This window comes from Aquarana catesbeiana, linkage group LG04 (assembly GCF_042186555.1).
Source record: "Aquarana catesbeiana isolate 2022-GZ linkage group LG04, ASM4218655v1, whole genome shotgun sequence".
In the NCBI taxonomy this organism is placed as follows: domain Eukaryota; kingdom Metazoa; phylum Chordata; class Amphibia; order Anura; family Ranidae; genus Aquarana; species Aquarana catesbeiana.
The window spans coordinates 365829886-366273135 of NC_133327.1; the positions used below are offsets into that span (position 1 = coordinate 365829886).

A 443250-nucleotide genomic window follows, 5' to 3' on the forward strand; every position below is an offset into this window, starting at 1 on the left:
TTAGTACTAAAAAGCTCTCTTTTATACAACACTTCTATAGCAGGAGATGTCCCCTCAGCTGTCCTATCTGGCCTCTGGCCTTTTCATTTCCCCCTGCCCCACTTCCTCCCTCGTTAATTTTTCCTTCTCTCCCTTTTCAGCTCTCCTTCTTTCTTCAATTATCATTTCCTCTATTCTTTTCTCTTCTCTGTACCTAAAATTACTGAAACTCTTGCGAGCATTGGACTCATATAAGTGACTGAAGGAAGATGGAATATCCTTTCTGTGAGATGTAGGATTGACAATTCACGCTTTTTACATTGTATCGTAATGCATGTCAGTTCATGACTTTATGTTTGATGTTGACTTTATATGCTGACACTGATTGTCTGATGCGATGTAATTTGTCACCACGTCAGTTCCTGATTTACACCTATAAATCAAAATTAAAAAAAAAAAAAAAATAACAACAAGGTGTTCCAATGTATAGCAGTCCTAAAATATGTCAAAAGTCAAAATTTATAATTGTATATCTATTTCCGCATTCAATTATTTTTAGCCAACACCTATCAGGGCTCATGCACACTGGACCTTACAAAAACGTCAGTAGTGTTAGCTGTAGAAAGCTGTAGCTGTAGAATGAGTTTTTCAGCATTTTTGCAGTAGCGTTTTTCAGCGTTTTTAGCGTTTTTCAGCTGTAGCGTTATTTAGCAAAACTATACTCCCACAAAAGCTTGTGGCTCAAAAATGCTGATAGATGCTAAATAGCCGTGCTTTTCAGCGGTTTTCAGCGTTTTTAAGCTTTTATCAAAGTTAGAGCTTTTTTACAGCTGAAAAACTCCTCTTTAAACCCACTAGTTCTGGGGGATTTTTCCAGCCAGAAAACACCCCTGCCAAAAATGCTGATAGCAGCCTATGGACACATAGAATAACATGCTGGGGAGTTTACTGGCTGCAGAAAAAAATGTCTGTAGCCAAAATAAGCAGCTGTAAAAACGTCCAGTGTGCATGAGGCCTAAAACTAAACGATCTTGAAATGTGATAACGTACTTTTAGGGGAATTCCACACATTTATATCCTTGAATGCAATGACACATATTCACTATGCACTGAGAATATGCACTGCTGTGTAACACATTTCACAGAGCCTGCCCTTTGAACTACAGAGGGCAGTCATAACAGGAAACACACTACATTATCAATGCTTGCAGGCAGTAAGGTGCCATGGGATTTGTAATCCTCAGAAAGTAAACCAAAGTAATGATCAGTGGGGAAAATACAAACCATGCAGGGATTCTAGGAAGCTGTGGAAAGAGATAGCCATCAGACAGGCAACACTCGTGACATGAAATAAGATTTTTCAAGTAAACTTAAATTGAATAGTGAAAAATAACTATAATTTGTTTTGTTATTACAGTGTTGAAGATGGAAGTGTATGCTGTGACTTTAGATCTCCTTAAAGGATTGCAACATTTCAGATGGTCTCAAACAAAGAGATTTTTGAGCTTTTCAGGCTTCTTATCTATATTTTCTCTTCAGTAGGAGCTTCTGATTCAAATTTTGACGTCACACAGCTTTTGTTATTCACTTTTAGTGGTTTAAAATTGGATGTAATGGGTTCGCTCAGTTAGGACACTAACATTAAAGTCTTGACATAATGTTGAAACAAAAATCCTGGGGTGTGAAAGATGATTTGCGACTATGCATGATTTGTAGGCTTGCTCTACAAAATGGTCAGGATGTTTTACATTTACAGGGGCATGCCTTTGTAGCTATTGCCTCTTTATGTATGGTATGTATTGATGGGTAATTCAATAAATATTGTAACTTACTGGTGGCATAGCGTACCCCTTGCTAGGCCAGGTATAACTGGGACTCAGGAAGAAAGTGTGGGCCAAAATGCTCTGTACCCAAAGTTAAAGGAATCAATAATAGCGATTCCGCCCAACACTTGTCTGCTGTTTCAGCTACTGAACTCTGAGTCTAATCCAAAATCATTATATAGGGCTATTAACTCATGTATTTTGGAGGCTGACTTGTCTACTGTCTGATGAGCCTACAGTGACCAGGATCTTCACAGAAGGATTTTTCAGAATGGGGTGGAAACTGATGCCCTAGATTCAGCTATGTTGGTAAGTATAGTAAGCATATGACAGGCGTATCACTGCAGGGTAATAATGCCTTTGCCTCCTTGCTATTAAAATAAATAAATGTTGTCTTTATTGTTAGTTGGATGTTATGGTACAATATGATCCATGAAGAATTGGGTATCTAGTACAAAGTTTTTTTTTGACTAGCTATCTTTTGCATCCAGAAGGGTTAGCTAAGCCAACACAACCATAAACTATGTAGATTCCTACCTAGTTACAAGCTCTTCCCCATCTAAGCTACTTTGGGAGATGTTCTGCCTGGCTTTCTATTGTTCTTCCACCAGGAAAAGTGATATTTACATATGAGTACTCTGAGCTTCTGGGACTTTCTTAAAGATAAATCACTACAATTCAGGGATCTGCTTATGAGTATTAAAATGTCAAAATGGCAGGTTATTGTAAATAATGCCTGCAGGAATTCACTTAACTCCATTCACACTATGGCAAAGGCAAATAGGCTTTCACCTTGCATGGGAATGTTACTCAGAGCTTAGTAAATACGTTGAAATTTCAAATTGCAAAGAATACCTAATCAAGATGTAGCACCCTGGTGTGAACCAGTTGTGGTCGGAGGTAGAGGGAAAGCTGTCGCCACTAAGAAGTGGGAAAGCATCAGCAAGTGCCAAGCCAGGGACCAAGCAGGATATCGGGGGTGACGCTTGAGCAGTATACAGCTGGATAGCTGTGGAAGAGCTCAGGAGATCCAGTGACGACTGGGATCTGGAACTCTAGTGAGAGACCTGGAGCTCAGTGAGTGAAGATCTACAGTGGGATACTGTGAGATAAGTCAAGGACTGTTCTGTGTTACCAAGAGTTATGTACAACTACCTTTAGTGACTGTTTCAAGATTAGTTGCCATAGGAGACAGCGATCCTATCTATACAGAAGTGTTATCCAGCTGGAGGCCTTCCACTGTACAGTATAGCTGTCTACCTATAGAAGTCTCTGAGCGTGCCAATTATCATTGAATCTACTCAAGGTTGTCCTGGCCCTAACCCTCTCTCCCACAGTGCTGTTAAGAGACAATAAATCTCTTGTTCGCATTCAAAAAGTGACTGGCGCCTATCATTTCTTCTTGCATCACACCCACCATGCCTGGTAACCCACTCTACAAAGAAGGATGTCAGCTCTCCCTAACCCTTGAGGTCACCATTAGGCCTCTGGGGCCCCGGGACCTTGCTACGTTTGGCGCCCAATGTGGGACAAAGGCGTTATTCCTGGCAGAGTCTCCCCTAGCAACCGGCTACAACTACATCAGGATTTCGTCTGGCTCTGTGGGAAGGTGGCAAGTAACATCTTTACTGCGTATAGACTGTGTTATTGTGCATTCCAACAATGTGGGGAAGAACCAACATGTCTCATTGCTCATGGGAGAGTGTCAGCCTTGTCTTTTGTCACTACATCAGTGCTGCAGGGGTTAAAATGTACTCCAGCAAAGAGAAAGAGGCGGGCGCTGAAGTTTACCGAGAGCCTATGCACCAATCTCTTGGCAGGGGGAGGAGATACTGCTCTGCAGAGGAGGATAAGGAAATGCTGCCACGTGTATCCGATTTTTGGATGGAGAAGATGGCGCAGCTTGGAGATTCCATGTCGGATTGGAAGGTGTATGTTTCGGGTGTTGGCCCTGGTCTGACACCGGAGTACGGTACACACCTAAGGGTAGCCTTGCCCTGTATACGGCTGGAGGGTATGAAGCTTTGGGACTGATCTGTGGGAAGTGTTCCAGCTTGGCCACGCATCTGCAGCCTTGGATCGTCTGTGGACACTGCAGGAAACCCCTGCTTGAGGTAATCTTACCAGCTCAACCTCCGCGGACACTACAAGCGGATCGGAATCGGAATGTCACCATCCCAGCTGGGGACAGCATCGAGATTCCCTTGCTTGTGCGAGAAGCTGCTCCTCTCATCTCTGTGGCTGCTACAGGGACCAACGGTCCGGTAATCCCTCGAAGCCGTGGTCGGGCCCATCTGTGTTCCTTGATGGTGGAACCTCCTAAGGGAAAGACATCCCTTCTCTGAAATGGGTGAAAGTAGTGTACCAGTGGGGGCTGTGATACCTGTAGCCAGTAAGGGAGATAAGGTTGCTTTGTCCATTGATGATAGCTCAAAGCGCAACCTGCTCCCGGCCGAAGAGTGCTCCACTATATCTGATTCGGATATACAATCTGAAAGGATTTCTGAACTGTTCTCAGACAATTTATCATGGACTGGGAAGTGGACTGATAGTGAAGAGGAGCAGGCATGTGACTTAGAGGAAGATGAGATTCTTCCTATGCAAGCTACTAGCGTGAAGATTGAACTGTCTGCCAGTACAGTACCATGCCTGTGTCTTACTAATTCCTTTGAGGAAGATCTTTGGGCGAGTTGGGTTCCCAAAGTCCTGGTTACTAGGCCAACTCAAGTGACCAAGTTCGGTTGCAAACCCGATGTTGTTGCTGGGAATCCGGGACCATTGTGCCCCTGATGCACGGGTTCTGCCCAGGTGTGGAGACCCTAAAACACTGCCTAGGCTGTCCAAGTTACAGCGCATTATTATCAAGATGAAGATTATGGTCACTTATATCCATATGTTCTGGTTCAGTTGGAGGAGGAAATCCAGGAGAAGAAAGCACAGTGGGTGGAAGCGGCTATTCGAAGCTTTCTCAAGATCCCTTTAAACCTTGATATTAAAAAGTTATCTCCAAGGTATGCTGAAAGGTACTCTTCTGTTTCACAAACTTGGGACTATGGCCAGCATAACACTCCAGACTGTGTGATCATTTGCAGGCCTAATCAGATGGACCTTCAGCACTACATCACTACTACTGATCCAAGTGGGAAATCTGTACAGTTGCCAGATCCCAGGTATTACTAGTAAATACTACTGAACTGTGTCAAGTTACCCAAATCATTATGGATTACAAATGTGTGCTTTGTGGAGTCAGGATGCTTAATAGAAGCTACTACACCTTCAAAAGTTGCTGTGGGGACATTCCTGTTTATCTGTGCATGCTGGACTGTGTTCTAGCGGCAGTTGCAGGGAGTGCCCCAAGTGAGACATGCTGGCCTTTGTTCTGAATCGCCAGTGTGCCTCCCTCTGGTAGTAACACGCTGATTTGCAGTTGAGAGACTTCAGTGTGTCCTGTTCTTCATCATTGAGGAAAATTATTCTCAGTCCTCGGCTGTGTTGTAGACAGACTGAGATTTAAAATGCAAGGGGACCTGAGGATGGACTTCACCTTCGGGAAGTGCGGTCCCTTGCACTATGGCATGGCCTACTGCTGTTTGATTACAGCCATGCCTCCTATCCCCGGAGTTATCCCTAAGAAGAAGGGAAACTTCTGGGAAAAAGTTGTTGATATGTGATTGCACCCTGAGTGAAATATTGATGGACTTTGGGGCTCCATGGACACTAGGGTGTTTAGTTAGCTAGGTAGATTAAGCTTTAGCAAAAAGGGCAAGTTCTCACCCTAAACCTAACAAGGGACTAAACGAAAAAAATAAATACTATACAAACACACAAGGACTGTTCGCTGGATATATTGACCACCAGGTGGCGTGCAAGTGCAAACCTGAGTGAGTCTTGGTTCACATTATGAAGAATGTTTATTAGGAGTTGCTAAGTTTTTTTTTCCTCTAGGATTGTCATGAAAAAGGGGTGGCACCCTCAAGGGGGTGGGGCCCCATTTCATCTGTACATGTGCTTAGATGTGGTCATGGGTACCATATATATATAGATTAAGATGTTTCACAGTGTGCATTTGCACTGTTTTGCTGCTCTCGGCTGAGGGTAATTAACATTTACTCAACATTCACTTATGTATATATTGCACTGTGTTATCGTAGGAATAGGATGTATTTTCGTGCTGTCTATTCTCTCTTTTAGGTGTTCCTGCATCAATTGTGTCTTCCTTGGCTAAGGAGAGACAGTGACTTCCGCTTGTACAATAATGCTAATATTTTCTATTTTTCGTGTGTATATAGTAGATAGATAGTTAGGATATAAGGCTACTGTTATTGTATTTTTCCCTTTGTATTTGGGTGGTATGCCACATGTAAAACTGTAAATATTATCTTCTATTTATCTACCCTTGTGTGAACTGCCACTTGCCTATGTACATATGCAATGTATACCTATTTCATGTGGTATGCCACATGTATTGTTATTTGTTTATAATTTCATGTTACCCCACCTATCCCAGTTTTTGCCTGGACATCCACTCTCAGGCTTGAGAGTTCAAATATGTTTTTCTTTGCAAACTCCGAGACGTAGTTTCCTAGGCATGGAGAGGATGTAGCATCCTGGTGTTTAGGCATGGGTTGCTAACAAATTTAGTCTGGCAGGTAGTAGTTGTCCTGGCTGATAGAAGATCCACTGATTCCTCCCTAAATTCTGGAATTGCTGCACTTTTTCTCTTCTGTCACCAGGTAGCGCTGTGGCTAGTGACATTAGAATGACAGGGGCTTAGCAAGGTCAGATAATGAATGGATGGGGTGTCTCAGCCAATTGGTGGGGGTTTCTTTAGTCCCTTGGCCTGCTGGGAGAGCCTATTTATTTGGGTGGAGTCAGGTGATCGGGGTTCGATGCCACCTGGATGGCTGTCTGGGTGGACATGTGTTATGTCACCCTGGGTTGCTAGGCCGGAAGCCTGAGGCCTATCCCGGGGAAACCTGGCTGCTAGGCTGCCTGAGGCCTATCCAGGAGAAGCAGCGTAGGGTTGGGACTGCAGGATTGGAGTCCAACCGAGTTGCGAGGGTTCAGCCGGACGAGGAACTACTTGTGGTCGGAGGTAGAGGGGAAGCTGTCGCCACTAAGGGACCATCCACCTTGTTACTGGAGACTACTGTGAGCAAGCTGAAGCAAGTACCTGAGCAGTCTTCTCATCAGCCGGGAGCGGTGAAGAAGTGGGAAAGCATCAGCAAGTGCCAAGCCAAGGACCCAGCAGGATAGCGGAGGTGATGCTTGAGGAGTATATAGCGGGATAGCTGTGGAAGAGTTTAGGGAATCCAGTGACGACTGGGATCTGGAAGTCTAATGAGAGACCTGGAGATCAGTGAGTGAAGATCTACAGTGAGATACTGTGAGTTAAGTCAAGGACTGCTCTGTGCTACCAAGAGTTATATACAACTACCTTTAGTGACTGTTGCAAGATTAGTTACAATAGGAGACAGCAATCCTACCTATACAGAAGTGTTATCCGGCTGGAGGCCTTCCACTGTATAGCTATCTACCTATAGAAGTCTCAGAGTCTGCCAATTATCATTGCATCTACTAAAGGGTGTCCTGGCTCTAACCCTCTCTCCCACAGTTCTGTTAAGAGACAATAAAACTCTTGTTCGCATTCAGAAAAGTGACTGGCGCCCCTCATTTCTTCTTGCATCACACCCACCATGCCTGGTAATCCACTCTACAAGGAAGGATGTCAGCTCTCCCTAACCCTTGAGGTCCTGGAACCTTGCTACAAAAATAAAAAACAGCATTTTTTTGTTGCATATAATTGGATGATGGCAATCAGCAGCACCTCACCACATTCACACAGCTTAGGGGAAAATTCCAACTTTTCCTGAGAAGTCTAGATGGGGTGTCTCAGCCAATTGGCGGGGAGTCTATTTGTCTTCAGTAAATCAACCTCCATTCAATTTGTTAACAAGCTTGTGTTAATGCATTGATGTTGATGTAATAAAGGGGTTGAGAATGTTCACTCAATAAAAATGTCTATGCACTTCCATAATACATTTATTTGCAGATGGAACAAGTAAATGTGGATATTTTTCATGATTGGATAAATTAATTTAATTTTTACACAATTTATTGTGTGAACATCCTCAGCTTCTTTAGTAAATCATGTGTTGCCCTGCGGTAAAGGCGTTCTTCTAATTAAGGCAGTTAATTCTTTTTGAATGAGAAGGCAATGCACATTAACAGACAAGCAACTTATTTTTAACACAGTGCACCACAATGCACATGTAGCACTACTCCCGCAAAGCCTGCTGGTAACTGCCTCCCCTATTCCTGCACAGCAAGCTTTTTTTCACTTGCACCCAGACACAAGAAATCATTCCCTGGGCTTGTTTTTGTTGTTTTTATTAGGGATAACAACTTGAATGGGGTAGAGGGGTTATGGGATGCTCAAGTTGACTGAAACAACAGATGGGGACAACTTCCTTCCTATGTATGTACAGAGAAAAGATCTGGGACTGTTCTCCTTCCTGGACATAATCAGTCTTTTAAGGATCAGTAGCAAAAGTCCCTTGGGGACTAGGAGCTCTCAGTCCCTTTTGGAAAATAGCACAAAATGTTGCAAAACCGCATGCAGGAGTATCTCCACTCCTCTTTAAAACTGCTCCCAGCTCTGTTGCCTGCAGGTACAACAGCCCTCCTGGCTGCTTGTCTACCAGCCCACCTGGCTGCTCCAAAGATCTCCCAGGACAAGTTATAAAATGGTTAAGCACAGTTCTGTCCTTTTGAAAGCCTGCTACATGTGGCAGTCTCTCCCCTTGTTAATCCATGGGTGTGCTGATATACTCACTCTGTCCCCCTTGCTTCCTGCTGCTTCTAGGTAAGATTCCTTCTCAAACCGGGTGCTGAAAGGATTCTTCCCAGCCAGCCAAAGCCCAGCTTTGAGACAAAGTCCCCTTAGACTTAGGGGACCCCTCCTAGGGCATCGACAGCCTCCTCAGCACTCCATCTTCCACCCGAGTCCCCTGCTTGCCAGGCTCTGCCATATTTAAGGGCTGGTCCATCCACCCTGCCAGGACATTCTGCCTGGGAATTGGTCAAGTTCCCCCAAGTATGCAGATCAGGGCCTCGTGACCTCTGCCCACTAACTTCCAGAAGCTTCTACAGGCTTATAGTTACATAGTTACATATATAGTTACATAGTAGGTGAGGTTGAAAAAAGACACACGTCCATCAAGTCCAACCTATAGTTCCAGGAGGAGGTACCAGAGACCTGCATCTGTGAAGCCATCCAGCCTGACCTGCAGAAACCTGACCCAGTTTCAGACTCACATAACTTACCACGAGCCATAAACTTAAATTTGTCTACACTAACACTAGTAGCACACTAGAGGGTGCCACACACAAATGACTGCATGTTGCTGTGTACTATAATGGAAGTGCAACACGCTGTGCTGCCTATGTGCATTAGGGTGCCACTGAAGATGAATTGCATTGCAATACGCTGGACTGTGTATAACACATTGCCCCACGTTACTGCAAGGCGATGGTGTAAATGGGCACTTTAGAAGGATTTTTAAGAACTCATCATCCATTTTGTTTAAAGCTGGTAAGTGTTTTTTATTATAAATACACGATATAGAGCAATTGACAATAAATGCTTGTTAAAACAGAAGTCCAAAAACACTTACAATTGTAATCTTCACCACAGCAGCTTGTGGGTTCCTGTACACCACTTCCTTGAGTTTCCAGCTCAAGTTTAAAAGTTCCTTGACCCCCTTCTCACCATTTCAATTTGACGACATCTGTTTTAGGAAGGAAAATTCATAACGGGTCACCACCTCACCGCACTTCCGTGTACTGCAAACACGAGAAGTGACATCACAGGCTTCGTCCGATGAGTTGAGTGACTTCCTCAGGGATAGGAATGGATGTTATCAAATTGAAATGTAAGCAGATCATATTAAAGATTTTTATATTTTTGGCAATATTGCACTATGGTATGTTTTTACTCTCTCTGAGTGGTTGTGGATTGTGATCTCTGAGCGATTGAGCAGCTGAACAGTCTGTTGAGACAACAAGTGTGGAGCCTAGCAGATACCCTGTGGACCTTTTTAAGCTGTGTTTGACTTTATTATCAGTCCTTGAGGTGAGCGGCTATTTCACTTGTTGGTGGCGGTGGATGCAAGTTTATCTCACTGTACAGTTTACCCCCCCCCTTTTTTTTGCACTTTTTTTGGAATCAAATATCACGTTTTTGGACATTTAATATCACTAATTATGTAATCACAATATTTAGACTGATTGTGTTTGTTTTTTCACTTGGCTTTTTATTGTGCCATATTAATGATTTTTTATTAATGGTTTAGTATTTATTGTTAGCATTTATCACCATACACTGCTACATTCATCATTATCCCATTCTTTTATGTAATTATTGAATTTATCATTTAGAATAAGCACACTATTATACATTTTTATTTACTTTGATTAGTGTTTGAGATCACTATTGAATGGTTGCAGCTGTTTACATTTTCTATTTGAGTAGGTGCATTTTTCTTCACATATATATTTATTTTTTCACTATAACAATTAGTGCCATTTAAAGGTATATAGCAGCGCATAAGTGTACTTTAAATATGCAATGTAAGTGGCGACTAGGGCTAAAAAAGTAAGGTTTTAAAGTAGTTACATTTACACAGCTTTACTGAGCTTCCGGCAGTGATCTGATGTCACACACTGCCCAGCTCAGTGCCCTGCTGGTACAATCCTCCACCTCCTCTTTAACAAATCAGCTGCGAAGGGGCACTGAAGCGGGCATGCTCTCGAGCTGGGCTGTGTGCATCCATAGAAACACAGCGCCACTAAGCCACTCCCCCGCTCATAAGACTGACAACAGGAGGATCCAATGAGAGGAGAGCTGTGGTGCAGCTGGGACAGTGCTGGATCGGTGATTCAGTCAGGTGAGTGTTTAGGGATGGGAGTTGGTAGAAATGGTAGTGGGTTTTTCTGTTACCCTAATGTAGAGGATGCATTAAGGTAAAAAAAAAAATTTTGAGTTTAGAACAACTTTAATAATTTCTGAAAACAGAGTCATTTAATTTCATGTATATATTTTTTGATTGTTGATTCAACAGAAGCACCCAGTTTTACAAATGTGCTGCCTTGAAATGAATCGCAGAAAAAAGGCCTGTGGACTACATTGCTGTTCCACTGTTTTCCTATTCAAGTCTATAAGGGTCTAACTGTGTATGTGTAACGACTCACTAAAGTGCATGCATTTATCAAGAATTCAGTGTGAATGAGACCTAAACATACCGGCACTATCTGTAAAACTATTTTTTTCACTGTCACACAAGATTTTTTTTCTACACAGATTTTCTAGCAATACATATATGGATAGCTTATAACACATGTAGAAATTGAGTATGTTATTCTTAGAATTATGGTAGGTCTTTATCAAACCTTTGAGGATACTCATTTAGCTTCAATTTCCTCCATTCTAACAGAAGCTCTTGTAAATAGCTTGTATGATTTGACCCTCTGACATATAGCTTATGGCTTATAATACCTGTGGTAACAACATCCTTGAGGTTTTTCAGCAGAATCTGTTCTCTAGAACCTTTCATGATCTGTTGTGTATACTAATTAGCTGGTGCAGCATGTGGTGGGTGTATGGTTTTGCTATAGGCATTCTGACAGATGAAGAATCATTTGTTGAGCATATAAATAAGCATTAAGAAAATCAAAAAGAGCTTCTAGTCCTCTGCTGCTGCTCACATGTTTAAAAATTAAAAATAAACTGTTTTAAATTGTCATACAAATATATATTTGAAACCAAATCTGTATTATTTTTGGAAATAATATGGCATGGGCGGATTTCTGCCAGTCACTGTCACGCCCCTCCAGCCTTTTTCTTAGAATAAGAGGGAGGTGAAGTCCCATCAATCTACATGTAATATTCCGCCATATTGTGTTTAGCTGGTTAGTGGGCATGGAGGAAGAGGGAGGGAGTGGGCTTTAATTTACAACTGTGTATACGCCCACATGTGTGACTATAGTCATTGGGGCTGCTCAGTTATGATAGGGAGGAAATGTTTAGCATAGAAACTCGCTGAAAACTGAGCATGTGCAGAGCTGCCAACACTGCTCTACAAAATCCCCAGTTGCATTGGGGACATGAACAGAAGGGGGAGATAGAGAACAGCAGGATCCACTTTTTTTTTGCAGAATACAGAAAATGAATCTCATAGTGACTGAGTATGAACAGCATGCAATACACCATTTATTGATAGTTTTTTCATGATATCTGTTTAGTTACACTTTAAAACAGAAATCCAGCTTCCCAACCTTCCTCACTCTTGACTGTGATCCATTACACTGCAGGATGGCTTAAACAGGCCATACATGGTTAATTTTCTTTTGTTCAAGCAGCAGGTTGATTATAAGAAAGTGAATCAATTCCCCCATCCACAAATTAATGGTGAATGGGGGAATCCCCCCGCAGAGCTATTGTATTCTGACAGCACACTCAGAATACACTCATCAGCACCGTCGGTTATAGCTAGCGGCACTGAACATTTTACAACAGCCTGGTTGTACAGAAGTTAATCGACAGATCAACCTCTGTACAACTAGCCTTCACATAGATGGATCGAAATGTGGCCAGTTCAGCAGGGACGCTATTAGGCAAAGGTGTTTGCAATCAAGATTGTTTGGAGTTGGGCTTTAACAATACTAAAAAATTACTTTTAAAATTACCAAATTAAGGTCCCTGCAGGCGAATGACAGGTCATGCAGAGTGGAGACGGGCCGCCTGTCGGTTTTCATCCGATCCCATCCGATCTGCCAGACAGATGGAAAATAGGACCACCATCCATCTGGAATTGGCAGACAGGATCAGATCAGATGGCAGCAGGTGTCGGCGGACATGTCACCGCTGACAAAACAAAGGAATCTATAGGTGGGGTAAAGTGGTGCTACGTGATGCCAGATGGCACAAAAGCATGGAAGAGGGCGAAGGGCTGTACCCTAGGTGTGCAATGGACTATACCCTAGGTATGCAGAACCGTATAGATGAACTGCTATGCAGGGCACTCCCTAAAAGGGGGTAACCACGGGGTCTGTCCTAGAGGTACATAGTGTGTATATATGTACAAAACCATAAAGTTCCATCATAGATAAAAGAAAAATGTATAGCATGTGTGTCCTACCAATAAATGTACATAAGTGTTACATCCAGCATACAAAGAATAAATAATAATATATGTTACAAAGTGATAGGTATCCAAAAAAAGTATTGAAAAAATATATATTAAAGTCCCAAAAAAACAATATTCATAAAAATAAAAGTGTAGCAAAGTTCCAAACATCCAAAGCACCACCAAAGAAGGCGTATAACGTCTAAATGTGTGAGTAAAGATAAATAACAGTCCACATATAGGTATATTTCAGAATTGTGCACATGGACATAACATAGATCATCACAGGTAACTTGCGTGCTTGCAGTATCTCTAGGTGACTTATGTGCTCCCCTTCAAGGGTCCCTACTCACCGGATCTTATCACCCCTGCAGGGGTAATATGCCTGTAGTTGCACTCTGTTGCACCGGTTCACCAAGGTGTCTGCTATACAGGTCCCAAAGGTATCCCTTTGACTCCAGATAAGGTGGACGTGACCATTAATATATTCCTCTGACACTGTTACGTAGGATCAAACCAAGTCAGCTTTGCTCTCCCACAGTATTCAAAATATTTCTCTAGGTAGTATCTGAGAAGCACTTCAGTCCTAAGGAGTGTGATAACACACCACAAGCCAGACTGCAGGAGCACACATGGGGGGAGAGGTGCTACCCTGCATAGCAGTTCATCTATACGGTTCTGCATACCTAGGGTATAGTCCATTGCACACCTAGGGTACAGCCCCTCACCCTCTTCCATACTTTTTGTGCCATCTGGCACCAGGTAGCGCCACTTTACCCCACCTATAGATTCCTTTGTTTTGTCAGTATCCAGAGCTCCACCAGGGGAGCCCTATTAGAGGAGGCAGCAACCTTTCATCATTTTAGGTTTGTCCTAAGCGTGGCTTTTTTCTCTATTATTATGTCACAGCTGACATCCGCCTCTCCATAGGGGTGAATGGATGGTCTGATCAGGTCCGCCTGAAAAACTGACAGGCACACCTGATCGAACAGCTTGTATGAAAGGGGCCTAATGTTTATATGAGATTTTAGTGATTGGGTTCATATCTACTTTTAAAACATCTTCTTCAGCACCTCTTTTCAAAATAGTGTCTCTACAGTAATGACAACATACACAAGTCCAAGTACCAGCCACAAATGAGATCTCCCTAAAAAAAAAAAAGAGATGGCAGGTTAGCAGTGCTGGTGCATAAATGTGTGCTTACAATGATCATTAAGGAGCTCTATTATGGCACCTTATGGATGATCTGTTATCATGATCACAAGAAGCTGTAACATAAAGTAACTAAAGGAATAATAGTACTGTATTACTGGGCAGCTGTTATTGGCAATAATGCAGTTATTATATTTATAGCGGTGCTAAATGCAAACTATTAAATGTATCAGTTTTGACGTTTCTGTGGCTCTGATTGTTAAATGTTTCATTGCAAAAGCTGCTACCATAGTGACAGGGAAATGTCCCCATCTCTGCCCGCCCCTCTCCATTAGTGCTAGCTGGCTGAAAGGAGCATCACCCTGGACGTTGCCTTATCATCCTCCTCATCATCAGTAGCAGTTTGGTATGCACAGCACGTCTGCTCATCATTTCCTCCTCTCTATCCAGCTGTCACAGCATACAGCATCCCTGGCTCTGCCATCCCTCGAATAGGTGACTACTGCCATTGTATAGAAAGAGCAGAAAGCAGATCCATGCTTCAGATATAGTGCATGTCTTTTTGTTTTTTTTTAACATCTACTTTTTGCGTTATACAATTGTTTTTATACCATGTGTACTGACATAACATTTCTATATGTAATAGAAGAAGTGTTCTGACCTTCACCCTTGAATAATATGAATGGCAATCTAAAGGGCTCATTCACACCATATCTGCTGAGCTGCAATGATTTGCATCGATTTATGCAGGCTTAACACAACGGCGCTTAAAAAGCTATTGTTTTTTGATGTGTCTTGTTCAAACAATAATGCTACGTTTAGTTGGTTGCATTGCGGTGCGTAAAAATGCAGACATGCTGCAATTTTTTGCACTTCACCTCATGTCAGCACATCTCAGTAGCTTTGCTGCAGTGCAGAGAAGTGAATAATATATTATTTGTGACATTTCAATATAGTTTACAAAACCAGTAAACAGTGCTTTAAGTTTAACCTCTTGCCACCCACATAACGCATATGTGTGGCAGAGTGTGTGGGAATTCGCACCCACACCCGCACATATGCGTCTATGGACAGCTGAGGTTTCTGGGATGAGAGTGTGCTTACTATGTGATATGAGCACAGAAACTGAGCTGTCATAGACAGTTCCCAGTCTCCAGTAATGATCAGGAGCCAGCAGGACGATCTTCCAATCGTGCAACGAGTGTGACAGCCAAATGCAGTGGTCACATAATCTGGCAGTCCAGCCGGCCCCACTAAAGATGCCAGGGCTGGACAAGAAGAGGTTAACATTGCAAAGCACTGCCCCTACTCAACAGACACCAGCCAACAGGCTAAAATGTGAAAGTGTGCTGCTTTCCTGTCTATGAAGGTGTAAAACTGTTCCATCTTTGAAAGTGTACGACTTTCATTTCTATGAAGGTGTAAAACTGTTCCATCTTTGAAAGTGTACGACTTTCCTGTCTATGAAGGTGTAAAACTGTTCCATCATTGAAAGTGTATGACCCTCCTGTCTATGAAGGTGTAAATCTGTTCCATCATTAAAAGTGTACAACTCTCCTGTCTATGAAGGTGTAAAACTCTTGAGTCCTGTCGATGAAAGTTTCCAGCTCTCCTGTTTATGAAAGTGTACAAAGTGTGCAGGTACAACTTTCCAGTGTACAGGCAGCTCCTCAATTGGAATAAATTAACAACTGTCCCCTATAATAAACTGTAGAGCTCCTGTATCTATGAACATGTACAAATCTCCCCTCTATTAAAGTCTACAACGTTTCTGTCTATAAAAGTGGACAACTCTCCTCTCTATTAAAGTCTGCAATTCTCCTCTCTATTAAAGTCTACAGTGTTTCTGTCTATAAAAGTGTACAACTCTCCATTCTATTAAAGTCTACAGCTTTTCTGTCTATAGAAGTGTACAACCCTCCTCTCTATTAAAGTCTACAGCTCTTCTGTCTATACAAGTGTACAACTCTCCCCTCTATTAAAGTCTACAGCTGTTCTGTCTATAAAAGTGTACAACTCTTCCCTCTAATAAAGTCTACAGCTCTTTTGTCTATAAAAATGTACAACTCTCCTCTCTATTAAAGTTTACAGCTCTTCTGTCTATAAAAGTGTACAACTCTCCTCTCTATTAAAGTCTACAGCTCTTCTGTCTATACAAGTGTACAACTCTCATATCTATTAAAGTCTACAGCTTTTCTGTCTATACAAGTGTACAACTCTCCTCTCTATTAAAGTCTGTAGCTCTTCTGTCTATAAAAGTGTACAACTCTCCCCTCTATTAAAGTCTACAGCTCTTTTGTCTATTAAAGTGTACAACTCTCCTCTCTATTAAAGTTTACAGCTCTTCTGTCTATAAGAGTGTACAACTCTCCCCTCTATTAAAGTCTACAGCTTTTCTGTCTATAAAAGTGTACAACTCTCCCCTTTATTAAAGTTACAGCTTTTCTGTCTATAAACGTGTATAACTCTCCTCTCTATTAAAGTCTACAGTTCTCCTGTAGGTGTATAGATACAGATCCTCTATTTTTAAAAGTGTACAGCTCTCCTTTCTATGAGTCCTGTCAATGAAAGTTTCCAGCTCTCCTGTTTATGAAAGTGTACAAATTGTGTGCCAATGAAAGTGTGCAGGTACAACTTTCCAGTTTATAAAAGTGTACAGGCAGCTCCTCAATTGGAGAAAATTAACAACTGTCCCCTATAATAAACTGTAGAGCTCCTGTATCTATGAACATGTACAAATCTCCCCTCTATTAAAGTCTACAGTTTTTCTGTCTATAAAAGTGGACAACTCTCCTCTCTATTAAAGTCTACAGCTCTTCTGTCTATACAAGTGTACGACTCTCATATCTATTAAAGTCTACAGCTTTTCTGTCTATACAAGTGTACAACTCTCCTCTCTATTAAAGTCTACAGCTCTTCTATCTATAAGAGTGTACAACTCTCCTCTCTATTAAAGTTACAGCTTTTCTGTATATAAGAGTGTACAACTCTCCTCTCTATTAAAGTCTACAGATTTTCTGTCTATAAAAGTGTACAACTCTCCCCACGATTAAAGTCTACAACTTTTCTGTCAATAAACGTGTACAACTCTCCTCTCTATTAAAGTCTACAGTTCTCCTGTAGGTGTATAGATACAGATCCTCTATTTATAAAAGTGTACAGCTCTCCTTTCTATGAGTCCTGTCAATGAAAGTTTCCAGCTCTCCTGTTTATGAAAGTGTACAAATTTTGTGCCAATGAAAGTGTGCAGGTACAACTTTCCAGTTTATAAAGGTGTACAGGCAGCTCCTCAATTGGAGAAAATTAACAACTGTCCCCTATAATAAACTGTAGAGCTCCTGTATCTATGAACATGTACAAATCTCCCCTCTATTAAAGTCTACAGCTTTTCTGTCTATAAAAGTGGACAACTCTCCTCTCTATGAAAGTCTGCAGCTCTTCTGTCTATAAAAGTGTACAACTCTCCCTTCTATTAACGTTAACAGCTTTTCTGTCTATAAAAGTGTACAACTCTCCTCTCTATTAAAGTCTACATCTCTTCTGCCTATAAAAGTGTACAACTCTTCCCTCTATTAAAGTCTGCAGCTCTTCTATCTATAAAAGTGTACAACTCTCCCCTCTATTAAAGTCTACAGTTTTTCTGTCTATAAAAGTGTACAACTCTCCCTTCTATTAAAGTCTACAGCTTTTCTGTCCATAAAAGTGTACAACTCTCCTCTTTGTTAAAGTTACAGCTTTTCTGTCTATAAGAGTGTACAACTCTCCTCTCTTGTAAAGTCTACAGCTCTTCTGTCTATGAAAGTGTACAACTCTCCTCTTTATTAAAGTCTACAGATTTTCTGTCTATAAAAGTGTACAACTCTCCCCTTGATTAAAGTCTACAGCTTTTCTGTCTATAAAAGTGTACAACTCTCCCTTCGATTAAAGTCTACAGGTTTTCTGTCTATAAAAGTGTACAACTCTCCTCTTTGTTAAAGTTAGAGCTTTTCTGTCTATAAGAGTGTACAACTCTCCTCTCTATTAAAGTCTACAGATTTTCTGTCTATAAAAGTGTACAACTCTCCCCTCGATTAAAGTCTACAGCTTTTCTGTCTATAAAAGTGTACAACTCTCCCTTCTATTAAAGTCTACAGCTTTTCTGTCTATAAAAGTGTACAACTCTCCTCTTTGTTAAAGTTAGAGCTTTTCTGTCTATAAGAGTGTACAACTCTCCTCTTTATTAAAGTCTACAGATTTTCTGTCTATAAAAGTGTACAACTCTCCCCTCGATTAAAGTCTACAGCTTTTCTGTCTATAAACGTGTACAACTCTCCTCTCTATTAAAGTCTACAGTTCTCCTGTAGGTGTATAGATACAGATCCCCTATTTATAAAAGTGTACAGCTCTCCTTTCTTTTAGGATGTACATTTCTCCAGCTTTTGGATGTGTTCATTTCTTCTCTATATGAAGGTATACATTTCTACATTCTATATAAAAACTTACAGCTCTAATTTCTATTAAGCTGTACAGCCATCCATTCTATGAATGTATAACTCTCCCTGTCTATGCTGGTGTACACCTATCCTATCTATGAAGTTTTACATTCATTCTGTTTATGTTGTGTACATCTCATGTCTATGAAGGTGTACATCTGTCCTCTCTAGGAAGGTATACATCTCCCCTGTCTATGAAGAAGGGCGTCTCTCCTATTTATGCTGATGTTAGTTCTCCAGTCTAGGAAGGTATCCAGCCTTTGTGTCTCTGAAAGTGTACACCTCTCTTGATGGTGTACAACTCTCCTGTTTATAAAGGTGTCCAGCTCTCCTATCTATAAAGGTGTGCACAACTCTCCTTTCTACAAAAGTGTACAGCTCTCCTGTCTTTAAAACTGTTCAACCATCCTGCAAAACTCAAACTGTCCATAAATGTATTCATCTCTCCTGTCCATGAAGTTGTACATCTTTACTGTCTATAAAAGTGTACCCCCGGCCCTTCCTAATCAGACCAATTTTCAGCTTTCAGTGCTCTTACATTTTGAATGACAACTACTCATGCAACACTGTACCCATATGAAATGTTTGTCCTTATTTTCACACAAATAAATCTTTCTTTTGGTGGTATGTAATCACCACTTAGTTTTTTATTTTTTGCGCTATAAATAAAAAAAGACCATAATTTTTGTAAAAAAAACACACTTTTCTTTGTTTCTGTTATAAAATTTAGCAAATTAGTAATTTTTCTTCATACATTTTGGCCAAAATTTATACTGCTACATATCTTTGGTAAAAATAATCAAAATCAGTGTATATTATGTAGCACCCTCTGCTTATGTAGGTGCTAGAGGAGAGATTTTTAGTGAGTGCAGGTAAATTTAGGCAGGCTTAGGTAGAAGCTAGGCCTGTTTGTTTTGATCTGTGTGGGCTGGGAGTGGCCTAGAATAGGCTGGTGACTCACAGATAGTATCACTTCCAAGTTACCTCCCTCTGGCTTCTAGAGGATTCTAGGGGTGGAGCTGCCTGGGGTGTTCTAAGGAGCCCTGACCAATCCCCAACTTGGATTGGCAGGGGGCAGGACTCCTTAAATACCTAGAGTGAGCCCAGCTGTGAAGGAGTTGTTGGGTGGAAGAACTGAGTATGGAGTACTAGGCTGTCGGGGCCTTTGAGGGAGCTTCCCAGTCGGGGGGGGTTGACCTTGTGCCTCGGACTTGGACTGGAGAGGCATGCCAGAGAGGACTGAGAGGAAACAGTCAGAGCTGGGTGTGGAGCCAGTGAGGATTGCAATGTCAAGGGCAGTGAAGTCGGGCAGCTGCGGCCATGAAGGCTGGCAGGGCCTGAAGAGGACTTACTGGGAGCAGTAGTCCACCATAGGACAGCTATCACTAAAAGACTTCCTATGTTCATTCTGCAAGCAAGTGATGGGCTGGAGGGGACTGGAGTAAGCCAAGTGTACATAGTTGTCCCAACTGATTGTTATACAATCAACCAATTGCTTGTTCTACTGGGCATCCCATATATTCTTATTCCTATCCCTATCCAAGTTCAAATCCCTTAGTAAAAATACAAAACAACGACATGGTCTGTTCATTGTCTCAAAAGTGACTGGGAAGTGAATGCCAGGCTGGGTAGGGTGACAGGTGCAAAGTGCTTCCATCAGCAATTCAAGTATCCAGGTTGAAAGGAGTCTCAAAAAACACGCCCAAAGAACACACTCCCCTCCTGTGATGCCCCTCACCAGAGCTTATGGACCCCCAGCTTTGCAGTCCAAGGGTCAAAAAATGCTTAGTGGGGTTGTGGTATATAGATCCAAGATCAAAGAGGCTTCCAAGGATGATTTACATGTGGACCAGCAAGGTTGTCCTTGATGATGTCCTGGAGGAGGGGCGAAACGCGTTGTCGCATTTCCGGTTTACGTACCAGTGACGCAACTTCCGGTATCCGTGGAACGCATGCTGCAGATGCGAACCCGGAACACACTGATGCCTGTTTTTCAAGCCGTCTCGTGAGTGGCGTTTTTGTTAATGCGCATTAACTGAGTGCCGGCAGTACTTCACTATGTACCTTCTTCTCTCTTTTTCCAAATACTTATCATCCTCTATGGTCCACATGTAAATCATCCTTGGAAGCCTCTCTGATCTTGGATTCATATACCACAACCCCACTAAGCATTTTTTGACCCCTGGACTGCAAAGCTGACGGTCCATAAGCTCTGGTGAGTGGGGTCATGGGGGGAGTGTGTTCTTTGGGTGTGTTTTTTGAGACTCCTTTCAACCTGGATACTTGAATTGCTGTTGGAAGCACTTTGCACTTTACTTTATTGTATTTTATTATTGCACTTTGTACTTTTTTGTTTACATTTATGCTAATAATCCATTAGCGCTGTTAAATATTTGTATATCCATTCCTTAAGCTTCAAGCACCTTTGTAACAGCTGCTGTGGTCTATATTTTTGTTTGCACCATTATTTCACTCATTTTATTATTCCACCAGCGCAAGTTTTAGTTATGGGGGGTACTGCTACATTATTTGGTCTTTGTGAAAGTTATAGAGTCTACAAGCTATGGTGCCAATCACTGAAAATTGATCACACCTGATCACACCTGATGTACTGATGGCCTATCTCATTTCTTGAGACAGGAACAAGCCAGGAAAGTACAAATACCCCCTAAATTACCCCTTTTTGGAAAGTAGACATTCCAAGGTATTTAGTAAGAGGCATGGTGAGTTTTTTAAGTTGTAATTTTTTTCCCCACAATTCTTTGCAAAATGAAGATTTTTTTTTTTTTCAGAAAATTGTCATGTTACCAAGTTATTTCTCACACACAGCATATGCATACTTGCAACTACACCCCAAAACTTCTCCCGAGTATGGCGATACCACATGTGTGAGACTTTTACACAGCGTGACCACATACAGAGGCCCAACATGCAGGGAGCACCATCAGGTGTTCTAGGGACATAAAGTACACATTTAATTTCTTGACTACGTCTTACACTTTTGAAGGCCCTGGAGCACCAGGACAATGAAAACGCCCAAAAAATTACCTCATTTTGGAAAGTAAACATCCCAATGTATAATCTATAAGCCATATTGAGTCTTTTAAACATGCCATTTTTTTCCACAAGTTTTTGGAAAATGTGGAAAAAAATGAAAAGCATTTTTTTTAACACAAAGTTGTCCATGTATAAGATATTTCTAGCACATATTATGTACATAGCAAAAATTACACCCCAAAATATATTCTGCTACTCCTCCTGAGTATGGTGTTACCACATGTGTGAGACTTTTCCACAGCTTGGTCACATACAGAGGTCCAACATGCAGGGAGCACCATCAGGTGTTCTAGGGGCATAAATTTTTAAATCTAATTTGACTACCTATTACACTTATGTGAGGCACTGATGGGCACTGTAGTGGCATGTATGTGGCATGGATGAGCACTGATGTGGCATGGATATGGCATGGATGAGAACTGATTTGGCATGGACGAGCACTGATGTGGCATGGATGTGGCATGGATGAGTACTGATGTGGCATGGATGAGCACTGATGTGGCACGGATGAGAATTAATGTGGCACGAATGAGCACTGATGTGGCACGGATGAGCACTAATGTGGCATGGATGTGGCACTGATGGGCACTGATGTGGCATGAATGAGCACTGATGTGGCACGGATGATCACTGATGTGGCACATAAGAGCACTGATGTGTCATGGATGAGGCCTGGATGAGCACAGATGTGGCATGGATGAGCACTGATTTGGCATGGATGGGCACGGGTGAGCACTGATGTGGCATGAATGAGCATGAATGAGGCATGGATGAGCATGAATGAGCCAATGGATAAACATGAATGAGCAATGAACGAGCCATTGATGGACATGAATGAGCCATGGATGAGCATGAATAGGCCATGGATGGGCATGAACGAGCCATGGATGAGCATGAATGAACCATGGATGAGCATGAATGAGCCATGGATGGGCCTGAATGAGCCATGGATGAGCCATGGATAGGCATGGATGAGCATGGATGAGACATGGATGGGCATGGATGAGCATGGATGAGTATTGGTGAACCATGGATGGGCATGGATGAGACATGGATGAGCATGGATGAGACATGAATGAGCCATGGATGAGCCATGGATAAGCATGAATGAGACATGTATGAGCCATGTATGAGCCATGGATGAGCCTTGGATGGGCATGGATGAGCATGGATGAGACATGTATGAGCCATGGATGAGCATGGGTAAGACATATATGAGCCATGGATGAGCATGGATGAGACATGTATGAGCATGGATGAGTCGCGGATGAGCCATGGATGGGCACAGATCAGCACTGTGGGCATTTTAGATGCAGCCCACAAGCGCAACTGCATTGGCCCCCTCCTCTCCTCATACTCTGTACTGATTGGTGTGAGGAGAGGGGAGGAACTGAACCGGACATGCTCCAGTTTGTTGACAAGTGATCGCTCCGTCATTGGACGGAGCGATTACGTGGTAAAGGACTGCTGTCATCGGCCCTTTACCCCGTTCTGTGACACCTGACGGGCACGGACATTCGCTGTGCGTGCCCCAGGGGGCTCATGGTAAGTGCGATTCTGGGAGTACGTCATTGTATGCCCTCCTAGAATTATCCAACCGCGCTGTAGCCGTCATTTGGCTATGCCCCAGTTGGCAAGTGGTTAAGAATCAGGAGTATATTATTGATAAGTTTATAACCTGGCAGAGTACATATGTAACTTATTTGCTTGAATGCCCCTGCGGGTTGCAATATGTGGGACAGACCACAAGAAAACTTGGTGTCCAGATAGGGAAACATTAGTAACATTAAGAAAGGTTATCTTAATCATAGTGTATCTAATCACTTTAGACTGTGTCATGGTAGGGACCCTAATTTGCTTTCCTTCCGTGGCATAGATAAAGTGGATAGACAATGGAGGGGCACAAATATGAAAAATATGGTGTATAAAAATAAAACATGGTGGATATATGAACTTTGCACCTTGATGGTCTTAACATTGATATAGATCTAAAAACTCTTTCCTGTAAAACTATTAATCTTTTTCACCATTTTATGATTTTATATGTATCTCTCTCTCTCTCTCTATATGTATATATCTTATATATATATATATATATATATATATATATATATATATATATATATACATATATCTTTTATGTGTAACTAAATTTAGTTTTATTTTTTTATGTATTTATTTACTTTTCAGGATGATATATCTTTAATTGTATGTTATTTTAAAGGAAGCCAAACAATGGGGCTGGTATTTGCATTTTCTACCCGTATACACAAATATATTTAAGGAGCTGACGTTCACTTGTTTATTTAGATTTGCACATATTACTAACTTTGTATGTTTTAAAATATTTGCAAATGGTATAATATCATTACAGATACAACATAAGTGCAGCGGTATATCCTTAGCACTAAATGATCCCTTCCTCTGTGTAGTAGGCAGGGTTTCATAAATATAAATCGGAGATGTCACAGGACTCCCGAGCTCTTGAAGACGTCACATGCTAATGATGAAACTATATGCTGCTTGATCTTTTTTTTTTTTTTTTTTTTCAAAATTATTTATTTATATCAGGAAACCAGTTCACCAGGATACATATACATATAACAAGGTATAGTTGCAATTACAACAACCATGACAGAAGATCACGTACAGTAATTAAGATTGAAGGCACTGAACAAGCGAAAATGCTCAACATAACTATAAACTTTGTATGGCCTATAAACGGTTATTGGTGTGAGGAGTTTATTTATTATAGTCATGTGATACACGTATGGCCCATCTTTTCATTTTCTCTATCTAACCGTATATCTTGTTTTTGAGTACAGATGTTCCTGGGTATCATAATCCTTACGTGAACGATTCCCTGTCAGTTTTGTATTTTTCAGAAAAGAGAAAAAGTAGATATCAGAAAAGAAAGAAACAAGTAGAGCTTAAAGACTGGAGCAGGAGAGAGAGAGAAGGGGTGGGGAGGGGAAGGGAGAGAGGGAGGGTAGGTGGAAAGAAGGGGGAGAAGGGGGGCGGGAGAGCAGGGGGGGGGGAGGGGGGGAAGAGGTAGGGTTGGTATCCCGCAGAGATGGAAAAAAAGGCAGTCGTCATGCCGCGTACACACGGTCGGACTTTTCGTCTACAAAAGTCCAACGGACGCTGACGGACTAAAGCTGGCTGGTAATCCGATCGTGTGTGGGCTTCTCCGGACTTTCAACTGACTTTTTTAGCCTCAAATCCGACGGACTTTAGATTTGAAACATGCTTCAAATCTTTACGTCGTAACTACGACGGACCCCGAAGTCCGCTCGTCTGTATGCTAGTCCGACGGACAAAAAAACGACGCATGCTCATAAGCAAAAACTAAACGGAAGCACTCGGTCTAGTAAAACTAGTGTTCGTATTGTAGGTAGCACATTCATCACGCTGCCAAATCTGTGATCGTTGAATGCAGCGCATTTTATTTCTTCTTTACGAATGCTCTAAAGAACGAAGGTGTTTTGCTGTTCATAATCAGAGTTCTCCCAAACTGATTTCTGGATTCTTTTTCTCTTTGATCTCATGAATGATATAGTATGCATTTTAAAAACAATGTTTCCATACTAATAATACTTTTTCCCCTTTTTTTTTTTTTTTAGGTTTGTAAAGTTACCACAAAGAACCCATTATTCTATTTTTTTTTTATAGTGATTATTTTTTAGTTTTTAGATAAAGTTAACCCAAAGCACCGTTTTTGGTTATGTAAATTTTTTTATTTTCAAGACTTACCACTTGAACATTATTAACATTAGTAATGTATTTTTGGTGTGTTTTTTTCAAACTCAATGAGATTGTTGTCCCTTGTTAATTTAACATTGTGTGTAAAATCAATGATTTAAAAGAAAACACATAAAGTCTTTTGCTAAACTCAAAAAAGATCCATTTATTCATGGTCAAAATAAAATAAAGAGGAAGTCAACGCTGGCAAAAGTCGGTGTACAAGAAAATTGGGATCTTGCGGAGTCCATATAAGAGGGAGCACAATCTGGTCCAAAGAATCCCAGAGATCAACAGCACCAGCAGATGATCTAGATGTCCCCAGACTGTGGTCCTACAACAGCCTGCGTCTTCTGTCAGACCAGACTGAACCCAGGTCATCACTTTCTTCTCTTCCCTGCAGCCTTTCCTCCACGCTGCCCTGCAGCCTTCCCTGTAGCCTTCTTTGGAGGCTGTGGCTGTGGTGTTTCAGTTGTGGCAGGAGGAGGAGGAGGAGGAGGAGGAGGAGGAGGAGGAGGGGGGCTGCCTCATGTAGTTGGGTGTTTTGTGTTAGCGTGCCCTGCAGCCCCTTATGGATTGTTTCCCCAAATAGGCGCTCACAAATGAGGCGCTGCTCCCAATCCATCTGAAGAAGCCTGCTGGCTAAGTAGCAGCCATAGGATTCTTCCGCTTCGGGGGGGGGCTCCTTAAAAAACGGGTGGCCTCTTGCATGAGGCGCAGGGATGCGTCCTGTGTGACCATCCCCTTCCTGGCCCTTTTTTTGGGAAGGTGGAGGGGAGGCACTTGGGATTCGGTCAGGCTCCTACTGGGCCCAGCCACCTCACTTGGCCCAGCCACCTCACTGGGAGCAGCCACCTCACTGGGAGCAGCAACCTCCTGCCTGACACTGGGCCCAGCCTCCTCCAGGATGATGGTGAATCCGGCCTCCTCCAGGCTGTCCATGGGCCCGGTCTCCTCCTGCCTGCCACTTTCCCCACATTCCTCCTGGATGGACTCATCCTGTGTATAAAAAAAGGACAATAGTTTTAGTATATTTTTTTGGGTTCATCAATGACACACAGTTTGCTTCTCATGAATAGCAAATTCAATGTGAATACATCTCTTTAATAAAAGAGTCTAATCAGACACCCTAATTATTTCAAGCAGGTGCCAAACATATTTAGCCACTACTGTCAATTGATATGTATACACAATTTTGAGTGCAAAATTATTTTAGACAATTATAACATCCAGTTAACATCATTAATATTAGTACAGTAAATATTTGTTAAAATAATTTACCTGACTCCAGATGGTCATATCTGGTTCATCCAGGATGGAAGACTCAGCTTGCTCCTCATCAGCCTCTGCTGGGGTGGAGGGAAGGGTGGAGGGAAGGGTGGAGGGAAGGGTTGAAAGTGATGGCCTGGCTTCATTCTGGTCATCAAGAAAACGGAGTTGATTGTAGTACCACAGCCTGGGTACATAAACATCATCTGCTGATGCTCCTGATCTCCTTGATTCCTGGATCTTCTTATGCTCCCTCTTATACATGTTCCTCAAGACCCCAATTTTCTTGAGCAATGTCTCCATTGTTGCTTCCGGGATGGTCGCCTGGACAAAGGACAGAAGTCTCTCCAGCGTTGACTTCCTCACATGCTTTGCATAATACTGAGGGTGTTTCACCTCCCACAAATTCCTCATCTCTCGATATTTCGAAATAAAAGCTGTAAGGAACTCTGGATCCTTAAATAGGGGATTCATTATATCTGGAAAAGATGAAGTCACAAGACAAAAAACACTTTTATTATAGGTTTCTGCTAACCCCTCATCATCTTCTCCCTATGTAGGCCTCATCAATCTATCAAGCCATATAGGCCGCTTGCTACAAAGTCATGACCATAAAACCCAAAAAAAAAATATATCTAAAATTACCTTCGTTTTGTAACGTCCTGGTCCACTATCACCTACGCACAGAACGTACGTACGACACGTGCGCAAGGGCCCTCTTTACACACTACGCATGTGTGAAACTCCGCCTGCGTCGCCCGCCCCTGACGTTCGAAATTAACTCATGTTCTCCGCCCCCTAATTCGACGCACAGAACGTACGTACGACACGTGCGCAAGGGCCCTCTTTACATACTACGCATGTGTGAAACTCCGCCTGCGTCGCCCGCCCCTGACGTTCGATTTTAACTCATGTTCTCCGCCCATTTTTTGTTACGGCGCGTAGTGGAGTAAATAATGGCGGAGACACCTGACATGTTGACGACCTCAGGTAGTGGAGACAGCCCGGAGGCTGGAACGTCAACAAAATCTGTGAGGCCTAGATTTAAGGCCTCTAATATGAGTTTTAAAGAGATGGTGGAGATGGTGGCCATTCTTCACAAAGACGACTATGATGGGAAGTATGGGCCGTACGCACGGCCAAATTTGCGCAAGGCCAAAATAATGGCGAAGGTCGTGGACACTTTGCAGGCATCTTTTGGGGTCCAGCGCTCCAAGGATCAACTTCGAAAAAGATGGTCTGACCTGAAACTCAGGGAGCCGGATCAATACAGACGTATCCGGAAAGTTCTTAAAAAAAGTAAGTACTTGTCGTGTTTTTCTCTTGTGTTTATTACCTTGTATACTGCTCCATGTGCTCTTCCTTCCTATACGATTTTTTTGTTCATCGTTTTAAACGATCTTTTAATAAACTTCGTTACATATCTATAGATAGATCTATCTATATATATATATATATATATATATATATATATATCTATATCTATTATATAGAAATATAGATATAGATAGATAAAGATATATATATATATATATCTATATATCTATATATATATAGATATATATAGATATATAGATATATAGAGATATATATAGAGAGAGAGAAATATAGAGATAGGTAGATAGATAGATAGATAGATAGATAGATAGATAGATAGATAGATAGATAGATATAGAAATGTAAAACATTCTTTTTGAATATTTTAAGTTATCTTTTTTTTTTTCTTTACATTTAGTTAGATATTTATAGATTTTGTTCCAGATATAGAGAGAGAGAGAGAGAGAGAGAGAGATCAAAAGATTATTAACTATATTTTGAGATATTGATATCTAGATATCTATCTATACGATATGTCTTTATAATTTTAAATATTGAGGTAAAATAGGAACTCTACACAAACCACTTCACTACAAATGTTGGAAAATTACTATGTACTAAAATATCTGTGTGCTAAGTAGATTAATAATTTTTTGTTTCACATAGGGGAAAAATCACTCAGCCAACAAGAAGACAGTCCACCCCAAGCCAAACATGATTGGGAAATCAGCCCAAGTCCCACTGAGGATGTGGAGGAAGGAGAGGTGGGCGACATGGGCACCCCACCAGGTGAGTGTCTGACACACCAGCTTACGGTAATCTATGCATGGCTGCCTTTTGTTTAATGTAATTTGTCTACTCTATTTTAGGGGATCTGGTTGTGCTTGATTCAAGCAACAGCGCCACCCCCGAGGATGTGGAGGAATTATGCTACATGGGCACCCCACCAGGTCAGTGTCTGAGACAACAGCTTTATTATGGTAAGGTAAACTATGTATGTGTGCATATTTCTGAAGACATTTTTTGGTTTCATTCCACTTTAGGTACAACAAGAAGTGACTATTTCACCTCAGAAAGTGCCCAACGGCTAATTGGTCAAATAATGGCCTGGAATAAGGACATCGATGAAATGCGTAATCGGCTGGATCGTATGCAGCAGGAAATGAAGGACATGATTGATGTTTTGGGTCGAATCTAAATGCCCTTTTTGAAACCCCAAAACATCAATCATGTCCTTCATTTCCTGTTTTGCTGACCCCATTCTGGGCCTTCTCTTTATTTTTTTGGCTGAACAGAAATGGCTGTTTAACCTAATTTAAAAAAGGAGGGCTGTTTCTCGTAAATACCTAAAAAATCCACAAAAAAATAAAACTTGATTTTCTCAAAAACCAAAAAAAAAAAAAAAACTTGATTTTAAAAAAAACAAAAAAATAAAAAAACTTGATTTTAAAAAACACAAAAAAAAAAAAAAAAACTTGATTTTAAAACAAAAAAAAAAAAAAATTTGATTTTCTCTAAAACCCAAAAAAAAAATAACACTTGATTTAAAAAAACCCAAAAAAAAGAAAAAAACTTGATTTGAAAAAAACCAAAAAAAATAAAAAACTTGATTTTCAAAAAAACAACAAAAAAAAAAAACTTGATTTTAAAAAACCAAAAAAATAAAAAAAACTTGATTTTAAAAAACCAAAAAAAAAAAAAAAACTTGATTTTAAAAAAACAAAAAAAATAACAAAACTTGATTTTCAAAAAAACAAAAAAAAAAAACTAAACTTGATTTTAAAAAACCAAAAAAAAAAAAAAAAAATCTTGATTTTAAAAAAACAAAAAAAAATAACAAAACTTGATTTTCAAAAAAAACAAAAAAAAAAAACTAAACTTGATTTTAAAAAACCAAAAAAAAAAAAAAAAAAAAAAGCCTGTTTGCGAAAATCAAAAAGCCAAAAATATTTTTTTTGTGGATTAGGTAGAAATATTTAAATATAATTATATTTTTCTACATTATTAAGATATCATTATATTTTTGTCTATGAACATTTTATACTAAATGCAGAACTGAATGCATAACAACCATTAATAAAAACATCTCCTTATAGGAATTAAATAAATGTGTGGTTTGTTATTTCAAGGCTCAGTATCAGTTTGGTTATAATTGTAAAAAAGTTGTTTACAGTGGCAATGGAGCTTATTTAGACATTTAAAATTAAAATACAGTTGGCACTACAACTGCTCGACCATAACCTAGGAGACAGCCCAAAAGAAAGGCAAGCAATAAATATAATGCAAGATTTCATCAATATTTTTTTTATTGTAAAAAATTAAATATCCTGGCCCATTGCAATGGCCCCCCTACCCATAAAATAATTAACATATTGCTGTCTAACTTGACGGGCACTTTGGGGGGCCAAGCCAGTACGGACAGTATCCAGGCCCGTAAGGTTGGCATCTATTTGTCCGGCCTCAGGCCCAACTGTGCCTATATAATTCTGAGAATGTTTGTTTAAAAAGTTGTGCAGAATGCAGCACGATAAAATGATAAAATTAAGTTTGTATTCCGCCAAATTAATGGCTGTTTGAAACAGGCGGAACCGGCTGGCCAGAATTCCAAACGCATTCTCAACCACTCTTCTAGCTCTGGCCAGCCGGAAATTAAAAACCCTCCTCTCCGGGGTGAGGGTTCTTTGGGGGAATGGCCTCATGAGGTGCTTGCTGAGAGCGAAGGCTTCATCGGCAATGAAGACAAAGGGGAGTCTTTCCACGTTATCCGCATCAGGTGGCAATCCCAGGCCACCACTCTGGAGACGCTGGCAGAACTCCGTCTGGGCAAATACTCCTCCATCCGACATCCGGCCATTCTTCCCCACGTCCACATATAAAAAATCATAGTGTGCCGACACCACCGCCATTAAAACAATACTGTGGAACCCCTTATAATTAAAATAGTATGACCCCGAATGGGGTGGTGGCACAATGTGGACATGTTTCCCATCTATAGCCCCTCCACAATTGGGAAAGTCCCAACGGCTGGCAAAATGGGATGCCACAGTCTGCCATTCCTGTGGCGTTGAAGGAAACTGGGGAATCAAACAAAAAAACCAAAATCAATTAATTTGGAAGCTAACATTGCAAGAAAATTAGACAATTAAAAACATTATTCCCCAGCATCAGTATAACATTCAATAATTTAATTCTTCTGGAATAACTAATATGGAAAGGCACACTTATCAGATTGCTCACCCCCTCTGATGGAACATTGATTACATTTTAGGGGGTTGTGAAATCCCTAAAAAAGATTACTTTTAGGACACGCAGGAATTTAGGGACTAAAAAGGCTACAAGACTGCAGTTGTCGCACTCTGCAGGTGCAGTTGCTAACCAGCTTACAGTAAATGAGGTAATGTAAAAAGGCATTCATGTTGCAAGGAGTACACAATCACATGCAAGGGCAATTAATGAAAACACTTTGAGGCTTGCATATGATTTGATGATGGAAATCAGCAGAGCTTCTGCTCATTTACTAAAGCACTGGAACAAATGCACCTGTAGAGTGCACATGCATTTTGCAAAGTGCAACATATATTTGCTTTAGACAAATCAACACCACAGAACATTCAAGCTAATTTTTACGAGGGTGGGGGGGGGGGGGGGGTTGTGAAATCTAGATAATTGCTATTTAGCAGCACACTATTTGGAGTGAGTTTAGGTGGGGGGGGGGGTTGGGAAATCTAGCTAATTGCTAATTATAAGCACACTAAATACACTCAAACAAAATACATTCAAAATGAGTAGACTAGGTGGATATGTTCCCATCACTTCATGCTGGGGAGGTTATTGAAGGAAAATATACATGCATGACAAAAAATAACAGGAAAAAAATCCAGCATGTGTGAGGATAAAAAGGGGACATTCACACTATATTGCAATGATGGTAAGTAGTGTTTGAAGCAAGAAATACATTACATTATCAAAGATTACATAAAAGAACATGTGATACTAATAAAAGAAAAATATCTTACCTTAATATAGTCCTTCTGCAGGACCTGGATGATGGCAGAACAGGTCTCTGGGATAATGATCCCCAGAGCCTGGGGGGAGATGCCTGTCGAGAACTTAAGGTCCTGCAGGCTTCTCCCTGTGGCCAAATACCGCAAGGTAGCGACCAGCCTCTGCTCCGGAGTGATGGCTTGCCTCATGCAGGTATCCTGCCTGCTGATATAGGGGGTCAGCAAAGCCAACAAACGGTCAAAAACGGGGTCCGTCATCCGGAGAAAGTTCCTGAAATCCTCAGGATTATTCTCACGGATCTCACGGAGCAAAGGCATGTGACAGAACTGGTCACGCTGAAGCAACCAATTCTTGGTCCATGAACTCCTCCTCGCCCTGTTCATGGACTGGTCTTGGGCTGAAGAATAAACTACAGCACCAAGCACATACAATGCACGAGCTCGACGACGAGTACGTACAGGTAACATGGTTTCAAAACGGTCGGCTGGTCAGAACGCACTAAACAGAACGCACTGAAGAACAGCAAGGCCTGTGAAGAACGACCTGGAAATCAGGAACGAGCGGCCAATAAAACAAAGATTTCTCAATGCCAACTGACCAAACGCACTGAAAAGCAGATACAAACCTCACAAGCACAGACTGAACAACAGTTAAAACGAACTGAAAAATACGAGTCTCACAAGCGCGAATCGTCTCTCACCAAACTTCTACTAACACGAGATAAACACGAGATTAGCAGAAGGAGCCCAAAGGGTGTCGTACGGGCTATTGAACTTCCGTTTTATAGTCTCGTCGGACTTGGTGTACGTCACCGCGTACTAGGCTGTCGTACTTTTGTGTGGTCGTGTGTAGGCAAGTCCGTTCGTAAGAAAGTCTGCCGCAAGTCCGCCGAAGGTACGTCGGAAGTATGTCGGACAGGCTGTCGGACTTTTGTAGACGAAAAGTCCGACCGTGTGTACGCGGCATCAGTTATTCTCCAGTTCTAGACAACTAGTGAGGAATGGAGTCACTTGCCCGAAGGGTTTTCCCCTCCTCCGAGTACTTGAAGATGTTCCAAAGCTGCCAGGTTTTGGTGTATTGCTCCTGTCTATTTTGGCTTGTGAGGATTAAATCCTCCATCTGGTTTAGTTCCTCAACTTTTTGAAGCCAAAAAGCTATGGATGGTGTGTGAGGGGATTTCCAGAAGGATGGGATACATGCCTTAGCTGCATCTAATAAATGTCGTATGATTGATTTCTTGTAGGACCGTGCTGGTATGTCAGTCGCATGAAGGAGAAAATAAGCTGGATCATCAGGAACGATGCGATCAGTGAATTTTTGGATTATCTGGCGTACTTCTCTCCAGAAAGTCTGGATCCGAGAGGAGGACCAGAAAATATGGATGAGTGTACCTCTTTCTTCCTGGCATCTCCAACAGACGTCTGTTGAAGAGGGGAAGATTGTTTTCAAAAGAGCGGGAGTTCTGTACCAGTGTGTAAGGATTTTATAATGGGTTTCCTGGATTTTGGTACAAATAGAGGATTTATGAGTGAACATTAAGATTTGTTGTCTTTTATTGGTTGTGAAACTACAGTTTAGTTCTCTTTCCCATCTGGTGAGGCTTTGTACCTGATACTCTCCCGGCGGTGTGATGAGTAATTTGTACGTAAGTGAGAGTGCGTGTGGAAGATTCCCTGGTTCCGAGCAAAGAACCTCCATGGTTGTGAGGGTTTGGTTAGCATCCTGGGGAGGCGGCAAAGAGCGTAAAAAATGATGGAGCTGCATAGCTCTGAGAAAGTCTAGTCGGAACTGACCGTCAGGGTCGGTAAGCTCCGAGAGTGTCTTCCACCTCCCCATAGTGCTAAAGTGAGAGGCTTGGTACAGACCTTCCTCTTTCAGGTTCAGGAAACTCCTATCTCGTGTCCCTGGCTTGAATTGAGGGTTACCTAGAATAGTTCTGAGTGGAGAGTTACGTGAGAAGTGAGGGGAGGTGTGGATCAGATGTGAGCAAACCCGGACTGTGTTACTAATTAAAGGGTGGCGTGTAATATCCGTTGGGAGGGGGGCGGGACACCATGGAGCTCTAGACAGGGGGATCTCAGTCTGTGCCTGTTCGAGTCTTGTCCACAACTTGGTGTTTGCATGACGGCACCAATCTATGAGTCTACTCAGGTGGGACGCTCTATAGTAATTTCGAAGATCTGGCATAGCCAATCCCCCGTTAAGTTTAGGCAGCGAGAGGACCCCCCGGTGTAGGCGTGGCTTCTTCCCCGCCCATAAGAATTGTATAAAAGCTGTTCTTATCTGGTTAAAGTAGTCTACCGGGATGCGGATTGGAATGGCCTGCATGATATATATGAATTTGTGTAGGATCGACATTTTGAGAATGCTGCAGCGGCCAAACCAAGAGTGCAGCCCACAGTTCCATTTGTCTAGTAATTGTTTGACCTTATTTAAGAGGAGCGGAAAGTTAAGCTTGAACAGTTTGGAAAGCTTTGGGGGTATGAACGTACCCAGGTACTTCAGGGCTGTAGAGGACCATTTAAAATGGAAGCTAGATTGGAGGTGTGAGAGTTGTGTTGTAGGGATTCCAATGCTCATCGCCTCAGATTTGCTGAAATTAATTTTAAGGTTAGCTAGTTGGCCGTAGGTGTGAAATTCTTTCATAAGGCTAGGAAGCGAGATGATGGGTTTTGTAAGGGAGAACAGCAAGTCATCCGCATATGCGGAAACCTTGAATTGTTCTCTGTTGGTTTCTACTCCTGTAATGTCGGGATTTAGCCTGACGTGGCATAGGAAAGGTTCCAGGGATAGAGCGAAGAGCAGCGGCGATAGTGGGCATCCCTGCCGTGTCCCGTTAGTAATTGGAAATACTTCCGACATTACCCCGTTAGCTCGAACTACCGCTGTTGGGTTCAAATAGACCGCCGATATCCAGTTTAGCATTCTGTCTCCCAGGCCTATGTGTCTCAGGGTTGCGAACATGAATTTCCAATTAACTCGGTCGAAAGCCTTTTCAGCATCTGTCCCGAGGAACACGCATGGGGTTTTAGTGCTGTTTGCGATGTGTATTAGGTTGAGGACTTTAGTCGTATTGTCCCTAGCTTCCCTCATCTGGACAAAACCTACCTGGTCTAAATGTATTAGGGCGGGGAGGTGGTGTTGCAGTCTTGTGGCAATGATCTTTCTGAAAAGTTTTAGGACTGTGTTCAGGAGGGAGATTGGGCGGTAAGAACCACACAGGCCTGGGTCCTTACCTTCTTTCGGTATGACTGCTATTTGTGCTTGTAAAGTGGCTCTATGGAGCTTATTACCTGAGCCTAGGGCGTTATAGAGTCTAATCATGTGTCCGCCTAGGGAGGGCAGGAAAGACTTGTAATAGGTGGTGGTGAGGCCATCTGGGCCTGGGGCTTTATCTGTTTTGGAGTTTTTTAATGCAATTTGTAGTTCGGGCAGGGTAATAGGGTCATCCAGAAGTGCTTTAGCGTCTTCCGGAAGGGACGGCATGAGGGAAGTCGCTAAGTAGTCTGTTGTTTTCTCTGAGGGGGTTTGTGTTTCAGTCAAGTTGTATAAAGACGAGTAATAGGAGCCGAATTCCTGTGCTATCTGCTGGGGTAGAGAGACTTTCTGACCTGTAGTCGACGTGATATGTGGACTATATGTAGCAAGTCTTTGTTCCCGGAGGGACTGAGCCAGCAGCCGACCGCATTTGTTGCCTGATTCATATATTTTCCTTCGGGTAATCTGTAGTGCCGCTTTTGCTTTGTATCGCAAGAGGTCAGTGACCTGCATGCGAACTAAGTCTAGCTCTGATTCTAGTTGTCTTGTGGGTGTCTGTTTATGGCGTGTCTCTAACGATTCTAGTGTCTTAAGTAATGTTTCCAGTTGCGCAGTCCTCTGCTGTTTAATGCGTGAGCCATGTTTGATAAGTATCCCCCTAATTACGGCTTTGTGGGCTTCCCAAACCAAACCCGTGTCACAATCAGGGGTATCATTAGAGGCGAAGTAGTGACTTATTTCCTTAGTTACCTCAGCTAAGATTACTGGATCTTTCAGAAGTCCCTCATTCAGTCTCCATGGTGGTCTCTGAGTCCGCAGGGAGTCAGAAAGAGCATAGCGGAGGGTTATCGGGGCATGGTCAGACCATGTAATTGACCCTATTGTGGTTTCTTTGATCGCTTGCAGGTGTCTGTGGGGTATTAGGAAGTAGTCAATTCTAGAATATGACTGATGTGGTTTGGAGAAGAAGGTGTAGTCTCTCTCCCCTGCGTGAAAGAGACGCCAGACGTCGATCAATTGTAAAGAGTGCAGTGTCGCGCTAATACGTTTACGTAAATCTCGAGAAGTCGAAGACACCCCAGTGGAAGTGTCTTCTGATGGTGTGAGTGGGATGTTCAAGTCTCCTCCTATGATCAATTGTCCGTTGGAGAATTGAAGAAGTAGGTCTAGCTGACGCTTTAGAAAAGTATCTTGGTGCGTATTGGGAGCGTACAGGTTGGCCAAGGTAATTTTAACGTCACCTATCCTACCCTTCAGGAGGAGAGATCTCCCCTCTCTGTCAAGCTTTACATCTGTGTGTGTCCATGGGATCCTCGCCGAGATCAGGATCGACACCCCCCTAGATTTAGCTTCCTTGTATTTCGAATGGTACACCACCGGATAGTATCGATTCCGAAGAGTCGGCAAGGACACCTCTCTAAGGTGTGTTTCCTGTAGGAAAACAATATCAGCACCTTTGCGGCGCATATCATGTAACAATATCCGTCTCTTCTCGGGCGTATTTAGGCCCTTCACGTTTAAGGAGACTATATTTAGAGAGTCCATCTCTACGAGTTGTCTGGTGGATATAGAAGGGTAAGGATTTGGGACAGGGGGAGGAAGGGGAGAGAGGGGAGGGAAGATAGGGGGGAAGAGAAACAAAAAGGAAAAAAGGAGAGCTGGCACTAGAGTGTGCAGCTTAGAGAGAAAATCTAATGTAGCCCAATCGGCTATTACGCTCCTCCGACAAAAGGTCGTAAACGGAGTGCACTCCTAATTGGGACGGTGAGAGGACAGGGCCAAGAGAAGAGTCCCCGCACCCCTCCATCCACACCCAGCTATCTAGATTTGTCATTTGATAAAAATATATAACTGGAAGTAAGGCAAACAATCGATCTGATGAAATAAGCAAATATGAATCATTAGAGACATATAATTAAGCAAATATATTTAGGCACCAGTGTAAGTACTATGAACGTATGAGAACAACAGTAAAACCGTATAGATAAACATCCCCTCTCCATCCAGGGCTACAGTTCCCCGAGACAACGCCCACAGCAACACCATAAAATGAGATGAGCTGAGGGCGTGATCCCAAGACACGTCACCAGCATATGATGCTTGGAATGTAATAACATAGGATGGAACAGAATAGAGTGAGTTTAAAGTACGGGCAACCTCACAGGGAATAAAATAGCCGTACCATGGTAAGGGTTTAAAGTTCCTGGATAACATGTCATGTCAGGACACTTCCCCCAAGGTGGTTAATTTATTAAACCCCATCTGATCCAAAGGGCTAAAACAGTAAGGATACTCTCGTCTCCCCCCAAGGGATAAAGTGCAAACGGGTCTCTTACAGGAGCAGCATTCCCTCACCTCGTAGCTGACCATACATTGGTTGTTTGGAGGGGGTGTTTATACTTAATCCCACTCTTGTGGAGCAATGTTCCTCCATATCCAGAAGTGGAGGGGATTGTGGAGAGATCCAGATGGGGTATCCACTGTAAGCTTCTGTGCATTTCGTAAGTCTTATTGAGCTCAAGCCCAAGTGGGACCCCTAGAGATGCCGAATACAGTTCCCCAGGCACGGTTACGCCGCCCAGGAAAGACAGGCAAGAGGGCCCTTGTGCATGACGGGACCGATACTGGCAAGACAAACAAAAAAGGTGTGGGGACTGTTAAGCACCCGGGGGGTCTGTCAGATGGTTGATCACTCCGCTTGGGAGACGGGTTTAGTGTTCAGGGGGATCAGTCTGCCAACATGAACCTGAGGGCCGCCCGCTACAACAACAAAAGGTTGCGGCTGGGTAGGGATGGACTGCCAAAGGCCTACTCACGTACATCTCCTCCGGAGGCCGACCGATTCCTGCGTCTGATCCTCTGTTGTCTCGATGGCAGAGGGTCACGCGGCCTCAGGAATCCCGATCTTCCGGATGGGCGAGGTAGAAGTTGAAGCCAGTCTGGAACCTGGATCGGCTCCGCTTCCATAAATCCGAAGAGAGCTGGGAGGTCCTCCGGGCGTTGGAGAGAGAAGGAGCCCTTTGCTCCGCGGAACAGCACTGAAAGGGGGTATCCCCATCTGTATGTAAGTCCCTGCTGTTTCGCCAGATCCAAAAGCGGTCGTAGAAGGGCTCTTCGTTTCAGGGTTGCTCTGGATAGATCTGGTAGGATCTTCGCGCGCGTGCCCTCTATTTCCACGTCGCCATGTTCCCATGCGCGTCGGAGGATATTCTCCTTTTGCGTGTACCGATGGAGTCTGCAAATTACGTCCCGCGGTCTATCCGGGTCATCAGATTTGGGGCCCAGAGCTCTGTGGACTCTATCTAGTTCGATCTCCAGGTGAGGTTCCTCCAGTACTGTGCGGAAAATCTCCCGCACTGTCTCTCCCAGATTCTCTTGTTGTGCCCGTTTCTGGGATCCCTCGAAGCCGCAAGTTGTTTCGGCGGCTTCGGTCTTCCACGTCTTCCAAGTGCAGCTGCAGGGCTATGGTGGTATCCCTCTGTTGGTCTCTAGCCTGCTCCAATGCCGATACCCTGTCCGACAATAAAGAGACCGAGGACTCCCCGGTAGACACCCGCTCTGTCAGATTCGAGATTTCCCCTCTGATTTCTTGGATATCACGGCGGTGTGTTTCTTCAAGCTTGAGGATAAGAGCCTCAATGTCCGACCTGGTGGGGAGAGCCTGGAGCAGACTTCTAATGTCCTGGTCAATTAGAACGGGTTTGGATGGTTGTGGGGATGCCATCGTGGTTTGATGAGGTTCTCCGTAGGAGTCTGCGGAAAGTTCTCGTGTAGGCTGGTAAACAGGAGAGGAGCAGGCTTCAGTCTGTCTTGGTGCCCTCTGCTTCTCACCTCGTGGAGAGCCTCGTGGTGCCACTACTGCAGCCCTGGGGTAAGAGCCTTGTAGTTGCAGAAAATAGCGGCGGATCTCACCGGGACTTTTGCCTACGGGTGTCCCCCGAGTGGATGCTCTAGTCCTGTGTCGTTTGGCCGATTGCATGCCTCAGGCAGGGGATTATTAGCCGGGTGTTTTTGGACGAGGCCGGGAGCTCAGGGAAAATGCGTCCTCACTCAGCCATGTCCAGGCCACGCCCCCGCTGCTTGATCTTTTATATTGTGAGTGCATATTGCTCGACATGTTTAAATAAACAGTAAATGCTATTGAATCATGTGCTTGGAAGCTTGTTGTATGCAGAGAATACTTTACTTTTTTAATAATCAGTATTTTATTTTGTATAAGAAAACACATAAGAAGACATGTCCAATAGTCTATGAAAAAGCAGAAAACCTCACAGGGTCTCTTATACATAACTAGTTCGATTAAGCTAGTTGAACAGGGATATATATCACAAGAGCAAAAGTATCGGGTCTCGTGTAAGATAACCCAAAGGGGCGTACCGGTTGGGGGATTATTTGGGGGTATAGGGGGAACAGAGTCTAGGATAGCTGTGGAGACATAGGATGTTAGTAGAGTGTTTAGCCTGTCATATCATGGGCAGCTCAATCTCCAGCAGTGAGCCGGAAAACGGGCTGTCTACCAAAATGTTTTGAGTATGCGGTCCCCCGGCCTGTGACCGGGACAGAGGGGGGCCCAATAGCCTCCATCAAACCCCCCCCAGCCCCCCACACGCCAGCGGCACCAAAAAAACAATGATGTGTACTTCTAACAGGACTACCAGTGCCCCTTTAATATCAGGGGCCTATCCCGTGAGTATAGAGGCTTTGTGTGATTGGCCTGTCTCAAGAAATGAGATAGGCCATCAGTACATCAGGTGTGATCAGGTGTGATCAATTTTCAGTGATTGGCACCATAGCTTGTAGACTCTATAACTTTCACAAAGACCAAATAATGTAGCAGTACCCCCCATTGTGTGATGTCAACCAACAGCGGGTCATTTATTTTTCCAACCAGTAGCAATATAGCAATAAAATGTTCAACTTTTGGAGAGTATAGACAAAAGAAAAGGAAAGGAAGAGGGGGAAGAGGGGGGGTTAGGGAAGGGAGCCGTCTAAGGGTACCTGTGATCCAGAAGGGAGGTTCGTCTATGTCCACATTGAGCGCACCGCGTTAGGACCATTTTCTCCATACGGCCAAACCCAGTTTTTGCAGCTCGTCAGGAAGTTGGTTCTCAGCCTTCTAGGATCTCATTGGCCTATGGGTTTTGATGGAAGGGTCTGCCAGCTCTAGTAGGGCAGTATCTAAGCTGGAGGGTACCCAGTTAGGGTCGGAAACAAATTCAGTCCAAGGTGCCCAGATCACAGAGAACCGTTCTCGAGAACCTTGGCAAGTCACTATCCAGTCCTCAGCCTCTCGCACCGCATTTACCCCACTAATCCATTGTTCCCAGGTAGGGACACTGGATTTTTTCCAGTACATTGGGAGTAGGAGCCTTGCTGCGTTTAGTAGATGAGGCAGCACGCCTTTTTTATATTGGCTAAGTGAAGTTGGGGGTATATGCAGAACAAAGTGCTTTGGAGAGAGAGGAACCTCTGTCCCTGTTATATTTATTATTTGATCTTGTATGTCTTCCCAGAAAGGTTTGATTAGGGGGCACTCCCACCATATATGAATAAGTATACCACGGTGTCCGCAGCCATGCCAGCATTGTTCTGACATAGCTGGATAGATACAGGCTAAGTCTGCGGGTACCCGGTACCAGCGAGACATTATCTTAAAGTTCGTTTCTTGAGTTTTGGAGTCTATAGAGGATGAGTGGGTTTAGATAATATAAGTGATTTAATTGCGTATCTGTGAATTCCTGCCCTAAGTTGTTTTCCCACCTCCGGATGTACGCGGGTTTAAGCTGGGGAGCAGCAGAGCCTAGAAGTTGATACAGTTCCGACACCATGTGAGGGACAGGCTCTTCGTTGGTGAAGAGGCGTTCATATGGGGTGGGGGCGCAAGGGTCCCTAATTGTGCGGCTATGTTGCTCAAAGAAGTGGTGTAAAGAAGTGGTCTGTATCTCCAGAAGTCAAGTTGTGGGCCTTTGCGTCCCACTGGTAGGGCTTCATAGCTCATGAGCTTACCGTCTTTCATGAATTTACCACAGCTGGCATTTCCGAGATTATTACACTACACTGTATAATTTAGACTCCGAGCTTCCTTCTACCGCACAAAACACTAGACAACATGAGGGGAGGGGTGGGCAGGGGGGAGGGAAGGAAGAGGGAAAAGGAAAGAAAAAAAGACATATGAGACAAATATGAAAAAACATAACAAGGAAGCAGAGTGGCTGAAGCCATCTGAACATAAGGAACATCTAAAGGCCATGTTCGGGACCTCGTCCCCTATAAGGGGGGGGCTCGAACCTCGGCTAAAGATCCCAGTATGGAACAATACCCTAAAATAAAGAAGGGTGGCCTACGGGGGGTACGTGGGCCCACAATGGGAGAGGGGTGAGAGGACCCCTGTCTCCGCTCACCACATCTAATGCCCCGTACACACGGTCGGACTTTGTTCGGACATTCCGACAACAAAATCCTAGGATTTTTTCCGACAGATGTTGGCTCAAACTTGTCTTGCATACACACGGTCACACAAAGTTGTCGGAAAATCCGATCGTTCTAAACGCGGTGACGTAAAACAGGTACGTCGGGACTATAAACGGGGCAGTGGCCAATAGTTTTCATCCCTTTATTTATTCTGAGCATGCGTGGCACTTTGTCCGTCGGATTTGTGTACACACGATCGGAATTTCCGACAACGGATTTTGTTGTCAGAAAATTTTATATCCTTCTCTCAAACTTTGTGTGTCGGAAAATCCGATGGAAAATGTGTGATGGAGCCTACACACGGTCGGAATTTCCGACAACAAGGTCCTATCACACATTTTCCGTCGGAAAATCCGACCGTGTGTACGGGGCATAACAGTGTGTGGTGTAGGGGGGATCGGGAATGCTACCCCTGGCTGGGGAAATTTACAGGATAAGGGGATAGTTAGGTCTATTGCAAGTGGTTAGAGCACGAGTGATGTATACGGGTCATCACCCTATTCTGCCAGTCGAGTTGGTATATAAGGAGTGTAATTAGCATGGCAGGGTGAGTAATTGGGAATAAGCTTGGCCCTTATTCGGCTGTATACAAGAGTCTAGGATATGGCAATCAAAGGAGGGGTCTCTCCATCCGAGAGAGTTGTTTCGCTAGTCTCTTGCGGAGGTAGGGCCAGCCGAGGAATCGGATGGGTTCCGCCTGCGATCCCGTCTGCGGTTCCTGCGTTTGGCAGACTTCCATGGCTGGGATGATGGGAGCTTGACGAAGGAAAAAACAGGGGTTCCTCTCCAGTCCAGGAAGTCCACCGGATCAAGATCCAGAGAAGATAGGAAGTTTGGTAAGTCATCTTTGGTGCGGAGAGTCACAGATCTGTTCTCTTTGGTGACTTGGAGAAAGAAGGGGAAGCCCCATCGGTACTGCAGGCCTGCGTCTTGGATGGCTATCAGGAGGGGGCAAAGAGATCTGCGCTGCATAAGAGTGCACCTTGAGATGTCCTGGTAAAAGGCCACATGTGCGCCATCAAAATCGAAATATTGCTTGCCCCCCATTTTCTGTATAAGGCGGTCCTTGAGTGTGTATCTATGCAGCTTACAGATAATGTCTCTTGGGTTGTTGACATCTTGGGAGGGGGGCTTCAGGGCCCTATGAGCCCGTTCAATTTCTATGTTAGCTGTGGAAGGCATTTCCAGTATTTCCTTAAAGATCCCTTCCAGGGTGGGAATAATGTCCTTAGCACCAGTTGCTTCTGGTAGACCTTGGATCCTGATGTTGGCCCTGTGGCTGCGATTCTCCATATCATCTAACTGACAAAGCAGGGCCTCAATCTGGTGGTTTTGTGTGGTGCACTTGTCCTGCAGCATGGAGATGACTGGAAGGGCTTCCTCAAACCTCTGCTCCAGAGCTTCCATTCTGCCCCCTAAGTGTGATGTGTCAGCTTTAATCTGTGCTATGTCATCTTTGAGGGCCTTCTCTACCCTGTCAATGAAGCTCTCCAGGTCAGCTTTAGTGGGTAGAGACCAAATATGGTGCCTGATGTCTGTCTCATCCAGGGGGTCTGGAGCTTCAGGATCACCATCTGGGGATGAGGGGGCGCATGGATAGGTCGGGGGGACCGATTCACTTACCGACCCTGGGGATGGTATGGGTGAGCAGGCCGGCCGATTAGGTCGTGTGGCGGTGCTCTGTGAGGCCTTAGAAGCTTTCTGGGCCTTTGCAGCCAGCACCATCTTTGAAGCCTCGTGGTCCTGCTTGCTGTTACCGGGGAAGAAGGAATCCAGCTGCCCCTGTCTTGTGCGGTCGGTCCACGGCGGCTGCAAGGATGCCCGATTCCTCTGTGACATCTTTGGTGGAGGATGGGGTAAGATTCTCCCCTGTGGCAGTGATTAGGTGCTGCGGTGAGACGGAGCTGTGGAGACTCACGTCTTCACCCTTCCATAGTCAGGACATGCCCCGAATACTTTACTTTCATGGAGGATGTCTTTATCATGTCTTACAGGAAACAGGACAATACAAGTACATATAGACAGAACATCCTGTTATTACTTTACCATAGAATACCACACTATCATGCTGCAGTGCCACCTGCTGGATAGAAAGGTATAATGCATATTGAAGAAAAAAATTCCTACGAGCCACACAGAATCCAATGCTAAATATAAGCACTACTCAGCCGCATGCACAAACCATGTCCCGTATTGCGTGTAGATACAAAACAATAAATAAAGTGATGCGCTAGAGTGTGCTGGGTGTGCCCATATGATGACACAACCAACAGTGTATCAAATATATACAGTATATGTGAAAGCATATACAGCACTAATAAAATAATAAATTAAATATAATCACAAATTTATAAGTGATGCACTAGAGTGTGCTAGGTGTACCCATGTGATGACACAAACTTTGTGTATCAAATAGATGTGAAAACACATCCAACATTAATTGATAAAATATAAACACAAAATTAATAATATTAATAAATATATACAATATATATATATATATATATATATATATATATATATATATATATATATATATATATATATATAGTGCATAAACAGATAACATGCATAAACTTAAACATCATATGCGGAAACAAATTCCAAAAAGTGCCATGTGCCAAACAAACTGTAAAGTGCTAAGTGCCACACAAGTCATATATACAATGTATTCATAGAAACTATATGAATATTAAGCGTATGAATAGTCCTGCACATGGATAATAAATGCTTGTACAAGATCTTCAACGGTGGTGTATTCAAAACGTGGTCAAATCTTCACGTGCCGCAGATCATGCGATGGTGCAATACAGGTGACCCCCCCCAAGGTAATATGCTCACCTCAGAGACTGTGACTAAGTCGCTAGACAAAGTCAGAAAACGCTTTTAAGCCACCCCGGGCTCTGTGCAGATTCCAGGATCACAGACTCCAGCATTGGAACAGTTAATGGATGAGAAGAAAGGACCAAATAGCGTAATACGTTTTTAAATTATTTATTCCAACCAGATATAAAAACACTCACCCCAAAAGGGGGTACTCACATTTCCAGGGTGTGTCAGTGCACCACCCTATAGCAAGCATATATACAGGTGTAGCAGCAAGGATATGGCATCCGTCCCAACACTGGCAGCGATCGCTGCCTAACACTCCGTCACTCCGTCAGGGGGAATGTGACATTCTCCCTGATGATGACACGTATGCCCTGTGTCGAAGACGCGTAGGGGAGGGGCTAGGACTGAGTGTTAGGCAGCGATCGCTGCCAGTGTTGGGGCGGACGCCATATCCTCTCTGCTATACCTGTATACATGCTTGCTATAGGGTGGTGCACTGTAGCACCCTGGAAATGTGAGTACCCCCTTTTGGGGTACACCTAGCACACTCTAGTGCATCACTTATAAATTTGTGATTATATTTAATTTATTATTTTATTAGTGTTGTATACGCTTTCACATATATATATATTTGATACACTGTTGGTTGTGTCATCATATGGGTACACCCAGCACACTCTAGCGCATCACTTTATTTATTGTTTTTTATAATGCATATTGTCAGTTTATATAAGCAACTTTACATTACATGTTGTTGTTCTTCCAACACCCCTTCTCAACAGCATGTGCTTTGTCAAATTATATTCATTTTCTTCTTGAAATAACTATGACGTACCTTCAATAAAGGCTTGGTGAGTGATTCAGCAGTCATTTCCTTTGATGAGCAGTATTGAATGTCAATAACATCTTGCTCTTGATTATCCCTCAGTAGGTGATACTTGATGTCGATGTGTTTGGTTCTAGGCTTGACCCTGTTTGATTGCATAAGCTTTATACATCCCTGGTTGCCTTTGAAAATGGGAATTGGTTTTGACATGTCTATCCTACTGTCCACAAAAAATTGACGAATCCATATGGCTTCTTGACATGTGTGTGTTGCTGGATGTACTCTGCTTCAACTGAGTACATCGAGCGACAGTTGCTTGCTTTCGACTAGACCATCTTATGGTTCCTTCCCCATACTGGAAGATGAATCCACTTGTGGATTTGCAGTCTGTACAGTCTCTGGCCAAATCAGCATCCACATATCCGACTAGTTTTGAATTGGATGTTGCTGGTAACCGTAACTTCATCTGAATTGTTCCTTTAGGGTATTGCATCACTCTTTTACTGCGTTCCAGTCACGCTGACAGGGAGCTGAGACTTTCCTGCATAGTATGCCCACTTCTGCGGCTATGTCTGGTCTTGTCACAGTGGCAACATATAGCTTTCCAATTGCTCTACGATACGTGTCATTGTTGGGTATCAAGTTTTCTGCTTCATTGCTCTTTTGATAGCCTGGTTCCATAGGAGTTTTCACTTCCTTTGCATCTTGCATATGGAATTGTTCCAAGATTTCTGAGATTTTCTGAGATTGGTTGAGAAGATAACTTCCATCTTCTACTCTCTCTTTTTGGATTCCCAGATAGTAGCTAATGTTCCCAACTTCTTTGATTTCCACATTTTCTTTCAGTTTGTGAACTCATTATAATCGCCTTCTTGTTCAAAACAAGTTATATGTCATCAACATAGATAAAGATGTATATCTACCTGTCTTCTTGATTCTTGGAGTAGAGACAGGGGTCTGCTTTACTTCTTGAGAATACTTCTTTAGTAAGTAGTTTGTTCACTTTCTCAATCCACATCCTTGCAGATTGCTTAAGACCGTAGATGCTCTTCTGAAGTTTACACACAGTGTTGTCTCCTTGCTCAAACCCTGGTGGTTTTTCCATGTAGAGGTCTTCCTTAATGTCTCCATATAGAAAAGGAGTTCTAACGTCTAGATGTTTGACTTGCATGCCCTTCCCAGCTGCAACGCTAAGAAGGGCTCTGATGGTGGAGTGTTTTACGATGGGAGCGAATGTTTCATCGTAATCTTCACCGACTTTCTGGGAATAACCCTTGGCAACTAGTCTGGCTTTGTATTTGTGGATATTCCCTTCTGCATCTGACTTTACTTTGAAAGTCCACTTACTTCCTATGGTCCCGGTTAGGAGGGAGCTCGGTGAGTGTCAATGTTCTGTTTTCTTGAAGTGACTTTAATTCTTCTGCTGCCTTTCTCCATTTATTGGCTTCATGTTTTGTCAGTTTTTCTATGTATTCCCAGGATGTTGGTTCAAGTATGCTGTGTGTTTTGACAGTGTATGACAGCTTGCGGTGTGGTATCCTCTTTGTAGTCCGAGTGGATCTTCTGACTTCAGGCTGTTCAGCAGGATCTGGTGGGGAACTTGTTTTAGGCAATGTGAGTTCCACCTCTTGTTCTGACTCCTGCAAAGGTTTGCTTTTCTTTTGGTTTGCTTGACATATTCACTTCACAACTTTCAGAGATCAGTGTTTCTGGTGATGGGCTCTCATCAAAATAAACACTATTGCTTATTGTCACTTTGTTAGTCTTTGGGTGTAGTATTCTGTAACCCTTTGTTTGCTCACTGCAGCCTACTAGTATGCCCTCTATGGCTCTGTTCTCCAGCTTGGATCACTTCTCACTTGGAATATACCCATATGCTTTACATCCAAACACTCTGATGTGCCCTGTGCTAGGCTTTGGTCCATGCCACATTTTGAATGGAGTACTTTTAATGGCTCTTGAGGGTAGTCTGTTCTGTAGGTAGGTTTTAGTCATAACTGCTTCTCTCCAGTACTTGTGAGGTAGGTTGGCATCCGACAACATGTATCTGGTCATTTCTATAAGAGTGCGATTTTTCCTTTCTGCTACACTGTCTTGTTCAGGAGTGTATGGTGTGGTTGTCTGGTGTACTATTCCTTGTTTCTTCAGATATGAGGCCACTTCTTTGCTTATGTATTCTCCCCCATTGTCAGTGCATATTATTCCTGGTTTGTGTTGGAATTTGTTGCTAGACATGGCAACGAACTCTTGAAGTTTCTCTAATGTTTCATTCTTGTGTTTCATCAGATAAAGTTGTGTACCTGGAATAATCAATGAAGGTCAGTAGATATCTGTTCCCGCCTGATGTGGGAGTTTTCATTGGACCACATATGTAACTGTGTATATGCTGCAGGGGGTGGGTAGTTTTTCTTTGAGATGCCTGTGGAAGGGGAGCACGTGTTGCTTTTGCTTCAATACAACACTTGCATTTCATGAGCACTTTGCAAAATGCTAATGTTAAAGCTTCTGATAAACCTCTTTTTATAATGTCCTGTATAGCTTATTGACTTCTGTGTCCCAGTCGCCTGTGAAGTGAATACATTTGCTGTATAGGTCATTAGAGACTATATTGGCTTGCTGGTCTGTAGTGATGAGCTTGTATAGGTGATCATCCAATTTTCCTTTAGCGAGGAATCGCTTATTGTGAATTGTGCATTCATCACCCTGGAACTTAACTGTGAGACCATTGTTTGCAAGACTTTTCACTGATAGAAGGCTGCCTTCTAGTTCTGGAACATATAGCACTTTCTTTACAAGGATACTGTGCTCACTAGACATGTGCATGACAAAAAAATTTGTTTTGTTTCATTTTGATTCGTTATTCTAGTTATTTCGTTTAGTTCAATTTGGTTGATTCGTTCAATTCGTATTTGGAATTTTTGAATTTTCTTCGAATCTACAGATTTTTTTCGATTCGAAATGTTCAAATCGATCATTTTTGAATCAGTCGAAACGAAAATGTTATATTGTTTTTGATTTGAATGCAGCAAAGTGAACAAACAAAAGAAAAAACCTAATCAAATGATTACAATGACTCTTTAAATCACCTTTGGCTTAACAAAAACAACATTATTTCGAAATGGTACTCTAATAACACACACAGTCATTGATTTTAGCAATATGTGTACAGTTAGAATTCGACTGGAGTTCAATGTAAGATTTGATTCTAATTTCAGTCCGAATTTCGTTACGTTATTCAGAGCATTCAGTAAAATTAGTTTATATTGTAATTCGGGTATTCGGACATATCTGAATCTCCGAATAATGAAAAATTTGTCCGAATATTAATTCGGAACAAAACGAACCGCACATGTCTTGTGCTTACCTCCTTGTGGTGTAATGCAGTTCAGGAAGCCGTGGCCTTTACCTTCTGATGTGATGCTTTCCCGTTTGCTAGAAAAACTTTATCTTTTGCACTCTAATCAATGTCTGTGAAGAAGGTCTCATCGCTAGTCATGTGGCTTGCCACTTTGTGTCACTTTAAAGGTGCCACTCTATGATGTGTCTACAGTTTCCTTTGTGGTTGCTTTGACTCTTTCATTTGTGGAGAGCTCTAGCTTTCGCTGCTCAGCTTTCCAGATAGAACAGTCCTTTTTTAAGTGACTGGTCTTTTTACAGTGAAAACAGGCTCTGTATTCTTTGTTGTGTTTTATGCCTTTGTACATTTAAGAGCTTTGTCATCATGGTGCATATTTTCTTGCCTTCTGTCATATTCATCGATTAATTACCCTTTGCCATGTTACAGTGTCAGTTCCTGCTCGGGTCTGGTTTCTAAAGCATTAATGAAAGCAGTATATGTCTATAGAAGACTGCATTTGATGTCCTCTGCAATGGCTCGTAGCTGCTCTATGATCTCTAGCATAGCATTCACATGATCACGCATTTGCTGGCCTTCTTGTGGTCTCATCTTGTACAACTTTCTTAGCAAAAACAGTTTGCTGTTTAGACTTAAATGCACATGCAACTTTTGTAATGAAGTCCACATACCTTTGGCCGTTTTCTCTGTTTTTATGTGAATAAGCTGTTCATCTTCCACCAGTAAGCTTATAATTGCTTTTGCTTGTCTATCCTTCCAATCCCATTCCCCCGTCTCTCCGTTTGTGGGTCTGTCTGTGTTCAGCACTTGCCACAAGTCACGCATGCTAAGAAACATTTGTAGTTTAAACGTCCGTAACTGGTAATTGACATTGTTCAGCTTTGCAATAGCAAACTTCACATCTGAACCACCTGCCATCTTTCAGCAGTCTGTATACAGTATTCACAGACTTGCTGTACTCACTGAGTATTCTTTCCAGTGCCTCTGGGTACTGCTTGGTTTGCTGGGTAATCCTCTCCAATGCCTGGGTGTCTGGGCTCATAACCTATTAGCAGGTTATTGAATCATGCGCTTGGAAGCTTGTTGTATGCAGAGAATACTTTACTTTCATGGAGGATGTCTTTATCATGTCTTACAGGAAACAGGACAATACTAGTACATGCGCTTAACATAGACAGAACATCCCGTTATTACTTTACCATAGAATAAAACACTATTATACTGCAGTGCCACCTGCTGGATAGAAAGGTATAATGCATACAGTACATATTGCCAGTTTATATAAGCAACTTTATATTACATGTTGTTGTTCTTCCAACAGTTTTCTCTTGTCGTGATCTGTTTGGTGTAATAATTCCCTCTGGCATGCTGGATGAGTGGAGTTACCTTAAAAAGGCAGAGCATCTGTAAGGAAGACCTGGGCACATTGAAGGAGAGTCAGTGTTCCCTATGGTACATTTGATACCAAAAAGCGCTTTTTGACTTTCTTGTGTAGGCAAGCAGTAACATACCATCTGGCGAATGGTGTGATGGAGAGTTTCTTAAACGCATGGGGTAACTTACCCGTTTTACACATTGTGGATTCATATGGAAGTTCACTGCTCATTATTTGACTAATGGACTGTGTGTATGGGAAGAGCACAAGTGCACTATTATAATGAACTATATATTTATTCAAGAAAATGTTTACACTTGTGATATATGATGCATAGGTCTGTCTTCTTTTATGGTTCCTTTTGCTCACAAACAAGTTTAACACTTGGTTAAAGACAAAAATTGCACTTTTTACTTTGATTATTGTATATTTATATTGATTTTTGGGGGCATATTCAGTGCGGGTGTTATTTATTTTACAACTATGAAAGTGTACATTTCTTCTGTCCATGAAGGTGTGCAATTCTCTTATCTATGAAGATGTACAGCTCTTCTGATGAAAATGAATATCTCTCCCATCTATTAAGGTGTACATTTCAACTATCCATGAAGATATCTCCTATCTATGAAAGTGTACATCTCTCTGATCCATAAAGTTGTACATGTCCTATCAGTGAAGGTGCACATCTCCTGTCGAAGAAGGTGTACATCTCACATATCTATGAAGGTGTACTCTGTGAAGGTGTACATCTCCTGTCTATGAAGGTGTACATCTCCTGTCTATGAAGGTTTACATCTCCTATCTATGTCCTATGAAGGTTACAGTTCCTGTGTGTGATGGTATACCACTTTCCTGTCTATAAAGTTGTACACCTTTTCTGTCTATGATGGTGCACATACACAGAGGCATAACTAGAACCTTCAGGGCCCCGGTGCAAGAAACCATGATGGGCCCCCCTGCCCCCCTTCCATCCGAGCCCCGGGCTTCCAATTTTGGGAGGGTGTCCATGGACATCCTCCCAAAACTGTGCTTCCCACATGACCCCTGGGACATGCATCCAGCGCAATCACAGCAGCCCTTTACCATGTGATCAGCTGATCACATGTAAACAGACTTGCCGGTTATCCACAGCCCTTTACTCCCACGCTGTGTCTGTGTTAGGAAAGGACTGCCGTTAACTGTCAAGAATGTCAGTAAATTGTTTACACTGATAATCAGTGCCGCAATCATCAGTGCCATCTATCAATGCCCATCAATGCTGCCTATCAGTGCTCATCAATGCTGCCTATCAGCACCACCTATCAGTGCTCATTAATGCCGCCTAACAGCGTCTATCAGTGCCACCTATCAGTACTCTTCAATTCTGCCCATCAAAGCCCATCAATACTGCCTGAGTTCTGCCTATCAGTGTTCCTCAGTGCCCATCAGTACCACCTATCAGTGGCCATCAATGCCACCTATCAGTGCAGCCTATCAGTGCACATTAGTGCCTCCTATCAGTGCTGCCTATCACTGCTCATCAATGTGGCCTATCAGTGCTCGTCAGTGCCTCCTATCAGTGCCCATCAGTGCCTCCTATCGGTGTCCATAAATGCCTCCTATTAGTACCCATTAGTGCCTCCTATCAGTGCCCATCAGTGCCTTCTATCAGTGTCCATCAGTGCCTTCTATCAGTGACCATTAGTGCCTCCTATCAGTGCCCATTAGTGCCTTCTATCAGTGCCCATCAGTGCCTTTTATCAGTGCCTCCTATCAGTGCCCATTAGTGCCTTCTATCAGTGCCCATTAGTGCCTTCTATCAGTGCCTCCCATCAGTGCTCATTGGTGCCCATAAATTCCTCCTATCAGTGCCCATTAGTGCCTCCTATCAGTGTCCATAAATGCCTCCTATCAGTGCCCATTAGTGCCTTCTATCAGTGCCCATCAGTGCCTTCTATCGGTGCTCATCAGTGCTTTCTATCGGTGCTCATCAGTGCTTTCTATCAGTGCTCATCAGTGCCTTCTATCAGTGCCCATCAGTGCCTTCTATCAGTGCCCATCAGTGCCTTCTATCAGTGCTCATCAGTGAATGCTATTAATTACCATCAGTGCCATCTGCCTTCTCAGGACAGCACGGCTCTGAGCGGAGATCGGTGTCTGTCATGGAACAGTAGCACAGAGACACTGGCATTAACGTTCTATTTGCCCGTCCGTCCTCTCTCACAGGGGATGAGAGAGGACACACAGCTGATCTCACTGCTCCCCCTTCTCCCCCCTCCCCTCTCCTGTGTGCTCTGCGGGCAGTCAAGTGTGAAGCTAAAGAGCTCACATTTCCCGTGGAACACACAGGAGAGGGGAGGGGGGAGAAGGGGGAGCAGTGAGATCAGCTGTGTGTCCTCTCTCATCCCCTGCGAGAGAGGACGGACGGGCAAATAGAACGTTAATGCCGGTGTCTCTGTGCTACTGTTCCTTGACAGACACCAATCTCTGCTCAGAGCCGTGTGTAAATAGCAACCCCGATGCCCCCCCCCCCACAGTGGCAGAATGGCGGGCCCCCTTGCAAGTGGGACTGTTGCAACCCTGGTAATTTCGCCACTGTATATATATATATATATATATATATATATATATATATATATATATATATACATCTCTAATCTATGAAGGTATAAATCATATGAAGGTGTCCATCTTTCCTATTAGTGAAGGTGTACATCTCCTGTCAGTGAAGCTGTACAACTCTCCAATTTATGCAAGTGTACATCTATCCTGTCTATGAAGTTGTACATTTGTCCTATCAATGAGGGTGTACATCTCTCTTATCTATGAGGATGTACATTTCTCCTATCTATGAAGCTGTATATCTCTCCTGCCTGAGATGGTGTGCATTTCTCCTATCTACGAAGGTGTACATCTCTCCTAACTATGCAGGTATACATCTCTTGTTTACAGAATTGTATATCTCCCTTATCTATGAATGTACATATCTCACATCTATGAAGGTATACATCTCTCCTGTCTATAAAGATATACATCTCCCCAGTCTGTGAAGGTGATCATCATTCCAATATAAGAAGGTGTACATCTTTTCTATCTATGGAAGCATACATATCTCCTGTCTATAAAGTATACATCTCTCCCATATATGAAGGTGAAACTCTTTCCTATCTATGAAGGTGTACAACTCCCCAATCTTTCAAAGTGTACTTCTCTCCTGTCTATTAAGGTTTATATCTCTCCTATCAATAAAAGTATAAATCTCACTTTTCTATGGAGGGGTACATTTTCTGTTTATGAAGATGCACATCTTTCTTATCCATGTACAGTATATCTCTTCTATCAATCAAGGTGTAAATCTTTCCTATCTATATTGGTATACATCTCTCACGTCTACTGTATGAAATTGTACATCTCTCCTATCTATGAATGTGTAAATCTCACCGATCTATGAAGGAATACATGTTCCATCATTGAAGGTGTACATGTTTCCTAAAGGCTCGTACACACGATTGGATTTTCCGTGGGGAATTGTGTGATGACAGGCTGTTGGCGGAAAATTTGTACGCTCCATCAGACAATTTTTGGCCAACTTTCCATGGACAAATGTTGGATGGCAGGTTTATAAATTTTCCGCGGACAAATGTCTGTTGTCAGATTTTCCGAGCGTGTGTACACAAGTCCGTCGGACAAAAGTCCAAAGTACAAACACACATGTTCAGAAGCGAGGAGGAGCCATAAGCGGTCGGTCTTGTAAACTAGCGTTCGTAATGGAGGATTAACATTCGTAACATGGCAAATTATGAAATATAGAAATGCAGCACACAATTCTCTTCTTCCTTAATGTGATAATAATGAAGCTGCTTTGCTGGGGATACTGATGGAGTTCTGCCAAACGTATTTTCAAAGGCTTTTTTTTTCTAGTGATGTCAAGAATAATTTTTTTCTTTTTTTTTTTTTTTTTGGGCAAGTTACCACAACACCATTATCCCGTAGTTTTTAAGATCGAAGATACAACTATGTTGGTGTCCCTTGTTAATTTTACATTGTATTTTTTTAAATCTAACTGCCTACTCATTTGAAGTAAAACACATAGCCAAGTATTATTCTCCACATTTTTTTTATTGTGCATTAAAAAAGAAAACAAATAAAATTAGACATGCTATCTGCCAATAGAACTTAACCAAAAAGTGCATTCTATGCATCCAAAAATATAGAAAATATAACAAATCAAATCATTATTCAACCAAAAAATAAAATAAAAGCCTCATGCATGGTCCTGCTTCTTAATATAGGGGGTCAACAATGCCAAGAGTTGGTGAAAGCAGGGGTCTGTTATCCGGAGATAATTCCAAAAATAATCCGGATTATTCTCCTGGAGCTCCTGCAGCAAAGGCATATGACATAAATGGTCACAATTAATAAAGCAACCAATTTTTGGTCCAAGAAATCATCCTCCTCCTGTTCCTGGACTGGACTTGGGTCAAAGCAATAACTCCAAGGCCAATAATAAATAACACATTATCTCCTCTGATTCCGCAACCTGGCTGGTTGATGAACGGCCATTCAGAAACAAACTGAAAAGCGCGAACTGAAAAGTGCGAATCAACACTCACCAAACTTCTACTAACACGAAATTAGCAGAAGGAGCCCAAAGAGTGGCACATGACAATTGAACTTCCTCTTTGTAGTCTCGTAGTACGTCTAGTACGTCACTATGTTCGTGCTTGTTGGCCGTTTGTATGCAAGGCAAGTTCCTGGCCAACGCCCTTCGGACAAAAGTGTGACATTTTGTCTGCGGATAATCCGATCGTGTATACGAGGCTTAACTATGAAGATGTACATCTCTCCTCTCTATGAATGTGTAAATCTCTACTATCTATGAAAGTGTACATGAAGCTATACATCCTCTATCTATGAAGGTGTGCATTTCCTGTCTATAAAGGTGTACACCTATCCTATCAATGAAGGTGTACATCTCCTGTCAATAAAAGTATACAACTGTCATGTCTATGGAGGTTTACATTCCCTCCTGTCTATGACAGCGTAAATATCTCCTGTCTATGAAGGTGTAAATCTCTCCTGTCTATGAAGGTGTACATCTCTTCTGTCTATGAAGATGTACATTTCTCCTATCTATGTGTAGCACTAACTCACGGTGGAGCTGCTGGTTTAAAGCAGGCTGTTACCGTCACCTTTGTTACCTCAATTTCACCAGAACCGGGTCTAGGGTCCCATTGAGTTTAATACCAGACAGTGTAAACACCAGACACTTGAGTATCTTTTCCAATGCTTTAATAAAGAGTAACTGAAGGAAGTAGCAGGAAAGAGGTAGAAGAAGAGTTGCAGGGAAGTTCAAATACCTTTTCTTGATGTAATATTAGGAATTGGAATCTTGTAGGTGAACGTACTTTCCTTTTAGAGTTGAATCTTTCCGGATAGGTTTCTCTCACTAACTGAGCAACCGGCACGCAGCACGAACAAAAGTCTCTGCCACAGACTTGAATGGAATAGAAACCCATACAATCCTCTGCCACAGAATGTAATGGTTTAGGATGGACAGCAAACACAGCACTAGAACCTTTAAGCCGACCCGGCAGTGCTATGCGATAGGTTAACTTTGGGATGCGTCCTCCAACTGAGTCACCAGGCCCCTCTCCAGACCAGCACTCTGCATGATCCTTCCATGACGGGTCCTCCCCTGGGATCTTCTCAGTTGTCCAGCTTCTTCCTGTAGCACAGACAGCACAGGACCATTCCCTCGCTGCTGTGGTAGGCCCCAGACAGGCTTCTGGGCCCACCCACACGCTGCAGCAACGTGGTCCTCCCGATCGGAGGACCATGCGGAGGTACTCCTAACACATACCTGTCGGCCAGGAGGGTCAGCAGGTGGAACGACTCAAAGACACATGACGTCTGTCCCATAAATACCCTCTCCCAGAATGCAACTCGGAGGACCACCTCCACCGAGTTATCTCCGGGACAGAAGAGCACCCATATGCTTCAGCGCGTTGCCTTTCCAACACCGGCCTATGGCGACAACGACACCCACAGGCACAGTGTGATACTACATGCAACACAGCCAAACTGGAACAGAGGCTAAATCTAACTATGTATGAAACAGATAACCCACTAAATTTACCTATAAGCGGTAGATGAAAATCTACCAGCGCTACATATCAAAGTATACATCTCCCCTATCTATGAATGTGTACATCTCCCCTATCTATAAATGTGTACATCTCCCCTATCTATGAATGTGTACATCTCTTCTGTCTATGAAGGTGTATATATATGTGCATCTGTCTATGAAGGCATATATCTCTTCAGTCTTTGAAGATGTACATATCCTCTTTATGATGATATATAGCTTTCTTATCTATGAAGATGTACATCTCTCCAGTCTATGAAGGTGTACATATATCTCTCTGGTCTATGAAGGTGTATATCTCTCCTGTCTATAAAGGTATACATTTCCTGTCTATAAAGTTGTTTATCTCTGTTGTCTATGACTATTCTATGATGATGTATATTTCTTCTACCTATGAAGGTATACAACTATCTCAATTATGAAGGTGTATATCTATGAAAGTGTTCATTTCCTGTCAATGAAGGTGTTTATTTTTCCAGTCCACGAAGGAGTTTATCTCTCCTATGTACATAGTTACATAGTTACATAATAGGTGAGGTTGAAAAAAGACACAAGTACATCAAGTCCAACCTATGTGTGTGATTATATGTCAGTATTACATTGTATATCCCTGTATATTGCAGTCGTTCAGGTGCTTATCTAATAGTTTTTTTAAACTATCGATGCCCCCTGCTGAAACCACCGCCTGTGGAAGGGAATTCCACATCCTTACCGCTCTTACAGTAAAGAACCCTCTACACAGTTTAACCTCTTTTCTTCTCATTTTAATGAGTGCCACGTGTCTGATTAAACTCCCTTCCGAGAAAAAGTTTTATCCCTATCCCTATTGTGGGGTCACCAGTATGGTATTTGTAAATTGAAATCATATCCCCTCTCAAGCATTTCTTCTCCAGAGAGAATAAGTTCAGTGCTCGTAACCTTTCTTCATAACTAATATCCTCCAGACCCTTTATTAGCTTTGTTGCCCATCTCTGTACTCGCTCCATTTCCAGTACATCCTTCCTGAGGACTGATGCCCAGAACTGGACAGCATAATCCAGGTGAGGCCAGACCAAAGTCTTGTAGAGTGGGAGAATTATCGCTTTATCCCTGGAGTTAATCCCCTTTTTAATGCATGCCAATATTCTGTTTTCTTTGTTAGCAGCAGCTTGGCATTGCACATCCTTGCCGCTCTTACAGTAATGCCATTGCTGAGCCTATCATCTACTAGAACCCCCAGGTCCTTTTCCATCCTAGATCCCCCCAGAGGTTCACCCCCTAGTGAGTAGATTACATGTTGATATAAAAAAACCTCCTGTATTTGAAGGTGTACATCTCTCCTTTCTATGAAGGTGTACATTTCTCCTTTGTGTGAAGGTGTACATGTCTCCTTTCTATGAAGGTGTACATTTCTCCTTTCTATGAAGGTGTACATCTCTCCTTTCTATGAAGGTGTACATGTCTCCTTTCTATGAAGGTGTACATTTCTCCTTAGTATGAAGGTGTACCTCTCCTGTCTATGAAGGTGTATGTCTAACAGTCTATGAAGGCATATATTTCTCCTGTTAAATAAGGTATACAGCTCTCTTATCTATTAAGGTGTACATATTTTTGAAGGTGTATCTCTCCCCTGCCTTTAAAGAGGTACATCCCTTATGCTGGGCCATCTTTATTATTGATTGGACCTTGGGCAAACAGTGTCTTGCCCCCCCCATTCAGTTTCACTTTCCACCTGCTCTGAAACATACAATACATAGCAGCTAGACTCAAAATCAGTTTACTACAGCAGATCAGGCAGTGGTTGCGATTGGTTGCCATGGCTTACATGATATCATTACCGCTTACTGACTGGTTTCTGGAGGTTACAGCACATCATTTATGCTTGCTGATTGTTTGCTAGAGGTCACTGCACATCATTACTGCTCACTGATTGGTTGCTAGAAGTTACTGCACATCCTTACCACACATTGATTGGTTGCTAGAGGTTACTGCACATCCTTACTGAACACTGATCGGTTGCTCTAGGTTGCTGCACATTATTACTGCTCACTGATTGGTTCCTAGAGATTCCTGCATGCCATCACCACTCACTGATTCGCTGCTAGAGGTTCCTGCACGTCATTACTGCTCACTGATTGATTGCTAGGGGTTACTGCACATTATTACTGCTCACTGATTGCTTGCTAGAAGTTACTGCACATCCTTACCACACATTGATTGGTTGTTAGAGGTTACTGCACATCCTTACTGAACACTGATTGGTTGCTAAAGGTTGCTGGACATAATTACTGCTCACTGATTGGTTGCTAGAGATTCCTGCATGCCATCACCACTCACTGATTGGTTGCTAGAGATTCCTGCACGTCATTACTGCTCACTGATTGATTGCTAGTGGTTACTGCACATTATTACTGCTCACTGATTGCTTGCAAGAGGTTACTGCACATTATTACAGCTCACTGATTGGTTGCTAGAGGCTACTGCACATTATTATTGCTCACTGATTAGTTGCTAGAGGATCCTGCAGGTCATTACCACTCACTAATTGGTTGCTAGAGGTTACTGCACATTATTAACATTTGCTGATTGGTTGCTAGAGTTTACTGCACATCATTACTGCTTACTGATTTGTTGCTAGAGGTTACTGCACAATATTACTGCTCATTGATTGGTAGCTAGAAGTTACTGCACATTATTACTGCTCATTAATTGGTTGCTAGAGGTTTGCACATTACTGCCCACTAATTGGTTTTTAGAGGTTACTGCACATCATTACCACTCACTGATTGTTTGCTAGAGGCTACAGCACATCATTACAGTTCACTGATTGGTTGCTAGAGGTTACTGCACAATATTACTGCTCACTGATTGGTTGCTAGAGGTTACTGCACATCATTACCGCTCACTCATTGTTTGCTGGGGCTGGGGGGAGGTTGTGATCAGTGGCAGTGCTGGAGGGGTGGGATAAGTGACAGTGCTGGGGAGATAGGATCAGTGGCAGTGATGGGGGGTTGATGGAATCAGTGGCAGTGTTGGGGGGTTGATGGGGTCATGGGATCAGTGGCAGTGCTGGGGTGTGGGGGATGGGATCAGTGGCAGTGCTGGGCAGTGTGATCAGTGGCAGTGCTGGGGGGGTTGATGGGATCAGTGGCAATGGTGGTGGGGGGAATGGGATCAGTGGCAGTGCTGGGGGGATGGGATGAGTGGAAGTGCTGGTGGGGGGATGTGATTAATGGCAATGATAGCAGCCCTGGTAGTTCAGATACTGGTGCAGGCTCAAAGGGCAGCACCTTTGGGCCTCACAACAATTACTGGACCCAGGGCAGCTTCCAACTTTGCACCATGTTAAAGTTGAGCCCTTTCCCCCATTTGTGAAGGTGTTTCTCCTGTCCTTGAAAGTGTTTATTTTTCCTATCTCTGAAGGTGTACATCTCTCTAGTCTATGATCATGTATATTTCTCTTTTCTATATTGAACATATACATCTCCTGTCTATAAAGTTGTACATCTCTGCAGTGTATGACAGTGTAAATCTCTCCTACCTATGAAAGTGTACATCTCTAAAGGCGGATTTCACTCCTTTCTATGAAGAAGTACATCTATCTCTCCTATGTGTCAAGGTGTACATCTCCTGTCTATGAAATTATACAGCTATCCAATCTATTCAGTTGTATATCTCTCCTGTCTTTGAAGGTGTTCACCACCTGTGTATGAAGCTGTACATCTCTCCTGTCTATAAAGGGTTATATCGCTCCTATCTATGAAGGTGTACTATGTATTATCGTGTACATCTACTGGCTGTAAAGGAGTACATCTCTCCAATCTATTAAGGTGTAAATCTCTCCTATTTCTGATGTACACCTCTCTAGTCTATGGAAGTGTACCTTTTTTATATATGAAGGTGTACCTCTTCTGTCTTTGTAGATGTACATCTCTCCAGTCTATAAGGTTTATATCTCTCTGATCTGGAAAAAGGCATACATTTTCTATCTTTGAAGGTGTATATCTGTCCAATCTATAAAGGTTTCTATGTCCATCTCAGGATTCTATGAAGATTTTCATCTATCCTCTCTTTAAAGGTGTACATCTCTACAGTGTATGATCTTGTCTACCTCTCCTATCAGTGAAAAAGTACAGTTTATAAAGATTTGTAAGTTTAATATCTGTGAAGGTTTATATCTATGCTGTCTAAGAAAGTGTACATCTCTCCCATCATTATATTCATTTTAAGTATTTATATAGCAGCCACAATTTACACAGCACTTTACATAAATATTGTACATTCACATCACTCCTTGTCCTCAATAGACATGTGCGCCGTCAATAAATTTGTTTTGTTCCGTTTTGTATTAGCCGTTATTTCGTATTTCGTAATTCGTGTCTGAAATTCAATTTGGATTCATACGAAATGCGAATTTTCGTTAGGTTTGTTAACTTTTCGTAACAATTACGAACGATCGTTATGATGAATTTAAAAAGCAAAAAATACCTTTCTCAATATGGCAGTCGTCGACTCATTATGCTTATTATGAGGGGCTCCCACCATCCCTGTGCTGTGCTGACTTCCTCCTGGGGCTGTACCCCTGCTGTGCTCATTATGAGGGGCTCCCACCATCCCTGTGCTGTGCTGACTTCCTCCTGGGGCTGTACCCCTGCTGTGCTCATTATGAGGGGCTCCCACCATACCTGTGCTGTGCTGACTTCCTGGGTTTGTACCCTGCTGTGCTCATTATGAGGGGCTCCCACCATCCCTCTGCTGTGCTGACTTCCTGGGTTTTTAACTTCATCATAACGAATAATCGTAGTTATTATGACAATAATAAAACGATATTAACGAACATTCTTATTTTCTCCGATTCTGAATCTCCCATCGACTACCAGTACCAGTCTCCCACTCTCATATTAAAAAAGGTAATTTTCCCAACCCTCACTCAGCAGCAGAAGAAAACCTCTGATTGGTCAACAAAACACCAGTCACGTTTCCGTAACGGAATTTGGATCCGAATTTTGTCAACTAATTTTCGTATACAATTGGGAAGCATAGAAATTCGTATTTCGGATGCTTCCGAATGTACGAATGTTCGGAAATTCGTACGAAACGAACCGCACGTGTCTAGTCCTCAAGGAGCCTTCAATCTAAGGTCCCTAACTCACATTCATACATATACATACTAGGGTCTATTTGTGAATGTGCGCATCTCTCCTATTTATGGAGGTGTTCATATCTCCCATCTATAAAGGTGTACATCCCTTCCCCCTCTGAAGGTGTACATCTCTCTTGTCTATGAAGGTGTACATGTCTCCTGTCTATAAAGGTGCACATTCCTCCCATTTATAAAGGTGTACATCTCTCCAATCTATGAAGGTGTACATTTCTACCATTTATGAATGTGTATTTCTCTCTATCATCTATGAAAGTGTACATCTCCTTTCTATGAAGTTGTACATCTCGCCAATCTATGAAGGTGTACATCTCCTCCATCTTTGAAGGAGTATATCTCTCCCGTCTATAAAGATGTACATCTCTGCCATCTATGAAGATGTACATCTCTCATGTCTAAAAAAGTGTACATATCTCCCATCTAAGAAGGTGTACATCTCCTGTCTATGAAGGTGTACATCTCTCACATCTATGAAGGTGTACGTCTCTCCTGTTTACGAAGGTGTATATATCTTCCATCTATGAAAGTGTACATCCTGTCTATAAAGGTGTACATCTTCCCCATCCATGAAAGTGTACATCACTCCTGTGTCTGAAGGTGTACATCTCTCCCATCTAAGAAGGTGTACATCCCTCCCATCTATGAGTGTGTACATCTCCCATCTATGAAGGTGTACAGCTCTCCTTTCTATAAAGATGTACTGTACATCTAGTAAGTTTTCCATCTCTCCCATCTAAGAAGGTATACATCTCCTGTCTATGAAGGTGTACACCTCTCCTGTCTGAAACTATATACTTCTTTCACATTTGAAGGTGTACATCTCTCCTGTCTATGAAGCTGTATATCTCCTGTCTATGAAAGTTAACATCTTTCCTGTCTATGAAGGTGTACATCTCTCCCATCTATGAAGCTGTACATCTTCGATCTATGAAGGTGTACATCTCTCCTTTCTATGAAGATGTACATTTCTCCTGTCTATGAAGGTGTACATCAACCATCTATGAAGGTGTACATCTCCTGTCTATGAATGAGTGCATCTCTCCTGTCTATGAAGGTGTACATCTTTCCTGTCTATGAATGTGTATATCTCTCCTGTCTATGAAGGTGTACATCTCCTGTCTATGAAGGTGTACATCTCCTGTCTATGAATGAGTGCATATCTCCTGTCTATGAAGGTGTACATCTTTCCTGTCTATGAAGGTGTATATCTCTCCTGTCTATGAAGGTGTACATCTCCTGTCTATGAAGGTGTACATCTCTCCCATCTATGAAGCTGTACATCTTCTACCTATGAAGGGGGGCATCCCTCCTTTCTATGAAGGTGTACATCTCCTGTCTATGAAGGTGTATATCTCGCCTGTTTATGAAGGTGTACATCTCCTGTCTATGAAGGTGTACATCTCTCCTGTCTATGAAGGTGTATATCTCATGTCTATGAAGGAGTACATCTCTCCTCTCTATGAAGGTATACATCTCCTATCTATGAAGGTATACATCTCCTATCTATGAAGCTGTGTATCTCCAGTCTATGAAGGTGTACATCTTCTTTCTATGAAGGTGTATATCTTCATTCTATGAAGGTGTACATCTCTCCTGTCTATGAAGGTGTACATCTCCCTTTTATGAAGGTGTACATCTCTCTGGTCTATGAAGGTGTACATCTCCTGTCTATGAAGGTGCACATCTCTCCCGTCTATGAAGGTGTACATCTCCTGCCTATGAAGGTGTACATCTCTCCTGTCTATGAAGGTGTACATCTCTCCTGTCTATGAAGGTGTACATCTCTCCTGTCTATGAAGGTGTACATCTCCTGCCTATGAAGGTGTACATCTCTCCTGTCTATGAAGGTGTACATCTCTCCTGTCTATGAAGGTGCAAATGTCTCCTGCCTATGAAGGTGTACATCTCCTGTCTATGAAGGTGTACATCTCCTGCCTATGAAGGTGTACATCTCTCCTGTCTATGAAGGTGTACATCTCTCCTGTCTATGATGGTGTACATCTCTCCTGTCTATGAAGGTGTACATCTCTCCTGTCTATGAAGGTGTACATCTCTCCTGCCTATGAAGGTGTACATCTCTCCTGTCTATGAAGGTGTACATCTCTCCTGTCTATGAAGGTGTACATCTCTCCTGTCTATGAAGGTGTATATTTCCTGCCTATGAAGGTGTACATTTCTCCTGTCTATGAAGGTGTACATCTCTTCTGTCTATGAAGGTGTACATCTCTCCTGTCTATGAAGGTGTACATCTCTCCTGTCTATGAAGGTGTACATCTCTCCTGTCTATGAAGGTGTACATTTCCTGCCTATGAAGGTGTGCATCTCTCCTGTCTATGAAGGTGTACATCTCCTGTCTATGAAGGTGTACATCTCTCCTGTCTATGAAGGTGTACATCTCTCCTGTCTATGAAGGTGTACATCTCCTGTCTATGAAGGTGTACATCTCCTGTCTATGAAGGTGTACATCTCTCCTGTCTATGAAGGTGTACATCTCCTGTCTATGAAGGTGTACATCTCTCCTGCCTATGAAGGTGTACATCTCTCCTGTCTATGAAGGTGTACATCTCCTGTCTATGAAGGTGTACATCTCCCCTGTCTATGAAGGTGTACATCTCTCCTGTTTATGAAGGTGTACATCTCTCCTGTCTATGAAGGTGTACATCTCCTGTCTATGAAGGTGTACATCTCTCCTGTCTATGAAGGTGTACATCTCCTGTCTATGAAGGTGTACATCTCCTGTCTATGAAGGTGTACATCTCCTGTCTATGAAGGTGTACATCTCTCCTGTCTATGAAGGTGTACATCTCCTGTCTATGAAGGTGTACATCTCCTGTCTATGAAGGTGTACATCTCCTGTCTATGAAGGTGTACATCTCCTGTCTATGAAGGTGTACATCTCTCCTGTCTATGAAGGTGTACATCTCCTGTCTATGAAGGTGTACATCTCTCCTGCCTATGAAGGTGTACATCTCTCCTGTCTATGAAGGTGTACATCCCCTGTCTATGAAGGTGTACATCTCTCCTGTCTATGAAGGTGTACATCTCTCCTGTTTATGAAGGTGTACATCTCTCCTGTCTATGAAGGTGTACATCTCCTGTCTATGAAGGTGTACATCTCTCCCATCTATGAAGCTGTACATCTTCTACCTATGAAGGGGGGCATCCCTCCTTTCTATGAAGGTGTACATCTCCTGTCTATGAAGGTGTATATCTCGCCTGTTTATGAAGGTGTACATCTCCTGTCTATGAAGGTGTACATCTCTCCTGTCTATGAAGGTGTACATCTCATGTCTATGAAGGAGTACATCTTTCCTCTCTATGAAGGTATACATATCCTATCTATGAAGGTGTACATCTCCTATCTATGAAGCTGTGTATCTCCAGTCTATGAAGGTGTACATCTTCTTTCTATGAAGGTGTATATCTTCATTCTATGAAGGTGTATATCTTCATTCTATGAAGGTGTACATCTCTCCTGTCTATGAAGGTGTACATCTCTCCTGTCTATGAAGGTGTACATCTCCCTTTTATGAAGGTGTACATCTCTCTGGTCTATGAAGGTGTACATCTCCTGTCTATGAAGGTGCACATCTCTCCCGTCTATGAAGGTGTACATCTCCTGCCTATGAAGGTGTACATCTCCTGTCTATGAAGGTGCACATCTCTCCTGTCTATGAAGGTGTACATCTCTCCTGTCTATGAAGGTGTACATCTCCTGCCTATGAAGGTGTACATCTCTCCTGTCTATGAAGGTGTACATCTCTCCTGTTTATGAAGGTGTACATCTCTCCTGTCTATGAAGGTGTACATCTCCTGTCTATGAAGGTGTACATCTCTCCTGTCTATGAAGGTGTACATCTCCTGTCTATGAAGGTGTACATCTCCTGTCTATGAAGGTGCACATCTCTCCTGTCTATGAAGGTGTACATCTCTCCTGTCTATGAAGGTGTACATCTCCTGCCTATGAAGGTGTACATCTCTCCTGTCTATGAAGGTGTACATCTCTCCTGTCTATGAAGGTGCAAATGTCTACTGCCTATGAAGGTGTAAATCTTCTGTCTATGAAGGTGTACATCTCTCCTGTCTATGAAGGTGTACATCTCTCTGGTCTATGAAGGTGAACACCTCTCCTGTCTATGAAGGTGTACATCTCCTGCCTATGAAGGTGTACATCTCTCCTGTCTATGAAGGTGTACATCTCTCCTGTCTATGATGGTGTACATCTCTCCTGTCTATGAAGGTGTACATCTCTCCTGTCTATGAAGGTGTACATCTCTCCTGTCTATGAAGGTGTACATCTCTTCTGTCTATGAAGGTGTACATCTCTCCTGTCTATGAAGGTGTACATCTCTCCTGTCTATGAAGGTGTATATTTCCTGCCTATGAAGGTGTACATCTCTCCTGTCTATGAAGGTGTACATCTCTTCTGTCTATGAAGGTGTACATCTCTCCTGTCTATGAAGGTGTACATCTCTCCTGTCTATGAAGGTGTACATCTCTCCTGTCTATGAAGGTGTACATTTCCTGCCTATGAAGGTGTACATCTCTCCTGTCTATGAAGGTGTACATCTCTCCTGTCTATGAAGGTGTACATCTCTCCTGTCTATGAAGGTGTACATCTCCTGTCTATGAAGGCGTACATCTCTCCTGTCTATGAAGGTGTACATCTCTCCTGTCTATGAAGGTGTACATCCCCTGTCTGTGAAGGTGTACATCTCTCCTGTCTGTGAAGGTGTACATCTCCTGTCTATGAAGGTGTACATCTCCTGTCTATGAAGGTGTACATCTCCTGTCTATGAAGGTGTACATCTCTCCTGTCTATGAAGGTGTACATCTCCTGTCTATGAAGGTGTACATCTCTCCTGCCTATGAAGGTGTACATCTCTCCTGTCTATGAAGGTGTACATCTCCTGTCTATGAAGGTGTACATCTCTCCTGTCTATGAAGGTGTACATCTCTCCTGTTTATGAAGGTGTACATCTCTCCTGTCTATGAAGGTGTACATCTCCTGTCTATGAAGGTGTACATCTCCTGTCTATGAAGGTGTACATCTCCTGTCTATGAAGGTGTACATCTCTCCTGTCTATGAAGGTGTACATCTCCTGTCTATGAAGGTGTACATCTCCTGTCTATGAGGGTGTACATCTCTCCTGTCTATGAAGGTGTACATCTCTCCTGTCTATGAAGGTGTACATCTCCTGTCTATGAAGGTGTACATCTCTCCTGTCTATGAAGGTGTACGTCTCTCCTGTTTATGAAGGTGTACATCTCTCCTGTCTATGAAGGTGTACATCTCCTGTCTATGAAGGTGTACATCTCTCCTGTCTATGAAGGTGTACATCTCCTGTCTATGAAGGTGTACATCTCCTGTCTATGAAGGTGCACATCTCTCCTGTCTATGAAGGTGTACATCTCTCCTGTCTATGAAGGTGTACATCTCCTGTCTATGAAGGTGTACATCTCTCCTGCCTATGAAGGTGTACATCTCTCCTGTCTATGAAGGAGTACATCTCCTGTCTATGAAGGTGTACATTTCCTACCTATGAAGGTGTACATCTCTCCTGCCTATGAAGGTGTACATCTCTCCTGTCTATGAAGGTGTACATCCCCTGTCTATGAAGGTGTACATCTCTCCTGTCTATGAAGGTGTACATCCCCTGTCTATGAAGGTGTACATCTCTCCTGTCTATAAAGGTGTACATCTCTCCTGTCTATGAAGGTGTACATCTCTCCTGCCTATGAAGGTGTACATCTCTCCTGTCTATGAAGGTGTACATCCCCTGTCTATGAAGGTGTACATCTCTCCTGTCTATGAAGGTGTACATTTCCTGCCTATGAAGGTGTACATCTCTCCTGCCTATGAAGGTGTACATCTCTCCTGTCTATGAAGGTGTACATCTCTCCTGTCTATGAAGGTGTACATCTCTCCTGCCTATGAAGGTGTACATCTCTCCTGTCTATGAAGGTGTACATCTCTCCTGCCTATGAAGGTGTACATCTCTCCTGCCTATGAAGGTGTACATCCCCTGTCTATGAAGGTGTACATCTCTCCTGTCTATGAAGGTGTACATCTCTCCTGTCTATGAAGGTGTACATCTCTCCTGTCTATGAAGGTGTACATCCCCTGTCTATGAAGGTGTACATCTCTCCTGTCTATGAAGGTGTGCATCTCTCCTGTCTATGAAGGTGTACATCCCCTGTCTATGAAGGTGTACATCTCTCCTGTCTATGAAGGTGTACATCCCCTGTCTATGAAGGTGTACCTCTCTCCTGCCTATGAAGGTGTACATCTCTCCTGTCTATGAAGGTTTACATCTGTCCTGTTCTTGAAAGTGTACATGTTTGTGTGAAGATGCAGGCAGTTGGGATAGTGTATGGGGCTTTGGTGATGTGTAATGATGTGTGGCACACAAGCCTTGTGTATTCCCCAGCTGTGTCCGGGCTGGAGGAAGGAGCACATCCCCGATCTGTACACACAGAGGGGCAGAGGAGTAGATTTTGGCATCCTGTGGCTCCTCCCCCTCTCTCCCAGTCTGGGAGGAGCTAGCCCCCTCAGCCGTTCCACACAAGGAGCTCTCTCTGTCTCTCCTCCCTCTCTCTCGTACAGTCACACAAACGTACACACACACACACACACACACACACCGACAGCACTACACAGCGCACACACCTACACAAAGCGGCGGCGGCGGCGGTGTCAGTGGTGTCGGGACTAATGCAGACAGAAGCGGAAGATGGCTGATGTGACAGCGGGGCACCCTGAGCCTGGCAGCCTGGTACCCCCAGCCCTCCCCCAACTCTTCACCACCTCTCAAGCCTTTCACCTCTAAATCCAGAGGGGGGATCAGCACTTCTCCTCTCCGCTCCCCCCTCTTCTGCACGTCCACTTTACTTCCAGCAGCCATTTCATCAGCACAAAGTCTAGAAAGCATGGCAGAGATGGAGAAAGAGGGGAGACCCCCCGAAAATAAGAGGAGCAGGAAGCCTGCACACCCGGTCAAGAGGGAGATCAATGAGGAGATGAAGGTAAGGTGCCTGCCAGGGAAATGTCATTTGGTGTCGGATGGATTGGAGGTGTCAGCCCCGCCTCTTGTCAATTGACCGGCTGTGATTGTCAGAGGACTGAGCTGACACATCGCTCCGTATACTGGGCACACTGCTCCAGCCTGTCACTGTACAGTCCTATCCTATCTACATGACAGCTACACATCTCATTGGGAAAGTCACCCAAAACACACATTGCTATCTATATGTGTATTGGGACTTTTCCTTCCAGGATGGCTGCGCTGTGTGCAGTGGCTGTGTACAACCATGGCCACCCAGATGGGCTCCAGAGGTTGGACTGACTCTTCTATTACACAGGCTGATGACTGGGGAATCCCTGATCTCTGTGCTGTCATTTGTCGGCATCTAAGCACTGATCACACTTTAATATGGATCCTGAAATTACAATCATAAACTGGTCCACAGATCCCATGTCATCTGCTTTCTCATGTCATCTGTTTTCCCATGTCATTTGTTTTCCCATGTCATTTGTTTTCCCATGTCATTTGTTTTCCCATATCAATTGCTTTCCCATGTCACCCTGGGTTTTCTATCTTTTTAAATCTGCAGCATTCTTTAAAATAAAGCTTGATCTTGCCATGAAGGTCCTAGTTTAGGTACCTGTTATAGGGTGACAACCATTTCCCGTTGTTCTGTGTTGTCACCCTGATAACTTATTGTGCAGGTATGGTCCACCGTTGTCACTATCATTGTAGTGGATCCAGAGCAATGATTTGTAGCGGATTACATGCAGACAGGACAGGTATTTCCTGTTATGGGGTGATAACTGTTTCCCTTTTGTTCTCCTGTGTTGTCACCTTGTCACATACCCCCCTTAAGAATATTAGGAGTATAATGTGGAAGCTGATTGGTTGCTATGCAAGATTTTGCATTCTCCAGATTTAGTAAATCAGCCCCATAGTGTAGAGGTATGGTCCAACGTTGCCACTATCACATAGTGGATCCAGAGCAATGATTTGTACACAGTGATGGAGTGATTACATACAGACAGGACAGGTACTTCCTGCCATAGGGTGATGAATATTTCCCTTTTGTTCTCCTGTGTTGTCATCCTGTCACACACCCCCTTAAGAATATTAGGAGTATAATGTGCTGACACATATTTTAGAGGTATGGTCCACCGTTGTCACTATCATGTAGTGGATCCAGAGCAATGATTTGTAGCCAGTGCTGGAGATTAAACATACAGAGAGGACAGGTACTTCCTGCTATAGGGTGATACACGTTTCCCTTTTGTTCCTCTGTATTTTCACCCTGTCACACCCCCCTTAAGAATATTAGGAACATAATGTGCTGACACATAGAGGTTGATTTACTAGAACTGGAGATGCAAAATCTGGTGCAGCTGTGCATGGTAGCCAATCAGCTTCTAACTTCAGCTTGGTCAGTTAGGCTTCAAAAAGATAACCTGGAAGCTGCTTGGTTTCTACGCAGAGCTGCACAAGACTTTGCATTCTCCAGATTTAGTAAATCAACCCCATATCGTAGACGTATGGTCCACTGTTGTCACTATAAGGCACTTGGTGCAGAGAGTAGATGTCCAGCAGATCAGCAGTGCTGAGATGCAAAGAAGGATGAAAGAAAATTAAAATAATGCTCGGTGATCTTGCCATGAATGTTCTTGTTCAGGTACTTCCTGTTATAGAGTGACAACTGTTTCTTCATTGTTCTCCTGCATTGTCACCCTGTAACATGCACCCTTTATGTAATGTGTTGGTACGCATTGTGCAGACATGGTCCACCATTGTCAATATCTGGCAGTCGGTTTAGAGCAGGGGTAGGCAACCTCGGCCCTCCAGCTGTGGTGAAACTACAAATCCCATCATGCCTCTGCCTCTAGGAGTCATGCCTGTGATTGTCAGGGTCTTGCAATGTCTCATGGGACTTGTAGTTTCACCACAGCTGGAGGGTAGAGGTTGCCTACCCCTGGTTTAGAGCAATGATGCATGGAGAGTGCTGGAGTGAATGCATGTAGACATTGTTCTCCTGCATTGTCACCCCGTCACATGTCCCCTTAGGGATATTACCAGTGTAATGTGTTAATACACTTGGTCAACCATTGTCACCATCAGACAGTTCAAGGCAATGATGTGCAGCCAGTGCTGGAGTTTATATCTGTATACAGGACAAGTACTTCCTGTTATGGAGTGACAACTGTTTCCCCAGTTTTCTTCTGCATTGCCACCCTGACATACCCACCCCTTATGGATACTACAAGTGTAATGAGTCAACATATATTATGCAGGCTTGATCTGCCATTGTCATTATCAGGTAGTCAGTCCAGACCAAAGATGTGCAGCCTGTGTTGGAGTAAGTACATGTAGACAAGACAGGTACTTCCTGTTATGGGGTGACAACTGTTTCCCCAATGTTCTGCTGCGTTGTCACCCTGTCACATGCCTCCTCTTATGGAAACAACATGTGTGATGAGTAGACACACATTGTGATGGCTTGCTCCGCTGTTGTCACTATCAGGCAGTCAATCTAGAGCAATGATGTGCAGCGTATGTTGGAGTGAGTACATGTAGACAAGACAGGTACTTCTTGTTATGGGGTGACAACTGTTTCCCCAATGTTCTGCTGGATTGTCACACTGTGACATGCCCCCTCTTATGGATACATGTGTAATGGGTAGGTACACATTGTGCAGGCTTGGTCCACCTTTGTCACTATCAGGCAGTCAGTCCAGCGCAATGATTTGCATAGAGTACATGTAGACAGAAAATAGCTAAAAAGGGATGGAGGAGATCAACAGTACTGAGATGTAAAGAAGGATGAAATAAATTAAAGAAAAATACAAAACAAAAAAAAACAAACAAACAAAGGGTGATTGTTTGTAAACATTGCTCTTTAGCAAACTAAAATATACAGGATCACTGGACAATTCCATAGACACAATGAGGCATCTCTACCTTGGTTATGATTGGAAAGCATTGCCAGGTTTAGTTATTTCAATCTGGTTGCAGTTCAGGGGAACTTTGTAATATTGACAGATGTGTCCATACTAATCAGGGACTGGCTGTTTTCCTGCACCCCCCAGAGAGAGAACAGTCCTTTTTCATCCATCAGTTCCTGGGAGGCAGCTTGTATTATTTCTGGTTACAAAACATTATGTATTAATTGAAATGGTTAATTATAGCTTCGCACGCCCCCCTCCAGGGCTGCCTATATCTATCACATTGTCATTGGCTGACTAACCCCCCGCTTAATGTGATCTATATGGATTGCAGCTTTTAACATAGGGGCTAGAATTACAAATTAGCTAATTTTAATCAAAACATGTGAAATGTTATCCTGGCTGGATATAAAGGCTGACTGTGCTGGATCCTCTGGGTTTGTTTTGTTTATTTTGGCTGCAGGCGCTCTCAGTGGTTTGGGAGATAGTTGTTCTTCATAGCAGATGTTTGTCTGAACTAGTGGGGATGAAACAAAAACAACATTGTAAGGGGGAAAATTACACCATTTTTAACTGGTGCTTTAGTATTAAAAAAAAAAAAAGTAAACTTTAAAGCAGTTTATAGACTTGCTAGTACTCTGGTGTAACTGGTCAGCATGTGTACTGAGATATACAGTAGCAAATGGGTTAGGCACACATGGCAAAAAAAAGCATTTCAAAAGTTTGTTACATTTTCTAATGTTTATATATATATAAATATATAGATATATAGATATAGATATATCTATATATCTATATATATCTATATATAGATATATTTATATATCTATATATAGATATATATATATCTATATATGCTGTATATGCTGTTACCCTTAGGAGGCACTCAGATTTAGGCTCGGTTCACATTGGAACCCGCTGTGGATTGCACAGGAGCGATGTGCGTCCCTGTTCCTCATTTCAGAGACGAATCAGGCCTGTTTCTTTGCCTGAATTCTGCCCTGAAACGAAGCTAAAGACGCACAGCGTTTCTGTGCAATGCGCTCCGCAGCCGCAACGGAGATATGTGAACCGGCTCCATAGGGAGCCAGTCACATTCTCCTGCTATGCGAATTAGATATGGGGAAACCCGCATCTAATTCGCATAGGTGTGAACCCGGCCTCAAAGATGAACTGCAACTATTTTTATGCCATTAATGTACTGTGTCCCATCTCTGGCTGCTGCAGTCTTCATTAGGTCACTTTGAGCGCCTGTTGCTGAGATTTCCAGTTCTGACTGTAGTCAAGGAGGGCCATTGGCTGTATCTTACCCTCCATTCCTAAATAGCCTTGCATTGTTTTCACTGAAAGCAAGGCATTCTGTAATTGTAGGAAAATCAGATGAACGTTACAATCTCCCCTCCTCCAATTACAGAATGGCTTGCAAGGCTTTTTCTGAATGGAGGTCAGTGAGATCAGTGTACCACAGCTGGTACTGGAAATCTCCGTGCTGGACATTCTGCGGTGTTAGGAGAGTATGGGGTCAATGAAATCAAAGCTCATCCCGTACGATACAATCTGTTTGTACAATCTCCTTTAGATCTAACAACAAGTATGCAGTCCAAGAGCCTGCCTGACTTTTTTGTTTTTACTATATTATATGCAAAAACTACTTAAAGTGAATGTAAAAAGTCTTGCTTTAAAAAAATAAAAATAAATAACAAACATGTTATACTTACCTCCTCTATACAATTGGTTTTGCATAGAGCAGCCCAGATCCTCCTCTTCTCTGGTCCATCTTCTCTGCTAATGACCACTCCCTCCTGACGAGTGCCCCCATAGACCAGCAGCTTGCTATGGGGGCACTGGAGCCGAGCTGCAGCCTTGTGTGTCCATTCAGACATGCAGCTGTCATTCAGCCCCGTCCCCTCTCTTCCCTGATTGACTAACTGACTTTGATTGGGACATGCTGGAACCAATGGCACCGTGGCTGTGCCCCAGCCAATCAGGAGGAGAGTCCCAGATGGCCAAGGTAATCGTGGACATTGCTGGATAGCAAAGGGGCCCAGGGTAAGTGCTGGGGGTGCTGGAGAGGCTGCTACACACAGGTTTTTTATTGTAATGCATAGAATACATTAAGATAAAAAAAACCTTCTGCCTTTACTCCTTTAATGTATCTCTGTATACTGACATTTTAGTATGCAAAAGAAAGTTATATTTTATGCTGAATACTAAAGTTTTTATATATTGTAATGTTTCCTGTTTAACAATATCTCTATTATATTATTATTATTATAATATCTCTAACAAACAGTTTGTAAACAAGAGCCTGCCTGATTGGATATAAATGAAGGTGGCTATGTTAGATCTAATGTTGATTACAGTCAGATTGTAATGTGTATGGTGACCCTAACATGGGTGCTCAACCTGTGGTCCTCCAGCTGTTGCAGAACTAAAAGTCCCATCCTGCCTCTGCCTTTGGGAGTCACGCTTGTAACTGTCACTGGCTTGCAATGCCTCATGGGACTTGTAGTTCCGCAAGAGCTGGAGGGCCACAGGTTGAGCACCCATAACAAACGCTGCACCAGCAACAGAAGGGGCACATGTCATTAGTGGTCTTTTTTTTTTTTTACTGTGCATATGTATAACAGTTTTGGCCAGAGTTTGGCTTTAGTAGCCAAGTGTAGTTGGACTGGTGAAGGGATGATTTCTGATTGGTTGCTGCACTTTTCACACTGCTATGGTCATTCATATGATAGAATTGTGAACAGTGTACTGTGCCTTGCAGAGAAGTGGACCACTATGGTAAACTATGCAGAGATTGCACATGTTTCCATTCATGTCTTCCTGGATCTCAGAATGCACCAACAACATACTGGATACAGCATTTGCTACAAAATGTCAAGAAGGACACAATGTGCTCTTGTGCACTTTCATATCTGTAATGTTCAAAAAGCCTGGCTATGTTTCCCTTCATCTGAACAGCTTTCATCTGGGCTAGTGTAAAATAAGCCTCAGTAAGTAATCACTGCAGAGCAGAAAGAAAGGAATGTATACAGCAATAGACGGTCTAAGCTGTAAAAACTGAAACCTGAGCAGCGGCCACAGATCGGGTATCAAGGCTTTAAGGTAGGGGAAATGAAAGAAATGAAGGAGAGGGAAACACGAGAGTGGGAATGGAAAAGTCAGCTTGGAAAGTGAAGGGGTAGGAGGAGGCCCTCCTCAGGGAAATTTGGCCCAGGGATTAGGGAATTTTATCATGGTGTACAGTGACCTACTCATGTTTCAAACCACATTGGATTGAATTGCTTCTGCCTGCTAACAGAAGAAAAAGAACTGGTGTGCAGGCTGATGCCCCTTCCACTTCCTAACAGTCATGAAAAGATCAGTGTGTGTGTGTGCTTAACTCTTTCACATCTTGTTACAGCTGAGAAGGGGTTAAATGGTAACCCATATGGCTAGAAAAGTCAGCATGGTGATTGTATGTTTTGTATCGTACGCTGGAAATCAGATCTGTGCTAATCACACTGACAGGCAACCTAGCATCTTATACACTACAGTGATTTTTACAAGCAATTATGTGCTGTGATCAGAGGTGACTACACTTTACAGGATGGCTGGAGGATTTCAGAGGCACACTACATGCTTTGGCAGCCAGTGCTTTGATGGTTTAAGTCAGGAACTGAGTACAGTAGTATTCAGTATGTATATACACAGGTAGAGTAGGGACTGACTGGATAGGGATTACTTTGACCCAGTTGGCCAGCTTGAGCATGTGTCGCATTATATGCAAAGTTAGAATTTCTGCTTTCTTAAAGTGGTTGTAAACCCTAGAAACCCCCCCCCCCCAAAAAAAAAAACCCTGCAAGACAAAGGCATATTGAGCTAGTATGCATAGCATACTAGCTGATTATGAATTACTTACCTGTGATCGAAGCCCCCGTTGCGGGGCCCGTACACAGCAACCGGCTGGCAACATTTCTCCCCGGAGTTAGTTCCGGGTACCACAGCTCCGGCGCTGTGATTGGATGGAGCCGCGATTACATCACTCCCACGCATGCAAGCAGGAGCCACTGGTAACGGCACAGTCTAACTGAAGCAACAGCACATACTGCCATTGCTTCAGTGCACATGTGCCGATGACATTGGCACATGCAAATACAGGGGATATCTCCTAAACCTTGCAGGTTTAGGAGATATCCAGTGTAGCTACAGGTAAGCCTAATTATAGGCTTACCTGTAGCAAAAAGTGGTTATAAAGGGTTTGCAGCCACTTTAAGTAAAGGTTTACTATGAATATGCTAGGGTTAACACTTTAGTATCTCATGTGTTGAATATAGGGAAGCTATCTAGGACCCGAGCACAGACGTGTCTCCATTTCCTCTGCATAGTGCAGGTCAGTGAAGAAAAGGGCAGGGGTGACTGAAGTTGCTGAATCATTCTTTAGAGGTGAAAATAATAATGCTCTCTGTGCTGTAACCCCCTTGTGTGTATACACGCTGATCAGCCATAATGCTATGACCACTGACAGGTAAAGTGATAAACATTGATTACCTCATTACAATGGCATCTAAACCTGGGTGGCATATATAATTAAATGATCAAATTATGATGTCTAGACGACTTGGTCAGAGCAACTCCAACACTGCAGCTTTTGTGGGATGTCCCCAGTCTGCAGTGGTCAGGACCTACCAAAAGTGGTCGGAGGAAAGAAAACCAGAGAACCGGCAATAGGGTCACAGGCGGCCAAGGCTCATTGATGTACATAAGGAGCAAAAGCTGGCATGTGTAGTCCGATCCAATAGAAGAGCTACTGTAGCTCAAATTTTTAAAAAGTTACTGCTGGTTTTGATAGAAAGGTTTCAGAACACACAGTACAACACAGTTTGTTGTGTATGGATCTGCATAGCTGCAGAACAGTCAGGTTGCCCATGTTGACCTGTGGCTGCAACCAAAAGTGCCTACAATGGGCATATGAGCATTAGAACTGGACCACAGAGCAATGGAAGAAGGTGAAATATACTGAAACTTAAGTACTCGAACTAAGTGACACAGACTAATAATAATACAAAACTGCAGCAGCTGTCCACAGAGTGCTAAAACCCCAAATTATAAGTATACATATATACAGCGCTTGCAGAAATACAGGTGCTCATATAAAGTGCTTAAGTGCTCATGAAATATATTACTAAAGTGCTACATTTACTACACATTCATATATAAATACAAAAAAATTAATCTCAAATATTATGCAAAGTGCTCCAATCAAAAAAAAGTGCTTTAGTGCTCCAATGATAATTCCAAGTGCTGTGTGCCACGCTCCCATCACCAGAAATTATGGACCCTCAGCTTTTCAGTCTGTGGGTCATATACGCTTGTGATCTATTGATCTGGTAAGATGGGATGAATTCCTCAGAAACTCTCCATATAAACAGGGGTCTTGGGATGGCCAGAAAAAACGAATCCAACAGGCTCCCAAAAAATAGAAAGAGATACTAATAGTAGGTACTGCAGGGTCACTCAATAAGCGCATTACAAGCGCCACTTACTAGACTATGGAAAAAACAGGCATCAGTAAAGAGAACAACTCTTCCGGGTTCTCCGCTGCTCAGGGTACATTCCACGGAGGGCGGAAGTGACGTCAGTGGTTCAAAATAGCCGGAGTCGCGTTCAACGTGTTTTGCCCCTCCCCCAGGATGTCCTTGATGACGCCCTTGTTTGACGCCCTTGGAGGAGTTCATGCCTCGACAAGTTATGGTGGGCGGTCATAATGTTATGGCTGTTCAGTGTATTTATATATTTATATATATATATATATATATATATATATATATATATAATTTATATATATATATTTTTTTTTTCCCTAGGTATGGCATACTTTTACATAGTTGCATTGGTCCAACTTGGACCACTGTAACTATGTATATATTACACCTGGCCAAACCCCCTGGAAGCTGTTAATCACAAAAGTAGACACCACTGCCCCAATAATTTCCGGGTCTGTGCTGAGAATCTGGCCTGATGCATTCTGAATACAGGAGGTTGGCCGCCTAGCACAGGTGCCATTCAGAAAATGCGTTGCATTCTCTGAATAAATGCAAAGTGTTCTCAGATTGGACACAGAGGAGAGGCAGGATGGTAATGTCAGACATTCTCTGAATGGTCCCCTTTGCCAATCAGGCTACCTATCAGGTCGGCCACTTAGCGTGGGATCTGGAAGCAAGTGGAGATTAGTGGAGTAGCGGTGTCTCCTTCAGTGATTTCCAGCTTTCAGGGGCATCCACCAGGTGTGGTATATGCATAGTTACAATGGTCCAAGTTGAACCACTGTAAAAATGTAACCAACCTGGAATTCATCTTTAAGACACTCTGGACAGTATTAGACCCTATTCACCCCTGAGCGTAGTTTTAGTGAAGCTTGAAAGTCATAGCTTAAAAAAGTATATGAGCTAGTTTTGGGGAAACTAGAAGTGATTTTCTCCTAGTAACTAGCTTTCCATTGGCTAAAAATAAAAAAATGCTCAGGCCTAAAATGTGTGCAAAAATGCCTGTGTAGGTGCTAAAAAAACGCCTGAAAAAAAAAAGTAAAGGAATTCGGCTCAAGTGTGAATAGGGGCCATGGTGTCTGTTTTACATCTTTAAGAATTTTCATTATGGTTGAAAGCTGGCGCATGTTGCAATTTCATAAAGTCAGATATAATGTTTCATTTTTTGTTATCATTGGTGTAATGTACATGAAAGTTGTAACAAATTTAAACTTGATACAAGACAACACTGTGTACAAAAAGTACATGACTCTGCATAGTTTTCTCAGATTGTATTTCAATGGAGAAACAAAAAAAAAGCCTGTTTGCCTTAACCTGACCTTTATCACATTTCTCTTCTTCAGCCAGCTTACTCGCACTGCTGTCTCCTCTTCACTTTCAGCAGCACAGAGAAAATAATTCAAAATCAATGATATTCACATAAAACTTGTAATGCCTACAAAAGTAGAATAAAAGCAACATAATCTAAAGCACATCCAAGCTTATACGATTTTGTCTTTTAAATCTTCACTGTGTAAAGGCTTATTTAAAAAGCAATCATAAATTGTACTGACATTGAGGGAAAGACTCTACCCTAAAGGAACTCACAATCTCATGTCTCATCCAAAGACATGCAAGTAGACACATATGGATGCTCTAGTGATGATAATTAAAGTGGAATTGAACAAAAAAAAAGACCTGATTCCCCCATACACACACTCTGTACAACCACACAGTGCCCATACATGGATCGAAATTCGGCAAGTCCCTGCTGAACCAGACAAATTTCAATCCATGTATGACCAGCTAAACTATGCTTAATCACTTCAGCCCCAGAAGGTTTTATCCCCTTAATGACCACGCCATTTTTTGCAATATAGCACTGCGTTACTTTAGCTGGCAATTGCGCGGTTGTGCAACGTACCCAAATAAAATTGATGTCCTTTTTTTCCCCACAAATAGAGCCATCTTTTGGTGGTATTTGATCACAATTTTGAAGAAAACTAAAATATTTTTTATTTTTTGCTATAAAATATACCCAATAAATAAATTTTAAAAATCGAATTTCTTCATCAATTTAGGCCAATATCTATTCTGCTACATGTTTTTGGTACCCCCCCCCTCCAAATAAGCAAATATTGATTGGTTTGCACAAAAGTTATAGCATCTACAAAATAAGGGATAGATTTATGGCATTTCATTTTTTTTTTTTACTAGTAATGGTGGTGATCAGTGATTTTTAGCGGGACTGCGACATTGCAGCGGGCAGATCGAACACCTAACTGACATTTTTTACACTTTTTTGGGAACCAGTGACATTATTACAGTGATCAGTGCTAAAAATATGCACTGACATTGTACTAATGACACTGGCAGGGAAGGGGTTAACATCAGGGGCGATCAAGTGGTTAACTGTGTTCTCTTAGTGTGTTTACTAACTGTATGATTGAATGGGGGATGGACTGCCTGGGTAAACCCCGGGATCTGTCTTCCTGCGTAGCAGAAAGACAGGATCTCAGTGTAATCCCCTGTCAGAACGGAGATCTGCCTTGTTTACTTTGGCAGATCCCTTTTCTGTCTCTGCGGGGAACGATCGCGGGCGGCCGGCAGACATCGAGTCCACTGGACCCGCTGATTGGCTCCCCCACTGGCCAATCGGTATGCGCGCGTGCCCACATCAGCTAGTGCATTAACCCCCATACTGATATGGCGATTTGCGCAGCCGAGCTACCTTGCTGCTGTGGCGGCTGGTCAGCAAGTGGTTAAAAATGTACACTCCCCATCACTACCCATCCTTACTAACCTATGCAAAAAAGATGTGTATACTTACCTATTTTTAGTCCACTCCGGTCCGGTTATGTGATCCTGGAACTCCAGCACCCCTATGTCAGTGAGCAGCAGCTGCAAGGGAGAGGAGGGAGTATCACCAATGGCTGGGTCATGGGAGCCTATGGGTGATATTACGTCTTCTGGAATTTCCAGCCATTGTTGAGTCCTCTGCCCTCTCCCCTGCAGCAGGTGGTTACTGACACTGGGAAGCTTACTGGTAAAGTACCAATTTGCTTTTGGTTATCATTTGGTTGATTTATTATTTTTTATTAAAAAGGAGTTATATAGCACCAAATGTGGTGCTTTACAAAATAAAGGGAGACAATACAATTCAAGATAAGTGGGTTAGGGGAGTCCTGCTTGCGAGAACTTAAAATTGAAAGGGGAAGGCAAGTAATACAAATAGTAATAATTGTGAAGAAATTAGTTTTTCGATATATTGTTTTACAAAATTTTTGCAAGGAACTTGTAAAGCTGGCCATACATTGTTCATTGATGGCTCTGCAGGGACCTGCCAAATTTCGATCAGTGTGTGGACGTCCGAACTCTACAGAAGTTGATAGTTTGATAAACTTCTATTAAAGGGATATGCTATTCCTGATCGATGGCTACAGCCACTGATTGGTGTATTCTGACAGCTGCAGATGCTCCTGTCCTGTCCTAGGGTCATGGAGGAATATGCTTGTTTTTTTTCGTTCATCTCACTGGCTGAACGAAAGAATAAAAAAAACACTGTATGGCCAGCTTTGGTTAGAAGAGGGGTTGCCTTCCCTGAAAAGATAGATTTTCATGGATCACCTAAAGGCAGACAGAGTAGGAGATAACTGTAGAGGTAAAATCGTCAATTACTTCAAAAGACAATCAGTTGCATCTAGAGCAGTTGATACCTTAGGACTAAGGTAGATATGTTATCCGTTATTTATATTTACTATACAGCTTTCGGTCTGTGTCCTGGTGCTTCTATCCTGATTTGATGGTACTGGACAGCCAAATAATGTAAACTTTATGTAAATGTCCATGTAAGTGAAAATATGGATGTCATGTAATTAACCTTTGTCTGGTTTTGTGTCTCAGCAATTCATCATAACAGTGTGTTTGCTGTTTATTCTCTCCACTGGTGTATTGCAAGATGTATTAGGAAGACTTTCACATAACAGTCTGGACCACACATGGATGTTATGGCAGGACAGAGAGAACCGGACCTCTTTTTCCTGCAGGAAAGAGGGGCAGGTATACTTTTACACGTGTAATGTGTACAGGTTAGGGGTCACTTCAAAACACAGTGTGACCTGAGAGCAATGAAAGGGAATACTCAATTACTAGGAAACACTATGATTGTAGACTTAGCTAACAATGTCCATTTAAAGGGTTAGTTCACCTTTTCAGAAAAAAATAAAAGGTGAACTAACACCCCCCCCCCCACTCTTGGTCCTCGCTGCTCCTCCCTCCATGGGTGATACAGTTTCACCATCCGCACAGCCCAGTGCGGAGGTCCTGGGGTCTAAAAATTGTGCTATTCTTCCTCTTCCTTCCCTAGGTAAATTTGGATGGATCAGAGCGATTCTTATTGGTCAAGCGCTATAACATTAGTATAAAAATGTAGGAATGAAAAAATAAAATGGATGCAAAATCATGCTACTTTCCAGGTAAAGTGAAATTCCAGCTTAACCTTAACTACTCTTAAAACTGTCCCCTCCGCCCTCCAAACACCTATGCTTACTGGGAAAAGATATTCTCCTGACCTAGTACGTAGGGCCTTAGTACAGATGGTAGTATTTCCTGGTAATGGAGTGATCATGCATACCCCGCTGCCTACTGTATGCCGATTAGGGGAAGTCCGAAATACTATGTAGAAAAAAGAAAGGAAGGCCCGATGCATGAATCATCATAAATAGTTTATTATAATAAACAAATGAGTTAATACAGGGGTAGATACTACGTATTCAAAAATTTAAATAGTAATAATAACTAACAACAATGTTGTCATTAGAAGGACTGACATAAAATGATACCCATACAAGGGATAAAGTGAAATGAACACTTGTCTTTGTATTCCTCACCTGGTTGCTGCCACCCGCGCTTAACACCATCTGAACCAAATAAGTTTATCTTGGTCTCATTAGACCACAGGACATGGTTCCAGTAATCCATGTTCTTAGTCTGCTTATCTTCAGCAAACTGTTTGTGAGTTTTCTTGTGCATCATCTTTAGAAGAAGCTTCCTTCTGGGATGACAGCCATGCAGACCAATTTGATGCAGTGTGAGGCGTATGGTCTGAGCACTGACAGGCTGACCCCCCACCCCTTCGATCTCTGCAGCAATGCTGGCAGCACTCATGCGTCTATTACACAAAGATAACCTCTGGATATGAGCACATGCACTCAACTTCTTTGGTTGACCGTGGCGAGGCCTGTTCTGAGTGGAACCTGTCCTGTTAAACCGCTGTATGGTCTTGGTAACAGTGCTGCAGTTCTTGGCAATCTTCTTATAGCCTAGGCCATGGGTGCTCAACCTGCGGCCCTCCAGCTGTTGCAGAACTACAAGTCCCATGAGGCATTGCAAGACTGACAGTTAAACAAGCATGACTCCCAAAGGCAGAGACATGATGGGACTCGTAGTTCTGCAACAGCTGGAGGGCCACAGGTTGAGCACCCATGGCCTAGGCTATCTTTATGTATATCCTCAGAGAGTTCTTTCCCTTGAGGTGCCAGTGACCAGTATGAGAGAGTGAGAGTGATAACACCAAATTTAACACACCTGATCCCCATTCACACCTGAGACCTTGTAACACTAACGAGTCACATGACACCGGGGAGTGAAAATGGCTAATTGGGCCCATTTTGGACATTTTCACTTAAGGGTGTACTCACTTTTGTTTCCAGTGGTTTAGACATTAATGGCTGTGTGTTGGGTTATTTTGAGGGGACACCAAATTTACACTGTTATACAAGCTGTACACTCACTACTTTACATTGTAGCAAAGTGTCATTTCTTCAGTGTTGTCACATGAAAAGATAGAATAAAATATTTATAAAAATGTGAGGGGTGTACTCACTTTTGTGAGATACTGTCGAAACCAGTTGTATATACTTGACACATTACCATTTAAATACAGCCAAACCACCCCAAATATCTATGTCATTCTTCATTTAGTCTTTGGCCAAAATGCAGTACAAATAGTATCTCACAGTTCAATTGTCTAATGCCGCATACACACGCTTGGAATTTCCAACAACAAACGTTCGATGGGAGCTTGTTGTCGGAAATTCCGACCGTGTGTAGGCTCCATCAGACAACAAAAATTTGACAGCTGGATCTCAAATTTTCCAACAACAAAACAAAACAAAAAGTTGTCGTAAATTCCGAGCGTTTGTAGACAATTCCGACACACAAAATTACACACATGCTCGGAATCAAGCAGAAGAGCCGCACTGGCTATTGAACTTCATTTTTCTCGGCTTGTCGTATGTGTTGTATGTCACCGCGTTCTTGACGTTCGGAATTTTCGACAACATTTGTGCGACCATGTGTATGCAAGACAAGTTTGAGCCAAGAACCGTCAGAAAAAAATCCAGGATTTTGTTGTCGGAATGTCCGAGCATGTATACGCAGCATAAGATGTCAAGTCCCTGTGTGTGCTAGGACTGCTATGCAACTTTCTTAAACTAAGTGACCTCACCTATGGAATGGAACCTGGAAATACTTTCCATGTTACATGAGAACACCACGAACAGATTTTGACATGATGCGATTGCATTGATTTTCATCAGAAAGTATAATTCATATTCAAATATTTGATCATGGAAATCCCATTGAAACCTCCATCCATAATATGCACTTAGTTAGGAAAGAAATTATTATTATTTACTTATATTAAGGGGGTGCAAATGCTGGTCACCATAGAGATTCACAATTATGTCCTGGCGAGCCCATCCTATACTCTATGGTGCCCATAAAAATGGTTCCCAGGATGTAAGGAAATAGCATAAGCTGGCAGTACATTGTAATTTGCAGTGTTTTTAGAGCATTGGTGCCACATTAAACTGCCTATCAGGGTTTCCGGTGATTATAGACGTGCTGCTGTGATAAAAGCTCTGTATGTAATGCTGCCCTGGTGTCTTCTAATCACTAGGAAATAATTCTTCTGCATAATGAAGAATCTCGACCCTGGATACTGCTAAGTATACAGAGTGGAACAAGCGTCTGCTTGAGGGGGGTGGATGCAGTATTCTGTTGGCAGGCTACCAGTAAGACCTGTGTAAAGTGTGACAGTGGGGTGGCAGTAACTATGGTGTAATAAACTACTAGGTCATTTGAATAGTAATTCATATACTGCTGGTGAAACAACTACTTAAGGTGGATTGTGGATACTTAACTACTTAAGGTGGATTCTATGAAATAAATAAAAAATAAATAAATAATCGAATATCATTTCCTTCTAGAATCAGATTCTGTCCAAAATTCTGGTGGATATCTTTGCAAAGGCTTGACTTCTGTAATACAGCAAAGCTTCTAAAAGCAGAGTAGAACAATTGTATGAAGATCCAAGTGTTTGACCTGATTCCGTTTTTAAGAATTCAGTATATAGTTAGTAGGCTGGGGGAATCAGGCAGGCCCTTGCACTACATAGTTGATAGTAGATGTGAAAAACATTGTACAATGAGATTGTATACTGCATGGTCAACTGTAAGATGCATTCCAACCAAATGTGGAAATTTTACATTTAGTTTTCCTTCAGGCACCAAACTGGTGAAAATAAAGACCTGGTGGTCCATATATAAAGCATTGCTATGGACATACCATAGCAATACCGCTGTTTAAAAAAAAAATATTACACCGCATATTTTTACAGCACAGCGATTAGAGTCCTTGAAACAGAATTTTACCTATAACACCTTGATAAAACATAATGTTCTTTAGCAAGAAACATACATTCCACATTAATAATTATGCTACCAAAATGAGTGTGTGCTCTAAATTGCCTCGAGCATTGCTCCTGTTTCTTCTCGCTGGAGGCTGCCTATTTGCTGAAGCCCAGAGCCCCTGAGCAGCAGTAAATCTTTAGCATGTCAACAGATCTACCTCTAGTGGCTTTGATTTTTGGCACAATGCCAAAAATGGAGAGTGACTGAGCATGTGCAGGCAGGGTGAGACAGTGTATTACTGGATTTTAAACAGTATAGACACTTATTTTTAATGTTATACATAGCTATACCTGCAAAAAGGGCCAGCCTGAAGTCATCTAGCAGGACTTATTTTTTTGACTAAAGTAGTGGCATACCTATGGGGGTGCGGGCTGGGAGGTGGACCGCACCCAGGTGACACCCGCCAGAGGGATGACTCCATCAAGTTGCGTCCATCCCACCTAGCTATTGAACGCTCCAGTAGCCACATGGCACGTGACGTCATTCTGCCACGTGTGGGTGGGGCATCGTGGCATCCTGCCCAGCCAGGGAGCAGTGATCAGGGCCATAACAGTCGAACAGTGTACGCCTCGGCTTTATATACCGGGAGTGTTTATTAAGCTGCTTATTTGCTTCAGACCACTCCAAGATTTATAAATGTGAGCCACATTCTTGTTATCAGATAAGCTGTTTGGCCTGGTCCATGCTTATTTATGCATTAAAACATCTGAGACTAGTCTTATCCATGCCATGACATTTACAGACATTCTATTTTATTTGATCTTTCCAGACTGCTATGCATTCATTATAGAATATCTGCCCATGCATCCATTTTGTGAACGGCCTATGCAAATATACAACCGCCAGCAGCTTACAAACACTGTATAATACACATACTGCTATCATCAGGAATTGTGAGAGCATCCACTAGCCTGCGCAGTGCCCTACTGCCCCGTCCTGCTGTCACTCCACAGTGGCAGGACAAAGCATTGTAGCAATCTATCTAGGGGGGAGAAGTGAAAAATTAAAATAAATTACTAGCCTGCTCAGAGCTGAAAAGTTTAAACTTTGAGTTTTATTATTTTCATATAATATTGTTATTCAAATTTGCGAGTTGCTTGATAGTTGTTAACAGCACTACCATGAAATGCAGTGTTATATGGAAAACAAAATTATTCGATAGAAAAATGGATGTCACCCTTGAGATTTTAAATGAGGTGTGCACAATTGGCCGATAAAATTGACAAAAAAATTATTCGGGGGGGGGGGTGACACCATGTTTTACCATTCCAAGGGACACCAACCCTAGTGGCGCCACTGGACTCAAGTTCCAATTTAGGTGATTTACTGGCTTAAGAACTAATTATTCTGAATGGATGAATAAGCCCAGTCATGTGACCTGTCAAAGTCATGTGGTCAGACTCTCTTCAAATCATGAAGTTCTGTTTGCTATGTTAAGCATAGAAAACTCTGTGGGGCACCACAGGCTCCACTCTGCAGTCTGCATTTTATGAATGGGCTGTAAAAGGCAGGCTGGAGTGAGAGTTAGTTTCACTGAGGTATATAGCAGAGAGTGGTTAGAAATATCCATTGTCCATTATACATTTTCCCTCTAGTATTCTCCCATCGAAACAGAGAATACAATTATTAAAACCCGCAGCAGTCTCTACAACATGACAAGAAGGTTGCACACCGCAGAATCATGTAACCAGAAATTGCTGCCCTACTCAGATATGCTTTGAAAAGCCTAGGGAATCTGTCTGCAAGAGATTATGTTTAACTGGCACATGTAAATTGTTGTATCTTCAGCTATTAACAAAGTTATTAATTTAACTTTTTTGCCTGGAGATGTCCCCTTAAATACCTTGTTGTCTTCTCAACAAATGTTTTGAAATTCCCAGCCGGGAACACATTATGAAAAAAAGAATTTCTTTGTCTTATTAATGTTATTCTTGTGTTAGAAGCAGTAAATTTAACAAAAAGGGAGTATATAACATAATATATTTCATACTAAACCAATAATTTAGTACAATTATTATCTACATACCGTACAAAACTATGTAAGATTTCCAAATGTGAATCAAAAAATATTGCTAATAAATATATATTGATAACTAAATTTCATTGATCAATTGTATCATTGTGACTACATCTTGGAGATTGGTCATGGCCCATATCAAGAGTTTGCTCTTATTTTTCATGCTCAGAAAAGTGCACTCAGGAAAACTGGTTACGGCTGAAATTCACAAACTTTTTGGCTAAGGCACCCCACTAAGGGCCAGCTGGGTTCTTTTGGCCTCTTTACCAGTGCACTAAAGCTGCCCCATAGTTCATCCTTCAACCTCTAGGAGCAGAGACTTTCCTTTGACCCTCTGTAACCTTCTAAAGTATACTTTTACCAAGTGCAAAAGGATTCCTAGGGATTCATCCCCTTGTATCCTTGACAATTCTGTGCATTCTCTGCTCTCTTACTAAAACATCTTCTGATGATGTGTATAAGGTAGTCTAAATCATTTCTAGTCTCATGATCCATTATTCTGTTTTAATCAAAAGGTTTCACTCTCATGTCTGTGGCCACTTTGGCTTTTTCACACCTATGTGCAATAATGCTCTTTCTTTACATATGTTACTGCATGTGTGCTTTTTTTCATGCATTATGCAAAGTGGGAAAGGAGGACTTTGAATAGAGATTGTCCATGGTGCAGAATCATTAAAAACACCCATCTTTAATTCAGTTTGTCTGCTTAATAGGCCATAAGGGGCCATAAGGCCATAAGGCCCCGTTCACATCTGGGCGTAGCAGAAATGCAGGACGGAAAGCTTGTTTCTGCCCGCATTTCTGCAGACATGAGAAAAATGCGCTATTATTAGTAATTATTATTAATATTACATAGGATTTATATAGCGCCAACAGTTTGCGCAGCAATTTACAATACAAAGAGAGATAATACAGCAACAATACAATTCAATACAAGAGGCTTAGGAGGGCCCTGCTCCTGCGAGCTTACAATCTAATAGGGAGAGGCTGGTGAAACAAAATGTAGTAACTGTGAGGAATGAACTGATGAGGAAAGTAGAAGATTCCGTTGTTAGCTAAAGGCAGGCAGAGATGAGTTTTCAGGGATCACCTAAAAGTGGACAGGGTAGGAGATAACCAGACAGATTTGGGTAGTGAGTTCCAGAGGATGGGAGAGGCTCTGGAGAAGTCCTGGAGACAAGCATGTGAGGAGGAGACAAGGGCGCTAGAGAGAAGAAGGTATTGGGAGGAGCGGAAATGACGGTTTGGGTGATTTTTGGAGATAAGATTGGTGATGTAGCTCGGGGCAGAGTAAATGGCTTTGTATGTTATTATTAGTGTTTTGAATTTTACTCGTTGGGCATTGGGAAGCCAGTGGAGGGATTGGTAGAGATGGGTGGCGGACACTGAACAGTTGGTAAGGTGGATGAGACTGAAGAGGGTGATCCCTTTTGGACAGGTAGGCCACTGAGGTAGCTATGCTAAAATTCATATTGCAATGCCATCATTTCCTAATAGCACCCCAAACGTGGGTAGCAGTTGTTAGTCTTGTTAGTCTTGTTGCACGTTGCAAAATGCACTTGGCTCAATGCCAAAAGTTAGTATATGAGCTTCTTTGGCTCATTTCTGGAGTGTATGGAGGCCCATTGAAATGAATGGTGCTGCTCCAAAAACATGCTACAAAAACAAGCAAAAAACGTGACACAGGAACGTTGCTCAGATGTGAATGGGGCCTTAATGAACAAAAAGTGCTAAATTACATAGGTTTAAATCCCAAGACATGCTTGCCCATCACTCTATACCAGCAATCATCAGCCAGGGTTGCATGGAACCCTAGGGTTCTTCCAGATGTTGCTAGGGTTTCCTTGAGCTGTGGCTGACTGACCTCCCATTTTATGGTGCCTACAAAGTTCTGGGGTCAACACTGCTTGGCAGAGCCATCAGCATGACACCAATAATTTTTATTAGCTGTCTGCAGGGGTGATATTCTGCCCACCATTGTAAGGGGGCATGCTTCTGACTCATCATCAATGTAATAGGGATTTCTCCAACTGACCCATGATGCATTCTTTTTTAGCACGGTTTCCCCTATAGCTGGAATTTTTTTTAAGGGATCCTCTGGGGTAAAAATGTTGAGAAACGCTCCTCTATACTAATATTGACAGGTGCACACTCAAAGTTACATAGTTTATAAAGCTGAAAAAAGACTCAGAATTCAGACACTCGGACAGGGCAATGCTCACGGCAATAAAAAGGAAATAAAAGCGCATAATGAAATGGATTTCAATAAAAAAGATCCTATACTATAGCACTGAAATATGCGAAAACACCTATTGTGGGATGAGGGTTTAATTATGCATTCTCCACAGACATGAAACCAATATAATTATAATTATGTACCCCATTCACACTCAGTAAGTAATATATTTGTCTCCTTTTTTCCTTATGTGTTTATGTCAGTCACTAGTGATTATTCTCAAAGATTTCCCTCTCAGGTAACAACCTTAACAATGTTAGGTAAAAAAAATGTGAAAATCTGGATTGCTCTTTTTCTTCTGGAGGCGGAGCTGAAGTGTGCCATACATTTAGTAACAGGACTTTCACTTTTCATTAGGACCAGTCATTAGGAATACCCAAGTTTTAAACTCAGAGACTGCCAGCTAAGCATTTTTAGTAGTGGGTTAGCAATACCAGCTTACAGTATTTCTCCTAAAGAATTTATAGATATAGGTATCAATGCTTACACCCATGCAAGGGCCTTCTTTGACCATTCATGATGCACAGGTGTCCATGCATACAGCCGATGGTCCCAATTTGACAGTTTGAGCCAATTACGGTGGTCATGTGAACTTAAGCCGCCCCACGCCTCCCAGCGTCATAAACCTTTTAAAGGGCTGGGAGGCACTAAGAGGTTAAAAGATCAGAGACAATAGCAAGCAAAGCTTTGTCAGTGAATGTTTGAAGAATAAATGGCAGAGACTAAAGCCTAGTACACATTAGTAGTTTTATTTTGTTCAATCCTACAGGGCTGAATGAAAAAAAACCTGACAGCTCTGGAGGAGCCTCTGTACTAGGTATCTGACGTTAGTACACCGATCTCCCCTGCTGTTCTATTGTGTTCTGACAGGGGACGGCCCCTCCACCAGAACACTCTGGCCATTGGTTGAGAGCACTGAGAGCCTTTTTCGGTCATGCCCCATTCTGCCATCTTCTGTCGGATCAACTGCAGTACACACAGGCCGAATGGCGGCCAGTTTCTATTGAACGCACTGAATGTTGGCCTGTTTTCTATTGTGTACTAGGCTTTTTCAGTCCCATCTTCTTTTAAACAGCCATTAAAACAAATCATCATAATTCACTTTCTTTTAAAAGAAAATGATCCTTTAACCTCTTAGTGCCAGTGCCTCCCGCCCCTTTAAAAGGTTTATGGCGCCGGGAGGCACGGGGCGGGTTAAGTTCACGTGACTGCCGTGATTGGCTCAAACTGTCAAATTGGGACCATCGGCTGTGTCCGTGCAGCCCCTGTATCCCACTTGACATGAATGAGGCTGCATGCACAGGGATGCACGAACACCTGTGCATCATGTATGGTCGAAGAAGGCCCTTGCATGGGTGTAAGCATTGATACCTATATCTATAAATTCTTTAGGAGAAATACTGTAAACTGGTATTGCTAACCCTCTACTAAAAATGCTTAGCTGCCAGTCTTTGAGTTTAAAACGTTGGGACTCCCTGATCCATAAAAAGTGTTCATTAAGTGAAGAACTGATTTGCATACTTGTTCTGGGCCAGTGTCTCTAAATGTCTTAGGGCCACTGGGTCAGCATGACAGCCAGGCAGTTACCTTTTTAGAAGGAGAGGTAAAAATGACAGCCTGCAAGTTTCTTTCAATACAGATTGACTTTAAACTCTTTTCATTTATTCATGGAGAGGAACTGATCAGTGAATCACAGTCATCAGCTCACTGACTTCCATGGATGAAGGACTGTGTGAAGTCTGAGCTCTCTCTGGATTCAGCTGTGCTGGGTCAGAATGGTTATTAGAAGAGTGCTGTCACAGAAAACAATTCAGAGTATGTATGGCAGCGTCTTCCCTAACAACCAGTTCCCATAGCATTTACACAGCTGTAGGCTCTACCATGGATGTAAAGCAAATTAGCTGTTTGTTTTGAGATTGCCAAATTCATATTAATCTTTACAATTAAACATATAATATAGGTAATACTCATGATGACAATGTTTGGATTTTCTAAAGAGAAAAGAGAAAGCTTTTCTTTTTTTATCCCAAACTGCCTCTTATGTTAAAAGTATGTATATAGACATACAAAGCAGGGCAAGAAATTGGTTTCGACTGAGCTGTGTGTGTAATCTGAACTTCAGATGTTTAGGCTCGGTTCACACCTAAACCGGCCGCGGATTGCACAGAAATGCTGTACGTCCCTGTTCTCCGTTTCATGGACAAATCAGGACCAAATCTTTGCCTGAATTCGGCCCCGATACTGAGCCAAAGACGTACAGTGTTTCTGTGCAGTGCACTCTGCAGCCGCCCCAGAGATATGTGAACCGGCTCCATAGAGAGCCAGTCACTTTCTCCTGCTATGCAAATTGGATGCAGGGAAACCTGCTCCTGCTATGCCAACAACTGACAACACCCACTATCTAACTGTGCATAATGGTATCGCTTAAAAGAGCCCCTTAGTAAAGATGTTTGCTTGTGAACAAATACAAGGCTCCCTCTTATGGTGACTTTGCAAGGCAGTTTGGGGGAGACTCACCAATTCTTTTGCTCAGTAAAGCTAAATGAAAGCAGTTTTTATTTTTTATTTATTATAATATTACAGCTTTATTTATAAATCCCTCACCTGCTCCTGTATAGTAATTATTTTAATGCTAAAACATTCCCCTGACCACTTCTTCATACAGACCTTCCCCTTTAAGGTCTGTTCATTTCATTAGGGCCCATTCCCTAATACAGAATCATCTCATTAAATAGTAAAGCAAAGTAAATATGGAAAAAAAAAAGAAAATATACTTACCTTCTCTCAGTAAGTTACTTTCGGTCTGCAGAGGGTTGTGTTACATCAAAGATGCCTGGAATTCCTGAGTATAACATATCTTGTAGGAGGGTTCTCGGTAGGGATGACCATGGGTTTGAGGAAAATCCTGTGGGTTTGAGATTTGGAATTGTACTGTTTTGATAAAGCCATAATACACTGCATGGCCTTTGAAGCTGTTTTAGTGAAAGCATAGGGAAAGCTTACAAACTGCATAGGGAGAGATTAGGATCAGTTAAGTAAAGGTACTTTCATTTTTTAATCAACCCCTTTGTTGTCATTTTTTGTTCTTATTACTGGGAGATTTTTTGACTTACATTTTATTTTGTGGTTGCTTTTAGGTCAGCGGCCACCTTTAGTTGCTGATCCCTCCACAGCAAACTTTTTTTGTTGCAAGGCTTCCCTTTAAAGAAAAACGGTCTTTTGTTTCGGGGGGGGGGGATATTTTGGGGGTTTCTTGCTTTTATCATAAAACCTTTGTTTTAGGTTAAACTGCTTTTTGTTTTTTTGCTGCAGTTCTTCCCTTTAAAAAGTTGCAAATGGAGATTGCCCCAGGGATTATATGGGCATGGGAGGTGAAACCAGACCATACAAGGAGTATAGAAAAATACAAACTTTATTAAAGAAGCATATAAATAAACATTAGATATACAGAAATATACAAATAGCTATAAAACAATGATAAATGACACGAATGATAAACAGCAACAATTAACTGATAAGCACATGAGGTCTAGACTTGTAGTCTACCAGAATGTGTTGACAGTATGCCCAACATGTTTCCGAAAAATATGGTATTTATTTCCTTCTTCAGGGGCTGAGCTGAGGTAGGCTGTTAATTCTATTAACAAAGAGAGAAAACAGAATAATAATGCAAAATTCATAATAAATAAATATAGTAGTATATATAGAGTAACAGTGGCCGCTTATTCACCATTTTCTAAACAAGACATCAATAGATGCAAAAAGTACTCACATAGTTCGTGTTATTTGTTCGCACAGCAAGATGGATTAACAGAGAAGCGAGGCCGAGATCTTCCTATTCCACTCCACCACATATTCTCAAGACACAAAAGAGTATTGTATATAGAGGCCACAGAAGGTCTAACACACATCGGTATTTTGTAGATCCAAAAAAGGTCGAGAAGATGAGTAAAAAGACTGTATAGATTGATTAAGAGGCAGCCACGCTTGTCACACCTCTCAACACATCAGTGCCCGCAAGGATTAAGCCAAAAGATCCAGACATATAAATCTAACATAGAATGAAAAAGTACTATTGCAGTAAGTATTTTGCAAAGGATGCCAAAGATTGGCTGAATAGGCATGCCAGTGTATGAAAAAAGCTTGTTATACCCCTTAAGGACAAACCTCCACATTGGTAAATAGAAGTCCGCCAGAGAGGAGAGTACTCAGAATATCCAAAGATAATAGACCAGACCAGTGCTGCTCACCTTTCCAGTTTTTCAATATCTTGTGTTGCAGAGATGTAAAGCGTGTGTGCCGACTGCTGCACAGTCTGAACGGCACACGCATGCCTATTCAGCCAGTCTTTGGTGTCCTTTGCAAAATACTTACTGCAATATACTTTTTCATTCTATGTTAGATTTATATGTCCGGATATTTTGGCTTAATCCTTGCGGGCATTGATGTGTTGTGCGGTGGCTGTCTCTCAATCAATCTATACAGTCATTCTACTCATGTTCACTGCCTTATTTGGATCTACAAAATACTGAAGTGTGTTAGGCCCTCTGTGGCCTCTATATACAATACTCTTTTGTGTCTTGAGAATATGTGGTGGAGTGGAATTGGAAGATCTCGGCCTCGCTTGTCTGTTAATCCATCTTGCTGTGCGAACAAATAACATGAACTATGTGAGTACTTTTTTGCATCTATTGATGTCTTGCCATGTTTAGAAAACAGTGAATAAGCAGCCACCGTTACTTTATATATACTACTATATTTATTTATTATGAATTTTGCATTATTATTCTGTTTTCTCTCTTTGTTAATAGAATTAACAGCCTACCTCAGCTCAGCTCCTGAAGAAGGAAATAAATAAATACCATATTTTTCGGAAACATGTTGGGCATACTGTCAACACATTTTGGTCGACTACAGGTCTAGACCTCATGTGCTTATCAGTTAATTGTTGCTGTTTATCATTCGTGTCATTTATCATTGTTTTATAGGTATTTGTATATTTCTGCATATCTAATGTTTATTTATATGCTTCTTTAATAAAGGTATTGGGAGGAGCGGAAATGACGGTTTGGATGATTTTTGGAGATAAGATTGGTGATGTAGCTCGGGGCAGAGTAAATGGCTTTGTATGTTATTATTAGTGTTCTGAATTTTACTCGTTGGGCAATGGGAAGCCAGTGGAGGGATTGGCAGAGATGGGTAGTGGACACTGAACAGTTGGTAAGGTGGATGAGACTGAAGGGGGGATACCTTTTGGACAGGTAGGCCACTGAGGTAGCTATGCTAAAATGCATAATGTATATCTAATGTTTATTTAAAGTTTAAAATGCATTTCTGTATATCTAATGTTTATTTATATGCTTCTTTAATACATTTTGTATTTTTTTATACTCCTTGCATGCTCTGGTTTCACCTCCTATGCCCATATAATCCCTAGGGCAATCTCCATTTACAAATTTCTATGTGTGGGATGTGGCATGTGTCTCCAGACCTTATTTTCATTATAGGTTTCTCTTAAATATTTGTCTTCCCTTTAAAAAGTGGGCTTTTGTTTCAGGGGTCATATTTTGGGGGTTTTATGTATTTTGTGTTTTTTTTTTATTTTAAATTTTATGCTGATGCTGTCCATGCAAGGAGGATAGCAGGCTGCAGGAGCATACCTGTGGGTCCTGTGGACTCAGTGTCCGCCGACAACTTGTGACCGTTGTGTACAGAGGTAGAACGGGGAACTGCCTATGTAAACAAGGCGATTTCCCGTTCTGCCTAATGACCATGTTTGTTGGCCGACAATATCCCTGAATTAAACTGCCCTGCTGCTGGACAGTTTTACGCTGCTGTATCCTCTGCAATATCTCACCTCTTGGAGTACTGCCTTGGCCTCTGCTCTTTGTCTCTAGTAAATTTTGGCCTAGCCTTGCTATTTGATAATGACATGATGCTGGCCAATTAAAATCTGCTGTGACATCTGCGGTCTTATAATTCTTGTAGTAAAAAACCTGCCTGTACTCTTGGAGTCCATTTTCCCTCATTAAAAATCTTGCTGCTGGCCATTTCTTTTTTTTTACAAAAGATTTTATTAATAGTCAATCCAACATATAAGCTCAACAGTTAAATGGTTACAATGCATATTGCGTAAAACAGATATAAAGTATAAAGAAGAGTACTGAAATCCTTCCAGTTACAAGGAAGGCCTCACATATGGGCAATGAGTCAATCATCATTATCCAGAATGACTCAGGGAAATGCTGCATGCTGGGAAAAAATTACCGAAAATGTCCAAACATAAAATGACATGCAGCTGAACTCTGCTGGCCAATTTTAATGGAAGCCTAATGCCGCATACACACGAGTGGACTTTACGGTAGCCTTTGTCCTGCGGACTTTTCAACAGACTTTACGACGGACTTTCCGAATGAACAGACTTGCCTACACACGCTCAACCAAAGTCCGATGGATTCGTACGTGATGACGTTCGACCGGACTAAAACAAGGAAGTTCATAGCCAGTAGCCAATAGCTGCCCTAGTGTCGGTTTTTGTCCGTCGGACTAGCATACAGATGAGCTGACTTTTCGACCGGACTCGAGCCCATCAAAAAGATTTGAAACATGTTTCATTTCTAGGTCCGTCAGACTTTTGGGGAAAAAAAGTCCGCTGGAACACACACGATCGAAATGTCCGACGGACTCCGGTTCGCCGGACTAAGTATGCCGTAAAGTCCGGTCTTGTGTACGTGGCATTATAGAAATTGTCCAGCAGCAGGACAGCTTTGCATCGGCAAGTGCAAAGAGAGCCACAGAGAACTACTGATCAATTTCTGTCAGTCAAAGTTGGTTTATTACTGTTTGATAAAAAGCATGTGTTGCTGCCAAAGCTGCCTTACAAAAAGTTTATTTTTAAACTGTAATAAATTGGATGCTGTAGTATATAAGCCAAGCTGAAAGAAAATCAATTCCATAGCCAAATATGTGCTGCCAGTGTACGTTGTGGCAAAAAAAATAAATACAAGCATACTGTTCTGTAACACCATGTACAGCATTAGGAAAACCCCCAAGCATGTTATTTGAAAAGCCCCATGAAAAAAAATCTCTTCTTGCTGTACGGTATATTAAAAAAAATATATAATAATTCTTACATGTTCCTCATGGCAGTGCCTAGCTTCCCATGCTTTTTTGACAGTAGTTTGCATATTAGATTTAAAAATGTCTAGAACAACATTCAAATTCACAGAATTTTGAACAAAATTTGCTGAACCTGGGCACATTTACTCACTAATGCTCAGCGTACCCAGGATCCTGGTGGAAGGTTTATGATGTCAACCTTTCCTACGCACCACAGGCAGAACCGGGGCGTAAGGTAAGTATATTTTCTAACTTTTTTCAGTTGCTTTTGTGCTTTGTTTTATATGTTAGTACAGCAATTTATATGGGGGTGAGTGCCCTGATGTGGACATTGCTTTTTTAGTGCAAGGTCCGCTTTATGTATATTTTGAATGAAAATCTGTAGTAACAAATGCAGACCTTTGTGTGTTATCAGTATGAGATTTTATACACAGATGCCCCATATTTCATTACCCAACATCCCAAAGGCTTGTTTCACACCTATGCATCTCGTTGCGGGTACTTGAATCGCATCATTCAGAATGAATGGCAGCCCCGCAGGTTTTCTCACAGCAGTGCATTTTCACTGCTTGTGGCTGCGGGTGCACTGATTCCCTGACTCGCAACCATAAAAGTGAAAACGTGCTGCTGTGAGAAAACACACAGGGCTGCCATTCATTCTGAAGGGCACCCCCACACATGTAAAATTGCAGTGCGTGTGTGGGTGCAGGAGCTGCAGGGAAATCACATGGTCAAAATGACCATGCGATTGCCTGCCAGTCGTGTTTTGAAAAAGGTGCATGCACCTTTTTCTGGGGGAAACACAGGCAGGGCAATGAATGGGCTGCTGTGCCCGCGCACGTGTGGCCCGCAGAAACACTTAGAACGCATGTGAACCTAGGGTAAATGTAGAACAGTTATGTATAACCAAAAAAAAAAGGGATTTTTAAGGTGTATACTGTATATAGTTTTGGTTGGAATTTATAACAGAAAGTTATTTTCTCAAGAATATTTATGCATACAGTATGTTAAGATTATCCGTACAAAGGAATTCATATATAGTATATTTCCACATGCCCCATATGTATTCATTTCTGTATTAATTATAATTTCTTTTCTATATGTGTATACTAGTATAATATATCTCCAAAACAGGGAAAACAACTATATTCTCTTTACGACTTATCATAGTCAAATATAAGACGACTCGCAAAACTGACGCAATGCACAGCAAATAAAATGTGCATCCATTCATAGACAACAATACACCTGTGTTTAGCGCTAAAAAAAAAATGTTACACAGCTACAAACACAGCATTTTTTTTGCCTGTGTACATGAAGCCTAAGGTATAAAATCACAGTCATGAAACACTTTTATATGGCACAAACCATGTGAGAGATTGTCATATTTCTTACATATTGGAGTTTGTGTCAATGGACACGTGGATTTTGCTTTCAGATACATGCAGCTTGCAGATGACAGTGAACCACTTCTGACATCCATCGATCCATCATCCATCTCAGACTTTTACAGGTGCTTATGACCTCCTCCTGACCTGTTTCTGGCACCCTTCTATGCTTCATGGAGCTGTTTTTGCATTTCTATTGAATTGTACTGCAAGAAACATGAAGAAATCCTCATATTTATAAGCACTTACTCAGATATGGCAACACAATTTGGATTTTTTTCTAATAAAGCATAAATAGACATATTTTGACGTAGACAGATATAACCTTCCTTTTGTAGTTGTACAAATACCCGTTTTTTTTTCTGCCTATCAAGATAAGCCCCATTGGTTAAAGCCCACTGTGCAAAATACCCCAGCTCAGTTACATGATTCATAATTTGCTAGTTCTGCAGTGTTTAAACATTTTAGGTATCACTCAATGCATTTTGTAAAATGAGCGTTTGCAGAAGAGAACAGTGTTGATTCAGTTGAGACTGTAAAATGAATGAGCGCTTGGATAGTAGCGAATTGCTCCTTATTAGTGATGACAGGTTATATTTTAAACATTAGCTTCTCAGAAAACTGCTCTCTTCCTGAGGTTATGCATCTCTCAAAGAGCAAGCTTGTGGAATGTATTGTCAATTCCAATTAAACAGCAGCTCTTTTTAAGAATCCATTTGTGTAAATACAAATAAAATAAGTACTTGAAATGATGTCATAGCCTAAACTTTTATTATCTCCGCAATATAATTTGTGAGGATTGAAAATTAGTATGATCTTTTTTTAATTACTATTATCACTTCAGTATACACACAAGGTTTGTCAAACAGCGAATAGCTGGATCATTTGGTTTCTGTTCTAAATCAGAACGGTTCAATGTTATACTGAAGCCTGAAACAAATTAGTCCTCCTTTCTCTGGGGATCTGTTTACCCCACGGAAGGGAAACTTCCTATTAGTTGACTCTGACAACAGTCATGATGCTAGCTAAGGAGACTTTGTCAATTTAAAAAAACTGCTGCGGGTAATAATTGCAGGCCCCTAGCGTAACTTGAACATGGTTGCAGCTGCCTCCAAAGCAGAAACGTAGACTGTTCTTCAATATGTCCGCTTAGTATCAGAACTTGCCGCTTTCTCCTACCTCCCACATGTTACCTCTGGCCCATCACTATGATTGGCTGCCTCTCTGGCCAAGAGAAATGCGTAGGAACATCACAGGTTCAATCTAAGGCAGTTGTCTACATCCTTAAACCCAGGGGATGGATGCAGCCTTTTGCTTGCCTATATCTGGCCCTTACTCCTACTAATACAAGGCACTATTCCTTCCAGTGACACCAACGACGATGCACCATTCTTTTCACTGATACCAACATTGGGACATCATTTCTCCCACTGATATAAAAGATAGAACACTGTTACTTCCACTAATACCAGTGATGGAGCAATATTCCTTCTGCGGACACCAACAATGGGGCACTATTCCTCTCATTGACACCAATGATAGGGCACTATGCCTCCTACTGATAAAAAAAAATGGAATATAAACATTTGTAGCTGTTTTGCTCAAATCTCCAGCTCATCCTTGAGGTAATAGTATGCATTAATAGAGTTCAGATAAGCATTCAGATTATGACACAGGGTAACTCCAATTTATAAGCCAACCTCAATGCATTGTTTAATTGTGCAACTATGTGGCAAATGCGGTTTAATGTTGATAAAGGTTAAGTTAGGCACTCATGCTAGAAGAACAGCTGGGGGAGTCAATGGTGGAGAAGGATCTGGGTGCTCTGGTAGATCATATGCTTAATAATGGCATGCAATGCCAAGCTGCAGTTTCCAAAATGAGAAAAATCCTTTCTTGTATTAAGGGAGGCATGGACTACAGACAGAGAGAGAGAGAATTTGTACAGATCATTAGTAAGACCTCATCTGGAATATACAGTTCAGCTTTGGGCTCCAGTTCACAAAAAGGAACTGGAGAAATTGCAGAGAAGGGCAACCAAACTGATAAGCATTGGGGAGCTCAGCTATGAGGAAAGATTAGAGGAACTGAATTTATTCTCTATTGAGAAGAGGAGATTAAGGGGGTATATGATCAACATGTACAAATACATAAGGGGTCCAATATAGTGAACTTGGTGTTGAGTTATTCACTTTAAGGTCATCACAGAGGACAAGGGGGCACTCTTTACATCTGGAGGAAAAGAGATTTCATCTCCAAAAACGGAAAGGTTTCTTCACAGTAAGAGCTGTGAATGTGGAATAGACTCCCTCAAGAGGTGGTTCTGGCCAGCTCAGTAGATTGTTTTAAGAAGGGCCTGGAGATTCTTTCCTAGATAAACATAATTTATAGGTAAAGTTGATCCAGGGAACATCTTATTGCCTCCTGGGAGATCAGGAAGGATTTTTTTCCCCTGCTGGAGAAAATTGGATCATGCTTTATTGGGTTTTTAGCCTTCCTCTGGATCAACTGTGGGTATAGGATTGTATATATAGGATTGTATATATTTTCTCCCTTCTATTGGTTGAATTAGATGGACTTGTGTCTTTTTTTCAACCAGACTATCTATGCAGCTATGTAACTAATATGCATAATAAGAAGAACAAGTCAGATGTGAGCATATATGGGGATTTATAATTTTCTGCTCAATCATACTAATTCTAATCCTTAAAGTAGAACTCCAGTCAAATGTAATAATATGTGATGATACATATTTTTTTGGTTTAGTTACTTTATTAAAAAAATGACTTGAGCTCTACTTTAAAGAGGAGATCCAGCAAAGCATCCTGTGAATACCATGCCATTCCCCCAACACACTGAGCTTTTTGTTCTGAAAATATTTTTTAATTCTTAGTGTAAAAGAACTTATATTCTTCCCAGGCTTTTCCCACTACCTGGGCCTTGGCTTTTGGGTGGAGAAGAAAGGAACCTCTTCCTGTCACTGTGACCATCACAAGGAAGGGTGTGTATGTGGGTGGGCTTGGGTACCGTTGGTATTTGTAACAATTTTTTTGAGGGTAGGAGATTTTTTGCAGAAAGATCTCCTTACTCATCCTAGCAGAAGAGTGTTGTTTTGGCAGCATCTGGAGACTGGAGATGCCAAGCACAAGGCGTGGGCATTTTTCAATCGGCTTCACTAGTTTAACGGCATGATAATGACACTCCCTGAAGCACCAGGAAGCATGTTTTTAAAGGCCAGGACACTGAGGAGAGGGGGCAGTATAATGCAGGGCATCATACAGCCTGGAAGTTAGTCTGGCCGTATCAGGAATTCACAGTAATGAGGAGTCACATCTGAGGCAGAGGTTAAAATATGGAGTAGCACTGTTACAGTACATTAAACCTGCAATGGCATCACATATCCAATGCAGACGGATCTTGTAATTGAGCTTTTTTATTTGATAAATATGTCTTTGAATTAGCATCAAAAATGCTTTTTTTAAAAAAAATAAGGCTTTCACTGAAAAGCTTTGTTCCAGAAAAGGTCTTATTTTGCTTGCCATGTGTTTTCCTGTGGTTATATTTGTATAAAGGTTTGGTGAATAGGACCACACAAGAAGGATGTACCGAACCAGTTAAAATCAGAAAATAACAGCTCTTTTCATTTGAAAAATGCAACTACATTTAAAGTAGAACTGAAGTAAATGCCTACAGTCCAGGATGAATTTTCTGCATTTTGCTCAGTACATATGGCCATGCATGCAGCACGTGGCTTGTATAGCTGTACTCACCAAGCAGAAAATCCTGGAGTGTTGCTAGTTTCCTCAGTTGCAGTTTTAAAATGACCACTGCTACCTGCAGGGCCTAAGATGTATGACCGAGGTATGATTGTGGGATGGTAAAACAAACACATTAGCTTAAATATAGATCAAGGGAAATATTTAAAAAACTCCAATAAACTGCCAAAGTAAATTCAAAATGTTGAGCCCCCAGGAGGTTTTCGCCATAATGCGCAAGTATGCTAAGCATATTTGCATATTTGCACATTTAGGCAGACTTACCTGGCAAAACAATTTCTCCAGCACTGTGACGTCAACGCACCTCTGTTGCCGGTACTTTCCATCTTCCAGATTTGGAGTCTTCGCCTCTTGATTGGCTCAGCCTGAATGATGTAACTTCTACACATGGGCATATGATTACTTTATCCTAGCACAGAATCATTCCGAGACTGTATACTGAGCTGCAAATGCACTTACACTTGTGCCTGTTCACATACAGTGCAGTCACTGCCATTTCCTGCAATAGGAGAATGCCAGTCGATGCTACGAGACACAGAAACAATTGTTTTCTATGTGCTTTGTTCGCACTGCAATGCAGCCTGGAGCTGTGGTGCAATGAGCTGCAATAAAACACAGACATGCTACATTCTTTCACAGCGCACAGGAAGGCACTGCATGTCACTGTAGAGTCAGGCCAAAAGTTACCAGACACATATTATTTGGAAGGTAACACTTCCATTTATACCAATGTACATGTGCTGTAAACAACATAAGGGTATTTGTGGTGTGCTTGCAGTGCGTTTACAATGACATCAATGAAAGTGTTTGGGAACCTGAAAAATGACACATGTCCAGTCAATTTAGGCACGCCATGATGCAAACGTGACCATGTGAACAACACTGGCTGCTGCATTGCACTCAGTTATGACAGGCTTTTGAAACAGATGAGATAAATACTATATTACCAAAAGTATTGGAACGTGTGCCTTTAAAAGGACATGAGATTTGATGGCATCCCAGTCTTAGTCCGTAGGGTTCAATATTAAGTTGGCCCATCCTTTGCAGCTATAACAGCTTCAACTCTTCTGGAAAGGCAGTCCACAAGGTTTAGGAGTGAGTCTATGGGAATGTTTGACCATTCTTCCAGAAGCGCATTTGTGAGGTCAGGCACCAATGTTGAACGAGAAGGCCTGGCTCGCAGTCTCTGCTCTAATTCATCCCAAAGGTGTTCTATTGGGTTGAGGAGGCCAGTCAAGTTCCTTCACCCAAAAAGCGCTCATCCATGTCTTTATGGACCTTGCTTTGTGCACTGGTCCAAATCATTTTGCAGAGGGAGGATTATGGTGTGGGTTTGCTTTTCAGGGGTTGGGCTTGGCCCCTTAGTTCCAGTGAAGGGAACTCTTAAGGCGTCAGCATCTCAAGACATTCTGGACAATTTCATGCTCACAACTTTATGGAAATAGTTTGGGATGGCCCGTTCCTGTTCCAAAATGACTGCCCACCAGTACACAAACTTGACTGGCCTCAACCCGATAGAACACCATTGGGATGAATTAGAGCGGAAACGATGAGCCAGGCCTTCTCGTCCACATCAGTGCCATTAACGTTCATGTGAGTTTAAAGGCAGGCGTCCCAATACTTTTGGTCATATAGTGTATACCATCTCTTCTGTCATAAAAAGACTGCCTGTCAATACTTTGTTAAAAAAAAAGACTTAATTTACACTTTGAATACCATTACATGTATTTTTAAAATATTGCTGATATAACTCTCTGAAATCTATCTTTATGTTATCTTCCCACCATTCTCAATGCAAATAAAAAAAGTATCACGGACAGTACTCAATTTTCTCTGTCACCATTCTCAAGGAAGCAGAGATTTGGCTGATAGTGCAAGGTTATGTAATGTGAGCCAGTCAGTTTCTATTTCATTGCCAAAAGTTATTAACTCAACATGACTAAAGGCGGTAAAAGAAATACTCACCCTCTCTCTGCTGCTGTCCCCCCACACTAAATGTCCTCATTCCATTATCATGTAGCCTAAAAGGCTGAGGACATCCCGTGAGTGGCAGGCATCATGGAACTGCCCCTGAGTTGGAGTCATTGTGGTGCCCTTCACCAATGTGCTATGGTGCTCACTGTGAGAGAAGATCTGAAGACGTAGAGGACCCTACTAATAACATGACTGCCTAGACAACATGTGGAAAGTGAAAAATATTTAAAAAAAATATGTTCCAGCTGGTGGGATTTGCAGAGACTGGGAAGGGGGAGCCCAGAGCTAGTAGGAGGAGTAGTAGTGAATAGTGTCACTTTCTTGGTAGTGCACTGTGAGAAGGGCAGGTGAATCTTATGGATGGCTGCACAAAATGACCAATATTTTTGTAGGTAAAACCTATAAAAGTCCTTAAAAGAAAAAAAAGAGTCCATTCACTCTAATGTGTTTGAAAAAAAGGGTCATGCACTTTTTTTCATGTTGTTGTGCGTTGGCAGTCCATTCATAAGGAATGGGCTACCCTAATGCAATGCACAATAACACATGCCATAACAGTTAATGCACTGTAACGGATAACTTTATTGTGAATAGGCCCTAACAGAAGATAGTTATTCCTATTTTTTAACTACTAGTGTATTGAATCATAATTTAGTTCAACAGCTGTTCAATCAACAAACAAAAGTGAAAAGGCTGCCAAAGTTTTCAGGTAATGTAAGTATAAATCCAGCCAGTAGATTATATTAAGGAACAAGAAAAATACAAACAATCAAACAATAGTAGAAACTCACCATCATTTTAATGTGTGTATATACAGTATATATATATATATATATATATATATATATACGTTATATATACACATTCAGTGGCCACTTTATTAGGGGTACCTGTTCAGTTGCTTGGTAACACAAGTTGCTAATCAGTAATCAGCCAATCACATGGCAGCAACTCAATGCATTTAGGCATCTAAACATGGTGAAGACGACTTGCTGAAGTTCAAACCGAGCATTAGAATTGGGAAGAAAGGAGATTTAGGTGACTTTAAATGTGGCATATTTGTTGGTGCCAGACGGGCTAGTCTGAGTATTTCAAAAACTGCTAATCTACTGGGATTTCAAACACAACCATCTCTAGGGTTTACAGAGAATGGTCCAAAAAAGAGAAAAAATCCAGTGAATGTCAGTTGTGTGGAGGAAAATGCCTTCTTGATGTCAGAGGAGAATGGGCAAACTGGCAGAAAGGCAACAGTAACTCAAATAACCACTTGTTACAACCAAAGCATGCTGAATACCATCTCTGAATGCACAACACACATCGAACCTTGAAGCAGATGGGCTACAGCAGCAGAAGACCACACCGGGTTCCACTCCTGTCAACTAAGAACAGGAAACTGAGGCTAAAATTCGCACAGGCTCACTAAAATTGGACAATAGAAGATTTGAAAACCATTGGTGTGATGAGTCTCTATTTTCATCTGCGACATTCAGATGGTAGGGTCAAAATTTGGCGTAAACAACATGAAAGCATGGATCCATCCTGCCTTTTATCAACAGTTCAGGCTGGTGGTGGTATAATGGTGTGGGGGATATTTTCTTGGCACACTTTGGGCCCCTTAGTACCAGTTGAGCATTGTTTAAATGCCATGGCTTACCTGAGTATTGTTACTGACCATGTCCATCCCTTTTTGACTACAGTGTACCCATCTTGGCTACTTCCAGCAGGATAATGTACCATGTCACAGAGCTCAAATCATCTCAAACTGGTTTCTTGAACATGACAATGAGTTCTCTGTACTCCAATGGCCTCTGCAGTCACCAGAACTCAATCCAATAGAGCACCTTAGGGATGTGGTGGGACGGGAGATTTGCATCATGGATGTGCAGCCGACAATACTGCAGCAACTGCGTGATGCTATCATGTCAATATTGACCAAAATTTCTGAGGAATGTTTTCAACACTTTGTTGTATCTATGGCATGTAAAATGAAGGCAGTTCTGAGGGCAAAAGGGGGTCCAGGTGTACATAATAATGTGGCCGGTAAGTGTATGTTAGAGCTGCATGGTTAATCGTTAATAAATCGTTATCGCGATTCAACCTCCTTCACGATCTTAATACAGCATTTTCCCGATTCATGTTAAACAAGTGCAAAGCCTTTGTGTTCAGAGCAGTCAAAAGTAAAAAAAGAAAAAACTCAAAATGTTTATCAACAGCGATAAAGAAAAACAATGTATCTCTCGGTTCTTTTAGATCAAAGGAATGAACTTCCCTCTGTAAATGAGGTCAGTGTAACCACTAAAAGACTAAACCTTTTTCTGACACTTGACAGTATTTTTTTTGCTAGAAAACTACTTAGAACCCCCAAACATTATATATATATTTTTTAACAGAAACCCCAGAGAATAAAATAAAGATAGTTTTATCGTCAATATATTTTGTCACACGGTATTTGTGCAGCGGACTTTTAAAAGTCATTTTTTAGGAAAAAATATACTTCAATGTATTAAGTAAAACTAAACTGTAAAGTTAGCCCAATTTTTTTGTATAATTTGAAAGATGATGTTATGCCACAAGAATCGTGATCTTTATTCTAAGATTGTGATTCTCATTTTATCCAGAATCGTGCAGCTCTAGTATATATATATATATATATATAACATTTTCAATAACCTGTTTAAAAACATCAGGTACTCTTAGCTTTTTATAGAGATTTGACTGCACATAAGTTTAAATATCCCAAATTTTGCAGGCTGTTCCTGCAGCAAATATCATCTAAATACAAGAGGCCTGTATTTATACTTGAATCCTAGTGTGCTTTGTGTATCTCTTCCAGATCTGTGCAGTAATCCAGTAATAAACTTTGCCTCTGTGCAGGAGCTTCCAGTAATATAGACCAGTCACTGCTGCTCTCTCTCCTAGTGCAGGTTGACTGGTCTTGTCTCCTCCTCTCGTGTAGTTTTCTGCAGGCAGCCTGCAGTGGTTGGGCCTCCTGGGCCACTCTCTGCACAGCCTATGTACAGATGGTGATGATGTCATTTCTACTTATACAAGGCAGTGGCATAGCGTGGGTTGTCAGCGCCCGGGGCAAGGCAAGTAATCTACCTGATTCCTATACTGACCACTACACTAACCTCTACACTAACCTACATGATTCCTATATCGACCACTACACACTGACCACTACACACTAACCTACCTGATTCCTATACTGACCACTACACTATACTACTACACTATACAATACACTGACATATCTCATTCCTATACTGACCCTTACACTGACCTACCTGATTTCTACATCGACCACTACACTACACACTGACCACTACACTGACCTACCTAATTCCTACATTGACCAGTACACTACACACTGACCTACCTGATTCCTATACTGACCACTACACTACACACCACACCAACCTACCTGATTCCTACATCGACCACTACACTACACGCTGACCACTACATTATACAATCCACTATACACTAACCACTACACTACACTACATACCACACCACACCAACCTACCTGATTCCTACATCAACCACTACACTACACACTAACCACTACACTATACAATCCACTATACACTGTCTATTACACTACACTACACACCACACTAACCTACCTGATCCCTACATCGACCACTACACTACACACTGACCACTACACTATACAATCCACTATACACTGACCACTACACTACACACACCACACCAACCTACCTGATTCCTATACTGACCACTACACTATACTACTACACAATACACTACATTACACTATCCACTGACCACTACACTACACACCATTCTGACCACTACACACCACACCAAACTAACCTACCTGATTCCTATACTGACCACTACACTACACTACGCACCACACTGACCACTACACACTGACAGCTACACACTGACCGCTACACACTGACCACTACACACTGACCGCTACACACTGACCACACTACACTACACACTGATCACTACACTACACACTGACCACTACACACTGCCACTACACACTGACCACTACATACCACTAACCACTACACTACACACTGACCACTACACACTGACCACTGCACACCACTACACTACACACTGACCACACTCCACTCCACTACACACTGACCACTACACTACACACTGACCACTACAAACTGACCACACTACACTACACACCACACTGACCACTACACACTGACCACTACACTACACACTGACCACTACACACTGACCACTACACTACATACTGACCACTACACACCACACTGACCACTACACACCACACTAACCTACCTGATTGCTATACTGACCACTACACAATACACTATACACTACCCACAGACCACTACTACTCAATACACTACATACTGACCGCTACACAATACTCTACCCACAGACCAATACATTACACATAATACACTACCCACAACACTATACATTATACCAGTGTTTCTCAACTCCAGTCCTCAAGGCGCCCCAACAGGTCATGTTTTTAGGATCTCCCTCAGATGAAACAGCTGTGGTAATTACTAAGGCAGTGAAACTGATCAAATCACCTGTGCAAAATAATGGAGAGCCTGAAAACAAGACCTGTTGGGGTGCCTTGAGGACTGGAATTGAGAAACACTGCATTATACTATACACTAACTTTCTGGCTGCTTCCTCTCCCCAGACCATATCTACTCCCCCCGGGCCGAGTGAGTCTCTTACCTTTTTTTCTTAATTTCTGTTCTACCTCTGTGCCGCCGACTGTCACACTGCCTGCCCCGGCGGGGACATGATGATCGGTGACCCGGGCCGGAGAGGAGGAGAAGACGGCGGCCACAGACTGCCTGCCGTGACGGGGACATGATTGGTGACCCAGGCCGGAGAGGAGGAGCGGGAGAAGATGGCGGCCACAGCGAAGGCCAGCCCTGCTCCCCTGCGATTGAGGACAGGCCAGCCCCACCTGCCGCACATGACCCCTTTCGCCCAATCACAGGGCGCCAGGGGCCGGCCTGAGAATTAACATGGCGGCTGGAGCGCGGGGTCACAGAAAATAGAATTTAAATGTATGGAGCGAGGGTGACATATACTGAAGCAGAATTTCGCCCCCCCAAATGTTGCTCCCGGGGCCTAGGCCCCCCTTGCCCCCCCCCCACGCCACTGATACAAGGTAATGTCTAGGTTTGCAAAGGCATTTGGTGCACACAAATTAGATCTACAGTATATCCTTTGTAGTTATTTAGGAATATAATGAAAGTTTTTGTGCTGTAAATTGTGCCCCAGGTGGAGAAAAGGGTGTAGCCAGTGTTTAAAACTCCCTGCATACAGGTAGATTTATCACCAGTTTATCTTATAATATGCCAAAGTCTGGATGGCAGATAAACCCCATCCATTAATCTTTGACTCTAAAGTTATTTGTTTACAATATAACAAATTCAATATATATATATATATATATATATATATATATATATATATATATATATATATATATATATATATATATTGTGTATACTGTATATATGTTGTATGTATAATGTATAAAATATATATAAAATATATATATATATATATACAGTATCTCACAGAAGTGAGTACACCCCTCACATTTTTGTAAATATTTTATTATATATTTTCATGTGACAACACTGAAGAAATGACACTTTGCTACAATGTAGAGTAGTGAGTGTACAGCTTGTATAACAGTGTAAATTTGCTGTCCCCTCAAAATAACTCAACACACAGCCATTAATGTCTAAACCGCTGGCAACAAAAGTGAGTACACCCCTACGTGAAAATGTCCAAATTGGGACCAAAGTGTCAATATTTTGTGTGGCCACCATTATTTACCAGCACTGCCTTAACCCTCTTGGGCATGGAGTTCACCAGAGCTTCACAGGTTGCCACTGAAGTCCTCTTCCAGTCCTCCATGGTGACATCACGGAGCTGGTGAATGTTGGAGACCTTGCGTGCCTCCACCCTCCTTTTGAGGATGCCCCACAGATGCTTAATAGGATTTAGGTCTGGAGACATGCTTCACCAGTCCATCCCCTTTACTCTCAGCTTCTTTAGAAAGGCAGTGGTCGTCTTGGACATGTGTTTAGGGTCGTTATCATGTTGGAATACTGCCCTGCGGCCCAGTCTCTGAAGGGAGGGGGTCATGCTGTGCTTCAGTATATCACAGTACATGTTGGCATTCATGGTTCCCTCAATGAACTATAGATCCCTAGTGCCGGCAGCACTCATGCAGCCCCAGACCATGACACTTCCACCACCATGCTTGACTGTAGGTAAGACACACTTGTCTTTGTACTCCTCACCTGGTTGCCGCCACACATGCTTGACACCATCTGAACCAAATAAGTTTATCTTGGTCTCATCAGATCACAGGACATGGTTCCAGTAATCCATGTCCTTAGTCTGCTTGTCTTCAGCAAACTGCGGCCTTTCTTGTGCATCATCTTTAGAAGAGACTTCCTTCTGGGACAACAGCCATGCAGACCAATTTGATGCAGCGTGCGGCGTATGGTCTGAGCACTGACAGGCTGACCCCCCCACCCCTTCAACCTCTGCAGCAATGCTGGCAGCACTCATACGTCTGTTTCCAAAGACAACCTCTGGATATGACGCTGAGCACGTGTACTCAACTTCTTTGGACGACCATGGCGAGGTCTGTTCTGAGTGGAACCTGTCCTGTTAAACCGCTGTATGGTCTTGGCCACCGTGCTGCAGCTCAGTTTTAGGGTCTTGGCAATCTTCTTATAGCCTAGGCCATCTTTATGTAGAGCAACAGTGCTTTTTTTCAGATCCTCAGAGAGTTCTTTGCCATGAGGTGCCATGCTGAACTTCCAGTGACCAGTATGAGAGAGTGAGAGTGATAACACCAAATTTAACACACCTACTCCCCATTCACACCTGAGACCTTGTAACACTATTGAGTCACATCACACCAGGGAGGGAAAGTGGCAATTAGGCCCAATTTGGACAATTTCACTTAGGGGTGTACTCACTTTTGTTGCCAGTGATTTAGACATTAATGGCTGTGTGTTGAGTTATTTTGAGGGAACAGCAAATTTACACTGTTATGCAAGCTGTACACTCACTACTTTACATTGTAGCAAAGTGTAATTTCTTCAGTGTTGTAGCATGAAAATATATTAAAAAATATCACTTTTGTGAGATACTGTATATATATATATATATATATATATATATATATATATATATATATATATATTGTATTTGTTATTTATGTAAATAAATAAATAAATATATATATATATATATATATATATATATATATATATATATATATATATATATACACACACACACGGTATATGTACTCTTATTATAGTCTTCATATTTGCTGTAAGAATGTATAAAAATGTTAAAGATCAAAGAATTGGTAGTTGGAAATCTGTACTTATATTTTAATATATAATTTACGATCGTGTAGAAAAAAAATGTAACCGCATTGAAATGTTCTGCTTATTTTTTTTTTTCATTCTGACCAAAATGGTAATAATCTTACCATTATCTGATTGCCAGAAAAGTATGTGAGAGTTATCAAACAATGGTTACCACAAAACATTAGATATACAGAAGCACTGCCAACCAAAATGACTTGGATTGCTCTGCGTGTAACTGTGCTCAAAATTCCAAGACGGCTTTACAAGCTTTTTATTTCCATTCATTTTTGGATGGTGAATACTAATTTGTACCTAAATACACAGCAAAGAGTTGACTGCAAATAAAAAAATATAAAATAAAAAAGATTTCCTGTTTATTAGACTCTGTTTTAACCATTTGAAAAAGTTTTGTCCTGCAGATCTGCGCACTCATTGTAGGCACATAAATTGTCAGACAGAGGCTACATGTGTGCCAAGGAGTGACTGGTATAATAGCAGAGACAGACTATAGGAGAGGGACGCAGTCATACATGAAAAAAAAAATGACTGTACTATAATGGCAGTGTGAAGCAGAGAGACATACAGTATCTCACAAAAGTGAGTACACCCCTCACATTTTTGTAAATATTTTATTATATCTTTTCATGTGACAACACTGAAGAAATGACACTTTGCTACAAGGTAAAGTAGTGGGTGTACAGCTTGTATAACAGTGTAAATTTGCTGTCCCCTCAAAATAACTCAACACACAGTCATTAATGTCTAAACCGCTGGCAACAAAAGTGAGTACACCCCTAAGTGAAATTATCCAAATTGGGCCTAATTGCCATTTTCCCTCCCTGGTGTCATGTGACTCAATAGTGTTACAAGGTCTCAGGTGTGAATGGGGAGTAGGTGTGTTAAATTTGGTATTATCGCTCTCACTCTCTCATACTGGTCACTGGAAGTTCAACATGACACCTCATGGCAAAGAACTCTCTGGGGATCTGAAAAAAAGAATTGTTGCTCTACATAAAGATGGCCTAGGCTATAAGAAGATTGCCAAGACCCTGAAACTGAGCTGTAGCACGGTGGCCAAGACCATACAGTGATTTAACAGGACAGGTTCCACTCAGTACAGGCCTCGCCATGGTCGACCGAAGAAGTTGAGTGCACATGCTCAGCATCATATCCAGAGGTTTTCTTTGGGAAATAGACGTATGAGTGCTGCTAGCATTGCTGCAGAGGTTGAAGGGGTCAGCTTGTCAGTGCTCAGACCATACGCCGCACACTGCATCAAATTGGTCTGCATGGCTGTCATCCCAGAAGGAAGCTTCTTCTAAAGATGATGCACGGGGGCTGCAAACAGTTTGCTGAAGACAAGCAGACTAAGGACATGGATTACTGGAACCATGTCCTGTGATCTGATGAGACCAAGATAAACTTATTTGGTTCATATGGTGTCAAGCGTGTGTGGCGGCAACCAGGGTAGGAGTACAAAGACAAGTGTGTCTTGCCTACAGACTACAGCCTACAGTCAAACATGGTGGTGGGAGTGTCATGGTCTGGGGCTGCATGAGTGCCAGCACTGGGAAGCTACAGTTCATTGAGGGAACCATGAATGCCAACATGTACTGTGATTTCAGAGACTGGGCCGCAGGGCAGTATTCCAACATAACGACCCCAAACACACTTCCAAGACTACCACTGCTTTTCTAAGGAAGCTGAGGGTAAAGGTGATGGACTGGCCAAGCATGTCTCCAGACCTAAACCCTATTGAGCATCTGTGGGGCATCCTCAAATGTAAGGTGGAAGAGGACTCCAGTGGCAACCTGTGAAGCTCTGGTGAACTCCATGCCCAAGAGGGTTGAGGCAGTGCTGGAAAATAATGGTGGCCACACAAAATATTAACACTTTGGGCTCAATTTGGACATTTTCAGTTAGGGGTGTACTCACTTTTGTTGCCAGCGGTTTAGACATTAACCCTTTCACTGCCAGGTCCGTACACCGTATGGACATACAGAAGTGCCTGCAGGTGGCCAGGTCAGTACAGCGTACGGACCTAATTTCTCCCTCTCCTGTAAGCTTATGGTCACTTCAATGACCATAAGCTTATATCAGAATTGTTCAGCAGACTCTGGATTACAACCCGCTGATCAGAGTTATTAACTCTTAATGTGACCGCCCCCCGCAACCCACGCCGCCACCTCCCTGTCCCTTGCCTCTCCACCCCAACGGCACCCTTCCATCTAAAACTGCCCCCCACGCTCCTCCTCTATCCCCTTTACCCCCCTTCTTCACCCACAGCATTGATTACCCCCGTCCACCCGATTCAACCCCCCCCTGCAAACCTGCTCCCCGCAGCCACCATTATTAGCCTGCATCTCTCCTCTTCCACTCCCGCCGGCTTCAAGTGCTGCATGGGGCTGGGGGGGGTTCAGATGTGTCCCCCCGCCAGTTAGATCGCCCCCCAACTGCCTCCACACCCCGCTCCGAGCGGCATCTCTCCTTCCCTTCCCTCTGCCTGCAGCTTCTCCCTGCACAGATCTCTGTCAGGCTGGGGATCGCGGCGGGGGAGGGGGGGGGAGCGGTGTGGGTGGGGGTGAAGTTGGGGCTTGGGGGGCTTTAGTAAACATGTGTTTACTAAGCCCCCTCCTGTAGAAGTGAGGGCACATGCAACGATCACTACTGATTGCTGCTATGTGCCCACTGACAGCTGATATATTGTAACTGCGAGTGTTACAATGCATTAGACTGTCATTTTCTGAATGAATGGAATCTCTATACAGATTCTCATTCATTCAAGTAAAGTGCTGCAGAGAAAAGGGACTATCTTGCGTTCCTTTTCTCTGTCTCAAAAAAAGAGATATGGGGGTCTGTTTAGACCTCTGATATCTCCCCAATGACCCCCCGCCCCAAAAAAAAAAAAAAATTAAAATAAATGACTGTACAAAAAAAAAATGTAAAAAGTAATATAATAAAAAAGAAAACGCAAACATAGTAAGACCCCCCCAGGTCCACCCGCACTCACCCCTCCACGGTAACGGTCCCCCACTCCCCCAAAAAATTAAATGACTGTAAAAAAAATGTAAAAAGTAAATAAAAATAAAAACACAATCATAGTAAGACCCCCCAGGTCCGCCCGCACTCACCCCTCCACGGTGATAGTCCCCCCCCTTCCGCACTTACCCCTCCACGGATACCTCAACTTCTCCTCCTGGCCAACCTGATCCATCCTGATTGGCCAGGAGGAGAAGCTGGAAGACGATAGCAAATATTAATTTGCTATTGTCACAACTCACAAGTGGGTGGGTTCAGGGTGCAATGCTATGCGCCTCAGGCGCTAATCATGTGGCTTGAAAAAAAAAACCCTGCAGGGGAGCGGTGCCCTAGCGCCCCTAATGGACCGGTTGCTTCTGGTAGGACCCCTTTCACATGGAGCAGACTCTGTCAAGCAGATCTGCCTGCCCCACGGGGGATCTGTCTGCTGATCCCCACTGAGCAGGGGTCCGTGTCCACTCCGCTGATGCACAACGGACATGGACACAGCCCACTGTTCTCTATGGGACGGTCGAATGGAAACGGACCGCATGTCCATTTCCATCGGATGCCATCCGATCCGATCTGCTAGAGGATGGGGAATGAAATTCTCATCCGTCTGTTTTTAGCGGACTGGATCAGATGCAGGCGGGTGTAAACGGACACATGTCCATTTACATCATTCTCTCCATATTGAAGAATGGGTGGTCTGATTGGGCCCGCCTGAAAAATGGACAGACAGACCCTATCGGTCTGCTTGTGTGAAAGGGGCCTAAGGCCTTGTTCACACAGAGCATACACAGTGTACCTTTACAGGGATGCACAGGTGTTCCATGCACCTCTGTGCAGGCAGTCCCATTGATGTTATTTGGGATGTAGCACCTGCACGAACAGAGCCGTTGCTCCCAGTTTTACATCCATGTAGGTCCGCATGCATGTCCCTGAGCTCACACTGTCTGCATTTGGGGTCATGTACCCACACCCACACGGATGTCAGATTGGGAACAGTAGCTATGCCTGTGCAGCTGTTGCATCCCAATTGACATAAATGGGACTGTCTGTACGGGGATGCACGGAATACCTGTGGATCCCTGTGCGGGTAAAAATGGCCCTCCATAGGCATACACTTTAGTATGCCACATGTGAACGAGGCTTTAGAACTAATTTAGCAGGAATTTTGTAAGTTACGTTGTTTATGTGCTGTATTAATGATTTTAGTGTATTTTTAGTGAAAATAGCGATATGATGAACATTTGCTCAATTATTGCAGGGCCCAAAAAATCAGTAGCACTTTTTTTTATTCTACTGGCCATATGCTTTTAGAAAACGTCCAGTTTGAATTCTGAAAGCTGTAAATGAAAATTGAAAACCTCCAGAATTTTTGAGAAATTTTTTGGATACGTTCGATTTTCACCATTTTTCAAAAAGGCGCAATTTAAAATTTACAAATATTTGTTATTTATTAACTCCATACAGGTTAAGCTTTTATATTTAGTAAGGATTTAGCAGGAATTTTGTAAAATTAGCTGTATTTTTATCTGCTAATAATGGTTTTAGTGTATTTTTCCAAATATATTGCTTCGATAAACATTTTTGCAAATAGCGCAGGGTCTAAAAAATCAGTAGCACCTTCTTTTTATTCTAGAGGTTATATGCTTTCAGAAAATATATAGTTTTGGGGGTCTTTCACAAATTCTGAAAGCTGTAAGGGAAAAATTAAAACCTTCAGATTTTTAGAGAAATTTCGATATTTACACTTTTGCATCTGTTCGATTTCCACAATTTTGCAAAAAGGCACAATTTAAAAGTTACAAATATTTGTTATTTACTCACTCAATACAGGTTAAGCTTGTATATTTAGTAGGAATTTTGTAAAATTAGCTGTGTTTTTATCTGCTAATAATGGTTTTAGTGTATTTTTTGCAAATCTATTGGTTTGATAAACATTTGCGCAAATACCACAAAGTTTAAAAAATCAGTAGCACCTTCTTTTTATTCTACTTATCATATGCTTTCAGAAAATATATGGTTTGGGGGTCTTTCACAAATTCTGAAAGCTATAAGGGAAAAATAAAAAACAAAAGAAAAATTTCAAAAATGGTCTGGCCACCTGAGTGTACCAAATGGAGCACAGGGCCTGGCAGCGAAAGGGTTAATGGCCGTGTGTTGTGTTATTTTGAGGGGACAGAAAATTTACACTGTTATGCAAGCAGTACGCTCACTACTTTACATTGTAGTAAAGTGTAATTTCTTCAGTGTTGTCACATGAAAAGATATAATAAAATATTTACAAAAATGTGAGGGATGTACTCACTTTTGTGAGATACTGTATATACAGTGAAATATTAAAAGAGTAAGCAAAGTTAAAGGGAGTGTATAGACAGTGCCGGATTACAAAATAGGCAGAACAGGCACTGGCCTATGGGCCCCACGCATTTTAAGGGCCCTGAGGCAATGGATCAAAATTATATTGATTTGATCTTGAAAATAAATTACAATGAAGCTTTCCTAATTTGTTTACAAAAGATAGCAAAAATGAATCAACTCAAACAAATTCAAATTTTACATTAAAGACTCTCTAGAGAATATACTGTATTAACCACTTGACCTCCGAAGATTTCCCCCCCATTCAGGGCCAGGCACTGTTACTTTAACTGACAATTGTGCGGTCATGCAACACTGTACCCAAACAAAATTTATGTATTTTTTTCCCACAAATAGAGCTTTCTTTTGGTGGTATTTGATCACCTCTGCATTTTTATTTTTTGCTCTATAAACAAAAAAAGACCGACAATTTTGAGAAAAAAAAAAACGGAAAATTGTATCATACTTAACCGCAATTTTCCTTTCCTGGTGCCTATCCATGGCAGCATACCTGTGATAGAGCTCCGCCTTGACCCCTCCCTCAGGACCAGTGAATAGCATAAATAAAAGGCATAGTCCCTCCCCCAAAATTCTCCGTAATATAGAATACTGAGGGTGGGAGTGTATGCTGCCATGGATAGGCATCAGGAAAGGAAAATTGCGGTAAGTATGATACAATTTTCAGTTTTCCTGGTGCCTCCATGGCAGCATACTTGTGATAAATAAGCTCACACAGGTGGGTTTAATGCTTTAACGAAAAAAAATGTAATTAGACACCGACATAGCAGCGTGAACGGCTCTTCTTCCGAACTCTACCGTTGTAAGAGCCCCTGGGTCAATACGGTAGTGTTTAAGAAATGTGTGCCGCGAAGACCAAGTGGAGGCCCTGCATACTGTTTCTAAAGAAATGTTCGCCCTCGCTGCCCAAGATGCTGATACCGCTCTCTTTGAATGAGCATTCACTTGAGATGGAGGTTCCAAGTTCTTAACCCTGAAAGCTTTTTGTAACAACTTGACAACCCAGCATGAAAAGGTTCTGGCGGAAGCTTCCTTCCCTCTATTTCTGCCCCATGGGACGATGAATAGACTTTCAGAGTCCCTAAATCTTGCTGTAGCTTCCAAGTAGGCCCTGAGGACTCTGGATATATCTAACTCATGACAGGAGTTTGATTCTGAGTCAGAAAAAAATGGTAACGCCCATGGCTCCAATAGATGTGCCGTTGTGGTAACTTTAGGTGTGAACCCTCGGAGAGGGCGAACCTCTACCCTGTCTGGGAAAAAGGAGATATGCTCCTCCCCCATGCCCAGGGAGTGGAGTTCTGAGATTCTTCTGCCGGATGTGATAGCCAGAAGAAAAGTTGTTTTTAGGGTTAGATCCCAGATTGAAGTTTCTTTTACAGGTGCAAATGCATGAATGGATAAGACTTCTAGTATTAAAGGAAGGTCCAATTTCGGAAAGGAACGCCTGTATCTTCAGTACCCCTCTGAGGAACATGACCACTAGGGGATCGTCTGCCCATTTTGTGTTAGTTGCCGCAGAAATTGCTGACACTTGCACCTTAAGGGAGCTCTGGCTGAGCCCCAATCCGAGATCAGTCTGAAGGAAGCCTAAGACATTGGCCGTAGAAGGAGAGACTGGGTCAAACCCTTTTCCTGTGGCATAAGACTTGTCCCAAATCCTTGCATATATTGTGTTTCTTGTTGGTTTCCTGGCCTTAAGCAGGTTGGATTTGACCTCCTGGGAGCAGCCTAATGACTCAAACCTCCTCCGTTCAACTTCCATATTCAAAGATCCAGTTTTTGTGGGTCTGGATGAACCAGCTTGCCTTGGGTCAATAGCTGCAGGAAGGGCGGAATTCTGATAGGGGGACTCACACTGAGGTGCATGGCTAGCAGGAACTATGGTCTTTTCGGCCAATAGGGCAACACTGCCAGTATTTGAACTGGTTCCCTTAGCAGCCTGAGGAGAAATTTTGAGATGAGTGGGCGGGGAGGAAAGGCCTATGCTGTCATGAAGGGCATGACAACACGTCCACTACCTCCGCCTGTGGATGTGGAAGGCGAGAGAAGAATCTCCTGAGTTTGGTATTCTCCTGGGTAGCAAAGAGGTCCACCTGCAGGGTTTGCCATAGTTTGGAAATTTGGTTGAACACATGGGGGTGAAGTGTCCACTCGTTGTTCCCAAATTTCCTCAATAAGATGTCTGCTTCTGTGTTCATCTTGCCTGGGAGATATATCGCTCTGAGATCTACCAGGTTCCTTTCGGCCCAGATCATTATAGGTTCCACTTCTCTTAGAAGTGCTTTGCTGTGGGTGCCTCCTTGTCTCTGTAGATATGAGGCCAATGCTCTGTTGTCCAGACGCAGAAGCACACTCCGTCCTTTGATCTGGGATGCTGAGTTTAAGGCTAGAAATGCTGCTCTCATTTCTAAGATGATGGATACTATCCCTCTGGTGGGAAATGACCATCTTCCCTGAATCCTGAACTCTCTGCAATGGGCACCCCACCCCTGTCCGCTTGCATCGGATGTAATTATGGTCCAGGAGTGGTAACCCAAATCATGGGACCGGGAGAGATTCTCTGGATTCGTCCACCAGTGCAAGCTCCTGCTCATTAGTGTCGTCAGCAGAATTTTCTGAGATAGATGTTGCCTCTTCCATTGTGTTAGGAATCCTGTCTGAAAATGTCTCAGGTGCCAGTGAAACCACGGGACTAGAGGTATACACGAGAACATCGTGCCTATAAGGCTCAGACACTGTGAGGCTGATAAATGGGACCTCCGTATGGCCTTGGACATTCTTTGAATGATGCCCTCATCTTCGGCTGAGGTAAATATACTGTGCCCTGGCCTGTATTGAACATTGCCCCTAAGTAAATCTTTGATTGTGTTGGTACTAGCTCCCGTGATTTACCAACCACCCTAGATCCGAAAGTGACTGCAGAAGTATTTTTCTGTCGACTATAAGCTGATACGGGTTGTCTGATCGTAAGAGGATATTGTCCAGATAGTGGTAAATGCTTAATCCCCTCTCTCTCAGAGGGGCCAGGACAGATATCAACACCTTTGTGAATACCCGAGGGGAGGTGCCTAGGCCAAAGGGCAGAGCCTGGAATTGCAGGTGGACATGACCCACTGCAAATCTTAGGTACTTCTGGAAAGACGGTAAAATAGGGATGTGGAGGTAAGCATCCTGCAGATCTATTGATATTAACCAATCTCCTGGTTGTATTGCTTGGATGATTGTTTGTAGCGATCCCATCTTGAAACTCTCGAGATGGATGTATGTGTTGAGCCTTTTCAAGTCTATTACCGGTCTACAGTCGCCTGTTTTCTTCTGTACCAGAAAAAGGGTGGAATAAAATCCTGCAAATAGTTCCGATGGGGGGACAGGTACTGCTGCCCCTTGATGCTGTAGTGACCTTATAAACTGGTTTAAGGCCAGTACTTTCTGTGGGGAGGCCGGTGTCTGTGTTTCCTTGAAGGATGTGTGAGGTGGCTGATGAGAAAAGGTCCAGAAGTGACAATACCGAACCGTTGATATGACCCATGGGTCCTGGCATCTGGCAGCCCAGACTGGGAAAAAACACTTTAGCCGGGCACCTACTGGGGGTGTCTCTGCCCCTCTGGCATCAAAAGGATTTTGTCCCCTCCTGGGGGGGGGGCGGTGAGGGCCTTGTTTCTTCTGGCTCCCAATAAAGACATCTGAGTTCCTCTCAGTGACCTTTTATTATCTTTAAAGGGGCGAGACTGCCTGAAGTCTCTGGAGTTTGTTTGTCCAAATCGAGACAAATAGGCTCTTTTTCTCCAGACCTTTAAGTCCTGGGGAAGTAAACCAGATTTGCGTCTTGTTACTCGGGAGATCGAAAACTTCTTGTCTGTTTTGCTCCATTCATCCTCTATAATTTGTCTGATTTCCCCCATTAATAGGAAGAAAATTTGCTTTCTTTCAAGAAAAGGAAAATAAGCTTTCGATTTCTGAGGAGGCTCTTCCGGATCCTCCCAAGCAATAGCATTCTTCAACGCCTCGACAAACGGCTGGACCAGGGAAAATCTGAAACAAGATGGTTCAGAGTCCTCTGAAGACTCCCCAGAAGGGTCGTCAGGAGAAGAATGCCTAGCTGTCCTTCCTGATGCAGACAGTGGAGTGCTAACAGCTGAGGGCCTCGGAGTGCTGGGGTCTAGGTCTTGCATTACAACAGCTTGTGGAATTGGATGGGCAGGGATTATGCCTGCCAGTTCTGAGAAGGATTCTTTCATGGTCTGCTTAAGTAGATCGACCACTTGCTGGCTTTCCAGTTCCCGGGTTGGCTGCGTAATCCCTGAGACAGTTCCTACAGACCAATTTATTAGGGAGTGGTACAGCGCCACATGCCTCATTTCCTTGATGCCCTAGGTGGGAGTGAAGGAGAGCAACAATGTCTCCGAAATCCTGATCTCCTAGAAGACCTATGGTGTGAAGAGCGTGGTCCCTTCTCTGGACTATCATTATTGTCATTGCATGGTGAAGATTTTCTGGAGCGGTTTGAAGGAACAGGGATGAAACAAACTAAGTTTGTTCGTCAGTGGCGCACCCTTTTTTTTTTTTTTTTTTGATATACTCATGTACAGATGGTCCCATACCTATTGAACACAGGAGGATCTTGACTTTGTGATGAATATGAATGACTCATGTGAAATGGGCAGGAGGATCAGCTGCAAGCAGATGAGGTAAGAAGAAAGGATAGAACCCTTTAGAGAGAAACCAACGGAACCACAGTCTCAACTGTGAAAGAGGAACACATACCTGTTCCGCTTTTAACTGCAGGGTACCAATGGCTATCCAAAGCAGCCCTGAGCCCAAATGGAGCCAAATTTTTAAAGAAGCAGAGGGTCGGGGGACTAATTAGCAAGCCCATCCCCCTTCTGGCACCATTGGCTGACCTCCAGTATGTTTCCCTAAACAAATATGGCAGCTGAGGACTCGCCGCAGTGTGTGTCCGCGCATGCGCACTAACGGCAGCAGAGGCCTCTGACTGCGACAGACATCAGCTCCGTATTCCGGGGCCACACATGCGCACTGTCCCCGGAACATGCCCTGCCGTGTCAGGGAGGTCGTCACCGCCCCTCTCTGTCTCTCCCTCTCTCTCCCCACCACCCACGTAGCGAGCGGTTAGCGAGAACCGGAAGCCCACTAGCCACGGCCAGGCTCCCGGGCATCCCAAACCCAATACCAGGACCGGAGTTCACTATCCCCTGAGATTCCAGCTTTAAAAGAAAGACTGAGATCGCAGCACCCGAGCCACGCATGCGTGGTCCGGAGAAAAAAGTTTTTTTTTTTAAATTTTTAAAAATCTGATAAATAATGAAGAAAGTCTAACCTGTTCAGGGAAGAAAGGAAGCTGATCCTCCTGCTAAATCCACCAGCATTCGTTGTTCATAAATCACCAGCAGACTGTGTTCCTGTGAGGAAACTCTGCAAGACCCCAAAAGATCCACAGAAGGGGTTCCCAGTCTTATTAGCGCTAATGGCGGCCCAAGAGCAGGGACTGTGCACGGGAGAGGCTGAACCCAGCGGACGCTGCCAAAGGCAGAGGTATGGACATACTGCTACTCTTCACCAGCTCAAGAGGTATGAGGAAAAAAAGGAGAATGTTGGGGGATGGACTATGCCTTTAATTTATGCTATTCACTGGTCCTGAGGGAGGAGTCAAGGTGGAGCTCTATCACAGGTATGCTGCCATGGGGAGGCACCAGAAAAATATTTTTTACTTTCTGCTATAAAACATATCCAATAAAAAAATTGAAAGAAATCAAATTTCTTCATCAATTTAGGCCAATATGTATTCTGCTACATATATTTGGTAAAAAAAATCCTAATAACCGTATATTGATTGGTTTGCACAAAAGTTATAGCGTCTACAAGCTATGGGATATATTTATTTATTTTTACTAGTAATGGCAGCGATCAGCGACTTATAGCTGGACTGCGGTATTGCGGTGGACATTCCGACACTGACACTTCTGACACTTTTTGGGGACCGTGTCACTAATACAGTGATCAGTGCTAAAAATATGCACTGGCACGGGGGTTAAACATCAGGGGTGATCAAAGAATTAACTGTGTTCCTAGCCAGTGTTTTAGTGTACTGTGGGAAGTGCTTTTACTAGTGGGAGTGATGGAATTTGTTCCCTGCTTTGCAGGGACACAAATTCCATCCCTTCCCTTCTGTCAGATTGGCAATCTGCCTTGTTTACTTAGGCAGACCGCTGTTCTGTGCTTTTACTCATGATCGGCGGGTGCCAGTGGATATCGAGCCTGCGGTACCCGCAGATCAGCTCCTACTGTGTATAATCACAGTGGGAACATATATATATATATATATATATATATATATATATATATATATATATATATATATGTGTGATTTGGAGCACATGTGCCACGCTGTAGCAGTAAAACTGAACTGTAATGTAATGTACCGATTAACAACTTAACCGCTTAGCGACCGCCCCACACACATATACTGCGGCAGGGGGCCTCGCTCTGTGCCAGATCATGTACCTAGTACGTGAACTGACCCTTCCAAATCTGGGCCATGCGCGCCGCCGGCGACCCACTGCCGCTGTGATTGTCCTACGCGATGTCCGCCAGGACCTGCCAAACGTTAGTGAGACAAGCAGAACAGCGATCTGCCTATGTAAACAAGGCAGATCGCTGTTCTGCTAGTAGGGAAGACAGAGATCCTGTGTTTCTGTTAAGCAGGAACACAGATCTCTGTCTCCCCACAGTTAAAGAACCCCGCACACAGTTAGGAAGCACCCTCTAGGGGCACATTTAACCCTTTGATCGTCCCTGTTGTTAACCCCTTCCCTGCCAGTGTCATTAGTACAGTGGAAGTGCATATTTTTAGCACTGATCACTGTATTAGTGTCACTGGTCCCCAGAAAGTGTCAAAAGTGTCAGTAGGTGTCCGATTTGTCTGCCACAATATCGCAGTCCCGCTAAAAGTCTCTGATTGCTGCCATTACTAGTAAAAAAAAAAGAAAGAAAGGAAAAATAAAGAAAAATATCCCACAGTTTGTACATGCTGTAACATTTCCGCAAACCAATCAATACGCTTATTGGGATTTTTTTTTTTACCAAAAATATGTAGCAGAATACATATTCGCCTAAATTGATGAAGAAATTTGTTTTTTTACATTTTTTTTATTGGATATGTTTTATAGTTTTTTTTTGTTTCTATGGGAATAATAAAAACCACAGAGGTGATTAAATATCACAAAAAGAAAGCTCTATTTGTGGGGAAAAAGAGGACACAAATTTTATTTGGGTACAGTGTTGCACGACTGCGCAACTGTCAGTTAAAATAACGCAGTGCTGTATCACAAAAAATGGCCTGGTCATGAAGGGGAGTAAACCCTCCGGAGCTGAAGTAGTTAAAGCGGAGTTCCGCTAAAAAAAAAAAAAAAATGTAAAAGTCAGCAGCTACAAATACTGCAGCTGCTGACTTTTAATAATCAGATACTTACCTGTTCCAGGGTCCAGCGATGCGGGGGATCGAAACCCCGCTTGTCTCCCCCTCCGCTCGGCGTTGCCGGCATTGTAAATGTGGGCGCCCGGCTGTGGCCTCACAGCCGGGCACCCACTGCGCATGCGCGAGCCGCGCCACACTGTGACTGGCCGCACAATCATCTGGGACCTGCGACGTGTCCCAGATGATTGCCTAGAGGGAGGGGGGAGAGGTGCTCTTCTTTCCGGCGCTGAGGGTGCGCCAGAAGGAAGTGGGAGCTGGAACCCTCTGAAAAGAGGGTATCTGCTCCCCCCCCCCCCCCCCCCAAAAAAAATGACATGCCAAATGTGGCATGTCAGGGGGTCACCTTCTCTTAAAACGGAAGCTCCATTTTTGGGTGGTACTCTGCTTTAAAGTACATAAACTATAGACATCAGGTTCACATTACAGTTTGTTTCTTACAAGCTCATCTTCTTTTAGCTGTCAGTTTGTAAACAATTTTGGTACAACCTACATATGTGTAATGTATTAAGTGATAGTCTTCGCCATCTAGTAGGCGTGCACACTACTTAGTTCAATGTTATCCAAATAGAGCACATGCACGAGAAACCTCCGGAAACCTGTCAAGGGGCCCAGAGTTTTGACTGCTTAGAGCAGGGGTAGGCAACCTGGGGCCCTCCAGCTGTTGCAGAACTATAAGTTCCATCATGCCTCTGGAAGTAATTGTAACTGCCAGCCTTGCAATGCCTCATGAGAAATGTAGTTCCACAACAGCTGGAGGGCCCCAGGTTGCCTATCCCTGGCCTAGGGGCCTCCACAGAGTTAAATACGGCACTGTGTAGAGTTAATTTTTATAAATTTATTATGTTCAGACCCTTTGTCAAGTTTTTATTGCTGTCTGTGTCCCATTTAGGGAAATTCACCTCTCTATCGGGCCTGGTCACCATTGCCCTTGAAACAGAAAGTGAGGGGGGAATCCAAAATGTTGCCAACAGAACAAAAGGTAAGGGGAAATAGGGACAGCGGTTTTCCAGTGACAGTTGTCTAGAAGGAAATTTTTTCTCACTTTGGGAGTTTTTCTGTATTTTTCCTGTTGCGTTTCTGGGACAGGATATGAAGATAACTCTCCTCAACAGTATACAGACAGCAAACAATTACCCAACAAGGGTTTTAACCCTTCCCTACTTTAACCAAGAAAAGTTGGCTTTGCAAACATTTTAAAAGAATATGTAAACCTAATAATTAAAAAAAAGCTAATATTAGACCATCAGTTTATAAACTTGCAAACTAATCAAACAAATACAAAAAAATGAACCAAAGGCCAATAAATATATTGGCATACAGACATGCACAACTAGCAAGCACATTTTTGCTAGATTCTTTTTTAACCACTGACCTCTGGAAGATTTACACCATTCATGACCAGGACATTTTTTGCGATACGGCACTGCGTTATTTTAACTAACAATTGCACGGTCATACAATGCTGTGCCAAATCAAATTTATAGAATTTTCCCCCACAAATAGAGCTTTCTTTTGGTAGTATTTGATCACCACAGTTTTTTTTTCTATAAACAAAAAAAAGCCCGACAATTTTGAAAATAAAAAACAATTTTTTTTACTTTCTGCTATAAAACATGTCCTATAAAAAATTTGAAAAAAATCTAATTTCTTTATAAATTTAGGCCAATATGTATTCTCCTGCATATTTTTGGTTAAAAAAATCCCAATAAGCGTATATTAATTGGTTTGCGTCTAAAAGTTAAAAGTTATAGCGTCTACAAACTATGGTATATATACTGGATTTTTTTTTATATACTAGTAATGGCAGCGATTAGCGACTTATAGCAGGACTGTGATATTGTGGCAGACATTCTGACACTTTGTGCAAACCAGTGATACTAATACAGTGATCAGTGCTAAAATATACACTGTCACTATACTAATGACACTGGCTGGGAAGGGATTAAACATCTAGGGTGATCAAAAGGTTAACAGTGTGCCTAACCAGTGTTTGTGTTTACTATGTGTGCTGCTTTACTAAGGGATGGATTTTATTCCCTGCAGGAACACAAAACCTATCACTTTCCCCTGTCAAAATGGAACTCTGCCTTGTCTACATAGGCAGAGCTTCATTCTGTGTCTCTGCCTGACGATCAGAGGGTGCCAGCGGACATCTATTGGCTGGCACCCGCTAATTGACTTGTGCTGTGTCAAATCACAGCACAGCCACGCGCTCCCCCCTAACCAGACGTGCCTTTAAAAAAAATACCATGTTTTGGTTTGTCCCCAGAGAAGTAATAGAGGGGTAATCTTCCAATGAGGACACTAGTTTTATTGACCTGGGGGTCCCCAAGGGATTCCCTTAATTTGCAGGGATTTCCTCTCACTTCCTGTTTGGCTATGGGACAGGAAGTAAAGGGAAATCTCTGCAATGGGACACAAAGATGGCAAAAACAAATCTGACAGGGACAAATCTCTCTTTATATCCCTTATCTCTTGATATCCCCCCTTACTCTATCCAACATCTAAAAAAAAATGTGCCTTTAGTTCTACTTTAAGTTGTTTTGTATTAAACAACAAACAAATGTTATTTATAGCATTAAAAAATATATATAAAATAATATATATCCCTCTCTTACTCTATCCAAAATCTAAAAAAATGTTGCCTTTAGTTCTACTTTAAGTTCTTTTGTATTAAACAACAAACAAATGTTATTTATAGCATTAAAAAAATTATATAAAATAATATATACTGTATATACTGCTTACATAAATTATAAACTTTAATGATCCCTCTTCAGGCAATATTCACAGTTACATAGTTACATAGTTACATAGTAGGTGAGGTTGAAAAAAGACACACGTCCATCAAGTCCAACCTATGTGTGATTATGTGTCAGTATTACATTGTATATCCCTGTATGTTGTGGTCATTCAGGTGCTTATCTAATAGTTTCTTGAAACTATCGATGCTCCCCGCTGAGACCACCGCCTGTGGAAGGGAATTCCACATCCTTGCTGCTCTTACAGTAAAGAACCCTCTACGTAGTTTAAGGTTAAACCTCTTTTCTTCTAATTTTAATAAGTGGCCACGAGTCTCTTCTGCGAAAAAGTTTTATTTCTATTGTAGGGTCACCAGTACGGTATTTGTATATTGAAATCATATCCCCTCTCAAGCATCTCTTCTCCAGAGAGAATAAGTTCAGTGCTCGCAACCTATCCTCATAACTAAGATCCTCCAGACCCTTTATTAGCTTTGTTGCCCTTCTTTGTACTCGCTCCATTTCCAGTACATCCTTCCTGAGGACTGGTGCCCAGAACTGGACAGCATACTCTAGGTGCGGCCGGACCAGAGTCTTGTAGAGTGGGAGAATTATCGTTTTATCTCTGGAGTTGATCCCTTTTTAATGCATGCCAATATTCTGTCTCTTTGTTAGCAGCAGCTTGGCATTGCATGCCATTGCTGAGCCTATTATCTACTAGGACCCCCAGGTCCTTTTCCATCCTAGATTCCCCCAGAGGTTCTCCGCCCAGTGTATAGATTGCATTCATATTTTTGCCACCCAAATGCATTATTTTACATTTTTCTACATTGAACCTCATTTGCCATGTAGTTGCCCACCCCATTAATTTGTTCAGGTCTTCTTGCAAGGTTTCCACATCCTGCGGAGAAGTTATTGCCCTGCTTAGCTTAGTATCGTCTGCAAATACAGAGATTGAACTCTTTATCCCATCCTCCAGGTCGTTTATGAACAAATTAAATAGGATTGGTCCCAGCACAGAACCCTGTGGAACCCCACTACCCACCCCTGACCATTCCGAGTGCTCCCCATTTATCACCACCCTCTGAACTCGCCCTTGTAGCCAGTTTTCAATCCATGTACTCACCCTATGGTCCATGCCAACGGACCTTAATTTGTACAATAAACGTTTATGGGGAACTGTGTCAAATGCTTTTGCAAAATCCAGATACACCACGTCTACGGGCCTTCCTTTATCTAGATGGCAACTCACCTCCTTATAGAAGGTTAGTAGATTTGTTTGGCAAGAACGATTCTTCATGAATCCATGCTGATTACTGCTAATGATACCATTCTCATTACTAAAATCTTGTATATAGTCCCTTATCATCCCCTCCAAGAGTTTACATACTATTGATGTTAGGCTAACTGGTCTGTAATTCCCAGGGATGTATTTTGGGCCCTTTTTAAATATTGGTGCTACATTGGCTTTTTTCCAATCAGCTGGTACCATTCCAGTCAGTAGACTGTCAGTAAAAATTAGGAACAACGGTCTGGCAATCACTTGACTGAGTTCCCTAAGTACCCTCGGACGCAAGCCAACTGGTCCCGGTGATTTATTAATGTTAAGTTTCTCAAGTCTAATTTTAATTCTGCCCTCTGTTAACCATGGAGGTGCTTCCAGTGTTGTGTCATGAGGATAAACACTGCAGTTTTGGTTACTGAAGCCCCCCGATTCACTCGTGAAGACTGAGGAGAAGAATAAATTCAATACCTTCACCATCTTCCCATCCTTTGTAACCAGATGTCCTTCCTCATTCTTTATGGGGCCAATATGGTCTGTCCTCCCTTTTTTACTGTTTACATACTTAAAGAATTTCTTGGGATTTTTTTTGCTCTCATCCACTATGTGTCTTTCATGTTCTATCTTAGCCGTCCTAATTGCACCCTTACATTTCTTGTTGCATTCTTTATAAAGACTGAATGCTGAGGATGATCCCTCAACCTCGTATTTTTTGAAGGCCTTCTCCTTTGCTTTTATATGCATTTTAACATTGGAGTTAGGCCATCCAGGACTTTTGTTCGCTCTTTTAAATTTATTACCCAGTGGGATACATTGGCTAATGCCCTTATTTAATATGCTCTTAAAGCAGACCCATCTCTCCTCCGTATTCTTTGTTCCTAATATTTTATCCCAATTTATGCCTTTTAGCAAGGTTTGTAGTTTAGGGAAGTTGGCTCTTTTGAAATTCAGTGTCTTTGTATTCCCTTTATGTTTCCTATTTGTGTGATTTATACTGAAACTAATTGACCTGTGATCGCTGTTACCTAAATTGCCCCGTATTTCCACATCCGTGATCAGGTCTGTATTGTTGGTAATCAGTAGATAAAGTCTATGTCTGGATAATTAAAATCCCCCATTATGATAACACTTCCCATCCTTGCTGCTAATCCAAATTGTGATGGGAGATCTGTCTCCACTTCCTCCCTCAGGTTAGGGGGCCTATAACATACTCCCAGTATTATTTTCCCCTTTCCCACAGTTAAATGTTATCATTAAACTACAGTTTAATTAACTAACTTCAATGCAATCCAATCTTTGGCTAATGTAGTATGTAGGAACAAACAAGTGTACAGATTAGCAAGACAGATTGTAACATCTTTATTGCGATTTGCAGTTAATTGATTGTAGAAAATCACAATATTGATAACACTATTGCACACAAAAGTCTTATAAACCTTTAGGTCTTGATAGCATGGGTATTTCCTTATAACTAACAAATACATCATGATGATGCTTTGGTATAATGAATGAGTCAGTGTTAGTGTGGGATGGTTAGCCTCCAGGATGATCACTGTGTCACTGTGGAGCCCCTGGGAAGTTAGGCTCAAGCTTAAGATTAATCACAAGTGAAATGGATGGAGGAAATCTTCCCACTGTACCATTGTATTCTGACAGCAGGGCCACTCTGCTGTCAGAATACACTGATCAGCAGCTGCAGCGGCTCACTGACAAAAGTTTTCCAACATTCCCATTCAACAGAAGTGTATTGCCATAAATGGTTCGAAATTCCACCAGTCCCTGCTGAACCTCAAGGTACTAAACCCTTTCACTTGTCATTCAACTTTTACTGAGCACTGAGTCAAATATTCTTTGAAAGTGGATAGGAGCTAGCTTACTGCTGGGAGGAGGCATACTGAAGCTCAAACTAAACTCTGAGCTGAGAATATTTTTACAGCTGAGAAAGCGATCAGCCTGAGCACTAACAATGATAATTGCACCATCCTTCAACCCTTTTTTTTAGACCAGAACAGGTTCACGTTAAAGCAGTATTAAACCCAAAAACTAATATGTAATATATTGCTAGTTAACCAATCATTAGATGTGGTGGCTGCATTTGTTTTCTTTTTTTTTTTTTGGCTTTTTTTCCCCCTATTTAACCTGGTGATCCCGCCAGTAACACACCTCCTGTATTAGGGTGTCTGCATTCTAGATGAAGTAGTAAAGCAGACATCTTTGGACAGCGGCATTGCCAGCCTGGGGAGAGGGTAGTGTTAGACTGTTAGATTTGGATAGACCGGACTAACAAATTGAAGCTGAACTCCCGCTAAAACAGTTACAGCAAACAATTTTTTTCCTTTTGGGATAAAGGTTTTGCATAAATAAATAAAAGCTGACCATTATAAGCACCACTGTCAGTGGTAAATGGATTGTCTCGACTCCTAGTTTGTTTGGAGAGCGTGGTCTGTTAGACTTCTTGCACGCGTACGTAATCATTTTCTGATGTCTATATGTGGGATCTTGCTGGTAGAAAGATCTTGAGTACACTATTCTGTGAAGATCTTGAGTATACACACCTATAGGCATGTAAATGTACATGTGAAGATACATAAGTAAAATTCTTCTCCATCCTCTTCCAGTTCACAATAAACTGCACTCAAAAGTAACATTTTCTATTTTTATTTTACGGCATAACTCGCTGTATTACTAATTTTTATGCAGTTGTGTGCATTTTTCCATAGACAACAATGCACCAGATCAGTTTTTTTTTCTTTGTACAAGAGACCTTAACCACTTCAGCCCCCTTAATGACCAGGCTATTTTTCGTGATAAGGCACTGCGTCGCTTTAACTGACAATTGCGCGGTTTTGGGTTTAATACCACTTTAAGCCCTACAATGACAATAGCCTTGGTAGTGGTTTCTACTCAATTTTTTCAGCTTCAGTTAAAACAACCATTTTAATTTAAGTTTAGAGTCCCATTTAAAAAAAAAAGAAAGCAAAAAAGAAAGCTTTCAGTCTATGCACTGAAGTGCATTGTTATGTAAGATTCGGACTTGTCCTGGCCCATTGTCAATGTTTAAGTGAATATAGTGATTAAAGTGGTTATGGCTTTATTCACGAAAACCTGCAAAATCATTAGCATTTAACAAAACCTGTGTAATATTTCTGTGCATATAAGAGCTTTGTTGCATTTGCAGCATTCCTGTTGTGGAGATCCCAATGAACATAAGCAATATACAATCTATAAAATGTTAATACCTTTTATCCTTATTCTGTTTCAGTTTTTATTACTCTGTGCATCCCCCGATTTCCTGATTTCTCACCTAGGCGAAAATAATTTAGATTGTCAACCCACTGTCTCCTAGGATGCCCACATCACCTATCACAGAAGGCAATGAGACAAAGTATCATGCAATTTTAATGATGCACGATGATGCCCACACATAGACAGGGACCTGGCATAGACTTGCGGTGTGTTTGCGTATGTGCAGGATTTCCTGTACAAGTGCAGACATATCACACGTCTCTGTTAGGTCTTTAGGACCTGAAAGAGACTTATGCAGTGTACACACGAGCAAACTTCTCGTCGGACTGAACTCCGAAGGACTTTTCAACGGAGTTCCGACGGAGTTCCATCGAAACGGACTTGCCTACAGCCGATCCCACCAAAGTCCGATCGTTTCGAATGTGATGACGTACGACTGGACTAGAAAGGGAAGTTCAATAGCTAGTAGCCAATAGCTGCCCTTGCGTCGTTTTCGGTCCGTCGTACTAGCATACAGACGAACGTTTTTTTCGATAGGAATCGAGTCTGTCGGAAAGATTTGAAACATGTTCTATTTCTAAGGTCCGTCAGATTTTTTGACAGAAAAGGTCCGATGAAGCCCACACACAATCGGAATGTCCGATGGATTCGTTCTGTCTGACCTTTTCTGCCGGAAAGTCCTCTCGTGTGTACGCGGCATAAGTGGCATGTCTGCACATGCACAGCATGAAAGCCAGGAAGAGGACTTCCAAGATTACAATGCAACAGCAGGCCAGCAGATTAGTATATACACTATCTTAAAAAATTAGTACACCCCTCACATCTTTGTAAATTTTTTATTATATCTTTTCATGTGACAACACTGAAGAAATGACACTTTGCTAAAATGTAAAGTAGTGAGTGTACAGCTTGTATAACAGTGTAAATTTGCTGTCCCCTCAAAATAACTCAACACACAGACATTAAAGTCTCAATCGCTGGCAACAAAAGTGAGTACACCCCAAGTGAAAATGTCTAAATTGGGCCAAAAGTGTCAATATTTTGTTTGGCCACCATTATTTTCCAGCACTGCCTTAACCCTCTTGGGCATGGAGTTCACCAGAGCTTCACACTGGAGTCCTCTTCCACTTCTCCATGACAACATCACGGAGCTGGTGGATGTTAGAGACCTTGTGCTCCTCCACCTTCCGTTTGAGGATGCCCCACAGATGCTCAATAGGTTTTAGGTCTGGAGACATGCTTGGCCAGTCCATCACCTGTACCCTCAGCTTTTTTAGCAAGGCAGTGGTTGTCTTGGGGGTGTGTTTGGGGTCGTTATCATGTTGGAATTTTGCCCTGTGGCCCAGTCTCCAAAGGGAAGGGATCATGCTCTGCTTCAGTATGTCACAGTACATGTTGGCATTCATGGTTCCCCTAATGAACTGTAGCTCCCCAGTGCTGGCAGCACTCATGCAGCCCCAGACCATGCTTGACTGTACAGCACCACCATGCTTCACCTGGTTTGTGCCACACATGCTTGACACCATCTGAACCAAATAAATGTATCTTCGTCTCATCAGAACACAGGCCATGGTTCCAGTAATCCATGTCCTTAGTCTGCTTGTTTTCAGCAAACTGTTTGTGGGATTGCTTGTGCATTATCTTTAGAAGAGGCTTCCTTCTGGGACGACAGCCATGCAGACCAATTTGATGCAGTGTGCGGCATATGGTCTGAGCACTGACAGGCTGACCCCCCCCCACCCCTTCAACCTCTGCAGCAATGCTGGCAGCACTCATACGTCCATTTCCCAAAGACAACCTCTGGATATGACTCTGAGCATGTGCACTCAACTTCTTTGGTCGCCCATCGCGAGGCCTGTTCTGAGTGGAACCTGTCCTGTTAAACCGCTGTATGGTCTTGGCTACCGTGCTGCAGCTCAGTTTCAGGGTCTTGGCAATCTTCTTATAGCCTAGGCCATCTTTATGTAGAGCAACAATTCTTTTCTTCAGATCCTCAGAGAGTTCTTTGCCATGAGGTGCCATGTAGAACTTCCAGTGACCAGTATGAGAGTGTGAGAGCGATAACACCAAATTGAACACACCTGCTTCCCATTCACACCTGAGACCTTGTAACACTAACGAGTCACATGACAACGGGGAGGAAAAATGGCTAATTGGGCCCAATTTGGACATTTTCACTTGGGGTGTACTCACTTTTGTTGCCAGCGGTTTAGACATTAATGGCTGTGTGTTGAGTTATTTTGAGGGGACAGCAAATTTACACTGTTATACAAGCTGTACACTCATTACTTTAGATTATAGCAAAGTGTAATTTCTTCCGTGTTGTCACATGATTAATCACATAATAAAATATTTACAAAAATGTGAGGGGTGTACTCACTTTTGTGAGATACTGTATATTTTTGTATTATTATTATTATTATTGTCATACAAAGTCAAATGTTTGACAGATTAAGGTTAATTTTACTGTGGCAGGTATGATACTGCCACCACCTTGCATACAGTATGAATAACACTGTGTCACCTAGAAGGTCACATACAGTTTACATGGTATTCATACCAAGGTCCTCTTCTAACAGGGCAGCTCTCTTTTTCTTGTAAAAGAGGAGAACTCAATAAAGATGACAGCACTCTATTGTAACAGAAAAGTTATTTTTTCTTCATATCACACACCTTCAGCCCGGGTTCACACCTATGCGAATTAGATGCGGCTTACACCGCATCTAATTCGCAGGACATTTTAAAATACATTCATATGAATGCATCTGGTTCACATATGTGCGTTGCATTCGCACTGCGCATTGCACAAAAAACGTGTGCGTTTTTTGGGCATTGCGGTGCGAACTACAAGCCTATTATCTCCTATGGGAACGCATCTGATTCGCAGATGCATTGCGTTCTGAACAAGGATTTTCTCTTTCTCCTCACTACACCTCCCCCTCTCCCCCCCCCCTCCCTCCCCCTCTCCCTGCTCTCTAATCCTGAGCAAAAACGCAATGAATCCGTTGAACAGGAGATTGTTATCTCCCCAGTGAAACCCGAGCTTCAATTCGCACCGCACATATGTGAAACCAGGCTTAATGTTGGTTTATCTGAAATAAGATTAATTGTTGCTCTTATCCTTTTGAAAACTTCCATGACACTCTTAGATAACGTATAGTCTTTTATTACAATATATCTATTATATTATTCTACATTTGTATAATGGTTTATTAGTAGTTTTTCGTTTCCTCTTTTCTGGCTTGCTAATAAAAAAAATCTCAAGGCGCAAAGCTTTTTTGGCCATACTTCTCCTATGGAACATAGGAGTGCAGTTCATTCTGCACTCTTGTGACCAGTTTTCAGCCAACAGCGGGCTCAGCCGGTCCAGGCTCAGGAAAGACCCGATCATAAGGTTGGGATCCACCCAGAAGCCTTAACCGGCACCTGGCTTAGTCACTCAGCGATCTATCAAGAGCCCTCCACAGCCGCTCCCGCCCCGTCCACAGCCCAGCACTCCAGTGAGCACTGAAGGGGAGTGCAGAGAGCCACTGACTGACAGTCACAGTTCTATGCTCAGAGTGAAGGGGGAGAACTGAGCGATCAGCTGTGTTTGATCGCTCAGTTCTCAATGCTGAGCCGACGGGGGTAGATGCAGCATCGAATAGGTGCTGCATCCACCTAGATGAGCATAAATGTTTATTTCTTTTTAAATCCCAAACTTCTCTTTTAAAGCAAGCCTTCGTTGACTTTTGTAGCTAGAGGCAATGTGGAGGAATTCATTCTCAAATATCGCAAGAGAAGCAGTGGAGCCATTCAAGTCCACTCTAAGCACTCTGCTCTATCCCCTCCTCCTGAGCACTCACTCTGTGTTTACATTCGAAATTAGAAGGCACTTTCTGGGAACAGGGAGCGACATAAATCGAACTGAAAAAACTTTCTGCTGGAAGATTTAATTACACCAAAGTGCCTACAGCAACAGAGGTTACTGAGGCTTATTTTTAGTGCATCTAAATCCAAGAATAAAAATATACAATATTGCAGCTTACAAGTGCTTAGATTTAATGGCTTATTAGTTTTCATTTGTTCAAACTTTTTTTCTCCTATTTTCACTTGGTAAACTGGCCAATACCATACTTCCAGTACTAGGGTGACAGCACTCACCCACTGTACTGTGTCTTTGAAGGAGCAGCAATGTCACCCTACACTACTGATTTGGATTACAAACATCTCCCTCTCCCCTCTGCCATAATTTTGGGGCTGTTCTGTAGTTCACAGAAGAGAACTGGGTATGGCTGATAGCAGTGCTTGATATTTCAGTTTATTGCACAGAAGGTTGCGAGAGCACTGGATTTTTAGCAAGGTCAACAGGTATTCTTGAATATACTGCTAAGAGCAAATTAATACAGCCACCACATCTAGGAACTTGTAAACTACAATAAATTAAATTTTTTATTCTTGGGCCTAACCTGTTGCCACCTACAAACCACATATATGGCAAAAGAGTGGGCGTTAATGCCCACAAGCTGCACATAAGCTTCACTAAGTGGCTGATGTTTCTGTGCTTAAAGCACACTCACTGTGTGTTCCTAGCATGGAGACTGAGTTGTCAAAGCCAGCTCGTGGTTCCCACTAATGATCAGCTCCCGATCATGTCACCACTCCAGGCGTAGATTAATGGGACACCGTATCTGGGCGGGAAGTGTATCTGCACTTACAATTCAACTTTTAAGGCATCAGATCAGCACAATTTGTAAATGGCGCCCTTGTTATACAGGATGTATTTAAAGGAAAATTTCTAAGAACAAAATACATATTTCTGTCAGCACTAGCGGTGAAATGTAAAAGAGACCCTGGTGATTGATTTCAAACTTTGCACCAAGGGAAAGATTTGAATGTGTGTCTAGACACATCTCTCATGTGTTTTCTAGATAGCAGGTAATGGTAAGGCACACTGCTCCAAGTACAGTGCAACGTGCTGCAAACGATAGGATTAATTCACATAATGTTTTAGGATTATTTACTTGGTAAATGAAATACATATGTGGTTAAATATTTATGGCTCTCCTAGGAGTTTATGAAACACTAAGCTTGAGTTAAGCATATTGTGTGATGAAAGATTGCATTACATAAGAAAAGCTGAATTCAAAAATTGGCAACAAATATTTTGACAGACCCCTGAAAAACCTCTTTCTGTGTGGTGCTCTGTTTGCTATATTTTTTAAACCACTTTAAAAAAAATAAAATACACCTATTTATTCATTTATTGTCTGGATGATATAAAAGTGCATTTCCCGATGAGCTAAAAAGATTTATTTTTAAACTATGGAGACCACCACATGGCCGAGACATTTCTCTTTATAGGCCAGTGTTATTCTGCTCTGGGAAATCAATATGGATTGCATCCAAGAATCGCTCTTGTGGTCCAATAAAAATCTGCAGTGTCTTTTAATCACTGACATTGCAGATTTCTAGTGGGTGACCTTGTCAGCCATCTTTAATTATATGACTGGTAATGGGAGCCAAAAATGTTTCCAATCTGTAACAAATGTGTGAGTGAGATAACACATTTTAGAGGGTTTTGTGTTGCTGTATCAAAATAAACAACTATAGATCTAATGAACATGGGGGCTGTAATTTTGATATGTGATAAAGGGGGTGGAAATTACATTCTTTGGTAGGAACCTGCATAAGTCTCTTTCAAAGTCTAGTCTTTACTTCTTAATTTAATTACATTTTAAATTCCCTCAGCCCTGTAAAATAAAATAAAAAAAAATAGTTTTCACTGCAATACTCACCATCTCCTTGGCACTGTCCTCTGAAGAAAGTCTATTGAGACCAGTAGCTGCTGCCCCACTTCTGGGTTCAACAATGCCCAGCCTCACCCATCCTGGTGAGGATGCACAGGCAGTCACACTTTTGCTGACCTCTGGAGCATTTGCTATCTCCGGTGGTGCATTCACATCAATATCAAGGGTGTGTGTTACCACAGGAAAACACTACATATTAAAGTATAAGTAAAGGTAGAGTGGAGGGGCCTGGAGAGCGGGCCTGGTATTTGAAGGCTATTCTCGCTCTATGGTTTCACCTGGTGCCCCTCTGTGGAACAACCCCACATTGCCTCATCTTCTGAAGCTCCCTGACCCTGTAGCTTGGACCAGATTCAGCATTAAATTGGTAAAGGATATCACTTCAGACTTTACACTACATTTCTTTGATCATTTTGTCTCTCATCACAATGTCCCTCCCTCACATTTATTTAGATACCTGCAGTTGTATCATGCTTTCAGGAGTCAATTTCCCCCTGGTGGAGCTCAGCTGGTGTCCTTGGACCTTGAGAGGGTCCTGAGTTTTGAATGTTCGGATAAGCCCACCTCAACCTCTATGCACACCTCCTCTGTGTGCTGTCTCCCGAGCTATCGGTGCTTCATCAGCGCTGATCCCTTGATGCTTCCAAGTTGGAATCCAAAGATGTCTGGGACTTTCTGTTTAATATCTTGGTATCCCTATGGGATCGCCTCATACAATTTAAAATTGTACACAGGGCCTATCTCACCCCCTATTATTTACACAGCATAGGACATCTCACTCTCTGGGGTGCTGGCAATGTAATCATAATCCATATGACTTTTTTCACATTTTTTGGTTCTGTCCAGCAATCAATGTGTACTGGTCACAAGTACTCTCAGTAATTAACTTGGTTGCAGGTACTTCCATAACTTTATCCCCAGGGTTGTGCCTGTTCAGCCTAGTAGAAGAATAGTTCCCAGAGTGGCAGAAAGAACTATGATTGGTCTACTGCTGTTCTACACTAGGAAATCCATCACACTATGCTGGAAAAAAAGCCCCCCCCATTTCCTTGTGGAAACAGCAGGTTAATAATGCTTTGCCGTTCTATAAGGATAAATACTCGCATAGAGGCGGTTTTAGCAAATATGACAGGGTGTGGGCTAAATAGCTGGTGGACCCCTCCACTGCCAAGGATGCCTAGTGTTCCCCCAATTATCCTACTAATAGCCTCGGCTGTCTCACAAGTGTCGTGGGGCTTATTGGATCTTTGGGGATGACCTGGCTTGGGTGGTTGCTGTGCATGAGCCATATCAAAATGTTCTTCAGCTGCTAGTTTGTTAACACAGTCCTTAAGGCCTCATTGGCTTCCTACGTTGCATTTCTTTTGCCTTGATAAGCTCCTGTGAGGGATAAGTGCCTGAGACTGTTTATGTTCATGGTTGTGTTTGTACCTTTGTATGTTTTTGTATCACATTAAGAAATCAATAAAAAGATGTAGTACACCTGTCAGGTTTTTATTGCTGTCTGCACCCCTGTTAGGGAGATTCGCCCTCTCTACTTGTCCTGTTTACAGTTATCACAGTAAAGTGAGTAAAGGTGATAAGGTGAAACAAAATCCCAAATTATGGGCTGTCACCAGAATAGGAATGGAAGGTAAATTTTCCAATGGGGGCACTAGTTATGCAAGCCGTGGTGAAAACTAGGGATTCCCTTACATTGTAGGGATTGTGTTGAGGCAAATTTAAAAACAAATTACAGGAATTATACCCTTCCGTTACTAATAAGAAGGATGTGGACATTTTTTTTGGAACCATTATATATTGATTGTCTGGATTTTATTAAAAATGATTGTATATACATTTTACTATATTTATAGTTCACTGGCTGCACAGTATACTATAGTTCAATGGTGCACAGTATAGTATTTCTTTACTCTTTTACACTTTGACAAATTTGTAGCGGTACATTAATTCTTTTATTATATAAATGCTGTATAACATGTTTGCTCTTTTCTGCTTATATGATGTTATATAATCTGCCTATAGGGAGCTGTTGGATAAAAAAAAAAATAATCTGATATAAATATAAGAATAATTTATGCTGTAAATGAAACAATAATGTTATGAATGTGTAAACATTCACCTTGCAATGTCACTGACTGCAAAAACAATGTTTTAAATATTTTCAGAACTTTGCTGAAAATACCATGAATGAACTTCTTGGCTGGTATGGCTATGACAAGGTGGAGCTGAAAGATGCTGATGATATTGAGTTTAGGAACTATCATCCAGACGGGGAAGGCCGGCAACATATTTCTGTTCTCAAAGGTAATAGAAATTATTTTGTAAGAATTTATATATCCCTGCTGTTTTTTTTTTATTATTCAGGTAACAGAGTATAAGATATTTCAAGGAAGAAAGGTGTATCTTTTGTGGGTTTTATTTAATTGATTACCTTGTTTTGGGCACTATTGTATTTGTTTGTTTTTTTTATTTTTTATTTAACTATACCATAAGGCCCCTTTCACATGGGGCGGGCTCCATTGATCCACTGATTCCCGCTGAGCATTCTGGGTCTACTTTGCTTATGCAGAGTGGACATAGACACAGCCCACTGTCCTCTATGTGGCAGTCAGATGTAAATGGACCTCCTGTCAGTTTACACCCAACTGCCATCCGATCCGATCCACCAGACAGATGGGGAACGGATCCCCATGTATTAGCAGATAAGATCGGATCGGATGTCAGAGGTTATAACTCTGCTTCATAGAGGAGACTGGAGGGTCCATTGAAAAACTAACAGGCGGGCCCGATTGGTCCGCCCGTGTGAAAAGGACTTTAAAGCGGTAGTAAACCCAGCCATAAAACAGTTTAATTTCCGGCACGTGCCGGAAATGCAGCACTCCCATTGGTTGTGCTCTCAACCAAACTGTCAAACCATCCAATGGCTTATGTCATAATTGATCACATGTGCAGCATCATGGCAGTTGTAGATTAAACAGAGTCAAAGATGGCAGCTTCCTTGGCTAAAAACAACAGGAGGGTTTACTTACACTTTAAAGCAACCTCAGCAGACAATGTCAGAAATAGGAACATAGGAGCAATCTTACAGTGGGGACAATTGTTGCAGTTTCAACTATTTAAGATCGGATTTGCCTACCTTTGAAGAGCCCTCCTTGCACTTCCTGTTGCGTCTCAAGAGAGGAAGTACAGAAAATCTCCCCTAAGTGACACCGACAGCAAGAAATTTGAATTTAAATATACCAGCTGGTCAAAATAAGGTGATATTTTAAAGTGGATTGCAGTTTAATTCAGTATGCCAGTTATGTTGAGACTGAATTGCGATAGTAATACAGTTAAGGCAATCTTTCTTTGTCATGTTGTAAGAGACACTCTTTGGGTGCAGGAGAAGTTTAGATATAAAGTTTGGCATACCAGAGGGATGATGTATTAAAGGTAAATAGGCTGCACACTTTGCAAGGAAATTTGCACATTGCAGGGGAATTTTCTCCAGCTTAGTGAATGTGGTGAAATTTCACTTTGAAAAAAATACCCAATTCCCAAGTCATTTTTTCATCTTTCCATCTATTAAATCTTCTGCCCTCGTTGTTTTAACCCTTTTATGACTAAGCCTATTTGTGAAATTTGGTGTTTACAAGTTAAAATCTGTATTTTTTGCTAGAAAATTACTTAGAGCCCCCAAACATTATATATATTTTTTAAGCAGAGAATCTAGAGAATAAAATGGCCATTCTTGCAATATTTTATGTCACACGGTATTTGTGCAGCGGTGTTTTAAACGCAACTTTTTGGGAAAAGGGACACTTTCATGAATTTTAAAAAACAAAATGGTAAAGTTACCCCAATTTTTTTGTATAATGTGAAAGATGATGTTATGCCGAGTAAATAGATACCAAACATGTCACGCTTTATAATTGCACGCACTCGTGGAATGGCGACAAACTATGGTACCTAAAAATCTCCATAGGCGACGCTTTAAATTTTTTTTACGGTTACCAGGTTAGCGTTACAGAGGAGGTCCAGTGCTAGAATTATTGCTCTTGCTCTGATGATCGCGGCGATACCTCACATGTGTGATTTGAACACCGTTTACATATGCGGGCGCGACTTCCGTATGCGTTTTCTTTGCTGCACGAGCTCGCGGGGACAGGGGCGCTTTAAAAAATTTTTTTTCCTATTTATTTTATTTATTTTTATATTTATAAATTGTGTTTTAATGTGAACATCCCTTGTGACAATAATAGGTGGTGACAGGTACTCTTTATGGAGGGATCGGGGGTCTAAAAGACCCCCAATCCCTCCTTTGCACTTCAAAGTATTCAGATCGCAGAAAACGGTGATTCTGAATACTGTATATTTTTTTAAAACCGGCGCCATTGGAAGTTGAGTAAATGGGAAGTCAGGTCATGATGTCACTTCCGTGTTTACGACTAGGAGGCTGGAACGAAGCCATTCACGGCTTCGTTCCAGTCCGTCCCCAGCCGCCGGAGGCGGCTAATTGGTCATCGGGCCTCCCGATGGAACGGGAGGCCCGGTAAGAGCGGCGGGAGCTTTTAGCCGCATCGGTTGTTATACCTGGATAGCCGATCGCTGGCTCTAAAAAACAGTACCGGGATAATGCCTGCAGCTGCGTACGCTCGGCTGGAAGGGGTTAACTTTCGATAGTAAAATTTTTTTTCTGCCAGTAAATACCTTATACAGCCCACAGCCTGTTTCTTGTCTGGTCATTAGCCTTGACTAATGACATCATGCACAGCTCTCTTTCTCACTCCCGTGAGAGTTTGTCGGGAAGGGAGGGGAGGAGAAGTCATAAGAGGGCCACAGAGAGCTGCAGAGCTGGATGTGTGCTTCTGTGTATATCCAGGAAGTAAACAGGCAGCAGCTCCCACTGCTGTCAATCAAAGTCTGTGAGCCAGTCAGAGGATAGAAGGGGGCGGGGCTGTGCCATGTCTCTGTGTCTGAAAGGACACACAGAGCAGTGGCTCGGGTGCCCCCATAGCAAGCTGCTTGCTGTGGGGGCACTAGGCAGGAGGGAGAGGCCAGGAGTGCCGGCGAGGGACCCGAGAAGAGGAGGATTTGGGCTGCTCTGTGCAAAACCACTGCAAGGAGCAGGTAAGTATAACATGTTTATTATTTTTAAATAAAAAAACCCCAAGACTTTAGTATCGCTTTAAGTATTAAAAGGTTTCAGTAATGTCTCTGCTTTCCACTCTTTTCTCAATACTGTACAAATTAAGAACTTGCAGTCCTTTCTGGTTTTCTGTCAGACCTTTGACCCTTTTTTTTTTTTACCTGTCTCTGGACTTGTTCTAGCTTATAAATATATTTTTGTAAGTGAGGTCTCCAGAACTGGACCCAGTATTCTAAATGAGGTCTAACAAAATATCTATATTAGAGAATCAGGACCTTCCTGCTCTTCTTGCTGGGGATCCCTCTAGTGATGCACACCAGAATTATCTTTGCTTTCCCCACTGCTTTGCCACAGTGTTTCCTCATTTTGCAATCATCTGAAATAAGTACCCCTAAATCTTTTTCCTTTGTAGTTCTGGCCAACACTGTACTCCCACAATTGTACTTTATTAGGATTATTTTACCCTAAATACATTAAATTGGATTTTGAAACATTGAAGTGCAGGTTTCACTGCTTCCAGCAATGTCAAACCATGTTCCATGTTACCAACACCTCCCAGGGATATCAACCCTATTGAACACCTTTGTGCATCAGCAAAAAAACCTACCTTGCCTACCAAACCTTTAATTATGTCACAAACAGATTAATTAGAACAACTACGCTCTGAATTCTATCCTCTAGCCCAGTGGTCATCAACCCTGTCCTCAGGGCCCACTAACAGGCCAGGTTTTATGTATTACCTTGGGGAGATGCAGACTAGAATACTGCAATCACTGAGCAGCAAATGATATCACCTGTGATGTATTTCAGTTAACTTGCAAACCTGGCCTGTTAGTGGGCCCTGAGGACAGGGTTGATGACCACTGCTTTAGCCAACTGCATATCTACTGAACCATCAAAGGGTTAAGTCAGGGGTAGACAACCTAGGCATCCGATCATGCCTCTGCCTCTAAGAGTCATATCTCTGATTGTCACGATCTTGCAATGTATCATGGGACTTGTAGTTTCACCACAGCTGGAGGGCCGAGGTTGCCTACCCGTGAGTTAAGTCTTAACTGTTTATTATTATATGGAACCGTATCAAATGCTCTGTTGAAATCAAGATATGCTATGTGCACAGCACCACCCTGGTTCAGAAAATGTGTGATATAGGAGTCAATTCACTAAGAGTAAAAAATACTGCATACATTTTTGAGATAAAATAACTTAAGCACGTTAAATTCTGCATGAGTTAATTTTTTTATTTTGCGGTATGTAATGTGTGTTTTTACATGTTGTTTTAACACAGTCAGAACCTCCGGTTGCACTATAGAGTGAAACAATTATCAGTGGTATTCCTGCTAAATGTGACAGTTCAACTCAGGGCTGCAAATTGCTAAGGAGCAACCATCAGAGGCTGGGGACATTTGGGACACCGTGCCCTGTTTTTATTTACACTAGTCAGTTTTTTTTTTTGGTGAAAGAGTATGGCTACTATGTACCATATACTCATTCACATGGAGGGTGGGCAGGATCTGGGAGATCCCTTGTTAATGGGAGCTTCCAGATTCCCGCCAAGTAACCCCTCGCATCCCCCACAACCACCAGGCCAGGGTTGTGGGGAAGAGACCCTTGTCCTCATCAACATGGGGGCAAGGTGCTTTCCCAGGGTCCCCCTCCTCAGCAAAGCACCTCCCATGTTGAGGAGGTCTGCCTCCTCGAATAAGGGTCGGGTATGACTTCTGGGAGGAACCTCATGCCAGTTTTTCTATATTTTTGGCGTGAGCCCCCCAAATCCATACCAGACCCAAAGGGCCTGGTGTGATTGGGGGGAACCACACATCATTTTTTTTTCACATTTTTGGCACTTTTGTTTACTTTTTGCAGTCAGCGGGGAATCCTTGCAGTCAGCAAATGGTTGTTAAGGATGCAGCGGGTGTTATTTTTGCAGTAAATGCTACATAGCTCCCCAAACTATTTGTATGTCAAAGTAAAATAAAATAAAAACATATATAGTACAGACAGGAAAAATGTGACCTGGCACAACCACCGTGACAGGCCTTCATCCCTATTGTATAACATACAAAAAGAACAGTGGTCATTGGGACTTCAAATGAGGCGTGTCACAAGAAATAATACACAAATGATAAATAAAAATGATATTTATTGAACAAACAAAATGTAGGCATTCCATGAGCATCCATAGTATAGTTTCAAAAAAGGTAAAGCTAGTAGAGAGCTGACATCTAAAAAATGTACATGAGAAAAATAAATTCATCTTGCACTGGTACATAATGATATATACATACACAATTGCATGGTAGGCATAAAAAATAAAAGCCATAAATCTCTCGACATGTTTCGTGGAGCTTGTGCAGTCATTAAGGGTATGGTACAAGAGGTATACGTCAGCTCAAAGATCGCCTGGCGTCTAAAAAGTGGGGGTATGGGCGTCCAACAAAAGTCTATCCCGGGGCTGAGGCAGGAAAAGCCACCCCGGCCCAGAAAGACAGCCAAGGAGCCAGCCAGTTGACACAGTGTAGTGCACGATTGAGTGAAAACATATGTAGCCCACATTAATGTGTGTAGTTACATGAAGTGAGAGAGAAGTTCCAGTGTCCCTCTGGTGAACGTGGGAATGAAAAAAAAATAATTAGAAAGAAAGCCACTTTCACCAGAGGGGCACTGAAACTTCTCTCACTTCACCTGTAAAGGCTTTTAAAGGCTTTTTTAATTATTTATTTTGCTTTTTAATTATATTTTTAAACTGTTCCTTTCATTTTTTATTTTTTTTAATCATTTTTATTGTTATCTCAGGGAATGTAAATATCCCCTATGATAGCAATAGGCAGTGACAGGTACTCTTTTTTGAAAAAAATGGGGTCTATTAGACCCTAGATCTCTCCTCAGCCCTCAAAGCATCTGACCACACCAAGATCAGTGTGATAAAATGCTTTGACAATTTCCCAATGGTGCTGTTTATATCTGGCGAAACCTAAGTCATGAAAAGCTTGTAGCTTCCGATTTCTTAGGCCATAGCAATGATTGGAGCTGTTCTGGTCTCTGATCAGCTCTATGGTCAGCTGGCGGAACCACCGGCTGCATTCTCGGGTTCCCTGTTGGGACAGGAGAGCCCGAGAAAACCATGGAAGACAGAGGAGAGGGACGTTCCCTCCCACTGCTTATAAAAGCAGTCTAGAGGCTAATTAGCCACTAGGATTGCTTTTACATGAAAGCAGACCGCTGGCTGAAAAGAATGATACCAAGATAATACCTAAACCTGCAGGCATCATTCTGGTATAACCACTCAAAGTCCAGCAACATACCAGTACGTTGCTAGTCCTTGTTGGGCATACATTGTAATGTTCTTTTTTTCATGCAGCCTGTGGGCTGATTAAAAAAAGGACATTGATCGATGGGTATGCCCACCATTAGAATACCGCCCTTCATCCACCCACTTCTAATGATGGGCATACATGCACCATTTTTATTTTAACTGTGGTGGTGAAATCACCTCCTATAGCGCTGGAGTCACTGATTTACGTATTGTGGGAGCAAACGCTGTTGGTGTCAAGATGAATAAATCAGTGCTGCAGCTGAATGGCGTACCTGCTAAGCAAATGATGGTTAACAATAAAACAAAGTAACATTACAGTAAGACTTACCATGCCTGCAAAGCAAATACCTATAAAACATAGTAAAAATATTAAAAAACATTTTTTAATGCAATCTGTGCCTAAAAAATATATGCCAAAGCATGGGGGCAATCCGCCCCTAATGTTAGGAGCAAATCGCTCCTCCACTCCTGCCCCCATGCTTCAGCATATATGCTTTTTTTTAACTGTGGTGGTAAATTCACCCCCGACAGCACTGGAGTCATGGCTTTACATATCGTGGGAGCAAACGCTGTTGCTGTCAAGATAAATAAACCCGTGCTGGCGTACTTGAAAACAAAAAAATGGTTAACAATAAAACACAGTAAACAGTAAAATATAAAAGAATTACATACCTGAAAAGCAAACATGATAAAACATAGTAATAATAAAACTGCAATGTATTCTACATTGCATTGTAGAATACAGTAAAAAAGAGCAAAACAATAGAGAGAGAATAGAGAGAGAGAGAACAATAAAATGACAACAATTTTTGTTTTTTTATTTAACTTGTTTTTGTGTTTTTATAACTTTTCTATTTTTTTTTTTTTTTTACACTTTTTATTTTAAATTTTTTTTGTAACTGTAACGGTTGTAACAGTTCGGTTCCAGGTTCCGGTCTCCCAAAATGCAATGGCATCTTTGAAGACCCTGTGAATGTGTGTCCTAGTCTGTGCAGTACTGTACCCTACGCTAAAACTCCACTAGTGTGTGGTAGCGTTCAAAACATTCACCAATGCAAAGACCAGGATTGTCAGGACAGGAGGGACAATTATAGCGGGTGTCACGCCTATATCAGCGCTTGCTACAGACACGACATCTTCTTTGGGGGCTCGTTGGGTAGGGGTACCTGGGAGAACATAAGGAAAATGCCTCCTATGCAGCCGGCTTACTGCATTTGGATTGGGAAGTTGGGCCACAGCACCGTCTGTAAACAGAAATGCTGTAATGATCTCTTCCAGGAATTTAGGGAAGGATCCAGTTCTTCCTGAAGCTTTGTATAACACAAAAGCATTCAGCAGAGCCAATTGAAATAAGTATACAGACACTTTTTTGTACCAGCATCTGGCCTTACGGGCAATTAGGTATGGTACCAACAACTGGTCTCTGAGGTCCACCCCTCCCATATTAAGGTTATATTCCTGGACACAGAGGGGTTTCTCCACAACACCAGTCACCGTAGGAATTTGGATCGTCGTGTCTGCGTGAATGAAGGGCAGAACGAAAACATTCCGATTATCCCTCCACTTCACAACCAGCAAGTTATTACAATTCAAGCAGGCTCGCTCCCCCAGCCTAATGCCCCGTACACACGATGCGAATATCGTACGACTGATCATGCGACCGTTCTCGCTTAATAGTCGCAAGTAGAAATTGAATAGCTAAATAAAGTCACGAAAATTCTCGTACGACAGACAAAAAAAATCGGAAGTGATGTCATGTGTTGTAATGTATTTGTATTGTATTTTCAGACGACAACTATACTGACTAAACGAAAATCGTACGATCTGGAATTGTACGAGGAAAATTTACGGGTATGTCCGATCGAATAATATCGGATGAACGGTCGTGATCGGCTGTCGAAAGTGGTGTACACACGATCCGAATATCGTACGATCCTTCCTTGGACAACCGTTTTCGTACGATATTCGGATCGTGTGTACGGGCCATAAGACGGGAATCTACAAGCTGCTGGGGAAAGCCCTGGATATTAGATTGCACTGTGCCACCTGCGCTAATTTGGTGATCAAACAAGTGACTAAAAAGTGGCAAGCTCATGTAATAATTGTCCACATACAAGTGGTACCCCTTTCCGAATAAGGGTGACATCAAGTCCCACATAATATTTAACGTTGAAGAAAGGTTTTTATTGATCAAATGGTGCGTACATGTTATGTTTGCTTTGCATATAAACTTCGTAACTGATACATTGAATGTTATACATTTTGTAGTTACGATAACAGGTACATTGTTTTTTGCCATGTGGGTATGTTCTGTGAGTACACATTTTGCACATAAAGACTACATAGTGAGACGTGTCTGAGTGTTTATTCCAAACTGATATGATTTTATATTATACACAGGTATCAGACTCTTGTAGCCAGCGGTCCCATATCTTGTTATATTTGTTGGGGCAACCTCTGTTAATATATATACACATTTCTTCTTTCAAAATATTTTATTTTCAGAAATAAAATAAAACAGTTTAGTACATTACGATAAATATCGATATTAACAAAACCTGGTAAATGCCAACTGAAAATAATCACTTCCATTTGAAAAAAATAAAGACAAAGCAATATAACGATATAATTGGTCTTAGAGTGTTGAATAATTAATATAATGAATTAAAATAAGAGAAGTTCCCTTATATAGGCTAACTAAAAAAAATAGGGCACTTTCGTCTTCCTGGTGCCCCTATCGGGTACTAACTGCACCAGGGGAGGAAACCTCTCACCATACTCACGGTTAGATTTTAAAACTCCCAAAGTTGCCAGGCCAAGAGGGACTGGCTTTATTATCTGAAAAAGAGGTTATTTTGTCTATCATTTTTATTTATATTAAAAAAAGCAGAAGGGAGAAGGGTCTCCCTCAGGACATCACCAGGAACCCCTATAGAAGGGGAAAAATAAAAAGAGGAGCGGAAAAGTATGAGAGAAGAAGGAAAGAAGGGGGGGGGAGGGGGGGGGAAGGTAGAGTACGTGCCTAACTTAGAGTTGTGGAGGAATCGGAGGCACACCCTGGGTATGTGAGATTCCGACATATCTAGCCCAAGGTTCCCAAAGGTTTTTGAATTTCATAACAGTATTATTCAGAATGCTAGCTAACTTTTCTCGAGTCATTATCCAAGATATTTTTTTTTTTTTGGCTTCCAAGAAAGAGGGTTTAGGTTTCTTCCACGCTTTGGCAATTGTAAGCTTGGCTCCTGTGAGAATAAAATGGATTCGTTTTTGTGTATTTTTTGGTATTTGAGGTATATGAGCATTTAGTAGAGCTATTGGTAGGGACCTAGCCACCTGGCATCCAGTAACCTTGAAAATCATAGTGAAAATTTTGCTGCAAAAGGGAAGGATTCTAGGACATTCCCACCAGATATGGGTCATTAACCCTAGGAGTCGGCAGCCCCTAAAACAAGTCAGATCAGCTGTAGGGTAAATGGATGCAAGTTATATATACATTTCTTGTATGGCAGGGTATTATTCACTTCTATTTTCCATTCTACTATCTTGGGAGGTGTTTGTGTCATCCATTTTTTAGCTATAATTTTACTGGCTGAAAACAGCGTCTCGTGAAGAAATATTTTTGTATATTTATCAATTGTGTCTGGTAATATACCAATAAGGCATTGTTTTGGGTCTAATGCTACGGGTGAGCCCATTGTAGAAATGTCACGATTTGCCTCCACAAGCCTTGTATCTTGGGGCATGTCCAGATCAGGTGGAAAAATATGCCTGTCTCTTTTCCACACATCAGGAATGTTGTAGATTGAGTGCGTTTGTATCTTGCCACTCTGAGGGGTGTGAGGTATGCCCTATGTAAAATATAAAGTTGTGATAGTCGATCAGATAGTTTGAGGGATACAGCCTTACAGGACTCTAGTGCCTTCCCCCACTCCTCATCCTCTATTGGTCCCACCTCTCTCTCCCATCTGGGTTTCAGATAGTATGCTATTTTGGTAGAGATGGGGGTGGAGAGCATATTATAAAATGCTGAGATTAGTTTGTGGGAATCCGTGCTCTTAATTACTGCCATAATGACATTGGGTGTAGGGTGTGGGACGGAGTCAGGAAAACATTCGGTTTTGAATCGTAAATTCTTCTCTAAGTGAATTGAAAGTTTTGGGGTGTCCATCTTTTAGGAGGTGATGTAGATAAAATACTCCCTGCGTGGACCATATGCCTGTGTCATGTAATTTAGTGAATTTGGGGAGATTCTTGTTATAAGTCCCACACAATCTTACCAGCGCTCCCTATGTAATCTGGGCAGTTCTCCGGCTCTACGTGACTATCTCTTCCCTCGTAAACCATAAAACTATATGTATAGCCTGTGGCCCTGTCACAGAGCTTATACATCTTGACACCATATCTGACACGCTTGCTGGGAAGATACTGTTTGAAAGACAAGAGGCCAGAAAACTTAATCAGGGACTTGATCAGGAGTAAACAAGGCTGCAAACCATTAGTTGAAGTGGTTTACGAGGGGCCGAATTTTGTAGAGCTGATTGTATCCAGGGTCACCCCGAGGACAACAGAGTTTACTGTCGTTGTAGTGCACGAACTGCAAGATCTGCTCGTATCGTGCCCTGGTCATGAAGGCAGAGAACACGGGCATATGGTGAATTGGGTCAGTGGACCAATATGACTGCAACTCACTCTTTTTGGTTTTGCCCATGAGGAGGGATAGGCCCAGAAAGGTCTTAAATTTGGAAACCATAATTGGTTTCCAACTTCAAATTTAATTATCGGAGGGAGTCTCTGGGGGGTGCCACATCCAAATATCTAAATCGAAAACGGAAAATTCCCCTAACTGGACTTTAAGGGAACTGAAATTCCAAGGTACGTACAAAAGTATAAATTTTATTAATAACAAAGATTTTTGCATAAGATACAGAATAAAAAAGCAGAATGTTAGCAACAGTGCATATGTACTGACGATCATATAATAATTGACAATATTACTTTATAGTTCACCCTACGCGTTACGGAGTTTTCCAAAATCTCCTGCTTCAGGGGTACATGAAAAGAGTCAACCATGTGTATATTTCTGAAACTGTCATATGCATGAACATTCCGAAGATATTAAAAACAACAAGAAAATTGAGCGGAGTTGTATCCTGGATTTGCCCGTCTGGGCTTTTTGAAATGTGGGTGTGCCTGTTGAGAAGTGGACGGATCAACCCAAAGAGGGGTAGTCAACATGCTGTATACGAGAACAGGCGTGACCCTTATGATGGAAAGATAGATGCTATTTATTCACAGGCAGTGATGGTATGCCATCAGACAGGTTGCCACTTGTAGATGTGAAAAGCAATGTGAGGACACAATCCAGCATCCAGCCTGAAGGTTTCCAATCACTGGCAAGGGTCAAATGGGGATTAGCTGTGTTGAATTGACCAGCATACAAATTGCTTTGGTCCACAATAGATCTATAGAGATCTTCCGTGAAAAACAGTGAATAAAAATCAAGTGACGTAAAATCAACTGTTTCCACCTGAATTCCGGGTTGGCCAGTGAATGGGGGAAGTACGGGTGCTGCAGAAGTGGTGGGTTCCCAATTAGGAATGGTGAATGCAGCAGGAAGGGCACAATGGGCTTGACGGGCCTGTCTTTGTCTTCTTCTTGGTGGCTGCGGGACACTAGTTGTGCTAGCCACCGCACCAGCTTGAACTGCACTTATGAGACTCGCCATGTCACCACGTGTTACTGCAATGCTGCTGGTTTGACTACAACCAGGGTGTACTAGGCCGCTAGTGCTTGCCAGTTCACCAGAAGGATGAGCGGCACTAGTACTGTCTCTCTGCTCCATACGAGAGCCCTGCGGTTCTTGCACCTCAATGACAGCAGAAGAAAAGGGTCTGGTACGCCTGACCTTGGCAGGGACCACTACTCCGTCGTCAGAGCTATCTGTCAGGGTGCCGCTGCTGTCTACAGCATCGTATTCTGAGCCTGAATCTGACAGATGAGTGACTTCCTCTTCACTATCTGTCATGCTCAGAAACATGTAGGCCTCTTCACTAGTGTACCTTCAATTTGACATTTTGGTCTCTAAATTTACCGTTACACTAGTGAGACTCACAAAAATAGCTCCTGACTGTCAGCAACTGATTCAAATGCTACCAGAAAAACTGTTCGCGTTCGCAGGGATCAGGCCTGACTCTGCAAATGCTGCAGTTATGTGTGTTGTGTTTTGTAAGTGACAGTGATCGATTGATACTGCACTTGGGTGGGCTGGGCTGGGCGGAGGGGCTAAACGCAGGTGCTAGCAGGTATCTGGGCTGATCCCGCTAACACTGCATTTTTGGGAACCCTAAACTGCTGGGGACGCTAGTATAGATCTGATCAGATATTGATCCGTTCAGACACTATACTACTGAGGGAGGTGTATGGTGCGTGCGTGGGTGTTAGCGCTACTGGCACTAATCTGACGCTGCCTGGGGCGGCACAGACCCTGACTGATGCTAAAAGCTAACTTGTATCACCTGCCGGGCGATCAGGGGGTTAAACCTTTATTGGGTAATATACTGCGGGTGCCCTGATGCTATAAAAACAAACTAACTAACCAGTGTCACCCGTAACAATAATATGGTGATCACTGGTGACAGGGGGTGAAAGGGTTAACTAGGGGGCAATCAGGGGGTTAAATCCTTTATTAGGTAATATATGGGGGTACCTGAGGCTATAAAAACCTGACGGTGAAACTAATCACCTAACTGGCTAACTAGCGTCACCAGTGACACAAATACAACGATCGATTAGTGACACTGGCGACAGGGTGTGAAAGGGTTAACTGAGGGACAATCAAGGGGTTAAACCTTTATTATGGGAGTTTAGGGGGGTAACCTAGACCTAACGGGGGCCAATACTAACTGCCCTAACACTTATTTCAGTCACAAATTACACCAATGCAGTGATCAGTGAAAAATCTGAAAACTGCAATTGGTGACACAGTGACAGGGAGTGAAAGGGTTAACTGGAGGGGCGATTGGGGGGTGATCAGGGGGTGGAAAGTGTACCTATGTGTGCTGATGTCAGTGTACTGTTGGTGCAACTCACGGTTAGATGTCCTCTCTCTCTCATTGGAATCTAAAAGACTCCACAAGGAGAGATGACATCACTTTCTCCTATCTGTGTTTACACTTACACAGGCAGGGGAAGCTTTTCATTCGTTAGGAGCGATCACCAGGTCCAGACCATAAATCATTGGTCTGGCCCTGGGGACTGATCGCTCCCCTAACAAACCCGACCGACACGGGCACGCGGGTGCTATCACGCCCCCCCCGCCCATGGGGAGGGCGGGACGTACAGGTACGCCCATTTGCCCACCCGTGCCATTCTACCGACGTATATCAGTGTGCGGCATTTGGGAACCAGTTAAACGATTTCTAGCCATATCAACAAGTATTTTTGTTCTTATGTAAAAAGCTTTCAAGGGTATATGTAGCAGATCAAAATGAAGCAATTAAGAGAAGTCAATTTTTAGGGTCTACATAAACTTTAAAGGGTGCTTGGTTAAAGTGGTCCTTTAGGCACAAGGTTTTTTTAACTTAATGCGTTCTATGCATTTCTATGCATTAAACTGGATGCAAACCCGAAATTTTTATTTTTTTTTTTTTTGATATCATACTGTAGAGTATAAGATTTCCTATCATTTGAGCCCAGTCTTACCACACAGAGTTAATCCATCTCTGAGCAGTCCCCTTTTATTGTTCAGTAAGAGAAATCTTGACAAACTGTCAAAAACTTTGTCAAATCCTCCCCCTTGCTGTGAGTGACAGGTGATTTACATCTCATGCATTAGCCTAAGACACATGCATTATTTTTTAATTCCCTCCCCCACTCCTTTCTTCAGCAGCTCTGCAAGGATTGGCTGTTCCACACCTCAGCATGATTCGGCATGCTAAAGTCATGTGGTTACTTTCCTGTCTTTTCACTGGATGTTAGAGATCATAGCAGAAGTTCAGTTAGAAATACACAGGAGAAAATGCATATTGACAAGGGGAATGTAGAGGTGGGCGGGGAGTCTACTGACATCACGACTCCACCCACCGAGCTCCAGACAACAGACCCGCCCACAGAATCTGCAGTTTTTCGACTCTCATAACAGACAGAGGGGAGACATTTGACTGGTAAAGATACATGCAGGAGGCATGTATATCCTTATAGATAACCCCTATGGCAGTAGTTTAGAAAGGATGACATTGGGTTTACATCCACTTTAAGGTAAAAAACCTTCTGGGTGCAGCTCCCCCCCCCCCCAGCCCCCACTTATACTTACCTTAGCCCAATCTTGATCCAGTGATGTGGATCAGAGCAGCGGGTCTCCAGGGTCTCTCTTACTTTATTGGCTCACACAGCAGCGGGAATCATTGGCTCCTGCTTCTGTCAGTCACAGCCAGTGAGCCAATGAGGGAAGAGTGGGGGGGGAGGGGCGGGTGAGTTGCGGTTTGTGTGTGAATGAACAATGTCTATTTACATGGACACGGCTTGGTGGGAGGAGTCAGGACCACTAGTAGGGGACCCCAAAAAAAAGGATCAAGGTTCCCCTGTGCAAAACCATTGCACAGAGCAGTTAAGTATAACTATAATTTAAAAAAAAAAAACCTTCAGAATCACTTTAAATGGAACCATTGTCATTGATCCAAAGCTGAGAGTTTGCATTAAAGATCTTTTACATAGCAAGCCCCTCCTAGATCCTAGACTTTACATTTAGGATTTCCATGAACTACTTATAAAAATATAGTCAGAAACTCAGAAGATTGATCTCAGTTGTGTCATTATTTTTTGTGAAATATTGGAAGACAAGTTAGACCCCCACATGGGGCGGATCCGTCCGTGCGTAATCCATTTGCTCAGCGGGGGATCTCTGTGCTGATCCCCGCGGAGCAGGCGGAGGACAGGTCCTGTCCGCTCCGTTATGCAAGCGGACAAGGACAGAGCCCGCTCTCCTCTATGGGGCAGTAGGATGGAAAGAGATTGAATGTCTGTTTCCATCCAATCGCCATACCTCTATTTTTAGCAGATTTTGTTGAATCAGGTCCCAGGCAGGTGTCAGCAGACACGGATGTCCGCTGACATCCACCTCCCCATGGAAGACAATGGGTGGCCTGATCGGGTCCTCCTGAAAAACGGACAGGCGGACCTGATCGGTCCGATCGTGTGAAAGGGGCCTTAATATCCTAACATATAAAAGGTTCCTTTAGGTTTACAGAATCAAACAGATGTGTTTGGACTGGACCACAGCTTTTGAGAATATGCAGGATCCATAGGTGCATTATTTTATTACATCGGGGCACTGTTTACTGCTCTATAAAAGAAAGACCTATTTGTGTTAAAAAAAAAAAACAACTGATACACTCATGGTTAAAGAAATATTCTCAGTTAAACTGCCAAAAGAGGTTAAAGTGTGAATTGTGATCTGATCACAGTGGCATAATTTACCCACATATATGTAAAAACACAAAATACAATACTCCCATTGAGAGTTTTGGAAACAAAGACAGCTTTGAAGGATTCTCATCTATATAGATAGATTGTAGCCACAGAGAATTTTTGTATAACCAAAAATGAGTAAAAGATAGACATAATTTACCTCCAGACTTGGGAGGGTAAGTATAGGGACCAAATAAGAAAATACTTTATTGAACATGTTTTAGATCAGTGTATATGTTTGGGAAGTAAAGTACAAAATACAAAACCATTTTTCAGAGTAAAGAAAAAAATAGACTTATTTGATTATGAGACAGATTTCTCACAAGTTAATTTAGGCATAATTTTCGTCTAAGGGGTATTTGGACATGTAGTTTAATCATGAAAGACGCTTTATGGTACAGGTGTGTGAATGTTTTTGAGCACTATATACGTGGTTATTAATTAATGTTGAGAATACATTTCACTTTGTGTGAATCCAATATTATTACATTTTTGGCCTCATGGGCAGAAAAAATACCGCTGCTACGGGCGTTTGGTGGTTTTGTTTTTGCCTCCTAAAGCTAGGTTACCTAAGGCATATATTCACATTGTGTCATTTTTGCAGTTGTATTTTAAAGCGGCGTTCAGGAGCAAAAAAAAATGCCCCAAACATGCGTTCAGAGAGAAGCATAATTTACGCTTGTATGTGCTCATACTCAGTTAAACGCAATATGCATGTATATGCGCATAAAAATGCGGCATTTTTTAAGTATTTTTACGTATGCTCGTGTGCATGAGCCCTTAAAGCAGTAGTAAGCCGGATCGTTAAAAAAAAACAATCCTGCATGACACAGGCATAATGTGCTAGTATGCATCACATACTAGCACATTATGAAATACTTACCTGAGAGTGAAGCCCTCCAGTGGCATACTGTCACCACTGACAGAGCTTCCATCTTCACCTGGTCTTCCTTCTGGGTTCGCGTACTCCAACTGCCTGATTGGCAGCGCCACGATGACGTGCATGTACGCGGGAGTCATGGACCGGTATGCTGTCCTTTCAGAGCGAATGTGCCGGTGACATCACCAGCTGCATGCAGTGTGAATATCTCCTAAACAGTGCAAGTTTAGGAGATATTCACTGTACCTATAGGTAAGCCTTATTAGAGGCTCGCCTGTAGGTACAAGTTAAAAAAAGAGTTTACTACCACTTTAATGTTAACAGTATTGCAGTATATTTGTGATTCAGGGCTTAGTTATGTAGAAATTTGAATAGGGGGAAATTTTCAAGCTCATAAAAATATAAATAATTGTTTTCATTTTTCCTGTTGCTCTTATATGTGTTTATATTTGCATTTGGTTAACTTGCACTGGGTCCTTACAGGGACCAGCCGAGAATCGAATCATGTATGGTCAGGCTGACTATACCCAAGTTGATTTAGGACTTGGGTACATCCAGCATGACGGTCATAGCCGCTAGCAATGTTTGTTGTAATTTCCCAGCAAGGATGGCTTCCCCCCACCAGCATAACACAATAGCTTCGCAGGAGGGATTCCCTCAACACTAACTGTGGCTGGCGTTACTTACTAAAGAAGTTGAGAATCTTTATTCCTCACGCTAGTTATCCAATCATGTAAAAAATCATTCAAATTCTTTGAATACCCAATCTTGTGCAGATGAAATAAGTAAATATGAGTTTCCTTTTTACATAACTTAATAACTGAAGTAAAGAAACTCCTTTACCACTTACCCACTGGGCACTTAAACCCCCTTCCTAACCAGACAATTTTTCAGTTTTCGGTGCTCTCACATTTTGAATGACAATTACTCAGTCATGCAACACTGTACCTATATGACATTGTTGTCCTTTTTTCACACAAATAGAGCTTTCTTTTGGTGGTATTTAAATGACCACTAGTTTTTTTTATTTTTTGCGCTATAAAAGAAAAAAATTTTAATTTTTCTTCATATATTTTGGCCAAAATTTTTACTGCTACATATATTGGGTAAAAATAACACAAATTGGTGTAAATTATTTGGTCTTTGTGAAAGTTATAGCGTCCACAAGCTGTGGTGCCAATCTCTGAAAATTGATCACACCTGAAGTACTGACGGCCTATCTCAATTCTTGAGACCCTAACAAGCCAGGAAAGTACAAATACCCCCCCAAATGACCCCTTTTTGGAAAGTAGACATTCCAAGGTATTTAGTTAGAGGCATGGTGAGTTTTTTTAAGTATTTTTTTTCCCACAATTCTTTGCAAAATCAAGATTTTTCCATCTTTTTTATTTTTTCACAAAATTGTTATATTGGCAGGTTATTTCTCACACACAGCATATGCATAGCACAAATTACACCCCAAAACACATTCTACTATTCCTCCTGAGTATGGCGATACCACATATTTGGTAGATAATGTAACAGAATTTTGCGCAATATTCTAGTGAATAGTGAAAGATGGATTAAATAAAGTGCATCAAAGTGGACACCATATAAATCTAAAAATAATGAAAAAATATTAAATATTAAATAATAATTAATAATCATTACTAATAATTAGAGTTGCATATACAGCCTTCACTGCAAGGACCAATTGTCTCTAAACTACAGTTGTTGCTGCAGCCACTAGCACCTGATTAATACTACAATGTTTGCAAATCGTGCAATGGAAAGAATAATGTGACAAAACCACAATATAGTGAAAGAAATGAACTATAATAAATAATGCACACTTGTGCTAAAAACACAGTGAAAAACTTTCAATGTGATAAAGTCCACTGGAAAAATGTGACAGAAAAAATAAAAAAAATAAAAAATACAACATATTTGAGACTTTTACACAGCGTGACCACCTACAGAGGCCCAACATGCAGGGAGCTCCATCAGGCGTTCTTGGAGCATAAATTACACATATCATTTCTTGACTACCTCTTACACTTTTGAAGGCCCTGGAGAACCAGGACAAACGAAACGCCCCAAAAATGACCCCATTTTGGAAAGAAAACAACCCAATGTATAATCTATAAGGCATAATGAGTCTTTTGAACATGTCATTTTTTCTACAAGTTTTTGGAAAATGTGTAAAGAAAATGAAAACGCATTTTTTTTTACACAACGTTGTCCATTTACACAATGTTTCTAACACATAGCATGTACATACCAAAAATTACACCCCAAAATAGATTCTCCTACTCCTCCTAAGTACAGCGATACCACATGTGTCAGACTTTTCCACAGCGTGGCCACATACAGAGGACCAACATGCAGGAAGCACCGTCAGGTGTTCTAGGGGCATAAGTTTCAAATCTAATTGGACTACCTATTACACTTTTGTGAGACACTGTAGTGGCATGGATGATAACTGATGTGGCATGGATGAGCATAAATGGGGATGGATGAGCCGTGGATGGGGATGGCTGAGCATGAATGAGTATGGCTGAGTAGGGATGGGTACGGCTGAGTATGGCTGGACATAGATGGGATGGCTGGGTACGACTGGGTACAGCTGAGTACGACTGGGTACAGCTGAGTACGGCTGAGTACGGTTGAGTATGGTTGGGTACGGCTTGGTACGGCTGAGCATGGCTGAGTATGGCTGGGTACGGCTGAGTACGGCTGAGTATTGCTGGGTATGACTGGGTATGGATGGGTATGGCTAATTATGGATGGGGGTGGATGGGATGGCTGAGCATGAATGGATGGATGAGTATTGCTGAGGATGGATGGATGGCTGAGTATGGATTGATGAGTATGCGGAGTATGGATAGCTGAGCATGGATGGATGGATGAGTATGCTGAGTATGGATGGGTATGCCGAGTATGGAAAGCTGAGTATGCTGAGTATGGATGGCTGAGCATGGATGGATGGATGAGTATGCTGAGTATGGATGGCTGAGCATGGATGGATGGATGAGTATACTGAGCATGGATGGATGGCTGAGCATGGATGGATGAATGAGTATGCTGAGTATGGATGGGTATGCCAAGTATGGATGGCTGAGTATGCTGAGTATGGACGGCTGAGCATGGATGGATGGATGAGTATGCTGAGTATGGATGAGTATGCTCATTATGGATGGGTGAGCATGGATGGATTGATGAGTATGCTGAGTATGGATGAGGATGGATGGATGAGTATGCTGAGTATGGATGAGGATGGATGGATGGGTATGCTGAGCATGGATGGCTGAGTATGCTGAGCATGGATGGCTGAGTATGCTGAGTATGGATGGCTGAGCATGGATGGATGGATGAGTATGCTGAGTGTGGATGGGTGAGCATGGATGGATGGATGAGTATGCTGAGTATGGATGGATAAATGAGTATGCTGAGTATGGATGGGTATGCTGAGCATGGATGGATGGATGGCTGGATGAGGCTGCGATGGGCCCACAGCACTGCTGCCACACATCTCTCCTCTCCTCTTGCACTGTACCAATAGGTACGGGGAGGGGAGAGAGGAACCGGACAAGACCCCGGTTTGTTTACTAGTGATCGCTACCTCATTTGATGGAGAGACCACGTGGTAAACGGCTGCTATCAGCGGCCGTTTACCATGATCTGTGATGCGGACCTGGCGGTCACGGATGTTCCCGGGTGCGCGCCACAGGGGGCGCACGAGAGCGGGATTCTGGGAGGACATCAATGTACGCCCTCCCAGAGTTATCCAACTGCGCTGCAGCCATCATTCGGCTATAGCGGGGTCGACAAGCGGTTAAAAATTAGTGAATCAAATTGCCTTGTTTAAAGTGTGACCTGGATTGGGTCTTTTTTGGCTTGAGGTCAATATATTGGTGGAAGTTTGGTAGATGTTTTTCACTATTTTTATACTGTGATCTCCCATACAAGTGTAATGCTTTCACTGTATCTTTCTACTCTATCCTATAGCCTAACCTATAGACTTTAAGATGAACCTAAAGTCAGTGTTTCTCAAACTTTTTTCAGTCAAGGCACCCTTTAAAATTATGGACAATCTCACGGTACCCTCCAAAATTATCGACAGTCTTGAGGCTCCTCATTCTAAAACGTAAAAACTGTTCTGATTGTTTTGCATAATGCAGCAACATTAATACACCCAGGACACCCAGCGTTAGAGGTGATTTATTCATCCAAAGCAAATACACTTTTGCAAACTGGTACTGACTAGTATTCCAATGTTTTTCTTCTCCCTCAGTTTTTCTCCATCACTCAGCTAATGAGACCCCAAAGCTGATGGAGAGAGGCAAGGAAGGGTCAAACAAGGATAATATGCAGGCAGCGGAGGTTGGCAGCTAGAAGCTTGTAAAGGTGTACGATGAAAACCTGTGGCTTTGTGTAACTAAAAGGCAGGCTTCATCCACCTGCTGGCTTGTATACAATTTTGGGACAATTTTTAGGCATTTTGCCAAGGCACCCCTGAAGACAGCTGAAGGCACCCTGATTGAAAAAGGCTGGTCTAGACCAGGGTTTCTCAACTCCAGTCCTCAAGGCGCACCAACAGGTCTTGTTTTCAGGATTTCCCTCAGATGAAACGGCTGTGGTAATTACTAAGGCAGTGATACTGATTAAATCACCTGTGCAAAATAATGGTTAGCCTGAAAACATGACCTGTTGGGGCGCCTTGAGGACTGGAGTTGAGAAACACTGGTCTAGACGACTGTGTCAGAGCAACTCAAACACTGCAGCTTTTGTGGGATGTTCCCAGTTTGCAGTGGTCAGGACCTACCATAAGTGGTCTGAGGAAAGAAAACCAGAAGAAATCTCAAGGCACCCCAGGATTGAAAAAAGGCTGACCTAAAGTCATTCAGTGCATTACAAGTGTACCTAATATAAGGTGTAAAAGTTCAAGAGGCACTGGGAAATGACATTACATAATAAAATGTCAAGAAAAAGAGAATACATTTCACTAACAGCAGCAAGCATATTGGCAACAGCAAGAACCCACCCCAATTCACAAAAGGATCCCATCAAAATAGCAGTTGGCAGCTCCATCTCTGCCAAGAGTGACATTATTAATTGGATAACTTGCTTATCTTTAAAGGCTGCCGCATTATGATAAATCTGGAAGTGTTGATTTTGAGCCAGGGTACATCTCAGTATGTCTGATCTCTTCCAAGCCATCTCCTTCTGACTACAGGTTAATGTTCATCTGAGTCCTCATTAGCCACTAATGGTGCTTCTCCTGTTGTAAGAAAAAAGCAGCGCTGATTATAATGCTGATCTGATGCTTACCTCCAATTCTATAGGTTACAGCTGTGGAGGAGGAAATGTATCATTATTTCTGGTTTGGGAAGAAGAAGAGAGATGCATTGAGGAACATAAGGGCATTTAAATTCAGTTGTCAAGTGTAAAAAGTATTCAGGGGTTAATTTGGGCAAATTAGTAGTGTAGTGGATTTTAAAAAGAGCGTTTATCTCTAATATAGTCTAATGTGGGACAGTGCATAACCTAAAATATGAAATTGTGGTAAATGCTTTAAAATATTGATTGTTCCATTAATTTACATCCACTTTAAGTTAAACACTTGAGTACTGCACTGGTCATCGTAGAAATTGCCTGTAATTTTTGTGACTTTCGCTGAATGTATTTTAAAGTGGAACTACACTGCATCTGAGTACCACAAACCAAAAATGCTATTTAGTTAATTTTTAATATTCAAAGCAAACTTATCCATCCAGGTCTCCATGCTTTAGTTTGCTGAAAAATCTCCTTGAAAAACAACCCTAGCATTGCTGGCTGTGGCCATCTTGAGTAAGGGCAGAGGTTTCATGTAGCATTTACTTCCTAAAATCCATGTGCCCTTAGCTCAGGTATGCAGGTAGGAGGGTGTACTTAGCTGAGAAAATCCCTCTTTTCCTTCTTAGGACTACTGGATAGACATGTACAATTCATTTCGGTCCGAACACAAATTTGGCCAATTTTTTTTTACTGGGAGATTCGGATTCAAGTTCTGTGTGAAGAAATAGCTGGTTGTTAAGCAGAGGGCCGAGAAGCCAGCCACCCACGTCCTTAACAACCATGAGTCATCATCTGTCAGCGGGCCTCCCCACTGACAGATGAATATAAAGATAAAGAATGACGGCAATTGCCCGGCAATAGAAAAACCAGGCCACATGCCCTCAACATGGAGGGGTGGGTGCTTTGGGGCAGGGGGGCTCTGTGCCCCCACCCCAAAGCACCTTGTCCCCATGTTGATGGGGACAAGGGCCTCTTCCCGACAACCCTGGGTTGTGGTTGTTGGGGTCTGCGGGTGGGGGCTTATCAGAATCTGGAAGCCCCCTTTAAGAAGGGGGCTCCCAGATCCTGACCCCCCCCCAATGTTAATGGGTATCGTGTACATCGTACCCGAACCCATTCCCCCAAAAAAGTGTAAAAAAGTAAAAACCACAAGAAACAGTTTTTGACAAATCCTTTGTCAAAAAAAGAAAAAAAAAAAAAGTGTCCCTCTATGTCCATCACAACGCCCGCCAACCCTAAAAATAGAAAAATGGCAAAAATATCTTCGCCATCTAAGAGGCTACCCGACGTCTGCCCTCTCTTCAATTTGACAGCTCTTATATAGGAAAGGGGCGGGCCACCCGGTTACATCACCCAGTGGCCCCATCCCCTTCTGACATCAGAAGGGGAGCGATGCCACTGGGTGATGAAACCTGGTGGCCCCTTACCTATATAAGAGCTGTCAAATCAAAGAGAGTACAGTCGGTGGGTAGCCTCTGAGGAAGCGAAGCGTTTTTTGCTATTTTTCGGGTCAGCGGGCATCGTGATGGACACCGAGGGTCACTATTTTTTTTTCTTTTTTTTTCTTTTAATAAAGGATTTGTCAAAAACATTTTTCTGTGGTTTTTACTTTTTGACACTTTTTTTGGGGAATGGGTAAGGGTATGATGTACCCAATATCCATTCACATGCGGGGGTTGGGATCTGGGTCCCCCCTTGATAAGCCTCCCACCTGCAGACCCCGACAACCACAGCCCAGGGTTGTCAGGAAGAGGCCCTTGTCCCCATCAACATGGGGACAAGGTGCTTTGGGGGGGGAGCGCAGAGCACCCCCACGTCCCAAAGCACCCACCCCCCCATGTTGAGGGCATGTGGCCTGGTATGGTTCAGGAGGGGGGGTGCTCCCACGCCCCCCCCCCCTTTCCTGACCTGCCAGGCTGCATGCTCGGATAAGGGTCTGGTATAGATTTTGGGGGGGGGGGGACCCTACGCTATTTTTTAAAACATTTTTCTATTTCCGGCATTCTCTATCTTTATATTCATCTGTCAGTGGGGAAGCCCACTGACAGATGATGACTCATGGTTGTTAAGGACATGGGCAGCCAGCTTCCCGGCCTGCTGCTTAACCACCTCAATACAAGGCACTTTCACCCCCTCCTGCCCAAGCCATTTTTCAGCTTTCAGCTCTATCGCACTTTGAATGACAATTGCGCGGCCATGCTACACTGCACCCTAATGAAGTTTTTATCATTTTTTCCCCACAAATAGAGCTTTCTTTTGGTGGTATTTGATCACCTCTGCTTTGATCAACCTCTGTTTTTATTTATTGCGTTATAAACAAAAGAAGAGGGACAAGTTTGAAAAAACACTATTTTTTTACTTTTTGCTATAATAAATATCCATTTTTTTTTTTTTAAACAAATTTTTTCCTCAGTTTAGGCCAATGTGTATTCTTCTACATATTTTTGGTTAAAAAAAAATCGCAATAAGCGTATATTGATTGGTTTGCGCATATTGAGGCGGACTGCGATATTGAGGCGGACATATCAGACACTTTTGACACATTTTTGGGACCATTCACATTTATACAGCGATCCGTGCTATAAAAATGCATTGATTACTGTGTAAATGTGACTGGCAGGGAAGGGGTTAACACTAGGGGGTGATCGAGGGGTTAATGTGTGTCCTAGGGAGGTGATTCTAACTGTGGGGGAAGGGGACTGACTGGGGGAGGTGACCGATTGGTGTCCCTATGTACAAGGGACACACCATCGGTCTCCTCTCCTCTGACAGGATGTGGATCTGTGTGTTTACACACACAGATCCACGGTCCTGCTCGGTTGCTGGGCAATCGCCCGTGCCCGGCGGACATCGCGGCTGCCGGGCACGCGCATCGGGTCCCCAGTGACGCGGCGCGCCCCCTAGTGGCTCGGGAAGGCGATCACATCATATGTTGTCTGCCCAGAACGAGAGTTGCATCGTCCCACCGTCATATGACAGTGGGCGGGCAGCTAGTGGTTAATAACCAGCTATTTCTTCACACAGAATTCTAATCTGTTGATCGTTTTTTTGACCGATGCGAATTCTAATCATTCTGAAAAGTTGGAATTCGTTAGAAAATTGATAAATTAAATGAATTTTAATAAAAACAAAACAAAATTTAACAAAAACTAAACTAAACGAATTCCGAAACCAAACTAAACAAATTCTATAATGAAACGAAATTAGTAACATAACGAATTTATCCGAAATTAAACTAAACAAATTTTTCCGTTCTGCATATGTCTACTACTGGAATATATGACATAATTTTCCCAGGACAGGAATCCAGGAAATAACTGAAGAAACAAAGAAAGTTTAACACAAGTAAATACGATACATTTTCCTATCTATTTACCAATGCTAGCATAAGGAATAAAAATGGTTCAGGTTGATTGAGAGAGTGAAGTTTGGCTTTAATGAGCAATATACATAAACAGACACTTTGGGAACATACCCCCCAGTCCCCAACCTATAATGGTGCATAATTTTAATATGTTACTCCTACCATCCCTCTTGAATTCCCTATTTATTAAAACATGATAATATATTTTAAAAAATATTCGGATCTAGCTCGTAGTCAGGGCAAAACATGTCGGAGGAGCAAAGCCATGAGGAGTTCAGGCTGAAGACATTATTACCTCTCAATATAGTTGTCTGGTGTGTGGCATTTCCATCTTCTGTCTTCCAATCTGTTTCGGCTAGCCTGGATGAGCTTGTTTGAATTTCGGCACCTGATCTGTGCTTTGGGTTACATGGGGAAGCTTTGCAGTGCTTTGAGTGGCGCTCCAAGTTTTTGTATATGGATATCATTAGGTTCCAGCTATATGAATGGTTGTTAAAGGGTAAGTCTACTTTTGTGGGGAAAAAAAGTAGCAAATAAAGAAAAAATAATATAGCGTATACAATTGCGACACAAGTCATATTGTAATTGAATGTTACTAAAAATGACCTTTCCTTTTCAATCTGCAGTCGCTGTAATTTTCTGCAAATGCAATACAATATGGCTACCTGGAGGTGTTCTGTACAAAGAATGTGTACTGAACACACCCCAGAAACATCATTTTCTGCTTGTATGATTGGCTCACTGATTTTACCAGAAGTCTGCCTAAGATACAAGTCAGATTTCAGGCATCCCCTGCAACAAAAATGTCATTTTTGGCTAGATATTTCCACTAGGAACACGTCTAAAGGGATGCGGGCCCAGCAGATTTCCTCATTAGTGCTCTGCAGCTGCACAGCTGATAGATAATTATGAAACCACTCCCATTAGACCACTTAGCACAGGGGCACAGAGGAAAAAACAGGGATTTGTTCAGAATAACAAAAGGTAGGAATCTACAACAAAGGTTGTTATACGAGCCCTTTCACACTGAGCAGCCCCGGGCGTCGGCGGTAAAACACCGCTATTTTTAGTGGCGCTTTACCGTCGTTTTTTGCAGCGCTTTTAACCCCCGCTAGCAGCCGTAAAAGGGTTAAAACCGCCTGCAAAGCGCTGCTACAGCGCCACTTTGCCGGCGGTCCAGCGGTGCTGCCCGTTGATATTAATGGGCAGGGGCGCTTTAGGAGCAGTGAGTGAGCTCCTAATGAGCTCCAAAGAAGCTGCTGGCAGGACTTTTTCTGACGCCCTGCTAGCGCACCGCTCCAGTGTGAAAGCCCTCGGGCTTTCACACTGGAGTGAATGGAGCCGCTGTTTCAGGGCACTTTGCAGACGCTATTTTTAACGCTATAGCGCCTGCAAAGCGCCTCGGTGTGAAAGGGGTCTAATCCTTGCAATGTACAGAGATCACCCAGAGGGGAATGTTTTTTTCTCAACAAAAGTGGAATTACGCTTTAAGGTTTTCAATAGTAGGTAGCATGTGATATTTGGCTATCAAAGTTTTTTGACACTTATGGATCCAGAACAGATGGAATTTTGTCAGAAAATGGGTCAGGGAGTAAGGTTTTGCCCATGTGAATGCCCATTACAACTACATTGAGCCATTTAGACCTAGTCTAGTAGATAACTGATTGCACCTGAGTATTGTGTTTGCTACATATTACAGAGTTTAGCAGGGAACTGAAAAGTTGTGTTTTATTGACTGCATCTTACCAGATTCAATGTACAGTGGGGACAGAAAGTATTCAGACCCCCTTAAATTTTTCACTCTTTGTTATATTGCAGCCATTTGCTAAAATCATTTAAGTTCATTTTTTCCTCTTTAATGTACACACAGCACCCCATATTGACAGAAAAACACAGAATTGTTGACATTTTTGCAGATTTATTAAAAAAGAAAAACTGAAATATCACATGGTCCTAAGTATTCAGACCCTTTGCTCAGTATTTATTTGAAGCATCCTTTTGATCTAATACAGCCATGAGTCTTTTTGGGAAAGATGCAACAAGTTTTTCATACCTGGATTTGGGGATCCTCTGCCATTCCTCCCTGCAGATCTTTTCCAGTTCTGTCAGGTTGGTTGGTAAACGTTGGTGGACAGCCATTTTTAGGTCTCTCCAGAGATGCTCAATTGGGTTTAAGTCAGGGCTCTGGCTGGGCCATTCAAGAACAGTCACAGAGTTGTTGTGAAGCCACTCCTTCGTTATTTTAGCTGTGTCCTTAGGGTCTTGTTGGAAGGTAAACCTTCAGCTCAGTCTGAGTTCCTGAGCACTCTGGAGAAAGTTTTCGTCCAGGATATCCCTGTACTTGGCTGCATTCATCTTTCCCTCGATTGCAACCAGTCGTCCTGTCACTGCAGCTGAAAAACACCCCCACAGCATGATGCTGCCACCACCATGCTTCACTGTTGGGACTGTATTGGACAGGTGATGAGCAGTGCCTGGTTTTCTCCACACATACCGCTTAGAATTAAGGCCAAAAAGTTCTATCTTGGTCTCATCAGACCAGGGAATCTTATTTCTCACCATCTTGGAGTCCTTCAGGTGTTTCTTTAGCAAACTCCATGCTGGATTTCATGTGTCTTGCACTGAGGAGAGCCTTCCGTCGGGCCACTCTGCCATAAAGCCCCGACTGGTGGAGGGCCGCAGTGATGGTTGACTTTCTACATTTTTCTCTCATCTCCCGACTGCATCTCTGGAGCTTAGCCACAGTGATCTTTGATTCTTCTTTACCTCTCTCACCAAGGCTCTTCTCCCCCGATAGCTCAGTTTGGCCGGACGGCCAGCTCTAGGAAGGGTTCTGGTCGTCCCAAACGTTTTCCATTTAAGGATTATGGAGGCCACTGTGCCCTTAGAAACCTTCAGTGCAGCAGAAATTTTTTTTGTAACCTTGGCCAGATCTGTGCCTTGCCACAATTCTGTCTCTGAGCTCTTCAGGCAGTTCCTTTGACCTCATGATTCTCATTTGCTCTGACATGCACTGTAAGCTGTAAGGTCTTATAGTAGTAGTAGTATAGGTAGTATAGACAGGTGTGTGGCTTTCCTAATCAAGTCCAAACAGTATAATCAAACACAGCTGGACTCCAATGAAGGTGTAGAACCATCTCAAGGATGATCAGAAGAAATGGACAGCACCTGAGTTAAATATATGAGTGTAACAGCAAAGGGTCTGAATACTTAGGACCATGTGATATTTCAGTTTTTCTTTTTTAATAAATCTGCAAAAATGTCAACAATTCTGTGTTTTTCTGTCAATATGGGGTGCTGTGTGTACATTAATGAGGAAAAAAATGAACGTAAATGATTTTAGCAAATGTCTGCAATATAACAGAGTGAAAAATTTAAGGGGGTCTGAATACTTTCCTTACCCACTGTATATCAGTCTAACTTCTTTTTGAGTAAATCCCAAAGAGGATTTATGAGTGTTATCTGACTGTTCCTCAGAGGAAATGAACATTGTTTACTAGACTAAATACATTGATTCACTGTTGTTGTATGTCAGCTAAAATTTATATAGCATCCCAATGGTGACAATTTCCTCTACGCTGGAACGTGGCGATTAGAAGAATTGATGGCATTTGTTCTTTGCAGAATCAATCATCTATTAATGATGACAAAGATGACATATAGACGTGGCAAATCTCTACTGATCACACATATTAATCTTACTTAATGGTCTGAAGAAAGATGAAAATATTCTGTTATTACTGTAAACTGACTCCAATTCACATCCTGACATTGTTTGATGGGATAGTTTAATGTAAATATATTATAGATGCAAATGTAATCCTTTAAGATGTTCATTATTTCTATAGTCTGTATTTATCCATATTGTGCTTATACGGTATATTTGCTTATTGCTTGATCATTGCTTCCTGCTTGGTGTACTATTGTACATGACTGTGCTTCAGTGCTATGCCTAGTACACATGATCAGAAAATCGGATGAAAAATACAGTTTTCGAAGTGATAGTACGATAATCTGACGGTTAGTACACAGTTTTCAAGAGACGATTACGACAGTTCATGCAGAATTATTTGAAGGAACAAACATGAAAACTTTTTGTTGTTCCATACCAGAACGTTTAACCACTTAAGGACCGGAAATATTTACCCCCTTCCTGACCACAGGGCCGGTGCTACCACTAGGCAAACTAGGCAACCGCACTGGAGCCAGCACTAGAGGAAGCAGAGCCGATGCTTCCTGTAAAGCGCCACCTCCTGTCACATGGGCAGGGCAAAGGGGGTGGAGTTAAGGGTAGGGCCAACGGGGGTGACAAAATTAGGTTTCGCCTAGGGTGTCAAAAATCCTTGCACCAGCCCTGCCTGACCAGGCCATTTTTTGCGATATGACACTGCGTTACTTTAGCTGACAATTGCGTGGTCGTGCGACGCTGTACCCAAATAAAATGTATGTCCTTTTTTTTCCCCACATATCTGCTATAAACAAAAAATCCATCAATTTTGAAAAAAAAAAACTATATATTTTTTTTCTACTATAAAAGATACCCAATAAAAAATTTTAATAAATGTAATTTCTTCATCAATTTAGGGCCAATATGTATTCTGCTACATATTTGGTAAAAAAAAAAAAAAAAAAGCGTATATTGATTGGTTTGCGCAAAAGTTAAAGGGTGTACAAAATAGGGGATAGATTTATGGCATTTTTATTTATTTTTTACTAGCAATGGATGTGATCAATGATTTTTAGCGGGACTGCGACATTGCAGTGGACAGATCGGACACCTAACTAACATTTTTGACACTTTTTTTGGAAACCAGTGACATTATTACAGTGATCAGTGCTAAAAATATACACTGACATTATACTGATTACACTGGCAGGGAAGGGGTTAACATCAGGGGCGATCAAGGGGTTAACTGTGTTCCCTGGGTGTGTTTATTAACTGTGTGGGGGATGGGCTGCCTGGGACAACACAGAGATCTGTCTTCCTGCATAGCAGAAAGACAGGATCTCAGTGTAATCCCCTATCAGAACGGAGATCTGCCTTGTTTACTTCGGCAAATCCCCATTCTGTCTCTGCGGGAAACAATCGCGGGCGGCTGATTGGCTCCCCCGCTGGCCAATTGGCACGCGCGCTGCCCACAGAGCCTCGTGCATGAACCGATGTACACCTACGGCGATTCGCGCAGCCGAGCCACCTTGCCACAGTGTAACTGCGGCAGCTGGTCGGCAAGAGGTTAAGCAGTTTAATAATCGTCTGAAAACAAATTGGAAGACCAAGACCACGCATGCTCATAAACCACAGAATACATTACAACACATTACATCATTTCTGAAGTTGTGTTCTGCCGTACAACAATTTTTGTAACTTTAGTAACCTCTTCATTTCCATATGAGACTAGTATGCAAAAAAACCTGCGATCATTCGTCCAATATTCTTATTGTGTGTACAGGCTTTAGTCCTTCAAGAAAGTCTACCAATCTGTTCATAATAATGAAAAAAAGTACAATGCCTAGGTGGTGTATGGTTTAAAAGAGTTTTATGTCAGCGGTCATTAATCAAGCAGGCTTATTGCAGTATCTAACCAATAGAGTTAGAATTTTAACAAAAGTTGAAATTTAGTCATTTAGGATATAAAATACAGCTGGACAATTGATATTTTCCTAAAATGTTATCCAAGGGTTGTTTACCTGTTATGGTGTTCAGTGTCTGTTAAAGAATTGGGTCGTATCAATCTGCATGACTGGAGAGCGATAATGCAAGCATTGGTCTTTTAATAGCTTTAGTATGTCCACTGAGTAATGCCAACTGGATCGTTTATAAATTTAATGTTACTGTGGGTGAGAGATGAGGGCATGCCAATGACTGTACTGTTTTAGGTAACGTGGGCTTCTGCACATAATGACCGCAAACATTCCCTTGCAAAACTGCAACTGACTTTTGAAATACAAAGACGGCGTCAGATATATCAATTGACTTGATTGTATTAGCTACAAATCAGCTTTAAAGGAATATCAGGCAAGTGAAACTAACCAGTTAGGAACTATTGTATTCCAGCACACTGCAGCTGTTTACATTTTTTTTTAAAGTTAACTTAAAGTAGATGTAACCCCCAATACCTAAAATCTCATAGGAGCTTTAGCATGTAAACTTATTTTCAAAAGTCATTATTATTATTTTGAATCTGCAGCTTTCATTGAAATTGTACCTGGTGATCCCATCATAAAGGACCATGTTTAGGTACTTTTTGTTACATGGTGACAAGGCCCTCTCCCTATCGCCCATTTGTGCTTTTATATTATCACCCTGTCACATAGCCTCCTGATGAAGAAGTCAAGTGGCCAGTTCAAAACACATTATGCAGACATGATGGTGACTGTCAGAAAAACTATGCTGAGAAATGCAGTGCAGCTATAAGTGTATGCATATAGAAAGAAAGTGGCTGCATTTTATGTAAATATGCAATTATTTATAATACAGAGTGCTTAAAAAAATTAGGGTTCACATCTACTATTATCTAAGTTGTCTGTAATTCAGTGCGTCCACAGCACACACAAATCACCTCACAGGATCAATGGGAGGACTGTGTGCCATTAGTTTTCTTTCTCTCTGTAGAAATATATTACCAATGACATTTAAACATCCAAAGCAGATTGGTGACTAAAAGAATGATCCTACTACTGATATTTTTATTATGGTGTTTTTTATATCTAAGAGGTAGCAAGGAGGATGTTCCAGCATCACAAGCAGGTGTACTACAAGATACACAAATTACCAACAAAAGAGAGTGGTACAGTAAAACAGTGTCTGGATGAAATCAAATGTACCAAGTTGGTGGCCTCTACTTCCTGAATGCAACTAGTTTACAGTTTTTACTAAGGCCTTGTTTACATGGTGCGTAACAGCATACTACTCACATTGTCTGTATTCTACAGCATACTACTCACATTGTATTCTACAGCATACTACTCACATTGTATTCTACAGCATACTACTCACATTGTATTCTACAGCATACTACACTACTCACATTGTATTCTACAGCATACTGCTCACATTGTCTGTATTTTACAGCATACTACTCACATTGTCTGTATTCTACAGCATACTACTCACATTGTCTGTATTTTACAGCATACTACTCACATTGTCTGTATTCTACAGCATACTACTCACATTGTCTGTATTCTACAGCATACTACTCACATTGTCTGTATTTTACAGCATACTACTCACATTGTCTGTATTTTACTGCATCTTACTCACATTGTCTGTATTTTACAGCATACTACTCACATTGTCTGTATTTTACAGCATACTACTCACATTGTCTGTATTTTACAGCATACTACTCACATTGTCTGTATTCTACAGCATACTACTCACATTGTCTGTATTTTACAGCATACTACTCACATTGTCTGTATTTTACAGCATACTACTCACATTGTCTGTATTTTACAGCATACTACTCACATTGTCTGTATTCTACAGCATACTACTCACATTGTCTGTATTCTAAAGCATACTACTCACATTGTCTGTATTCTACAGCATACTACTCACATTGTCTGTATTCTACAGCATACTACTCACATTGTCTGTATTCTACAGCATACTACTCACAGTGTATGTGTTCACTAATAAGGTACAGTAATCACACACATATATTAAGAAGTATTTGACATATACAGGTAACACCACAATATAATTACTAAATTGCACAATAAATCACTTCACCTAGCACACTGATTGCAGGTACACTTAAAGGGACACACACCATACCCACTCCTCTTTAAGAATTATTTACTGGCTCTTCCTCGGTGGCAGTCTCAGTGGAGGCAGTAGCTTAATAACCATTCTCAAAATTTTGTCCATAGTGCAAAACATTTCCCTTTGTTTTGTTTTGAAAAACAGTCCCCATACAGGTACATCCTTTAGTAGACCCCATGTGAGCAAGGTCTAAAGTGTATCAGTAAATTCATACTAATACCTTTTCATCATGTAGTAGCCATGGAATTATTTCAACTGGAACTTCAGTCATTTTCTCATCTTTCCATCTATTAAATCTTCTGCCTTTGTTGTTTTAACTTTGGATAGCAAAATATTTTTTTTTCTGCCAGTAAATACCTTATACAGCCCACTTCCTGTTTCTTGTCTGGTAAAAAGTCTAGGCTTATGACATCATGCACAGCTCGTAAGAGTTTGCCATTAAGGGAGGGGGGATGAGTCATAAGAGGGCCAATAAGAGCTGCAGAGCTGGAGGTGTGCTTCTGTGTGTCTGTGTAAATCCAGGAAGTGAAGAGGCAGCAGCTTCAGCTGCCCACAGTTAAAATGGATGCAGCCAGGGAGTTTTTTGCAGCATATTTGGCAAGTACAGAATCACAGTATATATAAAATAATATGCAAAGTGGTTGGAGGGAAGCTTCAGAATGGCAAAAATGTTTTTATTACAGATAATGTGAGCAGACTGCAGTTACTCTTTAACTTCTTTGTTATGCAGTGTTTATAATGTATTTTGTTAAATATTCTTGTTTCTACCTTTGTCTAACATTTACAATCAAATTATAGATGGCCTCTTTTGTAGGGCTATGACAAGTCATTTGACAGAGCTGTTGTGTTTTCCCTCATTATTATTTGTGTACAATAATATTGTTATGGACTGGAGTATACTATGAACCTCTATATGAACACATTGTTTGTCCTTTGTCAGTATTATGATATTTGGACATAGCCTTGGATTGGAATTTGTAGTTTGGTTGCCTGGGCAGTGTACAATTGCTGCTCAATGGAAAGATTCAGGAAACTTTAGTCTTCCACATACTTGTATGTTGACAGAATATTTGTGAGGCAAAAAATAGCACAGTCATGAAGCCTCGGCTATGTGTTAAGAGTGTCCAGAATAAATATAAAATGGTTTACCATTGGACCGTGATAGGTACGCATCTACTCGTTCAGCTAAATGAGAACTCAGCATCTTTTGAAATGTATGAAAAGCACACCAGAAACTCAGCTTTTTGTGAAACAAAACCATTTAGAACTTTTACCGGTAATATATTAATTGGCTAGGTTAGCTTTATATTGCAGTGTCTGCTATGGAAAGATTTTCTTAACACATAACAGAAAGTATCAGGAAAATCCCCCCGAAGTCAAGTCAGACTCAAATCTGAATTGAGCTTTAACTATTGCATTTATATGGAGAGGGCAGGAACAATCAGCCATTAGCACCACATCCCATAAAGAAATACACAAAGGAAAAGGGGATGGGGTAAACACCCCAGGAACTTTAAAGGTGCTTAAATACAATGGTAATTAGAGTAAGAAAATATATGTATATAAGATCTATCCATATAAAAATGTATTTATTCAATTTAATACATGTTGACAAAAGAGTTAAAAACAGGTCTCTCAATATCCATATCTGACTTTACAAAGACAATGGAAAAAAGCCACTTAGTGAGTACCACTCGACATATTTCGCTCTTTATGAGCTTCATCAGGAGTTCTGGTAAACATGTGGTATACTAAGAATGAAAAACACAGAATAAATATCACATATTATGAAAATTGAAATTGTTATTAGTAAAATCACACGGATAGAGTAATTGCTGTATATATAGATAGCAGAATTCATTCAAAAAGTTCAATAAAGATATTGATGTCACAACAATTAATCAATAAGAAATAAGGTAGATCTGACACAGCAGAAAATCAATAAATCTTATCAATAAATAATCATAATGAAGACAATCTTACCAGGCTAAATAGTAAATGAAGGTAAGAAATTGTTGTAAATTGATGACCGCTGTGGATATAGGTAGGTCTTTCCTGCCTGGGCTCCCCACATTGTTGGTCACAGAGGGGCTAAGTATAAATAAATCCTTGCTGGGAAATTGGATAAAAATAAGAAATAATTACAAAATGGTCTACAGGGCGCTCAAAATTGAACACCCAAAGATCAGGCATAAAATTACCTTATGTTGAATCAAAAGTTGATTGCTAAAGGCTATCAAAGCCTTATTGCAAAGTATAGAAGCAGCCGCTTAAAATCTCCCTGGTATGGAGACTTAACGCTGACTGATTGTTAACAAATCACAGGCAATGAATGGTGTTAGAAGATAAATACTGCAAGAAAATAAAGATAAAGAAAATCTGTATCAATAAATGTACTATCCACACCAGTGAGTCGCTTTCATATTGAGCAAAGTCAGTGTTTGGAGGCACTTACCTGGAAAAGAGTATGGGCAAGCATGCAATGGAGGGGAGAGAGAGACACAGCCTCCCCTTCAGCGAAAGAGCCACCGACAGAGAGTAGCGGCCGATTACCGCATACTTATAGTCCCTCCATCCCGGCGGCGTCTGACGTCACCGCCGGGATGCGGACGTACATTGAGGCATTCCACACAAGGGCACATAGATCGGGGCGGGAGTGAGGATCAAGCGGTGTGACGTAGAGCACGTCAATACTCGTACCACACATGCACCGAGGACCATGACGCTAACCGTGCATGTACCTATAGTGCGCATGTGTCGGGGAAATAAGTAAACAATGGAAGTTTCAACCACATCGGAGGGCCGGTATCGCCATTTTGGAAGAGGGAAAGGAGATAGTAAATAAAGTATATATAGGTCCCCCAAATAGTGCCATTAGAATAAGCCTTAGTGTGATGTTGTCAAATCAGTAGGCAGTACCAAAATAATAATGCTGATGAAGAATGGATGAATGAATATGTAGCATGTAAACAAAATAAGTAGACCCACGTAAAAAGGAAACAGGCCCCATCTATTACAGTGGCCCCTTGTGGAACTGGCACCTCTAGGGCTCCCATAGGTGAGCGATTGATTATTCACACATGCCATTGGTGCCCCTGGCGTCCGTGTGAACCAAAGAAAGGGAACCCAAGCAGGAGAGGTCCATAAATCTATTGGATAAATAATCAAGATCTTAGTGATGATAAACAATAAAACCAAAAATTCCTGGGAAGAAAGTCAATTTAAATATGGGGAAACATAGACATACATAGACAATACATATCTGTACCATATGTTAACAACAATTGGCCACAGTCCATATGCATATATACAGAACATGTGTGTGTTTAAATAAAAAAAGAAGAAATAAAAGGAAAAGAAAAAGAGAAAAAAGAAGAAGAAGAAATCTTATTTGGACTGATGTCTAGTATGATTAGAGAAAAGGTTTAAAGCTAAAGGCATCGTTGAGGCCAGGATGTTTTAAAGCCGATAATTCATGTATCCAACGAGCCTCTCGTTGTAAGAGTAGCTTATCATAATTCCCGCCTCTATCTCCAGGGGGAATGTGCTCGAGAGCAAAAAAGTGCATTTTACTGCTATCGAAGTTATGATGCAATCCTATGTATAGACTTATTGGGGTTTCCATTCTCTTCTTCTGTATCAGGAACACGTGGTCCCTGATTCAACTGAAACTATTGCATTGTTTCAGTATGACAAACAATGGAAAAATCTTTACTTAGCACTGTCCATATTTTAGTGGGATCTTGCCTCAAGGACAAGTACAGATAGTTGGGGCTGTTTACAATAAAATTGTTATTATCAAATGATGATTGTTAAACTGGCTGTCCACCGTTTCTAAAGAGCTGGCTGAGATTCGCTCAGCGGATGGCCCTGTCTTCTGCCTGATATCCCGCAATTAAAAAATCAAAGAGGCTGTGCAGACAGTTGTGGGCCGAACCACGCTTGCACCCAAAAAAATGACAGCAGTTGTTCGGGTACTTTGACAGCTGACGTGGCTGATCGTAAAAATACAGTAGCTGCGGTGGGAGATTTCTAAACCTATGCTTCATAGCATGGATAAAAGAATCTGTTAGATTTTTTTCATTCAGCCTGCATGCTAAATGTGAAATAAATTTAGCGATATACATACCAGAGAGCGCTATTAACCTATATAACTTCTTTCTCATATGCATCAATGACTTTCGAAGAGAGACTACTTGCACACTGCAGCCTGAAAAAGCTCAGTACAGCATTTCATTTGTTTTACTCATCTAAAATGCGGCCCATTGTTTACAATGTGCCTGTACACACAGAAGCGTACGTAAATAAGTGCTGCGTATTCATGAGCAAAAATTTATTTTTAAATCTGCATTTCTGGTCAGTATTATGTGGTGGTACACATAAATATGCACATATGTGATTATGGGCATGAATACAACAACATTATGGGAGCTAGAATGCAAGAATATGACTACCTTAGGCCTGAGGACTTAGAGCTATTAAGCACCCACTGAAGGTACAAGCATTACAGAAAATAGAGGCTGTTTCTATAGGTCTGGTAAGTCATAGCTTTTCTCAATCTGGTTTGTCAGTTGGGTCTAGATGGTGTTCATGAGATGGATCGCAAGTACGGATTTCAACTACTACTACTAAACCCACAACAGTAAAATCAGTCTGCATGCTTGTTATACTCACTGTGGAACCTAAGACGTTAATCCTTTGCATTGTGTAAAAAGGTTGTTCGACCCTGTCTTATCTGATCCTCCCCAACTTCCCCAAACCTCTCTTGATAGAACAGAGCCTTGGGGGCAAGCTGCACATGTGTATTGCTAAAAAGTTTTTTTTTCTTGGGCGGATGCATCTGATTGGCACATGGCCAATCAGTTCTGTCCAGACAGAGGGTCAGGGGCAATGCAGCCTCATTGAACAGTCAGGGGAGAATGAAAACTCCCCCTACAAGCTTTAACCAGACAGTGATACAAGTCACAGGACTGCTATAGACTGCTGATGAGAAAAAGGAGTTTAGCCATTTATATTTATTTAAACTATTGCATTTCCATGTTCTGTGTACTGTGGGAGACCAGATATAGTAAATGCAGGGTCCTGGGTTTACTGGCACTTTAACCACTTGCCGGCCGCCATATAGCAGAATGACGGCGGCAAAGTGCTTTCAATATCCTGACCGGACGTCATATGACGTGATCAGGATATTAAGCCGGTGCGCGCCCCCGGGGGCGTGCATCGCGGCGATCGTTGTTGTGGTGTGTCAGTCTGACACACCGCAACTCTGATCTAGGTAAAGAGTCTCTGACAGAGACTCTTTACCACGTGATCAGCCATGTCCAATCACGGCTGATCACGATGTAAATAGGAAAAGCCGGTGTTCGGCTTTTCCTCACTCGCGTCTGACAGACACGAGTAGAGGAGAGCCGATCGGCTGCTCTCCTGACGGGGGGATCCCCCCCTCGGATCCCACCCGGGACCACAATCATGCCGCCCAGGACCACCAGGATGCCCATTCACACTGGACCACCAGGTATGCCCCCCCTAGACCCCCAGGGAAATACTATTGTGCCCAGGAAGCTGCCAATCAATGCCCAGGCAGCTGCCAATCAGTGCCCACTCACAATGCCTACCACTGCCAGTGCCACCAGGGATGCCTATCAGTGCCTCATATCAGTGCCGCGTATCAGTGCCCATCAGTGCCACGTATTAATGCCCATCAGTGCCCAGCAGTGCCGCCTGTCAGTGCCCATCAGTGCCGCCTATCAGTGCCCAGCAGTGCCGCCTATCAGTGCCACCCATAAGAACCCATCTTTGCAGCCTTTCAGTGCCCATCAGTGTCACCTATCAGTGCCCACCAGTGCCACCCATGAGTGCCCATCAGTGCCGTCTATCAATGCCCATCAGTGTCACCAATCAGTGCCGCCTACCAGTGCCCATCAGTGCCGCATATCAGTGCCCATCGTCAGTGCCCGCTCATTGGTGCCATGTCATCGGTGCCGCCTTATCAGTGCCTGTCAGTGCCCCCTTATCAGTGCCCATCGGTGAAAGAGAAAACTTACTTATTTACAAAATGTTATAACAGAAACAATAGCAAAACTTTTATTTTTTTCAAAATTTTCGGTCTTTTTTTATTTGTTTAGCAAAAAATGAAAACCTCAGAGGTGATCAAATACTATCAAAAGAAAGCTCTATTTGTGGGAACAAAATGATAAAAATTTAGTTTGAGTGCAGTGTTGTATGACTGCGCAATTGTCATTTAAACTGCGACAGCGCTGAAAGCTGAAAAATATTGAAGTGGTTAAAGCCCCACTCCTGACAAATAGCTAATATGCAGATTTATAATTCTCCAACATATTTTGTGATTTACAAACTCTGCTGAACTGCACAAATAGGCAAGTGACATACTTGGCTGTTAAATTAGCCAAAATTTCATGCATGAATGATGGTTGGTACCACCCAGCTCAGCAAACCTTGAATGAAAAATCTAAGGAGGCATGTGAAAAATCATTAGCTGAACAGCAACTGCATCCAATCAGATCCAGTCACTGTTCAGGTATTCTGACAGCCGCAGTTGTTGGCTGCCTAAATACAATATGTGAAAAGTAAAATGTTGTGCGGTGCTCAAAAATTCATGCAAATTCATATACGGTATATACAATCTAATATATAGTGTGAAAAAAAAAACACAAAATAAAACAGTAAAAAAGTGATGTGAAATTCACACCCAAACTAAAATCCATGTTCCATCTTATAGAGGTTTTTAAACCATGAATGCAACAGTCCAGTGATAAAAACTATATAGCCAGGAAAGGGATTCCACGTGCCATCAGTGTTGAAGTGAAGACATAGACAATGAAACCACCACCAGTTAGTAAGGAGGCATACCGGACTAAGATGACTCAAATGGGCATATGCTCAATGAGTCAACAAGGCATGTGGTGTAAACACCAATATATGGGACCTCCACATCTGGGCTCCAAATCAGGATGGAAGATAGTCCAATTGGTCAGAAGATATCACAGAGAAGCTTGTCAGACGAAATCCTCTCAAGTGTTCATAGTAGCATGACCAAAAAAGAAAATACTCCACGTAGTGTGAATCTGCATAAACATAAAAATTTACAAAAAATTGGAAACACTAACACATTTAGAAAGTGGATTAAGCGCTTTGAGAATATATGGTTATGGATAACGCAATAACATCAGCATGGCTTGTCCCAATGTGTTTCGTCTAAACATAGTGAGGCTTGAACCACATGCGATCCAGAGGTGATTGAAGCATGGTTCACGTCAATGTCCGTAAAGGACGCTCTCTTTGTCAGCTGACTCGGTCACTCTGCATTATTATTATTATACAGTATTTATATAGCACCAACAGTTTACGTAGCGCTTTACAACTTGAGGGTAAACAGTACAAATACAATACAATTTGATACAGTAGGAATCAGAGGGCCCTGCTCCTTAGAGCTTACAATCTAAGAGGGAGGGTCAAGAGATACAAGAGGTAATAACTATGGGTGATGTGCTGATTGAGAAGATAAATGTACAGTTGTTAGGTGGGGGCCAGATAGGCTTCTCTGAAGAGATGAGTTTTCAGGGATCGTCTGAAAGTGGATAAAGTAGGAGAAAATCGGACGGATTGGGGTAGAGCATTCCAGAGGATGGGGGAGGCTCTGGAGAAGTCCTGAAGGCGAGCATGGGATGAGGTGACAAGGGAGTTTGAGAGCAGGAGGTCTTGGGAGGAGCGAAGAGAACGATTAGGTTGGTATTTTGTGACTAGGTTAGAGATGTAGCTGGGGGCCAGGTTGTGGATGGCTTTGTAAGTTATAGTTAGTATCTTGAATTTAATTTGGTGACTGAGTGGCAACCAATGGAGAGATTGGCAGAGGGGTGTGGCAGACGCTGAGCGGTTTGTGTGGTGGATGAGCCTGGCAGCAGCGTTCATGATGGACTGAAGTGGGGATAGCCTATTTAGAGGTAAACCAATGAGGAGGGAGTTGCAGTAATCGAGGCGGGAGATGACCAGGGAGTGGATTAGAAGCGTTGTGGTGTCATTGGTTAGGAAGGGGCGTATCTTGGAGATGTTGCGAAGACTGAGGCGGCAAGCTTTGGATAGTGATAGAATGTGGGGTCGAAAGGTTAGTTCAGAGTCCAGGATTACACCTAGGACCTTGGCGTGGGGAGATGGGTTGATAGTTGAGCCGTTGATCTTGACAGGGAAATCAGGGGAAGTGGCACCTGAGGGAGGAAATATCATGAGCTCAGTTTTGGATAGGTTGAGTTTGAGAAAGTGATGTGACATCCAGGCTGATATGTCTGCTAGTAAGTTGGTAATGCGTGAGGAGACAGATGGAGAGAGCTGGGGGGTGGAGAGATAGATTTGGGTGTCATCAGCGTAGAGATGATATTTAAAGCCATGGGAGGCAATCAACTGACCCAAGGAGGTGGTGTAGATTGAGAAAAGGAGAGGTCCAAGAACAGAACCTTGGGGGACCCCAACAGAAAAAGGAAGAGGAGAGGAGGAAGTAGAGTTGTAAGTGACACTGAAGGAGCGGTGGGATAGGTAGGATGAGAACCAGCGAAGAGTACAGTCACGGAGACCGAAGAAGTGGAGTTTTTTGAGGAGGAGGGGGTGGTCCACTGTGTCAAAGGCAGCAGAGAGATCCAGGAGAAGTAGTACAGAATAGTGTCCATTGGCTTTAGCCATTAGTAGATCATTTGAGAGTTTAAGGAGAGCATTTTCCGTGGAGTGTTGAGGGCGAAAACCGTACTGAAGGGGATCAAGAAGATTATTCATGGTCAGATGGTCGCTTAATCGGTTGTAGACCAGTCTTTCAAGAAGTTTGGAGGAGAAGGAGAGTAAGGAGATGGGACGTAAGTTGTTGAGATTGGTGGGATCCAGTGAGGGCTTTTTTAGTATGGGGGTGACTAGTGCATGTTTTAGAGAGTTTGGGAAGATGCCACAAGAGAGGGAGAGGTTGAAAATGTGAGTTAGAGAGCGTAGAATCGAGTCAGAGGGTGAGCGTAGCATTTGCGAGGGAACAGGATCCAGGGGGCAAGTGGTTAGATGAGTGCTAGATAAAAGTTTAGCAACCTCAGTAATAGTAGCAGGGTTGAATGAGGGAAGTAATGATTGTGTCTGTGGACATGGGGTGTTGCATGGGGGAGGTTTTTGCGCATTGGTGATCTCCTCATGAATTGTATCAATCTTAGTTTTGAAGTGATTGGCAATCTCCTGGGCAGTGAGTGAGTTGGTGGGTGGAGGAAGTGGAGGACAGAGTAGAGTGTTGAAGGTAGAGAAGAGTTGACGTGGACTGGATGAGAAGGTGTTAATGAGTGTGATAAAGTAGGTCTGTTTGGCAGTGTGAAGGCAGGAGTAGTATTTTAGGAGGGCAGATTTATATTGTGTGAAGTCTTCCTGGGTCTTAGTCTTATGCCACAGATGCTCAAGAGCGCGGCTACGTTTTCTGAGACTTCTGGTGTCATCTGTTTGCTAGGGTTGTAGCAGTCGGGGCCTAATTCTGCGTGTAGTGAGGGGGGCAAGCTTGTCTAGGGAGGAAGACAGTGAGCTGTTGTAGATGAAAGTAGCTAGGTTGGGGCAGGACAGAGGTGAGATTTTGTCATAGAGGTGATCAGTAGCAGAGTAGAGAAGAGAAGGGTTGAGGTGGCGAAGGTTTCTACATGTAATTGTTAGGCGGTTGGAGGGAGAAGAGGTGGAAGACAAGGAGAGAGCAAAACTAATAAGGTGGTGATCAGAGAGTGGGAGTGGATTGTTGGAAAGGTTGCACGGAGTGCACAGATAGGAGAAGGCAAGGTCAAGGGTGTTGCTGTTGGAGTGGGTAGGAGCCTGTATCCATTGCTTCAGGTCAAGCTATGAGGTTAGACTGAGAAGTTTAGAAGTAATAGTAGTGTTAGTGTTGACAGGGATGTTGAAGTCCCCTAGAATAATTGTGGGGATTTCAGAAGAGAGAAAGTAGGGTAGCCAGGCAGAGAAGTCATCAAGAAAGGCTGATACTGGTCCAGGGGGCCGGTAGATGACAGCAATTCTTAGAGAAATGGGAGAAAAAAGACGAATGCAATGTGCCTCAAAAGAGGAGAGTGTCAGAGAGGGAGGTGAGTGAAGAACCTGATAATTGCTGCATGGGGCTAGAAGGATTCCCACTCCACCTCCCTTCCGTCCACTTGGTCTGGGGGAGTGAGTCCAGAGAAGGCCCCCATGGGAGAGGGAAGCAGGAGAAATAGTATCCGATTCATGAAGCCAGGTTTCAGTAATGGCAAGTAGGTTAAAGGAATTTGTGATAAAGAGGTCGTGAAGGGCGGTGAGTTTGTTGCAGACAGAACGTGCATTCCACAGGGCACAGGAAAAGGGGGGGCTGGTTTTGGAAAGAGGAATAGAGACCAAGTTCTGTGGGTTACGGCTCCTGCCAGAGGGTGTAGGGGGATGGGAGCAATGGGCAAAGACAGATGATGGTGGCCCAGGGTTTGGGGATATGTCACCAGAGATTAGGAGAAGCAGGAGGGTGAGGGAGGTAATGTGGGACTGTGATTTATGTGAAGGGGCATGTCTCAGAGTACTGGAGGTTTTATCAGTGTATGGATGTAGAATGAGCGAGAGTTGGTAGGAGCAGTAGTAGGGAGAAGACAGAAGGCAGGGTGATATGTATAAGCAGGCGGGTAGAGAGGGGGGGTGAAGGTAAGAGAGTTTGAGGAGAGAGGAGAGGAGTGTCAGAAGCAGTGGTAGAGAGTGCATGTTACAGAGCGGAAGGAGAGCCTATTAGAGAGACAGGGTCGCCTGCAGTCTGTTAGCTGCTTTCCAGTGCAGATTGCTGTATTTGTTTGCTTCGTGCAATCGCTGAAGTGCAGAGATTGAAGTGCATATCACTTGTAGAAAGAATCACTTAGAGAAAGAAGCCTTAACGATAGAAGCCCCTGCAATGTGCTCCCCGAGCAATGTGCTCACCCCTTAAGGATGCTCAAATATATGCTGTTATAAGGGTGGGGTTGAAGTTCGTTAATTAATCATGAGTGACTATAAGAATGCCTAACAATCAAAGTGGACTTTTTGCTTCAAAAGTCAGAATAGCAAGAGGCCAAGATAAGATCAACATGCAAATCTTTGCAAGGCTTGCCTCGCAACGGTCCACCTCCTCACAAATCATCAAATTTTTCAACTCTTCTCAGAGTAATAGGGCGTACACACGGTCGGACTTTGTTCGGACATTCCGACAACAAAATCCTAGGATTTTTTCCGACGGATGTTGGCTCAAACTTGTCTTGCATACACTCGGTCACACAAAGTTGTCGGAAAATCCGATCGTTCTGAACGCGGTGACGTAAAACACGTACGTCGGGACTATAAACGGGGCAGTGGCCAATAGCTTTCATCTCTTTATTTATTCTGAGCATGCCTGGCACTTTGTCCGTCGCATTTGTGTACACACGATCGGAATTTCCGACAACGGATTTTGTTGTCGGAAAATTTTATCTCCTGCTCTCCAACTTTGTGTGTCGGAAAATCCGATGGAAAATGTCAGAAGGAGCCCACACACGGTCGGAATTTCCGACAACACGCTCCGATCGGACATTTTCCATCGGAAAATCCGACCGTGTGTACGGGGCATAAGGCTTGGAACGCACGCCCCGGCGCCATTTTGTTCAAACCAGGAAGTTCAGTGTTCACACGATGTAAGTACTAATTATGATCACAGGTTGGTAATTTCATTTTTGGGCCTTATATTGTATATAAACGCGGTGACTACCGCAGGCTTATACCCCAGATGATGTCTCTTTAGACAAAACGCGACGGAACAAGCCCTGCTAATGTTATTGCGTTATCCATAACCATATATTCTCAAAGCGCTTGATCCACTTTCTAAATGTGAGTGTTTCCAATTTTTAATAAATTTTTATGTTTATATGCATTCACACTATGTGGAGTATTTTCTTTTTTGGTCATGCTACTATGAACACTTGAGAGGATTTGGTCTGACAAGTTGGCCGCTTCTGAGGACTGGTTAAAAAAGAATTGTAATGCCTGGATCTACCGCTAGTAACTGTTACTAGTATAACTCACTTATATAGGTGTATTATCAACCTTTCACCATGCAGTAATTACCACATTGTGTAGTCCACGTGACCAAAAAACACATATTAAAAAAGGGGGAGGAAAACCTTCCAAGAAGGCCACAACTGCGGGACACTACGGTTGGATTCAGTAAATTTTATTATAGAAAATGCACCATAATTATAAAAAACAACAACAGCAATTCCGGTTTAAGCTTCCAAAGCAAACATTAAAAAGACAATGTTGTCATTAAAAGAGGGATCGCAGCTACGCATGCATCCATTCAACCAGTCACACTAATAACTTCAGGGATTTGGAAGATAATAATAGTAAACGTTTCAAAAACTTCTTTTATCACTATCACATTTCCAAAGCAATCCCAGATTTCAATTAAGCCAGAAGGAGAGTATACATCTGGTTGCTGGTTAAATGTTGATGCAGTTAAGCAGGTAAGGTATTCCCAGACCCTATAATCAAATAATATGTGTGGCAGTCCAGAGGTAACTGGAAGACCTTACAGCCAAGGGCACAGCTCTCATTTACCTATGTGAGGCATTGGTGGCTGACATATACAGGCTACAATGTCCAAGAGCAAGCTGCGGGGATCAGCCTCTGGTGAGCTATATTGAATATAAAGGTTGTTCGTCCGTAGAATAGAGGCTGGGGGTACAGGGGGAATTTTACAGAAAGCGCCAGTCCACAGCTTGATCAATGGACTGGGTATAATTAAACAGATAAAGGTACTCTCACCATCTCCAGTACTTCCTCAGACCTCCACCCATCCCTCCAGATTCAGCTCCGCTCTGCGGGTCACCAGGAAATTTCCAGAGGTGTCCGTTCATTTACTGAATGAGGCACCGTCCCCGCCTCCGATAAACTTTCAAAGAGTCACTTTGCCACCGCCTCACTATGCTGCTTGTGCTGTGAGCTGTGATCCCATGATCGTCATGGATGTGCTGACGTCACGCCAGGTAAGTATGAGGGGGAACTGCATGCAGAAGGTTTTATACCTTAATGCATAGAATGCATTAAAGTGATACTAAAGTCTTGATACTTTTCTAAAAATAACAAGCATGTTATACTTACCTGCTCTGTGCAGTGGTTTTGCACAAAGCAGCCCGAATCCCTCTCTTCTCAGGTCCCACGCCGGCGCTCCTGCCTCCTGACGGGTGCTCCCACAGCAAGCAGCTTCCTGAGGGGGCACCAAAGCAGGCACGCTCCCGACCCATGGCTCTGTGTTTCCATCTACAAGGAGCTGCAACTCGGCCTCGCCCCCTCCGTCTCCTGATTGACTCACTGGCTGTGATTGACATCCAATGGCTCCCGCTGCTGCCAAATGCCAATCAGGAGTGCAAGCCCCTGGAGAGGCAAGGCTCTTGTGGTTATTGCTGGATCGAGTGGGGGTTCAGGTAAGCAGGGGGGTCTGGGGGGGTCTGGGGAGGTTGCTGCTCACAGAAGGTTTTTTACCTTCATGCATAGAATGCATGAAGGTAAAAAAACTTGTGCCTTTACAACCACTTTAAGGTAAAAAAAAAAAAACCTTCTGCCTTTACTGTAGAACCACTTTAATTTATTCATTTATTTATTGTATTTTTATTTTATTCTCCTCTCCTACACTTCTGCAAATCCACCCACACCAGGCTTTCTCAACACCTCATATTTTCCCTTGCAATAGAACCATGCAGTAAAATCATGCAAAAAGCCATAGTATTAGAAACCAATCATGTTTCAGCTTTCACCTTTTTAGAACAGCTGTCATTTTGTGAAGGATGATTGTTGCTTTCTTTGGGTTACTATTCTTTACATATTGCACTTTGCTTTATTAAATCAATCCAGCAATGTTAGTTTAAAGAGTTTTGTGCTTAAAGCTTTAGGAGAATTTTATATTTTTTTTTCTTGGTAGGACTTTCAAACAGAGGAGATGTTAAACATGCATTTTGGGGATTTATGCTAGTCTTTTTTTTTCGACATAAAATTGCGCAAATCAAATGGAATAATGTTTAATTTATTGACTTCTTATTCCTTTTGCTGCAAGGTAAAATCAGAAATCCTCAGATCTGTAAGTGCTGTTGGTTTATGAGTTTAATGAACAAAGTCTGGTCTACAGCTTCCAAACCATTAGCAAGTACAAGCTGCTTTGCATATCTTTTGCAGGAGGCCTTGCTTGTGGAGCCAAAGCAAATGTTCTCTATCCAGAAGTTCCTTTGCTGGATCATAAAGCAAGTTAATTACCATGCAAAAAGCATTGCTGAGATTTTTATACAGCTCGTCAATGTTGCACCATGCTGTCCTCACAGCCTTTCATTTATGTGACCCTTTTGCAGCCGTAGGGCTTACTGTCCACTTATCTATTTCAAACACGTCAGTTTTATATTGCCAGTGAATGTTACAGACTTGACTTTTCTGTCTGCTGGCAAAGCGAACGTAGTATGTTTCAGTACTTCTTTTGGATAATTATGCAAACTAGTAAGTCTTAGTCATTATTTGCATACTTTTTTGTTGTGATATTTTTTTCATTGCTCCTTGGCTGCTACTTATGTTATTTTGCATGCATTGTAGTCAGGGCCAGCTTTAATATTGATTGGACCCTGGGCAAAAATTTTCTTGGCCCCCCCATGCAATTTCACTCTCCACCTGCTCTGAGACATACAATAAATAGCAGCTAGACTTAAAATCAGTTTATTGTATCAGATCAGGCAGCAATTGTGATTGGTTGCCAGCGGTTACAGCATATCATTACTGCTTACTGACTGGTTGCTAGAGGTTATAGCACACATTACGGCTCACTGATTAGTTGCTAGAGGTTACAGCAAATGATTTCTGCTTGTTAATTGGTTGCTAGAGATACTGTACAGTAATACTGCTCATTGATTGGTTGTTAGAGGTTGCAGCACATCATTTCCTCACTGCAGGGGGGCATGATATACATATGAATGCCACCTTTATGTGCATATCAATGCCGCCGACCACAGCTATTTACTTATGAATGCTGCTGCTATTTACATATGAATGCTGGTTATTTACATGTAAACACAGGGTCTGCAGGTGACAACAATAGGGCAGAGCTGGGCAGTATTAGTACCAGCATTTCACACTGAGATACCGAGACACAGCACAGGACTAAAACTTCAAGGGACAAGGGAATTTAAACTGGGATAGTTGGCAAGTATGTGGCAGCTGCTTTGGGCCCCACAACAATGACAGGGCCCAGGGCAGCTGCCCCTTTTGCCCTGCCTTAAAGACAGCCCTGATTGTAGGTTTTTTTTGTAATTGTACTAGTTTACTGTTTTTCAAGTTCATGTGAAGCATAGATCACAGCTTCTCTTCTCCATTTGCTCATTTTGTGTAATAAATAAATTAGGCTCTAGGGTTGTGACCCTAGGTTCTGCACCAGAAAGGGCTATGTCACATTAACAACCTTGCAGCAGAGATTTGTAGCAATAATACATATATGTTGAGGTTGAACATTACTTAGCATGTGTTTCTTCACTATCAAGTCATATATTCAGCTTCTTTGAGAAAATCACAGGTGATATTATTAGGCTGCATGTTTTTAAGGTGATACTAAAGAAAGATGTTGGAGGGGCTGAAATAAAAAGTTATGCTTACCTGCTCTGTGCAACAATATTGCAGAGAGTGGTCCCTTACCTCCTCTATGACAACCCCCTGCGGGTGCTATCCATTCATCCATTATCCAGGTGCCTTCTTAGCAAGCCGGGTGCTTCGGAGAAACCTGTGTGCATTTCTCTCCAAGTTGGGCCGTGTGTGGCCATAGGCACGCACAGAGCCGGTAAGCCATGCCCCCACTCACTCCTCACAGAAAAATTACTTAATAGATAATTTAGTCTTTTACACTCTTAGGAATTATTGTGAATGTGATCAACTTAACAATGCATGTTAATCTTTTCAGACCAATTGCATATATTGATTCCTGCTTGGTATTGTAGCACAATAGCGGCCCTTACTTTTTCTCTCTCTAAGTGGAAATCTGATTAATGTTAGACAGGTGCAATTCGTTAGAGTCTGAATATAAATTCTGACAAATTTTTGGTTATTCGGAGTCGGATGTTTAAGAATCTCTGAATGAAATAGTTCCAAATTTCGTGTTGTATATTCGTTTTCTAACGAATCCCATATTTTCGGAATGATTCGGATCAGTTGAAAAATGATTGACTGATTCAAATTCAGTATGAAGAATAGCTGGTTGTTACGGAGCGGCCCAGGAAGCCGGCCGCCCATGTCCTTACCAACCGATGACTCATCAGCTGTCAGCGGGCTTCCCCACTGACAGCTGAAATATAAACAAAAGAATGGCAGCAATGAAAATTTCTGAAAAAACAGCAATTTTTTAATGTTTTATAAGTAGCACCAGTATGATATTATTCTTTTTGACCTGACAGTTTTAGGTATTCGATTATGGTTAGGTTTATGAGTTGGGTTAAAGTTAAGATGAAGCTAAAGTGCACCTGGTTCCAAAACATGCACAACAAAGATAGCTATGTGTGTGTAAAGTAACATGAAGGCTCACCATTCTTGCATTTTTAGTGATAGTATTGTGCAGTGATCCACGGTAATTGGCCCCAGATTGATCATGCTGCAACTGGTTCTAACCGCTTACCTTTCTGGCTTTTCAAAATTGTTGCTGAAGTGATTAGAAGTCGAGGTTCCCCACGCCATTCAAAAACCTATGCTCCCAATCCAATCCCTAACAGCATGTAATTTCCAACACTCACAACATACTCTTCACAGACGTCACCACTGGAAAAGCATGCTCAAGTTGGGAAAGAGATCTGCAACAAAAGCTAAACAACGAGCAATGGGAAAGGATATTCACAATTGCCCACAAAGGCTCGTTCAATGTCTTGACTCAGGAAAATAACTATAAGACCCTGACACGTTGGTACCGTACACCAGAACTACTCAACAAATATGATCCAAACATACCCAATAAATGCTGGAGATGCTCCACTGAACCTGGTACCCTACTGCATATCTGGTAGTCATGTCCACTTTTGCAACAATTCTAGACACAAGTTCATGAGTTAACAGGGCAAATCTCTACATATCTCTACATATTCCCTGGAGCATACCCCAGCCCAGTTCATTCTCCACTGTACCGTAAATCCCTGGTAATACACTTAATCAATGCTGCCAAGATGTGTATCCCAATACACTGGGGCTCTTCACATATCCCCACCATCTCTGAATGGTGTAATCGTATTAATAAAATTGCAGAGATGGAAGAATTAATCCATATCGCTAAAGATTCCCCATCTAAATTTTCACACACCTGGGCCTGCTGGATGCACTTCCAAGTAATTGACAAATATAGGACACTGGTAAAGCAGCTACACAATGTCTCAGTGATCTAGCAAGTCAAATTAAATAAGCTAGACTTCACTTAGGCCATACTATTGACCTTTGGCACAAGACCCCCGCCCCTATCCAAGGGATGAGTCAGGGAGGACTTGTGTCACGATAATTTACCATGAGCATATCACTAATATGATCACCAACTTTCCTCCTCTACTTATAATTGCACATAGTCAAGAAGATAGACTAGGGCTCTTCGTGGAGGAAACATCACCCCTGACCAATCCACTTCTCATGTCCCTCCATCCCTTGCTTCTCCCACCTCACTTCTCCCCCTCCGACTTACTTCCCTTCCTCCATATATTCTTCAACATCATAGACTAGTTACTAGGCATATATACTAACATCCAACAATGACCAACTACTCCCTCTGGAACACCCCTTGACATCAACCAACCAGCTTGACATCAACCAACCCCCCCCCCCCCACGCAGCCATATTAGAAACAAATCAACCCCACAGACCCCCCCCCCCCCCCCCCCATGAGCCTTGTTAATACATAAGACAGAATAATACTCATAACTGTTCTTAATAATATCCCTCATAAACCCCATTACAGATGAGCTTCCATTTGGTTTAACTGGTTATACAAACTCTCTTTGGATGTTAGGCATAAGCACTGTTTTTCGTTTTACTATTCTTGTTGTTATTTTATGCCTATACATAAGTTGTATTACATACATTTATAACATATTCTGTTTTGTTCTCATGGAATTACCTATCTGTTAGATGACGAGATTTTAGTCTGGATTATCTCCTTCAATAAAACCCTTTTTTTTTTTTAAACAAAAGTTGAGGTTACCAAATATATGAAATATATGTAGTCCATAGATGTCTTCTTGAATTTAGTATTATCTCTGCATTTTTTTAAACAAAGGTTTTCATTAAAGTACCTGACAAAGAAATAGTAACTAAAATAAGAATTGCAGATCAATGTTAGAAACATAATGAAAATGTGTGGACACTGAAAGTATACTGGAATTATTATAAAACAGCTGCATTTTTTTCTTACAGAGAATTCATTGCCAAAACCAAAACTATCCGAGGACAGTGTTATTGCACCATTCAATACAAATTATTCAGGGCTTGCTACAGGAAATGGGCTTGCAGAACTACCAGCAGGGTCAAGGGATCATGGAAACATGCCAATTATGGTACCTTTAATCCCTCCTCCCTTCATGAAACCACCAGCAGGTACAGTTTCTCTATCTAAAATCTTTTATTACAAAAATATCTGTTTATGCCCATGTAAGATTGTAAATAATAAATTATACATTACAGCATACAACAAATAATGCCACCAGTAAACTAATGCCCCGTACACACGGTCGGATTTTCCGACGGAAAATGTGTGATAGGACCTTGTTGTCGGAAATTCCGACCGTGTGTAGGCTCCATCACACATTTTCCATCGGATTTTCCGACACACAAAGTTTGAGAGCAGGATATAAAATTTTCTGACAACAAAATCCATTGTCGGAAATTCCGATCGTGTGTACACAAATCCGACGGACAAAGTGCCACACATGCTCAGAATAAATAAAGGGATGAAAGCTATTGGCCACTGCCCTGTTTATAGTCCCGACGTACGTGTTTTACGTCACCGCGTTTAGAATGATCGGATTTTCCGACAACTTTGTGTGACCGTGTGTATGCAAGACAAGTTTGAGCCAACATCCGTCGGAAAAAATCCTAGGATTTTGTTGTCGGAATGTCCGAACAAAGTCCGACCGTGTGTACGGGGCATTAGTCAATCACTGCTTTGTTTCAATCACTAATAGCTAGAAATATAGTTGCAAATAGCATTATCTGAAAGGGGTTTTCTACATTAAGTATTTGGTAAATCTATTCATTAAAGAACCCATTGCTTCTTTACACTTTAGTTCTTCATCTTCGGTTTTAGGACAGTGGAAAAGAAGCCCTGGAGCATGAAAAACTACACTATTTTTTCAAGGAGTCAGAGTGCAGTTGAGGCACTTATTTTTAGTATGGTGAATGCAGTCAGGCTGCATAAACAGTAATAGATGAAGGTTTTATTTTTTTTAATATGTAGCACTTACCCCCACAGGAGCTGCTTGGTATGATGGGTTCTCTGTTCTGCCACAGCTTGGTAAACCGCTCTGTTCCCTCTGAAACACCTGATTATGTATATTTAGGAAGCTGCACACACCTGTATGAGTTAAGGGTTAGTTTACTACCACACTATTTTAGTACACAGAAAAAAATGGCCACAGGCAACTCGATGGTAAATAGAGTGAATTTATTCTGCAAAGCAGATAAATGCAATGCACAAACCGAGGATCAGATCAAGGAATACTAGCCTCAAATCTAGCAAATAACTTAAACCACAATAAGGCTAAACCAACTGGCATACACAGGGCTAATGAGACCTGTATGAATAGTGAAAATGATAGATGGTCATGAATAAAAGTCCCAAAGCGACTCTCTGAATTAACCAACTGAGTGAACACATTTTTAAGAGGGATACTCTGGGGGTGGTAGCAAAGTACCTGGGGCCTATTTAGCAAGTTTAAGCTGACTAACACTGGGACTGTCTGTATGGTGGTGCACATGTTGCTGTCTCTTTAAGACTGTGTGCAGTGTATGGCTGTTGGGCTGTTAAGTAATGAGCAGTCTCTATATTTATTAACTGAGAACAGTAAGGGAATAAGTGCAGTTGGTTCCTCTCACCACTCTTGGTACACAACAAAACTGGTCCATTATGCTTGATGGTCTGTTGGCTTTAGGATTCTGGTTCCCCATGGCTCAGTCTTCTCGAACAGGTCCTCACAAGGCTCAGTCTCTCACAGCGCAGTGAATGACCTTTCTGTGGCTCAGTCCTCAAGCTCAATGGACACAGCAAGGGCATCTGATCTTTGAACAGGCTCAGCAAAGTCAACAGGTGTGCATTCTCTCTCCTTTGTACTGCTCTGAGATGGCACCCAGTCTGTGCACAGGCTCAGCAAATGCAACAGGCCTGTGCCTCTCAGTCCCCCCCCCCCCCCCCCCCCCCACACACACACACACACACACACACACAAAAGATCCTGTTCAGTCTCAGAAAGCCCAGGGAAAGTCTGTTCTCTCCTCCTCTGGTGTGCAGGGAAACTTGGGTATTGAAGTTTGCAGCCTATAGCCTCCATTGCACAGCATTCCTTTAAGGACTACATATCCCAGGATCCTCAGTGGCTGCATACACAAGTCCTCCTTGCCACTGACTGGTTTATTGCCACTGCCTCCTGGAGGGAGGGGGAGATGGGCTTACTGCTCACTTGTTGCAAGTTCCTTTTGGCTTTTCATTATATTCGCTTGTATAATTAACCAATAGAATCATGCATTAGGATGTCTTAAACTTTGCAGGTTACAGCAGCCCACAATGTGCGGCTCCTGGACTGCAGAAGAGATGTAAGTAATATTTATGTGTAGGCACCAAGGAGTAAGATAGTTTAGTGCACTTTGGGCCTTGGGAGAAAATGGGTTGGCTCCCTGGTCAGCTTCATATATCAGACACCAGTGACAACTCAGCTAGTGGAGCATAATATGCTTATGTAACAACTATGATAGTTAATCAACTCTGGGGTTTCTGATAGGGGCTATCTCGGCACTGGATTGCTGGAAATATGTAGAAAAACCAGGATGTGAATCAGTTTGCCAGAAAACAGCCAAAACGAAAGTTTCCGTTTGGGTGGATTTGCTTTTACGTATTTTTTAAAGAAAGCACAAAAATTTTTTGGTAAGACACATTATGAAGTTTATTGTAATGTAGCTTGATGATACGATATCTCTTGTATGTTATCACTTTATGTATTTCCTCTCTCAGTGGGCTTAACGCCAAGACATAGAAAATGGTTTTCTTCTACACAATGAGATCGGAAAGCTTTTTATAGTGATTGGATCCTCTCTTCCTGTGCACCTATATCTTTTACTTATAACCTCCTATCACTTATGAGGGATACCCATTTCTCACATTGCATTATTCACACAGTCACAAAGTTACCATTCAGTCTTCTGATGTATTTGGTTTCTTTGCATGCTCAACCTCATATCTCAATTATGTAGCTAAATTCTCACACTTGAGTTCAGTTTCCCTCTGGACACTTGCTTATCTTACTGTTTCAAGTCAGTCTTAGCTTAAGAACATAGCTGTAATTAGACATTGATTTATACCTTCTGGAAGAAGTCATTCATTTTTTTTTTTCCTGCAAACAAGAATAAATGCAAAGTTAAAAACAACATGAAATAAAACAAAATAATAAACTGGATTTTGTTTGAATAAGCACATATTTCCTGGCAAGGGCTAAATGGCTGATTTGCATTTTAATCTGTCAATTCAGAGCCTTCAATTTTTTAAAAGTTAAACAGCCAATCCACATTAGATTCCCATTTTAAAATGCACCTAATATTTCAAATACATCTAATATAAATAATTTGTTGGTGTTACTATTCTAAAATCTGTAAGGATTTGGTACAGGTAGGTATGCTTTCAAAATGTAAAGTGTTAAAAATTAGTTGCTTTTAAATAAATACATTGAGAGTTTAGTTGTAAGGGAAGAAGCTAAGAGTTTAACAACCATTTCTTTTGGCTATGTTTGTGCAAATGATGTCAAATATGAATTGTTCAGCTTATAAACAGATCACTCACTCATTACCTTTCCCCTAGACCAGGGATCTCCAAACTACAGCCCTCCAGCTGTTGGAGAACTACATGTCCCATGAGACATTGTAAAACACTGACATATACAGACGTGACTAGGCATAATGGGAATTCTAGTTCCTGAACAACTGGAGGGCCATAGTATGGAGACCCCTGTCCTAGATCAATAATACCCCCATTGCATGCTACCACCTTGCCTATAGTGCAACATAGAGAAGGAGAAGTCATGGCCACAGTTTATGTGTCCAAGATACCTCTGTGCCCCTTTTGACAATCATGTATCACTCTCTACAGAACAGTAGATGTACATTAGCAGGCAGTGGGAATTGTTAGAGAATGGAGATGAGGGTTTAGCAATAGACATTTGACAAAAATGTGACATTTGTATATCAGTAAAAGCAATGTTTAACTTGCTTAGACTGTAATTTTGAAGGAAGAATGTAATTTTAAACAGCTGGTTGAGTGAATTATGTTTACAAGCTTGGGGAATAAATGAGTAAGTCAATGCAATCTTTGGGGGATAAATGATGGGAAAGATAAAGTGTTAAACTTGAAACTATTGCCATAAAGAATGTGTTACCCCAACAATTTAATATTCTTAATATGTGCCTGTTGCACCATGTACTTGTGTTAAAAAGTATCCTGTTCTCTTTGTATTGCTTCCTTTGTGTGAAATACTTGGTGTTCTTGCCGGTCCCTCTGCTTTCCTATTTCAGACTGTCCATGCTAGTTCTGAGAGCCCATGCATCTCAGTGTGGTCATTTGTTTGGCTGTGCTGGGAGAACTGTACTGCTGTTTTTTCATCCTAACCTGTCTAAGTCCCTTGTGCAGATGAAAACAGAGATTATATAAAATTACTTATGGAAAAAGAAAGTATTTATAATGATTTTTTCATACTTTGTAAATATATATATAAACATTTTGCATTGCATTTCCATTTTAAACTAAATTGGTTGTTTTACATGGTAAGGGTTCACATATACTTTAAGGCTCCATTCACACTTGCACAACTCAAAAGTTGCACCGACTTTGGTGCAACTTTGAATGGGTGCGACTTGGATACGACTTTGGCTTTTACCAGTGATTATGAACTGTTGCATTGTATAACATTCAGGACATCTTTCATGTAATATTTGAGGGTTAACATTGAAGTCTATGGTCCTCAAGTTGCATGAAAGTTGGACCGACGTAGTCCATGAACTACTTTGAAGTTGCTGCAACTTTAAGTTGCGCATATATGAATTGTTATCTTTGGAAAACATGGGGAACGAATAGAGCCTTAGTGCTGAGTAATAAGAGATTAGATAATAGTTATAGGCTGAGGGCTGGGCCAGAAAGGGAAGCTCGTGGTGCATGTGCCCCTGGCGTGGCAGTCCAGGGGTGCCGTAACTTCACTGTGAGTGAGGATCACTTTGAAATATGGCACCAAGGTCACTGCACTTCGTACACTCTTTTTTACACCTGCCTCTTGAGCCAGGCATTTTGGCTGGGACCAGAGGAATTTTTTATTTCGGGCTGAAGGGACGGCCATTGTATTGCACAATGGTCACTTTCACTTACCTCCACTTCCTTCTTCCCTACTTCTTTTATTTAAGCCCTTGTTTGTCACTTTTTTTGTCTTTTTTCGTTTGTACATGGCTTTGCACGTGTGACTGGTAGGGTGTAGGCCCTCAGCCTGCCTTGAAAGTCTTGGGAAGGGGTGGACATGGCCTTCTGGCTTGGTTCGCCCTCTCTCATGGGGTCTCCCTTTGGGGGAGCCCCACCTAGTACTTGGGTGGGTCTGTTTCGGCAGACCCTCCAAAGAATGGGGTCCATATGGCTTTGGCCAGATGCACCAAGTGTAAGTACCCCAGTCCCCGTTTGGAGCCTAACGCCCCGGGGGATCAGGGCAAGGTCCTTTGATTTTGGAGGACCATGTGTACACCCGTTGCACGTTTTGTGTATCACTCTTTATGTGTGTGTGCTTTTTTTTGATAATAGTTATAGGTTAAGTTCTGGGGGGGGGGATTAAAAGGTAAGGTGATACTATAGAGTTAAGGGCTTGTTCACACTGGAAGTTTTGGGTTGAGCTGCAGTGCAATAACAAAATAATTTGCCTTAAGTCTTTTGGCTTAGGTTCACAACAATGCACTGTGGTTAATTTACTAAAGACAAATATGCTGTTCACTTTGCAAGGGAAATTTCTCTTAGCTCCATGAATGAGGTAAAGCTCTGCTAACTTTTATCATCTAATACTATGCAAGCAAAATAGTTCTTTTTTCTTCCTTGCATGTGATTGGGTAATCTTTGCAAAGTGAATTGTCAACACATCTACCAAACTAAGGTGAAAAAAATATTTGCAAAGTTAACAGCCTATTGACCTTTAGTAAATCAATTCCACTGTGTTGGTGTCCACAGAAATAACAGAACAGCATTTGCATTTGTGTGCAGCATGTTACAACACTCTTAACACACTGGATAGTGCATAGGAATAACTTTGCAGTTCAGCATGCATAAAAACATACACCAATGTGCTCAAGGTATGCACACAATAATGCTCACTGTGGTGTGGTTGAACCCTACATACTAGGAAAATTGAAGAGTAAGGTGACACAGTGGGATTATATGCATAGGAGGCTTAAGCTAAGGGTTATGTGATAGTTTATGGTTTTAAAGGATAAATGTATTTTCAAAAAATATATTTAACATTTTTTTTTTTTTTTACCCAGTCCCTCTTAACATATTTAACCCATCCTATCGGAACATACAACTGATTAGACTTTGGCCAAGGGAGGCTTGAGTGTGGAAAGGATGATTTAGTGTAAGAACAGTTTTTACATTCTCCAATAGTAGGATCTAAATAGTAACAATAGTAACATCAAAACTATTAGCACCAAGCTGAAGATGCAGGACTAACGTATGTTTAGTAACAATTCAGATAAACGCCAGGCAACAACATATAATGTACACTTGAGTTAGCTAGACTTGAGCGTTTCCTCCTATTGTCCACTATTAAAACAGTACATATTTTCATTGCTTTGCGATTTTTAGATCTCAAAGAAAATCTCTAAACGTTTTTATTAAAAACTTAACATAAACTTCACTTAATTTTATTTTTAAATGGATGATATGATTTAAGTCATATGATTATAATGTTCTTTCCATTAATTCCTCGTGGTTTTCTTTTAAAAGATGTTCTGTTGATAAAAAAGAAAAAACACAAAGGCCTTGCAGTGACAAGGCCTTTGTGTTTTTTCTTTTTATCAACAGCACATCTTTTAAAAGAAAACCACGAGGAATTAATGGAAAGAACATTATAATCATATGACTTAAATCATTGTCAGTAGTACTTAGTATGATCAAGGCAGGCCATGGGCTAATTTTTATATAATGTACAATATAAAGAGATAATACTTCGAGCAGGGGCGGCCTGTGCATTAAGGGCGCATGGGCGCCGCCCCCTCTATCCTTGCCACCGCCCACATGCGTAATGGATAGATTCATGCATTGCATGAATCTATCCATGACTGCCGCTGCTACCCCCTATTCAGGTGTCCGGACCTTTTTCGGATGTCAGGCGCCTGAATTACAGCAGTGGGGGTGTTTTTTTTAAAGCACCTGATTAGAGCCATAGGCTCTAATAGGCTTCAAAATAGGGTGGACTCGGAGCACAGAGCATTGCGCTCGGAGTCCACCCAGATGTGTTAGAAAAGCAAATGAAGCATGGGTCTGTTACCCGTTTCCCGATTGGCTGAAAGGTTAGGCGATCCTATTGGATGCCTAGCAGGAGGGGTGGAGATGCACGGCGGTAGCCTCTGTGATCTCAGAAGGACACGGAAGATGTTGCAAGATATCTGCCGCAGCCTGTCCCCCTGCCTGGTGATCCCTGATGTGTCGGTGGACCGGTGTCTTGCCGAGAAAGTTCCCTCGGCGGATAAGTTCCTCCCCTGTACTGCGCAGGCGCTGCGCCTGCGCAGTACCAACTACTGTCAGCCGCCGGAGATAGCCGAAGCTCAAACGCTTCAATCAGCTGTACACGGCGCCTGCGCTCTGGGTCCAGATTCCTTCCCCACCATCCAAGTGGACCTAGAGGGGGAATCTAAAAGAGCCGAGCGCAGCGAGGCCGTGCCCGAAGCATGGCGAGCGAAGCGAGCCCGCGAGGGGCCCTCTTACAGGCGCCGTGTACAGCTGATTTTCAGCTGTTCCGCTTCGGCTATTTCCGCCGGATCGTACTGCGCATGCGCAGTACAGTGAGGAACTTATCCGCCGAGCGGAACTTATTCGGCAGAACACCGGCAAACAGCGGGGGGGGGATTGAGGTGCCGGGGGGGTTGAGGTGCTGTGGAGCCACGGGGGGGTGGTCGCTTGCCACCCCCACAAAAAAAAACACCAACCACCACTGACTTCTAGTTCATATTATTATGAAAATTTGGATAAGGTAAAGGAGCACGGAAAACCTATGGGATAGTGAATGTAGGAAAGAATTTTGTGTGGCTAACCAGCAATAACCAAAAATAGCAGTCGTATGAATATATTAGAGTGAAAGAAAAATGAAAAAAAGGCTTTGAATGGCTATCTATGGGTACCAGATTTATTTTTATTAAATTGATCGCTGGTATTAGTGGTGAAACAAAAAGCGCTTTAAATAAATGCTTTCTCAGATGTTTTCATATTCATCATCTTAATGTAAAAGACTAGTAACCTACAGAACAACACAGTAGGGGAGATTTACTTAAACTGGAGCACTCAGAATCTGGTGCAGCTGTGCATGGTAGCCAATCAGCTTCTAACTTCAGTTTGTTCAGTTAGGCTTTGACAATAAAACCCGGCAGCTGATTGGTTTCTATGCAGAGCTGCACCAGATTTTGCACTCTCCAGTTTTGGTAAGTCTTCCTCAGTAATTCAGCTTTGCTGTATGTGCTTTAATAAAGAGTATATTGTAATTCTATCAGCTGTGAGGCATCATAGATATATTTCTATTCCCAAGCAAACTGTGAGCCTGCCTTTATGGTCTCTTGGTTGCCATTTCCAGCATTTGTGGTGCTTTAGACCTTGTTTACATGTGCGGTAGAGTTGACTGAAAAAGTGATCTGCGTTGGATCGTTTTGTAAAGGCAGTTGATAGACTGTGAAATGTTGCCTCTGAATGCCTGCAACCCATGTGTATTGGCCCTTAGGCCTTGTTCATACATGAGGTGGAGGAGTGGTAAAAACAGGCAGTTTATGCGCATTTTTAACACCCCCTGATTGCCGAATTGCAAGTTGGCCATGTTAGTACACATTGCTGCGGTTGCATTGCAGTAAAATGTATACAAAATGTCATGTTGGCAGGTGGAACTGCCACTAAATCCATTCTAGTGCATTAAATGTGGTTGCAGAATGACAGGCTTTCAATGCCCTCAACATGAGGAGGTGGGTGTTTTGGGGAAGGGGGGCACCCTGCGGCCCCCCCACTCCAAAGCACCTTGTCCCCATGTTGATGAGGACAAGGGCCCCTTCCCAACAACCCTGGCCGTTGGTTGTCAGGGTCTGCGGGCGGAGGGCTTATCGAAATCTGGGAGCCCCCTTTAATAAGGGGACCCCCAGATCCCGCCCCCCCGCCCTGTGTGAATGAGTATGGGGTACATCGTACCCCTACCCATTCACCTGGGGGAAAAAGTGTCAATAAAAAAACACACTAGACAGGTTTTTAAAGTAATTTATTAGGCAGCTCCGGGGGTCTTCTTCCGACTTTGGGGGTCTCTTTCGACTTCTACGCTGTCTCCGGCCTCTTCTCCCAGTGTCCCGTTCTTCTCCCGCTCTCCGGCCTCTTCTCCGCTCTCCGTTTCTTCTCCCACTCTCCAGTTCTTCTGCCGGGCTCCTCCGCTATCTTCTGCTCTTTTGCCGCTCTCTTGCTAGCGGTGGCCCGGTATTCTCCGTCGTCTTGTTCCCTCTTCTCTTCTTCCGATGTTGACACGACGCTCTCTCCCACTGTAATGCCGTGTGCACTGTGCGCAACGACTTATATAGGCATGGGGCGTGGTCACCGGGTGATGTCACCCGTTGACCAAGCCCCTTATGACGTCACAGTCCCGGGGCATGCTGGGACTGTGCCGTCTTAAGGGGCGGGGTCACCACCCGATGACCAGGCCCCATGCCTATATAAGTCGTTGTGCACCGTGAACACAGCATTATAGCGGGAGAGAGCGTCGTGTCAACATCGGAAGAAGAGAAGAGGGAACAAGATGACGGAGAAGACCAGAGAATCCATACCAGACCTAAGGAACATTGTCGCCTCCCTCTCGCGCTCGCTGCAATAGGAAAATATGTTTTTCCTATTGCAGCGAGTGCGGGATTACACCCTGTCGCCGAGAACCAGCGTGATAGGATCGCGCTGGAATCATTCTCGTGGGCAGGTGCTGTAGCTGCCCTTGCATCATATTTGGTCCGTCGGACCAGCATACAGACGAACGGGCTTCCCGATAGGAACTGGGTCCGGTAGAAAGATTTGAAACATGTTTCATATCTAAAGTCCGTTGGATCTTCGACCGAAAAGGTCAGTCGGAAGTCCGATGAAGCCCACACACGGTCGGATTGTCCGACGGACCAGTCCGGTCGAAAATTCCGCTTGTGTGTACAGAAGGTTGTAGATCGACAATTAACTGCAAAGTTGTGCCACATCCTAGATTAAATATACCAGCAAAAAATGGAAATTCCCCTAGTGGTGGACTTTAAAGGCACATGTAAAAGGGCGTAGAGAGAGTACATAAAGTACAAACAATAATTTATTGATTTGAAAACATAGTAAAAACATCAAGCAGAAATACAGCAAAAATTGTAAGGAATGCGAATCATGTATTAATACACAGACATAGTGTCGGTACCAATATTCTTGCACCCGACGCGTTTCAGAGTTACTTAGCCTCCTTCCTCGGGGGGTGGATATAGGTTTACAGAAAATTCTAAATTGAAAACAATGTATTGATAAAAGATGGTAAGCATATGGGTATACAAAACCATAAAAGCACAGAAAATTCTAAATTGAAAACAATGTATTGATAGAAGATGGTAAGCATATGGGTATACAAAACCATAAAAGCATATATATATGCTTTTATGGTTTTGTATACCCATATGCTTACCATCTTTTATCAATACATTGTTTTCAATTTAGAATTTTCTGTAAACCTATATCCACCCCCCGAGGAAGGAGGCTTAGTAACTCCAAAACGCGTTGGCTGCAAGAATATTGGTACCAACACTATGTTTGTGTATTAATACATGATTCGCATTCCTTACAATTTTTGCTGTATTTTTGCTTGATGTTTTTACTATGTTTTCAAATCAATAAATTATTGTTTGTACTTTATGTACTCTCTCTATGCCCTTTTACATGTGCCTTTAAAGTCCACCACTAGGGGAATTTCCATTTTTTGCTCGTGTGTACAGGGCACTAGTTGCAACCAACATGTTATGCCTATTATATTCCACAAAAATGAACATGATCTTCTTGTATATATGCTACACAATATATACTGTGTACAGTATATATATATATATATATATATATATATATATATATATATATACTGTATATATACAGTATGAGTATAAAATCTCTATGTGTGACACCACAACAGAACACCAACCACTGATATCTTTCAGTAGTCAGGATCACACTTCCAAGCTAACTTTATTCACTAATTCCTTGGTAATTAAAGGATACACTATTGTTTTCTCTGATTAAACACCAAGCAGAAACATTCCTAAGTTTTTTTTTGCTTTCTGGCTCAGAGATCATATGGAAGCCACTATCTTATTTTCTATTATTTTATTCTCTTTTATATTTAATGGAGGTGAGTATCTAGGGCTAACCATTCCCCAAGAAGTCAATTTCCCTTTTAAAAGAACTAAGGGGAAATCAGTATTTTACCCTTCAGGTAATTAGAGGGGTTACAAAGGTGACAAGGGAAGCATTTAGCCAAAGTGCAGTCTTGTAGTTTAAATAATTTACTTTGCATGTGCATAATTTACAGTGGCAACGGCATGTTTTTTTGTAAATTATGCACACACAATTGAAAATGTGTATACTTTTCAGGCTTTGGCAGATATAGATGAACAGAGGTTCATAGTACAAGTTTAAAGCTGAACTCCAGGCAAACAGCTAAAGACCAAGGAAATACATAATAAGTAGCTGTTTTACCTGCCAGTGGATTTGAATTTCTGTCCCACCAGTCCTGAAATTTACACAGTCCCCTCACACAAGACATCAAGCAGATATCACGTTTCAACACGAGACCATGAAGAGGTAAAAACAGGCTGCTGACCAGCGGTTGCCTCCCCCTCGATTGCTCCCTTAATCTAGCCAAAGGGGGTTGCGCACATACCTCGGCCATGGCAAAAACGTTATCCACTGTTGTATTTGTCAGGCAGCACTGCCCGCAAATGCGACCCATTCGCATGCGTACATTGCACAAGCTTGGGAGTGGTGGTGCCGGCTTTTCCGGGTTAAAACATGCAGTGAAGAGGCAACATATTGCCTCCCAACTGCCAGTCAACCACCTCTAATAAACAATCCACCATAGATGGCTTTTCAGGAGGGTGGTTAGAGCTGCCGCCTGTGTAAACGAACCCTTATAGACTGAAAAGGAGATACATTGACATCCTTTCTTCACCCACAGCCTACTGAATGGAGAATGAAAGTGAAACAGTCAACTCCACTCAAATTCAGGTCATTATTCTAGTTTAAAAATAACTTAAAAGGGTTGTAAAGGTAGAAGGTTTTTTACCCTAATGCACTCTATGCATTAAGTTAAAAAACCTTCTGGGTGCAACTACCCTATTCACCCCCCACTTACACTTACCTGAGTCTAATCTCGATCCAGCAGTTGGCCCAGAGAGCAGTGGCTCTCTTGGCTCTCTCCCTACTCACAGGACAGTGAGACAACAGCAGGAGCCATTGACTTCCTCTGCTGTCAATTAAATCCTGTGACTAAAGAGAGTGGTCAAGCCGCACGGTTTGTGTCTATAGACGCAGGCATCGTGGCTTGGGATCAAGCCTCCAGGTGTGCCAATATAGGAAGAGACTTTCCTACTAAACTCCTTTGAGCCAGCCATGAAGCCATGAAGAAAAACTGATACAGAGTCCCATGACATTTCCTCATTGTTAATAACACAAAGTGTTCCTACAAATATTAAATGCAATGTAGCGTAATATGAGTATGGAAATGCCTTCTAGCTAATAAACACAAGAAGCATTTGTATGAAGATGTTGGGTCTTTTCTCATGGTATACAACCTTCTCAGACATACTCTATGGGGGAGATTTACTAAAACTGTGCAAAATCTGATGCAGCTCTACAAAGAAACCAATCAGCTTACAGGTTTTATTTTTAAAGCTGAATTTAGAAGCTAATTGGCTACCATGCACAGCTGCACTAGATTCGGAGTGCTCCAGTTTTAGTAAATCCCCCCCTACATATGAAGCATAGTACAACACTAAATACATGGCTCATTTACAGCAACCAAGAGATTTGGAAAAAACTACCTCTCTCAGTATATTTCAGACATGTGTCATTTCTTAGTGTCCTGAAGCTCCATCTCTTCTTATAAAATTTGTCCCCTTATTATAACACTGCACGATCTCAGCATACTGTGTACATAAAACAGAGAGCTATCTCCCATGCCATTTTTTTGCAATGTCAGTTGATCTATGTAATGATGATTCTTCCATTGGTATAATAAAAGGGAAAGAGACAATTAATTTCTAGTTATCCTTTGGTAGGCCATTGGGCTGAGCTCAAAGACATGGAAACAGAAACTACACAAAAAATTTACAACTGCTTCTATTGCTACATGCCACCTGCATTTTAACCACTTGCTTACTGGGCACTTATACCCCCTTTCTGACCAGGCCAATTTTTAGCTTTCAGCGCACTTTGAATGACAATTGCACGGTCATGCAACACAATACCCAAAACACATTTTTATCATTTTTTTTCACACAAATAGAGCTTTTTTTTGGCGGTATTTAATCACCACTGGGTTTTTATTTTTCGCTAAAGAAACAAAAAAGACCAAAAATTTTGTTGAAAAAAATAAAAATGTCATAGTTTGTTATAAGATTTTGCAAATGGGTAATTTTTCTCCCTCACTGATGTGCACTGATGAGGCTACACCGATGGGCACTAATAAGCTACACTGATGGGCATTGATAGGTGGCACTGATGAGGCTGCACTGATGGACACTGATTAGGCGGCACTGGTGAGCACTGATGAGGATGCACTGATAGGTGGCACTGATGGGCACTGATAGGTGATACTGATGGGCTATGATAGGTGTCACTGAATGTCACTGAAGTGGCACTGATAGACAGCACTGATAGGTGGCACTGATGGGCACTGATAAGCGGCACTGATAGGCACTAGTAGGCGGCACTGATAGGAAGCACTGATATGTGGCACTGATAGGCAGCACTGATGGGCACTGATTGGCAGCACTGATGGGCACTGATAGGTGGCACTGGTGGGCACTGATAGGTGGCACTGGTGGACACTGATTAGCAGTACTGGTGGGCACAGATTAGCAGCACTGATGGGCATGGATTAGCAGCACTAGTGGGCACAGATAGGTGGCACTGGTTGGCACTGATTAGCAGCACTGATGGGCACAGATTGGGACCGATGCCCCTGTAACAGAAGCTGGTTACCAGTTTTCTTCTTTACTCCTTAGGCTGATCGTGAGGAGAAAAAAAGCAGATACCTGGCTTCTGTTTACTTCCGTGATCAGCTGTCATTGGCAAACAGCTGATCACGTGGTAAAGGGCCGCTGTGATTGGCCTTTTAACCTGTTCTGTGATCAGCCGAGTCCAAAGGACTCAACGATCACAGGGAGTGCCGTGTGTGTGTGTGGGGGTGCAAGCAGCGCGATCAAGGAAAGACGTATATGAACGCCCTCCTGGCATTTTAAGCCCACGCCGTAGCCATCTATCAGCTATAGCACGGTCGGGAAGTGGTTAATATTCAATTAAAATATTTGTAAATATCTTCTTTGACTAAGTCAAAAGTTGGTCACAGCACGTAAGTGTTGTTACTTTTTGACAACCAAAAGGTTATCATTGTGAACGTTGCCATTGAGTGGCAGACTGTTTACAATATAACCTGCACCGAAATCCTAAATATAAAATAATACGGTTATTCTTTGTATAGTATAAAAACGGCTCTTTTTTTATGTCAGTACCCAAAAATACAGTAAAAGGGAATGTTTCTCTTCCTCCCCATTTGCATAGAATGCCCCTGGCAACAGTGAACAGCTGTCAGCAAAAGAGATGGATGAGACAGATGAAAAGGTCAAAAAAATAAAACGTAAGCATTTTTACAGGAGACAGCTAGAACAATATGTCGATAGAGTCGGTTGTGTATTGAACTAAAGCAATGTTATTAAAAGTTCACCTTTAATATTAATATACTTTTTTTTTAAATTAAGTTTTGCCAATTAAGACCATCCTTACAATTGAAAAAAATGTATTTATAGCTATAGATATAGCTATAGCTATATATTTATAGCTATATTCTTCTTTTATATTAAATAAAGAACTTCAGTAAGAGCTTCTATATTTGATGCAGCTGTATGGGCAATAATACATTTGTTACATGTGCTAAAAATGGTTAAAGTGGTATTAATAGACAACGGGCACTTTTGCAAGTAAAGGGTGCCTGCTATCCATGCTATGCATTTAGATGTTTTTGATCTAGCTCTTAAGTGAAATAATCAAAATTTACCTCTTGCGTTCATTTTAATATTTTAAAGCATATATCAGGGCAGAAAAACCCTCCAATTAAAAAAAAAAAAATAGTCAGGGTTCTGTTTCAGGCTTTGCGATTGCAAATCTGTGAAAATGGTGCGGTCATGCTTATTCCTGTCCTCAAAAATCATTTTTTTCCATAATGTTGTACTAGTGATGTATGCAAATAGATACTTTTTCCTGCTTTTTTTGCAACAATTTTTTTGCAACAACCATGTGGATAAAGTGAAACCATCACTTATTTAGGTACCATCCCTCCAAGGCCCCTTTCACATGATCGTTCCGCCTGTCCATTTTTCAGGCGGATCTGAGTGGGCCACGAATTGACTTCAATATATGCATAGCTGGACAAATTGAAAGTATGTTACAGTATGTGATACATAATCAGCCTTTGTCCACAGACGATAAGCGTGCCAGATCAACGTGTTTCGCTATTAATGCTTCATCTAGATCTTCAATCTATGACAGCAATTGGGAACAGCAAAGCTGCATATATTAAAATTGAAGTACATTAGAGTGCAACATAATCACATCTTAAAAGAAAACACCAATAATAAATTACAATTAAAATATCGGGGGACATTGAAGAGAAAAAAAAGGAGGAGAATTCCAAATAGTTATGGTAAAATATATGTCCCAGTGGGGTCATGGGGAGAACTTTCAAAGGAAGGCCAATAGCAAAAGCAAACTTATGGATGGAATAACATAACCTCCAAAACCAAGGCAAATTACAAAGCGTACTAAAAATATCTACTGCAAAGTAAAGCAATCTACAAAGTCCTTGGATTCCAATGTTCACAAACCCTTGTCTCCACAAACTTGAGGTAATGACATGGAATTGGGCGCTGTGTTTCTCTTTAAAATCTTGATTTTCATTTTGAAGTATTATTACATAATGAAATAGACTTTATATAGCATGAAAAGAAGTAGAATAGGTCTCCCAGAATGTGCTATCCTTTCTATATCTATCCAGCAAATTTTTCAATTAAAAACCTGCATGATCTTTATTCATTTAATTTACAGCTTCATTGTTATTAAATTAGTGGCAGTAGAATCTTATGAAATGAACAGACTTTTCATTTTAAAACAATACACTTCTATTTGATAGTAAAAGTGCCTCAATAATGAAGCTGCAGGTCTGTCATTTGCTGTCTACAGTACCATAATTGTATCTATATTATACTACTCTCAAGTAATTGCTCCTTTCAGTGGCGTAACCAGCAAATCTGGCACCTGGGCCAATTATTTTCTTTAACCACCCCCCCTTCCCCCCAACCTACACCAAAAAAGTAAAACATTAACTGTAGGAATAAAAAGGTGTGTGCAGTGCACCTTCCAGAATTGTGGGTGTGGCTGAACTGAACAGTGGGAGGAGCATAAAGAGCCATGGTTTAATAAAACCTGAGGCTGATAAACTTTATACACTGAACACAAATGCCACAGTCCTTGTACTCACAAAATATACTTTCGAAACTGTTTAGCAACAAATGAGAATCTATAGACGCAACAAACTACTTTTTTTTTAAAATGAAACAGCTTCATTACATATGCTTTTCTACATACAGCCTACCTTAAAGTGTTCAATATGGAATATGTTGGTGCGCTTATTGAACCCTCTCAATCTGTTGGAATAGTCTTTGTGTTTATAATCCTAAACCATAATAAATGCACAATGCCCTAATATCACAATCAATAAAGTGAATAAGTGTGTAATAAATATACCAATCAATAAAGTGAATAAATACAGATAAATGCGCCAAAAAAAAACATATAAGGGATCACATATCCCTAAATATATACTGATGAGAAAAAAAAAAAAAAATGAAAGGACAATAAATGGTGTCTGCTGGTACTAATCCATAATCCATAATCCAATAATATTGTCCTTTCATTTTTTATTTTTATTTTTCTCATCAGTATATATTTCGGGATATGTGATCCCTTATATGTTTTTTTGGCGCATTTATCTGTATTTATTCACTTTATTGATTGGTATATTTATTACGCACTTATTCACTTTATTGATTGTGATATTAGGGCATTTTGCATTTATTATGGTTTAGGATTATAAACACAAGCACTATTCCAACAGATTGGGAGGGTTCAATAAGCGCACCAACATATTTCATATTGATTTGTAGCAACGGTGTCACAGCACTAATCGGTTGGTTGCAGCTCACATTTTTTTCTGGTGTTTTGTCATTATATAGAGAATCTACATCAGCGCTTTAGTTTTTCTCTTTTTCTACCTTAAAGTGTTACTAAACCAAGTAATATGAAAATAGTTCATCTGCCTCCCTACAGTACCCACAGCTTATAAATCTTCTTTTTACATTAAAATACTGCAACTATATACCTTTTTGGCTGATCTGTATACCACGGTTCCATGATAAACTGCAGGGTCTGCCCGAGTGCTGAGTGTTCAGGTAGGAGGAGATTTCCACTACAGCCTGTGTCCTCATGCTGTTATGGGATGCGGATCATCCATCAATCAAGATGTGACATCCCACCCACTGTGTTCTTTTTTGGTTACTGAGCATGGAGGAGGAGGGAGGGACTGTGCTGTAATTTAGTATCTGTATACATGCCCTCGTGCGTGATGATATCATGTGACCTGGCTAGCACTGATCAACAAGGAAATGTTCTCTCCAGCAATAGAGACCAAACTGAGCATATGCAGCAGTACTACCCTCACTGTGTCTTATCTGGCCTTGCCAAGAGAGACCCTGCAGGAGGGGGAGGATCTGTCCATACAGGATCAAACATCCCTGTTACACAATGCAGAGGATTAACCCCTTAACTTCCACAATATGTATAACAAGCATGCTATTCTGCACATACAGACAGATTTTACTGTTGTGGGTTTAGTAACACTTTAAAGGATAAATTCACCTTTTGTAACATTCAGGGTGTAACATGTAACATGTTACGAACGGACCGCCCCCCCCGCTCCCTGATCTGACAACTAGCGGAGTTCTTCTCACCTGGCCACGTCATTCATTCACAGTATCCTGTGAATGGAAAACTACAAGGTCCGGCAGCCTTTGTGGCTGTCAGCTTGTAGTTTTCTATTAACTACCACGGCACTGTGGTAGTTCACACTGACAGATCTGCAGGAGACCTGCATGACACTAGCGATCTGCTGATCGCTGGTGCAATGCTTCACAGGCTCCTTCAAGAAAAAAATGCACAGTTTTTTACCTGCAAAAAATGTGCATTTACTTATTTTAAAGTGAACTTATCCTTTAACCACTTCAGCCCCGGAAGGATTTGCCCCCTTCCTGACCAGAGCACTTTTTAAAATTTGGCACTGCGCCGCTTTAACTGGTAATTGCGCGGTCATGCAATGCTGTACCAAAACAAAATTTGTGTCCTTTTTTTCCCACAAATAGAGCTTTCTTTTGGTGGTATTTGATCACCTCTCCATAAATGAAAAAAGACCCTACATTTTGAAAAAGAATGATATTTTCTACTTTTTGTTATAAAAAAAAAAAATACAATAAACTCAATTTTAGTAAATGGTGATTTCACTCCTCACTACCTATCAGTTTCGGAGGCCATGATATGCCAAGATAGCACAATCCCCCCCCCCCCAAATTACCCCATATTGGAAAGTAGACACCCCAAGCTATTTGCTGAGAGGCATGTTGAGTATTTAGCAGATCTTGCTTTTTGTCACAAAGTTTTGAAAATTGAAAAAAGAAAAAAAAAAAAAATTTTCCTTTTCTTTCTTCATTTTCAAAAACTAATGGGAGCTGAAAAATACTCACCATGGCTCTTAGCAAATACCTTGGGGTGTCTACTTTCCAAAATGGGGTCATTTGGGGGGGGGGGGGGTTGTGCTATTTTGACATTTCAGAGCCTCTGAAACTGTGATAGGTAGTGAGGACGAAAAATCACCATTTTACACCCTTAAGCCGCGTGCACACGAGCGGAATGTCTGACAGAAAAAGTCAGACGGAAGCTTTTCATCGTCTATTCTGTATGTGTGTAGGCCTCATCGGACTTCCTTTTTCGAAAATTCTGACGGACCAAGAAATAGAGTATGTTCTAAATATTTCCGACGGAACCAATTCCTATCGGGAAAACCGATCGTCTGTATGCTGTTCGGACGGACCAAAAACGACGCATGCTCTGAAGCAAGTACGAGACGGAAGCTATTGGTTACTGGCTATTGAACTTCCTTTTTCTAGTCCTGTCGTAAGTGTTGTACGCCACCGCGTTCTTGACGGTCGGACTTTGGTCGGACTTTGGTTGACTGTGTGTAGGCAAGACCACTTGAATGGAATTCTGTTGGAGTTCTGTCGGAGAAACCTTCGGAGTTTATTCCGACGGCAAAACCGGTCGTGTGTACGCACCATTAGAAATTATGAAGGCAGTGATTGGTTTTCGGGGTCCTGTACGCGGCTAGGCTCCCAAAAAGTCCCACACGTGTGTTATCCCTGTACTCAGGAGAAGCAGCAGAATGTATTTTGGGGTGCAATTCCACATATACCCATGTCATGTGTGAGCAATATATAATTTAGTGACAACTTTGTGTAAAAAATAAAAATAAATTAAATTTTCTCGAAACGTGTGGCAAAATATAAAATATTCCATGGACTCAACATGCCTTTCAGCAAATAGCTTGGGGTGTCTGCTTTCCAAAATGGGGTCAATTGGGGGGGGGTTGAACTGTCCTGGTATTTTATGTACAACATTAGAAGCTTATGCCTCACATCACCCACTCTTCTAACCACTTGAACACAAAGCCCTTTCAGACACTTTTTGTTTACATGAAAAAATATTTTTTTTTTGCTAGAAAATTACTTTGAACCCCCTAAACATTATATATTTTTTTTAAAGCAAAGGCCCTACAGATTAAAATGGTGGGTGTTGCAATTTTTTTTTTTCACACAGTGTTTGTGCAACGATTTTTCAAACGCAATTTTTTTTGAAAAAAACACTTTCTGGAATTTATACACTAAAACACACTATATTGCCCAAATGTTTGGTAAAATATAAAAGATGATCTTATGCCAAGTACATAGATACCAAACACGACATGCTGTAAAATTGCGCACATTCGTGCAGCGGTGACAAACTACATACATTTTTAAAAGCCTTTAAAAGCCTTTACAGGTTACCACTTTAGATTTACAGAGAGAGTCTATTGCTAAAATTACTGCCCTCGATACCCACCTTGCGTTTGCCCTTGCGCATGAGCACGGGGTGCTTTTTTTTATTATTATTTATTTTGCTTTTTTATTTTATTTTTTACACTGTTCCTTTCTTTTCTTTTTTTTATCATTTTTATTGTTATCACAGGGAATGTACATATCCCTTATGATAGCAATAGGTAGTGACAGGTACTCTTTTAAAAAAAAATTGGGGTCTATTAGACTCTAGATCTCTCCTCTGCCCTCAAAGCATTTGACCACACCAAGATGGGTGTAATAAGATGCTTTCCCAATTTCCCAATGGCGCTGTATATATCCAGCAAAACCGAAGTCATAAAATGCTTGTAGCTTCTGGTTTCTTAGTCCATAGAGATGATTGGAGCCATTCGATCAGCTCTATGGTCAGCTGCCGGAACCACCGGCTGCATTCTCAGGTTCCCCAGTGGGACAGGAGAGCCAGAGAAAACCATGAAAGACGGCAGGGGGAGGGACGTTCCCTCTCACTGCTTGTAAAAGCAGTCTAGCAGCTAATTAGAAAGCCGACCGCTGGCTGAAAAGAACAATACCAAGATGATACCTAAACCTGCAGGCATCATTCTGGTATAACCACTCAAAGTCCAGCAACATACCAGTACGTTGCTGGTCCTTGTTGGGCATATAATGTAATGTTCTTTTTTTCATGCAGCCTGCGGGCTGAACAAAAAAAGAGATTGATCGGTGGGTATGCACACCATTAGAATATCGCCCTGCATCCAACCACTTCTAATGATGGGCATACATGCATAATTTTTTTTAACTGTGGTGGTGAAATCACCTCCTACAGCGCTGGAGTTGCTGATTTACGTATCGTGAAAGCAAACACAGTTACTGTCAAGATAAATAAATCAGTGCTGCAGCTGAATGGCCTACCTGAAAAGCAAACAATGGTAACAATAAAACATTAACCCAATAAAACAACTTTTTTTTATTGCAAACTGTGCCAAAAAGGAGTAAAAAATATATGCCGAAGCATGGTGGCAATCCGCCCCTAATGTTAGGGGCAAATCACCCCTCCACCCCTGCCCCCATGCTTCGGCATATATGCTCTTTTTTTTCAACTGTGGTGGTCAAATCACCTCCTACAGCACTGGAGTCGCTGATTTACGTATTGTGAGAGCAAACGCTGTTGCTGTCAAGATAGATAAATCAGTGCTGCAGCTGAATGGCGTACCTACAAAGAAAATAATGATTAACAATAAAACACAGTAAACAGTAAAGTATAAAAGAATGACATACCTCACAAAACATAGTAACAATAAAACATTGCAGTTAAGCATAAAATACAGTAAAAAAGAGCAGAACAATAGAGAGAGAATAACAAAAAAATGACAACTATTTTGGCTTTTTTATTTTTTATATATATAAATATATTTACACTTTTTTTTGTAACTGTAAAGGTTCCAGGTTCGGGTCTCTAAAAATGTGATGGCATATTTGGAGACCCTGTGAAGGTGTGTCCTAGGACTGTGCAGTGCTGTACTCTACGCTAATACTCCACTAGTGTGTGGTAGTGGAGTATTAGCGTAGAGACCAGGTTGATCAGGACAGCAGGGACAATTAAAGTGGGTGTCACACCTGTATCTGCTTCAATCGCTACCAAAAAAACTGTTAGCGTTCGCAGGGATCAGGCCTGACTCTGTGAACGCTGCAGTTATGTGTTTTGTAAGTGACAGTGATCGATTGACACTGTACTTCGGTGGGCTGGGCTGGGTGGAGGTGCTAGCAGGTATCTGGGCTGATCCCGCTAATGCTGCATTTTTGGGAACCCTAAACTACTGGGGACGCTAATATAGATATTTGGATAGAAAGATATTGATCTGTTCAGACACTATACTACTAAGGGAGGTGTATGGAGCGTGCATGGGTGTTAGTACTACTGGCACTAATCTGATGCTGCCTGGGGCTGAGGCAGACCCTAACTGAAGCTAAAACCTAACTGATGTCACCCGCCGGGTGATCGGGGGTTAAACCTTTATTGGGTAATATATGACGGGTGCCCTGACGCTATAAAAAATAGCTAACTAACCAGTGTCACCCGCACTAATACGGTGATCAATGGTGACAGGGGGTGAAAGGGTTAACTGGGGGTGATCAATGGGTTAAAACCTTTATTTGGTAATGTATGGGGGGTACCCTGATGCTATAAAAGACTGACGGTGAAACTAACCAACTAACTGGCTAACCCGTGACACTAATACGGCGATCAGAATATAGATCTATACACTGTATTAGTGACACTGGTGACAGGGGATGAATGGGTTAACTGGGGGGGCGATCAAGGGGTTAAACCTTTTTTAGGGGTGTTTAGGGGGGTACCCTAGACCTACCTTGGCCTACTACTAGCTGCCCTAACAATTGTTAGTCACAAATGACACCAATGCAGTGATCAGTGAAAACTGCACTTGGTAAAACTGTGACAGGGAGTGAAGGGGGTAATCAGGGGCGATTGGGGGGGTGATCGGGGGCTGACAAGTGTGCCTACGTGTACTGGTGTTAGTGGTTAGATGTCCTCTCTCTGGAACTGAAAAGAGTTCTACGAGGGGAGATGATTTAATTTCCTCTGCCTGTGTTTACACTTACAGGCAGAGGACAGTCTCCCATTTGCCAGAACTGATCACCAGGTCCAGGCGAGAAATCATTGGCCTGGGCCTGGAGACTGTTTGGTTCTCAAGCGAATCCGATCGCCAAGGGTGCGCTGGGAGTGTGCGCGCACCCCTAGATGGTTGTGCGCCCGAAGTATACCTACGGCGATTTGCCTAGAAGAGCCGACCTGCCGCAGTATAATGGCAGTGCTGTAGTGCTAATACTTTAGGTATTTCAGCGCCATGTAAAAAAACAACACCGCCTGCACCCCCTTAGTACTCCACTGGTACCTTCATTCCCTTATACCAGATTATAGTACAATACGTTACTTACTCATTAAGCCTATTGCCTTTCTCTACCTTATTTTCACAGCTCCTGTATTGAGTTTTCCCCATCTTTTCTACAAATATTGGTTGCTCCTGAAAACCTCCTGCCACTATTGCATCTTCATATGCTCCCCTTCTGTATTGGTTGTCTCCATTTTCTGAATTTCCTACAGGGTGTCTCTTAGGTACTACAACCATACTTTCCTCTCAGTATTGTTTCTTACCCTTGCTTTCTGCTCAGTACTATTTGTACCCTTTGTGCTCCTTTTTCTTGCAAATCTAATTTTTGCATTTGCATTTCTATTTGAGTTAATTAAGAATGATTTTAACAATAGAAAAACAAGACAATGAAGCAAGAGATTTTATTTCTTTTAAATTCCATTAATAATGGATATTAGAAAAAATGTTTACGGCAATATGACATATGCAGAAAAAATCTATATATACATAAAATGCAATAACTGTTATGACTGTCTAACATAACAATTTTACAGAGACACTCATTCAGAACAAAGTGACAAACAGTCCATTCAGGGCAAAGTGATGGTGTCTTTGCAATGCCTCCCTTCCTCGACCCACTGATACTCACCTTGACAACTCCCCCCCCCCCCCCCCCCCCCGTGTTGAAGCTGACACTAGAAGCCCCAGTGTTGACTGGTGTCAGATACTAGGGGGAAAGGAGATGTCACCCCCTTAGTCGGCTGCTGGACCCAAGCACTCATCCACTGATACTCACCTTGCCGGTGTTCCCCCACCTTTGCTTTTCTGCCAATCCTGACAGCGCTTTGCTCAAGAAGCCAATTAAAGGAGTAAAATCCCCCTCCTAGCATCTGACGCCAGCCAACCCTGCGGATTTTAGTGCCAGCTGTGTTAGAGCAAAGAGTGGTGGAGAAGGACTTGAAAAATTAATTTTGGTAGGTCAGGGGAGTCTCTTTGCATGGTCATTGTTACTTCTCTATGAAAGTATGGGCAAAGTGACAGTATCTCTTTAAACTAAGGTAGCTGTTAGTCATTTAGGAAATCAAAGTTGGAAGTCAATGCTACCTGATTACCTGAAAAAATTTGATTTTTTTTTTTTTTTTCTACAGAGGAAGATGTGTCAAATGTGCAAATCATGTGTGCCTGGTGCCAGAAAGTGGGGATTAAGCGCTACTCTCTCAGTATGGGGAGTGAGGTGAAAAGCTTCTGCAGTGAGAAGTGCTTTGCAGCATGCAGAAGAGCATACTTCAAGAGAAATAAGGTAAGACATGCTAGAAACATACATTACTATACGCTTTTGCTGATATGAGCATTGCTGTCACTGCAGTAGGTGTTTAGAGAAAATCTGTTAAAACTTTTGTTTCTAAATTTGTTCTCTGGACAGTTTGTTTTCTCTTTTTTTAATGAACCAAGTGTTTTAACTTTACTACATGCCTTCTTCTATATGGTGTTCTGTGCTCTTCTGCCTTCATTTATCAGAAATGGTGCCTACTAATGGTGCTCTAGGCAGTGAATCCTTATGAGGATTCTGGCCACCTTAGCTGGGTTTCTGTGTGCTGCGTGGCTGGTCTCCTCAGTGCCCCCCCCTTTAGCTCTGCATGAGAAAGTGTGCACTGCAGACTCTTCCCAGAACAGTTGGAACCCAAAGATTTGGAAACGATGTAAAGCCAGGTGATGATATCAGATGGACATCAAAGTAGGTTATGAGGAAAATTATTGAGGAGTGGCCAGGATGCCTTGCATAATGAAAATTAACCCTTGCCTAGAGATGGATCTTAATAACACTTATGGTTTGATATACGGTATGCAGTTGTTCATATACAAGGAATAGAGACTGTTACAACACACCCTGCAGTTTTGGCAACATGATTACACTAGCCACAATCCACCGCAGGTTCAAATCAAAAAGTCAATTGATCATAACAAGTGTCTGATATTAACCAGAATGTACTGTAACTATAAATTACTAACCCTTTCATATTGCACAGTGTTTCTGGATTTAGGCTTTGTATAGTTACTATTAGGCATAAAGTAGATATATGGACCCTATTTATAAAGCGTGAAGAAAGGAAAAAATAAAAGGTGAACTAACTTCGAACAACCTGCCTACCCTCTGGTCCCCACTGTACTTACCTTCGCGGTTAAGCTGTCAGTGCCCATGCACTCTGTGTAGTAGTCCAGGGATTTGAAATGACTGCTCCTCTCCCCCATCTTTCTGCAGAGCTTTGGGGATGCTTCAGCGTGATTCTGATCACATTGCATAGAGAATTTTTTCCTTGTTGCACACATATGCTAAAATGCAAATGTTTTACATGAAAATGTACTTCAGACAGTTTTGTTTTTTTTTTCTGACAGTAGAAACCCTGTAGATTAAATGACGGCAGTTGCAATTTTTTTAAGTCATACAGTATTTGTGCTACTATTTTACTAAATTTTCAGTAAAAGATACAATCAAAATAATTTTAGTGCCCACAAACACAATATACCTAATTTCTAGGTAAAATATAAGAGATGAGGTTGTGTCAAGTAAATAAATATCAAATTCGTCAAGCCTCAGATTTGTCTGTGCGTAAAATGGTAAAAAGATATGGTACCTAAAATTGTCTGGAGGTGATGCTTTAAAAGCCTTTTAAGATCATCAATTTAGAGTTAACAGTGATGGATGGCCTTGAATTATTGCTTTCACTCCAGTTTGTGAGGCAATGCCTAATATATGGGGTTATTCAATTATTTCAGAAAATACTTATTAAAAAGACAATGCCCCAATTGGATAAAAAATAACAGGTATGTGCAGATTTAAAATTGTGTGTAATACAATAAAATTAAAAAATATGCAAAATTAAAAATTCATGACCTATAATGATATCCTTTATAATTTCATGTATTTAGTGGTGTTCTGCAATGATCCATCTAAATTATAGTTAAGACTCTGACATCTGTGGTAATATTTAATGTGTAGCGTACTTGGGATTTTTATGTACATCTATTCTCCTAACTGTGCATATAGTATGTCTACATTATGTCTGTGCAGGAATGTGTTTATATGGATTTGTTTATGTATTTAAATTGTCATTTATGATTTTACTATATTTTGCTTATTTTGATGTTTTTACTTTTCCCAAGTCCACAATCTTCTTCTCCTCTGACACTCAATGCCACACTGACCTTGCTCAGGACATTTTTATGTACATGCAGTGAAAACTTTTTTTTTTTTTTTTTTTAAGCTGTTGGAGGTGCAAGATTTATTTGATTAAATCATCTGAGGGTCCTAAATCATGAAATTCCTTTTTAATTTAGCGCAAAGATTAAAATTGAGGAAAACTTATGACTCACTTTGCAGTCCTGTTACCATTTTGGTAGCTCTGCTGGTTAGGTATTCTAGGTGGTATGGCTTGACATTTAACACAGGGGGTTTAGTAAGATAATACAACCCATTTGCTTGTAAGACACTGATAGTATGTGGAGGCTGTGCATGACATAAAAGGCTCAGAGTACTTCATGGAGTGGCAATATTTGTTAAAAGTCTTAACAGTACTGAAGTGCAGGAATAGGCACAGACCGAAGTACAGACCTTAGTGAAGGACACCAAGGTACATTTCAAATTAAAGCCATCAAAACACACTCTGTCTACGCTCTGGCCTAGTTCTACAAGTACAAATAAGTTTAAAGTAACATTTATATACAGATTGCTTGTGGTATACTGTATAAATGTTTAAAATATTTTCAAAATTCTTACCTTTTATATTTTTCGGTTGTATTGAAATGCAGCAGCAGCATCAAAGTCCTTTGTAGAGAAGGGTCCCCATAGATCCCCCTTTAGAGCATGGTCTCCATAGATCCCCCTTTAGAGCAGGCCAGGGTCCTCATAGATCCCCCTTTAGAGCAGGGTCTCCATAGATCCCCCTTTAGAGCAGGGTCCCCATAGTTCCCCCTTTAGAGCATCCCCCTTTAGAGCAGGGTCTCATAAGATCCCCCTTTAGAGCAGGGTCCCCATAGATCCCCCTTTAGAGCAGGCCAGGGTCCCCATAGATCCCCCTTTACATAGTTACATAGTTACATAGTTACATAGTAGGTGAGGTTGAAAAAAGACACAAGTCCATCAAGTCCAACCTATGTGTGTGATTATGTGTCAGTATTACATTACATATCCCTGTATATTGCGGTCATTCAGGTGATTATCTAATAGTTTCTTGAAGCTATCAATGCTCCCCGCTGAGACCACCGCCTGTGGAAGGGAATTCCACATCCTTGCCGCTCTTACAGTAAAGAACCCTCTACGTAGTTTAAGGTTAAACCTCTTTCCCTCTAATTGCAATGAGTGGACACGAGTCTTATTAAACTCTCTTCTGCGAAAAAGTTTTATCCCTATTGTGGGGTCAGCAGTACAGTATTTGTAAATTGAAATCATATCCCCTCTCAAGCGTCTCTTCTCCAGAGAGAATAAGTTCAGTGCTCGCAACCTTTCCTCATAACTAAGATCCTCCAGACCCTTTATTAGCTTTGTTGCCCTTCTTTGTACTCGCTCCATTTCCAGTACGTCCCTCCTGAGGACTGGTGCCCAGAACTGGACAGCATACTCCAGGTGCGGGCGGACCAGAGTCTTGTAGAGCGGGAGAATTATTGTTTTATCTCTGCAGTTGATCCCCCTTTTAATGCATGCCAATATTCTGTTTGCTTTATTAGCAGCAGCTTGGCATTGCATGCCGTTGCTGAGCCTATCATCCACTAGGACCCCCAAGTCCTTTTCCATCCTAGATTCCCCCAGAGGTTCTCCCCCCAGTGTATAGATTGCATTCATATTTTTGACACCCAAATGCATTATTTTACATTTTTCTACATTGAACCTCATTTGCCATGTAGTCGCCCACCCCATTAATTTGTTCAGGTCTTTTTGCAAGATTTCCACATCCTGCGGAGAAGTTATTGCCCTGCTTAGCTTAGTATCGTCTGCAAATACAGAGATGGAACTGTTTATCCCATCCTCCAGGTCATTTATGAACAAATTAAATAGGATTGGTCCCAGAACAGAACCCTGGGGGACCCCACTACCCACCCCTGACCATTCTGAGTACTCCCCATTTATCACCACCCTCTGAACACGCCCTTGTAGCCAGTTTTCAATCCATGTACTCACCCTATGGTCCATGCCAACGCACCTTATTTTGTACAGTAAACGTTTATGGGGAACTGTGTCAAATGCTTTTGCAAAATCCAAATACACCACGTCTACGGGCCTTCCTTTATCTAGATGGCAACTCACCTCCTCATAGAAGGTTAATAGATTGGTTTGGCAAGAACGATTCTTCATGAATCCATGCTGATTACTGCTAATGATATCATTCTTATTACTAAAATCTTGTATATAGTCCCTTATCATCCCCTCCAAGAGTTTACATACTATTGATGTTAGGCTAACTGGTCTGTAATTCCCAGGGATGTTTTTTGGGCCCTTTTTAAATATTGGTGCTACATTGGCTTTTCTCCAATCAGCTGGCACCATTCCAGTCAATAGACTGTCTGTAAAAATTAGGAACAACGGTCTGGCAATCACCTGACTGAGTTCCCTAAGTACCCTCGGATGCAAGCCATCTGGTCCCGGTGATTTATTAATGAGTAGGGTCCCCATAGATCCCCCTTTAGAGCAGGCCAGGGTCCCCATAGATCCCCCTTTAGAGCAGGGTCTCCTATAGATCCCCCTTATATTATGATCCCATTCTTCTAGTGGAGCTATAGGAATATGACACATACATGTCTCACAAGGAAGCTGGGGGCCGGGGCACTGAGACCGGGCATGGGCAGGTTTAGAGGACGTTCCGTTCTCTTCCTCTGAAGGTCAGAGCCTAGGGGTGGGGCAAGCACCTGATTGATAGGATGCCGACGGTCCTACTAACCAGCGGGCAGCAGCGGGGGAGGCAGATCAGTAGATGCTGTGACTGTCAGACAGCATATTCATCTGTCCTGCTCCTCTGACCAACTCCCCGCTGCCCAATGCAAAACGGACGGAACGGGCGGCCGTGGACCCTGCAAGGTCCGTACATGGACACTGTGTACGGACAACTTGCCGATCCCTGCTGGGTTGTTCATTTCAGGGGCATCCAAGTCAGTATTGCTGACTTTAACCACTATAATTGTACTCCAGTGCTGGCCATAATTTTAACTAGCATTTATTTTCAATGTGTAGTCTAGGACTTGGAGTTGAGGGTCTCTTCAACACTTATCCCTGAGAAAACGAAGGTTAAACTTATTTCTCTGTCTGATGTTATTATATCTGACACAACATCGTTGCCTGACCTTTAGGTTACACTCAGTCAGAAAGCAGAACCAAGGAAATGTTGCTTCCATTGATGAAGTTAAAGCCTAAGGGCCTGTTAGAGATACTGAGCACCCGGGCCCTATAGGCGAATAAAGCACTGCATTTCATGTTTGAAAATGGCAGACATCAACATTATTATAGGGCAGCTAAATCTAGTTTACAAATTGGTTTATTTAAACGAGAAAATAATATTTCCAGATGTAGCTTTGTGCAAATAATAGTAACAAAATCGGTATTTTTTTTTTGTAGTATGCGTCTAACAAGAAAGGAAACTACCAGGACGGAGCATGTTGTATCGTTTGTCATTATAACATTGCCATATACAATAGACAACGTACTTCTTTTTTAATGCTGGTTACAAATTATTAAATAAATAAAAAAGTATATAGGAATAATACCAAAAAAATAAGGAACCTTGGGTATTAGTCCCTTACTAAATCAAAAACATTTTGATAAACCCTACATATCTAACCTACTACATTTTGGGTGTCTGATACAATTTTAGATGTCCAATAGTGTTTTAAGTCATATACAGTTGACTAAGGTAAAAGTTGTCACTATCTGACTGGAATGTTCTTCTTTAAAATGTTACATTTCTGTTGTGAACACAAATGTAGCTTTGTCTCCAGATCTCCTGATGAAGAGATGTTCCTAACACCCAAAGGTCCCCAATCCCTTACCTACTTCACATACTTACCTCACTTGTACCATAAGTGCTTTTATGGTTTCTGTGTGTCTGCTGAGAGAGGAGATCAGATAGATAGATAGATAGATAGATAGATAGATAGATAGATAGATAGATAGATAGATAGATAGATCAGATAGATAGATAGATAGATAGATCAGATAGATAGATCAGATAGATTCATCACAGCATATAGGTCAAAGTCTATTGATGCCTAGATATTTCCATTACATTTTGGTGGTTCAAATACGCCCTTGGAAAGAAGAAAATATATATGACTTGGAGAAGTTTGTGGTGTAGTAAGGATTTAAATTTTTTGTGGGTATCCAGCTTGGCACTGAGATACAGTAGATAGATAGATAGATAGATAGATAGATAGATAGATAGATAGATAGATAGATAGATACATACGTCGATAGATACATAGATTCTTCTACACATAACTAAAAACAGACTTTAACACAGCACGCTTTTGTACTTTTCACTGTGAATAAATATTCATTTTGAAATCTGTATAGTATGCACTTAGCAGGATCATTAACTCGAGTAATTCCACCACTCACACACTCATATTATTTTAAAAAGCAGTCTGGCCTCTTTATGGTGTGAACAATTACTCTGACATATACCTGCAGCCTTCTGCACTGGAATTAATGTTAAGCTCTCCAGCTAAATTGACTTTATGTCTAGTTTGTTTCTAATCAGAGAACAAAGTAACATTAATTCTACAGCGACATGCTCACTTATGTTCATTACTGTTGTTTACAATGACTAAAAACTTGTTTTTTTTTTAGGAATAATGTTTATCTTCAAACTGAATCATCTTGAATTGCTATTTTTCATCTTTAAAATGCTAAATTGACTGAATAAAGTGGAAATGGGACTATGATACATAGCTTACAATATCAGTGATAAAAAGGCACAGTGAACCTGTTCTGTTTTTATGTATTGATTTTTTGGAATCATGTCTAGTCTTTTATATGTATAATAAATCTAAGTTTTTATTATAATAGTGTATTGTGTCTATTGGTACTGAGACTGAGAGGTACTGTCCATTTTCCCACCTCTCCTAGTGTAGAACAGCCTAAGCAACTGTCTTCACTTCTCTTTTTACATAATATTCGGTTGATGGTACCCAGTTTTTGCTTAATTATTTTATTGTCCCATGATGGGATCTCAATCCTGAGGCAAACTCCTTGATATTTAATATCTATGCAGTAATATTTCACATTATTATTTGGTGTAGTTTTATTTTGTCAGACATTTTTTGGTTAAGGATTTACTGAATACAGTTTGCTTTAATTGGATTATTAAAAATGATTTAAGCATTAATAATAAACACCTCCAGTCAACATAATCAGCAGATAATGTTTAGAAGAGGCAAAGATCTGGATTTTAGTCAACAGTAGGTTCTGAAAATAAGGAAAAGATGAACGACACTTGTTTTTATACAAAACAATTTACCTTCCAACTTTAGTACAAATGTTGCATCAGGAGGACCTTGGTTGATGTGTATATAAATTAAATATGTATAGTAAAATGTGACAATTTGTACCTAATTCCTGTAGTTCCTAAAAGGCAGATTTTTTTGTGTATTAATAAGCCTGTATTAATAAGCCTCCTAAAATACAAATTTCTTATACTTTATTTAGGAAGTGGTACTGTCTGTATTAAGGGAACATGTCACACAATCTGCCTTCTTCATTTTCTGAATCAGAGTGCTGTCCCGATTCTGGTATTAGCAGTGAAAGCCAACAGTAAATTCAACTCCTCACACCCCAGGACCCCAACAAATGCATACATAAATCAAGGGCAGTCCCTCCAAGCCTGCTTGCTAACAGTGGCTCTATGCCAGTGCTTCACTCCCCTAATTGCCACAAGTTCATGAACAACTACAATCCATTTTATTAGGAAGTTATCCTGACAAAACTCAACAGAGCAAAACAGAATGATGTTAGAATGGGCTTCCTTATCTTATTTTAATGTCAAATGCATGTATACTTGAATAATGTATCCTCCTTATAAACCTAGGTGATATCACATATAGAAAAATATAATTAAAGAATTGGAAATGCTGAGAATATAGAGCATATAGAATAGTTATGAGTAGAGATGGGAAGGCCCAGAAAAAAATGGAAAAATTGGAAAAAAACAAAACAGTTTTTTTTTTCCTGGAAAACTTGGAAAAAAAGGAGTGTATAATATGTTATATTACAATGATAAATAATATATCTATGACATGGTATTCAAACTATATAACACGAAGACCTTAATGATTTCCGAGACTATGTAAAGTCTTAAATTATTTCAAGTTCTCTCAGCTAAAGACACTGACACTATACTTCACAATGCAGTTCTCAAACCAGAGAAATATGCATTTCTGCCACTGGAGCCTTTCCCATGCAGTATGGTACTTGATTTGATTGTAGGTTTTCTCTTTTTTTTTTTTTTTCTTCTTTAACATTCTGCTTAAAAATTTGTGAATCAGTACTGCTTGGACCTTGAAGAAGGGGACATACCCCGAAAGCTTGTCCTGAAAAATTGTATGTTAGTGCAAATAAAAAAAGTATCACGGACAGTACTCAATTTTCCATGCAGTATGGGAAAGGCTCCAGTTTAGTTTGCATGTGGGTTCCAACTTGTACTTCCTACAGTTGGGTGATTGTTGTGATAGAGTAGATGATTGCTTTTGACCTCTTAGGCCTTAATTGACAGGTAAGAGGTTAAATTTGTCTGACAAATTAGTTAATCTTTATAACCTTTAAATGATTCCTTTTAATGTTCTCCACATCACAGCATAATGTTTCCTTATAGTCTGGTCAGAAAATATTTTTTTTATTTTCCTCCTCTAAGTAAAGAGGTGAGACCAACATATAGAGTTTGGAACCATTTCCACAGTGAATTTTCTGCTGAGAGCAAAGATGCAATTTGCAAATATTGTGAGAAGAAATATTCTTTTCTAAATGCTACAAGGATAACAAAACACATCCTTACATGCCAGAGGTGCCCTAAAGAGGTTAAAAAATACTTTACGGAATAAAATAAAGAGAACCACAATGAAAGTGTAAGTAGCTTTTCCCTACAGAGTTCTCATTCCAGAAACACTATTTGTGCTGTTTCTGGATCATCACAATGTGTTTCTTCTCCAGCAGCATCTTAAGGAAATGTTGCAAACTTCGGCCTCCCAAAAATACACTATTCCTTCATTTATAGATACAATGACACCCAAAATTCAGAAGAACATCGATAAAGCTCTTTCAAGAGCAATATATGCTTCTGGATTAGCATTGTCAATAAACTGAAAATGTATATTGGCAGGAAGCTTTTAAATTATCATGAGGAAAAAGGAGTGGTTACCTGTTCTCGTGTGTAGTGGAAATGTTCTTAACATACAGTATATGTATATAGTCCTTGTTATTCCATTTGTAATAACAAATAAAACATTTCAAAGCGAGTTTAGTTTATTTACTGAAGAAGCTGTACTTTTATTTCAAGCATGTTACTTTTATATACACTGCATTTCACCTCCCCAGTGTAACAAAACAACTTTTCGGAACTACTCCATACTGAGTTTTTTTTTTTTTTTTACATTCCCAAAATTTACATTTTTTCCAGAAAAATGGCTACAAAATTTCCAGATATTTTACATCTCTAGTTATGAGTATAATAAATCTGGTCTCCGAACGCTCATATGGTATCTTTTTGCTCACTAAAGAGTTCTTTACACCACTTTAAGTTCATCATTAGAGATTGGAAACACATTATATTAAAAAAAAAATGAAAATGATAGTTTAATGCATGTGGTAATTGATATAGTCATTTATCCATAGTATGCATTGTTATGTCACAAACAGTGGTGTGTTCAGGTTTATTCTAATAAAGGAGTCGCAGAACATTTCTACCTATAACAAATCTTTTATAACCATGCTATTTTAACTAAAGCTAGCTGGTCCTTTCACTGATCAGGATGGACATGTCTTTTCTTGGCAGCTGTAACTGTTTTTGAGTGCTCTACCCTTTCATTGTTTGCTGTATCAATAAAAATGTTATTTTATTTTACATTCACAGAAGATTCGACAAGGATTTAGATTTTTGACTGTTAAAGACAACAGTTGTGAACCTGAATTATATTGTACCTGCCTGATGCAGAATGTGCTGTTTATTTATATCCCAGTTATACCACTCTGCTCCTTCTCATTTTTCAAACAAGGGTGAAATCACATCTTCGGCTAATGCATGTTCTGGTCTGTGAGGCCCAACAACAATTTAGGATCAAGTTGCAAGAATATCTACAACTGCTGCTGTCTTGTGGTCAGTTTAGCTGAATAACAAAATATTATTTCGGAAGTTTACAAAAGTGGCATATCGTGTCATGATTATTAAAGGAGAAGTATGGCTATAACTTTTTGGCCATACTTCTCCAGTGGGTCACAGGAGTGCACTTAGTTCTGCACTCCTGTGACCCAGTTTCATCTGACAGTAGGCTAAAGTTTGCTGTTGGCTGATGTAATTGAGCCAATCCAGTCTCCGCAGGGATCCCAACAATAATGTTAGGATCCGGCAACATGCCTTACCGGCAGCTGGCCCCACCCTCTTCACAGCCCAGAGCTCCACTGAGCACAGGTGGGGCAGAGCAAAGAGCCAATGACTGACAGTCACCAGCTCTATGCTCACCGAACACCGAGAACTGAGCAACAAGTGGTCTTTGATCTCTCAGTTCACGGTGTGGAGCTGGCAGGGGACAACAGCATTTGATTGATGCTGCATCTACATAGGTGAGTATGTATATTTGGTTTTTTTTAGTATCCTGCACTTCTTGTTTCAATTATTTAAATAGTAATGCATTTCAGACACAGTTTTTTTAGAATACATCTTTCTGTATACGTTGCATGCACATTTTTAAGAAATGATAAAGACAAAATCCAGACTACTCTGTAGGAGCATAACACTCCTGAACCAATATATCTGGCTACATTTCCCCTTTGGCAGGGTCCTGTCCAATTATATCCTTTTTTGTATTAGCGCAACTACTTATAACATTGGAGCAATCTTTTCTGGTTGCTTTCTGGGCAACAACAAGCTGAGTCTCCATTTCTGAAAGGGTAGACAAGGGAATATTCACGATATTGCCAGCATTGCCATGGGTCCTCTCCACAACCTTAAAATTTTGCTTGTTTAACCACTTCCGTCGTGTTGACATCATATGATGTCGGGGACTTGAAGTGGAAATATCTGAATGATGCCTGCAGCTAAAGACATCATCCAGATATCTTTTTTTTTTCAGCAGGCAATTCCCTGCAATGTAAAAGCCATCTTAGCAGGTGTTTAGCAGCTTGATCGCTTTTACAGGTGGTGGGAGGGGACGTCCCCCCTTCCATCTCCCTCCAGTGCTTCTCCGGGGCTCACCCATGCGATCAGGAAGCCAGAGACTGAATCCGCTGGCAGAAGCAGTTTGCCAAAAAGCTGGCTATGATCCAGATGGTCCCTGGCCATCTCTATGACACTTGGAGGCTGGAAGTGATGTCATGAGGTCACTTCTGGCTCCAGCAGATGTAAACACTGTCTTTTTTTGCTGGGAAGCCTAAGATCTTTTTTTTTATCTCAGGCTTTCCGGCATAGAGGAGAGATGTGGGGACTTATAGACCCGAGATCTCTCCATAAAGAGGACCTGTCATGCCCTATTCCTATTACAAGGGATGTTTACATTCCTTTTAATACTCGGCGTAAAATCAATTTTCACATTATACAAAAAATTGTGGTAAACATTGTGGTTTTTTTTTTTTAGATCATGAAAGTGTTTTTTTTCCAAAAAATTGTGTTTTGAAAAATTGCATTGATCGTAATTTTATTACCTATGGTCTCTGCTAAAATATATATATATAATGTTTGGGGGTTCTAAGTAATTTTCTAGCAAGAAAATGATGATTTTTACATGTAGGAGAGAAGTGTCAGAATTGGCTTGGGTGGCGAGTGATTAAACGAGAGCTAAGCAGTGGTACCTCTGCATGTCCCTACTATATAAGCATGGGCACAGCATAAGGGGTTGCAGGGGTCACAATTGCAACCCCACCCCTAGCTCCAGGGGGCCCCTGCAGCCTCCCTGTCATATTATCATATCCTCCACAAAGTCCAGCTCCAATACACACTCCAGTACTGGGCTTCCACTTTGCCTTCCACAGTCCACACCCCCTCTGTTCTCATTGGTTGGGGAGAAGCTGTGAGCCATTTCTTGAATGGAGAGGAGCATGAGGTGATAACAGCCAAAGATGGGGAAGTGTCTGTGCTGTGTGCTGGCAACATGGAATGTTAACCGAGTTAAGAGGAGGAGAGTGCCGTCCTGTAGCCAACGATGGGACCGATGTCACTGGTGAGGTATGACACTGCTCAGTGTCTTCTAGTCACTAACTGCGATTCTCTGCACCCCCCTTCCGGTGATGTTCGCTTACCCCACTTCCCTGACAACTGGGGAAAAGACACGCACCTCCGGGAGGTGACCTTCCCCCAACACGTGCCAACACTGACAGAGAAACCTTCAGAAATTGCAAAAAAAATCCCTTAACACCTCCTGAGGGGCCCCTGAGGGGCTGCAGTCTCCAGATTTCACTTTGCCCCCCCCAGATCTAAGTTGCGCCCTCCCAAAGCCCCCTGAGCACCCCCTCCGCCCTGGATGCTAAGCCCCACTGCTGAGCTTTTTTCCCATTATAGCACTCTATAATGCTCCTCCTCCGCAGGGCTGAAATCACATTCCTTTACAACACAGCCAGTCAGCCATGATCTGCACAGGTTGTATCTGCCTACTGCAACTACACTGCCGTGAACATAAAAGTCAGATACATCGTGTGAAGACTGACAGACTGTGTGTAAAGGAATGTGATTTCAGCCCTGTGTATTGTGGGGGGAGGAGCTGTATACAGTGCTGGGATGGGAAAGGAGCTCTGCCAAGTGACCTGCCAGGAGTCCCCATGCTCTGATTCTCCAGCGGTGATCCCTGTCCTCTGATTCTCCAGTGGTGATCTCTGTCCTCTGATTCTCCAGCGGTGATCCCTGTCCTCTGATTCTCCAGCGGTGATCCCTGTCCTCTGATTATCCAGTGGTGATCGATGTCCTCTGATTCTCTAGCGTTGATTACTGTCCTCTGATTCTCCAGTGGTAATCCCTGTCCTCTGATTCTCCAGCAGTGATCCCTGTCCTCTGATTCTTCAGGGGTGATCCCTGTCCTCTAATGTAAGGAGGGACTCTGGGAACTCTAAACTCTTAAGCCACTTTGAGTATCTTGGCGTGCGATGGGTGTATCTGCACATGCGGTGGAAGTGGTGGGTGGTAGTGGGGGTCCCAGGTCAACTTTTGCATCGGGGCCCACAAGCTTCAAGCTACGCCTCTGTATATAAGCACCTTGTAATGACCTACAAGTACAATAGGTTAGCGTAAACCACCTGAGAAAATATGTAGGATACCATTACTGGGTTCTTAAATACCTTTTGGTTGCTATGTTGATCAAAGGCTTCAACACTTACTGAGTCACTGACCTGAAGAAATATGTAGGTTATTTTAACTCAGGTGACTTTTCTCTTTTCTTCTGATACGACTTTCCAAACGGTAAATATCATCGATACAATGCGACCATATTCCAAGTAGGAATATTGATCCAACTCAAGGGAGGAATCAGAGCAGTATTTTCCAAACTTTTGGGAACCTCATGTCCAGGTGTAATTAGTAATTGGTGTCTTAGCAATGTAATTTATTTACCCGTGTGGCTATACTCCCAGCATGAACTCCAATAACACTTGAGGGCAAGTTTGGAAAACCTACAGAGATTAAGGTTCTAATTTTTCTGCTTGCAGAAATGAAATATATAAATTTTATCTGTGTGACTGCTTTAAAAGTATGCAACATTCTAGCTCTCTACTATGTATAGAATAAATTCTGCACATTTTCTGACTATCGTCACTGAGCTCTTACTTTTGGCATATATAGCAAAGATGACACAGCATAAGGATGTACAGATTTCTATAGAATTCCTCTTTACTTGTGTTTTCTTGAGTTAAACCCCTTGAGGAATACAGCATAGAAGATTGTTCTGTGGATGTCCTGTGCTGCTACAATGTGCAGTGTGACAAATGGCAAATCTGATGTGCAAAATGCCTTTTCTGTGATAGAAACAAGATGAAAGAATTATTATTTGCTGATCAATGTTTATTAATTTGGTTATTATTTAGGCATTTGCTACCCATTAGATATTGTCATGTTTCAATTTCCATAAATCAACATCCTTATTTTATCAAAATAAAAAGAGTGTGTATGTCAGAGGTTTCAGATAACTATTTTATGCAAATGCAAGTAAGCTGCACTAAAGTACTAAAAAAACGGAAATGTGTAACGTACATTCAGGCTCTATTGACCCTCATAGTGTTTTGCTTAAAGTAGAACTGTATGCAGATATAAAAGACCTTCAGTTATGTATTTATAAAGTTATCCTTAAAGTGTAACTACAATGCTTTGAAAAAGTATTCATACCCCTTGAAATTTTGCACATTTTGTCATGTTACAACAAAAATAGTACCGTATATACTTGAGTATAAGCTGACCCGTATATATGCCGAGGCACCTAATTTTACCACAAAAAACTGGGAAAACTTATTGGCTCGAGTATAAGGCTAGGGTGGGAAATGCAGCAGCTACTGTAAGTTATATTAGATTTTTATTAGATTTTGCATCGGCAAAGGATGTGCAGCATTGGCATATATCAGACCCTGGTTAAGGGGTTGTGTCAGCTGAACAGGGCCATACCTACCCTTTAAATTTTTAATTATTGACTAAGTTGGTTGTAACTTGTAGTCCCACAGGGATAAACAGATGACTCCAAAGGATTGTTGTCACCAAAAAGTGCGTAAACATATGCAGTTTTTTTAAAAGAGATGGTTAAAAACAATCATAAAAACCAGACTGGTCAGTAAAACTGACAAACATCACATAATCCCGAAGTCATAAGCAACAAGGAGGGCTCCACATACCAAACAGGGAACGCTGCTGAAGAGGAGAAGGGAAGTGGTCTGCCTGGGTAAAGATCATTCCATCCCAAGGGGGTCAGCTGGAACCAATTCAGGCATGGAAGGCACTTGTGGAAAGCCCTGCTCTGCTGCCAACGTAAGGTACAGATGGAAGGATGGCTGGGGAAAGCTGTCAGTACATTAGTAAAGACGTCTGCTGTAGTGTGCAGCTGCGGACCCAAAGGTAGCAAATGGTCCAGAGACTCAGTCTGACCGGCCAGGATGACGGCAGAGGCTGGGAACAGCGCCAGCACTGTTAGTATGCTAATAACAGGAGGATGATGGATGTGGTGTGAAACAGTCTGTCACGTTCAGTGTAACAACACCCCGCCTCCTCCTCGTCCTTGTCCTTGTCCGTGATAGGCGGAACACTCAGTTTCGTATCATGGATAGTTTTTCTATCACGGACAAGGACGAGGAGGAGGCGGGGCTTTGTTACACTGCACGGCCGCCAACAAGACTGACGTCACAGCACCGGGAGATCAGGCGCACGAGGCTGCAGATGGACACAGACTCGAGTATAAGCCGAGGGGGGCATTTTCAGCACAAAAAAATGTGCTGAAAAACTCTGCTTATACTCGAGTATATACGGTAAATGTATCTTATTGGGATTTAATGTGATAGACCAACCCAAAGTGGCACATAATTGTGACGTGGAAGGAAAATGATAAATGGATTTCAAATTTTTTTACGAATAAATATCTGAAAAGTATGGCGTACATTTGTCTTCAGCCCCCTTTACTCTGATACCCCTAATTAAAATCTAGTGGAACTAGTTGCCTTCAGAAGTCACCTAATTAGTAAATAGAGTCCACCTGTGTGGAATTTATTCTCAGTATAAATACAGCTGTTCTGTAAAGGTTTGTTAGAGAACCTTAGTGAACAAACAGCATCATGAAGGCCAAGGAACTCACCAGACAGGTCAGGGATAAGGTTGTCGAGAATTTTAAAGCAGGGTTAGGTTATAAAAAAAATATCCCATGCTTTGAACATCTCATGGAGCACTATTCAATCCATCATACCAAAAAGGAAAAGTATGGCACAACTGCAAACCTACCAAGACATGGCTGTCCATCTAAACTGACAGGAGAGGATTAATCAGAGAAGCAGCCAAGAGGCCCATGGTGACCCTGGAGAAGCTGCAGAGATCCACAGCTCAGGTGGGAGAATCTGTCCACAGGACAACTATTAGTCGTACACTCCACAAATCTGGCCTTTATGGAAGAGTTGCATTGTTGAAAAAAAGCCATAAGAAGTCCCGTTTGCAGTTTGCAAGAAGCCATGTGGGGGACACAGCAAACACGTGGAAAAATGTGCTCTGGTCAGATGAGACCAAAATGTAACTTTTTGGCCTAAAAGCAAAACGCTATGCTTGACAATGGGGCCCTGCGTGGCCCAAAAAAGTTACGCAATTGCACTGTGATGTGATCTCTTTGTGAAAAACGTGGAATCATGACAAAGGTCTGTGGTGTGCTGGTGACATGCTGGTGACATACTTCTATGTTTTATACTGGTTAACCAGTTGGTAGTTGCTACAGCACCTCACTTCAGGTGCTTTCCAGTAAGCAGTGCGATGGAAATATAGGATGTTAACCTAGGCGATTCTCAAAATTAGAACTACAAACACCTCTTCATCTCCATTACATGAATAAAAGGTGGGTTCACAGAAGATAGCTGGGAAGAGAAATAGCATTGTTTGAGATTTCAGCTTAGGACACAGGAAGTTCCACTTAGGATTCAAGATTTCTGGCTGCATCATAATATATTAATCTGTTTTTTCTTGGGTTTCTATATATTCTATTTATATTTCTAATTAACACCTCAGTATGTAGTAATGGTCTGTATTTCTAAATAGTATCTTAACTACCTGGACTGCAAGAGGGCAGGTTGGCACTATAAACTATGCAGGCTAACAGTATAGCAATAAGAACTTCCTTACAAGTGGAGGAAGCTCAGATATAATACCATCAGTGAACTGCTGTTATTTCTTGTCTTATGCTGGAATGAGTTGGTGACCTAGCTGTGTGGTTTAACTGCAGTGGAGAAAAAAGTGGCATCACTAAATTGGGTATGCTGTCTGCACGGGTGCCTGTACCACAAGACCAGCTAAATAAAATTACAAAAAACACAGATCACACAAATACGTCTTTCATCTATGAATTTAGCTGTTTTCCAGCTGTTTCACTTAATGTCAGATAATTTGCTGCAACAGTACAGTGATCAGTGCAGTATAGTGAGGCCTTGCTGTTTGCTGTAAACTATTAAGCTGTATGCTGGCTAAGCAAGAAGTTTTGATTTCATAGATTGTTTCTTCTCCATATTAAATAATCAAGAGAGAATAAACACTAGCACAGGGATTATATGATATCTGCTGATGTTTTTGACATTTGTTAATGGAAAACTGCCAGAATTTATAGGTTGAATGTTTTTCCTCCATTTGGCTGAATATATTTTATTAGCATTTTTGCCCATTTGCCAGTTTAACATTTCATTCAAAGTATGATCCCTTATCACTTCAATGTGAAATGAATTCTGATGGAAAAACGCATTTCAGTGTTTTGTAGGCAGTTTGATGTTTATATCACTGATTAAATTGAGGGCTGTTATGGCTTTCTATTATTTTACTTATTTATATGCAGTAGTCCTGTAATATTTGTATTATGTTTGTTACAATAAGGTAGTAAATGTTTTAGTACAAAAGATCTCTAGCCAGTGTACCTTTGATGACCTGCAGTGGTGACAGTTGAGTTGATGTGTCTGGTGTATCAGCTGAGAAGAATGATTATTTTATATAAGTTAAGGATAAATGATTGTTTAACCTCATGATTGCAACACATACTTGTTCATCAGAGGCTACTTTTACATACACTTTTATATCTTCTCAGTTAACAGGATATTCAAAACAACTTGTTTTAGTGATCCTTACATGGGCGCTACATAACAGTGTATTTTATACATACACTATAGTTTATGCTTGCAAAAAATCATCACCCAAATCTTCTGAAACATTTTATTAAACATAAAAAAACATAGCTTATATGTGTTTCATTTCATGTGTTTCATGTATGTATCCTTTACAAAAAGCATATTCATGCCTGATAAGGACCAACCCCCTTTCAATCTGTGCAGTTATTTGGTTCCTAGACCCTTTCAAATGTTTTAATGCAGAAGTAGCTACCTTGCTATAAAACCAATATCAACCATTGTTCAGCTAGTTTCCTTCTAGTCTCCTTCTTGTGTATCATGGTTTTATATGAATTCCAGTTCAGACATATGGGTTATTGGGAAGCTGTCATTGCCATCTTGGGATCCTTTGATTGGTATGAAACTAAGGGATGTGTTACTATGGGAGATCACGTTCACAAAATAAACCTCAAATAGTTAAACCATCCATATTTTATCAAACTTTTTAGAACATTTTCGGGTAGCATAGGTGCACCGATTATCACCACCACTGAGCAAGAGATTGATCAGCATATAGATCCATGCATATACTGAAGATATAAAACTCTGTTAGGGCATAAACTAAATTGAATTGATTCTGCACAATATGCCAAGTCTTTAGGAGAGAAATCACTGATGTAATTTAAAAAATGTCAGCTTAAAAGTAAATATGAGAGAAATTTCCCCTTACTTCTTGTCCTTGCGACAACATTGTCACTAGAAGGGGAATTAAAGATCACCCAGACTTAGACAGCAATAAAAACCTGACAAAGGTTCTAACCCTTTGCTTTAATTTTGGATACTCTGGAAAAGTTGGAGTTTCACTATAATATTTTATTTCGTTTACATATGTGGACTAGATAGACGTTTTTATATTTGCTTGGATTTTTTTTATTACCCAACATGTTGAGGTGTAGCACATTGGACTTTTATCTGCAGTATAGAGCCCTGTGCACTTTGTAGCCCACCTATCAATGCACCTATCAATACATGTAATCTCCTAAATCATGCAATTGTTATCCCTACCGCTCAATAGATATAATTACCTAATTGTCCATGGCCGCTTCTCTTCCTCTTCAGTCCTGCAAGCTAATTATTCCCTGCCCAATTGGTACTTTTTTCGATATGTACAATTGCATCATGCTTGTACTACCCAGTTTGGCCCCAAGGCCATTACCCTTCAAGAAACAGACCTGGAGTCACTGCTCCTCACTGATTCCATTTCCAAGGCCCACTCGGTACTGTACCAAGTCATACGTCTATCTCTTTCTGTAAGCCTTGTTAGGTGCAGGGAGCAATGGCTGTCAGATATTCCTGACCTGGATGGCTATGATTGGGAGGATATCTGGGATTATGTTTCATACTTCAGTATCTTATATCCGTAAGGGATAAACTGATTCGATTTAAAATTGTTTACCGTATCTAGTACCATATAGGGTAAAGGAATTTGGGCTTACAGACTACTCGGGTTTTTGTTGTTCCTCCCCACAAGGCGGACTTCATTCATGTCTTTTGGAGTTGTCCCACAATAGAGGACTTTTGAATGAAAATTCTCCAATCTATCTTAATGGTGACGACCATTTCGGTACCTCTAGAGATGAGAGTCTGCTTGTTGGGCCTGGTGGAAGCCTTAGCTTCCCGTAAGGTCATGAGCATCCTTTTAAGTATGTTGCTGTATTATGCTAGAAAGCTCAATGTTCTGAAATGGAAATTGCCTAACCCTCCTATGCAGCAATGGAAAGCTTTGGATTCTTCAGTCCTTCCCCTGTACAGGACTTCCTACAATAGTAGAGAGTGTCCCACCAAGTTTGACAAAATTTGGAACCCATGGTTAGAGCACCTGGACACTATTATGGATCCAGGAGGGTGATTGTCCTTTTGAATGCTTCCCCTTATGTTCTGTGCCTAATTTCCTATCCCCTTTAGTCATGCCACTCCTACTTTTGTCCCTTTGGGAGACAGTGTAACACTACTCATTTTGCAGTTGTTTTTTATCCTCTAATTTGTGGAAGCCTGGAGTTCTTTCATATTTGATCCAGCCACTTGTGTTTAATGTATGGTTACGTCCTCTTTATGTTTTCCTACAAGGCTTCTTGGCGCCTACTACTGGTAACAGAGGCACCCAATATGACTGTATTTATTGAGCAATAATTAGAGTTCTTCTGTTTAATATATATATAGTTTTTCTTTTCGTCCATTTTTTTTTTTTTGCTGTTTTCTGTGGTTTTATTTTTGCAGGCGGTGGCTCTCACTACTGCCCATTGTTGTAACTGTTGTACTTTTGAAATTTAAATAAAAATAGAGTTTATAAAAAAAATAATAGATATCATCCCCTAATTAATGCAGTTGTTATACTGGTAAAATGCTAGGACAAATTGATTCTGAAATAAAAGTACATTTATGACTCTAAAAAATGGACGCTTCAATTAAACAATAGAAAATCTCTCCATCGTGGTGTTATCCTCCACCCCTCCCATCAGCAGCCTCATACCCCTTTGAGGCATCAGCTTTTCATCTTGCATTTACCTCTTTGTCATAATTTTCCATTAAAATGAGTGTGACAGCAAGTGCGGCTAAACTGCAGTCTGTGGAGTCAAACAATTCCTGCTATGCCCTCAAGTTATTATCAATGTAAAGCACATGTTGGGGCTATATAGCAAGTACACCAATGCTCTCCTTACCTCAGCTCCACTGAGAGCAAGCATGCATTGTAGACCATGTCATATGCATAGTGATACAGAGAAAACTGCTGAGCAGTGTACAACATACACAACTAGTGTGCACTATGAAAAATAAAACACAATAAATCTAACTAGCATCTAGTCATTCCTGCCTTAATGGGGAAAATATCACATTCGTAGTCAGGTAGTCTTAACTTAGTAAAGAGAGGAAAAAAAAAATAGGACTCAGCATTAATAAACTTGGGGAAACTATAATGAACATGCATGGTGGGCAGCAGCCATGTAGGTGGGGTGTAGCTGGAGTGGGATAACACAATGCAGCATCCCATTTCTACCAAACTATACCAACCATTGTGAATGTTGTCCTTACTGCAGATTAACTAAGTCACATCCAAACCCAAATACATTGTTCCATACAAATTTACTCTCATAGATTATTGATATAATGGAAAGCACACCCGTTGATCTTGTAACTCCTATCTTCCCTTTCAAATAATAATGTATGGTGATGGTAGTTTAAACAGCAATTTTAAATGACAATAGTGGGCTTCACATCTGCCAGTAGGCACCCCTCCAGGAGAGATGCCTATGGAAAATTCAGCCCTAACTATAGTTATTGTCAATCATATTTTTTCTATTGTTTTTCTGGTATTAAATAAAAGCCACTGCATTAGACAAGTAGCAGAGTTTAACATCACTATTATATTACAACACAGTCATTCTGTTTTTCATTCATTTCCACCTCCCGCAAGACAATGATAAAACTGATGAAGTGATTATGACAAGATCATTTCCGGAAGCAAAGCACAGTATTAGACAAAAGAAAAAATATAACAATGGCAAAATGTGAGAATTTAAACAGACTGAACTATGTTCCAAAATGTCTGGTGTTATATTACACAAGAAATTCAACTTCAGTAGGAATATAGCACAATTGCAGTAATTCTAATTTTCAGGACACCAGTCATTTCTTAGAATTTAATTCTCTAGAACAGTATATGACACAAAAAAAATGTATCTCATTAAATGTTTCCAGTAGCTTGCGTCAATTTCATATCTTTATGATGGCATGAGACATCTCAAAATTTTGGATAGGGAACAGAGGCTCTAAACAGATAATATTCTGCACAGAATACAGCTAGAGTAGGGCAAATTCATTCCTTTTAGGAGTTGACAGTGAACTTTTGAGGCTGTAGATATCAAGGATGCAATGATCTGAGGCACATTCAGGTTCTGAGAATTCTCCTCATATATGCATTGTAGGCAAATAAAAGTATATGTATATCCCTTCACTAAAGTCTTATTGAAGCTTTAAAGTAACTTCAAAAGTATTTTTTACAGTTTTTAAATCTGTATCTTTCATTACCCGTACTTTGTGCCATTAAAGTCCTTGTTCAAACACTTTTGCAGCGTGATTAAACACTATCCCTTTTTCCAATTGTTCTCCTGCATTATCATGCTGTCACACACTTGCACAGTACAAATGGCTTTTCCCACTACACAGCCATGTTTCATTGTTGGCACCATCAGGAAACCTGCCCTTTATAGCCATGGCTGGAGTGCATGCATGTAAACAGAAATGAATGCTTCAGGAGATCAGCATTGCTGAGATGCAACAAAGGATAAAAAAAAAATAAAAACAGTATTTTATTAAAAAATGGTGATTGTTTATGATACCTAGTCCTTTAGCAAACTAAATGTCATTTAGTTAGGGTTTATATGTATTTCAAGCAATCCTGCCAGATACCACAACATTTCTACATTCAGAAATGGGAAACAGCAAACACACACTTGGGTCATTGAAATTATTACAGTCAAGCTAAACTACACATTTTAAACATTTTTATGGTTTACATTTGCTGTGCCATCTTAAACCTGAGCTCCAGCTTGAAAACACAGTTAACATGCCTTCACATAAATCATTTGACCCTAACAGAGAATTTGAAATTCTGTTGAACTAATCCTATGAACCATATTTGGCCACAGAGTAAAGTCAAGTCCTAGACCTGCTTCAGACTACACTGATATTTAGTAAGCCTGATTCTTATAGTGCAATGTAATATAGCTCTGATTGGCTCCAAGTGCTGATCATCAGTCTTACTGTGCAAGAGATTACAGGAGGCTATTATATTGACAAATAAGCTTACCTATCCAAGCTGCATGTAAATAACAAAAATGCTCAATTTTCTTAAATGAATTTAATAGTGTTTTATAATGAGGAACAGAAACCAGGACAACACATCAAGAGATAAATAATGCTATATTTTAACAGCATCAGTATAGGGGTATTTTACATATAGTGGTTGCATTCAAACCATATTCATTTTACATTTTATTTTAAAAAAATGCACATGTGCGCGTAGAAAAAAACATAATTAAGACTGATGAACCCCTGAGTATAGTTGTTAATAAGCCATTACAGAATGTGTACTAATATACAATATACAGTATATGTGCACATGAAGTACATCAAGGAGTTTATAATATACGGTATAAAGTGCACATAATTCAAACTAATCATAAGCAATCTGCATGAAATTGGAAAAGTGCAGCAGGATAAAACAAAGCAAAGAATAGATAAGACATTTTGAGAAATAAAGACACCAAACTCTCAAACTTCTGGGAAAATGTATTATAGGATTGAGTTTACATATTTATACAAAAAAAGTATATGTTGTCTGTCATGTGTTCATATATGCTATTAAAAGAGAGAAGGGTTGATTTACTAAACCTGAAGAGTGCAAAATGTGGTGATGCTGTGCAAGGTAGCCAAACAGCTTCTAACTTCAGCTTGTTCAATCAACTTTGATTTAAAAAAAAACTGGAAGCTGATGGGTTTCTATGCAGAGCTGCACCCGATTTTACACTCTCCAGTTTTAGTAAATCAACCCCAGAGTAATTCTAATTTTACTTAAGAAAAAACAAAATGATTACCCTTGTATATCTTTGTGATAACCATAAGGCATATATTCAATGTCACTTTAAACCTGACTTGCTACGGAACAATTATTATCCCACCCAAAGCAAAGACATACTATACAGTATGTTAACAAATTAAACAACCTCCAATGCATTAGGTGCAGTTTACAAGGAAAAACATATGCAATTGTATTGTTTTTGAATAACTCAAAGCCTCCATTTATACTTGAGCGTTTTTCTGCTAATTTGCCTATGCCTGACTACACCTGACTACTACTGACTATGCCTAACATAAAGAGTTCTATTCTTTCTTTCTGTCCCTGTTTCCACTTGTATGCTTAGTTGCCCTACACTCGATGCCCTATGTTCACAAAAGTACATGAGCTTTTTGAGCAAATTCCGGCATTTTTGGTCCCAAAGGGAGCGTCTGTAAACACGATAAACGATATGCACATTTTTACTCCTGAAAAACTCTTTTCCTCCTATAGAACTGCTCCCCTCCCCTTGCTCAGTCCAGGAAACAAGCTTTACAAATGCTTGTAAAATGCCTGTAATACGCCTGAAATATGCTTGTATATATCCTGACAAACATTTGAAAAAAATGCTTAAAGAAGAAGTATAACCAAAGCTCATTTGGCTGTACATCTCCTGTGGATCACAGGAGTGCTGTTCGTTCTGCACTGCTGTGACCCGTTTTCAGCAGACAGCAGGCATAAGCCCGCTGGTTGCTGACATCACAGAGCCGGTCCAGGCTGCGGCAAGATAGCGACAATCAAGTCAGGATTCACCCACATGCCTGGATCAGTACCCGGCTCAGCCACTCATTGAGCCACTGAAAGCCTGAGCAGGCTGCTCCTGGCCCCTCCACAGCCCAGAACTCCAGTGAGTGTGGAGGGGGTAGAGCAGAGAGCGGTGACTGATAGTCACCAGCTCTCTGCTCAGGGAGTCCTGAGAAGTGAGTGATTGGAGGTGTTTGATCGCTCGGTTCTCAGTCTTAGAGCAGTCAAGGGACAGATGCAGCATGCAGCAATCATCCACCTAAGTAAGTATGATTCTGAAAAAAAAACAAACCATACTTCTCGTTTATATATACCACCTAAAATACACTCTGCTCAGATGTGAATGCAAGCTTACATTAGGCAGTGGCTGTTTTCTAGCATGACCACAAAACATAACTCCAGAGTAAGCTTTACATTTTTCTTCTATGTGTTCATTTTCCCTCACTATTTCACACCTGAGTAGTTATGAACAGGAAAAACATATTTCTTGAGTCAATGCAATCCCTCCGTGTTCTGCTGTAAGTAACCTACATTGTCAACAAGCAGGATATTGCGGAGAAGATGGGTATAGACAACGTAGGCTGCTAGACATTGCTTTGAATATTTACTGCTCTTTTATTGCTAGTAGAAAAGGTACAAGTGTTAAGTGTACAAACAAGTGGCCACTGCCCCCACCTTAAACTGAGCTTTGCAGCAAGGAGCACTGGAAGGGCGACATATGTCAAACAAAACCAAAGAAATTTCCAAACTCAACTTACTGACCAGCCTGCGACCAACCGAATTGACCTGTCTAACAATATGCATTAAAAACAGGGGTTTAGTCTGCACACATTTGAAATTACATGCATAAACTGCAGGCCCCGTCAAGGCACCCCATTTTCTGTAGTCCTAACTCTACCTTCTGTGAGCCTCCACAGTGGAAGCACAAGCATTTTAATAGATAGGCAGAGGGCAGGTGAGCCTGGAAGGAACCCACACCATCTTAAAGGCACAGGGACATACTGGACACCCAGAACATAGCACTATGGCAGCAAAGGTGTCAGTGTGTTGCCTGACCAATATACCACCTATAATTGGCTTTTATTACTGTAAGTGTTAAGTGCCTGTGTCCAATGATTTGTCCAGTGAATGCAAGATTTCAACTTTAGTTACTCCAGATATTTTCTTTAAAGTGTATGCATAGTAAAAAAACTATTTTCAGTATGTTTAACTTTGTGCCTTACTGCTTACAGTTTTTTTTAAACAAATAGTTTTTTGTGACTGTGTTGCAAAGTATCTTACCTGGACATTCAGCCAGTCACAGCACTTCATGTTAAAGGGTGACAGTGATAAGCCACTGGCTTGCACTAGTAGCAGCTTTGTCTGCCTCTTGTATATGCTCCTTCACTTGGCAGGCTGACAACGCTTCTTCAGATGATGAGTCACTATCTTAGTGTTTCAGTCTGAAAAAGGAAGTACTGGTATTGGTAGGAAGTCTGGGTAAGAAACTTTGCATAAGATTCACAAAAAAGATTTGCTTAGGAAAGCTGTATACAGTAAGGCATGATGCTAAACATACTGAAAAACAAATTTTGGGTTTACATACACTTTAAAGAAAGTCTATCATCAAGATTAGGGATGAGCTAAGGTTTGGACCAAACTCAGCTCAGTCTTAACTCATGGGAAACTGTCACATGATAGCAGACCACTAACCCAATCAGCTGCAGCTGTAGTATTCTCCACCCTGCCTCTGCAGAGGCGGGGATGCTGATGACATCATTGACCTAAAATGGCCACAAAGCTACTTTGTATTTGGACAATGTAATTGACCAAATGTGCCAATGGGGCTATATTAGGTCATTGATGTCGCCAGCATCCATGCCTCTTTGTTACGTGCAGCTGCAGGTCGGGAAGTTTCACAACCACAGCTGATTGGGCCTGTGGTCTGCTATCATGTGATAGTTTCCCACAGATTTGCTCTGAATAGAGTTTAGCCCTAACCTCAGCTCATCCTTTAGTCAAGACCTTTCCACTCTTCCAAGCTGCAACAAATGTTTTTAAAGAAAACCTGTACTGAAAGCAATATGAAGGATGACATTGTTGACATCCCTCTGAAGTCACCTGGTTATCTCTGACCTTAAAACTTTCTGATTCACTGACCTAGGGGAGGAATGCACCTTTGCTTACACTTACAGTATCTCACAAAAGTGAGTACACCTCTCACAATTTGTAAATATTTTATTATATCTTTTCATGAGACAACACTGAAGAAATGACACTTTGCTACAATGAAAAATAGTGAGCGTACAGCTTGTATAACAGTGTAAATTTGCTGTCCCCTCAAAATAACTCAATACACAGCCATTAATGTCTAAACCGCTGGCAACAAAAGTGAGTACACCCCGAAGTGAAAATGTCCAAATTGGGCCCAAAGTGTCAATATTTTGTGTGGCCACCATTGTTTTCCAGCACTGCCTTAACCCTCTTGGGAATGGAATTCACCAGAGCTTCACAGGTTGCCACTGGAGTCCTCTTCCACTCCTCCATGACAACATCATGGAGCTGGTGGATGTTAGAGACGTTGCGCTTCTCCACCTTCCATTTGAGGATGCCCCACAGATGCTCAATAGGGTTTAGGCCTGGAGACATGCTTGGCCAGTCCATCACCTTTACTCTCAGCTTCTTTAGCAAGGCTGTGGTTATCCTGGTGGTGTGTTTGGGATCATTATGTTGGAATACCGCCCTGCAGCCCAGTCTCCGAAGGGAGGGGATGCTCTGCGTCAGTATGTCACAGTACATGTTGGCATTCATGGCTCCCTTAATGAACTTTAGCTCCCCAGTGCTGGCAGCACTCATGTAGCCCCAGACCATGACATTTTGACCACCATGCTTGACTGTAGGCAAGACAGACTTGTCTTTGTACTCCTCAGCTGGTTGCCGCCACACACGCTTGAGACCATCTGAACCAAATTCGTTTATCTTGGTCTCATTAGACCACGGGACATGGTTCCAGTAATCCATGTCCTTAGTCTGCTTGTCTTCAGCAAACTGTTTGTGGGCTTACTTGTGCATCATCTTTAGAAGAGGCTTCCTTCTGGGACGACTACCATGGAGACCAATTTGATGCAGTGTGCGGTGTATGGTCTGAGCACTGACAGGCTGACCCCTCGCCCCTTCAACCTCAGCAGCAATGCTGGCAGCATTCATACATCTATTTCCCAAAGACAACCTCTGGATATGACGATGAGCAAGTGCACTCAACTTCTTTGGTCAACCATGGTGAGTCCTGTTCTGAGTGGAACCTGTCCCGTTAAAACGCTGTATGGTCTTGGCTGCAGCTCAGTTTTAGGGTCTTGGAAATCTTCTTATAGCCTAGACCATCTTAATGTAGAGCAGCGATTCTTTGCCATGAGGTGCCATGTTGAACCTCCAGTGACCAGTATGAGAGAGTGAGAGCGATAACACCAAATTTAACACACTTGGTCTCCATTCACACCTGAGACCTTATAACACTAACGAGTCACATGCACCGGGGAGGAAAAATGGCTAATTGGGCCCAATTGGGACATTTTCACTTAGGGGTGTACTCACTTTTGTTGCCAGCGGTTTAGACATTAATGGCTGTGTGTTGAGTTATTTTGAGGGGACAGAAAATGTACACTGTTATACAAGCTGTACACTCACTACTTTACATTGTAGCAAAGTTCAGTGTTGTCACAAGATATAATAAATTATTTACAAAAATGTGAGGGGTATACTCACTTTTGTGAGATACTGTATACTGAAGCTCCCTCTACTCCCTCTACTCCCTGCCATGCCAGCCTTATATTCAGATCCCTCAAATATGGCCTACCAACCCTATGTCCTACCAGAGACTGCAGTAATAGTTCTGTTTCAGTCCTATTTTCACCTGTCCCTGATCCAGCAATATATCAGTGATAAGGTATCACAAAAACTTAAAAAATCATGTGAGGTATGCCCATGCTCTGTGTTCTCACAATTTAATATTATAGAGACTTCATACACTGCCAAAAGTACCGTTACATTTTTTAAATATAGGTTTTCAATATTTGTGTGTCTGAACTTACATTTTTTAAAACTTTCAAAACTTTCAAAACATATATTTAGATTCTATCCATTTCAATTCTGATTGTTGAAATCTATATTGAGTGAATTCATTTTACTAATATTGCTCTGCTAGTATTTTGTAAAAAACAGGTGTATTAAATGATATGATATGTATTTTTTTGTGGTCTGCTCAATAAACCAATTGTTGCTTGTTTGCGCAAATTCCTTATGGATTTTATAACTCGTTTACTAGAAATCATTTGCAAAAAATAAGTTGTTGAGTGTATTTGTACTAATATCTATTTGCTATTTTATTGTTATGTATAAAACATACAATATCAATTTACACATTTTATTTGCTACAGTAATGATTTAAAACTCTGTGGAATAGTAGCGGAAAAAAATCAGTGTTAATAAATCATACCTCAAACAATAAGGAGAAATATTTATTTAGAAAACCTCAAGCTGCAACCATTCTGTGTAAATGATATAATATAAACACACAACAGAGAGTTTTTATATTGATCACCCTGAACTTTATCAAGGTTGGAATAGCTGTGTCTGATGTAAATTCATGATTCATGTTGAATTTTCCTGTTCACTCTATTTAATAATGACTTTCCCCCCTAGAAATCGATGTAGTGAGCTTTGAATTTGATACGCTCATATGACTCATTATTCAAAATAAAATTCAACCTTCTTCGCCTTTGTGATTGTAATGTTCTAGAAGTTCTCTGTATTTATTAAACTTGTAAAAGCAAAATTTATGAGGACTTAGGAATTTAATTTGGAAGAATGAGTCTGCTGTGTTAAAGTAAAAGTGAATAGCATTCTGTGTAAATAAGCTTTACTAAAAAAAAGTGGTTACATAGTTACATGTAGCCACAGCCTACACTTTAGATTTATACAATCAGCATATTAATAGCAATGCAAACAGTTCACTTTTTGACAATTAGGAATAGAGGTATAGGCTTACTTTCATGTTGCAAGTGCTGACTATCTCTTTCCAAAACATCTTGGATTCTCTGCATGCTTCAGTTCACACCACATGCAATCCAGTGCGTTTTTTGTATTGCAACTAAAACGCATGGTAAGTAGATTATATGGTTTTCTATGGCATAGTTCACACCAGTGCTTGCAGTTCCAGTGCGTTCCAGAAAAAAAAAAGTAGAATATCCTGCATTTTTTTCTGCACGGAACTGTACTGGAACACAGTAAAATGAATCCAAAACGCATCAAAATGCACTGGAATGCACCAAAAATGCATGAAAAACGTGCATGCAAAAAAGCATCCGGAACGGATCGGACTGCCTTTCTGTGGTGTGAACTGGCCCTTAGGCTTCTCATTTGCTTATTCTTTTACGTCGGATATCAAAGGAGTACGTGCCCAATAATACTGTGCAGTCTGCAATCAGTGATGATGTCATATGTGGTGTGTTTCCTGTACTGTTGGTGCCTTCTGAAACGCCTCCTCTTCAGAATGGCCAGTTGTAGTTCAGCAGGCTCTGTGAAATGTCTGACACAAGCTGTTTAGATTAATAGGAGTAGGCTAAAAATAAGTCAATGTGGAAGTTGATATATGTTTTTAAATTTTGACCATAGATATACCTTAAGACACCACATAATGTGGAAGGTTTAGTTATAATAATGGAGGTAATAGTGAATAGATAAAACTTAATATTATACATTTATTGTTACTTAAGTATATTTACTTTATTATTACTTTAAAGTCGTTCTAAAGGCTCAAGGTTTTTTACCTTCATGCATTCTAAAAAAAAATTCTCTGTGCAGCAGCCCCCCTAATACTCACCCGAGCCCCATCCCGATCAGGTGATGTCCACGAGAGCATCCGCTCTCCAGGGACTTACCCTTCCCACTGGCCAATCACAGCCAGTGAACCAATGAGGAGAAAGAAGGGGCAGGGCCAAGACACAGCTCTGTGTGTAAAAGGACACGCAGAGCAGCAGCCCTGGAGCTCGCCTGCTTGGGTGCCCCCATAGCAAGCTACTCGCTCTGGTGGCACTTGGCAGGAGGGAGGGCCAGGAGGGAGGGCCAGGAGCTCTGGCGGGGACCCAAGAAGAGAAAGATTAGGGCTGCTCTGTGCAAAACCATTGCACAGAGCAGGTAAGTATGACACGTTTGTTATTTTAAAGAAAATTGCCTTTAATATCACTTTAAGTATATTTAAATCTTCATTAAAAAACAATTTAGAGAGAATACTGTTTTAATTATTTTTAAAATCCTCATTGTATCCATATTTTCTGTATTTTTGACTCTCATCATTCATGCATGGTGCTGAAGTTCTCTGTTCCATCTTTGTTAGTAAACAAGTGACATAGGAATGGTACAAACTCTCAAGAAATTATATAGTTTGTGGGACTGTGGGCTGTGCTGAAATCTGCCTAATAGATATCCCTTACTGTTAGCTAAAAAGCTGAACCTGGTGGCTTGACATAGATCAGTACATCAGCTTGTAGCCTACAGTCTATAGCAGGTGTGCCCATCCTAGGGTGCCATTTAGACTACGTTATCACTACAGGACAGGAAGGGGATCCATCAGTAACTACTGGCAGGATCATTAGATTAAAATAATACAAAAGACGGCCAATAGAGAAACAAATACAAAACTAAGAAAATACAAAACAAACGAAGGGTAAACAAGTATTTGAAGATTTTTCCTTTTTAGGTTTACATACACTTTGATGAATGTCAATACTGAAGAGGAAACTGTTTTGATGTTCTTATTTGTAGTGGAACCTTTTTTTGACTAGTTTGACACCTCAAAAGTAAAAGGAATCGAAAGAAAATAAATGAATATACATGCTACTCAGTAGCAATACATGTGGTATTTTAACACTTTTCTATTAGCTTGCAGTTTTGTATCACTAGAAATTGTTCACAGCATGATAAATAAAGGAGAAAATCCATATTCAGTTTTGGAAAACTGGTTTGATATAGCTTATTGCTACATTGGTAATGCAGGCCATACTTGGGTTAAATTCCAGACAAATTTTCTTTCGAAAATCAGAAATGTTGTGTGTTTTGTAATCCGATGGTGCCTCCATTGATTTCGAAATTCGACCAACCAAGCCTTCAATTTCACCTCATGTTGCTACAGAAAAGAATTGTCGTGGCCAGGAATCTTCTTTTCTTTCCAGCTCACAGCTCATGCACATTTCTTTTTCAATTATATTTCTCCCATGATTCTCCCATCATTAATTAGAAATTTGTTAATTTTTCAAAACATTTTTAACATGCCCGATCACCCAAATTCGATGGCCATACGAAAATCTGCCATTGCTGTGGTCCACTAATGGTGTGAAATCCAAATGAAAATTCTTTCGGAAGTCGACCCATACATATATGACCGGCTTAAAGCTTTCCCTTCATGTTTACATATTTCCTGACTATAAAGGAGAACACTAGGCTGAGAAATATTGTGGAAAGTGGGACACATGGCTGAGGTGCCTGTGCATGGCAGGTAATTTGGTAATTACCTCCGGTTTGGTGATAGGAAACCATTGCATAGATGCTGCCTTACATACATTGAAACAACACAGAGTGTATGTATGAAGTGCAGTAAACCAAGGCGACCAATCAAAATTAACGTTGAAGTCAACAAACTGCATTATCTGATCTAAAAGTGCACTTTTACCATCATCACTGTTCTTTGCATTTCTGTACCAAATAAGAAAGGTAGTTTAGGATTATTGCTTTATCATTAATTATATTTAAATGTGAGTTAATTCCAGTTATTTTAAGGTGTAATAACCATGGATAGCTTTGAAACAATCTGGAGCAAACACCAGGCAGCATTTGTTTAGTGCACCCTGTGCTGTTTTACTTGTAAACATGTAGTGCTCATTGCATAAACCCTTCGATTTTTACTAGTAAAGGGTTTTATTTTCCTGCCGAGAGAAGCTGGAATCTCTTCACATGCACAGGTGCTAAACTGACTTGTATTAAACACTAGCAGATATGCTTGAGCATGAGGGATTTGGAATGTTCTTCCTCCATCTGTTTGCAGTAGACTGTTCTCTAAAACTGGCTGACCACCCACGTACTCACCCACGCACCCACACACTGACAATAATTAAATGAGACGACTACACTATTATAAGAAATCCCTGGCAAGCAGTTTTGGGAACTCTTTTATTGTTGGTATTTGCAACGCACATAACACAGAATGCGTACGCACTTCTGTTCTTTGAAAAGTCCTATTTCAGCACTAACTAAATTCACTTTTATGTTTCATTGAGAGATTATTTTTTTGCTAAGTATGCAGGAGCTACAGGAGGGTTATTTAGGTGTTAAGGTTAATAAAAACAATAATGTTCTGTATGTGTTTAAAATTCTACATCAACGGAAAAGTGCTACATTTGGGTTTATAAAGTAATATTAAATTATCTTTAAAAAGATGTTCCTATTGTTTCTAAGCTGGAAAAATGTATAGAAACATTGTACACACCCACGTCAGTCTCTTATCTGAAAGAAAATGTCCGGGTGAGATCAATATACTATCACCTAGTGGTGTTGCCCTCTCTAGTTGTCTTTTTTGAAAAAAAAAAAATTCTACAACTAATACCAAGTGAACATAACAAATCTTCAGAATGAAAGGATCGCTGCTACTCCCATGTAGGCTGAGGCTGTTCCTTATCTTCTATTCACCTGGGGTGGTCAGGAGTAGTGGCGATCCTTTCCTCTTTACATTTACTAGCCCTCTGGATTGGTATCAGGATAAGCCTGCACCTCATGCTCTGGGACACATGGATATACTTTCACCTCTACTTAAAGCGCCAAAAAAAAAGACTTCAAATACTGCAGCTACTGACTTTTAGGATAAGGACACTTACCTGTCCAGGGCGCCCGCGATGTCCTCACCCGAAGCCGACCCGTCCCTCAGCTCCCGAGTTCAGGCGCTGACATCTTCAGTAAGGGAATCAGGAAGTTAAGCCTTGCAGCTTCACTGCCTAGTTCCCTACTGCGCATGTGCGGGTCACTCTGCCCGTCCTCTGGGACCTGTGTGTCTCCCAGAAGACAGGGGGGGGGTTGGGAGGAGGGGCTGGACATGGGCCGGTAGTGGGAGCAAATACCTGTATTAGACAGTGTTAAATTAATCCGCAATAGTGTAGTGTATTAAACCACAAAAAATGCATATGGTAGCAAATAAACTGTAAAGTGCAATGTGCTAATATATCCCCAAGTGTGTGAAACAGCCTACCATAAATGTGCAAGATTACACGATTAATTCAAAATAAAAACGGTGAATATATGAAAATATATATATATACTCCTCTAAAAAAAATCCTGAAAAAATGAACAAAAACAGAGTGTCCTTATGTGATAATATATATATATATATAAAATACATGATTCATTCTTTAGTATAAATATATGCAATATTTCCAAGTGACTTGTGCAGATGTCGAAATGCTCTGTGCATACAGTTATGCGTGACTCCAGTGCAGCAAAATGATGAAGTGACAGTAGTGCTCCTCTTCGGTTCCACACTCACCAGATCTTTGTACCCCTGCAGGGGTAGAGCACGTGTAATCAGGTTTGCTTTAATAGCAATATCTGGACCGATCACCCCATCCGTGGTACACCAGGCGCAGGATATCTTCCTTGCTGCAGTGCTTCTCTGCCCTGATTCCTTTCAAATGTGTGGTCTGGCTGTGCTCCCCTATGGGACCACACTTCTGAAGGTCACTCTTCAGTTAAGGGGCAGCGCCACCTTCCTCTTTCCCATACCTCTGTATTTTACTAGCTCCAATTTTTGGAGTTTTCCAGAGAAGGAAACAGCCCAACATAATCCTAAGCGCAGAATCTTATTAACTATATAGGTATCTGCTCCCCACTGAAAGGTGCCAAATGTCACACCGGAGGGGGGGAACCAGATAAGCGGAAGTTCAATTTTTGGGTGGAACTCCGCTTTAAAGTAATTGTAAAGTTTTGTGTTTTTTTTTTTTTTTTAAACAAACATGTCTGCACAGGGCAGCCTGGACCCTCTTTTTTTCAGGTCCCTCTTCACTGCTCCTGGCCCCTCCCTCCTGTCGAGTGCCCCCACAGCAAGCAGCTTGCTATGGGGCACCTAAGCCAAGCTGCAGCTCCGTGTGTCCATTCAGACACGGAGCTGCGGTTCAACGCTGCCCCCTCCCTCTCCTGATTGGCTAACTGACTTTGACAGCAGCGGGAGACAATGGTGCCACTGCTGTGTCTCAGATAATCAGGAGGGAGAGTCCTGGACAGCTGAGGGACTCATGGACAGAGATCGCTGGATAGAGAGGGGGCTCAGGTAAGTATTAGGGGGGCTGCTGCACACAGAAGGCTTTTTATCTTAAAGCATAGAATGCATTAGTATAAAAAACCTTCTGCCTTTACAACCCCTTTAAGGTGGCACCAAAAGCAATATAACAAATCTTCAGAATGAGTTTATAAATATCACATATTTGATTGTAAGTTCTCAGGAGCAGGGCCCTCCTAACTCTTTTGTTTTGAATAACAATACTCATCTAACAGCAATCACCATAGGGCAACTGTACTTGTTTCTATATTCTCATGAGAGCCCTGAAGCACCAGAACCTAGGTGCATTTGGTGTAAAATTTGCAAGTTTAGCTCCACAACTTAGCACATATTTTTTATCCTAAATGCTTATGCTTTCCTTACCAACACAGAATGTGCATATTGCAGGGGAGTATGTCAGAGCTTTGACTTCCCTGATTCAGAAGTAAAGTGCAGCCATTTTTTAGGTTATTATAGACATATGTTAATCCTACAAACTGTCTTTTTCTTTAGCAATGTATTATTTCAGTTATCCAACCAAAATTAGCCATCGATCAATGATAGAGCTACAGTCAGGTCCATAAATATTGGGACATCGACACAATTCTAATCTTTTTGGCTCTATACACCACCACAATCGATTTGAAATGAAACGAACAAGATGTGCTTTAACTGCAGACTTTCAGCTTTAATTTGAGGGTATTTACATCCAAATCAGGTGAACGGTGTAGGAATTACAACAGTTTGTATATGTGCTTACCCACTTTTTAAGGGACCAAAAGTAATGGGACAGATTAACCACTTAAGCCCCGGACCATTTTGCTGGCCAAAGACCAGAGCACTTTTTGCGATTCGGCACTTCATCGCTTTAACTGACAATTGCGCGGTCTGCGACGTGGCTCCCAAACAAAATTGACGTCCTTTTTTTCCCACAAATAGAGCTTTCTTCTGGTGGTATTTGATCACCCCTGCGGTTTTTATTTTTTGTGCTATAAACAAAAAAAGAGCGACAATTTTGAAAAAAAACGCATTATTTTTTACATTTTGCTATAATAAATATCCCCCAAAAATATATAAAAGAACATTTTTTTTCCTCAGTTTAGGCCGACACGTATTCTTCTACATATTGTTGGTAAAAAAAAAAATCACAATCACAATAAGCGTATATTGATTGGTTTGTGCAAAAGTTATAGCGTTTACAAAATAGGGGATATTTTTATGGCATTTTTATTAATAATTTTTTTTTTAACTAGTAATGGCGGCGATCAGCGATTTTTATTGTGACTGCGACATTATGGCAGACACATCGGACATTTTTGACACATTTTTGGGATCATTGTCATTTATACAGCAATCAGTGCTATAGAAATGCAGTGAAGGGGTTAACCACTAGGGGGCAGTGTAAGGGTTAAGTATGTCCTGGGGAGTGATTCTAACTGTGGGGGGGCGTGGCTAAGTGTGATACGTCACTAATCTCTGCTCCCGATCACAGGGAGCAGAGATCAGTGACACTGTCACTAGGCAGAACGGGGAGATGCTTGTTTACATTAGCATCTCCCCATTCTTCCTCTCCGTGAGGCGATCGCGGGTATGCCCGCGGCGATCGAGTCCGCGGGACCCACAACCCGACTCATGGTGCTCCCGGCCGGCGCGTGCTGCCGGCGGAGCGCTAGCGTTGGCACGGTGGCAAATTTAAAGGGACGTACAGGTATGCCCATTTACCCAGCCGTGCCATTCTGCTGACTTACATCGGCGTGCGCCGGTTGGGAACCGGTTAACAATGTTCCATCAAACTTTCACTTTTTAATACTTGGTTGCAAATCCTTTGCAGTCAATTACAGCCTGAAGTCTGGAATGCATAGACATCACCAGACGCTGGGTTTCATCCCTGGTGATGCTCTGCCAGGCCTCTACTGCAACTGTCTTCAGTTCCTGCTTGTTCTTGGGGCATTTTCCCTTCAGTTTTGTCTTCAGCAAGTGAAAGTGCATCGGATTCAGGTCAGGTCATTGACTTGGCCATTGCATAACATTCCACTTCTTTCCCTTAAAAAACTCTTTGGTTGCTTTCGCAGTATGCTTCGGGTCATTGTCCAACTGCACTGTGAAGCGCTGTCCAATGAGTTCTGAAGCATTTTGCTGAATATGAGCAGATAATATTGCCCAAAATACTTCAGAATTCATCCTACTGCTTTTGTCAGCAGTCACATCATCAATAAATACAAGAGAACCAGTTCCATTGGCAGCCATACATGCCCACGCCATGACACTACCACCACCATGCTGCATTGAGGAGGTGGTATGTTTTGGATCATGAGCAGTTCCTTTCCTTCTCCATACTCTTCTCCATGATCTTGGTCTCATCTGTCCATAGGATGTTGTTCCAGAACTGTAAAGGCTTTTTTAGATGTTGTTTGGTAAACTCTAATCTGGCCTTCCTGTTTTTGTGGCTCACCAATGGTATATATCTTGTGGTGAACCCTCTGTATTCACTCTGGTGAAGTCTTCTCTTGATTGTTGACTTTGACACACATACACCTACCTCCTGGAGAGTGTTCTTGATCTGGCCAACTGTTGTGAAGGGTGTTTTCTTCACCAGGGAAAGAATTCTTCGGTCATCCACCACAGTTGTTTTCCATGGTCTTCCGGGTCTTTTGGTGTTGCTGAGCTCACCGGTGCATTCTTTCTTTTTAAGGATATTCCAAACAGTTGATTTGGCCACACCTAATGTTTTTGCTATCTCTCTGATGGGTTTGACAGATTCCAAATGCAAATAGCACACTTGAAATGAACTCTGGACCTTTTATCTGCTCCTTGTGAATGGGATAATGAGGGAATAACACACACTTGGCCATGGAACAGCTGAGCAGCCAATTGTCCCATTACTTTTGGTCCCTTAAAAAGTGGGAGGCACATATACAAACTAGGGCTGGGAAAAAAATCGATTTAAATCTTGAATCGAGTTGAGAGGTCAAATCGATTCAAAATTTAAGAAAATCGATTTTTTTAGATTTTTTTTTTTTTCACCGCCCCGGTCCCGAGGCGCTGCGGGCATGAGTTTTTAGGCGAGGCCGCGGCTTCAGCCTAGTCCGCGGCAACGGCCGGACGCCGCGGACTAGGCCGAAGCCACGGCCTCGCCAAAAGCTCATGCCCGCAGCGCCTCGGGACCAGCGCGGTTTCCAAAAATAAAAAAAACTCGATTCGAATCGTGAATCGAGTTTTTTTTAAGAGAATCGAAGATTTTTTTTTTAAGAAAATCTCCCAGCCCTAATACAAACTGTTGTAATTCCTACTCCGTTCACCTGATTTGGATGTAAATACCCTCAAATTAAAGCTGAAAGTCTGCTGTTAAAGCACATCTTGTTTGTTTCATTTCAAATCCATTGTGGTGGTGTATAGAGCCAAAAAGATTAGAAATGTGTCAATGTCCCAATATTTATGGACCTGACTGTAGATGTAAAACAAAGGCTGCCTATAGAATAAGGTTCACAGACTTGTGTAACCTTGATTGATCATTCATGACGATGTGATATTGTAGTTTGGATCAATCACATCTATTTGCTGCTACTGTGTAATCACAGGAGCCAATATTTTTCATCTACAGAGCACTTGTGGACTAATTTTGGATGCAGAAACATTGTGATAGAGAACAGTCATATAGATTAGTTCAAATAGGGCATTTGTTTCTTGGCTTCTCAATAGGGACACAGCCATGCAGCATTTTTAAATAAGTACAATACTTCCTTCTGTGAGTCTGTAAAGATTGCTGGAAAATTAAACTATTTTAATAAAGGGGCCAAAAAGCCTTCCTTCACCCTTATCTCACCAGAACAGGGAACTCACTAAGAAACCTGGAGTTGATGGAGCTTGATTTGAAGAAAAGGAGATCACTGAGGTTATTATACAAGAACACTGTGAAAGTACAGTAACCATAGCAGCTAATCAGGTCTTACTTAACTGTATTTTATATTATTTCTCTTTGCACCAATAATAAGATACACTTGCATTACTTTGTTATTCTTGGAATCCAAGTGCCCTGTTGTTTTAAAGAAATAAATGTAATCTGTAAGACACCAAGATCACCATGTTTCTATTATAGCTACAATGCACACATTTTTATTGAGTATTAACACAAAAAAATAACATATGTGCTCATAGAGCCCTACCAGACTTGTGACATAGCTCTCCAAATCATGCAAATATAGTCTTATTATAGTGTATGTAATGTCTCCTTTTTTCTCCCTTTTGGTCTGTTAAATATACCACTGAACTTTCTTTGGTGGATCAGTTCAAAAAGTCCAAAAAATGCAGTTGATCCTGCCAGAAATCCAGAGAGCTCTTACAACTGTAACAAGCTGAAATCTTAAAGCGGAGTTCCAACGTCTAATCAATTTTTATTTTTATTTTCTAAATTCCTAAGTTAATACAATGTAAGTGTGCAATTGACTTGTTTTTCCAAATTACCCCGTGATGTCCAGTTTTGTATATAAAAATAACTTATATAATCTGTTCCTGGAAGTTGTCATCTTGCCTGTGGGCATGTGAAGCCCACAGGCAGACATTTCCGGGATACGGTGTATGCTGAGCTACCAGCATGCACCACCCGTTTCCGCTCATGCGCATTATGTACACGTCGCAGCGCCGCAAGCTTCCGCCGTTGCCATCACAATGGGCGGCGTCCTTGGAAGTGCCCGCCCTGTTGTGATGGCAACGTAGATAAACAAAAGCACACAGATAATATCTCATGGAGGTTTTAGAAACGCCTCCAAGACATCCTGGTGTCATCGCGTCACTTCCGGTTTCAGACGATCGCGATATTTAGTGGCGGCTAGCCACACTGACTCTTGGGAAGATTGATTCATAGCTCCCAGGAGACAGTGTGCCGCCCCAGGGGACAATGTCCCGCCGGATATGACGGCGATACCCGCGGGTGGCACACACAGGAAATGCCACATAAATAAAGCCTAAAAAGGTGACCCTTAGGAAAAAAAATAATTTATTGCCATTTGACAATGTATGTTATGCCTGCTTGGTAATAAGCTGATTTTCGAAATTTGTGTGGAATTCCGGTTTAAGTAATGTTATCAGCCTCACATTTCTCTTTGTGAACTACAAAACACCACCTCCATACTAGAGATGTTTTGTTGTTTAACATACTGGGTGACAACGCTGCTTCTCTATAGATACAGTACATTAAGTGAGCATTATTGTTTTAAGAAAGAAAATTTCTTACTGGCAAAAGCACCAGGTTAAAATAAAAGGAAAAAAAGATGAATGCAGCCTCACATCTAAGGACTTGTAAGGCTCCGGTAACACCTGACTGTATCAATTTACTGGCATTTTTCAGGCATGTTTTTTTTTTTAAAAAGTGTATTACAAGCGTTTTACAGCTTCAGGTGTTTTTGTTTAGCCAATAGAAAGCACTAGGGGGAGGAGTGGGGGAGGAAATTAGGGGCGTAGAGCTGCTATTTGAGCAGAAAACGCTCGTAAAATGCTCCAGTCAGGCATGTCTGTTGACGTCTATGGGGCCAAAAAAACCCTTGTAATCTGCCAAAGAGAAGCTCATGTACCTTTTTGAGCTTCAGGCATTTTGCTTCAGGTGACAGAATGCTCATATGTGAACAGGGGCCATTGAAATTAATGGGATTTGGCTTGTTGAGCATTTTAGAGTTACAAGCTTCAAGCAGAAAAATGCTCAGGTGTGAACGGGGCCTTAACTGCCATAAATTAAATTGCTGTTCTTCGATTTAGGTACACTTTAAATCTCCATCAAAATTCTCTCTTGAGAAAATAATACATGTTCCTTTCAAAAAAGAATTCGACTGATGGTTATAAAGATGATAAGACCTACTAATTGGATTTTTGACCTAGGCTGTATGGTGTATGACTGTTAATTGTCAATGAGGCCTGTAGTAAACAAATTACTAGTCTTAGACATGAATCAACATTATTTGCAGGACGAAAAATTGTGTGCTTAAAGCGGAGTTCCACCCAAAAGTGGAGCTTGCACTCTTTTGTCTCCTCCCCCCCCCTCCGGTGCCACATTTGGCACATTTCGGGGGGGAGCGGATACCTGTCTTTGACAGGTATCCTGTTCCCACTTCCAGGAGCCACAGCCGCGGCTGTTGACGTCACCACTCGGCTCCTTCCTCCTCCCTCCCCTGCCGCCGGGCCTGTAGGAGAGAGGAGCGGAGCCTCGCGCATGCACAGTAGGGTTCCCGGCGTGAAGCCGTAAGGCTACACTCCCGGGTTCCCTTACCCGCAATGGCAGTGGCAGCACCCGTCAGCTGATGGAAACATCAGCTGCAGTGCTGACATCGCTGGACTCCAGGACAGTTAAGTGTCCTATTATTGAAAGCCAGCAGCTGCACTATGTGCAGTGGAGGGGGGAACTCCGCTTTAATCTATAAACCAGAGAATAGGTTTCTAGAATACCCATCTCATCAAGGTCATTTAAATCCTCCTATTTGAAAAATTTCACTTTTATTAAAATGGATTCAGTGCAAAAAAAAAAAAAAAAAGAATAAGGAATTTAATAATTAAAGCAGTTGCTTTATTATTTTTATTTATTTGTAATACAGCGAAAAGAGGAAACTTAATGATTGTCCTATATTTCCTGTTGGAAGTCACATACAGTTGCTGATTGCCCATTTTGGTTAACAGTACACAAAGATAGAAATACCAAGTACACGTGCAGAGAATGCTTGCAGCAGAGAGCACTGTACAGCTGTAATTTTTTTTTTTCTTCTAGACAATGAAAGGCGCTCAGCAGGGGCACAATTGCAGGCACAGCTGCACAGTCCCTTTTGCTCAATAGAAGGCTCTGCACATTACGTGCAGTTTCCAAGCTACATTTAACACATCTGACAGTTGTAAGGAAAGTTATCACACAAACCCATAATGGCCAGTTAGTCAGGTGGTAACATGATTAGATAAATTAAAACAAGCTTTGGCATCTGCCATTTGTGTCTATTTCTATGAGCAAACAGATTGTGACTAGTTTAAATTGGGGGAAATTAGTCAGTGTTCCTGTGACATCGATTAAATAGTTGTTAATGCATCTATTACCTCCTTGCTTGGACATCCCATAACCTTTACGCATTTATTCAGAGCTACTTTAGTCTGGTTGAACATATATTTCACCAAAACAATCTGGTCTTCTTCAAATTATAGCATTAGTAGCCCTAAAAACAAAAATGTATTATATTGCAGCTTACCAATTGTTAGATACGGTGGCTGCATTTTCTTTTATTCCCTTATTTTTACCTGGTGACTTGGCCAGTAGGTCTATTATTTTTATTTTATTTTTATTAACTTTCTTTAACAGACCAAGCAATCCAGACAGTGGCAGATAGAGGGTAGAGACAAAGCATTTACAAGCTTACAATGGGCAGCTTTTATTCATATATGTAGAACCTTTATCCCAAAAGGAAAAAAACTTTTTGCTGTAACTAATTAAAAAGTGTTAGCTGGAGTTGGCTCTAAGTCGTTAGCCAAGTTCATCTAAATCCCAGGTCGGCAACCCATGGACCACGATCTACCAGTCAATCGCAGCCAGATGCCTGGGCTTGCCGATCTGCCATCACATGCCATGGATTAAGTACACCGGCATGCACAGGGAAACATAGGAACCACTTCCAGGCACATATCGCCAGCCGCAGAGGGAGCAGAGCTGTGGCAGCAGCAGTTCTGTGAAGGCATCAGCCAGCTGCATAAGCCAATGCCTTTTCTAAAGTCCTGCCAGGAATGTCAGGCGGAGTGATACCAACAGCACTACACCTCCTATTTCTGGTAGTCACGGGATTCACAGCATGAAGCAGCACTGCATGCAAGGTCAGTGTCACTGGGCTTAATGATACTGGACACCATAGCATTTTTATCGTCAGAATATCAGTTACAGTATATCTTTATAAAGATGCTATTGTGCCCATAGAACTGCTATTGTGCCCATATAGATGCACAATAGCAGCTATATGGGCACAACAGCAGCTTTATGAGCGCAATAGCTTAACCACTTCAGCCCCGGAAGAATTTACCCCCTTCCTGACCAGAGCACTTTTTGCGATTCGGCACTGCGTCGCTTTAACTGACAATTGCGCGGTTGTGCGACGTGGCTCCCAAACAAAATTGACGTCCATTTTTTCCCACAAATAGAGCTTTCTTTTGGTGGTATTTGATCACCCCTGCGCTTTTCATTTTTTGCGCTATAAACAAAAAAAGAGCGACAATTTTGAAAAAAATGCATTATTTTTTACTTTTTGCTATAATAAATATCCTTCAAAAATATATAAAAAAACAATTTTTTTCCTCAGTTTAGGCCGATACTTATTCTTCTACATATTTTTGGTCAAAAAATATTACATAATTATTGATCGGTTTGCGCAAAAGTTATAGCGTTTACAAAATAGGGGATAGTTTTATGGCATTTTTATTAATAATTTTTTTTTGTTTTTTAAATGGCAGCGATCAGCGATTTTTATTGTGACTGCGACATTATGGCGGACACATCGGACATCTTTGAGACATTTTTGGGACCATTGTCATTTATACAACAATCAGTGCTATACAAATGAACTGATTCCTGTGTAAATGACACTGGCAGTGAAGGGGTTAACCACTAGGTGGCAGTGTAGGGGTTAAGTTTGTCCTAGGGGCGTGTTTCTAACTGTAGGGGGGATGGGCTGTGTGTGACACGTCATTGATCTCTGCTCCGATGACAGGGAGCAGAGAACAATGACACTGTCACTAGGCAGAACGGGGAGATGCTTGTTTACATTAGCATCTCCCCGTTCTTCCTCCCCGTGAGGCGATCGCGGGTATCCCCCGTTGGCCGCCTCTTAAAGGGGAACGTACAGGTAAGTCTGTTGTGTATCTATATTGGCAAAACAGCAGCTATATGGGCACAATAGCTGTTATATAGGAACAACAGCAGCTATATGGACACAACAGCAGCTATATGGGCTCAATAGCATAAAGATGATATTGTGCCTATATAGATGCTATTGTACCCATCTAAATTCTGTTGTGCATCTATATGGACACAATAGCAGCTTTATATAACAGCACCTATAAGAGGGCTAACAACTATTAGGCTGTTTTCACACTGATGCGCTGCGGGTGCAGCACAGTGTACCTGCAGCTTCCCTGTGGGTTAGCTGTACTTTAACAATAGACTTCTATTATATCCTGCGGGTTTGGTGCGCTTTCTAAAAACATGCCAAAACACCTGAATGCCTTGCTAGGTTATCTCCCTAACAACAGGACACTGTGCCCGGTGATCTTTGATTTCTCCCATGTTGTTTAGGTAGATCTCCACCTCTCAAAGATTGCCTGCCCCTGATCTAAATCTACAATTGCAATCTAATCTAACACTACCCTCTCCCCAGATGGACGTTGTTGGTGTCCAAAGATGTTTCTATCCACAGGGGAGATAACATAAGCCTCCATTCACAACTTTGCAGGTGCAACAGTTCAGATGCGTTTTAGTGCAACATGTTTAGGGCAGCCTGTTCATTTCAGTGGGCTGTGCTACAAGCACTTTTTTTTAAATTGCTTCCCAAAACAAGATATAACAATAGGTTACCATCTGTTGTGGTGTGATTTAGTGCATGTACACTGGCTGGTGCATTTGGGGTGGCATTTGGAATGCACAGCGTGCCTGCAAGGACACATCTGTATTCATGCACTGTGGAAGGCACGCTGCATAGGTGTGAACAGAACCTAAGACATGAAGCATGTTACTGGCCAGATCACCAGGTGAGAAAGAAAGAAAAGAAAGTAAAAAAGGCTTAAAAAAAGAAACCAAATGCAGTTGCCACATTTAAGGATTAGTAAACTGCAATTTCTTATCTTTTAAAGTAAAACTTTTTGTAGAAAAAAAACAACAATCCTCTTCAGGGTAAATATATACTGTGACTGCCATTGTAATTCATAACTTTTTACAAAATAATTATGTTAGTCTTATCCTGTCATGTCTTATGCCCCGTACACACGGTCGGATTTTCCGATAGAAAATGTGTGATAGGACCTTGTTGTCGGAAATTCCGACCGTGTGTGGGCTCCATCACACATTTTCCATCGGAATTTCCGACACACAAAGTTTGAGCGCTTGCTATGAAATTTTCTGACAACAAAATCCGTTGTTGGAAATTCCGAATAAATTAAGAAATGAAAGCTATTGGCTATTGCCCCGTTTATAGTCCCGATGTATTTGAGCCAACATCTGTCAGAAAAAATCCATGGATTTTGTTGTCGGAATGTCCGATCAATGTCCGACCGTGTGTACAGGGCATTATACTGACTGCAAAATGAGAGGGTCTGCCATTGTTCTTACCTGAACAGCCCCAGCAAAGGGAAGGTACATCTTGAGCAAGCGCTACGGCATCAGATATTGCCATCTGAGGACTATGATTAAAACTGCAAGGAAACAAAATCAGGATCTCATTTTAGTTTTATCTCTGTTCAATTTACAGTACCAAAGATTATTATGTACATGTGAGGAAGTCACATTGATGAAGAATGCTTGAAAACTACAAATTCCTTCAGCCAGAAAATATGGAGACTTCATTATTTAGCACGTGTATTCTCTTTAACTAAAAAGGAATGGCATGGTTCTTTATACACCAGTAAAGGTTTTATTCCTTTCCTGTTTTACCCAAACTTAAAAACAAATTTGACTGGTGTTAGACTTTAAAGCTGAACACCAGGCAAACAACTTTCTTTTCAATATATTCCTCAATAGCCACAAAGGTTATTTGTATTTGCTAGCAAACAATGGTATAACCTTGTTGATTTAAATTTAAGCTCCTTGAAGGTAGGGACTGATGTGAATGTACAATGTATATGTAAAGCGCTGCGTAAATTGACAGCGCTATATAAGTACCTTAAATAATAATAATAATAAAGATAATTTCAATTTTTAGAAAAAATAATAAATGCAAATTTTTTTGCAGGTAAAAAAAATGTGCATTTATTATTTTTTTTTCTTTTGGAGCCTGCAAAGCATTGCACTAGTGATCAGCCGATCGCTGGTACCATGCAGGTCTCCTTCAGATCTGTCAACGTATCTTTGTAGAAAAAAGAAGGCCCTAAGGCCAACGTAGCGCTAGAAAATATGTGAAAATTAATGATAAAATAAACAATATACAACTGCTAGCACTTTAAAGTCTAATACAAAAAACTTCAAACAGGTGTGGTATACAAAGTAAATGCAGCGCTGAGAAATTGGGATCAACTAAACAAGTGATGTAAAAACTAAAACAAAATTCCATTAAAGAAAAACCAAGTGAAAAGAAAACTAAGGCAAAGTCCCATTGGAATTAAAGCCTGTATATCAAACAATGAACACCCATCCATATAAGAGCGATAGTTTGCAGTGGAAAAATCTGTGAAGACATCCTTCATATAAGTGCATCCAGATCCATACCCAGGTGAGAAAATAATCTGCTTACCAGGTCACCGTGACCACTAATCAGTGATCTCACCAAGCTTAGGGAATGGTAAGATCTCCCCAGGACCTTTAAAAGGCCGTCTGGAATTGTAGCTGATGCCAATGGTACTCAAAAGACATAAAAAGAAATTCTCCCATAGCCTAATATTTGTATTTAAAACGCTCAAATAACACTGCGTGATCACTAAGCTCGTATGCTTCCGTCACTTCTGGTTTCCGCCTATTGCTCCAATCCCAACGCGTATCTTCACATCACGTGACTTCACTTTGCCTTAGTTTTCTTTTCACTTGGTTTTTCTTTACTGGAATTTTGTTTTAGTTTTTACATCACTTGTTTACAGGCATACCCCACTTTTAAGTACACAATGGAGTTTATTTACTAAAGCTGGAAAGTGCAAAATTAGGCTCACTTCTGTATAGAAACCAATGAGCTTCTAACCCCAGCTTGTTCAATTACGCTTTGGTAATAAAACCTGGAAGCTCATTGGTTTCTATGCAGAAGTGAGCCTGATTTTGCACTTTTCAGCTTTAGTAAATAAACCCCATTGTGTACTTAAAAGTGGGGTATCCCTGTAGTCGATCACTATTTTATCAACGTATCTTTGTGCCTGTACAGTCCAAACGGGCAGGCAGATACAATTTGACAGGAAGAATCAATGAACTACCACAGCGCTCCACAGGGCCGTGGTAGTTCATTGAGAACTACAAGATGACAACCGCAAAGGATGTCGGGCTTGTAGTTTATTCACACACAGAATGAAGCGGCCATGTGGGCGGAGCCCTGCATGGCTGCGCTGATTTTAAAAAGTGACAGTACGGGGAACTTCTCCTCATACTACTGTCACAGGGACATTATCAGTGTGCTGTACATAGCCTGTGTAGACAGCAGAGCTGTGGGAGGGCCCCAGCAGGTACACCCACTACAGCCTGTCTGCAGAAAACTACAGGAGGGGTGGAGACAAGACCAGTCACCCCGCACAAGGAGAGAGAACAGCAGTGACTGGTCTGTAATTCAGGAACCTCCTAAACAGAGGCAAAGTTGTGTGCTGGATTGATGCACAGATCTGGAAGAAATACACAAATCACACCAAGATTCAGGTAGGAATACACATGGCTCTTTTATTTAAACAATATCTGCTTAACCTAGAATTCAGCTTTAAAGTCCCATTATATTTTGACACTACACATAGTTGTTACTGACTGAGCTGACTTTTTGTGCATGGAAAAATGGTATGAACAGACTTCATGCAAGGGACATTGAAGCTGACTGGAAAAGTTTGGTAATCTTTTAATAATGGATATCCATCTACAAAAACATTTTTGTTACAAGAACATTTTTATCTCAACATCAAATTGCTGGCAACTTTATCTCCACGTTTGCCCTCACACTTAATTTTCCTCCTGGTTTGTTTTGACGCAGTCTATCAAGTGGAGTCTGTTGTTTGGGTATAGATTGGATTTACTCTAGAGTATTGCAGATTGCTCCTTGCATTAATTCATCTCTTGTGCAGTCAGCTGTGAGTGAAGGCACTAAGAAAACACTGACTCACACTAAAAAATAAGGCATCCCCCCAGAATGCCAGGCTTATCATTTGAGTGCTAAGGATTCATCAGTAAATTCTTATGGAAAATAACTATCTGTTTTAGAATTAGCAAACACCTTATTGCATATATTTTGTAGTTAAGATTTCTAGGATAAATATTTATTTTATTAAACTGACTTGTGACAAGTAATTTTGAATGCCAAGATATCAATTTCCTATGTATCCATAGTTATACATAAAGTACTTTCTGCTGTAAATTATATGCCGAGATATAACTTCCCTATGTATCCCTAATTATACATAATCTACCTTCTGCTGCAAATTATTAGGATTGATTTTTTTGTTTTAATGTCAGTGAATTAAAGATGAAGCCTAGCTATCCTTAAAGTGTGTCCTTAACCTCCCTGGCGGTATGATTATTTCGGATTTTAGGTGCTGAAAGCGGTACAATTATTTTGCATGGAAATTTGGCGTTTTATATTGTAGGCCTGTAATTCTTAACAATAACACACTTAAATCTGTCCAAACAAGAGTCTAGTAGATATCCCGGGTATGATAAAGTTTGAAACACAAAAACATAAATTATAATATAATAAATAAATATAAATAATTAAAAAAAAAAATAATATAATAATAATAAAATAAATTTCCCCACGATTCACTATCGCTCAATTCTGCAAGTGTTCTAATTTACTATCGCTGTTTTCCAGCTGCTCTAAAGCCACTTTTGACATAAAGGGACACTTTTTGGTTGCTATGGACAATCTCCAGTTTCCAGGCAGAAAGAACAGTATATATCATATAAAACTGCATGCAGGGCATGGGCCAAAGCACTGGGGACTGTATGTGTTATGATTTTTACAGTTTTTTTAATTTGCCGCCAGACTCCGCCCCCGTGCGCTGCGCCGCTCGCAGGGAACGGAGCCTGGCATGGAGAGGCTTCGGAGGAGACAGAGCCTACGGACACTGCGGGGGACATCACAGGATCCTGGGGACAAGGTAAGTAACACCGCACCAGGATCCTGCAATGTAATCCCGAGTGTGGCTCGGGGTTACCGCTAATGGGACTGAAATTTAACCCCGAGCCACACTCGGGATTACCATCAGGGAGGTTAAAGCTGAATTACAATTAAATGAACATGAAATTAATGCAATAGTAAATACAAGTATTGACAGTACCTTTATAGCATATTGCTGACATGTCTGCAGATCCCCAGATATCCTCTCTTTAGGAAGGTTTCTTGTCCTGTGGAACAGCATACCATGCGGCTGTGCAACTCTAATGCCCTGTACACACGATCGGACTTTCCGACGGAAAATGTGTGATCGAAGCTTGTTGTCGGAAATTCCGACCGTGCGTGGGCTCCATCAGACTTTTTCCATCGGGATTTTCGACACACAAGGTTTGAGAGCTGACAACAAAATCCGTTTGCGTAAATTCCGATCGTGTGTTGACAATTTCGACGCACAAAGTTCTACGCATGCTCAGAATCAAGCAGAAGAGCCGCACTGGCTATTGAACTTCATTTTTCTCGGCTCATCGAACGTGTTGTACATCACTGCGTTCTTTGCGTTCGGAATTTCCAACAAACTTTGTGTGACCGTGTGTATGCAAGACAAGTTTGAGCCAACATCCGTCGAAAAATATCCGATGGATTTTGTTGTCGGAATGTGCGATCGTGTGTACAGGGCATTATACTTGCCACTTCCTGCAGAGGCAAAGCTAGTAGATTCCCTGTTGTTGTCCTTCTAACGCTGCAGATCTTGTCATCAGCACTGATTCTGGGCGGGATAGTATAGATCATTCCAATCCAGTTAATTTCTATGTCGCCCACTTACTCCTATATGCATAGTCCTGCCCCCCTGCAAGCCCCACCCCACTGCTCTCCAATCACTCCCTGCCCTCTTAAAGCGGAACAGTGCTTACCTCGGATCCAGGGATGAAGCGTCCCTGAGCTCACCGCCCCCGGGCTCTAACATCTTGGGCGGGCGGCTTCCGAGTCTCATTCGCCAGCCGCTGTCATTGGCTGGGTTGGGATATTGTCACTCCAGAGCTTGCACAGGAGCTCAGTCATATTTGGCTTTGTCGAATTTGTAGAGTGAGCCGTGCATGTGCGGCTCACTGTACAGCGGCAGACAGTCAGGAAAGTAAATTGAATGCAGAAGAAACAAAGCATGTCTCTTCTGCATTGTCGTTTTTTCTGTGGTGTGTCACTTGGATGGATTAATAAAAGACTTATATTCATCATCTTGGAGTACAGCCATTTCTTCCTTTTTGCAGTTTGTACGGCGGGCGAGCCGTGGCTAGCACCCTTGAGATGAGTCCTTCAATTCACTTCACTCATTCATTTATTTGGATTCACCTACCTGAGCGGTGTTCCTTGTTTTTTCCCCACATGAAGTTTCAGGACTGGCAAAAGAAGGAAGCAGGAAGCTAGATAACTTATTATTATACTTATGCTGAGATAGATAGATAGATAGATAGATAGATAGATAGATAGATAGATAGATAGTATTTAGTATGCTATATCTTGCAAAATTTTGTAAATATAGTACAATTAAAACTGCCTTACAGTGTATTGGTGATAGAAGGTACAAAACACTGAGCAGTAAATACAGTATCCCATAACAACCAATCACTACTCATCAGAGGCGTATCTAGTGAAAATGGCGCCTATAGCAAGCACTGAAACTGCACCCCTGTCAAAAAAAAAAAACAGCTAACAAAACTACAAGTCAAGCTCTTTAATCTTTCTATTAACAAATTATGGATTAGTACTACATAAACTGCCCAATGGATCAGTTCGCCCCTGGTCATTAAACATTCTACATTCAGTGAAAGTTCATGTACTGCAAAGTTTGCACTGCATGAACTTTCACTGAATGTAGAATGTTTAAGGAGCTTGTTGCACAAATCACTTTATTAAACTTTATGATATCTATTTATTTAATCCATATTGAGCACTATTTGATTGTGTGTATATGCCAAGCAGAAGCAGCCAATCAAATATGGTGCTCAATATGGATTAAATTAATATGCATAGCCATAAATATCAGAAATAAAAGTGTAATAAAGTGATTTGTGCAACAGCAGGTACTACTTTTAAATAGACTGTGAATGTGACTACAGCTGATGACCAGACTGCGAATGTGACTACAGCTGATGACCAGACTGCGAATACAGGAGATGATCAGACTGCGAATGCGACATACTACAGGAGATGACCAGTCTGCGAATGCGACATACTACAGGAGATGACCAGACTACGAATGCGACATACTACAGGAGATGACCAGTCTGCGAATGCGACATACTACAGGAGATGACCAGAATGTGAATGCGACATACTACAGGAGATGACCAGAATGCGAATGCGACATGCTACAGCAGATGACCAGACTGCGAATGTGACATACTACAGCAGATGACCAGATTGCAAATGTGACATACTACAGCAGATGACCAGACTGCGAATGCGACTACAGGAGATGACCAGACTGCGAATGCGACATACTACAGGAGATGACCAGACTGCGAATGTGACTACAGCAGATGACCAGACTGCGAATGCAACTACAGCAGATGACCAGACTGCTAATGCGTCTACAGCAGATGACCAGACTGTGAATGCGACTACAGCAGATGACCAGATTGCGAATGCGACTACAGCAGATGACCAGACTGCGAATGCGACTACAGCAGATGACCAGACTGCGAATGCGACTACAGCAGATGACCAGACTGCGAATGGGACTACAGCAGATGACCAGACTGCGAATGCGACTACAGCAGATGACCAGACTGCGAATGGGACTACAGCAGATGACCAGACTGCGAATGCGACTACAGCAGATGACCAGACTGCGAATGGGACTACAGCAGATGACCAGACTGCGAATGCGACTACAGCAGATGACCAGACTGCGAATGCGACTACAGCAGATGACCAGACTGCGAATGCGACTACAGCAGATGACCAGACTGCGAATGCGACTACAGCAGATGACCAGACTACGAATGCGACTACAGCAAATGACCAGATTGTGAATGCGACTACAGCAGATGACCAGATTGCGAATGCGACTACAGCAGATGACCAGACTGCGAATGTGACATATTACAGCAGATGAACAAGTAGCCAGTTTTAAAATGTAAGCTTTAAGCAATGCACAGCTATACAGAACATTGTCAGGGAGGGTTTAGTAACACTGAGTCTATAGGTAGAAAGACCTACTTGACCAGCCGGGCTCACCTCTCAGAGGTCCAGAGGCAGAGCTTTCCGCGGTAGGGGCGGAGCTTTCCACGGTAGGGGTGGGGCTTGCGGCGGTAGGGGTGGGGCTTACGGTGGTAGGGGGTGGGAATATTCGTGGTTGAGGAGAGTTGATGTCAGTGCTCCGTGCACATACAGAGTACATGGGGCGGGGCAGGGTCAGAGCGTCAGTGGAGCTCCCTGCCCCACCCCTCCCTGCTGACAGAGCCTCCCTCAGCCTAAACTGAGCCCGACAGCCATCTGGCTGGCTGCGGCGCCGGGGGCTATATTAGTCTGGGAGGACAGGTGGGGGTTTTTTTTCATGCAGAGGGCGGCTTTTTGCCGCCCCTTCCCCCCCATAGCGCCCATGGCACTTGCCATGGCTGCCATACCTTAGATACGCCACTTCTACTCATGTCACTGAAGTCATAGTAGTACAAGATCCATTTTGATTTGTTGTTCTGGACAGTCTCATTTGCACTGTTTTTTAAACCAAATGGCAGACTAAAGTTAATATTCATATTCCTTGTTTATCAATGAATTTTGTGTTTTGCGTCATTAGGGGGGTGTAACTATCAGGATGATTTACTGAAAAAGTTGAGACTCTTCCTCCAATAAATTGTGTGGATATTTACTTCAGTTATCCAATCATGTGAAAAGCAGTTTGTTTCCTAACAGGAACTAGTAAATCAGTCTTACTGCCTGATATCTGAAAAATGCTGTCTTCAGAACAGTAATGTAAAAGCTAAGGCATATTAATCAGCGGTAATGATTGCCTTGACTGCAACTTTCAATAAACGTTATCCCTCACACAAAAAAGATAAGTAAAAGAACTGAAGGTATGCGTGATGAGTAGCAAAGAGAAATAGAACTGAAAAGGGAAGCAACGAATATAAAGAAAAATAAAGATGTGGAGGGGATTATACTGATATATAATTGTTGGCCTTTTCAACGTATGCAGTAAGTCACTGGCAAGAAATTATAGAGAAAAGTATGTAATCAAGCATCCAGATTTTCAAGAGTTTAAATAACGTGTCTGCAATCGTCGGTTGATTTACTGTTAATCATAAAGCCGTTTCTTATGTTGACCGCTCCCTGGATGTATAGAATGATTTTTTAATCATGATTTTGCAAATATGTCTTGTCCACTAAGGTAATAAAGGTAAGTCATTTTGTATATTGTGTAAAGTACATCTCAATAATTGAATCATGTGAAATGCAATTTAAGGGTTTACCTTTTTTACCTGTGCATGTTGGATAATTGAAGTAAATATACAAAGATTCTCAGCTCCTTTAGTAAATCAGCCCATATATTTGAATTGTCAGTAGGTTATTTATACTGTTTGTCTGCTTAAACAGTTGAACTCTGTTCAAAACATTATTCCAATAGCAGTGTTTGCAAGCACCTGATTATGGGCATCATGTGAACATGAATATCTTATGGTGGCAAGCTGTATGGCACCATCTCCATTATTCTAATCACAAAGCACCATGCAAAGCAGCACCAGCGAGGGTTAACTGGGCCTGGCTAGCCATCAAAATGGATGCACACACACCTGGCAACACGCAAGCACAGATGCTTCTGTAAGAGGAGAAAATCTGGTCCCATAACAAAATACATTGCTTGCTGGAGGCTAACATGAACTGATAAACTGCCATTTTTCTTTTGGATTTGCTGCAAAACCCATTGGCCACACAGATGTGTGTACTCTTTTTGTATAAAAGGCTGGCATCAATTTACATAAACAAAAAAAATCACAAAAAAAAAGCCAACTTTAACCTTAGATTTTATTCAATGACTATGCTAAGTATAAATATAGTATGTATTTTTCCTTATGGTGCATTGTAGTGACTTTTTTTCCTACTACAGCCATATGTGCTTTATTATGTGTTAGTTATACATAATGTACTTCTGCTGTCAATTATTAGAATAATTTTTTTTTTTTTACTGTCACTGAAATAAAAGACAAAGCCTAGCATCCTTAAAGAGGAGGTCCGCCCACCCCTGCAAAAATTAAAAGCCAGCAGCTACACATACTGCAGCTGATGACTTTTAATAATAGGACACTTACCTATACTGGAGTCCAGCGATATCGGCACCCCAGCTAATGTTTCCATCAGCTGTCGGGTGCTGCTGCCACCATTGCCGGTAAGGGAACCTGGCAGTGTAGCATTACGGCTTCACGCCGGGTCCCTACTGTGCATGCGCGAGGCACCGCTGCGCTCTCCTACTGGCCCGGCGGCGGGGTAAGGAGGAGGGAGGAGGAGGGAGCCAAGCTGTGACGTAATTCATAGCAGCCCGGACTCCCGGAAGTGGGTATTAAAGACAGGTATCCGCTCCCCCCCCAAAAGGTGGCAAATGTGGCACCGGAGGGGAGCGGAGACAAATGAGTGGAACTCCTGTTTAAAGTATGTCCTTGAAGTCTCATTTAAGCTTTAACATGTTAGGCTGCTTTCACACTGCTCCACTGAAAAAAATGCATGAAAAACACATTTCAATGGGGAGCTGCATTTTTGGTGCGGGTTTAAAAAGTGCACCAAAAATGCAGCAGGTAGAGCTTTTAAAAATGCAACTAAAATACAACTGACCTGTGTAAAGAGTTCCATAGGATTTAAAGGGATGCATTTTTCATGCACTTTTCTTCCATTTTTTAACCAAGCTTCCGCCGGCCCCTTAAGGGGGTGGGCATTCCCAGGGGCTTGTGACCGCCGTGATTGGCTGTCACGACGGTCACATGATCAGAGCCAAGGCTCGGCCACCGAGAGGCCTCATATTTGCGTGCAGTCTGCGCCTAGGAGTTAAATTAAAAAACTCATCAAAAGCTGATCAGTGTGAAACGGCCCTACATCTACAGTACTGCAGAAAAGTTTTAGGCAGGTGTGAAACAATGCTGTAAATTAAGAAAGTTTCAGAAATAGAAGTGTTAATAGTTTATTTTAATTAATTAACAAAATGAGGAAAAAAAAGGTAAATTAACAGAAGTGAAATCCATATCAAATCAATATTTTGGTGTGACCACCCTTTCCAAACAACATAAATTCTTCTAGGTATACCATGAACACAGTTTTTGAAGGAACTTGGCAATTAGTTTGTTCAAAATATCTTGGAGTATTAACCACAGATCTTCTTTGGATGTAGGCTACCTCAAATCCTTCTGTCTTTTCATGTAATCCCAGACAGACTCCATGATGTTGAGATCAGGGCTATGTGGGGGCCAAACTATCACTTCCAGGACTCCTTGTTCTTCTTTACACTGAAGATAGTTCCTAATGACATTGGCTGTATGTTTGTTGTCTTTGTCCTGCTGCAGAATATGTCACGCCTCCCTGATGGAATGGCATGATGATGAGTATCTGCCTGTTATTCTCAGCATTGAGGACTCTATAGATCCTGACCAAATATCCAACTCCATTTACAGAAATGCAGACCCAAACCTGTAAGGAACCTCCACCACGCTGCCTGCTGTTGCTTGCAGACTGTTGTCTGCAGACACTCATTATTGTACTGTACGTCTCTCTAGCTCTTCACAAACAAACTGCCTCCTACTATAGCCAAATATTTCAAATTGTAACTCATCAGTCCAGAGCACCTACTGCCATTTTTCTACACTACAGTTCTTCTGTTTTCTTGCATAGTTGAGTCGCATAGCCTTGTTCCCACTTTAGTTTGGGCCACAATTCTTCCATGAAGACCACCTCCGGGCCAGACTTCTCTGGACAGTAGATGGGTGTAGCTGGATCCCACTTGTTTCTGCCAGTTTTGTGCTGATGAGACTGCTGGATATCTTCCAGTGTTGAAGGGAAGTGTGATGTGTCTTTTATCTCCTGCATTAAGTTTCCTTGCCCAACCACTGCATCTACGGTCCTCATCATTGCCCATTTCTTTGTGCTTCTTTAAAAGGGCTTGAACAGCACATCTGAAATCCCTAGTCTGATTTAAAATCTTTGCCTGGGAGAGACCTTGCTAATTCAGTATAACTACATCTTGTGCGCAGTCTTGCTATGGTGTATGACCTGTGACATGAAACTGCCTTCCACAATCTCACCTTAGTAGCAGAGTTTGGCTGTTCTTCATCCAGTTTTAAGCCTCCTACACAGCTGTTTCTGTTTTAGTTAATGACTGTGTTTCAATCTACGTATGAAGTTGATGATTATTAGCACCTGCTTAGTATAATTGGTTAATCATAACTCTAAGCCCTGGTTCACATTGATGCAATTTGGCATGCGATTTGACATGTCAAATCGCATGCCAAATCGGCGGCAATTGCCAGAAATGGCAGCGTCTGAATTCCCAAAATTAGTTTCTGTACTACTTTTGGTAATTTGGGGGTGCGATTTCCATTGACATCTGTGCAGAAACCCACACAGATGTCTCTGAAATCGCCTCCAAAGTCGGGACTGACATGCGGGAATGAAATAATTTTCTATTTCATTCCCGCAGTCAGTGTTAACCTAGGCTAATGCTACAAAATCTCTGACTTTGTGCAAGTGTAAGAACTGATGCTGTTTGAAGCTAAAGGGTAGTCACCAAATATTGATTTGATTTAGAATTTCCTTCTGTTTGCTCATGGATACAGTGGCTGCACAGGCATGGCTGCTTGTCCTAGTTTAACAGGCATGCGGGTAAGAGTGAGAGGTTCTGAACACAGAGAGTGTGCTCACCCGCACCTACATGCCTGTCAAATTAGTGCAAGTGTCTGTGTCTGCCAACAAATCTACAGCAAATATGCCTTGAGCTAAAACTTACTAAACTGGTAGATGGAACTTAAGGTATGTGCACATATCTTTTGATATGTTTTTTTCAGTAGTACCCCAGTGTGCTCAACTAGGCAGATTTGATGTAATATGCAGACAAACAGTGAAGAATAGAAACAAACCAGCAGGTACTGACTGTTACAGATCATGATGACTGACAGTCACAAACTGTAATGGTTGGACATGGCCTCACATTAGTACAGATTGGTAAAGGTGGGGGTACTTATTTACAGAAGGTGAGAGACACAGCCTGGAATGAGTGAACACAGATAAGGATAGATGGAAACTGGCCAGACATTGATGGATAGATATATCTGGGTTAATTTTCAGATAAAGGTGTACCCATCTGGGTTTCTTTTCCAGGTAACTTACAGTAGATTCAGGAGATCACCTACCACTAGACACACAATCTTTGAAAGTTTGTTTGTTTTGATTAGAGATGGGGAAGGGGTTTATAGTGACAGTGAGTAGAGCCCAGTTTGACAGTTTAACTGGTGCCAGACTTTTCATTTTGATAAACTTTGCTGTAAGTGCTATACACACATAGAGAGAATTAACAGAGGTGGTAAGGCCATTCTGTCAATGTGTACTTTGTTATAATATACAGTATGTACAGAAATACACAACAGTACTAAATTTTACATTCATTGCATCTATTTATTATAGGTTAAATTTCTTTTTGAAATTTGAAGTTGGTTCATTTATAAAGTTCTTTAAAGCAGAATTCCACTCAAAATTGAAGGCTAAACTGATCTGCCCCCCCCCTCCAGTGGCACCTTTCAGGGAGGAGGGGGAACAGGTACCTGTTTTTGACAGGTACCCATCCCCACTTCCGGGAGGTTGGGCAGTGCCGTCCCTCGGAAGTTTGGCCCCCCTTCTCCTTTCTTGCCGGGCCAGTTAGAAAACGCAGTGCGCATGCCTAGTAGGGAACCAGCAGTGAAGCCGAAAGGCTTCACTGCCAGTTTCCCTTACCATGAATGGCAGCGGCAGCACCCAAGAGCCAACCTGAAAATCAGCTGGGGTGCTGACATTGCAGGCTCCCTGGACAGTTAAGTATCCTTATATTAAAAGTCAGCAGCTACAGTATTTGTAGCTGCTGACATTACATTTTTTCCCCCCAGGCTGGAACACCGCTTTATTGAATTCGTTTTTGGCCTCATTAACATGAGCGTACCAATTTGTGTACCTGGTAAAGGGCTGTCTTCACTCTCACAGGATGCACATGCTCATGCAGGTAGCCTTTTCAAATTCAATGACAGGCAGCTGGCTCCACAGACCTGCATGGATCTTCAAGCGCATCCCTGAGTGTACATCCATGCGGGTCTAATACATGAATGAAAACACAGACAGATTATGCATCCAGTGCAAATGAAGATGGCCCTTCACACAGGTGTACAGATCGGTATGCCCACATGAATAAGGCCTGTATGCTTATTAAAGGTCAGTGTTATATCAGCTTATCAAATACTTAACAATTCTATTAGTTCATTTGAAAAGAAAGTTTCCTCACACATCTGTATATGTACGTTCTATATATTCATAATCAAGAATTAAGCAAATACAATATGATGAAAGTGCAGCAAATGTTACAATTTCACTTGCACAGAAGTAAGCTTTCATAACGTTGTACTTACTTTATACAGATCGCATAGCTTGGATTCTGCTTTCCATCTCAGAAAGTGTCCTTGTGCAGAATCTCAGCACATATTTGCTGGAAGAGCCTGCCCCGTTTCCTGATTGGTCCAGCATAATTAAGCATTTTCCTCCTCAAACTTAGGCTGGCCATACATGACATACAGCCAGCTAAACTTAAAAAACTGAGTTGATTTCCCGATTTACACATTCGAGCAGGGGCGGCCCATCCATTAAGGGCACACAGGCGCCGCCCCCCCCCCCCCCCATTCATCATTACCCCCACCTATCCATGTGTCCGGCCCCTTGCAGGATGCCGGATGTATGAATTACATTGGCGAGGGTGTTTTTTTGAAGCACCTGATTAGGGCTGAGGCTCTAATACACTTTAAAATAGTGGGGGCTCGGGGCGCAGAGAATTCGAACGGAGCCCACCAAGGTGTGTTACAACAGCAAATTAATAATCGCTATTGTAACACTGATCCTCCTCCCGCCCAATCAGGAAGTGGCTTTTGAAACCCGTCACTCAATTAGCTGGAAGGACAGGTGATCCTATTGGATGCCTAGGAGGAGGGGAGGAGCCGCACGATGAAAGCCGCCGTGATGAAGGAGTGGAAATGGAGCCACTGCCCGCTACCCGCCTAGATGAGGTAAGTGCCGGCCCTAGTGGCAGACAGGGAGGGGAAGGGGGGTAGGTGCCGATGGCCACTTGGGGGGGTGGTTGTTCGCCCCCCCCAAAAAAAAAAAAAAACAGTCACCACTGCATTTGAGCTGGATGGGGAAATCCTCCCCGCTGCGTCCCACTGTCAGAATGCACTGATCAGCCCTGCAGCCAACCATACACTGATCGGGCAAAAAATATACTGACATTCATGAAAAGTTGATAGATTGACTTCTCATGAACAAGAACAGCCATAAATAGATCAGCAGAACTGGCTGAATTGCAATCCCTGTCTGGCCAGCTTTACTGTCCCCAGCCCACACCTTTCATTCACTGGATTTGGGTTTTTCAATCATGGAGGCTCAGTATCACATGTGGGCATTGCTACAGTTTCCTGTTTGAGAAGAACAAAAGCCACCAGGTCTAAAATAAGGTATGTAATGAAAACAGAAAGCTTTTATTTAAGTATTTCAATAGCTTTTTGATGAGGGGGGAAAGGAGGAACCAAGGAAGGCAAAATATAAGCAGATTAAACTTCAGCTTTAAATGTGAAAAACAGTTATCTGGCTTCCCGAGTCACTAATAATTAGTTGTAAACTTTGTATCTTTGTTGTAGAAAGGAATGTATCACTAATCTGGCTCTAAAGAATTCAAGCTTTGATGATATAGAATATTACAATGTCACATGTAGAGTACATCAGTGAAAGATTATTGTAACTGAACAAATCATATCAAGAGAGCTGCAAAGGCCACAGTAAAAATTACGTAATGCTTTAGTTAAAATAGCACACAGGTGTAATAACACAAGGCAACACATTATATAATCTGTTTAATCACATATTTGTTTGTTATACTAATTAAACAATTCTTGATATGATTGTTCACAGAACACTTGTTATGTCATTTAATAAACATGGATGTCATATAAGATATAGGGTGACAGAGCACCATAGGATGAGATATAGCTGTAGTACTATTAGTCTTGGACAGCTGGTTATAACCCAGAAGTACATGTTTACTATTGATTTCATTATTATTTCATTATTATTTAGCTGACCACAGTCTCTGGCTTTATCTGTTATTAAATGTCACTTTAGTTCTAGGAGTGAAAATAGCATATATAGAAAAATTAAAGACATGTGACATTTTAAAGTTCTTCTTATTAGCAGAATAAAATTTTTTATTGAAATGAGACAAACTCAGAACATAAAGGCAGCATGTATATCAGTGCTGCATTTTGGGTGTCTTGCTTCCCACCTTAGACTACAGTGTCTTCCGGTGACCTGCCTCTTTTCTACTATTTGATTTCATTACAATGCATCAAAATCTTCTACCAAAGATTAAAGGTATCATTTACAAAGTACCTCCTGCTTTGGATTATCTCATGGCCATATCTATTACAATTGCTCTTATTTGCGTATGAATGGTTTGAAAAAAATCTATATTGTTTAAACTAATATTTATCGATAGCTAGTTTATTTATGATGTATGATCTACTAACACTTAAAGTGGAACTAAACCTGTGGATTTAATGGTTTTCCAAAACAGTTATGTACGTTCAAGGCATGCTGTGAATGATAATTGTAACAGTTGCTTCTGTTCTTAACCAAACTGTCAAGTCATCAAATGGCTGGTATCATAACTGTTCACATGTGCAGCACCATGGCTAAGATGGCCACCTCCTTGGCTGTAAAGGATATTAGGGTTTAGTTCTACTTTATCACTATAATGTACGCACTGTACGAAGTAGTATCCCATAAACCCTACAGAGATTTACCCCTGGGGTATACATATCACTTGTCTATAAATCCCCTTAAACTATTTAGCTTATCCAACTATATTTGGTTATGAGACCAGTAGCTTAAAATTGCATTGCTTTGGTAGGAGCTTTTTCACTTGGTAGCTGTCATGCTCTCACTGGGGCGCTAACCAGAATGTGGCTGCAAAGAGTAAATGCACTGTCTTTCAACAGCCATTTTATTTAGAGAAATGTTTAAAAAAAATCCTAAAATATATATAGATAGATATAGATATATCTATATCTATATCTATCTATATACATATATCTATATATATATATCTATATACATATCTATATAGATCTATATAGATATATAGATCTATATATATCTATATAGATATATATAGATATATATATATATACACACAGTTAGGTCTATATACATTTGGACACAGGCACAATTTTAGTTATTTTCAGCTATTTACCAAAACATATTCACACTATAGTTATATAATGGATATGGACTGAAAGTACATAATCTCAGGTTTAATTTGAGGGTATGTACATCCAAATCGGAGGAAGGGTTTAGGAATTACAGCTGTTAAAGCGGGGTTCCATCCAAATTTTGAACAATATCTGTATGTATTCTCTTCCTTTCCTAGATGCTGACATGCCGTTTAAAAAAATTTAAATCGCCGTAATTACCTTTTATTTTTCTATTCTTCTTTGCACTTCCTGGTTCTCCTCCCGTGGGAGTAGGCGTGTTTCTAGCCTCTCCCAGACTCCGCACAGTCTCCTGGGAGCTAGTCTCAGGCTTCCCAGGATGCCACTGAGCATGTGCGGGAACAAGCGGTGAATGCTGGGAGCACAGCATTCACAGCATCCAGGAAATAAATGCTTGTGGGCTTCAAATGCCCACAATGAAGATGGAAACCGCCTACAGTGAATAATATAAGTTATTCTTTCTAAGGAAATCTGACACAGGCAGACATATTACACACAATATGTGAGTATGTAATGCTGAGAAGAAAAGTTTGTGAATGAACTAAAAAAAAAAAAAAAAACGATAGATAGGTGGACCCCCGCTTTAAGAATAGCCATCCCCCCTTTTTCAAAAAGTAATTGGACTTTTGAATCAAAAGCTGTTTCACGGCCAGGTGTGAGCTATTCCTTTGTTATTTCTTCATCAATTAAGCAGGTAAAAGGTCTGGAGTTTATTCTAGGTATGGTATTTGCATTTGGAATCTATTGTTGGGAACCTACATCATGCATTCAAAGGAGCTGTCCATGCAAATGAAAAAGGCCATTGTAAGGCTTCAAAAAAAATAAAAAATCCATCAGAGAGGTAGCAGCAACATTAGGACTGGCCAAATCAACAGTTTGGTACATTCTGAGGAAAGAAGAATGCACTGGTGAGCTCAGCAGCATAAAAAGGCCTGGACATCTACGGAAGACAACAGTGGTGGATGATCGCAGAATCCTCTCTATGATAAAGAAAAACCCATTCACTACATCCAGACAGGCGAAGGACACTCTCCAGGAGGTGGGCGTATTATTGTCAAAGTCTACAATCAAGAGAAGACTTCAGAGCAAATACAGAGGGTTCACCACAAGGTGCAAACCATTCATAAGCCTGAAGAATAGAAAAGCCAGATTAGACTTTGCCAAAAAACATCTAAAAAAGCCAGACCAGTTCGGGAAAAGCATTCTTTGGATGGATGAAATTAAGATTAATCTGTACCAGAATGACGGGTTAAAAAAGGGTGGAGAAGGCTTGGAACAGCTCATGATCCAACGCACACATGGTGGAGGCTGTGTGATGGCATGGGCATGCATGGATTCCAGTGGCACTGGGTCATCGGTGTTTATTGATGATGTGACAGAAGACAAAAGCAGCCGGATGAATTCTGCAGTGTTTAGAGATATACTGTCAGCCCAGATTGAGCCAAATGCAGCAAAGTTGATTGGACGGCGCTTCACAGTACAGATGGATAATGATCCAAAATACACGGCAAAAGCAACCCAGGAGCTTTTGAAGGAAAAGAAGTGGATTATTCTGCAATGGTCGAGTCAATCGCCTGATCTCAACCCAATTGAGCACTTGCTGAAAGCAAAACTAAAGGCAGAAAGACCCACAAACAAAGAACAACTGAAGACAGCTGCAGTAAGGCCCCTTTCACACTGGGGCGGTAGGGGGCATCGGCGGTAAAATAGCGCTACTTTTAGCGCTGTTTTACCACGGTATTCGGCCGCTAGCGGTGCGGTTTTAACCCCCCACTGGCGGACGAAAAAGGGTTAAATCCACTCGTATAGCGCGGCTATAGCCGCGGTATTGCCGCGGTGTAGCCGCGCTGTCCCATTGATTTCAATGGGCAGGAGCGGTGAAGGAGCGGTGAATACACCGCTCCTTCACCGCTCCAAAGATGCGGCTGACAGTAGATTTTTTCTTCTCCTGCCAGTGCACGGAGGCTGTTTTGGGGCGGTTTGCAGGTGGTATTTTTAGCGCAATAACGCCTGCAAACCACCCCAGTGTGAAAGGAGCCTTAGAGCCTGGCAAAGCATCAGAAAGGAGGAAACTCAGTCTTTAGTAATGTCCATGGGTTCCAGACTTCAGGCAGTCATTGCCAGTGAAGGATTCTCAAAAAGATATTAAAAATGAACATTTTATTTATGATTATATTCATTTGTCCAATTACATTTGAGCCCCTGAAAATCGGGGTCTGTGTATAAAAATGGTTGCAGTTCCTAAAATTTGTAATTGATATTTATGTTCAACCCCTTAAATTAAAGCTGAAAATCTGCTCTGCAAATTAATTTGATTGTTTCGTTTTAATTTTAATCTGGTGGCGTACAGAACCAAAAGTATGAAAATTGTGCCTATGTCCAAATATATATGGACCTAACTGTATATATATATATATATATATACAGTATAGATACAAAAAGCAGTATAAATACAAAAGCACTCGTATAGATACAAAAAGCACTCCTATCCCATTATCTAGGGTGACATATATTAGAACTGCTGTATTTCAGGTCATTAGAGCTTCACCCCCCATTCTATTGGGTTATGCTAGGTATTCTACTCCATAAAATATTGTTTTTTTGGTGACCTGTTAAAGCTTAGGCTTAGATTGATACTGAATTTCAGAGACAGAAAATACAAATGTTAGAGTTTTAGAAATAATTTTAGGCTTACTGTGTTTGCTGAGTGATTAAATCATGCAGAGCGTATTAAGCACAAAATAGAATGCATTTTATAAAAAATAATGAAAGCTAAAATAGTGTATATCTATTCTAAAGTCACTATACTTGTAATGGAGTCACATTTATTTAATTTGAAATGATTGCTTCCTTTTTCTATGGTGTTGAGCCTACAGAGAATTTATCCACGGTACAGCTGTGTTGTCTGATAATGCAGGATGTGTGCATGCAGCCAACTGTAGCAAAGCATTTCACCACACACTGTGATCCATGGCATCACATTGCCAGAAATTCTGGGAGCCCACCAACATATATTTAGAGAGAGAACAGGCTTTTTCAGACTAATGCATTTCTAGGCTTCATGTAATAATATCTGACATTTGATACCTTTTTATAAAATTGTTTCTGTGGGTGATTTATTTGAAAGTACATATTTTAAAAACAATAATGTGAGGTTTATTTCATGTCTGTGAAATGTGCACTGATGATGTGAAGAAATTGCAGATAATGTACAACTTACATTTTAGTTTGTAACTCTATTGGTGAGTGACCGTGACTGGATACTATAGGTTGCTGCACCTACTTTTGCTTACTTGCATTAACAAGTACTGTAACTTACTGGTTAAAAATGAAATATACTTTTAGCTGTGACTTCCATGGTTCTAAATATTATAGTTTTTTTTCTTTTCATTAACCCTTTTACTGCCACAGATGTAAAAGTTAGGTCAGAGCAGAACTATTTGCAGCAGGCTGGCTCAGTAACTCTTGCGACCCTTACCAATTCATGAATGGCAATTATCAGTAGATAACAGCCCACTGTCCACACTTTGTTGCCCCATTGTCTTCTTGGTTCCTATGATGTCTCGTCCACTCCTTAACGCCTCAACAGTTCTCCCTATGCTTGTCTAATCCCCCCATGCCTCCTCCGCTGCCCCCCTCCATTGCGATCTGCTGCCCTGATGCCTTTAGACAGAATCTGGAGCAACTGTGCATAGTAACCAATCGGATTCTAACTCCAGCTTGTTCAGCTAGGCTTTGTTTCAGCAGAGAAATGGTAAATTCACTTCCTGTAATTTTTATATGTCAGAAAGAGCATTGTACAGCTCAGATGTTGTCAGCTAAAAAACAAACAAAGAAGGAAGGCGCATGCACCTAGTGCATTACCAAATTACATTTATTTAAATATTAAAAAGGATAAAAATGGGTACTCACAAAGTGCTGCTAGCCTAGCTCTGAGGAAAGGGGTGCCCCCCCCGAAACGTGTCAGATCCCCACTCCTTGATGTGAACGGCATATGTGTGTCCTTACTGCCTAGCATTGTGTGGTCTTATGGCTATTTGTTAGTTGCACTTAGTGAGTACCCATTTTTATCCTTTTTAATATACAAATAAATGCCGTTTGGTAATGCATTAGGTGCATGCACCTAACTTCTTTGCTTGTTTTTTAGTATCAATTCGGATTACCCCATCTGAGGAGGGCTGCATTCACCCAATTTTGAAATTGCCATTGTCTTTTTTGCTTTCTCCAACAGGACCTCTGAGCGCTGGAAGTGACTGTTATCTTTTGTTGTCAGCTATTCTGAACCTAAATATGATGTTGCCTGCCTGCCTTCCATTCAATGAATAGCATTGTGAAAATGTAATATACACTCTAATACAGCCATTCTCAACCAGGGTTCCTCCAGAGGATGTTAGGGTTTCTTTGAACTGTGGTTGATTGACCTCTTACCTGGTGGCCCCTTCATAATTCTGGATCCAACACCACTTGGCAGCACCAACAGAATGACACAAGAGATCTTCTTAGCTGTCTGCAAGGGTAGCATTCTAATCACTACTGTAAGAAAAACATGCTTTTTTACTGACCACCAATGTGGAACACATTCTTCCCTCTAACCCCAAATTACTTATTTTTTATCTGGCGTTCCCCAAAGCCTGAAACATTATTTTAAGGGTTCCTATATGGTATTAAGGTTGAGAAAAGCTTCTCTTAATGATTTCATTTAAATACACCAAAAATGCCACAGCCCTAAACATAGAGAAGGATCTAAAATAGACAACAGTTGCTAAGCTATATAAGTTATGATTTCCAACATTACTCATCTAAAAAAAAAGAATACTTCTGTTTGTAACTTTTTTTAGTTTGTTTTCTCAAATTTCAACTGCCTTATTGGGTCAAGTTTGTGAAAATTCAATCCGTATATACTCGAGTATAAGCCGACCCGAATATAAGCCGAGGCACCTAATTTTACCACAAAAAACTGGGAAAACTTATTGACTTGAGTATAAGCCTAGGGTGAGAAATGCGTAGCTACTGTAAGTGGAAAAGAGGGTCAACAATGCTCATTTGCAGCCTCACTGTGCCCATTTGCATGCCTTACCGTGCCCATTTGCAGCCATAGGTCCCCCGAACTTCAAACTCGGTAGTTAAGGGTTCCTAGATGCCCCCTAGCTGCAGTCAAAATTTGGGGTCTCTGGATCCAAAGGGTCCCGAAATGATATTGCTGCAGATGGACACCAGTTGAACAACTTTGGGGCCCCATATCTTGGGGCTACTTGGTGCTAGGAACCCCAAATTTGGTGTGCAAACCCAGTGGAACTAGCACTACAAATATCCAAAGCTGGAGTTCCTAGCATCAAGTGGCCCCGAGATACAGGGCCCCAAATTCGGTTTGGCAAATGTCAAGCACTTTTCTGCAGCAGAGAATGACACTTTTGGAACCGAATTTGGGGCCCCATATCTCGGGGCCACTTGGGGCTAGGAACCCCAGCTTTGGATATGTTGTATACTCAAGTATAAGCCAACCCGAATATAAGCCGAGGCACCTAATTTTACCACAAAAAATGGGGAAAACTTATTGACTTGAGTATAAGCCTAGGGTGAGAAATGCGTAGCTACTGTAAGTGGAAAAGAGGGTCAACAATGCTCATTTGCAGCCTCACTGTGCCCATTTGCATGCCTCACTGTGCCCATTTGCAGCCATAGGTCCCCCGAACTTCAAACTCTGTAGTTAAGGGTTCCTAGATGCCCCCTAGCTGCAGTAAAAATTTGGGGTCTCTGGACCCAAAGGGTCCCGAAATGATATTGCTGCAGATGGACACAGTTGAACGACTTTGGGGCCCCGTATCTTGGGGCTACTTGGTGCTAGGAACCCCAAATTTGGTGTGCAAACCCAGTGGAACTAGCACTACAAATATCCAAAGCTGGAGTTCCTAGCATCAAGTTGTCCCGAGATACAGGGCCCCAAATTCGGTTTGGCAAATGTCAAGCACTTTTCTGCAGCAGAGAATGACACTTTCGGAACCGAATTTGGGGCCCCATATCTCGGGGCCACTTGGGGCTAGGAACCCCAGCTTTGGATATGTTGTAGTGCTAGTTCCTCTGGGTTTGCACACCAATTGGGGTTCCTAGCACCAAGTGGCCCTGAGATACGGGGCCCCAAAGTCGGTTCAGAAAATGTCAAGCACTTTTTTGCAGCAGAGAATGACATTTTCCGAACGGAATTTGGGGCCCCATATCTCGGGCCACTTGGTGCTAGGAACTCCAGTTTTAGATATGTTATAGTGCTAGTTCCACTGGGTTTACACACCTAGCACCAAGTGGCCCCCAGATACGGGGCCCCTAATTCAGTTTGGAAAATGTCATTCTTTGCACCAGAAAAGTGCTTGACTCGAGTATAAGCCGAGGGGGGCCCTTTCAACACAAAAAAACGTGCTGAAAAACTCGGCTTATACTCGAGTATATACGGTAATATTTTTACACAGAAAATTTTCAGGTACCTTTTCCAACTATATCCTATCTCATATGTAATTTAAGTGAATTCAATTCTGCATAGGTACTCTGTACCAGAACTTGGATATGTGCTTTCAATAAGTAATCCCACAGGTCTCTGTCCATGGTGCTGAATAAACAATACATTTGTTGCACCCATTTTATTCATAGAAAGTTCATAACATAGTTCACATTCAGTTCATGCTCACTATGAAGGTTGCTATAGCAACAAATGCACATTTACTTTAATTATAAATTAGCCTTTCATTGGGACTGTCCTTATAATACTTCGCATGTTGACCAGACAATGTGCTGTCACCACCGGCTAATAATCAAAAGCAATTATTCTCATGTGGATAGGCAATAACAAAAGAACTATATATGTTATACCTATGTGTTAAGCATATTCTAAGACTCTGAGAGTAGATTGACAGTCTACTGTTTGCTCTGGGTTTTAAGCAAATCTCAGTATTGTTGAGTTGTGTGGGTTGCAGTATGTTATTGCTTGAAACACAACTAAAGTCTCCTGGGTGACAGTCCAAACAGACCCTAAATCTAGGTACAAAATAAAAACAATAAAAAAAAAAAAAATATATATATATATATATATATATATATATATATATATATATATATATATATATATATAATTATTTTTTTTACCCTCCCTGACTGAGCCAAATCCTCTTTCTTTTGTTTCAGGATTGTGAATCAGCTGTGACAATGCTGGTAGCCTGCAACTGCAGGCAACTTCGCATCCCATTGCATTGCAAGCAGGCACCACCTACAGAGGGAAGACATAGCTGCTTTGAGTTCAGTAGCAGTGCAGCAGCATTGCCATGACCTCAATTGGGGTTGCATATCTTAGAGACTCCTCTGCATGATTATCTGGAAGGAACTACACTTGATGGGTTAGCTGGGGAAGGGGATCATGTTTGGAGCTGCTTGGAGATTATTACTGTGTGTGTCCGATCCTCTGTAATAGGGTGGTCAGCTTTATTTGGTAAGAGGCTATGTGTGTTGATGGTGGAGGTGGCGGTTTCTACTCAGGATCTCTGTTCCTGCTCACCCTATCAACGACTGTGTGTTTTCCTTCAAAGGAAAATGGACTTTATGTGCACTTTAGTTTATTAAGAAAATCGCTGCATTTTTATATTTTATAGTGCAGCAGCATGGTCACCCCGTCACAGGAAGCAATGAAGATTCTCAACTTCTTTAGTAAATCAGCCCAGATGACTCCTATGCAAAAGCCATTTGTCCATTATAGCATAGCTGTATGAGCAAGCAAGCAAGCATTATTTGCTTGTGAAGGATATTAGATACTGCTGGTCCTCTGTGACTGTCTAATCTATCTGTGCCTATTGTTATATTTTTCTACTATGCTGTTTTATGCTGTGGGAAAGTAGTGACCAGCCACAGGAAACACAGTTTATGTGCCAGATTAAATTATCACAGCGATTGGGAAAATGTTTTGATTTTTTTCTCATTATTGTTGACATTTTTTTTTAAATAGCGTAATGTTATATAGTCATTAAAATAATGCCTAGTGGAGTTCTTCTTTTATGAACGCTCACAAGTTGTACACAATAATAGTGCTAATTCTTTTTTCAATTTACTTAATTTTATGCTTGTGATCAATTCTCTAGTCTCCCCCTGCACTGCTTTGTAGAAGGAAAAGTATTGTAATGTTTCTGGTGAACTTGTGCATATACAGTATAATGTCCATCTATCTCCTGTTTTTGTGCGTATCCCTCCAATTAATTATGTTTTCCCTTTTTAATTGGATATTGATTGCCCCAATAATTCTACCAGGAGCCCTGGTTCACATTGGTACGATTTGACATGTCAAATCGCATGTCAAATTGGCGGCAATAGCCGGCAATGGCACCTTCCAAATCGGTGCGACACTGCATTTGCGGCACCGCACTGATTTAAAAAAGTCGTTTCTGTACTACTTTTTGCAATTTCAGGCTGCGATTTACATTGACATCTGTGCAGAAACCTGCACAGATGTCTCTGAAATCGCGGCTCAAATCGGGACTGACATATGGGAGTGAAATCATGCGAGTTCAGCTGAACTTGCACGGCTTCATTCCCACAGCTCAGTGTGAACCTGGGCTCAGATACAGAAAACCCCAAAGGCACAGATTTGTGCCATTGAGGCCCCTTTCACACTGCCGCGACTTGAAAGTTACGCGATTTAGCCACAATTTTACCGCAATTTTGACATAATTTCAGGGAAAACCTGTGTAAACTTGAGGTCTGTGGATCAACTTGCATCAAAGTCAGACCAAAGTAGTACAGGGACTAGCACAGATATGAATGGTACCTATTGTAAATCATGGGGTACAACTTGTCATGCGACTTTACAGTCCCAAGTTGCAGGACAAGTCGCACAAAAAAGGGGCTTTACATGTGTATTGGGCCCAAAAATGGTTGTAACACAGCCACTGGCAGAACTATGGGGCCTGGGGGGGGCTTTTGGGGCAAGAGAGATGGGCATCAGAGCTCTCATTTGCTATCTATCTGTACCAGGGGCCTGACCGGTATTCATAGTATACCCATCATTTTCCTAATTCCTGAGCGGAGTGATGCCTATCCAACTGTTGATGGAATGTTTCTCATAGATTAACCAGTCCTCTAGTAGTTTCACGGTACAAACACCGCTTCGACAGAAGGAGTAATCTATAAGATAAATGATCAGATAAAACACAAAAACACATAATGGAAAAAATATACAAGCATAATGTAAACAGATAAAGTTCAGCAGTAACATTGGAAAGTTGCTTACCCAGCAGGTCAATTGCCAAATACAAGGCCCAGCCGTTCAAAAGGCTCCCCCTGCGGCGGACAAGGGGGATTGTGCAGAATTAGGTCTAAATAAAGATAAGGGTAGATGTATACAAAGTGATGGGTCAGATATTGCCCATACAGGGAATAAAAAAATGCACCAGGGAACGGGGAAGGAGGGAAGGGGGGAGTGTTTAAGCTCTGACTACTAAGCAAGTTGGGTTTGTATGCAAACTTTATATGTGTGGAATTTTTGTACATTCTAGGTGGATCTAAAAACAATTTACTTTTTCAAATACAGTGGAACCTTGATTTAAGTTAACGAGCGTTTTGAAAGACGAGCAACTTTTTTCCTCACGCTCTTACCACTCCCTTCTTCTCCTATATAATTTTTTTTAATTCTGACTTGGTTTGCGAGTATTGTCTCGCAAAACAAGCAGAATTCAAGCTAATGGGGTGTGCAGTACCGCATTTGGCCAGAGGTGCGGGGTGCCGGTGACACTCGGAACGGTTCGGAGCTGTTTGGAAATACTCAGAATTACTCGGAAATACTCGCAAATTCTCTGTTCCCGAGTGTTTCCGAGCCTTTCCGAGGCTTTCCGAGTTCAGCCGAGCTGTCCCTAAGTATTTCTGAGGCTCTCTGGCACCCCCCACCTCTGGCCACATGCGGTATTGCATGCAATAGAAGTCAATGTGGAATGAATCATCTTTGTTTCCATTGACTTCCATGGGGAAACTCACTTTGATATGCGAGTGCTTTGGATTACAAGCATTCTCTTGGAATTGATTGGGCTCGTAATCCAAGGTTCCACTGTGCACAGTATTTTTTCCTTTGTTTATGCCTAAAAGCCATGTAAGCTGTTTCCAAAAAAATGTGCTTTTTATGGGTTACTTGAGCCTGATCTCAAACACACCCATTAACCACAAAAATGCACAAACGTTATATATATATATATATATACCTGTGTATATTGTTTGCGATAAATGCAACACGCAACTGCTACTGCATTCAGTGCAAATTTGCTCATTGTTCTTACAATTGCAGTGCAGCATGTAGCTCACAATACTCTGCATGAGAGCCCCAAGTTGTTACATGCCACAGACTTGTATTTTCCACATTGTAATTAAATTGGAATAGACATCATCAATGAAGCTGGATTTAGTATCTGCATTACATAGGTGACTGGCAGCAAACCATCACTTGTGGTGGCTGCATGAGTATAAAGCCTCGTACACACCCCTCTGATTGTTGGATGACCGAGCGTCTGGTTTTTGTCAACAGGATGTGTGCAGGATTTTGTCTAGCATACTATCTATCCGCAAATTGTCGTTTGACAAACACGAATGTGGTGACGTACTATGAGAGTATAAAGAAGAAGTTCATTTCTTAAGGGCCACCCTTTAGGCCCCTTATGCTAATTTCATGTTAGTAGAAGTTTGCTGAGCGTTAATCCGTGATTTTCAGATCGTACAAAACAAATGCCTTTTAAAATACGTTTGGCATAACTACATCAGTATCACCAGCAAAGCAGCTTCATTATTATCCCATTAAAGAAGATGAGAATTTTAACATTTCTTCAATTGCCGCATCACGAATGTTAATTCTAGATTACGAACAGTAGTTTACAAGACCAAACTCTTCCCAGTCGTTCCTTGATTCCGAGCATGCGGAATGTTTGTACTTTCCACTTATGTGTGACGGATTTGTGTACTGACCATCCGAAAATCAGATGTGGAGCCGTCGTTCGCCAAAAATTTACTAGCCTGTCATCCAACATTTGTTGACCGAAAATTGGAAAACAATTGTCGAAAGGAGCGTACTAACGGTAAGAATTTCGGACAACAGCCAAATGACAATCCCCTTCCGGATTTTGCATCGTGTGTACGAGGCTTTAGGCTGGCCATATATGGTCGAATTTCGAAAGAATTTTTTTTTGAAAATCAGAAATTTTGTGTGTTTTGTGATCCGATGGTGCCACCACTGATTTCAAAATTCGGCCAACCAAGCCTTCAATTTCACCTCATGTTGTTACAGAAAATAGTTTTCGTGGCCAGGAATCTTCTTTTCTTTCCAGGAATTTTCTTTTATTGCACATGCACATTTCTTTTTTTTTCTCGCACGATTCTCCCATCAATGATTAGAAAATCGTTAGTTTTTCAAAAAAAATTTCCAACATGCCCAAATGCGCAAATTCGATGGCCGCACGAAAATCTGCTCTTGCTGCAGCCCACTAATGGTGTGAAATTTAAAGGAAAATTCTTAGATAAGATTTTCAAAGGAAAATTCTTTTGAAATTCGACCCATGTATGCTTTAGACTATTCTTATTATCATATTTCTGCTGTGCTTTGTGCAGCTTATTACACTTCAAATAAACTGAAGGGATACCTTGCTTATTGTTTTTTGCATATGATGCAAAATTAATTTTAAAGACAAAATAATGGGGAAATAATGTGAATTTAACCGCTTGCCAACTGGCTTGCGCCGATATACGTCGGCAGAAGGGCACGTACAGGCATATTAACATACCTGTACGTTGCCCCTTAAAGAAGCGGCTTGCGGGAGCTCCGTGAGTGTGATTGCGGGTCCCGCGGACTCGATGTCCGCGGGGATACCCGCGATCGTCTCACGAAGAGGAAGAACAGGGAAATGCTGATGTAAACAAGCATTGCCCCGTTCTGCCTAGTGACAAGGACACTGATCACAGCTCCCTGTAATCGGGAGCGGCGATCAGTGTCATGTCACACATATCCCATCCTCCCCACAGTTAGAATCACTCCCTAGGACACACTTAACCCTACAGCGCCCCCCAGTGGTTAACCCCTTCACTGCCAGTCACATTTACACAGTAATTAATGCATTTTTAAATTGCGCTGATCGCTGTATAAATGTGAATGCTCCCAAAATAGCGCCAAAAGTGTCCGATTTATCTGCCATAATGCATAATGTTGCAGTCACGATAAAAATTGCTGATCGCTGTTATTACTAGTAAAAAAAAAATTAATAAAAATGCCATAAAACTATCCCCTATTTTGTAGACGCTATAACTTTTGCGCAGACCAATCAATAAACGCTTATTGCGATTTTTTTTTACCAAAAATATGTAGAAGAATACGTATCGGCCTAAACTGAGGGAAAAAAAATTATATATCTTTTGGGGATATTATAGCAAGAAGTAAAAAATAATGCGTTTTTTTCAAAATTGACGCTATTTTTTTCGTTTATATCGCAAAAAAAAATTATTTTTAGGTTTATAGCGCAAAAAATAAAAACTGCAGAGGTGATCAAATACCACCAAAAGAAAGCTCTATTTGTGGGGAAAAAAGGACGTCAATTTTGTTTGGAAGCCACGTCACACGACCGCGCAATTGTCAGTTAAAGCTACGCAGTGCCAAATCGCAAAAAATGCTCTGGTCTTTTGCCAGCCAAATGGTCCAGGGCTGAAGTGGTTAAAAGAACCCCAAACACAATCATGCCATGGGATATATTCACTATCACAAAAAGCAGCAAATGACCTACAGATAATGGCAAATGCAAGTGTGAACATTTCTTCTGCTGAAAAAAATAAGACTAGATTATATTTTCAGTAAAGGTACACTTCTGGCTGTGATGACTATGTATTCAACAAAGACATTAGCAATTATACATAGCAATATATGCACATGCAGATAAGCTGTTTATTCACATTTGTTATTTCAGGCTTTACTGACCTCCGTCAATCATATGCTGTATCATTTGAACAAAACAGACCACAATTATCATTTTATCCCGCAGAAAGTCCTTCAGCATAGACAATAATATTGTGTTTTCAAAGAAAATATCCTTTGACATGGAGAAATTTTATTTCATTGATTTCATTCTGAAAATGCCTGCATGTGGATTTCAGTTTTACTAAAATTCATTTAATATATACCATGTATTTATTGGAATGTTTCTGTTCTCAAATTATTACAACGATATCCAATTATGTATTATACAATAGGTCTAAACCAAAACAGTGATCTAGATCAGCTCATATACAGATGCAACACATACAGTATATGAGAGCTGCTTTACATGCCAAAGGATTTGTATTTCTGTCCACCCAGTCCTGAGATTTACACAGTTCTGCTACCCAGCACAGTAAAGCTTGGAAGGGAACGGGACATGAACATTCTCTTCTGTAGCAATTAATTTAGTTCTGCTGTAGCATAATTAATTTAGCAGTTTATCATCAGGATTTTCTTTTTGAGAAATATTAGGTCCACAGCACCTGTAACCATAGGTGGGTTTCCTTATGTTCCTCATACTAAACAGTAGGGAGAAGCAGACTGATTTTGACCAAATTGATTTTGTTGCAAAGCACTGATTTTTGCAGTTGCTAAAGTTTTCCAAAGTTGTAGGTCTCAATTTCAGCTGTTGATCTGCTTAGGTGAATTTATTTTTTCTTTGTTGCTTTGGTGTATTTAGGATAGTTACCTTTTGTTTATTTAGTGTTAGTTGTATTTCTTTTTATTACTATTTGTTCGGCAAGATCACCTGGTTCTGCCAAACAAATTGATTCGATTTACCCAAAGGGGTTCGTTTTTGCAGCCAGGATCACCACAGCATTTTGTCCTCTTCTGTGGACCTAAAAATGTAATCTCTCAGTCCAAAGAGCTGGTGGTTGACAACATACAACTTGGCAGGACACTGGGGAGGGGCTCTATAGAAGGGCAGTGGATGAAGAGTGGTGTTTATTGGAACACAAAGTGGAAGGCAAGTCAAAAACTAAACTTAAATCTACTCCCACCCCTATTCTAAGTCTAATCTATCTACCTTGTAAAAGAAAAGATGTCTATATTTACCTATTTTGAAGTCACTCTGGTCTGGTGGCATGATTGGGTCCCAGCACCAGCTTCAGTATAGAGGAGGGACAGCCAACAACGAATGCCCCATAGTAAGCCTATGTGTGACGTCATTGCCCTGGCTCTGCAGCCATGACTTTGTGACTTTGTTTATTTACTTCTCTTCTGCTTTTGGGCATGACTTAGCTTTTCCTTGGAAGTCCAATTCTCATCTTTTGTTCTTGGTTTTGAGATTTAAAAAATTCTGATTACTGATTACTACTTTATTGCATTTTACCTGCCCTGGATTTCTGGTTCTCCAAATTCCCTTTTCTGCTAACTTAACGTCTGGCCTTTATTTGTTTACGTCTTGGTCCTACAATTTGGTGCTGCACCTGGTCCTTTCTGGCTGTCAGCTGTTGCCAGTAGGGCAGTGTTGGAGCTGCCATGCAATTGATTCCATCCTCACTATACTGGGTCTATGGGAAGACCTAATCTTGAATTTTTACTGTTTAAGCAGCAATTACTGTATACATAGGACTATGTATATAGTTGTTGGAAATCAAACTAAACTAAATGCGGTTACCACACAGTTTTGTGGGGTAACTACGTTTTCCAGTCTGAGAAATCAGAAAACCTCTATACTTGCCACTCTTCTAATGCTACTATAAGAGGTGTCAGAACCTTAAAGATCATTTGTTTTCCTAACACTCCTAAGCAGCTCCAGAACTAACACTGTTTAACAATTCTGCTTGTTTTCATTGGCCATCCTTAAAATCTTTTGTTACATAGCCACAGTCTAAGGTTTTCCACTTCTTTGGTGAAAGTAGAAAACTGACTAACTGCAAGTAGCAGGAATCTCCAGGTAGGAACAAAAAGAGAAAACCCCCAAGTGCTAAACCGTGGATCATAACATGAGGGTAAATCAATTGATAGATAATCGGCTAAACCCAGTGCAGCTGACAAAAGACATCTGGAAATGTAACATACAGAGAAATAGGAGGTAGTTAGCGCTCAATGGGTTAATGTAGGAAAATAAATGCCAAGTCAATGGGACCCAGAGATGGTAAATGGGAGACAAAATGTATTAAAAAAAGAATAAATGTTGTCTTCTTTTTATCATCTCTGGGTCCCATTGACTTGGCATTGAGCTCTGACTACCTCCTATTTCTAGGAATCTCCAGGTGTCTACACATTGCTTTCAATTTTTTGCAGAGTTCCTGGGGATACTAGAAACAGATAGATAGCTATGTTATAGAACCAGCAAACACCTTCTGTGGTTGCAGGCTCTGTCCATCCCCGCCTATGGCTGCCATGACAACCACCAGCCAATCATAGAGTGTTTGTCAAAGATTTGACTAATGCCCCGTACACACGATCCAATTTTCCAAAAACAAATGTTGGATGTGAACTTGTTGGCAGTAAGTCCGACTGTGTGCATGCTCCATCGGACATTTGTTGTCGGACTTTCCCCCAACAAATGTTGGCTAGCAGGTTCTCAAATTTTTTTCGCACAAAAGTCCACGCATGCTCGGAATCAAGTATGAGCCGGAAGCATTCGGTCTTGTAAAACTAGCGTTCGTAATGGAGACATCATGTACGTCTTGTACGTCACTACGCTCGTAATTGTTGGCCAACATTTGTGTGACCGTGTGTATGCAAGACAAGTTGGAGCCAACAACCTTCGAACAAAAATCCACGGTTTTGTTGTCGGAAAGTACGATCCTGTGAACGGGGAATAAGAGTGCATGAATGATTCATTCACAGGGCCAACATATAATGTCTTTAACTACACATTGTTGATATTTACATGTTGGCTGGCAGAGGTTAATAGGCTGCATTACCATGCAAAAACAAAGGGAACAAGCTGTATCCCATATTGAATCAATAAAGGACGGAGCATTTTAGATGGTTGATCCCATAATATATGGGACACGTCGCCATCCATATGTATTGCAGTCACACCTTCCAAACACCATTTCAAGTATATTGCCAGCCTACATCTACCAATAGACTGAAGGAATTTTATTTGTTCTTCCTGCAAATGAAACCTTCAGTCACCCTAGAGATGAGCTATCACTTTAGTGATTCTCAGTAGATCAGAGAACAAATCCTGATTTAGCTGGTGCTATAGAACTACAAGAAAATCCCAAACAGTCCAGAAACTGGTGAAATGAATGTGATATTAGAAGATTTGTACAATCTTTTAGCCATTTAAATGTTATTTGCAAATTTCATTGGATCATAAGTATCATTTTCCTGGTGTATTCACTTCTGAATTGAGTCTATGATGGCAGGAATTTGCAGTTAAAAAAATTAATGTATACATATTTTTTTTAAACGTAACATCTAGCTAATCTACCAAACCAAAAAACACTTTAATTTATTCTGTAATATGCGTGTTTCATTCATGTGTATGTTGAAAGCAAGACAGAAACAATTCTTTTAATTTTATTTTAGTATGTTTTTTTTAAGATACAAACAGTATTTATCCAATCATGTGCAGGGGTTTTAGTCCCTCTGCACATGATGGGGCATTTAAAGCCAGTACATTGGCCTTGGTGAACTTCTACTCTTTTTAGTAAATCAGTGCCATTGAGTGACAGTTCCGTACATGATTGTGTGTGACCCTGCTGCAATACCCTGAATTTACACATGATTGTTCGAGTCACGGTATGGGCTTTGTGATTACTGGACGAAGGATCATTATGAAACACCATACTTCAGATTGTCACAGGGGTCCTTGCGCTCCTGGGGATACTCCTGCTTCATTTCTGAATGACTAATGTGTGATGCCAACAGTTTGAGCCAGGCATAGTAAACATGTCCTGATGAACAGCACACTCACCCTACCTGCTGCTTCTTGAATGATTTTACCACCCACCCACTTATAAATTGTATCCTTTCAATTCATTATTTTTCTTTGGCTCTTGGGTATTTTTCCTAAATGAATTGGCCAGGTTCCAAAAAGCCATAATTTTAATCCAGTGCAGTTGGAATATACTTAATAATATGCAAACCATATGGGCTGTAGACAGCTCAACTGTGATTTTTTTTTTTTTTAACCGGCGGAAAAAAGAGAGAGAGAGAGAGAGAGAGAGCAAGGGGGCAGAGCAGTTATTTTAAATCAGAGGAGAGCAGAGTGCAAATGTCACTGCAATGAACATTTTAATGAGTATGTTGCTAACACGTCTTCACTCACCTGTACATTCTATGTCATCATTCTGCAAGGGGAAGCAAAGCAGGTTGAAAATGTTAAAAACTCCCTGTCAAACAGCAAGCTTAATTGACCCAGTTAATGCTACAGTTTAAATTGAAGCTTTCCTAATTAATAATATATATAAAAGTAGGTTGTGCCGAGTCACATATAATCATCAAAGATTTTTTTTTGTGAATTTTTAATGAAGCTTTAATGTTGTTGACAGTTTGATACCTCCTACCATTATATGTTTTTCAGCACATCTCAGCAGCCCTAATTCTTTTTCTACATCAGCCATTACTTGTAGTGTTTTTTTCAGTGGATGATATAAGTGCTCTGTGCATCACTTTTCAAAGAATCCGGCGCAGTCCCCAAATGTAGGCTTTTCCTTTGTGAATAAAGGAAAACATTCTTAAATTAAAAAAAAGGTTATGTCGGTGAGATTTCTAGTCTGTGTACAGTGGCACCATACACAAATTCACTACAGTACACTACATCAACATGGGAAAGCCTGTATGGTGTGTGACAGACATAAGACACTTACCTATCTGTGACATACTGTGGACTAATACATTAAATGATGGTGAATATTGAATACCAAGGCTTCCACTATTTTTATGGAAGTTGTTTTTAGTGCTTCACATTATCAATATAATTTGTAAAAACACTATTTAAGACGCTGGCTCTGATGTATTAAGCTGCAATAGCACTGAAGGTGCTAACTAACATGTATGACAAAAAAACATGCAATAATATCACATGTGCATTTTTAATGTCTTAAATGTCTGTTTATTCGGCTTTGGGTGCAGGCACCAGTATCCTACGTAAGGGAACTGCGCATACGCAAGGTGCCCTGATCTTTTTGAATGGTCACGCAGTCTTCTGGGACATGTCAATGGTCACGTAGTCTTCTGGGACATGATGGCCCAGAAGGCTGCAGGGGGGAAGGAGAGGTGGCCAAACTTCTGCAAATATCGCCATTGCTATCTGACCAGAAGTGGGAGCGGGTGCCTGTCAAAACATTGTACCGGCTACCCCCTCCCCCCAAAAATGCCAAATGTGGCAGTGGAGGGGGAGGATGTAAACAAGCAAAACTTCCTCTTTTGGGTGTAGTTCCGCTTTAAAGTTTAGGGAAGGGGTAAAACTCCTGTAAGGTTATTTTTTGCCCTCTGGGTACCATTGGGGAAATTTCCCTTCACTCCTGTCCCAGCAACACAACAGGATGTTAGAAGAAATCTCCGAAAGTGTGTGACATTCCCCTCTTAGATAGGTGTCCCTGTAATGAAGGTATCTTTTGGAAAATATAACCTCACCTCTTGTTCTGGGGACAGCTCACTCGTCACTTTCTGTTGTGCTAACAATGATCACCAGTATAAATAGAGGGTGAATATCCTCAATGGGAACACAGAAAGTATTAAAAACTTGGCAAAGGGTGTAAATCTTTTACTACTTTATCCAAAACTTAAAAAAAGAGACAAACTTTCCAAAAAAAGGATGTCCTTGCTTTAGAGAGATTTCCTCTTGTTTCCTGCTGTGTCTCTGGAAATTAAGTGAGGGAAATCCCCCCAGTGGGACACATTCCCTACTCTGAAGATCTACAATTATTTAAGAGGTGTTGTAGGTTCTTAGGTGAAATTTTGATGTAAGCTGTCATAGAATCCAGATACAATGCCTGTCTGGATTTTCCTGCATTAGCTACTAATTTTCCAAGGGTAGTCTCCAGTATATAGAAAGATCACCAACACATTTGCCTAGAGTAGATGATAATGAATGTAAACAAAAGCATTGAAGGTGAATTACTAAAGAATCTATTGCCTGTCATTTATTATTATTGCATGTCATTTATTAACATACATTTTTTTTTTTAACACTTATTTTGTCAATTTTTACATTTGAATTTTCATTGAGGAGCCTTTGAGCCCCTGATCTTGCGAGATCATGAGCTCAAATCCCACTTCTATTACACATCGCAGCCATTCACTGTGTACTTCATTCACTTCTCTTTTCCATCAGGAAAGAGAAATGAAATTGCTAATAAACAGGTTCTCCTCTGAGAGCTTTATACATGGCAAACAACCATGATGTGTAAAGGCAGGCCAGATTGCACTTTAATAAACATACACATATATTTGCAAAATTGGTATCCTCAGATATAGCAAATGTGTTTTAAACCTGTAGTTATCCTTTAACTACAATTATTGCACCCATGTGATTAATTAAAGCAGTGTTAAACCCAAAACAAAAAATGTATTATATTGCAGGTTTACCAATCATTAGAAGATTCTTCATCAGTTTTCTTTTCTTTGGCTTTTTCCCCTCTGTTCTCACCTGGTGATCTGGCCAGTAATGCCACGTACACACAGCCGGACTTGCCAACGGGCCAAACTCCGTCGGCATTTCCGACGGAGAGATTTAGAACATGTTCTATATCTGAGTCCCTCAGAAATGCTGACAGAAAAAGTCAGATGGGGCATACACACGGTCGGAATGTCTGGCCGAAAGCTCCCATCAGACTTTTTCTGTCGGGAAGTCTGGCCGCATGTATCAGTTACAGCAACAGTTGGGAATTGGGAACTCTTGGGAACTCTTGGGAATGAAGGTATTACATGAACAAATAAAAGCTGATCATTCTAATCGACCCTGCCTGTGGTAAATGGTTTGCCTCCATGTAAAGTGATACATTGTGCTAGATGGCTTGTGCTTTTGAAAAACTCGCTGGCTGGATCACCAGATGAAAACAAAAGAAAGAAAGCCTAAAAAGGAAAACGAATGCAGTCATCACATCTAAGAATTGGTAAATTGCAATATAATAAATGTTTGCATTGGGTTTAATATCTCTTTAATATGGTTAGGCTTAAAACATATTAAAGTGATTGTTTTGTATTAAAGTCCAGTGTGTGTATATATATATATATATAGATATATATATATATATCTATATATATATATACACTGTATATTTATCAAATGTCACTGGTTATATATTTTACAATTTCTTGTCATGTCTAGCCTGGTTTGATGACAAAAAAAGGTTTCTTACAGCCCTGAGCTTATTCCCTTAGTTTATATTTAATTAATGGGCATGGTAGACAAAAAAAAATGTAGATATGTCAAGATGTCTACTTGCGTTACCACTAATTTATAATGATGAATTATTAATATGTTTAATGTGTTTTTTTATATTTTTTTTTTTTTTTTACTGTACTACAGTACATTTTCTTATATACCAATGTGGTATTGGAAGCAAAATTAAAATGATGGTTTGTATTTTGTTTTCTATTTTTTTTTTCAATTTTAAAGGTGGACACATAATACCCATATGCACATACCTTAAAGTTTAATCTACATATAGGATTTTAAATGCTCATTAGCATGAGGTTAACTCCTTGCTGACATTTGCCTTATTTGGAATACCTCTTTTCAAAATTAAGCTTTTAGGAGCAGAATTTAAAAAAAATATGTAAATGTGCTGTTCTGTTTTTCCCCATGGGACTAATTATTAAAAAAGGTGACACATGAAGAACTAACTTATCAGGATGTATTTGTCATTGTTTTGGAAAATTTACTGAATAGCTTTAAGGTCCCCACAAGCCTTGTACACACTGCTCCATGTTTTCCAGTAAGCCCACAGCATGCTCGATAAATTATTTTCTGATGTTTAAAAGATGATGACATGTCCAGTCTAACCAAAGTATGAGTGGTCTTCCTATAGCTGTATGACATACCATATTTTTCATTTACTGTTTTGTTTTCTGTTTTGATTTTAGTTTGTTATGAATGTAGGTATTATTGTTACAAGTCCCTAAATAGGCCCTTATATTTCCCTTCAGGCTAGAGATGAAGATGGACATGGTGAAAATTTTCCCCAGCAACACTATGCTAAGGAAACTCCAAGACTTGCCTTCAAGAATAACTGCGAACTACTTGTAAGAATAATAATTTTTAAACAAGTCGAGATTGTTACTTTAGCACAGTGTAAATGCTTGTATTTTCTTAAAGTAAAGGTATAGATTAAAGAGCAACTCCACCTAAATGCATTCCTCATTTTCAGGATCAGTAGCAATGGGCTCGCTCCCATGCCAGGACTTTACAAATGTCCAGGAGCTAGTCACAGACATCTCTTTCCACTCACAGCACATTGTTTTCTAGGTGTTAATATGGAGACTCTGCTATGGTGTGCAGGTCACAAAAGTAACCCAGAGGTTTTTTAATAAAGAGAAAAGGAAACTTGGCCTATCTCAGCCATATAGGGAATTGGACTCCAGAACAACATACTCAAAGAAGTGCTGGGAATTTTTAAACTTCCATGTGTGGTCAGATGAAGGAAAACTTCAAACAAGCTTAATAGTTCTAGCGAAGCAGCTCCAACATCCCTCGATGGGCACCCAACATTAGCTCAAACTATAGAAATACAAAAAGCAGTACCAGACTAAAACTGGATAAAAGAATAAAAGTCTTATAAAAAAAATACAATTAAAATAATTTTACTTTTTTAAAACAATAATTCAATTATATAGGGAGGTGGGGCAGTTTGGGCGCTGCCCCATTCTACAGAAAGTGGAAAAAAATGTTTTAGATGGAGTTGCTCTTTAAATTAGTATAATATATATATATATATATATATATATATATATATATATATATATATATATATATAAACCATTGATATATTCTATGTTATACTTTCTATCTTGTATAATATCCATGTGCTTTATAGCTAAATTGGATCTCAGCAATATTTATCCTTGTCTTAAAATAAATGATTGGATTGGGTACATGGGTACATAAGATATGTCGAATCATGAAAGAAATAGATAATGTTCACTTAATAAAGTGAACGTTCATTGATCTTAGTACATAAGGTGAAGTTGTGTTGACTTCAATCAACCAAACACATACTAGCAAAAATCCATTTTTTTCTTTCTGTCATTCCATTGAAATAGCTTCACCTTATTTACTTACAAAGTGAACATACACATTTCAAAGGGAAAAACACTTACTTCTATGTTTACTTTTTTTCTCCAAATTCTGAATTAGGGCTGGTTCACACTGCTGCAGTGCAGGAACCCTGCAAATCCACTGCGGGTTCCCGCATCGCATGTTTCCCGGAGGCAGTTCACACTGCTCTATGCGTGAACACCCATGCGATCCGATTCTGCTGCGGACAAAAAAAAAGGCCCTGTGCGAGTTTGATGTGAATTCAGCCATACAATCTTTATGGCTGAAATCCCATCGGACAGAGATAGCATGGAATTTCCACTGCAGTGCGATGCAAATCACATCCGATCTCTGACATTGCACCAGTGTGAACCAGCCCTTAATGTTTAGAAGTCAATTTCAATGTGTGAACTGAAAGGTGACATAAAAAAGAAAGGATTCCTTTTCTTTTTTGGCATAATATAGAAGTTATCATTTTGCAGCAAAAAAGAAAATGCAGACTTGCTTTAAACATGCATTTATACAAGAAAAGACAAAGTATATGTCTGGCCTATAAACACAAATGCAGGGATAGTTCTTAGTTATTTTTGGATAGAAGAACCATTAAAAGAGGTATATGAGATCTGCTCTCTTTTGTGAATCATACTTACGTTGCTGGATGCTGCATCTGTTCCCGCCGGCTCTAAGGCAGAGAACCGATCAACCAAACACCTCCGAACACTCGGTTCTCACAGCTCCCTGCCCCACCGTGCTCACTGGAGCACCGGGCTGTGAAGGGGGCAGGAGTGGCTGCCAGTTCAGGCTCTCAGTGGCTTGCTGAGAACCTGAGCCAGGTGACAGTCCAGGCATGTGGGCAGGTCCTGACCATATGGTTGCAATCCTTCCCAAGCCTGGACTGGCTCTGTGCCAACTTCAGCCCGCTGTCTGCTAAAAAACGAACTACACTCCTGTGATCCACCGGAGAAGTACAGCCAAATGAGCTTTAAAAACCTGACATGGATCATTTATAAAAAATTTTAAAAAAGCTATTGTGTTGGAACAGTAAGGGAATTCAAAAAGGTAGTGCATTAAAACTTGCTTTATTTAGTAACAAAATGCATTGGTCAGTAGTGTAAATGACTTACAACACACTTTATAAACTTTTCATTGGGAAAAGCCTGGAGTGCCTTTAGTGAAAGTTGCATATCAAAGTGAACAACAGACCAAGAGATAAGCAGCCAAAGTTATGTGCAAATCCTAATTTGAACTCATTTTGCTCAGTCTGCCACCTGAATCTCCCTATTGGTCTTTTCATGTGATGAGTGGTCTTATTGACCAGTAGGGGTTTGGGGCAAGCTTGACTTTTACAGGGAAAGTTACGATTTTATCTATAACTTCAGCTGCCTATATATTTGGCTCTACTGAATATTTGACATGCATTTTCCACTGAAGGTAACATGCATTTTTTCAGTCTGAATTTCTTAGGTTTTTGAAAAGTTTATCTTACACAAGGCAAAGGTGATGACAGGAGAAGAGGTGGTGAAGCAGAAGGAGGAACAGATGCTGGATAATGCAGACAGCAGGGACAGCAGACAGTGTGAAGGAGTGGATGCAGGTGAAAGCCAGGGATAGGTGAGCAAACGCCACAGAGAGGCAAACAAGTAGCTGTGTAGACCAAAGCCGTAAGTAAGTGGCACCAAGTCAGTACACATTGAGTATGGTCGAAAGTGGGCTGGGTCATACACACACGTGTTTATAATCTATGTCAGGAGGCAGAGAGTAATTGAATAAGTTAAGGTTGGCACACAAGTGGATAAATTATGGAAGTCCAAGTCAGGAATCTGGGTCAGAACCAAAACAACACAGAAGATATCTTTAACTCTATACTAAGCATGGAAGTAGGATGGAGACACTTTTTTAAAGCTTGGAGCAGCAGATGGGCCAATCAGAGGAGCCTTCTGCAAGTTAGCCTATGAGAGGTGTTGCCTAGCAACAGGGAAACCTGGTGGAATAGACTTGTCGGTGCAGGTGTTTAGAGCAGGTAGAACGTGTGTTTTTCTCTACAACATTGAGGCATTTTGTAAAATTAAGACCAGTTGGGTGAAATATTGTAAAATAAAATGTAGCAAAATATAACAATGCAGTTTTATTGAAATGCATAAAGTTGTATTCTTATATTTTTTGTTCTAAATTAATGAGTTTTATTGTAATAACAAAATACAAACTTTAGATATGATATGTTTTCACCTTAATGCCATTCAAACTCATTTGAACAGCAGTTGTTTAAAGCATATCTAAACTCAAAACCAAAAAAGTAATGTATTTCAGTTTACTAGTCCTTAGGTGGCTGAATTTGGTTTTCCTTCTTAGACTTTATTTCCTTTTATTTTCACCTGGTAATCCAGCCAGTAGTACAACTCCTGTCATGTGGTGGCCACCCGCACACCTCCACTGCATCTATGGAGGAACAGTGTATCCGCCCTTGCACAGCAACATTTTCAACTTTGTTAGATGGGCTATTTCGATTTAGATGGACTTTACATGAGTGAATCACAAATATAAAGAAGAACTAAACCCATCAATTTAACCAAATCCTAAAACAGTTACATCCAAAGCATGCCGTAGATGATAACTGCCACAGTTGCTTGTGCTCTTAACCGAACTGTCAAGCCATCAAAAGCTAGTGTCCTAATTGGTCATATGTGTAGCACCATTGCAACTGCAGATCACACAAAGGCTAAAATGGCAGGTTTCAATACTGTAAAGGATAGGAGGGCTTCATTTCACTTTAGGCTTAACTCCAGCTAACATATTTTAACTGGTGCACAGGGCCGGCACCAGCATAAGGCGGGTTAGGCAGCCGCCTTAGGGCGCCAGGCAGGCGGAGGCGGTAAAATTGGACACTGATTCCCTATTGGCCAACTATCTCGCATTTTTGCTAGGCATTCCGCCCCAACTGAGGGCTCACTGCTGAGCTGTGTCCCAGGAATGAGCACGGCCACCCACATCCATTGCCATATCAACAGGCAGCGCAGCGCAGGCATTTTAGTAGAGTGTGCTGGATGGGGGACAATGATTGGAGAAATAAGTGGGTTTGCTGGAAGGGGGGGGGGATTGTTGATATAGGTGGGTGTGCTGGATGGGGGGTGATTGGAGACATAGGTGGGTGTGCTGGATGGGGGGGTGATTGGAGACATAGGTGGGTGTGCTGGATGGGGGGGTGATTGGAGACATAGGTGGGTGTGCTGGATGGAGGGGTGATTGGAGACATAGGTGGGTGTGCTGGATGGGGGGGTGTGATTGGAGACATAGGTGGGTGTGCTGGATGGGGGGGTGATTGGAGACATAGGTGGGTGTGCTGGATGGGGGGGTGATTGGAGACATAGGTGGGTGTGCTGGATGGGGGGGGGATTGGAGACATAGGTGGGTGTGCTGGAAAGGGGTGGTGATTGGAGACATAGGTGGGTGTGTTGGATGGGGGCTGATTGGAGACATAGGTGGGTGTGCTGGAAAGGGGTGGTGATTGGAGACATAGGTGGGTGTGCTGGATGGGGGGGTGATTGGAGACATAGGTGGGTGTGCTGTACAGGGAGTGATTGGAGACATAGGTGAGTGTGCTGGATAGGGGGGTGATTGGAGACATAGGTGGGTGTGCTGGATGGGGAGGTGATTGGAGACATAGGTGGGTGTGCTGGATGGGGGGGTAATTGGAGACATAGGTGGGTGTGCTGGATGGGGGGGAGATTGGAGACATAGGTGGGTGTGCTGGATGGGGGCTGATTGAAGACATAGGTGGGTGTGCTGGAAAGGGGTGGTGATTGGAGACATAGGTGGGTGTGCTGGATGGGGGGGGGTGATTGGAGACATAGGTGGGTGTGCTGTACAGGGAGTGATTGGAGACATAGGTGAGTGTGCTTGATAGGGGGGTGATTGGAGACATAGGTGGGTGTGCTGGATGGGGGGGTGATTGGAGACATAGATGGGTGTGCTGGATGGGGGGGTGATTGGAGACATAGGTGGGTGTGCTGTACAGGGAGTGATTGGAGACATAGGTGGGTGTGCTGGAAAGGGGTGGTGATTGGAGACATAGGTGGGTGTGCTGGATGGGGGGGTGATTGGAGACATAGGTGGGTGTGCTGTACAGGGAGTGATTGGAGACATAGGTGAGTGTGCTGGATAGGGGGGTGATTGGAGACATAGGTGGGTGTGCTGGATGGGGGGGGTGATTGGAGACATAGGTGGGTGTGCTGGATGGGGGGGTGATTGGAGACATAGGTGGGTGTGCTGGATGGGGGGGGAGATTGGAGACATAGGTGGGTGTGCTGGATGGGGGCTGATTGGAGACATAGGTGGGTGTGCTGTACAGGGAGTGATTGGAGACATAGGTGAGTGTGCTGGATAGGGGGGTGATTGGAGACATAGGTGGGTGTGCTGGATGGGGGGGTGATTGGAGACATAGGTGGGTGTGCTGGATGGGGGGGTGATTGGAGACATAGGTGGGTGTGCTGGATGGGGGGGGAGATTGGAGACATAGGTGGGTGTGCTGGATGGGGGCTGATTGGAGACATAGGTGGGTGTGCTGGAAAGGGGTGGTGATTGGAGACATAGGTGGGTGTGCTGGATGGGGGGGTGATTGGAGACATAGGTGGGTGTGCTGTACAGGGAGTGATTGGAGACATAGGTGAGTGTGCTGGATAGGGGGGTGATTGGAGACATAGGTGGGTGTGCTGGATGGGGGGGGTAATTGGAGACATAGGTATATGTGCTGGATGGGGGGGTGATTGGAGACATAGGTGGGTGTGCTGGATCGGGAGGGTAATTGGAGACATAGGTGGGTGTGCTGGATTCAAGAAATAGATTCAAGAAATAGATGGGTGTGCTGGATGGGGGGGGGTGATTAGAGACATAGATGGGTGTTCTGGATGGGGGGATGATTGGAGACATAGGTGGGTGTGCTGGATGGGGGGGTGATTGGAGACATAGGTGGGTGTGCTTGATGGGGGGGTTGATTGGAGACATAGGGGGGTGTGCTGGATGGAGGGGGGTGATTGGAGGCATAGGTGGGTGTGCTGGATGGGGATGGGAGGGTGATTGGAGCCATCATATGTGGGTGTGCTGGATGGGGGGAAGGGAGGATTGGAGACAAAGGTGGGTGTGCTGGTTGTGCTGGTTGGGGGAAGGGGGGGGGGGTGATTGGAACCATAGGTATGGGAAGGGGGGGTGTGCTGGATGGAAGTGGGGTGATTCAATAAATAGATTGGTGTGCTGGATGGGGGGGGTAATTAGAGACATAGATGGGTGTTCTGGATGGGGGGATGATTGGAGACATAGGTGGGTGTGCTGGATGGGGGGGCTGATTGGAGACATAAGTGGGTGTGCTGGATGGGGAGGGGTGATTGGAGACATAGGTGGGTGTGCTGGATGGGGAGGGGTGATTGGAGACATAGGTGGGTGTGCTGGATGGGGGGGTGATTGGAGACATAGGTGGGTGTGCTGGATGGGGGGGGGTGATTGGAGACATAGGTGGGTGTGCTGGATGGGGGGGTTTGATTGGAGACATAGGGGGGTGTGCTGGATGGAGGGGGGTGATTGGAGGCATAGGTGGGTGTGCTGGATGGGGATGGGAGGGTGATTGGAGCCATCATATGTGGGTGTTCTGGATGGGGGGAAGGGAGGATTGGAGACAAAGGTGGGTGTGCTGGTTGTGCTGGTTGGGGGAAGGGGGGGGTGATTGGAACCATAGGTATGGGAAGGGGGGGTGATTAGAGTCATAGGTGTGCTGAAAGGGGGAATGACCATGGTAAGCACACCTGTGAATGGTAAATGGTTTGTCTCAATCTTCTAAGTGTTACTTTTGCTGGGCAGCTTGGTCGATTATAGCAGAGCTAAACCTTCCTGCATGGGCAGGATTCGATCATCCTAGGGACCATGCCGGCAATGTTATCTGAGCTGTGCATGTGCAGCTCAGTTTACATTCTGGAGTGGATAGCAAGTGACAGTTAGATGCAGGGCCGGGACAAGGGGTGGGCAGGAGGGGCAGCTGCCCTGGGCACTGTGGTATAATGTGAGGTGGTGGGGGCACCACAAGGAGATTGGGGGGAGGGAATTTGTGTTGAGAGGGGGAATTTTAGAGGGGTGGCAGGGGGTAAGAATTGTTCTAGGAAAAGCTGGGTAGGTGTGCTAGGAGTAGTGATTTGGGGGGGGGGGGGTTGTGTTGAAGGGGAGATGGGTGAAGAGGATTTATGCTAATATCAGATTTTTTGGAGGGGCGGTAACTTGTGCTAGTAGGGTTGATTGGGGGTATTTGTGTTAGGAGGGGGGAATTGGAGTGGGGGGTATTTGTGCTTGGAGGGGAAATGTGAAGAGTAGAGGATTTGTGCAAGGAGGGGGGAGGTTTTTTTGGGGGGATTTGTGCTGGGGGCATATAGGGTAAGATGATTTGAGCTGGGGGGGTTGGATGGGGGGAAAGATTTAGGCCAGGAGGGAGGATGTCAGCAGGGGGCTTAGGAGTACAGGCATGCAGATTAGTGCTCGATTTTATGGTGGTGGGGGGGGATTTTTGCTAACACATATTTAAACATATTTGGGGGGGGCGCAATTTGGCATGTTCGCCCTGGGCTCCAGATGATCTTGTCCCTGCCCTGGTTAGGTGTATTTTATTGCAGAAGAGACAATGCATGTCTCTTCTCCAATAACGAGCCTGTCTGTTCACAGTTTGTGACAGTGGAACTTTAGTTCTGCTTTAAAGTAAGTTGTTGAAAAATAACAGACTCACCGGCTAGCTCATCAGGTGTAATAAAGAATAAAAATGAACGCAGCCACCATATCTAAGAACTGGTAAGCTATGATTTAATACATTTTCTGTTTTAGGGTTTAGGTGTGCTTTATGTAATTTGTATAACCTGATAGAATGCTAGATTGTAGTTGACATGTTTTCTTAAATTGTATTCTGAACGAATGCATCAAAAGACTCCCTTGCCAGACAATAATGGCATATTATCTTAAAATATGGAGCATTTTAGCTGATCAATTAACAACTGGCAAACTGTATCATTTTGTATATTTCTTCGCTTCCGTAAAACAGTAATTTATCCTTTCAATGCCTAAATGCCCAGGCCAGATTTAGCAACAGAATTTTTTCTTTGGTAAAGTGACTACAAAGCCTGTTTTTTTGTTTCAATAGATTTTTTTTCTAAGATTTAACATAATGCAAACATTATCAAGCAAATGTCAAAAAATGGATGCACCCTCAAATATGGTCAAGGGCCACATTGTTGTAGTTAAGTACATACAAACCAAAAGAACCAAACCTGACAGGCTGGCCCTACCAAATAGAGCGACAGTTTACCAAGGGTGTAAAGCTTTCACACTGGGGCATTGGATGGTGTCGACGGTAAAGCGCCGCTATTTTTAGCGGCGCTTTGCCGCCATTTTTGCAGCCCCTTTTCGGGGGGCTTTTAACCCCCGCTAACAGCAGAAAAAAGGGTTGAAAGTGCCCGCAAAGCACTGCTGCAGAGGCGCTTTGCAGGTGGCGCTGCCCATTAATTTCATCATCATCAAAAAATCATCAAATCATACAGAAAATAAAAAAGGAGAAAGTAGAGGAAAGAAAGTCTAGAATTGGTCCCCTCAGTCCAGGCCCCCAACCACAAGGCATCCACAAAGTCTGTTTTTTACTAATATTATTATAGGCTGATAGATACATTTAACTTTTTTTCCTATGTTTTAATTTACTTAATATTTTCTAATATTCTAATCTAATAATTACAGTGTCAAAAGAGAAATATGGCCAAAGCTTTTTTTTGGGGCATACTTCTCTTTAGGGTCAAAGAAGTACACTTACTTTTGTTCTTTTTGTGACTCAAAGTCAGCTGTAGTGTGCTATTGCCTGCTTTCAGCTGACAGGACAGAGTCACACCATGCTCTGGAAGGATCCCAAAAATATTGTCGGGATCCATCTGGCTGGTTGCTTGATAGTGGGCTCTGACTTTCAGTGCTGAGAGCCAGAGCCATCTGTGCCTACCCCTTCCTCAGCCTGGTTCTTGGGTGAGGCAAAAAACAGAGTGATCAGAGGTCATGTGATCTCTCAGCTTTTGGCCTCAGAGGTGGTGTGGGATGGCTGCATCTTGAACTCTAGCATGTGATTACTGTCATCAATGGGGACCTTCAGTGACATCTTAAATTGAGAGCCAGCAGCTGCACTTATGGGTCCGTTTATAAAAGGTTTGCTGTACACATGTGACATACAAACGCACAGTCACAACAATCACCATATTTTGTTCAATATAATTTCCTATAATAGCCAGCACCATCCAGTGGCCATATCGCTGCACTTTCCTGAATGAGGTATTTCAAGAAATAAAAATGCATTATGGCCACTGGATGGTACAAGCGTAGGAAATAATCATATTAGGCAAAACACAGCACGTTTTTGGCTGTGTGAATGTTTTGCACATTATAAATAGAACCCTTAGTGTTGGCTGATTGCTCTCAACTTATACAATTATCCCCAGAATGGCACATCATGCTGAGGAATGTTTTATATACAGGTGGTGGGTGGGAAGGGGTTGCATAAATAATACTAGCAATAAAAATATTAATTCCATTTATTTTGCACACTTGATTCAGTGCCACACAAGTTATATTTTACTGTGACCGATCTGCATTCTATGGTATTTTAGTACGGTATTTTTTTGCTCATTTGCAATTTTTAAATCTCATCTCAGGAAGATTGAATGAGTCAGTGCAAAATTACGACGTACATCGGCGTGCGCCGGTCGGGAACCGGTTAAGTCTCATCTCAGGATGATTGAATGAGTCAGTACAAAATTACTCTTGCTCTTCCTAAAGATTATGGGGTTGATTTACTAAAGTCAAATAGACTGTGCACTTTGCAAAGTGCAGTTGCACTCTGCAAGAGCAGTTGCTCCAGAGCTTAGTAAATGAGCAGCATCTCTGCTGACCTCCATCATCCAATCACATGCAAACAAAATTACTGTTTTTTTTTTTTTTTTTTTATTATTATTATTATTTTCCTTGTGCATGATTGGGTATAATTTGCCAAATGAAGCTTTACCTCATTTGATAAGCTCTGGAGTAACTGCACCTGCAGAGTGCAACTGCACTTTGCAAAGTGCACAGGCAATTTGCCTTTAGTAAATCAACTCCATAATCTCTAGGAAGAGCAAGAGTAATTTTGCACTGACTCATTCAATCATCCTGAGATGAGACTTAACCGGTTCCCGACCAGCGCACGCCGATGTGCGTCGGCAGAATGGCACGGCTGGGCAAATGGGCGTACCCGTACGTCCCTTTAAATTTGCCACCGTGCCATTGCGTGCACACAGAGAGGACGAACGAGGAGATGCTGATGTAAACAAGCATCTCCCCGTTTTTCCTACTGACAGTGTCACTGATCTCTGCTCCCTGTGATCGGGAGCAGAGATCAGTGACATGTCACATGTAGCCACGCCCACCACAGTTAGAAACACTCCTCAGGACATACTTAACCCCTCCCTAGCCCCCTAGTGGTTAACTCATTCACTGCCAGTGTCATTTACACAGGAATCAGTGCATTTGTATAGCACTGATTGCTGGATAAATGACAATGGTCCCAAAAATGTGTCAAAAATGTCCGATGTGTTTGCCATAATGTCGCAGTCACGATAAAAATCGCTGATCGCTGCCATTACTAGTAAAAAAAAAATAATAATAATAAAAATGCCATAAAACTATTCCCTATTTTGTAAAAGTTATAACTTTTGCGCAAACCAATCAATAAACGCTTATTGCGATTTTTTTTTTTTACCAAAAATATGTTGAAGAATATGTATCGGCCTAAACTGAGGAAAAAAATGTTTTTTTTTATATTTTTTGGGGCATATTTATTATAGCAAAAAGTAAAAAATAATTAGTTTTTTTCAAAATTGTCGCTTTTTTTTTGTTTATAGCGCAAAAAATAAAAACCGCAGAGGCGATCAAATACCACCAAAAGAAAGCTGTATTTGTGGGGGAAAAAAGGACATCAATTTTGTTTGGGAGCCACATCGCACGACCGCACAATTGTCAGTTAAAGCGACGCAGTGCCGAATCGCAAAAATTGCTCTGGTCAGGAATGGGGAAAAATTCTTCCGGGGCTGAAGTGGTTAAACATTGCAAACGACATAGAACACATTCAATGTTTCATTTTCATTAAAGTGGTTCTAAAGTCAGAAGTTTTTTTATCCTAATGCATGCATTAGGTTAAAAAAAATCTGTGTGCTGCAGCCCCCCTCAGACCCCCTAATACTTACCTGAGCCCCATCTCGATCCAGCAATGTTGCACAAGAGTCTTGGCTGTCTGGGACTCTCCCTCCTCACTGGTTGAGACAGAAAGGTTTCTTCACAGTAAGAACAGTAACCTCCAGAGGTGGTTCTGGCCAGCTCAGTAGATTGCTTTAAGGATACTTTCACACTGAGGCGTGCGGGTGCTGGCGGTACAGCAGCGCTAAATATAGTGTCGCTTTACTGTCATTTTAGCAGCGCTAGCGGGGGCAGTTAAAATGGCTGCAGCCAGACTCAGTGGAGGGATTTCTGCAGCATATTTGTCAAGTACAGAATCACAGTATATATAAAATAATATGCAAAGTCTTTGGAGGGAAGCTTCAGAATGGCAAAGATGTTTTTATTACAGATTATGTGAGTAAACTGCAGTTCCTCTTTAAGGGTGATAGCAAAGCAGCAACTTTGTAGCAAAGATCTGTAATAGCTATTCATCTTTCTGCTTATTTTCCCTAGGAATTTGTAACTTGCTCCTGAGTTGCTGCTTTAGTTGGCTAAAATGCTTAAATCTAGGCAGCTACAAATTGATTTTGTGCAATGTTCTTCAATAGAGATGAGGTTCCAATTTGTTGTGACACAAGGGTTTACTCGAACTCTGGTTGTTCGCCGAACAGACAAACCAGCCAACTTTGGATTGTTGAGTTAACTTCTGGTTGCTGTAGGAAGTCATACATTTAGTGGCAGTAATACTACTAAAAATTAATGGAAGTGTTTTTTTTTTTCCTGAAAAATGGCTGTGCAAATATTGTGCAAATTGCAACGACCATTTTTTTATCTCTGCTTTCAAAAAATAAAAAAAAGTGTTAGGTTCTAATTAATTTTCTAGCAAAAATAATGCTGATTTTTAACAGTTTTTAAAAAAATGTTAAAATTGATTGATTATAACACTGATAAACAGTTTTTTTACATTATTGTTGCATTGGTACATGCCTCCCCTGGTAGTGCCCAGCTCCTCATGCCCTTTGTTTAACAATCCCTTGCCTGCTAGCGTGAAAATGGAGAGAACTGATTTTCAACCCCCTCCCCGTTGTCTATAATGGGTTTCACATTCTGCATATTTTTTAACATGTTCATCAAAGGCACTGATGGATTAAACAGACTCGCCCATCACTATTCTTTAGTTCCTTCATTGACGGTGCATTCAAACAGGTGATGAGTATACACTGTGAATTACAGTAGCATGAATCTATGGAATGAGCCCATATAATGCAGTGACAGGCTGACGGCGGACGCAGTTATCTGTGACTGTTCATACAGCCAGAGATTACCTGTGGTTAGGCTGTGTGAATAGTTATGGTTCTTGTCACTGTCAGTCTGTCATTGCATTGTATGTAGAAATCAATTAGCACCATTTCAATCACTAAATGCAACTTAAGCTGCTATGCACCAAGGGTCAATAGATCAAATCCCATAAAGACATATAACAATAAAAAGAGTGCAGCATTAAATAAATAAATAAATAAATAATGTCATTGCATTGCATGGGCTGAGCCGCAGCATCTCTTTGCACACCCATATTTCAGCTGCAGGAATCTGCAGTGTCTGTTAATCGCCTGTGTGACTGCACCATAAAGTAAGCAGTGTAAGCCTCAGTTCACATTAGATTCAGTGCGAATTCACAGCAAATTCGCTGTGGATTCTGCACCACATCAAAATTGCAACCCGTTCATGCAAACCGTTTGCGGAGTGTATGTTAAGGTAACGACATCCCAAAATCAGTTTGCAAAACGCAGTGTGATTTGCAGAATCAGATCGCGTTGGTGTTAGCACCCAATACGATCTGATTCTGGCACGGACAGAAAAAGGGTCCTGTGCGAGTTTGGTGCGAATGCGGTGCGATTTGAGCAATACAGTGCGATTCCTGTGCAAATTACATGGGATGTCCAGCACCGCATCAGTGTGAACCCGGGCTGAGTGTCTGAATTTTACTTTGTGCTAGCCTCTTGCAGTCTAAGTATAGAAGAGCACAGACTGGGGGAGGAAGAAGCAGCAGTTAGGTGTACTGCAGTACAAGGAGCATGCTGATAGACAGAGAGAGCAAAGAGACAGAAAGATGAGTTCATCAGCCTGCTGCTTTTCACTTTTCACTGGCCAAGCACAGGCTTGGGAAGGGACATGGTCTGTAAAGCTAGCCATATACAGTACAATTTTCTTTCCTGCAAGAAAATCACTCAATTTCCCCATCAACACAGTCAGCGTTGATGGGGGAATCCCTCCCACGGAGCTATTGAGTTCTCCTGGCGGGAGAGCACTTTCATACAGAGCTATTATGTCTATAGTTTAGTGTGCATTTTTTCATGTACTTTGCACATTTTTAAATCAGAATTTCCTTGGTTGATTTTAAACAATTTATTGTATAATTGCAGACAGCATTTAGGGCCCAGTTATCCCACTATACTGCATTATGCAAGTTACAGCTGTAACGCACATGAGTTGTGTTGCTGCCCTGTGGTGCCAATTCATTGGGAGCATTTTTATAAGCATTGTGGTGCAATTCAAGCCATTCCTTTTGAATGGACTGTTTAACACACTGCAATTCAATGCATGTGAACGCATGAAAACTTGTGCATGCAGCGCACAGCACTGTGGTGGTAACCAAGCAAATGCCAGTTTATTCCCATTAGATCAGTGAATTGTGTAATTCTATTTGTCTCTTTAAGTTACTATGCTTTGCTTTTTTCCTTATTTAATAAATTAGGCAGTGTTTATAACAAATTTTCTTCAGGATTTCTCTTGCTTTCTAAGAAATTGACATTCCTTATCTGCCAGCATGCATTACTTCAGTTTAAATTATTATATTACTGGCAACATTTGTCAGAACAAATGAACATCTTATTTTTTTCACAGATTTTTCTTTGTGCGATTTTAATACTGATATGCGCTTTCATTTATTTATTCTCATTTCACTTAGTGTCTAGTTAAAAATTTAAACATGGTGTTTCATATGCCAGGAGCACTGTTCTGCAAAAGTCTACTATATTTTATTCAAGATTTTTGCCAAGCAACATGAAAGGTTTCTTACTGCCAAATGTTTAGTAAAGGTTTGTACAGATTAAGCTTTTTTTTTTTTTTTTTTTTTTTTTTTTTTTTCCTTGTCAAAAGAAGTTTATTGAGTATACAATGTTATAAAGATACATAAAGTAAGTTTACAAGGATCTATAAAGTAAGCTCATTGTTTTACAGTAGGGTTTATATAGGTAAATATCATGAAATTTCAAATATTAAACATTGGGTTCACGTAAACCTAAATTAAAGATATATATCATTTCCTTAGTTACTTTTGTAGGTATTTAAATGATTTATACCTACTATACATATTGTTTACAAGTAGAGTGTATATAGGTCAAATAAATTCTGATAATGAGCTTTAATCGTAAGGTGGAGAAAAGGAAAGAGAAAGAAGAAAAAGGGTTGAAAGGTAGAGGTATGGTCCACAAGGTTGTCCCGCTCGTCAGTTTATTATTCTTTTTAGTTCTCTTTGAAGCCTTAGAATGGGTGTCTCTGTAAGTCATTTAATCTGTTACCATGGCAACAGGACAGAGTCATTGAAGTTTGACAGGAACTGTTGTTTTATCCAAGGGTGCCAAAGTTTTTCAAATTTTGGAATTTGATTTTGATCGATGGCTACCATCTTAGCATGGGACATTGTATTATTCATTCTGTGAATTGTTTCTGCTAGTACCAATGTAGGAGATTTCCATGCCTTGGCCACTGTTTGTTTTGCAGCCGTTATTAGTTGGATCATAAGTTTGAATTGAGAGAGTGTTAACCATTCCGGTTTTAGATTAAGTAAAGTTAAATATGGATCTGGTTGTATTATCTTTTTAAATATTTTAGATGCAATCACGAAAACTTCCTTCCAGAAGGTTTGGATTACTGGGCACGTCCACCATATGTGTAAATATGTGCCTATTTCTGGGCATCCTCGAAAACAAAGAGCTGAGGTATTAGGTGAATATTTTGCCACTCTAGCGGGTACAAGGTACCAGCGAGTTAGGACTTTATAATTTGTCTCCAGTGCTAAGATGTTGGGTGAAGATGACTTAGATGTGAGCCATATGTTAGACCAGTCCGTGTCTTCTAAAGTTCGTCCCAGGTCCTCCTCCCACCTCTGAACGTAAGAGGGTCTATTAAGATTTGCTACTCCATATAATTGATTATAAAGTGATGAAATTGTACCTTTAGCAAGTGGATCTTTTGTACAGATTGATTCAAAAATGGATAATTGGGATAATGGTGTATCCCCCTTTAGGAATGGTGTATAGAAATTTTTGATTTGGAGATATCTAAATATCTCAGAGTTTGGTAGATCATATTTTTCTCTAAGCGATGGGAATGAAAGGAATGATTTAGATGCTATGAAGTCATTTAGTGTCTGAATGCCTGATGTTGTCCAAGCTTTAAAAGAATTTGGGTAGATCCATGCCGGATAAAAGGCCGGATTTCTGATAAAAGAAAGGAGAGGATTGTGTGGAGATTGTAACTGATATTTGGTTTTTAGTTTATCCCAGAGAGATAAGAAGTGTTTAGTTATGGGATTATGAATTTTAAAGCGGTCTTTAGGATCAAGCCATAATAAATTTGATATTAATAGAGGGTCATTTTCTGAAGCCTCTATAAATACCCATAATGGGATTTCCTGTTTTGCATGGTATTTGGACAGACTGGCCAAATGTGCTGCTCTGTAGTAGTTAGTAAAATTAGGGTATCCCAGGCCTCCTTTATTTTTGGGAAGATGTAGTGTGTGTATAGGTATACGTGGTTTAGAAGAGCCCCATATAAACGAAGTTGCTCTTTTTTGTACTATTCTCAAAAAATAGGAAGGAATTGGAATAGGGAGGACTCTGAATAGATAAAGCAATTTGGGTAGAATAGTCATTTTGATTGCATTAATTTTCCCTATCCAGGATAAAGGAAGTTGCGACCATTGTTTTATTAGATTTGTGATCTGTCTTAATACAGGAGGATAATTGGTTGAGAATAAGTCAGAATGAGATGCTGTTAAATGAATTCCAAGATATGGGATTGATTTTTCTGCCCATGTGAATGGGAGTGCAGCCCTAGCCGGGATCAATTCCATGTTTGTGAGTGAAATATTAAGCACTAGGCATTTCTTAGGATTAATCATCAGGCCGGATAGGGCTGCAAATCCATCAAGAGCTGGTATTAAGTTAGGACCAGAGACCTGTGGTGATGATAGAAAAAGTAATATATCGTCTGCAAATATACATAATTTGTGTGTAATACCTCCTACTTCAATGCCAGTTATAGTTTGGTTTGTTCTGATGTATTGGGCCATGGGTTCGAGTATAAGGGCAAATAATAAGGGAGATAATGGGCAACCCTGTCGGGTACCTCTTTCGATATTAAAGGCTTCAGATTTGTATCCAGCATATTTTATATAGGCTTTGGGTTTATTATATAATGCTTTGATCCATGTTAAAAAGTGGGGTCCAAAACCCCATTTTTGTAATGAATATTGCATATATTGCCAGGATACTGTGTCAAATGCCCTCTTAATATCGAGAGATAGAAAACATAAAGGGATTTTCCGTTTTTTAGCAATATGTGCCAATAACACTGCCCTGCGTATATTATCGCTTGCCTGTCTATTTGGCATGAAGCCTACTTGATCTCTATGTATTAATTTTCCTATAATGCTATTGAGGCGTTTTGCTATTATTTTTGCTAATAATTTAATATCGAGGTTTAACAGAGAGATAGGCCGATAATTCACACAGGAAGTATCATCAGAAAGGGGTTTTGGGATCATACAAACAATTGCCATTAGTGTTTCTTGCCGAAAAGAATGTCCATCTAGAAGTTTGTTAAAAGTTTCAGTGAGAATGGGAGAGAGTATTTCTGAGAATGTTTTATAGTATAAAGCCGAGTAGCCGTCTGGGCCTGGTCTTTTGTTAAGTTTTAGGTCTTTTATGGCGTTAGCAACTTCATCTATAGTTATAGGCTCATCCAAACTGCTTTTTTGATTCTGAGATAACTCAGGTAAGTTTATTTTTGAGAAGAAGGATTCAGCTTCTGTAGGATTAAATTCATTGTTTGTCTTGTATAAAGTTGCGAGATGTGAGTGAAATTTATGGACTATTTTAACTGGATTACAAGTGTAAACATTTTTTGATAATTTCAAACGTATTGGTTTGAAAGATTTGTTAGTTGAATTTAATGCCCGAGCCAAATATGTACCAGGTTTGTTTGTATTCATGTAGAAATTGTGTTTGGAGCGTTTGAGGGATTTATCAACTGACTCAGTGAGAAATAGATCGTATTCCAATCTAGATTTTTCCAGATGAGATTTTGTACTCTGAGATGGATTATCTTGAAATGATATGTAGGATGCATTAAAATTGAGTTCTAGTTTTTTTGCTAGATTTTTGCGTTCCCGTTTAAATAGTGCCATTTGTCTTTGTATTGTACCACGCAAGACAGGCTTATGAGCTTCCCACAGTGTTATTGGGGAGATGTCTGTTGTATTATTAATTGATATGTATTCCTTTAAAGCTTGTTCAATGGCCATCTGATGTAGTGGGTGTTTGAGCATTATGTCCGGTAAGTACCACGTTGGGTCATGCGCTTTTGGTATGGCTGAGGCTATAGTAGTGTATACTGCATTATGGTCAGACCACGGAATCGGAATTATATCTGATGCAATAATTTCTGGTATCATTCCTATTGTTAGAAAAATATGATCTATTCTGGTGAAGGTTTGATGAGGGTGCGAGAAATAAGTGAATTTCTTTTTCATTGGGTTACTTTCTCTCCATGAATCTACCAGATTGTATTTGGAAAGAAGTTGAGAAAAAGGTAATCTAGAGGTTATTTTGGATGGTGTAAAAGGTGATTTATCTAGAAATGGGAGGAGGACCTGGTTCGAATCCCCACACATTATCACTGTTCCTATTTTGTGTGTATTAATCACTTGTAATATATGTGAGAGGAATGGTGTAGGTTGTTTGTTAGGAGCGTAGTAGGAAATCACAGTGATTGCTGTATCCATTATATAACCCATGAGTATCAGGTATCTACCTTCTGGGTCTTTAATTTCTGATGATAAGGTGAATGGTGTGGATCGGTGAAATGCAATTAGAGTTCCCCTTTGCTTGGTACAGGCAGAAGCCGTGTAAATTTGTTGATAAAAAGGAGAAATATATTTTGGAGTAGAATCTTTGGTGAAGTGTGTTTCTTGGAGGCATACTATGTGAGCCTTCTTGTTATGGAAAGTACGGAAGGCTTTGGTCCTTTTTTGAGGGACATTTATTCCCTGAACATTCAGGGAAAGTATATTCAGTGGTGCCATGGCAATAGATCAAATAGTTTTGACTTACTTTTTGTTATGCAGAGTTGACTGCGCAGATCAACCTGTGTGGACTGAAGAGATGAATAGATAGAAAAGAAACCAGTGAATTCTGGAGTAAAGAGTAAACAAAAAACATATGAGATTAAATGATACATTGTATAAATTATTTTTTGCAAGTAATCACAATTTACCCGTGAAAGAGAGTAAATATCTCTCTCAGGGGAATAAGTGCCTTCGTCACACTCCCACATAATATGATTGGGAGAATGAGGAGGGCTAATGGGGGTACACGGATCTTCCGCTTACAGGAGAGAAGTGCTTTGTCAAAAGACATCAAAATGATGTTTCATTAATTGGAGTGCAGAATATAGTTTTTGTTGAAATTATTTATTCCAGGGTGGTTGTATATGGTTAGTCTTGCCCTAGGCTAAATAATTCAGTTAGAAAGGTACTGTTAATAACTTTGGTATTGATGAAGATAGTTTGAATTATTTTGGGATTTTAACCATTTAAGAGTAAACAATTACATATTTTATTCATATGCAACTGTTTAGATATGTTAACTCATAAAATTGAGGTTGTATTGCTTCAGATTAGAATAAACAAAAACATAATTCTAGGAACTAGTTAGGTAATAATATATTTGTTTTAAGAAAAGATAGAAAAAGCTTCCATTACTTCTGGATTATTGAATATATTTGTCCTAAAAAGTAATAAATCTATTATTATTACCTGATAATATATAACTGAACAAGAATTTCCTTATTTCACTTATATATTCTAAGGCTATATGAATCAGAAGTAATAAGAAATATAACTGGAATGTAACATGATCCCACACAGTGTGTGACTATCAGAATGCAGTTACATTCAGTTATAAATATAGTTTTTTTATAGAGAACCATCTCTTAGTATAATAAATGAAGAGATATCAGGAATTAGGATGTCAGTCCATTGAATCTTCTTGGTCCATGGATGATGTGGCATAACGGCCTCTTTTGTGAGAATGATGATTCCCATTTTGTTCTGGAATTTTCTGGGTGCTGCCTGAAGGTGAAGATGATGCCATTCTTCTGCGTGTGGGAGTGTTGCTGCTTGTGGGTTCTGTCAGATTTAATTTTAAAAGGGTTTGTTGTAGTTCATCTGCTGATCTGCTTCTGTAAATTGTACCTTGGTAGTTAAATCTGACTGAAAAGGGGAAGCCCCATTGATACATAATGTTGTGGCGTTGCAGTTCCATTAGTTGGGGTTTCATGGATCGTCTTTTAGTAATAGTAAGTTGGGATAGGTCAGCAAAAATTTGATAATTGTGTCCTTGAAAATTAAGTTCCTTTTTTTCTCTTGCAGCAATTAGTATTTGTTCTTTTGTTCTGTAATAATGAAATTTTGTGATTATATCACGTGAGGGTCCATCTTTCTTTTTGGCTGTGAGGGCTCTGTGTACTCTGTCCAGTTCTAAACGTTCAATAGGGATATCTGGCTTTAGTTCTTGTAATAGAGCAGTAATAGTAGATTGCAGGTCTGTCACAGTTTCAGGTATTCCCCTTATGCGCAAGTTTGAACGTCTGGCTCTATTTTCGTAATCTTCGAGCTTAGTTTGAAGTATTAAATTCTCTTTTTTTAATTGTTCCAATTCTGTTATATTTTCTTGGGTTGTAATTTCAATTTCATCCATTTTTATTTCTAAGGCTGCGGTGCGGTTTCCCAGCTCTCTTATTTCTTTGGTTAGGCTTTTTGTTATTTGGTCTGAGGTTTGTTTTAAAGCCTTATGAAGCATCTTTTCAAATTGTAATAATATTTCTGGGGATACTGAGGAGGCTTGTGGAGAAGTTTGTGAGAGGATTTGTTCTGTATCTGTCACAGTCTTGCTGTGACATTTTCTGTCTGTGAGAGCGCCCTGATGCTGTATCTTGTGAGGTGACTGGAGCTGCTTTAGTTGCAGTGAGTGCCTGTGAGCTCTTTGTGAGGTGATTTTTATTTCTGCCACGGTTTCCTCCCAGTACCATATTTCCTGCCCAAACTTTCACAGTTTGTTCCCTGGGGCAAAAAGGTTCAAATGGATACCTTTTGAGCCTGCAGGCTCCGCTTTGTCCTTCTCTTCTCTCCTCAGCGGTGTGGAGCTCTAACAATGCATGTCTGCTCTGCTAGGCTCCGCCTCCTGCCCCCCGTACAGATTAAGCTTTAATACATCACAATCAGTGTTTGCTGAGTGTGAAAGTTTCCGTTTATTAAATACTAATGACCACAAGTTGAAAATGCAGGCATTGCATTATATAGTGCATGGACAGTATAGTGTGATCACCAGATCACCATGCAAATCTTAGTGGGCTTTTATATGATAAAGTATAGGTAAATAGTTTACATTTAATAAATGCAATGAAAAAAAAATAACTAGTATATATATTTTCAAGAACCCTCTGTTAATATATCAGTTTAAAGCAGTCTATAAAACTGAAAACAGTCTCTCTGTTAATCTATGGATTTGTCTTTGGATAGCTTTATGGAAACCAGGAACATTGGGGAATTTTCCTCTGAACACAAGAACATACGGCCCCCATGCAGGCTATATGCTGCTTAGAAATACAACTCAATAACCCAATGTAAAGTACTTCTAAGCTATAAATGTCTGCATTGCACACTGTCCAGCTATATTTCTATATACAGATTACAAAATAATGGCAGGAATCTACAGGCAGTCCCTGAGTTACAAACATCCGACTTACATACGACTCCTACTTACAAACAGAGGGAGACAACAGGAAGTGAGAGGAAATCTACCCCTAGGAAGGGAAATTCACTCTTGTAGGTGTTATCATGGGAAAAAGGTGCCCCCACTGAAGGTTTATCACCAATCCTTGTTGACACAACAACCCAAAATTTTCAAAACCCAATTGTCATTGGGACAGAAAGTGAGGTGAAATCTTCTGAACATTGGCACAGACAGCAAAACAAATGTTACAGGGGTGTTGACCTTTCTCTATGCTATCCAAAAAACGTAAAAATAATTTTTTTTTGGCTGGAGTTACACTTAAAAAATGTACCTGTTCCGCCTTACATACAAATTCAACTTAAGAACAAACCTAAAGACCAGATCTTGTTTGTAACCCGGGGGCTGCTTTTAATTGGTTGATGTGTAATAAAGTATTCTCTTCTAAATGTGTAGAGATAACAGGGTGGACACAGACTTAAGTCGGCCATACATGGATCGAAATTCGGCCAGTTCAGCAGGGACCAGATGAATTTTGATTCATGTATGGGCAAGCTGGTTGTACACAAGTCGATCAATCGATCAACTTGTATACAACCAGCCTGACGGTTTTCCCGCACGGACAGTTCCACTGGCTATAGCATCAAATGTGTGAATGGGGAAATCGGTTCATTTTTTTTCGTTCAACCCACTGGTTGAACGAAAAAATAAATAAATCATGTATGGCCTGCCTAAGTATATGTTGACAAAATCTATTCCACATCTCAATATAGGAATAAACATCCAGAATTTTTGCCATCACACTTCACAGAAGTAGCAATATTAGGTATAAATTGTTCTGTCAGACTCATCCCCTATCCTACTCCACTTTTGGTAATCCAGTCTTTAATTTACGTAGTCCTATAAGGATAATAGCCCTGGGAGCAGAGCACATTTTTATGCTGGCCATTAACACTGGTAATTTTGTAGTCACCTTCAATCAGCTTTCAATAACTCCATTAATGTAATAGATTAAAGCATCCTACCAACAATTGAATTTCCACATTATAACTATTTCAACTGTTGGTGGTAATTTGCCTTGATCCAAATGATCACATTTTGTGACTAGAAGTTTGTTGGATGTGATTGAAATTGCAATCATTTCTGTTTGTAAATGTCCAGCATAAAATACTACATCTTAGCATTAAGCCTGGCCATACACTTGGCACTTTTCAGTCAATTTCAACCACTTTCCATTCACTGGAAATCACACATACATTTAATTGACCTCTAAAATATGGTTGATTATGAAGTTAAAATTGGCAATAAATTGACAGTTATAATACTATTTATTGAAAAAAAATTAACTAAAAAAAAGAACCTATGGCAATTTTATCAAAAGCGAAGAGATTTTTCTGCCAGGTATTATTCTGATATGGGAAATTTTGATCCCGTCTTCTTACAATTGATCAAAACTACCATTTTATGCCCTTGATTGCTTTGTGACTCGAACATTGATTTGTTCTAATAAATTGCCATGTGTATGGCTAGCTTAAAGTGGTTCTACAGGCGGTTTGTGCCTCAAAACCCCATGCCAAAGAACTTACCTGACACCACTCTTGATCCAGCACTGTCCCTGCCAACAGCCCTGCTGCTCTCTTTCTGCATTTATTAGCCTTACTGAGAGCAGCGCGAGCCATTGGCTCCTGCTTCTGAAAGTCAAATCCTGTGAGGAGGGAGCAGGAGGTGGGACCAAGCCACACTGTGTGAGTCTATAGACACACACAGCCCAGCTTAGGAATGCCCCCCCCCCCCCACTGATGCCCCCCATAGAAAGTGGCTTGCTATGGGGGCACTCTGAGAAGAGGAGCAGCAGACAGCACAAGTGGGAGGTTCCCAGAAGAGGAGGTTCAGGGCCAGTGTGTGCAATACCATTGCACAGAGCAGGTAAGTATAACATATTTGTTATTTTAATTTAAAAAATGTAGCTTCGCAATCACTTTAGAGGCCTCCAACAAAAAACCAAAGCTTCACACGAAGGAATGGTAAAAGTGTCTTCTGTACTTTATTTTTTTTACCACTCTTCCGTTCACTCTTTACCACTCTTCCGTTCACTCTTGCTTACCAGAGCTTGGCTATACAAGAGAACAACCTTCTGGGAGTGAAGCTGTGCTTCTGCTTTAATGAGCAATCACACATATAGTCAGGGGTGGACTGACCCACAGGGGACAGGGGAATCTCACCGTGGGTCCGAAGAATATAGGCAAAAAATGTATTAAAAAGCACCTGGGAGGGTCCTGTCCAGTACCGTTTTCTAACAACTAGGTGGTAGAACTGAATGATGTGTATTGTATGTGTACAGCCCATACATATACAATATACAACAAACAGCTCCGCCTCCTAGTTGCTAGTAGACAGCAGGGGGTGACCAGTACACTTGTGATGTTTAGCTTGACACACACCCTTATGCCTTGCATTTTAGCCTCCCAAAGCCAGTCCAAGGCTCCTTCTTTAAACCCTGACAAAGCCTGCTAGATCACCAGCTGTTACAACCCTAGTACTGGTTTCCTTTATATACTACTGTGACTTACAAAACGCTTAAATTGTGCAGCACCTTAATTTACACTACGGAAGAGAGAACATCATATCTACAACTTTAAGGAGATTGGCAAGTACAGGATTCAGTTTATGCTCATTTTGACCTTAATGATGAACTAAAAGTACGGTTTTGAGATGTAACTTGCGTGTAAACTTGCTTCTGTTTTCCCGCAGAGATCAGTTTAATCCACAGGGGCTCTTTCTGGTACAATTCAGAAAGGATGTGCTAATGGCCTGTCAGGCGAGATTTCAAGTCAGGAGGATACAAAGTGCTTTCTTAGCTTCAGGGTTCTGATGGTTATTTTTCCCATTTGTTTATTACTGGGTGAATGGCCTTTTTACTTCTCAAAATGTACATGCTCTGAGGGAGCTAATGGCCAGGATGGAGGGGATCTACAACAAGAGAGAGCAGAACTCCCTGTAGTGCTAGGTCTGGTATATAAACCTGAGGAAATGGGTCTCAGCATTAATTCACATGTTTTTCACTTGTCACTCAAAATTTTAACAGACATTGTTAGGGAAACAAATAAACGTATAGACTGGGAGGGGAAGTTTAATACCGACATTTGACTGTATGCACGTGTTTTAATTAACAACAGTCAAGAAGGTGCTGTTAAAACCAATAAATACTTTTAAACATTTTGACATACTTTCCAAGGAATAGGGCATCTCATAACATGCACCCTTTCTGATAGCTGGAAAATTCCATGTCCATCTTTTCCCCACTGAGTTATGCTGACACATAGCAAAGCATTGACTGGCCGCATTGCATCATGTATCAACTCCACTAAGGCTGAAGAGTGGCCAAAACCTCAATATTCTCTACATTTTCCTGACAATTATAGACATGGAAATATTTTATGTTCAATTTCAAAGTAAAGATTGTTAATTAGATATCGATGCTAAAAATGGGGCCTCGGCTTCTCTTCAGCTACAATGGGTGTACGAGTTTACCTACTTGGGGGGGTGTATTTCAGGGAACGTGGCTGACTTCATTCCAATGAACTTGTCACCAGTAATCAACTCAGTCAAAGCCAAACTGAAAGCATGGGAGAATCTCCCTCTATCCCTACTGGGTCGTGTTAACCTCATCAAGATGAAAATCCTTCCCAAGTTTACATACTTATTTCATAATTCCCCTCAATGGATCCACAAATCATTCTTTTCCCAACTAAACAAAATTTTCTCCTCCTTTCTTTGGGGTCCACGTCCCCCCGATTTAAATTAACCACCCTAATGCACCCTTGTTCGCAGGGGGGCTTAGCGTTCCCGGACTGCCACAAATACTTAATTGCGGCCCAATTGGTCACTGCATTCTGGTGGCTTGTTCCAGATAGATCCAACTCGGCTTGGGCCATTGAGGCTGCGGTGTTGCGATCTGCAGAAGCGTTGTCGAATCTTCTTTTGCAGGGTCCAAAGGCTCCATACGACCTATCCCCTTCCATGCGTACCACCCTTAGGGCCTGGAGGGAAGGCCTGACCTGTGAAAAGTATCCTCTGACCGCTGTATCCCCGAACGCCCCGCTCTGGAACAATCCCAACCTTCAACACTTTCTCGAAATACCAGACCCTGTGATATGGGCAAGGTACCATATCAAGGCTCTCTCAGATATCACCTCAGACCTAACGATATTCTCCTTTGATCACTTGATGTCTCAACACAACACCCTGCTCTCAAATTCAGATATCTACAGTTGTCCAATGCTTTCAAGGCTCAGTTCCCTCCGGGTGAAAGACAGATGGTGCAATCCGACCTAGAGCAGATTTTTGCGGTTTGACTGCACCGAAAAACCCACCTCAGTGCTATATGCACATCTCCTCCGGGTCTTTTCTCCTGAACTGTCCAGGCTCCATCAGCAGTGGGGCCGGGATGTTCCGGAGATGGACTGGATGTGTAGGACTTCCCATTTAAAATATTGGTTTCCTTGAGAGAATGCCTCATTCAATACAAGATTGTCCACAGGGCATATCTTACTCCCGCTCAGGTGCACAGGATGAGGTCTTCTCTCCCCAGAATGCTGGCTGTGTGACCATGCCCCTGGGGACTTTATCCACATCTTTTGGTCCTGCCCGGTAATTACAGGTTTGTGGTCACAAATTCTTTCAGAGGTGAATGATCTGCTAAGTATTTCTATTGATCCATCCCCAAGAATATGCCTGCTGGGGCTTCTGGAGGACTTGGTGCCCAGGGTGGCAGAGAGAACCTTGTTGGGTATCCTGCTGTTCTATGCCAGGAAATCCATTGTCCTATGCTAGAAGCGAAACGTCTCCCCCCTCTATAGGCTTATGGAAAACACTTGTTAACAATGTGATACCCCTTTACAGGGACACCTACACACATAGAGGTTGTCCGAAAAGACACGACAGAGTCTGGAGTAAGTGGTTAGCGGAACCCTCCACTGCTGCAACAAATTAGGTGACCTCTCTGATACATGATAGCCCTCCTTAACATCCTAATAGACTGACCTGTGTTAACGGGATATTCTAGGTAAGCTAGCTCATTGTCAGTCCACCCATGGAGCAGGAGCCATGATAACCTAGTATTGTTGCTATACTAAGGTAGTCATAAATATTCTAATGGTCCTTGATATTGTAACGATACCCTGTGACCCCTGCATGGGTCTCTTCCCTGTTAATAGCCAGATGTTGGCGGAGCTGTTGTGCGTCTGTATTGTTTTGTGTTTGTTAAGAAAAATAAAAAATGTTTTTAAAAAAAAAAAAGATTGTTAGTTATTCCAAAATAAAATGTGCTTAGGGTACATCACTGCTTAGTGGGCTTCAAACACTCAGGTAGGAGGCAGTTAAAAACAACAGGAAAAGAAAATAAAAAAATAAAATTCTTCGGTATCTGTGCTGAATTTATAATGAAACCACTTTGTCAGCTACAATAAAAAATATTCCTTTTGTAGAGGTTTGTAGGTTTCAACTAGAGCAGTGGACCCCAAACTGCTGCCCAAGAGCCAGATGTGGCCCTTTGCTTGCTTTTATCTGGGCCTTGGGGCAATATTTCATCCACTGATACCAACAATGGAACAATGGGGCATAAATCCCCCCCCACCCACCCACCCACTGAAGGTGCAAGATTCCTCCCAATGACACCAATGATAGGGCATAATTTCTCCCAATGACACCAACAATTTGGCCCAATTACTCCAATGATGTTACACAATTCCTCCCAATGACACAAATGATATTGCACAATTTCTCCCAATGACACCAACAATGGGGCCCAATGACTCCAATGATGGAACACAATTCCTCCCAATGACTCCAATGATAGGACACAATTCCTCCCAATGAGACCAATGATAGGGCACAATTTCTCCCAATGGCACTAAAAGAGGCCCAATGACTCCAATGATGAGACACAATTCCTCCCAATGACACTAATGATGGGGTACAATTTCTCCCGATGACACCAACAATGGGACCCAATGACACCAATAATGGGACGCAATTCCCCACCGACACCAACGATGGGACACAATGCCTCCCACTGACACCAATGATGAGGCTAATGGCCAAAGTTTGGCCCCCCCAAAAGTCTGATGGACAGTAAACTTGCCCTTTGTTTAGAAAGTTTGAAGACCCCTGAACTATAGGAAAAAAGGTCAGCTTTGGATTAAATGTGAGTATTGCAGCCAGAGCTTATTTTTTTTTGTAAACCAGATGGAGAACCATATCCTACCAAAAAGCCTGGAGTTGGGCTTAACCCCTTCCCGCCGACCATACGCACATCTGCATACTCGGCTTTCGGGGGTTATACCGGGATGATGTCCGCAGCTGCAGGCATCATCCCGGTATCGTTGTTTCGAGCGGGCGATCGGCTACCCGTATATAACAACCGATGCGGCTAAAAGCATAAAGAGAACTTGTCACCACCTACAGTATTACTGTCACAAGGGATGTTTACATTCCTTGTGATAGCAATAAAAGTAAAAAAAAAACATTTTTTTTTTAAACACAATTTTTAAGTATAAAAATAATTAAAATAAATATAAAAAAAAAATAATTTTTTAAAGCGCCTCCGTCCCCACGAGCTCGCGCAGCGAAGAAAACGCATACCGAAGTCGCGCACGCATATGTAAACGGTGTTCAAATCACACATGTGAGGTATCGCCGCGATCGTCAGAGCGAGAGCAATAATTCTAGCCCTAGACCTCCTCTGTAACTCTAACCTGGTAACCGTAAAAAAAAATTTAAAGCGTCGCCTATGGAAATTCATAGCTACCATAGTTTGTCGCCATTCCACGAGTGCGTGCAATTATAAAGCATGACATGTTTGGTATCTATTTACTCGGCGTAACATCATCTTTCACATTATACAAAAAAATTGGGGTAACTTTACTGTTTGGATTTTTAAAAATTCGTGGAAGTGTCCCTTTTCCACAAATTTGCGTTTAAAACACTGCTGCACAAATACCATGTGATATAAAATATTGCAACAATCTCCATTTTATTCTCTAGATTCTCTGCTAAAAAAATATATATAATGTTTGGGGGTTCTAAGTAATTTTGTAGCAAAACATATGGATTTTAACTTGTAAACACCAAATTTCAAAAATAGGCTTAGTCATGAAAGGGTTAAAGATTAGCTTTTCTCTTTACCGCCGGGCACCTGAATGTGCCCTGCAGATTCCACAGTTACCATACTTTGAGACAGGGCTTAATGATTTTTCCTTGGATGGGTGTTTGTGTAAGATGGAATTCTTTCCATCATACCATGTACTTCCTAAAGTGTGATTCCATTTTCTAAAATTGTCTGACTGTCATTATTTTTAAAGAGTTAATGTAATACTTCATTATTTTGATACTCATACAGGAGCAGAACAATTAAACTGCAATAATTATTGCATTATTTGTAGCATAATCATAATTTGTAAATTTAACAGTTAAGTGCCTTCTGTCCCATGTCTGGTCATTGTAAATTTTATCTAGCTTGGAAGTGAATATGGGTGTTTCAGCTGGAGCCTGTTGCTGTTGCAGTGGAACTGACTGTAAGGTATGCCTAAGGCAAAAACTTAATTCAGGCTAGAAGTAGAACCTACCTCGACACTTTCTTCATCATTAATGTGATTATGTCTGTGTCAGCTATGCAACAGGACAAATACTGAGATGTGCATATTAATATGTATAAAATATTATGGCTTGTTGTCTTGTTCTACTATACCGTGCTGTCATGTGCATTTGCATTGTATGTGCAGTGCATGATCAACAAAATTAAATTTATAACATCATACTATCATTAAGAAATAGTGGAAAGGTTTGTAAATGGTGTATGCTGTATCATTTTTTTATATATATACCTAGAATTAAAAATGGGCTAAATGGCACTCATTTGCATGTAGGTGATTGTTGTTTGGTTCTGCAGTGACCATTGTGGATAAAAATTCTGGATTGATCCTCTGCACACTGCTATACAAACTTTCCAGCAATCTATGCAATGAAAAACAGGGATTTTTAGTACACACATATTGCAGTGCATGCTTAAAGTGGAAGTAAAGTCCGCTATATTTTTCTGATATATATATATATATATATATATATATATATATTTAATTATTTTTTAGGCCCCCCAGGTGGGTTATGCCATAATGTACTAGTATGCACAGCATATTAGCACATTATGGCAGACTTACCTGTCATATAGTGTCCTCCAGCCCAGCGCTGGGACCAATCTGGCAGGTCCCTGGCGCTTCCATCTTCGCCTGGTCTTTCTTCCTGGTCCTGGGCCTTTGGCCACTTGATAGGCCAGATCCGCAGAACAGATCGGGGGCTGATCTGGGCTGTAAATGTTTGCTGAGCTGAACTGCGCATGCACAGGCTCACTGAACATGACAGCTGACAGGCAGGAGGATGCATTTATGGCAGAAGAGACCAAAAGGGACTCTTCTGTCATAAATACCCTACCAGTCAGCCATTTGTTTAAAAAAGAACTTTACTTCCACTTTAAGCCGGCCAACTGTGTCAAAGTAATCCCTCTTATGGCCAGTACTACACTGCTTTGCCAATGCAAATGCTACGGTGGACACCATGCCAACATGGGGCATAACCTGCGTTACAACGGAGAAAAGATATAGCTGTGCTCAAATCCCGTATATGTATTGCGGGGCGGTGGCTCCTGCAGGCAAAATCACGTACTTGTATGTGAACTCCACTTCCGGGTTTGCGGCGCGCACACCGCAGGGTCCAGCCAATCGTTCCCGACAGAGGCAGAACAGTGGTCTGCCTATATAAACAAGGCAGATCGTTCTGTTACAAGGGAAGACAGAGAGCCTGTGTTTCTGCTAAGCAGGAACATGGATCTCTGTCTTCCTACAGTACAAGCACTTCCCACAAAATTACATTTAACCCACATTTACCCCCCTTGATCGCCCCTGATGTCATTAGTACAGTGACAGTGCATATTTTTTAGCACTGATCACTGTATTGGTGTCACTGATTCCCTAAAAGTTTCACTTAGTGTGCGATTTGTCTGCCGCAATATCACGCTTCTGCTATAAGCTGCTGATCGCCGCCATTACTAGTATAAAAAAAAAAATTCCATAAAAATATCCCATAGTTTGTAGTCGCTATAAATTTTGTGTAAATCAATCAATATACACTTATTGGAATTTTTTTTATTAAAAATATGTAGGAAAGTACATATTGGCCTAAACTGAAGAAGAAATTTGATTTTTTTACATTTTTGTTATTGGGTTTGTTTTATAGCAGAAAGTAAAAAATGTTTTTTTTTCAAAATAGTTTTTTTGTTTATAGCGCAAAAAATAAAAACCGCAGAGGTGATCAAATAACACCAAAAGAAAGCTCTATTTGTGGGGGAAAAAAAGGACATAATTTAGGGTATAGCGTCCTATGACCACACAATTGCCAGTTAAAATATTGCAGTGCTGTATCACAAAAAATGGTATGGTCATGAAAGGGGTAAATCTTCCGGAGCTGAAGTGGTTAAATTATGAGGCGCTAAACCACATATTAACTGGATGAACCCTTTGCACACTGCTATACACCCTTTCCAGCAAACTATGCAATGAAAAACAGGGATTTTTAGTACATAGGTCCATTGTGGATAAGCCAATATCCTTGGTGCACACTATCTTGGGAAAAATATTTATTGGCCAGGTTGGGAATTTTCAGCTGAGAATACACCAATACAAAGGCAAACATATCAGGGTCGTTGTGGTATCTACCTCCTTGTATCATGCAAATGTTATAAGTATATAACTGTTATGCACTGTACACACGACCGGTTTTCTGTCGGAATAAACTCTTAAGGTTTTTCAGACGGTTTTTCCGGCGGAGTTCCGATGGAATTCCGTTCAAGCTGTCTTGCATACACACGGTCACACCAAATTTCCGACCGTCCAGAATGCGGTGATGTACAACATGTAGGACAGGACTAGAAAACGTAAGTTCAATAGCCAGTAGCCAATAGCTTCCGTCTCATACCTGCTTCAGAGCATGTGTCGTTTTTGGTACGTCGGAACAGCATACAGACAAGCGGTTTTCCTGATAGGAATGGGTTCCGACGGAAAAATTTAGAACATGTTCTCCTTCTAGGTCCGTCAGAATTTTCAACGTAAAAAGTCAGATAGGGCATACACATAATCGGAATATAGGATGAAAAGCTCCCGTCGGACTTTTTCTGTCGAACATTCCGCTCCTGTGTACACGGCATTAAGAAAAATAGTGCAGCAGTCATCTCGTTGGTTCAAGCCAAAGTTTACTGTACATGGCACTCTTGAGGCTGAAATGTGTTTTTGGGTGGGCAGGCAAAACTGGCACAATCATATACTATACATACATATCACAGAACACAGAGAATCAGCAAATAACGGCTGATATAAGATGTTCAAATGTGATTCAATCTTTTCTTTTGGTCTGGAATGTCATTAAAAAATATCCATACGAAATACACACTGACAGAGCTGCCTGTTTAAGAGACTTGGGTTTGGGTTTTTCATATCCAAAAAGACGAACATATCCTCTGATGCCACACCTTTCATGTGGTTTACTAGCATACAGTGTTTCACAGAAACGACAGGAACTCAACTCCATTCAGTTTTTAAGCAGTAGACTGGCAAAATGCCACAAATACATAAATAGCAGGAAGCTGGACCGCAATAATATTTTTTCTGTCATCATGGGATTTCTTAGCTACAGAAAGATTCATCTGTATGTAGCAATGTGAAATATACAGTCGCAGTATTGAATTTTTATTACAGTATAGTTCTCATGTACATGCATTTCAATACCCCATCACTTTAAAATTCCTGATATTTTAAACTGCTTAAGTGAGGACTGAAAAATCATCAAACTTAAAATCTTTAACAAAATGTTTCTTCGAAATCTGACTTACCACTATAGATTTTCTAAATCTTTGACTGGTATACATTTCAAAAATATTGCCAGAACCATTTCTTACATTTTTTTAAAACTTTGTTTTCTTTTAACTTTGTTATTACAAGAGGCTGATAAGCCCCCTTTGTGAAAGTATAATGCAGGTGACAGGTTCTTCTTAAAGTGTTTGCAAACCCTCACCTTGTAAAACAACCCATTTAGTTTAACCACTCGAAGACCAGGCCTTTTCTGGAACTTTTTGTTTACAAGTTTAAATTAGTATTTTTTGCTAGAAAATTACTTATAATCCCCCAAACGTTATATATATTTTTTTAGCAGCTACCCTAAAGCAGGGATCTCCAAACTACGACCCTCCAGCTGTTGCAGAACGACACATGCCCATGAGGCATTGTAAAACTCTGACATTCACAGACATGACTAGGCATTATGGGAATTGTAGTTCCTGAACAGCTGTGGGGGGCATAGTTTGGAGACTCCTGCCCTAAAGAATAAAATGGCAAAATATTTTATGTCACACAGTATTTGTTCAGCAGTCTTTCAAATGCAGTTTTTTTGGAAAGAATACTTTAAGGAATAAAAAAAAAAAACACAATGGTTACCCATTTTTTTGTATAATGTGAAATATGATACACCGAGTAAATAGATACCTAACATGTCATGCTTTAAAAATTGCACATGCTCATGGAATGGCGATAAAATACGGTATTTAAAAATCTCCATAGGAGACACTTTAAACATTTTTACAGTTTACTTGTTTAGAGTTATAGAGGCTGTCTTGCACTAGAATTATTGCTCTCGCTCTAACGATCATAGTGATACCTCACATGTGTGGTTTAAACACCGTTTACATATGTGGGCGAGACTTACGTATGCGTTCGCTTATGTGCATGGAAGGATGGGGCGCTTTGAAAAAAAAATGTCTTATTTATTTGACTTTTTATTTTTTATTTTTACACTGTCCCTTTATTTATTTATTTTTATCACTTTTATTCCTATTACAAGGAATGTAAACATCCCTTGTAATAGAAAAAAAATGACAGGTCCTCTTTATGGAGAGATCTGGGAGAAAAACTCCCAGATCTCTCATTTACCTTTAAAAGCAAAAGAAAAAACATTTTTTTGCACTTTTACTTAAAAAAAAAAAAAAGATTATGTCCCGAGAACCGGAAGTTATGTCAGACATTGCTTCCATCCTCCGAGAGCATAAAGACGAGTGGCGGCCATCTTGGCCCCACTTGTCTTCCTGCCCAGCAAACGGCTGCATCGGATTGCTCCCAGGCTTTACCAATGGGTCAGGTAAACCTGGGAATGACTGAGAAGCAGCGGGGGGGATGGGCTGGGACCACTTTTATCTTACAGAGAACTGGACATAATAAAAAATGATACCAGGGTTATGGCAGCTAGCCGTTTCCATAATAGCGGTATTAAACGTCAAAGTAATGATGTATTTTCATTATGGGCCAGTCATCAATTAAAGCAGTTGTAAACCGCTGCAGTAAGAAAAAAAAAAAACGTTACCATGTAATACAATTGCATAATGTGCTAGTGTGCGTCGCACACTAGCACATTATGAAACACCTTAGAATGAAGCCCTCTAGTGGCGCACTGCCACAGCTGACAGGGCTTCTATATTCCCCCTTATGCAACACTGTACCCCCAAAAAAATTTATGTCCTTTTCTCCCCACAAATAGAGCTTTCTTTTGGTGGTATTTGATCACCTCTGCAGTTTTTATTTTATGCGCTATAAACAATAAAATACCTAAATTTAAAAAAAAAAAAACAATATTTTTTACTTTCTGCTATAAAACATATCCAATATTTTTTTTTTTTAAATCAAATTTGTTCATCAGTTTAGACCAATATATGTTCTGCTACATATTTTTGGTAAAAAAAATTGCAATAAGCGTATATTTATTGGTTTGTGCTAAAGTCGTAGCGTCTACAAATTATGGGATAGATTTATGGATTTTTTAATTTTTTTCATAAGTAATGGTGGCGATCAGTGATTTTTTGCGGAATTGCGACATTGCGGCAGACAACTCTGACGCTGACACTTTTTTGGGGACCAGTGACACCAATACAGTGCTCAGTGCTAATCAAAATGCACTGTCACTGTACTAATGACACTGGCAGGGAAGAGGTTAACATCAGGGGCTATCAAAGGGTTAACTCTGTTCCCTGGGAGTGTTTTCTAACTGTGGAGAATGTGCATTTACTGTAAGAAGACAGAGATCTGTGTTCCTGCTCAGGAAAAACACAGGATCTCTGTCTTCCCTTCTCAAAGAACAGCGATCTGCTTTGTTTACACAGACAGACCGCCGTTCTCCTGATCTCTAGAATGATCGGTGTGTTCCGGTGGACATTGGGTCCGCCCGACCCACTGATTGGCTCCCGCTGTGTCCAATCATAGCAGCTCGCGGGCGGCACGCGCACGCCCCCCCTGAACCAGAAGTGTCAGATCATGTACTAGGTATGTTATCAGCAACAGAGCCATCCCTCGGAAGTTCGGCCCCCTCCTCCATCCTCTGCTGCTGGGCCAGTTAGAAAGCGCTGCTCGCTTTGCGCATGCGCAGTAGGGAGCCGGCTGTGAATTCTTACGATGAATGGTGATGGCAGCACGTGACAGCCGATCTGAAATAATTGTCTGGGGTGCCGACATCGCAAGCTCCCTGGACAGGTAAGTGACCCTATCAGTGTCCCTATCAGTCAGCAGCTACAGTCAGTAGCTGCTAACTTTTAATTTTTTTTTTTCCCCAGGCAGAACACCGCTTTGACCTTAACCAAATCTTAGCCCACCAAAGTCTCAACCCCTTCCAAAGAAAAGAGCAAAATAAAATTGGCACTTTGAAGGCAGCCATTGACTATAACTGCCTTCACAAAAACAGAAGCCATGCTCATTGACTTCTGCAGGGATTTTCAGTGACATTGGAATTACAGAGCTGTAAACAGTAAGCTTATGTGGCTCATAGGATGGTACTTGAAGGCAGTTTCATGTGCTTTCTTGTTAAATGGGGAAGTTTGCAATGTAATTGGTCATATTTTTACATATATGATTATCTCTAATAAAACTAAGTACTTTTCTGTCTTAGTGTTAGCAATTACTGGTCATGCACCATTTTCTTAAAATTCTGAAGATGTCTAGCAAGATTTTGTTTATTTCTCTCCCTCTTTCTGTATATACACTGTATATTTTATACACAAATACATCAATTTGGCAGTAAATTCATCTGTAAACCATTGGAAATGTAAATATACGTATTAAAATCATGCATGCTTGAAGAATCTTTTTTTTTTTTTAAATCCTGTCCAAAAATGAAGGCATTAGGAGAACTGCTGACATCTGTTTATCTGTTTATAGCAATGGCAAGAGCACCCGTATTAATTCTTGTTCAAAATGCCATACGAAGGAAAGGCATTAGTGCAAACAAGAGTCGTATTTGAATTGTAGATCATGTCTTAGCCATCTGCGAGAACGGATGGTGTTGAGGAATTAATGTGTTAATGAAATCATAATAATCTCTCAAAAGCAATGAATGGGAAGCTTGAAATTATGGTTTAAAAATTAGGCTGTGATACATTTTAAAATTAGAAATGTCTATTGTTTTTGAACATTGTTTTAACAAGAACTACATTCGAAAGTGAAGGCATTACAAGATATAATGAAATAGTTACTGTTATTTTGTTTTAGACTATGTGTTATTTATGATATCTCTTAACATATTAGAATCATTTTTTTACTCCTAAATTATCCTGTGAACTCTATGGAAACCTGTAGATAATCTGTGTTGAGAGAGACATGGAGATGACCACTGCGGAGCCCTCCTTCCTAAATATCTTGTTTGCTGGCTGTCATATTGACCTCTCTCCCTTGAATCACTAACCCATAAAAGTATGCAGATAAAAGGACTTCCAACTTTACTTTGACCTCCTTTTTTGTTCCGATTGAATTTTCTAGATAGCTTTTATCCCAGAGAAAGCCAGGCAGCTGGCATTATGGAAGGTCACCAGTGACACCCCCCCCGCCCCCATTTTCGTTCATGGCAGGTTTATTAACATGTTCATAAACACCAGAACAAAATTTGACATATTGAATCTTACCAGTACTTAGGTGTAGTGGTTGTATTAATTATATTTGTTTTTTGTTTATTCACTTTTTTCACCCTTTGTTTGCCTAGTGATCCTGCCAGTAGAATACTTCCTGTACTAGAGTGACACACTCACTGTACTTAATCTATTGAGGGGCACCCTTGTCACCCAGGTTATTATTTGGATTCCAAAACACTTCCCCCTCTCATCTCCACAACATAAGGTCACGATGAAATAAACAGGGCCAAAAAACACTCCTTCAGATTTCAGTGCAGCACAGGATGTTCAGATTTCAGTACAGTACAGGACTCAACAATTTTTTTGCATGTATCAAACATGTATAACACAGTCAATGGTATAACTAACAGACCAAAAGTGAGCAAATAGGAGACGTTTATTGCTAAGGTTTACATACACTTTAAGGAAAACGTAATAGAAATGTATATGATATTTTCAACAAAATAGCATAGTTTGGTATCCCTGCAGAACAGTTCTTATGTTTGATAATTTTTTAAAGCTTTTTTGCCTTACATCATCTGAACAAATGTATAAATTGGGTTTATGCTTTCCCATTCAACGGACTTGGGAGAGAGTAAACAGAAACTGAACTAAAACGTTACAGCATGGGATAGAAATGCTATAACTTTCTTTAAAAACAATAAAATTGTGTAGCTCGTCCAAGTCCCCCTGTGCTTTCTCTTCAAAGGAGTAAAAGGTGGGCTTTTTTAGATATAAATTAAGCAAACGAATAAAAAATGTTTTAAAAATAAGAAAATATAAAAATACATTTTTTGGTGCAGAGCACATTGATATCATTTCTTTTTTCGAACAGAAACCAGATTTATACAATTGTTCTGTTATATTTAAAACTAAATTAAACAATATTTTGAAAATATTTTGGGTGTAGAGTTTTGTAGATATTTTTAGTACGTGGAAAAACAATATGCCAGTAATAAACCTGTTTAGGATAAACAATGTATTAACCAAGCCATTTGTAGACTATGATCTTTCATAATTACGTGATTAAAGTATCAGAGCTAGTATTTTAGCACCTTAAACAGTTGATATACTTGTGCAAAACAATTATTATACATTTTCAAGTAGCCTTTGGTGATTTTGAGAGAGATAGACACATAAATGACATACACAGGAAGTGAGCATTTTTCAGGACATTTAGGAAGAATGGTTTTATTTTTTTTTACAATCAATTTACCTCAACTTGCTGAATTTCTAATTTTTCATTTTAGGTATGCGATTGGTGTAAACATATACGGCATACTAAAGAATATCTCGACTTTGGAGATGGGGAACGAAGGCTACAGTTCTGCAGCGCAAAATGTCTAAATCAATACAAAATGGATATTTTTTACAAAGAAACACAAGCCAACCTTCCAGCTGGACTGTGCAACACATTACATCCCCCAGCTGACAGTAAATCAGAAGGCACAGGGGTACAGCTGCTAACTCCAGATTCCTGGAATATATCGTTGACAGATGCTCGTAGAAAGGTTCCATCTCCAGCGTCTGCAGCTGGCCAAGTACAAGGTCCTGGATCATCAGCCTCTACCAATGCCTCCCCATCTGATGCCAACAGTTCTGCAGCAAAAATTCCCACACCAGTTCCCAAATCCATTCCCATGAATGACAGTCCAAATATTGCACCAGTTCCTGTCCCACCACCTGCCAGTATTGTGCCTCCCATGGGCGTACCACCAAGGAGTCCTCCCATGATTATGACTAACAGGGGACCGGTTCCTCTGCCCATATTTATGGAACAGCAAATAATACAGCAAATACGCCCACCCTTTTTACGAGGTCCCCATGGTTCAGGCCCCAACAGCCCTTTGCCCAGTTCACTAATCCCTGGTATGGGTCCACCTCCAGGTGGTTCCAGAGTTTTAGGTCCTACTTCTAGTCCTATGCATAGACCAATGTTATCACCTCATAATTATCCACCAAATACACCTACAATGCCAGGCAACCCACCAGGATTGCTTCCACCACATCCACCTGGTGGCCCTCTACCTAGTCTTCCTTTCCCTCACATGGGCATGATGCCAAATGGTCCCATACATATGCCACAAATGGTAAATTTTGGTTTGCCATCTCTTGCACCTTTAGTGCCACCACCAACTCTTTTAGTGCCATATCCTGTTATTGTTCCTTTACCTGTTCCAATACCAATTCCCATACCTATTCCTCAAGTGGTGGATTCCAAACCTCCAAATGACTTCTCCAGCAATGGTGAAAGCATCATTCCAAGTTCATCAAGTGATGCACCAGGTGCAAAGCCAAAGGATAATTCTTTGTCCCCAAGGGATTCCAAACAAAGGTCCTTAAAGCCTTCTGATTCATCTCCTGGTGGTTCAGGGCAGTCATCTCACCAGGCTACAGTTGTTCAGGAACAAACTAAAACTGAAGTGGTAGATTTAACAGTGAGGACAGCAAGCCCAGAAAACAGTAAAATTAGTGTCACTAATACACTTCAGGTCCCACAAGATGGAGTCATAGATTTAACTATGGCACACAGATCTAGACTTCACAATGTCATACATAGAGCTCTTAGTTCTCCATTCAAACTTGAATCTGAACCTAACAGTGTTGTAAACTTATCTTTCAGTAATTCAGATAGAACCAATTGTAGTGACTGTATGGAGAATAGTACGTTAGAGACAAAAGTATATCCCTCCAGTGACTCTGATTTTTGTGGTACAGTGTCACGGGCCCCCAGCACTCCAGGACTGGAAACCAGTGCAGCAGTTTGTAATGTCATTGTAAATGGTGCAAAGAACACAGAGGGTTCTAAAAACTCTGAGAAATTACATGAGCAAAGGAAGACATTGTTAGAAAAGGAGCCAGTAGTAAGTGAGTTGGAATCTGTTAAAGAAAACAACTGTGCATCAAATTGCCACTCAGAGCTAGAAACCAGCAAGAAGAATCTTGTGGATGAGTCCCTAATACCTGGGGACAAACAAGATCCCAATCTAAATAACCCAGCTGATGAGGACCATGCTTATGCTTTGAGGATGTTGCCTAAAACAGGTTGTGTTATCCAGCCTGTGCCAAAACCAGCAGAAAAAACTGCGATGACCCCTTGTATAATCTCAGCTCCAATACTCTCCACAGGGACAGAAGACATGGAGCCACCACTGAAAAGGAGGTGCCTCCGTATTCGAAATCAAAATAAATGAAGGTTTGTGTCAATATTGTTTTGTCAATAAAACCAGTTATGCTCAGCCCAATAGGTACAATTATACAGTGCAAATGTCATGTCAGGAATTGGCAGATGTTTAGCAATACTGTATGTAAAGGTGCTGCAGAACAAATGATTTACACTGTGTGGTCAGTATGGATGTTTACCTTCATCATCTCTCCCTGTATAAAGTCAGCAAAGTTCTGCACAGTTCTCAAGAACAAGGTGGTCTCTGTCAGGTTCACTCGTAATAAACAAAAAAAAACATATTGGCATAGATCCCACCTCCACCTTCCTCCTAAGCAGTTTGGCCTTAATTGCTCCTTACAGACTCACTAGCACCATATACAGTATATGCACTAAAAATAAAAAATAAAAATAAAGATGGGAGACATTTTAGATATATATTGTGTTAATGTTTTTACTTTTGAGATGTATTTTTCAATATACAGTATGTAATTAGATTTGACCGCATTGGCTTTATGGCCAGGCAAATTAGTGAAGGTGTTAGGAGATGGCAAAGTTTTAATTTTGTCCATCATATGCAGATTTGTGAATCACGATTTCCTGTTTTCCTAAACTGTATGACTCTGATCAGACAAATCTATATGCACAGAAGCATACAGGAAATCTAAAACTGGTCATCTTGTAAATATAGAATTCATCATATCATTTTTACTTTTACATGGACTAACATTCTGTACCTATAGGACTATGATTGAATTATGAATTCCCAACACTATCTTAAATCTAATACAGAAATTTATTAAAAAAAAAGTTTTGGGAATTAACCAAGAAAAAATATATAATATAAAACTCTGTTTTACAAATTGTTTGCAAAATAAAAACAATAAAAAACAATAAATGTAAAATTAATTTGGCCGCATTATGCTCACCCCTGCTGGAAAATGTTAGTTAATTATCTGTGTAAACTTGCTGTCAAAAATATAATGCAAGTGTGTCAACTCTTCAAAGTCTAATCAGCATGCAGCACTAAGCAGAGGAATCCTTAAATAAAGTAAAACAAACTGTGTAACAACCACAGCCATTGCCCAGTAACACATTCTTCTTTTTTTGTGGAACGGTACCAACAAACAATGTATAGTACCCCGTGGTAGTCACTGCAAACTGGTGAAAGTCTGCCCAGGTGCTCTGCAGCAGAATGATATCAATAGACAAGCATATAGTTGTGGAGGCACTCCTTAACCACTTCCCATCCCAGCCATTGTAATATGACAGCCGCAGGAACACTCTGTCCCTCTGGGTGGGCGTCATATGATGTCCTTGGCTTCCCAGCGTCAGCACGCACGGGCGCCTGTGGCGGCCACAATGTCCGCCTGGCACTCGCGATTGCTCGTCACAGAGCAGGAACGTGGATCTGTGTGAGTAAACACACAGACCCACGTCCTGTTGGGAGAGGAGACAGATCGTGTGTTCCTAGTATACAGTAATACCGATCAGTCTCCTCCCCTCCCTCATCAGTCCCCTCCCCCCACAGTTAGAATCACTCCCTAGGTGACACATTTAACCTCTTGATCGCCCCCTAGTGTTAACCCCTTCCCTGCCAGTGACATTTATACAGTAATCAGTGCATATTTATAGCACTGATCGCTGTATAATTGTCATTGGTCCAAAAATAGTGTCAAAAGTGTCCCATGTCTCCGACACAATGTCACACTCCCGATAAAAATCGCAGATCAAGTCAGAAAAAAAAAATTGCTAGACGAATGTCACAAGCAATCACCCAGTCCTCGTGAATTCTGACCATATTTTGCTTAATACTGATTTCCTATGATTACTTAGTGGCCATAATGCAGCATTTTACTAACTGAGTAATTTCAGGAAAAATACCACATTATGGCCATTAGATAGAGCTGACAATCGTAGGAGATCAATTATTAAGCAAAACATGGTCAGGATACCTAAGGGCTGGATGAATGCTTGTGATTTTTTTTGTCATAAATAGATCCCTTAGGCAAGGTTCACACTATTGCGAATTGGATGCAAGTTTTTCGCCGCATCCAATTCACATGTCAGGAGATTGTGACCAGCTCTCTATGGAGCCCGTTCACACATCTCCGGGCAGCTCCGGAACGAATTGCACAGGAGTCCTGTGTGTCTTCTTGTCCATTTCAGGTCTGAAAACATACACAAATTTGTGCTGAAATCGGACCTGAAGCGGTGATGCACTGGACCTCTGCTGTGAGCTGCTCCGTGCTGCGGTGTGAACCCAGCCTTAATGTGAAAAAGGTTGATGACCCCTGCTCATGTTTATGTTTTTAAATTTGAAGTGGTTGAGAAGTATTTGCTTTAATGTGTATCTAAAGGCAATTTTTTTCTTTGGTTTTGGATAAAGTAGAAAAAGGTTAGCAACACTGTCAAATCTGTATTGTTGTCTGTGTCCCTGCTAGGGGGATTCACCCTTGTCCTAATAACCATTGCCACAGGTGCTGAAAGTGAGGGAAAATAAAAACATTTGAGTTATCTCCAAAGCAGGAATAAGGGGGAAGTGTTTCAGGGGGTGTACTTGTTGATGTTACAACAGTATGTATAATTTAATTATTCTGCGCTTACCAAACTAATAATGTGATCAATATTATTATAAATATTTGTGTAAAAAATGCAATTCATATGTGAAAAAAATTAAAAAATGAAAGGAAATGAAAAGAAGTGAAAAAAAATTAAAAGAAGTGAAAAAAAAATGTGTGTATGCTGCTATCTCAAAGAATTAAATACTCAATTCACAAACATATATAAACAAAAAGAGATTGCACAAAAACTCAAATACATCAAAAAAATTGTGCAAAAAAATAAATCACTATAAATCGAATAATATTGTGTTGAAAAAGTCCCAGCAAACACAGGATGAACTTTAAAATAAAAATAAAAAGTCCATACAAACAACTTGTGATTAATGTGTTAAAAAGTTCCAAGCATGAACATGATGAATTAAAAATAAAAAATGACAATGAAGGCAACTTCTGATGCAGCCCTTGGGAATCTGCAATGGTGACTGGTCAATGCTTAATATCCAAAAGAAGACGTAAGCTAAAAATAGCCAGATGGCTTTTTACCGGACGCGATGGACCCCAAATTATAGGGGTCAAACTCGCCTGATATCCACAGTATCAGCTGTGATGTTCCACCTGCTCCGCTCCAAAGAGGGATAGCCGCTCTCTAGTCTAGAACAGCAGGATGGTTTAGTAACTATCAAGCCTTTCCAGTTACTCTGCTCATTACTCCTCTAGTAAAATTCAAAGGGATTTAGAAGAAAAAGAGGAACTTCATGGTGCAGTAAATAATGGTAAATTTATTCCAAAATGTTCCTTAAGCACAGCGAAGAAATACAATGCAACACACAGCTACAAGCTATCAAACTGCCAGCTAGATATCTCCGTTCCCAGTCGATGCTTGTTACAGGGAAACGCGACAGTTGGAGAGAATCTTGTGACGTCACCACGCACCAGCTGGCAGTTTGATAGCTTGTAGCTGTGTGTTGCATTGTATTTCTTCACACACACAGCTACAAGCTATCAAACTGCCAGCTGGTGCGTGGTGACGTCACAAGATTGTCTCCAACTGTCGCGTTTCCCTGTAACAAGCATCGACTGGGAACGGAGATATCTAGCTGGCAGTTTGATAGCTTGTAGCTGTGTGTTGCATTGTATTTCTTCGCTGTGCTTAAGGAACATTTTGGAATAAATTTACCATTATTTACTGCACCATGAAGTTCCCCTTTTTTCCTTCTAAATCCCTTTGAAATTTACTGGAGGAGTATCGAGCAGAGTAACTAGAAAGGCTTGATAGTTACTAAACCATCCCGCTGTCCTAGACGAGAGAGAGCGGCTATCCCTCTTTTGAGCAGACCAGGTGGAACATCACAGCTGATACTGTGGATATCAGGTGAGTTTGACCCTTATAATTTGGGGTCCATCGTGTCTGGTAAGAGGCCATCTGGCTATTTTTAGCTTACTTCTACATTCGGATATTAAACATTGACCAGTCACCATTGCAGATCCCCAAGGGCTGCATCAGAAGTTGCCTTCATTGTCATTTTTTTTTTAATTCATCATGTTCATGGTTGGAACTTTTTAACACATTAATCACAAGTTGTTTGTATGGAGTTTTTATTTTTATTTTAAAGTTCATCCTGTGTTTGCTGGGACTTTTTCAACACAATAATAATTGATTTATAGTGATTTATTTACTCACATGTGTTTTTTTGCATGATTTTTTTGATGTTACAACAGTGTAAGAGCCGATTCCCTTTACTTTGGAGGAATCCCCTCTAGCTGCATGTTGTGTTTGTGGCAGTCGCAACAGGGTCGCAACAGTCACACTATAGATGGGGCCCTGGCATTCCGTTACTGTGGGGGGCCCCAGTGAGATTGCTATTCACACGGCTCTGAGCGGAGAGCACCTCTCTCATGGAACAGCAGCACAGAGACACCGGCATTGACAGTTCTATCTCCCCCTCCATCCATCCTCTCTCGCACAGGATGACAGAGGACACAGCTGATCTTCTCCCCCCTCCGTCTCCTGTGTGTGCTCCGCAGGAAATGTGAGCTGCTAGCTTCACACTTGACTGCCCGCGGAGCACACACAGGAGAGGGGAGGGGGCAGAAGGGGGAGGAGATCAGCTGTGTGTCCTCTGTCATCCTGTGCGAGAGAGGACGGACGGGGGGGAGGAGATAGAACTGTCAATGCCAGTGTCTCTGTGCTGCTCTCTGCTCAGTGCCTTCCTGAGAAGGCAGAGGACACTGATGAGCACTGATAGGATTCACTAATGAGCACTGATAGAAGGTCAAGGCACTGATGAGTACTGATAGAAGGCACTGGTGGGCACTGATAGGAGGCATTTATGGGCACTGATAGGAGGCACTGAGGAGCACTGATAGGAGGTGCTGATGGGCACTGATAGGAGGCACTGATGGGCACTGTTAGGATTCACTGATGAGCACTGATAGAAGGCACTGATGAGCACTGATAGAAGGCACTGATGGGCACTGATAGAAGGCATTGATAGAAGGAACTGATGGGCACTGATAGAAGGCACTGATAGAAGGAACTGATAGAAGGCACTGATAGTAGGGAATTTATGGGCGCTGATAGGAGGCACCGATGGGCACTGATAAGAGGCACTGATGGACACTGGTAGGAGGCACTGATGAGCACTGATAGGAGGCATTCATGGGCACTGATAAGAGGCACTAATGGGCACAGATAGGCCGTATTGATGAGCACTGATAGGAGGCACTAATGTGCACTGATAGGCTGCACTGATAGGTGGCATTGATGGGCACTGATAGGTGGCATTCATGGGCACTGATAAGAGGCACTAATGGGCACAGATAGGCCATATTGATGAGCACTGATAGGAGGCACTAATGTGCACTGATAGGCTGCACTGATAGGTGGCATTGATGGGCACTGATAGGTGGCACTGATGGTCATTGATGAGCACTGATAGGCAGAACTCATAGACTGCACTGATGGGCACTGAGGAACACTGATAGGCAGAACTCAGGCAGTATTGAGGGGCACTGATGGCCAATACTGAACAGTACTGATAGGTGGCACTGATGGACACTGTTAGGTGGCATTAATGATAGAAGGTCAAGGCACTGATGAGCACTGATAGAAGGCACTGGTGGGCACTGATAGGAGGCATTTATGGGCACTGATAGGAGGCACTGAGGAGCACTGATAGGAGGCGCTGATGGGCACTGATAGGAGGCACTGATGGGCACTGTTAGGATTCACTGATGAGCACTGATAGAAGGCACTGATGAGCACTGATAGAAGGCACTGATGGGCACTGATAGAAGGCGTTGATAGAAATAACTGATGGGCACTGATAGAAGGCACTGATAGAAGGAACTGATAGAAGGCACTGATAGTAGGGAATTTATGGGCACTGATAGGAGGCGCTGATGGGTGCTGATAGGAGGCACCGATGGGCACTGATAGGAGGCACCGATGGGCACTGATAAGAGGCACTGATGGACACTGATAGGAGGCACTGATGAGCACTGATAGGAGGCATTCATGGGCTCTGATAAGAGGCACTAATGGGCACAGATAGGCCATATTGATGAGCACTGATAGGAGGCACTCATGTGCACTGATAGGCTGCACTGATAGGTGGCATTGATGGGCACTGATAGGTGGCACTGATGGGCATTGATGAGCACTGATAGGCAGAACTCATAGGCTGCACTGATGGGCACTGAGGAACACTGATAGGCAGAACTGATAGGCAGTACTGATAGGTGGCACTGATGGACACTGTTAGGTGGCATTAATGAGCACTGATAGGTGGTGCTGATAGGCAGAATTGATGGGCACTAATAGGTGGCATTAATGAGCACTGATAGGTATCACTTGTAGGCGGAATTGATGGGCACTGATAGGCAGCATTGATGAGCACTGATAGGCAGCATTGATGGGCACTAATAGGTGGCATTGATAATCACTGATATATGGCACTGATGATTGGGGCACCGATTATCAGTGTAAACAATTTACTGACATTTTTGACAATTAACAGCAGTCCTTTCCTAACACAGACACAGCGTGGGAAGAAAGGGTTGTGGATAACCGACAAGTCTGTTTACATGTGATCAGCTGATCACATGGTAAAGGGCCGCTGTTATTGCGCTGGATGCATGTCCCAGGGGTCATGCAGGAAGCACGGTTTTGGGAAGATGTCCATGGACACCCTCCCAATATTGGAAGCCCGGGGCTCGGATGGAAGGGGGGCCCATCATGGTTTCTTGCACCGGGGCCCTGAAAGTTCTAGTTACGCCTCTGGTTTGTGGGACAGGTCGTATAGGTAAATCTCCCCAGTTGGACACAGACAGTGAAACAAAGCTGAAAGAGGTTTCAAATAATTCTTGCTACATCCAAAACGAATACAAAAAAGGTTTGGCTTTAGATATACTGTACGTTATACTTCATTTACTTTATCTATGTATTTCCATTGCAATTTATTGTGTTACTATGTTAAGTATCATGTATTGAGATACAGTTTTTTTTACATTCGATTCCCCATATGTGTTACCTTTCTTGAAAGTCTGTTTTAGTTCCATCACTGATAACTAACCAGTTGATAGGTTTAATTATATTTATAGAATGGCAATTGATGAAAGTTGTGACTCTCTACAAAATGTACATACAAATACATTTGCAGTGAAAAAGCATTATCTAGTAAACCACATATTTGACCACTTCCAGCCCACATATACAGTAAAAAGGATTTCAGTTAAGCCTACAGGACTTTTTTGTGAGATGTACAGATTGGATGAAATGAGTAAATCATAGATGTTAGAACCATCGGCTGTGAAATAGCCCAGTGAAGTGATTAATTTAGTGTATCAATCTCTATAGGATATTCATGTAACACATCACTACTATCACAACAATAACCCTAATTTAAAGTAATATTTTTTGTTTACAAATAACAAACATGTTATGCACAGAGCAGCACAGATCCTCCTCTTCTCGGTTCCCCCGCCAGTGCTCCTGGCCCCTCCCTCCTACCGAGTGCCCCCACAGCAAACAGTTTGCTTTGGGGGCACCCAAACTGAGCCACTGCTCTGTGTGTCCATTCAGACACAGAGCTCTCCTCAATTGGCGAAAGTTATGACTCTCTACAAAATATACATATAATTACATTTGCAGTGGAAAAGCATTATCTAGCATATCACATATTTGACCACTTTGGCCACATATTTGACCAATGGGGCACCCAAACCGAGCCGTTGCTTTGTGTGTCCATTCAGACATGGAGCCTCAGCTTGGCCCCGCGCCCTTTAGATCCACTTTAATGTTTCTAGCTCTGTACAAAACATTGGATGCCTTATTTATCATAGTGTTGTTGTGTGACCATTTGACTTTCATGCAACAATAGAACGGTGTCTATTTATAAATGTTTGTAGACAAGATTCACACAACTTTCACCCAAGATTCACACATTTTTCTTATTGGAATTAATTTGAAAAACATTTAAATCCTGGGCGAATGTTGGGAGAATTTTGTATGAAAACATTTACTAATTAAAATTGTAATTGATACCTGCAAAATTAAACTGCTACTGAATGAAAACCCTGTCTATCCTGAAAAAATACTGGACAGATTAAAACGAAAGCTTATTGAGCCTTGGTTCACACTAGCGCAATCTCAGAGATCGTATGTGACTCGCACCCGCACCGCAGGTGCAGATCACATGCGATCTCTGAGCAATGCAAGTTCAGCCATAAAGTTGTATGGCTGAACTCGCATTGGATTTGCACAGAAAATAGTGCAGGGACTTGTTTTACCCCGCACTAGAATCGGATCGCATGGGTGTTCTCACCTATGCGATGCGATTCCTGTGCGAGTTCACAGTTTGCACTACGATCTGTGAACTAGTGTGAACCAAAGGTAAATGTGAAACCAATGTAAAAAAAATTTGGACAGTGAATTGTTAGGCCTCATGCACACTGGACATTTTTAACGCTGCTGTTAGGGGCATCTGGTATTTTTTTTCTGCCACTAAAAACATTCTTCATGTTAGCCGATGTGTCCATGCACATATAGTCATTTAGAGGCAGAAAAAACCCACACTGTCAGCACGCCCAGCAACAGCAGCATTTTGGCAGAAAAAACGCTTGAGGCATGTAAATGTTAGAGAGATTTTCCCTCACTTACTGTCGTGCTGACAACGGTTTCGGTTGAGCAGGAAAGGAAATAACCCCTGCCAGGTTTTTATTGCTGTCTTTTTTTTCTGTTGCAGATTTTCCCTCGCTTCCTGTCTGGTGAAACTTTTTTCACTGGGACAGTAAATAAGGGGAAATCTCTCTGACAGAATCATGGATAGCAGTAAAAACTCAAAAAGGGTTCTGCTCCTTTCCTGCTTAACCCAAAGTAAACAAGTGTTAGCTGGACATATACTTTAAAGCCGGAGTAGGCAACCTCGGCCCTCCAGCTGTGGTGAAACTACAAGTCCCATAAGACTTTGCAAGACTCTGACAATCACAGGCATGGCTCCTAGAGGCAGAGGCATGATGAGATTTGTAGTTTCACCACAGCTGGAGGGCCAAGGTTGCCTATCCCTGCTTTAAAGGCTACCTCTAGCTTAAACTGATATTTTCATTGAAAATTGGTATAGCTGGATTTAATCATATATTGGTCTTCTATATAACTTAATAACTCCAACGGTAATATATAGGTCGTTAGGATAGTGTGAAACTCTTAAGCCCCGTAGACACGGGCAGAATGTCGGGAGACATTTGCCAGCATTTGCGTGCCCCCCCTGTCATGTCAGAACAGAACAAAACACTCAGCGGGGGGACTAACCTCGCATGGTTAGTACAGCGGGTCCCAACTGGAGCTGCCAGGTTTTTTATTGTGCAACCTGTGGGGTTGCACAAAAAATAAACTGTAGTGTGTACCAGGCTTTACACCTAGAATTCTTCATCATTTTACATAATGGAAAATTATCTAAGAGAGCCTGGTACCTTGAGTTGTCATGTGATGGTCAGATAAGCATGTCTTCCTTTTCCTACAGATTTCCCCATACATAGAGACAGCAGATTATGTTGGATAGTAGCGTTTTGATAATGATAGTTATGTATATTAACAATACTCAAGGACTATTTGCTATGAGGTTTAGCATTTATGCCATCCTCATTCACCGTTCAACCCTAATGGTGGCCCACTTCTGTCAAGTGCTTACTGTATATCCAGCCCCCCACGCATGCAAGATTTATGTGGTACAAAACAGTAATCGAAAAACCCTGGTGAAGAATATATTGAAAAAGATTTTCCAAGAATGACTTCAATCATGGGTACTCAACATGTGGCCTTCCAGCTGTTGCAGATCTACAAGTCATAGCATGCCTCTGCCTTGGGAGTCACACTTGTAATTGTCAGCGTTGCAATGCCCCATGGGACTTGTAGCAAAACAACTGAAGGGCCACATGTTGGGCACACCTCATGTCAAAGTTTTACAGGTATTGCCTGGGAAAGGAGCTGTCCTATAATGTTTTGCCCTCAGTTCATCAGTAACAAAGGGGGGCTGTGTAAAATTCAGGGGCTCCTTCTCACATCAGCATTGGGGGGGATGGATGTTGGCATAGACACTATTAAATCTAAATCTGTATTAATGGCAGCATCTTCCTGTGCTGAGCAAGACTGATTGTAGGTGGACCTCAGACGTCAGAAAGTCTATTGCTCTCATATGAAACTTAATGAACTGAGGACTAAAATCACTAAACAGTGGGATATGAATTGGGTAGACTGTGCATGTGTTCTGTTTCATGTAATAGGTGACCCATGGACAGGTGTTGAGCTGAAAAGCATTTCCTAATAAGTCCATAGAGGCTGAAAGCAACATACATCTTATGACATGTCACACTGTTTATATAATTGACTATTCACAAAGAAAAAGAGAGGGCAAATTATTGACCAATGGAAGAACCGGTCCAACCAATCCAGAGCCAGCAGGTGCTTTAAAGATAACATAGGCTTCTGATAATGGCATTAGAAAAGGCTCAACACTACTAACATGTATTTGCCCTCACTACCTGGTTTCTGGTATTTATTTGAAAATTATGTTGATGATCATTCAGCCATCCCTTGAGTTTGTTCATAAAACTTTTATATAGAGGTACTGTAAGTAACATTGATTTTGCATGGTCTCAGTTTAAGGAAATTGTAGACCATCTGGACTCCAGTTGTTTAGGACTTTGATGAGATTAAACTAAACGATTCAGTAACATTCAACAGATGCTAGATTGGAAGTCTTATAACTGGTTTACCCAGTATGCCTATATAGTATATTAACTGTCCCCAAAATATATTAACCCAATATAAACAGTTTTTTACCATTGGATTTTCCTTTCAACTTTCCTTTAAATTTCATCTCAAAATAGTACATTTTTAAAAGACAGTTTAAATAGCTTAACCTAATTCTATTTCATCATTAGCTAAGCATGTAATAAGATGATTGTAATATGTGATTAACTCTGCAACAGACACAGTTCATGTATATTTAGCAAATAATATATTTTGTACTTTGCTGATTACTGTTATATGTTGGCTGAAAGCCAGCATTGCATGAATTGAAAAGTCTCCAAGATTCACCTATAAATTAAAAAGCAGTATAAATAAGTTAAAGGGAAACAGAGCAGCAGGAACGTGTAACTCAGTAATGCTAGTATATTAAGGTGGAACTGAAATGGAATGTTTTGGAATAGAATATGAAATGTTTGTGGATCTTGACAAATGTTTCAGGTTTAAATACAAGAGACTGAGCAGGGTGTTGTGTATGTAACCATACATTGGTTAGTGACATCACTGTTACTCTACATCAGGGGTCACTAAACTATGGCCCTCCAGTTGTTTAGGAACTACAATTTCCATCATGTCCAGTGATGTCTGTAAATGTCACAGTTTTACAATGCCTCATGGGATATGTAGTTTCGCAACAGCTGGAGGGCCATAGTTTGAAGATCCCTGCTCTACATCTACAACAAAAGATTAATATGTTTTGTATATGGGCGTTCAGATAGAATTGATCTTTAAAGTAGAATTCCAGTTTTGCTGAGATGAAATGCCCCTCTAGGTAAACATTACACATTTTGAACATTTTAGCAAACTTTTTTGCAGATTCATAGAGGTCTCTGTTTTCTTCTACAAAGAGTTTTATTAATAACCATAGAATGCATCATGAATGAACATAACATAAAATTTAGCATCTTATAAATAAAATAAGTATGCTAGTAAATCAAAGAAAAACAAAACAATAAAAATATAGCAAAGGCTGAAACATTTGTAAGTTGGAAACATGATGGTGGTTGGACACACTAAGATTTCAGGGATGCCCGTAGGAACACATCCGATTTTTAACAAATGCTTGAAGAGCTTGTCTCAACAGGGGCCTAACTGTAAATAGTTCTGAGTATCTATCCATGTAACCAACTCATCCATGGCAATGCCCGGTGGCCAGATGGATTCTTAGGTGAAACTGAGAAGTAAGAGTATTGAGAGGGGGGTTAAAAAAGAAGTAGGGGTTGAGATTAGCAAAGAAGGGAGGAGTCAAGAAGAGGGAGGAGGAAAGAAAAAAAGGGGGGGTGGGTCCTCGCGGTGGGGAGCGAGAGCGCATTAAATCCGAAGAAGGGTGGTGTCAAATCTGGTGGGTTTAGTATACTCGACCCATGGCCGCCATACCTTTAGGAACTTATCATGAGTGTCCGAAAGGACAGCATTTAGCTTTTCATTAACCATTATATCGTCCATGTGGTTTTTAACCGCCTCAAAACTTAGTACCTGTGTCTTCCATGCCCTTGCTATCGTCAGTTTGGTTGCAGTAAAGAGATGCAGAGCCAATTGGTGCTCTGTATGTTTCGGTGGAGGGAGTAAACTCTGATCCATAACCTGCGTACCCTCAGACAGGTCCACCAGATGTGCGTCATAGTGCCCTCCTGGGGGCACCCTCGGAAACACAAGGGGGAGTAGGCTGGAATGAAACGGGCCAGTCTAGCCTGTGTGTAGTACCACCTGTAAAGTACCTTGTAGGCATTTTCTAAAAAGAGGACATTCTTTGAGCATTTGGATATTGTTAAAGTCATGACCCGCTAGTTCTTTGGATCTAGCTATTTTTCTAGTTCCCTTTCCCATTGGAGGTGATAGGGCCGTGTCGGTGGTTTTTTAGAGGTAATAATACAGGAATAGATCAATGATATTAAACCGGAGGTTTGGGGTCTAGCTCTACAGAAGCTCTCAAAGGGGGTCAAAGTGTAAGGGGTCGTCGAAATTTTTTAAGCCCCTGGAGAAAATGGCGAATCTGTAGGTAGCTGTAGTGTTCGTGTAACAGGGTATCATGAGAGGAGCCTAGAGCCTCAAATGATAATATCCTAGTGGGGGTAAAGAAAGAGTGGATGTCCGTAAAACCGTTTGTCTTCCACCAGGAGAACTGCTGGGGGTTTTCGGAGCCTGGTGGGAACAATGGGCACTGGAGAAGTTGAAGTAAGGGTAGATGAGGAGAAATCAGGCCAGCCGAGTACTTGACCGAGTCCCATATGCGAAGAGAATGAGCCAAACGCGGCCCCATCACGAGAGGGCAATGTGTAGAGGGGAGCTAGGGCAAAGAGGAGATGGGTGTTGGATGTGAATCCACTAGGTCTATAGTGGCCTATAGCGGCATTTGGTGTTTTTCATGGAGTTGGGATAACGGGGCTATGTTTGCAGCTATATAGTAGGTAGATGCCTGATAAAGTCCCACATAGGTTGGGGTGAGCCGGGGTTGGGGTAATGTTGTCAGCCATTGGAACGTGAAGGTGCTTTTTAAGGTTGTCAAGTCCAAGGACAGAAGATTGATTGACAAGGCTTTTGATTTGGTGGGGTTAACGGACAAGCCAGAGAGTGAGGTAAAAGAGTCTAGTAAAGAGAACAGGTTAGGTAAGGTAATTCTAGGGTTTGTTAGGGTTAGAAGGATATCATCCGCAAACAATGGTATCTTATGGGGTGTGCCCACTATCTCAACGCCAGTTATGTCCGGGTGAGATCGGATCGCCTCTGTCAACGGTTCCATGGCCAAAATAAATAGGAGTGGGGAGAGTGGGCAGCCTTGCTGAGTTCCCCTCCTAATGGAAAAGAGAGATGATGTGAAACCATAGTATTTGACCTTAGCCTGGGGGGAGTCGTATAGTGCCATTACCCATTGCAAGAATGACGATCCGAAGCCATAGTCGCCCCGGGACGAACCCCACATTTTTGATCAGGCGTGGTAAGAAGGAGTTTAAACGATTGGCCAGGATCTTGGTCAATATTTTAGTGTCTACATTAATAAGTGAGATGGGCCTAAAGTTGGTCCAAAATGAGTGGTCACGGTCGGGTTTTGGAATCATAACAATATTGGCGGTTAAGAGATTAGGGGTGAGTGCATGGCCATCTTTTACTGCATTGAACATAGTCGTTAAATGGGGGGCTAAGACATCTGCTAGCTTCCTATAATAAAGGGCCGTGAAGCCATCCGGGCTTGAACGTTTGCCCACTTTCAGTTCTTTTATGCCCTGTAATACTTCCGTTAGCTGAATGTCTCGGTCCATTAATGAAGTGTGTATGTCGGACAGTTTAGGCAATGTCAGTCCTGTCAGGAAGGATGTCAGGTTTTGGGTAGGAGGCTGAGTAGGGGCATTGTAGAGGGTGGTGAGGTGATGTCTGAATTCTTCCAGCACTTTCAGTGGGCTACCTGTGAGGACATTATGTCTAGTGCGTAGAGTGATAGGGTTTTGTTTTAGGGTAAAGGTGCACAGCCTATTGGTCAGCATTGAGTTAGGTTTGTTGGCTTTAGCATACTTTTTCTGGCGGGCCCAGCGTAATGTACGTTCTGCCTCTTCAGTGAGGCCTAGGTCAAGTCCCCATCTAATAATTTATGATTAGCCGGAGTAGGGGACTGTTTGAAAATTGTGGATAGGGAGTCTAGGCACACTTCTAAGGAGTGCCGCAGTACTATTTGTACTCGCTTGCCTTTTGGTGCCAGTTGAATTATATGCCCCTTGAGGACCGCTTTGTATGCTTCCCAGAGAGTGACCCAGGGTTAAGACTGAAATATTCCACTGAGGCTTCAGTAATGTCAGTGAGGACTTCCTTAAAAGATAAGAGTGAGTTATTCATAGTCCAAGAGGAACATTGCGGTTTGCTGAGTAGTGAGTGGCATATGACCAAAACAGGGTCATGGTCTGTCCAAGGAGCTGCCAGAATAGAAGCAGACACAACCAGGGGGAGATGTTTCCGCAGAACAAACATACGGTCAATTCTGGAATGGGAGTGATGGGGATGGGAGTAATGGGTATAGTCCCTGCCAAGGGGGTGGAGCTCCCTCCAGATATCTACCAGGTCGTGACTTTGTAGAGAATGCGTAAACTTTTTAGCATCAGGGGATGGAGCTTTGTGTTCCGAGGGGTACTTATCCAAAGCAGGGTTCAGTGTTACAGAGTCTCCCGCTAAGAGGAGAGTGCCTCTTTGGTGGGACTGCAACAGGGAGCAGATATGGGAGAGGAAAGGCCCTGGATTATTATTTGGGGCATAATAAGTTAGGATGGTGACCTCTGTGTCCTGAATAGTGCCTTGTTGTAAAAGGTACCTACCATTTGGGTCTGGCAATTAAAAATGTTTAGTCGGGCCATTAGCCAGAAAAACTTGTGGGTACAGGGCATCGAAGTATTTAGGGCAGGAAGAAGATGAGAAATGGGACTCCTGTAGGCATGCTATGTTCACTTTCTGTTGCTTAAGATATTTAAAAACTTTAACCCTTTTTTGGGGGGAGTTCATTCCCTGCACATTCAGGGATAGCCAATTAAGTGTCATGGTACATTGGAAATTAACCATAAAACAACGTTACTTACCCACCGCGAGGAATTGAAAAAAGAAAAAGGGAGGTAGAGAGGGAGTGAAACAAAGAAAAAAACAAGGTAGAAGGGCATACTGTAATACATACAATGGCCAGTAAAAAATTGTAGCATATAGTACTGAAAAAGTATGAGTGCAACTGTTTGTGGGGCAAAGGGCCCACGAGGGGATTAGATGTTGGTCTGGACTAATGTCCCAACCAAATGCCAACACATGGGGGGAGCAGTGGTCCGACGCAACTATTCGGCATTGTTATATAGTAAAATTAACCGTAAATCTTTAAGCACAAGACCTTTTGCACCGCTTAAGGCACTAAAGAGGAGCACAAACATCCTAAGATATGTGGTTGCCTTTTATCATAGGTTTCTCTGTCACCCTGGGTTCCCCTCCACTGTCAAGGGGGCCCAGGGCGAGCGAGCGACCAAAATGATATTGAGGTAGTCCCATATGACTACCAAATTTATAGAAAGGGAGAGGCAATCAATCTCTATAAAAATGTAAATCACAACACTAACAGAGTGTGGAAATGACAACATATTGTGAAACCCACCCGCCTCCCAGTGGGGATGAGAAACTACTGTCAGTAGTCCGCAGCACATTGACGGCTGCCCGAGAGCTGAGAAAACCAGCATGTTTGCATCAGGTAAAAACAAAACACGGTAGAGCAACATAGAACAGCATAAAACCTGTCAGAGTTCTGTTATTCCGCTGTTTAGCAAGGCATGACTGCACCTCTCTACAGAGGCGGCAGTAAGCAGCCAGCTGAATACTCCGCGGCCGTCACGTAGGACCTATGTAAAGGGGGCCAAAATGTCATGCCAGATTAAGGGCTCAACGTCTAGCATCATTCAGGCCTACATATCCCGAGGGTACCGTCTCGCAGTTGGGGCGCCTCGGGGGGGGGCACATTTCTATGAAGTTCTTTCAAGAAGTTGAGTGTTAGTTCAGGTTCAGTCGAACAGACAAAGCTAGCATCTGTGAGATCAGTTCTGTCTATTACCGACTCAGTAACAACATGCTGGGTATCAGCGGATGCTACACATAGTGTAGGTCTGAAAACAGTAGGAGGCAGGCTTAGGGTTTCATGGAGTCATCTGTAACTTTTCTGGATAGAACCTTCAACGTGAAAGGTTACATGTCATCAGCCCTTAGGGCCCGCTGTAAACCTGGGCCTGCAGATCACGCAAAGCCTGCGAGCCGGGTTGAGACCTTTGGAGGGACTGGGAGGCCTGGCAAGGAGGCTGGGAGGATCTGGGCCGGGAGGAAGAAGAAGGTGTATCTCCTTGGGAAGGTGGTATGTCCAGCTGCAGTTCCTGGAAATGGCGTTTCAAGTCAGAGGGGGAGGATGCGTGGAACTGGTGACAGAGATGCGAAAATGAAAGCTTAAAAGGGAACCCCCATCTATATTTGATCCCTAGGGTCTGCAGGATCTGGAGGTAGGGTTTTAGGCCCCTTCTCCTAGCAATGGTTACTGGAGAGAGATCCGCAAAAAGCTGAAGGGGGTTACCCTGGAAAGAGAGGTCTTGTTGTTCCCATGCAGGAGGAGCTGCTCTTTGGTGCGATAATAATGGAACTTGATGATGACATCTCTTGAGGAGCCAAGGTTTAGGTGCTAGGGATCTGTGTATACGGCCAAATTCCAGTCTCTCCAGGGGTATCTCAGGTGCTAGCTTCTGGAAAAAGGAAGTTGCTGTATCCTGCAAATCAGTAATATTTTCCGGGACTCCGCGGATACAAAGATTATCCCTGCGGGCCCTATTTTCAGCATCTTCTAGTTTGTCCCGCAGGGCCTCCAGTTCTGCAGACATTTTATCCACCTCTTCTTCATGGCCTTCAAGCACAGTGCTAAGTCCATTCTTTGCTCTAGCTGGTTAGTGCGGTGGCCTATCTCTTTAAGACCTTTTACAAGGTCAGAGGAGAGCTTGCGTGAAGCCTATGTGATTTCATCACTCACAATGGAACGAAATCTGTTCAGCAGGGCATCTGAGTCTGCATGCAGGGGTCTTACCAGGTCCGTGGGGAACTGGTGCAGGCTGTCAGCTGGGGAGGCAAGGTCTGCCGCCGAGTGTTGTGAGGAGTTGTCAGGCTCCGGAGGATCGGGCGCCATTATCTTTTTCCCCTTCCCTGAGGGCGGAGCTGATTTGGGCTGTGGATTATATTTCTGACGGTTCTTCGTCGAGCGGTACATAACCGTCGGGTGCCTGGTGTGTTCCGGAGCTGCGGGAGGCTGTCAGTGAGTGCCGGGGTGCGGGCTTTGCTGTGTTAGCCGAGGTATGCCGTTCCGTCGGCGTGGAGCAGGGGAATCGGGCAGCCATCTCCCTTGCTCACGCGCATGCGGTTTCCGAGGTCTCTGTTTTGAAGAAATTTCTGTTTGGTTTACTGTGTCTTTTGTCAAAACTCATTTCTGAATGGTGGGGTCTGCCTTTTTGTTATAACACTCTGGTGCTATCTCACTTTTGTAATGAGATAAGCTTAGGGAGCCTAGGAAAATACCTCATCAGTGATGAAACTCCAATTACACGGCCTGCCTAAAATTTGACTTCCTAGTCTATATAACTGATAAAAGCAGTCTGTCAATTATACAAGCAAGGGATGAGATTTCTGGAGGCATTCTGTACACCAGCTATGTACAGACTCCTCCAGGTTGTCATACTGCATGGGAGTGACATTTGAATGTTTGACAAATTTTAGAAAATGAAAGTATCTGCAGATTGGAATGGAAAGATGATTTTTAAAAAACATTAAAGTGAAACTAATTCCACTATTTTCACTGTTTCTCAAAATAGTTACAATAAAGACATGCCTCTGGTGATAACTGTTGCAGATGCCAGTGTACTTATATCAGCTTTCAACTGAACATTCAAATGGCTGGTGTCATAGTTGATCACTTGTGCAGCACCATGGTAACTACAGATCTAAATAGAGACTAAAACCTCGTAGACACGATCTGATTGTTGGCAGGGGATTGTCTGTTGACATACTGTTGTCCTAAAATCTGACCGTTAGTACACTCCTTTGGACAATTGTTGTCCAACTTTCAGCCAACAAATGTTGGTTGGCAGGCTAGTAAATTTTTGGTGGACAGCGGTCTGTTGTCTGATTTTCGTATCGTCTGTACACAAGTCCCTCACACAAAAGTCGAAAGTACAAACACGCATGCTCGGAAGCAAGGACGAGCCGGAAGCGGTCGGTCTTGTAAACTAGCATTCATAATGGAGAATTAACATTCGTTTATGAAATGTCGAAATGCAGCGTACATTCTCTTCTTCTTTAATGGGATAATAATAAAGCTGCTTTGCTGGTGATACTGATGTAGTTATGGCAAATGTATTTTAAAAGGCTTTTTTTTCTAGTGATATCAAGAATAATATTATTATGCTTGTTGTTTTATTTTTTTGAGGAAGTTACCACAACACCATTATTCCGTAGTTTTTAAGATCAAAGATACAACTATGTTGGTGTCCCTTGTTAATTTTACATTGTATTTTTTAAAATGTAACTGCCTACTCCCAACCGCTCAGTGTCTGCCAACCCTCTCCTCCAATCCCTACACTGGCTCCCAATCACTCAGCGGATTAAATTCAAAATACCAACCACAACATACAAAGCCATTCACAACTCTGCCCCGAGCTACATCACCAATCTTGTCTCCAAATATCACCCAAATCGTCCTCTCCGCTCTTCTCGAGACCTCCTACTCTCAAGCTCTCTCGTCTCCTCCTCGCTCATCTCCAGGATTTCTCCAGAGCCTCTCCCATCCTCTGGAATTCGCTACCTCTACCTGTCCGGCTATCCTCTACTCTTGCTACCTTCAGGCGATCCCTGAAAACTCATCTCCACTTCCATCAGCTCATTCCCCACAGTTACAACCTTTTGTACCACCTGCCTCACCCTATTAGATTGTAAGCTCTTCTGAGCAGTGCCCTCTTAATCCTCTTGTATCTTATTGTATTATAACTGTATTGTCTCCATTTTATATTGTAAAGCGCTGCGTAAACTGTTGGCGCTATATAAATCCTGTATTATAATAATAATAATAATAATAATACTCCCAAACTGTCATTTGAAGTAAAACACATAGTCAAGTATTATTCACCACAATTTTTTATCGTGCAGGAAAAAAAATAAAACAAATTAAATTAGAGATGCTATCTGCCATCCTAATACAAAGAACTTAACCAAAAAGAGCATTCTATGTATACCAAAATATGGAAAATATAACAAATAAAATAATTATTCAACCAAAATAAAAAATAAAAGTAAGTTAGTAAGTTGTGAAGGGGTGAAAATCCCCAGTCCAGCGGGCTGGTTGGGGGGTCTTGTGGCTGGTATTGCCACTGACCGCCATGCTGCTGTCGTGGGTGGGGTGGCTGTGGTGTGTGGGTTGGCCGTGGAGGTGGTGGATGTGGGGTTACATAATCACACAGGTGTGTGTTTTCAGAGATTTGGCCCCTCACCCCCTTGTTGAGGAGCTGCAGGATGAGTCCCTCACACCCGCTCCTTTGCTCATCTCCCTTAATTTACTGTCCGTTACCACAGCAAATCCCTCAGCTTCATCTGGGTCTGTCCGGATGGCAGTAGTGGCCTGGCTGAGGAAGGCAGCTGTGGCCTCCTCCAGATTCCTGATCTTCCTGGCCCTTTTAGCAGGAGGGCGTAGGGGAGCGATCTGGGACTCTGGCTGTTGACCGCTGGAACCTCCAGACTGACACTTTCCTGTGTATGAAAATGGGACATAATTAGAATATTTTTTAGGGTTTGTTCCTCAATCACACACAATTTTGATCTCCTCACTGTTGCAAATTGAATGTGAACAAATAGAAAAGGCTATGATTCTGACCCCAGCATTTTTAATTCTTGTTAAAATCATTTTTGGTCACTATTGTCTATATTGTCTATATATGATGTGGAAACCACTTTGTTAAGGCCGAAATATTTTAACAAAAAAGTCTAGTTATCATCATTGTATTTTTGGATACAAATATGTTCAACAATGCTATACCTGGGTCAAGCTGGGCTCCTCCACATCTTCTTCCTGTGCAGCAGGATGTGTATTTTTTTAACCACTTTATACTTTTTTTGATTAGTAGCTGTTAGAATCTCCAAGAATATTGGAGAACAAAATGATTTGGTTTGCTGGCTTTGCAAAAGCTGATGGTATTCGAATGTGTTCCGACTTAAGACTCATACACATGTCATCTCTGCTCTGAAGGGCCAATTAGGAGATCAATTGAAAAGAACTAGTGCCACATCATCAAGGCAAACTTCATGTCAGTGAATAAAGGTTATGAGAATGACATTGGGCATTTATGACATAAAAATCAAAACAGTTTATTTTGTTAAGTACTTATGCGGTAGCTAGAGGACTAGAGAAGATGGATTTGTTTCTTTAGCATATGAATAGAAATGGCCGTAGACAATTTACATGTTTTATATACTATTCTCTGTAATCTTGTGCATAACATTGCCAGTTTGTTTCAGAAATAGCAGCATTCATACATTACAGCATCATCATATTCTACTTGCCAACTATACAGATAATGAAGCAATTAAGCTAATTAACGTCTATTTAAAGAAGCTATGCAGTGCCAGTAAGATTACTTTTGTTCCAGAATAATAATCATTCTAAATTATTGCAAACTAATTTGCTATAGCAGATGCAAATTTTATTTTGATCTGTATGGCTTACAAAACAATGTTTTTGCTGATCACTGAGGAAGAGGAACTTAAGTGTTTTTAATGGTGACTTCCGAGTAGTAGTTACATCATTACATTGTCAAGATTAGGTCCTAGCTTCAAAGAATTCTGTTGTTTGAAAAGTATTCTGGTTTGGTTGATTCTAGAATGGAAAATTATATATATATATATATATATATATATATATACATACACAGTATCTCACAGAAGTGAGTACACCCCTCACACTTTTGGAAATATTTTATTATATCTTTTCATGTGACAATACTGAAGAAATGACACTTTGCTACAATGTACAGTAGTGAGTGTACAGCTTGTATAACAGTGTACATTTTCTGTCCCCTCAAAATAACTCAGCAGACAGCCATTAATGTATAAACTACAGTGAGTACACCCATAAGTGAAAATGTCCAAATTGGGCCCAATTAGCCATTTTCCCTCCCCGGTGTCATGTTACTCGTTAGTGTTATAAGGTCTCAGGTGTGAATGGGGAGCAGGTGTGTTAAATTTGGTGTTATCGCTCTCACTCTCTCATACTGGTCACTGGAAGTTCAACATGACACCTCATGGCAAAAAACTCTCTAAGGATTTAAAAAAAAGAATTGTTGCTCTACATAAAGTTGGCCTAGACTATAAGAAGATTTCCAAGACCCTGAAACTGAGCTGCAGCTTGGTGGCCAAGACCATATAGCAGTTTAACAGGACAGGTTCCACTCAGAACAGGCCTTGTCATGGTCGACCAAAGAAGTTGAGTGCACGTGCTCAGCGTCATATCCAGAGGTTGTCTTTGGCAAATAGACAAATGAGTGCTGCCAGCATTGCTGCAGAGGTTGAAGGGGTGGGGGGACAGCCTGTCATTACTCAGACCATACACCACACACTTCATCAAATTGGTCTGCATGGCTGTCGTCCCAGAAGGAAGCCTCTTCTAAAGATGATGCACAAGAAAGCCTGCAAACAGTTTGCTGAAGACAAGCAAACTAAGGACATGGATTACTGGAACCATGTCCTGTGGTCTCATGAGACCAAGATAAACTTATTTTGTTCAGATGGTGTCAAGTGTGTGTGGCTGCAACAAGGTGAGGAGTACAAATACAAGTGTGAAAGTGTGACTTGCCTACAGTCAAGCATGATGGGAATGTCATGGCCTGGGGCTGCATGAGTGCTGCCAGCACTGTGAAGCTACAGTTCATTGAGGGAACCATGAATGCCAACATGTACTGTAACATACTGAAGCCCAGCATGATTCCCCTCCCTTCGAAGACTCGCCAGCATGGCAGTATTCCAACATGATAACGACCCCAAACACACCTCCAAGATTACCACTGCCTGACGTACTGCAAAAGTATTGATACTCGGTGACTGATAGTATTGGTACTCGTACTCGCCAGTAAAAAGCCAGTGTCGGTGCATCCCTAATATGTAACATATATTTCTTCTTTTTCTTTTGTCTTTAGTCAATTAATTATTTAATTTGCTTGAGAAAGATATTTTACAAAGACCGTGTGTGTTGTCAACCAAAATGTTGCTCTTACTGAATGGGCAAGGAAATCTCTTTACCTGTTCAGTATGTTCAGACAGTGGACAACCTATCTTTCCCTGCTAGAGTCAGGTAAGTTGCAAGTAAAAAACCCAACATTTTGGCACCTCATTTTAAAGGTATCAGATGTATGGAAAAGCCCTGTACCCTTCAGCACACTTGACTGACTGCAACTGAGGGCACCACAAGGATAAACAGTAAATCAGTAGGGTGGTTAATCCTGTTGTTTTACCACTCATAAGCTCAAATGAAAACTGTATTTTTTCGGTAGGATAATGTCCACATAATAGTGCAGCAATCACTGCACAAATATTATATATAGTCGGGACAATGGACTGGCTCTATCACTAGATAAACATTATATACAATTGAGACAGTGGACTGGTCTGCCAGAATACTGCAAAATAATGCCTGATCTCATAATGCATCCATCACTAAAAAGAGCATAATAAAAAACTAGATAGGCATTTTACACTATTCAGAGGTCACTGGGAAAGATTATGCATCTCATAGTAAATCCATCTCCAGACATTTATCAGACACAATGTGTCAATGGTCATCAGGTTAGGCTGGCCATATATAGTAAGATTTTCTTTCCTGTAACCATGAGTTACAGGAAAGGAAATTGCTCAATTCCCCTATCAACACAGTCAGTTTTGATGGGGTAATCCTTCCCGCAGGGCTATTGTGTTCTCCCGGCAGCAGGGGCAGAGGAGAACACACAGTGAATATTGCTACCGGCTAGACTATAGCCGCTGGCAATAATCGCAGGAAAAATCTGATAGGCTGATTGTGCCCAAGTTGATCGATCAATCAACTTGGATACAATTAACCTGCCCATATGAACTTGTAGTGCAATCATAAGTCTTAAAGTGATACTAAGTCCCTTCCCTTTATGTATATGAATGATGACACTATTTATTTTAATTGAAAAAAAAAAATCTAAGTGCCTCTTTTAACCTCCCTGGCGGTATAATTATTTCAGATTTTTGATGCTGAAAGTGGTACAATTATTTTGCATGGAAATTTGGCGTTTTATATTGTAGGCCTGTAATTCTTAGGAATAACTCACTTAAATCTGTCCAAACAAGAGTCTAGTAGACATCCCGGGTATGATAAAGTTTGAAAGAACAAAATCATAAATTATAATATAATAAATAACTATAAATAATAATATAATAATAATAAAAATTATTCAATAATGTAATCAAATCAAAAACACTTTTGACATAAACAGACATTTTTTGGTTGCTATGGCCAATCTCCAGTTTCCAGGCAGAAAGAACAGTTTTTATAATATAAAACTGCATGCAGGACACTGGACAAACCACTAGGGACAAAGGGGATGTGTAATTATTTGATACAGTACAGATTACAGAATACTGTATCTATACTGTGTTTTTTACTTTTTGAATTTGGCGCCGAACTCTGTCCCCATGCGTCGCAACGCTCGCAGGGAATGGAGCTCGGCACTGTGAATCGAGTGAGACACGGTGGCTCGCAGATCACAGCGGGGAGACATTGCAGGATCCAGGGGACAAGGTAAGTAACCTCTACATGGATCCTGCGATGCGATCCCGAGTCTGGCTCAGGGTTACTGCTTTTGGTACTGAAAATCCACCCCGAGCCAGACTCAGGAATACCGCCAGGGAGGTTAATAATTAATATAAAGCGGTCATGTGATTCAGCTGTTTCCCAGCCTGCCTTAAGGAATATATCAGTTGGAAGAGCTTTTAGTCCAGTGCTGCCGGTCACATGTTTAAAACAAAACAAAACAAAACAGCCTTTGGAATACAGAGGACAAATGAATATCAGATATGTGTTTTAAATTTTCATACAAATATGAACTCAAATCTTTATTATTTCTATGCAAAAACATGGTGTGGGCTATCTGGGGGGGGGGTTCTGCCAATCACAGCCTGTTTCATGCCCCATCTAGCCTGTCCTCAGCCCCCCTACGTTATTGTCCTCAGGTCCCCCTCACATTACGGTCCTCAGATCCCCCCACATATCACTGTCCTCACATCCACCATTAACTGTCCTAAGCCCCCTTCACATTGTCCCCCCCCTTCTTCCTGTCCTACCTTACAAAAAAAGGAGGGCGGGGCAGGAAGCACAGCAGGTTTGGACAGAAGGGGGAAGCTGCAAGCTGGTAACTGGATGATAGGACAGCCCTTCATCCTGGCAACCAATCACCTGTTTGTTAACTCGGGAAGCCCCCCTCTTTGCATCCAGAGTTGTCCCTCCTCCCGCTGTTGGCTCTGTGGGAAAGACAGCAGTGGCATTGACAGCTCTGGGCAGAATGGCTATTAAATGGCAGGACCGTGGCAATCTAGTTAGGACATTGCCTTGGTCCAGAACGCTGTCCGCCATTTAGGGATGCCTACTCTAGACCATTGCATTTAGTACACTGTACTTTACATTACTCCCTCATGCTGTTGCATCTTGTATACTATGTCATGTATTGTGGACTGTTTCACGCTATATACTGTGCTGGATACTACATACTCCCTACTGCTTCACTCCTTACATGCTATTTTTGTACTCCACTTTTTGAACTCCACTTAAAAGGAGAAGTTGGCATGTCATTTTTTTCTTTGAGGAGGGGGGAGTGGGTACCTAGTTTTGACAGGTACCCACTCCCACTTCAGCTCGGATCCCCTAGGATTTTTAGCTGATGACTTTTGGGGGGGGGGGTTCTAGCATGAAGAACCTCTTTAACATTGCACTGTGCATGCTTGTTGTTACATACTACATACTGTTGCACTTTGTACACTGTGTAGCAAATTAACTACTGCAGGCTGCTCCAATCTGCTGTACATTATGTACTGTGTATTGCTTTACTGTATATACTGTGTTGTAGGCTACATTTTCCAGCCTACTGCACTTTGTATGCCTTACCGTGCATTTCATATTCTGGACTGCTGCACTATCTACAGTACTCTTTGTCCTGAACATTGTATATTCTAGTCTAATCCAATCTGTACTCTACGCTGTAAGTTACATATTCCCCTCTGCTGTACACCGTGCTGTATATAATATACTCAATACTTCCACTGTGCTGTACGTCATATACAGTACTTCACACTGCACCTTTCTGAACTGTACATCACAGTATACTGTATACTTCTGAAAACCTTTATTGAGCTGACAGGAATGCATTTCTTTAAACTGAGCTTAAAGTGTTACTAAACCCAGGACCCTGCATTTACTATATCTGGTCTCCCACAGAACATGGAAGTGCAATTATTTAAATATAAACTGCTAAATACCTTTTCTCATCAGCAGTTAGAGCAGTCTTGTGACTTCTATCAGTGTCTGGTTTATGCTTGTAGGAGTTTGCATTCTCTTCTGACTGTCCTATGAGGAAGCAGCACCCCTGACCCTCTGTCTGGACAGTACTGATTGGCCCTGTGCTGATCACATGCTCTCTCCCAAGAAAAAAAAACTCTAGCAATACACACCAAACTGAGCATGTGCAGCTTGTCCCCTGTCCTCTGCATTTTTTTACACAATGCAGAGGATTAACCCCTTAGGTTCTACAGTTAGTATAACAAGCATGCTTTTCTGCATATACACACCGATTTTACTGTTGTGGGTTTAGTAACACTTAACCGTAGAATCCTGTGATGAGGATATTTTTTGTAGCCCATCATCTTCACATTTTTTTGTAACAATAGTCTCTGTAATTAGTCATGTTCCTAAAATATGTTACAATGAATTTCAATGTCTTGTAGACAACCGTAGGCACTTGCAGATACAGCATAGACACTTTGTATGATAGTGTCAATATCATCATCATCATTAATCCAATAAGGCTAGGTTTCCACTAGTGCGTCCCCAAAGTCGCGCGATTTTGCCGCGATTTTTTACCGCGATTTTACCGCGACTTTTTACCGCGATTTGAAGCAATGCCTGTATCTATAGACCTCAAGTCGCATCAAAGTGGGACCAAAGTAGTGCAGGGACTACTTTGAAGTCGCTGCGACTTGAAGTCGCACAGATATGAACGGTACTCATTGGAAATCATGGGAAACAATTTGTCATGCGACTTTTCAGTCCCAAGTCGCATGAAAAGTCGCACTAGTGGAAACAGAGCCTTACTATAATAGAGATGGATCTAGGGAAAAGCCTGTCCATCTCTGTATCCATTGCTTGTCACAAACGTTAACATATCTTTATATTGCACATTATTGCTGATTTTTCCTGCTAGTGACCTGCAAAATGAAAATCTAATTTAAACAATAACTGATGGTTTTGGTCAGTGGGATTTGGGAACCTTTTTCATGAATACACCAAATTACCATGTGTGTACCCAGCCTTGATACTATATATGTGAGAACAGATTGCGTCTGGTCTTTTTTCACTATGCCAACCAAAGTATAAACAAACCTTTAGTTCCATTTAGCAAAATGTATTTCATAGAACAGACTGTTTTACTGTAGGATTCCATTTAAACAAGTAGTTTTTTTTTATCTAGGGAACATATGGTTGTTAGCTGTCAGGCAGATGTAGTCATTATGCAATAGTATCTGTATGTGGCTTATTTATTGCAAACTACAAGGCTGTTTCCTCAGTATTTTCTATTTTCTAATTGTAATGTTATGAACAAATAAGTGGCACATTGATGTATAATATAAAACATAAAAATGCCAGGGGTTTACATTCAGTTTTATTAGTGTTCACTGTTTTAAACACACACATATACACACTATGAGGCTGATTTACTAAAGCAGGCAAGGCTGCCCACCTAGGCAAGTAGGAAAGTGAACAGCCTCTATTTCTTTAGTATATTAATCCTGACATCTATATACTCTCTCTCTCTCTCTCTATATATATATATATATATATATATATATATATACATATATCCTATAAATCTTGATGACTCAGTGAGAATGTATAGGGAAGGTCACCAGTAGCCTCGATGTGCACAATTATTATCTGTGAGTGTTCTTTCCACCATATGCCCAACACAATGGGGGAGATTTACTAAAACTGGTGCACACAGAATCTCATGCAGCTGTGCATAATAATGCATGCCTGGCTGCCAAGGATGTCACAAAGCTTCCCACTATTGCCGAATGTCAGTAACATATTCCCATGTAAAATGAAGAGGCTTAGGCTATCACCCTGAGTGCCATTGCAATATGGCTAGGTTCTTATTGTTGCTGCTGTGTATGTATGGTTCACCCACTTTAGTTCCTACGGGGTTGATTTACTAAAACTGGAGAGTGCGAAATCTGGTGCAGCTCTGTAAAGAAAACAATCAGCTTTTAGGTTTTATTGTCAAAGCTTTATTGAACAAGCTGAACTTAGAAGCTGATTGGTTACTATGCACAGCTGCACCAGTCCCCACTGCAACAGAGCAAGCAAATCTCCCTAAACTTTTTAAATTCCACGAGTACCGTTATTGAAAATGGTACTCTGACCTCAAAAGTCTATTCTAAATATGCCCTTATATAATACTTAAGGATATCTGTAACAGAATAATGGTGTTCATGTGTTTATGGGTAGAAAGTCTACAGCCAGGGATATACTTAAATATCACATAATGCTAGGTGTATATGAATGATAATGCTTTTTTGGATACCTCTTAATTAATTATTATTATTATTATTATTATTATTATTATAATTATGTTCTATGTCAGGGGTCTCCAAACTTTCTAAACAAAGGGTCAGTTTATTCTCCTTCAGACTTTAGGGGGGGGGGGGGCGGACTTTGTGGTCAGCGAGAGTGGACATTTTCCTGGCATCAGTGGGAGTATACATTGCCACATTTGGTGTCAGTGGGAGGACTAGTGCCCCATTATTGGTGTCAGTGGGAAAAATGGTGCCCCAATGTTGGTGTCAGTTGGCAGAATAGTGTGTTTTATCAAGTAATAATGCCCCAAGGGCCAGATAAAGGCAAGCAAAGGGCCACATCTGGCCCCAGGGCCACATTTTGGAGACCACTGTTCTATGCTGTCTGCTTTACAGTATATGTAGAACTACTATTCAAGTATACATACCATTATATCAGGGAATGTGAAAATGCTGCATGTTGCTGGGGCTGCAGAGAGTCTTATGTCTCCCTTACATTTCAGTCATTCCCTCCATTTTTTTGCTGGTTTTCCAGCAAAAAATAGAAAAACTATCCAAAATTTCAAATTTGGCACTACCACATCTTACGTTGCTCATCTAGACACCCCCCTTGAATTAATTATGATAGATACAACACTGACTATAACAATTTTTATCAATAATGCCAATATTTATATTATTACCTTGAGAGAGAAAAATAGAGATTATAGGTATGATTTATGTAACTGTGAAGTGAGGTCAGGAAAGAGGTAAGTAAAATGAGCTGAATGGAACCTGGGACAGGTTCTCTTTTTTTCTCTTTAGCCTAATCTACATCTTAGATCCATATCACACCAGTAATGGCTAAGAGAGCACTCACCTACTCCTATGGTCTGACTGACTGAAGCAGTTACAGCAGAGCTCCACACAAAAGGGGAAGCGCCACTTGTTTGCCCCCCCCCCCCCCCCCTCCTGCCACATTTGGAACCTTTTAGGGGGAGCGGGTACCTGTTTTTGACAGATACCCGTCCCCACATCAGAGTGTCCCCACTTCCGGGTGACAATTTTAAATGGACACTCCACCCAAAAGGTATATTTAGTTATATGTGGAACCTAGAGGATTGCGTCAGCAGCTAGTCTCTCATATGTCTTGGATATTCCAAAAGCAAGATCTGACACTGTTCATTTTCATGTGGGGGTTTTGGTGTTCCCACCCAACATTATATGCTTTAGCTCCTGCTACTGCTTCTCCGCACTAAAAAATAAAATGAATCCAACAGGGACAGTGGGACCCCTCATAATGGCCACTGCAGGTATGCATACCTGGGAACTCAAATGCAGATTCTAACCAATAGCGTCCACAAGAATTAGAAACTGTCTAATACATGAACCTTCAGGTCTTGGTGAAATGATCCTTTAAATTCAGAAAGAAAAAGTTTGGAAATCCAGGCTATTCAAACCAAAATGCAGAACAAATTTTACATATTGTGCTGTTTATGGCAATCTGACTTCTTTTCTTTTACCTGTACTAATATTGTCTTTTTCTTTACATAGGATGCTGGCTAACAGGGTATCTTGCATGGAAACGGGAGCAGCGCAATCTGTCCATTCACTAAATGACACCAGCTGGTCCTCTCCCTCTTTACGTTTGCCTGCCACTGCCTTTGCTGAACAGAAACTTCCTGCTGTCTCTACCCATTGTGCCGTCATGCAAGAAAAGCCATGTCATCCATGTCTCATAGGATGCTGAGCATTCCTCTTCATTTAACTTTTCCCTACAGATACAGTTGCTTTTAGAAAAAAAAAAAACAGTGGACCAATTGATTATTTATCTCTTCTATGTCTGTAGGGTTTGGAAGTATACGACTGGAATTATTCGGACTCCTGCATTTTCATAATTTTTAAGAGACTGTTATTGTTTTGCTGCTACAATGAGAATTGTACTTTGCTATGTAAGGTTTGGAACTGTACAAAGGGTAAAGGTTTTGTACTGGAGTAGCAACGCTTCAAAGTCATCTCTCTGTTACCCATAATGCACTTTTTTTAAATTGAAACGATTTAAAACAGAAGTTTTAATGCCTAATAGTGTACTTTTTATTTTAACAAAGGCCACCTTTATGTGTAATGCCATATTTTCAGTGTTAGATTTTAATCCTTCAACAGAGTGCAGTAGAAGGCAGCATGAATAGATGATATTGTGGTTTCTTGTACAGGCTGGATGGCAAAGAAGATCTGTAAATGTTTATTCTGCTCAAATTTCCTTTAAAACTCCCTCTAAACTGCGCCCCAATTGGGAACAGAGCTAACGTGTTGAACTAAAGACCAGAATTCCCTGAGGGGGTAAAGCAATCCGACAGAGGAGGGAGGAGATATTTGCTGAGCGTCATCAGAGATGTGGGATGAAATTTCACCCTCTCTAGATTTCACTGATCCAGGAAGCCAGTGAGACAATCTCTCCACATACTAGCAGCCCTTTCGCTATAATTAAAATAGTATGGACATACCAGTAACGCAATAGGGGCCAAGTACAAGGAATATTTTTTTTTTTTCCCCAGACCCCTTTCCATGGAACCACACCTCCCATTTTTTCCCCTGCCTGCTATTCTGTTTTCGTGTTTGTTGACTCCTGTCTGGATGATGAAAAATGTGCAATTCAGTCCTCAGTCACTGGTATGAGGATATAACAGGGTAGAAGTCACATTCATTATATTATGTGCACTTGTACAGATGTAGCCAAGAGTCCAAAATGACAGTAGCTTAGAGCTCATGTGCTGGCACTTATATCTAAAAAAAAAAAAAAGAATTATAGAAATGATGTGAAGTGTTCCCCCCCATCCCCTTTTTTTAAAGGACAAGTTTTGAAGAATCTCAATCACATTGCGATTCAGTGTGTATGTTTACTAACTCCATTTAAGCATTTGCTCATTCACTTTTCTGCACAGTGGCTGCTATTTGACATAGTTATGAATTTTATACCTTGATGTGGAGTCAAGATAAAGGCATTCTGTGCAGTACAGATGAAACATAGCAGCTTTTTAGTGTATGTGTACTGTTAGTACTCTGTATATACTGTATTTCTATAGCTTCATTTGTAAAAAAGAAAAAAAAGAAAAGAAAAAAAAACAGAATCACTTAGCAGTTTAAAGTATTGTTTTCAAAAACCACCCCCTTAATTTATTAACATGGACTCTGATCTTGTGGAGTGTCAAATTCTCTTTCTGTCATGTTACATGTCTCCACAGTTGTGACTCTGAACCTGTTGGGAGCAGCAGAACCATCCAAATGTTTCCAAAATGAAAAAAAAAAAAAAAAAAAACAACACATCATTCTTTGGTACATTTGAAGAAAAAGCTTTGTATTGTTATAAACATTCCCACTGTGAAGAGGGCGACTTGTGTGTGTGGCAAGGACTTAACGTACAACTGAAGTGTTGCTGTTTGTGTTTTGTTGGTTTGGATTCATAGGGTAATGTCTTGATGGGTTGTTCTTTAGAACATCTCTTTTTATCTTATAAATTTATGTGCAAACTTTATAAATGTGTTTTTTTTTTTTCATGATTTACAAACACATGCTATTTGTACACAGATGTATTGTACATGGGACATTGTCAAATGTATTTACAGTAAAACCTTGTATTGCAAGCATAATTCGTTCTGGAAACATGCTTGTAATCCAAAGCACTTGTATATCAAAGCAAATGTCTCTGTAAGAAATAACGGTAACTCAGATGATTCGTTCCACAACCACATAAAAAAAAAACGTCAATAGGGAATGCATTAAGCAAAATCCAGCAGGAGCTACAGGGTATAAAAGAGAAGAGAGGCGCCTCTAAGTGTAGCAATATGGCTTCATTTAACGTCTTTCAGGCTCAAGTAAGAGAGGCACCGCTAAGTGTAGCAATATGGTTACATTTAATGTCTTTCAGACTCAAGTAAAAGAGGCGCCTCTAAGTGTAGGAATATGGTTATGTAGCGCACTACCCCCGTAGGAGCTGCTAGTTAGTTCATTACAGTACATGCTGGTTTAACCCCCGCTTCTTCCACTCCTCTGTAGTAATCACAGACACCGTTGAACAGTTTAAACAATAACTTTTATTCCTGATTCGGCAGTTGTGTTACTTGAATGATGCAAACAGATATATGTTGACTCTTGTCTAAGCTGCACGAGTAGTTAGAATCTTCCCTTAACGAACCGGCTCATGCCCCTCTGAAAAGCATGCGGTACTACTGAATTGCTGGGTGTTCCAGGCCTCACCTGCCTTCTCACCTCTGGTCATTTCTTCCCTCGCCAGCTCAAGGAAGTTCAGGATCCCCCGGTCTACTCAGGTCGGTTTGCAGCCACTTCTTGATTCTTGGTTGATGAAACCTTCCAGCTATGGAGTCTCTGAACCTCCATGCCTTCCGGGAAAGCTCCGTGGCTTTCCAGCTCTGGGTCTCTGAACCCCAGGCCTTCCAGCCCTGACCCTTAATGTCACATCTTGCTGCCTTTCCACCCCTACCACACCAACTCTCGGGAACATTTAACCCCCCGTGTATATATATGAACCCGTCCTTGCCCAAACAAATTAACCATTGAACCAGGGCCATACACATTGCCTGTCCTTCAAGCCCTGACCTGCCTCCTTTCCAGAACATTACTCTGGAGAAGCAAGGGAGGTTTTTTCAGGGTGATGATGAACAGGTGGTCACAGCCCCCTCTAACCTACAACTCCACCCTAACCCAAATCAAACCTCCAGACCTGTACAAACAGTAAGGCACTGGTAATTTAACCTGACTTTTAACCTTATAGCACCCACCTAAAGGTGGTGGGCGCTACAGTTACAATTAGCAACTCACATGCGTAAAACATGATCAAAACAGGCACATCTAAGTATGCAGGCATCCGGGGTAAAGCTGTCCACATAGACCGTCCTCCGCACTGCCATCTACACCATCCCTTACACGCTGTGCTCCACGAGCGCTTCAAGCCTCGCTTTCAGATCGCTCTACTGCAAGGTAGCCACGATTGAAGACTAATGGCGGTAAGAGCCGGCGGGGCAGAGGACGGTCTACGTGGACAGCTTTACCCCTGATGCCTGCATACTTAGATGTGCCTGTTTTAATCATCAACCATCTGAGTTACTAAATGTTGTACCTTCATTAACCGCTTCAGCCCCAGAAGATTTTACCCCCTTCCTGACCAGAGCACTTTTTACAATTTGGCACTGCGTCACCTTAACTGACAATTGCGCGGTCGTTCAACGCTGTACCCAAATGAAATTTGCGTCATTTTTTCCCCATAAATAAGGCTTTCTTTTGGTGGTATTTGATCGCCTCTGCGGTTTTTATTTTTTGCGCTATAAACAAAAAAAGAGCGTCAATTTTGAAAAAAAAAATGTTTTACTTTTTGCTATAATAAATATCCCCAAAAGTTTTTTTTTAAACATATTTCTTGATTAGTTTAGACCAATATATATTCTTCTACATATTTTTGGTAAAATAAATCGCAATAAGCGTATATTGATTGGTTTGCGCAAAAGTTATAGTGTCTGCAAACTATGGGAAAGATTTATGGGACAAAATAGAAACCCTGTCAATCTTTTACTGCTATATGGGGTCCTGTTCCCTTACTCTCACAATGATACTGATTGCACCAGACAAGGTGTGAGGGAAAAATTACAACAGGGGCACATACAGAAATGAAAAGCCCTCATTTAAGGCTTCATGCACATGTACACTTTGAGGCATTAAAAGTAAATTGTGCATGCACGAGTTTACACAAGTATGGCATATATCAGTGTACAGTTAGCATACAGCCATTCATTACTATGAGGGGCTGTAAACTGATGCTGTTTATCCAAGGCGTCGAAATATGCCTGGGGTTTATTGAAGGCCTCAAACTGCTCAGGTGCCTGAGGCCTAACAGAATTATTACTTCTAACTGCACCCTTTTGGTAAACTGCAAATTACAGTTACTATAAACAAGGCCAAGGATAAATCCAAGGAAAGATCCAAGCTTACTCACTGAACAGCCCGCTGACAACCGAATCAACCTATCTAACAGTATGCGTCAAAACAGGGGTTTAGTCTGCACAAATTTGCAAATACATGCATAAGCCACAGAGCCTCGCCATGGCACCCTGGTACCTGTGGTCCTATCACAAGCTTATGAATGACTCCACAATGGAAGCACATGCATTCGGATGGATAAGTAGAGGACAGGTGGGCTGAAGGGAGCCCACTGACACCTTTGCAGCCATTGTGCGATTTGCTGGGTGTTCAGTGTGCCCCTGTACCTATAAGAAGGGATGGGCTCCCTTCAGTCCACCTGCCCTCCACCTATCCAGCAGAATGCATGTGCTTCCATTGTGGAGTCACTCATAAGCTAGTGATAGGACCACAGATACCAGGGTGCTGTGGCGAGGCTCTGTGGCTTACGCATGTATTTGCAAATGTGTGCAGACTAAACCCCTTTTTTAATGCATACTGTTAGATAGGTTGATTCGGTTGTCAGCGGGCTGGTCAGTGAGTAAGCTTGGCTCTTTCCTTGGATTTATCCTTGGCCTTGTTTATAGTAGCTGTAATTTGCAGTTTACCAAGAGGGTGCAATTAGAAGTAGTAATGCAAAACAGGTTTAGAATGGCAGAGAGCATACAGTGGATATAAAAAGTCTACACACCCCTGTTAAAATGTCAGGATTCTGTGATGTAAAAAAATGAGACAAAGATAAATAATTTAAGAACTTCTTCCACTTTTATTGTGACCATTAAACTGTACAACTCATTTTCAAAACAAACTGAAATCTTTTAGGGGGGAAAGTAAAAATAAAAAAATAAAATAATGTGGTTGCATAAGTGTGCACACCCTCTTATAACTGGGGATGTAGCTATGTTCAGAATTAAGCAATCACATTCAAACTCATGTTAAATAGGAGTCAGTACACACCTGCCATCATGTAAATAGCCTCTGATTAACCCCAAATAAAGTTCAGCTGTTCTAGTAGATCTTTCCTGACATTTTCTTAGTCACATCCTACAGCAAAAGCTATGGACCGCAGAGAGCTTCCAAAGCATCAGAGGGATCTCATTATTAAACGGTATCAGTCAGGAGAAGGGTACAAAAGAATTTCCAAGACATTAGATATACTGTGGAACACAGTTAAGACAGTCATCGTCAAGTGGGGAAAATATGGCACAACAGTGACCTTACCAAGAACTGGACGTCCCTCCAAAATTGATGAAAAGATGAGAAGAAAATTGGTCAAGGAGGCTACCAGGAGGCCTACAGCATCATCAAAGGAGCTGCAGGAATATCTGGCAAGTACTGGCTATGCGGTACATGTGACAACAGTCTCCTGTATTCTTCATATGTATGGGCTATGGGGTAGAGTGGCAAGATGGAAGCCTTTTCTTATGAAGAAAAACATCCAAGCCTGGCTAAATTTTGCAAAAACACATCTGAAGTCTCCCAAAAGCATGTGGGGAAAATGTGGTATTTTCTGATGAAACCAAGGTTGAACTTTTTGGTCATAATTCCAAAAGATATGTTTGGCGCAAAAACAACACTGCACATCATCAAAAGAACACCATAGCCACGGTGAAGCATGGTGGTGGCAGCATCATGCTTTGGGGCTGTTTTTCTTCAGCTGGAATAGGGGTCTTAGTCAAGGTAGAGGGAATTATGAACTATGTTACAAATAGCAGTCACTATTGGCACAAAACCTTCAGGCTTCTGCTAGAAAGCTGAACATGAAGAGGAAATTTTCTTTCAGCATGACAATGACCCAAAGCATACATCCAAATCAACAAAGGAATGGCTTCACCAGAAGATTAAAGTTTTGGAATGGGCCAACCAGAGCCCAGATCTGAATCCAATTGAAAATCTGTGGAGTAATCTGAAGAGGGCACAGGAGATGCCCTCGCAATCTGACAGATTTAGAGTGTTTTTGCAAAGTTAAGATGTGCCATGCTGATAGACTGAGTGCTGTAATAAAATCAAGTGGTGCTTCAACAAACTATTAGTTTAAGGGTGTGCACACTTATGTTACCATATTATGTTAGTTTTTTATTTTTACTTCCCTCCACCTAAAAGATTTCAGTTTATTGTACAGTTTATAGGTCACATTAAAGGTAGAAAAAGTTCTGAAATGATTTATCTTTGTCTCATTTATTTTACATCACAGAAACCTGACATTTTAACAGGGGTGTGTAGATGTTTTATATCCACTGTCCCTGCATAACAGATGATGAAAGTTGCACAAACATGGTTTCTTTACAGCAATGTGTATGCGGCCCAATCAGGGTAACGTGGCTCCATACCATAGTCTCTATAAGACCAAATTACACAGACAAGCTGGGAATCACAGCCAAACGGATCCAAGGCTGCAGGAAAAAGGAATAGCCCACTGGAACTGCAGTACTCCAGAAGCTATTGGGTAGGTGCATCTCACAGTACCTGGCTCTCTTGGAGAAGCTTTGCGCTAATGGGCTCCTGCCCAGTTCCTCACACGTCAGTTCTGACAGTGGAGGGCTGCAGATCACTTGCCCCGTTACAGTATCTCTGCCTCATCAGGTGTGGCCTCCCCAAGTTGCTGTGAGAGGAAAGCTTCCGGCAAGTGAAGGTGGTTTAGAGGGCTCCACAGCAAGAACTTGGACCTGAGCTGGATTACCACTGGGCTGTGTTATTACACAGCCCAGTGGTAATCCAGCTCAGGTTCATGTTCTTGCTGTGGAGCCCTCTAAACCACCTTGTCAGGATCAATGGATTCTCTTGGGAGACTTGGAGATAATGGTGAAAAAACAGGATGCAGGACCATCGAACCTATGATGGCAGATACATTTGTGTCTCACCTATTAAGACAGGTTTAAAAAAAATATATATATGGTTTCTCTGTGGGTTCCTTCTCTCTGGAAATTGCAGACTAGCAAGCATCAAATGGGCTGTTGTAGAATAACTAGGAACCTCTTCCCACAGGGTTTGCAATATTCCTTGATGGCATGCTTTACTAGCACTCTGTCCCCAGGTTGAAGGTCAAAGTCTGATGCTTCCCATTCTCTTTGCTTCACCAATGACCAGTCTTTATTAAACTGTTGAACTTTGGACAGGCTTCACCAGATCCAGGAAGTTGGAGAGTGTTCAAGTTTGTCTCTGGTCACTATGGTTCATTGGTCTGTAGGCCCACAAAGAGTAGGATCAAACATAACATTCAGGGAGAGTGGCTTGTTGAGGAATATAAAGTATGGTTGTTTTTCCAGACCATTTGAACTAAGCAATTGGTTAATTTCCTTTCTTTCCCACAAACTAAGCCTCTCAGCTGATGTATCAGGCTTTAACTGAACCTCTAACATGCCCCATTGTCTTGTGGGTGGTATGGGGTAGCGTGTGACCTCTTAATGCCTAGGGTATAGCACAGGGGTGGACTGACAACTCATGGGGCCCCCGGGCAATAGGAGATTATGGGGCCCCCAGGCAATAGATTATGGGGCCACACAGTATACACACACAGAATACACATACACACACTGGAAAGGTACTGGAGAGGCAGGGCAGCTATAATCTTAGGATATTTTAAAAACACAGATTTTTACATACTGTCCCTGGTTTTATTGAGGCTGGCAGCCCTGATGTCCGCCCCTGGTATAGCAACATTCTTAGAAGAATACTCTTTTAAAACAGGGTCCATGGTCTAAATGTAGCTTCTGTAGACAGCTATAAGGAAGGAAGAAGTTCTTCCACACCATCTGAGCGGAACGTGGTCTTGGTGGTCTGGTGGTGTGTCTTCTTTTATGTATAAGGGGAGAAAAAACACGCTTATTATTAACCACTAACACTGTGAATGATAATTCAGAAAAATTCAGAAAAAGCAGCAATTCTTATGTGCGATAGCATAACGTTTAACATGACATATTAATCATAAGAATATTAACAAACTATTGATGTAATAAAAAGTCCTTGTTCCAGGAAAAAATCATTAAAAAGAGAAGGAATAAGAATATATAAAATATGTATATCTCCAATATTACACAGTCTTATGTGATAGAGAAAACCAAGTGCAAAGATTGAGGTAGTGAAAAGATGTCACACTCCTGAGTTCCCAATCACAGTTCATGGAAGTATTCCAAATATTCAATATGTTATCCACACCGCATGTGACCATCACCAGAGAGAAATGCCTGCTTACCGGTTAGATTCAACCTGTAAAAAGGTCAAAACGCCTGTGGCTGATTACCCTGCCAGGGCCTCCGCTCGGCACATCAGGATCAAGTAGTCACTCTCTCTCTCGTCCTCACTAGCGGGTATTCGCAGATGTCCCACTCAAAAAAAAGGAGGATGCTTCACATAGCATAAGATACAATGCTTTTTTATTAAGAGTAATACATTTGTTTTTAAAAAAGGAGAACATCTCCATTAAAAGAATAATATACTGGCTGGTGTTTAGAATCGAAACGCCCGCACTTCCGGGACCTCGTGTGTCACGTTGACATCAGCACATCGTCCTCCTGACTAGCTTCGTCACAGATTGACGTCGTCCTGGGGTCTCTTGGATTTATATGTCTTCTTCTTCTCCATCCACATCTCAGGTTCTTGGGTGGGGAGTGATTCCACTTTGCGGCCCCATTACTAGACTCCTCGCAGCAGGGCATTTGAGTTTAATGGCTTTCTCTGTGAATGATTGGGGCAGTCAATCTAAAGATGGCTCAAATCAAAAGCCCTAGCATGGGGTTGCTGAACTTGCTTGCCTTCAAGGCAGTGTTCGCCTTCTCCACAGGGGGCATGCCAACATGGATAACTCTGCCTGGAACTGAGCAATCCCTTCTGTTAAATTCCAAGTTGCCTTGGCTCTTAACACTGTACGGTCAATTCTAACATCCTTCTATCTGGGATTGCTTCTATCTTTCTCTCACAAGGTTTCTCTGGCCTTGTCAGACAGCAGTCCATCTACAGTCCATCTACAAACTGTTTCTTCTGTCATCTGCCCACACCACCCCAGGGGGGCCATCCCATTCCCCCTTTCCCTACCTAGTATTTCTGCTGCTGTGTCTTGCAGTTTCAGTGCATATTGTGGAAGGGATGTTCCTGCTCTCTGCTTTCTGCTGAAGAAGTGGGACGTAAGGTCCCCTAATGTTATTGTTGGCTATACCCTGTTCCAAACACTTAAAGTAGTAGTAGCTCTTGAATTTTAAGCATGCTTAGTATTTACAATCATATACTATTCTCCACAGTTACAATCATTTTCAATTACTGTTTGCAAAGCAATTCTTTACATTATATTAGTTTCCTATGTATCAACATATGGGACCAGTGTTTAACCACCAACCCTCATAAGCACAGCACTACAAATCAATACTTCCATACACTATCAGATGTAAACACTATACCTCATGTCTAAAAATACTGTAACAATATTATACCAATGTCACACATATTTGTGCATCAAAAACAATATTATCAATTAAATATTAAAAACACAAAGTCTGGTGCTCCAAAGTCAAATAATTGTTTCCATTTATAAAATCCTTTAGCTTTACTACTTTAACTACCTAGTCTGAACAAGAATACAGCTAATCAATTTTCAGGGCAGTGATTCACTAAAGCTGGAGCATCAGGATGGTAATCACGGGACTAGCAATTTTATAAAGGAATTATCAAATTGTACAAATTGATGAGGCACTCCTCAGCACTCTGAGAACCTTATAGTCTAAGAGCAGTAGGACCGCTACTTTCACATCCAGCCTTCCTCCAAACTTCATGGCCAGCTGTTTTCATGTATTTTGGAATTATATATATATGAATTTTTGCCTTAGGTCACTATGAAAGATTTGTTGGAGAATTTAGTAGATAACATCTACAGGCAAGTACTGTAGCCATTACGCTGAACTGGGTAAGGATTATGTCCTAAGTGGTAAAACCATTGACAACCGCATTTTACATGTCAAGGATATGCAAGTCTTGTAGGTGATCACAATGGTTTTATATTCTGTCCTCTCCAAAAAAAAGGCCAGCCTCATACTTGTCCAGTTATCATTCAGGGTCAGCATTTACTTTCTTGATTTAGCGCTAACCCTCAAAAGAGCCGCTGCATAAACTGTGTCCCCTGTTCCTGTGCCCACGACTCTGGAAATAGCACCACACACTCTGACACACCTTGCTAGGTGGGGAATATTTATTGCAGATGTATACGCAGTACCACAGTAGCATATAAAACAATAATGATACAGCAAACATTTAAACTATGAAAGAAATATATATTGCAGATAGAGCAGTAGAAAGTAATGTACTGTAAATAACAATCAATGGGTGTAGTAATCAACTCCTCCTAAACCCTGCACAATCTGAACGAAGAAGAGCTATGCCACTCTAAGTAGTCTGTACAGTCTGTACCCTAAGTAGTCAGTACAGTAGTCTGTAATATACTCTTTTCTGCTGGTCAGCGTGTTGAGGCCCAATTTTTATGTTGGAGCTCTCAGGATAATGCGCCTTTAAACACTGATGATAGTACTGGCTCTGGTCCCATTAAGTACTGATAATGGCATGGACTTTGTGATGTTTGCAGGTAACACTGTTCCTCCTTTGTTAATCCCTTCACACAGACAGTACACATATATGCGGCCACACTGGATTGGGTTTTTTTTCCGTGGGGCTGCATATATGCATATATGTCTTTGTGCTGGGAGCTTGCTGCACAGCGTGCTCCCAGCACAGAGACTGGGGTCTCACTGGGGTCTCACTAAGGACCTGTTCTGGGCCACCTAACTGCTGTGATAGCCTCTGATTGGCTACCACAGTGATCAGTCACTGTGAAGCCCAGCTCTGTGTTTCTATCTCTGTGAATGGAGAGAAAAGATACATTGTATCGCTCTCTCTCCTTGCAGAGAAAAAAAAATAGTAATAAAAAATTAAAAATAAATAGTGCCAGGGTTGGTGTCTGGGTCAAGTAAGGGTCAAAGGTCGGAGTTAAAGGTCATGAACAGTATATTTTGGAAAGCATTTTTTAAATTAGTATTAGTGGCAGTTAGTGTCAGTGTCAGTGTGTTTTAGGTAGGATAAAAAAAAATTAAAATAAAAAGCAAAGTGTGCACTATTGTTTTTGGGCTGTACTAGGGGTACATATAACAACAAACATACACATATGTGGTATCGCTGTGATCATCCAGAGCAGGAGAATTCATTTTTTGTTCTTTGGTGGTAGGTTATGGTAGTAACAAAGATATATATATATAGCTAAATTAACATATATATATATATTTTTTTTTCATTTAGATTTGGCTTTGGCGTTACCATTTGTTGTACCCTTAGACGTGAAGGTGTGGATTTGGCCAGCGCCCTCCCACCAACTTCTTGTTTTAGCAGGTGGTCTCCCTCTGTATACTGGGTAAAGCACACCCAGATCATGTGCTAGATCTGTCCACAGGGAGCTACTGCACACTTTAGTATAAGTAAATTCAAATAGAGAAATTGGTTAATAGCAATGTGCAAATTAATACGTGGACCTAAAAAAAATATTTTTTTTTTTTTTTTCAGAAAATTGTCTAACTTGTAGATAATCAAATAGTTAATAAATCCATACTGCACGATTCCAGTTTGGTCCTCAGGTTGGTCAAATTTGCTTACCCATATTTAGGTGAATTGCAAATGAGAGACTTGCTTTTAAAAGTTGTGATTCACCAAAATTTCTATTTTGCCTAATTCAAAAATGTATTTACTGGTCTTCTTCAGTTTGTTTCGATTACACATTAGCATGCTTCCAAGAACTGGATAAAAGAAAAAAAGATAGAAAAGTTTTTGTGTAACCCATAACAGCCACATTTATGTTATCTTTTGTTTTATACATTGCACAAATTGGCCGTATGAAATAAAAGATCCGGGCAGTTGTAGAGTTTATAGCAAAATACGTGAATACAGCATGACTTTGAACAGTCACTTGGAGTGTAGCTGTCACATTGTAAACAGTGGTGATCTACTGCCTGTCCATGCCAGCTGCTCGCTCTGTATCCGAAGCATTATAAGTGACGCTCCTCATACATAGGGGTTGATTTACTAAACTAAATAGGCTGTTCACTTTGCAGGGGATTTTTTTCCCAGAGCTTAGTGAATGTGGGGAAATTTCATTTTGCAAAGAATATCCAACCATGTGTAAAGGGGAAAAAAATGTATTTTTGCTTGCACAAGATTGGATTATGGAAGTCAGCAAAGCTGCACCTCATTCACCAAGTCCTGGAGAAAATTCTCTTGCAAGGTGACCAGTCTATTTGCCTTTAATGAATCAATACCATACAGCACAGAACACAACTGTTAAGTGACAGCAGAGTTCCGCTGATTATATGGGTAGAGCTGCTCTCACCCATTGTAATCTGCAGTGTGTCAGTCTTGCGCAGTGCCGAACACTTTCAGGTAATACAAACAAGGAAAAGCTTCTGAACTAGATACCTGGCCCTGATACCACCAAATGGGAATACCAGTGTGTGAATACCCTCAAGAAAAATCTTACAAGTGCCCGGTGTTTGAGCTATTTTGGGATTCACACATTTACAGGTAATTTACATAATACTTTCTTGAGAAAGGGTCAAATGTAAGGACTGGAGATTTCAGATGTTATCGTTAACAAAGGCTTAGAAGTCACAGATTATTTCTATGTAGAAATACTTAAGCTGCCCCAACGCTAGTAGACTTTTAAATGAACATTTGAACAAATATAAAATTATCAGTACATTAGATGACTTGACAAATGTCATTCAAAAGTACTTCAAAATTTAGTTTGCTTCTAACATTTAATTTTGGAATTAATGCAATTTCCCAAACAAAAACCACATACACTGTTAGAAATTTGTTAATTTGACAAAAGTTCTTCTTCCTGCTCCTTATAATTTTCTTGTCACTATGGTTGAAAATGAATGTCGAATTGACCCTACTAACAATTAGGAAATCAAATTAACTTTCTTAAAACAAATAGTTTCAAACAAACTTCTACTAGTGTATGGCCAGCTTTCGAATGCCATCTAAGGACCCTGAGCAACCTCATAATGACAAACAGGGCACCAAAAAAGTTAAAGTGATTGTAAATATTAAAAATAGAAATAAAAGCCAAACCATTTTTGTATAATTATAAAAAAAAAACCCAAAAAAACATTATAAATACAATTTCCCTTTTTTATAAGTGAATACCTTCCCTCTGTTCTCAGCTGCATAAGAGCTGGGGGAAGAGATACAGCAGCACACTCATCTTCCCAGTGAAAAGCTGTGCAGTGGCTGGTCAGGACAAGACTGATGATTGGAGGAGAGCATACTGAGTTCCCAGCATAGCTAGAGAACTGACCACGGTGTGCTCTTCTGCTTAGTGCTGTGAGTTTTTACTATGAAAGCAGAGAGGTTGGTAGGAAAACCAGGGATTTCACATAAAGGAAGCAATACAAAGAGAACAGGATATTTTCTCATATAGTACATGGTACAGCAGGCAAATATCATGAATATGAAGTGTTGGTGTAACAAACGCTTTAATTCTCTAGCATTTGCTGTATAACAGGTCATTTTAAAGAAAAATTATATAAGAATATTTAGTTGGAAAAATAAAATTATGAAATTCTTTGGTTAAATCAAATCCAGCATACACTTCATTCTGTTTTTTAAACAATCCAATATTTACTAATGCTATACATTTTCCGTGCTCGGAAAATGTGCATTTAAAGGAAGAAATGAAAGAATAATTATAAAGACATATAGTGTAATTATAAATGCATACATAAATACTGAAAGGCCTATACATAATACACAATGATGAGAACATTCAAAGTACAGTATCTCATATCAACCAATTGAAAATCATCTTATGTTGCACTGACAAATAGAATCATTGGTTAATGCACATCACTGCTTTTTTGCTGAATTTTCTAAGGCAAATAATGTACCTTTAATTTTTGATTTGCTGGAATAGAACTATACATAGCGGATATTATCGGATATCATTTCTCTATTGAAAAGAATCAAACATATAAGAACAGATTTAACAACCAAAATATTTGTAAAGTAGAACACTTATGCCCTGTACACACGGTCGGATTTTCCGATGGAAAATGTGTGATAGGACCTTGTTGTCGGAAATTCCGACCGTGTGTAGGCTCCATCACACATTTTCCATAGGAATTTCCGACACACAAAGTTTGAGAGCTTGCTATAAAATTTTCCGACAACAAAATTCCGATCGTGTGTACACAATTCCGGTGCACAAAGTGCCACGCATGCTCGGAATCAAGCAGAAGAGCAGCACTGGCTATTGAATTTCATTTTTCTCGGCTCGTCGTACGTGTTGTACGTCACCGCATTCTTGACGTTCGGAATTTCCGACCAACTTTGTGTGACCGTGTGTATGCAAGACAAGTTTGAGCCAAAATCTGTCGGAAAAAATCCCATGGATTTTGTTGTCGGAAAATCCTATCGTGTGTACAGGGCATAAGTCTTGTGATCCACCCCTGTCTCTCGTTATGTGAGCTGGCAGCATAAGACAAGCAGGATGACAATGTTCTTCACATACTGCACAATTCAGTAGACTCTTGTCACGGCCACTCCTCCTGCCTACCCTTTTTTACCATTAGTAAACATCATCATGCAGACAGATACCCCTAATTCCCCTCCCCATTTAAGCCCTTCTCACAAAACAGTCTAATGAACAGGTACTTCCATTGCAATGCTGATTTCAACTTTTGGCTTGTATGTAGTCACTGAAGGACAGATGCAAAAATGCACTGGACGACCTTTAAAAGATTTAATGAATGTGAAGAAACACATAAGTGGAAAAAAATAGTTTAATGTATTTGCCTAAAGTATTCATTTCAAGAGGTTTTGCAAACAAAATAATACTTTCTCAGACGATTTCTAGCACTTGTAGAATTTTTTTTGTCTTGGATCCAGTTGGAAAGAGTAAGATCACCCATCATTCTTTTTTTTTATTGCTGTGTCTCCTTTTCAGAGATTTCCTCAGACTTCCTGTCCAGTGATCAAAACAGGACAGGAGTGTAAGTGACCTTGAAATAAGGGGAAATCCTACATTTGATAGTTCTCCCAATTTGAAGACTACTCCTCTACTCTTGTTTCTATGACAACTGTTAAATCTTAACTATCCTTTCACATGCTGTCATTGTGATTAGAGCGACAACCCAGGTCCTAAACTGGGGATACTATGTAAATTTAGCTTTTGGCTGGGCTGTAGGCAGCTCAAACTGATTGTACAGTTTATATTTGACCTTCCCTAAGCTCAGTTGGGTTGTGCATTTCCCACTGTCGCCAGTAGGTGTCACTGGTACCACAGGCCATAGCATGAGATTTCACAAACAGGCTGAGTTATGAATATTTATGTTTCCTTCAGTCAGCCAAGTAGGATATTCATGACTACTGGTGCATAATGGGGAAGGATATATATTTGGGACAGGCCATGTGCTAGCTCTCTTGCCTCAGACTGAGGCCTGAGAAGGTGCCTATTTGGGGCCTTGAGCTGGTTCTGAGGTTTTTACTGCCTGGTGTGGAGGAAGCTGAGCCAAGGTGAGAAGATCCAAGGGAGGACCCTTGCTAGAGAGACCCAGGATGAAGGCTGGTCTCTCAGAAGAGCCTGGTGATTCGCTTGGAGGACACATTAGAATCTGAAGATGTGCTTGCAATGTTGCCGGGTCAGATTAAAGTTTCTGACATTGTAAAGCTGTACTTTGTTCTGGATCCAAGGAGTCTGTAAGTGATCTGCTGTGGTATCTGAGACCCCTAACCCTCTATCCTTCTACCTCCTTTTCAGTTCAACATTAAAAGTTTGAAAAGACCAAAAGTGACTTTCACCCAATTTCTGTTCAAAACTCCCTGTTAAGTGACATTGGTGAAACCAGTCAGGGACCAGCACTGTTGGAGCTGAGTGACTCCCCTAGCTGCCAGGGGAATAACTCCTCCAGTGAGGGTGGGAGTAAAGCCAAGGGAAAGGAAAGACAGATTCTGGTGGTAGGGGACTCAATTCTTAGAAGGACAGAGAGGGCAATCTGTCACAAAGACCTGAAGCGCCAAACTGTATGTTGTCTACCAGGCTTTTGGGTTCGGCACATCACGGATCTAGTGGACAGATTAGTGGGAGAGGCTGGGGAAGACCCGGCTGTCATGGTGCACATTGGCACCAATGACAAAGTCAGAGGAAGATGGAGTGTCCTAAAAAATGATTTTAGGGATTTGGGAGCTAAATTGAGGAAAAGGACCTCCAAGGTAGTATTCTCAGAAATACTACCGTTACCTCAAGCCACACCAGAAAGGTAGAGGGAGATTAGGGAAGTAAACAAGTGGCAGAGGAGCTGGTATAGAAAGGAGGGGCTTGGGTTCCTGGAGAACTGGGCCGACTTCTCAGTCAGTTACCAGCTCTTTAGCAGAGATGGACTGCACCTAAATGGGGAAGGTGCAGATCGGCTGGGAGTGAAGACGGGTGACAAGTTAGAGGGGCTTTTAAACTAGGCGATTGGGGGGAGGGTCCAGAGGTAGAGATAATCAGTGCGGAACAAATTCCAGAGGGTAGTATTGGGGGCATTAGTGGTAGGTTGACTAAAGCACCTAAACCTGAGGTAAGTATAGTAACAAGTCCTATTTGCAACCTCAGAACATCCAATAAGGAGATAGTATGCGACCGGTCTAAACTTTATGGCATGTTCACCAATGCAAGAGTCTGGCGGACAAGATGGGAGAACTAGAGCTACTGTTGTACGAGGAGGATTTAGATTTTGTAGGAATTTCAGAGACTTGGTTCAGCAGCTCTCATAATTGGCTGGCAACCATTCAAGGGTATTCCCTATATCGCAGGGATTGAGAGGGTAAAAAAGGGGGAGGGGTATGCCTGTATATCAAAAATGATGTACAAGTCAATGTGAGAGACGACATCACTAAGGGAGCAATCGAGGAGGTGGAATCCTTAAGGTTAGAGCTACAAACTAAAGAAACTAAGGAGAAAGTAATACTGGGAGTATGCTATAGGCATCCTAACCAGAGGGAGGAAGCAGAGGCGGACCTCCTATCACAATTTGGATAAGCGGCAAGGATGGGAAGTGTCATTATAATAGGGGATTTTATTTATCCAGACATAGACTGGGCAGAAGGAACTGTGCACTCATCTAAAGCCCACCATTTCCTAAATGTCTTGCAGGACAATTTCATGGGTCAGATGGTAAATGCATCAACTAGAAACAAAGCGTTACTAGACCTACTGATTACCAACAATACAGACCTGATCACGGATGTGGAAATACGGGGCAATTTAGGAAACAGAAATCACAGGTCAATTAGTTTCAGTTTAAATCACACAAATAGGAAACATAAGGGGAATACAAAGACACTGAATTTCAAAAGAGCCAACTTCCCTGAACTACAATCCTTGCTAGAGGATACTAAATGGGATAAAATCTTAGGAACAAAGAACACAGAGGAAAAATGGGTATGCTTTAAGAGCATATTAAATAAGGGTATTAGCCAGTGCATCCCAATGGGAAATAAATTTAAAAGAGCAAAAGTCCTGGGTGGCTTAACTCCAACGTAAAAATGCATATAAAAGCAAAGGAGAAGGCCTTCAAAAATACAAGGCTGAGGGATCATCATCAGCATTCCAACTTTACAAAGAATGCAACAAGAAATGTAAGGGTGCAATCAGGGCAGCTAAGACAGAACACGAAAGGCACATAGCGGAGGAAAGTAAAAAGGATCCCAAGAAATTCTTTTATGTACATACATAGTAAGAAAGGGAAGTCATATCATATTGGTCCCATTGAGAATGATGAAGGGAACCTGGTTACTAAGGATGGAAAGATGGCGAAGGTATTGAATTTATTCTTCTCCTCAGTCCTCACGAAAGAATCGGGGGGCTTCAGTAACCAAAACTGCAATGTTTATCCTCGTGACACGTCACAGGAAGCACCCTCATGGCTAACAGAGAATAGAATTAGAAATAGACTTGAAAAACTTAACATTAATAAGTCACCAGGACCAGATGGCTTGCACCCGAGGGTACTTAAGGAACTCAGTCAAATAATTGCCAGACCATTGTTCCTAATTTTTACAAACAGTCTACTGACTGGAATGGTACCAGCTGATTGGAGAAAAGCCAATGTAGCACCAATATTTAAAAAAGGGCCAAGATATATCCCTGGGAATTACAGACCAGTTAGCCTAACATCAATAGTATGCAAGCTCTTGGATGGGATGATAAGGGATTATATACAAGATTTAAGTAATGACAACGGTATCATTAGCAGTAATCAGCATGGATTCATGAAGAATTGTTCTTGCCAAACCTATTCTATGATTCTACCTATCTATTATCCTTCTATGAGGAGGTGAGCTGCCATCTAGATAAAGGAAGGCCGGTAGACGTGGTGTATTTGCATTTTGCAAAAACATTTGATACAGTTCCCCATAAACGTTTACTGTAAAAAATAAGGTCTGTTGGCATGGACCATAGGGTAAGTACATGGATTGAAAACTGGCTACAGGGGCGAGTTCAGAGGTTAGTGATAAATGGGCAGTACTCGGAATGGTCCGGGGTGGAAAGTGGGGTCAAAAAGAGAACAAATCAGCGCAGATATGTATATAAGACACAGCAGCTGAACACCAGGGTCAAAAATCAAATCCCTAAGCAGAAAACAAAAACAGATGGTGCAGCGCTAGAATAACCACAATAACAGTCCAAACACATGCAATCAATCCAATCGTTCAGGTGCAGTGTGGCTTCATGCTGACATCTCAGTGACTTTCAGTGAACCCTCCACCAAGAGGCTCAAGTTCTAGATGAAGGATGGACACGGTATATAAGATATACGGAACGAGGAAGCGTCGTGACGTCACCCGCGGCCATCACGCATCTTTCGTTTGTCCTACACATGATTTTCTGCTGTTTTATCCTGCACCGGAAAAGTGCCTTGTTTGGAGAGTGCCTTTATGCTGTCATATGTCTGCTCTATGCCCTGCTGTCTGACGGATGTGGACCTGCTGTATTCCATCTTTATATGACCCGTAAGGGAATGCTTTTGTGACCCTCTATAACCAAAGGGTCCCTGCTATAAGGTGAGAGGCCAGCCTAGGCATCGTGGAGGGTTCACTGAAAGTCACTGAGATGTCAGCATGAAGCCACACTGCACCTGAACGATTGGATTGATTGCATGTTTTTGGACTGTTATTGTGGTTATTCTAGCTCTGCACCATCTGTTTTTGGAAAGTGGGGTCCCCCAGGGTTCTGTCCTGGGACCAATCCTATTTAATTTATTCATAAACGGAGGATGGTATAAACAGCTCAATCTCAGTATTTGCGGACAATGCTAAGCTAAGCAGGGGAATAACTTCTCCGCAGGATGTGGAAACCTTGCAGTAAGATGCGAGCAAATTAATGGGCTGGGCAACTACATGGCAAAAGAGGTTTAATGTAGAAAAATGTAAAATAATGCATTTGGGTGGCAAAAATATGAATGCAATCTACTCACTAGGGGGAGAACCTCTGGGGGAATCTAGGATGGAAAAGGACCTGGGGGTCCTAGTAGATAACAGGCTCAGCAATGGCATACAATGCCAAGCTGCTGCAAGCAAAGCAAACAGAATATTGGCATGCATTAAAAGGGGATTAACTTCAGAGATAAAACGATAATTCTCCCACTCTACAAGACTCTGGTCCGGCCACACCTGGAGTATGCCGTCCAGTTCTGGGCACCAGTCCTCAGGAAGCATATGCTGGAACTGGAGAGAGTCCAGGCAACAAAACTAATAAAGGGACTGGAGGACATTATTTATGAGGAAAGGTTACAAGCTCTGAACTTTTTCTCTCTGGAGAAGAGACGCTTGAGAGGGGATATGATTTCAATGTACAAATACCGTACTGGTGACCCCACAATAGGGATAAAACTTTTCCGTGAAAGGGAATTTAATAAGACACGTGGCCATTCACTAAAATTAAAAGAAAAGCGGTTTAACCTTAAACTGCATAGAGGGTTCTTTACTGTAAGAGTGGTAAGGTTGTGGAATTCTCTTCCACAGGCAGTGGTTTCAGCGGGGAGCATCGATAATTTAAAAAAACTATTAGATAAGCACCTGAACGACCACAACATACAGGGATATACAATGTAAGCACACACATAGGTTGGACTTGATGGACTTGTGTCTTTTTTCAACCTTGCCTACTAAGTAACTATGTAACTCAGGCCTGGGGTAAATGCTAGCCCACTCCCTGCCTCTGAGGGTGTTATCCTTCCTTTCAGGTACCGGGGGGCAACATCTATCAAAAAAAAAATCAGCTTTCATTTTAACATTGATGTCCAATATTATTTCCATTCATTAGTGCCAGCTTTTCAGGCAACTTTTTGCATCCATTGGCTATTGGTGATATCCTGTTATCCTTGCTACCTACAGTTTATGTATTGCAACACATCACTGAAGAATTAAATGGGTATGTTTCAGGAAGACATTTCAGTCCATGGAGAGAAGTGAGCCACACAGACAGCAGAAATGAGCAGTTCTAGGATCAGTTTACATAAGGTCTGTCATTCTCTATGAAAATCTTGACCAGAGAGCTTTGACAATCTTTCTTACATGCTAGAAAGAACAGCCAGCCACTAATGATTTTCTGTCTCTGCCACAACTCTTATAAACTCCCTACTTTTTCTTTTATTGACAACCACTGCCAGATACAATTATGTGCTAAAAAGTGTATTCAACCTGTAGGTTGCTAGATTAACAGAGATAATTATTTGCTACCTATGTTTAAATGTGCCATATAAAAAGTTGGTATAATAGCCTTTGAGCTAATATTGATTTTCTATTTAGCTAGCCGGTAAAACCTCATTTAAGCTATCATGGATTGTCAAAACATCCACGGAACAGTCACTTTTGCTGAGCTCGACCAGCAATGTGAGTCACCCCTCCTCTCTTCTGGAACACTTTCAACAGTGGGTTTTATTTTCCTGGTATAACTTTTCTGAAATGTTATACAGTGTCTTCATAACATCTCATTGCAGAATGCTTAAGTCATGATATCAGATGTCCAGAGGAAGAACAGGACTTCATGGCAGGCCTGCAATGTAAAACTATCAGCTTTGTGTCTTGGGGATTTACATCACATACAACTGGTGTGCAGGAAGGTATTAAACGCATGATGCTACAAACTGTTATGCGGTAACATTTCTGATGCTCAAGACGGAAATGGGGATGATGTCGCATTGTGTTTGGATCAAATCTATATTTATTTTCAAAAACATAGTTCTGCTTCAGTCCACCATGGCAACTTTATCCTGAAACTTGAGCACCCAGATGTATTGTAATCGTATCAGGCCCTGCTGGAGGTTGGATCATAATGACTATAGCTAATCCAGCCAAAGAAGTGATTCAATATCTTATGATATAGTTTTCCAATTAAACCTGTGCTGTTTCCTGATTTATCTCAGCCACAAAGCAAACAGCATAATGCTGGCCATGAAATATAATATTATTAGGGAATGGAGATTGTACATTTATGCAGCACTGCACCACCAGGACACAAAAACCTGCAGGGCTTAGCTGGCTGTTTTTTCCTGCTCTTGAACCTAGTACACACTACTAGTTATTTTTTCTACTGACAGCTTAGGTCAGAGCCACTGCACTAACTATCCGATGTTAGTCAGATTGTGTTCTGACAAGGGGATGGCCCCCTCCCGCCAGAACACTCTGGTCAGAGCTCTCAACCATTGGCTGAGAGCGCGGATCGGGAGACCTTTTTCGGTCATGAGCCTTCGACAGAAGCTGGACCGAATGTTGGCCAGTTTCTCTTGACATTCGCCCTGTGTGTACCCTCTTTCTACACCTCAAAGCAAAGTATTATAATGGAGATGCAAACAAGGTGCTTCTCCAAATAAATAGCCAGAAGCTGTTGATTCAACATGGCCGTTGATCATTCTGCTGGAGCTAGAAGTTCATGAGAACTCTCCTTAGGACAGTCTTTTTCCTTCTCCCACTCAGTAGACACTGCACTTAGAGTCAGCTTGTTTCTCAAATTGTCAAAAAATGTATTGGATGGAGCTACACAAAATATTATCTATATGCAGAGCAAAGAAATTAGAAGTCTAGGTGCCTGCAAAGAATTTCTTTAAGCTTGATGAAAGTTGCCATTTCTGCTGCACTGTAGCCCCACAGCCAAGGTCTATAACCTGCCTGTCCCAAAGCTGTGGACCAAGACAGATCTTTCACCAAGAGAAATGATCACTGATTTAAAGTGGTAGCACACATATGAGGCCATGCTATAGGTTGGTGAAAAAAGACATTTCATTAACACCAAATGTTTTCTGATTTATCTCCAACCACACTGCAGAAATACAACATATACATTTGTAGCACGACCCCCTTGGGGACGGCTTGGATTTACCTGCTCATCTGCACCGCCATGACCTTGTGAACATTCCAACCCACCTGACACTCTGGGTTCAGACATCTTTACACCACCTTAAAGTGATAAGGCAAGCAACTCAGTGCGTTTATATTCTATTAACATTTACTGGAATAATTCAAAGAGGATATTGTTACACAGATGAGGCAATAGATCTGCTGAGCTTTGGGTAACAGTCCTAGCTCAGCAGAGAATTCCCTCTACAATAACACAAGGCAAGATAATTTGTAGATAATAGTATATTATATACACATATGTACAGTAGAATACTACTTGAACCTGAAAGGATAATCAAAGGTTAAGTATTTATCCTGGCAAACTTCTAAAGAGGGAACCCAGGCCGGCTTATTAACCTTTAATCCTAACGAGAGATCGGGCTTAATAGAAATGGTATGAGGGCCCTTTAAGCAGTAATGACAGCAATGTCCCCATTGCAGGCCTGATGGTCTTCACCGGCAGTCAGAGCTCATTAACTATATCCAATAAGGTGCAGTACCAAGCAATGGAATTTCTTGAAATTGAAGAAGCTAAAGATGTCTATGTACAGTGTTCAAAGATAGGTGCAGTAAAGTATTCCCAAGGTAAAGCTGTCTGTACACAGTGTCTCAGTGAAAAAATAAGGAAAGGTTTGCAAAAGTGGGCAATTGCCCTCACACCAATGACCAGGGTTACCGCGCGTGGTAGACCTCGCTCTTCATGCATGGAGTGGTCCGTCACACAGCAGGCCCAGGAGGAAGAGAGAGCGTGGGGCGAGTCTCTGGCTTCTTTTATAGCTCCTCCCAGCAACCTCCCGGATGGTAGGAAAGATTCCTGGATATGTAGTCCAGGTGAAGTGTCATGCAGAGCAATTGCCATTCTGAGGGACTACTATCCCCACAATCCCTTTGGTTTGGCTCACAAATATGGTGTCAGTTAATATTGCTGGGCACTAGAGGGAAATGTGATATATAGAAATACTGGAGGATCGCTGTACTTTGCAATTGTAGTCCACATTGCTACATCCTCCCCCACTTGAAAGGATTTGGTCCCTGAAGACAGAACACAACCTGTGGGATCATTTTACTGTATCATAAGCAAATGAATGAATAATCATCTGACAAACCAGAAGTTGCAACAGTCAACAACTGAGCCAAAGAAGGATCTTCTAACAGTAAATTATATACATTAGGGGAAGTCATATTCATTTTGTGACAGGCCAATAACAAGTTAGTGGCCCACCCAGTAGTGTCAGGAGGTGGATCAAGGTCATTCTTTACTAAAGGTTCAATAAAGGAGGCAAGTGCTTGACTGAAACGTTAAGCGGTAGGTGTAAGTTTGTCAGAATTTTCTCCAAATGTATCATCTATTAGTCTTTTTTGGAGGTCATATCTTCTGTCTCAACCTGGAGTAGATATTTTCCAGTGGCTCCAGTCCCCGTTCTGTTCCCCAGAAACTACATCTGGATCCAGATTCAGGCTCTGAATCAGGCTCTGGCTCAGGTTCTGGTTCAAGTTCTGGTTCAGGTACAATCTCTCTCTCTGCTGTACTAGTAGGGGGAGTGGGAGTCTCCATCACACTAGATACTTCATTGGATTCAATCTTGACTTCCTCGTCTCCCCTTAGTGTGTGAAGATCTGGTATTTCAATTTCCTGCAATGGGGGTCGTGTCTACCTCCTAAAGGGTGTCCCCTGACTGTCTTCTTCCTCAATCCTAGGGGTGATGGGATTGTCTTCCAAAGGAGAAACCCACAACCAATCAAGAGTTAATTCCTCGTCATCATTTTCCTCTTCAGGGTGCATGGGTGGGCAAGTTTTCCCGACCCTAGGCCTGAGCCTAGGGCAGCGGTCCACAACATTTTTGGAACTGGAGACCGGCTGCATGGAAGAAAATTGTGCCAAGCACCAGGGAGGGGGCTAATGCAGGGGGTCAATGATTTTTTGCGGGCAATGGCTAGTGTTAGCGCTTTATGGTGTCAGGGTGATATGGTGTCAGGGTGATTGAAGTGCATTATTTCTATTATTACATTGTAGTAATAAATGAAATAGTTCAACTCACCACAATGCAGAATCAGTGGGAGCACTGAGCATGTCACTTGCCATGATGCCTGCTACGTTGCCTGTCACCAGATGTGAAATGTCACTTGCCACACCACCTGCCACATTGCCTGTCACCAGATGTGGAATGTCACTTGCCACGCTGCCTGCCATCACTGCATTGGTGACAGCACTGGTCCATTTAGCAAAGAGGCAGGTCTCTGTGCAGTGGTGGGTTCCGAATGCGCCTTCGCCTCGCCCCATTCAGAATTGCAGCAGCGGTTCTGGATGCCAAGGACCGGGGAGGGGGGGTCACGCAGGGGGTAAACGATTTTTCGCAGGCAATGGTTGGTGTTAGCGCTTCAACCATCATGGCACCATGCTTGATATGGTGTCAGGGTGATTGAAGTGCATTATTTCTATTATTACATTGTAGTAATAAATGAAATAGTTCAACTCACCATAATGCAGAATCAGTGGGAGCCCTGAGCGTGTCACTTGCCACGCTGCCTGCCACGTTGCCTGTCACCAGATGTGGAATGTCACTTGCCACGCTGCCTGTCATCACTGCATTGGTGACAGCACTGGTCCATTTAGCAAAGAGGCAGGCCTCTGTGCAGTGGTGGGTTCCGAATGCGCCTTCGCCTCGCCCCATTCAGAATAGCAGCAGCGGTTCTGGGTGTAGAATGGAGAGGAATGTGGAGGTTGTCATGGCTCATTCTGAAAATGCCATGTGCCTGGCTGCCATGCTGGTCTAAACCCCCCCATGAAGATCTGAATCTGTGCCGTCACTGGCTACATGCTGCTCCCAGGCATGGAGGATCAGACCCCAGAGACAGCCAGGCACTCAGAATTTTCAGGGTGATCACTGACAGACATCTAGCAAGCACTGTGAGTGGAGCGCCCCTTGTGGTATGTCAGACAGACAGCAAGGGGGTGAACTACAAGTCCCAGCACATCCCACCTGTACTCCCACACGAAGCTCACCAGTCACTGATGACATCACATCTCTGTGGGATTGCCCCTCTGGATGTAGCAGGGTGTCTCCCTCCTCATGCTGCAGCCGGTCTAACCTGGCAGAGGGCGGATCAGCTACTCCTTCATCTGTCACTCTCTGGCTCTGCCCTCGGCCGTTCCTGATTAGCTGTCCGGGGGGAGGGAATCTGCGCCGCTGAACAAGGAGAGCCCCATGCTCAGCTTTCTCACAGCGAGAAGCCACAGGAGAGCGGTGATGCAGGGTGGGCAGTGAGAGATGATGTAATCTCTCTGCTCCCCACCGCACCTCCGACACTGAGGCTGACAGAACACCAACTGTGAGGGCGGAAGAGCGGTGATGCGGTGGGCACAGAGAGATGATGTCATCTCTGCTTGCCCGCCCGATCGCTTTTTCATCCGCCCGGCTATCTCATGCCGGCTGCCCGGCTTTTTCATGGCGCCCGCCCAGGTGTCTCAGGCTGGCCGCCCGCACCCATGGCCCGGCTGCAGAAAGGCCATGGCCCGATAGTTGGCCATAGCCAGGGGGTTGACGACCCCTGGTATAGGGGACTGATAGGTCTCTAAGCAAGAGGATGGGGGTACTCGGACAGTCTCAGATATGTGTAACAAATGGTTTTGATGCCAGGTCTTCAGAGGGCCAGTCTTCCCTTCAGGCCGAATCTGGTACACAGGGGGCCCAGGTAGTCATTTACAGACAATGTAGGGTTGAGAACGCCATCGATCAGCCAGCTTATGTTTCCCAGGCACCCCTAGATTGCACAACAACACTCAATCTCTAAGTTGTAAATCCCGAACCCTCACTCTGAGGTCAAAGTTTTTCTTATTCCTCTGTTCTCTAATGATAGAGGCTTCCTTGGCTTTCTCATAAGCCACTTTTAGATTCTTCCGAAGTCTGTCAATATATACCCAATAGGAGGCCTGAGAGGCGTGATCTAATGATGTTCCAAAGGCCAGATCCTCTGGTAAATGAGCTTCTCTTCCGAACATTAACCTGAAGGGGGAGTACACAATAGAATCATTTGAGGTGCTATTGTAAGCATGAACCACTGCAGCTATATGGTCGCACCACTGCTGTTTTTTCTCCAAAGGAAGGGTTCCCAATATGTTCAACAGGGTACGATTGAAACACTTAGGTTGTGGATCCCCTTGAGGATGATAGGGAGTAGTTCTGGATTCCTTTATACTTAAGAGTTCACATAATCTTCTGATCAGCTTGTTCTCAAATCTCCGACCTTGATTCGAATGTAGGCGCTGAGGCAACCCGTAATAAACAAAGAACTCCACTAGAATTTTCGCTACTATACTGGCTTGTTGGTCCCTAGTGGGGAAAGCTTGAGCATATCAGGTAAAATGATTTGTCACAACCAGGACATTACTTCGTCCACTCAGGTCGGGTTCCAAACACAAGAAATCAATGCACACCAACTCCATTGGTCCCTGGCTTTGAAGATGGCCCATTGGGGCTCCCCTGTCTGGTAAGGTCTTCCTCTAAATGCATCTGATGCAAGAGCGACAGTAACTTTCCACCTCAGTTCTCATGGACGTCCAGTAAAATCGATCCCTGACTAACTTAAAAGTCCTCTCTGGGCCTAAGTGACCATGATCATCATGAAGAGTGGTCAATACGATTAGTTGGTGTTTCTCAGGGAGGAACAGTTGACAAACAACTCCAGGTTCCTCAGATGGACCTCTTCGGTATATGACTCCATCTTCTAACCACATTCATTCCCACTCTCTATGGACCATTTTGGCGCCCTGAATGGGGCAATTCAGCAGCTATCTGAGGATCCTGGGCAGATAACGATTTTCTTATCAGACTCCCCAATGGATCTTCTCGTTGGCCCCGTCTCATATCCACCCTTGTCAGCTGAGGCAAATCTTGGCTGCGCACTTGTGCAAAATCACAGTAATATCTTGGTACTCTCGCAGGGGTGACTCCCACAGCTTTGGACCCTATGGCTCCTCTGTGTTTGTGTTCTACTCCTTGACACACAGCCTGTACTCCTTCCAAGAGTAAATGGACCCAACTCTTCTGGCCAGCGCTGGTGAAGTGAGGCCTTCGAGAAAGAGCGTCAGCTTCTGGGTTTACCACTCCTGGTCGGTATTTCAAGCTGAACTGGAATTCAGACAGGGCTGCCAACCACCGATGTCCAGTGGCATCTAACTTGGCAGCGGACAGTAGATAAGTCAAGGGGTTGTTGTCAGTCTTCACCACAAAGGTAGCTCCATACAGAGAGTCACATAGCTTATCTACCAAAGCACACTTGAGGGCCAAGAACTCCAATTTGTGCACAGGATAGTTCTTCTCAGGGGGGTGAGACTGCGACTCACATAGGCCACCGGCGGAGTCTCCCCTCCGACACTTGATAAAACCCCCCCCCAAGGCTATCTCTGCTGGCATCCACGTGCAATTCATATGGTTTAGATGGATCAGCGTAGGCCATCACCGGTGCTTCAACCAGGCTCTCCTTCAGTGGTTCAAAAGCCTTTAACACTTCACCGTCCATTGCTCTTGAATAGACTCACGGGAGTTCCTGGGGCCTCCTTTCTGAGCTTTTTGCTGATCCCTCTCAGTTTGTTTCTGTAACAGCTCATTGAACGGTTAGGCAATCTGTGAGAAGTTCTTCACAAATCTTCTATAGTAAGAGCAGAAACCCAAAAACGACCTCAACTCAGTGATGGTTTTTGGGCGAGGTCAGGAAGCAACAGCCTCCAACTTCTGAGGGTCAGTAGCTATTCTCTCAGCTGACACTACATGCCCCAGGTACGTGACTGAAGTCTGGTAGAGCTGCCACTTCTCTAACAACAGCTTCAGCCCCTCGGTGTGTAGTCATTGGAAAACTTTCTCCAAACGAGCTTTGTGCTTCTCCGACGTTCTGCTGAACATGATGATATAATCAAGATACACTAGCACTTCTACCAAGTTCATATCACCCACAGTGTTCTCCATCAATCTCTGGAAAAGTGGCAGAAGCCTCTGTTAATCCTTGATGCATTCTGTCAAACTCAAAAAACCCTAGAGGGCTGATAAAAGCTGTCTTCTCTCGGTCATCCAGATGCATGGGTATCTGGTAGTATCCACTCTTTAAATCCACACTAGCACACTGAACCATTTAGCCCCTGATAAGCATTGCAGGGCCTCTTCTATGCAGGGGGTTGTGTACTGATCTGGGATAGTCCTTCGGTTCAAGGATCGGTAGTCGATGGACATTCGAAGGGACCTATTCTTCTTTCTCACTACCACAATCGGGGAAGCATAAGGGCTTCTGGACTCCTTAATGACCCCTGACCTCTTCAGTTCAGCCAGCTGTTCTCGAAGATCCTCCAAATCACACAAGGGAATTCCCCTGGCCCTTTTCACGAAAAATGCTTATTAGCCGAATTCGATGTTGAGCACTCCTGGCACAGCCCACATCAAAGTCATTCTTGGAGAACATTTTCTCCCATCGTGCTATCTGAGCTTTGATCCTCTCCTCCCATCCGGAGGGCAGATTTGGGCAGTAGACAGTAGTCCCTCTTACATCGACCTGCTGAACTAGCTCATCCCCCGCCACTGGGGTGGCAGCATTCACTTTTCCAATACCATCCGGGGCTTCAGGCTGATTGGATGACGTTCCTCACACTGACAGAAATTCGCCCCCTGCTTCTCAGTAATACCCTAGTGGGTACGATCTCAGGGACCATTTCTATTCCAACCTCCTGTTGAGTCAGCTTCCACCACCACGTAAAGACATGGCTGGTCCCATTACAGCTTGACCGTGGCTTTCAGACAGGCCCTCTCCCCAGGCTGCAACAGCCTTTCATGGGTATCTAATCGCCACAGTCTTCCTACTCCTTCCGTAGGTGCCTTCTTCTCCTGCAACAGTCGTTGGAACGCCTGCCTCAGCTGAGGATGAATCTTCCCTACTGGGGCACCCTCTAAGGCCAGTGGAGTGAGTAGTCTCCTCACAAGGTTGGCGTTGGTGCCTATCAACAAGGAATTTCAGCTGCCTCAGGAGGTCGGCGCAGACAACAGCCAGCGTATCTAAAGTCTCTGGTTTTCCGCCACTGCAGTATGAAAGGTTATCTTGATGGGTATGTATCCATTGTATAGGCACTTCTAAGTCCCTATGCCCCAAATCTCTAACACCTCGAGCTTGCACAAAGGGATGTGCTTCAAGTACTTGTGGTAAAAGTCTCAATACAGCAATGTCACCTGAGCTCCAGTATCCAGTAGGGCTTGAGTATAGATGCCCTCTACTTGTACAGAGACTATAGGGGAGGGCCCCACTAAGTTCTTCGGCAGGTTTCCCACAGATGACTCTATAGTTTGTGCTCTAATCAGTCTCTTTGGAGGCAGTGGAGTTGGTCTAACTACTCGCTCAGTAAAGTGTGCAATGATTTCCTGCCCTTGTCTTCCCTTCCCTGAGGATTTTGTTTCTCTTGTTTTTCTAGGTAAGGAAGGGGAAGGGGCAGCAGGTGGCTTGTGTCCCTTCCTCTTCTTCTTATATCTTTTCTTGGTTTTGGAGCGCAGTTTTCCCCCTGGACTCTCAGCTAGCTTCTTCACTGAGGTCCCCTGAAGTTTCCAGCTTTGGGATGAGTAATTTTTGTAAGGCTCTCAAAATTTCAGTGAATAATTGAGGGCTGATGTCAGTCTTGGGGCACTCAGCTCGGGAAGTGTCCAACCTCTCCACACCCATAACATTTCTTTTATCGCCCTTGGGACAGTTTTTGCTCCCCTTGACGATTCCCTTGTTCGTGAACCTTCACTTGAGTCTCCATCACTTGCATCAGAGCATGATACATCTGGGTTTGTGCCTGAGCTACCTAGGCCATCAGTTTGGTTGGCCCAAGTTCACTTACTGGCTTGTTAGTGTCAGGAATGGCCACTCCCACCGGTTCAGACTCAGTTCCACTATCCTCATCTGAGAAACCTATTTCTGTATGAAGAGCTCTAGCCACCACTTTCTCTCTGTTGCCAGCAATAGAGCCTGATTCTCTCAATCTTTGGCTTTTCTCTTCTAATAGAGCCTCCTCCTCTCATACTTCTTTTATCAATTCAGGGTACGTGGGCACCACCTGGGTTCTCTTCAGCAGCAACTTTAACACAATAGGATGGTTTGGCCAAGCCCCTTGGAAAACCCGGTCCAGGCGAGCTTGGTCAACATCTTTAGGGTCAATATCCCTCTTGAGGGTAATTTGATGCAGCATTGTGTCTACTCAAGATATGTATTCAGACAGACTCTCCCCCTTTTGTTGGTGAGTGTGGTTGAATTTGTACAACATGTCTGCGGTAGTTTCAACCTTCCCAAATACAGCATACAGAGCATCTATGTAGTCAATGGCAACACAAGTTTTCTTGCCATTGTTATTAGAAACACACAGCACCATAGCCTAGGGTGGCAAGACACTCCCCTGCTTCTCCTTCCCCTTCCCTTATACAAGCTAACAGACTGGCTTGATACTGCATTGCCCACTCTTAACTCTTTCCTGTGGAGACCAGACACTTAAGGAAGCAGCACTGAGAGAGCACGGGCCAGCAGCATTGAAAATTATAAAATGCAAGTGCTTGGGGTAGAAAGGAGAGTCAGGAGAGAGAGAGAGAAAGAGAGAACAAGAGGAAGAGAGAAGGAGCAGCTGGAAGCCTCACGCCCTTTACCAGCTTCAGCTAAGCTGAAGCCTTCCTGAACCAGGATCAAACCTGTATGGTAGTGTGCCCTTACAGCTGCCTCTTGGATCCCAGGAACCACTAAAGTGACTGAGTGAGTAACTTCCATTTCTCCTTACCCTAAGAGTGTACAGAGAGGACAGTAAGGCTGCAATACTTTACATGTCCAGGACTAGGGACAGCTTAGAGCCAGCGCAAAGCAGCCAGAAGCAGCCTGATATCTCTAGCGAAGGAAAGCAGTAGCCAGTGCTTTAGCATACCTGCAAAAAGCAGCACCAGCACCTTCAGTTTGGAACCTCTTTTGTTAATGTTATTGTAAAAATCCCTGTTGCCTGGCTGTGTGAAAGACCTAACAAATCCAGTGGCTCCTACGGGAGTAAGCGCTACAGTTCAATACTACTTTAATCACTTGCCGACCAGCCGCCATCATTATGCTGCGGCAGGTCGTCTCATTCCCGTAAATCGCAGTAGCTGTACGTCAGTCCGTTTCACAGGTATAGGAGGCGCGTGCCCGCTGCAGGGCGGAGGAGCAGATGCACGTGGCTGGCCCCCGCTCCTCAGAGAGCCAGAACGGGGATCTGTCAATGTAAACAAACAGATCCCTGTTCTGAAAGGCAAGTACAGAGTGATCGTCTGTTCCTAGTGATTAGGAACAAGATCTCTCTGTACTCCCAGTCAGTCCCCTCCCCCCACAGTTAGAAACACTTTACAGGGAACACATTTAACCCTTAATCACCACTAGCGTTAACCCCTTCCCTATCAGCGTCATTTATACAGTAATCAATGCATTTTTATAGCACTGATCGCTGCATAATATATGCGTATTGCGATTTGTTTTACCAAAAATATGTAGAAGAGTACATATTGGCCTAAACTGATAAAGATTTTTTTTTTTTTTTAAATTGGGATATTTATTATATTAAATTGTGTTTTTTCAAAATTGTCGGTCTTTTTTTGTTTATAGCGCAAAAAAATAAAAACCACAGAGGTGATCAAATACCACCAAAGGAAAGTGGGGAAAAAAAAGGACATAATTTTTGTTGGGTACAGCGTTGTACGACAGCGCAATTGTCAGTTAAATCAACGCAGTGCCATATCGCAAAAAATGGCCTGGTCATTAAGGGGTAAAATCTTCCAGTCCTTAAGTGGTACAGTAGTACTCTTAAGCCTCATACACGCTACTAGCACTGGGTTGAAAAAAAACTGAGCTGAGGTTGGAGCTGCTGTACTAACTACCCAGAGGGGGAAATTTACTAAAACTGGAGAGTGCAAAATCTGGTGCAGCTCTGCATCAGCTTCTATTTTTTTTGTCAAAGCCTAATTGAACAAGCTGAAGTTATGCTGGCCATACACTATACAGAAAATCGGCCGAACCCATTTTCGAAAAACGAACGTTCGACCGTGACCGCAAACGATCGTGCCATCATATAATGACCGATAATCTGTTCAGTGGACATGAATAAATAATTTTGTGTTCGTTTTTTTACATATACCTAGTGCAGGCAGTTCGGACGGGAAACACATTAACCTTGCAATTTATCGTACGTTCGGCAGAAATTTTCCAAACATGCCGTTCGTTTTTTTTCCACAAAAACGTCACAAACGATTATCGATTTGTACCCACTAACTTGCCGAAAAACGAACGAAGTGTCCATACGAACGATTTTTCGGCCGATTTTTCGTATAGTGTATGGCCAGCATTAGAAGCTGCTTGGCTGTCATGCACAGCTGCACCAGATTTTGCACTCACCAGTTTTACTAAATCAACCCCAATGTGTACAACGCTTTAGTATTTTACGTCTGACCATTTGGTTTTCCAACTTCATTGCAAATTATCTCTGATTCATGTGAACACTCACTGGGCCTCTCTTGCTGGTCATGGGTTTGGATAGCAATATGTAGTTACACTCCCTATATCCTAATTACTCCATGTCATCTCCACAGATGAAAAATTCAACAACAACTTTAAACTCTAGTACTTTAAATATCAGGACACTGGCCCCTCCTCACATTTTCTGCCAAATTTTCTATTACTGTTTACTTGGCCAGCTGTCTATGAACACTACTTAGAACTGTTGTTCACATGCTCACTACTAGTTTAACATAATAGATGTGACAAAATTTCAGTCATCAATATTGTTCTTATCAGACTTTGTTATTACGCCTTTTATGTATTTGTTAATAAGTGATCTCAACTCTTTATACATAATAGCCACAAAACTTTCACTTTTCAAAACTTCTGAAAGTCTCTAGATAATTCATATTTTTCAGTTGACATCTACAATATCTTAATTTTATGAAGTCTGAACCTCACTGAAGTTGGGGGGCGAATGTTAAAAACTAATAATGCCCATTTTCTGAGCTAATAGGTAAGGGAGGCATTGTCAGAAAACATAGCATGGGTAGCTGTGGACATGAGCATGGGGTTTTCCCCCCAAAATCCATACCAGACCCTAATCTGAGCACGCAGCCCAGCTGATCAGGAAAGGGAGGGGACGAGCAAACGCTCCCCTCCTCCTGAACCATACCAGGCCACATGCCCTAAATATGGGGGTGCTTACGGTCAGGGGGGCCCTGCCCCCCTAAAGCATCTTGTCTCCATGTTGATGGGACAAGGGCCTCTTCCCCACAATCCTGGCCGGTGGTTGTGGGGGTCTGCTCCTCATGTTGAGGGCATGTGGCTTGTTATGGTTCAGGAGGAGGAGGGTGCTCACTCGTTCCCTCCCTTTCCTAACCTGCCGGGCTGCATGCTGGGATAAGGGTTTGGTATGGATTTCGGGGGGTCCAAGGCAATTTTTTTCCCTAAACTTTGGTGTGGCGTTCCCCTCAAAATCTATACCAGACCCGAAGGGCATGGTATTCATGGGGGGGGGGGGACCACGCTGTTTTTTTTTTTCCCTTTTTTTTGCCGGAAATTCTTTTTACTACTTTCAGCTGTCAGCTGGGAACCCCTCTGGCAGCTGATGACTCATCGGTTGTTAAGGATGCAGCAGCCGCCCGCTCCTTAACAACCATGGGGTTTACTGGTTGGTAAGGACACGGGTGGCTACCTGCTCTTTAACAACACCTATTTGTTAGGCCCGTCGGCGCCATTTTTGCGGGGGTTTTCGGCTGCTAGCGGGGCAGTTTTAACCCCCACTAGCAGCCGAAAAAGGGGTAAAACGACCTGCAAAGCGCCGCTTTGCCGGTGTTTTGGTAGCGGTGCCCATTCAGTTCAATGGGCAGGAGTGGAAAATACACTACCTTCACCGCTCCAAAGATGCTGCTTGCAGGAGTTTTTTTAATGTCCTGCAAGCGCACCGCTCCAGTTTGAAAGCCCTCAGGCTTTCACACTGGAGAGACAGGAGAGGCTCTTTACATGCGCTATGTAGGCACTATTTTTAGCACTGTAGCACCTATAAAGCTCCTCAGTGTGAAAGGGGCCTTAATGTAAATAAATACGCCGGCTAGTGCCAGGCGTTAAATTACTGAATGTTTTCACTACTAAAATACCACAAGACTTCATAAAATAACTCATGCAGTATTTTGGTAGCATTATTTTGTGAATGCCAAACAAAAAAAATTCTGAGTTGTATTTTACTGCATTTTTAAGAAGAAACATACAACTTTGTGAATGGAATCCTTTGCTGCCCGCTGCATTGGGCAAGACTCGTGTTCAGGCCTCCAATTGATAAGATCTTCCCATGCCAGCCCGGCTGTCCAAAGGTAATAGAGAATCCTCTCTTAGATTTTCTCTCCTTACTTTCCTCAGCTCCCAGCCTGGAGGCAAAGCCTCCAGCCCTGGGGTCCCTCCCAGGCCGCATGACAGCAACCTCAGCACTCCATCTTCCACCCAACTCCCCTGATGACCAGGCTCGACAATATTTAAGGGCTTACCCAGCCACCCTGCCAGGCCCTCTGCCTGGCGATTGGCCAGATTCCCGTAAGTATACAGATCAGGACCTCCTGGCCTCCACCCATTAACTTTCAGAAGCTTCTCCAAGCTTCTAGATCCAGGGGGAGGTACCAAAGACCCGCCCGGTAGAGCTATCTAGCCTGACCTGCAGTAATCCAATCTAATTACAGACTCACATAGCTGCCATGAGTCAACAAAAAACATTTAACTATACTAGTTGCACATAAGAGGGTGCTTCATTAGTTTGCAAAAAATATAATTCTGGAGTTATCTTTAAGATTTGTCAACCAATCATATCAATTCATGGGCTCAATTCTATTGTATTTTTAAACCTTTATTATTTGCCATGTCAAAAGTTCTATGGTTATATACAGGTCATGATCATTTAGCTTTTAAATATCTGCTAATGTGTTATCAGTTGGTTTACCTCTTTTGCTCTACCATAAACAAATTGACACATATTTTATAGTCTTTGGCATATAGCCATATTAATCAATCAAAACACAAGTACACACAGAATCTTGTGCAGCTGTGCATAGTACCCAATCAGCTTCTAGGTTTTAATGTCAAAGTATAATTGAAAAAGCTGAAGTCAGAAGCTGATTGGGTACTATGCACAGCTGCACCAGATTCTGTGTGTGCCAATTTTAGTAAATTTCCCCCAGTATGTTGTACCTCTGACTGCTCTAACCCAATTAAAGGTTACATCTGATTATCTTTTTATAACTGTGGTCTGAGCACTTTAGTCAGTTAGAACCTGAACCTGGGACCTCTGCTGTGTCTGGCGATGACTCTGCTTGCTGAGCCACCTGGAATGCTGGACAGTTCCTTAGACAATTCTTGAATGATCTTGTCTTGAATCTCATTTGCCTTGAACTTTAAACTCTTTGCTCCTCCCATGAACTTCCTGGTTTAAGCCATGTCTCTGCACTTCCTGGTCGCCAGAATATTGTGCCTTCATCAGCCAATATCGTGCTCCTGTCTCTCCTGTTGCCGACCGTATCTTCGCTACTATTCTTTTCCGACATTTGGCTTGTTCCTCGACTACGCTTCTGCTGAATTCCAACATGCAACATGCCCCTGGAAGACGTAATCTGTTTACGAAACGCAGCGTAGGGCTGGGCGGTGTCATCGCGTCACCTCCCACTGTCGTTGCGAAGACCAGCAGGACGGGCTGTCTATCAGCATCCGGCCGGTGCCACAGACTGTTCTTCTCCAAAGAACGTTTATTCCTGAATTTACATGTGAGTGTATACTTTATTTTGTTTTAATAAAGCCTTATGATTTTATACTATCGAAGCCCTCCCCTTCTCTCTTTATGGTTACACCATTCTGCTGAGGGCCAGGTTTTTTCCGTGGATCTATCCATCTGCACTACAGTCCCTGACGTCCTTTTCCAGCTACTCATCTTGGCTTTATGGTGGTCCGGAGCATCAGGACTTAACAGCTTACTCAGACCCTCTGTAACGGGGGGTCATGGGTTTCTGATAAGCGGCCAGGTACTCTATTTATGGTGGTGGACCCAAGCACTTATGTTTTCCATATAACTGGACCTTCACTGGATTTTTACACCATACTCGGGTGTTCATATATGGACTAATACTCACAATTTTCTAAACTTTTGTTGCACAATATATTGCAGCCTTTGTTGCTAATTTATTAATTCTTGCACACATCCTTTTTTCATAAGATATATGGTCATATGCATATTTGAAGTTTGTTTAAGGTGATGTCTGATCACCTTTATATTTATATTCACTGTGTTTTGTTAATAGCGCGAGTCATAAGTTTATTATTAATAATAAAAGTAAAAAGAACAAACGTAGTCAAAACATAGCCAAAGTTCAGTAACCAGAATGGATAGTAAGCCAAGCCAGGAGTCAGGGATCAAAGTAGTGGAACAGCAAGCAGGATCTGTAGCCAGAAGGGATGTCAGCAAAGCCAGTCGTTAAACAGGAACGCAGGAGATAGTTTCTTGTGATGTGACCAAGGCGAAGGCAGAGTTCCTCTGGACTGGATGGCTTAAGTAGGCAGGACTGACGAGCAGGATTATCAACAGCTGGGTAACTGTGGAGAGAGATGGGAGCTGGCAATTAGCCGACAGCTGAGCAGCCAGCTCAGAGAAGGAAGGGCTGAGCCCAGCTCTGACAGTACCCCCCCCCCAATGACCCGTCCCCCTTGGAGGACCACGAGGCTTGAGGGGAAAACATCTATGGAAATCCCGGAGGAGGACAGGGGCATGTACGTCCGAGGATGAGACCCAGGAGCGTTCCTCCGGACCGTACCCTTTCCAATGCACCAGGTACTGTATGCGCCCAGGGAACCTACGGGAGTGAACAATGGACTGTACTTCATACTCCTCATGGTTCTCAACCTGTACAGGGTGTGGACGTGGCACCGAGGTGGTAAGGTGGGTGCAGACCAAAGGTTTTAATAAGGAGACATGCAATACATTCGAAATATGCATTATAGAAGGAAAGTCTAATGCGTAAGCCACTGGGTTCATCCTGCGAAGAATACGGAAAGGCCCAATAAACCAAGGTGCTAACTTTAGTGAGGGAACACGAAGTTGGAGGTTGCGAGATGACAGCCAGACCCTGTCCCCAACCTGGTAGGAAGGCGCAGGCAGGCGTCTGCGGTCAGTGCCTATCATTAGCATGACGCAAAGCCTCCTGGACTTGTGCCCAAGTAGAATGAAGACCACGGAGATGCTCATCTAATGCAGGAATACTCTGCGGAACAAACGAGTCAGGCAACATGGAAGGTTGGAAACCATAATTCATCATAAACGGGGACAATCAGGAAGCAGAATTCAAGGCACTGTTGTGAGCAAACTCTGCCCACGGTAATAGGTCTGACCAGTTGTTATGATGGTCAAAAATATAGCAACGTAGGAATTGCTCCAAGGACTGGTCGGCTTGTTCTGCGGCCCCATTAGACTGCAGGTGATACGCAGAGGAAAAAGCAAGCTAAATTTCCCAACTGTGCACAAAGGGCTAGCCAGAACCGGGACACAAACTGACTACCCCTGTCTGAGATAATCACCTTGGGTAGCCCATGTAAGCGAAAGATTCCCCGAGCAAAAATGGAGGCCAGTTCCTTAGAAGTGGGCAACTTCTTAAGTGGAATACAATGACACATTTTTGAGAACCGGTCAACCACCATAAGGATAACAGTGTTGCCTTGGGAGTTGGGTAGCTCCACAATGAAATCCATAGACAGGTGGGTCCAGGGCCTCTCTCCATTGGGTATGGGTTGTAGGAGGTCCACTGGAAGGTGTTGTGGAGTCTTACTCTGAGCACACATGGAACAGGCAGCTACGAAGGCAGTTACATCAGCACGTAGACTAGGCCACAAGAATTGTTGGGAAATGGCCCAAACGAGTTGATTCTTGCCAGGGTGGTCAGCTGCCTTGGGAGAATGGTAGCTCTGGAGCACGGCAGTACGGAGACTCTCTGGGACAAAGCAGCGGTCAAAAGGTTTCTCAGAAGGAGCATGGACCTGAGCAGCAAGAATTTTGTCACCCAAAGGAGAAGTGAGACTGGTGCGAACCGTAGCCAGAATACGATCAGGAGGAATCACAGGAACTGTAACCGACTCCAACTTGGAAGTGGAGGAAAATTGTTGTGACAAGGCGTCAGCCCTTACATTCCTAGTACCGGGTAAGAATGAGACAATGTAATTGAAACTTGACAAGAAAAGAGCCCATCTGGGAGAGAGGCATTTAGCCTCAGACAAGAATGTGAGATTCTTATGGTCAGTAAGAATGAGAACTGGCACAGTGGTACCTTCGAGGAGATGTCTCCATTCTTTCAGGGCTAAAATGATCGCCAACAGCTCTCTGTCAGCGCTCTCAGAGGTAGGACGTTGAGACAGAAGGGCGCCAACACCAGTCTCAGAAGCATCAACCTCAAGGATAAAAGGTAATGTAGGATCAGGATGTGCCAACACAGGAGCAGAAACAAAGGCAGCCTCGAGACTCTCAAAGGCCTTAATAGACTACGGAGACCAACTCTGTGGGTTACCATCCTTTCTGGTCATATCAGTCAAGGGCTTGACCAGAGACGAGAAGTTACGAATAAATGTCCGATAATAGTTGGCAAAGCCCAGGAAACGCTGCAGAGGACGTAAACCCACGGGTCTGGGCCACTGTAGGACTGCCGAAAGTTTCTTTGGGTCCATCGAAAAACCGGCAGTGGAAATGACATAGCCCAGGAATTTAACCTGTTGACAATGGAACTCGCACTTCTCCAGTTTCTAATAGAGATTGTTCTCTCTTAGTTTCTGAAGCACACGGCAGACATCTGTGTGGTGGCTCTCCAGGGACTTGGAAAATATGAGGATATCATCAAGATAAACCACCACACATAACTGCAACAAATCTCGGAGGACATCGTTAATAAGTTCCTGGAAAACTGCGGGGTGTTACAAGGCATTACAAGGTACTCATAATGGCCTGTTCTGGTATTAAACGCAGTTTTCCACTCGTCGCCCTCCTTAATCCTCGTGAGATTGTATGCCCCTCTCAAATCAAGCTTCGGGAAAACTGTTGCTCCCTTGAGGCGGTCAAATAGCTCTGTAATCAATGGAATCAGATAGGCATTCCTTATTGTGAGACGATTAAGACCCCTATATTCAATACAAGGTCTCAGTTCACCACTCTTCTTCTTCACAAAGAAGAAACCAGCACCAGCAGGAGACGAAGATTTGCGGATGAAACCTCGAGAAAGCGAGTCTGCAATATACTCCTCCATGGCCTTATCCTCCAAGACTGACAAAGGGTAAACCTGGCCACGAGGGGGTATGGCACCAGGTTGAAGGTCAATTGCGCAATCATACGGTCGATGTGGAGACAAACTACCAGCTTGACCTTTGTCAAAGACATCGCTAAAAATCGAAGTACTCCTCCGGCAGGTAAGAGAGTGAAAAGGTGCACAAGACCTTGGCTACCTTCTGGAAGCATGTCTCACTGCATTGTGGTGACCAGGAGAGAACCTCAGCACGGAGCCAATCAAAAGAGGGGTTGTGCCTCTGTAACCAAGGATAACCAATAACAAACGGAAACTTGGGTGAGGAAATAACTTGGAATTGGATTATCTCATGGTGAAGAGCCCCTATGGCCAAGGACAACGGAACCGTTTCATGAGTCACATGGGCAGGGTGTAGAGGTCTCATCAAGAGCCTCAATGGCAAGTGGAGTGTCACGCAGCTGCAGCAGAATCGAGTGCTTCGATACAAAGGCAGCATCAATGAACAGGGCTGCAGCCCCAGAGTCGATTAGAGCCTGTATCTCGATAGACGACTCAGCCCAAGAAAGGGTAACCAAAACCAGGGGCTTATCCTTCTGGATAACTGGGGAGGAAACAACGCCACCTAAGGTCTGTTCGTGACAGGACCTCAAGGTTCGGGTGTTCACTGGATGGGTAGGTCAAGACTTCAAAAAGTGACCTGCCTGGCCACAATAAAGGCACAATCTCTCCCTCCTCCTAAAGGTTCTCTCATCTGCAGAGAGACGCGTGAAACCAAAGTGCATGGGTTCACCTTCACTGACCGACTCGGTACCAGGAGGCATGGGAGGTGAGGGAGGCACAGGTCGGACTGCAAAGCTCAGAGACAAATGTACAGAAGGCTTACGCAAGCGCTCCTTAAAAGAGAGTTTTTCTCTGAGTCTGGAGTCAATGAGGATGGCAAACGTGATCAACTTCTCCAGTTCAGTGGGTATATTTCAGGCTGCTATCTCATCCTTGATGGTATCCGAGAGACCATGAGAAAAAGCAGCCATGAGGGCCTCATTGTTCCATGCAACCTCTGCTGCCAGAGTACGGAATTCAATGGCATAGTGGGCAACAGTTCTCTTACTCTGTTCGATGGACATGAGGCACTTGGCAGCAGAAGCGCAGCGTGCAGGAACATCAAATACCCTTTTAAACACAGCCATAAACTCAGGGTAACTTAAGACAACAGGTTTTTGCGTCTCCCATAGAGGGTTTGCCCAGGCCAAGGCTCTCTCAGAAAGCAAAGATATCACGAAACCTACTTTGCTTCTGTCCGTGGGAAACGCCTGGGGCAGCATCTCAAAGTATATCTCAACCTGGTTGAGAAACCCTCTGCATTGGACTGGATTGCCCCCAAATCGCTGGGGAAGCAGAGCAGAACCAGACATACCTCTTATAGAGGTAACACTTGAGGCGGGTGCCTGCACAGAGACTGGCGCAGCAGCAGGGTCGGCCTGCAACATAGGTTGTACCGGGGCAGCCACAGTGGGTGATTCCAGGCGAGCCGTGCGACTCAGGAGCATTTGTAACGGCATGATGAACTGATCCATGCGGTGATCCAGTTAATTCAATCTGGAAATTATATTACCAACAAGTGGACTGACTGTATCTTCAGAATTCATGGCTTTAGCCTACTGTCAGAAACTATGAAACCAGACTGAGACAGAAGTACAGTTAAATCAAACTTGTTTAATAATAAAAGTAAAAAGAACAAACGTAGTCAAAACAGCCAAAGTTCAGTAACCGGAACGGATAGTAAGCCAAGCCAGGAGTCAGGGATCTAAGTAGTTGAACAGCAAGCAGGATCTGTAGCCAGAAGGGATGTCAGCAAAGCCAGTCTTTAAACAGGAACGCAGGAGATAGTTTCTTGTGATGTGACCAAGGCGAAGGCAGAGCTCCTCTGGACTGGACAGCTTAAGTAGGCAGGAGTGACAAGTAGGATCATCAACAGCTGGGTAACCTTGGAGAGAGATGGGAGCTGGCAATTAGCCGACAGCTGAGTGGCCAGCTCAGAGAAGGAATGGCTGAGCCCAGCCCTGACATCCGCATTTGTCCTGGAGATGAATGGTAAACTGCTTTCAGAACCAGATATGGACATTTTTAGTCTTTGGTCATGCCCTTTGGACTTTGCAATGCTCCCGCAACTTTTCAACATTTCATTAATGATGCTTTTCGAGATTTGCTGGATCAGTTTGTAATAGCATATTTGGATGACATTCTCATTTTCTCTGATAATTTGGAAGAACAGCGCAAGCATGTCTGTACTGTTTTCGAGAGATTAAGGCAGAATCAACTTTACATCAAACTAGAGAAATGCGAGTTTGAACAAACTCAGATCCAGTTCTTAATTTCTTCTGAAGGGGTAAGCATGGATCCTGATAAGATCAAAGCAGTGGTGAATTGGCCTGTCCCTAGGAATGCTAAGGAGATACACCGATTTTTTGGATTTGAAACATTTACAGAAGATTTATAAGGAATTTCTCCAAGGTAATTACTCCAATTACACAGCTGACAAAGAAAGGGATGCCCTTTTTGTGGTCACCTGAGGCATAGGCTGCCTTTAGTAAACTAAAAACTCTCTTCACTTCTGCATCAATACTGGCACATCCAGATCCAGAACTACCTTTCATCGTAGAAGTTGATGCTTCTAATTCTGCTGTGGGAGCTATCCTTTCTCAGCGAATGGGAGAAAAAATGCAGCTTCATCCTTGTGCTTATTTCTCTTGACTGATGTCTTCAGTCGAGAAGAATTATGACATTGGAAACAAGGAGCTGCTGGCAATTAGGGAAACAGTGGAGGCATCTGCTGGAAGGGGCTAAGCACCCTGTAACCTTTCTCACCGATCATAGAAATATAGAATTTATTCGTTCTGCTAAAAGGTTGTCATCTAGACAAGCACGTTGGACGCTATTGTTCTCCAGGTTTAATTTTGTTATCTCATACCACCCCGGGTCAAGGAATGGTAAGGCTGATGCCCTATCGCGGATGTTGTCTGGGCCTCTCCAGGAAAGCAACTCTGAATGTCCAATTCTGACACAAAAGAACTTTCTAGGGGCCACGAGTTCGAAGACATTTCTTAATCTTCTCAAGGAGGGGTATGAGAATGACCCACTTATTAATAATCCTCTTAAGGACATTAACCTCAAGTACAACAATGTTTTTTGGACTCAAGCGCATTGCCTCTGTGTACCTGAATCAGTTTGGGTAGAAGCCCTCAGGTTGGTTCACGACTCTAAACTTGCTGCTCATTTTGGGGTTTCTAAGACAGAAGAACTCTTATCACGTTCCTTTTGGTGGCCTGGGTACAAGAAAGATGTAAAGAGTTTTGAGGCTTTGTGAATAACCTGTGCTCACAAAAAGACACTCCGATCTTCCACTCTGGGGTTACTTTTGCCACTGCCTGTTCCATCAAGACCATGTGGGTAAATTTCTATGGACTTTGTGGTCGACCTTCCTCTTTCAAAAGGGAAGGCCACCATTCTGGTAGTTGTTGACCGCCTCTCTAAGATGGCTCATTTTATTCCAGTTAAGGGGGTACCCTCCGCCGAACATACTGCTGAGGTAATGGTTTGAAAAGTTTTTAAACTTCATGGAATTCCTGATGATGTGGTGACTGACAGAGGAGTACAGTTTACCTCAAAATTTTGGAGAAGTTTTTGCTCAGCTTTGGGTGTAACAATTAATCTGTCCTCGGCTTTTCATCCGCAGTCTAATGGTCAGACCGAGAGGACCAATCAAACTCTGGAGCAATACCTTCGATGTTTCGTGAGTTATCTTCAGGATGACTGGGTGGACTACATTCCTACGGCAGAGTTTGCTTATAATAACTCTAAACATAGCTCCACATCCCAAAGCCCATTTTACTTAAACACCGGGTATCATCCAGTTTTTATTCCTGATCTCCCTATCTCAACCTCAATTCCTGCTGTTACCAACAGACTAACTTCATTACATGAGATCCAGGAGAAATTGACTGATACATTAAAGGAAGCGCAGAAATATTACAAGAAGGCCACTGACAGACATCACAGGTCTATTCCCAAATTTCACGTGGGTGATGTGGGTCAAAGTTTGGTTATCTACCAAAAATGTTAAGGTTAAGTTTCCATGTGCTAAGTTGGGTCAAAAGTTTGTGGGACCTTTTGAGATTTCTGCTCAAATCAACCTGGTCACTTTTCGCCTAAAACTTCCTGACAATATGAAGATTCACCCTGTTTTTCATATATCGCTACTCAAACCGTTTAATGAAAATACTTTTTCTGGAAGAATTCATCCTCCTCCTCCACCTGTTGAGGTACAGGGTGAAGAAGAATTTGTGGTGGGAAAAATTCTTGACTCCAGGATCTCTAGGAACAAATTGCAATATCTGGTTCAATGGGATATGGGCCAGAAGAAAATTCTTGGGAGCGTGAAGAGAAAGTTCATGCCCCTAGATTAACAAGGGAATTCCCCCAGAGGTTTCCTCAGAAACCTGTCCCGAAGATGTCCTGGGAAGAGGGGAGTACTGTTAGAACCTGGGCTCTCTGCTGTGTCTAGCGGTAACTCTGCTTGCTGAGACACCTGGAATGCTGGACAATTCCTTGAATGATCTTGTCTTGAATCTTGTTTGCCTTGAACCTTGAAATCTTTGTGCCTCCCATGAACTTCCTGATTTAAGCCATGTCTCTGCACTTTCTGGTCGCCAGAATATTGTGCCTTCACCAGCCAATATCTTGCTCCTGTCTCTCCTGCTGCCGATCGTATCTTCGCTACCATTCGTTACCGACATTTGGCTTGTTTCTTGACTACGCTTCTGCTTGATCCCTACCTGCTATATCTACTACTGGACCCCAGCTTGCTCACCTCCTGGTGGGGTTATCCATCAGGAACTCTGGTGAATACCGGTTAGTGCTTAGACCCCGCACCTCAGGTGAACCCATGTCATCAGCCAGGGTGACCTGTGTGAATAACTTCTCCGCTGCTATAGCCACTGGCTAACTCCAGACCGTGACAAATATCCTCCTCTTTTGTGTATATTTATAAATGTATTTGTGTTATAGGTCACACAGAGCAGTGGTTCTTTTGTTTGCACTGGGTTTCCAAAATAAGAAGTACAAATGGATCTGAATAATATTTGAAATATTTTTAGAAATGTCAGTTCATATTAATAAAGCAATACCGAATACTACACTGTTCAACGAAAATCTGTTGGGTAACAGTAAAGCAACAAAAAACCCAGCAAGGGTTCTTTGAATAAGAACCATTGATGTCTCTTCTCTACCCTTCAACTGCTGATTTTTAATAAGTACAATTTTATTATTTTACAAAAAAAGCCCCAAAAGATAAGAAAACAATGCATGTTAAAGAAAGGGAACTGCATACCCTGTATGGTATTTAATGTGAATATGGAGAAAATAAAGTAGGGCATTAGTGTATTAGAGTGCCCATTTAGTCACCATGCTCAGATGCAGGCATGGACCCCTTTAACTCCATTTCCCACACTTTTTTGGCTTTCTAGACATGCCCAGAGAACATAAGTCCCTCAGCTTCCTTCCCTCAGAAGCTCAGAGAGTCAGAGAGGCCACATCTGATGAGGCACAGGTAGCTGGGCAAGTGATCTGCAGCCAGGTGAGTGGCCCTCCATTGTCAGGAACCAGTGTGCAGTCAGCCAGCTACTGTGGCTTTCTGAATTGCTACCAGAGTACTTCAGTTCTAGTGGGGTGGCCCTTTGTCCTTGGATCCATCCAGCTGTTTGCCTGTGCTACCAGAGTTACCCTGGACTTCACTAAGAGGAATGCTGTTTATGGGGATGGGCTGTTTGTGTTCTGAACTGTTTTATTGAAGTAATGATTTCCAGTGTGACTCTCTGTTGTTATAGAGCAGTGTTTCTCAACCTTTTTACCTTCGAGGAATCCCTGGCAAAAAGTTTGAGGTCTCAGTGAACCCCTGAAATAATGTTCAGATCTACAGCTCACAGAACATTGGCATGATCAGCGGGCTGTTGATAATAACAACAATTATTTTTAGAAATAGCATTAAATAAAATAATAAATGTTAAAACTTACCCTTTGCACCCCCTGTAGTAATACCTGGTATACGTTAATATAATTGATTACATTTTTTTAAACTGCTGTTGGTTATGTGCTACATGTTATGCATGAAGCAAATCCATTTCAGCATGACAACTTTTCATGTTTCTTAAGTTCCTCTCTCTCCATAAATTTGGCTATTTTCCTGAAACTCACTACAGGAAATGATGACATGCTTTCTTGGCACATTACTGCAATTCCATCTCTCTGGCTCTCCTCAAGTCTGATAATTTATGGGTTTCTAGCCTTGCAATGTTTTCTATTTGGCTCATATTGAATATCTTGAAACTAAGATGAATGTAACTTCATACCAGCACAAAAATATTAATAATAGAAAACCAACAGAATGTGTTACAAGAGGTATGTTGTATTGTGTATGTAACAACAGCTATTTGTGTCTGCATTTTCTTTGTAAGTCAAAAATGTTAATTATAATTACTAAATGAGACACCTACACTTCTATCTTGATTGCCTCCCTTTATAACATGGAATAATTGCTCATCCTGCCAATTTGGATGTGCACATTCTGTTATTTTAGAAATTGTTGGCACATAAAACTATAGCTTCAACTGCCAAACGTAAGGCAATTTCATTTCTCTTTTGTGAAAAGATTTTATTTATTGTAATTCATTTTTCAAAGTGTATATTATCAGCGCAAGAAATGTTTGGTTACTAAAGTCATTTCAGCAAGGCCTATGTAGCTGTAACATTTAAGATCAAATCTCGCCTCTGTTGAATACCAGGTGAATACAGTGGGTGATGTCTCTAGAATTCCAGCAGTACCATTTCTTACTATGGCCTGGTTCACACCAATGCAGGTTGCAATTAGCATATTCCAGGTGCATTTTGCATTTTTTTATTGCACGTTTTTGATTAATTGAAGTCTATGAAACCAAAAACCAGAAAAAAGTCCCTGGCCCTTTCCATAAAATGCACAGATGTGAATGTGATCCATATTAAACCATGTTAAATTGACTGTAGTGTGTTTCTGCAAAACTGAAAATGTACTAAAAAATGCATAGCTGTGAACCAGGTCTTAGTGTTCCCAACTATTTCTTATGTAGGTATTACTGACTTGACCAACTTTAGGAACCTCAGCAAGAAGACACAATTTACTAGAGTACAAGGGAGATGTAAGTATTTTGCAGATCTTTCAACCAATTAGCATCCAATCATTCTCAAATTATCTGTAAGCTCAATGCTGAGTGGAATCTGGATTTGTTCAATAATGTACGATACTAAATTGAAAGTGATTCAAAAGGGAAGAAATAAAAAAAAGTAACAAACATGTTATACTTATCTGCTCTGTGCAATAGTTTTGCACAGAACAGCCCCAATCTTCTTTTTGGGTCCCCCGCCGGCAGTCTTGGCTCCTTCCCCCTGCCAAGTGCCCTTAATAGCAAGCTTCTTGCTATTGGGGTACTCAAGCAGGCTTGCTCCCAAAGGCACAATTCGTGTGTCTATTCACAAACACAGAGCGTGGCTCAGCCCCGCCCCCCACTCTCTCCTCATTGGCTCACTGGCTGTGATTGTGATTGTGTGTGTCAGCCAATAAGGAGAGAGATACCCGAGAGAGCCGCTTCTCTAATGCACATCGCTTTATCAAGATGGGACTCAGGTAATTATAAGGGGGGCTGCTTCCATAGAATGCATTAAGGTAAAAAACCTTGAGCCTTTAGAACCACTTTAAGTCCCTGAGTTCTGGGGTCCATTAGGTTTTGGCACAAATGCTATTGTTAAATTTTAGACTTGGTTTTTTAAACATATTCCCATGGAGAGAACAGCATTTGAAAATTGTTCTGGGATTCAAATTGAAAGCAAAAAGGGGGGCAGGAGGCGGAGCCTAGCGGAGCAGACATGCATTGTTAGAGCTCCACACCGCTGAGGAGAGAAGAGAAGGACAAAGCGGAGCCTGCAGGCTCAAAAGGTATCCATTTGAACCTTTTTGCCCCAGGGAACAAACTGTGAAAGTTTGGGCAGGAAATATGGTACTGGGAGGAAACCGTGGCAGAAATAAAAATCACCTCACAAAGAGCTCACAGGCACTCACTGCAGCTGAAGCAGCTCCAGTCACCTCACAAGATACAGCATCAGGGCGCTCTCACAGACAGAAAATGTCACAGCAAGACTCTCCATTTGAGTCAGATACAGAACAAATCCTCTCACAAACTTCTCCACAAGCCTCCTCAGCATCCCCAGTAATATTATTACAATTTGAAAAGATGCTTCATAAGGCTTTAAAACAAACCTCAGACCAAATAACAAAAAGCCTAACCAAAGAAATAAGAGAGCTGGGAAACCGCACCGCCGCCTAGAAATAAAAATGGATGAAATTGAAATTACAACCCAAGAAAATATAACAGAATTGGAACAATTAAAAAAAGAGAATTTAATACTTCAAACTAAGCTCGAAGATTACGAAAATAGAGCCAGACGTTCAAACTTGCGCATAAGGGGAATACCTGAAACTGTGACAGACCTGCAATCTACTATTACTGCTCTGTTACAAGAACTAAAGCCAGATATCCCTATTGAACGTTTAGAACTGGACAGAGTACACAGAGCCCTCACAGCCAAAAAGAAAGATGGGCCCCCACCTGATATAATCACAAAATTTCATTATTACAGAACGAAAGAACAAATACTAATTGCTGCAAGAGAAAAAAAGGAACTTAATTTTCAAGGACACAATTATCAAATTTTTGCTGACCTATCCCAACTTACTATTACTAAAAGACGATCCATGAAACCCCAACTAATGGAACTGCAACGCCACAACATTATGTATCAATGGGGCTTCCCCTTCTCAGTCAGATTTAACTACCAAGGTACAATTTACAGAAGCAGATCAGCAGATGAACTACAACAAACCCTTTTAAAATTAAATCTGACAGAACCCACAAGCAGCAACACTCCCACACGCAGAAGAATACCATCATCTTCACCTTCAGGCAGCACCCAGAAAATTTCAGAACAAAATGGGAATCATCATTCTCACAAAAGAGGCCGTTATGCCACATCATCCATGGACCAAGAAGATTCAATGGACTGACATCCTAATTCCTGATATCTCTTCATTTATTATACTAAGAGATGGTTCTCTATAAAAAACCTATATTTATAACTGAATGTAACTGCATTCTGATAGTCACACACTGTGTGGGATCATGTTACATTCCAGTTATATTTCTTATTACTTCTGATTCATATAGCCTTAGAATATATAAGTGAAATAAGGAAATTCTTGTTCAGTTATATATTATCAGGTAATAACAATAGATTTATTACTTTTTAGGACAAATATGTTCAATAATCCAGAAGTAATGGAAGCTTTTTCTTTCTTTTCTTAAAACAAATATATTATTACCTAACTAGTTCCTAGAATTATGTTTTTGTTTATTCTAATCTGAAGCAATACAACCTCAATTTTATGAGTTAACATATCTAAAGAGTTGCATATGAATAAAATATGTAATTGTTTACTCTAAAAGGGTTAAAATCCCAAAATAATTCAAACTATCTTCATCAATACCAAAGTTATTAACAGTACCTTTCTAACTGAATTATTTAGCCTAGGGCAAGACTAACCATATACAACCACCCTGGAATAAATAATTTCAACAAAAACTATATTCTGCACTCCAATTAATGAAACATCATTTTGATGTCTTTTGACATAGCACTTCTCTCCTGTAAGCGGAAGATCCGTGTACCCCCATTAGCCCTCCTCATTCTCCCAACCATATTATGTGGGAGTGTGACGAAGGCACTTATTCCCCTGAGAGAGATATTTATTCTCTTTCACGGGTAAATTGTGATTACTTGCAAAAAATAATTTATACAATGTATCATCTAATCTCATATGTTTTTTGTTTACTCTTTACTCCAGAATTCACTGGTTTCTTTTCTATCTATTCATCTCTTCAGTCCACACAGGTTGATCTGCGCAGTCAGCTCTGCATAACAAAAAGTACGTCAAAACTATTTGATCTATTGCCATGGCACCACTGAATATACTTTCCCTGAATGTTCAGGGAATAAATGTCCCTCAAAAAAGGACCAAAGCCTTCCGTACTTTCCATAACAAGAAGGCTCACATAGTATGCCTCCAAGAAACACACTTCACCAAAGATTCTACTCCAAAATATATTTCTCCTTTTTATCAACAAATTTACACGGCTTCTGCCTGTACCAAGCAAAGGGGAACTCTAATTGCATTTCACCGATCCACACCATTCACCTTATCATCAGAAATTAAAGACCCAGAAGGTAGATACCTGATACTCATGGGTTATATAATGGATACAGCAATCACGGTGATTTCCTACTACGCTCCTAACAAACAACCTACACCATTCCTCTCACATATATTACAAGTGATTAATACACACAAAATAGGAACAGTGATAATGTGTGGGGATTCGAACCAGGTCCTCCTCCCATTTCTAGATAAATCACCTTTTACACCATCCAAAATAACCTCTAGATTACCTTTTTCTCAACTTCTTTCCAAATACAATCTGGTAGATTCGTGGAGAGAAAGTAACCCAATGAAAAAGAAATTCACTTATTTCTCGCACCCTCATCAAACCTTCACCAGAATAGATCATATTTTTCTAACAATAGGAATGATACCAGAAATTATTGCATCAGATATAATTCCTATTCCGTGGTCTGACCATAATGCAGTATACACTACTATAGCCTCAGCCATACCAAAAGCGCATGACCCAACGTGGTACTTACCGGACATAATGCTCAAACACCCACTACATCAGATGGCCATTGAACAAGCTTTAAAGGAATACATATCAATTAATAATACAACAGACATCTCCCCAATAACACTGTGGGAAGCTCATAAGCCTGTCTTGCGTGGTACAATACAAAGACAAATGGCACTATTTAAACGGGAACGCAAAAATCTAGCAAAAAAACTAGAACTCAATTTTAATGCAGCCTACATATCATTTCAAGATAATCCATCTCAGAGTACAAAATCTCATCTGGAAAAATCTAGATTGGAATACGATCTATTTCTCACTGAGTCAGTTGATAAATCCCTCAAACGCTCCAAACACAATTTCTACATGAATACAAACAAACCAGGTACATATTTGGCTCGGGCATTAAATTCAACTAACAAATCTTTCAAACCAATACGTTTGAAATTATCAAAAAATGTTTACACTTGTAATCCAGTTAAAATAGTCCATAAATTTCACTCACATCTCACAACTTTATATAAGACAAACAATGAATTTAATCCTACAGAGGCTGAATCCTTCTTCTCAAAAATAACCTTACCTGAGTTATCTCAGAATCAAAAAAGCAGTTTGGATGAGCCTATAACTATAGATGAAGTTGCTAACGCCATAAAACACCTAAAACTTAACAAAAGACCAGGCCCAGACGGCTACTCGGCTTTATACTATAAAACATTCTCAGAAATACTCTCTCCCATTCTCACTGAAACGTTTAACAAACTTCTAGATGGACATTCTTTTCGGCAAGAAACACTAATGGCAATTGTTTGTATGATCCCAAAACCCCTTTCTGATGATACTTCCTGTGTGAATTATCGGCCTATCTCTCTGTTAAACCTCGATATTAAATTATTAGCAAAAATAATAGCAAAACGCCTTAATAGCATTATAGGAAAATTAATACATAGAGATCAAGTAGGCTTCATGCCAAATAGACAGGCAGGCGATAATATACGCAGGGCAGTGTTATTGGCACATATTGCTAAAAAACGGAAAATCCCTTTATGTTTTCTATCTCTCGATATTAAGAGGGCATTTGACACAGTATCCTGGCAATATATGCAATATTCATTACAAAAATGGGGTTTTGGACCCCGCTTTTTAACATGGATCAAAGCATTATATAATAAACCCAAAGCCTACATAAAATATGCTGGATACAAATCTGAAGCCTTTAATATCGAAAGAGGTACCCGACAGGGTTGCCCATTATCTCCCTTATTATTTGCCCTTATACTCGAACCCATGGCCCAATACATCAGAACAAACCAAACTATAACTGGCATTGAAGTAGGAGGTATTACACACAAATTATGTATATTTGCAGACGATATATTACTTTTTCTATCATCACCACAGGTCTCTGGTCCTAACTTAATACCAGCTCTTGATGGATTTGCAGCCCTATCCGGCCTTATGATTAATCCTAAGAAATGCCTAATGCTTAATATTTCACTCACAAACATGGAATTGATCCCGGCTAGGGCTGCACTCCCATTCACATGGGCAGAAAAATCAATCCCATATCTTGGAATTCATTTAACAGCATCTCATTCTGACTTATTCTCAACCAATTATCCTCCTGTATTAAGACAGATCACAAATCTAATAAAACAATGGTCGCAACTTCCTTTATCCTGGATAGGGAAGATTAATGCTATCAAAATGACTATTCTACCCAAATTGCTTTATCTATTCAGAGTCCTCCCTATTCCAATTCCTTCCTATTTTTTGAGAATAGTACAAAAAAGAGCAACTTCGTTTATATGGGGCTCTTCTAAACCACGTATACCTATACACACACTACATCTTCCCAAAAATAAAGGAGGCCTGGGATACCCTAATTTTACTAACTACTACAGAGCAGCACATTTGGCCAGTCTGTCCAAATACCATGCAAAACAGGAAATCCCATTATGGGTATTTATAGAGGCTTCAGAAAATGACCCACTATTAATATCAAATTTATTATGGCTTGATCCTAAAGACCGCTTTAAAATTCATAATCCCATAACTAAACACTTCTTATCTCTCTGGGATAAACTAAAAACCAAATATCAGTTACAATCTCCACACAATCCTCTCCTTTCTTTTATCAGAAATCCGGCCTTTTATCCGGCATGGATCTACCCAAATTCTTTTAAAGCTTGGAAAACATCAGGCATTCAGACATTAAATGACTTCATAGCATCTAAATCATTCCTTTCATTCCCATCGCTTAGAGAAAAATATGATCTACCAAACTCTGAGATATTTAGATATCTCCAAATCAAAAATTTCTATACACCATTCCTAAAGGGGGATACACCATTATCCCAATTATCCATTTTTGAATCAATCTGTACAAAAGATCCATTTGCTAAAGGTACAATTTCATCACTTTATAATCAATTATATGGAGTAGCAAATCTTAATAGACCCTCTTACGTTCAGAAGTGGGAGGAGGACCTGGGACAAACTTTAGAAGACACGGACTGGTCTAACATATGGCTCACATCTAAGTCATCTTCACCCAACATCTTAGCACTGGAGACAAATTATAAAGTCCTAACTCGCTGGTACCTTGTACCCGCTAGAGTGCCAAAATATTCACCTAATACCTCAGCTCTTTGTTTTCGAGGATGCCCAGAAATAGGCACATATTTACACATATGGTGGACGTGCCCAGTAATCCAAACCTTCTGGAAGGAAGTCTTCGTGATTGCATCTAAAATATTTAAAAAAATAATACAACCAGATCCATATTTAACTTTACTTAATCTAAAACCGGAATGGTTAACACTCTCTCAATTCAAACTTATGATCCAACTAATAACGGCTGCAAAACAAACAGTGGCCAAGGCATGGAAATCTCCTACATTGGTACTAGCAGAAACAATTCACAGAATGAATAATACAATGTCCCATGCTAAGATGGTAGCCATCGATCAAAATCAAATTCCAAAATTTGAAAAACTTTGGCATCCTTGGATAAAACAACAGTTCCTGTCAAACTTCAATGATTCTGTCCTGTTGCCATGGTAACAGATTAAATGACTTACAGAGACACCCATTCTAAGGCTTCAAAGAGAACTAAAAAGAATAATAAACTGACGAGCGGGACAACCTTGTGGACCATACCTCTACCTTTCAACCCTTTTTCTTCTTTTTCTTTCCTTTTCTCCACCTTACGATTAAAGCTCATTATCAGAATTTATTTGACCTATATACACTCTACTTGTAAACAATATGTATAGTAGGTATAAATCATTTAAATACCTACAAAAGTAACTAAGGAAATGATATATATCTTTAATTTAGGTTTACGTAAACCCAATGTTTAATATTTGAAATTTCATTATATTTACCTATAGAAACCCTACTGTAAAACAATGAGCTTACTTTATAGATCCTTGTAAACGTACTTTATGTATCTTTATAACATTGTATACTCAATAAACTTCTTTTGACAAGGCAAATTGAAAGCAAAAAAACAACTCATGTTAAAAACTGCCAGTAAATTTATATAATGTTAAGCCTCGTACACATGATCAAATTTTCCGACGGGAATTGTGTGATGACAGGCTGTTGGCGGAAAATCCGACCATTTGTACGCTCCATCGTACAAATGTTGTCGGATTTTCCGTGGATAAATGTTGGATGGCAGGCTTTAAAATTTTCCGTGGACAACGGTCTGTTGTCTAATTTTCCGTGCGTGTGTACACAAGTCCATTGGACAAAAGTCCAAAGTACAAACACGCATGCTTATAAGCAAGGACAAGCAAGTGGTTGGTCTTGTAAACCAGCATTCGTAATGGAGAATTAACATTCGTGACGCGGCAAATTATGAAGTCTCGAAATGCAGTGCACATTCTCTTCTTCTTTAATGGGATAATAATGAAGCTGCTTTGCTGGTGATATGGATCGACTCCTGACAATCGTATTTTAAAAGGTTTTCATTTTCTAGTGATATCAAGAATAATATTATTATGCTTGTTTTTTTTTTTGTTTTTTTTGGGCAAGTTACCACAACACCATTATCCCGTAGTCTTTAGATCAAAGATACAACTATGTTGGTGTCCCTTGTTCAATTTACCTTGTATTTTCTTAAATATAACTGCCTACTCCCAAACTGTCATTTGAAGTAAAACACATAGCCAAGTATTATTATCCATAATTTTTTTATTGTGCATTAAAAAAAGAAAACAAATAAAATTAGACATGCTATCTGCCAATAGAACTTAACCAAAAAGTGCATTCTATGCATCCAAAAATATAGAAAATATAACAATTCAAATCATTATTCAACCAAAAAAAATAAAATAAAAGCCTCATGCATGTGTCCTGCTTTTTCATACAGGGGGTCAACAATGCCAAGAGTTGGTGAAAGCAGGGGTCCGTCATCCGGAGATAATTGCGAAAATCATCCGGATTATTCTCCTGGAGCTCCCGCATATGGCATATGACATAATTGGTCACGATTAATAAAGCGACCAATTTTTGGTCCAAGAAATCCTCCTCCTCTTGTTCCTGGACTGGACTTGGGTCAAAGCAATAACTCCAAGGCCAATAATAAATAACACGTTATCTCCTCCGATTCCGCAACATGTCTGGTTGACGAACGGCCATTCAGAAAAGAACTGAAAAGCGCAAAATGAAAAGCGCTAATCAAAACTCAACAAACTTCTCCTAACATGAAATTAGCAGAAGGAGCCCAAAGGGTGGCACCTGACAATTAAACTTCCTCTTTATCAGCTCATAGTTGTCTAGTAAGTCACTAAGTTCGTGTTTGTTGGCAGACAATTGTGTGCCGTTTGTATGCAAGACAAGTTTTTGGCCAACGCCTTTTGGGCAAAAGTCTGAGGCTTTGTCTGCAGAAAATCCACGAGGCTTTACTTTATGTGCACTTTGATTTTTGGGCTGCAGATTATCTGTTTTTAAGGTCAAAGTAGTTCCTACCAAGTGTGCAAGTTTCCAATAATAGCCCTGGCTGGATCATTGGGTGGAGGACCTGATATTTATGACATTATGGTAATAGATAGCATGTTCAGAACACAAAGAAAACGTTAAAGTATATCTAAACCAAGACTTTGAATTTTTTTGGGGATAGAGTGTTTTTTTTGGTTATCTCTGACCTAATAGGCCTCAGGTGGACACTAGCACCTGTACTGCATGCAAGATGCCTTTGTTTTGGCATCTGCATTCACCTTGAGCTGCATGTAGGCAACCCTATAAAAGTGGAAGCAGATGCAGCGTCTGCAAAGCCCTGAATGCACACTGTCTGCGTTAGGGGCCATGCAGCTGCTTCTGCACAGCTGTCAAATTTTGACGCACGGCTGTTTCCACTGCTGTGGCTGCATCCACTTCTATAAGCTGTCCACATGCAGCTCAAGATGGGTGCCAAAACAAAGGCAGTTGGCATGCAGTATGGGTGGCAGCGCCCATCTGAACAAGACCTTAGCCAGATTTTCGTTAATTTCCTCCTACCCTGTAAACCTTACAGGAAATTATAGGAAATCTCTCCAAAGTGGGGAAAAATCAATTTAGAGATTTGTTACCAAAACAAGTCTTCCATTAGAATATTTCCCCTTACTATTCTTAACTACTTAACTAACTTAACTTAACTACTTAACTAACTATTCTTAACTATTCTCAACTAAACATTTAGAATTTTTCCGGGAGGCGGGACCGGAAATGGATGATGGAGTGAGCTGGTGAGGAGAGAGAGCGAGTGTGTGCGTCCACCTCACTCCCACAATATGGTTGAGAACCCATCTCTGAGTGTATAACAAAGAAGCAAGCTAACGATACCTTTGGCTTTGTGTGCCAAGCCCAGTGCCTGATCTGCAGACCCTCGTACCTGATTGCTCCCTGCGCCCCGTGATAACATTTCAGTGCAAGACCACAGGAGCCGAGGTGGTGTGTTGCATCCCCCTCTACCCCTCGGAGGTTCTCGGGAGATCCCGGAGGAACTCGGGCCGGAGAGGAAGTCAGGTGGAGGCACGCTCTCGCGGGAGTACGATCGAGGAGAAGCTATCTCAATAGCCCCAGGAACTGACGTCGGAGTGTCAGCAGAGGAGGCTGCGGAGAGAAACTACAACACCGGACCGAGTAGTGGAGCCCTCTCCGAAGCGGGGGCGTTTAAACGAAGCTTGGGTGAGTGATCAGGACATTGAATTGAACTGAATGGTCTAATAGACGGTGGAGAGAGAGGGCTGCCTAAGGCTGTTTAAGGCTTGTACATATCACCCTTACTAACAGAGGGGACCTATAAGTGTGGATTGGACTTTCCTAAGGTTGAACAGGGTTACCCAGCGGTGAATTTAAAAAAAAAAAAAAAAAAAAAGTCTCTTACTAGTGATATATTTAAATAAAAAAAAAAAAAAAAGAGGGCCCCCCTTCCCTTCCCGGGCACTTAGCCTAAAGTTTATGCCCAGTATCTGTTATATCCGGTATATCGCCTGGAATAAATACATTTGCGAGAGGAAAACGGGGAAGAAATTATGTCTGCAAGGAGGAAAGGAGATGAGCACACTAGCCAGGAGAGTATGGGGGTCCAGTCCCTGCGGTCGGCCAAAGACAAAGGGATACCATCCACAGTGGCAGGGGTTACGGCAGCGGCAGTTGCAGCAACCGCTAAACTGGAAAAAATGATTAATGTGGCCGACTACACTCCAACGAAAGGGGGGCAGCAGGCACAGAGCAAGATAACAGCAGACAGAAAGAGCCAGGGGGGCTCAAGTACACTTGTTAGCGGTACCACAGCAAAGAACCTACCAGCTAAAGGAGTAGGAGCAGCAGGGAAAATGATGGAATCAGCTACTACCCAGAGTCAAGTACCGGACGGGGAGCCATCTCTGAAAGACATCCTTTTGGCAATTAATGCTTGCAAACAATCTTTGGGCGAAATGTCAGGCCAGATGCAAGATATTAAGGAAGAACTAGCTCTGATACGCCATGATTTAAAAAAAACAGCGGAGAGAGTGACAGAAATAGAAGGGAGAATAAGCCTGATAGAGGATGAGCTATATCCTATGAAACAAAAGGTCAAGACCCAGGAAGAACAGTTAAATAGGCTCACGGAAAAAATGGACGAGGTGGAAAATAGGCTGCGCAGAGACAATGTGAGGGTAGTGGGACTGCCAGAGAAGAGTGAAGGCGCAGATCCAATAGGATTTTTGGAAAAATGGCTGATTTGAAATCTACGGAAGAGAGACATTCTCGCAGCAGTTCTCTATTGAAAGAGCACATAGAGTTCCGTTTAGACCCCCCCCCCCTCAAGGAAATCCCCCAAGAGCCTTATTGCTGAAATTTTTAAACCATAGGGATAAAATAAATCTTCTACGCAGGGCTAGAGAGAAAGGGAACATATTCTTTAATGGAGCAAGAATATCAATGTACCCTGATTTTTCCCCTGGATTGCAAAAGCGTAGAGCGGAATTTTTAAAAATTAAATGTAGTCTCCAAGGTTATGACGTCACATATGCGCTTCTTTACCCTGCCAGGCTGCGGGTGAATGCACTTGGAGGAAGTCAGATTTTTGACTCCCCAGAAAAGGCGCTGTCATGGTTTGAGGATAAGAAGGACCAGTTGCCACTGAAATAAATAGAGAATTGGATAGAAAGAGTATAGAGATGGGGAATAAATATAAACAATTAATATAAAGATACACATAATAAAATGGAAACACTTTGAGTGGAGGGGAGTGGGGTGGGGAATACACATGGTTAGACTGAATTAGGAAATAAGTTTGTATGTGAATGGAGGAAGGGTGGGATGGGTAGAGTGTAAGGGTAAGGAAAACAGGGGTGTGTGTAGAATTGGTTCTGGAAGAAAGGGGGGGTATGAGACGGTCACTAAAAAAGCCTTTAACGGTAACCTAGAAGGTGTGGGGAGGGAGGGGGGAGGGTTTTGGGTAGGGGGGGATGGGTGAAGGGTACGGGGGGGAAAGGATACAGAACAAGGGAGTATATAATGCATAAGATTGTAAGGAAACGCTTTGTACATTATTTTCTATATTTTCTCACAGGACAGCACACTAGGCACAAGAAAATAAATATAGTTATGATAAAATACATTAAGGGGGAACATGTGTATAGATCAAGGGTTTGAGATATGAGTTTAAAATATTTAAAATATTTAGTTAAAGTTAGAGTAATTTCTAGTTGTCTTATCAATAGGGATAAGAAATGTTTGAGCACTAAAGCACAAAGGGTAAATGTGTTACACAAATTAATGGGATATAAAGTATTATTGTTCTTTATTGTATTCTCTTTGGTAAAACTGGTAGAACTTAAAATCTCCTTTCCAGTAAAGACCAGGGACAGTAAAAATCAGGTTAAATGATGATGCTGAATATTGGATCGTGGAATGTCCGGGGGTTGGGAACCACTGTTAAAAGAGCAGCAATATTTGATGTTTTGGACACATATAAAGTAAGAATAGCCTGTCTGCAGGAGACGCACCTAACAAAGGATACTAAAGGGTATATGAGGAATAGGAGGTATAAGTACCAGTATCATTCTGTGCATACCTCCTATTCGAGAGGGGTTTCGGTACCAATTGATGGGGAGGTGGTATTCTCTTGCAGACAGTGCGTATTGGATGAAGAGGGGCGATATATTTTTATGCATTGTATAATAGAAAGTCAAGAATGGGTATTAGCTAATATATACATTCCCCCTCCCTTTAGAATGGAAGTATTGTATAACCTATTGGAATTTATAATGGATAAGCCTGGTTTACCAGTTATAGTGGTCGGGGACTTTAATGTAGTCATGGATAAAAAAATAGACAGATTCCCCCCAGGGAAACAAAGTCAGGGAGTACAAGAAAACCGGATGTGTCAATATCTACAAGAAGCGGGACTATCCGACATTTTGAGAATACAGAACCCGGGAGCATTACAGTATTCATGTTACTCGAGCTCCTATTCTACCTTATCAAGGATAGATATAGTACTGGGTAACGAATTAGCAGGACAGGTAATACAAAATATAGATTATCATCCTAGAGGGGTATCAGATCACTCTTTAATGACAGTTGAAGTAAACCCAGGAAATAAAAAAGAAGGTAGAGTATGGAAACTAAACCCGGCCTGGCTGGAAATCATGGAGGATTCGGAAGGGATGGTATCTGAGTTGGATGAATTCATAAGGTTCAACTCGGATACTGCCTCAAGGGGGGTGTTGTGGGACACATTAAAGGCATATTTGAGGGGACTATTGATTCAGAAAGTGTCTAAAATCAAAAAAGCATCACGGGATTGGGAGGATGAGACTAGGAGAGAATTAATGGAGGCAGAGAAGGAGTATGTGAAAGATCCTTTACCCGATAAACAAAAAGTGTGGGAGAATAAACAACAAAGATATAAAGATGCAATACTTAGGAAGGTAAAAAATAAAAGGCTGTTCCAGAGACAAATTATATACGGGGAAGGAGAAAAAGTAGGGAAGATGCTGGCTGGTATTGTAAGAAACAATTCCCCCCCTCCACAGTCTCAGCAATTAGAACTATGAGTGGTGAAATATCATCCCAGAGAGAGGTAATTATTGATACCTTTAAAAAATATTACAAGGATTTATATAAATCCAGAGGAACCATGGAGGGAGAGGAAATGGACTCCTTTTTTAGTAAGATAAGTATACCAGCAATTGAGGGGGCAGATAGGGAGGAACTAGAGCGACCGGTCACATTGGAAGAAATTAAAATGGCAGTAGCAGAAATGGCCAATTATAAGTCCCCGGGACCAGACGGGCTGCCAATTGAAATATATAAAAGCTATGGGGAAATACTACTTCCGGAACTCCTTAAGGTATTTAACTGGGCGAAGGAGAAGGGGAAATTACCTACATCAATGACAGAAGCCACAATTATTGTATTGCAAAAGGAGGGGAAGGACTCTTTGGATCCAGGGTCTTACAGACCCATATCTCTACTCTGTTCGGATGTTAAGATCTTAGCAAAGGTCCTAGCCGGGAGGTTAAAGAAAATCATCCATAAAGTAGTTCATCAAGACCAAACAGGATTTATTCCAAATAGAGCAACAAGTATGAACATCAGGAGGGTCTTTCTGAACCTTCAGATACCCACAGATAATAAGGGTTCGAGAGCAGTTATGCTGCTAGACGTGGTAAAAGCGTTTGACAGCGTAGAATGGGAGTACATCTGGTGGGTACTAAGGGAGTTTGGGTTTGGCCCCTCTTTTATTAATTGGGTAAAAATACTCTATAATGATCCCAAAGCAAAAGTAAGAATTAATGGTGACTACTCAACCGAGTTCCAACTAGAAAGAGGTTCAAGGCAAGGCTGCCCCTTATCTCCCCTGATATTTGCTTTGGCAATGGAGCCATTAGCCATAGCAATAAGGCAGAATAGGATAATAGAAGGATTCCGGAGAGCAGAGGGGGAAGAGCGGATAGCATTGTATGCGGACGATGTTCTCATATTCTTAGGTGATATGGAGGGATCCCTCAACCAGGGGTTGGAAATACTTTCAAGTTTTGGAAGATTATCGGTTTATCCATAAACCAGGAGAAATCGGTGCTATTGCCAATAGATCCTATAGAAGAGAACGTCTCAGTAAGCAATATACATATTGAAATCGTAGAGTCAACAAAATACCTGGGTATAAAGATAACAAAAGATCCAGGGGAATATTTAGATAATAATTTGACTCCCCTGCTGAGGAAATTTAAAAGTAAGATCGAAATTTGGAGAGGTTTGCATCTGTCAGTGGCGGGGAGGTGCAACTTGATCAAAATGTTGTGGCTCCCCCAGCTACTGTATGTTATGCACAACTCGCCAATATGGATTAGTCAGAAATGGTTTAAAAAAATAGATACACTATTGAGAGACCTCATCTGGAAAGGGAGACCCCCAAGGATAGGACTACAAACCCTACAACTTCCATCGCAAGAAGGGGGATTAGCAGTGCGTCACCCGAGGGGCTATTTTTTGGCAGCACAGATGCAGCACCTGGGGAGAGGCTCTGGTCCTAATGGTCATAATAGGAGGGAACAGATGATTACGGGAGCACCTCACGGGACATTGGTGGAAGTTTTAGAAGCAAACTCCTTTTTGTATAGAACCCCTACGGTTAAATTGATGATAAAAGTATGGAATACTATTAAGGCCATGAAGGGAATGGGAGGTTTGATGAAGTGTACCCCACTGTGGAACAATAAGAACTTAGTGGAATTAAAAGAAATGGGAAAAATAAAAACATGGGAAACAAGGGGGATAAATAACTTAGCACAGTTGTATAATCAGAATTAAAAACATTTGGATCACTGAAGGAGGAATTTGGTATCCCGGACCATTCTTTTTTTAGTTACCAACAAATTAAACATGCTCTGAGTAAACAGTTTGGAGGGCAGGGGCCAGTCCGGAACAGGTCTATCTTATTTCAAAAACTAAGCGAGCCGGGTGGACATGGTGGGCCCATAGCTGAAACGTACCCATATATATGTAAAAGTATTATAGAGACTCCAGGAAAATTAAAATGTAGAGCTAAATGGGAAGAAGACCTAGGTGCAATCTCGGATGAACAATGGAAAGAGATATTAGCAGGAGGACACCAAGTATCAATCTCACCAGCTCAGAAAGTGTCACATTTAATGTTATTACATAGGACATACTATACCCCTAAAAGGTTATTTAGGTTTGGGGGGAGGAAAGACGATAAATGCCCTAGATGCCAGGAATCGGGGGACCTAATGCACATGATATGGAAATGCCCGAAGTTATTTTGTTATTGGTATGATGTGGTGGAAACGTTAAATAAGATCCTCACTTTAGAACTTAAAATAGAGCCGAAACTGTGTATCCTGGGAGTGGAGGGAAACATAAATAGAGGGAACTTTAAAATTAAAATAGTAAGAAGATGTTTATTCCAAGCAAGAAAGTTAATAGCTCAAAGATGGCAGGCAAGAACCCCCCCCACAAAAGATGAATGGATTAAAATGGTATTAGAAACAATGTGGAAGGAAAAAGTAGTATATACAAAGAGAAAGAATCTAAAAGAATTTAAAAGACTTTGGAACCCTTGGCTAGAAGAAATGGGATACCCAATGTAAGGGAACGATAGAAGAGGCGGCCTTATGGTAGTTAATTATGGAAGAATAGAGATGCATGGTAGGGGGAGGGGGCAGGGAAGGGGGGATAGGGTGGGAGGAGGGTAAAAACACAAGGGAAAACGATTACAGTGTACCTTTTCTGCTATAGATATATGTGTGCATAAATGTATATATAGTGGATATATTTAAAATTGGGTATGCCTGTTTTTAACTTTTGTATAATGTGAAAATAAAGATTATATAAATAAAAAAAAAAACATTTAGAATTTTTCCCCTATGTTCAGTACGTGTGACGTGTCTACGGACACATACAGCCTGACTCAGGGACTTGCTGGGGGGACAATTGCAAGAAAAGGAGCAAAGGACAGTGCCAGCAGGGGAATCTGGAAAAAGAGATTATTTTGAAAAAAATGCCTTTAAAAAAATCACTTTAGTTTCCTGCTACACACCCAAAACTATAATAAAGTGTTCATTTAGAAGAGAACATGCAAACACAAAAAGCACATACAGGAAATAATTGAGCACATTGTACATTGCATATTGTTATAAAATGTTGTGCTTTACCCAGGGTTACAGTTTGATGCCTACAGTAGGACGATGGCAAAGGGTTATACATGGTAAACCTCTTTACTAGAGATTCAAAAGTAAGAGTGTTTTCTCAAGTTTTTAAGTTTTTAAGTCTTTTCTTAATTCAAGCAGTTCCCAATCTATTATTAAACAAAAGCCCAGCAACTGGAATTGTGACATGGGTAATACATGTCGCAGGCATTGGAATATGGTCTTACTAAAAGTCAGCTTCACCCAACAAATATATTTCCAGTCTTGTTTCATTGTTGGAAAGTCAAATCACAATCTCTCAAGGGGAAGAGGTCCTATGGGAAGTAGGTGCCAGGATAAATCCAAGATGGTGTTGGCTTTCGTGGGAAACAGGTTATTGTCCCCTAAAGCACAGTGTACGGTAAGCATAATAATTTTGATGTGTTAAACATTTTTTAAAGATTTGGACATCTTCTGCTATGGGAGTTTGAGTTTACTTGTCAGCAAAAGGAGGAATTTCATTATCCTTTAAGAAATAAACATATGATTAGGCTTGGCTCTGAAATGACATTAGCTAGCGATAGGGGTTCATCAATAGGCATTGCTGGAGTTTGTCAGGCATGCTCAAGATGTTACATGCCTATAAAATGTTAAATAATGCTTCCTCATCAATGATGTGGGAAGTGCGTAAGTGGTGTCTACCCCTTTTTTTGAAATGATACAAAAACTTACTGCATTGTACACAGGGATGGGGTTTGGGTTCACTACCATCATGGTTCGTAGTGAATATCCGAGATTCGCAAAGTTTGCAAATCGCAAACTTTTGACCACAAACTTTGCAGGTTTACTTCCAGAACTAAAATTGTATTAATCCTAAAACAAAAAATGTAATATATTGCAGCTTTAAAATCCTTAGCTGTGGTGGCTGCATTACTTTTCTTTTGGTATCCCCCCCCCCCCTGTTCTCCAATGGTGATCTGGCCAGTAACACACTTCGTGTACTAGAGTGCCCCCACTCTGGATAAATGAGCACAGGGGGCATAGCAGACAGTAGCATTGTCAGTCTGGGAGGTGGGGGGGGGTAGCGTTAGATCAGATTTTTATACACTGACAAATTGAAGCCAAACTCCAGCTCACAGTTTACAGTCAGTTACAGCAAAAAGTTTTTCCTTTTGGAATAAAGGTTTTACATAAATAAATAAAAGCTGATCATTTTAAGCACCCCTGTCAGCGTTAAATGGTTTGTACCATCCCTGTAAACTGATATATCTGGAAGGGAGCTTGTTCTTTTGAAAAACAACAGACTTACTGACTGGATCACCAGATGAAAATAGAAGGAAGAAAGCCTAAAAAAAAAAAAAAAACATATTGTCAGGATCCAACATTAGAGATGCCCAGATCTGTGTGACTACACTTAACCAGACTGGAACAGGAACCCGACTGAGTATGCTTTAAGTGAGATTTGCTGAGTGAAACAAAATCATACAAACACTAGAACACAGCCAACATCAAAATAAAAGTGAATCAAAAAACACAGTGACAGAATACCTGACTAATACACCTAACAAACAGAAGCCTAAGCTAACAACTAATGTATAAAATTGGGGAACACAGAAAAGAAGTGAAAACTGGTGGTGCGGGGAGTGGATGGGAAGGGGGAACCAACACTGGAACCAGAAACAAGGGACAGCAGGTAGAATGCGGCAGGATACAGGGTAAAGCGAACAGGGTGGAAACAGGATAAATGGCAACAGGCTCTGACAGCAGCAAAACCCTGTGGCACCAAAGGGGAGGACCTAAATACTCTCCCAGCAACCAGCAACAGGTGAAGACTGAATACTGGAGACTGCTGGCTGCTTCAGAGACACCTGCTGGTGGACACTGGAACTGCAAACTCCCACTACGGGAAGCACAGTGCCATCAGCAGGTGATTCAGGTCCTGACATTAATGCAGACATCACATCTAAGAAATGGCAAGCTGCAATATAATAAACGTTTGCTTTTTTGGGTTTAATATTGCTTTAAGGAACAACCTATGATGCAGTGCTTAGCCTTTGTCCCTGGTTAGCTGAGAAACAAGAGGCAATCATTAACAGAAATATTTAACTCAGCCTGCTTTCTATAAAAGGGGGGGGGGGGGGCTCATTGCAGCCAAATTGGTGGTGTGTATTGAAACTGTTAGGAAGGGATGACAATTCCGGGTACTGTTTTGCTGTTATTTATTATTTATGTATTTATTTATTTATTGCCATCAGTACATGTTCCCCATATCAGTGCCTGGCTTCCTGTGCCTTGACAATAACTGCTTATTAGCACTACAAATGGCCTTAATTGAATAACAAGATTCCCGCAAAGACTTTAATCAGGTTCGCCACGAAGTTTGCGAACTTCAAGCATAGTTCACAAAACTGTTAGCGAACTGAACCCAGGCAGCTTTGCTTATTCGTAACTTTCGTAATTTTTTGATGAAACATTTCTTGGTGTTTTGCATCTTTCTGTTTTAAAATTAGCAAACATTGAGTTTCATAAATAGGCAGCTTAATAAATAATCAATATGCAGGACAACTGACTCCTAGTATTATCAAGAATGCATTACCAAATGTACTGAATGGTATTTTTTTCCATCTAGCAGTAGATAAAAATACTAAATCACATTTAAAACAAAATTGAAATGTGACATTTGCTGGAGAGGAATTTGCAACAGATATACAGTAAATTATGTTCTGCAATCAGATTTATCCTAATGTATGCTAGGTTAAGCAACACTTGTTTCAATTTATATACAAGCCAGGTTGAAAAAGTGTAGTAATTTTTTTTTTAGTAAAAAAGCAAATTTGATCTAGGGAAATCCACTGTTCATAGTGCTGAATCAGTTAGTGGGGTGGGGAAAGTAGGTTGCCACTCCCACAGCAGTAAGCTGGTAAAGGGATCCATTGGACCCCTTATTGGTTTACACAGTGCATGTGAATGCAAACATTAGCAGTGGATGTTGATGGATGCAGTTGAATTCAGAAGGATGAACATGACATAAATTGATTAAATTAATCTACATGAATGTGTACAGATTCCCTATTTAAAACCCATTCCCCCCAGACTTTTTAAGTATATAAAACTAACACATCTAATATTCATATTGCTTCGTCAAAGTAGCTGCTACCATGATGTAAAGTTAAAGATTATTTCATGCCAACCCATTACAGTCTTTTTTTTCTATTGCCATTGAAATACAACTTGTGCTAAATGTACTCTGAATGAATGCTATGAGAAGTAGATTATAGAGCAGGGTAGGGATAGGTTAGAGTCTTTGATACTGACTGCTGTCAATGTCACCACCATGGATATTTCTCCTTATTTCCTTTTCCAATACCAGACAAGAAAGTAAAAGGACTCTCATCATTGATAGCTGTTAATGGAACAAATGATGAGGGGGAAAACTTTCAGAGAGGAACAAATGTGACATAGTAAGAGGTGAGAGGGAAATCCAACTTAGACAGTAGACAAGTAACCCTATTGGCAAATTTCCTCTCCCCACCTGTTTCATTGACAACTTTTAATGGTGAGCTTTTCTCTTTCCGTCCAGGTAATGACTGTAACCAGTTATTCCTAAGTAGAATTCTTTAAAATAATGCCTTACCAAAACATATATATGCTTTTTATTTTATTTTGAGTACATTTTGAGTAACACTTGCAGTCAGTCCGTACCTTAATTTTCAACCAAGGTATCCTCTATATTTATGAATCAGTGAATGTGACATTCACCAAATATTTACTACCATAGCTCCCAACTGTCCCTCAATTCTAGGGACTGTCCCTCTTTTGAGACCAAATTTGTCTGTCCCTTGTACAACCTCAGTTGTCCCTCTTTTTGAACTCATTTATACATTTCTATATAAAATGTACTATTTTACTGCCTTCAGTGTTCAGCGTCACTGCGTCACCTTGTCAACTTTTTATCCAACCTCTATATTACAGCATTTGTTATTTGAAAAAAACAATATAAAGAAAAAAACAGAGGTAAAAAAAGTGCTTGTGTGGTTTACCCAATCTTTTTCTGCATATTCGATCTTTGTGATCTGTATAATCTGGGCTGTGGCATGGAAGCATTCTTTGCCTACATACTGGGGTTAATCTACTAAAACTGGAGAGTGCAAAATCTAGTGCAGCTCTGCATAGAAACCAATCAGCTTCTATTTTTTTTGTCAAAGCTTAATTGAACAAGCTGAAGTTAGAAGCTGATTGGCTACCATGCACAGCTGCACCATATTTGGCACTCTCCAGTTTTAGTAAATCAACCCCAGTGTGTGCTACAATGTGTCTCTCTTTATCATTTCAGAAAATTAAGATGTAACATCATTACAGGTGACTCTTCTTAGTGCTTGTGATTTAGATTACAGTAAATGATTCCTCCTGTGAATGTTTGATGAAGGACACATTGGTTATTTTATAAAGTTGCCCCCTTTTATTTTATAAAATGTGTAACTTTAATTTGAAATAGTTCATAACCAGTAGAAGTATCCTATGAAACTATATTTCTGATACACATACACATGGGTAAAACAATTTCCTTTAAAGCGTGCCACTTCCTTACTGTATTTCAACCACTAGATGTCAGCGATAATCTGGTTCATTTTGTAATTGTAAATGAAGTATCAAGAATAAAAGGAATAGGGTAGACTAAACAATATACTTGTGCAAAGATCACAATTTGTTTTATATTGTGTCATTAATATTACTACCACTAGTAACCACAGTGAAACTACTTGAGTGTATTGCAGCTTTTTTTGATTTAATTATTACATGTATTTATATTGTGCTGTCGATTTTCACAGCACTTCACATACGGTACTTGTCCATCAATCCCTGCCATCATGGAGCTTACTTACGATCTAAAGTCATCTCATATGCTTACATATACACCACCACAGATACTAGGGCCAATTTAGACAGATCCACTTAAACTACCAGCATGTCTATGCAGTGTGGGAGGAAATTGGCATATCTGGATGAAACCCACTCAGGGAGAACATTACCTTCATGTAGAGGCTGGGATGCAAAACAAGGACCCCAGTGCTGCCAAGCTGTAGCAAAGTCCAACCATTGAGCTACCGTGATGCCCAGTGGTCAGTTTTCTCACCTGCTGCTGTGTACACAAGTAGTGTGACACTTCTAAAGACCAGTGGACGATGAGCCTGCTTTGTCTCCTTTGGTAGATGTGTGAGTGTGCATTAACCCAACTTCCTCATAAGAGACAATGGGCTCCATTTACTAAAGCATATTGTGTGACACATTTTTCCCAAATATCGAATACGATAATAAAAACGTCAATTCACTATTTCTTTATGTGGTATTTACCTCAAAAAGAAAAAATGCATGATGAATACAGCATAAAACATCATTAACAAAGCAGACTTCCACCCTTTTTTTAGTTTACTAAAAGTCAGCAGCTCCAAAAAGCATAGTTGCTGACTTTTAATAAACTGACACTTAGCTGTCCCACGGTCCAGCGATGCGGCCGCCTGGAGCCTCGCTCCTCTCCCCCTCCTCTCCTCAGCACCTCCATTAATACTGTGGGCACCCGGCCGTGACAGCTTACGGCTTCACTGCCGGGCGCGCACTGCGCATGCGCAAATAGCGCTGCGCTCTGCTATTGGCCAGCTAATCTTCTGGGACCTGTGTTGTGTCCCTAGGCAGAGAGGGGCCGCCTAGGGTGGGAGGAGGAGTCGCCTAGGCGGCTGAGAACAGGAAGGAGGAAGTGGAACAGGAAGTCCCACTAAAAAGAGGGTACACACCCCCCCCCCAAAAAAATGACATGCCAAATGTGGCATGTCAGGGGGCGAGAGGTGCTTAAAGCAGAAGTTTGAATTTTGGGTGGAACTCCGCTTTAAGTCAATTCACTAAAGGATAGAAATAATTAAATGCATGTCTTGTGATCCAGGCATGCAAAATTGATGGGATGTATGAGTAGTCTCTACCTTTTTGTATCAGTTCTCCAGATTTTAAAAGACTTTTTTTGTGTATATACAAGCTGATACATCATTTGCTGCATTAACCTCCCGATCAATCCAAACATAATACAATGTACATGCATAGCACAATGGTCTGATCCCTTATTACAGTGTTTCTCAGCCGGGGTTCCGCGAAACCCTAGGGTACCGCGAGAAGTCCCCAGGGGTTCAGCCACGATTCAACATTGTGGCGAATGTATATCGGCCCAATGTTGTTTCCAGTGTTCCCAATGCACGCTGACAGTGAGTACTGTCAGCGCGCATTGATACCCGATGACCTCTCTGTAGTTCCAGCTCAAAGAACATAGAGGGCGGAATCGGGAGCGATGTAGAGAGTGGGAGTCCTGAATTCCAAGCATTTAGGTATTGAGTGGAGGGAGCCGAGAATGGAGGCAAGGAGCCGAGGAAACCGAGAATGGAGGTGGGGAGCTGAGAGAGCTGAGAATGGAGACAGGAAGCCAGGGGGAGCCGAGGAAGCCGAGAATGGAGGTGGGGAGCTGAGGGAGCTGAGAATGGAGACAGGAAGCGAGGGGGAGCCGAGGAAGCCAAGAATGGAGGCGGGAAACTGAGGAAGCCGAGAATGGAGGTGGGAAACTGAGGAAGCCGAGAATGGAGGCGGGGAGCCGAGAATGGAGGTGGGGAGCCGTGAAGGGAGCCGAGAATGAAGATTGGAGGATTAAAAGGTACGATGAAATGTTTTGGTTGTTGAAGTATTAAGGTACATTTTAATCTGGTATCCATCACAATAACCATAAAATTAAACACACCTACAACCCCCTTTCTAACATCTGTGCTAACTATTCTATGTAAGAAGCGCTACCTCCAAAAAAAACCACTCCACTCCTGTGAGGTGAGCCTTCTGCCCAGTGTCAGCCATTGTAGAGAAGTGACCACCATGCCTGGTCAGGAAGCCTATGGATGGCATGGAGAATCCTTTTGCACAAAAAATGAGTTTGTAATGCTGTTTACTCCACATGGCTGCGTCTGTCTGATAAAGGGTACACCATTAGAACAGAGGGTAGGGAATTAGGAATATACAAGTATTCTTACAAATTGTGAAACTTGAGCTGTTAGGAGAGGGGTGTCATCAAATGTAAGGCAGTGGGTGGCGGGGAAAGTTGTCCCTGCCGGGAGAAGGCAGTGATTATTGCTAGCGCCCATAGCAGTCACTAGTGATAAGTCTAGGTAAATCAGGCAGGCTGGTTGTACCCAAGTTGATCGATTGATCAGCTTGATACATTCAGCCTGCAGACACACAGTTCGAACCATCTATGGCTGGCCTGAAACTTTGAAAACATCAAAGAATGACAATGGCTATTCTCTAGCAAGAAAAAAACAGACATGTCCCAAGATCTAGCAATGAATTCACCAAGTATCATAGAAAGAATTACTTTACAGTGTAACTAAAGGCAAAACTTTTTTTTTAATTTTGGCTAGAGTAAGGGAGAGTTAGAATCCCCCACCATTTTTTGCCATCTGTATCCTATGAGGGGAAATTCCCCCTCTATTAGTTCCAATGATTGTGTTTTTTTTTTCCTTTTGCTTTCAATATTACGGAGAAACAGTAGAAATTAGAGAGAGCAAATCTCCCTAGCAGGGACACAGACAGCAATGTTCTAATCCCTCTCAACTGTATCCATCCAATTTGTTATGACGTCATGTGATAAAATACTATTTTTAGATAAATACCGCAAATTTTGATGGAAAAATTGCATGCTTTATTTTACCTGAGTTTTTTAATGAATTTTAAAAAAGTGTTTGAAAAATGCCATTAAGTATTTCGCCACTGAACTTAAGGCAATAGATACCGCTTTGCGAATGGAGCCCAACATGTGCTGAAGATGTAAAAGGGTTGACTTTTTAAAGGTGTAGAAAATGTTCGCTTTGCAAAATGTATGTTTACTAAGCTTAGTGGAAGACGATGAAGCTGTGCTCACTTTAACCGCTTCAGCCCCGGAAGATTTTACCGCCTTCCTGACCAGAGCACTTTTTGCCATTCGGAACTGCGGCACTGACGATTGCGCGGTCGTATGACGTTGCACCCAAACAAAATTGACGTCCTTTTTTTCCCACAAATAGAGCTTTCTTTTGGTGGTATTTGATCACCTCTGCGGTTTTTATTTTTTGCGCTAATAAATACTCTGTATGAACAGACGATCTGTCTTTTCTCCCCTCAGAGAACCGGAAACTGTGTGTTTACACACACAGATCCTGGTTCTCTGTGTGTCAGCCGTGATCGCAGGAGCCCGGCGTTGATCGTGGACACCGGGCACTCGCATCGGCTCGGGGGGAGAGCAGGGGGCGCGCGTGCCCCTAGTGGCCACAGGGCAAAGCGACGTTACATAACGTCGCTTCGCCCAGCCGTGCCATTCTGCCACAGTACAACTGCAGCGGCTGGTCGGCATGTGGTTAAACACCCAACTGTCTGCAAGGGAAATTAAAAAAAAAAACTACTAGAGGCATGTCTTCCCCTGATACTAAGTAAATATTCACTTTGCAAAGTGAAAATACTCCATTCCTCTAGTAAATCAGTCCCAATGTCACTGAAATGCAGCATTTTCTGGAAAGAATCAAACTTAGCAGCAAATCTCTATGGAGGTTAATCCTGAATGATAGAGCAATGTAAAAGTGGCAAGCAGCAGAACAATTTTAAATGGCAAGGCTAGGCTCAAAAAAGAGACAAAAGACAAAAAGACAAAGAGACAAAAAGCACAGCCTGAAGATTTACTACAAGAGTTAGGATACTGCAGAAGATGCAGCAATGTAAAATTACCCAGCAGCCTGACAGTTGTAATCAGGGAAAATAGGCCGAACTGATATATGCCTAAAATGTATTTTGTCTCTGGGGAATATTGGGGTACAGTGAATGTATGATATAATGTGAAGAGGCTTAGCACACTATTCTTGCATTTTTATTTATTTTTTGCTTTCAAACAATGCAGTGGCATATCGTTAACAAAAGGCAGCTCCAAGAACAGATAGTAAGTGAAAAGTGAATACTGCACTTTGAGCAACCCAAAGATCCCAAATAAAAATATACTCCAAAATAAACAAAAACCTTCAGCTAGCACCCAATAAAAATAGAGTTCGATTCCTTCCATGGGAAGCCTTGTTGCAAACTCATATTAAAACTGCCCCCCTGAAACAGATTAAAAGCTTGCAGCAAAAAAAAATTGCTATGGATGGGACAGCAGCTAAAAATGACCAATAACCTCAAAATGAAAGATAAAAACCTCTACTAATAAGAAGAAAAGAAGGAAAGATAGCCATGAGAATTATAGTGCAGTTTCTTAACTGATCCTAATCTCTCCCTCCTCAGTTTGTCAGCTTCCAATCCACTGTCACTATGACTATGGCTGCTTTGTGCCCCCTTTTATAGTGAGGGGGCTGACCAGTGTTGCCAACTTACCAGTTTTAAAATTACTGACATGACTTCCAAAATTTACTAGCACAGCCAAATATTTACTGACATTTCCAAAAGTTACAAAATTACAGTTTTATGTGTAAATGTCAGTATTTAGACTACAAGCAAGTACAATAGGCAATTAGCAATGTGGTTTAACCATTTACAGACTGCCCGTCATTGTTTTATGTCACTACTTTGAAGAAGAACATTGTTGTTTTGGCAGCAGCTAGCTGCCATAACCCCAGTATCCTCTTATTCAGCGGGCGGTCCGCTTTCAGATAAAAGTGGAGGAGATTGCGTCCTCTTGCTGGCTTGGTATGGAGACGAGTGAGGAGAAGATGGCCCCCACCTGTCTCCATATCATTGCAGGGCGGAAGCCACGTCAAAACGTCACTTCCACCCATAGCTCTTAAAGGGACATTTTTTTTTTGCATTTTAGTGTAAATATGAGATCTGAGGTCTTTTTGACCCCAGATCTCATATTTAAGAGGTCCTGTCATGCTTTTTTTCTATTACAAGTGTTTACATTCATTATAATAGGAATAAAAGTGACTTTTTTTTTTTAAGAACAGTGTAAAACAGTACTGACAGTCCCGCTCCTAGCTTGCCTTGCTTCTGTCCTACAGGCCCGCACACGAGGCTCCAGCAGCTCTGCTGGGCTCACTTGCACCATGACATCACACGACATGCTCAGGCACCACCTACGCCAGACCCGTCCCCCACCGGTGCCGACCGAACACACTATAGCAGTTACTCAGGTAGTCTCGTGGCACAGCCATATTTTCTACTGGCAACCATTTCCTGTCACTGGCATTAACTGGCTGTAAAAATACTGACGGTTGGCAACACTGGGACTGAGTTATAAAAAAAAAACGTATTTGTCTTTCTAACCATGCCAGCCATAGCTCAAAAGACACATGGTGCATTATGATTTTAAAAATCTCTCCTGAGTGAATCTGAACATGAAATCTGTGGCACCATAAGTCTCAAACTGGCAGGATTGGCCTTGAACCCATGATAGAGGTGAACTGAACCTTATCCCTAGATATTTACTAGGGATGCACCGATACCACTTTTTTAGCAATGAGTACCAAAACTTTTTAAAGTACCCGCTGATACCAATTACCGATACCTTTTTCGGCATTTAGGGAGAACAAGATGAGGAGGAGCAGGGAGGGGGGTCTCCACCATCTATCAGTGTGCTGTGTAATATTACCATCTGGATGAGACCAAGTGATGAAGAAACACAGCACTCCCAACACTCAGCACTGTTGGCCCCACATCTTTGAGGACCATGCAGTAATCCTACGTCCTCCTCCTCCTCTAATCCTGCTAACAACTGAGCCCTGAGCCGGAAGGCATCAGTTTTAAGTATCAATGTTTTTTCACACGTACCGATACTTGTGTAAATGCCTAGTATTGGCACCGATACCAGTATCGGTATCGGTGCAACCCTAATATTTACTATCAACAAGAAAGTAGTAAAAACCCCTTTTCATGAGGATTTACACCATCCTCATACGCCTGTAAAGTAGCTGAAGAGTGTCCTTTAAACATGCCTAAGTGACCTGGGAAATTATTTAGAATTTCTGTTTACTAATTATGGTAACATATTTCTAGCTGACCAATTAAACAACAGAATTTTGTCTTTTCTATTTTTACTTCTTCTGTTAACATAAAATAGTGTATTGATTCACATTTACTGTAGGATTAAGGCGAAAGTCCTAAACCGTGTAAGCTGTCAGGGTGAGCTTTTGAAAGATACTGACAGAGAAACAGCAGTCCTATGAGATTACATGCTTTTACTGTGTAATGTCCAATCTACTGGATCAAAGACTTTTCCAATCTCAAGGATTAAAAGAAGTACTTCTGTGATAAATGGGATTATTCCTTTTGTCTGATGCTTTCCTCCTTCCCTAATTACAGTATATCAGTCAATATACAGGATCTACATTATATATTTAGAGTTTTACTTCCTTTATTCATTAAACACAAACTTACTGTTTTCATTAATTATACAGATGTTGAAAGATGAGAGTTGTGCAGGAAAAGAACCAAATAATGTGATTACAGGTTAAAAAAAAAACTCTGTATGTTACGTGAATGGCATTTAAAGAAGCTGACAAATTGGTGGCCGCAGGGCTAGGCAATTGTGCACTAAATGAGCAGAATGCTGAGAGAGCTTGGAAGATCCTCATTAGAAGAGGACTTTGAGAGCAGCATCTTTGTCAAGCTGCAGTTTTAAACAGCATACACCCATGCAAGGGTTGTGTGCCCACACGTTGATGCACAGATGTTCTGTGTATCCCTGTGCAGGCAGTCTCATTCATGTCAATTGGGACGCATCGGCTATGTCCATGCTCCTCTAGTTATACATTATTTATTTCCACAGCATTCTCTGCTCCGCTGGGGAAAGAGCTTGGTCAATCAATTGGTGTAACAGTAGCCCTGGGGATTAAAGGGAGACCTATTAGGGGAGCTGTTAAGACAATTAAAGAAAGAACAATCTGTGCACATGTGAAGATAACACATATCTATACAGTATAATTAAAAGAGAAATATGGCTTTAAAAAAAACAAAAAAAACAATCATACTCAACTAGATGGCTGCAGCAACAATCCCAGCTATGGCTGATCCCTGCTGTCTCTAAGACCAAGAACTGAGCAATCAAACACCACCGATCGCTCGGTTCTCAGCTTTCAGCCTGCAGAGAACTGGTGACTGTCAGTCACCGGCTCTATGCTCACTGGAGTACTGGGCTGTGGAGGGGGCAGGAGCGGCTGGCTCAGTCTCCCAGCAGCTCGCTGAGCTAGAGAGGCTGAGCCTGCTGCTGGTCCAGGCATCTGAGTGGATTCTGACTGTAAAGTCAGGACCTTCCCCAATCCTGGACTGACTGAGCTATTGTCTGCAATGATGATCAGTGTTTTCAGAATACAATAACTCAGTGGGGAGGATTCCCCCATCCACATTAAGTGTGTTGATCGGGGGAATCGAATCATCTATTAGCTGCAATAAGCTAGGTAGACACTGATCAAAGTTTAGCCATTACTTAATAGACTTCTATCGAAGTGACATCTAGGAAAATTTTCAGATGATCAGCAGCTGCAGGCAGTCAGTTGCACCCGCCACTGTCAGAATAAAATGGCCTTTGGCTTCCCTGTTTGGGTTGTTGCGCCAGCCATGACACTGGATGGACCTACTGATACTCTGTTATGTGCTCTTATGTGTCTGCCAGGCTCTTTTTTTGCCTACCTACTGAACTGGGTCACTTTGTACACACACCATGTGGTTTTAGCCTCTCTCAAACAGGCTACTGGTGCTTATATGACTTTGGTGTAATCTCCACAAAATAGCCCATGAGAAAGAGCAAGTCTCGGAAAGTGTCAAGCTTTGGGCTTACTTGATTTTGGGCTGTTAATGGCTTCAAAATGACACCCTGGGTTGGGGACAAATACAACCCATGATAAGGGTTATGTACACCATTGTTATAAATATGTTTTTAGAGATGCAATATGGATCAAATCACATGGCCTGATAGACATGTTTTTATCACTGTATGAATTAAGAATATATATTTTATGTGTATCTGTGTGGTTCATTTGGCATTTCATCTAATAAGCCCCTGCCACCCGCGCAACCAATTGATGGTTTCCTCTTTGTTTGCAAGTCTTTGCTTGGAGCAGGGTACAGAAGCTATTTCCGAGCACATTTACGTGTTACAGTCCACTAATTCCATACATTGATGCCCTGCTATTTGCTGACCATTTCTGTTCACAGCACTGGCCCCTAGTATTGTTCTGACTATGCTGAAAGCTACCCTGCTACTCGTTCTTGGTTTAGATATATGTTTTATCAAAAGGCATTGTACACTTTCAAAAGTTTTAGTTGTTCTAACTAGGTATTTGTGTAATTA

At 41.6% G+C, this 443250-nt stretch overlaps 1 protein-coding gene across 3 annotated transcripts; it reads left to right on the forward strand.

The window, feature by feature from the left end:
• Nucleotides 1-67920: 67920 nt before the first annotated feature.
• Nucleotides 67921-368115, forward strand: SOBP (sine oculis binding protein homolog). 3 transcript variants are annotated; one of them, XM_073627027.1, is made up of 8 exons: nucleotides 67921-68411; nucleotides 124305-124394; nucleotides 138642-138780; nucleotides 190152-190331; nucleotides 214747-214898; nucleotides 296959-297054; nucleotides 334657-336602; nucleotides 366351-368115. In XM_073627027.1, the coding sequence occupies exons 1-7, from the start codon at nucleotides 68316-68318 to the stop codon at nucleotides 336598-336600; spliced, it is 2697 nt and encodes an 898-aa protein (XP_073483128.1). In that variant the 5' UTR covers nucleotides 67921-68315; the 3' UTR covers nucleotides 336601-336602; nucleotides 366351-368115. The 3 variants fall into 3 exon arrangements, with proteins under 3 accessions (XP_073483128.1, XP_073483130.1, XP_073483129.1); XM_073627029.1 differs by lacking the exon at nucleotides 190152-190331; XM_073627028.1 differs by lacking the exon at nucleotides 124305-124394.
• Nucleotides 368116-443250: the final 75135 nt, after the last annotated feature.

Coding starts and splice junctions, on each gene's coding strand:
- SOBP (XM_073627027.1), top strand. CDS start 68,316: ATGGCAGAGATGGAGAAAGAGGGGAGACCCCCCGAAAATAAGAGGAGC. Junction 138,781..190,151: donor ACATATTTCTGTTCTCAAAG/GTAATAGAAATT, acceptor TTTTTCTTACAG/AGAATTCATTGCCAAAACCA. Junction 190,332..214,746: donor CTTCATGAAACCACCAGCAG/GTACAGTTTCTC, acceptor TTTTTTCTACAG/AGGAAGATGTGTCAAATGTG.